Genomic DNA, 572,381 nt, shown 5'->3' on the forward strand with positions numbered 1-572,381 from the left:
GAATTAAAGGAGAAGTTTTCAAAGTGAGGCTGAGCTCAGCCAGACAGAGGAGAGTTGTGGTGGATGTTTTTATTATTTAATCACTCATTGGACATGGACATCACTGGTTGGCCAGGATTTACTGCCTGTCCCTAGCTATCCTTGAGAAGGTGGTGGTGAGCTGCCATCTTGAACCGTTGCAGTCCCCCTGCTGTGGGTTGACCCACAATGTCATCAGGGAGGAATTCCAGGATTTTGACCCCATGACATTGAACAAAATACTTCCAAGTCAGGATGGTGAATGGCTTGGATGGTGAACTTGCAGGTGGTAATGTTCCCATGTATAGGCTGCCCTTGTACCTTTGTGTGGAGATGGTCATGGGTTTGGAATGTGCTGACTGAGGATCTTTGGCAAATTTCTGCTGGGCATCTTGTAGAAAGTACACACTGCTGCTACTAAGCATCAGTGGTGGAGGAAGTGGGTACTTGTGGATGTGATGCCAATTGAGTAAGCTGCTTTGTCCTGGATGGCATGGAGCTTCTTGAGTGTTGTTGGGGCCACACTCATCCAGGCAACTGGGGAGTATTCCACCACACTCCTGACTTGTGCCTTGGAGATGGTGGGCAGGCTTCCGGGAGTCAGGAGGTAAATTACTCGTCACAGTATTCCTAACCTCTGACCTGCTCTTGTAGACACTGCATTTAAATGACAAACCCATTTGAATTTCTGATCAATGGTATCCTCTAGAATGTTGATAGTAGGGGATTGAGTGATGGTAACAGCACTGAATGTTAAGGGCCAATGGGCAGATGGTCATTGCCTGGCACTTGTGTGGCTCAGATGTTGTTTGCCACTTATCAGTTCAAGCCTGAATATTGTCCAGATGTTGTTGCATTTGAACATGGACTGTTTCTGAGTTGCGAATGGTGCTGAACATTGTGCAATTATCGACGAACATCCCCATCTCTGACCTTATGATGGCGGTACGATCATCGATGAAGCAGTTGAAGATGGTTGGGCCTGGGACACTACCCTGACGAACTGCTGAAGATATTTCCTAGAGCTGAGAAGAGTGATCTCCAACAGCCATTGTGCTATGTGTTAGGTATGACTCCTTGTTTGACGAAGTGGAGTCCTAAGACCATCCTGATTGGGGGTGGGGGGAAGGAATGAATGTGTAAAGGGATTGCATGGTCCATGGTGAAGAGGAGGTGGCCTGTGTCAGCAAACCGGAAACTTTGAAACCAACGTAAAGCATCTGACGAAGCACAGATGTAAATGAGAAGGGACTGGACAAGGAGAGAAAAAACAATCGAGTCAAAGTAGGAAGAAATAAATTCCATGAAGCAGGGACAGGCAGGAAGAATGAGGCTGCCCAGATAGTCTGTTTATGGAGCTTGGGAAGCAGGTAGAGGTGGGCTCTACAGGGTTCGGCCATTATAAGCTGTGAGGGTGTCAGACGGGGATGCCCAGATGGGATAAGATGCCCCAGTTGAAAACAACGCCTCTTCTTCCTCAGGAAGCTGAGAAAATTCAACATGACCCTCAGCAACGTTTACAGACACAGCATAGAAAGGGGGTGTATCATGACTTGGTTATGGCAACTGGTCTGTCCAGAGCAGTAAGAAATTACAGAAAGTTGAGTTCAAAAGTCTAATAACAGCAGGGAAAAAGCTGTCGTTGAACCTGTCGGTACCTGTGTTTAGGCTTCTGTATCTTCTGCCTGACTGAAGAGTTTGGAAGAGATTCTAACTGAGTGGGAGGGGTCTTTAATGATGTTGGCTGTAGCTGGAATGGATGGCTGGAAGGTTAGCTTGTGTGATGAGCTGACCTGTGTTCACAACTCTCTGTAGTTTCTTACGGTCCTAGGCAGAACAGTTGCTGTACCAGGCCGTGATGCATCTGGGTAGAATGCTTTCTATGGTGCATCTGTAAAAGTTGGTGAGAGTCCACATGGACATGCCGAATTTCCACAGAACTCAAGTATTGCACAGTCAGATTTCTCAGCCAATACCCAACCTCATCTTCTCCCCGAGTACTTGGATCCCACTCCACCTCTCATTCCCTCCTCAAAACACTTGGTTGATTCTTCTTCAGTTAACTTACGGAGAACATAGAACGTCGAACAGTACAACACTGGAACAGGCCCTTCAGTCCTCGATGTTGTGCTGAACATGACACCAAATTAGAGTAACCCCTCTGCCTGCCCTTGGTCCATATCTCTCCATCCTGTGTGTATTCATGTGCTTTTCTGAAACTCCCTATCATATCTGCCTCCATCACCATCTCTGGCAGCGCATTCCAGACTCCTATCACTCTCTGTGTCGTAACCTGATCTGTCACATCTCCTTTGAACTTTCCCCCCTCACCTTAAATGCTTGCTGCCTAGTGTTAGACTCTGGGAAAAAGTATTCTGACTGTCAATCCTATCTATGCATCTCATAATTTTGTAGACATGTATCAAGTCTCCTCTCAGACTCTGTCGCTCCATACAAAACAACCCGAGTTTTTCTAGCCTCTCCTTATAGCTCATACCCTGTAATCCAGGCAACATCCTGGTAAACCTCTTCTGCACCCTCTCCAAAGCCTCCACATCCTTCCTGTAATGTGGCCACCAGAATTGAACGCAATACTCTAAGTGTGGCCTGACCAAAGCCTTATAAAGCTGCAACGTGACATCCTGACTCTTGCACTCAATTCTCCAAACTGTAGAGGCAAACATGCCATATGCCTTCTTTACCACCCTAGCTATTTGCGTGGCCACTTTCAGAGAGCTGTGGACTTGAACCCCAAGATCCCTCTATATATCAATACTATTCATGAACATTTTTCCTTAACAATTAATCTGCAGCAACTCACACTGACACAGATTAAACTCCATCTGCCATTTCTCCACCCATATCTGCAATTGATCTATATCCCACTGTATCCTTTGACAACCTTTTACATTATCCACGACTCCACCGATCTTTGTATCGTCTGCAAACCTACTAACCCCATCCATCTACATTTTCATCCAATATACATATACACCACTAGTCAAGGATCTCCAGCCTAAAGAACACCCTTCCACATCTGTCTTCTATGGGCAAGCCAATTCTGAATCCACACAGCCAAGTCACCATGGATCCCATGCATCTTACTCTTTTGGATGAGCCTACCATGAAGGACCTTGTTGAAAGCCTTACCAAAATCCATGTAGACAACATTCACTGCTCTAACCACATTGGCCTCCTTTGTCACCTCCTCAAAAAGTGCAGTCAAGTTAGTCAGGCATGACCTTTTCCAAATGTGCATAAATCCTATCCCTAAGAATTCTTTCCCGTCGCTTCCCAACCACTGACATGAGCCTCATCGGTCGATAGTTTCCTGGTTATCCCTATTTCCTCCAGCGAGGATACAAAGGCTTCAGCTATCTCCTGTCTTGTCTCTCTCAGGAACCTGGGGTAGATATCATCAGGCCTTGGGGACGTATCCACTTTAATGCTCTTTCTGATACCCAACAACAGTTCTTTCTTGACCTCAAAATGTCCGAGCATATTAGCATGCTCCACATTAGTCTCACTATCCTCCATATCCTCCTGGGTGAATGCTGATGCAAAGTACTCATTTGGGATCTCACCACATCTTCTGCCTCCAAGCACAAGTTCCCTTCTTTTTCCTTGAGTGGTCCTGCCTTGTCCCTAGTTATCTTCTTTTTAATGTATGTATAGAATGCCTTTAACCCTACTCACCATGGGCCTTTCATGGCCTCTTGCTGCTCTCCTGCTTGTGTTCTTTCCTGCATTCTTTATATTCCTCACGGGCCCTGCCTGATGTTAGATTCCGAAACCTTATAAATGCTGCTTTTCTCCTTTTGATTAAATTCACAACCTCCCTCGTTATCCAAGAGTCCTTTACCTGCCATCCTTCTCATTCCTCCTTACTGGAATATGCCAGTCCTGACCTCTCATTGGAAGTCTATAAAGAATTCCCACATGTCGAATGTGAACTTTTCTGATAACAGCTCCTCCCAGCTAACACTCCCTAGCTCCAGCTTCAATGTAATTTTCCCTCCCCTAATTTTGGACCTTGCCACAAGGTCCTGACTTATCCCTATTCATTGCGATCTTAAAATGTAAGGAGTTGTAATCACTGTTTCCAAAGTGCTCCCTCACTGAAAGATCAGTCACCTGGCCAGGCTCATTGGCTAGTACGAGGTCCAGAATGGCCTTTCCTCTAGTTGGACTATCCACATATTGTTTCAAACGACCCTCTTGGATGCACTTAATAAATTATGCCCCATCGAAGTCTTTTGCTCTAAGGGAGGCCCAGTCAATATTGGGGGCGTTAAAGTCACACACTAAGACAACTCTGTTTTTATTACATCTTTCCATAACCTACCTATATATTTGTTCCTCAATGTTTTGGTGGTGTTGGGGTGCCTACAGTGTAATCCAATCAGAGTGACTGCTCCCATCTTATTTTTGAGCTCTACCCATATTGCCTCAGTGGATGAGCCCTTCAGTATGTCCTCTCTGAGTGCTGATGTAACATTCTCCCTGATTAATCATGCAACTCCTCCATCTCTTTTACCTTCCTCTCTATTTTGTCTAAAACAAACGAAACCCTGGAACAGTGAGCAGCCAGCCCTGTCCCTCTCTCTCTCTCTCTCAGTCAAGCCTCTGTGATGGCCACAACATCATAGGCCCATCTACTGATCCAAGCTCTAAGTTCATCTGCCTTATCCATCATACTCCTTGCGTTGAAATAAACACACTCCAGCCCATCACTACCATCGTGTTCTTTTTTACCTGTCCCTGCCTGTCCTTTCTTTCTGACTTACTGATCCTATCATCTACCTTCCCCTCAATCCCTCCACTTGCTGACCTTCACGCTGGTTCCTAGCCCCCTGCCATTCTAATTTAAACCGTCCTGTTTAGCACTAACAAACCTACTAGGGAGGATGTTAGTTCCCCTCCAGTTTGGGTGGAATCTCTTGTACAAGTCACCCCTGCCCCTGAAGAGGTCCCAGTGATCCAAGAATGTGAAACCCTGCACCAGCTCCTCAGCCATTCACCTTTTCCGATTGGTCTGTTTCTCTGCAGCTCGTGACATCGCAGAGCAAGCATCAGTGCCCAGTCGATTTCTGTTTTAAACCTAGGAGTAGGAGAGTGAAACCATTAGATTTGGGAGCTGTACATATTGCACTTCTGTATTCCAATTTGTTATCGCCACTACTGAAGAGAAACAATCAACTGGACACAGTCTGCTGAAGAACGTATAACTTAGTAACATGCTTGTTGATGAGCTATTCAACAGCGATGCACTGTTCCTTGGTGGTATGAGGTTTTCTAGTTAATTGAATTACTGGGTGCTTTCTAATTTGGTGGAGGTCCTTGTGTTCAGCCTATACATCTTGTTTTAATAATCTGGTGATTCACTGTCACAAGTTGGTAAATTACGAAACGTTGACACTTAGAACAGGCCTACATCCACTTGGCACTTGATGAAAGGCAATGTTGTACTTTTTGTGCTGCTTGATGTTCTGACTCCAGCTCTTCAGATTTCCTGCTGATGTAATCTCTGTTTTCTTGCACAAGAGCAATGAACTGTAGCTCACTGCCAATTGGATCATTAGACGGTGGTGCTTGCCCTAAGATAAAACATTAACTGGATCACCACAGTTCCACTGAAGTCCAAATTTTCTTTCTTCTGAAGACAATACATAAGTGTTTGCTGATGTAACCTCTAGAAACTCATCCTGTGGATGGAGTCACTGACAAGGCCAGCATTAATTTGCTTAACTCTACTTCCCTGATACAATTTGTGGCCAGCTGCCGAAATGGTTAAGAGCTAAGATCGAGCATGCTGGGAATTTTGGTCAAGGTAGTGGCAATGGCTTATTGGTCTGGGAGTATGATTCTCTCTTACAGAGTTGTATGTTGTAGAGATGTGAGAGGACCTGAGTTCAAATCCGGATGGGCCCTGATTTCCTGTCTAATTGGGTGGCATGGTGCTCAGTGGTTAGTGCTGCTGCCTCATACTGCCAGGGACTAGGGTTCGACTCCACCTTCGGTCCACTGTCTATATGGAGTTTGCACATTCTCACTGTGTCTATGTGGGTCCCCTCCGGGTGCTCCGGTTTCCTCCCACAGTCCAAATTGACCATAGTGTTTAGGAATGTGCAAGTTAGGTGGATTAGCCATGGGAAGTGTGGGGTTAAAAGGATATGGTTGAAGTGTGGGACTGGGTGGGTGCTCCTTGGAGGGTTGGTGTGGGCTGAAAGGTCTGCTTCCACACTGGAGACATTCTTTGATAGCTTAGACTCTGACCTCAGTTAAACTGCAGCCTGGACATCATGTGACCTGCAAATATTGTTAAAGGCTAGTTCTGCAATCACTGATGTTGGTATCAACCTCCATTAGAACCAGGTGACCATTTAACCAGACCTTTATTTTGATTGGTTCTGATTTGGATGTTGTTAAGCAATTTAACAGTTCCAAGCCAGATGGGGGTGGGCTTTTCAGGATGTACACTCTCCTAGATAGCAGCCGATGAGTTCTCTTACTCAAATGAGGCCTAGTGGGACTCTTAGCTATATCAAGCCACCATACTGGCAGTAATTACGATGGCCTGCTGGCCCAGATCCTGAAGAAAATGTTAACCGTTTGGCTTTGTTTTGGGGTTTTGCTGTGGGCTGACCTACAGTGCCTCTGTTCAGGATATGTCTTGAGTGAGGCTATGCTATTGCCTTCCCTCATGTGGTGTTCCTCAAGCTCAGTCAGGCCTGTGAGGATGTCCATTTCCAACAGAATAACTTGTAACTGATATGCTCTAACTTGCTGATTTTCCAATGACAAACTGTAATGTCTGTTTGAAGTCCAGCAGTAGGCAGCTTTGCGTGGTCAAATCATTAATCGTACATACCAAAAGCTTTCTCAGCATTTCAATAAGGATTAAACCGGAATCATGTGCCTCTGCCAATCGTATTTACCTCCTCAAAAATCCGGACATGGATTCCCCTGTTTCTTGAACTCCCAGTAGAACTGATAGTCTCAGAATTAGGAGAGGCTTGAGGTCTGAGTATTCCTTTACTAAATCCATCTACTCTTTTAGTACCTGGTGCCTCAGGAAATGTTAGGCTCCTAATAATCCAAAATGCTGGGGGTCCACAAGCTGTCAGGGGAAGTACTCATTGCTTTCCATCTGCCCCAATGTCATTTACCAGGATAAATTAATGCATTCTTATAGGGCAGGATTGAATGAGTCAAGCTTCCCAAATAACGCGTGATGCCAAAATGTTTACCCCAACTCAAAGGCGATTGTTGCGAGCAACTTTCTTCAGGTGCACTGTTTTTTCCTTGACATCACTCAAATATCTCCACAGAGGCCTGCATCCCATCACCAAGTCACCCTTTATTCATAGTATCTAACACTGGTCTGGCTTCCTCAGAGCCATCTGTCAGAGTGGACTGTCTTTAGATCGAAGGAGGTTCCTTTCACCTTCTGCAATTCAGCTCTTTAGCCAAGTTTGGGACAAGGCTGTAATGTTCCAAGAGGCCATGGCAAGACCTAAATTAAGCAGATTATCAGTGAGTGAGTCCTTAACATTTGAGAGTGTGGTGTTGGAAAAGCACAGCAGGTCAGGCAGGATCCGAGAAGCAGGAGAGTTGATGTTTCGGGCATAAGCCCTTCATCAGGCTTTTGCCTGAAACGTCGACTCTCCTGCTCTTCGGATGCTGCCTGACCTGCTGTGCTTTTCCAACACCACACTCTTGACTCTAATCTCCAGCATCTGCAGTGCTCACTTTCTCCGAGTACTTAACATTGTCAACGGGAGATTCAAGGTGGTGGCAGTCTGAGCAGTCTGCTACGTTAGGCTGTGTCATACCCAGGGCAAGGTGGGCTCCATCGCTGCCGCCCCCGCCCCCAACCCTGCTGGTCACCCCTGGGGAATGTTGGTAGCTACAAACTGGCAGAATACACAGACGCCCTTTAAATTTGAACTTAGAAGGTCTGGAGTTAATATGAAGACATCGAAAGGAACGGGCTCCGGGGAGGTCAGCAAGCAGGGTACTCCCCTACTATGTCAGGAACACCCACAGCCGTTATCTCAACTCCTGCGGCGGTGCCTTTGGGTCCAATGGAACAGCAGCATGTATTCGTGGAGTTTACACAACTCCGTGAAAAGACCAAGGGAGTGCTGGAACCAATCACTGCCATGCTGGCAAAGCATGAGCAAGTGATCCGGACCTTTGGGGCTGTGGAACAAAGGACCGTGGCCTCAGAGGCTGTGACGGAGAGCTCCAAGGGGGGGGTCTGAGCCCTGGAATGCCAGGTTCAGGCCCTGCAGTAACAGGTAGATGACCTCGAGAATTGAGGTCGGAGAGGAAAAAAAACTTGCGAATTCTGGGCTTACCTGAGCGGGAAGGAGGAGAAAACCTTGACGAATTCCTCGAGGGATGGGTTCTGGAGCTGCTGGGCCTGGAAATCGAGTCAGGCTGGGTGGGTGTGGAGCGGGCCTACAGGATCGCATTGTGCAGGTCTGGGCCAGCTCAGTGTCCCCAGCCGGTCCTAGTGTGACTCCAGCATTTCAAGGAAAAAAATTAATAATTGAAACAGCCAGAAGACTGGGAAAGGATCCATAGGCTTTGGCTTATAAAGGCTCAAAAATAATGTTTTTTCATGACTTCTCCGGGGCTGTAATTAAGAAAAGGAAGGCCTTTGATGAGGTAAAGAAGAAACTAAGAGATTTAAACAATTAATATTCCGAGGTATCCAGCAGTGCTACTTTCAGCTGTGGGGGAACTGTCTACAACTCCAACTCAGTGGAAAAAGGAGAAGAATTTTTGAACTTGTTGAAATGATAGACCCTGGCAGAGGAGAGCAGAGAAGAAGGGGTGGATGGACAATGGCATAATATAACTTTCTTTTTGTATTTTCTTTCTTTTTTTTTCCCTTTTGGGGTCTTGGGATTTATAGACTTGATAATGCATTGATATACAATCCTGTGTATTTTTTTTGTGTTTGGAGGTTATTAGTTATTGTATTGTTCTATTTTGCAGGGTGAGGGATGGTTACTCCTTGGATGTAAAGATGAGTGGGGCTGAGGTGAAGAGGGTGAGGGTTGGGTGTCCATTGTTAACTTGCAGGAGTGTAAATAATATGTTTGTCTTTCTTGCTCGGGCCTGGGGCGTGGCATTAACTGGAAGGTGCTTGGATGGTTGTGAGGTTGGGAATGAGCTCCCCCTATGGGCAAGGGAGGGGATCTTTGGAAACTTGTGCTTTTTGTGTTCAGCTGTTTAATTTAGTAGTAGAGATGAGTTCTTTAGTTTTAATAGTTTTGATAATGTTTGTAGGAATAGTTTTCAGATTTGATAAAATTCGTTTTCTCTCCACTTGTCGCATGTTGATTGAGCTTCTTCCTCTCGGGGGGTCTCTGGACTGTAGTGTGCAGTCATGGCAAGCAATTTGTTCAGGTGATGCACCTGGAATATAAAGGGGAGCCACCCCCCCGTTCAAAGGAAAAAGGTGCTCTCAAGTCTCAAGAAAGAGTTGACATCACGATGTTGCAAGAAACACTTTTGACAGATAGCGAGCATCTGAAACTACAGCAGCAGGGATACAATAGGGTATTCTTTTCCTCCTTTAATTCCAAAAATATAGGGGTGGCCTTATTGATACAGAGGAACCTTTTGTTTCAGATGACAGAGCAAATCAAGGATGACTATAGACGGTTCATCATTCTTAAGGTGCTGATACATGGAGAATGGCGTTCTGAATGTCTATTGTTCCCTGGCGCACCCTCTCAAATTTTTAGTTGACGCAGTCTCTAAGGAAATGGTGCTTGGGGTGCGCCATACGATTATAGGAGGGGACATTAATTGTCTCATGGACCCTGGGGTAGACAGGATGCCAAGAGGGCTGTTGGGTACACCTTGGCAGTTGAGGCAATTAATGGACTTGTGTGAGGAGCTGGGGCTAGTGGAGTTTGGAAATGCCTCCACCCAAATGGGAGTGACTTTACCTTCCACTTCAACCCACACAAGTGCCACACAAGAATCGATGTGTTCTTTGTTCCGTCAGTCTGCTTGGACTGGGTGTTAGCCTGTAGAATTGGGAGTATAAGAATCTCGGACCATGCGGCAGTATATTTAGATGTTAAGACCAAAGGTAGTGGAGCAGGCCCGTGGCCAATGGCGCATGGGTCTGTTCCTGTTGAAGGATAATAACTTTGTCCAGTACGTCACAAGGGAGTTCAGGGCTTTTCGGGATGTCAGTTGGGGTACGGCCAGCAAGCCTTTCAGTGCTCTGGGAGACCACCAAAGCATACTTAGGGGGTGTGATTATTTCATATTCGGCAGCGAGAGGGAGATGGAGTGGGGGGAGCAGCAGCGGATGCTCGAGGCCTAGTTGAATTGGAATATGACACCAGACCATCATGGTTAAATTGCAATGAGTCACGGCTCTCTGGGCTGCTCTTGACTTAGTGCTCACACAAGTGGCAAAGAAAGAGATCTCCTTTGCAAAGCACAGGTTGTTTGAATATGGGGACAAACCAGGTAGATTCCTGGTTTACCTAGCTGGGAAGAAAAGTGCCCCACAGTCCATTGCGGTGTCAGGTCGAGAGCTTACCCGTGAACTGAGGAAAATCAATGCCAGATTTTGGGAGTTCTATACAGAGTTATACCGTTCGGAGTGATGTGAGGATGGAAATGCCGGAATGGAGTCATTTTTTGAAAACTTAGACCTCCTTGTTATAAATGGAGATCAGGCCTCCCTTTTCAATGCACCTCTAGCAGTTCAGGAGGCAGTAAGGCAGCTCCAGAGTGGTAAGGCACCTGGCCCAGATGGATTCCCAAGTGAATTTTACAAGGGGTTTGTACACATGTTGGCTCTACTGCTGCTGGGGATGTATACTCATTCATATAGCCAGGACTGTCTTCCCCCCTCTCTCAGGCAGGCTAATATTCCCCTCATTCTAAAAAAAGGGAAAGACCCTGAAGATTGCACATCGTACAGGCCCATCTCGTTGCTGAATGTGGATTTTAAAATCTTATCAAAAGGTGTTGGCTTTGATACTGGAGAAGGTGCTGCCTGTTATTATAAACGAGGACCAGATGAGTTTTATCAAGGGCCGCAGCTCCTCAAATAATATCAGACGGGTACTGAGTATGGTGCAAATATGCCAACAGAGTGCGGTTCCGGGTTTGGTGGTCTCCCTAGATGCAGAGAAGGCTTTTGAACGTGCGGAATGGTCTTATCTCTTTGCTGTTTTCGAGTATTTTGTTCTGGGAGGGGCCTTTACTAGGTGGGTGACAGTGTTACATAAAGACCCTAAGGGAGCGGTTATTACAAATGGGGTTACGTTGAGTAATTTTGATGTGGAGAGGGGTAGCCAACAGGGATGTCCCTTTTACACTTTGGTACTTGAACTACTGGCAGAGGCTACTCAATAAGAGCCAGAAAGTGGGACCTGGGGAACACAAAGTTACTCTCTATGTGAATGACATCCTTGTGTTTCTAGCCAACCCAGAAAAGTCCATACCCCGGGTAATACGAAAAATTAAATTATTCGGGAGCTTTTCAGGATATAGGATAAATTTCACAAAATCTGAAGTGATGCCTATGGGGGGGGGGGGGGGGGGGGGGGCTGGTTGATGGAGGTACCGAAGTTGGAGGGCGGAATGGAATTTCCCTTTAAATGGTCACAGAAAGGTTTTCTCTCTCTAGGAATTTTCATTACACCTCGCTTCCGGCAGCTGTACGGAGCTAACTTTGTATAGCTGATTGAGAGGATAAAGCAGGATTCGCAGCGATGGGAGGGACTATCCATATCATGGCTTGGCAGTATAGTCTTGATCAAAGTGAATGTTCTCCATTGGTTGCTATATCCTATGAGGATGCTCCCATTATTATGACCCGAACAGATGCGGCCGAGGTTTGCAGAATGGCCTGGATCAGTTCTTTGGTGCTGTAGGCGCCCCTTAATTAAATTTACCGACCTGCAGCTTCCGCAGGATATTTGGCAGGGGGTGTGGGGGGGTTGGAGGGTGGACCTCCCAGATCTGAAGAAATATCAAATAGGTGCTCTGCAGTCATATGTGGGCGAATGGGTGCACAATGACCCGAAATCGATACGGCTGGATGTGGAGGCCTCACAGCTGGAGTGCCCCCTCATAAACTTTCTGTTCATGGTGAGATGCGATCAGTAATTGAGCACTGTGAAAGCCCGATTATTATAAATACAGTAAAAGCACAGAGGATGGGGCGGCAGATGAGGACAATTCGCTCAAGACTTCACCGTTTACCCAATTAGTGGGAGCCCCAGGATTTAGACTGGGGTCAATGAGCTCTGGTTTTAAACCATGGGAGGGTAAAGGGACCTCCTGTCTGGGAGATCTGTTTGAGGGAGAGGTCATGATGACTTTTAGCCAATTCTGTCAGAAGTACAGAATCCTAATAGGGACATCTTCTGATATTTCCAAGTTAGAGACTATATACAGAAGAAATTCACGCTCTTGACCCAGCCCTACAAGTCAGATACAGAACGTAGAGTGCTCCGATGTGGGGGCACTCTCTCAGCTAGTACCTTAAATCATCTGCAAAGAGGGAATGCCTGGGGGGGGCTATGGAGAGACTCCATGAGATTTGGAATCAGGAGTTAGGGGAAGAAATCTCATCAGAAACATGGGAGGATATATGAGGGAATGTAAAGACGATTTCAATATGCAATAAGGCACAAGTGATGCAATTGAAGATCCCCCATAGAGCTCATATGGCGCCAGAGAGACTAACAAAGTTTAAGAAAGGATCTTCCCTGAAATGTCCCAAATGTAAAAACAGTGTAGGCACCCTTATACATTGCCTCCGGTCCTGTCACAAGATTCACGGATACTGGGGGGGGGTGACTATAGTGAGTGAACTGGAGGGGATTTTGGGAATGGAAGTTGGGGGGGGAAATCCTGTATCCCTCCTCTTAGGACTACTGAACCTTCCCTCTTTGGGCGATCACGGGAGGAGATTCAACATTCTGACGTACTGGGCAAGGAAAGCCATCCTCATGAATTGGATATCAGAAAAGTCGCCAGGTCTTGTAGGGTGGTGCAGACTTGTGTTGGAGCACATCCCTCAGGATTACCTGACAAGTACGGTGCACCACGGAACAGAGACATTTTATAAGACATGGCGACCCTTTTAAAATTATATAGAAATGGATTTGTCAACGGTATTGATAAGGGCCTTTGTATAGCCATGAGGGCCGCAAATGGTCTGGGGACACTGAGGGGGGTGGGGAGGCCTAGTAAATACGGATATAATCGATGTTGGCCCACCCCGCGCCGTGGGCGGGACCCTTGATGGAAGGGCGGTGAGTGGAGTAGTGTAACATGGTACAATGTAGTGTCATTTAATTTTGGTGGATTCCAATGTAATCTAATGTTATTTTATTTAATTTAAGTTTGCCTTAGTTTGGATTAAGTTAAGTAAATAAGAGTCTACTACAATCTGGAGATATTGTAATACAACTTAATATTGTAATATTATTCCTATTTTTCTGTACCTTTGTACTTTTATAACTTTGTTTTTCTTTTTTTTTTGGTTTGTGGTTTTAAAAAATAGCAAAATCCTTTTCAATAAATATATACAATTAAAAGATACATTGTCAACAACACCCTCCATAACATCAAAGTAAAATAATGTAGAGGTTGGAAATCTATATTAGAAACAGAAAATGCTGGAAGTAATCAAAGGGTTAGGCACTTTCTATAAAGAGAAATACAATGCTAACATTTTGGGTCAATGCCCACCCTTCATCCAGAATTGTAATTCGCAATGTTATAGACTTTGAGCAAGTGAAGAGAGGGAAAGGAAGAATGAAGAACAAAAGGCGAGGTCTGTGGTAAAGTGAAGGTTAGGAGATAAAAGGCTTTGGGGTATCAAAACCGAAGCAGTGCCGAGTGAAGGAACAAAAGCTTGTTCAGGCCAGAGGTGGATGGTTGCAAAGAGAATGTAAGGTGAACAAATAAATAAAGAAATGAGAAAAAAAACAAGTCAGCAAAAAAAAAACCCCGTGAAAAATGGTGGCCAAAAATATGATCCAAAATTCAATGTTGAGCCCAGCAAGCTATAGAGTGATGAGTTGAAATATGAAGGAGCTGTTCCTCAAGCTCATCTTGAACTCCATTGGAACACCACGGTAGCTCAAGGACAGAGAGGTTGGAGTGGGAACAAGTTCATGTGTGAAATGACAAACAAGGATCAGGATTATGCCTGCGACTGAGCGGAGGTGTTCCACAAATCAATAATCCGGTCTGCATTTTGTCCCAGAGATGTCAAAGAGACCACCTTGTGACAACACTATATGTTAAATTAGAAAAAAAGTACAAGCAATTTGCTACTCAGAAGTAGTGTTTGGGGCCTAGGCTGGTGTGTAGGGAGTAGGTCACAAAAACAGATACGGTATCAGTGTACTCTACAAGGTGCTGAAGGAAATTAAATCACTTTGCTACTGATTGAGACTGGACTGACGGTCACTCGCGTTTGTCCTGCTTTTTACAAACAGGTGACTGGTTGTTCCTATTTCTCTAGCAGGATCCCTGTTCTTTCATGTATCACGGCAAATCTTTCCATGACTTTCCGAAGTGATGGCCTTGTGGTATTATCACCTGACTGTTAATCCAGAGACCCAGGCAATGTTCTGGGGACCTGGGTTTGAAGCCTGCCGTGGCAGATGGTGGAATTTCAGTCCCATAAATGTCTAGAATTAAGAGCCTAATGATGACCATGAATCCATTGCCAATTATCAGAAAACCCAATCTGGTTCACTAATGTCTTTCAGGGAACGAAACTGTCTTTGTTACCTGGTCTGGCCTACATGTGACTCCAGACCCACAGCAAATGTGGTTGACTCATCACTGCCCTGTGGTGATGGGCTTAGCCAACAACACCCTCAACCTGTGAATGCATTTAATTAAAAAGAGAACATTGTTCCATTCAGTTTGAGTATTCCAGACCCACCGGCAATTGATTATTCCTTAAATCTCCAAAAGGCCCCTCTGTTCATTCTACTGACCAGAGAGCTAACTGCAATGCAGCTGGTAACCCAGAAACAGTATTCCCTGCTCATACTAACAGGAACTGCATTCTCTGTCTCTCTCCCTCTCTTTCTTGATAGCTCTGTGTCCAAAAAGCAGCTGTTCCTTTGTTCTGTGCCAAGATGATTCTCAATAGCTTTCAGTATTTCATAGTAATAGATTTTCACAGTAATAGAAGCAGGAATAGCCCACTTGGCCCGTAAAGCCTACTCTACCATTCATTAAGATCATGACTGATCTATCCATCACCTCAGCTCCTCCTACCTGCATTATCCACAACCCTTAATTCCCCTACCATGCTAAAACCCATCCAACTGTGTCTTGAATGTATTGAATGAAGCTGCCTCTACTGCTTCCCGGGCCAGGGATTTACATAGATTCACTACTCTCTGGGAAAAGCAAGTCTTCCTCATCTCTGTCCTAAATCTACTCCCCCTTATCTTGAGGCCATGTCCCCTAGTCCTGGTCTCCCCCACCAGTGGAAACAATTTATGTATCCCTTCCATAATTTTACATGTTTCTATATGATTTTGTCTCATTTTTCTAAATTCTAGCAAGAACAGTCCCAGGTAGCTCAATCTCTTCTCATTGGGTAAGCCCCTCATCTCTACAATCAACCTCATGAATGTACCCTGCACCACCTCCAAAGCTAGCATATCCTTCTTCAAGTAAGGAGACCAAACCTGCACACAATACTCCACATGCAGCCTCATCAACACCTTGTACAATTAGATCATAGAGATGTACAGCACGAAAACAGATTCTTCGATCCAACTCGTCCATCCTGCCCAGATATACTAACCTAATCTAGTCCCATTTGCCAGCATTTGGCCCATATCCCTCTAAACCCTTCCTATTCATATGCCCATCCAGATGCCTTTTAAATGTTGTAGTTGAACTCGCCACCACCACTTCCTCTGGCAGCTCATTCCATACATGTAACACCCTCTGCGTGTAAAAGTTGCCTCTTAGATCCCTTTTATATCTTTCCCCTCTAACCCAGAACCTATACCCTCTACTTCTGGACTCCCCCACCCTAGGGAAAAGACCTTATCTGTTTATCCTATCCATGCCCCTCATGATTTTATAAACCTCTAAAAGGTCAGCCCTCAGCCTCTGACGCTCCAGGGAAAACAGCCCCAACCTATTCAGCCTCTCCCTATAGCTCAGATCCTCCAACTTTGGCAACATCCTTGTAAATCTTTTCTGACCCCTTTCCAGTTGAACCTCTCTGCTCTCAAATTCAATCCCTCTAGCAATGAAAGCCAATACTCTGTTTGCCTTCCTGATTATTTGTTGCACTTGCAAGGAGAAAGGGAAGACTACAGATGCTGGAGTTCAGAGTTGAGAGAATGGTGCTGAAAAAGCACAGCAGGTCAGGCAGCATCTGAGAACAGGAGAATCGATGTTTCGGGCATAAGTACTTCATCAGGAATGGCACTTGTTGCACTTGCAAATCAACCTTTAGCTATTCATGTACGGGCACTTCTAAGTCCCTCTGCACAACAGCATACTGCAATCTTTGACCATTTAAATAATACTCTGACCTACTAGTTTTACTTCCAAAATGGATAACCTCACATTTACCAACATTGTACTCCATCTGCCAGACCCTTCCCCACTCACTTAACTATTTAAATCTCTTTACAGTCCCTCCACATCCTCTGCACAGTTTGCCTTTCCACTCAATTTAGTGTCATCAGCAAACTTGGATACATTACACTCAGTCTCCTCTTCCATATCACATATATGCTGTATATCATGAACAGTTCTGGGCCCAACACTAACCCCTGTGGCACCCCGTTCAGCACTGATTTCCAACCAGAGAAACACCCAGTTAGCCCAACTCTCTACTTTCTATTGGTTAACCAGTCCTCTATCCATGCTAGTACATTCCCTGCAACTCCATGCACCTGTTCCCCTCCATTTACCACCCTTGTTGCATCCTCAAAGAACTCCTGTAACTTTGTCAAACACAACCTTCCCTTCCTGAATCCATGCTGTGTTTGCCTGATGGAACCTTTTCCATCCAGTTATCTCACTACTTCTTCTTTAATGATGGCCTCCAGCATTTTCCCGCCTACAATTGTTAAGCTAACTGGCCTATAATTACCTGCCTTTAATCTACAGTGGTGTGACATTCGCTGTCTTCTAGTCTGCCAGGACCTGTCTTGAGTCTAGTGAATTTTGGTAAATTACCACTAATGCTTCTACTATAACTTCTGCCATTTCTTTCAGCACCTGGGATGCATTCCATCAGGACCAGGGGCCTTAGCTACCCTTAGATCCTCAAGTTTGCTCAACACTACCCCTTTAGTGATAATAATTGAATTGAGGTCCTCACCTCCCATTGTATCCTTAACATCATTCTTTGGCATGTTAGACACATCTTCCACTGTGAAAGCTGACACAAAATAGTTATTCAAGGCCTCGGCTGTTCCAACATTACTCAATATTCATTCCCCTTTCTCATCCTGCAAGGGACCACTTTAGCCACCCTTTTCCATTTTATATATACATCAAAACATTTCCTACCTTTTTTATATTCTGTGTTAGCTTGCATTCATACTCAATCTTTCCTTTATCACTTGCTTTCTCGTTCTTTGTTGCTTTTTAAAGTTTTCCCAATCCTCCTGTTTCTCCCTACCCTTGGGTACTTTGTAAGCCTGAGATTTTAACTGGACGTCTTCCTTTATTTCCTTGGTTATCCAAGGCTGGCTCGTCCTACCCTTGCTATCCTTGTTTTTGACCAGAATATACTTTCCTTGAGCACTGTGAAAAATCCTCCACTTTCCACTAGAAAGTCCTCCACTATACCTCAACTGTTCCACCATATAACTTGTGTTCCCAGTGTCATTTAGCCAACTCCTTCTTCATCCAATTATAGTCTCCCTTGTTGAAGCATAACATCCTGGTTTTAGATGAAACTATTTCCCCATTTGTATCCGAAATTCGATCATACTGTGATCACTCTTTTTGAGAGGATCCTTAATTGCGAGATCATTAATTTTACCTGTCTCATTTCACAGGATCAGATCTAAGATTGCATGCTCCCTTGTAGGTTTGGTAACATATTGTTCAAAAAGCAATCATGAATGAACTCTTCAAGACTGCCTCTACCGATTTGATTCGGCCATTGGCATGTTAAACACCCCCATGTCTACTGCCATTCCATTCTTATATTCGGCAGATATTTCTTGATTGATAGGCTGTGCCACTGCAGCATTATTATTGGCTGGCCTATAGACTACTGCCACCAGTGGCTTCTTCCCCTTACTATTCCTGATCTCCACCCAAATGGATTCAACATTTTGCCCCTTAGATCCTATATTGTCTCTCCTTATTGGCCTAATCTCATCCTTAATTAAGAGCGTGACCCCACCTCCCTTACCTTCCTGCCTATTCTTCCTAATTACCTGATACCCTTGGATTTTTAATTCCCAGTCATCACCACCCTGCACCCACGTTTCTGTAATGGCATCTATATCAGACCCCTTTGTACTGATTTGCATAACAAGTTCAAAGACTTTGTTTCATATATTACAGGCATTCAGATAAAGTGCCTTGTACTCATTGTCCCTTTAGAATCTAGCAATCTCCCTGTCTTTTGCATATGATTCTGTTGTTTAATTCTACTTTTTTCTTTTCTAACCTTTGCTGTGGCCTCCATTGCTTCCTTCTGCCTGGACTCCCACCCTCTTCCTCACAGTCTCTCTGCTTGAAGCACCTCCCTTTACACCAACTGCTGCATCTTCTGACTTGATGCTCTGGTTCCCAGCCCCTTGCTAACTTAGTTTAAAACTTGCCCAAAAGTCCCAGCAAACCTATCCGCATGAACATTGCTTCCCCCTCGAGTTCAGGTGTAACCCATCCCTTTTGTATGGGTCAGATCTTCCCCAGAAGAGAACCCAATGATCCTCAAATCTGAAACCTTGCTCCCTGCACGATGTCTCCAGCCTCGTATTTGTCTACCATATCTTCCTATTCTTACCCTCACTAGCATGTGGCACAGGCAGTAATCTGGTGATTACTACCTTTGAGGTCCTTCTTTTTAGCTTCTTTCCTAACTTCCTAAATTCACTTTTCATGAACTCATCCCTTTTCCTACCTATGTCATTCATACTGATATGTACTGCGGCTTCTGACTGCTCACCCTCCCCTTTAAGAATGCCATAGACTCGGTCCGAGACATCCCTGACCCTGGCACCCGGGAGGCAACATACCGTCTGGGAGTCTTGTTCTCATCCACAGAATCTCCTGATTGTTCCCCTAACCAATGAATCCCCTATTACTATGCTCTCCTCTTCTCTCCCCTTCCCTTCTGAGCCTTCTCAGTGCCAGAGACCTGGTCGCTGTGGCTTTCCCCTCGTAGGTCCCTCCCCTCTTCCCTAGTAGTATCCGGAATGTTATACTTGTTGTTGAGGGGAACAGCCACAGGGGATCCCTGCACTGACTGCCTTTCCCTCTCCCGACGGTCATCTAATTACCTTCATCTTGTAATCTAGGTGTGACTATCTTCCTGTAACTCCTCTCTATCACCCCCTCAACCTACCGAATGATCCGGGGTTCATCCAGCTCCAGTTCCCTAAGCGGTCTGTGAGGAACTGAAGCTGGGTGCAATTCTCGCAGGTAAAGTTAGCAATGACACTGATAATGACCCTGACCTCCCACATCCTGTAAGAGAAGCATGCAACTGCTCTAGCTTCCATCTCTGCTGCTCTTTAGAAAAAAAGAGGGAAAGAAAACCTTACCTGAGCCTTACGATCTCTCCATCTCATCAAAGTCTCCTCACACAAAGCCTTGGCACTTTTCCTCACACAGTACTGTCCCTCAGCATGGCAGCTCCCGTGATGGAAATCTTTCCTATCCTCCTCAAAGTGTCCTTTATTTTTGATGGGCGTTGGGAGGGGAACAGTTTTTTTTTGAGGGTTAACCACTCCCTGACACCAGCCCCTCTGCGATGTTCAGACCAGTCGTGGTGACTGCAGTGCCATCTCCCAGAATGCCTCTCACTGACGTCTCTGCTGTGCTCTGATTCGATGAGGGAGGGTTTCCTGTGGAGATCTCCTATTTCCCCATAGTCAGAGGGTGCTGAATCTGTGGAACCCAATGCCTCCACAGCGTTCTGTGACGATGTCATTGAGTGACTTTAAGACAGAGGTAGATAGGCTCTTGATTGGAAAGGGGATCAAAGGTAATGGGGAGATGGCAGCAGAATGTGATTGAAAATCATGTCAGCCATGATTAACTGACAAACAGATTTGATGGGCCAAATGGCAAAATTCTGCTCCTTTAACCTATAGGTTTAGTATGACCATAAGCTCATTCCAGAACATTCTGTTTCACCTTTGGCTAAGGAGACCTTTTTAAACATAGCTAGTTTGTAAAGTGCCAGAAGGTGGAACAATAAGGAATAGCAAGATGAACTAGGACATATAGTGCCTCAACTATGTCTTGAAGGGAACTTTACAGAATCAAAGACGTTGTACAGATATACCATCCAGAATATACAATACCTTACAATAAAGAGACAACATTACCAACATCACCTTCAAGTGTACGCGGCAATGTCGCAATCTTAAAGAGAGTCCGTGGTGAAACAAGCAGGCTATGTTCCCGAAACAAATATTTGTGAGATTTATATTTGCGCAGAGTCTGATCAATGTCTGGATCAGACTACCAGGAGGAGTAGTTCTCTCCAGGATACAAGTTTAATTTTGATGGCAGTGATAGGAAAATGACAGCTATCTTGTAAGATGGAGATCAGTCAACCCATGATCTTAGCAATGACAAACAATGACACGGAGAGCTGGGGCTACCTGTGAATGATAACACTTTCTCCAAATACAGTTCCACCTGAAGGTTCTTTTGTTGCTGATCATCGTCTCTGCAATGGGAGGTACATTTCAGCACGGACTGAATATGGTTCTGATTAATGCACCGTCAGTTGTGAGTAACACATATCCTTATATTGCTCTGTTACTGTGACTTTAAAGAAACATCTTATAGCACCATTCCTTTGGGGTGACAGGGGCCAATTTTAAACACCACACAGAATTGAGTGCTGGGGAGTGACTTCATCTGACAGAAGAGTTGCTTCTCACAAACAATTCAAATCATTATCAATGACAATGAAAATGTAGGTCAGGAGAAGACAGATCTATTGTTTATTTTACTTGGAAAGTTTGCAATTTCTTGAGGTTGAAATTATGCTCCCTCTTCCTATTTCCCAAAAGTGAATTTATTTCTGAAATATGTTTGCAAAAACAAGTCAAAACAAATGGCCTAATGCAATAGGCTACAGGCACCATTGATTAGAAGCTGAACTGATGCTAAACTTAGTTAGTTTCCTCCAAATGTTAGCAAAGTTGAAATCAGCAAAGCCCTATTTTTTGACCATCCTTAACTGCCCTGAGCAAACACCTTCTCTGTCACCCCCTTCAATCGTTGTGCTAATGGTGTTTCCATCAAACTGTTACATGAGGCACTTCCTGGAAGTTAATCCAGCACTGATCTGTGGAGAAGATCATGGAGATGATTGTGTTCCCTGACATTTGCTGCTCTCGGTGTCGAGACCGCAGGCTTGTTGAATAGATACCTTCAGTCCTGTGCTAAATGGATGTTGGAATTTCCAAAGTATTCAGGTCCTAACCAAGGTTAATGTTTGCAGCTGGCAGCCAGTATATTCTGGAGAAGGACCATTGGATTATGAGCTGCATCACGTCCTTTAAATATAACCTTCCATTCATTGCATTGTGTCAACATTCGATCAAAGTGATTTGAAGGCTTGGGAAAGATGAATTGGCCATTCGGCCTATCCAATCCCAGGATCCATCATGCTTAAACATAACCTCCCTCCACTTCCCACACAGCCACATTTTCTTCTGCAACAGCTTAAAACCCAGAGCAGAGGTCCAGGTCCCATCAAGGAACACATACTCTGGGAAAACATAACCGCCAAGAGATCATGTGAACCAAGTATTATCCACAAAAACACTTACCTTTGACATGATGCAACCTCTACTCCAGTCAAGAGATGCATCATGAACAAAAGCTGTCTCAGAACCCACTGTGTTTCCTCCAGAGTTGCCTAGACTGCAAAGTTTAGCTTCCTTTCTCTCCCAGGATGCTGCCTGAACCACTGTAATTTCCAACATTATTTTCAGTACAGATTCCAGCACCCGCAGTAATTTGCTCCTCCAAAAGTTCACTGCTCTCTCGGGAGAGACATGCCTCATATTTTAAACAAAAAAACACCTTCAGCGGGCACCGATGGGTTGTGCCCCACCCTTGCAGAACAGTAACTTCAGTTTGTGTGACATGGAAGAGGCAATATAATGGTAATAGAATTCTGGCCCTGAGGGCAGGCCCCTCCGATACCAAAACCTTCACTGGGAGTCTGTGCATTGATGCAAAGCAACCCGGTGCCTGTGCAATTGGGTGGGCCTGGAAACATATGGAGGGAGGGGTGTCCCATCATGGTACAATGGGTGGGGAGGAAGTGGGGTTATGGTTACAATGCTTAAGATGTCAAGACCAATCATTTTTCCAGGGTGACCAGTTTTAGAGAAGCAATGATAAAGGTTCAGGCGAAAGCTGCATTCTCAGCCAGACATTGAACCCGATTAGAAGAAACTAATAATTGAAAGGGGCTAACCTACAACTTAACAAGAAGATGTCCCTGGTCCTCCCACCCAAACAAGTATTGATTTTTAACATGCCACTTCCTAATTACAGTACATTAAGTATTTTATCAATGAGACTTGGCTGGAGCGCTACGGTACAGCAATGGAAGAACATGCGTTGAAAGCGACCTGGTCAATCATTGTGTCAGTGTACTCAATTGGAGCTGTGTTTGGAGCACTGATCGCCGGACACCTCTCAGTGAAATATGGAAGGTAGGAGAATGGAAACTTGTAAGAATGCAATTGTTCAGGTTGTGCTGCCTCTGTGCTGGAAATGTAGCTCAATTTTCAGGTGTGAAATTTGCATTAGATCACTGAATGCCGTCATAGTCACTTGCTTTCCCTAAGCTCTATCAAAAATATGCCAATGTCATGTGGTCTCAGGCAATGATTAGTCTCCATGGCTTTTGGGAGAATGTCTGCATTGAATGGTTAGTGAGTTTGGTGACATAACAAAACAACTTGCATTTATGTAGCACCTTCAATGCCACTTCACAGAGGCATTGTAGAGCAAAAATGATAAATATAAGAAGGTATTAGCCAGGGAAAAGAAGCATTGGGCTAAGATTTAAGGAATGTGCCAAGGGAGAAAAGTGAAGTAGAGATTCGGAGAGTTGGAGGAAGGCACATCCAGAGTTTGGGGCCAGAACAATGATCGTTACAGAGGATTAAAATTGGGAACTCTCAAGAAAGCAGGAGCAAATCAGTATAGATGTCTTGGAGGGTTGTGAGATTGGATGAGGTTACTGAACAGGGAAGGGGTGAGACTATGGAGGGATTTGAAAACAAGAATGGGAATGTTAAAATCAAAAAGATGTTTTCCTATGAGCCAATGAATGTCAGTGAGCACGGGGCAGTGGAGATTTCGATAACCTCAAGCTGACGGAGATTAGCATGTGAAGATCAGCCAGGACTGCATTGGAAAATGGGGGCAGATTTTCCAAGGAGAAAAGATGTATAAAGAAGCTGAGGGGTGACCTTATGAGGTTTATAAAACCATGAGGGGCATGGATAGATTAAATAGACAATGCCTTTTCCCTGGGGTGGGGGAGTCCAGAACTAGAGGTTTAGAGTGAGAGGGAAATGATACAAAAGGGACTTAAAGGACAACTTTTTCACACAGAAGGTGGTACGTGTGTGGAATGAGCTGCCGGAGGAAGTGGTGGAGGCTGGTACAATTGCAACATTTAAAAGGCATCTGGATGGGTTTACAAATAGGAAGGCTTTGGAGGGATATGGGCCAAGTGCTGAAAATGGGACTAGATTAGGTTGGGATCTCTGGTCAGCACGGATGGGTTGGACCGAAGGGTCTGTTTCCATGCTGTACATCTCTACGACTCTATGACTCTATAAGTAGTAATGCTAATTTTGCTTTAATGAGATCGGAGAACTCTGCACTTCTGACGGAACGTCTGATCAAGGCTCTTTCAGAAATGCAGAGCCAACCTCAATTCTGACAGTTTTCTCAAGAGTGCAGGCTTTCATAGTTTCAGAACAGGTGAGCTGCCAGAGGTCTGGGGAGGATGTGTGTCAGGTCCCACGGTTGGGCAAGGGTCAGGTCTGGAAAGGGGTGTTCTGGAAGTTGTCAGGCCAAACAGAGGCAGATTGGGTTTGGGGGAGTGAAGGGAGATTGTGAAGGGAGGAGCAGTGAGTCTGAACCCGGGAGAGGAGAAGCAAGGGAAATGGGGTTGGTCAGATCCACACCATGGCAAGGGTTTTTCTGGTCTGGAGTGGGGGAAGGGGATGTCAAGTAGACATAAGGAGGGGTCTTGCAGTTCTCGAAGATGTAGTTGGAGAAAGCATGTAAGGTAAGTATGCAGAACCTTGCTGAGGAGTTAGACTAGATTCTAAATAGTCCAACTTTTCCTGAGTAATTATTTACTTAATTTCATCTGAACCCTCCAAGTTCTGAGTTAAATAGATACTTTTAAAGGGTTTAGACAATTGTCTATGGCATCTTCAATTGCCAAGATAATTACTTCAGATTCTGCTGCAATGGGGATTCCACAGGATCCCTCCACTCAACTCTCATTCACATTTTTCTGGGCAGTAGAAAGACCACACCAACATGTCCAGAGAGTCAGTGATGAGCTGAGACAGGAGTGGATGTGAGGAATGGTACGGAGATGGAAATAGTCAGTTTTAGTCAAGTCGTGTGCATGTGATCAGAATCTCATCTCAACATCAAACCTGACACCAAGATTTTGAACAGTCTGGTTCAGCTCCAGCTTGTTGGCAGGCCTCTATCGCTAGGCAACAGAGTTTGAAGTGGTAACTGAAAAGAAAGACTTCAGTTTCCCCAGCAGTTAACTGGATAAAATTTCTGCTCTTCATCTACAATATGTTGGAAAAGCGGATGGATAATTTAGCAAATGTGGAGGATTTGAAAGAGGTGATGATGTAATGGAGTAATGTGTGGAGGTACACACTTTCCCTTTGGATGATGGGAGCAGAATGTAAATGAGAAGTAGGAGGGAACCAATAAGATCCTTGGGTGACAAGTTTAAGTAACATTAACGGGGCATTGCAAGTGATTGATTGGATATAATTTAATAACGTTACCATAGTCCCAATCTCTCATTCGAGAGGGACAACTGATGACGGTTTAACCTGAGGGTCACCACACCTCAGGAGAGGGGAGGGGTTGAGAAGGAAATTCTCTCATGGTAACTTCAGCCAGTGATGGGAATTGACCTCACTCTACACCCAGCCATCCTGCCAACTGAGCTAATCAATCCACAGTTTATGATTTGATAGAATAGAATGGAATCACATGGGAGAAGTCCTGTCCAACTCAACCGTGGCATTGGTGGAGGAGGATGTGACCAGCCATTTCAGAGGCTGCAGGAAGGTTGAGAAAGGACTGTTCACCTTTGTCGCAGTTCAGTTGGGTTTGTGACTTTCATTCAAGTTTGATTCTGGGCCAGAGTAGAAATGTAATTGGAATGATTCAAACATTCTAGGAAAGTTGCAAGATAACAACATGTTCAAGGAATTTGGAGAGACTGGGGCATAGGAGATGAGACAATAATTTGCAAGGACAGAGGACTCAGAGAAGAGAGGCGATGATGGCAGATGTAAAGGAGAGAGGGATGACACCTGAAAAGAGATACCCTTGCCATCGCGTATGGAAGGGGACTTTTGGAAGAGGCTACAAGCAAAAATGACATGTTCCTAAAAGATTTCCAGTGTACAATGACAGAAAAATGATGGGAAGAGACTAAAATCCTGAGGAAACCATGTAAGAGTGAAATTAGCTGAGAACTGAGTGTATAAAGACTTAGAGTCCTCAAAACAAATGTTTGAGAAATTTGCTCGGGCAGAGTTTGGCTGATGTATCAACTCTGGCTGGATTTAGCTAAGGGGAACACATCCATAAGGACACACCATAGTGGAGAGCCAGATCACAGATTTACCAAATTAATCTTGGTGATACTCATGTCCAGCCTGTTAAAGTGGTGCAATACACCAACTGAAGAGAGAACTGGTTGATTGCTGATCCACTGAGGAACACTGTACTCAATACGTCACCGGCTTGCAAGGTTATTGAGAAATGTGGAAGAAATCTCTAGCCCAGACTGAAAGATCCATATTTGCTGATTCCACTTACGAGCCACACTAGCTGCTCAATCAACAGCACCACTGCATACTGCAAACCCATCCATTTCAAGTACCATTGATCTGATTCTGATTCTGAAATACCACAATCAGTCTCAATCACCAAGAGCCCAGATTTACCAGGCAAAAGTGAGGACTGCAGATGCTGGAGATTAGAGTCAAGATTGGAGTGGTGCTGGAAAAGCACAGCAGGATTAGAGTCAAGATTAGGTTCAACCTATTGTACTTGCATTAACCCTTAACATTCCTGATGAAGGACTCCTGCCCGAAACGTCGATTTTCCTGCTCCTCGGATGCTGCCTGATCTGCTGTGCTTTTCCAGCACCACTCTACTCTTGGCCCAGATTTAGCAGCCTCACCTCCCCATCCCAGTCACTTGGTACAAAACATGCAATTGCACATTCAATTCCTTGACTTTTCAACTAAAATCCTTTGTGTTACAGAAGGAACTGTTTGACTTTCAACAATATTTTGACAATAGTGGGGGCTTTGTCCGTGGGATTCAGTCGGATGGCGAGATCCTTTGAGATGATTCTAGTGGCGAGGTTCATGTATGGAGTAACTGCAGGTATGAGGAACATTTTCATGTCTTGGTAAGTGTCACAGCATGGAGGTAATTTCTTATAGAGCTGTAAATACATTGAATAAAAACCTCTGGTGTCCCAGATATTTCTAAAGATAGAGGTCAAAAGTAAGATTCTGCTGGGTTTTAGACGTATCAAGTGGCTAGAGGAAATTTGACCTAGATGTCACATAGGATTTAGAACCTGTTGTCCTGGCATTAATCCTTAACAAGCTACACTAAGGCCTGGGCCAGCACCCAAGTGATAATTGGGAAGGGAGTGACAGGAAGACAAGGTAGGAGATGGTAGGGATGTGTGTTCAGGGGGAGGTGGTGTGGGAGGAAGTTGTAGGAATCATACACTGAGCTCATCAACTATGTGAGGAATCTGGATGTAGGTTTGCTCACTGAGCTGGAAGGTTCATTTCCACTCGTTTTGTCACCCTACTAGGTAACATCTTCAGTGGGCCTCCAGGTGAGGCCTTACTGTTACCTAGTATGGTGACAAAACGTCTGGAAATGCACCTTCCAGCTCAGTGAGTAAACCTACATCCAGAACCTCAACCTGAGCTACAAATCCTCTCAAAACTTGAGGAATCGCACATTTTGAAGACTATCATTTGTGATTCTGAGAAGCATTTAATAAAGGCACCTCAACAAGGGTCCGAACTTTCTAGAGCTGCACTGTCTGGTGTAAAGTCAGACCAATGGCCTGCCTATTCTGCAATGACACCAAGCTATGTCTCTTTGCTGCAGTATTAAGCTTCCCCCACACTCTCCTGCAACATTCTGATTGTAAATGTAAGCGCTCAAGCATTTTTCTCTTGGGACAGTTTGGGATAAGACCCATCCTCCAGGCTCAGTCCCCATGCCTGTCTGGGGTCAGTTTGGGATAAGACCCATCCTCCAGGCTCAGTCCCCATGCCTGTCTGGGGTCAGTTTGGGATAAGACCCATCCTCCAGGCTCAGTCCCCATGCCTGTCTGGGGTCAGTTTGGGATAAGACCCATCCTCCAGGCTCAGTCCCCATGCCTGTCTGGGGTCAGTTTGGGATAAGACCCATCCTCCAGGCTCAGTCCCCATGCCTGTCTGGGGTCAGTTTGGGATAAGACCCATCCTCCAGGCTCAGTCCCCATGCCTGTCTGGGGTCAGTTTGGGATAAGACCCATCCTCCAGGCTCAGTCCCCATGCCTGTCTGGGGTCAGTTTGGGATAAGACCCATCCTCCAGGCTCAGTCCCCATGCCTGTCTGGGGTCAGTTTGGGATAAGACCCATCCTCCAGGCTCAGTCCCCATGCCTGTCTGGGGTCAGTTTGGGATAAGACCCATCCTCCAGGCTCAGTCCCCATGCCTGTCTGGGGACAGTTCCTTTTCGCCTCCAGCTCCAGTTCTTTATTCAGAAGCTGAATAAATGAAAAGAGGGAATATGTTACGGAAGAGGCTTTGTACGTTATGTTGCTTCAATTCTACAAGAAATGTAACAATTAACGCTGGTATTTTGTGTCCTTCCTACCCAAAGGGAATGGTCTGAATGTTCACTGCATGTACCTTATGGAGTGCTCTCCGAAGAAGTTGCGAGGGATTGTCACCATTACCACTGCAATATTTATTTCCGTCGGTAAATGTTTAGGCCAGATTATTGGACTCAGGTCAGTTTCTTCGTAACACCGTCCTCCAGTTGCGTTTTCGGGTTATACAGTCACAAGGGTAAGTACCAGTGCGTGGGAGTGGGGCTCAGTCAGAAGCTAAAGAGCTGAGGACAGTAGCTTCACGGTGTTGTCACCATTCCATAGTGATACCCCGTGTGGCTGTCCTGTGTGAACAGATTCCCACCTCCCTTTTGACTATTCAGGTGAACGGGGGCTTTTAAATTCCCTTTTTGTTAGAATTTGTTGCTGATTCAATCCCAAGCAAAGATCTCATTGTTGAGAGCACATTCTGAGTGAACACGAGATCCGTAATATCCTGATAGGCAGAGCTTATCTTGTGGTGTCAGTTAATCCTATAGGAACTAACTGTTTTACACAGGACGTGGTCCTGTCCTTACCCAATCCTTACATCCTAAGAGGCTCGTAGAATAACAATATGTTTTGGAAAACCCAGACTAGTCTCCTGTTTCCTAATCAAAGGTGAGTTCAACAACTTAGTGCCAATCTGGGTGAGATTAATTAATGTGTTCAGGTTCCACTTTTTGCATGAAAGTTGGAGGGGTGCAGGCGATAGGATTTTGTCTAACATTTAGTTTCATAATGTGGGTGGCTCCATTCTCCTTGCGGTTTCAATCAAAGCTTCAGGTCCTGATTTGAACCAGATAATGCTGGACAGACCTTCTGTGAGCAAGGGGACTATGGGAAATGAGGCCAGTCCAGTTCAAATGTTGGAGGTCAGATGGTACAGAGGGTAATACCCTGCTTCTGAGTCAGAAGCTTTGGGTTCAGGTCCCACTCCAGGGGTTGATGGTGGTATAAGGAGCTTTGTTCATATCTTGTCAAGAAGCCTATGATCGGAGGTAAAGGTGGGAGTGTCCCCTGGTCAGCCATGTTTGCGCAGAGTGGACACCCTTCAGACCATAGGTTCTAGCTTCAGGCTAATGACCTGTTCTAGTACAAACAAGCTATGGAAACAGACAGTAACATATACGAGCTGACCTTGTGCATCTCTAGAAGTGGGAAGTATTCCAAATCTGAACGCTAAGTCATGCTCCTCACTGAGGGTTGGGTGGTAGGCTATCTGCCTAAACTCCTGTAGTGGATGCCAGACTGACACAAATGCGCTGGAAAAGCTACCAATGAAAATATATACTTTAATATAATTCTAAGGCCTGTGAAAAAATCCACTCTCATTCAGGAGAGAAGTTGTTCTTTCAGGAACAGGAAAATTGTCTTATAACTCAGTTGCTGAATTGTAGTGCAGAAAGATTAACTGCCTGAGAAAGAATCAGCTGGGACACTTGGGGTATTTCTCACATTGTGTGAACAGAGTGAAGGAACCCTTTAGTGGCAACCCATTTTACATCATTCCCATGATTACTTCCATTGACTTCAGTGGAAACAAAATTTTGGGAGTTTCCATAGTAGGGAACAGATGGAAGTAACGTCGTAAATCGTGTTTGGGATAGATTTGCTGAACAGGTTAGAGCAGCTACATGTAGCTACACATTTATCATTGTTGGGAAGAGATAGTTCCAGTACATTCTATCCTAGATTTCTCTGAAGAACAGAAAAAAAGAGACAGCAGAAATTGTGAAAGGCAGGTTTTGAACCAAAAGTGAACATGAGTTACCGATGGTACATTTTCAGTACTAAGATCCAAAAAGAATGACACCTTCATGACTTCAAGATATTACTTTATGAAAGCAGCTTACAGGATCCTGTGAATTTATATAATTAAAAGATTAACTAGTCAGGATTATGTTATGTATAAGAGATCCTGCAGTGACAGCAAGTCAACTGTGAGCGAAAAAGCTTAAGTGTTTGATGCAGAAGCACCGGGTTTTGAATTAGCAGCAAGAGCAGATTCATTGCATTATGTTCATAGATAACTTGAGAACCAAAGGGTGGAACAGTCATGGATAAAGGGCAAGATGCAAGTACTGAGGAGGATATCACACTAGGGAGAAGAAAGCAGACCTAATATGGGAAAACGAGTGTTCTCACTACAAGAACCTGAATCACTTTACATTCAAGTCTATGGCTAGAAGGAAGGACAGCAAACAGGTCCATCAGGCCTCTGGAAAGATATCAGCTGCAGATTTTGATCAATCACTCTATACTATCCAAGTGAAGCTTGAAAGCAGTAGTGCTTTAACTACATTCTCGATGTCCTTCAGGAGTTAGATTTGGTTGTCAAGGACATTGGCATTTCCACAACTCCTGAAGGATAAGAGCATCAAAAACATGAGATAGTTCATGATCTTCTGTAAGTGGAACCAACATTGGATGATCTGCTAGTTTATGGCTGCAGAGAAACCATGGAAGAAGCCATTGTCGATCACAGTCAAAATTTAGTGTGAGGGCTGGACAGAACTCACCCAATGAACCTGGAGCTGAAGAACAAACATTATAACTAAGGATGCCTGATATCAAGTACTTAGATCATGTACTGACAGCAAAATGTCTTCACCTGGATCTCGAAAAGGCAACTAGTTTAACACATATATAATGGATAGGAAAGGAATATAGTCGGGGTAAACAACATTCTGAAGATCAAATATCCATACCACAAGATGGGAAGTTGTTTTTATCTCACAGTCCCTTTGGTTTTATCAACAACGACACTCCCTAGTCTTAAGGCTGATGGTCGTTCTGCTGTTTGACATTTGATCAGGTGATATTATACATTTTTGTTGCTGTAGAATTCTTTCTTTTCCGGTTTTTTTGTCTTTTTCTGCCTTTCTCCACAGAGAGAGAGAGAGAAAGAGAGATAGAGATAGAGGGAAAGATAAAGAGAGAGAGATAGAGTGAGTGAGAGAGAGAGAGAGATGGAGTGAGATAGAGAGAGAGGTAGACCAAAGGGGAAAGAGAGATAGAGGGAGAGAAAGAGGGAAGAGACAGAAAGAGAGAGATAGAGAGAGAGAGATGGATGCTTTCTGTTTGCAGGCTCTGGATGTTTCCTCTCTGTTATGGTTGGCATTTGACTTATAGCTTTTCATTCCCAGCAGCTCAACCAATCAGAGGGCTGTTGTTTTGCAGAATCTTTATCTCAAAAGATTATTGATGCCATTCAGAATCAAACACTCCCTCTATTGCTTCAAAAAGTAACATCATGTCTTACTATGAGAACAATATTTGATATGAGTTGGACATTAAAAATTGATTGACAATCCAAGATGGCATATAAAGCAAATAGAGTCATTATCCCTAAGGAGCTGAGAGGAGAGACTTGCACATGCAAGCCATTGAGGAATTGAGTCAAGTGTGAAGAAGGTAAAAGATGTGTTTTGCTGACTAAGTATGAGCAATAAATTGTGGCCCACATCTGCCAGTGATGTGCTGGTGATGAGTACCAAGCCAAGTAAAATGAAGAGTCAGTGATGATACCTAATAACCCAGAGAGCCCATGGATAAAGTTGGGAGTAGATCTTCGCACAGTAGCTGACTACTCTGTCTACTGAGAGGTGAAGCAGCTGACTTGAATGACTACCAGTGAGATTGTCAAAAGCTTGGGTCACACTTCAATCTTTATGACATTCTGACATTGTGATAAATGGCAGTGGGCCTCAGTTCATTATGGAAGAATTCCTCATGAAGTATTGAGAAATATAACACCTTCCATAATCCCCACACTGAGCTCTGTCAAACAGAAAGGCAGAGGCAGCAGTGAAGCTGCCAAATCAAACACACAAGGCAATTTTCAAACAGTGAAAGACACAGACTGAAGGCAAGGAAAGTTGCCCAGTACAAAGACTCCACAACTATTCTCCCCATTGCAAAACAGCTACTGAAGCCAAACATCCAGGTATGAATTATGACATTGAGGTACAACAGCAGAAAGCTATACTTCATTTTGGGAAGGTTGCAAAACCTTTGCCAAAGCTGAGCACTGGAGAGCCAATCAGAGTACAAGCCTCCAACAGCCCCAACAATAGGTAGCTGAAGTTCCACCTTGACACGTACAAACAGTTGTCATCGCAATCCTATGTAGTGTTTACTCGATATACTGCCACAACTGCAGGGCCACACTGAGTGCTACAGAAGCTGTTCCTCAATTACAGATAGTCGATTAAAAGTGAACTCACCACATGCTCAGTTTTCAGACCAGTCATCAGATATTGATGATTTGGAGATGCCGATGTTGGACTGGGGTGGACAAAGTTAAAAATCACACAACACCAGGTTATAATCCAACAGGTTTAATTAGAAGCACTAGCTTTCGGAGCGCCGCTCCTTCACCAGGTGGTTGTGGAGAACACAATTGTAACACATGAAATTTATAGCAAAAGTTTACAGTGTGATGTACCTGAAGTTATACATTGAAAAATACTTTGGCTATTTGTTAACAGAGTCTCTCATCTGTTAGAATGACCATGATAGTTTCACTTCATTCATATGTAAATGGCAAAACGTTTTCTTAAAAGTTACATTCTCAGGTTAACTGTAACAATTGATAATATGTCAGCTATGATAATATGTTGAATTTGTCTGGCTGACACCAATTGTTACAGTTAACCTGAGAGTGTAACTTATAAAAAATGTTTTTCCATTTACATATGAAAGAAGTGAAGCTAACATGGCCATTCTAACAGATGAGAGACTTAACAAACAATCAAAGTATTTTTCAATGAATAATTTCAGTTATATCAGATTTAAACTTTTGCTATAAATTCTGTGCCTTACAATTGTGTCCTCCACGATCACTTGATGAAAGAGCAGCGCTCCGAAAGCAAGTGCTTCCAATTAAACCTACTGGACTAAACCTAGTGTTGTGTGATTTTTAACTTAAATCAGATATCGAGGTTTATATCAACAGACCAGGGGAGCTGATAGTGAACCACACTGGCCCACTTTGTATTCCAATCCAATACTACAGATGAATTCCTTTTCAATCTGATTTGATTTGATTTATTATTGTCACATGTACCGAGGTACAGTGAAAAGTTTTGTGTGCAGTACAGGCAGATCATACCATACACAGAGTGCATTGGGGTAATAGAACAGAGCAAAGAAAACAATGTTACAGCTACAGAGAAGGTGCACAAAGAGTGAGACCAACATTACATTTAAAATTTGAGAGATCCATTCAGAAGTCTAATAATAGCAGGGAAGGAGCTGGAATCTGTTGGTACGTCTGTTTCAGCTTTTATATTTTCTACCTGACAGAAGAGGTTGGAAGAGAGTGTAATTGGGGTGGGAGGGGTCTTTGATGATGTTGGCTGCCATCCCAAGGCAGTGAGAAATATAGATGGAGTCAATGGATAGAAGATTGGCTTGCGTGATGGACTACATAGATGTGTAAGGTATTGAATTTTGGAAAGTCAAATCAAGTAGAGTGTTTCATGGTGAATGATAGGGCCTTAAGGACAGTAGTGGAACAAAGGGACCTTGGATTCTGGATTAGCGGTGCTGGAAAAGCACAGCAGTTCAGGCAGCATCCAATGAGACCGAAATCGACGTTTCGGGCAAAAGCCCTTCATCAGGAATAAAGGCTTGTAGAGAGAGGAGGAAAACTTCTTCAAGGCAGGCATCGATTTCGCTGCTCGTTGGATGCTGCCTGAACTGCTGTGCTCTTCCAGCACCACTAATCTAGAATCTGGTTTCCAGCATCTGCAGTCATTGTTTTTACCAAAGGGACCTTGGATGTCATGTGCACAGGCACTGAAAGTGGAGTCACAGGTAGTCAGGGCAATGAAGGTGGCTTTTGGCACACTGTCCTTCATCAGTCAGGGCACTGAGTATAGACGTTGGGAAGATATGTTGCAGTTATACAGGACATTGGTGAAGGTGTACTTGGAGTGCAGTATTGTGTTCAGTTTTGGTCACCTTGCTATAGTAAGGATATTATTAAACTGGAAAGAGTGCAGAAGAAATTTACAAGGGTGTTGACAGGACTCAGCAGGCTGAGTTAAAGAGAGAGGTTGGATAAGCTAAGACTTTTTTCTTTACAGTGTAGGAGACTGGGGTGGGGGGGGGGGGGGGGGGGGGAGTCTGATAGAAATGTATAAGATCATGAGGGACATGGATAGGGTGAATGCACTCAGTATTTTTCCCAGGGTTGGGGAATAGAGGACTAGAGGGCATCAGTTTGAGGTTAGAGGGGAAAGAATAAAAGGGAACCTGAAGGGCATTTTTTTTTACACAGAGGGTGGTACGCATATGGAATGAGCTGCCAGTGGAAGTGGTTGAGGTGGGTGCATTACAGCATTTAAATGGCATTTAGACAAATACATGGGTAGGAAAGGTTTACATGGATATGGGCCAAGTGCAGGGAAATGGGGGTAGAGTGGATGGACATTTTGGTCAGCATGGACCAGTTTGGGTCAAAGGGCCTGTCTCCATGCTGTAGGCACTATGACTCTATGGGCTGGCCTGTATTCATGACTCTCTGTAGTTTATTACGGTCCTGGGCAGAGCAGTTGTGATACCAAGATGTGATGCTAGAATTCCAGAATCCCGTTGAGGGAAAACCAGCCTCTCCTCGCTCAAAGCTGTAATCACTTTGGATTAGGTTTCCAGAATGGGTGCCTGACAGCAGAAGCAGTATTTGAGGTATATGACACTTGCTTCAGTGAGGGGGCTAAATGGTCAAGTATAAAGCAGATCAACTTTGTGCAGAATCCCATTGGGACCGTCCTGACATTACATACTCATAGGCTCTGTACCCAAAGCAATTTCAAATAAAAACCGTGATTTGGAGATGCCGGTGTTGGACTGGGGTGTACAAAGTTAAAAATCACACAACATCAGGTTATAGTCCGACAGTTTAATTGGGAGCACTAGCTTTCAGAGTGCTGCTCCTTCGTCAGGTGGAAGTACTAGCTCCAAAAGCTAGTACTTCCAATTAAACCTGTTGGACTATAACCTGGTGTTATGAGATTTTTAACTCAAAAAGAAATAATTACATTGTGCCATCAGTTTAGTTTTGAAATGAAGTCTTAGTAAGCCCAGAGCAGGATAGATACTTGCAGCTTTTAACTGAACAGTACCAAAAAACTCTCAAAAATGCAACAAACGCTCATCTTGTAAGATCTACTGGCCTGGAGTTGATCCTATTATAAGAAGCAGCTGTAGTAGCCTGTCACTTGCTATCCTTAGCTGCAGTGCCTGGTCTCTTGATTTTGGTTCTACTGCATTTTCCTATCCACCTCATGCCTTCCTGCAGTTCCTCACTCAGATATTTGTACAATGTATATACTAAGGGACATGAAACTCATGATTTTAGGCACCTTCAGTTGGGGAAGGGGTGGAGCTCTCTGAGTGTCCCCATCACTGGAATGCCAAACATATATCCCGAAGGTGATCTTACTTTACTGCCCATGACTGCAGCCATATTCTTTTGGAACAGCAGTGTACTGTGCGACACTGTCAACCTCCTTCCCTTCCCTGCAGTGAACCTCACATTCCCCAATCATAAAAACAGACCAAAACCCCCACAAGGTGAAACAGCAGTCTGAAGTAATAAATTAGCAGCTAATCTGTAAGTATTGCAAAATGCTTTTAAATACAGTCACTGCAATGTTATACTGGACATATTTACCACACCAAGTCAAATCAGGTACTGGGACAATGAAACATCCCAAAGGAGTAGTATAGTGTGCTGAGAAAGTAAATGATTAATTTATGTGAATAAATGTGAAGAAAGGCTTATGGTGGTGTATATTTGGTTCATGGTTGATGCGAGTTTCCATTTTGAACATTATCAGGATTCGACTTCCCTCACGGGTTTAAGAAGGGACACTTTCTATCCTTAGCTGCAGTGCCTCATCTCTTGATGCATTTCGATGAAGTATATTTTTTATCCAAGTGCAAACAATATGGAGCATCTCACTCCAAACCAAGAGTGCACCTCATTTGAGACCAGAGAATGACTCACTGTAGACCACAGAGTATCCCACTCTAAACTAGAGGGTGTCTCACTCTAAACCGAAGGCTATCTCACACAGGACTGAAATATATCCTAGGCAAAAGGGAGGACTGCAGATGCTGGAGATCAGAATCTAGATTAGAGTGGTGCTGGAAAAGCACAGCAGGTCAGGCAACATCCGAGGAGCAGGAAAATCGACATTTCGGGCAAAAGCGCTTCATCAGGAATGAAGGCAGGGAGCCTCCGGGGTGGAGAGATAAATGGGAGGGGGTTGAGGGTGGGGGTGGGGCTGGTGAGAAGGTAGCAAAGAGTACAATAGGTGATGGGGATGGGGATGGAGGTGATAGGTCAGAGGGGAGGGTGGAGCAGATAGGTGGGAAGAAAGATTGGCAGGTAGGACAGGTCATGAGGACAGTGCTGAGCTGGAAGGTTGGACTGGGGTAAGGTGAGGGGAGGGGAAATGAGGAAACTGGTGAAGTCCACATTGGTGCCCTGGGGTTGAAGTGTTCCGAGGAGGAAGATGAGGCATTCTTCCTCCAGGTGTTGGGCAGTGAGGGAGTGGTGGTGGAGGAGGCCCAGGACCTGTATTTCCTCGGCAGAGTGGGAGGCGGAGTTGAAATGTTGGGCCATGGGGCGGTGGGGTTGATTGGTGCAGGTGTCCCGGAGATGTTCCCTAAAGCGCTCTGTGAGAAGAAGTCCAGTCTCCCCAATGTAAAGGAGACCGCATCGGGAGCAACAGATACAATAAATGACATTGGTGGATGTGCAGGTGAAACTTTGATGGATATGGAAGGCTCCTTTGGGGCCTTGGATGGGGATGAGGGAGGAGGTGTGGGTGCAGGCTTATGCAATTCCTGCAGTGGCAGGGGAGGGTGCCAGGATGGGAGGGTGGGTTGTTGGGAGTCGTGGACATGACCAGGTAGTCATGGATGGAACGACCGATCTACCCTACTTTACATTAGAGGTTAGCTCATCTACATTTGAGGATAACTCACTCTAGATGACTGATTATCTCACTATTGACTGGAGGATATCTCACTCTAGATCAGAGTATAGCTCACTCTAAACTGGAGGTTAGTTCACTCTAGATCAGATGGTATCTACGGGGAGAACGCTGGTAAGTGGAGTTGAAATGCCCATCAGCCATGATTGAATGGCGGAGTGGACTCGATGGGCCGAATCGCCTTACTTCCACTGCTATGTCTTATGGTATTATGGTCTTATCTCACATATGGTGTATCCCTCTCTACAGTCCACTGCAGAGTTGCTCACTCTGTACCAAATGGTATCTCACCATTTTAGATGGAGGGTAACTCACTGGAGGTTATTTTACTCCAATCTGAAGGGTCTCTCACTTTCTCATTTAAGTTAATGTTTTATCCCCACTGTAAAATATGTTGAACAGGTTGTTTTTATAGTATAGATATATCTTAGAAACTTGTAAAATGATTGAAAAATCTCAACTGCTGTGTCATGTGTTCTTTGTGTTTCTCCAGGGAAATTCTTGGCAGTGAAAGTGTATGGCCTTTACTGATGGCCTTCAATGCTGTACCTGCATTTATACAGCTGGTTACTCTGCCCTGGTTTCCAGAGAGCCCCAGATACCTTCTGATTGACAAAGGAAATAGGGCTTTGTCCATGAATGGCAAGTGACAATAGTTTATCGACTGGGTGATCTTTCTCAAGTCAAAGTCCATTTCTGTAGATATAATATAGGCATCAAGAGCCAATTATTTGTAATACTTGACAATACAATTGATCCAGGTAACCATGGTACTAGTTGTCGAGAAAGGTTAAGTATTTGGAATAGTTTTGGTCTATTTATTTATGTGGAAGTTGAGGTTCTGAAATTTCAGCCATATTCTATCTGCTGCTGTGGATTGAATATCTAATCATTTCTTGTATGATGTTTGCTGAATGCCATGATTAGGTATGCACTTAATCCACAATGTTTAGAAATAGGCAGTTTAAATAACCATTCGATTCTCCTGCAGAGACAGTAACTTCTGGTTTTAGTCCTTTTGCATTTCTGATAGCCCTATTGCTTTGCAATTCATCTTACTGAGAGAATTTGAGTAGTTAGGTACCTTTTGGTAGTTATTGGAACAACACTATGTTGTAAAATTCAGATCTGTTAATGAACTGCTGACTAAAAGGGCATTGGAGGCAGATATATTTATAATATTTGAATGAATGCACTGGAGCATTTTAAAGCAAATAGACCAGTCCAGACCAGTATGCATTATTCGTAAATGTTTACAGTTTTTTTTGTTGAAGAGCTAGAAACATGAAGAACAGGAAAGTGGGATTATCTGCTAGCTCCTTGTCAGTTAGTACAGACATGAGGGGCCTAATGGTCTTCCTTGTCACAAATTTAGATGATTTTATGAAGGTCCGTTTAACAGGTAGCTGTTGAGGAGCAACCATCTTCACTGATGTGTTTATTGTATTATAGTGTCAATGACCATTTTATCAAGGCCCATGGAGGCCTCATTTCTAAATGGTGGTGTAATTCCACAGTGACGTTCTCCCATGGTTGAGACCAAGTCTTCCATACATCAATAATTATCAATTACTCGGCCCTCATATGTAGAGGCTGTTAGCTCCAAGTTTGCTTGACTCTAGGTTTACATATAGCTGGCTTGGAGACACTAAATCTTGGACAGTAGAGACTGATCTCATTATGACTCTACTGGGAAAAGGCTTAAAGGAAAATCTCCGATAATTTAGTTTTAACTAACGTGTTGAAAATGCTCAGCGCTCTGCCTTCTAAATGAACCATTCATGCTGCACTCATGAAGATCACATTAAGATTTTGCCAGGAGCACTTTTGAGTAAACCATGATCCTGTGGTGGCTGATCACTGTCTCGTCTCTTTGACGTTATCTGAAAATCAAACAGTGCCTTAAAGCCGCCTCAGCCCTCAGTGTTTTCTTGCTCTAAATTTGTATCTTCCTTCTTCCTGTCTGTCCTACTCTCAGCACTTCAAAGGCTATGGGGCAAGCGCGATTTTAGTCAAGAGCTTGAGGAAATGCAGGCTGAACGGACTGCCATAAAGAATGAACGGGCAAGAAGTGTGTGGGAGCTCTGCACAGACCCCTCTATACGAAGCCAACTCCTTATCAACATGATGATGTCCTTTTTCATACAACTCAGTGGCATCAATGCGGTAAGTATTGCAAGAGAGCTGCTGAAAGAGACCACAGCTCTGTAGCATATCTCAGTGACTGCTTCAGGACTTATGTTAAGGAACCGGCTAAACCTTTCACCCTCAGTGATCCTGAAATTCTGAAATTAATGCAGGAGGACAGGCAGTGATTTTCAGATCCATGAGCTTTGCCTGGAAAGTTAACTGTGGTTCTCTCTCCCTGGATGCTGAGTGTTTTCTGATTTCATTTCATAACACCTCACCCCTGACTAATCAACAGCACGATGCTTCCCTTGGTGTCCCTGCCAACCTCAAGACTACATCAACAAACACAAATTACACAGTCATTTCTTTGAAGTGTGGATTCGCTCACCGAGCCGATGTGTTTTTCTGCACCTCGCTAGGTGACATCATCAGTGCATCTTTGATAAGGTGTTGGTTGTCTGTCCCACCTGGTATTTATATGTCTCTGTTTGGTTGTACTTCCTGTTCTGTATATGCGTGGTTTGTATCAGGGGTCTAGTACAATGTGTCTGTTGATTGAGTTCTGGCTGCAGTACCAAGCTTCAAGGAATTCTCTGGCGTGTCTCTGTGTTGACTGTACTAGGATGGTACATGGTCCCCCAGTTGAATTTGTGTCCTTTGTTGTCTGTGCAGTTGGAAGTGAGAGACAGTGCTGGATATGTCTGGCAGTGGCGAGCTGATGTTTGTGCACTTGTATGGTCAGCTTTCTTCCTGTTTGTCCAATGCAGTGTTTCTCACAGTCCTTGTAGGGTATCTTGTAGATAATGTTCGTCCTGGTGGATGTGGGTGTCAGGTCTTTAACCTTTGTGAGGAGCTGGTGGAAGGTGTTTACTGGTTTGTGGGCCACTAAGATTCCCAGGGGTCTGAGTAGTCAGGTGGTTATCTCTGCTATATCTTTGATGAATGATATGGTCGCTATCGTGTCTGGTCGTGTTGGGTTTATCCTGTAAGTACCAGCAGATAGTGCCCTAGGGTTACCAGTTTTGTTTAAATCCTTTGAATAGGTGCCTTCTGGAGTACCGAGTTGCTGCAGTGTGTCCTTCCCTATTTAAATAATGTCCTAATGTAGCTCTGTTTGTGGGCGCTGGGATGGTTGCTGTTATAGTTCAGTATCTGGTCATTATGAGTGTTTAAATTAGATTAGATTCCCTACTGTATGGAAACATGCCATTTGGGCCCAACAAGTCCATATTGACCCTCCAAAGAGTAACCCACCCAGACCCATTCCCCTACCCTATATTTACACTGAGCAATTTAGCATGGCCAATTCACCTAATCTACACATCTTCGGACTGTGGGTGGAAACCGGAGCACCCGGAGGAAACCCACACAGACACAGGGAGAATGTACAAACTCCACACAGACAGTCGCCTGAGGCGGGCATCGAACCAGGGACCCTGGTGCTGTGAGGCAGCAGTGCTAACCACTGAGCCACTGTGCAGCCCATTGAGCCACCGTGCTGTCCATGTTCTTCCTGTACACACTGGTCTGGAGTTTCCCAGTAGGTGTGCCTTCCTCTAATATGTGCAGGAAAGGGAGTCTCTTATTGTTTTCCTCTTCTTTAGTGAGGATGTTATTGATATGGTGGTGTGTTTCTTCCAGATGTGTAAGTTTACTGATGACAAAGGTGTCATCTACATATTGGATCCAGTGTTCGGGTTGGTTGTTGGGGAGGGCTGTCCATTCTAAGCGTTGCATTACTGCTATCAGTCCTGATATCCTAATTTGTCCATATAGAGCTTTTGCCCGAAACGTCGATTTCGCTGCTCCTTGGATGCTGCCTGAACTGCTGTGCTCTTCCAGCACCACTGATCCAGAATCTGGTTTCCAGCATCTGCAGTCATTGTTTTTACCTTGTCCGTATACTTGTCCATTGAATGTAAAGGAGCTATGAGGCATAGGTCTAGTAATTTTAATATGCTGTTCTTGCTGATGCTGCTCTTGTCCTGGTAACTGCTTCGTCTAATAACATGGCAATGCTATCCTTGGCTCAGTCGATGTGAAGGGTGTTGTTATATCAAATGAAATCATTATTTCATCCTCTTCTGTTTCTGATGTAATTAAGGAACTCTTGGGATGAGTGAATGGAGTGGTTGGAGTATTCTATTAGGTGTTTTAGTCTCTTTTGCAGCTCCTTGGCTAACTTGTAGCAAGGTTTCCCAGGGAGTGATATAATATGTCTGCTTTGTGAACCCTGGGTAGCCTGTAGTCAGTTCTAATAAACTGCATGATTTGGCTGCCCTGTAACTTGATTATAACACTGAGTATAGCATTCATTGCAGGGTTCTTGTGAGGCAAAGGTATAGTGCCTAGCTATGAGCAAAGTTTAAAAAAATCACACAACACCAGGTTATAGTCCAACAGGTTAATTTGGAAACACTAGCTTTCGGAGCGCTGCTCCTTCATCAGGTGGTTGTGGTTTAGGACCATAAGACACAGAATTTATAGCAAAAGATTACAGTGTCATGCAAGTAAAATGATACATTTAACAAACCTGGATTATTGTTAAGTTTTTCATCTTTTAGAATGGGTTATAGGTTTTAGTTCATTAAAATGTAAATCCAAGAATTTCTTTTAAGTCACATTTTCAAGATACGTTAAGGTTTATTAAAAAGTGACGTCTCAGCTCACATAATGACTTGAGTCAAGATTAGGATGCAGACAGATTCACACCTTTAAGGAAGTGTAATCTTTTGCTATAAATTCTGTGTCTTTACAGTCCTACTCCACAGCTACTTGAGGAAGGCCCGGTGCTCCAAAAGCTAGTGCTTCCAATTAAACCTATTGGTGTTGTGTGATTTTTAACTTTGTCCACCCCAGTCCAACAGCAGCTCCTCCACATCCAATCTATGAGCCAGGTGGCGTGAGTTCAAGTTGCATTCACGTCTCTGAGCAGGTTGATTGGGTGACCTTATTCATTGCCTGCAAACTGCCTTTGAAAGTTCTGAGGTTGCAAAAGGCACTAGATAAAGATACGTTAATTCCTCACGTTAATCTATATTCTTCTCAGGAGATCATCAACAGGTTGGGCCCCTTTGTCTTGCAATAGGAAATTTGAGAGGTGACCCAATAGAGGACTTCAAAATTCCAGAAGGTTGAAAGAGTGGATACAGAAGGAATGGTTCTGCCTCTGGGAACAAGCATAGCTAGAGGTTGTCAATAAGTCAGGCACAAAGAAATCCAATCGGGAATTCAGAGGAGAGTGCTGATAATGAATGAATGATTTATTGTCGCATGTACCTCGGGAGATATGGACAACTCATTAGCAGATGTAAAGGTTGAAGCAAATAGGATAGATGCATTTTCAGGAAAGCTGGGCAAACATATGAGAGAGAAGGCAAGAGTGGGTTATGAGGGTGGCTTTAGATGAGAAAATAATGGAGGGGCTTGCATGGAGCACTAACACTGGTTGGGCCGAATGGGCTTTCGCTGAGCTGTATTTCAATATGTTTGAGGCTTTATACTTTTGATCATCCTGAGTTAATGTGCGTGGTCATAGAATCATGGAGCGTGGAAACAGACCCTTTGATCCAATCTGTCCATGCTGAATGTAATCCCAAACTAAACTCATCCCAACTGCTTGGCCATATCCCTCAGAACCTTTCCTGCTCATGTACTTAATAAATGTCTTTTAAACATTGTAACTGTACTCGCATCCATCACTTCCTCAGGAAGTTCATTCCACACACGAAACCACTCTCTATGTAAAAGAATTGCCTCTCATGGTCGTTTCTTTCTCCTATCACCTTAAAAACAGGGTCCCGAGTCTTGAACTCCTCCACCCTAAGGAAAAGACACCTGCCATTCACCTTATCTATGCCCCCTCATGATTTTATAAATCTCTGTATGGTCACTCCATATCCTCCTATGCTCCAGTGAAAAAAGTCCCAACCTATCCATATGTCTCAAACCAAGTTGTCTGAATGTTTATCAGACAGATGTCAGACCCTTCTGTATGTTTCGTCGACCAGTTTTGTAAATGATTTAATACCCCATTTAGGAAGGAGAGAGGAATTTGACATAGATACATTAAACTTACACAGAGTAACCTCACAAAGTGTGGTTCCCCTGCTTATAACTTGAATAACCTACCTTTAAACATGGTATAACTCGACTGCATTTTACTTTGGGAGTCAGGCGTAATTAAATGCTGCGATTACTGGCACCAGCCCACTCACCATCCTGAGGTCGATGAGTCAGTCAGACGGCCTCCCTGATAAAGATTCACCCTCACCACTGCAAGGGCTTTTCATACCTCACTGCTGTACCGTGTGGGAGGTTTACAGTCACGGATATCAGTGATAGTCATGACAGCAATAATATGACGCAGCCAGTATATGACAGCTGATGAATTGTAGTGTTATTTGAATTCGCATTTTCAAAATCATTCTTCATGATTCAGTTGAGAATTGAGTCATATGACAAATGGATCAATTGGCTTAACATCCAGATCAAGGTACGTTTTGAAAGAATGTTATTCTGAAATGGTAGATGTGGAAATTCAGCATCAGATTACAACAACAACTTGCAATTATGTAGTACCTTTTAACACAAGAAAACATCAAATCACTTCAAGGCATATATTGAAACATAATTTGACACCAAGTCATGTAGGGTGATACTGGGGCTTACTTGGTCAAAGAGGTAGGTCGTAAGGAGTGCCTGAAAGAAGAGAAGTGAGGTGGGGAGGTGGAAAGATTTAAGGAGAGAGTTCCAGAGCTGAGGGTTGAAGAAGCTGAAGGCATGTCGACCGATGGAAGAATAATTTTGGGATACCCAAAAGGCCAGAATTTGATGAGTTCAGGTAACGAGCAAGTGGCATTTACAGAGTTAGGAAAGGGCAAGGCTTTGAACAAATTTGTAAAAAAGGATGAAAACGATTAAACACACACATTCCAGAAACAAATGTAGGTCAATGGGCACACGGATAAGTCCAGAGACAGCAAAGTTTGGATGATCCCTAGTTTAAGGAAGGTAGTCTGTGGGTGACCAGCCAGGAATGCAATGGAATAGTTGAGTTGTGAGGTAACAAAAACCTGGAAGAGGGTTTCAACAGTTGTTAAACTAAAACAGATGAGATATCAGGCAATGGGGTTGGTGACGATTCGCCACGGCACATTCACTGCTGCCGATGATTAACCACTGCCGGTCCACCACCAGTGTTTCTCCACTGAGGCCGTTCAACCTCTGGAGACTATTCGCCACCGGAATGTACTGATTGTTTTCCCTCCCGTCTGTTCTTTCATACTTCTCAGTCCCCTTTATTTATACAACAACATAGTACATATTTATTTCACCTCTTTTTTTATAAATATCATTTTACTGGTTTATACATAAAAATGAGTTACAAACACTTGCGGTGGCAAATTGTCCTCAGCAGCCAATGGGGGGTGGTGAAGCGTCCTCGGCGGTGACAGGGTAGTGGCGAATCAGCGGCGATGAATGGTCCCATCCCACAGGCAATGTGTTGGAACTGGAAATGGCTGGATTTAGTGATGGTGCAGATAGGGGATCAATAGTTCACCTTGGGGTCAACCATGACATCAAGGTTGTGAATATTTTGGTTCAGCCTCAGAATGTTGTCAGCGAAAGGGATGGAGTTGGTTGCTTGGGATTGGAGGCGTAGACAGGGAGTGGTACTTAATGGAGATAGCTGGATGGAGAGCTGGCAAGAACTCTGGATTGCCTCCTCTCAGGAATGCCTGCCAAATTGGGAGCCAACTGGGCACTTTACTGGGCAGTGGCAGGCCTAACTCAGGGCTCAAGGACCAGAGATAGAAAACCTTGAGACAATTGAGTTGGTGAGGTAGAGTTGGTTAGAACATAGAACATAGAACATTACAGCTCAGTACAGGCCCTTGGGCCCTCGATGTTGTGCCGACCTGTGAAACCAATCTGAAGCCCATCTAACCTACACTACTCCATTCTCATCCATATGTCTATCCAATGACCACTTAAATGCCCTTAAAGTTGGCGAGTCTACTACTGTTGTAGGCAGTGCATTCCACACCCTTACTACTCTCTGAGTAAAGAAACTGACACCTGGTTGTCATCAGCCGACATGCGAAAACTGATGCTGCCTGGTTGGCCGAGGGACAGCGAGTAGATGTGAAAGAGGGCGCTGAGGTAGGATCCTTGAGGGAACAATGTGAGTAATAGGGTGTAGGTTTGCTTGCTGAGCTGTAGGTTTGATATCCAGACGTTTCATTACCTGGCTAGGTAACATCATCAGTGGCGACCTCCAAGTGAAGCGAAGCTGTTGTCTCCTGTTTTCTATTTATATCTTTCCCCTGGATGGGGTTCCTGGGGTTTGTGGTGATGTCATCTACAAAATTCCATGCAAGGACTGCCACAAATACTACGTAGGACAAACAGGAAGAAAGTTAGCCACCAGGATACACGAACACCAGCTACGACCCTCTCTCCCTCGTAGCCCTACACACAGATGAAAAAACCACCATTTCGACTGGGACAACACATCTATCCTGGGACAGGCTAAGCGAAGACATGCCAGAGAATTCCTAGAGGCCTGGCACTCCAACCACGACGCCATAAACAAACACATAGATCTAGATACCATCTATCAACCCTCAGAAAACGAACAGGAAATGACATCACCACAAACCCCAGGAACCCCATCCAGGAGAAAGATATAAATAGAAAGCAGGAGATAACAGCTTCGCTTCACTTGGAGGTCCCCACTGATGATGTTACCTAGCCAGGTAATGAAACGTCTGGATATCAAACCTACAGCTCAGCGAGCAAACCTACACCCTAAACCTCAACCTGAGCTACAAACCTTCACAAACCTTGCAAAAACGTGAGTAATGATTTAGGAATGGATGAACAAGGCATTGCAAGTGATTCTCTGGCTGCAACTCCATAGACAAGAGTGGAACCATGCAGTTGGACAATTGCAGAGGCACATTGGAGAAGGAGGGTGTGCTTAATCTCTTTCGAGGCTGAAAGTCAGTCAGAAAGGATGAGGAGGGAAAGTTTACCTTTGTCACAGTCATTTGTACCTTTGATGTGAGCCATTCAGTTCTGTGATAGGGCAGGACCCTGGCCAATTGGAGGGATTCTAGGCAGGAAAACCATGGATTTGGGAGGCAGCAAAATATCCAGGGAGGAATAGGAGGTTAGAGATGGAGCTCTCTGGCACAATCAAGAGGGTCAATGATGGCAGATTGGAAGGAAAGACTAACATGGAGACTGAGAAGGGAAGGTGCATGCTCAAGACATTATTGGGAATTGAGGGAGCTGGAGGAGGATTTCATGGATGAGCACAGAGAGGTGATATGGGGAGATAAGAGAGAAGTTACAGAAAGCAAACAAAAGGCTAGGGCAGGAGGGGCTTTAGAAGACGTTTGCCTTTTAGTGAGACGTGATGGTGACGTGATGGCATCAATCTTAGTAACGAAGAAATCCCTGAGCTTCTTCATACTTATTGTTGGAGGTGGATGAGGAACACAAGGAGAACGGTTTAAGAAAACAACTTTGAGAGGAAAAGAATCCAACGTTCTTTTAAAAGGCTACATGATGTAATTATTTAATACATATAGATTGCCGGTGGCATTGAACGTGACTGGTAGCTAAGTATTTCTTTGTTTATGCAAGATGGCAATGGGACTGGGAAAGAGGTTTGAGGAAATAAGTTCACAGCAGCACCTACTGGTAAGCCTCTGCAATAACAGCAAACAATCTCTCACCCAGATTTATGTCAACAGTTTCAAAGTTAAATTTTTCTTTGTTCTTCGTTCAGTTTCCTTCAATTTACTTGGGTGGGGAGTTCAGGGCACTGTGATACTATTTATTAACTTTCTCCATCTCCTCCTCTCAGTCATCTATCACTCCAAGCCCTGAAAGTCTCTGGAGACTATCTGTTGAGTCAAATGCTTTCCTCTTCTCTTTCCTCCTGAAGGTTTTCCATCACTCACTTTGCTACCTTACCCTCCTCCCTTGGCAACAGATGCTGCACCATTCCCTATTTTCTCGATGCTCTCACAGACTAACTAACACCCCACCCCCAACCCACCCCGATGTGCAGGTCCCTGATTTTGTCTTTTTTAAAAAATTACCCCACGCGTCCATCGATGACCTAGACATTATTCCCCTTCTCTGGGAGAATGTTAAATGTTGTCAGAGAAATATCATCAGTGATCAGGGCATACTCAAGGCTCTACATGTAGACCAGTTAATATTTGTACATGAGAAACAAGACTGAGAGAAATCTTCAGGTGACAAGGAGTTGGAAAGCAAGGGGAAATTTGAAGAGTAGATGTAGATGTAATTCAGTTCTCAGTTTTTATATGGCAGAGAATAACACAGAATTTATAGTAGGGTTGAAAACCAAAACTTCTACTCTCAATGTTTTATTTTAATACTTTATTTTGTTTTCCAGATCTATTCATATGCTTTTGAGCTTTTCCAGGCAGCAGGAATTCCTGATGAGAGAATCCCTTATGTTTCCATTGGAACTGGACTGATTGAAATGTTTACACTACTGATCTGTGTAGGTACAATGTTTAACTGAGTTACTGATGTTGGGAAGAATACAGATAGTTGAGGTCTTCATTAGTTTTGTGGAAATGACTTTCTCCACAGTGGGCCCTTCTTAGTGACCTATCCTTTCACAATGACTAGGGCTATTGAAGACTCACTCCTCTCAGTGGCTCCACAGGTCATGGATAGTGTTCATTGTATATAAAGAGCTGCTGGTTGCTCAGCGCCACTGAGTTCAGACGAGCTCCTATGGACCAGCATTCTCTGGCAAATAAGCCAGGTCGTCTCCTTAGTTGAGGAAGGATGTACTGGCACTGGAGGGAGTGTGAAGAGGTTCACTAGGTTGTTTCCAGAATTGAGAGAGTTGGCTTATAAGGAGAGATTGAGTAGACTGGGACTATACTCATTGGAATGTAGAATAATGGGAGGGGGGGGGGGGTGGGCGGAATCTTATACAAACATACCTGATTATGAGGGGAATAGATAAGCTACAAGCAGGGAGGTTGTTTCCAATGGTGGGTGAAACTGGAACTAGGAGGCATAGCCCCAAGATAAGAGGCAGCAGATTTAGGACTGAGTTGAGGAGAAACGTCTTTTCCCAAGGGTTGTGAATTGGTTGAATTCACAGTAAAGCAGTTGAGGCTACCTCGTTGAATGTTTTTAGGGCAAAGACAGATAGATTTTTGAACAGTAAAGGAACTAAGGGTTATGGCGACCGGGCGGGTAAGTGGAGCTGAGCCCATGGAAAGCTCAGCCGTGATCTTATTGAACGGCAGGGCAGGCTCGAGGGGCCAGATGGCCTACTCCTGCTCCTGGTTCTTATAAACAAGAAGAACTGTCAGTTCTAAAGGACTAATGCGGCCTGAAGCTCAGTGACAGATATCCCTATGATGCCCAGCAAGTGGGTCCACTTAACTTAAGTTTACAACAAAAGTCTCACATTAGAGACTTGGGGGAATGAAGAGAAATCCATATATTGAATGCCCACTGTTGAATCATCCTAAGTTCCTCTTGAGACCAGTCAAAGGATATCATTGTTACTGAATGTCTTCTTTTGTGTTTCGCATTCCTCAGGCATTCTTGGTTGAACGAGCTGGGAGAAAAACACTCTTCTGTGGAGGACTGGGGCTTATGAGTCTGTGGACAGCACTCCTAACAGTTACTTATTCACTGCAGGTAAGTAATGGCTGAGACCAGGAGAAAGCAAACTGTGATCATCGACAATATTCTCTCCGTTGGAAGAATTATTTAGGTCTGGGTTTGTCACTCTCTCTGTTCGAAAGTTCAGAATGGTCAACATTGGTGAAGAATTCAAAGAATGATAGAACAGACCCAGTCCTTGGAGGACCAAGTTCAAAAGCTTCATATTTGTCCTTTAAGCTGAGGATGGGTTCTGATGGGTATGTTTGCCAAGACTGACATGTGCCCAGAGGTTTCAACTGCAGTTGGGACAGGATGATTGAGAGGCGGAGGAGTTACTAATTCAGAATTTCAAATCCTTGCATTTTTCCCTTTTGCTTCTGCTGTGTGCTTTGTTCATGAGGTTTAGTCACACAGTTGAAAAATGATTGAAACTTTTATAACCGTATTGAGGAGTCAGAACACCTTGCTGTTGAGCAGAAATTTATATATTTGTTTATGTCTCTTAGAGAGGGTGGATATAAGACTTCAGAATGAACATTGGGAGAGAATTTCAGAGAACATAGAATATTACAGTGCAGTACAGGCCCTTCGGCCCTCGATGTTGTGTCGACCAGTGAAACCAATCTGAAGCCCATCTAATCTACACTATTCCATTGTCATCCACATGTCTATCCAATGACCATTTAAATGTCCTTAAAGTTGGCGAGTCTACTACTGTTGCAGTCTATTACTGTCGTTCCACACCCTACTCTTGGAGTAAAGAAACTACCTCTGACATCTGTCCTATATCTATCACCCCTCAATTTAAAGCTATGTCCCCTCTTGCTAGCCACCACCATCTGAGGAAAAAGGCTCTCACTGTCCACCCGATCTAACCTTCTGATTATCTTATATATCTAAATTATGTTACCTCTTAAACTTCTTCTCTCTAACAAAAATAGCCTCAAGTCCCTCAGCCTTTCCTCATAAGACCTTCCCTCCATGCCAGGCAAAATCCTAGTAAATCTCTTCTGAACCCTTTCCAAAGCTTTCACATCCTTCCTATAATGCGATGACCAGAACTGTATGCAATACTCCCAAGTGCGGCTACACCAGAGTTTTGTGCAGCCGCATCATGATCCTAACGGTTCCAAAATTCAATCTATCTACTAATAAAAGTGAAAACACCGTGTGCCTTCTTAACAACCTTATCGATCTGGGTGGCAACTTTCAGGATCTATGTACATGGAACACCGAGATCCCTCTGCTCATCCACACTACCAAGGATCTTACCATTAGCCCAGTACTCTGCATTCCTGTTACTCTTTCCAAAGTGAATTACCTCACACTTTTCTGCGTTAAACTCCATTTTCCACCTCTTAGCCCACATCTGCAACTTGTCTATGTCCCTCTGCAACCTGCAACATCCTTCATCACTATCCACAACTCTATCGACCTTGGTGTCATCTGCAAATTTCCAAACCCATCCTTCTATGCCCTGATCAGATAGAAGTGTCCCCAAAACAGATCCTTGCGGTACACCACTAATAACTGAACTCCAGGAAGAACATCACCCATCAACCACCACCCTCTGTCTTCTTTCAGCTAGCCAATTTCTGATCCAAACCACGAAATCATCCTCAATCCCATTCCCCCACGACAGCTCAGGCAACAATCCCTAGACACCAGAACGCATGCATCGCTTCTCTGTTGGCACTGGCATCAGGGAATGACCACCATGTCGCCTCTCCAATCCATTAGCAGGGAGCTCTGGATTGGCATTGCAGGGCACACCAATGACTAGCACTGAAAAGCTGCCATAGGGATACCTCGTGTACAGGGACAGACACCCGGCTCAGGGATTGGACCGGGCCCTATCTCAGGGCTGCTCACTCGCTGCCCAGTTACCACCTCCCAGCATCCCTGCCTCACCTGTTAGTGCAGTCACACATAGCCAGACAGCTTACCTTGCCGGTCAGCTCTAGGGGATGGCTATCTTGTTGTGTGCCGTCCATCCCAGCAGCTTACTCACTGTTTTGTGCAGACAGCACGTAGCTGTGGCTCTACGGCCCATGGGCTTAGTCCTCAGCAATGCACCTGTCAGTGGATCCAGACTTGAGGGCAGCCTCCTGTACCAGTCCGGGGCACTGGCTGCAGTCAGGGGGTTTGGTCAAGGGCTCTGTCCCTCTGCAGTCTGGGAAGTGGGTCCTGTAGTTCCATAGTAACCAGTGGTGGGCAGTGGTGATGTATAGTCACGAGTCGAGGCACTTCTTTTCTGGACTGTCTGGTTAGGTCTTTCAAAGCGATGGACCATATTCCGTCCTCTCTGCCTTTAAAAACTAAGGGAAAAGGAGGGGGAACTGGAGAAGGCTAGCTGCTACCAGGGGAAGGAGAGTTAGCAAGTTAATCTTGGAGATTGGGGTCTGCAGGCCCAGAGGGCGGAGCAGGGTGAGTTATAGGGGGATGGCAATTATGAAAGGGGTCAATATGGAGCTGCCCAGGGTGGGGGAGATACGGTAAAGCATGGATGGGAAGGGGGTCGTGTAAGCAGGGTAGTTTATCTGTGGTTCAGAGCACCCTGACTTCAAGAGGTGTGGGGTGGGGTTACAGTCTATGACCATACTTGGTCACTTCATAACCCTAGGGGTTGGTGGGGAAGCTGGGCACGTGCAGACAGATTGGCTGGTGATGTGCCAAGCTTACAGGCTTTACAGGATGGACCTTGCAGGTGCATTCCAATATTTGGTCTCTCAGACACAGTCAGGCTGAGGTGGAAGACACTGACATATGGAACCTCATTGTCACCTTCCTCATGGAGCCATACAAACCCTGCGGTGCAGGTGAAGGTCATTTGGCGCATCAGGGCTGCACTGACCCTCCAAAAGGCATCCCACTCACTGACCCTATCCCTGCTACCCTGCATTTGCCATGGCTAACTCACCAAGCCTGCACACCTCTGGTCACTGGGTAAGTTAGCATGGCCAATCCTCCTGCAGCACATAAAGGATGTTAGGGTTTTGAAAAGGAAAGAACATTGCGGACAGACCTGCGGATCCCATTCCCTGGCCGGCTTAAAGAACTGCCTCCTGTCCGAGTTTTACTTCCCTGTCCCAGATATCACAGCAGCACCTTTGGACACAGGGGCTGCAATACAGTGGCAATAGTATAGGCTGAGGCCAAAGGTGTCTGCCTAGTTCCACTTGCCTCCAGATGCTGCAAGAGGATTCCCCCACAGACCCCCATCCATGGGACATGAAGTGATGTTTCACATTCAAACAATGATATTTACAGTTCCACAGACAGACAGAACCACCAGGCAAAAGGCGAAAGCAGTGACATTTACAAAAGTGCAAAGTAAATACCAGTGCACAGTAAACCCTATCACCAAAGTGTGGTCAGTAAATGTTCTCCTTCCTCCCTCTGTGTCTTAGTCATTCCTTCGTTACATAGCAGGGCTGGAGAGAGTCTGCTGACCTGTGGAGACCGCTGGCCCTGGAGGTTTAGTTTGTGAGCCCTAGGGGGCGCTTGTGTTTGGACAGGCCAGACATACTGAGAATCTTCTGGTCAGTGGTCATACAGTCATAGAGATGTACAGAATGGAAACAGACCCTTCAGTCCAACTCGTCCATGCTGACCAGATTTCCCATACCAATCTAGTCCCACCTGCCAACACCCAGCCCATATACCCTTCAAGCCCTTCCTATTCATATACCTATCCAAATGCCTTTTAAATGTTGCAATTGTACCAGTCTCCACCACTTCCTCTGGCAGCTCATTCCATACACATACCACCCTCTGCGTGAAAAAATTGCCCCTTAGGTCTCTTTTATATCTTTCCCTTCTCACCCTAAACCTATGCCTTCAAGTTCTGGGCAGCCCTACCCCAGGAAAAAGACTTTGTCTATTTATGCTATCCATGTCCCTCATAGTTTTATGAACCTCTATAAGATCACTCCTCAGCCTCCAACACTCCAGGGAAAACAGCCCCAGCCTGTTCAGCCTCTCCCTGTAGCTCAGATCCTCCAACCCTGGCAACATCCTTGTAAATCTTTCTGAACCTTTTCAAGTTTCACAACATCTTTCCGATAGGAAGGAGACCAGAATTGCACACGATATTCCAACAGTGGCCTAACCAATGTCCAGTACACTGCAACATGACCTCCCAACTCCTGTACTCAAAACACTGACCAATAAATGAAAGCATACCAAATGCTTTCTTCACGATCCTATCTACCTGCTTAGTTGACCCTGATCAGCATGAATCTCCAAAGGGCTGAAAGGGGCAGGCAGGGAAGAGATGGAGGTTATCTAAGATTACAAAGAAACCTTGATTGATTGAAGTTTAATTTTGGATAAATGCAAGGTATTGCATTTTGATAAAACAAACAAAAAAAAAACTTAAATAATTAAAAGTAAGGCTTTGGGCAGTGTTGTAGAACCTAGGGGTTAGGTACATAATACTTTGAAGTTTGCATCACATATTGACAGGGTGGGTTAAGAACATGTTTAGCATGCTTGTCTTCATTGCTCAAGCCTTAGAGTATAGGAGCAGGGACATCATGTTGAGGTTGTACAGGATGTTGGTGAGATCTCTTCTGGAGTACTGTGCACAGTTCGGGTCTTCCTGTTTGAGGAAGGATGTTATTAAGCTGGAGGGTGTTCAGAAGAGATTTACCATGATGTGGCCAGGAATGGAGGATTTGAGTTATAAGGAGAGGCTGGAGAGCCTGGGACATTTTCACTGGAGCATAGAAGATTGAGGGGTGACCTTATAGAGGTTTATAAAATCATGAGAGGTACAGATGACAGGGTGTCATTTTCAAGACTCAGGGTATATGTTTAAGGTGAGAGGAGAAAGATTTTAAAAAGGACATGAGGGGCAATTTCTTTACACAGAGAGTGGTTTGTGTGTGGGATGAACTTGCAGAGGAAGTGGGGGATGCGAGTACAGTTACAATGTTTAAAGACTTTAGATAAGTACATGAACAGGAAAGATTTGGAGGGATATGGGCCAAGCGCAGGCAGGTGGGACTAGTTTAGTTTGGGATTATGGTTAGCATGGACTGGTTGGACCAAAGGGTCTGATTCTGTGCTGTATGACTACATGAGAGGTAGAAGAATGAGAGGAAACCTTACTGAAACATATAAAATTTTTAGGGAACTTAATAGAGTAGATGCAGAGAGATTGTTTTCCAAGTTTTGATAAGATTTTCAACTCATATTGAGGTTCTGGATGTAGATTTCCTCAGAGCTGGGAGGTTCATTTTCAGACATTTGTCACCATACTAGGTAACACCTTCAGATAAAGCCCTGCTGTGTTTCCTGCTTTCTATTTATATGTTTGGGTTTCCTTGGGTTGGTGATGCCATTTCCTGTGGTGATGTCATTTCCTATGGTGATGTCATTTCTTGTTCTTTTTCTCAGTGGGTGGTAAATAGGATGCAAGTCAATGTGTTTGTTGATAGAGTTCCGGTTGGAGTACCATGCTTGTATGAATTCTCGTGCGTGTCTCTGTTTGGCTTATCCTAGGATGGATGTGTTGTGACAGTTGAAGTAGTGTCCTTCTTTATCTGTATGTAAGGATACTAGTGAGAATGGGTCATGTCTTTTTGTGGCTAGCTGATGTTCATCTATCCTGGTGGCTAGTTTTCTGCCTGTTTGTCCAATGCAATGTTTGTTACAGTTCTTGTATGGTATTTTGTAAATGATGTTAGTTTTGCTCATTGTCTGTATTGGGTCTTTCAAGTTCATTAGCTGCTGTTTTAGTGTGTTGGTGGGTTTGTGGGCTACCATGATGCCAAGGGGACTGAGTAGTCTGGCAGTCATTTCCAAAATGTCTTTGATGTAGGGGAGAGTGGCTAGGGTTTCTGGGTGCGTTTTGTCTGCTTGTTTGAGTTTGTTGCTGAGAAGTCGGGGGATTGTGTTCATTGGGTACCCTTTTATTTTAATACACAGTCTAGGTGATTTTCCTCTGCTCTGCGTAGTTCCTCTGTGCTGCAGTGTGTGCTGACTCATTGAAATAATGTTCTGATGCAGCTTCGTTTGTGAGTGGTGGGGTGGTTGCTTCTGTAGTTCAATATTTGGGCTGTATGTGTTGTTTTCCTGTAGACGCTGGTTTGAAGTTCCCCATTGGCTGTTTGCTCTACTGTGACATCTAGAAATGGCAGTTTATTATTGTTTTCCTCCTCTTTAGTGAATTTTATGTCAGTCAGGGTATTATTGACAGTCCTAAAGGTTTCCTCTAATTTGTCTCGTTTAGTGATGACAAAGATGTCATCCATGTAGTGGACCCAAAGTTTGGACTGGATGATTGGCAGAGCTATTTGTTCGAGTCATACAACACATATGACTCAAACAGAGACACGCATGAGAATTCTTAGAAACATAGCATTCCAATTGGAACTCTATCAACAAACATGACTTGGATCCCATTTACCACCCACTGAGAAAAAGAACAGGAAATTACATCACCATAGTAAATGATATCAACACAGGAAATGACATCACCAACCCAAGGAAACCCAAACATATAAATAGAAATCAGGAAACACCAGCAGTGCTTCGCCCAGTGGCATACTGAAGATGTTACCTGGTATGGTGACGAAATGTCTGAAAATGAACCTTCCGGCTCAGCGAGCAAACCTACAGTTTGGTTGTTTACCCTTCTGGGAGAGTCCAGAACAAGAGAGCATCAACTCAGAATAAGGATGTCACCCATTTAAGACAGGATAGAGGAGGAATTTCTCTCAGAGGGCAGTGAATCTGTGGAATCTCTTTACCATGGAAGGCATTAAGTATATTCAGGAGAAAGTGAGGACCGCAGATGCTGGGAATCAGAGCTGAAAATGTGTTGCTGGAAAAGCACAGCAGGTCAGGCAGCATCCACGGAGCAGGAGAATCGACATTTCGGGCATGAGCCCTTCCAGCAACACATTTTCAGCATTAAGTATATTCAAGCTAAGATATATGGAGTTTTACTTAATAAGGTTGTGGGGAATGAGAATACCATATCTTTTTATTTTATATTTGATGGTGGACTGAATTGACATACTGATTATTTTACAAAGATCTGAGGTAGGATTTGCCATGTGTTAAAAAAGCAAGTTACTGAGACTCATTTTATTGGTTGTGCTTTTCCTATTGCTTTGCAAGCAATAAGGGAAGAAATAAGAGGATACAGCATGGCACTGGAGCGTGTGTATGAAGTGAGATTCCACTGGTAACATATAGTCGATTGGTCTCAATGGCCCCAACTGGTCATGGATGCCAAAGGTCATCCGCCTAGCGACAACTGTCTGATTGGTTCCTGAGCACCTGAACAGCTTGTGGGTGTGAACAATGCAGGCAGAAGCTGGAAGGAGAGGTGGTGGTGTGTGTGTCTCTCCAGTCAAATATCTGAAACTTTTCAGATAGGTTAAGTCATTCTATATTCTGTTCTCTTTTGTTTGTGTTTCATTCAGGAAATAAAGTTATTTTCTCTCCTCAGTTACATAAGCTGTTGCTTTTAACTGATAAGTCAGAGAGTTTATAATTTGTGAGCCAGTCACCCTGTGCACTAGGGAAAGAACCTGAGGGAAAAGCTCAGAAAGCTCAAGGACTCGGGAAACAAAAGGAACTGCTCCTGAGGACTAGGGTCATTAACCTGCTTCCCCAATATTATGGAGAGGCACCAGGAGAGGTAGTACTGAGTCAGGACTGATATGCATACAAGATTTCAAGCTGTAAGTTCTCTTCATGATACGGTTTGCCTGAGGGGTTCTGGGCTGTTATGGAACTATGCCTGAAACTTGGAAATCAATGTGAATGTACTCTCTGCTGAGTTTTTCCAGCAATTTCAGATTTTCTTGCTGATTTCCAGCATCCACAGTTCTTTGGGTGTTTATTTGTTAAGTGGACTCTCAATGACTCACCTGCTGCTATCGATGTCTTTCCCAGACACTCAGTACAACTGTTTGTGAGCTGCTTTTATCAATAAACTACTTCTACTTTCTAGTTTTCTTTGATTGAATTTGGTTTCACTTTTCTCTGAACCGTTTCTCTGGCCCCATTCCAGACAAAGAGCAGTTTCTAGCCCCATGCCAACCCAGGTAGTGTTCTGTGTCTGAATGTTCTTCACTTGGTTTGTCCAGCTCCATCTACACTCTTCGTCTGGTGGCTTCCATTCTATTGCCACTCTGACAAGTGCAGGTCATGAAGGATCTGCCCTGCCAGTCTCTCTGTACCCTATGTCCTATGGGCATCTCTGATCTGTCATTCACAGCAGTTCCTCACTGGTGACTCCAACGATGTCCAGGATCTTACAAAAGGTGTGTTGGAGGAAGTCATCCACTTTACCTCTGGCCTTTGCTGTTCTCTTCTATGCTGGCAGAGATTGCAGATGGCACAACAGTAGATCTGTGGAGTCACAGACTCATGGACGTGCTAATGGTGTTGGATGCTCACTCTGCTACTTGAAGACCAATGTCATCTTGCCAATTCTTGTGTGGACCGCTCCTGGAGATTTTTATGTCCTGTGTAGGGGAAATGCTCCATTTCCTCAATGTTCTGTTGCTCCGTGGCGATGATAATGTTGTCATTTTTGTCTTCTCCGTAGCAAATTAGCCAGTGGCCACCATTCTGTGGCTCTGTGCTCTGTTAGTAGTATTGATTGTGATTCTTGGCACGCATGACTGACCTCAGCACAGCGTTACCATCTGAGTACACAGTGTCTCATAGATTTGATAATTATTTGCAGCATTGGGGACAGTTGGCCTTTAGTTTTCATTTGGCATTGTAAAAACGAGAGGGGTGGCAGAACTCTCTCAGCCCTGACCACACAATGGGTTACTTCCTTGTCGTAGTCTGCTCTTCAAGAAGACACTGCTACACAACATCCTTACCTAATTTCCGTATTTCTAAATTCCCTCCCCGCACCAGCTAGGAGCAAAATCCTGTGAATACTGGCAATCTGAAATAAATACAGGCCAAGGGTAAATACCCAGCAGGTCTGGCAGCGTTTGCAGAAAGAAAAACAGATTTAATAGGTCCGAGTCCTGGTAGGGGTAGCAGGGAAGGTGATATGTTGCAACTACACTCTTTGCAACATTTAAAAGGCATCTGGATGGGTATATGAATAAGAAGGGTTTGGAGGGATATGGGCCGGGTGTTGGCAGGTGGGACTAGATTAAGTTGGGATATCTGATCGGCATAGATGAGTTAGACCTAAGGGTCTGTTTCCATGCTGTACACCTCTTTGACTCCATGGGGAGTATGGACACCAGTAGGATCCGTTGCAACTGCAGCTGTAGTACCCGTCTGTGGTTCAAAGAGCATTGGCTCAGAGTCAGTGAGCTGGAGACTGAGCTTCAGACACTGCGCGGCACTAAGGAAGGGGGAACGTTACCCAGACACTCTATTCCAGAAGGCAGTTACATCCCATAGGCTAGGATGTTCTGATTTAGTCAGTGGTCAGGGACAGGTGAGTGTGTGATTAGAAGTGAGGCAGGTTTAGGGACAGAGAAGGCAGAAGTGAGGAAGTCCCATGCTTCGCAATGTCCAACAAATCGGGGATTCATCGAGTTTGTATGGATGAGAGTGGCAGCAATGGGAAGGCTGAACAAACTGACTATGACCCAGTCCAAAGCTGTGCAGGTTAGGTGGATTGGCCATGCTAAATTGGCCATAGTGTCAAGGGATATGAAAAGTAGGTAGGTTAGCCATGGGAAATGCAGGGTTACAGGGATAGGGTAAGAGGGTGGAGTTGAGTGGGATGCTCTTCAGACAGTCAGTATGGACTCAATGGGCCAAACAGCCTGTTTCCACACTGTAGGGATTCTATGGTTCGATGTTGCACAGGAATGCATTCAAGTGAAGGCATGTAAATAGAAATGCAATGATCCATTGGGGGCAGTAGAATCAGAGGGGGCAGACACAGTTCTTTGTAACTAAGTGCAAGAGTCTGGAAGGCTCTGTTGCGAGAGCGAACTTGGGACATGTGCTTGGGAGGAGGAGAACGTGCTGTGGAAAGGGACAGCTCCAAATGTCATGGTCCATTTAAGTACCAAAGGAAAATGAAAAGATTCTGACCTCTGGAATATTACCTGAGCCATAAGCAAGTAAACCAGCACAGGGTAAATAGATTAGGAACATGATGGCTGGTTCGAGACTGGTGTGTAAAAAATGATTTTCGATTCATGGGGCACTGGCACCAATACTGTTGAATAAAGGTAGGCAATACTGTTTGGAGAGACATCGCGTAAACATGGTCGGACCAGTGTTCTCATGAGTTGCATAACAAAGGGTAGTAGAAGGGCTTCAAAGCTAAACAATTGGTGTAATAGTCCAAGTGAGGCAACATGAAGTAGATACAAAGGAAAGGGACTGGGGACAAGGCAAGTGAGTCTGGTAGCAGGGAGGGCAATGATATTCAGAGGGTGGAAGGGAAGGTGCAACGTATAAATGTTAGAGTGAACAAGCTGATAAGGCCAGAGCTTACAAAAATAACAAGAGGTCAGAACTCAAGGCTCTCTGTCAGAACGTGTGTAGCATTTGCAACAGACAATTTGGCAGCTCCTGTAGAAACAGAAGCACGTGACTTGCTAGCCATTACAAGGACATGAAAGGGTACTTGGCATTTTACAAAGGCAGGAAGCCAGGAAAAGATGGTCTGTCAGCTCCCTCTACTCCATGACTGGCTTTCCTAACTGCTTGTTGCTCCTCCAATCACAGACTGCGTCACTCCTGTATTCACTGTTGATAGGTGCAGGAATAAGCCTATCAGCAGCAAACCTGGCAGAGAACCAGCCTGTGATTGGAGGAACAGCTCCTCACCATTTTTTTTCCCACTCTATTTATGGAGGCAACTTTTCTGATTGGCCAGTGTTAAATGTTCCAGATGATTTGGTGATTTTCAGAAACAGATCCACTTGCAACTCATGTGTATTTTGAGTGTTGTTTTAGGTAGCAGTGATGAGGAGAAAATGAGGACTACAGATGCTGGAGAGTCAGAGATGAAAAGCTTGGTGCAGGAAAAGGCACAGCAGGTCAGGCAGCATCTGAGGAGCAGGAAAGTCAACATTTAGGGCATAAATGGGTCGGCACGGTGGCTTAGTGGTTAGTGCTGCTGCCTCACAGTACCAGGGTCCTAGGTTTGATTCCAGCCTCGGGCAACTGTCTGTGTGGAGTTTGCATGTTCTCCCCTTGTATGCGTGGATTTGCTCCGGTTTCCTCCCACAGTCCAAAGATGTGCAGGTTAGGTGAATTGGCCATGTTAAATTGCCCATACTAATATGTGCATTAGTCAGAGGGAAGTGGTTCTGGGTGGGTTACTCTTTTGGAGGGTCGGTGTGGACTGGTTGGGCCAAAGGGCCTGTTTCCACACTGTAGGGAACCTAATCTTATCAAATTAGCAGTGATCATGATGTGGTTTAATATTGCATTCAGCTTGATGGAGAGAAATTAGGTCCAAATCAATATTTTGACCTTCAATAAAGGCAATTACAAGGATGTAAAGACAGCGGTGGCTAGAATGAAGTGGGAAATTAAGTTAAAAGCTAGGTCAGTAGAGATACAATGGCAGACATTTAAGGAGATATTCATAACACCACCAAAGACTCATTCTCAAGTGAGAAAAAATTAGTTTAAGAGATGCACGGTCTATGACCAATTAAGAATCATAGCAAATTGAAGGAAAACTCATTAATTCTATGAAAATTACTGGTAGGACAGATTAAACAGAATTTAAAAACCAGCAAAGAATGACTGGATAAAAGAAATGAGAGAAAGGGAGCTAGAAAAATAATAAGATACTAGAAGTTTCTTAAAGTACTTGTGAATGAGCACTGGCCTTGCAGACAGTAAGTCAGAGAAATTGATGACAGGAAATAAAGAAATGGCAGAATTATTGTACAGATATGTACAGATACAAGTCCCATAAATGGCCCCATTGTATCTGCCTCCAATACCATCCCTGGCAGTGTGTTCAGACTCCTACCACTCTCTGTGTAAAAACCTTGCCCCTCACATCTCCTTTGAACTCGCCTCCTCTCACCTTTAAATGCATGCTGCCTACTTTCAGGCATTTCGACTCTGGGAAAAAAGGTTCTGACCGTCGAACCTATCTACGCAACTGATCATTTTGTAGACTTCTCTCAGGTCACCCCTCAGTCTCTGCCGCTCCAGAGAAAACAACCCAAGTTTTTCCAGCTTCTCCTTATAGCTCAGGGCTAATGCCCGAAACATCGATCCCCTTGCTCCTCAGATGCTGCCTAACCTGCTGTGCTTTTCCAGTGTCACATTGTTCAACACTTATAGGTCATACCCTGTAATCTGAAATACTGCGTACAGTGGTGGTCTCTTTATTTGAGAATACAACTGCAGTGGGAGCAGTTCAGATAAAGCTCGCTCAAATGGTTTCTGGAACGCTGAGGTTATTTTATGAATCCAGTTTGGACAGGTTTCATCCTGTATCTACCAGAGTTTAGGAGAATGAGAAGGGATTTCACTGAAACAAAACCCTTCGGGGGTTTGACCAGGAGGATGAAGAGAAGATGTTTCCGTTTAAGGGAGGGATTTGAACTGGGGTCTCCTATTTAAAATGGAGAGTTTTCTTTCTTTCTAAAAGAATTGTTAATTTTGGAATTGTCTTCCCCAGAGACCGTAAAGGGAGGGGCTTTAGTCTGAATTACAGAAGGTTTGGATTCTGCTTTTGCGCTTACTGTTTTAATCTACATCTGCTTCCTATATCCTTTGGCCCAATTTCCGATGGTGAAATCTGCAACGTCTCTTTATTCCGGCTGAATTCTCATCAAGTTAGAGGAGGCCAAGGCACACTCTCCTTTCTTACATAGTCTGGTGGATCCATTCATTCACTAACACACACCGAACACTGTCGGACAATGCAAAGCTTTCCACTGCGTCCATGAATGAACCTGAGTCAGGTCAGTGGGCAAAGGGATGGAGAGGCAAGTGGGCAAGGGGTAAGAACAGCAGAGGCACCGCCTGGCAAAGTGGGCAGGGTGGGTTGAGCGGTTTGGGTGGCACTGTGAAACAGGCAGGGTAGATCGGATGGGAGGTGTAGGTGAGTGGATAGGTGGGTCGGGGCTTGTCAGACAGGGTCAGGAGTGTGTGTGTGTGTGTGTGTGTGTGTGTGTTAGGCTGTCAGAGAGTTTGGTCGCATGTTAGGGGCTTGTTGGGACCTAGGGTGGTCCACGTTGAGAATCCCTACCTCTGGGTGGGGGTCATGTCCAGAATGAGGGGCTAGTCAGATCCAGTTGATGGGGTCAGACATGATGGAGGGTCTTGATAATATTATGTGTGGTGTCAAGTGTTCGGATGGGAGCAGTCTGAGGTGAGTTGGGGGAGGGGGTGTTATCAGGTTTGTTATAGAACAAACCAAACCCCATCAAAATATTCAGAAGGTAGTCTAGACCCTAGTTTCTTTTCTTATTTTAAAGGTAAATGTAAGGTGTTGCGTTCCAGATGCAGTTCGATTGGTCAAAGTACTGGTTTCAAAGCAAAGCACACTTTATTAATTTACTGTAGTTAAAATACAACAGAAGGAAGAAGAAATTGGAATAACTTAACTCTATTGGAAAACACACCAGAATAATAGAAACAGTCACTGTTACTAATTAACTGTCCCCATATAATAAAATCCCATAGACACACCATTGGTGAAAAGCAAATTCAGACAGATTGTCTTATATGCAACCTCCATAGAAGGCAGAGAACCCTCCAGCTTATGGCTGCAACTGTGAGATGGAAAAATAGCTTCCACCTCTTCAAGATCCCAATAGCAACTGCTAAAAGCTAAGGCTAAATTCCCTGGTTCTGTGGGAACTTGACCCCACCCTTTCAGGCTGCTTCTATTGTTGCAAATTTAAGAAAAAACCCAAGGACTCACAAGATGTGCACTTTTTTTTACAGATTGCTTGGTTTCTCTCATTTAATCTCAAAAAATAAACAGGACAAAATAACCTCTTAAAGCCATCGCATTAGCCATAGTTAACCAAACATGAGATCAGCTTTTAATTCCTCTATGTTTACCTGGCCATCTATTAAGGGAAGCAGAGTTGGAACCCTCAGAGTTGAAGACTTTCTCAGAGAATTCCAAATCCATGGTAACTACCCATCAAAAGCCTAAGTACCAATTATCAGAAACTGGAAGATATGGGTCATTGAATATTTTTCACTTAGAGTTAGGTCTTAACAATGGAGTCTGAGGGTAAAGGGTTAGTCAGCAAAGTGAAACAAGATACAGTCAGATTATTCAAGGTCTTCTCAAATGGCAAACTGATTCCTAATGGGTCTGTCAGAATGTTTCCTCATTTTATATTCCTGTTTTCTCATGGTCTGCTGTCGCAGAGACTGAAAGGCAGTATGAGCATTAGAAAATGCTCCTGTTTTCATATGTATGGCTCCTAACCCTCTCTGTTACCTGCAGCAACTCGTGAGCTGGATGCCGTACTGCAGTTTGGTCATCATCTTTGCTTATGTCTTCAGCTATGGCGTAGGCCCAGGTGAGCTGACAAACAGGAGTCACTGCTCCTTTCACATAAAGCACCTCAATCTTAATGAATGACTGAAATACACTTCCATCCATGCCCAGGTTCGAGGGTGACTTGCCCTGTGATTTTTGCCTCCCCCCCTGTTAGCAGTAAGGCTTTTGCCTGAAATGTCAATTTTTCTGCCCCTCGGATGCTGCCTTACCTCCTGTGCTTTTCCAGCACCACTCTGATCTAAACTCTGATCTCTACCATCTGCAGTCCTCACTTTTTGATTAGATTAGATTAGATTACTTACAGTGTGGAAACAGGTCCTTCGGCCCAACAAGTCCACACCGACCCGCAACCCATCCCTACATTTACCCCTTTACCTCACACTACGGGCAATTTAGCATGGCCAATTCACCTGACCTGCACATCTTTGGACTGTGGGAGGAAACTGGAGCACCCGGAGGAAACCCACGCAGACACGGGGAGAACGTGCAAACTCCACACAGTCAGCCGCCTGAGACGGGAATTGAACCCGGGTCTCTGGCGCTGCGAGGCAGCAGTGCTAACCACTGTGCCACCATGCTGCCCACTTTTGCCGAGTAGTAGCACTGAGTTGAGTGAGCACTGACAGTGGGAAAGAGGGACTGGGAAGCATCTTGATCCATGAGTTAGGGGCGTAGAAACTAGGAGCTGGAGTAGGCCATTCAGCCCTTTGAGCCTGCTTGGCTATTCACTATGGTCACGGATGACCCTCCATTCAGTGCCAAGTTCCTGCTTTCTCCCCAGACCCTTTAAAATCATCTACAAAATTATCTGTCTCTTCCTTGAATATACTCAGAGCCTTGTCCTCCACAGTCTTCTCTGTAGAGAATTCCACAGAGTCACATGACTTTGAATGAGGAAATGTTTCATCATCTCAGTCTGAAATGGTCTCCCCCAAATCCTGAGACTGTGTCCCCTCTTTCTAGGCTCCCCAGACAGGAGAAACATCCTCTCTGCATCTGTCAGAATTTAAATCAGATTCCCTCTCGTTCCTCTAGTGAACACAGGCCCAGTATGGTGGCTCAGTGGTTAGCACTGCTGCCTCACAGCACGAGGGACCCGGGTTCGATTCCAGCCTCGGGCGACTGTCTGTGTGGAGTTTGCACGTTCTCCCCGTGTCTGTGTGGGTTTTCTCCGGGTGCTTCAGTTTCCTCCCACAGTCCAAAGATGTGCAGGTTAGGTGAATTGGTCATGCTAAATTGCCCATAGAGTTAGGTGCATTAGTCAGAGGGAATAGGTCTGGGTGGGTTACTCTTCAGAGGGTTAGTGTGGAATAGTTGGGAACAGGCCCCACACTATAGGGAATCTATTCTAATCTAATCAGTCAAAGCAATCACTCCTCATATGACAGTCCTGTCAAAACTGGTATCAGCCGAGTGAACCTTTGCTGTACTCCTTCTAAGACAAACATATCCTCTCCAGGTATGGTCTTCCTAAAGCCCTGAAAAGCTTCAGTAAGACGTCTCTATTTCTGAACTCAAACCCTCTTGCAATGTGTGCCAACACACCATTCACCTCGCTAATTGATTACTGACCTGCCTGTTTATTTTCACTGATGGGTGTACAAGGACACCCAGATTCCAGATCCCAATACATCACCTCCACCTTTCAGTTTTTCAGATCCAAGTGTAAAACTTCACATGTAGCCAGGTTCAGGGAATTCTGGGGCAGGGTTTGAGATTGACAGAATCATCCGAGAAATGGGAAAATTCTGTGAAAATCTGTCAGTTTCCCAGGGGATCCTCCAAATTTGCCATGACCATGAGTCTCCAAGCCCTTCATTCTCCATCTCCTTCCGGGTTACCAGCTCCAGTCAGCTGTATTGCTGGAAGTTTCATCTCATGAAGCTGTCACCTGGGCAACAAGCCCACCCCTCACCTTCCACCTCCAATTGGAAAGTATTCTTATTTTACCAGTTGGAAGATAGTTGACCTTCCCCACTCTCTGTTATCCATTGTCTTTTATCCTATTTACAGTTTACCCTTTTCCTACTAAGTCAGGAAGGCATTCAGACAAATCCAGGGGGCTGATAGCTCAAATTAAAAGTGAGGACCTGGATGTTTCTCATGAAGATGCTGGTTGAGGTAATAGCTAATTGGAATCTTTCTTGGTGCTGTACCAGGTGGTGTAGCTATCATCTTACCCTCAGAAATATTCCTGCAGTCTGATCGCCCAGCTGCTTATGCCATCAATGGCTTCCTCAACTGGACTGGTCTCTTCCTTGTTACAATCATTTTCTCCTTCTTGGTGGTAAGTCACGTCAACATTTGTAAAACAATTGTGCGTCTCTCTCAGAATGTTGAAGAATTAGCCCTGTCCTCAATCTCACTCACTGACCCTACCCCACTCAATCTCACTCACTGACCCTCCCTCGGCCTCACTCACTGACCCTCTTTCAGCCTCACTCACTGACCCTCCCTCAGTCTCACCCACTGACCCTCCCTCAGCCTCACTCACTGACCCTCCCTCAGTCTCACCCACTAACCCTCCCTCAGCCTCACTCACTAACCCTTCCTCAGCCTCACTCACTGACCCTCCCTCAGCCTCACTCACTGACCCTCCCTCACTCTCACTCACTGACCCTCCCTCAGTCTCACCCACTAACCCTCCCTCAGCCTCACTCACTAACCCTCCCTCAGCCTCACTCACTGACCCTCCCTCAGCCTCACTCACTGACCCTCCCTCAATCTCACCCACTGACCCTCCCTCAGCCTCACTCACTGACCCTCCCTCAGTCTCACCCACTAATCCTCCCTCAGCCTCACTCACTAACCCTCCCTCGACCTCACTCACTAACCCTCCCTCAGTCTCACCCACTGACCCTCCCTCAGACTCACTCACTGACCCTCCCTCAGCCTCACTCACTAACCCTCCCTCAGCCTCACTCACTAACCCTCCCTCAGTCTCACCCACTGACCCTCCCTCAGCCTCACTCACTGACCCTCCCTCAGCCTCACTCACTGACCCTCCCTCAATCTCACCCACTGACCCTCCCTCAGCCTCACCCACTAACCCTCCCTCAGCCTCACTCACTGACCCTCCCTCAATCTCACCCACTGACCCTCCCTCAGCCTCACTCACCGACCCTCCCTCAATCTCACCCACTGACCCTCCCTCAGCCTCACTCACTGACCCTCCCTCAATCTCACCCACTGACCCTCCCTCAGTCTCACCCACTGACCCTCCCTCAGTCTCACTCATTGACCCTCCCTCAGTCTCACCCACTGACCCTCCCTCAGTCTCACTCACTGACCCTCCTGTCCTATTCTCTCTCTCTCTCTCTCTCTCTCCTCCCTGACTGTATGTTCTTTTACAGGAGGGTCTGGGTCACCTGTGCTTCCTGATATTCTTTGGTGTCTGTTTACTGCTCACTATCATGGGCTACTTCATTCTGCTGGAGACAAGGGGCAAGACCCTGCTAGAAATCAGTGAAGAGTTCAAGAACAGGAAACTCTGGAAAAACGCACCACTCCGAGTTGCACCAAATGGGACAATCCCACAGAGTACAGTCGAGATCATCATGTCAACTGCATTCTGACCTGCGGGGAAGTCCCTGCGGAACAACTCAGAGAAATTATTGAACTGAACTTTCACATTTTTCATTGGATTGTGTAATAAGTGTCCAGCTAGCAGCACAGGAAGAGTGTCCATTACATCTAGCACTCTTGGACTAATCAATCTACTGTCGTCAGACAGACAATAAGCTAAAATAGACAGGCAGGAGACTGGAAGAACACAGCAAGCCAGGCAGCATCAGGAGGCGCAGAAGTCAATGTTTTGGGTGTAACCCTTCCTCAGGACTGTGGGTGGGTGTGGGAGGAGCAGCAGATAAAGGGGAGGCAGGGGCAGGGTGGTGAAGTGGGGATCGGTGAAGACAGGTAGAAGGTACCTCCTGGTTGGTCAATGGGAGGAATGAATCTGGTTGGTGGCAGGGAGCAGTGGAAGGGAGGGAGAGGAACTGGGAAGGGAATTGGGGGATGGGCGCAGAGGTTATTTGAAATTGGAGAACGCAATGTTGGGTTGTCCAGGCTGTAGGGTGCCCAGGCGGAAGATGAGGTGTTATTCCTCCGAAAGGAGCTGTGGTTTGTGTTGGCAATGGAGGAGGCCAGGGAAGGTCATGTCAGAGAGGGAATGGGAAGGGGAATCGAAATGAGCGGTGACTGGGAGGTACGTCCGGCCCCTGTGGGCCGGTTGTGATGCTCGGTGAACCGTTCCCTGAGTTTACAATCGGTTTCCCCAATGTAGAGAAGACCACATTGGGAGCACCTGATGCAGTAAACTGGGCTGGAATAAGCTCAGGCTGAGGAATGGCCTCTTTAACCAAATGCAGGAAATTCACACTCAGTTGCTCTTGTGCCAATGTTTAAGAGTGGTTTAATTACAGTTACCACAAGTTTTTGTTTTAATCAAAGCTGAGTTTTATTAAACCTCTATTGAGCGTGCAAGAAATACATGAGAGTAGGGTTAACATTGAGACCGCTTACCATGGCAACACTGGTCTTTTACTGTCCCGTTATCACGTGTGGTGTGACTGAGCTTTGCTGGCAGGTTCCTCCTCACACGAGGAGGGTCATATACAGTCTCCCTCTTCAGGATCCCCTCTGCCATTATCTCTAAATTACATATAAATCAGGTAGGTACAACTCCTCCTGTTTGACTCAACGCTGTTGTGTCACTCCGTTTTCAAAAAATATATAGACTAACTTGGGTTTTGGATGTCTCCAGGCAGGTTAGGTTGCATTCCAAGGATTTGTAGATGCCTGTGTACCACCTCTTTATTTAATTGCCTTCCCTCAATCACTAGATCAGAGGTGGGATTGTTGAATGACAATTGACAAACTTTCTGCTAAGGACTGTCCCAGTTTACAGTATTCGGGGTTAGACTGACAAATCATGGCAATGCGGGCTGCTTCAAGCTGAACTACAACAACACACTGATCCCGCTTTAGCAGCGCCGGACTCCTTTCCTGGTCTCATCTGTCTAACTGTGTTAAACCCCACTGTACATAGTCATAGAGATGTACAGCACAGATATCCCAACCCAATCTAGTCCCACCTGCCAGCACCCGTCCCATATCCCTCCAACCCTTCCTATTCATATACCCATCCAAATGCCTCTTAAATGTTGCAATTGTACCAGCCTCCACCACTTCCTCTGGCAGCTCATGGGTGCTGCATTTTGGGAAAGCAAATCCTAGTGGGACTTATACACTCAATGGTAAGGTCCTAGGGACTGTTGCTGAACAAAGAGACCTTGGAGTGCAGGTTCATAGCTCCTTGAAAGTGGAGTTGCTACAAATGTGCTGTACATTTTAATGATGCAGGGCCAGGTCTTTCCTGATGAAGGGCTTATGCTTGAAACATCGACCCTCCTGCTCTTCGGATGCTGCCTGGCCTACTGTACTTTTCCAGTGTTACACCTGCCACCTCTTTCCTGAGGCATCACTTTCCCATGCTTTACTGAGTTTCACTCACATTTCTTGAACCACTTTCACCTTTGACCTCCACACGTCCAGTAAAATCCTGCTGTTTGCAGGGGATTGTATTCCTGGAGAAAGCCAAAATTGGTTGATTTTCAAACATGGCAGACTGCTCAATACGTAACGATTGTGCACTTGTACCCCAGGAAGTAAGCCTCTCATGCTTTCTTCTTTAAGAGGACACATTAGTGAAAGCTGGATTCATGGTAGGTGAAAAGGTACACATTAAGCATTGTGTGGAGAAGCAAATTTGTGAGCAGTGGACACTTGAATGCAGGCACTTGCCTCTATATCATGAATAAATCAAAAATACAAAGAAGAGACATCAGAATACTATCACCAAACCGAAGAAAACACGTAACTCTCCACAGTTCCAGTCATGCTACTGCAGGGTTATATCACCCAGGGGTCTTCCCATTCCTGAAACACAAGTGACTGAGCTAACCCTGCCATAGCTACATCTGTAAGTAGACATTCGCTTCAGGCCCACTCATACAAAAAGTTCCAACAAGCTCAGAAGAAAGTTTCAGCTTATCATGTACTGATCCCACTGATTGTCCAGGTCATTTATTTTTTGCCCACGTGAGACCACCTTCCAGTAATGTATAACCTCCACAATCTAGAAGGCCAGCCGACATGACCACCTGCAACTTATACACCTTCTTCACTTGAAACTGCATTGCTGTTCCTTTACTGTCAACTGGGTCAACATCCTGCAGCACCATTCCCAAGAGCACCCATGGGAACTCTTCACAACATGGACTGCAGCAGTTCAAGAGGATGGCTCATCACCACGTTTTCAGTGTGTTTAGGGATGAGCAAAGATTGCTGGCCTTGCCAGTGATGTCCACGTTCTCAAATTGTTTTCAATGAAATTGACATTCATACCAAGAGGCGGCAAGCAATGGGTATTGTACAAGCAAAAGCTTGATCGTACCGTTATCACTGGTATATCCCAACATCAACATCTCGGATGCTACTAACGGTCAGATACACAAGTCAGGACCAGCTGCATCAGCATGGTGGTTACAGGAAGAAGTCACCCCCTGAATCCCCAAAGTCTGTCTCCAAGGCACAAGTCAGGAGTGTGATGGAATACTCCTCACTTGTCTGGATGGGTGCAGCTCCAACAACACTCAGGAAGATTGACACCATCCAGGACAAAGCAACTTGCTTGATTGGCACCACAACTACAAAAATCCACTCCCTTCACCGCCAACGCTCAGTTGTAGCAGCATGGACTATCTACAAGGTGCACTGCTGAAATTCATCAAAGATCCTCAGACAACACCTTCCAAACCCATGATCACTTCCATCTAGAAGGACAAGGGCAGCAGATACATGGGAACACTATCATCTGCAAGTTCCCCTCCAAGCTGGTCACCATCCTGACTTGGAAATCTGTCGCCGTTCCTTCACAGTCGCTGGGTCAATATCCTGCGAATCCCTCCCTAATGAGATAGGTCTACCCTACAGCACATGGACTGTAGCAATTCAAGAAGGAAGCTCACCACCACCTTCTCAAGTGCAAATAGGGACGAGCAATACGATCTGACCCAGCCAGTGATGCTAACATCCCGTGAATGAGACAAAAAAGTGGCTGACATTCTGACCTCTCCATCTCTCCATAAGGTTGGAGTCAGAAATGCAATGGGATAATCATCATTCATCCAGGCAGATGTACCTATAAGACACATGGAGAGTGACACCATATGGAACAATACATCCCACTGCAGTCGTGATCCAGAGGTGACGGGCTCACAAGGCAAGACCAGCATCTGTTGTCCATCCCTAATTGCTCCTGAACTGAGTGACCTAGTCATAGAGTCATATAGGTCTACAGCACGAAGACAGACCCTTCAGCCCAAATTGCCCCTGCTGTATGTTTGGCCATTTCGGAGTTTCACAGTCACCATGCAGAGGCCTACTTTCAAGTTCCAATCTTGTTAATGAATTGCATTTGAATTCTCTGAGCTCCTGTATGAGGATTAAGCTCGTGACCTGAGAGCGTCAGCCTGGATTTTCGGAACACTGGTCCAGTGACATTACTGCTGTGCCACCCTTATGAGACAGGAACATAGGAAATGAGAGTAGGAATAAACCACATGGTTCCTGGAAATAGATCCACCATGAAATGAGATCATGACTAAGCTTCAAGCTCAACTCCATTTTCCTATCCAGTACTATATCCCTGAATTTTGTTACAGTCCAAAGAAACTTCTAAATCGCAGCCTTGAATGTAATCAATAACTGGGTGTCCGCATCTGAGAATCTCTGAAAATCACAAACTTCCGAGATGTGTCACCTCACATGCCTAGCTACGGATTGGGGGTGGGGGTGGGTGGGTGTAGGTTCGACTCCTACCTGGCTCGAGAGCACTGCAGTGTTTGGGTGGCACGGTGGTTCAGTGGTTAGCACCGCTGCCTCACAGCGCCAGGGACCCAGGTTTGATTCCCGCCTTAGGTGACTGTCTGTGTGGAATTTGCACATTCTCCCCTTGTCTGCAAACTGCATGAGTTTGCTCTGGTTTCCTCCCATAATCCACAGATGTGAATGGCTAATGCTAAGTTTCCCATAGTGATCAGGGATGTGTAGGTTAGGTACATGAGTCAGGGGTAAATGTAAAGGAGTGGGTCTGGGTGGGTTGTTTGTTGGGCCAAAGGGCCTGTTTCCAATACTGTAGGGATTCTATTAAAAAATCCTCTTCTGTACTCTCCAACCAGGGAAACAACTCCCAGTCTTTATTTTTGCAAGTCATTTTATAATTTTAAATGTTTAATTGAGATCAGTTCTCACTCTCCTGAAGAATGTCGATGTATTCTACTCCAAGGCTCTTAGAGCACAGGCTACATGTTCAAGAAGTCAATCTAGCAAATCATCTTCACACCTGTTTACAACAAATGAACCTTTCCTTAGATACAGAAACTAATGGCGTGTACAGGACTCTAGATGTGGTCTCATCAATGCCTTCCTCACTTTTACACTCCCACCCTTTGGCCATAAAGCCCAGTGTACAATTTTTTCTTCCTTTTTGCTTGGCTTGTGTGTTTGTATTTTGTAAACAAGGTTGTCCAAATCCCTCTCAGTTTCAACATTTGACAGTTCCTCATCATTTTGAAAAGCAAACCCCCTCTCCCTTTGTCCTACATCACATTTCCCCAAGTTACTTCATCTGCCATCCTCTCTCCTATTAAATTGTCCCTTCGCCTTGGGCAAAGGGTCAGGCTCAACTCTCCATGCCCATGATGGTGGACTTGGAAACAGGGTGTCTGGAAAAGTGGGAGGGAGCTGCATCTGGACAGGTCCCAGAAGTAACCTTACTTCCAGGGAATTTTCCTGATGCAGGCTGGGACACCTACCTCCTCCATGGGGGTGTCACCGAGGCCTCAATTAGTGACAAGTTTGCAGCCCTCCTTGCCAATGGTGAGGTGGTCCACTATCTGCTCAGGATGCCAGGTCAATGGAGACTGGAGGTTCCATAACCCAATGGTTGGGTCTTGGGGGCAGGAATGCCCACACCTGGAAGCTAAATGATTCTAGTGGAAGGGTTTATCCTCTGGCATCAGCTCTAACAATGGCTTATTGCCATCAGTGGTGCCCTCTAGTTTCTGATGTGCCATAGCAGCGCACCCATCCTGGCAAGGTTTTATAGGGTTGGCATCACTGGAAGCTAGCCTGCCCATTGAGAAGACCTTCCAGAGGTCTACTTCACCAGCAATGGGGACATCAGGGTTCACCAGCCTCACTCAACTGGGCTTCGGGATCCTACAGCCCATAGGAAAAGCCAATCCTTCATGACCCCTTCACACCTTACTGTCCCACCCTCACTTTATACAGCAGGCCCCCCATATCCGTGGGTGATACTTTGCAAAGACCTACTGTGGATGCCCGAAACCCCTGATGGTAGCGAGCCCTATCATTTAAATGGGACATTTACCTCCCCGGCATCCCCCTGGAATTATTTCTGAAATGTTCCATGTAATATTTTTGGGCTGTGGTAAACCATGGATAACTGAAACGGTGGAAACCCAATCCATGGATATGGGGGTTCTACTGTACCATGAGTAAACTTTAATATGAGATCTTGGGTCCTTGAGAAAGTCCAGAAGCAGTACACCAGGATGGTTCTGGGTTAAAGGGTTTTAGCTACAAGGGTAGGTTAGAGAAACTGAGGTTGATCTCCTTGGAACAGAGGAGGTTGAGGGGAGATTTGATAGTGGTGTACAAGAATATAATAGGTTTCAAGAAGGAGGACAAGGAAGAGTTGTTCCCATTCTCAAATGGTACAGGGGGAGCAGGTGCATAGCTCCTTGAGAGTGGAGTCAGGGTGGTGAAGAAAGCATTTGGTGTGCTTGCCTTTATTGGTCAGAGCATTGAGAACAGGAGTTGGGAGATCATATTGCGGCTGTACAGGACATTGGTGAGGCCACTTTTGAATTACTGCCTTTGATTCTGGTCTCCCTGCTAAAGGAAAGCTGTTGTGAAATTTGAAAGATTTACAAGGGTTGGAGAATTTGAGCAACAGGGAGAGGCTGGGGCTGAGGCTGTTTTCCCTGGAGTGTCAAAGGCTGAGGGGTGAACTTAGAGAGGTTTATAAAATCATGAGGGCACGGATGGGGTGAATAGCCAAGGTCTTTCTCTCAGGGTAGGGGAGACCAAAACTAGAGGGCACAGGTTTAAGGTGAAAGCGGAAAAATTTAAATGGAACTTGAGGGGAAGTTTTTCACACAAAAGGTGGTTTGTGTGTGGAATGAGCTGTCAGAGGAAGTGGTGGAGGTTGGTACAATTACAGCATTTACAACATCTGGATGGATATATGAATAGGAAGGGTTTAGAGGGATATGGGCAAATGATGGGACTACATCAGTTTAGGATATCTGTTGGGACCAAGGAGTCTGTTTCTTGCTGTACAACTCAACACATTTCCAATGTTCTAAGCAAAAAATGCAGAGTAGTCTGTGAGGGAGAATGTATTCAGCTTGGAAGGATTTGGAAGTCATTTCTAAGGTGGATTGTGGTTGTGGAGAAGATCAATAATCCTAAAAGCAAATTGGATGGGCACTTGAAGGAATTAAACATGCAGGGATCGAGGGATAGGCTGGGGAAGAAGGACTGACTGGTTTACTCTGCACAGAGCTAGCATGGACTTAATGGAGTCAATGGCCTTCTTCAGTAGAGTATTGACTATCTCTGTGTCTCTCTTTCTCTGAGGCACACTCCTCCTATCTGTCAGATTGCTGACATTTCCCAGTAATCACAGTCTGACAGCCTGAAAATGAGCCAATTATTACGATTCCCTGTTTTCTGTTTGACTAGCATGCTTATCTGTGTTAATCTGTCACCTTCATCTCCACAAACCCATGTTTGATAGCAATGGCTCTTTGTCTGGCACTTTATCAGACGCTGTTTGAGTATCGAAAAACCAAATCTGCTGTTTCCCATTTCTCAACCCTGCCAGTTATATCCTCACAAAATATATTTGTAAAATACAAAATCCCATCCATAAAATCCAACTGATTCTGATTAATCATCTCATCATTTACCAAGTGTCCTATTCACACTTTCTTAATAATGAATTCTTTTGACATTTTCTTGACAACCGTAAACAGGTTACCTAACCCCACATTCTTCAACAGTAATGTAAGGTTTTATCATCGGATGCACTGGTCTCAGCCTTGTCATACACACATTGCAACTCTCAAACTGGGATAATACTCGCTGAGTTTGAAAATGAACAAAATGCTGTGAAAAACATCCTATTTTACTAGTGCCTACTCCTGTCCAATATCGGGGTGCTTATTCCTGTCACCATCGGTGCTACTAAGAATGTAGAAGAAATACTGCCAGCCCAGTGTTTATCGCATCCCAATGAACAATAAAACTATTTCATTTGATATCACCTCTGAGTCTGGTGTGTGTTACCATACAGGATTTTCTCATAGGTGTAGCAACTCTCAGTAATACTATTAACACAGACAGACCCACCACCTCCGATTACAGGGGGATTAACACAGACAGACCCAACACCTCCCATTACAGGGGGATTAACACAGACAGACCCACCACCTCCCATTACAGGGGGATTAACACAGACAGACCCACCACCTCCCATTACAGGGGGATTAACACAGACAGACCCACCTACTCCCATTACAGGGGGATTAACACAGACAGACCCACCACCTCCCATTACAGGGGGATTAACACAGACAGATCCACCACCTCCCATTACAGGGGGATTAACACAGACAGACCCACCTACTCCCATTACAGGGGGAATAACACAGACAGACCCACCACCTCCGATTACAGGGGGAATAACACAGACAGACCCACTGCCTCCCATTACAGGGGGATTAACAAAGATAGACCCACCAACTCCCATTACAGGGAGATTAACACAGACAGACCCACCACCTCCCATTACAGGGGGATTAACACAGAAAGATCCACCACCTCCCATTACAGGGAGATTAACACAGACAGGACCCACCACCTCCCATTACAGGGAGATTAACACAGACAGACCCACCACCTCCCATTACAGGGGGATTAACACAGACAGACCCACCTACTCCCATTACAGGGGGATTAACACAGACAGACCCACCACCTCCCATTACAGGGGGATTAACACAGACAGATCCACCACCTCCCATTACAGGGGGATTAACACAGACAGACCCACCTACTCCCATTACAGGGGGAATAACACAGACAGACCCACCACCTCCGATTACAGGGGGAATAACACAGACAGACCCACTGCCTCCCATTACAGGGGGATTAACAAAGATAGACCCACCACCTCCCATTACAGGGAGATTAACACAGACAGACCCACCACCTCCCATTACAGGGGGATTAACACAGAAAGATCCACCACCTCCCATTACAGGGAGATTAACACAGACAGGACCCACCACCTCCCATTACAGGGAGATTAACACAGACAGACCCACCACCTCCCATTACAGGGGGATTAACAAAGATAGACCCACCAACTCCCATTACAGGGGGATTAACAAAGATAGACCCACCAACTCCCATTACAGGGAGATTAACACAGACAGACCCACCACCTTCCATTACAGGGAGGTTAACACAGACAGACCCACCACCTCCCATTACAGGGGGATTAACACAGACAGACCCACCACCTCCCATTATAGGGGGATTAACAGACAGACCCAACACCTCCCATTACAGGGGGATTAACACAGACAGACCCACAAACTCACATTACAGGGAGATTAACACAGACAGACCCACCACCTCCCATTACAAGGGGATTAACACAGACAGACCCACCAACTCCCATTACAGGGAGATTAACACAGACGGATCCACCACCTCCCATTACAGGGGGATTAACACAGACGGACCCACCAGCTCCCATTACAGGGGGATTAACACAGACAGACCCACCACCTCCCATTACAGGGGGATTAACACAGACAGACCAGTATCATCTATTACAGGGAGATTAACACAGACAAATGCACCACCTCCCATTACAGGGGGATTAACACAGACGGACCCACCACCTCCCATTACAGGGGGATTAACACAGACAGACCCACCACCTCCCATTACAGGGAGATTAACACAGACAGACCAGTATCACCTATTACAGGGAGATTAACACAGACAAATGCACCACCTCCCATTACAGGGGGATTAACAAAGACAGACCCACCAACTCCCATTACAGGGAGATTAACACAGACAGACCCACCACCTCCATTACAGGGAGATTAACACAGACAGACCCACCACCTCCCATTACAGGGGGATTAACACAGACAGACCCACCTACTCCCATTACAGGGGGATTAACACAGACAGACCCACCACCTCCCATTACAGGGGGATTAACACAGACAGACCCAACACCTCCCATTACAGGGGGATTAACACAGCCAGATCCACCACCTCCCATTACAGGGGGATTAACACAGACAGACCCACCACCTTCCATTACAGGGAGATTAACACAGCCAGACCCACCACCTCCCATTACAGGGGGACTAACACAGACAGACCCACCACCTTCCATTACAGGGAGATTAACACAGACGGATCCACCACTTCCCATTACAGGGGGATTAACACAGACGGATCCACCACCTCCCATTACAGGGGGATTAACACAGACGGACCCACCACCTCCCATTACAGGGGGATTAACACAGACGGACCCACTACCTCCCATTACAGGGGGATTAACACAGACGGACCCACCACCTCCCATTACAGGGGGATTAACACAGACGGATCCACCACCTCCCATTACAGGGGGATTAACACAGACGGACCCACCACCTCCCATTACAGGGGGATTAACACAGACAGACCAGTATCACCTATTACAGGGAGATTAACACAGACAAATGCACCACCTCCCATTACAGGGGGATTAACACAGACAGACCAGTATCACCTATTACAGGGAGATTAACACAGACAAATGCACCACCTCCCATTACAGGGGGATTAACACAGACAGACCCACTGCCTCCCATTACAGGGGGAATTAACACAGACAGACCCACCACCTCCCATTACAGGGGGATTAACACAGACAGACCCACCAGCTCCCATTACAGGGAGATTAACACAGACAGACCCACCACCTCCCATTACTGGGGGATTAACACAGACAGACCCACCACCTCCCATTACAGGGAGATTAACACAGACAGACCCACCACCTCCCATTACAGGGGGATTAACACAGACGGACCCACCACCTCCCATTACAGGGGGATTAACACAGACGGACCCACCACCTCCCATTACAGGGGCATTAACACAGACAGACCCACCACCTCCCATTACAGGGGGATTAACAAAGATAGACCCACCAACTCCCATTACAGGGAGATTAACACAGACAGACCCACCACCTTCCATTACAGGGAGATTAACACAGACAGACCCACCACCTCCCATTACAGGGGGATTAACACAGACAGACCCACCACCTCCCATTACAGGGGGATTAACACAGACAGACCCACCACCTCCCATTACAGGGGGATTAACAGACAGACCCAACACCTCCCATTACAGGGGGATTAACACAGACAGACCCACAAACTCACATTACAGGGAGATTAACACAGACAGACCCACCACCTCCCATTACAAGGGGATTAACACAGACAGACCCATCAACTCCCATTACAGGGAGATTAACACAGACGGACCTACCACCTCCCATTACAGGGGGATTAACACAGACGGATCCACCACCTCCCATTACAGGGGGATTAACACAGACGGACCCACCACCTCCCATTACAGGGGGATTAACACAGACAGACCAGTATCACCTATTACAGGGAGATTAACACAGACAAATGCACCACCTCCCATTACAGGGGGATTAACACAGACAGACCAGTATCACCTATTACAGGGAGATTAACACAGACAAATGCACCACCTCCCATTACAGGGGGATTAACACAGACAGACCCACTGCCTCCCATTACAGGGGGAATTAACACAGACAGACCCACCACCTCCCATTACAGGGGGATTAACACAGACAGACCCACCAGCTCCCATTACAGGGAGATTAACACAGACAGACCCACCACCTCCCATTACTGGGGGATTAACACAGACAGACCCACCACCTCCCATTACAGGGAGATTAACACAGACAAATGCACCACCTCCCATTACAGGGGGATTAACACAGACGGACCCACCACCTCCCATTACAGGGGGATTAACACAGACGGACCCACCACCTCCCATTACAGGGGCATTAACACAGACAGACCCACCACCTCCCATTACAGGGGGATTAACAAAGATAGACCCACCAACTCCCATTACAGGGAGATTAACACAGACAGACCCACCACCTTCCATTACAGGGAGATTAACACAGACAGACCCACCACCTCCCATTACAGGGGGATTAACACAGACAGACCCACCACCTCCCATTACAGGGGGATTAACACAGACAGACCCACCACCTCCCATTACAGGGGGATTAACAGACAGACCCAACACCTCCCATTACAGGGGGATTAACACAGACAGACCCACAAACTCACATTACAGGGAGATTAACACAGACAGACCCACCACCTCCCATTACAAGGGGATTAACACAGACAGACCCATCAACTCCCATTACAGGGAGATTAACACAGACGGATCTACCACCTCCCATTACAGGGGGATTGACACAGACGGACCCACCAGCTCCCATTACAGGGGGATTAACACAGACAGACCCACCACCTCCCATTACAGGGGGATTAACACAGACAGACCAGTATCATCTATTACAGGGAGATTAACACAGACAAATGCACCACCTCCCATTACAGGGGGATTAACACAGACGGACCCACCACCTCCCATTACAGGGGGATTAACACAGACAGACCCACCACCTCCCATTACAGGGGGATTAACACAGACAGACCAGTATCACCTATTACAGGGAGATTAACACAGACAAATGCACCACCTCCCATTACAGGGGGATTAACAAAGACAGACCCACCAACTCCCATTACAGGGAGATTAACACAGACAGACCCACCACCTCCATTACAGGGAGATTAACACAGACAGACCCACCACCTCCCATTACAGGGGGATTAACACAGACAGACCCACTACCTCCCATTGCAGGGGGATTAACACAGACACACCCACCACCTCCCATTACAGGGGGATTAACACAGACAGACCCAACACCTCCCATTACAGGGGGATTAACACAGCCAGATCCACCACCTCCCATTACAGGGGGATTAACACAGACAGACCCACCACCTTCCATTACAGGGAGATTAACACAGCCAGACCCACCACTTCCCATTACAGGGGGACTAACACAGACAGACCCACCACCTTCCATTACAGGGAGATTAACACAGCCACACCCACCACCTCCCATTACAGGGGGATTAACACAGACGGATCCACCACTTCCCATTACAGGGGGATTAACACAGACGGATCCACCACCTCCCATTACAGGGGGATTAACACAGACGGACCCACCACCTCCCATTACAGGGGGATTAACACAGACGGACCCACTACCTCCCATTACAGGGGGATTAACACAGACGGACCCACCACCTCCCATTACAGGGGGATTAACACAGACGGATCCACCACCTCCCATTACAGGGGGATTAACACAGACGGACCCACCACCTCCCATTACAGGGGGATTAACACAGACAGACCCACCACCTCCCATTACAGGGGGATTAACACAGACAGACCAGTATCATCTATTACAGGGAGATTAACACAGACAAATGCACCACCTCCCATTACAGGGGGATTAACACAGACGGACCCACCACCTCCCATTACAGGGGGATTAACACAGACAGACCAGTATCATCTATTACAGGGAGATTAACACAGACAAATGCACCACCTCCCATTACAGGGGGATTAACACAGACGGACCCACCACCTCCCATTACAGGGGGATTAACACAGACAGACCCACCACCTCCCATTACAGGGGGATTAACACAGACAGACCAGTATCACCTATTACAGGGAGATTAACACAGACAAATGCACCACCTCCCATTACAGGGGGATTAACAAAGACAGACCCACCAACTCCCATTACAGGGAGATTAACACAGACAGACCCACCACCTCCATTACAGGGAGATTAACACAGACAGACCCACCACCTCCCATTACAGGGGGATTAACACAGACAGACCCACCACCTTCCATTACAGGGAGATTAACACAGCCAGACCCACCACTTCCCATTACAGGGGGACTAACACAGACAGACCCACCACCTTCCATTACAGGGAGATTAACACAGCCACACCCACCACCTCCCATTACAGGGGGATTAACACAGACGGATCCACCACTTCCCATTACAGGGGGATTAACACAGACGGATCCACCACCTCCCATTACAGGGGGATTAACACAGACGGACCCACCACCTCCCATTACAGGGGGATTAACACAGACGGACTCACTACCTCCCATTACAGGGGGATTAACACAGACAGACCAGTATCACCTATTACAGGGAGATTAACACAGACAAATGCACCACCTCCCATTACAGTGGGATTAACACAGACAGACCCACCACCTCCCATTACAGGGGGATTAACACAGACAGACCCACTACCTCCCATTGCAGGGGGATTAACACAGACACACCCACCACCTCCCATTACAGGGGGATTAACACAGACAGACCCAACACCTCCCATTACAGGGGGATTAACACAGCCAGATCCACCACCTCCCATTACAGGGGGATTAACACAGACAGACCCACCACCTTCCATTACAGGGAGATTAACACAGCCAGACCCACCACTTCCCATTACAGGGGGACTAACACAGACAGACCCACCACCTTCCATTACAGGGAGATTAACACAGCCACACCCACCACCTCCCATTACAGGGGGATTAACACAGACGGATCCACCACTTCCCATTACAGGGGGATTAACACAGACGGATCCACCACCTCCCATTACAGGGGGATTAACACAGACGGACCCACCACCTCCCATTACAGGGGGATTAACACAGACGGACCCACTACCTCCCATTACAGGGGGATTAACACAGACGGACCCACCACCTCCCATTACAGGGGGATTAACACAGACGGATCCACCACCTCCCATTACAGGGGGATTAACACAGACGGACCCACCACCTCCCATTACAGGGGGATTAACACAGACAGACCCACCACCTCCCATTACAGGGGGATTAACACAGACAGACCAGTATCATCTATTACAGGGAGATTAACACAGACACATGCACCACCTCCCATTACAGGGGGATTAACACAGACGGACCCACCACCTCCCATTACAGGGGGATTAACACAGACAGACCAGTATCATCTATTACAGGGAGATTAACACAGACAAATGCACCACCTCCCATTACAGGGGGATTAACACAGACGGACCCACCACCTCCCATTACAGGGGGATTAACACAGACAGACCCACCACCTCCCATTACAGGGGGATTAACACAGACAGACCAGTATCACCTATTACAGGGAGATTAACACAGACAAATGCACCACCTCCCATTACAGGGGGATTAACAAAGACAGACCCACCAACTCCCATTACAGGGAGATTAACACAGACAGACCCACCACCTCCATTACAGGGAGATTAACACAGACAGACCCACCACCTCCCATTACAGGGGGATTAACACAGACAGACCCACCACCTTCCATTACAGGGAGATTAACACAGCCAGACCCACCACTTCCCATTACAGGGGGACTAACACAGACAGACCCACCACCTTCCATTACAGGGAGATTAACACAGCCACACCCACCACCTCCCATTACAGGGGGATTAACACAGACGGATCCACCACTTCCCATTACAGGGGGATTAACACAGACGGATCCACCACCTCCCATTACAGGGGGATTAACACAGACGGACCCACCACCTCCCATTACAGGGGGATTAACACAGACGGACCCACTACCTCCCATTACAGGGGGATTAACACAGACAGACCAGTATCACCTATTACAGGGAGATTAACACAGACAAATGCACCACCTCCCATTACAGTGGGATTAACACAGACAGACCAGTATCACCTATAACAGGGAGATTAACACAGACAAATGCACCACCTCCCATTACAGGGGGATTAACACAGACAGACCCACTGCCTCCCATTACAGGGGGAATTAACACAGACAGACCCACCACCTCCCATTACAGGGGGATTAACACAGACAGACCCACCAGCTCCCATTACAGGGAGATTAACACAGACAGACCCACCACCTCCCATTACAGGGGGATTAACACAGACAGACCCACCACCTCCCATTACAGGGAGATTAACACAGACAGACCCACCACCTCCCATTACAGGGGGATTAACACAGACGGACCCACCACCTCCCATTACAGGGGAATTAACACAGACAGACCCACCACCTCCCATTACAGGGAGATTAACACAGCCACACCCACCACCTCCCATTACAGGGGGATTAACACAGACAGACCCACCACCTCCCATTACAGGGGGATTACACAGACGGACCCACCACCTCCCATTACAGGGGGATTAACACAGACAGACCCTTCACCTCCCATTACAGGGGGAATAACACAGATAGACCCACCACCTCCTATAACAGGGAGATTAACATAGACAGACCCACCACCTCCCATTACAGAGGGATTAACACAGACAGACCCACCACCTCCTATTACAGGGAGATTAACATAGACAGACCAACCACCACCCACTACAGAGGGATTAACACAGACAGACCCCCCCACCTCTCATTACAGGGAGATTAACACAGCCAGACCCACCACCTCCCATTACAGGGAGATTAACACAGACAGATCCACCACCTCCCATTACAGTGGGATTAACACAGACAGACCCACCACCTCCCATTACAGGGGGAATAACACGAACTGACCAATACCTCCCACACTGTCCACTGTCCCACACTGCCCACTGTCCCACACTGTCCACTGTCCCACACTGTCCAGTGTCCCACACTCCCCAGTGTCTCACACTCTCCATTGTCTCACACTGTCCACTGTCCCACACTGTCCACTGTCCCACACTCTCCACTGTCTCACACTCTCCACTGTCACACACTCTCCACTGTCCCACCTGGCATGGTCTCACACTCTCCACTGTCCCACACTGCCCACTGTCCCACACCTTCCACTGTCCCACACTCCCCACTGTCTCACGATGTCCACTTTCCCACCTCCACTGTCCCACACTGTCCCACACTGTCCCACAGTTTCCAGTGTCCCTAACTCCTCACTGTCCCACAACCCCCACTGTCCCCTGCTGTCCACTGTCTCACACTGTTTACCATCTCACATTGTCACTGTCTCACACTCTCCGTCTCACACTGTCCATTGTCTGAGGGAATTACAAAAACTACCTCTAGATTTTAATCTCCTCATGATGGGTTTAATGTCCACCCGGCCAATGGATGTAAAAGTGGCAGTGGGCACTTTAACCTTTGGGCAGAGGTTTGTCAGGCATCGAACAGGCTGCCCATAAAATATACCAACTGACGCTTTTAAATGGGCAGCATTTAATACGTCTTCTCTTTACAATGAGGAAAAACACCGTGGAAAGATGGGAGTGGCAAAGCCTCTCAGACACAGCCATCGAGATTGCAATATCATGGCAGTGCCCACTGCTTCTGACATGGAGTTGGTGCTGCCCCGATATTGCCAGAGCCTGTCCCAGCCATCTATTTACAGCCACCTCTGAGGGTGCACCCAGGTATCTGACCCTCACAGCACTGCACCATCAGGGCATGTGAGTGACACTCAGAGGGAGCAGGTGGGAGTACAACACCCCACATATGGATGAGGGACATAGATACCAAAGCACTCCCTCACCTCAGCCCAGCGTCAGGCATTACTGAACTAGAGAGTGAGGTTCCTGGGCACCTCACTGGGCACTTCTAGAGCTGCAAGCCTTATGGGTTTTTGTACTTTTTCCTGCATTGCCATGGTGACATGGTCAGTTGCCTTGATTCTATTTACAGAACGTCCAGCCTCTGGTGATGAAGGTCCAGAGAAGAGGATGGATATGGTTCAACCACAACCATCTTTCCCCATGCGAGGTGTTGGGAAGTTGATGGTGTGTACTGTACCTTTAAGAGAGAGTGAATACTGCTTTGCATTCTAAGAACCATATTGACAGTGTAGTTCCTTTCCTAAAACTAAAAGTGGGAACCAGTACTTGCTAACCATGATGGATGTGTCTCCCAGATTTCCCAAGGCAATTCCATTACAGAGCAAGAAGGCAAAGAGGGTGATAGAGGAGTAAGCAACTTTCTTTATGCGGCATGGGCTACCCAGAGAGATTCAATCAGAACAAGGGTCTAATTTTATTGCTGAACTGTTTAAGGAGGTTAAAAATGGCTTAGGTATACAGCACTTTAAATCCAGTGTGTATCATCCTGAATCCCAGGGAGCTTTAGAAAGGTGACATCAGACCCTGAAGGCCACGGTAAGAGTGTACTGTCAGGATTACCCGAATGATTGGGATCAAGGTATATTGTTTGCCATTAGGGATGCCCCAAATGAATCTACTCAGTTTACTCCCTTTGAGTTAGTATTCAGACATGAAACGAGAGGGTCTTTGAAAGTAATTAAAGAGAAATTGACAGGACTGAAGTCAGAGATCTCACACTTGGATTATGTATTGAAAGTGAGGAAGAGATTACATTGAGTAGTTGAGTTAGCTAAACAGCACCTCAAAAGGGCGCAGCATAGAATGAAGTAGGCGGCAGCTAAAAACTCTGAAATTCAGACTTTCTCTTGTTGGGGTGACTTACTTGTATTGTTACCAGTGGTAGGAGATCCCTTCAAAGTCAAATTGAGAAAAAGTTGAGCCAGGTAAGCTTTCTGGTAAAAATGCCAGATAGGAAAAAAAAACTTTATCAGGTATGTCATGTGAATATGTTGAAACTTTTCTTTAATAGAAAGAAGGAATTGGAGAAACAAGTGTTAGTTACTGTCCCCAGAGTGACAAATCAAATCCAGATATTGTGGAGTTGGATGTATGTCAAAATCCATTAAACACTGAGAAAGTCCTTGAGGAGTGGGTTAGGTTAGTGAACTATCTGTCTCAGGAACAATGAACCCAGGTAAAAGGTTTGTTGCAGCAACATGAGGACATATGCAGGAATAAGATGGGGAGGACTAATACTATTGCACATGAGGTAGATGTAGGGGATGCTGTTCTGATAAAACAGCATCTCTACAGGTTTAATCCTCTCAAAGCCCCACGGTCCCAGAAGGAAATGGATGCGATGCTCAGTGACGATATCATTGATCTGAGTCAGAGTGAGTGGAGTTCACCGATTGTGTTAGTTCCCAAACATGATGGAACTCACAAGTTTGTGTGGACTATTGGGAGGTCAATGCCTGAACAAAATTGGACTCATACCCAATCCCAAGATTGGAGGACGGTACAGAGAAAGTTGGACAAGCCAGTTGCATCATAAAAGAATGACTTACTGTGTGGTTATTGGCAGGTACCTTTATCAGAGATGGTGAAATAAATTTCTATGTTTGTAACCCCAGTTGGGCAATATCAATTCAAAGTGATGCCCTTTGGAATGAAGAATACATCAGCCGCATTCCAAAGATTCTTGAACAGAGTTGTGGCTGGGTTACTAAACTGTGCAGTCTGTCTGGATGATGTAGTGGTCTTTAGTGAGCCATGGAAAGATCACATGGTACAGTTGGCAGAGCTCATTGAACGATTAAGAGAAGCAAAACTGGTAATAAAGAAAACAGAATTCACGAAGGCAGAGGTGACATTCTTGGGACCTAACATCGGTCATGGAAAGTTGACCCCCAAAAAATACCAAGTCGAAAGCCATCAAGGAATTTCCACAACCAATCTTGAGGAAAGAAGTATTTCGATTTTTGGGACTAAGTGGGTTCTTTCGGAAGTTTGTTCGGAATGTCAGCAGTGTGGTGTCACATCTAACAGATTTACTGAAGAAGAACACATCATTTCAGTGGACAGAACTGTGGCCAGGAGGCATTTGATAATTTAAAAGCAGTATTAACCACCAGCTTTAGCTGTGTTGAATTTTTTGAAACCCTTCAAAGTTGCAATCGATGCTAACGATGTTGGAGTTGGAGCTGTACTGCTACAGGAAGATGGTGATGGAGTTGAAGAGCCTATTGGCTAATTTTCAAAGAAGCTCAACACCCACCACAGAAAATGCTCCATGATCGAAAAGGAATTATTGAGCTTAGTGCTGGCCTTACAACATTTTAATGTTTATGTGAGGAACAATGTGTCGGAGACAGTTGAGTACACAGACCACAATCCTCTTAAATTCTTGGAATGATTTAAAGATGAGAATATGAGACTATTTTGTTGGAGGCATATGTTACAGACTTTTAATTTACAAATTGTACATGTTGCAGGTCATAAAAATATGATAGCAAATACATTATGGCGGATTTAAAGTATAGATAAGATTAAACAGATACCAATGTTGTATGTATGTGTTGAAATTAATGTGAACTTAGATTAATTTCTTATGTATTTCATTGTAATGGAGTTAAGAATTAGAAAAAAAAATGAAACCATCTTTTCATTGTTTTTCTTAAGTGGGGAGGTGTTATGAAGTTGAAGGTGTGTACGGTACCTTTAAGAGAGAGTGAATGCTGTTTTGCGCTGAGAGTTTATAAGCACCTGTCAGATGACTAGCTAGCAGTCTCAGAGTATACTGGAAAATTGAAAACATCTAACATTTGGCTGTGAAATAGATACCTGATTGTTGTTTTGACAACAGTTTGAATTTAACCAATCGGTTTAAATTTTGCCCCAGGATACTAAACCCCAATCGAGTTTGGATTTTTCATTTTTGCCAACCTCGAATGAATGAGGTAATCCGATGTTTGGAATATAAAGAAGCAGGCATTTTAAAAGTCAGAGAGAATAATTGCCATCGACAGAGTAGCTGCCATCAAGAAAGACTGCCATTCAAAAACCCTCTCTATCAAAGATATCTTTTCATCTGAAACATCTTCACAGTAAAATAAAAAGAAAACAACCCCGGGAGATCTTCAGCCAAAAGGAGACAGACACCGTTAATGACAGCTGCTGTGTGGTTTTGAAATTAAGTTGATGTAATTTTACTATGAGTTTATTGGAACAAGGTATTGTTATAGATTTGGAGGCAGATAACTAGCAGTTAAGAGAAAGGGGGACTTAGAGTTACTAATAGTTTTTCTTTAATGTTCACTTTTAGAGTTAAAGAATGAATTGATATTATTTTCTTTAAATAGTGGAATTTGGGAATTCTCTGTCAATCATATATTAACAGATTATCAGACAAGGTGAAATTTCTGGGTGTTTCGCTTAATTAACAGAGAGGGGTTTCACCACCAAGTGGTAACAGCTGTGTGACTCCAACCAGCAGAGAGCTCCCCGCCAATTCCCATTTCCTCTTTGCCGCTGTAATGTTGTATTGCTTGCTCTGTTCAATCACCCTATGATCTTTGTATGGTATGATTTGCCTGTGCTGCAGGTAAAACAAAACTTTTAACTGTACAAAGGTACATGCGAGAATAATAAATCAAACCAAATCAAGTTTTGCTAGCACATACTCCTTGATGGCATACTTCCATTGAACACTGTCTTGATGGCAAGGCAGTCTTTGTCACCTCACATCTTGTGCTTAGCTCTTTTTTTATATTTGGAGCAAGGCTGTGTTGAGATCCAAGCTCCAAGGCTCTGCATTGGATCTCAGCGCGTAAGTTATTCCTTTGAATTGCTAGCAGTACTGGTGAGCCCTTGATGATGGAGAGAAAACTGATGCTATTCTTTGTACACAGGACGTACGCGAGCAAGCGTCCACATTGTCAACTAGAGACCAATGTTGTAGGTGGTTGGTTAAGAGTGCAGATTGTTCTGGAGTTAGCTGGAGACGTAGAACAATTATGGTCAGGGGGCTTATCTGGGATCAGTATTTGGAGTCTTGGGAAAAGCAGGCCGCTCAATTCTATGGACCGGCTATGAACTGGACACTGTCTTGGGGGTAAAGCAGATGCGAAGGTGAACATTCCTGGTGAATAAGAGGCAACTGGGAACTTTAAGAATGGGGGTTCAAGCAGGTCACGGTAACTCTGAGAAGGAGGTAGAACCAAGAATGGCTTGGGAATTGCAAAGTCATGAGTTTTGGGGGTAATTCTTTGGAAAGTTGGAAGGTCACCGACATCCAAGAAATAGCAGCACTGAAAGGATCATGGGGCATGGAGTGAAATTGGTGTGGCACAGGTGGTCAGTTCACATGTCACTCATATATTGCAACCAGGTCATGTTGGTTGGAAAGTTAACTGCGCATTAACATCACAGAATAACTGTGACAACAGGAGCAGAGTAGGTTACTGAGTGTATCCTCAGGGCGGACTTAACAATTCTCATGTTGAGGCTTCCCTCAAAGCAATTTAAGGAATTATGTCTCCACAGATTAAGCCCCATAACCACCACACCCCCCATAGCCCCATAACCACCACCCCCCCATAGCCCCATAACCACCACCCCCCCATAGCCCCATAACCACCACCCCCCATAGCCCCATAACCACCACCCCCCCATAGCCCCATAACCACCACCCCCCCATAGCCCCATAACCACCACCCCCCTATACCCCATAACCACCACCCCCCCATAGCCCCATAACCACCACCCCCCCATAGCCCCATAACCACCACCCCCCTATACCCCATAACCACCACCCCCCCATAGCCCCATAACCACCACCCCCCCATAGCCCCATAACCACCACAACCCCCTAAACCCCATAACCACCACCCCCCCATAGCCCCATAACCACCACCCCCCCATAGCCCCATAACCACCACAACCCCCATAGCCCCATAACCACCACCACCCCATAGCCCCATAACCACCACACCCCCCATAGCCCCATAACCACCACCCCCCCATAGCCCCATAACCACCACCCCCCCATAGCCCCATAACCACCACCACCCCATAGCCCCATAACCACCACCCCCCCATAGCCCCATAACCACCACCCCCCCATAGCCCCATAACCACCACCCCCCCATAGCCCCATAACCACCACAACCCCATAGCCCCATAACCACCACACCCCCCATAGCCCCATAACCACCACACCCCCCATAGCCCCATAACCACCACAACCCCCTATACCCCATAACCACCACACCCCCATAGCCCCATAAACACCACCCCCCCATAGCCCCATAACCACCACCACCCCATAGCCCCATAACCACCACACCCCCATAGCCCCATAACCACCACAACCCCCTAAACCCCATAACCACCACCCCCCCATAGCCCCATAACCACCACCCCCCCATAGCCCCATAACCACCACAACCCCCATAGCCCCATAACCACCACCACCCCATAGCCCCATAACCACCACACCCCCATAGCCCCATAACCACCACCCCCCCATAGCCCCATAACCACCACCCCCCCATAGCCCCATAACCACCACAACCCCCTATACCCCATAACCACCACCCCCCCATAGCCCCATAACCACCACAACCCCCATAGCCCCATAACCACCACACCCCCCATAGCCCCATAACCACCACACCCCCCATAGCCCCATAACCACCACAACCCCCTATACCCCATAACCACCACCCCCCCATAGCCCCATAAACACCACCCCCCCATAGCCCCATAACCACCACCACCCCATAGCCCCATAACCACCACACCCCCATAGCCCCATAACCACCACACCCCCCATAGCCCCATAACCACCACACCCCCCATAGCCCCATAACCACCACACCCCCTATACCCCATAACCACCACACCCCCATAGCCCCATAACCACCACCACCCCATAGCCCCATAAACACCACCCCCCCATAGCCCCATAACCACCACCACCCCATAGCCCCATAACCACCACACCCCCCATAGCCCCATAACCATCACACACCCCCATACCCCATAACCACCCCACTCCCCGAGAGCCTAATAACCACCCTACCACCCATTAGCCCCATAACCACCCCAACCCCTATTTATTCATAACCACCCACCCACCACAGCGCCATAACCACCCCACCCACCCACCTATATCCCTATAAAGACCCCACTTCCATAACCCCATAACCACCCCACCCCCTATAACCCAATAACCACCCCACCCACCTATATCCCCATAAAGACCCCACTCCCCATAACCCCATAACAACTCCATCCCCGATAGCCCCATAACCACCCCACCCATCTATAACCCAATAACTACCCCACCCACTATAGCCTCATAAAGACCCCACTGCCCCATAACCACCCCTCCCCCATAACCCAATAACTACCTGCACCCCCATAACCCCATTAGCATCCCACCACCCAATAGCCCTATAACTACCCCACGCCCCATAGCCCCATAACCATCCCAACCCCCCAGTACCCTAGAGCCACCCCATACCCTGTAGCCCCATAACCTCCCAATTCCCTATAACCCCATAACCACCCCAACCCCCATAATGCCATAGGGCAGCACGGTGGCTCAGTGGTTAGCACTGCTGCCTCACTGGACTAGGGTCCCAGGTTCGATTCCAGCTTCAGGGGACTGTCTGTGTGGAGTTTGCACATTTTCCCCCTGGCTGCGTGGGTTTCCTCCGGGTGCTCCGGTTTCCACAGTTAGGTGAATTGTCCATGCTAAATTGCCCGTAGTGTTAGGTGCATTAGTCTGGGTGGGTTACTCTTCGGAGGGTTGGTGTGGACTTGTTGGGCCGAAGGGCCTGCTTCCACACTGTAGCAAATCTAATCTAATCATAACTACCCCAACCCCCATAACCCAATAATCACCACACCCCCTGTACTCGCATAACACCTATAGCCCCATAACCACCACACCCCCATAACCACCCCAACCCCCTATAACCACCACACCCCCATAACCACCCCAACTCCCATAACACCATAAACACCCCACCACCCTATAACACTATAACCAGCCCACTTCCCTATAGCCCCCTAACCACCCCACCTCCCATAGCCCCATAACCACCCTCCCGCTATAGCCTAATAACCACCCCACACTCTATAATCCTATAAACAACCCACCCCCTATAACGCTATAACCCCCATCCTCTATAGCCCCATACCCATTCCACCCCCTATAGTTCCATAACCAACCCAACCACCCTATAGCCCCATAACCACCCGACTGCCTATAGCCTCAAAACCACCCAATCCCCCATAGCCCCATAACCACACCACCGCCTATAGCCCCATAACCACCCCATCCTCCATAGCCCCATAACCACACCACTGTCTATAGCCCCATAACCACCTCATTCCCCCATAGCTTTATAACCACCCATCCCCTATAGCCCCATAACCACCCCACTCCTATAGCTTCATAACCATCCCACCCCATAGCCCCATAACCACACCACCACCTATAGCCCCAAAACCACCCCACCCACCTATAGCTGCATAATCACCCCACCCCAGAGCCCCATAACCACCCCACGCACCTATAGCCCCATAACCACCCCACCACTATAGCTCCATAACCACCCCACCCCTATAGCCCCATAACCACACCATGATCTATAGCCCCATAACCACCCCATCCACCTATAGCCCCATAATCACCCCACCCCCAGAGCCCCATAACCACCCCATCCCCCATAGCTTCATAATCACCCCATCTCCCATAGCCCCATAACCACCCCACCACTATAGCTCCATAACCACCCCACCCCTATAGCCCCATAACCACACCATGATCTATAGCCCCATAACCACCCCACCCACCTATAGCCCCATAACCACCCCATCGCTCGTAGCCCCATAACCACACCACCCCTATAGCCCCATAACCACCCCACCACCCTATAACCAGATCATCGTCCATAGCCCCAAAATCTCCCCACCCGCCTCTAGCCCCGTAACCACCCCATCCCCCATAGCCCCATAACCACGCGACCCCTATAGCCTCATAACCACCCCACCACCCTATAACCAGATCATCCTCCATAGCCCCATAATCTCCCCACCCGCCTCTAGCCCCGTAACCACTCCACCCCCCCCCCCCACAGCCCCATAACCATCCCATGCCCTAGAGTCCCATAACCACCCCACCCCACTTTAACCCCATAACCACCCCACCCCCCATAGCCCCATAAGCACCCCACCACCCTATAATACAATAAACACCCCATCCACTTAGCCCCATCACCACCCTGCCCTATAGCCTCATAGCACTCCAACCGCAATAGACCCATGACCAACCCACCCCTCTATAGCCCCATAACCACCCAACCCCCCATAGCCCCAAAACTATTTCATTACCCTATTGACTTCATAACCACCCCACACCCCTATAGCCCCATAACCACCCCTCCCCCCTTAGCCCCATAACCAGCACTCCCATGAGGCCCCATAACCACCCCTCCCCCATTAGACCCATAGCCACCCTCCCCCTATAGTGACCATAACCACCCTCCCTCATACCTCCATAACCTCTTCTCCTCCATAGATCCATAACCACCCTCCCTCTATAATGCCCATAACCAATCTTAACTCCATAGTCCCACAATCACTCACCCCACCATCCTAGACACCTAACAGACCCGTGCTTCCCCCCCATGTGCAGCCTGAAACCTATTCCAGCTCAGTCATCACCCCACCCCAGACCACCATAGCCCCCAGACCTGTTCAGACCGAGGCTGTGTTGGAGGAGAACATCTGTTTCTCTTGCTCTCACTGCTCCTGCAATCACTGCTGAGCATTCAGTTCCACAACTGGCAGTCAAGCTAATGATTAATGTCTGCTTTTGCAAACAGAAGGGTGGTTTCCGAGAGCGGGAATCCCAGTGTCTCTGCCTGAAAACCACAAGCTGCCTGACATGCGGAAGTAGCAGTTCCTGTTGGCGATTCCTATTTGTTTTATAAGCTGTTCTGAAGGTCAGAATGGAAAGTGCCAATGGTGGTTTTCCAAAACCCAATCTTGGAAATCTGCCAATTGGCAGAGTTTTCTCATCCCTGAGATTCATTCAATATTTTGTTTCCTGTCAATGTTACCACCTACTTTGCCAGTGGATGCTTGGCATCAAAACTGTGTAGGTGTGGCCTATCTGCAATGTAGTCTTCATCTTCCCTCCTATCCTGGAGGAAGCTGCTGATATTATGGTCGGTTCTGCTGTAACATGTGTTTTTTTCAATGCAAATTGGCTTTAACACTATTGAAGAATTTAGATCATTATGTGTAGAACGTGAACTTTCCTTACCTGTATTGGCTATAAAGCAATTCTGGCCCCATGAGCTTAAATGGTCTGGCTTCTGCGCGATTCTCTTATAATGTGAGATCACACGAGAACAGAACAATCGTGTTTTATCGACAGTGTGTCCTTTATCAACAAGTCCTTCTGGAACTCTTCAATTGCAGTCGGTGCAGTAACAAGGTCAACCATTCTTCCCAATGACTTTGCCTCTGAGAAACCACAGTCTCTGGTCCAACTGAGTCACAAATCAGTCAATCGGTTTTACTGACGTTGCTCACATGCCATTAAGTCTAGTTGGTGAATCCTAAAGTTTGCTATAACCTGAAGATGAGCTTCCAATGCCATCTCTGAGTTTTAAAGGGTCCATCAGATAGCTCTGCTGTATTAATGTGATACTTCAGTAATGCAGATAGCTCCATTATATTGGTTTTGATCACTTACTTTTGTCAAGTTCAATACTCGACTGCAACAAAAAGAGCAACTCAATTCTTTGTTGAAAAAGTTCAAAGCCATTTGGATTTGATGTGAATCCACATTTGAATCCAAAATTTGGAGCACGTTGGAGAATACTTTGCAGCTTTTACTTGTGTTGCTGTTCCTTGCCTCTCAAGCAGTCTTCTGATTTCTTTGGTCAAAGTATTACCCCTAGATTCTGAAGGAGAGCCACACCAGATTCAAAACATTAACTCTGTGTTCCTCTCTCCGCAGATGCTGCCAGACCTGCTGAGTTTCTCTGGCATTCCCTGTGTCTGTTATTGCAGAGTACTGTGTCTGTAGCTTGAGCCTCGAGCAGCTTGTTTTATTGGTTCCACCCAGGAAGCACACCGAGTGGGAAACTGCCAGGGTATCTGCCATCTCTCAGCCCCATTCACAACCAACAACTTACAGCCTGTCTCTGCCAAGTACTAGTTTTCCCAGCTGACTATCCCATCCAGTACCCTTGCTTTGCAATGACCAAAACCAGATGCTAGTGTCATCTCGGCTGTTCTGGGTTGTCCCTGTTGCTTGGATGGTCCACTTTCTGACCGCTGCCTCTGATATGAATCTCCAATACCTGCCACCTGTCCTTCAGTTTGTATTGCTACCATCAAATGTCCAATGTGGTTTTCAGGCACAAACAGGGCTGCCACCCTCTAACACAAATGGGTCAATCCCATCTCGATGGAGGGGAACAGACCATTGGCTTTCTTTTATTGAAGACTACGAGGCTATATGCAGGGTTGCAGGTGAACCCTACGTGTACTTGTTAACAGGAGATTAACACCACCAGAACTCTGTGTGTGGCGAAGATGTATTTTAACTGTATACATATTCAGTGACGCACTAATCAGAACATTACACACCAATATTACAGTAGAATGTAATTACAGGGATGCTGCAGGCAAAACCAATGGGATCCCTCTTTAAAGAGTGAGGTCAGTTTCTATGAACCCACAAGGAAGAGTACTGGGTGGGATAGTCAGCTGGGAAAACTAGTGCTTGGCAGAGTAAGGCTGTAAGTTGTTGGTTGAGAATGGGGCTGAGAGATGGCAGATACCAGAGGAACTGAAGCCAACAGAAATCCCACTCCCGTAAAAAAAGCTTCTCTTTTTATTTAAGGGTGAGGAGGAGCAGAAATCTCCAGGCCTTACTCGGAAAGTTTCAGATCTGTTGTGGTTCTGAAGTAATTAATGTTGAGGTGATATTGGTTGCACCCAAGCTGATGATGTCAAACAAGTCTTTGAGTGGGGGGGGGGGGGGGGGAGGGGGGGGTGGGGTTGAGTTTTGCCAAAGTATTTGAAGAGGGGAGACATATTCTGTGCACCTCCCAAGCCTGACTAGAATTGTGAATTGGATTTGTTACTAATGTGCAATAAACTATCTTGTTCACTTTTTCTGTTTAGACTAATTTTCAGATCTTACTTCTCCCACGGACCATTAGACAGCCCCTAAACACAATATAGACAAAGAAAAAGGTACATCTTCACATTGGAAAATGGCGTTTAACTTAAGTTTGATACATGTCCTTTATTATGTGTCTGTTAATGTTTTGATCCTTTTTGTTACGGTGACCCAGTAGGAGACGTCTGAGTCGTATTATTTATTTATCAGGGAAGGATAGGCAAAAGGGGATGGTGGCAGCAAACGGTGTGGCTAAACACTCTGGCCCCTGCCCCAGGTTTCCCCGCACTCTTTCAGGGACCTGGGTGGATCATGCCTTCGTGGCTTGCTGCTACCTGGCAATCTGCTCGCTAATCCGCTGCTAAACCCCACCTGTGTCCTGGCAGGAGACTCATGGGGCCTAGTTTACCATCCACCTCCCTCAGCCAACCTGTCCCACTCTGATCAGTCAGTGCATTACAACTTGGATGGCCAACTGCACTTACCGTCCATCTAAACTCTGGTCCCCTGTCAGATTCCTGAGTTCATACTTCAAAAGCAGCAGCCTTTTGGTCTTATTGAAGGATGGCTGAGCATGGAGATAATGTATTACGTATCTGGCCTTTATATTGGTAACATATTAGCCTCAAGCCACACTGCACCGGGGCACTCGGTACTTTCAAAGCAGTTTAAATATTAAAGGCCAACCTACCCGAGGACTTGCTATCGCACGGTGCCAGGCGACTGCAGCTTGGAAAGTGAACACAGCATGCTGAAGCAGCTGGTATGATCTCATTACAATGTGGCTGGGATGGGGGTGTAGCTAGGGAGAATCGCAGCTATCTTTTTTTGCGGCTGGCAGCGATTGGACGATCTTGACTCTTCCAAACGTGAGAAGGAAAAGCAGAGCTCGCCTCATTACTACTGAGGACCGGAAGGCCAGCTTCCTGGGGATCTGCTCCAGCAAGGTTTGGTATCTTCAAGGGGGCAGCTGAACTTGATTCCTTGAAGAAATTTGGTTTCTTTACTAATTTGCTGTGATTATAAGGTGAACGTTTATGAAGATGAGCACTTACTTATTGCATGCGGCATTGAAATTTTCTACTCTGCCCAGTGGGAGTGACCAGACGGGTAACATGCTTAATGTCATTGTGGCAAATGTTTGCTGTTTCAAAATAACCAGATGAGCAGCCTGACTTAAAACCATGCAGCGAGCAAACTGGTAAAAGTGAATGAAGGGTACTGGACAGTCAGGAGCAACAACAAACAGGGAATGAGTGGTGCTGCAGTTTCTCCAATCTCATACGCTTAGTGCATATTCAGTTTAAAGCCCCCTGCCAAACTTCTAAAAACAGAACACAGGCAACGAAATCATCCGCTATCGTTTCTATTCTATTTGTGACAAAATGACTATTGGATTCTCTAGTTATAAGTTCTTTTCTGTTAGAGCAGTGCTGTTGTCTGACTCGAGGCAACACGCTGCAACATTTCTTTTGATCGTTTTTCAGGGATCTAGTTGGAAAAAGACCCAATGTCAATCCCCAACCTGATCAGGGTCGTAGCTATGGTGTCACTCATTGGCAAGCAGTAGGCTCTCATCGTTTTAGCTCACAGGGGCTAGTGTCACCAGTTTCAAATACCAATCAGCACCCTCAGGAGAGAAAGGATGAGAATTTAAGGAAGTTAAGAGTGAACACAACAGAAACTGTCATGGAAAAATTCGTCAGAGCCTGAGCATATGAGTTGGTGACTGGTGACTCAGTAGCTAACAGTGCTGCCTCACAGCACCAGCGACCCTGGTCCAAATCAGGTGACTCTCTTTGTGGAGTTTGCACATTCTTCCTGTGTCTGCGTGGGTTTCCCCCAGGTGCTCCAGTTTCCTCTCACAGTTAAAAGATGTGCGGGTCAGGCGGATTAGTCTTGCGAAATTGTGTATAATGTCTAGGGATGTGTAAGCTAGGTGGATTGGTCATGGTAAATGTGGGGTTATGGGAATGGGGTAGGGGGTTGGGTCTGGGTGAGAAGCTCGTCGGAAAATTTGTGCAGACTTGATGGATTGAATGGCCGCTTTCCATAATGTAGGGGTTATATGCAGATACCTGCCAGGTATAAGGGTTGGATGTTAGGCTTTTGCACAAAAGCGTGATTTTTTTCAATGTGCGTGTGTGCGCATACATGTGTGTATGTGTGTGCATACATGTGTGTTTGTGTGTGTGTGTGTGTATGCATGTGTTTGTGAGTGTGTGTGTGTTTGTGTGCGCATGTGTATGTGTGTGCGTGTGTGTGTGCGTATACATGTGTGTGTATGTTTGTGTGTGAGTGTGTGTGTGTTTGTGTGTACGTGTATATGTGCGTGTGTGTGTGTGTGTGTGTGTCTGTGTGTCTGTGTCTGTCAGTACAGTATAATGTGTGAAGAGGACATTGGGAATAGAAACTGTAAACTTGACCTGAAGGAGATAATGACATGCTCTGACTATAGATTCAATTATGCAGAATTATATGAGTGGGCTCCACTTATATACTTCAAGTGGCTTAGAATGCAATGGTAGAATTGCAGAATGCAAAAATAAGGATAATGTACACCACACATTTATTTCAAAAGTAGAAAAGAAAATACGTCCAACCTCAGCTGCTGTCGGGTTGCTATGGGAACACTCAAGTCCGTTTGAGGACAAGCCGTGTTAACTCAGTGTGTTTTGTGAAAGTTATGAAAAGGATGTTTTGCTAATAAATGGCACCTTGTTATTGAAGGACATCGATTGTAGCTATGTTCTCTCCCTACACTCTCCCTCTTTTTAGTATTTTCTGGAAGGACCAACACGGTGCATATGTAGCACTGATTTCCGAAGCCAGAGTGTTGGCACAATGCCAGCTCCGGTTGGAGAGTGTGCAATCTCAAAGTAGTCACAAGGCCACCAGAGGGAACGTTGGGCAGAGAGCTCCCCATCTAGTGATACCTCACTCAATGTGGGGCATTGCTTCTTTTTTACTCACTTGAGGGATGTGGGCATTGCTGGCTGGGCCCGAATGTATTGCCCATCTCTGGTTTCCCCTTGAGAAGGTGGGGGTAAGCTGCCTTCTTGAACCACTGCAGTCGACTCAAATGCCCTTAGTGAGGGAATTCCAGAATTTTGACCTGATCACAGTGAAGGAACAGCGATATATTTGCAAGTTAGGACAGTGAGTGATTCAGAGCGGAATTTGCAGGTGACAGTGTTTCCATGTATCTACTGCCCCTGGTCCTTCTTGATGTAAATGGTTGTGGGTTTGGAGGATCCTAAGGAGTTTTGGTGAATTTTTGCAATTTCTTTTCCAAGTGAATCATAGACTCTCTACAGCACAGATAGAAACCATTCAGTCTATCCAGCCTGCACCAATTTTCAGCAGCATATTCTATCCTATCTCCATATTTACCCTGTAGTTAACCCACCTAGCCTGCACTCTATGGGCAGTTTACCATGGCCAATCCACCTAACCTGCACATCTTGGACTGTGGGCAGAAACCCAAGCAGACACAGAGAGAACATGCAAACTCCACACAGACAGTCACCCAAGGCTGGAATTGAAGCTGGTTCCCTAGTACTGTGAGGCAGCAGTGCTAACCACTGGGCCACCGTGCTGCCCAAATAGTGCCCTGTGCTGCTGCTGAGTATTGGTGGTGGAGGGTCTGGATGTCTGTGAATGTGGTGCCAATCGAGTGGGCTGCTTTATCTTGGTTGGTTAATCTCAGTTTGTCTGCCCCATTGCAGTTTGTGAACATGTGAATTCGGAGCAGGAGGAAGCCACCATTCTGTAAACTCTATTTGCGCTTTGAATTCTATATTCCTGTCCATTCCTTGATAATATTTGATTCCCATGCTAAACACGAATCTCTCTATTTCCAGCATAAAGATATACATTGACCCCACATTGAGTGCCTTGAGAGGCAGAGTTGCAAAGTTGTTCAACACTCTGAAAGAAAATAAAGTTCCCTTCCTCTCTGTTTGATAAAGATGATCCTTCATTTTAAAACACTTCTGGACTCACCCACAAGAGGAAGCATCATTTTCATATTGTAAAGACTATTTAGGATATTAAAAATTTCAATCACATTCCTGCGTCCTGCTCCCCTCCCAATTTGGTGGAAAGACACACAATCTCTTCAATCGCTCCTCATCTGATGTCCCAGATGTCAACCTAGCAAGTCTCCTCTGAACCACCATCCAAGCTTTTAAAGTTATAGAGTCAAACAGCACAGAAACAGCACCCTTTGGTCCAACCAGTCCATGCCGACCAGGTATCCTAACCCAAACTGGTCCCACTTGCCAGCACCCGGCCCATATCCCTCCAAACCCTTCCTAATCATGTAGGAGAAAGTGAGGACTGCAGATGGTGGAGATCAGAGTTAAAGAGTGTGGTGCTGGAAAAGCACAGCTGGTCAGGCCAGAACTTATTGCCCATCTCTGGGCAATGCCCACATCCCTCAAGTAAGTAAAAAAGAAGCAATGCCCCACCTTGAGTGAGGTATCACCAGATGGGGAGCTCTCTGCCCAGCGTTCCCTCTGGTGGCCTTGTGACTACTTTGAGATTGCACACTCTCCAACTGGTGCTGGCATTGTGCCAATACTCTGGCTTCATAAATTAATGCTACATATGCACCGTGATGGTCCTTCCAGAAAATACTAAAAAGAGGGAGAGTGTAGGGAGAGAACTTAGCTGCATCTGAGAAGCAGGAGAGTCGACATTTCGGGCATAAGCCCTTCATTAGGAATTCATGATGAAGAGCTTATGCTTGAAACATCGATTCTCCTGCTTCTCAGATGCTGCCTGGCCAGCTGCGCTTTTCCAGCACCACACTCTTCGACTCCGATTTCCTAATCATGTATTTCTCCAAATATCTTTTAAACATTGTAACTATGCCCACATCCACCACTTGCTCTGCAAGTTCATTCCGCACAGGGACCACTCTCCTTGTTAAAAAAAATGCTCCTCACGTCTTTTTAAAACCTTTCTCCTCTCATCATAAAAATATGTCCGCCAGTCTTGAAATCCCTCAGCCGAGGGAAGGACACCTGCCATTCACCTTATCTATACCTTATGATCTTATAAGGTCACCCCTCAACCTCCTTTACTCCAGTGAAAAAAAGTCCCAGCTTATGAAGCCTCTCCTTATAACTCAAACCCTCCTTTCCTGGCAAAACCCTGGTAAATATCTTCTGAATCCTCTCCTGCTTGATAATATCCTTCCTATAACAGGGTGAAGAGTGTGGTGCTGGAAAAGCACAGCAAGTCAGGCAGCTGTCAGCAGGTGTAGGAGAATTGACATTTCCAGCATAAGTCCTTCATCAGAGTTCCTGATGAAGGGCTTATGCCTGAAACGTTGACTCTACTGCACCTCAGATACTGCCTGAGTGGTTGTGCTTTTCCAGCACCACACTTCTCGACTTTGATCTCTAGCATCTTCAGTCCTCACTTTCTCTTAGTTGATTATAACACAGTGACCAGAACTGGACACAGTACTTCAGAAGAGGCCTCACCAACATCCTGTACAAACTCTTTCACCTCCTTCCATACATCCCATTAGCTTTTTGACTATTTCTGTACTTGTATATCAACCTTTTTGTGTCACACGCCTGAGAAAATGGCGACTCCTCTGAACCTTAGAATTCTGCCATTGTTCCCCATCTCAGAAATGCTTTGTTACTGTCACCTTGTTATCTCAATATCACAAACCACTGGCCTTTCTGCAAATTTAACCACTGTGCCTTTGATTTTTTTATCATAGAAATTGATATAAATTGCAACAAGTTGAAGGTCCAGCACTGATACCTGCAGGGCTCCTTCTCCCGCATCTTGCCAATCTGAAAGAGACACATTTATGTACTCTCTGTTTTCTGAGAGCTGGCCAGTCTTCTGGCCCTACTTGTTCATTACTTCCTATATCATGAGCTCCCACCTTATATATACAGCTTTGTCAAATGCCCCCTTAAAATCCAGGTAAAGTTTACCTCCAGGCAACCCTTTATCCCCAGCATTTCACCCCTGCAAAGAATTCCAATAAATTGGTTAAATATGATTTCCTTTTCACAAAACCACACTCACATTTCCTGATGATCTTGAGCTTTTTCAGGTGCCCCATTATAACTCCATTAATGATTAATTCTACCACCTTCCCCATGACAGATGTCGAGTTAACTAGCCTATCGTTTCCTGTTTTTTGCCTCTCTCCCTTCTTGATTAGAGGGATATATTTACTATTTTCCAGTCTAATGGAACCTTTCTAGAACTAATGAATTTTGGAAAATTAACATCTAATTAGCCCCCTCTTTTAAGTCCTCTGGGATGAAAACAATCAGAATCTGAGACTACCCACCGACAGCTCTGTGCTTGTTCAGTAACCACTACCTCAGTGACTATAATTTCTTCAAGTTATCTCTTCCTTCGACCTTCTGATTTACAAATATTAAATATTAATATTTATAAATATTAAATCCCATTCTCACCCTTTGCAGGACCAATGATCACTTTACTTGCTCTCTCCTTTCCAGATACCTGTAAAATGATTTGCACTGATTTTACATCTCTGGCTAGCTTGGTTTCATGTTCTCCTTATTTGTACTGGTTAATCTTTCAGAAAATCTCTGCCAATCTTTATATTCTAACAGTCATCTGATCTGCCATTCACCTTTGCACATTTATGTGATTTTTCCTTAAGATTGCTGCTCTCATTAACTTCTTTAGTTAATCACAGACAGTGGGTCCTCACCTTCAAACCTCCCTTTATGTTAGGAATATATTTATTCTGAGGATCTTCAAATATCACTTTGAATGCCACTGCTTCTCTACTGATCTATCCCGAGCTTAATACGCCAGATCACTTCAATTGCTCAGATTTCAAGCCCACATAATTGCCCTTTTTTCAAGTTTAAAACACTAGCCCTCAGAAAACTTCAAGAAAGGTACTTATAGAATCACACAGCACGGAAACAGAGCCTTCAGTCCAACCTGTCCGTGCCTAGCAAGTTTCCAAACTAAACTAGTCCCACTACCTGTGTTTGGCCCATATCCCTCTAAATCTTTCCTGTTCACATATTTATTCAAATGCCTTTTAAACGTTCTGATTGTACTTGCACCCATCACTTCTTCTGGCAGTTCATGCCACACATGCCTCTCTGTGAAAAAGTTACCTGTCTTTTAAATCTTTCTCACCTTGCCTTAAAAATTCCCCCCCCTGGGTTTTGAATTCCCCCACCTTATCTATGCCCCTCATGATTTTATGGACCTTGATAAGGTCACCCCTCAACCTCCAACGCTCCACTGAAGGAAGTCCCAGTCAAACTCTCCATTCCTGGCAATATCCTGGGAAACCTTTTCTGTACTCTCTCCAATTTGATAATATCCTTCCCACAGCAAGCTGACCAGGACTTGACACAGTACTCCAGAAGAGGCCCCACCAACATCCTGTCCAAACTCAACATGATGCCCAAATTCCTATACTCAATGGTCTGAGCAATGAAGACAAGCGTGTTAAACACCTTCTTAAGCACCCTGTCTACCTGCTGATGCAACTGTCGATGATCTAAGTACCTGAACCCTTAGGTCCTTCTGTTTGACAACACAACCCAGTGTCATATATAAGTCCTGCCTTTGAGTTTAGGGTGCTTTGGCATGTTCTGACAACATAAAGAGCATTTATATTCAAGCAATTCGTTTTCCCTTCCTTCAGAGAAAAGCCCCTCAATTTAATAATTTTGGAGCTTAAGTTCATTCTGTCCCAGAACAGTCAGAAACTTAGCTTTAATTTCATGACATAAGGGTACTGCAAAAGTAAGGTTAGTGAGGGAGACATAGGAATGGGATAGGCCTTTCAGTACCTCAAGCCTGTGCTACCATTTAATCAGAATAGAATGATAAGGCTGATCTGTTCCCAAAATCTATTTATCTGCCTTTGATCTATAGCTGGTGAAATTCATCAAGGAGAGTTACATATCCCCACGTCACAATTTCAAAGGGATTTTCATCAGGAGTTTGGAGTAAAATGGGGGAAATGATTTGAATTATGAGTGGTTAGGGGGTTGGAGATGACATACAAAGAACAAGGACGGTTGTCAGAAGGAGTATTTTTAATAGCAACAGATAATAAGAACATGTCCCTACAGGAGTGAGAAAAACTAATGGACTGAATTGAGCCTATTCTCCACACACACAGACACACACACACACACACATACACACATACACACACACACACACACACACACACACACGCGCATAGTCATGCATACACACACACGCATACACATGTATAGACACACATATACACACACACACCGCCGACAAACACACACACATATGCATAGACATGCACACACACACAAATACACAGACACGAACACACACACATATGCATAGGCATGCATACACACACACAGATACTCATATACACATGCACACACACACACGCGCTCACACACACACACGCATAGTCATGCATACACACACACGCATACACATGTATAGACACACATATACACACACACACCGCCGACAAACACACACACATATGCATAGACATGCATACCCACACACAGATACTCATATACACATGCACACACACACACGCTCACACACAGACACACAGACACACACACACGCACGCACACACACACTCATACAAAGGCATACACCCACACTCTCCATCACCACACACCTCACACCTGAGCAGTTCTGCATGTTGTGGGTAGGTTCCCTGTAAAGAAAGCTCCATTACTGTCAGTGGAGGTGAAGACTGAGCATTACCATCCAGACAGCTGTCACATTTCCTGCCTTCCTGGCCAGCCTGCAATGTGGGAATCTCCTACTGTGTTGTTGGTGGTATTCAATGTCTCTGTTTGCATGCATCATTCCCAGAGAACAAACCTTGGGCTTAACAGCAGCTTTCCTTCCTCTGCCCCAGAACATCCAGCATTAAAGTGACGGTTTCATCAGGTGGAAAGTATCACTGACAAGATCAGCAGTTTCTACATATCTCCGTATACCTTATAAAACCATTTCCTAGATTTCAAAGGGCACTTAAAAGTCAGCCACGTTACTCTGGATCTGGAGTCACAGGTCAGGTAGAGTTGGGAGATTTCTTGCCTTATTGAGCCAGACAAATTTCAAGGAGGTTACCTCAATATGGTTACTCAGTGTGGGCGTCCACCTCTTTATAAGGATTGTGGCACTTTATAAAGACCTCCTGCTTTATCAGACCAATCAGTCAATGGGTGGAGATAAAAGATGGCTGCTTTCACATCAAGGTCCATCAAATCTGTCATGCGCCTGCAATTTCAACCTAACTGAGAATGGACCACCATCTGCATCATGGCTTCCAGTTCCTTCTGGGACATTCGGCGTCCGATAGTTACTATTGGAGGAACCATCTCACTGATAAGGGAGTATCACAGATCCTGGGCACAGCGGGACAATGGGTAACTGGTATCGACCTGCCAGCCCTCAGGAGAACCTCTCACCTCAGGACACCAGCCTCCTCGCACACGGTGTCCAAGCTTCTAGGCCATGGGTCTCAATGCCTGGTCACAAGCTGCAGTTAGCGATGACTGCTTGTTGTAAGAGAGAGGGGTCGCCTCAGTTCTATGAGCCTTTTGGAGTGCAGGAGGTATCAAACCTGGAACCCAGGTGGAATATGGAGGAAAAACAGGAGTGAGCCGCTGGAAGGAAATAGGCATCTAGGAAAGATGCAGGCTTCGTGTTCACTGGGAAGTCACTGTAATAAACTGGAGTGGATGATGAGTGCCCGAAGGGTTTGGTATTGTCTGGAGGTTTGAGTCAAACAGGAATGGGAGCATATATTTGTCATAACATTGTTGTCTGCATGGCTGTCTAACGTAGAGTCATAGAGCTGTACACAATGGAAACAGAGCCTTCAGTCTAACCCGTTCATGATAACCAGATATCCTCATTTAATCTAATCCCATTTACCAGTATTTGGCCCATATTCCTCATTCATGTATCCATCCCGATGTCTTTTATATGTTGCAATTTTACTAGCCTCCATCATTTCCTCAGACAACTTCTTCTATATAGGCATCACCCTCAGTGTGAAAAAATTGCCCCTAAGTTCCCTTTTATTAATTCCCTTCTCACCTTAAACTTCTGCCCTCTAGTTTTGGATTCCCTTACTTTGGGGAAGAGATCTTGGCTGTTCACCCTATCCATGCCCCTCATGATTTTATAAACTTCTATAAGGTCACCCCTCAGCCTCCAACACTCCAGGGAAAATAGCCCCAGCCTGGTCAGCCTGTCCCTGCAGCTCAAACCCTCCACCCTTGGCAACATCTTTGTAAATCTTTTCGGACCCCTTTCAAGTTTCATAACATCCTTCCGATAGGAGGGAGAGTAGAATTGGACCAAAGAACCACCGAGAACCAAGAAGTTAACTTTGAGCTGAAATCACAGAGATTCTAAGGAGTAGATCGTCCATTTTCTTGGTGGATGCCATCCTTGACAAGATGGCCTTAAACTCAATCTGAATACATGTGCAGATTGGGCTGAGACACATTTACTAGAGGCTGGTTACTGAGTGTTTAACATGGGTACCGGCGTGAAGCAAATGTGCCTTTTGCCCAGTTTCACATTTAGGCAAGAAGATGAAACATGTTGCGTGATGTTCAAAAGGCGAGTCATCTGCTCACAAAGCCTGCTGTGATTGGCTGGAATGTGGGCGTGCTCATTGTCAGAACGCCTTGGTCAGGTCTTGTGACATGTCAGGATACATCGTTCGATGGGTTCCCAGAAAGGAACAGCTGGCAATTCAAAACTGCCAGTCCCTGCTCTCGTTGTACTTACTGAACTGAAACCTACGCCTGGATTTTTGTTTAAATTGTTATGTGTCATTAAATATTAACATTTTTAAGAGCAGATGTGATCAGGTTAAATTAGGCTTCTTGGAAGCAGTCTTGATTTGGCACCGTTCCCATTGAACTGGGCTGCTGAGTCATGCCAACTTTGAGCTGAAATCACAGAAATTCTTCAGGGGTAGAATACCTTATTTTCTTATTGAGCAGGCCCTGTCTGCTAACCCACTCGGTGTTTTTGTTCTTCTGCAATCAGGTTTTACCCCAAATCATTTCCCACATTTGGATTTATCACAGTAATGAGTTTACAGGGGCGCTAAAGTTGGGCGGAACAGGTTTGAGAGGCCCAATAGCCTACTCCTACTCCAATGTCCTAGAACTCCATGCAGTTACATGCTCCAATCAACGGCAATTGCAATGTCATTCAGTTAACTATTGCTCTGGAGAAACACTAAACCCTATTGCTGAACTCATGTGGTGTAAAAGGCATGAGACACTGCTTACTCCTTTGCCCACATTGTTCTTGCCAGGTGAGGGTTAATTCAACTCTTTTATCCTTGAAGACAACTACTTCAATATTTACATAGGTACAGTAGTAGGCCTTCAGTCCATCGCGGAGAAAGTGAGGACCGCAGATGCTGGAGATCAGAGCTGAAAATGTGTTGCTGGAAAAGCACAGCAGGTCAGGCAGCATCCAAGGAGCAGGAGAATTGACGTTTCGGGCATGAGCCCTTCTTCAGGAATCTTTCTCCTCGAAGATTTTAACCTACTGCAAATCCTCTTGCAAGGATGCCTTCCTTGAAGAAGGTCTCTTCCTCCCCCCATTCCTGAAGAAGGACTCATGCCCAAAACGTCGATTCTCCTGCTCCTTGGATGCTGCCTGACCTGCTGCGCTTTTCCAGCAACACATTTTCAGCTTCAGCCCACTTTGCCTTTCAATAAGATCTCTGGCCTAACAACATATACCTGCCTGAGGCCCACATCCCTCAATATCCCTTGTTTAATAATACAGGAAAAGTCTATTCCAGATTTCAATTCAACAGAGTCAAGATAAAGGTCTTATTTTACATTGTGTTTGTGGACTGTATCATTCACAGGGTGTTCCCCTCAAGCAGCCAATGAAAAGGCAACTGACTGAGCAGCCTATATTCCCTGGACACATGCCTTGTCTCTTCACCCACGTAGGACTATGTTTAAAGGAGAAGACTTGAAGACTTAGAATTACAATTAGGATGAGAATTAGCTTTATTGTCAGATGTACTTGCAGGGGTAAAGGGAAAAGTTTACAAGTCACCACTTATGGTGCCACCTTGGATACAGAGGTACCTGGGTACAGATTCTTAAGTACAAGAGTTACCAGCTTTATTCTAGTTTCATCAGGATTGAGGTCTGAATGATGTGAATTAATCAGCACCACTAATGCTCCAGTGAATCCTTAAGTTCAGGAACTCACTTATGCTCGTCAGTCCCTTGGTGACATTGAAGTCACTATTTAAACTAAAAAATGGTGAACTATTGACAGAAATGCTAGGACTAATGCTAATCCTATTTGTTCTGTAACTGAGGTTTAATTTCATTAGTTAGGAATTTCTCTAAAGGAAACTGTGAATCAAGCTGTAATAGCAGGAGAGGTTTCTGGTGGGCGGTGGATTACTAAGAAGGAAGCTTTTCTATCACATCCATGGCTATCATACATATGTATAAGTACATGACGCTGCTGTAGTGACTGTAACGTGGTCAGCCAAGTAGACTTCATAGAATATGATTTCCCTGTTTGGGGCTGTTAATTTGGAGTATCAGAGGTTGTGTTCACTCTGAGAGCTGGTTCTGAGGGAGCTGGGGCAGTGACAAGACCCCTATGTGTAAAGAAAGGGTACCTTGGTGGTGGGGTTCCGGCTTCTGTGTTAGTTTAGTGGTGATGAAAATGGGATTAATGATTTAACCACGCAAAAACCCGTCTAGGTGTCAACAGGCACTACCACTGGCTTTGTCATTAGAAAGTGTGTCAAGTGGAGCATACGAGTTACCAGGTATTTCTGATGGAAGTGGACACCCTCACAAGGCCTGAATGAGCTTGGGGAACACCACTAGAGTAAAGGCAATTGCATTGCCTCACTGAGCAGAGGAACTCTAGGTCAGCCTGCAGAAAAACCCCAAAACAAAGCCAAGGCTTGGCTGAACGGTTAACATTTCCTTCAGGGTCTGGGCTAGCAAGCTGTTGTAGTTGTTGCCAGTATTCAGACTCAAGAGAGGAAAAGAGTCCCACTGGGCCTGGGCTCTCAGTCTAAGTGCATACAGTTACAAGTCTAAGTGGGAGGCCAAGTGGCTAATGGAGATGCCTTTAGCCTCCTCTCCCTGGCCGATAGAGCACCGGTGGTGCCGCCAATGTAAGATTCTGGCCTGGTTTTAAACTTTCTGGATACCCTTCCAGTCACCACTGACAATATCAGAGTGTGCGCGCAGAAAGATCTGGTCCTGGCAAAACTAAAGCAACTGGTGGTGATGGGGGCAACAAAAGATCCGTCACAACCAGGACTAACCTTTCTGAACCCCGAGAGACCAGGTCACAGTCGAGGATGACATTTTATTACAGGGAGCAAGATTGATCGTCCTGAGTAAAGGCCATCACCAGATACTGACTGAACTCCATCAGGGTCATCTAGGGGTACTTCAAAATGGAGATGTTAGTGAGAAGTTATGTCTAATGACTGCAGGCATGGCCAGTTTAGTGGGGCAGTGCCCAGAGTGCCAACAAGGAATCAGCGGCTCCCTCACATTCGTGAGAGTGATCAAGACAACCCTAGACTCAGTTACACGCCAACTATGCAGGTCCTTTTATGGGCTGTGTTCTTAGTCATTGTGGATACCCACTCAAAGTGACTGGACATTCATAGAGTTCACTCGTCAAACATGGGGAAGATGAAAGAAAAGCTGTGAGTATCTTTTACAAGACACAGGCTCCCAGAAGTGTTGGTCACAGGCAACAGGCCATCATTTACCAGCAGGGAATTTGAGTATTTCCTCAAATGAAATTCAATACATAAGGACACCTCTATACCATCTATATTCAGTGGTCTGGTGGAACGAGCGGTCCAAATGTTGAAGGCAGGCTTAAAGAAACAGCCTACAGCTTCAGTTGTTACTAAACTGTCCCAGCTCCTGTTTGACTGTAGGATCATCCCTCATTATCCCTCACTACAGGGATAGCTCCAGCAGTCACTGTTGAGGAGGAGACTCTGCACTAGGTTAAATCTGATCTTCCCAGAACTGGGGGGGAAAGGGAAACATCATCAGGAACACTAATGCTGGCCACATGCCACCTCTAAGCGAGAGAGATAGTTTACTTCAGGGGACATAGTATGGTGCAGAAACCACAGGAATGGTCCTGCATGAGTAGATTAGATTACCTACAGTGTGGAAACTTCGGTCCAACTAGTCCACACCGACCTGCCGAAGTGCAACCCACCCATACCCCTTCACCTAACACTACGGGCAATTTAGCATGGCCAATTCACTTAACCTGCACATCTTTGGACTGTGGGAGGAAACCAGAGCACCCGGAGGAAACCCACGCAAACACGGGGAGAGTGTTCAAACTCCACACAGTCAGTCGCTTGAGGTGGGAATTGAACCCGGGTCTCTGGCGCTGTGAGGCAGCAGTGCTAACCACTGTGCCACCGTGCTGCCCAAGGAAGCATGGTTGGTGTGAGATCAGGTCCCATGATGTACAAAGTCCTGGACAGGTACGTGGACCATATGAGAGCCACAGACTCGCAAACGGGTCAGGAGAAAAACATATTTGGGCCCCTCAAGATAGCCGGAAAGCTGGGATCCGTGAGTTCTGCCCCTCCATCTAGTTTCAAAGAAACTATGGAGTTGAGATGGACATGGTGGATGCCACAGCCTTGCAGTCTTTACCACATGAATAGGAGGATGAATTTCTTCTGACATGCTTCGGGCACAAGAGGTGGGCTACAGTCCAGACACTACACCAGTATCTACATGGTCTCTACATAGTAGATACTACATGGTACAACATGGTTTCTATGTGGTAGATACTACATCGTATCTACATGATATCTACATGGTATTTATGTGGTAGATACGACATGATATTACATGGTATGGACATGGTATTTACGTGGTAGATATTATGGTATCTACATGGTATATACACCGGTATCTACATGGTATCTAGATGGTATCTACACTGGTATCTACATAGTATCTACACGATACCACATGGTATCTACATCAGTAACATGGTATCCACCTGGTATCTACATGATAATACATGGTACCTACATGGTATCTACATGGTACATACTATATGGTACTACATGGTGTCTACATGGTAAATGCTATATGATATCTACATGGTATCTACATGATAGATGCTACATGATATCTATATGGCATCCACATGGTAGGTACTACATGATATCAAATGGTATCTACATGTTATCTACATGGTAGATCCTATATGATATCTATGTGGTAGATATTACATGATGCTACATGGTATCTACACCTTCCAGATCTGAGGTTGAGTCGGAGGAACCAAGCCCAGTGTGAAAACGCCCAGGAGAGGCTACAAGATAAAGAACAGGCCTTTGTCCCCAGACTTAGAGGCATCTTGTGTCCAGCATTAGAGTTCCTGACACTGCTGCAGCCATGGCGACTTGGACTCCTGACTGAACTGGCTCTGGTAGTGATCCAAACATTTGTGGATATTGTGCTCTAAGGGCTGTTCCCTGGGATACACACTGAGACAAACATCATCAACTCCTGGAGGACCAACTTGGTGAAAGACTGTCTTTGGTCTGCCCGAAACTTGTTGGTCTTCCAATGTAAAGAGCTGATCACTGTTGAGTGTTACACACTGGCACATTCCAGGGTCCAGGGATAGACTAAAGCTTGGGGCAGATGCTACCAATGCGCAGTGGGGAAAGACCCCAGTCGAAGGTCTTTCTGCAAACGTATCATGAAGGTCTTCTCAGCTATCGAACCCTCCTGGTATTTCAAATATATTGTCTTACACAAGTAGGAAATGCCTTGGGTTTATTTGTTCTGCACACGTACAGAGTGTGTACAGAATTAAATTGCTCTAGTGACTATATATGCATGCAAAGACTCTTTTATGGATGAAGTATATTTTTGAACTAAAAAAATGTCAATATTGCAATCTTAAGATCTGACATGCATTAGAATGAGAACATTAGTAGAAAAGACTAGTAGCTCATTAGAACCAGCAGTGGAATGATGGGTCAACAAAATAAAAAATAAAGAAATAAAAATCAGTATCAGAACATCTCTACAGGAGTTCCTCAGGGTCGTGTCCTAGACTCAACCATCTTCAGCTGCTTCATCAATGACCTTCCCTCTATCATAAGGTCAGAAGTGGGAAGGTTCCCCAATAATTGCACACTGTTTAGCACCATACGTGACTCCTCAGACACTGAAGCAGTCCATGACTACGTGTGACAAGACCTGGACAAAATGTAGTTTGGGCTTTTCAGCTCTGAAGAAGGGTCAGTGAACCCAAAACATTAACTCTGCTTTCTTTCCACAGACACTGCCAAACCTGCTGAGTTTTCTCAGCAATTTTTGCTTTTGTTTGTGTAGGTTGGGCTGACCAGTATGATGAGAGTTTATAATATATTCTTGGGTTATAATCTAGAGGTTAACGGGTTTCTGTGAATATGACTTTTTGCTTGACAGAAGCAAAACAACTAGAGAAACTACCTGTTGAGATAATTGCTGAAAATATTTTCAAAGTTGACCATTTACCCTCGGCATAAAGAAATGACAAAGGCCAGCAGTAGGTTCAGTTCAGAAGGAAAGAAGAACAGTTGAGTTTTGGTGGTCTCCAGGCCATCAGAGCTGGAGTGAAGTTGTTAGGACTTCGAATGCTCTGGTTAGGAGAGTAGTGGAGGCTGATTCTATAGGAGTTTTCAAAAGAGAGTTAGATATATATTTAAAAGTGATGAATTGAAAGGGTATGGAGATAGGGCTGGAGAATGGGACTAACTGGTTCGTTCTTTCAGGAGCCAATATAGACATGAGAGGCCAAATGGCGTCCTTCTGTGCAGTAAGATTCTATGAGTCTGTTCTATGTTTTAAGCTGTTTTAGCAGTCTAAGTGGGGAGAGCTAGAAAAAGCCCCAAGCTTTTCCCATCATTTTCCTTCACACTCAAACTCAGTGAAGTATCACGCAATGCTGCAGGTTTGACTTTAGCAATAAAACCAAAGTTTATTAACGAAATAAAGTAAAATAGAATAAACCAAACTATCTATTTATAATACCAAGTTGAAGGTTTTAAACACACAGTCAAAGTTTAATCATATTAATTCCACGAACATGTAAATCAAGCTTCTGATGTGAACTGTGGGCTATATCTAACTATATAAATGTACAAGTTTGGGTGTCTTGTTTTTTAATGTTAGTAATTTGTAGGTTTTCCTGTGCATCTGAAAATAACAATTACCTTGTAAGTATTTTTGCAAATGAATTTTTAAGCAACTTTTAAACAACTTTTGAGGCCTAGTTTCAAAGTGAATGGATTTTTGTCCAGCACTAACGGATTTTTGTACAGCACTAATGGATTTTTGTCTCTCTGAGATTGTCTTGTGATCCAACAAGGAAAATGATGGGTCCTCAAGATGCTTTTAGAAACCTTTGGAACTTTTCTTTGGCTTAGGAGAAACATCCACAGTTTAGAGAGACTGAGACTTTTTGGTTACTGTTGTACTCTGAGATTTGAGCAATTCCTTGGAATTGGCTTGGTGTGTAGATCAGCATTCCTGAGAGGGGATAGATTTATAGTGAACTAAGTTACTTCAGAGTGAAGAATTATTGTTAGTCCCAGACCAGAAATGTTGGGATAAAACCTTGAAGAGGTCACATAAAGCTGAGTACCTTGAAGCTCAGTGTGTAATAGTTCCAGAAAGACACTGTCTGCCATTCCATATAAGAGTTGAAAACCCAGGTAACTCAAATTCATTGAAGTATTCAATATAGTGACTCTGCCGTGAGTATTGTACGTGTATGTTTTGGGTATTACTATAAAAACTGTTTTGTTCCTTTTCAGTTTATTACGGAGTTTGAGGAATCAATATGATTAAACTTTAACTTGGTATTATAAGTAGATGGTTTGGTTTATTCTATTTTACTTTCATTCGTTTTGTTAATAAACTTTAATTTTGTTGCTAAAGTCAAACCTGCAACATTGCGTGGGTGTAGAAGAAAATGATGGGAAAAATGGTTATTATTTTTCTATTTGTGGTTTATGCTAAATTTTTCAGAATTGTTTAGTTTCCCCTTTCCTTTGTGGAATAAATGTACATTATTTTGTTAAAAGTACATTGCATCATTCTGTGAGTCTGCTCGCTGACTGAACATCAAACTGCCAAAGTAAAGACTTATGGTCTAACAACCAGGCTTCACTCTGGGATTTGATGTATCCAATATTGCCAACAGCTGGGGTCATAATGCAAATGACATACAAACCTGACAAGTGCCAGGCAATAACTATCTCCAACAAGCTACAGGGAGAAGCTAAATAGGCAGGGCTATTTTCCCTGGAGCATCGAAGGCTGAGGGATGTCCGTATAGAGGTTTATAAAATCATGAGGGACATAGATAGGGTAAATAAATAAGGTATTTTCCCTGGGGTGGGGGAGTCCAGAACTAGAGGACATAGGCTTAGGGCAAGAGGGGACAGATTTACAAGTGACTTAAGAGGCAACATTTTCACGCAGAGGGTGGTGGGTGAATGGAATGAGCTGCCAGATGAAGTGGTGGAGGCTGGTACAATTACAACATTTGAAAGACATCTGGACAGGTAAATGAATAGGAAGGGTTTAGAGGGATATGGGCCGAATGCTGGCAAATTTGACGAGATTCATTTGGGATATTTGATCAGCAAGATGAGTTGGACCGAAGGGTGTGTTTCCTTGCTGTATGTGTCTATTACTCTTAGACTGAATCTAACCAATCGCCCTTGATATTCAGTGGCATTACTGTTGCTGAATACTTCCAATATCAACATCCCGGGAGTTTCCATTAACTTGTAACTCAACTGGACCAGCCGTTGTGTGCCACAGTGGCCCAGTGGTTAACACTGCTGCTTCATGGTGCCATAATAATGGTTAATTTTACAAAGTAACTGCATTGTTGTGTTTGTTTCCAGAGAGTGGGGTAGGCGGCCAGGCTCCGACTAGGCTGAGTTTGAAAGGTTTATTGTGGCCCTTTGATTACCCCTAACAGATAGTAGTATTTAGGTAGTAATCTGCCTTCCTGTTCTTGCCACCAAAGTGGATAACCATACATTTATCTACATTAAACTGCATCTGCCGTGCATCTGACCACTCACCTAACCAGTCAGGTCACCCTGTAATCTCCTAACATCCCCCTCACATTTCACCCTGCCACACAGCTTAGTATCATCAGCAAACTTGCTAATGTTATTACTAATACCATCTTCTATATCATTAATATATATGTTAAAAGCTGCGGTCCCAGTACTGATCCCTGCAGTACCCCACTGGTCACTGCCTGCCATTCCGAAATGGAGCTATTTATCACTACTCTTTGTTTCCTGTCAGCCAACCAACTTTCAATCCAAGTTAGTACTTTGCCCCAATACCATGCACCCTAATTTTGCTCACTAACCTCCTATGTGGGACTTTATCAAAAGCTTTCTGAAAGTCCAAGGACACTACTTCTCCCCCATCCATCTTCAGAGTTACATCCTCAAAAATTTTCCAGAAGATTAGTCAAGCATGATTTCCCCTTCATAAATCCATGCTGACTCTGACCTATCCTGTTACTACTATCCAGATGTGTCGTAATTTCATCATTTATAATAGACTCCAGCATCTTTCCCACCACTGAGGTCAGACTAACTGGTCAATAATTTCCTGCTTTCTCTCTCCTACCTTTCTTAAAAAGTGGTACAACATTAGCCACGCTCCAATCAGCAAGAACTGATCCCGAATCTATCGAACTCTGGAAAATAATCACCAACACATCCACAATTTCTTGAGCCACCTCCTCCAGTACCCTGGGATGTAGACCATCGGGCCCCGGGGACTTATCAACCTTCAGACCTAACAGTCTCTCCAACACCAATTCCTGGCAAATATAAATTCCCTTCAGTTCAGGTCCTTCAGCCACTGTTACCTCAGGGAGATTGCTTGTGTCTTCCCCAGTGAACACAGATCGGAAGTACCAAGTCAATTCTTCTGCCATTTCTTTGTTCCCTGTAATATATTCCCCTGTTTCTGTCTTCAAGGGCCCAATTTTAGTCTTAACCATTTTTTTGCCTTTCACATACCTAAAAAAACTTTTATTATCCTCCTTTATATTTTTGGCCAGTTTATCTTCGTACCTCATTTTTTCTCTGTGTGTTTCCTTCTTAGTAATCCTCTGTTGCTCTTTAAAAGCTTCCCAGTCCTCCGTTTCCTATGTTATACCTTTTCTCTTTTAACTTTATATGTTTCTTAACTTCCCTTGTCAGCCACGGCCACCCATGCCTCCTCCTAGGATCTTCCTTCCTTTTTGGAATGAACTGATCCTGCATCTTCTGCATTATACACAGAAATATCTGCCATTGTTCCTCCACTATCATCCCTGCTAAGGTATTGCACCATTGAACTTTGGCCAGCTCCTCCCTCATAGCTCCATAGCTCCCTTTATTCAACAGAAATATTGTCACTTCTGATTGTACCCTCTTCTTGTCAAATTGCAGATTGAAGCTTATTGTATTATGGTCACTACTTCCCAATGGCTCCTTCACTTCGAGGTCCCTGACCAATTCTGGTTCGTTACACAATACCAGATCCAGAATTGCCTTCTCCCTGGTAGGCTCCAGCACCAGCTGCTCTAAGAATCCATCTCGGAGGCACTCCACAAAGTCTCTTTCTTGAGGTCCAATACCGTCCTGTTTCTCCCAGTCTACCTGCATGTTGAAATCCCCCATAACAACTGTAGTAACATCTTTACCACAGGCCAATTTCAGCTCCTGATTCAACTTACATCCGACATCCAGACCTGTTTGGAGGCCTGTAGATAACTCCCAAGAAGGTCTTTTTATCCTTAGAATTTCTCAGTTCTATCCACACTGACTCTACATCCCCTGATTCTAGGTCCCCCCCGCGCAAGGGACTGAATATCATCCCTTACCAACAAGGCCACCCCACCCCCTCTGCCCATCAGTCTGCCTTTACGAAAGCACGTGTAGCCTTGAATATTCATTTCCCAGGCCTTGTCCACTTGAAGCCACGTCTCAGTTATCCCCACAATATCGTATCTGCCAATTTCCAAAAGAGCCTCAAGCTCATCCATCTTATTTCTAATGCTTCGTGCATTCACATATAGTATTTTTAATTTGTTACAGCCCTCACCCTTCCCATCAACTCCTATTTCACTCAACCTGAGCATGATCCCTTTCTGAGTTTTCTGCCTCATTGATACAGTTGTCTTTCTTGACTTCCCTTGTTCTAACTTTCCCTTCAATTTCCTTCTTAAACATCCAGTTTGTCCCCTCCCCCCCGCTACTTAGTTTAAATGTAGTAGTGTTGTAGTGGTGGGCGGCACAGTGGCACAGTGGTTAGCACTGCTACCTCACAGCACCAAGAGACCTGGGTTCAATTCCCACCTCAGGTAAGGAGTTTGGAGTTTGCACGTTCTCCCCGTGTCTGCATGGGTTTCCTCTGGGTGCTCCGGTTTCCTCCCACAGTCCAAAGATGTGCAGGTTAGGTGAATTGGCCATTCTAAATTGCCCGTAGTGTTAGGTAAAAGGGGTAAATGTAGGGGTATGGGTGGGTTGTGCTTCGGCGGGTCGAAGGGCCTGTTTCCACACTGTAAGTAATCTAATCTAATCAAACCTGCCTGCCAGAATGCTGGTCCCTAACCTATTCAGGTGCAAACCATCTCTCTTGTATAATTTATGCTAACCACAAAACACACCCCAGTGATCCAAGAATTTAAATCCTTGCTTCCTGCACCAGTTCCCCAGCCACACGTTCAAGTCCCTTATCTTCCTGTTCCTGGCCTCTCCAGTCTGAGGACCTGGAAGCAAACCGGAGATAACCACCCTGGACATCTTGCTCTTCAGCCTTCTTCCTAGTTCTCCGAAGTCCCGCTGTAGTATGTTCCTCCTCTTCTTCCCGACATCATTTGTGCCGACATGTACCACCACCTTTAGCTCTTCACCTTCGCCCTTGAGGATTTCCTGCACTCTGTCTGTGATATCTTTAATCTTGGCACCAGGAAGGCAACACGCCATCCTGAAATCCCGTCTGCTGCCACAAAAGCCCCGGTCAGCTCTCTCCATGCTGACCCTACCTGTGATACCGATCAATATTGGACTGCTCTGTGACTGAACTAAAGGAGAAAGAGCAGGGAGCTTCCATTAACAGACACACAAATAGATTTTCTATTTACTGATGGTCATTACACTCGGCTGGGTGACAGCACTTTGTCACAGACCCTGGAAAGTTTCTGTTTTATAATTGCGGCTGTGCATTCTTAAACCGTGTTATTTTATTTTCATCAATCCTTTCTGTTTCATTTTGCAGCTCCATAGAAGGAAGTTTATATTCTTCATCTTCTCTGTGGGGATTGGTGGGAGTTTCCAGTTTGGGTTCAATATATCTGCCATCAATCCACCATCAGAGGTAAGAAAAACGCCTGAGCATCCCAATACCCGTATTACAAATACTGCACACAATTTTCAACTGCTGACAGTCACACCCTGACAGATGCTCATACATCGACGTTACACACTGACAGACACACACACTGATAGTTACACAGTGACACACTCAAAAACTGACACACACAGTTACACACTGACTAACACTCACACACTGAAAGACATTCGCAGTTACACACTGACACACTCAAAAACTACACTCACACACAGTTACACACTGACTAACGCTCACACACTGAAAGACACTCGCAGTTACACACAGACACACTCAAAAACTACACTCACACACTGACAGTTACACACTGACTAACACACACACTGACAGTTACACACTGACTGACACTTACACACTGACAGATACTTACACACCTACACTCACACATTCTCTGACATGCTGACGCTCACAATCTCAATTCTGCTAAAGCTCTTCAAAAAATATTTCTGAGTGTGATGTTAGATGTTACCTTCTGTTCATTCTTGCAGCATATTAAGAACTTCATCAATGAAACATGGATTGAGAGATATGAAACACCACTGCAGGAATATTTCTTGATGCTTGTGTGGTCCTTCATTGTAGCTGTATACCCTGTCGGAGGGCTGGTCGGAGCACAAATTGCTGCTGTTTTAACACTGAAGTATGGAAGGTAGGAACAATGGCAATCAATCTGTGCTACGAAGTACAGGACTGCTGGCTATGTAACTGTCTCTTTTTGTAACTTGTTCGAATTGGACATAGGAACTTATCATTTGATAAGATGTAGGAGCAGACTCAGCTTATCTAGTCTGCTCCACCACTCAGTGAGATCATGGCTGCTCTGCTAATTCTGAACTTCATTTTTCTGCCTTTCCCCCATTATCCTTGATTAGATTAGATTACTTACAGTGTGGAAACAGGCCCTTCGGCCCAACAAGTCCACACTGACCCGCCGAAGCGCAACCCACCCATACCCCTACATTTACCCCTTTACCTAACACTATGGGCAATTTAGCATGGCCAATTCACCCGACCTGCACATCTTTGGACTGTGGGAGGAAACCCACGCAGACACGGGGAGAACATGCAAACTCCACACAGTCAGTCGCCTGAGTCAGGAATTGAACCCGGGTCTCTGGCGCTGTGAGGCAGCAGTGCTAACCACTGTGCCACCGTGCCACCTTGATTCCTTGACTGATTAAAAGTCTGTCTCAGCCTTCAATATTCTTAACGACCCAACCTTACCAGGCCTATGAGGGAAAGAATTCCACAGCTTGACTACTCTCTGGGAGAAGAAAGCTCTCCCCTTCTCTGTGTTAAAGGTGTGACCCCTTATTCTGAAATTATACCCTCTGCTGCTGGTCTCTCCCACAAGGAGAAACAATCTTCCTTCATCTACCTTATTAAGTTCTCCCAGATCACCTATCATCCTCCTATATTTCAATGTGCAATCTACTCAATCTCTCATTAGAAAAAAGTCCCTCCATACCTGGTATCAGCCAAGTGGGCCTTCCTTGGACTGCCTCCAATGCCAGGAGATCTTCTCTTGGATAAAGGGCCCAACACTGTTCACAGTTCGGTATTCCAGCTGTGGCCTGAGTAGTTTTAGTAAACATTCCTGTTTTTATACTCCATTCCCTTTGAAATAAAGGTCACCATTCTTCCCATTTGCCTTCCTTATTAATCGCTGAACTTGGATGCTATGGATAAGAACTTCCAAATTCCTCTGTCCTGAAGCTTTTTGAGATCCTTCTCAATTTAAACAATATTCATCTCCTCTATTCTTCCTGCCAAAGTGCATAGATTCACATTCGCCCACATTATATTCGATCTCCCAAGTTTGTGTTCACTTGCTTAACCTGTCCCACATCCCCCTGCAGACTCTTTGTGTCATTCTCACCACTTGCCTTCCCACCTATTTCTGAGTCATCTGCAAACCTTTGAGCTGCCCTCTCACTAGAGAGAGATGACTGGTGCTGGTATAACCTGCCTCAGGGTCATCATGCCTCAGACAATGGGCAAAATTGAGAACATAGAACATAGAAAAATACAGCACAGTACAGGCCCTTCGGCCCTCAATGTTGCGCCGACCGAATCCTACCTAACCTACACTAGCCCAATAACTTCCACATGCCTATCCAATGCCCGCTTAAATGACCATAAAGAAGGAGAGTTCACCACTGATACGGGCAGGGCATTCCATGAACTCACAACCTGCTGTGTAAAGAATCTACCCCTAACATCTGTCCTATACCTTCCACCCCTTAATTTAAAGCTGTGTCCCCTTGTAACAGCTGACTCCATTAGCGGTAAAAGGTTCTCAGTGTCAACCCTATCTAAACCCCTAATCATCTTATACACTTCTATCAAATCTCCCCTAAACCTTCTTTTCTCCAATGAGAACAGCCCCAAGTGCCTCAGTCTTTCCTCATACGATTTTCCTACCATACCAGGCAACATTCTGGTAAACCTCCTCTGCACTCGTTCCAATGCCTCCACATCCTTCCTATAGTATGGCGACCAAAACTGCACACAATACTCCAGATGAGGCCGCACCAGAGTCTTATACAACTGCAACATGACCTCAGGACTCCGGAACTCAATTCCTCTGCCAATAAAGCCCAGTACACCATATGCCTTCCTCACAGCACTATTTACCTGGGTGGCAACTTTCAGAGATCTGTGTACATGGACACCAAGATCCCTCTTCTCATCCACACTACCAAGTAGCCTACCATTAGCCCAGTAATCCATCATCTTGTTACTCCTACCAAAGTGAATGACTTCACACTTAGCTACATTGAATTCCATTTGCCACCTTTCTGCCCAGCTTTGCAACTTGTCTATATCCCGCTGTAACCTGCCACATCCTTCCTCACTATCCACAACTCCACCGACTTTTGTGTCATCCGCAAACTTACTCACCCAGCTTTCAAGCCCCTCCTCTAGATCATTTATAAAGATAACAAAAAGCAATGGTCCCAAAACAGATCCTTGAGGTACACCGCTAGTAACTGCACTCCAAGATGAACCTATACCATCAACTACTACCCTCTGTCTCCTTCCAGCCAGCCAATTTCTAATCCAAACCTCTAATGCACCCTCAATGCCATTCCTTCGTAGTTTTTGCATTAGCCTACCATGGGGTACCTTATCGAACGCCTTACTAAAATCCATATACACAACATCTACTGCTTTACCCTCGTCCACCTCCTTAGTCACCTGCTCAAAGAACTCAATAAGGTTTGTGAGGCACGACCTGCCCTTCACAAAACCATGCTGACTATCCTTGATCACGTTATTCCTATCCAGATGTTCATAAATCTTATCCCTTACAATTCTCTCTAAGACTTTGCCCACCACAGAAGTCAGACTCACTGGCCTATAGTTACTCGGGCTATCCCTACTCCCCTTCTTGAACAAGGGGACCACATTCGCCATCCTCCAGTCTTCTGGTACTATTCCCGTTGACAATGACAACATAAAAATCCAGGCCAATGGCTCTGCTATCTCCTCCCTAGCTTCCCAGAGGATCCTAGGATAAATGCCATCAGGCCCAGGAGACTTATCTATTTTCATCCTTTCCAGTATTCCCAAAACCTCTTCCCTACATACTTCAATGCCATCCATTCTAATCACTTGTGACTCAATATTCACACCAGCAACAGTGTCCTGTTCCTGAGTGAATACTGACGAAAAGTATTGATTTAGTGTCTCTCCAATCTCCTCCGCCTCCACGCACAACTTCCCACTACTATCCTTGACTAGACCGATACCTACCCTAGTCATCCTTTTATTCCTGACATACCTATAGAAAGCCTTTGGATTTTCCCTAATCCTACCAGCTAAGGACTTTTCATGTCCCCTTCTCGCTGCTCTTAGCTCTCACTTTAGGTCCTTCCTGGCTACCTTATAACTCTCAATCGCCCCAACTGAACCTTCACGCCTCATCTTTACATATGCCGCCTTCTTCCCTTTCACAAGGGACTCCAATTCCTTATTAAACCACGGCTCCTTCACAAGACCCTTAACTCCATGCCTGACTGGTACATACTTATCAAGGACACTCAGTAGCTGTTCCTTGAACAATCTCCACATATCATTAGTATTCTTCTCTTGAAGCCTGTTTTTCCAATCCACACATCCTAAGTCATGCCTCACCGCATCATAATTTCCCTGCCCCCAGCTATAACTCTTGCCCTGCAGTGCACACTTAAGGTGGGACTTTCATGGTAACCTGAGCCCGTGAGGGAATTTGGCCGTTGGCATCTCTTTTTTGTCAGTAGCCTGCTGTCCAGGCAACTAAACTAACTGATCCCCTGTATAATAAAGAACGGTGAGTGAATAAGTCCACTGTGCTGTGTAGTAAACATTCAGCAGGTAGTTTCAATTGGGTGGTATTCATTTTGACTATGCACATTTCAGAGATGTGAATGATAAACTAATTCTGAGCTGCTTTTGACTGATTATTTATCTTGTTTGATTATTGCTGAAACTCCGTGGAAGAGGACTTGGATACTGTATTTTGCTGAGTGTGCAAGATTAATTATTATTCCTTGTTACTTAGTAAAGATAGTAATTGTTCAGAACACATCCAACTAAATCGGCACATTTGTGTTTCAGAAAGAAATCTCTGCTCTGTAATAGCGTTGTAGCGATTGTGGCTGCACTAATAATGGGCTTCAGCAAAATGGCTAGGTCATTCGAGATGATTGTGCTGGGAAGATTTCTGTATGGAATTAATATCGGTAAGGAGCTGGTATGCATTGTGGGCAGAAATCAAAGAGCAAAATTTGGGAACGTGTTGGGGAAAATACAGATGTAAAATTCTGGCTCCAACATTCCTTAAGATCTTGATACCCATGAGTTCACCAAATTCATTTTTCCTTTGTGGATGGCTGATAAACCATATTCACCTCTAACCTTTTGACTTGTCAGTTCCAAGAAATCACATGATCAAGCCAGTAATGTTCAAATGTCCCATTTCTAATCCTCATAATCCATATATATATATTCATTCCCAACAACTTGCCAGGCAGGTTGTATATGAAGGTAAGGAACTTATATTGCTGCCACAATATAAGCCCACGTAAGACCGTACATAGAGCACTGTTTACAGTTCTTTTCCTCCTTCGCTGGTATTTAGAGACAGTTCACCTGACTGATTGCTGGGATGAAAGGATTATCTCAAGTGGAGAGGGTTCAGGAGGAGGTTTACCAGGACGTTGCTGGGTAGGGAAGGTTTGACTTACAAAGAAAGGCTGAATAGGCTGGGACCTTTTTCACTGGAGTGTAGGAGGTTGAGCGGTCATCTCATCGCAGTTTATAAACTAAGGAGAGGTATAGATAGAGTTAATAATAGTTCCCTTTTCCCTAGGATGAGGGATTTCAAGACTGGGGGCACATTTTTAAGGTGATGAGGTAATGACATATAAAAAAGACATAAGAGGCAATTTTTTTTATACAGAGCGTGGTTCCGTTGTGGAATGAACTTCCTGAGAAAGTGGTGAATGTGGTTACAATTACAATGTTTAAAAAACATTTGGATAAGTACATGAATAGGTTAGCTTGGGATAATGGTCAGCGTGGACTGGTAGGACCGAAGGGTCTGTTTCCATGCTGTGTGACTCTATGACTGTATGGAGGAGTTGAACAGGTTACAGCAGTAGAAGGTTTAGAAGAGTGAGAGGTCATCTTGAATAAGATCCTGAAGATCCTTGACATGGACAATGCTCCAAGCACATTTCTGCTTGTGGGAGGCATAGTTTAAAAATGAGGAATCCCTCAGTCAAGACTGAGATGAAGGGAAATATTTCTTCTCAGAGGGCTGTTGGTTGGAATTCTCTTCCCCGGAAAGTAGTAGAGGCTGGTATTGAGCATATTAAAAGTTGAAGTACAGAAATGTTTGGTTGAAAGGGGCATCAGGTGTTAAGGGCATGAGGACACCACGAAAACGGTGTCAATGCAGCAGTCAGACCAACCACGGTCTTAGTAAATGACAGACCATGCCCGAAGACCCACTTCAGCTATCGATTCATGTATCCTTCCAATCTGCTCCAGTTCCCACCCATGGAGAACATCGCTGTTCGACAGAAACAGCCAGTTCCGTCATGCAATGGCATGTGGAGCTGGAAACAATAAACAATACGTCCACGTTACAGTCAGAACAATTCTGTATATCTTCTTCGGCAGAGATCATGAATGTGTTGCTTTCCCGATTTGGCTGAGAGAAGTTTATTGTGTGATCTTCAAACTCTGTCCCATGAGGGGCAGGATGTTCTTGAAAGGGACAGATGGAGAAAGGGTTTGGGTGTAGGTGCCCTCTCTCTGACACCTCTTCTTCATTCCCTCACAATCATCAACCTTCCTGAATTAACCTTCAGACATAAGTCTCCCATGACTTTGATTGAGGATATACTCTGGTGTATCCTTGAAATACTCCTGAGGTGTTTCCCCCTGTGCTGGTGGGACTTTCCTGCAATGGTCAAGGTCTGTGTGAATGCCTGGTGTCAAAAACACCAGGCTCATGGAGCTGGTTAGGGAATGATTAACATCCCCATGTTGGGTATGTTGGACCGGGAGACATTCCTGCAGCTCTTTTTAACCACCAGCTTTTTGGTATTTAGTACTTTACTGTCAACGTGCTATATCATTTGATCAGGCAGCACATAAACCAAACAATAAAAAATCACAAGACTTTGTTTGTTGATAGGGATTGTACCAGGTGAGGTAGGAATATTAGTCAAGGCACTCGGAGGAAGAACTATATCTTCTTTGAGAACTAGCTGACGGGAGTATTAACATCCACAGAAACAGGCCCTTCAGCTCCTCAAGTCTTTCAATAAAACATGGCTAATTATTAGCTTTGAATGGAATCCCTATAGTGTGATAGCAGGCCACTCAGCCCACATGAACCTCTGAAGAGTTTCCCACCCCAACCCTGCCCCTATCCCTGTAACCCTGCATTTCCCACAGCCAGTGCATCCAACCTGAACATCCCTGGCCACGATGGGCAATTTTGCATGGCCGATCCACCTAGCCTGCACATCTTTGGACTGTGGGAGGAAATCGGAGCACCCAGAAGAAAGCCCACTCAGACGCTGGGGAGAATATGTAAACTCCACACGGACAGTCACCGAGAGTGGAATCAAACCCGGGTCCCTGGCACTATGAGGCAGCAGTGCTAACCACTGAGGCACTGTGCCGCCTTGTTAAGGCCACTTTCCTGCACTGTCTCCCTATACCTGCCCAGTGTCATTGGTCTACAGTGATCCATTGATTTCTGTCTTGAAATTGTTCAATGACTGAGCTTCCACAGACTTGTGGGGTAGTGTACTCCAAAGATTCACCACCCTCTGGAAAATTCCTCTTCATTCTGGGTCTTAAATGGTCCGGCACTTATTCTGAGATTATGGTCCTGTCTCTGGACTCAGCACTTCAGGAGCAGTAAAATTGACGTTTCGAGCAAAAGCTCTTCATCAGGCCCGAAGCATCGGATGCTGCCTGAACTGCTGTGCTCTTCCAGCACCCACTAATCCAGAATCTGGTTTCCAGCATCTGCAGTCATTGTTTTTACCTAGTTGATTTTAACCCTACTGCGAATCCTCTTGCAAGGATGCCTGGCTTGAAGATGGTTTTCTCCTCTCTCTACAAGAATCTCAGGGAGTCCCTCTCTCACTGCAAATCCCAGGTCATTTCCTACTCTACGCTACTTTCTCCCCACCCCCACCCTCCTCTAGCTTATCTCTCCACGCTTCAGGCTCTCTGCTTCTCTTCCTGATGAAGGGCTTTTGCCCGAAACGTCGATTTTACTGCTCCTTGGATGCTGCCTGAATTGCTGTGCTTTTCCAGCACCAATAATCTAGAATCTGGTTTCCAGCATCTGCAGTCATTGTTTTGACCTCTGGACTCAGCAGTCCAGCAGGGGCACTCTCTTCTACAGTCATCCTGTCAGACACTGGAAGAATTGTTGGAGTTTCAATAAGATCATCTCTCATTCTTCTAGTGAATACAGAGTAAGTCTCTCCTCCTTGTCTCTTTGTGGTGCTCCTACTACGGCAAATATATCCTTCCTTAGGTCAGGAGACCAAAACTCTCCAAGTGCACTCTCACAAAATGATAGAGTTGTTAATAAATTTGTTCATGCAATGTGTCATCAACTATCCATCCCTGATTGCCCAGGGGCAGTTGATAGCCAACATTGCTGTGGATCACACCTAGGCCAGACTAGGCCAGCACAGCAGGTTTCCTTCCCTCAAGAACATGAATGAACTGATTGGATTTTTATGATAATCAGCAATGGTCGTCATTAAGCTAACATTTTATTTCGGATTTTTAATATTTAATTCGAATTTTGTCTTGGTGGGATTTGATTCTAAAACACTAGCAAGGGTCTTTGGATTGTTAACCTCGTGACAATGCCACAATATCACCAACTCGCCTTAAAGGGAGCCAGCTTTACTTCTATCCTGAAATCCTGTTGTGACGAAGGCCAACATATCATTTACATTCCCAACTGCCTGCTGCATCTGCATTTACCTTCCGTGACTCATAAACAAGTACACCCAGGTCCCTTTGGACACCAGACCTTCCTAACCTCTCAGTCAAGAAGTATTCTGCCAAAGTTTGTGTACCTTGACATTGCTTCACATGAAATTCTATCGGTCACCTTCTAGCTCGTGAACTTGGGTTGACAGAATCGCGTTCAAGCCAACTTTCATCCTCCTCACAACTTGCTGTCCCGTCTAGTTTTATGTCAAGCACCCCTGGAAAGTGACCTCTAAGACAACTATAAACAGTGGCAAATGGATCCTTAAAAATCATTTCGACTGCAAAATGTCAGAGCTGTCACTGATTCTCAAATCTGAAGGAAGACAATTCCACGATAGGAAAAAGAGCAAACAGCATCAAGACTAATATTTCAATAATTATTTTTTTTCCTGTGTAAAACTTTTATGATGGATATTAATTCTCTGAGGAGATTATTGGGTCAGTGAAGTACCTCAGAAAAGATCAAAACTTGTGGTTATTTGGGGTAAGAGTAAATGGGGAGAAATTGTTTTCATGTCACAAGGGTCAGTAATCAAAGGTTGTTGACTTATAAGAATTTCCAGCACAGATGCTGAATACATTGTCTGAAAGGAAGTTAGATTCCACGTATGAAAAATACTCAATGACCGACGAGGCTAAACATAAACGTGTCATGTATATCATTGTCACAACATATCCACTGGGATGCGGAATTAACCCACTCCAAAGGCAATTCTACCAGGGTTAGTACTCCCACTGCTGAGTTGGCACTTCCTCGCAGTAATAGTGGGAGAAACAGTGTGGTCTACCCTCCCTAATAGGCAGCGTTCCTAGCAATACTTCCGTACAGGGAGGGGAGAAACCATCCCTTTTTAAAACTTAAGGCATCTTCCTCAAAAACCACATTGAACCTTTATGGGTAGGTGTTTGGAATTTCCTGGGTATAAACCTGGATTTGTGGATCAGATGCCAGTTATAGACACAGCTTGAATTTTAGGTACACTGCGCGCATGAACCCAGCGATAGGGCTGTTTCTCCAGGAACCAGATGATCCTGTTTTCACATCTGAGGGGCAAGGTGAACATTTATCTCGATTCTCACAATTGAAGCTTGACCACACTCAGTCTCCCTTAAAACTTTAAACCATGCATGAGCGAGTGACATTACGTCTGGCTGCAAGAACTGAAACATAGAAAACTAGAGCAGGAGTAGGCCATTTGACCCCTCAAACCTAGCCCACCATTCAATATGATCATGGTTGATCATCCAAATCAGTCCCCTCTTCCTGCTTGCTCCCCATACCTTTTGATTCTTTTAGCCTGAGGAACTACATCTAACTCGCTCTTGAAAATATCCTATGTTTTGGGCCCAAACACTTTCTGTAGCAGAGAATTCCTCAGGTTCCCCACTCTGTGGGTGAAGACATTTCTCCTTATCTCAGCCCTAAAGGCCTACCCTTTATCCCTAGACTGTGACCACTTCGTTCTGAGTGACCCCTGATCATCAGGAACATCTTGCCTGTGTTTATCCTATGTTTAAAATTCTAGTCCTGTTAGAATTTTATGGGTTTCTCTGAGATCCCCCCCTTATTCTCCTGAACTGCAGTGAATATAATCCCAACCAATTCAGTCCCTCTTCATGCATCAGTCCTGCCCTCCCAGGAGTCAGTCTGATAAACCTTTGTCACACTTCGTCCATAAACATAACATCCTCCCCCAGATAAGGAGACCCAAACTGTGCACAATATTCCAGGTGTGGTCTCACCAAGGCCCTATATGATTGCAGTTGGGAGTGTAGTGCTGGAAAAGCACAGCCAGTCAGGCAGCATCCGAGGAGCAGGAGAATCAACATTTCGGGCACAAGCTCTTCGTCAGGAATTGAAGGGTTTATGCCTGAAACGTTGACGCTCCTGCTCCTCAGATGCTGCCTGACTGGCTGTGCTTTTCCAGCACCCCACTTTCGACTCTGATCTCCAGCATCTGCAGTCCTCACTTCCTCCGATATAATTGCAGCAAGATATTCCTGCTCCTGTACTTGAATCCTCTCGCTGTGAAGACCAACACACCATTTATCCTCTTCACCACCTGCTGCTCCTGCGATGTTTACTCTCAGTGACTGATGTACAAGGATACCCAGTTTTCATTGTAACTCCCCCTTTCCCAATCTATCACCATTCAGATAATCATCTGCCTTCCTGTTTTTGCTCCCATCGTGGATAACCTCACATTATCTCCACATCAGACTGCATGTGCCACTCACTTAATGTAAGCTGTTTCACTGGCCCACCTCACTCCGCTGTTACTGATGCACGTTCTCTATCCTGTTTCTATGCAAAAGGTATCGGATTAGTCGCTCATGGCCTGTACCTTGGAGAAATAGCACCGAAGGAACTGCGAGGCGCTGTGTGTATGACCAGGGCTGTCTTTGCTGCCTTTGGGAAATGGATGGGTATGGTAGTTGGACTCAGGTAAAGCTTGAATGTGGCTGTAACACTGTATTCTGTTACCCTGATGCACTTTGTATGGAACGATCTGCCTGTAGAGCATGCAAAACAACACTTTTCACTGTATCCCAGTGCATGTGACAACAACCAATCAATCAATCAATCTAACTACTTGACTATCAACAACTGTGTGGGAGTTTTCACTTGCAGTTCAGACAATGTAGATCCTTGATACGCAGAGCACTTACTGAGACCTGCCTTTTATCATGACTAAAGTCTCTCGATATGAAATTCAACTCTGCAATCTTCATAGATTTGGTGTCATTTAGCAGAAATATTTCAATGGTGCTTTGTTCACCCACTTCCAGCACGGCGCTTCCTGAGTCTGTTTTATTACCATATAAATCCCCGAAAGGCACGATCCTTTAGGACATCAAGATAACATGTGACACCTAAGCATCACACAGGCCTCCAGTGAACTCTGTCACTCAGTAGGTCAGTCTGTTAAAAAACAGTCATTACTCTGCTCATTAACTATATATGTAAGGTTAGAATAATCTATGTAATTATATAACCTACATTGCTAACAATCTTGTGGTCGGTTTAAACAATAATTAATTGATTATATTTTAAGGACCTACAGACAGCTTTACAGAAGCCTGACTAGCCTGTACAGAAGCCTGACTAGCCTGTACAGAAGCGAATGTTTCCTGTATCGATCCTTGCTCTGCTTCCTTTAGGATGTCGTTTCTCCCCAAAGTCCCACCTTCCTATCCATCCATGATACAGTAAAGTAGACAAGGTCCTTTCCCTAGGGTGGGGGAGCCCAGAACTCAAGGGCATAGGTTTAGGGTGAGATGGGAAAAATTTAAAAGGGACCTAAGGGGCAACGTTTTCACACAGAGGGTGGTACGTATATAGAATGAGCTGCCAGAGGAAGTGGTGGAGGCTGGTACAATTACAACACTTACAAGGCATCTGGATGGGTATATGAATAGGAAGGGTTTGGGGGGATATGAGCCAAGTGCTGGCAAGTGGGACTAGATTAGGATATCTGGTCGGCGTGGATGAGCTGGACTGAAGGGTCTGTTTCTGTGCTGTATATTTCTATGACTCTACGACATCCCATCACAGCATCCCCTTGGCCCTGTGGGTCTGATCTCAGCACCATCTCAGAATGGACAGCAACAGCGAGGCCGAATGGAAGAGGTGATCACACAAGTGCTGCCATCTTGTGAGAGGATGGCAGGTTTGTTATCCATGGCAGCCCAGCTGCTCCAGAGAGCACAGCCTCAGCAATGGTAGCAAGCACCAGCAGGCCAGATTGCTGGACTGTTGGGAGAGACTGAGGTGATCTGGCTTTCCAGAGCGTGCGGCAGTGAATGAAGTCTACACTCATCTAGCTGAGCTTGCACAAGCTCCATTACAGCTCCCACCAGAGCAGCGAGGTGTTCGAGGGGTTCTGCTGGTACTGAAATGGAAACTGTGGCACTGCATCATGGCTCTGTCCACAGCTGCAGTCATGGTTTGGGCTGCCACTCACACGAAGGGAAGAATGGTCTTCTAGTTGGCAGCAATCCTCTCTGCTGGACTCCTCTAACACCAACGTGCGCCTCATCGTGCATGCCCATTGGCATTTCCTGTACACTACCCCATTGAAATCCTCATGTGAATCACCTGTAACACTCTAGAGAGAGGACACATGATCTATCCCACCCTCTTGAACAGCCTGCAGCCCACATGCTGGACCTGGGTCTGCTCTAGCCTTTAGAATCCCTGTAGTGTCAGCACCTGAGCTGGTGACTGCCAGTCAGTATCCCGCCAAGTCAGAGTGCAGCTTCAGTCCAGCTCAGTAACATGTCCCACTGTGATAACCTGCAGAACACATTGGTGCTTCAGTCGAGGCTAGTCAGGCTTCTGTGTAACTGCCCACAGCTCCTTAGTGTATAATCAACTAATCATTGTTAAATCTCTGTCATGAAGATCCAGACCATCCCCCATGAGATCCACTTTGTCCCTCATAAGGATCCATAGTGTTCCTCATGAGGATCCACACTGTCCCTCATGAAGATCTACTCTGTCCTACATGAAGATTCACACTATCCCTCATGGAGATACACTTGGTCCCTCATGAGGATCCACTCTGTCCCTGATAAGGATTCACATTGACCTGGCAGAAGTTCTTGGGAGTCCGAAATGAGAAAACAAGCTCTGGAAGATGAACAAGGGGACTGGGGAGTGGGAGAAGGGGCAGTTGGATAGAAAGGGGTCCATGGTCACACAACCTGCAGTTTGCATTTTCTGTCAGATGGCAGGATAACGGTGTAATAAAATTCTGGAAGGTCCAATGCAGAATCATTTTGACTGGTCTGGGCAGCACCAATCTCTGCCACAAGGGGCCACTGTGTTCTGGGTCACTTGCAGCAGGATGTAACTATCCCCGTCGGTTCTGCTGCTCTCCCTGCAATTATACCCCCCCATACTGCCCTGCAAAAGAGAGGAAAAAAATGGCCATTGTTGTGTTGCACAGTGTTTAGGTGAAGATTTCTGTTTCTGCTCTGTTTATGGAGCAGCAGGGTGGGTGTGAGGTTTATATGTGAGTGTTGGGGGAAAGGATGGGGTGAATGTCAGGGCCTGAGTGTAGATGGGTGGGTGAGGGGGCTGAACTGAGCAATATGAGAGTCTGGTCATGTGGTGAACTGGAAATACCATGGGTATATACATTCACTGAGCTTGTTCACCTGCAGGAAGTGATTGAACTTCTTGTAGCACTGTGACCAGATTCCTGGGACCCGACACCAATGTGTTAACTTCTCTGGCCAGCTATAGTCATCCCTGGAGCAGGCAGTGGTGTTCTGGTAATGTCACTTGGATTAGAAACCTGGAGCTCTCCGGATAACGTGATGGGCACATGGATTTTAATCCCATCATGACAGACAGACAAGTTTGAATTCAATAAAGATTTGGACTTTTATGCGCGGCTCAGTGGTAAGCGCTGCTGCCTCACAGCGCCAGGGTCCCAGGTTCGATTCCACCCTCGAGCCTCTGTCTGTGTGGAATTTGCACATTCTCCCCGTGTCTGCGTGGGTTTCCTCTGGGCGCTCCCACAGTCCAAAAATGTGCAGGTTAGGTGGACTAGCCATGGGAAACGCAGGGTTACAAGGATGATTTAGATGGGATGCTCTTTGGAGGGTTAGTGCAGACTTGATGGGCTGAATGGCCTGCTTCCACACTGTCGGGATTCCATGATTCTTTCTGTGAATGCTCCTCAAAATCATCCTGGCCTCCCAGAAACACTGTGCCTCACGTCTCCTCGTGGTTTCCTGGAGTAAGACTTTCTGTTTTTCAGCCGAGACTCTGAAGGGACTCACTCTTTCCTTTGACGTGTTTTCCATTCCTGTCAGTCCCTGCAACAACAGGAGCCTGTCTTTATGACCGATACTGGGGACTCAAAGCGACAGAATCCCAACAGGAGGATAAAACTGCAGAAGCGAGCTGGAAAAGGGAAATTAGGAAAGCAGCAGAAAAAAGGAAAATCCACAAGGGTTTTCAAGGATACAATAAAGAAGACAATAACTAGGGAAAGATGATGGTCCTTTAGGCACCATGGAGGTAATCTGTGTGTGGATCTAAAAGACATGGGCACAGCTCACAGTCTTCTCAATAGATACAGGTATGGACAAGGTGAAAGACCTTGAAATATTAGAAGAAATTAACAGATAGAGAAAGAGGGAGAGAGAGGAGGTAGACACAGATTTAAAATGAGGATAAATTCACAAGCCCAGATTTGCTGAATTGCAGGGTGTTGACATGGCAAGGCAGGAGATACCAGGGACCCTGTTAATAACCTTCGAACCCTAAAACTGCTGGCGAAATGCAGCAGGTCTAGCAGTATCTGTGGGAAGAAAGCAGAGTCAATGTTTCCAGTCTGGTGCCTCCACATCGGAACAGACCTGCTGAAATTCTCCTGCAATCGCACTTCTTTATTTTAACCTTCAAATCCTCTCTGGCCATGGGTGAGGTTCCAGAAGCCTGGAGCACTGATAATGTTGCCCCATTATGAAAAAGAGTGGAAGATGCAGACCAGGAAATCACCAGCTAACCCCAGTGGTAGGGAAGTTATTCCAAAGAATTCTGAGCAACAGAATATATCTGCACTCGGGGAAATGCGCATCAATTGGAGTGGTCAGTGTGGTCTTGTTCACAGACAGTGGTATTAGACAAATTTGACTGAATGTTTTGTGGGTGTGTCCAGGTGTGTTGTTGGGGATTACGCAATTGATGGAGTCTCCATTGATTTTAGCAAGACGTCTGGTGAGGTCTCTCATGGCAAACTGATCAAGAAAGTAAGCGGCAATTGGATCCAAGGCAGAGTGGCACGTAATTGGCTGAGAGGCTTGAAGCAGAGGATGATGGGAGAGGGAAGTTTCTGTGACTGGAAATCTGTTTCCAGTGGGGTTCCACAGGGCCCAGTGTTGTTTGCCATGTACATGAATGATTTTCATTTAAATGCAGGGGACATGATCCAGGCATGTGAAGACAACATGAAAATGGATCAGGTGGTTTGTAGCGAGGAAGATAGTCATTAACTGCAGAGGAATATCGATGGACTGGTCAGCTGGGCAGAGGAGTGGCAAATAGAATTCAACCTGTAAAAGTGTGAGGTGATGCATTTGTGGAGGACTAACAAAAGTGAGAGATTGCACCATAAATGGTAGAACCCTCAAAAGCACTGAAAATCACAGAGACCTTGGCGTGCATATCTCTGAATGTGGCAGGGCAGGTAGATAAGTTGGTTAAGAACACACGCAGGATACTTGCCTTTGTTAGCCAAGGCGCAGAATACAAGAGCAAGGAGATAGTGATGGAATCTTATAAACACTTGCCAGGCCACAGCTGGAGGACTGTGTGCAGTTCCGGCCATGACATTATTGAAAGGATGTGATTGCACTAGAGAGATTACAGAGGAGATTCACCAGGATGTTGACTGGGCTGCAGGGTCTGAGCTACGAGGAAGGATTGAAGAGGCTGGAGTTGTTTTCCTTGGAGCAGCGAAGTTTGGGAGGGAATCCGATAGAGGGGTTGAGATTATGAGGGATATAGAGTGGAAGGCAATGTATTTACTAGTAGGGGAGTCACTAACCAGGAGGAAGAGAGTTAAAGGTTCTATTTTTCTCCTCAGAGAGCTACGGGTCGAAAAGTGTGGGGCTGGAAAAGCACAGCTGGTCAGGCAGCATCCTAGGAGCAGGAGAGTCGACATTTTAAGCTCTTCATCAGGAATGAGTTTGTGCTCAAAACATCGACTCTCCTGCTCCTCGGATGCTGCCTGACCAGCTGTGCTTTTCCAGCCCCACACTTTTCGAACAGCACCACACTGTTCAACTCTGATCTCCAGCATCTGTAGTCCTCACATTCTTCTAGGAGAATTCTGGGTGTCTGGAACTGACTGCCTGAGAGGATGGGTGTGTTACTTGGCTCCAATTTTTACTCGGTTATGACAGATTTCACTTCAAAAATACTTGTTTGGTGGTTAATGCTTTGGGATTGAATGAAATGCAAAGGAATAAAAAACTTATTTAAGACAATGGTTCTGGGTCACACTGAAGCTGGATTGGTCTGGAAATTAATCTTGCTGCGCATTTCTCTGTTCCTCTCCAGGCAAATTCTAGGTGATGAAAGTACCTGGCACTTACTGCTGGCCTTCAGTGGGTTGCCTGCTCTGATACAGCTTATCACATTGCCATGGTTCCCGGAGAGCCCCAGATACCTACTCATGGAGAAAGAAGATACAGCCCTCTGCATCGATGGTCAGTGCAAATACAGGCCGGTGCCTACTTGACAGATAGTTTCCAAACTGAACCGGTGGTTTATTACTGTGTAGACCCAAACATCTGGGTGTAGTTTCATTGGTTACTTTACAAAGATATTGATCAAGGTATATCAGATAAAGGTGAATTAGGATGGTTCTGCAGATATTCAGCCTCATTGCTGGATTAACCTGAAGTTTTATAAAAAGGGAGAGGAAATTTTGATGTTTGATGATTCTATAAGAAGAGGGATATTGATTAAGGATTCATTGTCTCTTCCTCTGAAGTCAATTAGAACAGAAACCATGAAAGATAGAGAAGAAGCCGCTGATCAGTTATATGGCAGGGAACCCAAACTCTCTCCCCCATGAGCCCACTTAGGAGATTAAAAATGGTCAAGACCTGTGCAAGAGATCCTGACATCAGAGCTGGAAGCCCGCGGGTAGGGGGATTCAGGCACAGGCAGACGTAACACACTTGCTCTTACTCACACTCTCTCTCACACATTCTGTCCCTCACATGCTCTCTCCCTCACACACTCTCTCTCTCACATGCTCTCTCCATCACATGCTCTCTCCCTCACACACTCTCTCTCTCACATGCTCTCTCCCTCACATGCTCTCTCCCTCACACACTCTCTCTCTCACATGCTCTCCCTCACATGCTCTCTCCCTCACACACCCTCTCCCTCACACTGTCTCCTCACTCACACACACAATCTGTCATGCTCTTTCACACACTCTCACATTTACTTGTTCACAGTTGTTCATACTCCTGCATTCTCTCGCACTTATTCACACTCACCCTCACACCGTCTCACAGTCAAACACACACTCTCTCATTCACATTCTCTCACACTCACTCACATGCTCTCACACTCTTTCCCACACTGACTCTCACACTCATGGACACTCAACATTCTCTCAGACTCTCTCTCACACAATCTCTTACACTTAAACTCACTATCCATCAAAATACTTCCTCACACTCACATTCATTCATCACACACTCTCTCTGTTTCCAATTCTCACATTCTCTCTACTTTTTCCTAATGTACTCAACTTATTCAAACTCTCCCACCCTCTCTGTCTGTGAGTGTCACAGATGCTTACACATGCCCTCTCACACTCACTCATTTGGACATACTCTCCTCACTCACTCACACAAACTGTTACATCTACTCCATTATTCACACTCAGTCTGACACAGATACTCACTTACTCTCATTCCCTCTTAGCCATTCACACATTCTCTCTCAAACTGGGATGGTGCCTGCATCAGGGAGTGGGCATGGGGATGGGAGTTGGTCAGGAGGCACAGAGACATAAGAGTCATTTGCAATAGTTAGAGCAATCTTCAACAGAACAGTTCAGGACAAGGGGCAGATGAGCAAGGGCAGAGGAACATCATTGATTCTTAAATCCTTATGGGCCAATGATTGCCGTTGTTCAGAGTGACAGTGATCCTCAGCTGTCCACAAGGATGGTCTGAGTCAGATCGGCTGCTCTGGGGCACTGACCATCTCGACTGTCTGGCCATTCGGCCAGTGAGCCTGTCCCTGATGTTGAACCCTTCTGTAATTGCTCTATTGAGCCTTGCCTCACTCCACAGCAACCATTGTAGATTTGGGGATCATGACGCCCAGATTTCATCAAACGAAGCCCACTGGATTCCCGTGTACGGTTCAGGAAGCCCTGATCCAAGGAAACAGGTTCCCACCCAAAGTCAACCACTGTTGCTAGGTAAGAAACCACCTTATAGCGCGATGTCAGCACCTACAGCACAGGGACTGAGTGATGTGAATAGGCAGCTCCCCACCAGCTTCAGGGGCAATTAGGGATGGACAATAATCTGGACTGCCAGGAATGTTCACATCCCGTGAAACAAGAAAAAGTGATATGAAGAGAGCTTTAAAAAAGTCCAAAGTGTAAGGAAGAGTTCAGCCAGAATACTTCCCATCTCAAAATGGAAACAAAGTCACATTTATGGCACAGGTTTTTAATCAGATTTGTTCAATGTATCACAATAAATAACCAACAGTTACACCATGATGTTGATATCATACCTCTTTTGATTGCCCTTAACAGCTATGTTCTTGAATAGTGACACTGTCCATTGTGTTATATACAGTAAGGTGGTATAAAGCTGGTCACCTTCACTGGTACACATTGCGAGAGGTTCTGATATGCCCTCCATTATCTTCTACCCCCAGCGTGGTCACATGAGCACCTGAAATGTTTGAGATTTGGGTTGACCATTCACTGAATTTAATTGCTGTGTCACTCTGTGATTGTGCTATATACTGAAGCTCACGCTGTCACGGTGCCAGAATTCCACCATTTAATCTCTTCCCATGAGCTTTGATGAGCTAAGGGCATCACTAGCGAGGCTTGAACAGAGTGTGTTACCATTTCAGAGGAAGGTAAGAGTCAACCATGTGGCTGTGAATTTGGAGTTACATGTCAGTCACATTTCTTTCCCTAAAAGATGTGAATGAGCAAGATGGTTTTTACTGGATTAGTGGTGCTGGAAGAGCACATCCTCGGATGCTGCCTGAACTGCTGTGCTCTTCCAGCACCACTAATCCAGAATCTGGTTTCCAGCATCTGCAGTCATTGTTTTTACCAAGATGGTTTTTACAACAATCAATGGTCGTTGGGATGGCCACCATTACTGTGACGAGTTTTATGTTAAATTTACCACATTTAATTTCACAATGATGGGATTTGAACATGTTGTTTTTAGTCAGGAACATGGCTGAAAGTGTGTTGCTGGAAAAGCGCAGCAGGTCAGGCAGCATCCAAGGAACAGGAAATTTGACGTTTCGGGCATAAGCCCTTCATCTATGCCCGAAACGTCGAATTTCCTGCTCCTTTGATGCTGCCTGACCTGCTGCGCTTTTCCAGCAACACACTTTCAGCTCTGATCTCCAGCATCTGCAGACCTCACTTTAGTCAGGAACATGCCCGGTACACCATTTCCTTATCAGGGCTTAATTTTACCAAGTGTATAATGTTGCGTATTACTTTCTCATGGCGTTTGCAAATGTTTTAGACATTGTTATGAATATGTGCTGCTGACGGTGATATGATTACAGTTGATGAAGCCCCTGGGGAAAGTGGGCAGTGTGACATGCCCTTACCTCCTTGAGCTAATGGTCCCTGTTTGAATAGATGAGGAAACAGGTTCTTTACAAAGTAATACTATTGAACCTCACAATACAGATTGGAGCCATTTGGTTCATCATACCTCTGCAAGATTTTGGGCTAATGGATGTTATATGCAGAACTCTAGAGGGACCAGCATTAAACTGCACTGACCGTGTATTTATTCAAAAGTACCAACGGTTACAGTAAACTGCCCTCTTGTATCAGTGACCACATTGACTCTTTCTTGAACAGGCAGCTGCTTTAAGAAGGAGCATTCATTCCAATTCATTGCCTGTGTGATTTCCCTTCCCTCAAAGCTCTACGAAGACTGTGGGGTCCAGGCGACTTCACGGAGGAGGTTGGAGACATGTTGGCAGAAAGATCGCAGATGCAGGGAGGAAGCAAAAACAATCTCTTACAGCTAGTCAGAGACAAAACGATACGATGTCAGTTCCTAACGTCCGTGGCTGTCAGTGCTGGTATGCAGCTAAGTGGCATCAATATTGTAAGTATCATGTTAGCTTTCAAATGTCTTCCCTGTGCAATAGTTCCATTGTTGTTCCTTTCTGCACCAAGAGGTATTAGTGACCTGGGAGCTGTCAATGTCTCTAACACAGACTAACTTTGATGTATTAATCCTATGGGAGGGTGCGTTTAATAAAATCAAGGAGAACTAAAATAGCACGACTGCAGTAAAGTGTTGGTCTCTGCTGTGTAGGACAAGTACATGAGAGAGTGCTACTGATTTACTGTACAATGTCTTTCTGTTTTTACTATGGGTAGCAGCGTCTCTGTAGAAAGGATAGAGCAGTTGGGGAATGGCCAAATCTCTCTTGCCCCTCCTTGTGGAAGATTTTGGAATGACACAGGTTGGAGTTTGGAAGAGGATGTTTGCAGTCTGATGGTAGCTTCCATGAGCAGAAGGTGAACTGCAAAGGAGCGCTGGGAACCCCCGGCTCGAACAATGAACCCCAAAAATGTGATAAAATCAATCACTGGAGATATTGGAAGGTGCTGACCACAATCTTCACGTGTGTCAACAGGCAGTTCTCCACCTTGTTACTGCTACTGGAAATATCAATTGGGCCAGTGGGCTGAGGAGTGGCAGTTGGAGTTTAATCTGGATGAATGTGAGGTGCTGCATTTTGGTAAATCAAACAAGGGCCTGGCGCAGTGTTGGAGAACAGACGGACCCAGGGGTTCAGGTACATAATTCTTTGAAATTCCCATCATGGATAGGTTAGATTAGTTTTTTTTAGATTAGATTCCCTACAGTATGGAAACAGGTCCTTCACCCCTACAAGTCCACAGCGACCTTCCGAAGAATAACCCACCCAGGCCCATTCCCCTACCCTATATTTACCCCTGACTTAAAGCATCTCACACTATGAGCGATTTAGCATAGCATGCACATCTTTGGATTGTGGGAGGAAACCGGACATGGGGAGAATGTACAAACTCCACACAGACAGTCACCCACGGCTGGAATCGAACCCAGGTCCCTGGCGCTGTGAGGCAGCAGTGCTGGTTAAGAAGGTGCTTAGCACGCTTGCCTTCATTGCTCAGATGTTTGAGTAGAGGAGCTGGGGCGCCATGTCGTGATTGTACAGGACATTGGTGAAGGTTCCGCTGGAGTATTGTGTCCCGTTCTGCTCACCTTGTTATAGGATGGAAATTATTAAATAAAGGTTTACCAGGATATTGCCAGGAATGGAGGGTTTGAGTTATAAGGAGAGGCTGGATAGGCTGGGATGTTTTCCTCTAGAGGGTAGGAGCCTGTGGTGTGATTTTATAGAGGTTTATAAAATCATGAGGGGCATCAATAAGGTGAATGGCAAGGGTCTTTTCTCTAGGGTGGGGGAATTCAAAACCGCGGGCATATTTTTTAAGGTGAGAGGAGAAGATTTTACAAAGGACATGAGGAGCAACGTTTTTGCACAGAGAGTGGTTTGTATGTGAGGAAATGCTGGATGCAGGTTACATCATTTAAACAGTTGAATAAGTACATGGATAGGAAAGATTTGGAGGGATATGAGCCAAACTCAGGCAGGGGGGACTAGTTGAGTTTGGGATTATCGTTGGCAATGACTGGTTGGACCAAAGGGTCTGTTTCTGTGCTGTATGACTCTATGCTGCACCCATTCCTGCTTCCCCTCCCCCACTCACAGCAGGGTAGTTAGTCACCTGTACCTCAAAGGTGGTTGGAAGCTGAAGAAACCCATCAATATTCTTCACCAGAAAGGAGGAGGAAGTTCCTGTTGTGGTTGGTGCAGGATGAACATTGATAGAAGGACAGGGTCTGTTAGTCTTCAAACCTCTACTCTCTCCTGCCCATTCCACCCTCCCTGGCTTACATATCTGCTTCAGTAAAGGTCATAGCCCATTCAGTGCCTTCTGTGAAACATAATAACATCATGGAGGGGCTCTGCCGCCTGTGTGCCTACCCACTGGACAATGCTGCAGTGAGTGCTCAATGAATGAGGTCTGGTAGAAAGTGTGGACTGCAGATGCTGGAGATCAGAGTCGAGAATGCCGTGCAGGAAAAGCGCAGCAGGTTAGGCAGCACCCGAGAAGCAGGGGAATCAATGTTTCGGGAAGGGCTTATGCCCGAAACGTCGATTCTCCTGCTTCTCGGACGCTGCCTGACCTGCTGCGCTTTTCCAGCACCACTCTCTTGATGCTGCTTCTGGTATTTGTTATAGAGTCGTACAGCACGGCCACAGTCACACAGAAAGTGGAAGTCTCACCTCAGTGTAAACCCTGACATGGAGAAACTGCTCCAGACAGCATGCAAGTCACAGTAACTGACCTTGCTTACATGTATGATCCTTTGACATTCACTCATTTGGCATCGCATATGGAAATGTAAAGACCGGAAGGCGGCCCAGAGATTATAAATAATTTGTGGCTCCAGCCTGCAGCTTTGAGATGTGTCAAAACAACAGCTTTAGGTGTTAAAGCGACAACTGCATTTCACCCTCTGACCATCCCACCAATCTCAAAGTGTGACAATAGAACTGCATAGTTTGTTGACCGTAGAACAGAGGGCCAACACATTCAATTCACAGCAGCCCCCACTTCCTGGGCCATTCACCTTTATGTAAAAAGATTCATTTGCAAAACTGAACACTCTTCTCTGTGTGACTGAATGCAAAATACCCATCCTCCGAAAAATAACTGTAATATTATAAAGTTAAAAGTCACACGACGTCAGGTTATAGTCCAACAGGTTTATTTGGAAGCACTAGCTTTCGGAGATACCTGATGAAGGAGCGACGCTCTAAAAGCTAGTGCTTCCAAAATAAACCTGTTGGACTATAACGTGGGTGTTGTGTGTGATTTTTAACTTTGTACACTCCAGTCCAACACTGGGACCTCCAAATCATGTAATATTATATTGACACTTCAGGAGAACAACACATTATTATGGGACTGTCTGATCAACTCTTGAGACAGTGTAATTCTGCCGTGACTGTTAATTCTGTTTGAACTAGAAAACAAGGAAATATGGGTCCAAGCTCACATAGTTCACATTCATGAAGGTCAAATGACCATGGGGCACCACGGAGCACCGAGGCACTATGGAAGCACCACATGTCTGGGACATGTGGACACACATCTGATGGATGAGGCCCAGATGCAGCTTACTAGCCCACCAGCAGGGACCAGGTACAACCTGGGCTAGTTATTCCACTGACCCTGGATGAGAACAATCTCTAGGGCCTGCAAGAAATTGGAATTAGGCCTTGCTACTTGCCCCCTCCACTCGCCCACCCCTTTAGGCCCAGGCTCATCAAGAAAGTAGCCATCTTTAATCAATAAAAATCCAACACCGAAAGTGGTCACCTTTGACCAACAGAATCTTTAGGGATTTTGAGGTAAATTTTCAACTTGCTGACCAGCTATAAAACTGGTCATATTCGATAATGGACAGATAATTGGCATTGCCAGTTTTATAGCAGATCAGAAAACTAATCAACTTGCATATGTTTGTCTAAAGAGAGGATTACAAACGAGTAAAAATTGAATGCTATTTAAAGAAAGTATCTGCACAAAGTATTCTCATAGGCTTTCCTGTTTTCCAGATCTACTTTTATGCCTCTGATGTTTATCATCAACTTGGAATCTCCAAGGGTAATATCCCCTTCGTGGGAATAGGAACAAGTGGGATTGAATTGTTGACTTCAATGATGTGTGTAAGTAAGTCGGTTTAGAATGGATCACTATTTACTGAGGATCAAAGGCTACAAAGAAAAATGTATATCCCTCGGCTCCTAAATGAGAGTCATAGAGTTGTACAGCATGGAAACAAACTCTTCGGTCCAACTTGTCCATGCCAACCAGATTAATCTAGTCCCATTTGCCAGCATTTACCCATCTCCCTCTAAACTCTTCTTATTCATATACCCATCCAGGTGCCTTTTAAATGTCGTAATTACACCAGCCTCTACCACTTCCTCTGGCAGCTCATTCCATACACACACCGCCCTCTGTGCAAGAAAGTTCCCTTTTAAAGGTCCCTTTTATAGCTTTCCCCCTCTCACACTAAACCTATGCCCTCTAGTTTTGGACTCTCCTACCCTGGGGAGTTAGACCTTGGCTATTCACCCTATCTTATGCCCTCCATGATTTTATAAACCTTTATTGGGTCACCCCTCAGTTTCTGACGCTCCAGAAAAAAAATTGCCCCAGCCTGTTCAGTCTCACCCTATCGCTCAAAACCTCCAACCCTGGCAACATCCTTGCAAATCTTTTCTGAACCCTTTCAAGTTTCACAACGTCCTTCCTTTGGCAGGGAGACCAGAATTGAATGCATTATTCCAAAAGTCGCCTAACCAATACAGGGTACAGTTGCAACATGACATCTGAACTCCTATACTGAATGCACTGATGAATAAAGGCCTGTGTACAAACACCTTCTTCATTATCCTGTCTACCTGTGACTCCACCTTCAAGGGATTGTACACATGCACTGTCTGCTTGGCAACAGTCCCCAGGACCTTACCATTAAGTGCCTAAGACCTGCTCTGATTTGCCTTTCCAAGATACAAAACCCCATACAGCATTGTTACTAAAGGGGGAAGAAATTCCTTCTGCACCTTTGCCTGAGTGTACATCAGGAGGACAGCTTCGGAAACTGGCTCCATCCAAATGGTCATGTACCTACATGCGTGTTGGATTTCTAAAGGCAACTGGCTGGAGAAAAGGGCAAGTTCTGACTGCAAGCTTTCAATCTTCCTTGGTTATGGGACTGGAATGATGTGACTGTTACACCCCCTGTTTGTTGAAGGAAAATCAGTGTAATGTCAATGGCGGGAAAACTATCCATTGTCAAAGGCAACATTAATTGGTTTCTGGTTGTACAAAGCTCGAATATTGTTGAAAAGATGGACATGCTGCCAAAGTTTATTTTTAATCTAGCATTTATTAAGACAAACAAAAGGCTATTTATTCATTTTATAATGTTACAATGATTTATACTACAGAAGAAAATCGGTAATGATTGCACCAAAATTGGAGGTGGAGTGGACAAAGAAGAAGGTTACCTCAGAGTACAACAAGACCTTGATCAGATGGGCCAATGGGCTGAGGAGTGGCAGATGGAGTTTAATTCAGATAAATGTGAGGTGCTGCATTTTGGGAAAGCAAATCTTAGCAGGATTTATACACTTAATGGTAAGGTCCTGGGGAGTGTTGCTGAACAAAGAGACCTTGGAGTGCAGGTTCATAGTTCCTTGAAAGTGGAGTCACAGGTAGATAGGATAGTGAAGAAGGCATTTGGTATGCTTTCCTTAATTGGTCAGAGTATTGAGTCCAGGAGTTGGGATGTCATGTTGCGCTGTACAGGACATTGGTTCGGCCACTTCTGGAATATTGCGTGCAATTCTGGTCTCCTTCCTATCGGAAGGATGTTGTGCAACTTGAAAGGGTTTGGAAAAGATTTATAAGGATGTTGCCAGGGTTGGAGGAATTCAGCTATAGAGAGAGGCTGAATAGGCTGGGGCTATTTTTCCTGGAGTATTGGAGGCTGAGGGATGACCTTATAGAACTTTATAAAATCATGAGGAGCGTGGATAGGGCAAATAGATAAGATCTTCTCCTTAAGGAGTCCAGAATTAGAGGTATAGGTTTAGTGTGAGAGGGGAAAGATATAAAAGGGACCTCAGGGGCAACCTTTTCATGCAGACGGTGGTATATGTATGGAATGAGCTGCCAGAGGATGCGGTGGAAACTGGTACAATTACAACATTCAAAAGGCACTTGGATGGTATATGAATAGGAAGGGTTTAGAGAGATATGGACCAAGTGCTGGCACATGGGACTATATTAGTTTGGGATATCTGGTCGGCATGGACGAGTTGGACTGACGGGTCTATTTCCATGCTGTACATCTCTATGACTCTATGATTGGTTGGAGGATTGATTCTAACTGCCTGAGGTGTTGCTATGGAGAAAGTAAAGGGAAACTACAGACTTCCTGGTTTTCTGGGTAATTCAAAAAGGCACAAGGCTTGCACATATTCTTTCTGTTTGCAGAGAACAGATCCCTGTGTATGACTGCCACTTCATAAATAAATATCAACAAGCCATGTTACAAGTTCAACTGATTATTTTAAATCGTTAATGTAGCTACTAACACATTTAGGATTGTTTAACAAGTGCTGCCTGATTGTGGAATTACATGTGACAGTGCACACTTTAATTTGCATTTTACAAACATGTGCTTGTTGAGTGTGGAATCTATCTGCTCTGAGCAACTGAAGGAACATACGGTTTGACTCAATCAGCTTCCTTAATCTGTTGCTCAAATCTTTGGGGCATTTTGCTTTTCCAGGCTGATGGGAGGTGGCATGTGCTTTCATTGATCCGAAAGTGACTGTCTTTAGCCTGTTTTTGAGCTTGTACAATAGACAGTGAGCAATGATTTGATCAAGGTAGTTGTTTCCTGATATGATTATACTCTTGAAGTATAACTTGTTTGGAATTTGGCACTCTTGTGTTTGTCCTGATTAGTACAAGATGAAAGACCTCAGCAACACATCTCTCTTTTCAGTAATACAAAGTTAATGCTCACGTAGAAAAACATGGGTTAGCTGAAGGTCAACTGTGTCTTAACTGAGTTCTTTGATTGAGCTAATAAAGGGAGTTGTTGTATGTATGGGCTTTCAAGAAGTATTGTTCAAAGTACCACATAATAGGTCTATTCTGAAAATGGAGGCACGTGCTATTAAAGGAACAGTGGCAACATGAGCATATGACTGACTGAGATAGAAGGCAGAGGGCAGTGGTAAGGAGATGTTCTTGCAACTGGAGGGAGGAATGCGATATGGTCAGTGTAAAGATCATTGTTTTTCTTTAAAGTGTGCACATGATTCAAAATTTGACAATGTAGTCAATAGTTAGTTGTATAATCATAGGATTCAGGAGGAACAGATAGGGATTGGTAAAATGGCCAAATGTACAGCAGATGCAATTTAATCCCATTTGAATCCTGTATTTTGGGAAAGTCAGAACGAGATGGCAGTCTAACTGACATGAAACCATTCAGGAAGAGCAAGAGCAGAGCGAGACCTTGCAGGGCATAGTCGCAAATTCTGGAAGGTAGCAATGCAAATTGAAAAGGCAGTTAAAAAAGTGTAAACTTTGTAAACAGAGTCATTAAATACCAAACAAAGTAGAGTCAGAGAATCTCTACAGTGTGGAAACAGCCCAACAGGTCCACACTGATTCTCTGAAGAGTAACCCACCCAGACCCATTCACCTAATCCCTGAACACTATGGGCAATTTAGCATGGCCAGTTCACCTAACCTGCACATCTTTGGACTGTAAGAGGAAACCCACGCAGACAAGAGGAGAATATGCAAACTCCACACAGACAGTTGTGTGAAGCTGGAATTGAACCTGGGTCCCCGGCACTGTGAGGCAGCAGTGCTAACCACTGGGCCACCGTGGTGAGAGCCTTGATGAGACCACACCAGAAGTATTGTGGACAGAATAATACAATACACTTTAGTAAAATACAATAAACTACACGCATACAATTTTCACTGGTTTGTCGAGTTTTGCCTGTGGTAATGCTGTCAGTTTAAAAGGTTGTTTTGTCCCGATTTTGCATTTGAAGAGAGGTTGTAAGGCAGAGATACCAAACAATTACTGAAGATGACTTGTGTAAACAACTTGTGAGGCTTTGGGTTCTTTTTAACAGCCTGAATGTGTGTGGGTAGCTCTCCTGGATCCAGGTTTCTGGTTTTGTTTTTTTTCAGTAATATCAGAAGCCCCTGGGGTCTCAAGAGTTGGGGGCTTCAGTGATATTCCTAGCTGTTACTTTCTCTGAAATTTCTCCTGATGTAGTTTTCTCCTCAATTGGGGAACTGCATATAAGATGGGATGTTTCTGTATTGGAACAGCTAATCAGTAAGAAGCACTGTATCTATTGTTCGGTTAAGTTCTCCTATAGTTAAGTTATTCTAAATTCCTCTTTGTAGTTAAAATACAAACAAAAGAGTGTTTAAATAAATTGTGCTTTGCTTAAAAACACCCAAGGCCTCACAAGTCGTTTATATAAGTTGTCTTCAGTAGCCAGGAGAAAGTGAGGACTACAAATGCTAGAGATCAGAGTCAAGGGTGTGGTGCTGGAAAAGCACAGCTGGTCAGGCAGCATCCGAAGAGCAGGAAAGTCAATGTTTCGGGCATAATACCTTCATCAGGAATGTCGGGTGGGGGAAGGGGGCTGAGAGATTAAAAGGAGGGTGGGGGTGGGGCTGAGGGAAAGGTGGATGGGATTGCAATAGGTGGATGCAGGTGGGGGGTCTGATGGTAATAGGTCGGTAGAGAGGGTAGAGCAGATAGGTGGGAATGAGGATGGACAGGTAGGTCAGGTCAAGAGGGCGGTGCCATGTTGGAGGGTTGGGTCTGGGATGAAGTGGAGGGAGGGGAGATGAGGAAACTGGTGAAATTGATGTTGATACAGTGTGGTTGGAGGGTCCCCAAGTGGAAGATGAAGCATTTGTTCTCCAGTTGGCGGGTGGCTTTGGTTTGGTGGTGGAGGAGGCCCAGGATTTGCCAGTTCACCACCCCTACATTATGATCTCTCTTCAAAAAAAAACCAGGAGACAATAACTTTTTAAACTGACACATTTTCACATGGCGGCTCATAAGGTGCTGGACAAAACAAAGTTTGCTGTAACTTAGGCTATCGCCTCCCTGATATCTTGCCCATTGTCTAACCAATAAAGTACAGACATGTTATTAACACAAGAGCCGAACTAATCAGCAGTACATTTCTGATCATATCCCATCCTCTAGTAGATATGGTCACTTCTCACCTCTTCCAGTTATCAATGCTCCAGAATTTGGGTAGATTATATTACTCAAAATGTAGTGGTCTACCAACTCTTTCAAGGTAACAACGACTTTTTTTCGATGCAAAGCTGTACTTGGTATAAGCTTGAAGCAGGGTTTGTTAAACCAAGGAGGTCAACTAGAGTAAAAGGTGTTTCTCTGGCGATGGGCCAGTGACTAAAGGCCACAGATTTAAAATAATTGACAGAAATAGAGAGGAAAGGAGGAGACGTCACTCCACACAATTGGTGAATATTATCTGGAGCTTGAAAGGATGCTGGAATTTAACATTACAAAGACATAGTTAAAGAGAACCAATTTACAAGGGAAAGGGGAAAAGATTGGAGTGTGGGACTAAATAACTGGAGAGCTCTTTCAAAAAGCTGACGCAGGTAAATGGTCTAAATTGTTACCTCCCGTGCTGTAAAATTCTGATTCCACAATGTGAACTGCATGAAATGTGCAGAATTAACTAGCTCATGGAGGTCTGAGCACATTTTGAAGAGCATTTAATTCAGTTGCTGTGTTTTCTTGATTGATATTAATGACTGAGATGATTAATTTCTATTAATTATTAGTATTGTTACTAATGAGATGATTAATACTATTGGGTGTGGGTGCTATTTTAACATTTGCAGATGACAAAAGAACAGTAGAGTGAACTGTGAGGAGGGTAATGATTGACGACATAAAGACATGGGCAGGCTGGTAGAATAGGCAGATTTATTCATTTGAGTGGCACAGTGGCTCAGTGGTTAGCACTGCTACCTCTACAGCGTCAGGGACCCAGCTTCAATTCCAACCTTGAGCAACTCTCTGTGTGGACTTTTCACATTCTCCCTGTGTCTGCGTGGGTTCACTTCGGGTGCTCCAGTTTCCTCCCGCAGTCTAAAGCCAGGCAAGTTAGGTGGATAGGCCATGCTAAATTGTTCATAGTGTCTATGGATGTGTAGGTTAGGTACATTGGAAATGCAGGGTTGGGTAGGGGACTGGGTCTGGCGAGATGCTCTTTGGAGGGTTGGTGAGGACTTGATGGGCTGAATGGCCTGTTTACACATTGTATGCATTTGATTCTATTCCGTGGCGATGAAATTTAAGGCAGAGGAGTGTGAAGTGATATGTCCGGGGAATGAGATGTGGCAATAGATACTAATGTGTATAATTCTAAAGAGTTGCAGGATACCCAGATCTCCAGTCACATGTGCACAGGTCATTGAAGCTAGTAAGGCAGGATGAGAAAGTGGTGAAAATAACAAATGGGATTCTGGACTTTATGAGTAGAGGCATAATGTGGAAAAGAAAGGAAATGATGATGGATCCGTAGGAAACATTGCTTTGGCCTCAACTGGCGTATTGTGTCCAAATCAAGACATTGCACTTTCGACAAGAAGTGAGTACTTTAGAGTGGATGGAGATAATATTGACACGAATGGTTCCAGGGATGAGAGACTTGAGTCATGAAGGTAGATTGGAGAAGCTGGGGTAGTTCTCCTTAGGAAAGAGAAGGTTGGGGTTGGGCAGGAAGTGGGATGGTATTCAAAATCATGAGTCGAAAGAAGGTAGAGGTTTAAACATCAAATATATGACACAGATGGACAAAAGAATCAAAGGAGACATGAGAAAACCTTTTTCCAAGCAGTGCCTGAGAGCGTGCTGCAGACAGGAACACAAGAAAAGGAGAGGTCATTCAGCCCATGGAGCCTGCACTGCCATTCAATATGATCATGGTTGATTGAACACATTAGTCTCGCCATTCCGTAACCCTGTACGTCATTAAGAATCAGAAATCTATCAGTCACTACATTAAGCATAGTCAAAGACTGAGCTTCTGCAGCCCTCTGTGGTAGAGAATTCTGAGAAATTCTCCCTACCTCGGGCTTAAGTGACATCTCTCTTATTTGTAAAATGTGCCTCCTGATTCTAGACTCTCGAATCAGGGAAACATCTTATCTGCATCCACCCTGTCAATGGCTGGAAGTAAGTTTCAATGAGATCACCTCGCAGTTTTCAAAATTCTGGCGAACCTTTGATGCACTTCCTCTCTGGTGAGAATATCTTTCCTGAGACAAGGAAGACCAAAACTGCACAGTATTCCAGGTGCAGTTGAACCAAGCTTCCATACAACTGAAGCCACTATTCCTGGACTCAAATCCTGTTGTAATAAAGGCTAACATTCCATTAGCCTTCATAATACTTGCTGCATCTGCATTGATTCATCAACAAGGACACCCAGGTCCCTCAGTATATCCACACTTGCCCACCCTCTCACCATTTAAAAAATACCCTGCACATCTGTTGCTCCCACCGAAATAGAATCACCTCATATTTTTCCATATTTTGTCTGCCATGTTCTTGCCCATCCAGCTGGTGGCATTTGATTAATGACTCTAGCAGAGAGTCAGGTCAGGCCCAATGGACCGTAATATCTTATGACGTCATGCAAAGAATATTGCAGCGATGGCCCAGTGATATTATCACTGAATTGTTAATCCAGAGACAATGATAATGTTCAGGTGACCCAGGTTTGAATCCTGCCATGGCAGAATTGGAATTCACTTAAGAAAAAAACAAAACAAATTTAGAATTAAGAGTCTAATGATGACTATGAAGCCATTGTTGATTGTCAGTAAAACCCTAATGTCCTTTAGGGAGGGAAACTGCCATCCTTATCTGGTCTGGCCTATATGTGACTCCAGACCAACGTCAATGTGTTTGACTCTTATCCGCCCTCTGGGCAATTAAAGATGGACAATAAATGCTGGCCTAGCCAGTGACACCCACATCTTATGAATGACTAAAGATAAAAGATCGGATTGAAGCTAATTCTCTTAACAAGTAAAAATTCTGTTGTACAGGGATTCATTATTGAGCGAGCAGGAAGAAAGGTTCTGTTATGGAAAGGGTACTGCTTCATGGCATTGTGGATACTACTACTGATCATCACACTCTCTCTGAAGGTAAGAACTGTGGATGTTACCTCTGTAAATAAGACCATTCACAGGTTAAAATTCACGGAACCAGTGACTAGAGTGCAGCTAGGATATTGTCTCCTCTATATTGGGGAGACTGGGCACCTCCTAGCAGAGTGCTTTAGGGAACATCTCCGGGACACCCACACCAATCAACCCCACTGCCCTGTGGCCCAACATTTCAACTCCCCCTCCCACTCTGCCGAGGACATGGAAGTCCTGGGCCTCCTTCACCGCTGCTCCCTCACCACCAGACGCCTGGAGGAAGAACGCCTCATCTTCCGCCTCGTAACACTTCAACCCCGGGCATCAATGTGGACTTCAACAGCTTCCTCATTTCCCCTTCCCCCATCTCATCCTAGTTTCAAACTTCCAGCTCAGCACTGTCCCCATGACTTGTCCGGACTTGCCCGACCTGCATAGCTCCTTTTCCACCTATCCACTCCACCCTCTCCTCCCTGACCTATCACCTTCATCTCCTCCCCCACTCACCCATTGTACTCTATGCTACTCTCTCCCCACCCCCACCCTCCTTTAGCTTATCTGTCCATGCTTCCAGCTCAGTGCCTTTATTCCTGATGAAGGGCTTTTGCCCGAAACGTCGATTTCGCTGCTCGTTGGATGCTGCCTGAACTGCTGTGCTCTTCCAGCACCACTGATCCAGTAGCTAGGATATTGTGTCTGGTTCTGGGCAGTAATTACTCTTCAGAAAGGCCTTTTACAGAGCAAAAAGAAGATCTATTAGAATGATTCCAAAGATGTGGACTCTGCATTTATCTGTGGAGACTAGAGAAACTGAGATTATTTTCATTAGAGCAGAAAATTAAAGGGAAGTTTTAAAGATTTATCAAAGATTATGTGGACGGTTTCATAAAATAGGGAGAGATTGTTCCCCTTGTTGGGTGACAGTAACTAAAGGATACACATTCAAATAATGGCATAAAGTGGGTGAGGTTTAGGAAAAAAACATTTTACTGATGTAGATGGTATAACGTGGAATACCTTTTCTTACATAGTGCTAGAAACTGATGCAATAACAGTTTTTAAAAGCGAATTAGATATATACTTTTCTGGAAAAAGCTTTTGCTCATTTTGCATTTGCTCATTTTGCAAATTTCTTTGTATTTATGCTCCCTGATTCTCAATTCTTCTACAAGTGGGAACAGTTTCTCCCTGTCTACTCTACTCAGACACCTCATGATTTTAAAAATGTTTATTGAATCTTCTCTCAGTTTCCCCCTTTTCCTTGAAAAAGTAGTTCCGTCTTCCCAATATATTTTCACAACTGAAGTGTCTTATTCCAGGAACCATTCTCGTAAAACCTCTTTTGCGCCCTTTCTAAAGTGTTCATATCCTTCTTAAAGAATGGTGCATGGGACTGTATATAGTACTTCAGCTGAAGTCTAACTGGTGTCTAATATACTGTCCAACATCTTCACCCTCTGCTACTCATTGTGCCTGTTTTTCCATCTCCATTGCATCTGTTCTGATGATGCCACCCTCCGCTGGGAGGGAGTTGCAGAAACGTCTACCTTTTTCCTCACTCGAGGATTTCCCACCACTCTGACTGACAAGGCCTTTAGCCATCTCCAACCCAGTTCCTGCACTTTGCCCTCACCTTCTCTTTCCTCCCACAACACCAGTAAGGTCCCTGGTCCTTACTCACTGCATCCAATGGATCATAAACACCATTTCCACCATGTTCAGCAGGCTGCCACCACCAGACACATACTCCCTCTCCCGGTATTTGTAAGCCTTTCCAGGGACCATTCCTCCCAGACACCCTGGTCCACTCCTTTTTGAAATCCAAGTGTATACATCGACAGCATTGTCCTCATCTACCTTTCCGTCCCCTTCGAAAACTCCAACAATGTTCCCTTAACATTGGGTCTGACCTGACTCTCTGCTAGAGTCATTAATCAAATTTTTTGAATTAAGCCATGTGACTATTAATCTTACCCTGAATAACTCTTTCTCGAAGTTTCCCCACCACCAAGTTACTTGATTCAGGTCAAGATTGTTGTTGCAGGGGACAAAGTTGTTCTGTTTCGACAATGGATCTTATTAGGATTTTCATGAGAGCTACTTTATATCTTTAGGGAGGTTTTTTTTAGTTTTTAGAGACTCTCTTTAAAAACTGTTTGTAATAACTTAGGAAGCCTGAGTGGAAAGGAACATCATTTGTTGTTCAACACCAAATGGAGCCCCCTTCTCATGGCGTACGTAGATTAGTCCCAGCCTGGGACGCACCCATCTCTGGGTTTGCTTTTTTTTTATTTTTTAAATCTTATATCTAGAAGTGCTCTTACATACAGCCAAATAGCTTTGCCACCACATCACAGTGACTTTTTCTTTTTATAAACTATTAATTGCCACCATTCAATCATCCATGTAACCAATTAGAAATTTAGAGGAGAAGCCCATTATGGCCACTGCAAATCATCAAGCTGGGGGAGGGATAGGGAGAGCGGGAAGGGCCTAAATCATAACAGAACTGGAGAGTGACTGGGTTTGTTTTTTTTAAATTTAACATATTTTTCTAATCAACCTGTTCAGAGACGTTATTGTACAGCTCTGGAGAAACTGGGACTTCCAGCTTGGTGGGGGGGGGAGCGGTGGTGGTGGGGAGAGGTAAGGACAAGGGCTCAGGCGATGAGTTCCACCTGGGCCAGTCTTTGCCTGTAACCAAGGGAATTCATACTCAGTGAGCTACACAGGGAGCTGAATTAGTAATTCCCCATGGGCCTCGTAGGGATTATCACAATCTTATGAACTCACTTATTCAGAAATGCAGTCACGAGGTAACAATATCTTTAGTATTTATGTTTTAAATACTTGGATTCAGGCAGGAATCGAATTAGAAGAATTCGACAGTATCCACAAGAATGATCAATGCCCCATGAAACTTAAAGCCACGTCTCATAGCAATCCATTGATTTCTTTGGTAACACAGTATCTAAACTGACACAAGATTATAAGATCAACATAGCCAAGTAACTGACTCACATTTCTGCACAGATCACCCTAAACACACCTTTCATAGACTGATGAGGTCACAGCTAATGTGTTTCCAACACATATAGTTAAAGCTGAAAGATTTTAACCAGGTAATGACCATCCTATTTCCTGCATCTTTAATCTCAACCTCAACTTTCATTACAACAATTGCTACACTTTATTATAAGGACATCTACTACATTTTTCCCACTTAGGCACTCTTTAACCTGTACAGCCTTAAACTAGAGCTTCCACATTCATTTGCAAGGAATTCACTACCTCTGGGATTTCATATTTTTCTGGTTAGCTGTGTATTCCTTTATTGTAAGATTGGAAATTACTGTGTCTCCTGTGGGTCACAGCCTCCCTCTCCCCTGCTGTAGCATCCCATTCTCCCTTTTGCTTCCTCCCTTTTTTCTCACCCACTTTCCTTCTTTCCCCCCACTCCCTGATCCTCTTTCCCATCCCCAACCTCCCTAAGGTTCTCCTTCAAACCCTCACCACCTCCTCTTCTCCCACCCTTCTACCCTCTAGCAACCTCCTTCTTACCGTCCACACCCTGTACGTGCCTTGGAGCCTTCTTGAAAGCACCCTGACCCAGGCAAAAGCCTCTCTCGTGACTTAGACAGGTAATTCCTCAAGCAACGGGAGCAACTTGTTTTTAACCGTGTTTGTGGTTGGATCAAAGTGTTGACTGACAATCTGACAACATTGGTGATTCTGTGCCATTCCTCTCCAGGAAAAATTCTCCTGGATTCCGTATTGTAGCCTGGTCTTCATCTTCGCTTACATCCTGTCTTTCGGCATGGGACCAGGTAGGAGCAAGCTCCGTTGTATGGTTTTAAACTGTTAGCCGTAGACATTAAATATCCCAGGCTTCTTTGAAACATGAAAAACTGAGATGTTTGTTCTTGCACTTTCTCTGACCTTGTGGACTGGAAGGTATTTTTGATCCATGATACATTGGAGCAGAATTGTATCTGAGATCAGTTCTGAAGAAGGACCGCTGGACCCAAAACATTAACTCTGCTTTCTCTCCACAGATGCTGCCAGCCCTGCTGAATTTCTCTAGCAATTTCTGTTTTTGTATCTGAATTGATAGATTCTTTACTTTTGTACCTGGGATGATTGTAATAGAGTCATACAGCACAGAAACACATCCTTCAGCTCAACTCGTCCATGCTGACTAAGTTTCCCAAACTAAACTAGTTCTAATTGCCTGTATTTAGCTCATATCCCTTTAAAACTTTCCTATTCATGTATCTGTCCAAATGTTTTTTAAATGTTGTGACTTAAATTGCACCTACCACTTCCTCTGCTAGTTCATTCCACGTATGAAAAAGTTGTGTGAAAAAGTTGCCCCTCAGGTCCTTTTTAAATCTTTCTCTTCTCATCTTAAAAATACAAACCCTAGGTTTGAACTCATCCATCCTAGGGAAAGATCTTTGCCAATCATCATATCTATGCCCCTCATGATTTTATAAACCTTTATAAGGTCACCCTTCAACTTCCTACGCTCCAGTGATAAAATGTCCCAACCTATCCTAATAGCTCAAACCCTCCAGTCCCAGCAATATCCTGGATTTTACGTTACTGTACCAGGGATGATTGATTTTATATTATGCTACCTGAGATTATTGAATCATTTGATCGTGGGAAAAAGAGGAAGATCTGTCAGAAAGGACTGCACAATTATCATCTTCTCAATTCATTCCGGGGTGTGAACATGGCAAGTAAGGCCAGGATTTATTTGCTCTTCTCTAACTGGCCTTGGGTGGGCGTTGGTGAGCCGCCTTCATGAACTGGTGCAGTCCATGTAGCAGCGTGGTGCTGCGGGGAGGAGAGCAAAGTGATGGGAAATGCCAACAGTGCTATCTAATGGCACCTACTCTGTAACAAGCTGTTTGTAGATACTCAGTTGGGATTCCACCAGTACTCAGTTTCAGGCATCACTACAGCCTTGGTCCAAAGATGCGTTGAATTCCAGAGGTAAAATGAGAGTCACAACTATTGACATGAGGATAACATCTGACCAAGCTCCAACAGAATCCAGCTGGAATCAAGGGAAAACTTTCCACTGTTTGGAATCACACAGAGTGCAAAGGTGATGGTTTCGGATGTTGGAAACCAATTCCCTTAGGTTCAAGAGTTCCTCGGGGTAGTGTCCTGGGTCCAACCATCTTTAGCTGCTTCATGAATTAACTTCTGTCCATGGGACAGTGTCTCCGTGGGTAGCACTGCTGCCTCACAGGGCCAGGGATTGGGGTTTGATTCCACTGTCGTGTAACTGTCTGGGTGGAATTTGCACATTCTCCCAGTATCTTCTGGGTTCTCAGGTTTCCTCCCAACAAAGATGTGCAGCTTATGTGGATTGGCCCTGCTAAATTACCCACAATGTCCAGGGATATGCAGGCAAGGTGGATTAGCCATGGTGAATGCAGGATTATATGGAAGGAAGGGGGCATTTCAGAGAGTTGGTGTAGATGCAATGGGCTGAATTACCTGCTTCCACACTGTAGAGATTCTCTGGTTCTATGTGGTTAGAAGTAGGGTGTTTGCTCATCATAGAGTGAGAAGTGGAGATGTTCACTGATGATTACACTATGTACAGCACCATTCACAACTCTTCAGATACTGGAAAAGTATGTGGCTGTAAGTTGTAAGACATGGATAACATTCACGTCACACACGTGACAGGCAATGACCACCTCCAATAGAGACTCTCACTATCTCTCCTTGATGTTTAAGGAAGTACCATCCTGGATAACTCATTGTCAATGTCTCTGGCATAACACCAATGGCACTGTTTGAAAGGAAAAGGACTCCCATTTAAGACTAGGATGAGGAGGAATTTCCTCTCTTAGGAAGTCAATAGCTTTCAGAATTCTATTTCCCAGTGAGAAGTCTGGATCATTGAAAATATTCAAGGCTGAATAAGGTGGACCTTTTAGGAGAAAGTGAGGACTGCAGATGCTGGAGATCAGAGCTGAAAATGTGTTGCTGGAAAAGTGCAACAGGTCAGGCAGCATCCAAGGAACAGGAGAATCGACGTTTCGGGCATGAGCCCTTCTTCAGCAACACATTTTCAGCTAAGGTGGACCTTTGATGATGAGATAGTCAAAGGTTGTACAGAGCAGGGAGGGAAGTGGAGTTAAAGCCACAATTACATCAACCACAATCTTATTAAATGGTGGAAAAGGCGTGATGGACCAAATGGTCTACCCCTCCTCCTATTTCTTGTGAACTTAGAAACTTAACTGGATTATACATATAACTATACTGGTGCTGGATCAATTCAAAGGTTGGGGATTCTGCAGTGAGTAACTCACCTCCTGACTCCCCAAAGTCTGCCCATCATCTTTCAGGCACAAGTAGAAGTGTGATGGCATTTGGATGGGTGCAGCTCCAATAACACTTGAGAACCTCAAACCACCCAGGACAAAGCAACCCATTGATTGGCTTCCCATCCACCATCTTAATCATTTACTTCCTTTTCTTACATTCCTTTATGAGATGTGGAAGCCACTGGCAAGCTCACAATTTGTTGCCCACCCTTAATTGTCCTTGAGCCAAGTAATTTGTTGGGCCATTTCAGGGGGACAGTAAAGGACATTGCCTGGATTCATGTGTAGGTAAGGCCAGGTTAGGATGGCAGATTTCCTTCCTACTGAAGAGCTGGTGGGAGTGCTGTGTTGTCTTCTTTACTAAGGCTCACCATGCCTTGTGACAATCCAACACTTGACAGGTCCGTGGTGGACCTACCCTCCAGGATCTCAAATCGCATGGAGACAAAATCCCGCTTGTCCTGAGCTGCAGTCGATCACTGGACAGTTCTATTGAAGCGACAGGAGAAGGATTGATTTTGGACTTTGAAAACAAAATCATTATGTTTAATTGGCTAGCACGTTGTACCATCTTGCACTTGGGTATCATGTAGATTCATTTTTCTGGTAACAGCATCAGGGCCACAGCTTTGTTTGCAATTATATAATCTTTATTCAGCAATTCTGTTTTGTTTTTGGCTTAAAGTTCTAACTTTCCACATGAGAGTACAATGATTGAAGCTATTTTGAAAATGCTGAGAACCAATTTATTGCAGTGCCTTTTATAATTGAGACAGCGGGGACCTGAATTAATCCATTACTCCCTGTTCTCTGAAAACACTCTCTGCAAAACCTCTGACAAATGACCAAGTGGTTTCTTGTTTCCACAACTGGGCACGAAGCAGTTCAGCTTGAGTTCAATCACAAGCATTGTGTAGTGTGTTTCACAGATTACAATTATATATCTATACGTGGCTGACAGTTTGCTTTCAGCCTGGGTTAAATATCCTAATCATTTTGATCCAATGTTTCCTCTGGGGTGCTGACTGTGAAGCTGGATGAGGAATCCAGACAATTGGACCAATGTTCCAGATTTGTGTGTTTGAATCCCACTCCAAGAAATTTAAGTCCAGTGATTTAAATAAGACTGATATAAATTTCAAGCATAATTAATGGAGAGCAACTTCAAATTCATGGAAAAACCCATGTCATAGGATATCTGTATCTTTATTCAGTCTGATCTATATGTGCTTCTCAACTGTCCTCTGAAATGGTCTAGCAGGTGACATAGTTGCATCTAATTAAAAGTTGACTTTGCCAGTCACACTCAGATCTAATGAATCTTTTCAGATTGAGTAGTCTGACAGAAGTCATCAATAGGAAATGCTACACCAAAGATGTTGCAATGTTAAGGATCTGGCACCTAAGATAAAAATTTACAATTTAGTACAACCACTTCTCAATTATTGCAAATTTGAAAAGAAATTGTTACACTTAGAGTGAGGATGAAATGTCTAGCATTATTGCTGCTGTTCTCATATCTATTCACTATCTGATAAAGTCTATCTGGCTGTACTGTGTGAATTTATGTGTCATCAAGTCATACAGCACGGAAACAGACCCTTCGGTCCAACCAGCTGAACATAATCTCAAACTAAATTAATCCCACCTATCCATCCAAACGTTTCCTGTTCATGTACTTACCCAAATGGCTTTTAAATTTTAAAACCGAGCATATTGCAGCGCTGATGAAAGAACTCGAGGACCTTAGGCTCATCCGAGAGAACGAGATCTTTCTGGACAAGACCTTCAGCGAGGTTATTACACCAATCACGCCAGAAGAGAGCAGAGGAGAGGAGACGATGAGGAAGGCAGAGAGGAGGTAGGTGCAAGAGACCTCGGGGGAAGTACCTGTCAGGAACAAGTTGAAGCTTTTGGAAACAGTAGAGACTGATGACACTGCCAGTCCACGAGGCGGCCAGGTCTGTCAATCAAAAGTTGGCGCAGAGGCAGAGCGGAAGAGTCGGACATCTCACAGAGCCGCGGTAATAGGGGACTCCATCGTGAGAGGAACTGACCGGGGTTTTTGTGGCAGCAGACGGGATTTAAGGATGGTGTGTTGCCTTCCTGGTGCCAGGGTGAAAGACATTACGGACAGAGTGCAGGAAATCCTCAAGGACGAAGGTGAAGAGCTAAAGGTGGTGGTACATGTCGGCACAAATGATGTCGGGAAGAAGAGGAGGAACATACTACAGCGGGACTTCGGAGAACTAGGAAGAAGGCTGAAAAGCAGGACGTCCAAGGTGGTTATCTCCGGTTTGCTTCCAGTTCCTCGGGCTGGTGAGGCCAGAAACAGGGAGATAATGGACTTGAACGTGTGGTTGGGGAACTGGTGCAGGAAGCAAGGATTTAAGTTCTTGGATCACTGGGGTACATTTTGTGGTAAGCATAAATTCTACAAGAGAGACGGTTTGCACCTTAATAGGTTAGAGACCAGCATTCTGGCAGGCAGGTTTTCTACTGCAACACAGCTATGTTTAAACTAAGTAGCGGGGGGGGGGGGGGGAAACGACAAACTGGATGTTTAAAAAGGAAATTGAAGGGAAAGTTAGAACAAGAGAAATCAAGAAAGACAACTGTATCAATGAGGCAGAAAACTCGGAAAGGGATCATGCTGTAAGGTTGAGTGAAATAGGGGTTGATGGGAAGGGTGAGAGCAGTAACAAATTAAAAATACTGTATATGAACACACAAAGCATTAGACATAAGATGGATGAGCTTGAGGCTCTTTTGGAAATTGGCAGATACGATATTGTGGAGATAACTGAGACGTGGCTTCAAGTGGACAGGGCCTGGGAAATGAATATTCAAGGCTACACGTGCTATCGTAAGGACAGACTGATGGGCAGAGGGGGTGGGGTGGCCTTGTTGGTAAGGGAGGATATTCAGTCCCTTGCGCGGGGGGAACCTAGAGTCAGGGGATGTAGAGTCAGTGTGGATAGAGCTGCGAAATACTAAGGGTAACTCTTGGGAGTTATCTACAGGCCTCCAAACAGTAGTCTGGATGTCGGATGTAAGTTGAATCAGGAGCTGAAATTGGCCTGTGGTAAAGATGTTACTACAGTTGTTATGGGGGATTTTAACATGCAGGTAGACTGGGAGAATTGGGATGGTATTGGACCTCAAGAAAGAGACTTTGTGGAGTGTCTCCGAGATGGATTCTTAGAGCAGCTGGTGCTGGAGCCTACCAGGGAGAAGGCAATTCTGGATCTGGTATTGTGCAACGAACCAGAATTGGTCAGAGACCTCGAAGTGAAGGAGCCATTGGGAAGTAGTGACCATAATACAATAAGCTTCAATCTGCAATTTGAGAGGGAGAGGGTACAGTCAGAAATGTCAGTACTTCTGTTGAATAAAGGGAACTATGGAGCTATGAGGGAGGAGCTGGCCAAAGTTCAATGGTGCAATACCTTAGCAGGGATGACAGTGGAGGAACAATGGCGGATATTTCTGTGTATAATGCAGAAGTTGCAGGATCAGTTCATTCCTAAAAGGAAGAAAGATCCTAGGAGGAGGCATGGGTGGCCGTGGCTGACGAGGGAAGTTAAGAAACATATAAAGTTAAAAGAGAAAAAGTATAACATAGCAAAGATAAGTGGGAAAACAGAGGATTGGGAAGCTTTTAAAGAACAACAGAGAATTACTAAGAAGGAAATATGCAGAGGAAAACTGAGGTATGAAGGTAAACTGGCCAATAATAAAAAGGAGGATAGTAAAAGCTTTTTTAGGTATGTGAAAGGCAAAAAAATGGTTAGGACTAAAATTGGGCCCTTGAAGACAGAAACTGGGGAATATATTACGGGAAACAAAGAAATGGCAGAAGAATTAAACGGGTACTTTGTTCGTGTTCTGTGTTCACTGGGGAAGACACAAGCACTGAGGTAACAGTGGCTGAAGGACCTGAACTAAAGGGAATTTATATTTGCCAGGATTTGGTGTTGGAGAGACTGTTAGGTCTGAAGGTTGATAAGTCTCCGGGGCCTGATGGTCTACATCCCAGGGTACTGAAGGAGGTGGCTCGGGAAATCATGGATGCGTTGGTGATTATTTTCCAGAGTTCGATAGATTCGGGATTGGTTTCTGAGGATTGGAGGGTGGCTAATGCTATACCACTTTTTAAGAAAGGTGGGAGAGAGAAAGCAGGAAATTATAGACCAGTTAGTCTGACCTCAGTGGTGGGAAAGATGCTGGAGTCTATTATAAAGGATGAAATTACGGCACATCTGGATAGTATAACAGGATAGGACAAAGTCAGCATGGATTTATGAAGGGGAAATCGTGCTTGACTAATCTTCTTGAATTTTTTGAGGATGTAACTTTGAAGATGGATGAGGGAGATCCAGTAGATGTAGTGTACCTGGACTTTCAGAAAGCTTAGGAGGTTAGTGAGTAAACTTAGGGTGAATGGTATTGGGGGCAAAGTACTAGATTGGATTGAAAATTGGTTGGCGGATAGGAAACAAAGGTAGTGATAAACAGCTCCATTTCGGAATGGCAGGCAGTGACCAGTGGGGTACTGCAGGGATCCGTGCTGGGACCACAGCTTTTTACAATTTATGTTAATGATATAGAAGATGGTATCAGCAATAACATTAGCAAATTTGCTGATGATACAAAGCTGGGTGGCAGGGTGAAATGTGATGAGGATGTTAGGAGATTACAGGGTGACCTGGACAAGTTAAGTGAGTGGGCAGATGCAGTTTAATGTGGATAAATGTATGGTTATCCACTTTGGTGGCAAGAACAGGAAGGCAGATTACTACCTCAATGGAATTAATTTAGGTAAAGGGGCAGTACAGAGAGATCTGGGTGTTCTTGTACACCAGTCAATGAAGGCAAGCATGCAGGTACAGCAGATAGTGAAGAAGGCTAATAGCATGATTGCCTTCATAACAAGAGGAATTGAGTATAGAAGCAAAGAGGTGCTTCTGCCCTATACAGGACCCTAGTGAGACCACACCTGGAGTACTGTGTGCAGTTCTGGTCTCCAAATTTGAGGAAAGACATTCTGGCTATTGAGGGAGTGCAGCGTAGGTTCACGAGGTCAATTCCTGGAATGGAGGGATTACCTTACACTGAAAGAATGAAGCGACTGGGCTTGTATACCCTTAAGTTTAGAAGACTGAGAGGGGATCTGATTGAGACATATAAGATTATGAAAGGATTGGACACTCTGGAGGCAGGAAACATGTTTCCGCTGATGGGTGAGTGCCGAACCAGAGGACACAGCTTAAAAATACAGGGTAGACCATTTAGGGCAGAGATGAGGAGAAACTTCTTCACCCAGAGAGTGGTGGCTGTGTGGAATGCTGTGCTCCAGAGGGCAGTGGAGATCCAGTCTCTGGATTCATTTAAGAAAGAGTTGGATAGAGCTCTCAAAGATAGTGGAATCAAGGGTTATGGAGATAAGGCAGGAACAGGATACTGATTAAGGATGATCAGCCATGATCATATTGAATGGTGGTGCAGGCTCGAAGGGCTGAATGGCCTACTCCTACACCTATTGTCTAAATGTTGTAACTTTGCCCACTTCCTCTGGACGTTTGTTGCACATGTGAACCACCCGTTTGTAAAAATTTACTCCTTATATAATTTTAAAATCTCTCTCTTCTCACCTTAAAAATGTGCCCCCCCCCCACCCCGGTCTTGAAATTCCCCATCCTAGGGAAAAGACAGCTACCATTATTCATATCTATACCCGTCATGGTTTTATAAAGCTCTTGTATGGTCACCTCTCAACTTCGTACTCTGCGGTGAAAAAATTCCCATCCCATCCACCCCTTCTTTATAACTCAAACCTTCTGTACTCGGCAACCCCCTGGTAAACCTCTTCTGAACCCTCCCCAGCTTCATAACATCCTTCCAATAAATGGGTGACCAGAACTGGACGCTGCTCCAGCAGTGACCTCACCAATGTCGTGTACATTTATTTGACAGGCTGCTGCCCCCTGCAAAACAGCCATCTCTTCAGATGCCTCTGAAGCTAAAGCTTTAAAACTGCACATGCTGAAAATCTGAAATGAAGATAAGTTACACTGGAAAATATTTAGATGGTCAGGCAGCATCTGTGGAGAGAGACATGTTTGATGCCTCAAATTGGTGACTTGAAGAAAGTAGTACAATATATAATGCTGCTGGCCTTTCTGTGTTTTCTATGTGATTATGCATACAATGAGATGGTTAATGATTCTCTGTTCTTAACCTAGGTACCGTCAGTGGAGTCTTACCATTGGAATTATTCACCCAGTCTAACCGATCCATTGCCTTAGTGGCAGCGAACTCACTGCAGTGGCTGGCCCTCTTTGTTCTGGGACTGGTTTTTCCTTTTGTTGTTGTAAGTTGAATTTGAATCACTTAGAATAACCATGCAATCATCTGGGAGGTGGCACCGACAGTGGAACACCTTGTGCAGTTCCAGACCTGAGCTTTCCCATTATTTGTGCCATTAAGGAGTGGGCTACATGGAAGAAGCATTCACCAGTGACAGTGCAAGAGGAGTCCTGGTCTGACATGCTAGAGGGAGCAGAAATCTCAATCATTTACAGATAGAGGACAAGCACTTATCAGAGGATCATTCCTACTTTAGTGAAATGCAGTAGAGGAGAATCTACTGCTTCATGTTGTGAACCAGTTGCCAGCATCAGGAGTTTGGCACTAGGTTTGACAGGAGCAAGAGAGTTGGGAATGGGGTGGGACTGAGCTGGATCTGGGATCCGGACTGACCTCTTTTGCTTCCAGCACTGATCAGACAGGAGCTGTGCAGGCCAGTACACTGCTGATCCAGAGCATGAGGGAACTTCCAGGAATGAGGTATCCATTCCCAACGTTCATCATGCGTTGCCCTTCACAGCGCTGTTCCCGGCCTCTTACTGTCCTCTCACTGCCTTGACCACAACCTCTTGCTCCTCCATGTCATGTCAGATCTAAGCCTGTTGATGAAATTGAACTTTAAGGCACCTTTCCCTTGTGGGTGGAGCTTACTGACTACAGTGTTCAGAGCTAAAATTAGAATGAGATCTTTCTCAGTTGGGACAGTGGCTGAGGTGGTAGATGGAATTTAATTTGGATAAATATGGGGTAATGCATTTTAGTAATGCAGACAAAGGCAAGACTTATACAATTAATGATAGGGCCCTGGGTAGTGTTGCAGAACAGAGACTTAGGGGTTCAGTCGCATAGTTCTTTGACATTTAAAAATGCATATATCCTGAGACATTAAGCAGACTACATTAGGAGCAACTTTGGAGGTAGATAGGATGGTTAAGAAGGCATTTAGCACGCATGCCTTCATTGTTCAGACCATTGAGAATAGGAGTTGGAATGTCACGTTGAGGTTGTACAGGTCATTGGTGAAGCCTCTTCTGGAGTATTGTGTCCATTTCTGGTTGCCCTGTTATAGGAAGGATATTATTAAACTGGAGAGGGTTCAGAAAAGATTCACCAGGATGTTGCCAGGCCTGGAGAGTTTGCGATATAAAAATAGACAGGGACTTCTTTCACTGGAGCATAGGTGGTTGAGGGGTGACCTTTCTGAGACTTATAGAATCATGAGGGACACAGGTAAAATGAATGACTGTCAAGAGTCTATTCCCTAGGTTGGGCGAGTCCAAAGCTGGGGCAGAGGAGAAACATTTAAAAAGGACATAAGTGGTAACCTTTTTACACAGGGAGTGGTTCGTGTGTGGAATAAACTGCCAGAGAAAGTGGCAGATGCAGGTACAGTTACAATGTTTAAAATATAGTTGGATAAGTTGATGAAAAGGAATAGTTTGGAGGGATATGGGCCAAGTGCAGTAAGGTGGGAGTAGTGAGTTTGGGAACATGGTCAGTGTGGACTGGTTGGACCGAGGGGGTCTGTTTCCGTGCTGTGTGTCTCTCTGACTCATTCCCCTCTATGTATGTACACTTGTCATTTAATTAATCCCAGTAAGCAGCTCGGCACATTCCCCTCATTTTCTTTTAAGAGAAAGCTCTTAAACAAACAACCCTTCAAGAGAAAGCAACGAAAAGTAAACACAATGTTCTTTTTCTTACATTCTACATCTTTTGTTATAAGGCAACCTCCCCCTTCCCTTAACCAAAAAAAAATCCAACAATGTTTAATCGCAAATCAACCTGAACAAAAAAATACTTTTATTCCCTGTATTCTTATAACTCCTTGTAGGAACAGGTACCCTCATCAATCATTTTTTTGAACAAGATCCTTTTTTGTGGAACAGTCTGATCATGCATCTACCTACTTCATTTTGAAAATCTCTGTTCTTTCTTACATTTCCTTCACTAACAAGATTAATCCTCAACCTCTTTTTCATGACACGAAAGTACATTATCCTAAACAGAACGATTATCCACATAGCATTTGATGAACAATTTATTTCTCAGATTTCCTTCAGAATATTAAACAAGTTGACCGCCATTTATATTGCTTCCACTAAGCTGGTGTTTCCGCAGCTAAGGTGCTTTGAATGAATGCTTTTATTTTCTTAGATTCCAAGATCAATGGGTAACATTTAGTATTCTTTTCCATTAAGAATATGACAGTCACTGCCATTTGAAAATATCTGTCTCAAAGTTTGACACGAAGAAGGGCTAATTTTTTTTATCTCCTAAAGCTGGAAATGTCAGTGTGCATTTTTTTGGAATTCAATTTCTTTACCTGCTCTCGAGACCTCCTCAACAGTAGCAGGTTCCATCTGCATCTTAACTAGCCTTGAATCTAGCTTGAGTGCACGGTCAGTTTAACTGTCCAAACAAACTGGTCTGCTTCTTCCCTGATACAAAATCATCTTTCTGAGAGGACCTGGCTCAATTTATTGGAATGCCATTACTACGTTCCAAATAAAAAATTACTCCAAAGTTACTTTGAATGTATTCTGCTTAATGTCTCAGGATATATACATATGTAAGGGCTGCCGACCTTTGAATTTCCTTTACATTTTATCTATTATGCAATATTCAAATTCCATCAAACCTCCCCACAGAATATCAACGTGCACCATGAAGATGCTTGTGAATTTCTCTTTCTCATACTAATGGAAGATTGCTTTAAGCTAAATGCAGCCTACTTTCAACAACACTCAGCTGAGAAATATCATGCCTTCACTGCATCATTCAAGTCGAACACTTGTTAAATTCCCATTGTCCTTTCTCTAGAAGTGAGAACAAAGTGTTAAAACGTCACCTATTTCTTTGTTAGGTAAGTGGACTGTAGGAGGTTCACTGAGTAGCTTTTATCTTTCCTGTGTCACTCTTATTGTCTCTATCTTCTTTCACCATTTTTATCTGGGAGTGCAAATTTATCTGTTTTCATCTGCCAAATTTACTCGCACCTCCTCTCTCACTCTGTTAATGTATTATCATATTTCACAGTCCTTCACCCTGAAATCTATTTCTGTGTGATCCTGTAATATCGAGAAGACCAACTCAAAGATTTGTAGGACCACACACAGATTACCTTTAGAGTCCCTACTCTTCCCTTAGATAGTCTCGTGCTCTTTATAATTTTAAAAAACTGTGTATTTACCTTTGTTCTACCTGCCAATGCTCTCCTAACTTCCTTTTGAAGCACCTCCCAGCACTTTTTTAATCCTCAGTATTTCCCATAAATTCCTCTTTGTTTCTTAATTTTAACCGTTATGCCACTATCATCCCAGGTTCTCTGAATTTGATCCCATCATTTGTCTTTACAGGAACCTATTGACCCTGCCTTCTTGCTATTTCCCCCTTGAATATCTCCCTCTGCTCTAACACACATTTATCTGAAAGTAAATGCTCCCAACTGGGTCGAATCATATCCAATCTTAGTAAAAGCAGCCTTTCCCCAGTTTAGAATTTTTATTCCTAGCCCATCCTTATCTGTAACTATCCTAAATCTAACTGAGTTGTAATCGCGATCTCCGAAATGCTCTCCTATCATAGGATCCCTATGAGGAAGTAGACCATTCAGCCCACACCAACCGTCCAAAGAGCAAGCCACCCAGACTCCCAGAATCCTATCCCTGTAATCCTACATTTTCCATGGCCAATCCAGCTAACCAGCACATCTTTGGACTGTGGGAGGAAACCACAGGCAGACAAAAACAGTTGTCCAAAGATGGAATTGAACCCAGCTCCCTGGTGTTGTGAGGGAGCAGTACTAACCGCTGGGCCATCATACAATCCAACTGTTATACCTTCCACTTGTCCAGGCTTATTTCCAAATATTAGATCCAGAAGATCCCCCTCCCCCATTTGACTTCTCCAAATAAGCTAAAAACGTTTTCCTGGCTGTAACTTATGAATTTTGTTCTCTTTCTACCTTGCACACTAACTATTGCAGTCAATAATTATTATACACTACAATTATGCTTACACCTCTTTGTGAGTTTTGAGAAGATTTGTAGCTCAGATAGCGTCTACAGGAAAACAACACATACGGATCAAATACTGAACTACAGAAGCAATCATCCCAACACCCACAAACAAAGCTGCATTAAAACGTTATTTCAATGAGCCAACACACACTGCAGCACAGAGAAACTACGCAGAGCAGAGGAAAATCAACTATACTGTGTATTCAAAAAAGAACGGGTACCCAATGAACAGAGTCCTCCGATTTCTCAGCAACAAACCCAAACAAGCAGACAAAATACATCCAGAAACCCTAGCCACTCTCCCCTACATCAAAGACATCTCAGAAATGACTGCCAGACTACTCAGACCCCCTGACATCATGGTAGCCCACAAACCCACCAACACACTAAAACAGCAGCTAATGAACTTGAAAGACCCTATACAGACACCAGGCAAAACTAACGTCATTTACAAAATACCATGCAAGAAATGTAACAAACACTACATTGGATAAACAGACAGAAACCTAGCCACCAGGATACATGAATACCAACTTGCCACAAAACGACATGACCCTCTCTCACTAGTATCCTTACATACAGATAAGGAGGGACACCACTTCGACTGGGACAACACATCCATCTTAGGACAAGCGAACAGAGACACGCACGAGAATTCCTAGAAGCATGGCATTCCAACCACATCGGGTTAGACCCCATTTTATCACTCCCTGAAAAAAAAACAGGAAATGACATCACCAACCCAAAGACAAAGAGGATTGATGAGGGCAGAGTGGTAGATGTAATCTATATGGACTTCAGTAAGGCGTTTGACAAGGTTCCCTATGGCAGACTGGTTAGCAAGGTTAGATCTCACGGAATAAAGGGAGAACTAGCCATTTGGATACAGAACTGGCTCAAAGGTAGAAGATGGAGGATGGTGGTGGAGGGTTGTTTTTCAGACTGGAGGCCTGTGACCAGTGGAATGCCACAAGGATCGGTGCTGGGTCCTCTACTTTTTATCATTTACATAAATGATTTGGATGTGAGCGTAAGAGGTACAGTTGGTAAGTTTGCAAATGACACCAAAATTGGAGGTGTAGTGGACAGCGAAGAAGGTTACCTCAGATTACAACAGGATCTTGATCAGATGGGCCAATGGGCCGAGAAGTGGCAGATGGAGTTTAATTCGGCTAAATGCAAGGTGCTGCATTTTGGGAAAGCAAATCTTAGCAGGATTTATACATTTAATGGTAAGGTCCGAGGGAGTGTTGCTGAATAAAGAGACCTTGGAGTGCAGGTTCATGGCTCCTTGAAAGTGGAGTCGCAGGTAGATAGAATAGTGAAGAAGACATTTGGTATGTTTTCCTTTCTTGGTCAGAGTATTGAGTACAGGAGTTGGGAGGTCATGTTGTGGCTGTACAGGACATTGGTTAGGCCACTTTTGGAATATTGCGTGCAATTCTGGCCTCCTTCCTATCGGAAAGACGTTGTGAAACTTGAAAGGGTTCAGAAAAGATTTACAAGAATGTTACCAGGGTTGGAGGATTTGAGCCATAGGAAGAGGCTGAACAGGCTAGGGCTGGAGCGTCGGAGGCTGAGGTGTGACCTTATAGAGGTTTACAAAATTATGAGGGGCATGGATAGGATTAGTAAACAAAGTCTTTTCCATGGGATGTGGGAGTCCAGTACTAGAGGGCATAGGTTTAGGGTGAGAGGGGAAAGACATAAAAGGGACCTAAGGGGCAACTTTTTCACGCAGAGTTTGTTGAGTGTTTGTAATGTGCGGTTAGAAGAAGTGGTGGAGGCTGGTACAATTGCAACATTTAAGAGGCATCTGGGTCAGTATATGAATAGGAAGGGTTTGGAGGGATATGGGCCGGGTGCTGGCAGGTGGGACTAGATTGGATTGGGATATCTGGTTGGCATGGACGAGTTGGACCAAAGGGTCTTGTTTCCGTGCTGTACATCTCTATGACTCTAAACCCAAACATATAAATAGAAAGCAGGAATCATGAACAGTGCTTTGCCGGAAGGCCCACAGAAGATGTTACCTAGTAGGGTGATGAACCATCTGCAAATGAACCTTCTAGCTCAGTGAGCAAACCTACATCCACTGCACCTTTTTGTGTTTAGCAGAGGCCAGCAGTTTAACAAGGTGCTGTGGTTATTTCACACAGTGTCCAGCTACCCTCTATGGCTGAGTTGAAAACATGTCCTCTTTTATTGCTAGCTCTCTGGTAGATTGGTGCCAGGAGAAATCTGAGGGTGAGCTGTTTTTAAATTAAGAGATTACTGCCACTTAGTAAATGAGATTGTGACTTATTGAATTACAGTGTATTAGAGTTTATGTTGCATCAATACTGCGTGTCACAGTGAGTCGCACATACAAGGCCTGGATTTGCATGTGACAAGTTCCCAATCTCAGGTAAAATGTGGGTGAAATGTAAGGTCAGTAATGAGATTTCATTCTATTCGGAAACAGGCAAACCATTCTTCAACTCAAATGTACCTGGGAGGGAAAGTCAGAGCTAGGCAATGGTTAGCTGTTGCTCGTATTTCTGAATATATTTTAAGCTGTGACATTTGCAGAGTGATGGAGTGGCATGTTTTATGAAGTTGATATATTTGCTGCACCCAATAACATTGATGGTAAAGACTCAAATGTAGACAGTGCCCTCCAAGTTTTTAAATGGAGCTACCAACTTTTCAACTGGATCACTTAACCTCCCTCCAATGCATGGCAATGGGACCCAACCCAGTATAAAACGAAAGCCAATTTCTTGCTAATTTGCTTCTCTCTCTTACAGGAGGCTCTGGGACCTTACTCTTTCCTTCTGTTTGTGGTAAGCTGCTCTTTGGCTTCGCTCTTCATGTTTTACATCCTTCCTGAGACGAAGGGGAAAACACTTCTTCAGATCAATGAAGAGTTTAACAATCTGCGTCACGCACAGAAGGGAATATGCTCCGTCTTCACGAAGAGGCTGCCTGCTCCAAACCAGACGGAGATTTTATCGACCCGACTCTGAGCAGAAAGGAGGCAAGGGACCCCAGGCCAGCCCTGTTTTCGCAATGGCCTAACCGCCTGCTTTCATTATCCATATAGTTCTCACCAGAAAACCTTCCATAGCATGTTACATACCTTATCCAGAACTATCCTAATCAAGATCACAAATGAACTACCAGCATTTAAAAAAGACATTTTTATACCCATCTTCACCAAGGTATTAAATAAAAATGAATCTTATATGCCAGATTTAAGACACAATGTTACATCATTGCATCCAGACACCCCATTCCCTCGGAGAGCCAGGAGCTGACTAAACAAGTGAGTTTCCAATGGGAGGCAATAATTCCCACTGTACTAGATGTCATGATGGAATCCTGCAGGAAAAGTACCATTTCTACATCTTGGATCACTAATAAAAGAAAACATTCATTGGACTGAAGTCAGAGCTACTATAAACTTGACACCATTCCTGCCAATGGGATCTGCAGGATTGTTAGTTCTGTTTGAGAGAGAAGGCAGAGACAGTTTCCAAAACACAGCACTGCTCTCTACTGCACTTAAAATGGCTCCTTCACATTGTCTCAGAAATTGGTCTCTGGGGACAAAGTATGTGGCAGAATGGCTATGACCAAGGCCCACCCAACATGGGACCATAAACGTCAGGTCATTACAAAATATTAGCTTTGTCACTCCATAGATGCTGGCAGGCTCACTGAGTTTCTGCAGCACTTTGTTTTTATTTCAGATTTCCAGTATTTTAGCTTCACATAGCTCTTCTGATCTGTTGTCCAGCTCAATCCTGAGGAAGGTAGGGTTGAGGAAATGAGATACATTCTGATCACTGCCCTCTCTCCTGAAAGATCAGGCAAACTAGAATCAGGGCAATTGGGAGAGAGGCACACAGTGGGGGAGAAGATTCAAGCAGTATTTGAGAGAGAGAGAGAGAGAGAGAGAGAGAAAGGCCCCTCAATGTTAAATTTGGGGTGAATTAAGAGTCTGTTCCAACTACTGCTGGGATGTTACCAGTGGGTGTTGGGGAGCTGCACCACGTGAATAGAGTTCCTGGCAGAATTCTGCAGACTCAGAGGATTATGTGACCTTTGCGTTTAGGACCTGGGCTTCATAAAATGCCCTGTCTGCAGTAGTGCTCACTCCTTCCCCATTAGAGTTAACCCCCACTCCCCCATCTCCTTTCCAGCATGGTTAAGAGAGAAGGCAGTACAGAGGGAGGGAGTGGTGGCAACTGCTAGGACTGCAGCATGGCCTGGTGAAGCAGCCAGCAATGAGGACTGAGAAGATGATGTTTAAGTGTGTGTGTATATGTGTGTATATGTGTGTATAGACATTTTGACTTGATTTATTATTGTCACATGAAACTAGGTACAGTGAAAAGTTTTGTTTTGTGAGCAGTACAGGCAGATCATACCATACAGAGTGCATTAAGGTAGTAGAACAGAGCGAGGAATACAATGTTATAGCTGCAGAGAAGGTGCACAAAGTGCGAGATCAACATTAACTTTTGTGCGCATGCGATTATGTGTGTCTTTGTTCATGTGCTTTTGCATGTGTGTGCTTATATGTGTGTGTGCACACGCTTATATGTGTCTTTGTTCACGTGTATGTGTGTGTGTGTGGGCAGAGGCCAACCCCACTGCTCTGTGGATGAACACTTTCACTCCCCCTCCCACATCACCAAGCACATGCAAGTCCTGGGCCTCCTCCATCCCAAAACCCTAACCACCCAACATCTCATCTTCCATCTTGGCACACTGCAACCCCACAGGACTAATGTGGATTTCACCAGTTTCCCCCTTTCGCCTACCCCAAATTATCCCAGTCCCAACCTTCCAACTCAGCACTGCCCTCTTGACCGGTCCATTGTCCTTCCCATCTATCTGGTCCACCTTCCTCTCCGACCTACCACATTCTCCCCCACCTTCATCTATCTATTGCATTCTCAGCTATTTTCCCTCAGCCCCACCCCCCTCCCATTTATCTCTCACAAGCCTCATTCCTGATGAAAGGTTTATGCCTGAAACATCAATTTTCCTGCTCCTTGGATGCTGCCTGATCTGTTGTGCTTTTCCAGCACCACACTCTCAACTCTGATCTCCAGCACCTGCAGTCCTCACTTTCTCCTAGAGGCAGAGAGGATGCATTGCAGAAAATGGTTTGGTGGTGGGGGAGAGGGAGGAGAGGAGGAGGAGGAGGGGAAGGAAGCAAGGAGGTGTCAGTTTCGAACACAGGAGGTACCTGAACAGGAGAGTCACCCAAACCCTGTAAATACATTCAACAGGAGGAATGAGAAAAGGCAACAACAGTTCATTGGTCTGGTTGTAACTGGAGAGTAAGAACCGATAGACATGGTGATCTATATATAGAAAGGTGCAGGACCTAGTAAGAAATCTGTGAAAGAGCCTGTGGGATCCTTGGCCTTAAAGATAAAGGTCTAGAGCTGGATTTGAAATGGAGTTTCCCCTCAAAACGTCTCCTAGGCTCATTCTGATGTGGATTCAGCAGCTAGTTATCTCACAGTACTGCGAGACTAGAATCAGCTTTGACTAGCTCAGAGTGGAACATTTACCCACGTCAGGGAGCAGGCGTACTGGGGTATTGCTGAGCTACTAGATTATTGCCAATGCTGGGGCACTGAGCTGCAGCCACGGCTCAGGCTCCCTGAGAAACAAGTGTCATGGATCCTGTACCTCAGGCAAGTGGTGTGGATTAAGAAGGGCCAGCCTGGCAGACTGTGCTAAAGGGGTTGAGCATGAGACTTAGAGACTGGGGCTGGAATAGTGGTACAGTTGGGGAATGCTACATTCTGTAAGGGAGGTGGGCGCAAGTCAGGGATGCCTCTGATGGACACAGCAGATCACAAAACAGTGGTACCATCTTCTTGCTCCCAACAGCAACCCACCAGACTGCTCATTGAGGGCGGCACACTGGCTCAGTGGATAACACTGGTGCCTCACAGCACAAGGGACCCTGGTTCGGTTCCAGCCTTGGGTGACTATCTGTGTGGTGTTTGCACATTCTCCCTCTCTCTGCGTGAGTTTACTCTGGGTGCTCCGGTTTCCTTCTACAATCCAAAGATGTGCAGGTTAGGTGAATTGGCCATGCTAATTGCCCATAGTGTTCAGGGATGTGTAGCTTAGGTGTGTTAGTTTGGGGTTAATGTAAAGTAGTAGAGGAATGGATCTGGGTTACTCTCCGGAGGGTCAGTGTGGACTTGTAGGGTCAAATGGCCTGTTTCCACACAGTAAGGATTCTATGATGCATTTTGTTCCTGCATTGGCAGAAGTGCAATGATGCTATTCGGTGGCCATTCATTAGCCATTGCAGAGCCTCAAAGGCTATGTGGTACCTTTGCTACTTACTGTGATGTGGAATCCCAGAGAACAGTGGCCAACATTATATTTTACAAGCAAACCCTGCCTTCAAATATGCTGCTGAGAGTTCATAAAACCTAGCCCTTTCAGTATAAAAGCAAAGGAGCTCTATTAAATCTTTATAAATACTGGGTTAGGCCTCAATTGGAACATTGTGGCCAATTTTAGACCACACACTTCTGCACCTGAGAGACACTGCCGAAGAGACAGTGTGGAATCAGAGATTCCAGCTACAGGGACATACCAGAGAAACTCGTGGTATTCCTTTGACGAGACAGTAAAGGGAGATTTGACTGAGGTATTTAAAATTGTGAACACCTTTAATAAATAATAAGAGAAATTGTTTTCAGTGATAGACTAATGACAGAAGTACAAACATAACATAATTGACAAAAGAATCAGACAGGACATGAGAAATAAAAACATAAACACGTGACAATGACCTGGAATCAATTGCCTGTGAAGTAAAAGTAGATTCTATAACCTTTGAAAAGAAATTGGATAAATATTTGAGTAGGGAAATTATTGCAAAGCTATCGGCAACATGCTGGGGAGGGGGACAAATGGGATAGTTTTTCTGTATGGGCCTGATGAGCCAAATGGCTTGTTGTGTTGTATGATCTTACTGTACATTAACCAGTGTTACAATAATTCATACTTTTTTGCAATAATACATAATAATCCAGTTTCAGATAAAACCATATCTCAGGGCAGTGTCCTTGGCCCAACCATCTTCAGCCGCTTCTTCAAAGCCCTTCCCTCCATCATAAGGCCAGAAGTGGGGATAATTGCACATTATTCAGTACCATTTGCAACTCCTCAGAATCTGAATTGGTCCATGTCCAAATGCAGTAAGACCTAGACAATAGCCAGGTTTGGCTGATAAGTGGCAAGTCACATTAGAGCCTTACAAATCCCAAACAATACACACTTCCAGACGAGAGACAGTCTAGCCATCTTCAATGCCATTACCATTGTTGAACCTCCACTAATAAACTGAGAATTATCATTGACCAGAAACTGTCTTGGCCCATACATATATATACTGTGGCTACAACCCAAATTTGTGGAAGTAACTCTGCTGCTGACTCCCCACAGCCTAACAAGCCAAGGACTGTGATGGAATATTTCCCACTTACCTGGGTGAGTGCAGCTCCAACACTCAAAAAGCATGATGCCATTCAGAACAAAGCACCCTGTCCACCACCTTCAGTATTCACTCCAATCACCACTGATGCACAGATGCAGAACTACAAAATACACTGCCAGAACTTACCAAGGATCAGTCCACAGCACTTTCCAAACCTGTGATTTCTCCCATCTCAAAGGATAAGGGCAGTAGGTGCAGGGGAATATCTGTTGCAAGATGCTTCCAAGCCCCACATGATGACCAGCCTGACTTGGAATGATACTGCTGTTCTATCAGTGTCACTGAATCAGTATCATGGATCCATTAACCCTAACATCACTGTGGGTGCCTTTATTGCCATCTCTTCCAACACTCTCCATTGCTCCATGGACTGCAGAGGACAGCTCACCCAGGTCATGGCGAGAGAGAGCCACTGGATGATAGGGGTGAAGATCCAGTTGTGGTGGCGTGCAGAGACTCTGGGCACCTGAGTGTTGGCAGACTGACAGCAGTGAGAACTTTTAGCAGAGGCAGAGGTGGGATCTCAATGTTTCCTTTTCTTTTATGCTGCTTTTGTTTCTAATCTTGTTTTTTTGTGTATTAAAATGGCGCCCCAGAATGGTGACTTTGTACACTTTTCACTGTACTCGAGTACATGTGACAATAAAATCTAAATCTCACCTTCTGATTGCTCATTCCTAATGACTTATTAATGCTGATCTAACCGGCAATTTCCATATGCAGTGAAAGAATTTTTTAAAATGACTCTGCAGTGTTAGATTTGAAAGCATTTAATCACTTATCTGTGGACCAACTCAATCGGATCAATTCCAGAGTTTGATGATGTGCTATTAAACATAGCCAATTTATAACCAAGTGGAGCCAGGGCATATGCACCAGCTCAATGCAGTTCAGAGTTGAGATTCTTCATGCCCATGTGTTTTCTTCATTCTCTCATGGGACGTGGGCATCGCTAGCTGGGTCAGCATTTATTGCCTATCCATGGTTGCCCTTGAGAAGATGATAGGATCATCTGAAGGGCTTTTGCCCGAAACATCGATTCTCCTGCACTTCGAATGCTCCCTCACCTGCTGTGCTTTTCCAGCACCACACTCTCGACTGCAGCATCTGCAGTCCTCACTTTCGCCCTGAGAAGATGATGGTGAGCTACCTTCTTGAACCTCTGCAGTCCATCAGCTGTAAGTTGACACAGTAGGGAAGGGAATTCCAAGATTCTGACCCAATGATAACGAAGGAAAAGTGATACATGTCCAACTGTTGAGTTCCAAGATGGTGAGCAGCTTTGTTGTGATTGAAACAGGTGGCTTGTTAGGCCATCTCAGAGAGCAGTTGAGAGTCAACTAATTGTCGCAGGTCGGAGTCCCATGTAGACGAGACTAAGTGTGGAAGCCAGACTTCCTTTCCTGAATAACATTAGTCAAACAGATGTTTCCCCACCCACGTCCCCACAACAATTGACAGCGCTTCCACGGTCATTAGATGCTTAATTCCAGATTTATTTTTAAAGAATTCAAATGTCACCATCTTGCCATGGTGTGATTCAAACCCAGAGCATTAAATAATTTTCTGGATTAATTGTCTGATGATAATAACACCAAGCCATCAGCCTCCCTGTAACCACGCTGTTGTGCAAACCAGATACCAGGATTAGATTTTTGATTAACTTTTATTTTATCTGTTCGTTACATGTTTAGACCGAAGTTCTGGGTAGACGTGTTTTAAGTTCTATTAAGACTATAGCAAATTTAATAACGTTCAGACATTTTTTTTACCAACTCACCTCCACTTCAGTTTTAAATCATTTAGTAATCAGCGTCTGATGAAGTGCTGAAAATCTGTGCTGATTGTAATTGCAGTAAAAATTCAAATCAAAATCTGGTCCACAAAACTGCTCAGCTCAGTTCCCCAGGAGGTGGTAAGGTGGGTTAAATTCTCTTAAAATGAAGTATCATCAATTCCTCTCTTCTGCAGTCAGGCTGAATGATTTCACCCAGGACAATGGTGCATTTCCATGGTGTCCATCACAGTGCAACAGACTGGCTGGTTTTTTGGATGCGAATTAAAGTTTTGGGGAAAGTGACAGCATCATGACTCTGTTGGGACTCTCTGTGTTTTTGTTCTTGAAATTCCGAGCTCGAAATTCCATCTCAATATCCAGAAAGGACTTGTTTTTAGTTTCGGGTAAGGTGATGTATATGAACAGTGTCCCCAGGAGGCACTCAGCCAGGAAGATGAGGAAGCAAAACTGCTGCAGACCCTCCTGCCAAGCAAACCCACACAACAGTGAGCAGACGTGTCAAATAAAGTTAGCGTATTCAAGGAACACAGGGGAAGGGTGAGAGAATCCTGCCCAGCTATTCAACGTACTTGTGTCCACCTCTTCCATTTCAACTCCCTCTCCATCCCCTCATGATCCCCAATCAATCCCTGACACTACTCCAGCTGGGACCCTCTGTTCCAATTATCCCCACCATTCCAAATGTACTCACCCACTGCCCCATCCTGCCACACTTCACCCCTCACCACCTCCACCCCACCCCCCACCTTCCCCACCCCCCAACAACCATCTCCCGCTATTGTGGGAAGTCTAATTGGTTTCTGTTGCAGAACAGTTTATTGGGTTTCCCAAACTTACTGAAGGTACTTACCACAATACTAGGGAATACGATACTGATAAGGAAGAAGCTGATCCAGTTTACAGAGCTGCTGATCATGTACGCTGCAGGACGTGTGGATTGTGTGAACAGTTCCCCTGTCACGGTGTTGGTCACACCCCCTGGATCAAACATTATTACAAGAATTAAAATTATTCCACACTAACTGGATTATGCAGAGTGACTGCAGTGGTTGGGGGCAACTGTCATTAGTCCATGGATACTCCCTGTTTAGTTAAAGAGCATCAACGTGTGAACTCTCTGTCAGTCTGCTGCTGTCTACAGTGAGAATGTCCACCTTCGACAAGGTACAGACTTGGTGATGCTCATTCATGGGAGACTTAGGGAAACATTTCTCCATCATCTATTTGTGCTGCGTTGATGCAGCTTGGGAACCAGGCAGTACACATAAAATCTGGATTAACACCATCAACTTCCTGGATCAGGGTACAAATGTAAATCTTGTTCCAACCATCAACAAGGAGTCTGTCAGAGTCCCAACCACCTCTGATTTATATTCTAATATTGTGTGTGTATATATTCAGCTTTTATTATTTGATAAACATGTCCAACAATGACCCTACTCAAGACTCCTCGGGTCCTTCTAACTTTGTCCTTGGTAACTTTCACAACTCAAACTTTGGCACGGGATTCCAGGTCGGGTATGTCTGCTGCATGACCCATGGAGAGCCTTATTTCCACCATCCCCAATCTAACAGCACTGTCGTTACATCGTATAAAGCTCCACCCTCCCCAACATACACATACACCCTGTCTGTGTGCTTGGCCTGGTAAATGAAAACTGTGACTTCACTTGATCTTCCTCCAACCATTGTAGCAGCAATTCTACCAATGGCGCTGCTAAACTGAGAGTCCTCAGGACGTACAGCCTAAATGCCTAGCATTACATGGTGCTGAAAGGTAGCACCAGATTATTCTTGTGTATGATAGGTGGAGGTTTCTTTGAACACTATTGTTCAACACCAACGAGATGCTGCTGTTGCTCATAATTGGCTAGCACCGAATACCCAACCAGCCTGGGGTAGCAAAACTCAAAACAGCGTCCAATATTTGACAATTCCACCATCAAACACCATTTACTAAATAATCTAGAGTGTGTTGGGAATTTCACTGACAACCAATTTAAGATTGTTAGTCAGGCTCGCAATGTGGAATGCTTGTGCTTATGAAATCACAGACTCCTGTTATTTGTAAACAAAAAGAATGCTGTGACTGTCTCACTCAAAACAGGAAACAGTCATTCTCTGGTTCATTTCCCAGATAAATGCATCAACTAATTAGATTCGTTTTGGCTAGTTTAAATTTCAACCCAGATGGCAGTTAACTGTAAGTTATCACCTAACTGGTGCAGCAGCAGAGATTATTGTAGGACAGTGGCAATATCCCTACCTCTGGGATAGAAGGTCCGGATTTGAGTCACATCTGCTCCATTGGTGCATCCACATTTCCAAGTAAGTTGATTTAAAAGTAATCTTAGCTGCCACATTCTCCATGACAATACCCTCTACCAGCTTTCATTTGCCAATCAGTCAGCATGCTCTTTTCTTACAGTATAAAATGTTGTTCATCTTTACTCTAAAATTCTTGCAAATGTCCTGATTAGTATAAGATGAAAAGCTTCAGCAAAATGGGTCTATATTCAGCAAAACTCAAGTAAAATTTAAAGATGATTTTAGAGTTATTTGGAGATACAGTGATGTAGTGTAATGTCTGAAAGGGATAATGCTGATGGGTACATTAACACTGCTCAACATGATGATATCAAGTGGGAAATCAGCTTTGGATCTTGAAGGATCCAGACTTAACATCCAAGCCTTCCTCAGTCCTAGTAACAACTATCTATGGACTATATACAGCCATTGTAGCAAGGTAAATTGTAGATAGTTGCTATTGTGCAATAAACTACAACTTGTTAACACAAGAGCCTTTTCTCATTAGACTGTCAGCTGGCTTTCCTCCTTCCACACGAGACTAAGTCTAGAACCTGTCTGGGAAACAGGTTGTAATCCTGTTGTAAACTTGTGGTTGCAAACCTACCAGATGTCCTTACACCATGAGCTGTGGTGAGGAACCCTCACACAAGAGGCTCTCTACAAACAACCAGGGGTCTCAAAGAGATTGCAGCATGCCCAACATGGTCCAGTCCAAGGCAACAGTGCTTCATTTAGGTGCCAGATATGAAAGGTGAGTGGGTTCAGAATAAGAAATTGCTCACTTTGCTGCCTTGGAGTCAAAAGGTGTAATTAGAATTGTGGAACTCTGTTTGTGAACCTTTGTTGACTTGCTCTTCATTGTGAATATACCCACCTGGTCCCAGGCCAAAGCTTAGGATAAATGCAAACAAACAGGTCATTGTCAGGTAGGGCATCCAGAAATAGGAAACCTGAAAACAAACACAAAACATCAAGGTTCACTTCAGCATTTTCAATTATTTAAAACTGAGCGATTATGGAGATGACATTTTGCATGTACCAATGATACAATTGCAATCTGTACTACTGGTCCCTATATGGAAGTGGGGCAGCGAGTGTTGGGTGGAGAGGTCGTGGAGATCACTTAATATGAGGGTAGGGGATGGGATATTATCAGGGCTTTGTGAGGGGTACCACCCATCTTGTCTGTATTGACAAAAGGGAAAAAAAACTAAAGAACCGCAGATGCTGGATATCAGAAACAAAAACAGAAATTTTTGGAGAAACTCAGTAGGACTGGCAGCATCTGTGGGAGAGAGAGAGAGAGAGAGAGAGACAGCAAAGTTAACATTTTGGGTCCAATGATCCTTCTTCAGAACTGACTGTAGCTGGGAAAAGGTTGGCATGTCTGCTGAAGGGGCTGGAGAGAGAGAGAGAACAACAGTCAGATAGACAAAGGGAAGGTTAAAGGTCAGCCTGGGTGAATCAATAGCTGATAATAGGGACCCCTTGAGGCTTATAATGGGGTGGTTGTGGTAATCAGTTCTGAAGAAGCATCACTGGACAATAAATGTTAACTTGGCAAAAGGAGGGACACTGGGAATGTGACACTTGAGGATTCTAGCCATTCTCTGTTATTGTACAGTAAAATACAGAGGGATATGGCTGCATGAAAGCAGAAGAGAGTAAGGAGTAAAATTCAAATTCAAGGAGCAAAGGAGGTAGAATACAGCAATAATGTGCAAAGTGCAATTTTTCTGATTACATTTAGAAGGCCAGGCTGAGAGACTTTTACAGTTGATGTTAATTGTTTGATGAACGCTTGCCGAACTCTACATAAGCCACTGGGAATCCATGGTCAAAGAGTAAACCCTTCGACAGTAAAGCATCTTGAGAAACTAGACGCTTCACAATATTTTATCACCCATTCTAATGTATGTGTAAATCATTGAAAACAAATACTTACATTTCAATGAGAGATCATAAGAGATCAGTTAATATGAGAGTTAAGTAAGTGAACTTTACACAGTATTCTTTCAGAGCTAGTGTTACTGCAAAATCTTAACGTTTCATTAAAGGAACCAAATGGCTTCGCTACTCACACAAATTTTGTCATCTTCATTCTTCATTAATAGTTTTATATTTGCTTAAAATGAAAGAGATCTATAGCACAGAGAAAGCCCTTTGACCCATTGAGTCTGCGCTGGTCAAAAACAGTCACTGAACTATTCTAAACCAATTTTCCATCATTTGGCCCACAGTCTTGTATGTCTTGGCATCCCATGTCCACAACTAAATATTTCTAGCATGTTATAAGGGTTTCTGCCTCCACTACCCTTACAGGCAGGGAGTTGCAGATTTCCACCACCCACTGGCTAAAACATTTTTCCCCTCACATCTCCTCTAAACCTCTGCCTGTCACCATAAATCTATGCCCCCGGCTCACTGATCACTCCATCAAGGGGAAAAGTTCCTTCCTGTCTACCCCATGTGTGCCACTCATAATTTTATACATCTTCGCCATTATTCCTCTCAGTCTCCTCCATTCCAAGCATTACAACCCCAATCTATCTTTATAACTGAAAAGTCTCCAGTCCAAGTTACTTTCTGATATATCTCGGAATCACATAAGCCTTACAGTGTGGAAAGAGGCCATTTGGCCCAATGGGTCCAACCAATCTTCCAAACAGCATTCCCAATGCTCTGACCCTGTATTTTCCACAGCTAACCCACCTAGCCTGCACATCCTTGGACACCTTGGGGCAATGTAGCATGGCCAATACACCTAACCTGCCCTTCTTTGGTCTGTAGAAAGAAACCAGAGCACCTGGAGGAAACCCACACAAACTCTACAACAGTCACCTAGGGCTGGAATCAAACCCAGGTCCCTGGTGCTTTGAGGCAGCTGTGCTAAATACTGAGCCACCATGCCAGCCTCTGTAAGCTCTCCAATGCAATTACATTCTTCTATAATGTGGATTCCAGAACTGCGCAGAATATTTTAGCTGTGGTCTGACCCTGGAGATTTATCTACTTTTAAGCCGACCAGATCACTCAGAACCTCTTCTCTGTCTATGCTAATTTCTTTAATTCTATCATAGTCCTTCTCCCTGATTTCTATACCCACCTTGTTCACTAGCAAGAGAGACAAAGTATTTATTTAGAACTCTACCTACATTCTCTGGCTCCAAATACAAATTACCAGAATAGTCCTTAAATGGTCTCTGCTCCCAATCCACTCTGATTAAATCATATCTGAGTTTATTAAAATTGGCCTTCTCCCAGTTTGATTTCCAGCCCCTTCGTGTGCTTTTCCACAACAAAGTCGAATCTAACAGAGTTATGATCACTGTTTGCAAAATGCTCCCCTTTTGATTCTTCGACCACTTGCCCAGCTTTGTTACTTAACTCGAAGACTACTGCCTCTCTTAGAGGGCATTCTACATGTTGGCTTCAGAAGGTCTCATGGATATACTTCAAGACTTCCACTTCCTTTAACATTTTTACACAATGACTACCCCAATTAATGTAAGGGAGGTTGAAATCCCCCAGCATCACTACTCTATTATTGTCACACTTCTCTGAAATTTGTCTACAAATCTGCACTTCTATTTCTCTCAGACAATTAGGGGGTACAGTACAGGGTGGTTTAGATCAGAGTGGTGCTGGAAACGCACAGCAGGTCAGGCAGAGCTTTTGCCGAAACGTCAATTCTCCTGCTCCTCGGATGCTGCCTGACCTGCTGTGCTTTTCCAGCACCACTCTGATCTAAACCATGGTTTCCAGCATCTGCAGTCCTCACTTTTGCCTGGTGTACAGTACACTCCCAGCAATATGATTGCTTCTTTTTTGTTTTCTAAATTCTACCTATATCATTATGTGAGGAGCCTGTGTCATCCCTCCTTACCACTGTAATTGTTCGATACTGTGACATCCCCTCGTCTTTTACCTCCTTCCTAATCTCTCTTGATGACCTTACACCCCAGAATATTGAGCTGCCAGTCCTGCCCTCTCTCAACCATGTCTCAGTGACTGCAATTACATCATCCCATGTTTAATTTGTGCTCTCAAATGCCGTAACTACTTTGTCAGACGGTTAGCATTAACATAAACACCATCCAACCTTACCAAACTCTCTTGTACCTTGAATGACCGATAATTGTTTCTTTTAATTTATTACTTCATGGGATGCAGGCATAGCTGGCTAGGCCAGCATTCATTACCCATCCCTAATTGGCCAGACGGTTGTTAAGTCCCACAGTCATTGCTGTGGGTCTAGAGTCACAGACCAGGTAAGGATGGCAGTTTCCTTCCCTCAAGGACATCAGTGAACCAGATAGTTTTTGTTCCTGACAATTAACAATGGATTCATGATCATCATTAGACCGTTAATTCCAGATTTTTATTATGATGTGGAGGTGCTGTGTTGCACTGCAAAGGACAAAGTCAGAAGTCAATCAACACAAGGTTATAGTCATAACTAAACAGGTTTATTTGAAATCACAAGTTTTCAGAGTGCTGGAGACTTCACCTGATGAAGGAGCAGCGCTCAGAAAGCTTGTGATTTCAAATAAACCTGGTGTCATATGACTTCAGCTTTTTACTGAATTCAAATTCCATCATCAATCATCGTGAGATTAAAACCCTGATCTCCAGGATACCAGTAGGCCATTGTCTCCTCTATGTTTTACTTTTTTACACTTAGAAGAAAACATATGCAACATTTGGTGCTCCCTGCACTTAACCTTCAGTGTTCTTGAAGGCTGTCAAAACAATTCACAATTAATGAGTTACTTTGGAAGTCCAATCAACATTATGATAGATCTTAGAACTTTGACCATATCAAAGATGCTATTAATCTAGAAGGGACAAAATCAGTAACCAGTTGGCACACAAGGCAGCTTGCAAACAACAACTCAGTGAATAAGCATTTGTACTGCTCAGGTGGTCTTGGTTTGGGAAGAAAGATTGGCTGAGACACCCGGACAACTCTCCTGCTCCTCTCTGAAGAGTGCAAAGGGATTTTTTTCTCTCCACTTGCATAAGCGGAATCTCAGTTTAATGGCTTATTCAAACAGCTATTTTCAACTGCTTGTGCCATTTCTCTAGGAGTTCTCCTGATTTCACACCAAGGTTACAGCAGGAATCAGAAAACTCCTGTGGAAATTCAGAATTGACCTCTTTGGGCGAAGTGGGAACATGGGATACATGGAACACCATCATCTTCAAGTTCCCCTCCAAGCCACTCATCTTCCTGACTTGAAAATATATCGCCGTTCCTTCGCTGGGTCAAAATCTTGGAATTCCCTCCCTAATGGCATTGTGAGTCAACCTGCAGAATGTGACTGCAGTATTCAAGGCAGCAGCTCAGTACCATCTTGTCAAGGGCAACTTCTCAAGGGTGGCACGATGGCACAGTGGTTAGCACTGTTGCCTCACAGCACCTGGGTCCCATGTTCAATTCCAGCCTTGGGAGACTGTCTGCTTGGAGTTTACACATTCTCCTCATGTCCGCGTGGGTTTCCTCCCACAGTCCAAAGATGTGCAGGTTAGGTGAATTGACCATGTTAAGTTGCTCATTGTAGTGTTAGGTACATTAGTCAGAGGGAAATGGGTCTGGGTGGGTTACTCTTCGGAGGGTTGGTGTGGACTGGTTGGGCCAAAGGGCCTGTTTCCACACTTTAGGGAATCTAATCTAAACTAGGGATGGGCAATGAATGCTGGCATGGCCAGAGATGTCCACATTCCAAAATTACATTTTTAAAAGTGTTAAATAAATAATTGTGGCTCTCTGAGACAAACCAGCTCAATTTAAAACCATTCTGCCATAAACTCAAGAGGGCTTTTGAAGCCAACACATAGCAAGTGTTTGACCTCATTTTGTAGAACAAAGCTGGGCAAGAGGCACAAGAGGGAGAGCATTTCAGAGACCAGGGCAGTGACACTAAAATTTGAGGTAGTGATGGAAAAGGACAAAGATGGAGCAAATATAAAAGTTCTGAATTGTGGACAGGCCAATTTTAATATGATGAGACAGAATCTGGCCAAAATGGGCTGGGACAGTTGCTTGTTGTAAGATCTTCTCTGGGAGCTCTTCAAAGAGGAAACAGGATCATCCAAGATGATGCAGGGGCACCCTTTAAAGGTGAATAGTGGAACTAACAATTCCAGAGAGCCCTGTACGTCAAAGAACAATGAGGCTGGGATAAGGACAAAATGGGAAGCTTATGATAAATGTCAAGGACTCAAGACACCAGAAACCCAACAGGCAGATCGAAAGTTCAAGGAAGTTACTTAAAAAATAAATTGGTAAAACAAAGAGGGGGGCATGAATAAACACTGGTGGGTAAAATAAAGGAAAAACCAAAAGGCATTTTATCAGAATATTAGGTGCAAGAAGATAACCAGGAAAAGATTAGAGACCATTAGGGATGTAAGTAGGAAATTATGGGTGAGTAAGAACACATCCAATGAGGATGTCAATGAGTACTTTAATCTGTATTCACTATAGTGAAGGGCAGTATAGATAGACAAATGGGGCAAGCGGACCGCGATATCTGATCATATTACAACTTAGAGGAAGAAGCTGCTACTGGTTTTTGCGAGCTTAACTTTGGGTAAGTCCCTGGGCCAAATGAGACATATCCTAGGGGCCTAATTAGGTCACAGCTGGAGTACTGTATGCAGTTCTGGTCAATACACTATAAGAAGGACAAAGCAGCAAGCAGAAGAGATTCACCAGGATATTGCTTTGGCTGGAGCAATTCTACTATGAAGACGGACTAGATAGGCTGGTGTTGTTTTCCTTAGAACAGAGAAGGTTGAAATGGGGACCTGACTAGGATGTAGAAATCTCAGGTATGATTTGGAGGTGCCGGTGTTGGACAGGGGTGTACCAAGTTAAAAATCACACAACACCAGGTTATATTCCAACAATTTCATTTGGAAGCACTAGCTTTTGGTGCACTGCTCCTTCATCAGGTGGTTGCAGAGTATAAGATTGTAGGACACCGAATTTATAGCAAAGAGTTTACAGTGTGATGTAACTGAAATTATATATTGAGAAAGACCTGGATTGTTTGTTAAGTCTCTCATCTTTTAGAATGACCATATTGGTTTCAGTTCTTTCATATGCAAATACCAGAACTTTCTTAAAGTCACATTCTCAAGTGAACTTTAACAATAGGTGTCATGTCGGCTCAGATAATGCACTGAAGATGCGAGGTGCCCTGAGGCTGTCTGTGCCCCAATGTTCAGGCTGATTCCCATCTAAAAAAGGGATTTACAGAATCTTACGTGGATTCATGTCGTTTTTGAGCAAAATAAAATGTAATTCTGCAAGTACAAATTCACCCCACAAAGTTTTGTGTGTGTGTGTGTGTGTGTGCTCGCATACGGGGGGGTGGGTATGAGTGTCTGTGAGAGAGTGTGAGTGTAAGGGAGTATAAGTCTGTGAGAGGGTGCATGTGTGAGTGTAGAAGTACATGTGTGAGTGTATGAGACAGCTTGTGTATGACAGAGGGTCCGTGTGCGTGTATGGGTTCGTAGGAGTGTGTGTGTGTGAGCGTGTGTCTGCGTCTGTATGTGTGTATCATGCAGTCAGGTTACCTGTAGTGTGATATGAACCCAGGGTCCCGGTTGAGGTCATCCCCATGGGTACCAAATTTAGCTATCAGCCTCTGCTCGGCCACTTTGCATTGTTGCCTGTACAGGGTTGGGGGGTGGGGGTGTGGGTGGGCGAAATCAGAAGGGATTGTGGGTGCAGACGGGGGGGGGGGGGTCAAAGGGGTGCGATGTTGAGTGGGGTTGGGGTGCGGCATTGGATGGGGTAGCAGGGGCAGCATTGGACGGGGTTGAGGGGTTGGGGACGTGGGTGGACAGGGTTCAGGGCAAGCGCACAGGGTGCTGCTAACTAGTATCCTGATTGGGGACCGGACTTAGCAAGCGCTTGTGGTGTTAATCCCATTAAACTGATTGGGGTGGTGAGTTGGGGGGAGGCTTCAGCAATGCTGCAGGTCCCTTACACACAAGGGTGTGCCTGTTTGGAAACAAACCCTGAGACAGAGAGAGGGAGCTAGGCAGGCAGAGTGAGGAAAAAGGAAACTTCAGAAAACTCCGAGCCCCAGAGGAGAGGCATTGAATTAATGAACCGAATAATCAATTACCTGAATGAAATAGTGCCCACCCGTCTCATTCGTATAATCGAGGTTCCTCTGTGGTGTATTTTGGTTTATTTTTCTGTGTTTTAAGATGGCACTGGAATTGGCAACACTACATAACACTTCTCCACTGCATTTTGTAACAAATACATGTGACAATAAATAAATCAATCAACTTTTAGAGGGGATTTAAGGAAGGCATTTTTTCATTCATTGGTTCTGACTGTCTCAAGGAGTAGAAACAGGGACCATTGCAACACTTGAGTAGTGATTAGATGGTCATTTGAAATGCCATCACTTTCAAGGCTAGGGGTCAAATGCTGGCAAATGGGACTAGAGTAGTTAGGTGGTTTATGAATGGCGTGGATGAATGAGCTGAATAGCCTGTGTTGTAATACTTTTTGACTCTAACTGGGAATGGTATCAATTTGACTAGTTTTTGAAAGCTCCCCTCCAATTTCCAAATGACCAGAAGTGTCGAAAACTCTAGTTCCGTGAGCCAACATTTTTTTGCCAAACATGCCACTGCATAGATTTAACTGATTAATGATGCTATTTCTAAAAATGTACTCAGTCATTCTTGGAATTTGAGCAATGGTGGCAATATCAGCATTGTTGCTCATCTCCAAATGACCTTCTTGATTTGCTGCAGTCATGTGGCATAGCATCCCTCCCAGTGCTGTTAGAGAGGGAACTCCAGGATTTTGATAGAGTGACAGTGTAAGCATAACAATATAGCTCCATGTCACAATGATGTCCACTTGCAGGTCAGTATGCATGTTCCCATGCATCTGCTGTCCTTGCCTGAATAGCAGAAATCATGAGTTTGGAATGTATTCCTGAAGAAATCTTGGTGAGTTAATACAGCGCATCTTTTGGATGGTATACGCTGTTGCTGCTGAGGTTGAGTGGAGGAGGTGGGGAGGTTGAAGGTAGTGGATATAGTGCCAGTCAAGTGGAATCACTAGATGGTGTCAAGTTTCTTGAGTATTGTTGGAGCTACACTCATCCAGGCAAATGGGAAGTATTCCATCACACTCCTAATCTGTACCTTGTAGATGGTGGACAGACTTTGGGGAGTCAGGTACTGAGTTACTTGCAGAGAGTTCTTCCTTCATACCAGCCATTAGCACTAACGCATTTTCATTTCCAAAACTAATCATGTTTTCATTATAATATCAAAGGGGCAAAAATTCAACTATGCCACAGACACAAAACGACTCTACAGTTGTGGTCATTGTCCATCTATTGGCTTTAACAGACACGAAAGTCGCAGGCTTCTATTCCTCTCAGCGATGCAGAGCAGAATTTGTATCCCCAAAGTTTGAACTTACATCTACTTGAATAGTTAAATGCCACGCTGCCTTGTCTCCTTGAAATTAGTTCAAGCTGGTAAGTGACAACATATGAAACATCTTACCTGATAGGTCAGTGTAATAGTCATCGCAGCACACCACAAAGCCATGAGTGAGTATCCACCGAGAATGAGCACTCGCCTTCCAAGGCGTTCAATTAGAAGACTCTAGGAAGTAATGACATCATTAGCACCGTCCTAGACATTACAAGAGGAAGAATTACACAAAGTTATACTGCTTCATGTAATGACCAATAATCTCCAGTGGAAAAACAAATCAAACTGAATTATGTAATAGAATGAAGCAATCTGCATGACTATCTCTGATGTTAAAGCAACTCCTGTGGCTCTTAATAACAGCACTTCCAGCCAACGAACATAACTCACTTCTACGAGTTCATTGTCAGTTCTAGAATAGCAAGCCTTTGTGATGTCTAAAATTTGATGCACATTTCAATCCCAGGTTGGATGGATAGTGTCCTGCACTCGTTCCAGGGGAATTTAGGGTCCTCATGTGATATGTATATTAATGGTGCTTGTAACTTGTGCTGATGAGGAAATGTCCTTGTTGAGCTAAAGTTCTGCGATTTGCATTCCTGACTAATTGAGATGTGGGCTGACAGAGACTGGAGTGTACAATTGCTGGGAAAAGATGACTGAGGCTGGATTTTTGAAAACACGTCAGGGTCCGGATCGAAAGTGAGCGGGGTCACAATTTGGCTCCAATGGCTGTTGTGCTGGTTCCCCAACACAGTCCTGATCCCCAGCCCTTTTTAAACGGGCTCATTTCAGGTGGTCTTTAGCGAATGACATGTAGTCAGTTGAGGTTAGTTCAGTTGCCATGCCAACAGTGATATCTAATCAGCAATATGGGCAGGCCATGTAGATCTGGGACATTGTGTGGGCTCAGGCAGGAATTAGGGATGAAAGGAAGATCTTGATAGTTTAGGGGAGGGACCCACATTTCTGAGCCCCCCACCCCAGGGTCAATATGGGGGCACAGTTGTAACTCTGGGTCTCCTGAATCTTGGACAGGTAGCTCCTGTCTTATCCCTCAGCCTGAGCATCGGATGAGCTACCCATGCCCTCCAGCCACGGGAGCCCTCTCACTCCATTTCTGAAGGGGCAGTGAGCTTACTCCTTGGCTGAAGCATTGAAAATTGAACCCATGCTGTTGGTGTCACTCTGTCCAGCCAACTGAGCTGACCCCTGCCTTTACACAACAACATACTGTACTGAACCAAATTAGTTTGTTTGGTACACGTTAACTGAATGATATCTTTTTAAATAATATTTTAGAGCGAGGGGATTTAAAATGAACATCCTGTTGTCCAGCACCTTAAATTAGAGGGAGTTGGGAATATTACATGATGAAATAATATTCCATGATGAAACCCGATAACCAACATTACCAGGTCAGTCAGTAGCACCGTTAAACAGGAGCTCCACTCCCTCTATTCCAATACCCATTCCCCACTTCACTTTGGTCATATCTCAATCCTATTTATGTATTGACATGGTTTCTGCTTCAGTGACTGTAGCTATTCAAACAGTGTGTCAGCCAGCTCATTCTTTTCCCAAAATCTGTTACGTTTAACCTTGGTTGCAGATATTCCTTTGGTGTGAACCCCTGAAAATCACTAGGAGCTGGGCCTCACATCATCATAAATCCCAAACATTTTAGACTGGGCTCATTTAAACCCAGGCTCCACGGTGAAGCAGATTGTACATATTATTGCCGTACTAATTGTCCAGGCTGTCATAACCTGTGAGTCAGTGAGATGTGGCTCTGTCTTGGACCCTGCAAATGAGGCCACCCACTATGTGTTAATTTGGTGAGAAATATCCAGCAAGAGGGACTGGATCCACTCTGACTTCCAATAATTTACTCACAATGTGCAGCTCAGCACTGGTATACACTATCACTTTCCCCTTTCACAGATCAGCACTACCGAATGAAAACTAGCTCTTATATTTTAAAGAAAAACAACCTCCATGGCAGGTGGCAATTCACCCAGGTTTTATAAGCCAGAGCTAGGGACACTACCAACTGTTCCACAAGACCCTAATATTCGGGACTCTCTGCTATAGGAAAAATGTTGCTAAATTTGAAAGGGTGCAGAAAAGATTTACAAGGATGTTGCCAGCACTGGTGGGTTTGAGCTACAGGGAGAGGCTGCACAGGCTGGGGCTGTTTTCCCTGGAGGGTCGGAGGCTGAGGGGGGACATTATAGAGGTTTATAAAATCATGGGGAACACAGATAGGGTGAATAACCAAAGTCTTTTTCTCAAGATAGGGGAATCTAAAACTAGAGGGCATAGGTTTAGGGTGAGAGGGGGAAGATATAAAAGGGACCTCAGGGGCAACTTTTTCACACAGAGGGTGGTGCGTGTATGGAATGGGCTACCAGAGGAAGTGGTGGAGGCTGGTACAATTACAGCATTTAAAAGGCATTGGAATGTGTACATGAATAGAAAGGGTTTGGAGAGATATGGGCCAAATGGGACTAGGTTAATTTAGGATATTTGGTCGGCATGGACAAGTTGGACTGAAGGATCTGTTTCCATGCTGTACATCTCTATGACCTGATCTTTCACCAGCTTTAACTCGTTTGCACATATGGCCCACCTCTGGGGCAGCTGTTCTGTCAGGAGCACCATCACGGCATCACTAGACTCTCGTCTAACAAGTCCTGTAATCCGTTGTAATCAGCCTGTTCAAACATCAGCCTGTAGCACACCTCTGGTGGAACTTGAACCCAGACCGCTTGGCCCTAGGCTAAGACACTGCCACTGAACCACACGCAGCCTTGCAATGCACCCCAACCTTTCTTCAACTGGTAATAAGCTGCTCCAAATCACAAGGGCACAGTCTCAACTGACAAACCATTTGCAAACACTGGCACTTTGAGCACAGCCACCTACTTTTAAGAAGGAAATTCAAAAGCAGCTATTTAATTGTTTGGTCAATTTTATACAGTCACCTCTTTCTTTATTTTGGAGCCCACCAACTGGAAACCATAGGGAGATGCATGCAGTACTGTACCTGGTATCGGTGGGATCAAATCTGAACACTGGGCACAAGCTTTGAAATATTCTCACTGAGAATACGGTTTTGAGCTATGGTTCCCATTGACTATATGTTAGTGGGATCTGTGCTCTCAGATTTAAATGAGGGATTTGGAGGTGAGACAAACCATGAAAACAGTCCCATTGGTTTCTGCTTGACCAGTTGTCATTTGATGGGTTTGCAACTGTTTCTTCCACTTACACAGCATAGGGCAGCGAGGCACTCGCACGCCCCAGTGCCCATAGTAACATACGGGATATACGCTTCAGTAATTCCAGCTTGAATAAAGATATAGGTGGCATAGAAGTAGATCTGAAACAGAAAATTATCTCATTTATGTTGCAAGTACAAAAGCAACATCACAGAACACAGACACATCATTATCTGATTGGTAACTGGTTGATAAAAGGTTCAGATGAATGTTTCTTCCCATCTGGGGCTCAATCAAATATTTGGTCAGATTTTGTACTGGTATCAAGAATGCTGGCCCGCTTGTGGTTAGTTATTATAACTCACGGAACAGCTCACTGAGGCTCCTTCAACAGTGCCTTCCAAAAGTGAAACCTTTACCACCCAGTAAACACAAGGGCAATAGATGAATGGGAATATTGCCAGCTTTGAGTTCCCCTCCCCAAGCCACACACTATCCTGACTTGGAAGTATTTCACTGTTCATTCACTGTTGCTGGCTTCGTAACATCTTTACATCATGTGGACTGGTTCATGACGGCAGCTCACTACCACTTTCTCAAGGGCAATTAAATGGCACCAATAAGTACTGACTCAGTCAGTGACACCCACATCATTTACATAGTGGACTCAACAGTTATCAATCTACACAGAGAATGGCCTATTTTCTCATGTGTACTGCATGAATTTGAACATAAAAGGCTCGACATCATTTTAAAGATGATGTTTAAACCTCATTTTTATTTCTTCCCTCTATTCCACTCAGGTAAATGTGATCACAAACTGCCCAAAAATCAATGCAATTTTTATTTTGTTTGTCGTTGATTCGAAATTTGTGCCAATTGTTTGGGAGTATGCAAACATCTGGACAGTGGGAATCCTCCTCTCCAGGCTAGGTGGGTTACATGGGGTTATGGGATAGGGTTGGTGAACTGGGTCTGGGTTGGTGAACAGGAACAGAGAGCACACTTTTCCACAACCCACTACCCTGTGTTCAGGATCAATGAAACATTCTCAATTGTCCCAGTTATACACTTTCTTCATCGTACACAACTAATATTTTGAATCTAAACTGTTACTTCTTATGAACTATCAGAAATTTGCCACAAATTGCTAACTTGCCTGCATTAGACAAATGCGATCACAAACTCCCTAAAAATCAATGCAATTTTTATTTTGTTTGTCGTTAACTGCTAAACTAAACTACTTGATATCCTAACTCAAGAGCTAATTATTTTTTTGAAGTGTTATTCTTTTTCCTTCTGGAAATTATTAACTTGCTTTAATTCAGATCAATGAAGCAAGGCGAGAACCTGAAGGCAAAAAGAGACCATTAAAATAGGAAATGAAAAAGTGCACATATTTGATAGTCTCTGGGTTTCAGTGATGTTAACAAAGGAGAACTCTAGTAAGGAATACCCAGAGTGCATGCATGTGCGGTAGATGTGAGCGTATGTGTATATATGAGAAAGATTATTTCCACTGGCTCACTGCACTTGCACCAGGGAAATGGCCCAGTGTATCAGACACAGCAAATACTACAGTGAAGATAAAGAAATCCAGGTAACAGAGTTTGTCACTCCTTAAGCCAGCACACTCTACCATAACTCTGGCAAGCTGAAAATCTGGAGGGACACTGTGAAAAGTGAGGTAACCAGCTGAGCTGTTTGCAGTTTGCTCCATATCAGTAGCTGAGTGACAGTAGTCAAAATCTGTGTGAGAGAAACAGGGCTAACATTTCAGGTCAATGATCTTTCATGTGAATGTGAAACATGAACAAGCTCTTGTTTCTCTTTCTGTGAACTCTGCCTGACTCATGGGCTAGATATTACATGCTCCCCTCACTGAGTGCATTCCTGACCAAAGACAGGATGTGGGCATCGCTGGCTGGGGCAGCATTTATTAACAATTCATCGATGCCCTAAGAAAGTAGTAGCAAGCTGCCTTCTTGAACCGCCTGTTTTTTGTAGGTAGACACACAATTTCCTTAGGGAGGGAATTCCAAGATTTTGACCTAACAACAATAAAGGAATGGCAATATATTTCCAAGTCGGAATGGTGAGTGGCTTGGAGGGGAAGTTGAAGATGGTGATGTATCTGCTGCCCTTATCCTTCTAGATGAAAGTGGCTGTGGATTTGGAAGGTGCTGTCGGAGGATCTTTGGTGAATTTCTGCAAAACATCTTGTAGATAGCATACACTGCTGAGACTGAGTGTTAGTGGTAGGGGGAGAGAATTTTTGTGACTTTGGTGCTAATCGAGTGGGCTGCTTCATCCTGGATGGTGTCAAGATCCTCACATGTTCTTGGAGTTGCACCCATCCAGACAAGTGGGGAGATTTCCATCACACTACTGACCTGTGCCTTGGAGATGGTGGACAGGCTTTGAGGAATCAGGAGATGAGTTTCTGGTCACAATATTCCCAGCATCTGGGATGTTTTTGTCACCACAGTACTTATTTGGCTCATTAAGTTTCTGGTCATCAGCAACCTCGGGATGCTGATAGTGGGGGATTCAGTGATGGTAACACCATTGAATTTCAACGGATGTTTAGACTCTCTTGTTGCAGATGGTTATTGCCTGACATTTGTGTGATGTGAATGTCAGTTGCTACTTGTCAGCCCAAGCCTGGACATTGCTTCAGCAGCTGGGGAGCTGTGAATGGTGCTGAACATTGTGCGATCATTGGTGAATGCCCCCACTGTGACTTTATGATGGAGGGAAGGTCATTGATGAAGCAGCTACAGATGGTTGAGCCTAGGACGCTGCCCTGAAGAATTGCTCCAGACAATCCTGGAGCTGAGATGACTGACTTCACGAAACACAATCATCTTCCTATGTGCCAAGTATGACTCCAACCATATAGCATAACATAATAAACATGAAACGTAAACATAGTTCTTAACACAGTGATTAATGATATAGACTTATTCTTAAAAGTCAAGTGCCTATTAAATTAAGCAGCAGTGTGATAATGAAAGTATGTCAAAGGATAAAGTATTGTTCTGCTTTGACTAGTATTGACTTAGAAGGAGTTAAACAGCAGCTTGTTTGGGAACCAAGACACACACTAAGTTTGAAACTGAAGTTACCCAATCAGAAACAGAAGGCCTGATGGAGTTTGGAGAGGGACCAAAGACTGAGTGTTGAGCCTGTGCCCTAAATTAGACCAGAAACAAGTGAAGTCATAATCCTGTAAAATAACTGCCCTGCTATCTTCAGTACTACTTTACAAATGAAGTAAAGTTTGCTGAATCACTGCATCAAACTGTTTCCTTTGCCCAAATAGCTCAAGTCTCAAATAAAAAAAATTGGAATTGGAGTTTAATTTGTAACCTTTTTTAAAAAAAACTTATACTGATGTCCTGAGTCTTATGTTCAAACACCCAATGTCTAAAAATAACATTTAGAGAGCCTGCAACACTTTCCCAAAATTTATGCCAATTCCCTTGAGCATATTCATTACAAATTCTGAGGAAGGGTTACTGGACCTGAAACATTAAGTCTAATATCTCTCCACAGATGCTGCCAGATCTGTTGAGCTTTTCCAGCAATTTCTGTTTTTGTTTCTGATTTCTAGCATCTGCAGTTCTTTCGGTTTTTATTCATTATAAGTATGAGTTGTGTACATGAATAACCTTGTTCATGTTGGTTGTACAATGAATGATCTCAATATAAACCTCAACATAAATGGATGAATCCCAGCCAGAACCTCTATCAATAAAGCCTCCAATCAGAATGTATCTAGTTAAAGATAAATGTAATTGTTTGGAAAGAATGTAACACCATCAGCACATTTTTCCAGTTCTACTTTATTATTTGCAATGAAGCAATGACTGAAGATCTATTAAACTTAACTTAAAACATTGCCATATATCCACAAAGACCTTAAATGACTGGTGCTCAAAGGTTTCATTTTAACATTTGTAAGATGACGGGGTAAATTACTCTGTGATAATCTGATTCTCATACTCTCAGAAATAACCACAAGAGAGTCCTGGAGAAACCCAGCAGGTCTGGCAACATTGGTGGAGAGGGACAGACAGAGTGAACATTTTGAGTTCAGTATGACTCTTCCTCAGCACAGATACTCACAGCATTGATCCCACTGAATTGTTGAGCCATATTCATCAGGACGATGGTGATCAACTGCCATCGAGTCGAGCGATCAGAGAGAAGTTCACAAGGTCGCTTTGACTGCTGCACACGTACCACTGCACATTCCTTCTCCAAACCCACCAATTCACTCAAGTACGAATTTGTATTGTGGAATTTCTTGAGAGCTGGGGCAGAAAAAGACTCCATTTTCACTTCACTTCCTAGATGAAGCATCATTCTGCTAAAATTGGCTATGCACTCAGTTCTCCAAATTTCACAAATGACCTGATTGACCAGTGTTCACAATATAGTTCAGCACTGCCTTGCTCATGAGTGAAAAATCTTGCACTGAAATAGCACACGTCCTAACTTTAGAATCATGTTCAAACCACTTGACAGCCAATCAGTACTTTTGAAATTCAGTAACTGGGTGAATTTAGGAAATAATATCCCACATATAGCAATGTTCTGGTGACTGGATGACTGGTTGAGGAAAAACGTTGCAGAGAATCTCCCTGCTCTTCTTTGAAGCAGTGGGATAGGAATTTGCATCTCACCTGAGAGGTCATATCTCTGCCATTGCAAAACTCCTTCAGTCCTGCACTGAAATGTCAGTCTGCAGCCTGTGCACAGCTCTCTAGAGTAGAACTTCAACCCTCAATCTTCGATACAGAGGGGAAAGTACTATCAGTAAACTAAGGGTGACATGTAATGAACATTTATTAATCGAATATGGTTAAATTGTCAGGGATATTTTTCAAATTGTGTTGCATTCTGAAGTTGGACTGCAGACTTTATAATGGTTAAAGTGTTCAATGGAGCTGAAATACATTTGGTAATATTAAACTTTTGGACTGTTACTGAATTATTTGAAAGAAAGCAGTGCAGCTGCTGAATTGTATAGATTGTGTTTCGACTGTGATGAATGATGAAGGGCTGTGTCAAGCGCAGATGTACTATACCAAAGGAGGTTAAGATGGAATGCAGTTGGACTTGTACTGTGCTAAAAGCCAGTTACAATCAATTAGCATTGTATTGAAGATTAGGCATTGGCTTCCATTTGTAGTGCATCTTTAAATGTTGTTAAAATGTGCTTCACAGACGATGTCGTTTAGAGCAGGAGATTGGTCAGAATCTAGTGAGAGCTGGAATGTACTGGAGGAGGTTAGATTAAGCAAAATAGAACTGTACCATATGAAGTTCTATTGTTTTGTGTAAAATTAGTCTATGTTGTTAAAAAGTGGGCCGACCATTTAAAGAATATCTTAAACAAGAACAGTACTTACCACGTGTGGCTTTCATTTCCTCTCCTTTATCAATGTAAAGGTACCTGGGACTCTCAGGGAACCATGGTAACAGTACTAGCTGGAGTACAGCAGGAATACAGCTGGAGCAGAGGAGGATTGACCACTGTCCCTCTCCTCCAAGCAACTCCCTAGCATTAGCACCCAAAAGAAAAGCAGTAAAAGTACATGGCGCCTCATTCATTATTTCAAACTTATTCAGGAACTTAGGGTCAAATTGCTTTATTAATTACAGATTTGAAGAGGCTTAAATGGGGTGCCTCATGGAGGCACAATTATACCCATTAAAACTCTGGATTTTGACACTAGATATTTTATCAATTGGGAGAAAGTGAGCACTGCAGATGCTGACAAAGAGCTTATGCTCGAAATGTCGACTCTCCTGCTCTTTGGATAATGCCTGACCTGCTCTGCTTTTCCTGCACTGCACTTTTCGACTTCATATTTTATCCCTCACATTTAAAACTTAATTTCCTGAGAATTAACTATCAATAACTATTAATTGGCACATTTCCCCATAGGGTAAAAAGTGAGATCTGCAGATGCTGGAGATCAGAGCCGAAAATGTGTTGCTGGTTAAAGCATAGCAGGTTAGACAGCATCCAAGGAACAGGAAATTCGACGTTTCGGGCCAGAGCCCTTCATCAGGATGCTGCCTAACCTGCTGTGCTTTAACCAGCAACACATTTTCAGCTCTGATCTCCAGCATCTGCAGACCTCACTTTTCACTCGAAGATTTTAACCTACTGCGAATCCTCTTGCAAGGATGCCTTCCTTGAAGAAGCTCTCTTCCTCCCTCTACAAGGATTTCAGTGAGTCTCTCTCTCACTGCACCCCCCAGGTCATCTCCTCTGCACAGAAGCTCTTCAGCCACGTTCTCAAACAGACCCGCTACCACAGCCACATCTCCTTCCTCAGCACCTGCCTACGGAACCGACTGATCCCACACGGACTCCGAACTACATTCCAACCAACAAAATTTGGACCCAACCAGGACAACCTGTACCTACAACAAATCCGAAGCCTCCAGCAACAGACCTCCCTCCAAATCCTCCGCTCCACCCTTGCAGCTATGCGTCGCTACCTACATTCCCCATGGCAACACTTCTACCAGAGTGTACTTGCTAACTAATCAGCTTTTCCCTCTCATGCAGTACAAATGTTGTTGTTCTTGTGAATTGAACTGAAGGATGAAAAGCTTTGATAAAATGTGGTCTTTGTTCAGCAATATTCAAGTATGGTCCTGCCAAATGGGCCATTTAAACTATATTCAGCATGGAATGGTTAATAAATTACAGTAATCACAAGCTATACTGTTCTACATCATATATTCTCTATTATAGCTATACTATTCAATAAATTGGGAAGAGATTGAAGGGTGGCATCAGAAGGAGGAGATCATTAAGCGCCAGCCCTCACCCCTCAGTGAAGTAATGGTTGATCCATAATGTATCACCGTACACCCATTGCCTTTGTATAACTTATAATAGCTTATGACAAAAATCTACTGATCTCACAGTTTTAAGTATAACAATTGGTGAAGCATCAAACCTTGTTTGCAGAGAGGAGTTCCAAACCATATGCTTCCCAATTTCATTTCTGAAAGCTCTGGTTCCAATTTTTACACAATGTCCCCAGCTCTATCCCCCCCGTCTATTCCGATCTACACCATCAGTTCTGCTTTATTTCTTGAAAACCTCGACCAAGTCACCACTTGGCCTTCTAAATTCAAAGGGAGTTTGTCATTGTTTAACACTTAGAGCCCAGGTAACATTCTAGTTAATGTTGCATTCCCTCCAAGGTTCTCGTAACTGCTCCCAGTAACTCTAAGTATGGTCTAATTAGAGCTTCATATTGTGAGGCAAGGCTTCTAAACTCGTATAAGTGTTCTGGATATAAGGGCCAGCATTTCTTTGATCCCTCTAGTTTCTGTACTAACAGCCACTGCAATAAGGAAATCTTCACCTTTTTACAATCTGCAACATAACCCTTACTCACCCAACATTTAGGTGAACACATGAGGCAGTTCAGCACAGGAAGCCGCTACTCTGCACACCGACTAATGGAAGGTATCACATTTTACTAAGCTGAGCACCCACCTTTGAAAAGCTGCTGATTATTCAATCGACTGTGGCTAAGGCTTAAAGTCTGTAGGCTATTTACTTCAATAAAGCAGGCAAATGAAGTTACATTCTAAAACATTAAAGTATGCCCTTCATTCTCCTCAATACATAAAATAATAAAGACGTCAGTCATCCTTTTCTTTCTTGTAAATGTTAAGAGAAGCTCATTTCATATTTTGATACATGTTACAGGTCCTGAATTGTTAAGCTTCTCTTGTCCCTAGGACAGTCAGGTTCAGAGATTGCTCTTTCATGCTACGTTGTGTAATATGTTGTATTAACAGCATTATGTGGGATTCTACAGTAACAGGATAATTTGGTAATTGTGCATGCACAATCCACTCAGAATTTCAGGAATATGTGCTACAGATTGCTACCTCATCTGCCAATGCAGACAACTGTATTATACTAAAGCTCTCAGTTTTCTACTCATTGAAACTTGTGGCAACAAACTTTAGATGCTCATTTGCCTTACCTCTGCCCGATTATCTGTCCAGTTAGAATTCCTACAGTAATGAACACTGATGTCCCCATACATATTGCTCCTCTCACGGCTTTGGGTGCAATCTCTCCTAAATACATGGGCTGCACACACAGACTAACTCCTGCAAGAAGAGTTTAATGAAAAAAAACAATTAGAATCTGATTGTCCACTGTGCGGTTTTTTACACATTGCCCTGTAGAAAACATTCTTCCCGATATGTATGTTCAGGGGAGAGATTCAGTGACATGGTTGGCAGTGTCAATAAAGAAAATTCACAGCTGCGGTAGAATTCTTCACTTCTCAAATGTCTGATCTCAGTAACACTGACAGAAACAGGTTTCACAAAGAGGTTACTATGGCAGTACAAGTGCAGCACTTGGCTCCTTGAACCTGCTCCACTATTCAGTGAGTTCACGACTGATTGGATTATTCCACATTGTTACCTATCTTTCACCTCCTTGCATTCCAAGAATCTATCTACCTCTACCTTAAGAACATGAAAGGCCTCTGCTTTCAGTGCTGTTTTCGGTGCAGAGTTCAAAAGACTCGCAGCCTTCTGTGGGAAAAGACATTCTCCTTACCTGTCTTATATGGGTGACCACCCCCAGTTCTTGATTCTCCATAAGATGAGACATACTCTCTACATCCACCTGTCAAAACCCCTCAGAATCTTTGGTCTAGTTTAATCAACTCACCCTTTACTCTAAACTCCAGTAGATACTAGCCTAACCTGTCCAATTTTTCTTCATAAGTAACCCATTCCCAGTAGTCTGGTAAATTTTCTGAGCTACTTTCAATGTATTAACATCCTTCCTTAAGTAAGGTAACCAACCACCGTACACAGTACACTGGATGCGGTCTCACCAGTACTTTGTACAATTCATGCATTCTCTATTTCAATTCCCCTAGTAATTAACATTAATATTCCATTACCTTTCCTAACTACTTGCTGGACCTACTTATTAACCTTTTCCAGTTCATGCATGAGGACACCCAGACTCTATAGGTGGAGCTCTATAACTTCTCACCACTTGGACAACATGATTTTCTTTTATCCTTTTTGCTAAAATGGACAATTTCCCATTTCCTTCATTATATTCCATTTGGCAAATCTTTTCCTCCTCTTTTAACCCAGCAATATCAATTTGCAGCTTATGTTCTTTATGCAACTTACTTTTCTACCTATCCTCGTGTCATCAACAAATGTAGTAACCCTTCATACAGTATTATATAGCAAGCTGAGGTCCCAGCACTGACCTCTGTAGCATACCACCCATTACATCTTGCCTACCAGAAAATGACCCATTTATGACTCCTTCTTAAAGAAATTGTCTTTGTGTGTTGTCTATCGCAGGCGATGGGTGAGATAATAAATGGGTATTTCACTTCAATATTTACTGTGGAGAAAGACATGAAAGCTAGAGAAATTGGGGATTAAATAGTGATGTCCTGAAAAGAGTACACATTACAGAAGAAGGGGTGTTGGATGTATTAGAACAACATAAACGGTCGATAAATCCCAGGAGCTGATAAAGCTACACAGAGGCATAGAGTCATACAGCATGAAAACCGATCCTTTGGTCCAACTTGTCTGCCCTGACTGGGTATTTTAAACTGATCTAGTCCAACTTGCCAGCATTTGGTCCATATCTCTCCCTATAGCTCAAACTCTTCAATCGCAGGATTGCATCCCAGGACTTTGCATCATTCACAGCCATGTGTGAGGTACCAAAAGACTGGAGGGTGGCTAATGTGGTACCATTATTTAAGAAAGGCTGCAAGGAAAAGCCGGGGAACTACAGATCAATGAGTCTGATGTCAGTGGTGGATAAGTTGTTGGAGGGAATTCTGAGAGATAGGATTTACGTGCATTTGGGAAGACAAGGACTGATTAGGGATAGTCAGCATGGCTTTCTGTGTGGGAGATTGTGTCTCACAAAATTGATTGAGTTTTTTGAAGAGATTACCATGAAGATAGATGAAGGCAGAGTGGGACATGTTGAGGACTGCAGCAAGACATTGAAAAGGGCCTACATAGTAATGTTAGGTCACTTGGGATCCAGGAAGAGCTCGCCAGTTGTATACAAAATTGTCTTGAGGGTAGAAGATAGAGGGTGGTAGTTTATTATACTGGAGGTCTGTGACCATCAAGTGCTACAAGGATTGGTGCTGGGTCTACTGTTGTTCATCATTTATATCAATAACTTGGATGTGAATATAGGAGGTATGGTTAGTAAGTTTGAGGATGACACCAAAATTGATGGTAATAATGGATTGTGAAAAAGGTTATCTAAGAGTACAACGAGATCTTGTTCAGATGAACCAAATAGCAGATGAACTTTAATTTAGATAAATGTGAGGTGATGCATTTGGGTAAGGCATCAGAGCAGGACCTACACGGTTAATGGTAGGGCCTTGGAAAGTGTTGTTGAAGAGGCACCTAAGAATGCAGGTTCATAACTCCTTGAAACTGGTATCACATGTAGATAGGTTGGTGAAGGCGGTGCTTGGTGTGTTTGCCCTCATTGGTCAGAACATTGAGTTGGGGTATCACGTTACATCTGTACAAGACAATGGTAAAGCCACCTTTAGAATACTGCATACAATGCTGGTTGCCCTGCTATTGGAAGGATGTTGTTAAATTAGAAAGGGTATGGAAAATATTTAGAAGGGTGTTGTCAGGACTGGAGAGCTTGACTTTAGGGAGAGGCTGAATAGGCTGGGACTTTTTTTCCTGAAACTTCAAAGGCTCAGAGGTGACCTTATCGAGGTTTATAAAATAATGAGGGGCATGGATAAGGTGAATAGTCAAGGTCTTTTGACCAGGGTAGGGGAGTTCAAACTAGAGGGCATATGTTTAAGGTGAGATAGAAAACATTTAAAGGGGATCTGAGGGGCAGTTTTCTCGCGCAGCGGGAATGAGCTGCCAAAGGAACTGGTGGAGACAGGTACAAGTGCAACATTTAAAATGCATCTGGATGGGTACATGAATAGGAAGGGTTTAGAGGGATATGGGACAAATTTGCACAAATGGGATTAAGTTCAGTTTAGGATGTCTAGTTAGCATTGATGAGTTGGACCGAGGGGTCTGTTTGCGCTGTATGACTCTACTGCAATCAAAGTAAGGATTTATTGAGGAGCAAGTGGTAACTTGTATACTAAAAGACCACCTGCCTTAATCAATAATAACTTTAGTCAATTGGAAGCATTAACCAAGTAGTAAACCTTAAGCATGTGAAACATGTGAATTAGCTAAAAACAGATAGATTTGTACTTTGCAACAAGATTTCTAACACAACCAATAGTCTAAAGCTGCAAAGGGCTCCCTAACTGCCATAGGCAGCAGGATTTTTCAATACCTGTAGGAAGATTACAGAATTGTTACAGTGCAGAAAGCTGTTCAATCCCTCTTGCCTGCACCAGCTCTCTGGCGAAGCACTATGATTTAGTGGCATTTACCTGCCTTTTCCCCATAGTCCGAAGTATTGCTTTTATTTAATTAATCATCTGAAGCTCTCTTGAATATCTCAATTCTGCCTCCATCCCAATTCCATGCAGTCCGTTCCATACATTAACTACGCACTGAGTGTCAAATTTTTCTCATATCACATTTGCAAATTCCCTTATACCAGTGCCCTTTTGATTGTTTTATGAAAAGGACTGTTTTCTCCCTATCCACTCTGTTCATTCCCATCATGATTTTGAAAACTTCTACCAAGTCTCCTCTTAGCCTTCTCCTCTCCAAGGATAATAATCCCAGCTTCTCCAATCTGTCCTCATAACTGGAAGCTTCTCATCACAGTCATTGTCATAAATGCCTTTGGCATTTTTTCTAATGCATTCACATCGTTCCTATATGTGGTGCCCAGGCTGAGATTAAACAAGTTCAGAATAACTGCTTTCTCCTATATTCTATGCTCTTTATTGATAAAGTCTAAGATGTCGTATAATGTACTAACTGCTCACTCTACCTGTCCTGCCACCTTACAAACATATACTTCCAGGTCTCTCTGTTTCTGCAGAGCCTTTTAGGATAACACCTTTCATGTTGGACTGTTTTCCTGTGTTCTTTTATCAAAAGCATCACCTCACTCTTCTCTGCGAGTTCTCTGTCAACTCCAACTTGTCTATGTCCTTTTGTGGTTTCACAGGTGTCCCCCTCACAGTTTACAACACTTCCAAGTTTCACATTCACAAACTTGGAGATGGACCTGTGTGACAGGAGCTAGATCATTAATATACATTAGGGCTGTCACAGCACCTCCGTACCAGAGTGTAGTCCCACAAGAAACCTGCCGACGAATAAAAGTTCAAACATTCCAGCTGGTTTACTTGTTGCCATCAAAATGGATCCAATCAAAACAGGGATATTAGTGAGTAAGAGTGTCCCTTTCCTGAAATATAGAAATGAGCTGCAGTGAGTAGAATTCATGTTACTAAACATCAATTAAATACATATATTAAATACAAACAGTACAAAGAGACAGGCTGCTGTAGAACTGTTAGTCTGCTACTCTCCCAATTGCTCCACCTCACAGGCTCCAGGATGTGATGCACTAGGATGCACCCTTGTATGGTGGGACCATCTTATGAGCAAAGACTTGGGACTCACTAGAGATTAGAATAATAAGAGATGATCTCATTGAAACATATCGGATTTTTAAGGGACTTGAGAGGGCAAATGCTGAGAGGCTGCTTCCCCTCATGGGAGAGTCTAGGACCAGAGGGCATTGTACCAGAATAAATGAGTACCAATTTAAGACAGAGGAGGGAAGGAATTTCTTCTCTCAGAAGGTTGAGTATCTTTGGAACTCCTTGTTTCAGAGAGCTGAGGAGAACAATCCTTGTGAATATTGAAGGCTGGGATAAATAGATTCTTGGGGATTCGGGGAATCAAGGGTTATGGAGAAAAGGCAGGAAAGTGGATGTAAGGGATGTGGACCAGCCATAATCCTATCGGGTGTGATGCAAGCTCAAGAGGCTGAATGGTCAACTCTTGCTACTATTCCTTATGGTCTTTGCTTAGGGCTACGTTCTCTTTTTACTGCTTTTTTGCTGATAAAAATTATTTTTCACTGGACGTGAGTCAAGCAGAACCAGCATTAGTTGCTCTGAGTAGGTGACAGCAGGTCTTCTCCTTGATACAACTATATTTTATGTTCGAAGACAATAAAATCAGAGGGTTGGAGGATCTCAGAAGAGATATTGGATTATTATTAAAATAATAATATTATTAAAACCACCATAGCACTTGATGTGGTCTCAGTCGAATCATAGTTTTGGAGTATAATAGAATGTTTCACTGATTTCACCAAATCCAGACATAATTTGGGTCCAATCAGTAATTGTATATCATAAAGTCATAGAGATGTACAGCACAGAAACAGACACTTCAGTCCAACTTGTCCATGCCCACCAGAAATCCTAACCTAATTTAGTCTCCTTTGCCAGCACTTGGCCCATTTCCCTCTATCCCCTTCCTATCATATACCCATCCAAATGCCTTTTAAATGTTGTAATTGTACCAGCCTCCACCACTTCCTCTGACAGCCCATTCCATACACACACCACCCTCTGTGTGGAAAGGTTGCCCCTTAGGTCCCTTTTATATCTTTCCCCTCTCACCCTAAACCTATTCCCTCTAGTTCTGGACTACCCGACCCCAAGGAAAAAACCTTGTCTATTTACCTTATCAACCCCCCTCATGATTTTATAAACTTCTATAAAATCACCCCTCAGCCTCCAACACTCCAGGGAAAACAGCCCCAGCCTATTCAGCCTCTCCCTATAGCTCAAACCCTCCAACCCTGGCAACATTCTTGTACATCTTTTCTGAACCCTTTCAAATTTTCACAACATCCTTCCTGTGGGAGGGGAGGCCAGAATTGCTCACAATATTCCAAAAGTAGCCTAATCAACGACTTGTACAGCCACAACATGATCTCCCAACTCTTGTACTCAATGCACTGACCAATAAAGGAAAGCATACCAAACACCTTCTTCACTCTCCGAACCACATGTGACTTCACTTCCAAGAAACTATGAACCTGTACTTTTTGGAGAAGTAAGAAGAGGACTGATGAGGGCAGGACGGTGAACATGATCTACATGGATTTCAGTAAGGTGGTCAATAAAGTTTCTCATGATAGACTGGTTAGCAAGGTTAGGTCAGTGCAGGCTACATTGTTAAGAGTAAACTTGGAGAGACTTACCGACCATATCTGATTGCCAAGTGTCCTCCAAGCCATGCCCCCAGAGATCCACCTAGTGTGAACATGGAAACAATTGCAGACCACAGAAATCGCAGCAAACCTCTATCCAGGTCGTCACTATATCGGATGTTCCATGTCTCATTGATGAATTTTTGGATATGCTGGGATTGTGACAGAATATACCCACTGAGAATAAGGTTTTCAGAGACCAATAACTATAATGTAGAGAAGATGTTTATAAAATGGCGCAACATTAATGCTTCATAACATTTCCGAGGATCACTCATTAAGGGAACTTTTTATTTTTAATATCAGTAATCTCTTGTGCTTGAATAACACTGTATTAATAACAACTCAAAAGGCCCATTCTGTTAACAACTCTTGGCTTTCAATCTTGCTATTCTTCAGAACAATCCTGCATGAACAACAATGGACTGGAAAGCCCAGTACACCCAACCTGTGTCTTCCAACTGTGGTAGAAGTGAACAAAAAAAAAAGGAAGCCGGAGAAAGCACATCTGGTTAAGCATCCTCAGAGGAGGAGGGGTGGGGAGTCGACCTTTCAAGTTGGAACCTTTCATCAGGGAAGGGAAGGGGACTGAGAAATAAAAAAGCGGGGTGAGGCTGGGGGAAAGGTGAGTGGAACGGTGATAGTGGATGTTGGTAGGAGGTGGCTATGATTGGTCAGTGGGAAAGATGGAGCGGATAGGTGGGAAGGAAGACAGAGAGGTTGGGTCACGTTAAAAGGGCAGGGTGGGCCTGCAATGAGTGGGAGGAGGCAGTGTAGAGATTTGGAAGCTGGTGAATTCTATGTTAAGGTTTTATGGTTGTAAGCTCCCAAGGTGGAAGATGAGGTGTTCTTCCTCCAGTTTGGGTATGGTCTTGTTTTGACAGGGGAGGAGGCCCAGGATGGACATGTTGTCAAAGGAGTGGGAGAGGGTGTTGAAATGACTGGCAAACGGGAGGTGGGGTTGTTTAGAGCGTACAGACCATGAATGTTCCCTGAATCGGTTCTGTAAGTTTGCGCCTGTCTCTCCAGTGTAGAGGAGAGCACATCAGGAGCAACGGATGCAACAAATCAGGTTAGAGGTAATGCATGTGAATCTCTGCCAGACTTGGAACGTTTCTTTGGGGCCTTGTATGGAGGTGAGGGGGAGGTGAGTGGGGAAGTGTGGGGGCAGGTTTTGCATCTCGTGTGGCTGCAGGGCAAGGTTCCGGGTGTGTGGAAGGGTTGGTGGGGAGTGTGGACCTCACGAGGGAGTCACGGAGGGAACAGTCCCTGTGAAAAGCAGGGTGGGGAAAAAATATCATTTTGGTTGTGGGGGTCATCCTGCAGGTGACAGAAGTGGTGGAGGGTGATGTGTTGGAGATTAGTGGGGTGGAACATAACCAGAGGACTCTATCCTTGTTTTAATTTAGTGGGGGGTTGGTTGAGGGCAGAGGTGTGGGAAATTGAGGAGATGCAGTTGAGGGCATTGTTGGTCATGGGGAATGGGAAATTACCGTACTTGAAGTAGGAGGACATCTGGGACGTCCTGGAGTGGAATTGCTCTTCCTAGGAACAGATACAGCGGAGGCAGAGGAATTGGGAATATGGGATCGCATTTTGAGAGGGGTAGGCGTGGTAGGAGTTATAATCGAGGTAGCTGTGGGAGCTGGTGGGTTTGAATTAGATGTTGGGGCTGAGTCGGTCAGAGATGGAGACAGAGAGGTCCAGGTAGGGGAATAAAGTGTCAGAGATGGTCCAGGTGAATTTTAGTTTGGGGCGGAAGGTGTGGGTGAAGTGGCTGAATGTTTGAGCTCCTCATGGGAGCAAGAAGCAGTGTCAATACAGTCATCGATGTAGGGGAGGAAAAGGTGGGAAATGGTGCCTATGCAGCCGACAAAGAGGAGTCATCGCTCAGACCCAATGAGGGCCCCCATGGCCACCTCTCTGATCTAACTGTGATATCAACATATATGTTCCAGCATCTCATCCAAAGCCAGCTGCTGCCATGGGAGAAGCAAGGAAAGCTAACTGGGGAAATTGGGAAGACAACCTGGGATCTTCTTTTGTTTAAGAATCATTCAATGATCAGGGCTGTTAGGCATTGGCTTAACTCCTCATGTGTAAAACAATACCTCCAACAGAGCAGCACTCCCTCAGCACTGCACTGTCAGCTTTGTTCTCAATTTTCAAAGTGGAATTTGAACCTTTTTCACTCAAATCGAGTCAATGAGAAGACAGTGAACCAACTGCACTTTGTGGATCTGTGATGCATTTACTTCTACACAATAAGCTTTGGCATAACTGTAACTCTCAAAGCAGATGGAACAGACGGAGAGAAATCAGAGAGTGAATGATCCTTCAACAACACCGAGCCATTGCTGAATCACTAACTCACTGCTCCGTTTTGCATTTCAAATTGGAATTCAGATTAGTGTCCATGGGTTGCCATATCCCACTTGTGTTAAACCCTCTGCTGGCCAGGCCCCAGATTGGAATCTAATCAAAGGATTGGAGTTGCTAATGTGCAGAGTCCCTTAAAAATGGAAGTCAGTTACAGATTGGAATTTTACCAAAGGGATTCGGGACAATTATGTGTAGAATAACAGATACCCAGGAGTGAGCTGCAGACTGCAGTCAAATTGAGGGGATTGTTCAGAACACTGCAGCCAGCTCATGCCCACCTCCAAATATGCTGATCAGGTGCCAAGGGCAGACTGAGTAGAAACAGCTTCACAATCAGGTCAGATTTCACATCCTTAGGCAGATAAGACAAAAATAGATTAAAGCCGGGACTCACCATGGTAGGAGCATTGATAATGGAAACATTGTATCCGTACTGAAAGGTTCCTCCGATCCCTGCGGAAAACACTGCCAGGAGAAGAGTGATGGATGGAAGCTGCAAGACAAAAAGTAAAGGCCGGCAATTATTTTTACAATGCGGTACCAAAGATTTTGTTTAGGGGATTGTGGGTGTTGTTGGCCAGGCCAATTGGCCATCTCGAATGCTGAGTTGACTTCTTGAATCACTGCAGTCCATTTGCTGGAGGGAGTCCCAGGATTTTGAACCTATGACTCTGAAGGAACAGTGACATAGTTCAAAGTTCAGGATGGTGAGTAGCGTGGAGGGAATTCACAGGTTCCTGTGTATCTGTTGCCCTTGTCTGTTTAGGTGGGTTTGGAAAGTGATCAGAGCAGCCTTGGTGAGTTACTGTAGTGCATCTTATGGATGGTACACAACATTGTCACTACACAATGATGATGGCAATGCATGTTGAAGATGGTGAAAGGGTTGCATATGAAGTGGGCTGCTTTGACCTAGATGGTGTGGAGCTACTTAAGTGCTGTTGGGGCTGCAGTCATCCAGGCAAGTGGGGAATACTCCATCACACTCCTTACTTGTGACTTGCAGATGATGGACAGGCTTTGGGGAGTCAGGAGATGAATTATTTGCTGCAGATTCCTCGATTCTGACCTGTTCTTGTAGTCACAGCATTTGTATGGCTGGTTCAGTTTATGGTATTATGTCCAGAATGGGGCCAGACAAATATTTTCAAAATTTGAAAGAGAATTTCAAAATGAACTATTGCTGTCCAAATCCCTGCCAACTTTGACGTTAGTGTTCCAGATTCTTAACACTTCCAAGGATCCTACCTCATGACCCAACCAGAAAGGCTTCATGTAACTTCTGAAGAGATTAAAATACGAGTGGTATTTGTTAATTACTAGTGCATGAAGCATTGAGGGAGAAAAATAATCAGCAGATTAATATAATCCAATTTTCATTGATGTTTAGACAGATTCATTGAACAAATTTACATCAGAACATAAATCAATGGAAACAGATGATGTAACCCCTTAAACCTGCTATATCCTTCAATACAATCTTAGTTGCTCTTTAAGCTTGGCAATTCTTTTCTATTGGTAAAGTCTATTTACTGCCATTGTCAGCAGGAGCTGTGATGGTAGATACACCTGAATATGACATCTCTTTATACAGTGATGGGTTGCAAAATTCTACCAAGCTCTCCATAGGATGCCTGCAAAGACCCAGTGAAGGGGGAAAAAAATCCACAAATCAAGGCCAGTTATTTAGATGTCATCCAGCAGTCATCAACATAATTGGAGGCAGTCGTCCAAACACATGCTACAAAGGGATATGACTGTCCCCCTTTGTCACATGCAGTATTCCTAGGCACTGCCATTCAGGTAAGTGATCTTCACCCTCCAGTGCATCTGCCTACCTGAAAGAAAAGTAAAATACTGTAAATCCTGATGTAAAAACAACATATTGGAGGAACCCTGCAGGTCCTCAAGTCTGTTGGTGAGAGAAGCAGAGTTAGTGTTGAGTCTAGTAAGGTTCTCCTTTAGAAGGAAAGGGGCCTGGAAAATTATGTATATTTTGTGTGGTTGACAATGGGAGAGGAAGATTGGAAGAACAGATTGTGAGGTTGCCCAGAGCAAAAGACCAAGTGGTTATTAAAGGCTTTGAAGGAGAGAGGAGAGATAAACAGAGAGACAAATCCATAGAATAGAATCCCCATAGTGTGGAAACAGGCATCATTTGACTGGATAAGTCCACACCAACTCTCTGAAGAGCATCCCACCCTAGATCAGCCATCTAATTTATCCTTGTAACCCTATATTCCCATGGCCATCCACCTAATTTACACTTCCATGGATACTGTGGACAATTTAGCATGGCCAATTCATGTTACCTACACGTCTTTGGACTGTGAGAGGAAACTGGAGCACCCAGAGGAAACCCCCACAGACACAGGGAGAATATCTGTGTGGAGTTGGCACAGTCACCTGAGGCTGGAATTGAACCCAGCTCCCTGGTGCTATGAGGCAGCAGTGCTAACCACTGAGCCACCGGGCCACTCTGAAGGAAGAGCAAAAGAGTGAGAAAAGAGAGAGAGAGATGTGAAATGGGAATAAATGTAGGTATGAAAAGGAGAAAAATGGGTATGCTGTCTCGAGAGCAAAGTCAACAACACAGCTTTGGGGTGGGGGTGGGGTTTGGTGAGAGAAAATTGGGGCACAGAGGTCATGCTCTGAAGTTCTGGAATTCAATATTGAATGCTAGAGGCTGTAAAGTGAGGTGCTGATCTTGGAGCTTGTGTTGTGTTTCGTTGGAACATGGCAGTAGGCTCAAGACAGAAAAGGCATGAGAGCGAGAGTGTCTATTGAAATGCTGAGCAACTGGAAAGCCAGAGTCATTCCTACAGACAGATCAGAGGTGTTCTATAAAGTGGGTTACCCAGTGTAAAGGACACCAAATAGTGAGCAGTGAATGCAGTAGACTAGATTGAAAACAGTATAAATAAAATGTTGCTTCATTTGCAGAAAAGTGTGGGGCCTTGGACAAAGCAAAGGGAGGAGGTGAGTTACACCTTCTGCGATTGCATCGGAAGGTGTCATGGAGGAGTGTGGAAGTGTTAGGTGTGATGGAAGTGTGGACCAGGGTGTCCCAGAAGGAACAGTTCCTGTGGAATGCTGACAGTGGAGGGGAGGGGAAAATGTATTTGATAGCAGTATCGTACTGGAGGTGCTGTGAATGGCTGAGGATGATGCTTTAAATGTGACTTATGGTGTAGATGGGGAGGAAGAGGGAAACCTTATCATTGCTCAGGGAGGAAGGGGAAGTGTGACGGCAGAAGTACAAGAGATGGGTCAGCCTGGGTTGAGGGTCCTCTCAGCTATGGGTGGTGGCAGTGGTGGTGGGGGAGGGGAGGAGGAAGGTGAAATCCTTGGTTGAAGAGAAAGGAAGTCATGCTGACACCTTCATTCACATGCATCTTACATCTCGACCGCTCCTTAAACACTATTAAGAACATTTGTGGCTCCCTCACAGTCTGTCCCATTTACTTTTGTTCCTGTCAGCAGTATAAAAATCACCATTTCCAAACCCCTTGGAGTGTGGAAGGAGAATCATCTCGGCCTCCAACCGTTAACTGTTTCTCTCTCCATGCTGGCTGCTGGACTTGCTGACTTTCTGTGGCACCTTCTGCAGCTACCTTGGCCTACCAATCCTGTTGCCCATTCTCTGCAGGCTTGTAGGCAGCAACAGGTTGCACACCAGTACTGGACCACAGGACATACTTGTGGCTGACCAGCTACCCTCCCAAATCCTCCTGACTGAATGCACACTACCCACGGAGGAGCGGACAGTGATCTAAGGAGGTGCAATGCTGGAGTATACAAACTTGATCGCAGCACTATCTGAATAGAGGTAAAAACAATGACTGCAGATGCTGGAAACCAGATTCTGGATCAGTGGTGCTGGAAGAGCACAGCAGTTCAGGCAGCATCCAAGGAGCAGCGAAATTGACGTTTCGGGCAAAAGCCTTTCATCAGGAATAAAGGCAGCGAGCCTGAAGCGTGGAGAGATAAGCTAGAGGAGGGTGGGGGTGGGGAGAGTAGCATAGAGTACAAAGGGTGAGTGGGGGAGGAGATGGAGGTGATAGGTCAGGGAGGAGAGGGTGGAGTGGATAGGTGGAAAAGGAGCTAGGCAGGTCGGACAAGTCCGGACAAGTCATGGGACTTCAGGCTCACTGCCTTTATTCCTGATGAAGGGCTTTTGCCCGAAACGTCAATTTCGCTGCACTTTGGATGCTGCCTGAACTGCTGTGCTCTTCCAGCACCACTGATCCAGAAGCACTATCTGAATGCCCCATTCTTGAGAACCTCATGCTGGTTCAGAGTCAAAGTTAACCAGTGGTGAAACTCTCCCACTATCAGTATCAGAGCTCTCAGCAGAATGCAGCCACAAATGCTGCATTAAGCCTTTATATACACCACAGATACACAACCTTGTGACTGGTGTGACTCTCTCCAACACATTTTATCGCAATAAAATAATGGCACTGGAAATGTAAAATTCAAATGTATTTCTTTAGCTTCACAGCTTGTTAATTTATTTTAAAAATAACAGTAGTGGGCTGCCAATTGCATTTCCTAACATCTATGTTATCAGAGACCAGTGTGATAACATTGGGTTTCACATAGTATTACCACAGTGCAGTTTACAAAGACTCCAGAGATAGATGGTCTTTATTTGCAAGGATAAAACACACTCGCACAGAAGCTTACTTTAGAATGGTACATAACAGAAAAAGTAATTTGAGAAAGGAAAACCACTGACACACAACTCCCTAAATGTTCATGATCAAGACCATTCCGTGGCAGTCAAACTTTAATATTAAGTCGGCATAAAACAAAAGCACCATTTTACACAAGACCAATCTTAGTTTGGGATCTCTCCAAATGTGGTGGATGACAGAAATGGCATAATGAGGAGTCCCAGCTTTAACACCTGGTATATTTACTTTAGTGAAAGGATGACTTGAAAATGAATATTTACTTAAATAGATTATTTGCCAGAATAATCACTAACTGGAGGATGCTGGACTCAACATAATTGAGATTATAAACACTGAAAACAGGGAGGAAGAGTGAGTGACATGGCGAACTTTGACCTGAAATGCACTGGTTGTATGGGTGGAGGAGGCAGCTGCAGAACTTTCAAATTGGATAAATATTTAAAAGAGAAGTATTTGCTGTGTTACCGGGAAAGAACAGTGGAATGGGACAAATTGGATAACTCATTCAAAGAAACACAATGAGTCCACATTGATTCTGAAGTGAATCCCACCCAGACTCAACCCCCTGCCCTATCCCTGTACTTCCCATGGCTACCCATGCTTGGACATCCCTGGAGCAAGTAAGCATGGCCAATCCACCTAACCTGCACATCATTGGACTGTGGGATGAAACTGGAGCACCCGGAGGAAACCCATGCAGACACAAAGAGAATGTGCAAACTCCACACAGACAGTCATCCGAGGCTGGAATTGAACCCGAGTCCTGGTACTATGAAGGAGCAGTGCTAATCACTGATCGACCGTGCTGACTTGAACCTAGAATGCCAGGCTCATAAGCAAGGACTCAACCCACTGCTCCTCAGAATCACACATACAAGGACTGAAGGGGTTAAATCATGAGGGTAGGTCATATAGGTGAGACTTGTACTCCCTACAGTATAGAAGATTAAGGACTGACATATTTGATGGTTTCAACGTAATTAAAAGAACTGATGGCGTACAAGGACAGACATGGATTCCGCTGGCGGAGAATTTTGAACCAAGGAGCATAGCCTTAATATTACAACTGGGCCATTCGCGGAGTGGGGAGAGAAACAAAGTGGGGTGAGAACCTAGCGCTGCTGAGATCAATTGAAATTTTCAAAACTAAGATGAGAGGTAAGGCTTAAAGATAGAAAAGAGGCATGATCTAAATGAATGGCAGAACAAGGTTGAATACACCTACTCCTGTTCGCAATCTCTCAGTTTAATAGAATTCAGAACTTAAAAAGGTAATGCAAAAGCACCTATCCCAGAGAAGGGATGAGACCAGAAGTTATTATTTTTCCCCAAATGATTGAGAAGTGAGATTGAGTGGGACGTCTTCACAAAATAAAGCACTTCAGCAATTTACACCTCACCAAGGGTTTTAGAGTCTGCGCTTTAATAGGTTGGGAGAAGTGTATTTGGAGATATATGAGAAAAATACAATAACAGTCCCACTGCCTTTGATTGGAAGGTTGAGATCCAAAGGAGGGCTGCTCCTTCACCAACTGATTCTCTGATTGTAGGTGCAGGCAGTATAGGTATACATTAGGTACATATCACGTATACTCAAGTGACAGATGAACAGGAGTACAGTGAAAAGTTCACAATGTCAGCAACACATAGCGCCATCTTAGGTACAAAAAAAAAGAAAATAAAGAAAAAACGTTACGCGACATCACAGATAGACATACTATGAGTTAGGAAAATAAGAAATACAATTAAAAAGATAAACATGATAGTCTTTTTATAACGACTTCCACATGGCAGTGTTTTGTAGAGGAATAAGACGGTGTTATTTTCTGGGTATGTAGATTGTGAAGGAGCAAAAATGGCCCTTAGTAGAGTGATATGCGCTTCTTGTCAGGTGTGGGAGTTTAAGGGTTCCTGCGGATTATATCCGCCATAAATGCTGTTGGTTGCGAATCTTATCAGATCGAATGGATCGGTTGGAGACACAGAAGCAATGAGGAATTTGCAACAGCAACAGTATGTGAAGGATGGCAGTTATAGGAAGGAGGGAAAGTCTCAGATACAGTCACAAAGATGGGTTAATTCCAGGAAAGGTAAGAGAGGTAGGCAGCTAGTGCAGGAGCCTTCTGTGATATACACATTTCAAACAGGTATGCTGTTTTGGAAAATGTAGGAGGTGATGGAATCTCAGGGGAACATAACACCAACAGCCAAGTTTCTGGTATTGAGAAAGGCTCTAATGCAACGAGGGGTACGTCCGCTTCCAAGAGATCAATTGTGTTAGGGGATTCTCTAGTCCAAGGTACAGACAGACGTTTCTGTGGCCAGCAGAGAAAAAGCAGCATGGTGTGTTGTTTCCCTGGTGCCAGGATCAAGGATGTCTCAGAGAGGGTGCAGAATGTTCTCACAGGGAGAGGGGCCAGCAAGAGGTCATTGTCTATATTGGAACCAATGACATAGGAAGAGGAAAGGTTGAAATTCTGAAGGGAGATTATAGAGAGTTAGGCAGGAATTTAAAAAAGGAGGTCCTCAAGGGTAGTAATATCTGGATTACTCCCAGTGCTACGAGGTAGTCAGGGCAGGAATAGGAGGATAGAGCAGATGAATGCACGGCTGAGGAGCTGGGTATGGGAGAAGGATTCATATTTTTGGATCATTGGAATCTCTTTTGGGGTAGAAGTGACCGGTACAAGAAAGACGGTTTGCACCTAACTTGGAAGGGGACTAATATACTGGCAGGGAGATTTGCTAGATCTGCTTGGGAGGACTTAAACTAGTAAGGTGGGGGGGTGGGGGGGAGGGGGGTGTGAGGTGGTGGGGGTGGGACCCAGGGAGATAGTGAGGAAAGAGATCAATCTGAGACTGGTACAGTTGAGAACAGAAATGAGTCCAATAGTCAGGGCAGGCAGGGACAAGGTAGGACTAATAAATTAAACTGCATTTATTTCAATGCAAGGGACCTAACAGGGAAGGCAGATGAAGTCAGGGCATGGTTAGGAACATGGGACTGGGATATCATAGCAATTAAGGAAACATGGCTCAGGGATGGGCAAGACTGGCAGCTTAGTGTTCCAGGATACAAATGCTACAGGAAGGATAGAAAGGGAGGCAAGAGAGGAGAGGGAGTGGGATTTTTGATAAGGGATAGCATTACAGCTGTGCTGAGGGAGGATATTCCTGGAAATACATCCAGGGAAGTTATTTGGGTGGAACTGAGAAATAAGAAAGGGATGATCACCTTATTGGGATTGTATTATGGACCCCCTAATAGTCAGAGGGAAATTGAATAACAAACTTGTAAGGAGATCTCAGCTATCTGTAAGAATAATAGGGTGGTTATGGAAGGAGATTTTAACTTTAAGTGTGTACAAGAAAATCTTCTGATTCAGTATGTGGATGTACCTACTAGAGAAGGTACAAAACTTGACCTATCCTTGGAAAATAAGGCAGGGCAGGCGACTGAGGTGTCAGTAAGGGAGCACTTTGTGGTCAGCTACCATAATTATATTAGATTTAAAATAGTGAAGGAAAAGGATAGACCAGATCTAAAAGTTGAAGTATTAAATTGGAGAAAGGCCGGGATCCAAGATGGCGGCGACCCAGCAAGACTGAGTCCACAGTGCTCTACCCAAAACTTGGGAAAAGTGGGCTATCCACCCCCACCACACTCACTAAACCATTTATAATAGTTGTTAACCTTAAATAGTTACCTATTAGTACATTTAAATAGTCTAATACTAGCTGGAAAATGAGTAAAGGGAAGGGAACAGGCGGCTCTAAGAAAGCAGGGACCCCTCCCCCACCCTCTCCCTCTTCAGCTGCAGCAAAGGTGTCTTCAGCTACTTCAGGAGATTTACCAATGAAGATGAGCTTTGAGGAGATGTTTGCCAGATGGGAGGCGAAGATTGATGCTTTTATCGATGAGTCTCGGCAGAGCAGAGAAGCACTATCAGCCGAGCTGCAGAAGCAGGGCAGAGACATTCAGGAATTGGAGTGCCGAGTCAGAGAGGTGGAGTCGAAGGCCGCAGCCTCAGAGACTGGGATAAAATCAACAGCCGACCACATCCGTTTTCTCGAGAATCGAGTCCAGAACCTAGAAAACCACATTGATGACCTCGAAAATCGATGTCGTAGAAAAAATATTCGGTTGTTGGGCCTGCCCGAGCAGGAAGAGGGAGGTCAGCTGACAGCATTCTTAGAGCATTGGCTGCCACAACTTTTAAATCTGCATACTGGATCAGGCCAGGTAAGGGTGGAATGGGCCTACCGGGTCGCAGTACGTGGACCCGGTTCAACCCAGCGCCCACGCCCGGTCCTGTTCCAGCTGCAGAGCTATAGGGAGAGGCAGATGCTCCTGGAAGCCTCAAGAAATCTGGGAAAAGATCCCCAAGCTATGACCCACAAAGGATCCAGGATCATGCTGTTCCAGGACTTCTCCCCAGCTTTGGTCCGAAAGAGGAAGGCATTCGATGAGGCGAAGAAGCGTTTAAGGGACTTAAATATCCAGTACTCCTTACGATATTCAGCGACGCTACGCCTTAGCCACGAAGGATCCATATATAACTTCGGATCACCAGAGAAGGCTAAGGAATTCTTGGACTCTCTTAAATAAGCTGTAAGAGATTGTGGACGCTGGTCTGCCTTTCCCATTATTTTGGTTTATATCCCTTCATCTTTTCTTATCTTTCCCCCTATGTGTGTATGTATATATATATATATATATATGTTGGGGCGTTTGGTTAATGTTGATGGGGGGAGGTGGTTACCTTATTCTATTTTACTTCTGTTTTTAGGAGCGGGGTTGTTTTTCTTTCCCCTGTTATTTTGTGGTATTATATTTAAGTATTACGTGTTGAGATTGTAATCTTATAGTTATATATGGTATTAATATTCCCAAATATATTTAGATGTGGGTGTGGGTGGGGGTGGGGTGTTCACTGTTAACTCTAGCTTTATATTATATTTGAATTCTCCTCATTTTATTGAGGAACACCTGGGTCAAGGGTGGGGCACTGGTTGGAAGAGGGTAAGATGGACTGTGGGAGAGGAAGTGACGCTCCCTGGGAACAAGGGAGAAAATCTCCAATTCGGAATGTTTTATATTTTTTATACTTAGAAAGAGTTTTTTGTTATATTGTTTTGAGTGTATCAGAGAATCTTTACTTTTGTAAATCTTGTATGCTCCATGCTCGGGATGTTCTAGATAGGGTTTCCCCTCCCGAGGGGTCTCGGATCTGTCCAGATGATTATGGCTGAACAGTCGGTTAAGTGGTGCACCTGGAATGTCAGGGAGAGTAATTCGCCAGTTAAAAGGAAGAAAATATTATCAAATCTTAAGAAGGAGAGAGTTGATATAGCTCTCCTACAGGAGACACACCTGTCGGATAAAGAACACTTAAAATTATGACAGGGCGGATTTGATCAGGCCTTTTTTTCCTCTTTTAATTCAAAAAGCAGGGGAGTCGTTATCCTTATCCGGAAGAACTTCCCTTTGAAAATTCTAAATCAGATAAAAGACGAATCTGGACGATATATTTTGATTAAAGCCCTCATAAATGGAGAGGAATATGGGATCTTAAATGTATACTGCCCCCCGGCACACCCCTTTAAATTCATAACGGAAGCTTTTTCAAAACTGATGGCCTTTGGTGCCCGTCATACAATTATAGGGGGAGACTTTAATTGTATTATGGATCCGGAAATAGACAGGATTCCCAAGAGTGCCGCTGGAGTATCTCCCAGATCTAGACAACTGGCGGACCTGAATAAAGAATTAGGATTGGTAGATGTATGGAGATGTCTCCATCCACAGGGTAGAGATTTTTCTTTCTACTCTAATCCACATAAATGTCACACAAGAATTGATATGTTTTTTGCCCCATCGATTTTTCTAAACTCTATAGCAACCTGTAAAATAGGTACTATAGCAATCTCTGACCATGCCGCTGTATACATGGAAACTAAGGTAAAGAACAATGGGACATCTGCTCGGCATTGGCGTATGGACCTCTTCCTGATAAAAGATAGCAAATTTTTAAAGTACTTCTCCCAAGAACTTAAAACTTTTTTAGAAATTAATACTGGTACGGCTAGCAATCCGTCAATGATGTGGGAGACCATCAAAGCTTATGCACGAGGTTTGATCATCTCCTATTCAGCGACCCAGAGGAAAATGAAGGGAGAGCAACAGCGTCTGCTCGAAGCTCGCCTAAAAACAGCCGAAACAGCATACGCTGATAGACCTTCTATCACAAAATTGCAGAGGATTACAGCTCTTAGGACAGCTTTAAACACCGCGCTTACTCAAACGGCTAAAAGGGAAATATTATTTGCGAAACAAAGATTATATGAATATGGCGACAAACCGGGTAGATACTTAGCATTTCTTGCAAAGAAAAAGAAAGCCCCTCAAACTATTCCGACCATCAAGGAAAGTACAGGTACCCTGACTCATGATCATAAAAAGATCAATGCGACCTTTAAAGAATTTTATTCTGAACTATATAGATCGCAGGATTGTGAAGATAGGATTAGGAGGATGCAGTCATTTTTTAAAAATTTGACCTTCCCGGGCCTGACTCCGGAACAGGTGTCGGCCCTAAATACCCCTTTAACAGTCCAAGAAATACTTGAGGCAATTAGGCAACTTCAGAGCGGAAAAGCACCGGGCCCGGATGGTTTTCAAGCTGAATTCTATAAAGAATTTACAGGAATATTGGTTGACCCACTTATGGATATGTATAATTTTGCGCATAGTCAGGTCTGTCTCCCGCCCACGCTGAAAGAAGCAAATATTTCTCTTATCCTCAAAAAAGGAAAAGACCCAGAAGATTGTGCATCTTACAGACCAATATCCTTACTAAATGTAGACTTTAAAATTCTCTCAAAAATGTTAGCACTAAGACTAGAAAGGGTACTGCCATATATTATAAAGGAGGACCAGACGGGATTTATTAAGGGCCGCAGATCATCCAATAATATCAGAAGGGTCTTGAATATGATCCAAGCCTGTCATCAGGGAAAGATACCAGGAGTAATAATTTCATTGGATGCGGAAAAGGCATTTGATAGGGTTGAATGGTCATATTTATTTTACACATTGGAAAGGTTTGGCGTTGGACAGGTGTTTACCAAATGGGTTTCAACATTGTATAATGACCCCAAAGCAGCTGTTATTACTAATGGGTTAAGATCGGATGGCTTCAGTGTGGGTAGGGGCTGCCGTCAAGGATGTCCTCTCTCACCATTGTTGTTTACACTGATAATCGAACCATTAGCAGAAGCCATCCGGACTGATCCTAATATAATGGCCCCGAGGATTGGTACAGGTAAACACAAAATTACCCTCTATGCAGATGACGTTCTCTTATTCCTCAGTAATCCTTTAATGTCAGTGCCTCGTCTAATTCAAGTTATTAATACATTTAGTGCATTCTCAGGCTATAAAATTAATTTTTCAAAATCGGAAGCCATGCCAATGGGTGGTCTGACTATGATACCCCACTTAATGGACGGATCCCCTTTTCCCTTCCGTTGGTCCCTGGAGGGCTTCTTATATTTAGGTATTTTTATCACGCCAGTATTTGATCAGCTGTATAGGGCTAATTTTGTACAATTAATGGAAAGGATAAGGCAGGACCTCCAGCGATGGAGAGACCTTCCGATTTCCTGGCTAGGGAGAATAGCATTAATTAAAATGAATGTTCTGCCCCGTCTCTTATATCCTATGAGAATGCTCCCGCTGATGCTGCCAAGGCTAGCCCTACGTAAATTATATGGCTGGTTGGGCTCCTTTATTTGGAACCATAGACGGCCCCTTATTAAGCTGAAGAAGCTACAGCTTCCACAGGCAAGGGGAGGACTGGACTTCCCAGACTTTAGGAAATATCAGTTAAGCTCCCTACTAAGTTACATAGCTGATTGGGTTTCATCTGATCCACAATCAATTTGGCTGGATATCGAAGCCTCCCAAGTAAAATACCCACTTATTAACCTTTTATTTTCAGATAAGAGGAAAATCATTACAGACCACTGTAAAAATCCCATAATATTAAACACAATTAAGGCCTGGAATATAATGCGGCAAAATGAGGGTAACTCACATAAAACATCCCCCCATGCACCAATAGTAGGCGCATGGGGATTCCAACCGGGGATTACAGATGCCACCTTTAAACTCTGGAGATCCAGGGGCATCTCATGCTTAGGGGACCTATTTAAAGATGGGATCCTGATGTCCTTTGAGCAGCTGCGTCTGAAATTCGGAATACCTAATGGGGATCTCTTTCGATACTTCCAAGTTCGAGATTATATACAGAGGAAGACTACATTAATAGATAGTCTTTATAAATCAGACAGAGAACGTAATGTCTTACGACCAGCGGGGGCATCCTCCGTTAGTACTATATACCATTTGCTACATGATGGAGTCTCAGGAGACATGGATGACCTGCTTAAAACATGGGAGCAGGACTTGGGGCTAGAAATCTCTGAGGATATGTGGAATGACATTTGGGAAAATGCTAGAAGAATTGCTATCTGTAACAGAACTCAGGCTATCCAACTAAAGATACTTCATAGGGCCCATATAGCTCCGGCTCGACTGGCAAAATTTAAGGCAGGAGCATCTCCAATGTGTCCCAAATGCAAAATAGAGGTGGGTACTCTTGTACATTGTCTGTGGACTTGTCAGAAAATCCGCAGATACTGGACTAAAGTGGCAAATACCCTGACAGAAATTTTAGGAACGGAAATTAGGGTGGACCCTGTATCTCTCCTTTTGGGCTTTTCGAACCTCTCATCTCTGGATATGCATGGGAAGAGACTATTTTCTATTCTCTCTTTCTGTGCAAGGAAAAATATTTTGGTGAACTGGGTGGCTGAGGGCCCCCCTGGACTTTCAAATTGGCACAGATTAATTATGGAATATATCCCCCTTGACTTCCTCACAAATATGGTGCACCGAAAGACTGAATTATTTTATAAAATATGGCAGCCCTTTTTGAATTATATAAATGCAGATATTTCGGCTATCCTAACAAGGGCTTTTATTTAGTGAAGATTTCAGACCGGGCTGCTCCGGGGCCCCTTGGGAGGGGAATCCTGCGCGAATACGGGTTTTATTATATTTGATGTTTATACATTCCGAGCATGTAAGAGACTTAGGTATACACTCTGGTTAGTTATAGGTTAGATTAGTAGAAAGTTGAGTTTTTTTTTTCTTTCTTTTTTTCGTTTCTTTTTTTCTCTTTTTTTGTTTTCTTTCTTTCTCTTTTCTTTGTTAAATTATGACTATTGTATATATGATTTAATTGTACATCAATGTTTGTATTTGAGAGTTTTGTTTATTTTTGTAAATTTGCAAAAATGTTAAATTTCAATAAAAATATCTACAAAAAAAAAATTGGAGAAAGGCCAATTTTTATGGTATTAGGCAAGAACTTTCAAAAGCTGATTGGAGGCAGATGTTCGCAGGTAAAGGGACGGCTAGAAAATGGAAAGCCTTCAGAAATGAGATAACGAGAATCCAGAGAAAGTATATTCCTGTCAGGGTGAAAGGAAAGGCTGGTAGGTATAGGGAATGTTGGATGACTAAAGAAATTGAAGGTTTGGTTAAGAAAAAGAAGGAAGCATATGTCAGGTATAGACAGGATAGATTGAGTGAATCCTTCGAAGAGTATAAAGGCAGTAGGAATATACTTAAGAGGGATATCGGGAGGGCAAAAAGGGGACATGAAATAGCTTTGGCAAATAGACTTAAGGAGAATACAAAGAGTTTTTACAAATATACTAAGGACAAAGGGGTAACTCGGGAAAGAATAGGGCCCATCAAAGAATAGGGCCTTTGTATTGAGCCGCAGAGAATGGGGGAGATACTAAATGAGTATTTTGCATCAGTATTTACTGTGGAAATGGATATGGAAGATATAGACTGTAGGGAAATAGATGGTGACACCTTGTAAAATGTCCATATTACAGAGGAGGTAGTGCTGGATGTCTTGAAATGTATAGAAGTGGATAAATCCCCAGGACCTGATCAGGTGTACCTTGGAACACTGTGAGAAGCTAGAGAAGTGATTGCTGGGCCTCTTGCTGAGATATTTGTATTATCGATAGTCACAGGTGAGATGCCGGGAGACTGGAGGTTGGCAAACGTGGTGCCACTCTTTAAGAAGCGTAGTAAGGACAAGTCATGGAACTATAGACTAGTAAGCCTGACGTCGGTGGTGGGCAAGTTGTTGGAGTGAGTCCTGAGGGACAGGATGTACATGTATGTAGAAAGGCAAGGACTGATTAAGGATAGTCAACATGGTTTTGTGCATGGAAAATCATGTCTCACAAACTTGACCGAGTTTTTTGAAGAAATAACAAAGAGGATTGATGAGGGCAGAGCGATAGATGTGATCTATATGGACTTCAGTAAGGCGTTTGACAAGGTTCCCCATGGGAGATTGGATAGCAAGGAATACAGGGAAAACTAGCCATTTAGATACAGAATTGGCTCAAAGTTAGAAGACAGAGGGTGGTGGTGGAGGGTTGTTTTTCAGACTGGAGGCCTGTGACCAGTGGAGTGCCACAAGGATCGGTGCTGGGTCCTCTACTTTTTGTCATTTATATAAATGATTTGGATGCGAGCATAAGAGGTACAGTTAGTAAGTTTGCAGATGACGCCAAAATTGGAGGTGTAGTGGACAGCGAAGAAGGTTACCTTAGATTACAACAGGATCTTGATCAGATGGGCCAATGGGCCGAGAAGTGGCAAATGGAGTTTAATTTAGATAAATGTGAGATGCAGCATTTTGGGAAAGCACATCTTAGCAAGACTTATACACTTAATGGTAAGGTCCGAGGGAGTGTTGCTGAACAAAGAGACCTTGGAGTGCAGGTTCATGGCTCCTTGAAAGTGGAGTCGCAGGTAGATAGGATAATGAAGAAGGTGTTTTGTTTGCTTTCTTTTATTGATCAGAGTATTGAGTACAGGAGTTGGGAGGTTATGTTGCAGCTGTACAGGACATTGGTTAGGCCACTGTCAGAATGTTGAATGCAATTCTGGTCTCCTTCCTATCAGAAAGATGTTATGAAACTTGAAAGGGTTCAGAAAAGATTTACAAGGATGTTGCCAGGGTTGGAGGATTTGAGCTATGGGGAGAGGTTGAATGGGCTGGGGCTATTTTCCCTTGAGCGTCGGATGCTGAGGGGTGACCTTATAGAGGTTTACAAAATTATGAGGGGCATGGATAGGATAAATAGACAGTCTTTTCCCTGGGATCGGGGAGTGCAGAACAAGAGGGCATAGATCTAGGGTGAGAGGGAAAAATATAAAAGAGATCTAAGGGGCAACTGTTTCATGCAGAGGCTGGTACATGTATGGAATGAGCTGCCAGAGGAAGTGGTGGAGGCTGGTACAATTGCAACATTTAAAAGACATTTGGATGGGTATATGAATAGGAAGGGTTTGGAGGGATATGGGCCGGGTGCTGGCAGGTGGGACTAGATTAGGTTGGGATATCTGATTGGACTGAAGGGTCTGTTTCCGTGCCGTACATGTCTAGGACTCTATGACTCTATGGTCTGACTGGGCTCCACCGGCTCCCAATCAGTAATCAGCTTCACTTTGGGCTTGCTGTTGCTGTCCCTGCTCTGCTCTGGGTCGCTGCCTGCCTCAGCTTTGCTGAGGGCTGGGGAAAAGGACAGGAAAGAGAAAAAAAAAACGAGAGAGAATAAAAGAGGAAAAAAAATGAATTGACAGAGCAGACAAACCTTGACTGCACCGTTCTACTCCATCATCTTGCTTACTCCAAATAAGCAAAAGACCTTTCGCAGGAGTGACAAAAATCACCAATAACAATTTAAAATTAAAATTCTGCTGCATATCAGGACTGACACAAGACCAGCAAGTTCCACTATTTGATGGAGTATTTGATCATCTCTTCTGTACATCATCTAAATCTCAATTCCCTGCTCCTAATCAAACACCAGACAGACAATCTGGTATTCATAAGAGGCGCTTAGGTCTAGCAGTCATGTATTGATGTTATCTCACGCTGAGTGGTTTTGCCGATGTGAAAAAAACTGAAGCCTATCTCCTTGTGATGAAAATACTGCAAATAACGGCCACATGACATCAATCAGAACTTGTTGTGAATGAAGCATAACATGATTTTTATCCTCGGGGAAGAACACATGATATTCACTTGATACGTTACTTATTTCTCCTGCATAAATTCCTGTGGCTTCTGGCTTATTTTCTTTTTGATAATTATTAGAATGATCCTTTTCTGAGCAAGATATAGCCATAAACCACTGCAAATTATTAGAAGGGAGGTCATATAAAAATACAACAGACTCTGTTGTAAATCTGTAGGAGAGAAATGCCACATGACCTCTGAGATCAAGAATTGAGAAAAGGGAGTAGCAAATACATTTTCAGAAATCACATGACACCAGATTATAGTCCAACAGGTTTATTTAAAATCACAAGCTTTCGGAGTCCTGCTCCTTCATCACCAGGACTATGACCTAACTTTGCCCACCTCAGTCCAACACTGGCACCTCAACATCATAAATATATTTTTAACTTTGCACAATGTACTTGTGTACAATATCTAAGTTGACTAGATTAGGTCAATCCAGGTTCCCCATGGGAGATTGGTTAGCAAGGTTAAATCTCATGGAATACAGGGAGAACTAGCCACTTGGATACAGAACTGGCTCAAACATAGAAGACAGAGGGTGGTGATGGAGGGTTGTTTTTCAGATTGGAGGCCTGTGACCAGTGAAGTGCCACAAGGATCGATGCTGGGTCCTCTACTTTTTGTCACTTATATAAATGATTTGGATTTGAATGTGAGCATAAGAGATATAGTTAATAAGTTTGCATATGACGCCAAAATTGCAAGTGTAGTGGACATTGAAGAAGGTTACCTCAGATTACATTGGGATCTTGACCAGATGGGCCAATGGACTGAGGAGTGGCAGATGGAATTTAATTCAGATAAATGCAAGATGCTGCATTTTGGGAAAGCAAATCTTAGCAGGACCTATACACTTAATGGTAAGTTCCTAGGGAGTGTTGCTGAACAAAGAGACCTTGGAGTGCAGGTTCATAGCTCCTTGAAAGTCGAGTTGCAGGTTGATAGGATAGTGAAGAAGGCGTTTGGTATGCTTTCCTTTATTGGTCAGAGTATTGAGTACAAGAATTGGGAGGCCATGTTGCAGCTCTACAGGACATTTGTACAGGCCACTTTTGAAATATTGCGTGCAATTCTGGTCTCCTTCCTATCAGAAGGATGTTGTGAAACTTGAAAGGGTTCAGAAAAGATTAACAAGGATGTTGCCAGGTTTGGAGGATTTGAGCTATCGGGTGAGGTTGAATAGACTGAGGCTGTTTTCCCTGGAGCGTTGGAGGGTGACCTTATAGAGGCTTGTAAAATTATGAGGGGCATGGATAGGATAAATAGTCTTTTCCCTGGAGTAGGGGAGTCCAGAACTAGAGGTCGTAGATTTAGGGTGAGAGGGGAAAGATATAAAAGGGACCTAAGAGGCAACATTTTCACACAGAGGGTGGTACATGTATGGAATGAACTGCCAGAGGAAATGGTGGAGACTAGTACTATTGCAACATTTAAAAGGCATCTGGATGGGTATGTGAACAGGAAGAGTTTGGAGGGGTATGGGTCAGGTGCTGGCAGGTGGGACTAGATTGGGTTGGGATATCTGGTTGGCATGGACGTGTTGGACAAAAGGGTCTGTTTCCATTCTGTACATCTCTATGACTCTATGAAACTAATGAAGCAGTTTTGTGATTTGGAGCTTGTCTAAATTGGACTAGATGGGACTCATCAGCTGTGAGTTTTATCAACTGTGCATTTATAAATTATTTCTTTTTTAGTTGTTCTGCAAGGATGCCAACAAATTCCACGGAACAGAAAGGATAAAGTTCCATCTGACTTTACAAAGTCCAAAACCCAATTCATTAAACAGTAGAACCATAAGGACTGAAACAACCAGAGAAATTTAATTTTCCTGATTTAAAGCCATGCTCAGGAAAAGTTTAAAAAAAAGTTCCACCAACTTTCCTGATTAATTTGAAAGCACACATCAGCCACCCAACAACTTTACCAAGACATTAATAATGAAATTTCACTCTGAGCTCTGCTTTTTATTCTAATTCTATGGTGAAGTTCACATTAAAATTAAACATTGGGCAGACAGAATTAGTGGGCAGCATCTTAACTACCAAGGATAGAGAGGGACATAGAAGCAGGTTCATGTGCATAAGAGATATTAAATCCCTTAAAATTAACATAAGCTCAGGGTTCTCTTACACTACCCCACTCAATGTGGTTTTTACCCAGGTGGCTTTGTAGGCAATTGGAGAAACCGGAGGGAGCTGATGGTTAAGTATGCCATATCTGTGTATGTAATTACCTCCTGTCTTAAATATGCTTTCTGGCTCCGACAGTCTTTGCAACAATTTCCTGAGCTGTCTGCAATTCGCAAGATTCAACCTGTTAAGTTCCTTCTTCAGTGGAACTGAGGTGTTCTGAGTGAGAGGCTGTTTGGTGCTCACAGCATGTCTTCTGAGAATGTGCCTTCATTGCTCACCAGGAACATGCCTTGCAAAAGGTCTGTTTACCTGTCTTGGAGTTTGATCACTTTGGCCTGCACTTCCCTGCAACATGGAAGGAGCTTATGTGGCTCACCCTTTGACCAGGAATATAGGGACTTGCATAAGGCCATCCATCCTATCAGGCATCCTCTGCCATTCAAACAAATCACGGCTGATCATCTAGCTCTACGTCTACTATCCCTTTATCTCCTGATATCAATAATACCTCAACTTCTCTCCATTGGAGAATTGAACTCCAGTCTCCCGGGTGACAAGTGGGGATACTGACCACAATACATCCAGCAAGATCACCAACAGCAACAAATTCCCACTCTTCGGCTGTATGTTGTTTTATGGGGCAGAGTGCATGGACACTGCAGATCCAGTTCCCAGGCTTCGACACATTTAGCACAGGGTCTTCATGGAGCACCAGTGCCTCAGAAGCCCAATGTCTCACAGCAGAATATTCCTGGGACTTACAACCCCTGGAACAAGATCCTTTTCCTAGTGGTACAGGTGGGTATGCAGTGGCGAATAAAATCCAGGGCTGCCATCCTGTAAAGAGAGTTCTGAATGCGAAAGGTGCATTGTGTGGAAAGGAGGGAAGGATTATCTTTGTGCAGGGCGACTTGAAGGTGATACAAAAAGCAGGGACAGTGTTGACTACTCAGCTGAGAATTTGTGAAGGTCACTGGACAATATGTTCAGTGGAGCCGAGGGTGTGATGGGTGTGATGGTCCAAGGGCTGCTGAGCTACAAAACAAATGTAAAAAAAAAAGTGGACATTGCCACAGAAACTCTACCTCAGTGAGGAACGGTTAGCTAAGTCGGCTAGTGCGGGTCAGATTGGTGCCAAAAGCACGAGGTTGACTCCCTGTCCTTGCTGGGGTGGATGCTAGACTCAGCTCCTCACCCTGTCTGTGGTGGAGCTGGTGGTGCTAGGGGTCAAACCCATCCTTGGGCAAAGAACTGAGGCCTCTAGATTGGGTTCACATTATGGTGATGGGGATGGGAGTGCTGCGAGAAAAGACACATCTTAAGAGCTCCAGAGAAGTGACCTGAGGAGACTATTATTACATAAAAGTCAGTTGTACCTGTTTTAACCTTGAAGGTCTGCTGATGCATTAGGAGTGTTCTTACTGAAGGAGTGTTCATAACATGGTGAAAGAGGCTGAAGTTCACCAAATGGCAATCAGTAAGAGTGGCAAGTTTCCTGGTCAGCCAACCTGCTGAAGCTGGAGACAAATCCAACAGAAGCGCAATCTTCAGAAGCGAGGACAGACAAAACTTATTCTGCTCTGGTCTCAGTGGACTAGGCTTCTATGTTTCAAACCACTTATTATAAAAGAAGACCAAACCCTTCTGTCCTTGTTAGTTGTTGAACACTGTCTCAAGGGCAATTAGGGATAGACAATAAATTCTGACCTTTCTAAGGATTCTCATCTCCCACTAACTAATGTTAAAAATGAAAATCTTCTGGTGACATTCTGTACACCAATACTTAAAATTCCTTAAAATAAGATATCACCCCATTGTCTTCACCAGTCTGCAGAATGTCCTCTCACTGCGATAACTTGCCATCTGTTTTATCTTTTCCAGTTAGCTCCTTTCCTTAATCAAATGTAAAACTACTTTATTCATTAAAATACTTTACGTACATAGGTACTAAAGCTCTGTATAGTCTTTGCATATCAAGAAAAACAAACGGTGAAGTCTGACATCCCTTGCAATTGCAAAGGCTAAAGGCATTTAGAGTTATAGTCATACAGCACAGAAACAGACCTCTTCGGTCCAACTAGTCTATTCTGAACATAATCCCGAACTAAACTAGTCCCACCTGCATGCGCTTGGCCCATATCCCTCCAAATATTTCCGATTCATGTGCATATCTAAATGTCTTTTAAACCTTGTGGCTGTACGTGCATCCATCATTTCCTTGGGAAGTTCACTCCACACACAAACTATTGTGTCAAATAAAATTGCGTCTCGTGTCTTTTTTAAATCTTTGTCCTTTCACCTTAAAAATATCCCCCCAGTCTTGCAAACCACCACTCTAGGAAAAATACACCTGCCATTCATCCTATCTATGTAACTTATGATGTTATAAACCTCTATATGGTCAACCCTCAATCTCCTGCGCTCCTGACAAAAAAGGTCCTAGCCTATCCAGGCTTTCCTTATAACTCTAACCCTCCATTCTTGGCAACATCCTGGTAAATCTTTTCCAAACCCTCTCCAGCTTAACAATATCCTTCCTATAACATAGCAACCAGAACTAGACAGTGCTCCAGCAGAGGCCTCATCAATGTCCTATGTAAGCTCATCGTAACATCCCAACTCCTACACTCAAGGGTCTAAGAAAAGAAGGCAAATGTGCTAAATGCCTTTTTAACTATCCTAACTCCATGTGAAGCAAACTTCATACAATTATGTACCTGAAGGCTAGGTCGCTCTGTTTATAACATTACCCAAGTCCCTACTTTTAACGCAATAAGTCCTGTCCTTGTTTGTTTTATCAACATGCAATACCTCATATTTATTAAAATTAATTTTTTTTCCATCTGCCACTGTTCAACCCATTGATGCAATCCATCAAGATCTCTGTGTAACCCTAAGTAACCTCCCTCACTGTCCATAATACCATCAATCTTTATGTCACCTTCAAACGTACTAACCACACCATCTACATTCTGATCTAAATCATTTATATAAATAACAAACTAAAGTGGACCCAGCACCAATCATTGTGAAACACCACTGGTCATGGGCCTCCAGTCTGAAAAACAACCCTGCATCATCACTCTTTGATCCCTGCCGGTAAGCCATTTTTGAATCACCCTGAATCTCATGTGATCTCACTTTACTAATTAGTCTATCATGTGGAACTTTGTTAAGGGCTTTTCTAAAGTCCAAGTAAACAATGTCTACAGGGCTGCTCTCATCAATCTTCCTGGTTACTTCCTCAAAACATTCAGTCAAGTTTGTGAGATACAATTTCCCTTGCACAAAACCATGTTGTCTCTAATCATTTCTTACTTATGCAAGACACTATTTATATCATTTGAGGCACAGAGTGGGTCTGATAATTGAATGGACCAAGACATGGGGCATTCTCCATTTGCTGATTGGGGTAGTATCTGGTAATTGTCAAAGTCAGAGTCCAGCCTCACTGCACACTGGCAATACAGAGGCAGTCAGCAGTGCTGTCAGAAATCCCGTTGGGTGGGATGTCATTTATCCAACACACATTGTTGCTTTTGAGAAAATCTATATATAGACTATAAAGCAAGCATAAAAGCTAAACACGGATACTTATGGTAATATACATAACAAATGCATATACAAAATGCGCAACATACATATGTTATTACAAAATGCATATACGTAACATAGATATGTAACGTACATAATCTTGGGGGAGACTCAGCAGACTGAGCGAATTCTGCCTAGGTGAAGGAAAACCGTCCTGTAGTGTGCTCTGGCTAACAGCGACAGATCTGAAAACTGTTCATCTCTTCCTGATCACCCGCTCGCTCTGTCCCCAACTTCCCCAACCACAGAGTTAGACACAGCCACCTACACCTTCGATTCAAGCAAAGATCTTGACTTGATTTCAAACATTCCCTTCGCCCAAGGATCTGACAAGAGAAACTTACAATATCTGTCAAGGTGAAACAGATTCTCTGCGCCTCTCTCTGTCCGTCTCACTGTGGGACTTACCCTGCCACCTTCCTCTGCATTCCCCCTCAGTAACCTCTGTCTCTCCATCGTTTTCATCCTCACACATCTGCGAAAGTTCCTCAAATCTCCAGCACATCACTTCAAAAAACGCCAGAAATCAGACAGCAATCCACGGGCATCTTGTTCAATAAATTTAAACAGTAACTTTTTTTTAGTTCTACCATTAATAAGAGAGATAATCGCCCCATTCAGACTTGCTTCCATAATTTAATTAAGGAGTGACGTGCTCAATGTATTAAATATTGCGAAATATAACATTTTTCGTTTTATTTACAATTAGAAACGCTAGCTGCAATTCATGAGCTTTTGCCATTCCTTGGTTAGTCAGGAGTATCCGTTTTTATGCTATTAATTAATGTATTGCTGAGAAATGAGAAGGACCCATTACCTTTCTTTTTTGGAAATGAACGTCACTTTCTGGGATTTCCATTGCTGCCGATATTGTCTTGTGTTTAAGTGGTTTGTATTACTGTTACATTTGGTTTTGTATTGTTGAACCAACAGTTAAAAACTACACCCCCCTCCCTATGATTGGACTTTGGACCAAACGAGCGCGTCTTAGAAGTCGACTCGAGAGAACTCTAGACTTAAAGCAAAATGGTGCGGATGCTGGGGAGAGAGAAACATTAACATTTCTAGTTCCACAGACTCTTCTTTTGAACTTTCTCAAATGATATTTGGTGGAATATTAATATGTCCCGTGCATTTTTAACAAAGAGAGAAAATACTTGCCTTTATGTAGCACGTTTTATGATCTCGGGGCATTAATCTCCAGCCGTTGGGAAAGAGACATGGGCAGGCAATTTGCAGACAGAAACTTCGGGGATATTCAGGACATTGGGGAAAACTCACTCTTCAAACCATTATAATGGCATCAACCGAAGGCAGCATTGAGCACTCCCTCAGCACTGCACTGGAGGGTCAGCCAGGATTTGATCTGATTTATTATTGTTAAATGTACTTAAGTACAGTGAAAATTTTGTTTTGTGAGCAGATCATAGCAAACAAGAACATACTGATCATAGGGTGCTTACAGCAAGGTGATGATGACATAGGAGATGCACAAAAGCAAGGTCAACATTAGACTGGAAATTAGAGAGGTCCATTTGGCAGTCTAATAACAGCAGGGAAGAAGGTATTCTTGAACCTGTTGGTGCATGTGTTCAAGCTTCTGTATGTTTTGCCTGGCAGAATAGGTTGGAAGAGAGTATTACCAGCGTAGAAGGGAACCTTGATGCTCTTGGCAGCCTTTCCAAGGCAACAAGAATTGTAGGTGGAGTCCATGGACGGGAGGTTGGCTTCCGTGATGGTCTGGGCTGTACATGCAACTTTCTGTAGTTTTTTACAGTCCTGAGCAGAACGGTTGTTATACCAGGCCGTTATGCACCCACATAAAATGCTTTCTATGATACATCTGTAAAAGTGAGTGAGGGTCCTTATGGACATGCTGAATTTCTTTAGAATCCTGAGGAAGAAGGGACATTGTTGTGTTTTGATTTATTATTGTCACATGTACACAGGTACAGTGAAAGATTTTGTTTTGTGTGCAGTACAGGAAGATCATACCAGACAAAGTGCCTTAGGGTAGTACAACAGAGTGAGGAATACAGTGTTACAGCTGCAGAGAAGATGCACAAAGCGCGAGATCAACATTAAGTTTAAAATTTGAGAGGTCCATTCAGAAGTCTCATAACAGCAGGGAAGCTGTTCTTTAAGTTATTAGTATGTGTGTTTAAGCTTTTGTATCCTCTGCCCAGCAGGAGAGACTGGAAGAGATTATAACTGGGGTGGAGGGGGTCTTTGATGATGTCAGCTGCTTTTCCAAGACACCAAAAAATATAGATGGAGTAAATGGACGGAAGGTTGCCTTACGTGATGGTCTAGGCTGTTTTCACAATACTCAGTTTCTTGCAGTCCTGGCAGAGCAGTTGCCATACTAAGCAATGATGCATCGGACAGAATGTTTTCTATTTTGCATCTGTAAAAATTGGTAACAGTCTTTATGAACATACCGAGTTTCCTTAGCCTCCTGAGGCAATAGAGGCATTGTTGTGCTTTCTCCATCAACGTGGGTGGACAAGGACAGATTGTTAGTGATCATCACTTCAAGGAACCTAGCTCTCTCAACCATGACGTAGATAGGGATGTGCCCTCCACCTTGCTTCCTGAAGTTAGTGACCCAGCTCGAACATTTTACTGATATTGAGGGAGAAATCATTATCTTTATATTATGCCATCATGCACTCATCTCTTTCCTGTTTTCTGTCTTGTTTGAGATCTGGCCTACAATCACGGTGTTGTCAGTGAACTTGTAAAAAGAGTTAGGATGGAATTTAACCACACAGACATGAGTGTAGAGGGCTTATCGTAAGGGTCTGAATACATAGTCTTGTGGGCACCAATGTTGAGAATTCTTTGTGCTCTGGCGTCTGGAATGGAATTTGAGCGCAACTTTCTGACTTGGAGAAGACATTATTACCAATAAATTCACAGTTGAAAATAGGTTCTTTCAAGGCACAGTTCCTCATCTACAGTGGGAACAATGATTGGAATTAACCCCTAGGTAGAGTGGGACAAAATGCGGTCAACTCTTAATAGTCTTCTGAAGTGGCACACATTAAGAAAGCCAATTCAGTGCAAGCAGAAATGGATAACAGAGTGTCAGCCGTATCCACATCCCAAGAATGAAGTTTAAAAAATAATCCGGGGAAAAATTGGATCTTGGGCTTCACCTGACTTTAGGGCACAAAACTTGTCCACCACAAACAATTTTTATTGTCAATTGTACATAACTAAATGGCACACGTGCAGCAGTCTACATATTGATTTGTTCCTCCTCTCCCACCTCATGCATAGCCTCTTTGCCAAGAAATAGGCTTCTGTCACCATAAATCTGAGGTATAGAATGTACTGACAGTTTCCAGTGTTGTATGGTTGAGTCTGATCACATATGGGAGAGAAACAGGAGCTTGTCCTGTAATAACACTGATGGTGAAGGAGAACATGACATAAACACGAGACATGTGATCCATGAGTCTTTGCAGCTGGGTTGCTCCTTGTTTACTAGTGCAGTGTTATCTACATTCAGAAATTCTTTTGAGCAGGACGTGTCGCACTTTTACTTAGGCTTCCAGTATTAATAGGTTGAGATATTCTCCACCTAATCACGTGCGGAGGTGTGATGATGGAGAAGGATGAAGTTCATATGCTGCGCCACTAATCCTTGGTCATCAGTTCCATTGCATTAGACTTAAAGGACAAGCCAACCTTTCTTCTTGGGATAAATTAAGAAACAGCTAGATGCTAAAATGATGGTAATTACTGCTAAATCAGTCTGGATCAACCAAATATTATTTTTAATCTCTATTTTCTTTGAAAATAAACTAGTTTATTGATTCATGAGTGACCTCAGCTCTTGAGAATGCTGTTCAATGCATCTTCCAGAATACAGTAGCCAGTCGCACATTAAGATACTGTACAGATGAAGCGTTTCCTAATGAAGAACTTAGGCCAGACTTTTCTGCCCCTCAGATGTTGCCTGACCTGCTGTGCTTGTCCAGCGCCACACTTTTGACTACTGTACAGATTAGGTTACTAATGATGATGAATTGTAAAGAATATCTATTGCCAACACATGCATTTCAAACATACACCCTTCACTTTCATTGTCTTTCAAACTTCTGTGCTATTTTCCAATTTTCAGTTTTAAATTTGGATCATATCCTGAAGAATCAATTTTATTGTAGCATTGCTGCTTGACCCAAAAATTTGACCCAGCAATATTGAAGGAATGGTGATGTATTTCCAAGCCAGGATGGTGAATGGCTTGGAGCGGAACTTTTAGGTTCTGCTGCTGCCCTTGTACTTCTTGGTGCTGTCCAATGAGCCTTGGTGAATTTCGGCAGTGCAATTAGAGTACACTGCTGCTACTCTGCGTCAGTAGTGGAGGGAGTGAATGTTTGATGTGGTGCCAATCAGGAAGTGAGTGACTCACTTCAAGATTCTTAGATTCTGACTTGCTCTTGTAGCCATAGTATTCATACTTATGGCTAGGCCTGTTCAGTTTCTGGTCAATGATAACCCTCAAGATGTTGTTAATGGAGGATTCAGTGAGGGTGCTGCTATTGGGTGTAAGGGGGCAGTGATTAGATTTTCTTGTTGGAAATGGTTATTGCCTGGTACTTGTACAGTAGGGATGTTACTTACCACTTGTCAATCCAAGCAAGGATATTGTCCATGTCTTGCTGCAGATGAACATGGACTGCTTTAGTATCTGAGGAGTCAGAAATGGTACTTAATATTGTGCAGTTATCAGAGAACATCCCCACTTCGTGCCATCAAGTGGCACATTACATATTACATTCACTAATCCCCATGAAAGTTTTCTGCACACCATCAAAAACCACCTGGTTAAATGCAGAAGTGCAATCTGGTTGGGTTTCTGACATGCTTTCAATTAACCCTATGCACTCATTCACACAGCTCCACCACCACCTTTCCTGCTTCCCTCTTCAGCCACTTGATTCACTCCATATTGTATGAGGAATTGGATACTCTAAAGGCAATGGGTCATGATCATATTCCAGCAAAAATACTGAAAACTTGATAGTGGGCATAGGACTTTACCCTGAGGTATTGCTGCAGAGATTTTGGAGTTGAGTTACTGATCTCCAACAACACCAACTACACCCATTTGTGCTAAGTATGACTTCAAAAAGTGGAGAGATTTTCCTCTGATTGCCAATAGCTCCAGTTTTGCCAGGGCTCCTTGATGCCATACTCATTCAAATGTGGCCTTGATGTCAAGGGCAGTCACTCTCACCAAGTGTAGTAGTGGACTACTGCCCTTATACAGCATAGTGCTGGAGGAAGGACTGAGCCTGTAGGAGCAGGAAGGCTAAGACTGCACTGAACCTGTGGAGAGTGACAGGAAGAGGTGGCTGGGGTGTCTGCAGCCAATGCGAGTCACAGTCATGGTCCATCTATCAAATTACACATCAATACTGAACTGACTGGCCGTCAGCCCTGCCTATACAACACTGCCACAGTGAATAATTTGTCATGTTTATGAGACCCATTGCTTTTCTTCTACTCTGGTTGTACCATTTCTCTTGAGTCTAATGGCCATTTGGTAGCCTAAAGGAACAGTGGAGATGACTGAATATTGGAAACTTGAAATAAAGTGAATGGTTATTTAACATTTACAATACAATTGACACAGTGAAATACTGGTAAATACCCAAGTGATTCCTCTTGTGAATCTACAACATCAGATAGGGTTATGACTGAAGGAATAAGGAAGGTAGGCATATGAACAGTTTGAGCAGAGTTTCTACTTCCACGTGCTCTTTTTCAATCTTCACTCTAATGGTTCTCCCACAGTTTCATACAAGCTAAAAGCACTAAGCTGTACTTCACTGAGACACAGAAAGGCCAAGGTGAGGTTTTATTCTATCTGATTCAAGCAGCCAATTGATGATGTGCAACACTCTGTGCAAGTGGTCACTCTTTCCATGGAAGTGGACATTGGCAGCATGAAAGCCTGTGAAATCATGACATTTATAAGAGAGGTGAGTGACCAAGTTGAGTTCGCATGTGTGATATCGTCATCTGACAAGAGGACAAGAAGTGAGGGGTTTTAGTAGTCAGATGGATCTCATGGAAGGGTGAGAAAAAGAAACAATCACATTTGGAAAAAAGACAAAAACACTAAGCAGCCTTTACCAAGTCGATTGAGGGAGATATGTCAACCTGACCAGTGGGATAGCCTATCACAGACTGGAGGGAAAGCAGGCAAAATATGTGCAAGGCATTCTTAGAAACAGGCCCTTCGGCCCAACAAGTGTACACCGACCCTCCGAAGAGTATCTCACCCAAACCCTTTCTCCATTACTCTACATTTACCCTGACAAATGCACCTAACCTACACATCTCTGAACACTATGGGCAATTTAGTAAGGCCAATTCACCCGACCTGCTCATCTCTGGATTGTGGGGGGAAACTGGAGAATCCGGAGGAAACCCAAGCAGAGACAGGGAGAATGTACAAACTCCACACAGACTGTTGCCTGAGGTTTGAATCGAACCTGGGTCCCTAGTGCTGTGAGACAGCAGTGCTAACCACTAAGCCATTGTGCTGCCCCCATTCAATGCATGGAGGTCCCGCTTTGCAGCAAACAAGGGTCCAATAATTAAGAAGATCAAGATGTGAGAAGAAGCAGTGAGACTCAAACAAATCCAGAGATCAAAGTGCTTGAGCTGGCTAGTGAACAGGGAGGATGATCTTTGCAGTTGGTGAGATAGTCTTGGGTACAGTGTGTGAGATGTCCTGGAGAGTGACATCTATCTCTCTGAATGAAGTGGGCAACATCCATGGATGTGAGCAGTTAGTGGGAAGGGATGACAATGACTGTGTATGTTCTTAAGCCGGGAGGTTTCCACATTCCAGAGAGAACTGTAGCTGCCAAATCAGAGTCATTCACCTCAATGGGTATGTGTTTATCATTCAGTTGATCACACACTTTGGTGAGCAGCTCACTGTCTTGCAGGAGCAGTTGAGAAAAGTCACAGCATCGAAAGGCCTAACAGTTTGAGGATTGCTGAGGATAGGTAGTGACTGATTTATCGAGACCACGGCTGCAAGGTTTCACTGTTAATCCACTTCTTACGCAGGCATCTTCGGTCTTCCTCCTCAGCCTCTTCCACCACAATACATGATGCGTTTGCACCTTGCATGTCCCCAGTATGCAATGCATCCCCTGTCTGAAGCAGGAGATTGATACGGACCATTACTAGTTCAAAAAACAGAGTTACTTCTCAGGAGCACAAACATAATTTTGATGTCATCTACAGCCTGCCAATAATGTTGTGTGCTATCTAGTGTTTCCTGTTCAGCCTCATCTTTCGCCACTACCAAGTAAGACACCACTCTCTCAGCAGCCCCAGCTTCATTGAGCTCTTTGCTACACAGCTTCACTGCCCTCATCCAGAAATCAGAATTGCATCTTCAAATACTATAATGTAAGATAGAGTTGAGGGCAGTATTTTAGCACAGTGTGAAGATCCATTGAAGCAAAGTGCAGAGATAAATAGGGCAATTTCTACATTCGCAGGCTATGAATAGTGTGGTGCTACAAGAATCAGTGCAGGTGTGACAGCTATTTACAATCTATATGAGCAGCATAAATATATCATCTGGGATTTAGAAGAAAATGAACATTGATCATTCAGGATTATAAAGGGCTTGTCAGGATAGACAATAAAAGGTTATTGCCCTTTTCTGGGGAACGTAGAACATAGGAGTATGGGCTCAAGTTGAAGGGACAATCATTTAGGACTGAGACAAGGAGACATTTCATCACTTAAAGAGTTTTGAATGTTTGGAATCTCTACCCCAGAGGATTGTGGATGCTCCGTCACCGAATACATTTAAAGTTGAAAAAGACAGATTTCTGGCATCTTGCTGAATTGAGGGTTACTCAAAGCAAGCTGACAATTGGGCAGGATTGTACTAAATAGCAAATTCAATACATTATTCCATGGTATCAGCCAATTTCACCATACAGTCTACATCCGCTCTAGTTACCATACCATCAACTGCTGAAGTGAAAGTCAACTTTAAAGTGCCATTTTCCTTGGCAAAGAAGCTAACACTATTTTAGATTAAACTTAGTTTGTTTCTAAACATTTTACCTTCTTCCCCAAACCAATTTTTCCCATATCTGATGTTTGAGAGTAATACCATGCTTCAGCAGCACTCAATAGTGGTTTGAACGTATGGTATACACTCAGACGTGAAACAGTACTGCTTCAGATTTTCATAATAGGATCAAACCTTGCCTCAACGCCCCCCACCCCAGCCATTTCAGATCTGTTTGGAAGAAATTAAGGCCCTACCTTTACAGTAGTTCTTCCAGTTAATTTCCAGGTGGTTTCTCTTCCAAAGCAGAACAGACAAGTCCAGGAGTCCGTGAAAACAGGAATGGAGAGGATCAGGGTGGAAACAACACCCCCGTTCTCAGCATCAAATTTCATGTTTAGTGACTTAAAGGTCCTGCAGCCACTTTGAAAACTACTGAGAAGGTGAGTGGGAGGGTAGAGTGGAAGGCATGTGTGTGTGTGTTTGGGTGGGTGGGGGTTCAGGGTGCCACATAAGTGGCTGAATTGTCAAGATGGGCTGGATTCAGCAGGATTTGGTCGGGGATGCGAGAGATTGGGGGAAGGATAGTCAGAGGAGTTAGTGGTAAGTTGGGGGTACATTTGATAAGTTACCTAGGAGCTAGAGCAGGTTTTAATTCTCTAACTACGAGGGAAGCTAATAAGCTTAATTGAGTTTGAACCCTCTGAAATCCCTAGCTCAGAGATGGGCACTTTTTCGCAGAGTTCCTGATACAAGTAATTTTCCCAAATAAATCCCAACAGTCCAGGCAACTCCTGCATAATCAGCTATGTTGGGATTTTCACCTAGCGCTGACATGTAAACCCAATCCACACTGCTCCAAAAAAAAACCCCACCCTCCATTGGATGCTCTGGGCCAACATCTTCAGATTCAAGCCTAGACTCAGCACAGACATGAGAATTAACCAGAACTCAGGGTCAACAGAGGTGCCGGATTCACATTCCTCTGCATCTTGTTTGTCGGGTCTGGGGGGAGATCATGAATGATGATTGTAGAAGAGTTAGACATGACTACCACTAAGCATTGATGGCGTCAAATATCAACACTTGTTGGAGCTGCCCCTATATTTTTGAGAGACCCAAAATAGCCAGAACTGGAAAAAGCCTGCTTCAGTGTTTAAACACAAGATGGTTAACAAACTGATTATAACAGAATTAAAAAGCCTTCTTCAGCATTTAAGTCAAACAACAGTGCCTTTGAGAAGGGGTTATTCCAAGGCAAAAGGAAGCACTGTCTGAACAACAAGTTACAAGGAATAAGACAACCTTGAAAGGATATATTGAAGGATGAACAATTTGAAGATTTGTAACATACACAGATGTGTAAAAAGAAGCTTTGAAGGATCATTACACTCCAACAAGTAATTAATTCCAGTCTCATTAACGAAAGGATGTTATCCCATTAGGAGAACAGCGTTAGTTAAGCATCATGCAGCCATGAAAACAGCAGCTAAAGATTTCTCGCAGAAATTAGCTGCTTCTTTGAAACTATTTACAATATTAAGAAATAGATTCAACTTAAAGATTCTTCAAATAAGCACAGTGATAGATTTCAACATAATTATAGAATAAAAGCATTAGGGGAGAACATTAAAGAGATGCCTGGCATACCCTGTCTCATTAGCTAAACAGTGCTAATAGTAGTAGTATTTCTATTACAGAAATTAATACAGTGACCAACGTTTGATCTGAGGAATGATAGAATTTGATAAAGATAGCAAGTGGAATACAATGAGCAATAGAATTCCACCAGTCCTTAGAGATAAGCAAGTCAGGGACAAGTCCAAAGGAGAAAAACCAGTAAATTTAGAATGTGAATTAATACATTACATAGAAAGATCCCAAAGTCTAGAGATTGCAATGTCTGTTAGGCATCATAAAACTTAGAGCTGTCCATAGGTGTGTCCAATCATTGATCAGTTATTTCACAGGATTGATTGTATAGAGAAAAGGGGAGGACACAGTAACCATGTTGTTAGTGATTATTGTAACACAAAATGTATAAAAATACTCTTTTTCACTGAAGAAGCCACAGTGTGCCATTAATCTCTCTTCTGATCTGAGATGTAGATTAAAGGAATGATTGGGTTCACATATTGAGGCCAGATTTTGGGGAAGATCTTTTGGCCTTCTTTCTGCATTACCCAGTTGTTGCTTGAATAAGAATAAAGTCTGCCATGTGCCTGAATTCTATCTATCTCCTGAGTCTTTGTCCTTGGTCAGGGGTTACTCTCCTACAACACTGTGCATCATCATTGCATCGGAGAGGGAAACTTGCCCTTCAGAGAGACTAACTGGAATCACAGGGTATCTGGAGTGATTGCTCGGGTTCCTGCTGTAGCACTTCTCTGATCTATATGGCCTTGAATGTTGGCTACACCCTCTCCTGCCACCAAGGTTGGGACCCATCTATCTCAGAAAACAAGATAAACAGAGGTCACTGTTACCATCGGTCTCCAGTATGCACCTATTGCAGCAGTAGCAGGCATTGTGGTCTTAACAGCTGCAATTAAAGTATACTGGAGCATCCCTTCTCTGCACATGACTGACAGGCTGGTGGACCTTACATAGCCTTGAATTTTGGTAGGGTTTTGCTTGGTCCTATGTAGGACTTGCCCAAAGCCAATTTTCTCTTCAGCTAGAGATTTCAATATGCCTGCTTTTGGATACAGCAGCCACCCACTGCGTGCTGTTGGCTGATTTGTACTTCGACTTTCTCATATTAACAAATATTAACTCCTGCTACAACTGGACAGGCATCAGTAACAGTGCACTTGACCTGCTGTATAGCCACTAGTGCAGATTCTTGCACCAAGACTGTGGGTACATGCCATTTTGCACCCAGGCCAGTTTGGAAACATTTTGGAAAGGCTTTTGCTATATAACGTGTCACTTGGCACATTGTGATTTTTTTAAAATCCCAGGACCATGATTTCAAGACCCAAATTGGGCAATAATTTTTTTCTCCTTAAATATATTGTTTTTAATGTATCCAAATTTGAAACTCCATGATTGAAAGCATGTAGATTTTGTTTCCAAGTCTGGGCCTTGCCCAATGGATTAATTGCTTGAGAATAACGTATCTATTTTTGTCATATTAAGAACCTGATTGTTAAAGTAGTTGCTCTGAATGAGTGCAATTGTTTTCCATTAACTGAGAATTGCTTTTTGTTAAGAACATGGTCATAAGACACCAGCTTGCAAAAAGCAATGCACAATTCAGCAATGCAAAGTATAGGCACGGTTAAAGGTGTCCTTCGCTTTTAACAGCTTGACACTGACATTGCATCTGCGCTTATTGTAGGAAGTGCTCCCTTCATTTTGCAACGCAAATAATGCAGTCATGAGGGAAGTACACATGCTTTGTTTTAACTATTTCAATGAAACAATTACCAAAAAAGTACTTAGGTCCAAATGGAGCCAAAGCACTTTCAATGAAGTCTCTCAGGGAAAGTATCCCAGAAATAAATTACTGAACAACAAACTCAGTTACTTTGAAGAATTAAAGGTAACTGATTCTCCACGTGTAGAAATAGTGACAGTTGATGATAGACGCTTTCAGTCAAATTCAGAAAAAGCTTCTTGATCACAGCTGATGCATCAATTATCTGTTGTATTAACCAAAATTGATGATTTGTGAGTGCTGTGTATTATCAGTGACAACTAATTGGAGTTCTTTGGTTAACTGCATTTGAAAACCTAACTTTAAATAATATGATGAACGTTAATTTAACTATTCTTTTTGGGCACATATTGCGAGCTCAAAAGCAAACTTGTGAAATCATTCTTCACAGCCAGACAAGAACTGGACAAATATTTGTGATCAGACTGTATGAAATGCAAGAGGTAATAACACCACTGAAAGATTCTGAATGGGCATTACAAAACCACATTACAGCTGGAAAACATTCTGCAGAGTGTGAATTTTTTTTAAGGTGGATTGCTTGCTTTCTATCTAACTAGATTTATGTGAACATATAACTGAAACAAACATAGCTTGTGTTTTTTTTCCAAACAACAGCTTTGAGTTCTTTGAAGTTTGATTGTCCAGTGTAGTCCGGTGTCAACACTTCAGGCATTAGGAAACAGGCAAAATTTCAGACTGACAAATTATGTATATGTTTATCTAACCTTTTTGTATCTAACCTACTCCCGGCAGAGCTGGAAATAATCTTTTTTCCCCTCACACCTTCAAGTCATGACTTCTCATTGTGGTATGGATCCATGGAAGTTGACAGCTCTCTAATAGGAGAAAGTGAGGACTGCAGGTGCTGGAGATCAGAGCTTAAAAATGTGTTGCTGGAAAAGTGCAGCAGGTCAGGCAGCATCAAAGGAGCAGGAGAATCGACGTTTCGGGCATAAGCCCTTCTTCAGGAAACTGAAGGGTTGTTTCCCCTTATCACAATGTCTACAGCATAATCTCAGACTTATGGGTTGCTTGTTTAAAATGGAATTAGGGATGGTAGTGAATCTGTGGAATTCATTAACACAGAGGGCTAATAGAGGCCAGTTCATAAAGTATATTAAGCCTGAGATAGACAGAATTTTAATCAGTAAGGGAATCAGTTGTTATGGGGATTAGTCCAGAAAGTAGAACTGTGGATGATCAGGTCAGTCATGGTTTGACTGAATGGTGAACAGACTTGATGGGCCATATGGCCTACCTCTGTTCTTACATCTTACCGTCTTACAGATACTCAGCAGGTCAGGCACCACCTGAGAAAAGAGAAACAGAGTTCAGTACCCCCCCCCCTCGTACATGCTGCCAGGTCTGCTGATAATTTCCCATTTCACGTTTTTTATTCCTGGCAACACTTACTTGATCTCATCAGATAAGTGCCCAAATAAACCTTCAGGTACCACATTAGACCCAGGAAGTCTGTCTAGATATTTTGAAAATGCGCTCATCTCTTGACCTCTCCCCTGGTGCCATGATAGGACTCCCTTCGTCATCCCACCAGCCTTCTAATCACTTGCTCACTCTCCAGCTTTTCTCCTGCCTCCATACACATCTTCCACTTCCCTGTCAGCATTACAAAGATGCTCAAAGCCTCCACAACAACCTGATTTGCTCCATAAATCACTTCTGTAGTTCCCTTGTCCCAGCTATCTTCCCACGTCAGCACAGGCTATGTGACAGCTGCCACTTTTACTTCCTCTCTCCTCAGCATAGATGGCCTCAAATGCTGCTTCCACGTGAACCAGCGATTTACATGTATGTCTTTCAATTCAGTATACTGTATTCACTGCTCACAACATAGTTTGATCTACACAGGGAAGATCAAACTCGGTTTGGCTGACTGTTTTGCAGAGACCCTCATGCAATTTGTTCACGTAACCCAGAGCTTGCAGTGGCTTCCCGCTCCGTTTTTTCTCCACCTCTTCCCACACTGACCTCTCCATCCTTGGCCTATTAGGTTTTCCAATGAGGCTCAATGTCAGCTTGAGGAACAGCACTCTGCATTGGTTGGCACTTTACAGCCTCCCAGATTTAACATTGATGCAACAATTTCAGACCGTGTTCAATTGTAGAAAAGGACAGCTCTCTACTACCAAAACAAAACAATGCTCCAACCTTTCTGATCAAGAAGTGTGGGAAAAAGTAATTTCATTGTTCTTTAAAACAATATCCTACCAGTTCAACGAACCCTTCTACATTGGACTCAGAGCAAACTTTGAATGCTTTGTTCTGAATGAGTATTGTGGTTCCACTCAATAGGTTACATTATAGACTGGGTTACAAGACATACAAGCAGACCGTCACCACTTGGCCCATGGAATCTACTCTGCCATTCAATGAGGCCAATCTGATAATTCTCAAGTCTATTTTCCTTACTTACCCTGATATTTCTAGATTCCCTTACTGATTAACAATGTGTCTATATCAGTCTTGAATATACTTAATGATCCAGACTTTACAAGTCCCTGAGGTAAAGTGTTCCACTTTTTGCTCAACTCTGTCTTAAGCGAATGATGCTGTGCGCTCAGATTATGCCCTAGTTTTGTCCTTTACCATAAAGAGAAACAGCCTCTCTGTATCTATCCTATCAAGCTCCCTCAGAATTTAATCTAATTCAATGAAGGTCACTCTTCATTCTTCTAAACTTTAATGAGTGTAGCCTCAATCTATTCACGCTCTAATGAGAAAATTGCTATAAACTCAGGATCAACTTTGTGTACCTTCTCTGGATTACCCCCAAAACCTTTCTTACTAAAACCGTTATCTGTATTCGAGGTGTGGTCTTAGTGCCTTCTATTGTTTTATCAAGAATTCACTGTTTTTATACTCTATTTGCCTTCTCTATTAGTTGCTGAATTAAGATGCTAGCTTGCGATTCATGGACAAGGACTCCCAATCCTTCAGTTCCATAGTTTTCTGCAGTTCATGTCTATTTAAATAATATTCAGCTCTTCTATTTTTCCAGCCAAAGTGCATACGCTTAATTTTTGCAAATTATATTCCATCTACCAGGCTTTTGCACACTCACTTAACCTACCTATATCCCTCTGCAGACTCTGTCATCCTTATTACTTGCCTTCCAACCTACTTTTGGTGTCATTCACAAACTTAGTAATATTCACTTCCTACATCCAAGTCATTCATATGTACTGTAGATAACTTGCATTTGGAGATTAGGAAATAGGAAGACTGAAGTTTTGTCTCAGTGCTATAATTTTTCAGCTGAGGATAAACTGATTGAGTGAGGTCACAATGTGATAAAGGGCTCACTTATGAGGGTATTTGCACTGAATCTAATTTGAGCAGACTTGGAACCCAGAATTTTCTGGTTACACTGATTGCTTAGATAAAGAAAAAAGGTATTATTTGTTATAATGTGAGACAATTTCTGGTTAAATGTGAACATCTTCAGGTTATGAACAGCAGTAGAATTACCCCTCTAATGCTAAAAAGCACTTTTGCTCTTAAAATAAAATAAAATCAGACACTTGCCATGTAAAGTTATGCAAATTAGTGTAGAATTTAATTAAGCACTTTTATGGAAAATGAGTCACCAGAAACGTGACTCAACCTCTCATCTCACGCATTGCATATTCGCAAATGACAGGGTACAAAGAGGAAGAAAACAGTCATATCACAAAATTAGGAATGCACTTCAGAACTGGGAAATTTTCAATACAGATCAGTGAAACATTGTACAAAAATCTGCGGTAAGTTGTATTTGAGTGAACGTCTGTAATCCAGGACAAAGCAGCAGTGCAGGACAGAGAAAAAGATTAAATAGCAAAAAGCTATAGGTTATTACAAAATATATATTCAGTCCTGCTGTGATCTCATGTTCAGATCCCTTCATGACCATTGTATAAAATTCAAGTAATGAACTGTGTACAGTTAATCTGCATTGTTGGGTCAAAACAGCATCCCGATCTTCCATCAATACCCAAAATGTCCAGCCAGACCTTCATTGGAGAGGATTAGAAGGTTCTGCTGTCAAATGAGTATCACAAGACATAGGGAATTCTCTCTCGTTTTGTGCATTTAATAATTCATGTCCTTCACCCACAAATAAATGAATCAGCTTCCATATAGAAACAGTTACCATCCATACTCCGGACAGCCAGTCATAAGGTAGCTTGCGAGCAGCAGTTTAATATTTACATTGCTCCCCCACCCACCCTCCCACATTTCCCTTAGTGACTAAAGCGAACAAACGTGTGTAGTTTTAGTTTGTCCTGTGGATCTCCATAGTTATTCTTCCAAAAGCTGAAAGACTGGAATTCACATGCTCAGTACGCGCCTCTTCATCTGTAACATAGCACTAGACTCACACAGCAGACTGGTCCCAGGTCTGGTCAACATAAACAGATTAACATTAGTACCACGCACTATTTAAAAACATTTCTAAGTATTGGATCTCAGATTAAAATCAACCGTGCAGAAGATACCTTGGTAACTGGGGCCCTCGACGATCCTGTAGGTACACGGATGCCAGCCCCTCTGTTATCATCCAACATCCTTCCTGGTGACCTCTCCCTACTGGGGTCCAAAGGTCTGCCTGGAGATTTCTCCCTCTCCAAGCCCCTGCGTGGTGATTTCTCTCTTCTCACCTCTTGTCTACCTTCTCTGTACCTGACAGATCTGTTCAAATCCTGAGGTGAATTTTCTCTTGGACCAGGTGCCAATTTCTTTGACATGTGCTCATTGTAAGAGGGAAGGCCGCGCTTGTTAGGGCTGCTACTGGTCACAGAGGGAGAAAGGATTCTGGTCAGGAGACAGAAGTTTCAAGTTTCAACAACGTGAAAGTCAATACAGGGCATTGGTTGGTTCAGGTTCTCAGACTGATTTAATGATTACTTAAGGAAATAAGTGGCACTGAAGTAAACAACTTTTATTCACAAAAAGTTGATAACTAGACAGAAAAATGTGACAGTTCAGAACAGACATCATCATTACTCTCTGAGGAAGTTGTTTGTACTGAATGATCAGGTAAAACAAGAGTAATATTCCCTTGTGAGAAGTGGCCGTTGCTGGCTGCTCCAGCATTTATTGCTTGTCTATATCTATCTGGAGAAGGTGGTGGTGAGTCGCGTTCTTGAACTGCTATATTACACGTGCTGTGGGTTGACCCACAATGCCATTAGAGATGGAATTCCAAGATTTTGACCCAGTGACAGTGAAGGAATAGTGATATATTTCTAAGTTAGAATGGTGAGGGGAACTTGTAGGTCATTGTGTTCCCCTGCATCTGCTGCCCTTGTCCTTCAAGGTGGAAGTGGTTGTAGGTATGAAATGTGCTGTGGAAGGATCTTTGGGGAACTCTTATAGATAATTTACACTGTTGCTAATGAATGTCAGTGATAGAGGAACTGGATGTGATGTCAATTAATTAGGCTACTCTGTCCTGGATGGTATCGAGTTTCTTGTGTTGTTGGAACTACATTCATCCAGACAAGTGGGGATCATTCCATCACAATCCTGACTTGTGCCTTGTAAGTAGTGGATGGGCTTTGGGGAGTCAGCAGGTCAGTTAGTTGCTGCAGTATTCCTAGCCTCTGACCTGCTCTTTTTATCACTGTATTTATACGACGAGTCCAGTTGTGTTTGTGGTCAATGGTCACCCCAGGATTTTGATATTAGAGGTTTCAGCAACGGTAACACCGTTGAATGTCAGATTGTCTCTTATTAGTGATGGTCATTGCCTGGCACTTGTGTGGCACGAATGTCACTTGCCATTTTTTGGCCCAAGCCTGGATATTATCCAGATCTTGTCAAATATGGACTGCTTCAGTATCTGAGTCTCAGATGATGCTGAATATTGGCAAAAAATCCTTACTTCTGACCTTACAGTAGAGGGAAGGTCATTGATGAAGCAGCTGAAGGTGGTTGGGTCTTGGACATTACCCCTGAAGAACCCCTGCTGGGATGTCCTAAAGTTTAGGGTGTAGGTTTGCTCGCTGAGCTGTAGGTTTGATATCCAGACGTTTCATTACCTGGCTAGGTAACATCATCAGTGGCAACCTCCAAGTGAAGTGAAGCTGTTGTCTCCTGCTTTCTATTTATATCTTTCTCCTGGATGGGGTTCCTGGGGTTTGTGGTGATGTCATTTCCTGTTTGTTTTCTGAGAGGTTGATAGATGGTATCTAGATCTATGTACTTGTTTATGGCATTGTGGTTGGAGTGCCAGGCCTCTAGGAATTCTCTGGCATGTCTTTGCTTAGCCTGTCCCAAGATAGCTGTGTTGTCCCAGTCGAAATGGTGGTTTTTTTCATCCGTGTGTAGGGCTACGAGGGAGAGAGGGTCGTGTCTTTTTATGGCTAGCTGGTGTTTGTGTATCCTGGTGGCTAACTTTCTTCCTGTTTGTCCTACGTAGTGTTTGTGGCTGTCCTTGCATGGAATTTTGTAGATGACGTTGGTTTTGTCCATGGGTTGTATTGGGTCTTTTAAGTTTGTTAGTTTTTGTTTGAGTATGTTGGTGGGTTTGTGTGCTACTAGGATTCCGAGGGGTCTTAGTAGTCTGGCTGTCATTTCTGAGACTTCTTTGATGTATGGTAAGGTGGTTAGGGTTTCTGGCTGTGTTTGGTCTGCTTGTTGTGGTTTGTTCCTGAGGAATCTGCGGACTGTATTTTTTGAGTTTCAATTCTTCTTGAATACATTGTGAGCTGTGAATTTAGGAAAGTCCTGGAAGGCAGATATATCTCGACATGTTCCTGCCTAGCCCTGCTTTTCTGATGGTCAGGATTCATATGTAAAAAGAAACCTACAGATCAGGGCTGGGAAGTCCATTTACAGAAGGATATAAACTGACATTTTTAGAAGGCAATAGGAGTTTTCCAGAAGTATGGGCAACCCCTGCTGTTTCTGAGGCTTGCATACTCGCAGTAGGAGACAGAATGGGATGTTGTATGAAATACATATGTAGCAGTCACGTTAGAAGGACAAAATTGGAAATTTTGAGGATATGTAAATGAATACGGATTGTTTGCATGTAAATACAGGCAATTAGACAGTGCAGGGCATGGAGAAATGGCTGCTGGTACCACCAGCAGTAAGGTATCTCCATATTGTGCAACCACCTTCCTCTCCATCTCCAATTCAGAGCCCACAGTTGAGTCAGCTAGCCGCCTGTTAACTTTGACACTTCTCAGGCCACTCACCATCTCAAAGACAGATTTAGTTGGCTTCTTCTGGAAAGATCATGCCCAAAATCCTAACATTCACATGTCAGGGCTCATGACCTGGAAAATGGCATTATATAGGGATCATGACTCAAAAGAGAAAAATCAGCTTTTTGACACAATTTTTTTCCCCACAGGTTAATTGGCATTTGAAAAAGTATGAGCTAATAAATGAAAGTCAGCAGAGATTTGTTATGGCAGGTTGTTTTGCATTAACCTGATTGTGTTTTTCAATTACGTAAGAGGAAATTGTTAAGGATAGTAAAGCTGATGATGTGTACATGGACTTTCAAAAAATATTTGACAAAATCTCATAATACAGAATTAAAATCACTTGGTGGCAGCATCGTGGACACAAAATTGGTTAAGAGGCAAAAATCAGAGAGTAACGGTGAATGGCTGTTTATCAGTTTTTAGACAAAGGTACATAGGGCTGTTACCCAAGAATTGTTGCTAAAACCACTGATCTTTCATTAATAACTTGTACTTAGGTATACAAGACATCATCATTTCAAGTTTGCAGATGATATGAAATTCAGAAGTGTGGTAAACAATCAAGAGGATTGAAACAGAAGAACACAGACTCAGCTACTGGATGGACACATGGAAGATGCAATTTAAAATAAAAACAGTAGTGTGAATTGATTTTGCCTCTCCTCATTTTTCTTACTAAGACTTATGAACTAAATGATCCAATTTTTAAGAAAGTGCAGGAAGAGAGAAACCTGGGACTGTATATACACAAAATCTTTATAAAGTACTGCTGAGGTTGGAATACTACCTTCAATTCTGGATACAATATCACATGAAGGATGTCAGGAACTGATAGAGGTGTAAAAGAGATCGACTAGAACGATACAAGGATCGAGGAACACAAGTTATGTGGAAAGATTGGACAAAAAGATGCTGTTCTCCACTCACCAGAGCTTAAGAAGAGATTTGGTAGATATTCTAAAATTCATGAATGGTTTTGAGAAGAGTTGCTGGTTCGAGGAGGAGAATGGCCAGTAACCAGAGGATAGATTAAAATTAATTAGTGCAAGAATAAGAAACATCACAAAGAGGGGTTTTTCTTAAAAAAAAATTATTTGATCTGGATTGCACTGTCTGAAACAATGATGGAAGAATATTCTACAGAAACATTAAAGTGGGAATTGAATAAACACGAACAGAAAACCAAACAGAGTGTTGAGGGGAAGGGTAGGGATATAAAAATAATTGGATATCTTTTCCAAAGAGTCAAATGTCCAAATAGTATTCTTGTGATAAATTATTTTCCGATTAGGCTTCATTATAATTAATTCCTTATAAGTCTGCATGACAATTGGCATCCAAGTGGTATCCAGTTATATTTCAAATCTTACTAGTTTAAGAGTCAGGAGCTTTGTTCATAGGTATTGGAGAATGCAAGATGAGGTTCGAGAATCTCTACAACAATATTAAATATTAACTAGTTCACTTTCAGTATTGTCTTCCTTATTCTTTGAATGAAACTTCGCTTTTTATCTTCCTAATTCCCAAATGAGGCACAGAAAAGGCTGAGTGGAGTAAGTTATTAAGTTAAGAATATTTAGTTTGCACTGATGCAACTCATTATTGGTTCATCAGGATGCTTAAAATCACTTTATAATAGGACTGCTTCTGAGTTTAGATACTGTTTTTTTCTTGGTAAATATAGCAACCAAAGTGTATCTACAAAGACACTACCTGCAGCAGTGAGATGGACAACCAGTTAATATGCTGATCATTATTGGACAACAAATGTTGGTCAGAATATCACACAAATTCCCAGCTTCTTTTTGAAAGTCCTACTGGACTTTTCACCAATAATATACCTGAGTTGGTATTTTATCCAAAAGCAATCCCACTAATTCCAAGCTCTATTCAGTTTTACACATGGAGTAAAATGATTTGTGTACATTTATTCACAGACATTGCAGAAAATGAAACTAGCATTACTTTCAATTAGAATGATGCAGAAAAAGGTGCAAGCCTTTGGTTTAATAGCAGCATTTCTGCTTCAAAGGCAGAAGTTGAACTTATCTCCGACTAGTCCTGGCAAATGGAGACAGCAGCTCCAGCCCTGAATTCTACATTTGTGTCTGGTGGGATGGGGAAGCGTATAGGCGCTCTTATTATAAAGGTTGTTTGTAACCATAAAATCATCCTGTAGATTAACAATCCTATCGCCTATCGTAAAGATGGAGCATTCACAGTGCTTAATCAACACTGACAGCGTTCATATCATGGCTTGTCAGAATGTTAATCAGCCTGTGAATCCTTCAACAGATTACATTCTTTATTTGTAGAACAGTGTGAAGACACAAAAACAATCTCTTGCAGACCTAACTTTCTTGTTTTCTTCCTAGGATGATGAGAGTGAGTGAGTCATTTATTAAAAATGGTTTCATACAGCATCTTTCACAATCTCAGTTCATTCCATAAATCACTATAAATTGCAGTTAGTGTTGTTTTGTAATAAGGTGGATTTCTTCCCCTTTCCTCTCTACCACCCCCCCCACCTAAAGTATGGTTAGTATATTTTGATACTGCTGGTCAAGGAATGGATACTAAACAGGGCATAGTGTCATGTGATCTTTTTTACACATTCATTTAAACAGAGCAGTCTTCGTTTTAACATCTCACCTAAAAGACTGCACTGCTGCCTATGTAGATCTGCTCAGGACTGCACTGCAATAATCACTCTAGATTACATTTAAGGAGATCTTGTGCTGCAGTGAATAGAGTTACCATGTCTGAGCCAGAAGTTTGATTCCCATTCTGGAACTTGTTGGCATGAAAGGTGTACTCACTGCAAGGCCAAACAGGTTGTTTATCAACCTGGAGAACCTTATTACACATACCTATATAACAGGAGTTAGGAGCAATACAATCTCTTGATCAGGCAGAACTCCACATATGCTGGGCTCCAGGTTTTACAAACTCCCCATACATGTTATTACCACAGGCTCTGCTTCATTGCAGGCATCTTCCTCACTTTGAAGGACTATCAGAAGAAGATTATGTTTAAATCCTGGAAAAAGACCTGAACCCACTACCTTCTCATTCAGATGATAGATTAAATGTCTCTTCTTGTGACACAAAGGTAGCTATTTAATGGCATGGGCAGAGAAAACTTCCTAAAAAAAACACAAAGTTCCGATTGTACTGTTATCCAAAATTAAATCAAGTATTATGGAGTGCTAAAATACTTCCAAAGACAAGACGATTAACAGTGATGTGCACAAGATGACTGGAGACAGTGCAGGAACAATTGAAGTCATGTACATGACATGTGTACATTTTGACACAAACAAGCAGTTAATGGCTGCTCACTCACTTCATGTTTGCTGTTGGTGAAACAGGGTCCATGTTGTGGGAAGGAGACCTAAAAAACAGAATATGCACTGCACATACCTCAGTTACTACTGCAACCAATTCAGATGGACACCATGCTTTACACAGGGTAAAAACAATGACTGCAGATGCTGGAAACCAGATTCTGGATTAGTGGTGCTGGAAGAGCACAGCAGTTCAGGCAGCATCCAAGGAACAGCGAAATCGATGTTTCGGGCAAAAGCCCTTCATTCCTGATGAAGGGCTTTTGCCCGAAACGTTGATTTTGCTTTTCCTTGGATGCTGCCTGAACTGCTGTGCTCTTCCAGCACTACTAATCCAAAACCATGCTTTACACAGTTTTATCATAATTGGTGAGCCCCTTCAAAATGAACTTTGGTCCTGGAATTGACTACACACCTTGAGACAGAATGGCATCTATAAAGTACAGGCAATAGAAAAGATACTAAACCCTGCAAGTGCCCTATAAATTAGGATTCATTAGCCCTTGAAGTCCAGAAGCACATATACTTTGAAAGCAGAATACATGTTTTTCTTTAACTTGTCATTGCGATGCTACAACAAATCGCAGGTGTATTCTTGGCTATAAATTGTTCAACTGCTGTAGATTGTTTAATGAGAACATAATTGGAATGTCTCCATGTTCTACCTTCTTTTTAAATAGGCCAAGATAATCAAATTTCTAACAAAAAAAAATTCTGTGTAACTAGTAAAACAGGGACAGTTTTAGATCAATGACATTTTAAAATTATCTCTATACTCGACTATTTCAACGCACTAGTGGCTGGCTTCGTATTCTCTTTTACGTATTTGAAGTCATCGAAAACTTTGCTGCCTTTGTCTTTGCTCATATCAAAAACACCGTTACACATCATTCTATCTTCCCTCCCACAGTCTTGCTCCCCAACTGTTCAAAATATGCTAATTTTGATCTGGATTATCTCCCAATTAAAACATTCCACTGTTTCTGACCAAACCTTGGAGTTTACTTTATACACCTCTTCACCTTTAAGACACTCCTATCCACTCATAAAAGAATCAACAGAACAGGAGTGAAACATATGATAATGACACTAAGTCATAATACTCTTTGAGGGAGCTAGTTTCGACCTGATGGACTGAGTGGCCTCTTCTGCACCATAACAATGCTAATTTAAAAACCACCTCTTTGACTAATCATTTGATAATCTCTCTTGATATCGTTTTAAGTGGCTTATTGTTAATGTTTACTTTATAAAGCTTTTGAGAAGAGACTCGTGAGCATTTATTACATAATGACACGACAGGTATTTGAATGTTAGAGTGTTGAATAAATGTTATACTTTTAGAATCATTTCTATATAACCCTTACAACATAAAAGCAGTAAAGAACAAGGTTAGAATGATTTTTGTTTATATCAAAACTTGCTCAATTGTAGAATGACTGGGTAAAAATTCACAGAAACAGCTTTGACTGAATTTTTAACTGAATTTAACTGAAAACTTCTTTTTTCAATTCTTCACACATTTGAATTTTCTTTCCTTACCATTCAAATTATTTTTCCTTGAATATTTTGGAGTCTGGCTGTTGCATTTTGTTACAATGCTGTAGTAATTAATGATTGCCATGAGTGGGATTTGAGTGCAGATTGGGTTAAACTCTGCACAAGGATGTGGGAGCTCCTTGACTAAACCTCTCACCAAACTGAGCGCCAGGTGTCCCGGTCCTCCTGGGAGTTGGTAGTATTATTGCAACACAAATCCTTGGCCAACTTGTGATGGTCTCTTGCGTTGACATTTTGTTGAACTGGCCTGAATAAACTATTCAGTTGTGATCTTGTATGAACTGCAGTGATAACCAAGCTAGCGAAAACTCAGTGAGATGCACTGGTTTCAAATGTCATTCCACCAAAGCACTGCTTTGTGACATATATACACCATGCATTTTCACTATCCAAGTTATAGGCAAACAGAAAAGTTACGGAAAAATAATAGGCCTGGTCATCTTTGGAAAGATTAAAGCCAGGCTAATGCTCTAAATCTTTTATCAGAAAATCTTTTAACATCCATCTTTAAGGAGATAAATTATTGTAAACAATTGAATTAATAACTATTTTATAAATCATTTGCCTGGGAGGAGAATCTATCATGGAGTTACTTTTTAATTCAATTTGGAAGAAGCATGTTAAAGACAAACTCTTTGTCAGAAGGAATACATCTAAGCATGTTGAGAATTAGCAGGAGAATTTATGGGCCATTGTTACCAGTTTTGCAGAAACTTTCTAATATTTAGTGCAAACACATGAAGATAATGCAGGCTTGGGCAATATAAGCAAAAATACTGTGGCTGCTGTAAATTAAAGAATAACAGAAAACTCTGGAGAAACTCTTTGGGCCTGACAGTGGAGAGAAATAGATTGTTAGTTTCTCTCTACTTAGACTTGGTGGAAACTTGATTGAGGTTTATTGTCATCATAAAGGAATAAATTCTGCTTGCCTGAATTAAATAATTTATGGAGCATCAAGAGTAGGATTTTGTTTCATAAACAGTAGCGGATTTATGTAAAAGGCTGTCATCTCTTGCAGTGAACACGAGGTTTACTGAATTCCTTCAAGTAAAAGCTGGGTTTGTTTCTAACTAGGATGGACATTACCTCATATAAAAGGTAGGCATTGGATAACATTGATCAGGCCCAGAGTACTCTTGGAGTAGTTTTGATCATCTGAAGACAGTGAAGAAGGTATTTTCCATATTATTTTCCAAAATTGGCATGGGGTTTTAATCTGCCTCTTCACCTTTCACCTGAGATCCAGGTTTTTCAGGTGAGCCATGCAGGGCACAGATTGGAATTCAATAAGGCATCACAGTTGTGTAGGACAGGCTGGATGGGCGAGTTCTTTCTTCTGATCTGTCTTGGTCTTTTTTTCATGGTTTAAACTAAATTAGGATCGAAACAATGGGAAGTTCCTTTCCCCAGGGCAGTGAACCTGTGAAATTCTTTACTGCAAATGGCTGTCAAGGCTGAGTCATTAATATTGTCAAGACTGAGAAAGACAGATGTTTTAATAAATAAGGATATCAAGAGTTACTGAGAAAAAGCAGGAAAGTAAAACTGAGTTATATCTTTAACCATGATCTCATTGAACAGTGGACTAGACTTAAAGGGCTAAATGACCTACATCTTATGGTCTTATGAGGTCAAGTTTAGGGAGGTCCTCCAATGCTTAGAGACTAGATAGCTAAAGGCATAAGCAATACTAAAGGGTACATGAGCCAAAACTTTGGAACTTCCTCCCAAACAGCATTATGTCATCACATAGATGGCAACAGTTTGACAAAGCCAAAATCAGGGATACTCAAGAGGGCAGAATTGGAAAACCATAGCTCAGGAAGTTTATGGAGTTGGAGGAGATTACAGTAATAGAGAGGGGTGAGGTGATGCAGGAATTTGAAAACATAATGGAAATTTTAAAATTGCAGCATTGTTGGACTAGCAGCCAATGTACATCAACAGCACAGGGTTAAATGGTGAGAAATGGGTCATGGGCAGCAGTGTTTTGGATGACTTTAATTTATGGCAGATAGAACATGGAATTCCAGCCAGGGAATGTTTTAGATTACATTTTGAGATATAAAAGGTATGGTTAAGGGTTTCAGGAGGAGAAGACCTATGGTTGATAAGGGTGAAATCATGGAGGTTCAAATAGATGGTCTTGTTGATGGTCTGAGGATGTGATTGGAAGCTCATCTTTTGGATTAAATATGACACCAAGGCTGTGAACTCCAATATGCTCTGATCAGCCTTAAATAGTTGCTGAAGGGAAGGATGGAGTTGGTGGTGATGAGGGTAATGTATTTTTGGCAGAAACGTGGTATTTCAATGATGTCATCAAGGGGCAGCATGAAGATAAGAAACAGATGGGATCATGGATAGATTCTTGACACAAATGGCAATTGTACAGAATGGGAAGAAAAGCCATTTTATGAGTTTCTGTTTATGAGCAGTTAGATGAGAATGGAACCAGAAAGAGTGCAGTCCAATTCAACAGACAACAATGGAAAGGTGACAAAGGAGAATGGTGTAGTCAACCATATCAAAGGCTGCAGACACAAAGAAAAATGAGAGATAATGTACCTTTCAATAGTCACATAGGATGTCATTTGTAGCTTTGAGAAGAGCTGTGTTGATACTGTGGCAGGAATAGTAACTCAATTGGAGGGTTTCAAATATGGAATTCTGGGGGAAATGGGCATGGGTTTGGGAAGTGGCAACACATTCAATGACTTTGGAGAAGGCAGGGAAGTTGGAGATGGGGATTTTTTACTACATATCAGTGGGGACATATGCACTTTGAAAACACTAAACTCAAATGTTTCAGAAAAGAGTTATCAGGAAGATTTGAGAAGCTTAAGCACTACACAGACTAGAGAGAAGATAAGGGACTGACAGAGGCATAGGATGGACTAAATAATATGAATGTTGTTTTGAACAAAGACAAGCTAGTTTTAAAAAAATGAACAGTTTTATTTTAGTCAAGGAGAGTAGTATGTGTTGTGTGTGGGGACACGTGCACATGTGTCTGTGTTTTGTGTGAAATACTAGAGAGGTTGGGGGTAGGGGGGAGGATGTGGGAGAAGAAAGCGTGACAAAGTGGACTGAGCTCGGTTAGCTAGAATAGGCTTGATGGCATATGTCCAGCTCTGCATTATTTTCCCTTTGCTATTTTCCCTTGTTATTTGGCGAATTGATGAAGTTCTTTGTTTTTCCTACAGCAGCATCGGATTTGCATCACATGAACATTATGAGTGGGAAAAAAACAACAATAGGATAGGTTGTCAAGTAAGCCTAGAAATAACCCAAGACCACTCATTTTGAATTAAAGATGGTCAAGTTACAATGTAAGTTTGGAATGCCATATTTTATGCGCGAATTACTTTGTAACATCTGATTTACCTGCGGCTGTTGATCGCAACCTGCTGGTCACTGCTTGATTCTTTCACTAAGTTTCCTTTACAACAGATAATTCGCTGTTTATTTTGATAGGATGAGGTCATGTAAATGGCTCCAGGTGTAATTGCAGGGCCAAGATATCTGGGATTCGGGATGTCCAAATGAGCACGACTTGGAGCACTATAAAAACAGAATAAGCACTGTGTTACCTTGTCGCACTTGGTTGCTTTCTTACAATTGTGCTAAGGGAATCATAGAATCCCTATTGTGTGGAAGCAGCACATTTGGTCTGTCAAGTTCACACCAATCCTCTGAAGAGCATCCAGCCCAGACGCACCCCAGTACCCTATCTCTGTAATCTTGTGTTTCCCATGATCAATCCATCTATGCACATCTATGGACTGAGAGAGAAAATCGGAGCATCTGGAGGAAATCCATGCAGTCACAGGGAGAACATGCAAACTCCACACAGATTCCACACCCAAGGGTGGAATCAAACCTGAGTCCTTGGCGCTGTGAGGCAGCAGCGCTAGTCAGTGTGCCACTGTTCTGCCATGGAGGTCATGTCAGGATGCCAACTTTCAATTACTGTAAATAATTATCCTGATTATATGGGGCTCAGAAGAACAATCAGGTACAAAAACTTTGTTTGTCCCAATTTCCAACTACTTTGCAAAAAAACTGAAAGAACTGCAGATGCTGGAGATCAGAAACAAAAACTGAAATTGCTGGAAAAACACAGAAGGTTTGCCAGCATCTGTGGATAGAAATGGAGTTAACATTTCAGGTCCAGCAACCCTTCTTTAGAATAGATAAAAATCCATAACCTCTGTTCTGAAGAAGGGTTTCTCTCCACAGATGTTGCCAGACCAGCTGAGCTTTTCCAACAATTTTGGTTTTTGCCCCCCACTATTTTATTATTTCTTTCAATAGCAACAATAGGATGACATCTTTTGCACTGCCTTCTCAATTACTTTTGGAACTGAATAGTTTGATAGTCCACTCAAAGGACACCAAGGCCCAGCCATATACTTTGGAACAGGAAATACAGGTAGGCATAGGCAGGTATAGCTGCCACTTCACACCCTTCAAGTTCATTAGCAAACCAAATACGTGTTGAACATCAGCACTGTTATTTTGAAACAAAACAAATTGCAAGAGCAACTCAGCAGGTCTGGCAGCATCTGCTGATGGAAAGCAGAGTTGATATTTCTGGTTTAGTGACTCTTCTTCAGAATGGATAAAAATCTATAACCTCTTCTTTTAATGGGTTATTTTCCTTTGGTAAATCAAGAATTTCAATTTTGCCAAGGTAGCATGTTAATTAAGGATAATCATATCCCTGTAATATTTGTTTCTGTACTAGATGGCATTAGTCCTTTCAGTAGAAAATACGAATTGTTGAGGTACTTTTGGAAAAGGGGAAGTTGGCAGAGTACCCAAACCACTGATATATATTGAAATTATTTAGGTTTAGTTGTTAATCCACGTTCAAATTTTAAAGGTTTACGAGTTCACAGTAAAAATTTTGAGTCTTCTATATGTCTCATCTTAAATGATTTATTTGGAAAACTGTGAATAGATAGTCACCAAATTGTGAATACACATATTCAGGTTAACATCCACAATGTCTGATGCACAAATATTATAAATGTCAGGCTTCATAAGACAGTTATGTATTAAAAATGTTTATTTTTAGAGAATGCTCTGAATTTGGGGATGGTTGAACTGGGAACTGATCATCTTTATCTCTGCTCTGAGATATCTGGTTGTCATGAAAAGAGGCGCAGGCCATAACCTATTGGAATTCAAGCTTGACATGAAAGAGGGGAAGGTATTGCTGGAAAAACTCAGCAGGCCAGGCAACATCCAAGGAACAGGAAATTCGACGTTTCGGGCATAAGCCCTTCATAAGCCTTTCCAGAGTAACCCACCCAAACCCAGCTCCCTCTGACTAATGCTCCTAAAACTATATGGACAATTTAGCATAGCCAATCTACCTGACCTGCACATCTTTGGATTGTGGGAGGAAACCGGAGCACCTGGAGGAAATCCACGCAGACACAGGGAGAATGTGCAAACTCCACTCAGACAGTCGCCCGAGGCTGGAATCAAACCCAGGTCCCTGGCACTGTGAGGCAGCAGTGCTAACCATTGAGCCACCGTGCCACCCCGCCCTAGCTTGAGGTAACTTTCAAAGGTCACTCAACAGATACATTCTGGCATGGTGAGGAGAAGGAGGCTGATATGAAGGAGATTAGAATTTAGCTTTAAGCTTATTTATCCTCTAGCAGCATGCCACAAAGTTTAAAAAAAAATAAAATATTTTGGCTGCATTAGTTCATGGAGAAGCATCTATTTTTTAGCTTGGTACGATGTTAAGTAATGTTTAATTTATACTGATTATAGTAATTGAACCAATTTTTTGAGCAACTTTGGAGTAAAATTGCAACCAAGTTTCATCAGCACCTACAGCTACATAAATTTGTCATAGTATTCAAACTTCATAAGCAAACTTCAAGAGGAGCTACCACTTAGCTAATCTCCAAAGACACAAACTCGAATGATGACAACTATTCCAAAATCTTGACTCAAGCTCCAAGATGATTGGTGTGGAGCTGTCCTGTTCACTCTCAAACAACGAGGTGGCAAAATGAGAGATTTCCTCCCTCACTAATTACATCATCACTCCAAAAATGGCAGTGAGTAGCAAACTGTGAAGTTGTTTTGCACTGAAAACTCCACCAAGGCAAGAACGGAGTTGAAATTAACCCAAACTTATTTTATGTAGACCATCATAGCTCCAACAGTTTGTAGTTTTATGGCACTTTAACAGTCAAGTTTCCTAAGTTGCTTCACAGAACCTAATTCAAAATCTGAAACTGTACTTAATGGAGGAGACACTAGCACAGGTAATCAAAGAAGCAGAAAGATGTGAAGACACAAAAGAATTAGGAAGGAAATTCCAGGGTTTAGGACTGTGACAGCTGAAAGCACAGCTACAAATGGTTGGATACAGGAAGTGGAGATACTCAAGTTTTGGTGACTTGCACATACTTTTAATCAAACTATTCAGATCAAATATGGCATACCTCTAGAGTATGTGGAACTTGGATTCTGGCATTCTAGCTCAGAGATAGGGACACTTACACTGTACAACAAGTGCTCTGATAGGCTAGCCTTTTTTAAAAAATTGAATTCAAACTTCACCACCTGCCATGGTGGATTGGAATCAGCGTCCCCAGAGCGTTAGCTTGGTTCTGGATTACTCATCCAGTACCAGTACTACTACATTATTACGTCCGCATGGAGGACTGCAAGGTAGGATATTTATGTGTGCTTGAAGAAGAAGTATTCAATTTCTTGTCCAGTATTGAGAGCTTAATGCAAGCCAGTGTGTAGAAAACAAGATAAAACGTTTTATATCTGTTGCTCCACATTCTCTCTCTCATCTGCGTTCCCCTTCCCCTGTACCCTATTGGAACATACTATTACATGACAGTGAACTCTTCTATTAATTAAACTAAACACCCAGAAAAACTCACATTGTTTTGTAATGTTAAAATATATGAGTGATAGAGAATTCCATTACTTAACAAAAATAAAATTGATTTATTTTTTAAACTCTAAAAGTGAACATTAACCAACAACTACTAACAACTCTAAGCTCCCCTTCTCTTAACTGCTTAATACTTACCTCCAATTCTATAACAATACGCTGTTCCAATAAAACTTATATTAAAATTACATCAACTTAATTTCAAAACCATACAGCGGCTGTTGTCTTCGGTCGTTGCCTTCTTCTGGCTGGAGATCTCCCTGGGTCGCCATCTTTCTTTTTACTGCAAAGCTGTTTCAGATGAAAAGGTACCTTTGACAGAGAGTGTTTCAATCTTTTGGGTCCCTCTCTCTCTCTCTCTCTCTCTCTCTCGATGGCAGTTACTCTCTGACTTGCAAAATGCCTGCTTTTTTTATACCTCCAAGACGAGATCGTCTCATTGGTTCAAGGTTGGCAAAAACAATAAATTTAAACTCGATTGGGTTTTAGTATCCTGAGGCATAATTTAGATTTGAAACAGCAAACAACTCAGGCCTTCATTTCACAGCTAAATGTTACATATTTTCAATTTCCAGGACACTCTGCTACTGCTAGCTAGTCATATGACTGGTGCTTGTAAACTGTCAGTGCAAAACAGCATTCACTCTCTCTTAAAGGTACAGCACATCTTCAATTTCATAACAATACAAACAGCATTCTGTAACTGTACCTGTCGACAATGTACCTGACTAATGCATGAAATAAACTATTGAGATACTGCTCCCCTCCCTTATGTCTCCAGCTGTTAACCCAGTTACTGTACTTCCTGAGTGTTGTTCACTTTAACTTGTAGTTGTGTTCCTTAAAAGTATAATCTTAAATGAAACAATATTAAGCATATCAGACTTTCCCATTTTAGCCAATGTAAAAGCATTTGTCAAATTCTGTAGAACCTGTCTGGTCAGAAAAAAATGAAAACAGTATACCCTGGAAGTTCAAATTCTGTATCTTGCTAAATCATTAGAATAACTTTTTAAAAAAAACTAAAAAGTAAAAAAGATACACTAACATATTCTAATTACTTCCCCCTCTCTCCAGGTCTCTGCCAACTGTGCTCCCATATTTTGCTTTCCAGTTCAGAGTCCTTACTATGAACAAGGGCTCAGTAGCCTATGAAATGAAAGCAGCTTCAAGTTGCAGGATTCTGGATGTAAGCCACAAGCTGGCCAAACAACAACCAGGAGGGTCAATGAGCAGAATGGGCTGCTCAATAATGGCAATGATCAGGACTTGCAATCCTATGCCACAGCTTAAACATAGTTAACTTAAAGAGAGGACTTGCTATGATTGAGTCTGAGATGTAGCAGAACAACTTATGTGCCTGGACTACAAAATGTGGCAGCTTACAGCAACTGAATAAATCTGCACTAGGTGTCTCAAACTTCATCAGTAACTTGCTTAAGAGCTGGAGACGTAAGAAAGGGGGTGCAGTATTTCAACAATTTGTTCCATGCATTAGTCACATGTCTTAGATAGGTACAGTTACAGAATGCAGTTTGAGAGCTGATTGGGTACAAGTCAAGGTGAATCCAGATGTGAGACAGAATGTGAAATAATAGATATTGATACTGTCCAAGAAGTATGATGTATTTACTACCTGTGCAGATAAAGGTAGAGTTTGTGAAAGGAATAACTAGAATATGGATGTGGTGCTGAGGAGCACTTTCAATAATGAGCATCCTTAGAAACAGGGTTCAGTGTCTTTTAAGGTATGTTCCCCAGTTGGTGCCAAAGTGAGGGGCATCTTGAGCAGACTCAAAAGGATATTAGAGAAGGAGGGAGAGAATCCACTCACAGTGATCTACAGGGCAGAACATGGGCTAAGATGGTATTCTTCACAGATCACTTGTGGTTGCTAGGGCCATATCCTACAATGTAATCCAGAAGCAGTTTTCCTTCTGCAATGATGGCCTAACAGCCATAGCCACATTTTATTTTGTTGAATACTCAAATCTTCATATTGTCTTTATGTTGAGGACAGGTGAGAAGGGCAAAATTTTTACTTTAGCTATACAGAGTGCTGGCTAGGCTACACTTGGAGGATTATGACCAGCTGTAGGAAGGATGTCTTGGCCTTGAAAGGAATCCAGCATAGATTGATCAAAATGATACCCAAACTCTCAGGGTTCAAATTAAAAAGAAAAATTTCATAACATAAAGGAATGATTTTATTAAAGGGTTTCAATTAAATGTAAGGGCAATGGATAGATGTGCACAGTATAAAAAAATGAGAGCCAAATCCTTCAGGATTAAAATTAGGAAACACTTTTATACGCAAAGGATATTAAAAGATTGGAACACTCATCTGTAAACAGCATTTGATGCTAAGCTTTAAAGTTGTTAATTTTGAAATGGAGATTGACAGATTTATGCTAACCAAAGGTAGGGATGTCGGGTATATGATGTTAGGTTGCAAATCAGACAATCTCACTGACTGGTAGGACAGATTTGAGGAACTAATACGCCTACTTCTATTCCGATGTTCTCAGGACTTTTTCTTCTCATGTTGGCTTTTTTTTAAAGATGTGTTTTCAAACTGGCTACTTAAAGTAGATTGGGTTTAATGTCTCTACAGATTTTGTTTTGGAGTAGAGGGTGGTGGGGGAGAAGAAAGAAGAGAAGAGAAGATGGTGGAAAACAGAACAGGATAAAAGAGAAGGCAAAACCCTGGTAAAAGGTGCCCTTTTCACTGTTATGTTTTCTCTGGTACAAAAGATGCTTAACCTTCTTAGGGAAGTGCACCATCCCAGTATGATTCCTTTATAATGTGTTTTTGTGACGCTGGTCAGCCCATGCAATGTCAACATCCAGTGAAAAACTATATTTTCCAACGTAAAACACAGTGCTGTAAATCTGATAACATGCCCATTAGATTATCATCCCTTGGGTTGGCACTCGATGTTCAGTTAATGAAAATCTAAGATACTGTCTGGAAGAATTATATTCTTTCCCACAAAGATAAAATATTTGAACAAAAATAGTAAAATAATTAAAGGAAGACAAGTCAGTCAGAGTATCTTCAGCCATGTTCAGAATTTGTTCATGTAGAAAATTTAGCAAAGGGTTGGTCATTGTCTGACAATCAGGTCAAATAATGTCTGACCAGGCTTTCTGCTGGAATATAAGGTTACTGCCCAACCCAACAACCTTTAGCCTGTTAGTGTGCACTTACAGTTGAAAATCAATTGAAAAACTTCATTTTAAATGGATTTCTCAACATTGATTACAACCAATTTGATCCAGGACTTACCTGACTGAATTGCGACCTTGAATCTCCAAAACCTCTACTGAGTTGAAATGAGTTATAAACAGGTAAGGTTCTCTGTAAGCTGAAACAATCACAAATACAGCACAAGTTGAACTGTCCAGCTGGTTCATTTACAGACTATTGGTGAAATAATAGAGGTTACTAACCAGAATTGCTTGCAATGCGTTACTATGTGCAATCTTGGATGAACACCAAGATTAATTTCCACTGTGAACATCAAATTATATATAAAGTTGCAGTCAACTACTTTGTATTCTTGCAGAATAACAAATTATGGGGTCAAAGCATTCTTAACTACAATTTCTGCTGACTCCTGATAAAATTAATGGTTGCAGGGCATATAAACATTAATGAATTTATAAACTCACACAAATAGGGGCAAATTTTTATTTCGCCCAAGATAGTGGAAAGATTACAGTAACGTGCTGCAATAAGAGTACTTTTGGTTTCGGCAGCTTTTATATTTAAAAGCAGGTGGTTGAGTTTCTTAAAGTTATGAAAACTGGGCAGTCAAGTGGAACTGCCAGGTCCAGCAGGCAAGTGTTCATTCAGCACTGTTGCGGATCAATATGAGCAGAGTGCTTCCTCACTGTTTTTCCAAGGAAACCTGCTAGGATCTCTCACCGTCACCTCCAGCAATCTAATCTCACTCCCTAATCAGATCCCTCTCCTTGTTCTTCAGCTCTAAGTTGACTTGCCCACCAGAACTTCTCACATGTCACAGATTTTTCTGTCCAACAATCAACTAGCCTCTTAATTTGACTAACTGTAAGAAGAAAACATTCAAATAAAGTCTTGCTGTTAATTTGCTGGGACTCCCATGCTCCCATGCATTGATACAAGTCCTTACTCTCTTCCTGCAATTATCTGGTTTGCATAACTTACGCCACAGAAGCAGGTTGTTAGGCCAATCTTTTATGCTTGGAATGAGCCTTCTCCCATTTTTCTTCATCTAACTACCAGCATTTAATTTAATATGCTCATTGAAAACAAGCCTATTAACTAATCATCATGGTAGCAAGTTTGGCATTCTGAATTCTTTTGGGGTAGAGAAGGTTTTTTTTTAATGTGTGACTTTCATGTATTTATGCTCCCTACTTTTGGTCCCCATGGAAATGTCTTCTCTAAATTTACCCTTAGAAATAATTTTGTGACTTTAACAACAGTTTTCTGGTCATTTCTTAATATGTTCTTTTCGAAAGACAGCACTTCCCTGCTGACGCTTTTCTGAGTGCTACAACCTTGAACAACTTCTGTCATCTATTGTACATCCTTTAGGTACTTTTCTCACTGTTCTAAATTCTTTCTATTAACATGGAGACTAGAACTGTGCAGCGTTGTCTAAACAAGGTTTGATACAAGTTTAAAAATATTTCTCTGCTTTTCAATAACTCCCCTGAAATGAACCTCATTGATATGATTTTTGTTAATGCCTTATTAACCTCTGTCACCTCTTGTTATGAGTTTTGTATCTGAATCCCCAGATCCCTTTGTGCCTCTATCCCATTTAGATTTTTAATGTCCAAGCACCACATGGCCCCTTTATTACTCCTACCGATATGTAATATCTTGTACTTATCTGTATTCAAATTCATTAGCTAAAATAAATGCTATTCTGAAGTTTATTAATGCCTTCTTAAAGACATTAGTAATTGCAGTCTTCCTGATCATTTATGATGTCTTGCAATTTAGTGCAGCCTGCAAGTTTTGAAAATATTGAGAATTTTGAACTCCAAAAATCAATCATTTTCAAGCCATCCTGATTCTTACACGATACCCGTTTCTAGAACTTTGCTCTCAGAAACTCCAATATACAATTTTGGAAAAGACAATGAATACACACTTACCAAATGCTAAAGGCAAACGCTTCCACTTCAAGTCATCAGTGCGACTACGCCTTCCATATGAATCAACGATGACACCAAATTCTATTGAGAGTTAAAGAAGATTGACTAAGACAGTGACTTTTGAGTGGTGAAATTGCCCAAGAATTCTACTAAATGCTAATGACAGAGTGCATAACACAAGAAACATGCTCTGAACAGAGTATAGCTCAAGGAGTCCAGACATATAACTTTGAAATATACATCTATTTCTATAAAATTTATTCGGTAACTAACAAATTACTTGAGTTATGAAATTCTCAGTAACAGTGATTTTGGAAGGACTTATTATTGTTGAAACATTGCACAAAAGAGATAACACGACAGACCAAAGATAATTATCTCCGGATTACCACCGGAGACACTTTCAAATTAGTGTAGAGTAAATAAGATTACAGATCTAATGTGTGCCTTAAAAAAAAGGAGAGAGGGAGAGAAATGGGATCCATTACCTCAGGCCTGAGAAAGAAAGCTGTTCTGTTAGGACATGCTTCATTTTGACATGCTGGGACCAGGGTCCTGGCAAATCACATTCCTAGGGCTGTAGATAGAACTTTAATCTAATGAATTTTGAGGCGGGGGGAGGGAGAGGACTGGAAATAGTGGATTCAATTCAATGGGAGTTTCAAACAACAAAAACACTAAAAATGGGCATACAGGTGCACAGTAATGTAGAGATGAATAATAAAATATGACAGGAAGTGCAAGAAGCATGAGCAGAAGAGTGTAGCAGAAATCAGAGTCAGAGTAAACAGTAATAGTAGAAAGTCAAAGCTTGAGCCTCTTTATATCTGAATGCATGCAGCATTTGTAACATGGTAGACAAGTTGATGGCACGAATAGACATAAATAAATATAAATCTATAGCTATTACACAGAGGTTGCTGCAGGGAACAAGACAGGGAATTCAATATTCAAAGGTATTCAACATTTTGGAAGAATGAAAAGTTGAAAAGGGGGTGGGACAATTTTTTAAATCAAGGATCAATGGAGTGATGAATTGTGATATGGGTGCAATAAATTGTGATGTGCAATTAGTTTGATTGGAAATAAGAAATAGCAAGGCAAAGTCATGGTTGGGAATTATATATTTAAGACCCTGAAAATTTCCTCACTATAAGGATAAAGTAAATCAAGAAATAATGAAACAAGCAAGAAGCACACTGCAATTTTAATCTGTATAGTGACTGGACAAAACAAAACCAAAGTTCTCAACTTAAACAAGGGCAATGAAGAGTAATTACAGAGGTATGAATAAGGACTTTGTGAAGTGCATTGGGAAAACAAATAAGGGGAAGGTAGAAAAGCTGCACCAGACATTTAAGATGATATTTCATAGTTCAGAAAAAAATGATTCCAGTCAGAGGAGGACTGGCTGAGCAGAACGAACTACCTGTGGTCAATGCAATCAAGGAGAACATCCAATATAAAACTAAGGCTTACAATGTGGCAAAAACTAGTGGTCGGCCAGAGATTTGAGAATTCTTCAGGACTAACGGCACAGAAAGCTAACAAAGGCAGAGTTAAAAGTGATTTTGAAAGTAAATTAGCAAGAACTTGGAGGTAATTTCATCTGGTGTGAAAGTGTTGACTTATCAAGAACAGCTAAACAGGTAAGAGTGAATTAGAGTTTAGATATTTAAATGTAGATCTGATGCAGAAAGCTACCATGATAAAAAGGAAATCTTTACTTTCCGATGTTCTGTACCCATGTTCCGATGCTTCCATTTTCTTGCAAAATCGCATAACGTATTAGAAATTTAGCATTTGCATGTCAGGGAAATAAATTGCCGGTGCATCACCATGCACATCAAAATGCTTTCTCTCAACTATAAATGTTTCAAGGCAAGAATCTTTCTAAAAGAAAGAAGGGCACATCAATGAGCTCATTATTTACCATGGAAGCAGAGCAGAAACTCCTCCTTTTGCCCACTGGTATTCACCTGAGCAATGGCAATTGGGAAACTGTGTGAAGATGCAGCAAAAATAGCAGAGGCCAGGGTCATGTCATTCTTATCCAGAAATTCTGCAGGCAGAGACAGAGGCAAATTTATAGCTCTCAATGATCAGGAATCATTGTCACATTCACCAGAACAATAAATACAAGCTCTTTTAGCAAACAAAGGTTTTCAATGAAATTATTCTAAACATACACGTAAAGGCTATCCAACTCTGCAAGGATCTTTTTAAAAAGAATTAAACATATTTGAACATATAGAATGAGAGAGCAGAGGAGCGTGCAGTTTACAAGTCCAATGTTTAGTCAATTAGTCTAATCTCACATTGCTCACTCACCATACCTTGTAATAATCCTCATGTTCAAGCAGCTATCTAAATGCAATAAATATGGATACATTAGAATAACAACTACAAAATCTTAGACTTCAAGGCTCTGGTGGTCAACTTGATGGATTCTGGAGCACTGACTTGCATTGGTGAGGATAGTTCACTGCCTGGTTTAGTTGCTTGATCTCAGGTGTGAGATCTACACAATTGCTCAGTGTTCCCAGACAATGAAAAGGAGAGAAAGAAAGAGTTAATTTGGGTTCCTTTGGCTGCAATATTTTGACACCTGCTGGAAATTGATAAAGTCAACTTTGAGAGTAATGCTCTAAAAATGCTGAATAGTCTGCCAGTAATTACTACTGTACATTATGACAAACAGTGACTTGGTCAAGTTAATGAAGGATTGTGGTGTCCTACACCCAGAAATAGTCAGCAGTTCCAGCAGAGAAGGCAGAAAAATGGAAAGTTTAGACAATACTTTTCATTGATTATTTATACCCAATGGAAGTGAGATTAACAATAGAAGGAAAGGAACTTCACCACAGTATGTGTATATTTATATCAATATTTCTATATTAATAACAAATACGCTCAGACCAGATATTGTACAGATGAGATATAGGCAGAACTATTTTGCAGGAATTAGTCCATCTGTTATAAAATTGCTGTTCTTACCTTCCAGCGTATAGTGCTTCATCTCTATCTCGTAGAACTTGTTGGTACCAATGATGATGCTATACCCAGTGAACTGGATACAGCTGCAAGGCTCAGATGTTTCGATCTCCTGTAGAGAGCAAAGGGGATGAAATTAGTGATTTGGTGCATTTCAATAAATTACAAAAACAAAAGGGTTCAAATGCTCAAGAGGAAACAGTGGAAATTTTTATAATGACTGCAAATAGTACAAATGCTACCTCCAGGAGGCCTTGCAGCAAGTTAGCTAACTAATTTAGATATTGAGCAAGGGGGAAAGACAAGTACCAAAAGGGAACAAAAGATGTAATGTGAGGAAGCAAGCGGCTCAGTCACCTATACCCTGGGGTGTATTGGCAAGTAGCTGAGACGAAGCACAAAGGGAGCCAGCCAAGGTAAAATTGTTCCAGGATTTAGAATTACAAATAAATGCCATAAAGTAAGACCATATTCAACTGTTGTTTCCTTAATCCAATGGCCAGGTGTGCTGAGAATAGTTGCCAGGGCAGTACAAATTGACATGAATTAAATGTGGGGCATTCTGTGGGATGCATTGGCATTACTGTGCATGGAATGTGGGGATGTCAGCAGTGTATTCATGGTCAGTTGACATTACCAATCCTGTCTGTATACTTTCAGGAGGTGGTCAACCATTTCAGAGTTCAGAATAATTACTAGTTTTTTAAAAATTTATTAAATTTACCAGTTCTCAAAAATATGGTACATTGGCCAGATCTAATACTTTAAGAATGTATGACAGATTGATAACAGTTGGCATGTGGGAGAATTCCAAAGCATAGCATGTTCACAGTAAATGGAGTAATTATTCTTATTCTGGGTTTTTACAGGTCTTTTTATTCATTGCATTAAAACACTCACTTTGCGAATGGCGAAGCTGTCAAGCCCATCGTTATAACGCAAGATGCACACTTTGTTTGGCATTGCTGCACAGATACATGGTTCAACCTCAATCTGCAAAACACAAAATATCTACTGGATAAAAAAAAACATGTTAGTGGTATTTGAGAAGCTGAAGGAAAGTGCCTTATATTTGAAAATAGACCAGAATTTCCCAGCATCTGAGGAGCAGACTTCCGACATCCCCAACAGTACCCTTCCACTGACACTCTCTTTCGTTTGGCTGAACTGGTCCTCACCCTTAACAATTTCTCCTTTGAATCCTCCCATTTCCTCCAGACCAAACGGGTAACCATGGGCACCCATATGGGCCCCAGCTATGCCTCTTTGTCAGCTACCTAGAACAGTCTATCTTCCGGAGTTACACTCCTACCTTTTCCTCCGCTGTACTGATGACTGCATTGGCACCACCTCGTGCTCCCGCGAGGAGGTTGAGCTGTTCATCAACTTCACCAACACATTCCACCCTGACCTTAAATTTACCTGGACCATCTCTGACACCTCCCTCCCCTTTCTGGACCTCTCCATCTCCATTAATGATGACTGACTTGACACTGACATTTTTTACAAACCCACCGATTCCCACAGCTCCCTGGATTACACCTCCTCCCACCCACCTCCTGCAAAAAAATGCTATCCCGTATTCCCAATTCTTCCGCCGTATCTGCTCCCAGGAGGACCAGTTCCACCACAGAACACACCAGATAGCCTCCTCCTTTAGAGGCCACAATTTCCCTTCCCACATGGTTGAAGATGCCCTCCAACATCCACATCCTGCACCTCCGCCCTCAGACCCCACCCCTCCAACAGTAACAAGAACAGAACCCCCCGGGTCCTCACTTTCCACCCTACCAACCTTCGCATAAACCAAATCATCCGCCGACATTTCCGCCACCTCCAAAAAGACCCCACCACCAGAGATAGTTTTCCCTTCCCACCCCTTTCCGCCTTCCGCAAAGACCATTCCCTCCGTGACTATCTGGTCAGGTCCATGTCCCCCAACAACCCACCCTCCCATTCTGGCACTTCCCCTGCCACCGCAGGAACTGTAAAACCTGTGCCCACACCTCCTCCCTCACCTCCATCCAAGGCCCCAAAGGAGCCTTCCATAACCAAAGTTTCACCTGCACATCCACCAATGTCATTTATTGTATCCGTTGCTCCCGGTGCAGTCTCCTCAAAATTGGGGCGACTGGACGCCTCCTAGCAGAGCGCTTTAGGGAACATCTTAGAGACACCTGCACCAAACAAGCCCACCGCCCCATGGCCCAACATTTCAACTCCCCCTCCCACTCTGCCGAGGACATGCAGGTCCTGGGCATCCTCCACCGCCGCTCCCTTATCACCCAACACCTGGAAGAAGAACGCATCTTCCGCCTCGAAACACTTTAACCCCAGGGCATCAATGTGGACTTCACCAGTTTCCACATTTCCCCTCGCCCCAACTTACCCCAGTTCCAACCTTCCAGCTCAGCACTGTCTTCATGACCTGTCCTACCTGCCAATCTCCCTTCCCACCTATCACCTCCATCCCCACCTCCATTCACCTATTGTACTCTTTGCTACCTTCTCCACAGCAAACCCCCCCCCCCCCCCCCCCCCCACCTTTTATCTGTCCTCCCTGGAGGCTCCCTGCCTCTATTCTTGATGAAGCGCTTTTGCCCGAAATGTCGATTTTCCTGCTCCTCAGATGCTGCCTAACCTGCTGTGCTTTTCCAGCACCACTCTAATCTAAACTCTGGTTTCCAACAACTGCAGTCCTCACTTTTGTCTAGAATTCCCAGCTGCAACCTTATCACAGCTATCCAAGACATAATGTTTGACTATGGCTAGAGTGATTTCAGTATGATGGCAGGGGTAGAAGCCTCATTGCAGGGATCCAGTAACTGGTGGCATAATCAATAAATGTAAATCTTTAGGAAGTTAAAAGAAGCCTGGAACACATAAATGCATCAAGAATCAATGCCTCGGTTTCAGAAAGTTGTGCCATGAATAACTTGTGTTTAAATAGTCTGGTAATACCTATTCATGAACGCAAAACTAAATGCAATGACATTCAGTTTGCAAAGAAGCAACCCTTAAGGGAAATTGAAGTTGCGTAAACAATTCAACACTACCCTCTCATGCACCTCCCAAAAGATTTGCTGTTCCCCTACAATTGAGGTGCAATCTGAGCAGAACCAGTTAAATTCAGTCAGACAATAGGCCAGTGTTTGAGTCTTTTGGTTCAAGAATTCCAATCCATATTTTTAAATGAGCAACCTGGTATTCTGCCATGAGTGGAAATAATGAGCAAGCTTGCTAGTACAGTGTCAGTGGAGCTCTGGGACAGGAGCTCAAAGTTAGATGTTTTATCAAATTAGTTCTCAATTTCAACAACCACTCACTGCCCTTTCCTTCCTGTAAAGGTACATTGCAAAATAAGGCTGTGTTGTCCCCATCAATTCCTACAACATAAAATTGTGTGGAATTTGACAGACTTTGAACCACATTTTTACGGGAAAGCAAATACAGTAAGGGGAAGTGAGAGAAATGTAACAAGGATAGGAATCCAATCGTCCTGCCAAAATTAATTGCACAACCTTGTTGTAATCCTTTCACCCTCAATCTCACATTTGGCCAGTCAAACTGACAGGCTGGTAATCTATTAACCTCCAAAATAAGTGGCAAAAAGGCCAGTGCCAGGATTCCATGGACTTGACCCTGGTGATCAGGGAGGGATGGATGAAGTGATTGGAGCTTGGTAGGGATGATGCAACTACGGTAGTGATCAGGCATGTTACCATGACTGGCACAGCAGAGACCAAAGCCTTCCTTCAGATGCTGGGAGAAACACACTTAATAATTTTGGCCAATAAGGAGTTTTGCAATAGGCACAACTTTCTCAACTGCTAGATCCTGGTTCCATTTCATTTGTGGGCTTTCCAAAAATGGGAAGAACACGTGACAACTGTTACACTGAAATCAGCCTCCCAATCACACAGAGAACCAAGTTTAAAATAGATCAAGTGTTTTAACAGACCACCCATTTCTATAGATACTGCTGGACTATAAACACAGAATGGGGCAGATTCTCATTTTAACTTTTACAAATTCACTACCTTCAAATGTTCAAATTATTTAGTTAGAGATGTCATAGGATTGGTTTTGCTGCTGAAAGAGGTGATGTTCTTGTATTTGCCAATAACATACACCAGATCCTAACTCCTTTCCCAAAAAGCAACAAATCTCTGCCCACAGTGAATATTTAGATATCCAGATATGTAAAAATTGGGATGCCTTCTGGAGAAGGTGGGACCTGTACAAGAAGGATGGGTTGCATCTGAACTGGAAGGGGACCAATGTACTGGGTGGAAGGTTTGCTCGAGTAGTTCGAGAGGGTTTAAACTAGTATGGCAGGGGGAGTGGGAACCTGAGCTGTATACCGGAGGGGAGAGTTGATGCAGATGAGGCAATAGCAAGAAGTAGACCAGCTAGTGGGAAGGGTTTTCCTGGGAAGGAACCAAGGGATCAGTTAAAGTGTATTTGCTTGAACGCAAGGAGTATCAGGAATAAAAGTGATGAACTTAGAGCATGGATCAGTACCTGGTGCTATGATGTTGTGGCTGTAACAGAGACATGAGTTTCTCAGGGGCAGGAATGGTTGCTGGATGTTCCAGGGTTTAGAACATTTAAAAAGAATAGGGAGGGTGGAAAAAGAGGAGGGGGTGTAGCACTACTAATCAGAGAGGGTATCACAGCTACAGAAGCTTCCATTGTCGAGGAAAATCTGCCCACCAAGTCAGTATGGGTGGAAATTAGGAACAGCAAAGGAGCAGTCACCTCGTTAGGGGTTTACTATAGACCCCCCAATAGCAGCAGGGAGATGGAAGAGAGCATAGGTTGGCAGATTTTGGAAAAATGTGGATGTAGTAGGGTTGTTGTAATGGGTGACTTTAACTTTCCCAATATTGATTGGAACCTCCTTCAAGCAGAAGATTTGAATGGAGCTGTTTTTGTAAGGTGTGGTCAGGGGGGTTTCCTAACTCAGTACATTGACAGGCCGATGAGGGGAGAGGCCATTCTAGACTTGGTGCTCGGAAACGAGCTGGGGCAGGTATCAGATCTTGTGGGGGGAGAGCATTTTGATGAAAGTGACCACAACTGCCTCACATTCTACATAGCTATGGAGAAGGAGAGGATTAGGCAAAATGGGAGGATATTTAATTGGGGAAGAGGAAACTATGATGCGACTAGACATGAGTTAGGAAGCATGGATTGGAAGCAATTGTTCCTTGGTAAAGGCACTATAGACATGTGGAGACTGTTTAAGGAACAGTTGTTGCAAGTGATGATAATAAATATGTCCCTCTGAGACAGGCAAGTGGTAAGATAAAGGAACCTTGGATGACGAGAGTGGTGGAGCTTCTCATCAAAAGAAAAAAGGTAGCTTACATAAGGTGGAGGAAGCTAGGGAGAAGCTCAGCTCTAGAGGATTACAGGCAGGTGAGGAAGGAGATCAAAAATGATCTGAGGAAAGCCAGGAGGGGGCACGAGAAAGGCATGGCAGAACGGATTAGGGAGAACACAAAGGCATTTTACACTTATGTGAGGAATAAGAGAATGGTCAAAGAGTAGGGCCAATCAGGGATAGCATAGGGAATTTATGTGTAGAGTCTGAGGAGGTAGGGGAAGCCCTAAATGAGTTTTTTGTTTCTGTCTTTACGAAAGAAACGAACTTTGTAGTGAATGAAACCTTTGAAGCGCAGGTGTGCATGCTGGAATGGATAGAGATAGAGGAAGCTGATGTGCTGAAAATTTTGTCAAACATTAAGATTGACAGGTCGCCAGGCCCAGATTTGTCCTCGGCTGCTTTGGGAAACAAGAAATGCAATTGCTTCGCCACTTGCGAAGATCTTTGCATCCTCGCTCTCCACTGGAGTCGTACCTGAGGACTGGAGAGAGGCAAATGTAATTCCTTGCCAAGAAAGGAAATAGGGAAATCCCCGGCAATTACAGACCAGTAAGTCTCACGTCTGACGTCTGCAAGGTGTTAGAAAGGATTCTGAGGGATAGGATTTATGACCATCTGGAAGAGCATGGCTTGATTAAATGCAGTCAGCACAGCTTGGTGAGGGGCAGGTCATGCCTCAAAAACCTTATCGAGTTCTTTGAGGATGTGACTAGAGGATTAGGGTCGAGCTGTGGATGTGGTGTATATGGACTTCAGCAAGGCATTTGATAAGGTTCCCCATGGTAGGCTCATTCAGAAGGTCAGGAGGAATGGGATACAGGGGAACTTAGCTGTCTTGGTACAGAATTGGCTGGCCAACAGAAGACAGCGAGTGGTGTAGAAGGAAAATATTCCACTACTGTGGTGAGTGGTGTTCCACAGGGCTCTGTCCTTGGACCTCTACTGTTTGTAATTTTTATTAGTGACTTGGATGAGGGGATTGAAGGATGGGTCAGCAAGTTTGCAGACGACACAAAGGTTGGAGGTGTCATTGACAGTATAGAGGGCTGTTGTAGGCTGCAGCGACATTGACAGGATGTAGAGATGGGCTGAGAGGTGGCAGATGGAATTCACCTGGATAAATGCGAGGTGATGCATTTTGGAAGGTCGAATTTGAAAGCTGAGTACAGGATTAAGGATAGGATTCTTGGCAGTGTGGAGGAACAGAGGGATCTTGGTGTGCAGGTACATAGATCCCTTAAAATGGCCACCTAAGTGGACAGAGTTGTTAAGAAAGCATATGGTGTTTTGGCTTTCATTAACAGGGGGATTGGGTTGAAGAGTCGTGAGATCTTGTTGCAGCTCTATAAAACTTTGGTTAGACCGCACTTGGAATACTGCTTCCAATTCTGGTCGCCCTATTATAGGAAAGATGTGGATGCTTTGGAGAGGATTCAGAGGAGGTTTACCAGGATGCTGCCTGGACTGGAGGGCTTATATTATGAAGAGGGGTTGACTGAGCCCGGACTTTTTTCATTGGAGAAAAGGAGGAGGAGAGGGGACCTAATTGAGGTATACAAGATAATGAGAGGCATAAATAGAGTCGATAGTCAGAGACTATTTCCCAGGGCAGAAATGACTAACACTAGGGGTCATAGTTTTAAGCTGGTTGGAGGAAAGTATAGAGGGAATGTCAGAGGCAGGTTCTTTACACAGAGAGTTGTGAGAGCATGGAATGCATTGCCAGCAGCAGTTGTGGAAGCAAGGTCATTGGGGACATTTAAGAGACTCCTAGACATGCATATGGTCACAGAAATTTGAGGGTGCATACATGAGTATCAGTGGTCGGCACAACATCGTGGGCTGAAGGGCCTGTTCTGTGCTGTACTGCTCTATGTTCTAAATATCTTATTCCACACAGAGGATGCAGTTATCCTTATTTGGCAGTTAGTTAAATCTTACAGCCATCCGTATGTTTACTCAAATTAAGATCACTGAAAATCCTGAATGGGAACAGAATCTTCAGTAAAACTAGAGAATACTACACCAAGTTTAAAACAGATATCTGTAAATAATAGTGGTTAAAAGTTGCAGTGGTGCTCACTTTCCCTGCTGCAAACAGGTGGCATCCTTTCAGGCTGTCAAAGACTGTAGGTACAAGCTCAGGTTGGCCTGGCAGGTGAGATTGAGCTAACGACTGTTTCACCTTCTTAACATCCACCAGACAGAGGGTTCGCTCATCTCCTGCCAAGCAGATAAATGAAATAAGCTATTAGAATGTCTCTGTAGTATGAGGGGTGTTTTGGAGGTATTTAATTGAGAGATTTTGTAAATCCAATTTTAAAAAAAAGTTCAGTTAATAAAGTTTAAAACACCTTAAAAGACAAAACATATCTGGTCAACCTAGTTATGGACACTTGGCACAACACCAGCTTTCTGAAGTTATTACTGAGCTGGTTTTATTATTGCTTAATATACTGAAACAAATCCATAAAAACCTGCAATCATGACGAGTCGTTCAAGCTCCTTCAGGATATGAAGCTGGAACACTGACCCCACACCAGGGATGTGAACCAGGGAGTTCTTCACAACATTTAATGAATATAGACCTTCCTCTGTACCAACCAGCACAATCTGTAGATACACAAAGTCATCTCTTCTCAGATAAAGATAGTGTAAATATATTCTTCAATAACTTACCGCAATCAGATATCAAATAACAATTATATACTTGATCAGAGTGAATCCCAAGTCAAGTTTGCTTTATTCCAGCAGAAAATTATGAATATAGTCACCATCAATAGATATATAATAATAATTTTAATTTATAGAGCATCATTAATATAATAAAATACCTCAACACACTTTACAAACAAAAAAATTGTAATTTAGCTATAACGTGAGTCATTCCGACAATGACCAAATGCTTGACATGAGTGGCACAGTGCAGCATTTAAAATGGGAATGTTCAAGAGGTCCAAATTGGCAGAGAAAAGAGAGCCTCGCATTTATATAATACCTATCACAAAACACAGAACATCCCAAAATGCTTTCCAGTTAATGACATTTGTTCTGATGTGTAGCCACTGTGTAGTATAGAAAATGTGGCAATAAGTTGTATATAGCTAGCTCCTGGAAATATCAAAAATGATAAATGACCAGATAATCTTTTTATGTTAATTGAGAGGCAAATATTGTGCAGGAATGCTGGATTACTTCCTACTACTTTTGCGATGTTATACCATGGAATCTTTTATAACCATTGGATAGGTGGACAGGATCTAGTTTAATATCTTATCCGAAACAAGGCACTTGTGACAGTATTGCTTTGAATATCAATCTTGACTTTTCTGTTCAGGTCCTGGAGTAAAAATTTTAGTCCAGAATTTTCTGAGCCAGGAGCCAATATTTATTCACCAATCAATTTCACAATGAGATTCAGAAATTAAGTGGCTATTATCACACTGCCGTTCAATCCATACGAACAGATTACCCTCAATACTGTGCGCAATTTGGCAGCTACATTTTAAAAAATACATTGGTAAGTGTATGGGAGTCTCTGGCTGGGCCAGCATTTATTGCCCATCCCTAGTTGCCTTTGAGGTGGTAGTGGTGAGGTGTCTTCTCGAACTGCTGCAGTCCATCTGCTGTGTGTTGACCCACACAATGCCATTAGGGAGTGAATTCCAGGATTTGAGCCAGCAACAGTGAAGGAATGGCGATATATTTCCAAGTCAGGATGGTGAGTGGCTTGGAGGGGAACTTGAAGGTGCAACTGCTGCCTTTGTTCTTCCACGTGGAAGTGGTCATGGGTTTGGGAGGTGCTGTCTGAGGAGCTTTGGTGAATTTCTGCAGTGCATCTTATAGGTTGAACACACTGTTGCTACTGAGCTGGTTAGGTGAATTGGCTATGCTAAATTGCCCTGTAGTGTTCAGGAATGTGTAAATTAGATGTGTTAGCCGTGGGAAATTTACGGTAGGAGGATGAGTCTTTGCACAATGCTCTTTGTATGGTTGCTGTGGACTTGTTGGGCCGAATGGCCTGATTCCACACTGTAGGGATTTGATGGGAAAGGAATGAAACCAGACATGGACTTCTGGATAATGGCAAACATGTCTCTCTTCAGCCAAACTGACATCTGAGGAATTCTGCTAAAGCTAGGAAATCTGTCCAACTGATCCATCAAGGAACTATCTGGTGTGGTTACACCTTACAAAGCGTACCAGACACCATTGTCACCATTTCTAAGGTGGCTGCTCAGTGATATACAGGCTTAAGATATAGGAGCAGGCCTAGGCCATCTGGCCCCTCAGTAAGATCATGGTTGAATTGCTAGGTCTGCACAGTCACCAACTTCCTGATATTTCAGAAATCTATGTCCTTGTTAAATATTTCAGTGATCCAGACTCCAAAACTCTCTTCTATGCAGAGTTCCAGACATGCACTTCTCTCTGGGAAAAGAGATTCTCTCACTTTTTAGGTCTAAGAAAGTGTCCCTTATTCTGCAACCATATCCCATCTCTCTGTTTTCTGTGCATCAACCAACCCTCAATCCATGCGAACAGATTACCCTCAATACTGTCAGCTCTGAAACGGTGAAAAACATTTCACGTGGTATCTTATCAAATGCCTTCTGAATATCCAAATAAGCATCATCTCCTGGCTTCCTTTTATCAAATATGCTTGTTATATCTTTATAGAACACTGGCAAATTTGGCAACCACGGTGCCCATTCATAAAACCTTGGCTGCATTAAGGTTTTCTAAATTTTCTGCTTTTTTTTCATTAATCGATTCTAGCATTTTCCCAACCACAGATGTTAGGCCAAATAGCCAACTATTTTCTCTTTTGTCTCATTCCCTCATGAACAGGGGCATCATATTTGTGGTTTTCCAATCCACTAGACCACTTCTTGAATCCAGTGACATTTCCTTTACCCTATTTTCACCCTATTTTCACCATTCAATTTAGATGAATTGTTGTTCATACTTCTGCATATCCTTACTAAAGTTAGGAAAATATAATGAGACCCAGGTTATTCTCCTTCAAACTGAATTTGCAATTCTATCTTGTCGTGATCATTAACCCTGGAATATCCTTGCACAAGGGATCTCTTATTAAGGCCACCTCTTTGCACATTACTAAATCTAAAACACGTTGACTATAGATAGGTTCTGCAATGTATTACACTAAAATATAATTCCTGATGCACTCTACAAATTTATCTTTCTCGTTACCCTTGCCCATCTGCAGTTTAAAAATCGCCCATAACAACTGCGGAACAGCACATAGCAATCAGCAGAAGGTTTCCTTAACCTCGTTTGTCACAATGTTGTTTAATTTTTTCACTCTGCAGTTAATATTAAAGTCTCCAAGGACACTCCCTACTGACCAGAATCCAGAATTTAGTTTTAGGTGTGTTCCCCTGGTGTGGATGAGGGCACAGACTGCAGAAAGGGGGATGTAGGGGGAACACCTGTTTATTCCACTCCAAGCCACACATTAGTAACATTTTGGCTTGGTATTATATCACTACTTCTTCACTGTCGCTAAGAGAAAACCCTAGAACTTGATAATAGCATTGTTGGAATGCCTAAAGCCCAAGGATTACAGGAGATGAAGAAAGCAGCTCATGCCACCTTCTCAAAACAAAAAGATCAACAATAAATGTTGGACAAGCTAGCAATGCTCATATCCCACAAACAAGTACAAAATAAAATCCCGAGAGGAATAGATACTGGGAGGTTGTAGGGGAAGACTAGATCTATGGAGTCTGGATTATTACTAAGAATCAGACTTTTTATTTCCTCTAAGGGCAATAGTCTGTGGACTTGTGTTCACCAAAATATAATATGATGTAACCAAAAGGTAGCATTGAGATGGAAACTGAAGAGGGTCAAAGTCTGTTCCTTGGAATCCTGAAAATAATTGGAGCAGGAGACAAAGTCAGTGTGGAAAATTCTCTGGAGAGGTAAGAATGAAATCAGAAAAGAACTGACCTGCTCAGCAGGTAGACACTGGAGCTGTGTTAAATAGGCACAACTGTTGAGGGACAGGTTACCCTTGTTACAGTCACATAGGAAGTCATTTGCAACTTTTGTCAATTTTCTATTAAAGCAGGAGCAGAAATCTGATGAGGTATTCATAAGTGAAGGTCTGAGATAGATGGCAATGGATTTGAGAGGCATCAATACATTCAATAATGCGGTAGAGCAAAGGAAGTTTCAAGAAGGATGAAAGAGTTTATGAGAACAGAAACAAGAGTAAATGGAATAGTATGTGAGGAGAAAGAACCATTTATGCTTGATTCTGGCATACATTATAGTGTTGCATTCTTCCATTACATTGCCCATATAACCCACAAAGTCAAGTCCCTACCCATCTCAAAATAAACTCATTCTAAACTATTTACCAAACTAGCTTTTTGTGGAGGAGGGACATCTCAGGTTCTTGTTTAACACTATCCTCTGATGATGATGATGATGATGCCTGTATTTCCACCATATACTTCTCTACATGTAGAGAGTGGACCATGCAATAGCCACAGGGAGGATCCAATTCCTTTACCTGCCAACATACCTGTTCAGTGAGTGGCACAGTGCAGTTTATATCCAAACGGTCATCTCCCTCCAATTTCAGCAATGAATTCCCTAATAGCTTCTGCAGAAATTAAACAACAACATTATAGCGTGCATACACAACACATCTACAGAATTTGCATAATTTGAGGAACATATACAGGGGTAGAGGTAGGGGTAGGGCAGAGGAGCGAAGGGTAATGATACAGAGGTCATGGGCTGTTTTTAAGCAAACACAGATACTTCATTCAGCCCTAGAAACTCACCTTATAATTTTAGGCAAGGATTAACTTCTTTCTAAATCAATCACTCCAGCAGTTAAACAGGATAACTCAGACACAAAGGAATGGGACAGACCAACAACAAAAGGGAATCTGGAGGACAGGGATTATTTTGCAGTTATATGCCATTGAGCAATGGTTAGTGCTGCTTTCAAAAGAACCTCCAAGAGAATTGTTACAAGGTTTCCTGGAAAGCAAAAAATTGCCCTTGTCATGTGTAAGCATGCATGTTTCACAGGGGTGCAGAGACAACATCCTCACAGTTGTGTGGTGGGTCTTGCCTACATTTCCTTGAAAGCTGCAAAAATTACTGTTAAAACAAGTTTTTTAACAAGAATCAAATTTCAGAAAGATCTGCAAAGCAGAGGTTTACGTTTTATGCTTAATAATTTTAAATAAATACTGACTTAGTTGACGAGCTTCAAAAATTCAAGTCAGAACTGTGCAACAGGCTCTGTGGCAGCAAGCAGGAAAGGCACAATCAAGTGTGCAAACATTTTACCTTCACCAAGTGGGAAAGATCTTCACATCTCTGGGTTACTTCAGCCTATTGTGTAGTGACAAAGGGTCATTGCAGGTTTATGGTACATGCTTATGTAGGCACATAAATAACATGGTAAACAAGTCAAATTACTGTAAATAAAGAAACCAAGCTGTGATGAAAGAAGCATGAACAGACACAATTTACTGAATACGTACAGCAGCTGTCTCTGCTTTTTCACATGATCTTCTCCCACAAGCCACAACAGACTCCAATACATTGGCCCAACGCTGTTTGTCTGGGAAGCTTGGAGCCAGCATGTAGAGTGTCTGACCAGGCCAGCAGGTTGTGTGGGGCTGGGACTCCAATTTTAATATGTAAGGCACATCTAAAATGAAGGAAAAGCTGATTGAGAGAAAGAGAATTGGAACAAATAATAATTCAAAGCTATCACTTGATACTTCAGGATATAACTAAGCTATTACTGGAAATAATTTTGGAATTTTCCTTTTACTTCCAGGAGATGGTTGAGTTAATGCCCCACCATTTGGAATCCCCTTCATCCTTAAAGGTGAAACATCTTCAACATTGCATTTGATTGCCGTGAGGGATATGTGTTGGAAGGCTGATATTCTTTAAAGATATTTTTGATTCATCTCCAGGCATTACATATTAATTTATTATTTACTTCCTTGCTCATCAGTTGATTTCATGGAAAAATATCCAACCTTTGAAAAATTGTGGCAAATAAAATTATACAAATGACTTTTGAAAAGGGGCCAGATGAGTGCGTGCATTCTACTTGAAGGATAAAAGTAACTCAACAATGTTAAGAACTTGGGCATAGTAGATGATAAAATGTGCAGCTGAGAATTCACAAGTGATTTTAAAACAGTTCATCAATTTAGTTAAGCAGCAACCATTTGAATAATGTATAATGAAATAGAGAGGATGGGAGCACACAATTCATGACAAGTGGAAGTGGTTTATTGATCCTGGCACAAGAACAGACAGAGGCCGTGGAGTGTGTGGATTTTTGTAGCTTGTGGTAACAGTGTTCCGCTCAGCAGTTGGAAGCTCTTACCCCAGTCTTGCTCGATCTTCCTTAGTCTCCCATATTTATATAGGCAAGCTGAGAACAACGGGCCTCCCAACAAACACATCTCTGAATACTCACCAATATACTTCACTCCTAAGGGCCGATAGTTTTCCCTTAATTCAATTACATCAGTCCAATGCAAGTTAATCATTGATTTGAATTCTACTAAATGAGTATAGGATAGGTAGGCAAGATATCAGGGTGGTCACCTCTCACCTTGCCCATCACTTATGCTCGAGGTCGCCTTTACCCTCACTGACAGAAACGTCAACACTGAATCAGGAGACATTGACATTTCTTGTTTGTGCATTTTTCCAGGGAAAAGTAATGTCATCTAAGACAGTTTGATTTAGAAATTAGAACTTCAGCTTAGATACTCTATTCATACAGCATCACAATTTTGCCAATATAAAAAAAACTTGATTAGCACTCACACAGTGAAATCTATACATAATTCTTTCTTCACAGAACACACAAAGTGGCAAAAATTAGTCAATGGTTCAGAGCCCTGACAGTAGTTCAGAGAGCTATGGGAACTCTATTGAGTCAGTATGTGGCCCCCGCAGAAACCATCCTGGCTGTCCAGCAGCTACTTAGTTGCTTTTGGAAATCCTATTTCTTTCTCCAAGTACTAGCAGCTAATCAGAGGCCTAACAGAGCCACTGGGAACAGTGGTTACTGTTACACAATCCTCGTACTTGCAAATTGAGTCCAGGGTTGGGGGTCTAGTTAATCAAGCCTTGATTCGGTGGGGACTATGCAAAGGCACTCAGCAGAGATTCATCCTTCACCTTGCCCACCACTGGGAAATGCCATGGTGACAGAAGGCAACAGAGTTTTCTCCCCTTCCTTCTCTCACTGCTTTATAGAACAAATATCCTTAAACGAGCCTTAGAGAGCTGATAAAATCCAGTCCATTAAACTAAATGGGATTCAGTTCTGTATGACTCTGAGTGGTATAATTAAGCTGTATACACTTTATTTTAAAGTAATATGTGGTCACTTAATTCTTGAAAATGAAACCCAAACTTCACCACATCTGTCATCATCTATGTTAAGTGATTTGCGTGCACATACCTATTAACAGCTAGTAATACTCATTTAATTATTTATCCTGGTTCCGAATCAAATTGTAAGCATTTTTGGCACTGATCTACAGTAAAAAGTTTGAAAATTTTACAAGGTGTGTTCAGAATGAAGTTCTTTTCTGTTCAATCAAATTATTATGCTGAAATATGATGCTTCTAGATACATGTAGGGTTTCCTCTGAGAATTGAGCATGTCGAAATGAAGGAAAAGCAGTTTTGCAGTGCAGGGCTACCAGTTAGAAGAGGAAGGAGAAGCAGAAGGGTCCTCAAATGAGGACGACATATGTGTCAGTGGTCTTCAGGCAGTAATCTAATCTCAACTTTAAATGAGGACCATTTTATGGGATGCTTTCACTTTTACAAACTAATGTCGCCTCACATGCAACCTCAAAAGACAGCAACTTAATTCCTGTTTACCTTGGCTGTTAAAATTTGGTTTCTTCCAGGCTGCTACTGGAGAGATATATGGAAGTCACTGAGACTCAGCAGAGATACAGCAATAATGTAATTTGCCACTTCTACACACAAGGTAGCAGGACATACTTGAATGGTGGCGTTCCACATGATTCAGAGTAGCATCGATTGCATGAGCATCATCAAAGCTCTGCTACTGAGGATTGTCAGTAAGGCTTGCACTATACCACACTTGTATCTACTGGAAACGAAATATATTCATACTAGACTCTGTTCTTTGCAGACAGACAGAACATGTACACACACTGCCTGTTTTCAACTCAACAAAACAGGTGACAGCTGTTCGCGGGTTCATTCTCCCTAAAGAATCAGTCACCCTGTCTGGCTTAAAATTTAAATTTTAAGTTAAAACTGGCAGTTAAAACTCAACCATCATTCATGTATTCTCCATGGCAACATGTCTAGAAATCAGAAACCCACTTAACAACCAGTTAATACTCTCCTCTCATTTTGGTTTCCCCCTCAAAATTGGTATTCATTGCCAACACGCTGATGAGTGGAAGATGGAAAGCCTCAACAAAATAGGCCCTTTTTGAGCAATAGTGCTGGCCTACCATACGACTATCTTCTAACATTACCTATCAAACTGTCCTCTTTCCAAAAACATTTCAAAAAGTCCCATTCAAATTTTATGAATTCAGTTGTTACATATAATGCATACGGACATAACCTAACCTGGTTTTGATAGCCAGCCTCAGTAACAATGACCATGAAACCACCATCACTTATTTTTAAAACCCATTTGGTTCACAAATGTCCTCTAGGAAAGGAAATCTGTCATCCTTATCTGATCTGGATTACATGTAACTCCAGACCTGCTGCAATAGAATTATAGAGCTGGTGCTGAAGGACAATTATGTTTTGACTTTGCTGGCAAAATAAAAAAAGTGTAAAACTACTGTTTTGTGCCTAGTACTTTGTTTAATGTAAGCATTTTGCCTTCAATCAGGTGTCTCCTACAACAGACTTTATGACATCTTCCCTGTTTTGAAGAAAATGCAGGGAATAGCACCCCTGCTTGGAACAGTCTGGGGCACACCAATGCCAATAAGTTGCCTCTTTAATATCCTTTCAGAACATTCATTTATAGTTATATATTTCATAGTTACACACTTGACATTATACTGATCTTTTTATTCCCTAAAGGTACCACAGCCAAATCTTACCTGTTTTTGCAGTGTTTACAAGCTCAGAGGCTCCAACAGCTCCATGAACTGTCACATCTCCATCAGGCTGACATAGCTCAAACTCATCGATTGGTCTTTGCCCTGTTAAAAAGGGAAGGAAGAAACATTAGACTGCTTAATCTAACAGTATTGTTACTGAGGGAAACATCTCAGTGTGTACAAAATCATTTCTCTAAAACATTTCTTTTCAGAACCTGAAAACCTGTGAAACCACTTACCTCCCTGTTATTTCATGTACATTGAAGATAGCTATTTTCAGGTAGCAACCCAACTAGACACACTTTCTTGCAAGTCATCAACAATTGCAATACCTGTTACAGCAAATTCTGTAAGCCAGTTTGGTGATTTAAAAAAATCAGTTTAGACAAGTTTAATTCTTTGTTGTCACTCCTCACTGACTGCTTTTGTCCTTCTCGTTTATTAACGCTAATAGTACTTATCAATGCTATTTGACCTAGAATTAGAGTTATTCATATCCAACTCTTCCACATGTCACTTCTGGTCCTGATTCAATAGCAATGTCATTTCAGGTATCATCTGTCTTATACCTATATTACTTAAAAAATAAGCAAGAGATTTTGTGCCATTCCAGAAGGGTATTAGCCAGCTTTCAATGTACATTATTTAAACTTTGATGTATAGGTGCTGCTCTATCTAAAATGAATTATTAGCTCCACTCTTTTCTAAACATGACTTGAGTGACCTTGGTAAAGAACCTAGCAAAATGGAATCATTCTGCTTTAACAACTGCCTTCTCAAGCTTGATTAAGGCTTCTGCACTAGATATTATCCTTATCACCATTTCAGAAGCTCTGCCCAATGCATTCACTTCAATCTTACTCTGAATAAAGTTTTCATTCTCCTTGAAAATTTATTGTGTCTCCTTCTCTATCATGACAGTGATTCTAATTACCCCTCAAACAATTAAACAAAAATCAATTTTATATAGAAAGTGCTCTTAACACCCAAATTGTACAAGTTACCATCTCACGATTGTTAGTAAGTACTAGGTTTAGTTTGACTGTGGATGTACTGGTCTCTTTGCTTTGGACTTTGTAATAATCATTATCCCAAATATATCTAAAGACTTCAAATAACTATATGCTAGGATGGCTCAGAAATATGTCACACTTAAATATATGTACTTCATCTCGAATAAGTCACAGTCTCAAAGTTCAGGCATTTCCTGAAGTCACATTTTGTTTGTTGTCCCAATGTGACAAGAATAGTATATCCTTCACTTGTTTCATATTCATCCCAAATGTAGTCAAAGCATGATTTCTTGCACTATTTGGTCAAAGTATACATTAAGTCCCCTCCAAACCAATAGGAGATCATCAGGAATCAGAGTACTGACCACAAAATGGTGCAGGTCTCACTTTGTAAACTAGATTAACATGTCTGAAAAGTTACTCAAAACATTTAATACCTACCATCTATTGTATCATTTTCATAAAGGAGAACTTTTGATCCTTCCAGGATAATATACTTGCGCTCCCAACCCTGTTGCCCTCGTTTTCCATTCCTGATAAAACAAGACACTATAATGAGGTGGTAGAATGTAGCACAACAGCCACATACTAAACAATTGTTTAGAACAAGCAGATCAACAAATACTTCTATAGGTGAAAGCCAAAGAATTACAGCCTGGATCTACCCTCGACTATTTTCAGTCTTAAAGGTCCATTAGGAATCTTGAGCAGGAGGATAATGTAACATTAAAATAGTTTATGGTTTGGGGTGAAAGATGGTGATATCTGTTGAAAAACTATGCAATTCTTCTGCTAACACTCAGACATTCCAATTTTCATGTGAACATTTTTCTCATCACACTCGGAAATACAGAAGGTTAACCCAAATTAAAATATTAAGGCTGTTACCTTACTTCTTAAAGAACTCTTGACAGATGCTTTATGTGATAAGATACTTAATCATGGGGGCTAGGACAATATCAGGTTAAATCCTTGACTTCTACTGAGGGAGTCAATCTATTGGGGAAAAGGAGAAGGGGGCAAAGAAAGTAATTGCCCTTGGTGTCCCTCTCCTGGAAAAGAAAGAGAAGTGACTTGGACACCTTCTCTGACTGAAAGGAGCATGAATGTAGACATTAAGGGCAGACAAGTTCATTTCTTGCTGGCAACTGAAACAATCTGCCAACAGAGTTCAAACTCCCATATGAAGAAAATATAACTTGGACAAGGTGCCAATGGAAACATACTGGCAATGTAACAACAGTTTCAGGATGAGAGAGTGGGATTGAGGATAGAGAAAAATTTGGGTAGAGGAAGGAATGTAATAGTATCTGACCATCAGCTTGAATTACCTGAAACCCAGAGTTCCCATTGCACGTGTCAGCCGATAGTGCACCAAGAGGTGCAAATTGGTACTCAAAACCCAGGATTAACAGTTATCCATGGTGGGAGAAAATAAAACTACTGAAACCACTTTTGAAATGCCTCGTTATATATCATCCTCTTATTGTTACAGCAGAAGGTAGGTATGTTGAGGTCTCTCTGGCCAAGACAGCAGAGGGCGATAGAGAGCAAATTGAGAAAATCAATTGAACTAACAGCATCAAAGATTATTTGCCTTTAAACAGTCTTCCTGTCACTCATATTAAAACACATCTTTTTCCCTATTTATATAATTGTTTGAAGCAAATGGTTAACAGTTTTTAAACCATAATTGCTTGAGGTTTGTCTCAACTCTCTCTTCAGATCATGGAAAATGATAGCAAATGTAAATAAACTGGAGATGGTAGCTAAATTTAATACTGAAGGATGTCTGTAAATTGATGAATTTGGCACAATTAAAAAAACACAAGCTGAACATTCAGGTGCGTTATAATGGATTCAAACTCCAGTTAAAAGATGGAGATGTCCAGGAAGATCAAAAATCTTATTATATCCATTATAAATAAACTATACATGACTTGCTACCACGAAGCAGAATTTGGTTAGATTAAAGCTTAACTTTTCCACCAACTAGAACAGAAACACTTTTAAGGACTTGTGCAATTGGCTAACCTAGAGGATTATGCACTCTGTAGTTTTTGGGATATAAAATACCGACATAAGGCTGGTGCATCAAATCGTTCATTAGTGTTTTGCAATTAATTTGCGTCCTTTTACCTGCATTCCCATTCCTTTATAAAAAGTTCCTTTTATACTTTAATCTGATCAGTTATAGTTTCAGTCTCTCGTGTGTGTATTTGGGCTGCAGTGCCACAGACTGATACTCCAGCAAGCTGTAAATACTAATCCTGAGGGTCCTCTTGATAGTGTTGTAATTTTACAATTTCCCTCACTCTATTTTCTTCCTCTATCCCCAAGCTCCTACAAGGTACCAATGTCCCTGGTTATTTTTGCATGAGAAGAAAAAGACAAGATAATTTCTACAAAAGCAGAAGGTTGGGGTTATTATCCTAGCACCAGAGTCATGATGAATAACTGCTCAAGAGTAATGCAGAAAGGAAGAAAAAAATGAAAGCTAACTAAATGTGCAGAGAGTCAGGTTATGAAGTAGACTTTTAATTACTCACTCCCAGGACAGTCCCCAACTATTTTTGTTGAACTCCTGTCCATGCAGTATGGTACCTGTGACTGTTCTGAAAACTTACACACTTCTATTGAGGTGCTGGTCTAGAGCTTGATGGTAAAATCCTGGTGTATGGCTCAAAATCAGTGCCCTCTGACTCAAGTTTTCAGAGTGATGTCTAGCAAGCTGTCATCACTGAGTGGAAGCATTTGAGAAAAATATGAATAATGTCATAGACTAAAGAATGGAATTGGTCTCACTGATTTATGCAAGTCTGTCAAAGACAGTACCTATGCTCATAAAGATATCGTCCTTACAATTGAAACCCATGCTACCCTTATTTGAAAGTGAAACCAGATTGCAAGAGTTGTGGTTTCTACTTGGGAAATGTACATTGAACCAGACAATTAGAAGTCAGTGACTATCAGTTCGATATTCATGGCATGGAAAGCAGGAATAGACCAACCAGCCCCTACAACCCTTTTGATTTATATAATACACGAGATAACATGATAATATCTGTTGGAAGGACACACAGATTTCATTCTGACCCCATTGATCTTTGAGGGTTGCAGCAATACTATAAGTTATTGTTCTTAGTGGGAAAGCTAATGAAACCATTTGTTCTGTTGTGTAGTGTGTCATCATATGTTAAATATATTAGGTTATGTTACAGATGGGCACTGTGGGGATCGGGAAGATGCCAGGGGTGTTATCTACTCATGGACATTGTCTGCAGGTAAATCTGAGATAGTTGTTACATTGCCTGGTAATTCTGCTTGGAACTGCAGATAAAGTCACTTGAATCACGACACACAAACAGTCCACTTCTGGTGTAATCAGATCTTCCTGGCATTCTTTGCTCAGTCTTCTTCCAACAGCCTCAAGGACAGAGGATCAATATTCAATGTTGAATTGCAGTCACTATGAATGGATGTGTCAATCTTCAAACACTCCTAAACAGCAATCCTTCTGCTTATCCAAGATTCCACAAAGCTATGAGGAGTGCTTACCAGAGCCCTCATTTACATTAGCTATGCCCAAGCAATAAAACTACTCTACATTTTGTTGGTGCATCAATCTTGAGGATCTATAGTTCAAAGGAAGAAAATGAGAAAGAAGAAAGGGACAGAGAAAAAGAGACAGAAAAGAAGAATAAATAAAATACGGACATAGAAATAAGAATAAAATTAAGAGTCATTATGCAAGAGAGATAAAGTACTGAGGAAATAAAAAGATGGCAAAGAAGTACTGATCTGAAACAAGCAGACAAAGAGAAAGAGGCAGACACATGTCATTATTTTCATCTGTGAGAAAGGTCACAGCATTTCAAATACTTTATTCGGGTTTTCCAAGAAAGAAATTCTCCCAAACCTTACATTCAGCTGCAATTTATTAAACAGATTCAGTGCTACCAAGTAAAAATCTATTTTGGTTCAGTTCATGACAGGGACACTGTCCCATTGAAGAATATTCACCTTGGAACCTTCATCCAGCCTTCCAGGTGCACATTGGCTGCTGGATCCTTTAGTTGCAAACCGGGGGAGTTCATTTTGTCACGGCAAAACGCTTTTGTAAAATGTGTAGCATATTCTGAGGGGAGCCCACATGTTGCTGGCAGGCAAGAGGAGCATTTAGGATGGCACATCACTTGACATTCTAGGTAAAATATACACATTTATTAATATCAAGTCCATACGTTCCACTTTAAACCTAATATTACTCATAGTTTAACTCTCAAAAAAGATGGTGGCATTACACTTGATGGGTGATTGAGTTTGATACTCCAGACTCATTAAATTCAGCTAAAATGGCACAGTTGGGAGTCATGCGAGTGACAAGGCCCACAACCAGTTTCCTAAAATGTCTTAACCATAAGTCAGAGTACGTGACAGCAAACATTCCATTGCCAGGTACAGATGCCATTGCACTAGGTTTACCATCAAAAGGTAGGAACTGAACAGAAACTCCCAAGCAATTGCAGTGCTTTCAAGGAAATCCCCAACATTTCTTTGTGATTTGAATACAATGGAAAATTATGTCGATGATTCTCCACAGGGATTGCCATGTTCTGAGGAGATGGTGGGGGAAAATGCGAAAAATATAAACAGATATGATTTAGATAAATAAAGGAATATACTGCAGATGCTGGAAATCTGAAAAAAAAATGCTACAGAAACACAGTACTTCTAGAATCTGTGCAGAGAGAAACAAAGTTTATGTTTCAAATCCAATGATTCTTCTTCAGAATGTATGATTGGTGAATGACCTTAAAAGCAAATCTCAAGCTTTAGATGCAGACCTTTCCCAAAGCAACTGAGGGCGAAAACAAACACTTGTAGCATATCAAATATAAAAAGTTCACCTGACTAAATGAGATAATTGTTCCCTGCTGAAATTTCTGAACAGGTAATCGTTATCGCAAGGTTTGTGAAGGTTTGTAGGTAATCATTAGTTTCCACTTAAACTGCAAGGTTTTGAATTATTTCTACAATATTGTAGCCTTTGATTCTTGTGTAGATAAAACACATTTCAACATTATTTTCAGCTCGGCCTTGACCAATGCATTTATAAATGAGTAAAGTTGGTCTTAAAACAATGTGCCAATTGAAAAATCTAAACAACAGTAATCATGAGATCCAGAATTTTATTGCTCATGAAGGCATCAATAAGCAGACATTTAAAGAAAAATTCCAGACTCTGAACCTCTCTTTGTGGACCATTGAGAAGTTCACCAGAATCAAGAATTAGAAATGATTTTTTTTATTTCCTTATTGATGTTACTTATTAGAGTATTATTCTGCATGAAGTTGCATTTGTACAGCACATTTAACATGATTAAATATCCCAACGCATTTCAGAGAAGCAATATCGAACAAAGCCAAACAGAGATATTTTGACAGATAGCCAAAGATTTGGGCGAAGGGGCTCATTTCAAGAAGTTGTATTTAGGTGGGATATGGGTGAAAAAGGAAAGAAACTTAGAGAATTCCTGAGGATAGGGCCAGACAACCGAAGGGACATTTATCTCGTGAGTAAAGAATGTTGGGTGAATAGGAAAGTTATGATGACAGCAAGGTTTGTGAAAGTTCAGGTGTGTGGAGGACACAAAACTGGAGGGTAGAGAGAATAGCATTGGAACTGTCAATTCTGCAGGGTCAATAGGGAAATGAGTTAGAAGAGAATACGTGTTAGAGATGGGTCAAAATAGCATGGTATTTATTAAGCTAATCTGATCTATTAGAGTTAGAGCACTGCTAGAAGTGACAAAAGTATCTGAACATTGGAATTTTGTTGACCAAGCGAATTCAGATTTTTTTTGTAAGCAGTAAAGAAATGTAATCCATCTATTCACTCCTACCTGCACATTTTGCTGCTTGACGACCAAAGTGTACAGTGTCCAAGCAAACAGCACATTTTGTGGCCCTCATGTTCAGGCCAACTGTGAAACGATGAGGAATATTGTGGTGCATACGTTCCTTCAACTGCCGACCAAACTCTGTGGGGGGAAAGATAGAAAGGAGAAATGTGAGAACGGTTATTATGGGAGCAGTCAAGCTCTAAGAATGTTCCACTATCTGACTCCCAGATACATTACTCCATGCACTTCAACTTCACATCAGAATACATCATCCTTTCAGCTACATCAACATTCTGGGCCATTGCTTTTCACAACTTTCACACATTGTATTGATTATGCAACTCCAAGAAACATTTTGACACTTCCCAGTTTTTGCTGAAGCATTAGGTTTAGGTGTAATGAGATATTGAAACAACGAATATGAAACAATACCCCTTTCACAGGATTGAGTCTGGAGAGGTTGAGAATGACTGGCCTTCAAAATAATTAACTGAGATTTACATAGTGCTTCTTGTTACATTTGGAGTAATCATATTCTGCAAAATCCGTCATGTAACAACAGAAACTCCTCAACTGAATTGTTGATGCATCTGAAGATTGTAAGCTGAGAATGCATTCAACTTGAACTACAAGTACTTTCTGATATAAGCTTTTCTTAAGTTTATATTTTAATTAGGATTACATCTGCTTCAACCAACACTTCCTCACCTTCAGAAGTGGAGGACTCCTTTCTGTGGCCAGAGGGAGGAGCTAGCAGGGTGATGGGATTTGGTTGGTGCTCTGGGGAATGTACAATAGCAGACATAATAATCTGGTGTCTGGCTGTGGCTGGTGTAGATTGTGGCTGATGATCCACTGTTTTTAGATGAGCAGCTAGAAGAAACAAAATAGGAAAAAGGTGCAGAGATTAAGAACAACAATATTGCCAAAGATAGAATCATTAGTAACAGAGTGATTGTAAATGCAGTGACAGAGACAGACCATACTGGAGGTAGATAATTTACTTGTGTTAGCATCCATGTACCAACTCTTATTACGAGGAGAAAGTGAGGACTGCAGGTGCTGGAGATCAGAGTCAAGAGTGGGCTGCTGGTAAAGCACAGCAAGTCAGGCAGCATCGAAGGAGCAGAATTGATACTTCGGATTCAGCTCCTCTCCCACTCTACCCAAGGACATGCATGTCCTGTGCCTCTTCCACTGCCACACCCTAACCATCCAACTCCAGGAGAAAGAACACATCTTTGCCTTGGAACCCTCCAACCACACTGCATCAATGTGGACTTCACTAATTTCCTCATTTCCCCTCCCCCCTGCCAACTTCCAGTTCCAACCTTCCAATTTTGCACCACTCTCATGACCTGTCCATCTTCCTTCCCATCTACCAGCGGCATTTCCTCTCAGACTTTTCACCATTACCCCCGCCTCCATCTACCTATCGGATTCTCAGCTTACTTCCCCCACCCCCCCAGCCCCATTCTCCATTCCATGTCACACTCTACTCCCTTGACTCACAAGCCTCATTCCTGATAAAGGGCTCTTGCCAGAAACATTGATTCTCCTGCTCCTCGGGTGCGAACTGACCTGCTGTATCCTTCCAGCACACCACTCTCAACTGTTATTACTGTCTTGCACAAACTGAAGCTTGTAACCATGACTATAGAAAGAATCAGATAAACCAATGTGCTTTGAGAAATCTGGTAGCTTTGAAATGTACTACATAGATACAAATCTTTTCTTTATATAAGGCAAAGAATGCATCCCTGCAAACAAAAATTTAAACATCATTGCCATTTGAAAGTATGAGGATTACTTGGAACCTTGTAAATAGAGTTAAATTTTTAAAAAAGTATTGAGGCACTAGCGTCACAGGAGACCAAAAATTCAAAGTACTGTACACATCTGATGGCCACAGGACATTTGCCTGACTGTTCATTATTTGTTATGCACAAATAGAAGTTCACTGATATTCCTCTGGCAGCTCGATTTCTTCTCTATTTCAAAGGAGTCCTCTTTCTTCCAGTACATCAGTTTATCCATGCATAGTACAGGTCACTCTATTGTTTTTTTATCAGCTAACAGTGTTGTGCTTTCTTCAGACTGAGGACCCCATAGATTTGATGAGCAAAGAAAATAAGTTATTAGTACAAGCCATGAGGAACCTTCTGGATAAACGTTAGTCAATTGGACAATACTTCTGATGAAAATCATAATCATATCACAGAAGGTAGCTATTTCGCCCATTCTATCTCTTTTGAAAAATAATTTAAACTATTTCCACTCTTTTGTTCTTTTTTCCATAGACAAGTAAATGCTTCTTTTTCAAGCTTCATCTATTCCCATTTGAAAGTTATCGCATCTGCTTCCACCACTTTTCGAGAGCATAACAATTTGTGTCTAAAAATGATTCATGTCACTTTGCATCCACACCAGATTCCCAAAATCTGCTTTGGTAGGATGATGGAGTGTTTAAAATATCTATTTTATATCGAAAATGACTGAGTTGGCTGAACCACAGGTTAGGTTTTAAAAAGACTGGCAACAGGAGAGTGTGGGTGAGGTGAAAAATCAGACAGGCAATGAGATACAGAGCCTGACTGATTGGAGCAGCTCTCGGAGCACAAGATTCTAAAGATTCACAAACCCTCTGAGTAAAACTATTTTTCCTTATTTTAGTTCTAAGTGGCTTTCTCCTTATTTTAAAATCAAGTCCTCTGGTTCTAGACTCCCCAGCTAGGGGAAACATTTCATCTCATCTGCCTTGTTGACTCCCTTAAAGCATTTTGTACAGATTTCAGTAAGATCATTTTTAAGTCTTTGAAATGCTCGAGGATACAGGTCTGTTTCTCCAATCTCTCTTCCTAGGATTGTCCTGCCATCGCAGGGAAAAATTTGGTGAAAATTTCTTGGACTCAGTCTATGGCATTTATAACCTTCTCAAGGAAATGTTCCTGAAACTGCATGTAGTACTCCAGGTGCAGTCTAACCAAATTCGATACAGTTGAATCAAGACTTTGTTATTCCTGTACTCAAATTCACTTGCAGTAAAGGCTAACAAACCGTTAGCCATCCTAATAGCTTGCTGCACCGACATGTAAATAAGTCACTGAAGATTGACAAGGATATTCAAGTCCCTTTATACATGTACACTTTCTAACCGACTACCACACAAGAAATATTCTGCAGATCTGTTCCTCCAACCAAAGTTGATAGCGACCAGTTTTCCACATTAAATTCTGCCTGCCATGTCCTTGCCCAGTCACTCAGTCTATCCAAATTCTCTTGAAGCTGCTTTGCATCTTCCTTACAGCACACATTCCTACCTAGCTTTGTATCATCCATGACGCACATATTCCTGGACAAAATTATTGACATGTATTGTAAACTGCAAGGGGTACCAACAGCAGCCTCTCGAGTTGTCTTTCTGACGTCAGGGGCCTCTGAAATCAACGTGCAGTAGTGACTTCAGGAACCGAAATCAATGCCACGATCATAATGGAACGCTGATCACTGTGCATGGAATATAGGAGTGGCTGCATGCACACAGCTTAGACAGAGCATTGGCTCCCAAGCACTCATCCTTGCAGTACTTCACTCGTCACAGCCTACCAATATGAGAATGACTTATTTACTGCTACTCCATTTTCTGCTTGTTAGTCAACCTTTAATCCATACAAGTAAATTACCTCTTATTCCATTTTGCTCCATCCTACTTTGGAGAATTTTATCAATTCTGAAACTTCAAATATACTACATCCAGTGACTCTTCTTGGCCAATTCTGGGTGTAATATTCTCAGAAAATTCAACAGGTTTGTCACACTATTTCCTTACACAAACCCATGCTGACTGCACTCAATTAGACTATTATCCAAGTGTCCATTTATAACATTCTTCATAATAGATTCTAGCTCTTCCCTACTATTGGTGTAAGGCCTGTAGGTCTGTAGTACCCAGTTTTGTCTCTCCATCTCATACGATGGCATTTGCTACCTTCCAATCTGTAGCAATGTACTAGTATCTAAATAATTTTGGAGATAATCACCAATGCATTGGACATCTCCATTGCTATCTCTTGCAACATTCTGAGTTGTAGAATGTCAAGTCCAGGCAGGAGGGGTGATGTTTTTCAGCCTTCAGTTCTGCAAAATTTTTCAAAATAACCTTCTAATTAAGTCTAATAGCCTTCAATTTCTCATTCTCCTTAATCTTTTGAAACTCCAATTCTGGGCAATTCCTTTTCTCCCTCAGAGAAGATACACACAAAACAATCACTTAGCCTCTCTTCCAATTCTCCATTCCCCACTATCAGCAGAATCAGAAGAATTTATAATGGATCCACGTTTGTCTTAGCCAAAAGTTCCCTTATCACATACCTACAGAAGATTTTGTAGCCGTCTTAACATGTTTTCTGCTAGATCACTTTCACAGTCTAACCTCCCTTTCTTTATTAATTTTGTGATCCTCCTTTGCCATATTCTAAAATTCTCCCAATCTTCAGGTTTATCATAATCTTTGGCAACTTTACTGGCTTTTTCTTTTAAGTATTGGAACACAATTATAGATTATGAGAATTGGGAAGTGCAACAGTTCAGATATTGCTGGGTTGAAGAGGTTTCTAATCATGTGATTTATTTGAAAAAGTCAAGAAAGAATCAAGGAAAGCTAGTTTTTTTTGCCATTTACTGGAAAAGTAAATAACTTCAGTGAGAAAGATAATCATAAGCTTTTAAAAGTGAATTAAGAATCACTTTATGGCCTCAATTGCAAGACAGCCGACTGAGTTTTGGAAGAGGCTAAAGATTTCTAGCAGCAGCCTTTGGACATTTGTTTTCAATGCAGCCACATGTCAATATTAGAAATGCGAGTCCCTTCAAGGGCTAACCAGAGCAGCTCCAGAGTTGAAAGAGTTGGGTTCTCCCCCACCAGGAGACCTATAGAAAGCCTTTGGATTTTCCCTAATCCTACCAACCAAGGACTTTTCATGTCCCCTCCTTGCTGCTCTTAGCTTTCTCTTTAGTTCCTTCCTGGCTACCTTATAACTCTCAATCGCCCCAATTGAACCTTCACGTCTCATCTTTACATAGGCCGCCCTCTTCCCTTTAACAAGGGATTCCAATTCCTTATTAAACCACGGCTCCCTCACACGACCCTTTCCTCCCTGCCTGAGAGGTACATACTTATCAAGGACACTCAATAGTTGCTCCTTGAATAAGCTCCACATATCAATTGCAACCTTCCCTTGAAGCCTACTTTTCCAAGCCACACATCCTAAGTCATGCCTCACCGCATCATAATTTCTCTGCCCCCAGCTATAACTCTTGCCCTGTAGTGCACACTTATCCCTCTCCACCACTAAAGTAATTCTTTGAAAGTAGAGTTGCAGGTAGACAGGGTAGTGAAGAAAGCACTTGGCATGCACATCTTTATTGGTCAGTTCACTGAGTTTAGGAGTTAGGGTGTCATGTTGTGGCAGTACAGGACATTAGTTATGCCACTTTTGGAATACTGGCTTCAACTCCACTTTCTTGCCTGCTCCCCATAACCCTTTTACCTATTACTAATTAAAAATTGTTTTTCCTTCTTCATAGATTTAGATTGTCCTGGCACCCACTGCACTCTGGGGTTGTGGATTCCAAAGCTTCATCCTCCAATGCGAGAAATAACTCCTTCTCAACTACATTTTAAATTTGTCATCCCTTAGCCTACAATTATGACTCCTAGATTGTCCCACAAGGGGAAATATCCACTGTCTACCTTGTCTGCACCCTTTGACATTTGTACACCTTAATTAAATCTTTTCTCATTCTTCTAAACTTCTTGCAAGTATAAACTGAAACTGCTGAATCTCTCCTCATAAAACAAGCCCTTCATCTCTAGAATGAGTGAATCTTTGCTGAACTGCCTCCAATATCCCTTCTCAAGTAGGGGAACAAAACTGTAAGCTGCAACCCAGATGTGGTCTCAACCAATGCCTAGTACAGTTTCAACAATACTTCCCGAATTTTATAGTCTATTCCTTTAATAATAAATGCTAAAATTCCATTTGCCATTCTTATTACCTCGTGTACCCGTGACTCAGCTTTCTGTGATTCACGCACAAAGACACCAGATCCCCCTGCATCAAAGCATTTTGAAGTTTATTTCCATTTAGATAATAAATTGCCTTTTAATTCTTCCAACCAGATGGATCACTTCACATTTATCCACATTAAATTCCATCTGGCAAATTTTGGTCCATTCACCTTATTTATCAATATCCATTTGTAAATTTCTTATTTCATTCAAATGTATTTTCCGACATATTTTATTGCCATCTGTAAAGCTGGCTACATTACATTCTACTTCTGGATCCAAGTCATTAACATAGATTGCAAATAATTGAGACCGGAGGACTGAATCCTGTGACACCCAACTAGTTACAGCTCATCAACTACAAAAAGACCCATTTATCCTGACTGTCTGCTTTCCTCTGCCAATCCTCTATCCAGATATTATCCCTCAGCTCATGTGATCTTACTTCGCTTATTAACCTTTCAACCGCCTTCTGGAAGCTATTTACATCTACAAGATCTCCATTATCTACTTTGTTTGTTATATCTTCAATGCACCCTAGCAAATTAGTTATACGTGATTTAGGCTGTATAAAACCATGCTGACTCTGATGGAGTTTGCTTTCACTTTCCATTTCATTATATTATATGAGCATTTTTCCAATCCACTGAAACTTTTCCAGAATCCAGGGAACTTTGGATTATAATGACCAATGCATTCACTGTCCCTGCTGCCACATCCTTTAAGACCCTGGGATATAAGCTGTCAGGCTCTGGGGACTTGTTTTCCTTTAATCCCAATAGGTTGCTTAGTCGTTTCTCCCTCCCCAAGTGATGGCAATTGCTCTAAGTTTCCCCCTTTTCTATAACCTTTGCATTACCTGTTACTATTAGGATAGTGTCTCCTCCTCCCTTGAAGCTGAGCCAAAATATTGGTTTAGTATCTTTACCATTTTTATGTTATGCATTATTAACTCGTCAATCCCATCCTCTAAGGGACCAATGTTCACTTTAGCTACTTTTTTCTACTTCATACACTTATAGAAGTTTTTGCTAAACAACCTGACAAACTATAGTAGACTGACACACAATGCCTTTCCAGTTTGAATAAAAGGAGGAGATACCTGGAAACCTATATTAAAATAACTCTAACTTTTGGCACACTTCACATCATTATCAAATCATTAAGATTGGCTTGTTTTTGAAAACAAACAGCTGATAACATTTGAAGATTTTTCCAAAGATTTCTTAGCTTTAAGAATACCATCTTACACAGAGCTGAATCCAGACTTGTATATACTTTTTATACTAATGGCAGGGTTTCTTTTTCTTACAGAGCTATAGAACTACCATTCAGAATAAGAAATAGCAGTGAAAAGTACAAACAAATGTATTAATATTTGCAAGGCTCATATCTGCAATAGAGATCTGCAATTTAGATCTGCAATAAAGTTACCAACAAATGCATTTAATAAGCACACAACAAAAAGTAGAAGTCCTTTCATCTTTGGGTTATTAAGCTGTTCTCCACATTTGCTCACATTTTCTTAAATCCTAATGCTTGTTACCAGGTCTCATATCAGGTTGTTAATGTGCCACGAAATCATTTCATGAAACACAAGTTGGTTGTTGCCTCCTCAAACGCTCTTACCTTCCTCCCGCACACATTTCAGCTCAACACGGATTTTCTGTAAGGCATCTTCTAGCTCCATGTTTCGACATCTCTCCTTATCTAAGGCTACTTTCAGGTCATTGTACTGCATGGGAATCTGGACAGGCAGAGAAGGGTCATCACGCCGGCGCCCAAATAAACTCTGCTGACAAGAAACAGATGTAGTCTTTATTATCAAAATACTACAAATGCAGTATTTCTTAGCTATACTAAGAAACTAAATTTTCACAACACTATGAATTCAACGATGATTTAGGATAATTTACCTAATCAAATGCACCACCCAGAGTTCATGATCAGAAAAAAAGTAGCCTCTCAGAAACTGCATTATCACCACATCTCAGTAACAGGGGCTGTGCAATGTGATAACACATTTGAGTGAAAATAGCCCACTCTTAAGATCTCCTTGAAATGCATCTAAATTTAGGCCAGCTGTAGTTTCACTCTCCCCACATAATATTGAAGAGTTCCTGTCAAACAAAATTAATTTTGTATCCAGACAAGTAAGCATTCAAGTAACCCAAACTGTATATATCAAGGTTAAGACAACAAAGCCCAGCAGCTTACTCAATAAATTTTGAACCAGCATGATTGTGTAGGTGTTATGAATGGAATTAAAATGTTGACTTTACATTGACATTTAACTACCTTTTTCTTTTTAATTGGTGGATCCATCTTTGATTGTAGGAAATCAATCAATTTAGACTGTTGTGTGATAGTACCTTCCAGCTTCACTCTATCATGGGAGAATACCATCTGTGGAGATAGAATGGCAGACATTGAATTTAGGCTTCTATTTTAACAAGTACTGCAAATTCTAGGCCTATCCATCAACAACAAGTCTCTGCAGATCTTGCTTCATATTACAAATAAGGTTATTCAATTAACTTCCTGCTGGATGACATGCAGATTTTGACTCAAAAATGTCTGAGGTGATGTTGCAACTAATCCTACAGGTGTATACACACTTTAGGACAGAAATGACAAACTACAGATCTTTAAATTCCAAAATCACACTTAACAAGGTAATGATAACAGAACTAAAGTCTGGAAATGCTGAACAAACTCAGCAGATCTGGCAGCATCTGTAGAGAGAGTTAATGCTTCAAGTCCGACATGCTCTTCTTCAGAAGAGGTTTTGAACGAGTCATATCAACCTCAAACAATCTGTTTCTCTGTCTACAGATGCTGCCAGACCTGCTGGGTTTCTCCAGTATTTTCCTTTTTTTTTCAGATTACTTATTCCCCCATCCCAATCCCCACTCTGCTACTGAAGAATACAGATCTGAATTCCATTGCACAGGAACATTATCGGATTGGTGGATTTGTAAATTCGAGCGCTGCGCCATCAGTGGCATACCTGCTGTTGCCACCTCTACCATTCTGTAGTTGTGCAACATGTTGAGTCATCACTCATAAATGACCCAATCAAGGCCCTTAAGTGGGCGTTTCAATCGTGTCCATCCTCCCACCCCACCTAGTCCAACATGACCACCATCCCAAAGTTGAACAGAAGGACAAAGCCAAAATTGTGAAGTCTTATGTTCTTATTTTTAGCCACAAAGTAGTGCTGAGTAAATTATTATTACGTTTACATTAAACATTTTCAGTACAAGTTGCAGAAACAGATGTGAAATCTAACTAACCTCTTCCCAACAGGTGCTGGTGCACTATAGCAAATGCCAAGTTTATAAATTCATCTGCATCTTAACCACTGGACATCAGAACTTAATCCTTTCAGTCATACTGATCTATGCTCAAGACTGCACTTCTGTGCTTTAGCTACTATATAGGACAAAGTCAACAGTTTCCGCCTCTATTTGTTTTTAACTGCTTTTATGTGCCTTCTGTCAGTCACCACATACTAAGAGTGATCTAATTTTCTATTTCATTAACTCTCACCTGCATGTTTGCAATCTGGTATTCCAAATCATTCTGCTCAGTCTTCAATAGGTCAGCCTGGTCCAGGGCTTCCTGCAGTCCTTGAGTCAAGCGGAAGATATGTGTTTTATGCATATCTAGCTGCTGCTGCAGTTTAGTTTGCTAAGAAAAATGAAGAATCAGAATTTTTGGAACGTACGACAATATGTAGGTAGATGAAAGAACATTAACTAATCAAACCAAAGCCAAATCTCAATCTGAGTCAAAGCCCAAAAGGTCTCAGTGTTAACAATTCTTGCAAATACGGAACTATCAAGGTGTTTTAATTTCTGCTCAGTAATAGGTACAGCAGACTAGATGCTATGTTCCATGAGTTATTAACAGAAGTAAAAATGCTCATCCTGTACTTTTAACTGGTGTGCTGTAATAGACACAGGCTGTATTGCCTTTAAAAGACACCCTTCTCCTTTAACCTTTCATACCAAATCTTATTTTGTTACTCCATCAAAGTATTAAAATTTCAGACGCAGCATCAAACAGCACCAACATAAATGTAATTCCCAGCATCCAAATAAATCAAGAATTTTACATAAGAAAAACATTTTATTGAGGAATGGTCTGCTATCTTGAATGATCTGATATTTGCACTACCTCCTCGATCAGTCTGTGTTTCAGTTCTCGCTCAGTTTCTAATTTCTGCTGAAGGCCTCGTGCATTCATTTCCAGCATCGTGTGCTTTTTCTCCAGGTCACTCAGCTGTAAATGAGAATGGATTAAAAACCATTCAAGTGAAAAATATTGCATTTCTAATTAACAATATACTGCATTAATAATATTGTGCATTCAAGAAAGATAACTAATTCTATCATTAAAACTAATTAATTTGCAAAATAAGTGCCAAATTAAGAACTATGTACTGATATATCATGTGGCCATTCTTTCTGAGGGGACATTGTCAGGTCCTGAGGGTTAAGGCAGGGTATCAGGTCCTAGGTGGGGTGGGAGGAATTGTTTAGTTTGATGGCAGAGGATTGGCAAGTCCAAGGCAGAGGTGTGGTCTGGGGACAGCAATGGGTCTGCGAGATATGGTCAGTTACACAGAAGTTAGATAGACTAGGCTTTTAATTATCTAACTTTTGCTAGGTAGCAATTTGCTTAACTACAATGGAACTCTCTAAATTCTCCAAGTTAGATAGATATGTTGAGGACTCCAGGCATAAGTCTATTGGAATATTCAAATTTTCAGGTCTTTCCTTCAGAGTCTGATATGTTGGGAATTCCACAGGGTCCAAACACACAAATCCCACATGTGATGCAGAAATAATGTTCCCCGCCCATTATCAACTAAACCTCAATGTTATCTAGGTCTTGCTGCATATAGACATGGGCTACTTCAGCACCTATAGAGTTGGGAACATTGCTGAACATTATACAGTTAGAAATTCAGCTGAAGGTGATTGCATCTCAGATGCTATCCCAAGGAACTCATCCAGTGACCAGATGGGACAGAGATGATTAACATCAAATAACATCTTCCTTTGACTCCAACAGGTGAAGAATTCTCTCTCGCTGATTCCTACTGACACCGGTTTTGGTAGAGCTCCTTGATGTCAAATGCTGCCTGGATGCCAATGGCAGTCTCTCTCACATCACTTCTGGGGTTCAGTTCTTTTGACCATATTTAGACCAAGACTTTAACAAAATCAGAAGCTGGGTGATCCTGGCAAAACCCAAACTGAGCGCTAATGAGCAGATTATTAGAGCATGTTTAATAGCACTCTCAAAATCCATCCAATCACTTGGTTGACAATTGACAGCAGACTGCTAGGGCAGTAACTAGCTGGATTGGATATATGTAAGCAATTTTCCTTACATAATGGAAAAGAAATTTGATATGCTTGCCTTTATTGGTCAGTGTATTGAGTATAGGAATTGGGAGGTCATATTGGGGCTGTACAGGACATTGGGTTAGGCCACGTTTGGAATACTGTGTGCAATTCTGGTCTCCCTGCTGTAGGAAAGATGTTGTGAAACTTGAAAGGGTGCAGAAAAGATTTACAAGGATGTTGGAGGGTTTGAGCTATATGGAGAGGCTGAATAGACTGGGGCTATTTTCCCTGGAGAGTCAGAGACTAAAGGGTGACCTTATAGAGGTCTATAAAATCATGAGGGGCATGGATAGGGGAAATGGACAAGGTCTTTTCCCCAGGGTGGGGATTGGGGGGGGGGGGTCCAAAACTAGATAGCATACGTTTAAGGTGAGAGGGGAAAGATTTAAAAGGGACCTAAGAGGGAGTGCGTGGATGGAGTGAGCTGCCAGAAGAAGTGGAGGAGGCTGGTACAATGAAAACATTCAAAAGGCAACTGGAAGCGTATATTAATTGGAAGGGTTTAGAGGGATATGGGCCAAATGCTGGCAAATGGGACTAGATTTACTTCTGATATCTGGTTGGCATGGATGAGTTGAACCAAAGGGTCTTGTTTGAATGCTGTGCATCTCTATGACTCTGTGTTTTATGGCCAGTCAAGCTGGGTACCAAACATTTCAAAAGGTCCTGGCATGGGAAGTAAACCCAGATTTTCTGGCTCAGACTTAGGAATGCTTCTACTGGGTGACAAGACCTCCTCTATGTAATTCTATGCAAATATTAAATGATGACGTCTGATGTCTTTTCCTGCTCTACCTACATGCCCAGAAGAGGGAGCTACAATGCCTTAGTGCTGTGAAGATGAAGTCAATTATGTCCACAGTAAGCCACTCTTGATCATATGCTATTTAAATGGAATATTTAATAAATCTTTGTTCAAATTTCAAATAATTAATATGACTTTCAAATAGCATTATATTGGAACATTCAACTTCCATGTTAAGTATCTTTCTACATTTTATTGTTTCACCATCATGTGCAACATTATGTTCTGTTTCCAATGTTAGGTGCAGCATTTGTAGATAACTTGAAAGGGAAGAATACTGCAATTTAAGTTCAAGTATATATATATTAAAACAAGAGATATTAAAATAATTTGTACCAAATACCAATTACAAGTGCGGTGTGCAACTTGAAATGAGAGAATTTCCTTAAAATTTTATATAAAACCAATTGGGGAGGATGGCAAGAGGAACCGAGAAGAACATTCATAGGTTTCTTAATCTCATTATGATTCATTGGTTTATGAGAATACAATCACTAAGTCTTAAATAGCATGTTAAGATAAAATCTACAATGTATTTAAAGCTCAAAATACTTTTCAAGAAGCTGACCACATCTTAGTGCATGAAAACATACTACAGTAGTGCTGGTTGTTTTTTAATTCCTTAAGTGTTTGCATTTCTGACAGAACCACTTACGCAAATATGTAATGAAATACACTAATGTAATGAGTCAGTAACGAGGTGATGCTTCAGATCTTGAGCTTGACAGATTAATTTATTCAATTGTGAAATCTTATTTTCCTTAGAGTAGCATCCTATTTCATATTATTGAATAGAATCTCTATAATGCACGATGAAAAATAGGTGTTACCAATGAGCTTGTTTGATAACTTAATCAATCTTTTCCTTCATATCAAGCCAGCACATTCACATGAACACACATATTTGGACTACAACAAATCTTCCTCAAACTCCAACAGTATTCAAGGTGTCACTTTCTGTTGTGAGATATTATTGTTAAGCTTATGATGTAAGTTATAGGACAACTAGAAAATAATGAGACAACACAAATTTCATTTAACCATCCTTTTTTTGTAGAGGGTATACAAGTTTCTCTTTCAAAGGACAACGGAGGAAGTAATCAGCCTATTCACAACATTACACATGGCTGGCAAATGTTCAGTAACAACACGACGGTTGGAGGAAGAGCGCCTCATCTTCCGCCTGGGAACCTTCCAACCACAAGGGATGAACTCAGATTTCTCCAGTTTCCTCATTTCCCCTCCCCCCACCTTGTCTCAGTCGGTTCCCTCGAACTCAGCACCGCCCTCCTAACCTGCAATCCTCTTCCTGACCTCTCCGCCCCCACCCCACTCCGGCCTATCACCCTCACCTTGACCTCCTTCCACCTATCACATGTCCATCGCCCCTCCCCCAAGTCCCTCCTCCCTATCTTTTATCTTAGCCTGCCTGGCACCCTCTCCTCATTCCTGATGAAGGGCTCTGGCCCGAAACGTCGAATTTCCTGTTCCTTGGATGCTGCCTGACCTGCTGCGCTTTAACCAGCAACACATTTTCAGCTCTGATCTCCAGCATCTGCAGACCTCACTTTTTACTCAAATTTTCAGTGAAGAAACGGGGTGAGGGCAGAGAGAGGGCAGGGATTAGATTAGATTACTTACAGTGTGGAAACAGGCCCTTCGGCCCAACAAGTCCACACCGACCCGCCGAAGCGCAACCCACCCATACGCCTACATTTACCCCTTACCTAACACTACGGGCAATTTAGCATGGCCAATTCACCTGACCTGCACATCTTTGGACTGTGGGAGGAAACCGGAGCACCCGAGGAAACCCACGCAGACACGGGGAGAACGTGCAAACTCCACACAGTCAGTCGCCTGAGTCGGGAATTGAAGCCGGGTCTCAGGCGCTGTGAGGCAGCAGTGCTAACCATTGTGCCACCGTGCCGCCCACGTTAACGAAGAGAACTTCAATTCTTAATTTAAGCACCGAACTAAGTATCCAAATTTCTAATGTTGACCTAAATAATATCACAGCCCAGGTGGACTGCACATTGATATCAGCTAGAGCTCTGATCATGTCAACTAATATCTGAGAAAGAGACACTCGAGTAGCTAGAGAGAGACAGCTGTTGTGTAGGTAAAGGCAGAAATTTAGATGCTGCTCACACTACCAAATCTCATTCAATGTCTTGTGATGAAATCTATGTTTTGTTCTCATTTTGTTTCATCGGACATAAGTTGGTGGATAGTTTCAAAGTCAAAATTTATTCAAGTGTGCGTAGATCTTTTTAAAACAAACAAAAAAAAAGGGTTTTACTCATGCAACAAGGCTATGTTCCTGCCTAACTGGCTTCTTCTCTACCATTATGTCTCTCTCCGTTTCCATTATCAGAGTTCTTGAAGTTCTGTCTTCTCTCCTACAAAATACCTGCTTCAGATCAAAGATTTTCTTCACTCATCCTCCAAACCTCTCAATTTTTCGGATGATACCACTTTATTTCCAGTCAACACATATTCAATGCTCGCAAATTCCTAACTACTCAAAGTAATGAAAACTTTGTTTCTACCAAGTCTAACCAATAGTCAGCTCATTTCCTGCAAGTTAAGGCTACTCTGAGTTCACTTACTGAGATACTTACTCTTCAAGGAAGAGTGTGGTGTTGGAAAAGTACAGCTGATCAGGCAGCATCCGAGGAGCAGGAGAATCGATGTTTCGAGCATAAGCTCTCCATCAGCTCCTCATTTTTCTACCATACTTACTCTTCCTTATCTCAGAATGAAACTCCAACATCGGCAAAGCTGACTCCAAAAGCCTGTGCGCACTTTCATCACAAACACAAAATCAACAGCACTTGAATAAGGGAGTTGCATAACTCATAGTCACTATATAAGAGCTCCTAGACCAGATAGAAAGGAAAAGCTTGTGGGTGGAGGTGACCCTCCTCTCACTCATCTTTACTTGAATTCATTGCATTGAGAAGTTACTGTTCTTCTCAACTTCATATGCATGTTCCCAAGGGCTGTTGTGACACAGTGGTAGAGTCCCTATCTCAGGGCCACAGGACCTGGGTTCAAGCCCCATCTATTTCAGAGATGTGTCATAACATGTTGAACAGATGGATTGAAACAATCTACATTAATGTTGCTTCTAAGTTGTCAAAACACCATCCCCCAAATGGCTTTCTCTCTCTCTCTACATTTAAAAAGATTCCTCATATACTTTTCACAGCTTCATGACTTCAAAACTGTAGAGGTGTTTATCACCGTCTTCCCTCCCTCCGACCACACACTTTCAACTGTCAAAGGTTAGTGTCACTTAACCATTACCTCAATCACCAAATACTTTTCATCTACTTTTCAACTTGTGGCAGTGACCTTACTGCTAGGTTTTGCTTTTTTTTTTACAGAAACAATTTATTCTACCGTTATATTCATCTTCTAAAGATAATAAATATTTTCACAACTGCATTCTGTCAGTGTCAAGACTATGAAATAAACCACCATAAACAAATGTGTCAATTGAAAAGCCAACCGTTTAGGCAGTCTCCTATTGGAGCACTGACAAACATATACCACAAAGTAGAGAGAATGCACATCGTGAGCACCACAGCTGACAAGAGATTAATTTTCTGATTTTTGATACCAATAAGAAGCATCATGTAATCCACCAGTCACATTTATCTGTTTATCTAAGATTATGTGTACTTTGCCTAGGAATCAGACCTTAACAAATGCATTATACTGCCACTAAACCAAAAATTCCCAAGGTTTGAAAGTAAACACAGATGTAAGTTTTCAGCCAAAACTAACCGTATCAGAAAGGCTTTCTGCCTTCAACTTCTGCTCTTTCAAAGAATGTTGTAAGGTTAGGATCTCGGCCTTATGTTCTTTCACAGCCAATTCTATAGCTTGTCGGGATTCATTGCCACGTTGGTCTGCTCGCATTCTGTGGAAATAAAAAGATGATAAAACAATAAAGACCACAAGACAACAGCTACTTTCACAAGTTCATCAGCTCAACACTCTTGTATTGAGAAGACTGCACAGAATAAACACCTTCAGAAATTAATAATCTTGATAGGGTAGGTGGCACAACTGGCCTCAGAGTTTACGTATTGGCAGTCTCTTCAGAGTTAATTTAGATATCCTGGTAATTGCTTATTCTCCATCTAGTACATGATCCCATAGGAGTGGACTTCTGTGTATGATGATCCCAAATCATCTAAAACGCTTTTCTTTGGGCTCCAGAGAGGCTGGCAACCTGTCACCAAGTCACCTTTTATTTATACATGGAAAGTCCTTGACTCGGGTACAGCCTCATCAGAGTCAACACCCAGAGTGCCAGAACCTCTGACACTTCTGTTTACAACTGTCAGCTAGGTCTCCCTGATTGGGGCTGTTAATCTGGTCCAATCAGGGAACTCATCCTGTAAAGTCCAGCTGGCTGATCTCATTACAATCGCTATTTCCCTCTCTGCGTCCAAGGTCATAGGTTGGTTCTTTTTCTTGGAGAACTTGGGGCATTTTAGCACCGGGTCAGGTTCCTCTGACTCCACATCTGATATGGGTGGCATGTAACACACAGGAGCTAGTCTCTTGGACGAGGAATGCCTCAGTAGAAATTCACTCTCTTCCTCTGCTGGCAAAGGCATCGATGCAGCTACATCAATCATGTCCATCTCAAATTCAGAAGTCTCGTCAGCACTTGAAACATGCGAATTCACGGATTCCAGCATCCTTTCAGATTATTCCAAGGAATAGGGCATGTTTTGCTGCCTCGCTGTTTCCGCATTCGTGGCTTCCATATGGTCCATGTGCTTGTTCAGGGCTGCTGCACTGATCGAAAATTTGTACGTCACTGGTCCTGGCCTCATGTCAACCATGTATTGTTCCCATGTAGGGCTATTTCTGGGATCCTTAAACCAAACTTCATCCCTTATAGGAAACGGTCTCTCTGGCTTGGCAGATAGTGTCCAACACTAGTATTCCTGATGCCCTGGTCTGGGAAGATCAGATTTAATCTGATTTAGAGTCTTCAACACTTTAGCAACATTGCCAGTGCTATCTCTGAAATTGCATATGGGGTGGATCTATAATCAAATAGGAACTGGAACAGTTTGGCATTTAGTGAAGCTGTAGGCTGTTTCTTCAAGCCTACCTTCAAAGGTTTGCACTGCTGTTTCTGCCAGGCCAAAGGATGATGGATGGTATGGAGCTGTCCTTATAATGTTGTATCCAATTCAACTTTACAAAATACTCAAATTCCCCGCTGGTAAACAATGACTCATTATCTGTGACCAACACTTCTGGGAGCCCATGTTTTCAAAAAGATGCATGCAGTTTTTCTATTGTCGTCTCCATGTTTGACAAATGGACTCTTTGCAAGACCTTAAAAATGTGTTGCTGGAAAAGCGCAGCAGGTCAGGCAGCATCAAAGGAGAAGGAGAATCGACGTTTCGGGCATAAGCCCTTCATCAGGAATGAGGAGGGTGTGCCAAGCAGGCTAAGATAAAAGGTAGGGAGGAGGGACTTGGGGGAGGGGTGTTGGGAATGCGATAGGTGGAAGGAGGTTACGGTGAGATTGATAGGGGTGGGGGCAGAGAGGTCGGGAAGAGGTTTGTAGGTCAAGAAAGCGGTGCTGAGTCTGAGGGTTGGGACTGAGAAAAGGTGGGGAGAGGGGAAAATGAGAAAGCTGGAGAAATCTGCATTCATCCCTTGTGGTTGTAGGGTTCCTAGGCGGAAGATGAGTCGCTCTTCCTCCAGGCGTCGTGTTGCCATGGTCTGGCGATGGAGGAGGTCAAGGACCTGCATGCCCTTGGCCGAGTGGGAGGGTGAGTTAAAGTGTTCAGCCACGGGGCGGTTGGGTTGGTTGGTGCGGGTGTCCCAGAGGTGTTCTCTGAAACGTTCCGCAAGTAGGCGGCCTGTCTCCCCAATGTATAGGAGGCCACATCATGTGCAGCGGATGCAGTAAATGATGTGTGTGGAGGTGCAGGTGAATTTCTGATGGATATTGAAGGATCCCTTGGGGCCTTGGAGGGAAGTAAGGGAGGAGGTGTTGGCGCAAGTTTTGCATTTTTTGCGGTTGCAGAGGAAGGTGCCAGGAGTGGAGGTTGGGTTGGTTGGGGGGGGGGGTGGATCTGACAAGGGAGTTGTGGAGGGAGTGGTCTTTCTGGAACGCTAATAGGGGTGGGGAGGGAAATATATCCTTGGTGGTGGGGCCCGTTTGGAGGTGGCGGAAATGATGGAGGATGATCCGATGTACCTGGAGGTTGGTGGGGTGGTAGGTGAGGACTAGTGGGGTTCTGTCCTGGTGGCGATTGGAGGGGCGGGGTTCAAGGGCGGAGGAGCAGGAAGTGGAGGAGATGCAGTGGAGAGCATCGTCAACCACGTCTGAGGGGAAATTGCGGTCTTTGAATAAGGAGGCCATCTGGGTTTTCGGTTTTGGAATTGGTCCTCCTGGGAGCAGATGCGGCGAAGGCGATGGAATTGGGAATATGGGATGCCATTTTTACAGGTGACAGGGTGAGAAGAGTGTAATTTAGGTAGCTGTGGGAGTCAGTCGGTTTATAGTATATGTCCGTGTTGAGTCGGTCATCTGATATAGAGATGGAGATGTCAAGGAAGGGGAGGGAGGAGTCTGAGATGGTCCAGGTAAATTTGAGGTCGGGGTGGAAGGTGTTAGTAAAGTGGATGAACTGTTCAACCTCCTCGTGGGAGCATGAGGCAGCGCCGATACAGTCATCAATGTAGCGGAGAAAAAGGTGGGGGTTGGTGCCAGTGTAGCTGCTTAAGGTGGACTAAATACCGGAAGAAACATCAAAGCAGCACTTCACAGGAGGCTCCAATAGCACTGATGATGTTCCCTAACCAGAGAAAGAAACGTTTGCAGCAAAAACTTCCAGCTCGGCGAACAGAACCACAACATCCTTCAATATCCATCAGAAATTCACCTGCACCTCCACACACATCATTTACTGCATTCGCTGCACCCGATGTGGCCTCCTATACATTGGGGAGACAAGCCGCCTACATGCGGAATGTTTCAGAGAACATCTCTGGGACACCCGCACCAACCAACCAACCCAACCGCCCCGTGGCTGAACACTTTAACTCCCCCTCCCACTCGGCCAAGGACATGCAGGTCCTTGACCTCCTCCATCGCCAGACCATGGTAACACGATGCCTGGAGGAAGAGCGACTCATCTTCCGCCTAGGAACCCTCCAACCACAAGGGATGAATGCAGATTTCTCCAGCTTCCTCATTTCCCCCTCCCCACCTTTTCTCAGTCCCAACCCTCAGACTCAGCACCGCTTTCTTGACCTGCAAACCTCTTCCCGACCTCTCTGCCCCACCCCCTCTCTGGCCTATCACCCTCACCTTAACCTCCTTCCACCTACCGCATTTCCAACACCTCTCCCCCAAGTCTCTCCTCCCTACCTTTTATCTTAGCCTGCTTGGCACACCCTCCTCATTCCTGAGGAAGGGCTTATGTCCGAAATGTCGATTCTCCTTCTCCTTGGATGTTGCCTGACCTGCTGTGCTTTTCCAGCAACACATTTTTAAGCTCTGATCCCCAGCATCTGCAGTCCTCACTTTCTCCTCTTTGCAAGACCAACAACCGAGTGGACATTTACAAGGACGAAGAACACTGAGCCCACGAAAGAACCCGCATAGTAAACGTGCAACCGAATCCAGGGTTTACCCACCTATTCCCATGAATGTGGGGGAGCTGCTGGAGGTAATTTTTGTCCTCGTTAGCACTCTGAGCACTGCCCACCAGGCACAAGATATAACCTCTTGCCAACATCTTTGTTTTGTAGACCCCTGGTTGACCCTGATACTGTTCAACCAGAATCTGGTGGCAATCTTTGCTCAGGACAGTCACTCTTGCTCCCCTGCTGTGATCTGGTGTCTCCAGGTCCAGAAAAAGATTCAATTCTGATTGTAACAGCCCTTTGGTTTCCCGCATCACCACAAATTGATTCAGTTTTGCAAGGACTGGATCTATCTGCGTCCAAAGTCTGCTATTGTCAGGTGTGGCTAGAGGTGTGTCCAGAAAATTTGAAACCATTCCAGACTCTTCCATTGGTGGTACCACTGGTGGTGTACCTACCAAGGGAAGCGGCTTAATGCATCTACATTTGTTACTTGGCCTCCCAGTCAGTGTTCTAAGTTGCAATTACACTGCTGAAGTTGGCCTGATGCTATGGGATGCACTGCCTTGTTCTTTTTAAACAGACCCAGTAGGTGTTTGTGATAAAGCTTTGCTGGAAGTTCCAGACTTCAAATACCATTGCCATTCCCTCTCTCTCTATCTGGGCATATTTATACATTGCATTAGCCCAGGTCCTGGATGTTCTTTCCATTGGGACAGCTATAAGCTGATACCACCCGATGTTGTATGGTGAGGATCACATATCAATACCAGATCTCTCTTGGGATCATAGTGTGCCAACACCTTAGATGATTACTGTTTCTTCACTTCATTGAAAGTTTTTCCAAGGCTGACCATTTTTTAGGAGTTGATGCAAAGTGCCCAGGAGAGAGGCAGATTATGTATGAACTTTATGTAATAACTTACCAGCCCAAGAAATGAGCCAAGCTCCTGGAGAAATGTGGGAGCCAGGGCATCTTTGACCACCCTCACCTTATCTTCCAACAGCTGTAATACAGTCTTGTCGATTCTGTAGCTAAGTAGGTCACTTGGGTGCCTGGAACACACACCTCTCTCGTCTTGGGCATATGCCTGCCTTGGAAAAACATCTAAGGGCAATGTCCAAGTTCTTTAAGTGTTCCTTATTAGTCTTCCCAGTTATTAGCATATCATCTAAACAAATGGTGAGGTAGACCTTGCAAAATGTTTTCCATCATCTGCTGAAAGATTCCACAGGCTGATGATACCCCAAATGGCAGTCTTTTACGTTGATACAAACTCTTATCATTAATTGCAGCATATTTCTAGTAATCCTCATCTAAATGCATTTGCAAGTAAACGTGGCTCGTGCCCGTTGTCATGAAGGACAGTGCCCCTGCCAGCTTTGTGTAAAAATCCTCTATCCAAGGGATTTGGTAATTATCCAGCTGCAAAAAGCAGTTTACTATTTGTTTAAATCCCTATAATGGAGAATTGACCATCAAAATTGGTATGACAGTCCATTCCGCAAATTGGACTGGTTTGATAATTCCTTCACTTTCCAGCCTTCTGATTTCTGCCTCTAATTGCACTGGGCAGGCCTTGCAGAATTGTGGAATTACTTCCTGGTCAACATGCATGGTGGCTTTGGCTCCTCTGATAGTCCCTACACCTTCCTGGAAGACTTCCGGGTATTTAATTAGGATTCACTTAGGTAGCCATTTTCTAACTGAAAAATGTTGAGCCAATTGAGGTGAATCTCTCTCAACCAATTTCACCCTATCAAGCTTAGGTCCAAGCCTTTTCTTACAAGCATTGGTAACTGAACCAGCTACTTTTCGTAAGAGACCAGAACTGAAGTTGTACTCTGAACTTATAAAGGTTCCCTGGTATAGCTTCTAAGCCTAGCCGAGATCTTCTGCAAACTTAAGGGTTGAAGTCCAGAGCGAATTTTGTTTAAAAACTGGTTCTGCAATTACTGATACAGCTATGCAGATATCAACCTCCATTTGGATTGGAAGAACATTTAGTCAGATGTTTATTTTGATTGGTTCTGATTCGGATGTTGCTAAGCAATTTAACTATTCCAAGCCAGTCGTTGGCGGACTTTCCAGGATGTGCACTCTCCTGAATGAATTCACTTTAGGTCTAGCAGGACTCTTTTTCTATCTAAAATCCACTTACTGACAGCAATTACAACGGATTTCTGGTTCAGATCCTGAAGAAAAATTTAATCCTTTGATTGGAGCTTGGCTTTGTTTTGGAGCTTTGCTGTGGGCCAACCTAGAATCTCTCTGTTCAGGATATGTCCTGAGTGAGGCTATGCAATGGCCTTCGCTCACCCCCAGCTCCGTTGGACTACCGAGGGTATCAATTTCCATCAGAACACCCTGCAGTTCACATGCTCCTTTTGCCACATTTTCCCATAATAATCTAGTTGTTGTATCTGCTTGAAGTCAAGTTGGGCTTCAGCTGGAAGCTTTTGCATAGTTACATCACTAATCCCACATACTAACATACCCAAGCATCTCATCCAGGAATAATATGCCTCTGCCAGTCATCTTAACCTAGTCAAAAATCCTGACATGGATTCCTTTGGTTCTCAAATTGCCGAATAAAAATGATAGTGTCTCAGAATTAAAGGAAGCTTGGGGTTGTTATGTTCCTTAACTAAATTAAGGATGAGGTTAGGTCAGTTGGCCATGCTAAATTGTCTAAAAATATCTAGGGGTGTGCAGGCCAGGTGAATTAGCCATTGTATATTCAGGGTTCCAGGGATAGGATAGGGGCCTGGGTCTGGGTGGAAAACTCTTCGGAAGCTTAGTGTAGACTTGATGGGTGGAATGGTCTCCTTCGACACTATAGGGATTCTACAATTCTGTAAATTCGACAACTCTTGAAAGGTTTCAGTATCTAGTGCCTCAGGAAAAGTTAGGTTCCTTTTTACAGAAAAAGCTGCGGGTCCACAGGTTGTCAGGAGAATTACCCATTGCTTTTCATCTGCCCCACTGTCATTTGCCTGGAAATAATGACGTATTCTTTCAACATACTGGGCCAGTCTTCGATGGCAGAGTCAAATGAGTCAAGTTTCTCAAATAATGACATGATGCAAGAATTGCTTCTCCCAAATCAAAGATGGCTGTTGCAAGCGAGTTACTTCAGAAACATGCTTTATTCTCATCGCCACTGCAATAACACTACAGAAGCCGGTATCCCGTCACCAAGTCACCCTTTATTTACACAATGAAAGTCCTTGACTTTGGCACAGCCTCATCACAGTCAGCACCCAGAGTGTCAGAATGTCTGACCTCCCCTTTTTATCTATCAAAGTTTCCTGATTGGACCAAATTAACAGCCTCAATGAAATAACTCATATTCTATAATATCCAGCTGGCTGACCTTGTTACAATCTCTACAAGGAATATCTTGGAATTATTGCATTTTACAGGAATCTACTTACAACAGACAATTTAACTTAATTTGATCTTACTTGCATGGAGAAGATTATCACTGGACTAGTAATCCAAAGAGCCAGGCAATTAATTTTAGAACATCAATTCAAATCTAATATTTTCCAAGCAACCTGTTCAGAGATATTATTGTCCACCTTTGAAGCAGATAGAAAAATCTAGAATTGAAACTAGTCTCAGCTACAGAGACAGTGCAATAACTATCAAATGCCAGCTGACAAGTGGCTATTAACATTCACACCATTCAAATGATAATCTCCGACAAGGAAAATCAATCATACTATCGATATTTAATGGCATCACTGTCAATGAATTTCCCAATAACACCCTGGGGGTTGGCACTGACCAAAAATTGAGTAAGACGAGTCGTTTTATTACCGTACCCACAGGAACAGGTCAGAGGCTAGAAATTTTCTCCAATTTCATAAAGCATGTCCACCACCTACAAGGGACAAGTCAGGAGTGTGATGACACATTTGCCTCAATGAATGCAGCTCCAACAACACTCTAAGTTCAACATCTTCCAAGAGTAGCAGTGTCTACAAGCAACAAGATGCACTGCATAAACTTAGACAAGCATTTTCCAAATCTACGACCACTACCATTAAGACTTCAGATACATGGGAATACCACCACTGTAAGTTCCCCTCCAAGCTACTCATTATCCGGACTTGGAATACATCGCTGTTCCTTCAGTGTTACTGAGTTGAAATCCTGGAACAGCCTCTCTAATGGCAATGAGAGAGGATCAACATCAAATGGACTACAGTGGTTCCTGGCAGCAGCTCACCACCACCTTCTCAAAGGTAATTAGGGTAGGCACAAACACTGATCAAATTAGCAATGTCCAACCCATGAATACAGTTTTTAAAAAGTTGTTAAGTTGTACCCGGTTTACTAATTCTTATAGGAAAGAAAACATGTTATTCTTACCCGGTATGGACTACACATAGCTCTACACCCACAGCAATGTGTCTGACCTTTAACTACCATCCAAAATATCCTAGTAAGTCATGCAATTCAAGGGCATTTAGGAATGGAAAACAAGTGCTGGCTTTGTGAACAACGCCCACATTCCACAAAATAATTTTTAAAAAATGTCCATTCTAAGCAATGTTAGCACAAATGATACTAAATGCATGTACATCCATTTTGATTATATATTAAAATTAAATATAGTAAAGCATTAAACTCAGTCATGAAGAAATTTGTTCCTTTTTCAATAAAACATTCAGTTGTTTAAATAAGAATTGACACAGGAAGATAAATAGATTTTAATAACTTAGTTTTCAGTTCCAAATGCTGCATTAGAGCATTTCTTACAATCAATAATGGCCATCATAACAACCGTGACTTTTCTGCACAATGGGGACTGGATAACTCACAGCAAGATTTATACTTGAAACACGACTGGCCACGACAGTCTATTTATAATATCGCAAACAGAATTTGGATTGAAAATGATGAATTTAAATGACTACATTTGCAGGCTGTGTACTGAAGAACGTGGCTTTTTGACAGTTCACATTGTATTTGTGATGATGTAGGATCAAACAAAAATCCCCAATATTAAAAAAAATGGGCAAAACCTTGGACTTTTCAAAACCTTTAAAAGGTAAAAGCGACAGCTGGGCTAAGTTCTGTGAAGAATACAAAAACACAATGCACAAAACCAAGATGGCTGTCTCGTAACATTGTTCGGCCAAGAATTGCAATTTCCACTTCCTCCCGAAGAGGACAATTATTTGAAACCAACAGACCCTAATCTGAGGCAGCTTTTACACCTCGGGCTACATACCTCTGGTAACAAATAGCCTTCCAAGCATCTCATCTATATAGTCTTGACAACATTTATATAATGCTACCTACTTCAGCATCTATATGCATTCAATGCTCCCCTGTACAGTACACTTCCGTTACACAGAATTCCTTCCTACATGACAATACCTGCTCTGCTTTTCCATATCCAGTAGTCTCTTCATTTCTTGGATGCGCCGCTCCAGTTGTGTTTTTTCTTCTTCAAATTCAGCTTTCCAGGTTTCCCACTGCCTTTCTTTCTCAAGAAGCTCATCATTCAATGTCTCCAGGTCCATCACCTGCTCCTCTAGCATTGAGCAGGTTGTCTTCAATGTTTCGATTGTCTTAAAGAGAAATGGATTAGAAGAGGTATCATTAAAATGACTGCACAAGTAAAGAATGTGTCAGATATAATGGAGTGGAAAATACCAAGGTTTCTTCCAGCACTCGAGATGCTAAACTGAATTTCCACCTAGAGTATACACTTTTTTCTCCCATATATATTTATAGCTGCATCTACTGTAATACACAGTTCTTTTAATCAGAAATCTTAACCGAGAAATTAGAATTATGTTCAGACTTTCCACCTCAACACATTACCAGACTAATGGACATGGACTAATAAATTGGTCATCCTCATAAATATGGTAACTAAGTCAGAACAGGTGTTTGGGGTTAATTAAGTACTGGGTAGATATAAAGTGGGAAAAAGATAGGCTGGGTAGCTAGAAAGAGCTGCAAGACTAAACAATTAATAAGGTAAAAACAATGACTGCAGATGCTGGAAACCAGATTCTGGATTCTTCATCAGGAAGGGCTTTTGCCCGAAACGTCGATTTCGCTGCTCGTTGGATGCTGCCTGAATTGCTGTGCTCTTCCAGCACCACTGATCCAGAATAAACAATTAATAAACTCTATCCACAAAGAAAGATGTTGTTGTTTCTGTCTCATTGGCTGGTTTGGATCCCAAATGATATTGATAGCAAAGGATAGTTTCCAATCTTCACCTTTGGTCAACCAAGAGCTTGAAGAATTGAAGTTACTTTAGAGAAAAAAAATGGCTGAAACCAAGGCAAAATGTCAGGATGTGACTTCCCACTAATGATTTGTGAAATTGAATCTTATGAGCAGGTACATGGACAGATTACACCTTAACCAAGAAAAAAGCATGGTATGGCCTTGGCATTGTCACTTCTCACTAGAAGGAAACACAGATGTAGTATGGTCAGATCTAGAGGCTCAACCATTTAACACAAATCTTTGGAAACGTAATTAAAATTACTGGCAACATATAGAAGAAAAATGACCAAATAAATATATAGTCAGACTTTGGCAAATTTAGAAAGGACGATGAATATTCTACAAAAGAACATAATTTAACAGACAAGATGCAAGATTGCAAAACCTCTACTTAAGGATTCCCAATTCAAGACTTTGCTTTAAATTGTTGGACTATTCCAAGATCTTGAATGTGGATAAAATTGTAATAATAACAAGAGTTAGATTTTCCGGAAAAAATATTTGTCGAACAAATTTCAGAATGCTTCAAAAAATTCTTGATGAATCATTCACTCCCTACAGTCTTCATGGCTCAAATTTGGTAATAACCCAAAGAATGGAGCGTCAATGGTTATGGTAATGTGACAGCACCCAGATTCAGGCCAAAAGGATCAATACAGAAGGAGAAACATAAGTAAAAAAAGATTGAGGATAGAGTTCTTCTAGCAATAATAATAGACAACAGGAGTTGGGAATTAAAACAGAAGAATCAACTCCCAAAATTCTCAGGGTATGGTCAACAGGGATTTTAGACCTGATTTAAAATACCATCATACAATGAATTGCCTGAAAGGGAATAACATTTTTTTTAAATTATACATCATGCAAAGGCTTTAGAAGGAGAAGGTGGTGGTACTGAGCAAGCAGAGGGAATTGTTCTAGTTACAAGAAGCTTTAGCTCAATCATGAAAACCATTCAAATGGAACTGGACATGGAATACAACTACATAATTGCTTTCGTCAGTGGATTTACAGTTTACACAATCCATTAATAAAACCTAACTTCTCTAATTAAAATATTAGGCAGGTGTTATTACTATCCAGAGATAGGCATTTTTCCTTTAAATTCCTAATTATTTGCAAACTACATCAGCAGCCTCCCCCATCTACTCAGAGGTTATCGATCTTATTGATGGATGTGGGAGTAAGAGATAATGTGTATACTAAACTTATATCACGGCATTAGAAGTTTTTATTTGATTTTATTTCTAATTAATCTACTCAGAAATGTTATTACACACCTGAAATATAATTTATGACTATTTGGAAAAACAGTGTTTGATTAAAGATAGTTAGCATGGCTTTGTGAGGGGCAGGTTATGCCTCACAAGCTTTATAGAGTTCTTTGAGAACGTGACGAGACAAGTTGACGATGATCGAGCAGTGGATGTGCTATATATGGATTTCAGTAAGGCATTTGATGAGGTTCCCCACTGCAGGTTCATTCAGAAAGTCAGGAGGTAGGGGACACAGGGAAATGTGGCTGTCTGGATACAGAATTACCTGGCGAGTGATAGAAAGTATTCCACCTGAGGTCAGTGACCAGTGCTGTCCCGTAGGAATCTGTTCTTGGGCTTCTGCTCTATGTAGTTTTTATAAATGATTTGGATGAAGAAGTGGAAGTGTGGGTTACTAAGTTTGCTGATGACACAAAGGTCGGTGGCATTGTAGATGGTGTTGAGCGCTATTGCAGACTAAAACAAGACATTGACATGATGTAGAGCTGGGCTATGAAGTGACAGACAGAGTTCAACCCAGAGAAATGCAAAGTGATTCATTTTGGAAGGTTGAATGTGAATGCTAAATACAGGGTTAAAGACAGGATTCTTGATCGTGTGAGGAACAGTGAAATCTTGGGGTCCATGTACATATACCCCTCAAAGTTGCCAGCCAAGTTGAAAGAGTTGTTAAGAAGGTGTATGGTGTTTTGGCTTTCATAAACAGGGGGATTGAGCAGTGAGGTTTTGCCACAGCTCTATAAAACCCTGGTTAGATTACACTTGGAATATTGTGTCCAGTTCTGGTCGCCCCATCAGAGGAAGGACATAGATGCTTTAGACAGTGTGCAGAGGAGATTTACCAGGATGCTGCCTGGATTGGAGGGCTTGTCGGATGAAGAGAGGTTGAGTGAGCTCGGGTTTTCACACTGGAGAGAAGAAGGAAGAGAGGTGACTTGATAGAGGTGTACAAGGTAATGAGAGGCATAGATAGAGTAGATAGCCAGAGACTTTTCCCCAGGGCAGAAATGGCTGTCATAAGGGGTCATAATTTTAAGGTGATTAGACAAAGGTAAAGGGGAGATATCAGAGGTAGGTTCTTTACGCAGAGAGTGGTGGGTGCGTGGAATGCACAGCCAGTGGTGGTAGTAGCGTCAGACACATTAAGGACATTTAAGCGACGGCTGGACAACACATGGATGGCAGTAAATTGAAGGGTGTGCAGGTTAGGTTGATCTTAGATTAAGATAAATGCTGGCCACAACATCGTGGGCTGAAGGGCCTGTACTGTGCTGTACTGTTCTATGTTCTGTCTATCTCTGGAGCAGGTGGGACTTGTACTCTGGTCTCTTGATCCAGAGGTAGGGACACTATCACTGCACCACAAAAGCCTTAAGTTTTTATTTGAAAAGAAGTGTGGAAATCTGTTAATAATGTAAGTAGTTAAGTAGATGATTAGGATCAAATGATTAATTAATTGACAGGGTAGATGTTACAGAAAAAAATAGTGTGACTGGCAGAAAAAAGGAATTGTAAAACTTATAATTAATAAATATACACAAAAAAAACATTTGGTTTCTGCCTGAGTGACTGGCTTGGATCAGAACTGAGAAATCTGGAGTATTGAGTCAATACCAAGGTCTCCCAAATACCCATACACAAAAGCTCTGAATCTGATGGTACAATACAGAGATGTTAATTAATAATATTTAATAATACACACACACATGAATTATATTAAAATCATTTTAAAAAATTACTTTAAGTATTATCAGAAGGCCTGATAAAAATATAGAACATTGAAACGCACCTTCAGGTAAATGGAACAATAGGTATACACTGACCTGTTTTTGGTTACTGAGTTGGAGCTCTTGGTCAGAGAGCTCCTGACGCATCCTGCCCATTTCCAGACGGAGCTGAGCTCGTTCATCTCCAACACAAGACAACTCTTCCAGCTGCTTGGTCAGGTAGTAGTTCTGGTTGTTCAGCTCAGCATTTTCCTGGCTCAACTGATTTAACTGTTCTTCCAGATCTGAAATAACCTATTGCAGAGGCAACACAATCACATACACGTTCCAGACTTTCATCTGTATGCATGCAATATTTAAAACATGCACCTTGTTATTTAGGCATTCAAATGTATTTGAATAAAATCTAAGTTCTAGATCATTTTAGTGCTAATACTTAATTCAAACATAGGATGAGATAGAATGATGGGACTAAGTTACAATTACAATCAGAGTCCATTGGGTAAATAATTGTGACCTGTTACCCCTTCTTTCCTTTTTATTGAATGTGAATTGCCAGACCATGAAGAGTCTCAAAATCTGAGCACTTAAAAAAATCCACACATCAAAGCTTGGAAAACTGATCAAAATCCCTTACAGACTGTTCCCTTACCACATGAAACTTCCTCTTCAAACTTACATGCGTATAGCCTGACCAGTCGACAGAGTTGTAAGCTCAAACAATTAATTAGGAAGAATTCCAACCTCTCTTCTGCTCCCCAAACACACACAATACCCTTGCTTTGTGAACTTGCTATACGCCATTGTCATCAACATGTGAAACAGAAGTGTATATATGCAAGAATGTTCAATGAAGAGAAGAGTTTGGAGCTGCAAAATGGGCAGCTTAAATTTAATCATTGATGATAGAAATGAATAGTGACTGGTCAGTGTTAAGGAGGATATTCTTGGTGCAATTGAAAAGCTTCATAAATTCTTATATAGGTCTACTTATGAGGGTATGCAGTTTTTGGGGAGAAAAAAGTAACATTAACAAAGTTCAATTTCCCCACTATCACCTAGCCCCCACATCTCTATGCTCTCCCACCCTCCCATGAATGTCTTCCAAGATTCTGTCTCTTCCTAACACTTCCAAGGCTTTTATCTCATCAAATCTTTCTAGACCTTCCCTAGGAGCCTCGCATCACTTCTTCCTTTCTATTTACAGTTGCAGTCTAGTTTCCAAGACCTAAGTGCTTAACCAAACCTGCCTCTCAATGATCTGGCAGTGGCCACGAAGGAGATTTCAAAAATAGAAATAAAACCATTGAACTAATTCTTTTAAGTTTCCCCAGCTCCAAAAATGTCTCCCATTTTTGTTCAATCTAGCAATCAAACATCAACACTGCAATGATAATTGTAGGGATATTGTGGAGAAAAAAAACAGACTGTAGGAACCAAAAAAAGATTGCATACCCTCATGAGGCTGTAAATGAAGTTCATCACTTTACCACAAATATGCACCCCAACACTGACCAGTCATTACATGTTACCAATTCTAATGGTAAAAGCCAGACTAAATTCTGCTGACCAATATACAGCACAGAAACATTCCAGCTTCACTAAATCATATGTTTACACTTTTGCACTTCTATTTTATGCAGAGATGAAGAAAGATGCAGCAGGAACGTGAAAATACTTGGATGCAATGTGACATTTAAAAAAAAAGTAATTTTTCAAGCTTCAGCTTAATGGGTTGTCTCTTTAAATCCAGTCACAGTACAGTGTTAAAAGTAAGCCCTAAATAAAATTCACATCACCCACCTAAACAAATACATTTTATAAATTACTTTCACATCGTGGATTTCAGGGAAGCAGACAAATGACACCACATTCACAAAAACACAGGTTTGAGATTAATTCAGTTATGCATCGTGACAGTCAGTTATTTTGGTGTTATTCAAACCCACGACAGATGGGGAAATAAACACGAGTCTGAATGAATGGAAATGAATTAAGAGAACTACTTAAAACTATCAAGAGTGTATCCAGTTTCTTCAGTACAGAGGATGAAAAAACCCCAATGTAATTCAAAAGTTAATGAGTAATTCAGGATGCAAATTGCAACCTTTTTATTATTTACCTTTCAGGGTCCTACTACATCTTTTATAAAAATATACATTGTTATTTATGCACTTGCTCATTTGTTCAATAAATTTTATTGACACTATAAACCTAAAGTAGATCTGATCTAGCAATATCCCTAATGATGATTGAAGTCAAGAGATAAATCCTACGAAAGCATTGCCTGATTCCAGAAGATAAAATATGTCAGGGAGTTTTATTTCAGTGTCAAGGCTACTCAAGATAATTGCAAAATTTGTGATTGCTGAATATCAACTAAAAGGTAAGCTAAAATATACACACCATCTAAGTTTTACTGAGAAAAGATCTACAACTTTTCAGTGGGAATTATGGAAGTATAAATCATTGTATAATTGAAGCCATTCAGCCCATTGAGTTTGTACTGGCTATGTGAGCACAATCTCCTGCTTTTTCCTCTTAACCGTGTGTATTGTTTCTACTTAAATAATTATCCAATACCCTTCTGAATGCCTCAATTGTACCTGCTTCTAGCACTCTTCCAGGCAGTGCATTCCAGACACTAATTACTTGTTCAGTGAAAACGTTCTTCTCACCTCACTTTGCTTCTTCACAAAACCCTAATACTATACTGTTTAGTTTTCATCTAAAAAGTGGGAACAGTTTCTCCCTCTCCACACATCATGATTTTGAAAACTTCTTTAAAATATCCTCTTTGGTCTCTTCTCTCCAAGGAAAACAGTCCCAGCTTCTCAATTTTTCTTCATAACTGAAGGGTCTCACCCCTTGGACCATTCTTTTCAACCTCTTCTGTGTGCTTGCCAATGGATTCGCATCCTTCTTAGAATGAGGCACCCAGCAGTGTATACAATACTCCAGCTGAGGTCTAACTGTTGTATTCTAAGTTCATCATAACTTTCTTGCTCCAGTACTCTATGCCCCTGTTTACGAAGCCCAGCACACTGTATGCTTTATTAACAGCTCACTTTACTTGTCATGCCCCCTTTATTGTCTTATGCACATACACATGCCCAGGTCCCTCTGCTACTGCAAATCCTCTGGAATAGTACCCTTATGTTATACAGTTCCCCCAGATTTCTTTTTCCAAAATGCATCACTTCACATTCTCCACAATGAACATTCTCTGCCACCTATCCACCAACATATCAATGCCTTTTCGAAGGTCTTCATAAATCTCCCTAAAATTTACTGTTCTTCCAAGTTTTGTGCCTTCTACAAATTTCAAAATCTCTCCCCATTCACTAAGAATTAAATCATCAGGAAAAACATGTGCCCAAATATTGAACTGGGAACCCCATAGAAAACCTTCTTCTTATCCCGAAAGATAGCCAATATTATTACTGTTTTATACCTCTCAGCCAACATTGCTACTGACTCATTTATTCCATGACCTACGACTTTCCTCACAAGTCTGTTGTGTGGCAATGTATCAGATGTCTTTTGGAAGTCCATATTTACCACATCAAAAGCCTTCTCTCTCTCATTATTTAGATATCACTTTTCATTGGGAAATCCATGCTGAAACTTGCAAATCAGGCACACTTTTCCCCATCACTATTTATGTTTTCCTGAACAATGTTTTCAATATGCTTCCTCACCACTGACATAATCGGAAATTGCTGAGTTGATCTTTTCAAACTTTTTCGAAAAAGGGCACAAGGTCTGAAATTCTGCAATCCTCCAGCATCACACCCAAAATCCAGAGAAGATTTTCATAAATATGCAATTTCCATTCTCATTAAGTTTGGATACATCTCGTCTGGTCCCAGTACCTTATCAATTTCATGTACCAACAACTTGTCCAATGCTTCCTTATCAATTATAAACCCACCAAGCTGACTGAATTACCTTCAATATTACCATGGGTGAGCAGCATCTGTTTCAAAGCTAAAGACAGATGCAAAGTATTAATTTAACACTTCAGGCTTGCTTCTTGCCTCCAACTGTAAATCCACTTTTGATCCCTACTTGGCCCAAATGCTCCTTTTGCCAACCTATTATCATTCATGCACTTACTGAAGATCACATAGATTTTTATTTGCAGACAGTTTCTTTTCCCTCCATAATACGGTTTTGTTTCTCGTACTTGTTTTCTCACATTCTCTCTGAACCTTCTGTATTTAGCTTTGTTCTCAATTGTACCTAACACCCATCATAGTTTTATTTCCACTTATCTCTCTCTGCAAGTGATTACTAGTTCAGTAATATTACCACGAAGGCCCTCCCATCCCCCTCTATTTACTCCATTCAGGGCAGTCAGATACCTTGTTCAATTCAACAATGCAGCAAAATGGCAATGGAAAAGATACCAATACTAATGCATGGAATCAGCATAAACTCTTTCAGTGCTCATTACATACTGTGCAACTTTCTCGAAGGCTTTCAAACTTGCTGTGAATTTCATCACGGTGTGCCTGAAAAAACAAAATACATGTATCACAAGATTCTGCCAAGTAACTTTACTACATAGTAAGAAGAGTGTATTCGTGGCTGAGTTGATGTTAAAAAGAAGACTTTATACAGAAATTCTTTGTAGATGTTCTCTTATGTGACAAACAAGCTGCACTGCAGTGATTAAATAACTAAACAGTAGAAGCTCGTGAGTAGCATTCACTTTATCAGAATGCATAAAGCAGAGTTTAAAAAAGATGACTGTGACAGGAGACAGTGCATGGATCTCAATTTAGATTTGGCCAAAACAGCATTTCAGTTAACATTTGCCTGAAATGCCAAAGATGCTTTCAGATATATACACAGGAAAAGCCATCTTTTGTTAATATGCACTTCATAATAATGTCGTGCCTACAGCATTCTTTAAAGAACTTGCTTAGAAGCTGATTGTTTCCTTGGTTACTTCATAGCAACAGAAAAATTACACTTTTCCTTCTAACTCACAGCTTCCAGAAACACAAACTGCTTCATCAGGGAGTGTCCCAAAATTAAGTGGGTGATTTTGATTGTCATGATGGTGATACTGACCCTCAGAGATTGGATCTCCTCCTCTGCCTCAGCAGTGGTCTCTTCCAACTCTGCCTTGGCCATTTGCAACTGGTTCTCCAGGGCAGTTTTTGTGCTTTGCAGACTCCTAATCTGAGCCTCCTTCTCCTGCAAAGCCAATTGCAATTCATTCCCCTGCTTCTTCAGTTCCAATTTCTGTTGCTCATGTTCCAAACTGGCCTGTGGAATGGTATAAAAATCAACTTTAATATAGCTATCAACAACATTTGCTGCAGTGCGTACTGATTTTACCACAGATTTATGCTGGGGCAAACCAGCTTAATTAGTGCAATTTTATCATTACCTGATTGAATCTTTGGCTCTTATTTAAGCATTGCAACAATTTAAAAATTCTTATCCTAGTTTTCAAATTCCTCTACGGTCTAAACCCTCCTGATTTCCAAATCCTCTAATTCCACAACTCATACTTATGCTCCTCTAATTCCGGCCTCTAAAGTAATCTCAATGTTAGCTGCTCCACCATTAGTAGATATGTCTCAGGTTGCTAAGGCATAAAGGTCCGAAAATCCCTCATTAAAATTCTCTGCCTTTATATCTCTTTCCTCTTTTAACACACTCTTAAAATGATCTCTTCAAGCATACTTTTTAAACATGTCGTCACCATACCAGGTAACATCATCAGTGAGCCTCTGGATGAAGCACTGGTGGTATGGCCCACTTTCTATTTATGTGTTTAGGTTTCCTTGAGTTGGTGATGTCATTTCCTGTGGTGATGTCATTTCCTGCTCTTTTTCTCATGGGATCCAAGTCAAGGTGTTTGTTGATAGAATTCCGGTTGGAATGCCATGCTTCCAGGAATTCTCATGTGTGTCTGTTTGGCTTGTCTTAATCTGTGGGTGTTCTCCCATTTGAAGTGGTGTCCTTCCTCATCTGTATGTAAAGATACTAATGAGTGAGGCATGTCTTTTTGTGGCTAGTTGATGTTCATGTATCCTGTTGGCTAGTTTTCTGCCTGTCTGTCCAATGTAGTGTTTGTTACAATTCTTGCAAGGTATTTTGTAAATGACATTAGTTTTGCTTGTTGTCCGTATAGGGTCTTTCAAGTTCATTAGCTACTGTTTTAGTGTGTTGGTGGGTTTATGGGCTACCATGATGCCAAGAGATCTGAGTAGTCAGGTAGCTTATTCCAAGATGTCTTTGTGTGGAGGAGAGTGACTAGGGTTTCTGGGCGTGTTTTGCCTGCTTGTTGCATTTGTTGCTGAGAAATTGGCGGACTGTGTTCATTGGGTACCTGTTCTCTTCGAATACACCGCATAGGTGATTTTCCTCTGCTCTGCATCATTCCTCTGTGCTGCAGTATGTAGTGGCTCATCGAAATAATGTTCTAATGCAACTTCATTTGTGGGTGTTGGAATGATTACTTCTGTTGCCAGCTGTTTATTTGAGTCTCTGCATTACTGCCAACAGCTCTGCTAACCAACCAACTCAAACTTTGGGTCCGCTACGTGGATGACACCTTTGTCATCACTAAATGAAACAAATTAGAGGAAACCTTCAAGACCATCAATAGTACTCTTACTGGCATAAACATCACTAAAGAGGAGGAAAACAACAACAAACTGCCATTTCTAGATGTCACAGTAGAGCAAACAGTCAATGGTGAACTTCAAACCAGCATCTATATGAAAACAATATGTAATGACCAAATACTGAAATATAGAAGCAATCATTCTAACACCCACAAATAAAGCTGCAACCTAAGGAAACCTATAACATAAATAGAAAGTGGGCTTCATCCGAAGGCTCACTGATGATGTTACCTAGTATGGTGACAAAACGTCTGGAAATGAACCATCCAGCTCAACGAGCAAACCTACATCCAGAACCTCAACCTGAGTCATAAATCTTCTCAAAACTTGTTAATACTTTTTAAAATTTGCCAAAATATCTCACGCGACTTGATTTCAAACTTTGCTTTACATTGTGTTGAAGGGGAGTCATACCAGACTCGAAATGTCATCTGTTTCTCTCTCCACAGAAGCTGCCAGATTGCTAAGTTTCTCAGAACTTGTTTTGCTTTAGATTTCTAGCATCCGTAGTTTTTTTTGTAAAGCATTTAAAGGTTTTCTAATTAGATTAAATGTCCTATACATGTAGCAAATTTTACAGCTTTAGAGAATTTTCCCATTTTTTGATGGCTTTACTTGTTCGTGATGAACTGCTTTCTTGAACCACTGCAGTCCATATGGTGAAGGCATTTGTACGGAGCTCTGTGGAAGGGAGTTTCAGATTTTGATCTAGCAAGAGTGAAAGTGAAACATTAAGTTCCAAGTCAGGTGGTTTCTTTCTTGGGGGAGTATTTTCTGGTGATATTCCCTTATTTCTCCTGCCCATGTCCTTCTGGATGCTATAGACCTCAAGTTTGAAAGGTGGCATCAAAGGAGACTTGGTGCATTAACACAATACATCTTGCATCCTAACTTTTGCACTCATTTTCTGCCAATGTGAGTTGATGGCATTGGCAGTGAACGTTAAAGTTAGTTGGTTGGTTGCTAATCAAGGGTGCTTTGTTCTGGATGGTGTCAAGCATCCTAAAGCTTCACTCACCCAGACAGAATGAAAAGGTTCTATCTCACTGAGATTGGTGGACAGACAGGTGAGTTACTTAATACAGTATTCTCAGTCTCCAAGTTATGATTATATTAGATTCCCGACAGTGTGGAAACAGGCCCTTCGGCCCAACCCACCCAGACCCATTTCCCTCTGGCTAATGCACCTATGGACAATTTAGCATGGCCAATTCACCTATCCTGCACATCTTTGGACTGTGAGAGGAAACCGGAGCACCCGGAGAAAACCCATGCAGACACGGGAAGAATGTGCAAACTCCACACAGACAATCGCCCGAGGCTGGAATTGAACCTCAGTCCCTGGCGCTGTGAGGCAGCAGTGCTAACCACTGAGTCACCGTACCGGACTAATTCAATTTATGCACAGTGCTAACTGCCAAGAGATGGATTGTGGGAGATTCAGTAACGGTAGTTCCATGGGGAGATGGTTAGATTATTTTTTGCAGACGGGCAATGTCTGGTACTAATGGAGGGCAGGCCACGGCCCAGTGTCATTACTGCTAAACTGTTAACCCAGAGACCCAAGTAATGTTATGAAGACCTGGGTTCAAATTTCGCCATGGCAGATGGTGGAATTTGAATGCGATTAAAAAAAATCTGGAATCAAGTGTCTAAGGATGGCCATGAATCCATTATTGATTGTTGGGAAAAACTCACTTGGTTCACTAACTTCCCTTAGGGAAGGTAACCGCCATCCTTACCTGGTATGGACTACATGGAGCTCCAGAGCAATGTGGTTGACTTTTTACTGTCCTTTGGGATGGGCAATAAATGCTGGCCTAGCCAGTAATGCCCTCATTGTGAGAATCAATAACAAAAACAAATGTAGTGAAAACGTTACATCACTTATCAGCTAATATACAAATTTCACATCTTTAAAACTGATCGGATGCAATGACAAGTTATTATTTCCTCGTTACCATTTGTATGTTCTCACCTCCCTGAGCTTGGTTTCGAGTTCTAATAGTTTGTTCTTGCTGCTTTGTTCATCCTGGTTGATTTTATCCATTTGTTCCTCCAGTTTCTGATTGTGAGCATCCAGCTTCCCTGCCTGAGCCTCCAAATAAAACTTCTGCTGTCTGAGCTCTGCAATCATCTCCTCCTGTGCCTTCCTGCCATGAAATTTAGACAGTCACAATTACAAATAGGCTCAAGTGTTGCATAGAGTAGCTACCCAGACAAACGGATCTTGATAAAGACAGCATCCTACACATGGCTTGCTTATGTACTTGTAGCATTTGAATAATTTGTTCTGTTCATTTATTCAACATACCTCAATTACTGTTTCTTACAATATAAATTATTAATTCAGCTAAAAGAAAAGACTTGTATTTATGAAGCATCTTCCATGATCATTGAACCTGCGGCAAACAAAGCATTTGTGAAGTGTAGTAAATATAGTGGTTTTAGAAACATTGCACCCAATTTGTTCAAGCAGACCCCATAAACAGCAATATGATAATGACTTATGACGTAAAAATATTGACTAGGAAGTGTAAAAAAACTCACCTGTTCTTCTTTGAAATAGCACCACAGGATCTTTTACTTCAATTTGAATGAGTAGATGATTGACAGGATTTTAGCAGGTGATTTTGGAGTTGGTGGGCGTGGGGTCTTGCCCACCGGTTGGACAGCAGGCAGGGCAAGACCCATCAGTTTCATGGGCTAAGATGTGATGCAATCAGATGCCCTTCAGGCATTTATGAGACCACCATCGAGCCTTCCACAATTGAAGATTCCCAGTGGTGGAAGTCCTCGCTACTGAGAGCTGCCAAACTGGCAACTCCTCATGCCAAAAGCCCAGCAAGAAAGATGACCACTTGTGGAACTGTACCCATCCAATGTTCAGGATTTTAGTGGAACTCCAATAATTTATGGGATTGCAGGGCAAGGTCAGAAGCAAAAGTTATAGAGTGCCTATGAGCAACCATACACTGGCTAATGCCAGATCTTTTGATTGGGCAGAGTAAATGATCTTGAGGAAAATCCTCTCACTCCCATGTATGCTTCTGGTCATCCTTCCCTGGGTGCAAGAAACCAGTGACTCCCATTTAAATTACTTTTAAACAACCAGTTTGGACATATCACCACACACTCCCAAGGCAGGCACAACTTAAACCCATACTTTCGAGCTCAGGTGAATTGTCTCATTAATGCACTTAATTGACATCTTGCCACTGGGAATCCTATCTCAGCTCCTTTCAATCTTTCCCATCAACCACTGAATATTAAAAAAAAGATAATTTTTAGATTTTAAAGGCATCTAGTATGAAGGTTGGAAAGCAGGAATATGAGACTGACTTCGAGGATTGGCCATGATCATACTGAATGGCAGGGAAGATTTGAAGGACCAAATGGCCTATTCTTGCTCCTAGTTTCTATTTCTACCCCCCACCATATTGCAAACCTGTAATGAATGTCCACATTAATGCGGAAGTAGAAGCTGGTGTTCCACAGGTTTAACATGATTGACAAAGTTTTGATCCAACTTCATGGAATTCATCTCTTTGTGAAAGTGTATTTTACAATTTTAGCTGTTTTTAATTGGACTGCCATTTACTAATGTAATCAATTTATCATTACAATGATTTGTCTAAGTTTTAATGGTTTTGTGGTAATCACATTGAATAATTCTGCATTTTTTTTTCAACTTACACGTAGGTCCACAAATCAGTTCTATCACTACTAAAAACTGGGATATATCAACTGATACCATAACAGACCCGATTGAGAACATGCTCTTCTCTGCAATTTAGACTGGTTTTAAATACAGGAGGAGGAAGATCAACATTTACCAGCCCTGCTCACCCACATATATACTTCTGTTGATTGCTTTATCCTCCTGTTTATATTTGTTTAGGTGTACCTAAATATTATTCTATTGCATATTTCACCCAAACTTCCACTCCAGGTCTAACCATGCACATGAATTAGAAGGCACCCTCTGTACAGATACTTTTTTTAAGGAGATGGCAACTGTAGCAAACAAACAGAGGAGTTAAATAAATTGTGTCTGACAATTAAACTATAGGCTGTCAATTTAATTAACCCTATAACCATGTATTTATTTTATAAACTTTGACAATCCAAGACAATCATGAGTAAAACCAATGTAGTGTACAAAATCCCATGCAAGGACTGCACAAAACACTACATAGGCCAGACAGGAAGACAGCTAACAATCCACATCCATGAACACCAACTAGCCACGAAACAACACGGCCAGCTATCCTTAGTAGCCACACACGCAGATGACAAGCAACATGAGTTCGACTGGGACAACACTACTATTATAGGGCAAGCCAAACAGAGAACAGCCAGGGAATTCCTAGAGGCATGGCACTCATCTACAGATTCTATCAACAAACACATCGACCTGGACCCAATATACCAGCCACTGCAGCGGACAGCTGGAACTGACAACCGGAAGCGGCTGAGACAAACCACTATAAATGCCGGAGGAAATATCACAGAAGTGCTTCACAGGAGGCTCCCAAGCACTGAGGATGTCACCTAGACAGGGGACAAAATGTTTGCAAAACAAATTCCCAGCTCAGCGAACAGAACCACAACAACGAGCACCTGAGCTACAAATCTTCTCCCAAACTTTGAATCCAAGACTCACATGCTTCTTTGAGTAAAGATGCTGCTGTTTGCTGCAAGCTTGTTTGCCTCTGAGAGTTCTGCTACTCTCTGCTCCAAAGATTTTATTTTCGAATCCATGGCATTGATAGTCTGAAAAAAGAAATGCACTCCAATCAGATTAGTAGAGGATCAGACAACAAATATCAAGAAGCAAGAGCAGGACGAAAGTCCAAATGAGAGAAAGCATTCTAATCTGAAATTTGTAGTTCATCTTGAGAATCGGTCACAATCTAAAATGGAATTATTAATAACAGCCAACTTTCATAGCAATTTCAGCTCACAAACAGATTTCTTGAGTTTCTCTTCAGTCGGAGCTAAACATTTTCATTTACTACATGTCTTGCTTTATTGTTAAGTTCTAACATACCGCTTTCTGATCATCTATCAGTTTGCACTTTTTACGAGAGTCCTCCTCATGCTTGAGGCGAGAATCTTCTAAGGACTCCTTATTAGCAATGCCCATCTTCAACTGAGCTTCCATAACCTATAAAAGAGTACAACACAAATAAAATGATTATGGGATGCTTTCCAAAAGTAATGACAAACAGCATTGTTCACGTGTCATGGGGGGGGAAATTTGGATTCATTTTGTACTAGTCAGAAAATGTTCTTCTCCTAACCCCCTTTGTAACAACTGTTAGTTTCTTCATTCAAACTTACAGAACAAACAGGCCTATCAGTGGCTATTTTCAACTAAGATACTTGCTCCACATTTAAGGTAAGTGGATGTATTGAGTGAAAGGAAAAGTACTGAAAATGGCTGGCATAAATTGCAGAAATATTGCTGTTGTCAAGGCATAGCTCCTGACTGGTTTGATAACCAGTTAAATCCAAACACCCAGATACCAGAACAAGATGTTTGCTACTCTTGTTCCAGAATCAAATTTCCAATATAAAATTTCTGTTCCTTACCTTCATTTTATCTTCATAGAGCTGCTCTTTCTGTCGGAGATTGGTTTCCATGCGTTGAGCTGTTGCCTGAGCCTCACACCAGCTCTCCTCTAACTCCTGTGTTAGAATAGAGAGCAGGATCATTGACTCTCACTGATGTTTCCTAGTCATGGTGATGAAACGTCTGAAAACAAACCTTCCAGCTCAGTGAGCTAACTTACATACTTATCATCAACCTGAGATACAAATCTTCTCAAAAATCACTAGGTGAATTATTTGTTTAGATGCTGGTATCATAACAGAATCATAGTCATAGAGGTCTACAGCATGGACGTCTACACTGGTCTAAAACAACCAGTCAACCACGCTAAACCCATTTGCCAGCACGTGGCCCACAGCCTTGTATGCTTTAGCATTACAAGTGTATATTCAAATACTTAAATCCACTTTCACAAGCAGCGAGTTCCAGATTCCCATCACTCAGTGAAAAAAAATTCCTTACATCTCCACTAAACCTCCAGCCCCTTTCCTTAAATTTATGCCCCAAGGATATTGATTGGTCAATGAGGAAAATGTTTCTTCCTGTATTCTGTCTATGACTCTCATAATTTTATACATCTCAATCATGTTTCCTTTCAGTTTCCTCTGCTTTCTGTTAAGGAAAACGACCACCATCTTCATAACTAAAACTCTCTAGTCCAGGCAACAGGATGAGGACGTCACTGGCTAGGCCAGCATTTATTGCCCATCCCTAATTGCCCAGAGGGCAGTTAAAAGTCAACCACATTGCTGTGGGTTTGGAGTCACATGTAGGCTAGACCAGGTGACAAAAGCAGTTTCCTGCCCCAAAGGACTCTAGAACCAATGAGTCTTTCTGACAGTGGATTCACAATCAGAATTCAAATTCCACCATTTGCAGTGGTGGGGTTTGAACCCAGGTCTCCAGAATGTTACCTGGGTTTCTGGATTAGCAGCGCAGTGATAATACAGCTAGGCCATCGTCTCACTGGGTACATCCTGGTAAATCTCCTCTGTTCCCTCTTCAGTGAAATCACATTCCTCTGATAAGGTAGATCCCAGAACTGTGCACAACACTCTAGCAGTGGCCTAACCAATATTTAATACTGCATTTTCCCTTGCTTTGTTTGTCACCTCCTTTTTATTGGATTGAATTCCGTTTGTCTCTGATCAGCTCATCACTTGGTTTATATCTTCCTCACTACTTACCACCTAACCAATTTTCACATCATCCACGAACTTGCAGATCAATGCTCCGATATTCAAGTCTAAATCACTTATATAAGCCTAGCAGACCACTCAGAACTCCTCTGTATCCATGCTAAGTTCTTTAATTCTATCAATCGTTCTCCCTGGTTTCTGTATCCACATCCACATTTGGCGGCACGGTGGCACAGTGGTTAGCACTGCTGCCTCACAGCACCAGGGACCTGGGTTCAATTCCCGCCTCAGGCGACTGACTGTGTGGAGTTTGCACATTCTCCCCGTGTCTGCGTGGGTTTCCTCCGGGTGCTCCGGTTTCCTCCCACAGTCCAAAGATGTGCGGGTCAGGTGAATTGGCCATGCTAAATTGCTTGTAGTGTTAGGTAAGGGGTAAATGTAGGGGTATGGGTGGGTTGCGCTTCGGCGGGTTGGTGTGGACTTGTTGGGCCGAAGGGCCTGTTTCCACACTGTAAGTAATCTAATCTAAAGTAATCTAATCGTCACTCTCAATAGTTAACACCAACAAAAAGCACTAATTCAGAACTCTATCTATATCTTCTGTCTTCATGCACAAATTATCACTGTGGCCTTTAGTGGGCCCTACTCTTTCTCTAGTCATCTCCTTACCCTTAATGTACTTGAAATGTGTATGAAACAAAAACTTAGTTACTACCTAAATTTGTGAAACAAGCATCAGACATCAAATTTTTTCACAGCTTAAGTATCTTGCTCCTCATGTAATGCCAAAGGCCGATGCACTAAAGACTTCAATATCCCCAGATAACTCGTTTATTAAAACACGATATTACATCTTCAAGCAGCACACCATCACAGCATAAATCACCTTTATTTCACCAAAACTGTTGGCATCAAAATGCTGGACAGTGAACCAAGTCATGTGAAAAACTACAGCAAAATTAGTTAAAATCTTGCTGTCAAACTCAAGTAGTGTCCTGAGTTCCTTTATTGCTTGTTGATTCAGTAACCAGTCTTATTACCTTTTCTAATGTTCTGCTTGATCACTGCTTGATAGACTATTTGAGAAGTTAACACTAGAAACCAAGATTCACAGTGTGTTTAGAACATTGTGTTTCTTTATAACAATACATCTCTCTTCTTCCTCCACCCCCACCAAACCCCAGCCCAAAGTCACCTTTCCTACTTTTGCAAAGGCAAGGCTCGCACATCCAGATAACTTATCTTCTTTGATCCTAGCGCCCCAGTATCTTAATAATTTTCCAATAATTCTATTCCTGCATAACAATGTGACAAAAGATGACTTTACAACAATCATTATGATGTCTAATACAGCACATTAAGTTGTACAAGTCTGCAGAATCAAAAACAACCAGCCTATAGCTACTACAGCAGACAGTGTCAGGCATCACTCCAGCACAATTTAAGGAAAACCAGTAACAGTTTGGAGAACTGATTCAGTTTTCTTGCTGGTTTACCTTGAGCATTACTATGGGAAGCTACAGGTAGAATGAAAATAGTAATGAAACAACACCAGATTTGCTGGTGGACAACTTGGACAACAGTGAGCTAATATCCTCAAAATGGTTGCTTGCCCACTCAGCTAGGTGAGGAGAGTGGCCCTGTAAAAGTACCCAACCATGAAGGAGATGAAGGGTCAGGATTGTGTGAGAGAATTATAACAATTTATTTTCATTAGCTTCCTAATAGATAGGTTTGCCCTTACACTGTTAATATGATTCCCTGATATCATTTCCTGGACATCATTTTCAGCTTTTTACACGTACCAGGATTTTCTGAGCCATTTGTTGGGTTTGCTGAGATTTTGTCTGCAAATCTTCCTTTAGCTTGTTTTCTCTCCGCTCCACCATCTCAAGACGCTTCACTTGGTTCTCCAGGGACTTGCGGCGCTCCTACAATTATGAACACATGAAAGATTACTGCTGGATCTACAATTATGATTCACACTCAACCCCCCCCAAATGATTGCAAAACTAAACCACTTGTCAGCCATTTTATTTTTTTTAAAGAAAACTCTGCCTTAAATGCATAAAAGGCAACAAACAGGACACTGCAATATTCAAGTCCTATTTCATACCAAATTGCCCATACATTTGATATATGGGCATTCTGTTAAGTTATTTAATGGTAATGTTAACAAAACGTCTATAATTCAAAAAGATAATCACTTATTAAATGAATAATCATGCCTGTGCTTACTGCATGTAAACCATGCCTGGGTCTCCAAAGGGCAGCAAACCTTGCAAGATTGATCAAAACTTTCTTGTATGTCTAACAGCACATTAGACAAATTAATCGAATGGTTACTTGTCTGAAACATAAGACTATAAGACAAAGGAGTGGAAGTAAGGCCATTCGGCCCATCGAGTCCACTCCGCCATTCAATCATGGCTGATGGGCATTTTAACTTCATATGGCTTGAATTTATGCAGTGCCTTTCACAGCCTCAGGATATTCCAGCACACTTCACAGCTAATGAAGCACTTTTAAAATGCATTCATCATTGTCACAAAAGAATGATACTTATTTTCCAGTGCTGTACAACATACAACCCTCTCACAAAACTTAAGGAGGGAATTCTGGAGCATAATTTCTAGATAGCAGAAGGCACAAGTGCCTGTGGATATCAAGGATCAGGAAAATGCACAAGGGCCCATTGACTGAGAGATGAAGAGCTATGTGGTGGTAATACTGCTGGAGGAACTTATAGAGATAGGAAGGAAAAAGACCTATAGAAGGTTTGAAAAAGAATGTAACAGACTTAGATTCCTCAAAATTCACTTGGAAGCTGACATGTGTCCATGGGAAAGCATGTAAACAACAAGGTGGAGCTCAAGAGCTGGTGCTGAGGGCAGGAACAGCTCTCCCACCACACCACACCTAACCAAGTTAAAAGCCTTGTGTACAGACTTGTAGCTTGGGTGCCATTGTGGGTGTGTTCTTTGAGCTGGTAAGTTGACTTGCAGATGTTTTGTCCTTGTCTTGGTGACATCTTCAGTGCTTTGGAGCCTCCTGTGAAGCTTTCCAGGAGGGTACAAAGTACTAAAGATGTCACCGAGACAGCAGGCGAAACATCTGCAAATCATGTTCCCAGCTCAGCAAACATACCCACAACTATGACAAGTTAAAAGCACTGAGAAAGGGGCAAAAACATTAACTGAAATGCTTTGGCTGCAAACAATTAGGTAATAAAGTTTCCAAAGGCATAGCTGGATAAATGAGGAGAGGAAATAGAGGTGTGGTTGTTGTTTCAAAGTGTGTTTGAAGATGGTAAAGAGATTTTGTTCAAAATGATCAGTCACAGAAGATAGGATTTACGACTTTGCTTAGAGCAATTTCAATGCTGTGGTAGAAACCTGCTTGTTAGAGTTATGGAAAAGACATATTGATCTCAGAAGTGACAATAATCAAGATCTAAGAGGAAAGGGTTTGGGGTTAGGTCTTCAATTTGTAAAGGCAGGTTAGGGCAAAGACAGGGTTATAATGTAACTTTGAAATGGAATGGGGGAGAATAGTACCCAAGACAAAGAAACTATTTACAATAAGGCAACGTACTGCCAGTGCAAGAAATCCAAAACAAAAACTTAGAATCTGAAGAATTCATATTGAACTCGAAACATTCTCTTTCTTTCTCTCTCCACTGATAGTGCCGGACCCGTTGGGGTTCTCCAGCATTCTCTATTTTTAAAACAGTTACACTGTCAGCTGGGATGAGGGCCAGGACAGCAGTTGGGTGGTCTGCAGTTCAGTTGGAATGGGATTAAATGAATAATAAGTGGGTTTTGTGGTCATTATGAGATTAGACAAAGTATGAGAAAATAAGGGCGGGGAAAACTAAGAAAGATGTGGATTTTCGAGTAGGGCTGGTGAAGGTATAGCCAACAGTTAAACTTAGAGGGCCTGGGACAGTTTGGAGAAACAGCAAAGGCAACTGAACTGATAGCCAGAAATTTGTAAAGATTGTGGATGAAATACGAGAAGTATGGGTGTGGTGCAATTAGGTTCTTAAAATGAAAATGCCTTTTTTTAGAGCAAATAGCTGAAAGAAATGCAAAGTCAGGAAAGAGCTCTGGAATGGCAGCACTTTGTTTTTGGGTGAGCACTTGTTACTTGTCAACAGAACCACCATATCATAAAGATACCTTGTACTGATTTTCACCTATTTTCACATCTATTTAGGCTCTATTACATTGACAACCTGCATTCAGCATTTAATTCTCTAATGTACCTCAGACTCCACCAGTTTCTTCCTGATACTTTCACTGGAGTTCTCACGACCCTGTAGTTTCTCAAGGTCTCTTTCTGCACGTTCTTTAGCTTGACGCACATTCTGTAAAAGATCTGTAGCTTCAGAGCTTGCTTTCACTGCCTGAAAAAGAGTCAAAGAGCAAAAATGATAGAAGAAAGAGTCCATTTTGGAATAATTTTTTTGTATTTAAACAAGGTGGCTTCTTGATAAAAATGGATTTTAGTTTCCAGTGCATCACCATATCTGACTCCTTGTCTCTAACCCTGACAGAACATAAACTTTTACAGAAACTTCAACTAAATTAGAAAGACTTAACTAAATTTGTATTTGAATTTGCTTTTGGTATCCATGTGTATTGATTACTTCAGTATATTATCAATTAAAATCTCAGGTCTGATTGATATCCTCCAGAGGTTACAGTTAATGCCATTTAGTGATTAATAACATCAATTATTAACAAATAATTGCTTGGTAGTACAGAACCTAAACGTTACTAAAATGAGACAAATCAAAGCCTTTCATTTTGCACTCATCAGGACTAGGATATAAGAAACAGGCTTGAAGAACAGGATACCATCTTAAGCTACTTTAGTGAGTTTTGAGAAGATTTGTAGCTCAGATTGAGGTTCTGGATATAGGTTGGCTCACTGAGCTGGAAGGTTCATTTTCAGACATTTCACCATCATACTAAGTAAGATCATCAGTGAGCTTCCGGTGAAGTGCTGGTGTGATGTCCCGCTTTCTACTTATGTGTTTTATACCAGCACAAGACTGGAGGTTCACTGATGATCTTACCTAGTATGGTGAAGAAACATCCGAAAATGAATCTTCCAGCTCAGCAAGCAAATTACATCCAGTAAGTTGCTTTGTTGGACTATTGTTGGAATGGAGATGCAGCAGCAACAGTTAATTGTCAGTCTTAGCTCTCAGACCAGACAGATAGACCGATTCTGCAGAGTGTTGGCATAGAAATTCAGCAAAGACTGGCATTCTCCATGATCCCTTTTTATAACCGATAAATGGAAGTGTGCAATGTACATAAGAAGTCCTTTACTTAGATAAAATAAGGTTCTGTGTGTTCATAGATGTAGCTTCCAGCACATGCAAATGTACCATATTGTGCACCTGATTTGATAACCTTAAATTGAAATTTGGTGTAATTCTTAGCATAATATGGATTGCAAACATGGGATATTGGAGCACATCAGCATGCTGTAAATCACCATTGGGATGTGTTGTTTGATACACAGTCAGCCAGTCATTGGCATGCATGACCTACATACCTGACATCACACCTGCAAGCAAATTTATATTGTATTATTCATTTGAGTGACAGATAATTACATGTGGTTTGACAGCAGCAATGACTGGCAATTCTTATCAAACAATACATCCCAAAGTCTTTCTACCTTCCAATTCAAACCAGGAACCAACAGGATACAATGTAGCATTGCAGATTCCAGAGTTGGACATATCATAAATATATTTATCAGAAACTAAGCCACTGTTCGACACATTTTGATTTCCCATGTTATTTGGTAACAATATTTAGTGCAGTAAAGCTGCCTAGTCACAAGGATGATTTTTAACAAGCTCAAACCACAAAACATCACAAAATTGTCAATGCTTTTATATTATATGATGCAAGAAGACAAGATGTCCCTTTAGCCAACTTAAGCTCACACTTCTGAACAACAAGTCCGTAATACAGCAACACACTATTTCCTAATGAATCTAGTGTTGGGACCTCAATGATCTCTTCCATCTGCTGGCCACCGTCTGTATAAAGACTTCCAGATATCTGTAAAATTTGTCTTTCACAGCTTTTAGCAAGTCCCATTTGTTTATTATCACATAGTTTTATTTCAACGTAGCAAGCAGGAAACAAAACTAACAACCAGGCCTTTTCATCATAACCCTTTAACTATGAAAAGCTCTTTTCCACATTATCCCAGGTACTTGAAAATTACTACTGAAGAAAATTGCATTTCTAAATATTTTGGAACAATTTAAATCTTTTAAATGAAAATTATTACCATTAATCTCAATTATACTCCCATCTTCTTAGTAATAATCACCATTAAATTGGATTACCTTGGCAAGTTTTTCCTGCAATTCCTGTATTTTCTTCTGCTGTTCTGCATTCATCTGAAAGACACGTAATTGGCCTTGAATAGTGTGGACATATTTGTTTTTCCAGTATTTTCAGACATCTCCAAGCTTAAATTTACACAAATTACTACCTGTTATTTAATGGGTAAGCATCAACATTTTTTGTTAAGAATTATGGAACAAATGAGTAGTAATTGAGTTGAGGTAAATCAAAACCATCAAGATGGTTCCCTTGTAGTTCACATTAGTAATGCTAATGCTTACATAAGCGAATTGCAGTTTAGGGGACATTCAAGTTTGTTTTTAGTTTTCTCAAAGTATTTGTCAGTTTTTGGTAGTCACAGTGTTTTACAACCCAAGCACTGAATGCACTTTAAGTTGCAGACTACTCCATATTCAGACAACACTTACTCCAGTTCTCAACAACATATCAAAAATAGCACACGCTAAGTTTTAAGCTATTAGATATGTTTTACATAACCTTTGATGGTATGGTTAAAATTTGCAGTAACTTCAACGTAACACAGATCGGACTGCTTTCTGTAATACTAATGTAGAAATTTTTGTAATTTTTTGATTTTATTTAGCAAATACATTACTTTGCTCTTACTTCCAGTTCTGTACCATTCAGTTCTACCTCCCACGTACAGCTTATATACAATCATACATACATGTACATCTTTATGTTACATATCATTCCCTACTTTCAGCCTCAACCCCTACTGAGGCTCAATTCTAGAACAGATTCATTTAAAGGTCATCATCACACCAATCCAAATCTAATCCCTATTGGGAAAGCCTCTAATTTAAAACAAAGTAAAAACAAGTTTTTTTAATTATGTTAAAAGTAAGTTCTTTAAATAACTGTCATTTATTCATATTGTGGAGGTAAAGCCAAATAATGCTTCTAAATGATAGTTGAGTTAGTGAAGAACGGTCAATAACATGCAAAATACAAACCTTTTCCAATTTGGCATACACCTCCCCGACTTCAGCTTTTCCCTGGTCTCTAGTCTGTGAATGGATGACAATTTTTATGTCAGTGAATTGAATCAAAATAGTATATGGACTCTGTCCCTTCACAAACAACCATACTGCACAGAATCCATTCTTAACATTTGACTAGAATTGTTCCATAAAAGATAAATAACAGGCAAATATACAAAAGAAAATTTACAATGCAAGACTTTCAAAACAAAATAAGTAGCCAAAAATAGAAACAAAACACAATAGGTGACATGGTACAGTAGCTGACTAACCTCAAAAGGTGTTTACCAGAGAATATGTACAGACATTCAGCATATGGAGTTCATGAGTTTATTTTCACCCAACTGTACCATCTGTCATGATGAATGCTTCACAAACTACAAGGAGGTTAAGATACTCAATGTAGCGAGAATGAGAAGCAGCCAAGTAGTGTCTAGATTTCACTAGGAACTCAGTTAATCTTAACTCAAGCATGACTATCAAACAGTATGCAAAATGTACATCCTGTCACTGTAACAGTCTCTTCTGTTTATATGTCAATATCTTCTCAGCATCTCAGGTTCCTTGCTGCGCAACATTCCAATTCATCACCTTGGCAGATATTCCATCGCACACCCACTCATTGTTAGGGCAGATACACAGACCAACCTTCTGTAGTTTCTGCTGGGATTCAGCTGCTTTCCGTCTATACTCATCTGCTGTAATTCGAGTATCTCGGAGTTCAGACTCATAGAGGTCAGCCCGTCGACGGGCAGCAGCAAGATCCTCCTCCAGCTGTCGTATAGTTACCTCCATTTCCTCCATTTGAGCATGGAACTCCTGTTAAAATTGGGAGAAAGAAAGCACAAAGACCATTATTAGTGGAATACAGAAAGGAGAACAGCATCCTCAAATCACTCAGAAATGTTGATAACTAGTTAAAGAGTACAGAATTAAAATTTATGAAAAGACCCTCACCACTTTGTAAAAGGAGTAAACAAAAATTCAACACAAAAGCAAAATACTGTGAATGCTTAGAATCTGTAACAAAACAAAAAAAATGATGAAAATAATTAGCAGATATAAAGGTTAAAACAGAATTAATTTTGGGCATTTGAACTTTCATGCGAAGTTCAAAAAGATCTTAACTCTTAGTAACTCCTTAAGAGGAGTAACTCCATAAGAGGGATTTGATCAGTTCAACAAGTTATGGTTAACACTTTCATGCAAGTAATCATAGCATTCCAAAACTTAGCAAACCAGACTGAATAACCATGAGAAACAGAACCAATGACAAAACTGGAAATGACAACACCAACCCCAGTAGAACCAGACACAAATTGCAAATGGGACAGAACACCACTGGAAGCACACTGGTGATGTTACCTAGCATGATGATGAAATGTCTGCAAACAAACTTACCAGCTCAGCGAGCAAGTCAACAACCTCAGAATAACCAAACTTTCTAGTAATCATATTTTGTGAAGATGTACAATTTTCACCTTGGAGTCTAACTTCCATGTGCAAATAACAAATGTCTATATTAGTTGTTTTGTGGCTCATAGTTTCCCTCTGTTGAACGTGAATCCAATCGAAAAGAGCACCACTCATGAAGCCGGAGCTTTTCGTATCAGAATTGATAGCTCACTCAGGTGAGCCTCAATTGTTTCAAGAAATCCAACACTATATTTATTTTATCGGCTCATAGAGTCACTTAGTGCACTGCATTTAGTAACAGAGTAACAAGTAACATTTCACGTTCTCTCCACTTTCTTAATTTCATTATTATTGCAATTAGAAAATTTTGACTTATGTGCATTGTATACAATCCACACTCAGAACCATGCCGAGACAGAAAAAGCATGGAATTTGATGGGCATAAGTGAAGGTTGCAACAGAGTCCTCTCAAATTGTTTGTTCAAAGTAAGTTCCAAGTTCAACTGTAATAGATCTATGACAGGTTTTCAGCCAGAAGACAGACAGTATCCATTAGAGAAGATTAATCATTTGGAATATGATTGTAGGTAGTGTAAAAATAATAATAATAAAGTGAGAGGAAAGGTGGGAGACCAAGCCCAGTCCAAAAATGGAAATTCAAGAGAGCAAGTCGAGAGGAAGTGAATTAAAGTACCAGTGGCAGACAGAGCCATAATTGGGGATGGGTCCTGTCAGAGAGATGGGAGAACAAGACAAGTCAGCACTTCAAAAGTAAGGTTAAAATCAGATTAGCCATGATCTTAGTAAATGGTAAAGTAGGCCCAAAGGGCTGAATGGCCCACTCTTGTCATATGACATGGGTTTAGGGTGATGAGCAAAAGAACTAAAAAAGTTATACAAGAACACTTTCATACATATATTTGTAGGGTGGAGGAAGCAGATTCAGTTATGGTATTCAAAGGGCAATTGAATAAACATCTGAGGAGCTTTTAAAATTTGCAGAATTATGAGAAAATGAGACAACTGAAGTTTGGTTGCAGACAACCTATTCTCGGTGAGTAATGACCACCCGTGCTTCTCAACCACAATCTATAACCTCATGGCATGGCATACCCCTCACTCTGCTATTACTATCAAGCTAAAGGACCCGTCCACGTTCCAGGAGGACTATAGGAGAACATGCGAGAAGCAGCATCAGGAATATCCAGAAATTAGATGCCAACCTTGTGAAGTTACCACATGCACACTAGATAACAGGAGAAGCATGCTACAGAACTGAAATAATCCCACAACCAACAGATCAGATCAAAGATTGACAGCCTGCCATATCCAGTAATGAATAACGATGAACAATTATACTAGAACCAGGAGTCAGCGCAAATGCAGCTCCTTGCTTAATGATGGGTGAGACCACCACAGGAACCATCTCCAAACAGCAGTGGATAATCAATCTTGGCCTCCTCCTGTGGTAGATGTTTATGTTCAGATAACTTAATTCATTCTACACACTACCAAGAAATTGTTTTAAAGAAATTGACATAGCAAAGACTGTGAGCCCTGACAACAATCCAAACATGTACTGAAGACGTGTGCTCAAGAACTAACTACAGCCTGAGTTAGGTTGAACCCGTGCAATAACAACATTGGTGTCGACTCAACAATGTGAAAACATATCTGGTTATATCCTGTCTACTCAAACATCTTTAAAATAGTAAAATTTGTTATTGACAGTGCCATCAAGCTGCATATACTTAGAAACAAGTTGTTCAACAAAGCTCAATTTGACTTCCATCCAAGCCATGTAGCTCCAGATGCCAGTACAGCTTGCATTCAAACATGGACAAGAAGGCTGACTTTAGAAGTGAGGAGAAAATAATTACCCATGACATCAAGTCAGCAATTAACTGAATGTTACATCAGGGAACCCTAATAAAAGCAGAAGACAGTGGGAATTGATATAATACTCTCCATTACATGGAACTATCCCACAAAGGACAATGGTTATGGTTACGGGAAGTCAACCAACTTGCCAAAGGAATTCCAATGGTTTGCACCTCCAAATTCTTCCAAGCTATTTGAATTAATCTATTTGGACTTGTTATGAAACACATTCAGGGCATATAGGACTTGAATCTGGGCGTCTGGGCTCAGAGGGAGGAATACTACCACTGTGCTGAAGAGCACCAATTCCTCACAACAGATATTTTCCAATCAATCTGTTCAGAGATGTTATCATACACCTCTGGAGCTGGTGGGTCTTGTACCATGCGTCCTGGTCCAGGGGTAGGGACATTACCACTGTGCCACAAGATCCCAGAGATGAACATTATTGATCAACTATATTTTTAACTTACCTGTTCAGACAGGGTTACGACATGCCTTCGGAGCAAGTAAAGAAAGAAATTAGGTGTCCTGTCCCAGAGGTGTGGACTCTTCAACTGCACCATAAGAGTCACAAATTCATTAGGATAACATCCCAACCTCAAATATCTGAGCTGCTTTATCAGTGAAGTTGTTACCATTATAAAAAGACTGTGGAGCCATCAGCTCTACTTCAATGTTCAGTTTCTTTGCCAATACGGTGAAGCCGACCAGGCTGCCATGGGGCAAGACATCATTCAGTATTGAGTTCATGTGTGACATGAATGTTACTTGCCATTTAAGTGGAAATAATCATCTTAAACATGGATCCAACCACCTCCACTTGATGTCTAATGAATTACCGTCAATATCCTGAGTGTTACCGCGGTTGATAACATAAACTAACTAGCGACCCAAATACTGAGTGTACAGCAGTAGTTTAGAGCCTATGTATATTATGGCAAATGATTCACCTCTGGGTTCCCTAAAGCCTTTCCACTATTCACAAGACACAAGTCAGGTATAATCTTCACTTGATTGGATGATTGTACCTCCAACTATACACAAGAAGTACAAAGCAAACTATACAAAATATAGCACCTTGAAGGCCACCATAAACATGCAGTCCCTCTACCAATGGCTACAGTGCACACTGTATAAGATGTACATGAACAACTTGCCAAAGTTCCTTCAAATGAACCTCAAGTCCCAGTGCCCTCATCTATTAAGGATAAGGGCAGCAGGATGTATGCAAATGCCACCACTTAAGTTTCCCTCTAAGTCACATACCCTCTTGACATGGAAGGGCTGCTCCTTCATAATCGCCAGGTCAAACCCTAACAGCATGGTGGGGGTACGTTCACTCAACAGGCAGCAGCAATTCCAGAAGGTAGACCACCACAAATACCACCTTCTCCAGGACAATAAATACTGACTTCACCAGCAATAGCTATGACCGGAAATTCATAAACAACTGTAAAACACCATTCCCAGGTAAAACCACAAAAATAAATACAATAGGATCTTCTTTTCAATGGATAGTTTCTATTAAGCAAGTTCATGTGTCGACTTTGTTGTTGCTATGGTTACTGGTGCACAAGTTTGTTACTATAGCAACCAGTACTTGAAAATGCAAGTAAAACACTAGAGGACTACCAAATTTGAAGCTGCAGCTAATGCAACAATGCAGTACCTTCGTTTTCAGCTGTGCCCAGAAATGACAGTCTAGCTCATAAACAATGATCACAATTTACTCCTAAAAAGAGTTGACAGGAGTTGAACTGGGACACAATGCCAAATTTGCAGGTCAGGAAGCACATTGGAAGTTAGATTATCTCCATTCTGCAATTGATTACAGAGAGATAAAATGGAGAACAAACCTATTTGATATGCAACAAAGTATATAGAAAACTAAGTTTCATATCCAAGCAATTCTAAACATATGAGTAGAGGAAAAGCAATTGATACAATCTCCATGGAAGCAAATAATTTAAGGGAAGATTTGCTCATTTACAGCTGAAAAGGATGATGCATCAATATTTGACATTTTAACCTATCATGATATCACGATTATAACAAGCTCTGACTAAGCACTTTCCTTTTGTAGGTAATATATTTTAAAGTAAAGAAAGGCATGAACCCTTTTGACTCATCACGTCACATTCATCATAGAATTACAATTCGTGTTGCAAACAATTCACATTTGCTCCCAGTTTTCAATTGTTTGCTTCTTTATATTTTCCTAGTCAGAAAACTTCTGAGTACATTATTTCACTGCAATCTATACCACAGATACCTTTATCTAGCTTAAACGGAGGCAAATCTTCCAGCCTCTCCCAACTCCTCATGAATCTGGGTCTTCAATCTGAGCACAAGCAATCTACCATTTTCTGCATGGTAAAGACAGAGTAAGCATTTCAAATGATATTTTCCCTCTTTCATTCTCTCAACATCTCACATAGAGTCATAGAGATGTACAGCATGGAAACAGACCGTTCGGTCCATCTCGTCCATGCCGACCAGATATCCCAACCCAATCTAGTCCCACCTGCCAGCACCCAGCCCATATCCCTCCAAACCCTTCCTATTCATATACCTATCCAAATGCCTTTTAAATGTTGCAATTGTACCAGCCTCCACCACTTCCTCTGGCAGCTCATTCCATACACATACCACTCTCTGTGAAAAAGTTGCTCCTTAGGTCTCTTTTATATCTTTCCCCTCTCACCCTAAACCTATGCCCTCTAGTTCTGGACTCCCCAGCCCCAGGGAAAAGACCTTGTCTATTTACCTTATCCATGCCCCTCAATTTTGTAAACCTCTAAACCATACCAAATTAACCCCGAAACCCTGCCTTGAGAAATACTTCTGAGTTTAAATGGAAGACCAATATGGCAGTTGCAATCACTTGCTACAGAATATTATGACGGAATTTGCATAGTGGAAACTGGTTGTGGGTTCTTTGTTTCCTGATTGGCTGATGAGACCTATCCTAGAGCAGCATCTCTGACCACACATTTGGCTGATGTATCTGGGAGATGGAATTAGTCCTTGGCTGTGAGATCAGTGGCGATCCTTTCTTTAGTTCTTTTTCCATATTCGCTGTTGCCAATGGGTGTTCTTAAAGAACTGCATCCTTTCATACAGGAATTTTCTCCAAAATCAGTTTCTTCTGAACGGGGGTCTCCCATGCAATGGCATCTATGTTGCATTTCTTGTGAAAACTTTCAGGGGCTCTTTATAACCTTTTCTTGTCCTCTCCTAATCCCGTGTGCCTTCCTTCAGCTGGATGAAGATGATTTGCTTTAGCAGTCAGAATCCAGACACTCTAAACATGTAGCCGGCCCAGCACAGTTGGTTTTGGATAATAATGGCCACGATGCTGGTACAATTAATTGCTTCAAGGATGCTGATGTTACTACGTCTGTCCTCCCAGCTGATGTGAAAAATCTATCAGCATTGGTGGCACTTCAAGGGTGTTGAGATGGCATCTATACGTGGTCCAAGTTTCAGAGTCGCATTGAAGAGTCAGAAGGATGATTACCTTATACACAAGAATCGTGGTGTCAACGTGGATGTCACGGCCATTGAAGATTCTCATACTTAGGCATCCAAAGGACTCTCAGACTGAATCTCTGCATCAATGTCAGCCTTTGATGAGAGGCAACTCCCCAGGTAAGGGAAATGTTCTGTGCTTATGAAGATTTCTTAGTTGAGTTTAATAGCGGTGATGGACCAGAACTTGACCTTGGACGGGTTGGTGAAAGATGTGAGTCTTCTTGTGGTTGAGGCTGTGAAACCAATTCTTTGCTATGCTTCCACAAAAGCAATAGTTTAAGCTTTAAGATTCTCTTCCACAACAGCATCCACATGCTGAAGTTCCACAAGTGAGATCAGTGTCGTTTTCTTCTGGGATTTCAGCCAATTGAATTTGAAAAGTTTGCCATCCATCCTGTAGACAATGTCCACATCGCTGGAAAGCTTATTCTTGACAAGATGAACAATGGTAGTGATGAAAATGGAGGCAACAGTGGAAGTAATGGCACATCCCCGATTACTCCTGCCTTGACCTCAAAGGTTTGTCATATTACTGTCACCGACATTTTGATGTGATGGGGACGGAAGATGTTGATGAATTTCACTGGACAGCTGACCTTTGACAGGATCTTCTATAGCACTCATCCACATTAGGAAAACATGGAATCAGAAATAATGTTGCCCTGAAGACAATTCCAGAGATGGGCCAATAAAAGACAGAATTGGACGTCTAGGAAAGATTCTCAGATACAAAATAGCCTCCAAATTGTAGACACTTTCTAGTCAACCTGTTCAGAGATGTTATTACACACCTCTTAAGCAGGTGGGACTTGAATCCAGGCTTCCTAGGCTGCAGGTGGGACACTATTATTGCACCACAAGAGTCTGAGCTTCCTAATTATATACTAAATCAGAAGCTGATTAAGTATGCACATATCTATATATCAGGAAAACAACTTATCAAGCGGTAAAGGTGCAACAGATACTTCTGAAGTGGTACTGAAAGCCTTCAAGAATTACTTAAACCTTAGAACTAAAAAAGAATTCTTGAAAGAGCAAGATTTAACAGAAGACTTCAGTATCCAAAGAAATCCATAGCTTATTTCATTATTGATCTCTACAGATTAGGGGGAAAATTCTACTATTGTGGCTTCAGGTCGAAATTCAAAATTGGTTGTAGGATTTGCTGACGCTAAAACAGATCAGAGTTCGAGAACAAGCATTCAGAAGATGAGTGAAGCAGAAATCTGTAGCAACATTGATCACAGAGGTCAACCTGGGCAATGGAAATCAATAAAAACTATTCAGTTCTTAAGATACAAAACCACAGGAGGACAAGTGAGAAACCAATACAGTGATTAGGACAAGCATTAGACAAAGTCTTTGTCAACACTGTGGAACAAAGGAACCTCACAGACATATACGGTATTCAGCAGCTAAAAGTAAATATCTCTACTGGAAACGATTTATTGTGTGGCAAGTAACATACAGGCATGAGACCCAATTTCAAAAAAGCAACAAAATTAAATAACAACCCATACAAGAGCTTAATACAGTCAAACAGCCTACAACAGAAGAAAGCACTAAAGAATTCCTCAAGGAAATAGGTGAGCCAAATCTTGCACCTTGGCAGCTGATATTTATGTCAAAGGTTATCCCACATATTTCAAGATGGACAATGGGGCAAAAGTTATTGTAGTATCAGCGATTACTAAGCCAACATCAGTGCAACTACATGGTACGAGAGGCACAGCACTTAACATACAAACATACGAAATAGGGACTAGTTTAGCTTGGGATTATGTTTGGCATGGACTGCTTGACTGCTATATGACTCTATAAATAGACCATTTGACCACTACAGTCTATTCTGCCATTCCAAGAGATCAAGGAAGATTGGGGATGTTGAATTCAAAACACAAATCACCTAACCCCAATAACCCGCGATTTCCCTACCCAACAAGAATCTATCTACTAAAATAAATCAAAAAAAAGCTGTGGAAGCTGGAGATCTGAACCAAAACAGAAAGTGCTGGAGAGAATCAGCAGGTCCTGCAACATTTGTAGAGGGAATGACAGAGTTAATATTTCAAGTCCAGTGACTTTTTAGTCAAAACCAAAAGCAGCTGGGAAGTGGTAATATTTACGCTGATGTTGGCAGGTGAAGGAAGAAGTGAGTCAAAAAGATGACGACGGTACCCACAGAGAGGAAAAACAAAGACAGAGGGATTGCTGATAATAAACTGGGAAGGAGATAATTGCTGAATGGGTGCAAATGGAAAGTATGAATAGTTAAAAATTGTTTGGCTGTGCTGGGAGCAAGTCATACAGAACTCGACATAGGGGTGTGGGAGTGGGCAATGGATCTTGGCAGAAGCTGTTCCTCAAGCTTACGTTGAGCTTCTCCAGAGCAACTGCTGCAGGTCTGTGACAGAAATTTTCAGTTGCTTTCAGTTCTGACGAAAGTTCACTGGACTCGAAACACTGGTTTTTCACTCTTCACATGCTCCCTGATCTGTTCAGTCTCTCTACCACTTTGTTTAGGAATTGATTTACCTCTTAAAAATATTCGATGACTTCATCTCCATTGCCTTCTGCAGCAGAGAATTACAAGTCATACAACCTTCAGAAACCTTAATTTTATAACAGTGGCCTCTTGTTCTAGACTGACTCACAACAACAATCATCACTTCCATGTCCATCTTGACAAGACCATTCAGGATCTGCTACACATACCCATGCAAACACACAGTTCTGGACCAAAAGTAGCTTGTTCAATCCCTCAAGCTTGCTCCCTCAATAAGGTCATGGCTGAAATAATTGTAACCTCAAATCCACATTCCTACCTACCTCTTTCAACCATTTGTTTAACAAGACGCAAACTTCCTATTCAAGACCCCTGCTTCCATACCTACTCACGGACAGAGTTCCAAAGAACCATAACCTGTAGAGAAAGATCTTGCATCATTAAATGGGCAACCCCAGTATGCTTTAAAATCTAAGACCTAGTTCTAGACTCTTCCATAAGAAATATTTTCCACACCCACCCTGTCAAGCCACTTTAGAATTTTATGTATCAATCAAATTGCCTTTTACTTTTCTAAATGCCAGCAGATGTGAGCCTAACCTGTGCAACCTTTTCTTAATGCAACCCACTCTTTGCAGTTATTAGACAAGTAAACTCTCTCAGAACTTCTTTAACTTTTCTTAAATAGTGACCAAATACTGCATGTAGTACTCCAAATGCAATTTCACCAGTACCCTGCATAAGCATCACCTCCATACTTTGTTTAAAATAAAACAAAGAACTGAGGATGTGAAACTCAGCAGGTTTGGCAGCAACTGTGGGGAGAAAACAGAGATACTATTTTAAGTATGGCGAGTTTTCATCATACCTAAGAAAAGAGATGTACAAAGGGTGTAAATTAAAGTGTGAAAGGGAGAGAATTCTCCTTTTCAGTAAGGGCAAAGTAAACATGACACAGCTGAGGATGGTGGTGTGGGAGCAGGGCAGATGTAAGAAAAAGAGTGGAGAACAGATATAATATATCATCACAAGCAACAGCGCATACAATGATATGAGCTGGCATGGTCATACAACAGGAATAATTGGTTGGCCTCAAATCATGGATTACATCTTCCACCCAGTGGGATTTGAACATGCCCCAGATAAGAAAACATTTTTTTTTGCATAGTCCTGATCTCAAACTCCATATTCCTTTGATCTAGATCAAGCCCCTCCCATACATAGTGATAATGCATCTTCAAAATTTTTCTTTGGGGAGAATTTTACACTTGAGTATCACCATCGGCTTTATTTTTGTACGATCCACCATACAAAATGGAATTACAATGAACTGCATCCTTTTACGGCCAGTCTTTTTAAAAAGAATGGCTTCATTTTCCCATCACTTGGCAGTGATCTTACTTACTGGCATACTGAAGTTCATCATTGTTGCATCCATGTTTCCAATTCAGGCCAATCAATTCACAATTCATCCTTCTACGTCAGATAGCAAAACAGTGGAATTTCATTTCCTTATTCTTGAAATAAGATGAATTTTTTAATGTCCCGAGAGTACTAAATTGTGCCTTTTTATGAATGTATTTTACTACCTGGCACTAAGCTTGAATTCTGGAATATCAATATTCTTCACTTTTGAAGTGTAGAGTCTGACGGCTCCACAAGTTGTTAACGTGACCGTTCTTATAATGTATGTTATTCCACTCCACCAATTAGTTCTCCAGTTTAAATTGGGCTCCATACTTGTTAATCTTGCACTAAGATCTAGAGAGCAATAAGGTAACATGGTGCACAAGTGTTGGTGACTGGTTGGGAGATTGCCAGAATATTTTATTATGTTTTCAAGTAATGAACCATCATAATTACCATCAGCTAACTAATAATTAAACCGCAGTCCAATCCCTGAATAACTAGGGTCAACATTTACATGAGATTTGTGGAAAAACAATGACTTTTTAAGCTAAAAGTCATGAAGCTAACTATGACACATGGTATAAGGTTACTAGCCAGTTATTGCAATGTTTGCTAAGTTGATGGAATACTAAATACTAATAAATTCCTTCAGGCATATGGCATACATTTACTCAGCATGGAGCTGAGTAGGTGACACAGGCAGAAATTTATGTGCATTATCTATTCAAAAATAATTACTTAATATTGAAGACAGCACTTGTCTTAAAAGGACAAATCTGACCAATCACAAACAAATGACCTTTCACTCATAGATGGTAAAAGTAATGAAGCCACTAAACAATGTGCTGCAAGTCTACGCTCTTTAATGTAGCAAAAGTTTAACAATATACAATCAGAATAAGGGTATTTGGGTTGGGAAGGGAATTGGGGTCTTATTTTGAAACCGGTTTATAGACAGATCTTGGAAATCCCTATGATACAATTCATCTTCCAAAAAGCCTTCGTCATTTTTCAGATAAAACACTCTAAAAGACCATGGAACCCAGGATAGCTGTGGTACTCAATTTAAAGCGGAATTACATTGGGAAAAGACACAATATGCGCATTCCAGAGTATGCTAATGTGCAAAGTAATGTCAGAGTAGCATAGAGAAGGTTGGAAAAATGTAAGGTGCTGAATGGAGTAATGCAAGGGACAATGCGTGGACCATTTTGTTTCATTGTGCAACCTTCATTCAGAGGCAATTGTATGTTTTCACTTTGCTTCAAACAAGTATGGCTGTTACTTCTAGTGGTGACTCAAAGCATTAACATTGATGACTCAAAGCATTGATGAGGACAGATTACCTATGAGATACAGGATAGTTAGTTCAGTTGGCTGGTTTGCAATGCAGAGTGACGCCAAATTCACTGATCAATTCCCGCACTATCCGAGGTCACTGTGAATGTCCCATTTGCTCAACCTTGCCCATCAGGTTAAACTCATCACCTGTCATCTCTCCCTAATAGAAGAGCAGTCCTATGGTCCTCTAGGACTGTGGGGAGTTCACTTTTTCCCATGAAGTAAAATTTGATTTCATAAAAAGTTCAAAGCCAAACCTGTTTGTTTTCCTACACTTCAGCTGTCAAGTCGAACAATATTGTAACATAGAATCCTTATTTAAGATAGGTAGTATCAATTATGTGTTCCATTAGTCAAGCATTTTGAAAATCTTTACTGTCCATATAAATCAAATCAAGTTTACAGCTGCCATACTTACAAGCTTCTCATCAAATTAATTAGCCAACCAGTGTTCCATAAAATGGGTTCAAAGGAAAGACAAGAACTTCAGGAAGGATAAGACCATATTATCAAAGACAATTTGAAATGAATTCATCAGGATTAGATTTTCATGTTCGTTTAGTTGGAATGGGTCAGAACAGGCTTTCTGTGCAGAAATATTGAAGACTGCAATAGTTACAGTGGGTGCCCCAATAGATTCTGGCATCATGCTGAAGGTATTTGCAAATTATGATGTATCTCAGACAGCAGATTAAGTTTTTGGCAAACTATGAGATTACAATTTCTTCCATTTTGCAAGTATCATGAAGTGCAAACTATTTCAGAGGCCATCACTAAAAAGATAAATTAGCCACCCAATTTCTGCAAACACAGCTTTAAGTACACATGATTTTGAAGACATTATCATATAGAGGAAGGAAATGAAAGATATTGCTTAAATGCTGTATTTCAAGTCATTCCCAAATACACATCCTTTATTCTACAAAGAAATAACTTCAAAGCAAGTCTCAGCCCTTTAAGACAAAATATTAATCCTGAAAAGCATTCCGTAAGGTTTCATCTGTGTTGAACAAATGCCTGGTCACTCTCAACAATGTACTAACCAGACCTATACTTAAATCTAAGCTACAAAGTGTTTGTAAATTATGAAGATATTTTATCACCAGGCTGCATCTTAGACCGAGGTTAGGAATGTAGACTGGAATTGCAGATGGAAGTAAACTTTGGGTCTTCCTTAAATGCCCTTAACTTACAAATTAATTGAGCCCTGAATATTATTATTTTTAAAGCTGTGTTTGCTGCCACTACAAACTCAAAGGGTATTCTCACCAACCAAGCAGTCACTGTGTCTGTGTGCTGCCAGCAATATTACAAATAGCTTCCCGCATTCCAAGAAAAGGACCATTCGTAACATTAAGCAAATAAAATATATTCAAGGTTTTCATAAAGATTTGTAGCTTGGACGCCAGTTATTGTAATTGTGGGTATGTTTGTCGAGCTGGGAAGTTGATTTGCAGACATTTCGTCCCGTTTCAGTGACATCTTCACTTCTTTGGAGCCTCCTGTGAAGTGTTGCTATACTGCGTCTTCTGGAATTTATTTGGTTCCGTTCCTGTTGACTCGGCTGCCAGTTCCAGCTGTTCATTGTAGTGGCTGGTATATTGGGTCCAGGTGAATGTGCATATTGATAGGGTCTATTGGTGAGTGCCATGCTTCTAGAAATTCTCTAGCTGATCTCCGTTTAGCTTGTCCTATGATCTTTGTGTTGTCCTAGTCATATTTGTGGTCCTTGTCATCTGTGTGTGTGGCTACTGGGGACAGCTGATCATGGCATTTAGTGGCCAATTTGTGTTCATGGATGCGGATGGCTAGTTGCCTGTCTATTTGTCCTATATAGTGTTGAGTGCAGTCTTTGTTTGGAATTTTGAAAATTACGTTTGTCTTGCACATGATGGATATTGGGTCTTTTCTTCTGGTGAGTTGTTGTCTGAGCGTGGCTGTTGGTTTATTGGCTGTCATGAATCCGAATGATCGGGGAAGTCTGGCTGTCAGTTCAGAGACTTGCTCTTTTAATGAAAGATAGCATAGCCAGTGAGTTAGGTCATGGCATGTCCTTGTCACGTTGTTTGTCTGTTATGCATCTGCAGATGAAGTTCCAGGAATATCCGTTCTTGGTGAATATTCTGTAGAAGTGTTCTTCTTCCCATTGTAGGTTGGGTGTGCTGCAGTGCGTTGTAGCCCTCTTGAACAGGGTCCTAATGCAGCTTTTCTTGTGTGTGTTCCGGTGGTTGCTGCTGTATTAGCCAAGAACAGATATCCACGACAACTTCATCCGCAGATGCCTAACAGACAAACAATGCAATGAAGACATGCCAAGACATAACTCACTAGCCAATATATCTTATATAAAAATGTCTCGGAACTCACAGCCAGACTTCTCGACCACTTGGATTCAAGACAGCCCATAAACTGATAGCTGTAACTCACCAGGACAAAAGACCCTATACCCATCACATGCAAGACAAACATAATTTACAAGACTCCATGCAAAGACTGCACTCAACACTATATAGGACAAATAGGTAGGCAACTAGCCATCCACATCCATGAAGACCAATTAGCCACTAAATGCCACGAACAGCACACAGCACACAGATGACAAGGACCATAAATTCGACCAGGATAATACAACAACCATTGGACAAGCTAAACAGAGGATAGCCAGAAAATTTCTAGAAGCATGACCTCATCCACAGACTCCATCAACATGCACATAGACCTAGACCTAATATACCAGCCACTACAATGAGCTGCTGGAACTAGCCACTGGAAGCAGCAGGAATGGAACCAAATAAATTCCAGAAGACACAGTGCAGCAGTGCTCCACAGGAGGCTCCAAAGCAGTGAAGGTGTCTGCAAATCAACTTTCTAGCTCAGCGAACATACCCACAACAACGATTTTAACAAATGCACCAATAAAGTGCCATTTTGCAATTGTTTCATATCAAATTTAAGCCAATTCAATTCAAATGCCGGGATTCCAACTTGCTTGCTGCCCCACCCAAACTTAGCCAACTTGCTTGCTACTTCCCTGGTCATCCTGTTCCAATGCTTCATTGACTGCCTTTTACATCACATTCTTCCCTTGCTGTTTTTTATTGCTTGTAAGGAAGTAGCATGGCCATTAGGTTGGCGGCAGTGAGGAACTGGTAGCGGGAAAGCCAGAGAGGTATTAAGTAGGGCAGCAAGCATACAGCCAGGATGGTACCAAATAGGCTGAGCAGTTATCAGGTGCAGAATGATGTCAGCAACAAAATGCATGTGCCAACTTGCAATTCCAGAGACACACAATAACATATGCTGTACTGATACCCTGCCCACTGCTGTGGCAGGAGATACATTATACTCCTAATGCTAATTCAGTTCCAATTGTCAAACCACTAATTGGGCATGTTATGCCTGAAAGAGATTTAGGTAATTATTGATATACAATTATCAAGAAAATAACAATTTCCCATTCTAAGTGAAAATTCAAATTGTTTCCAGAGATCAAAATAAAATCTTTTGGACCTTTTAAAAATACAAGAGCGTACATTTTTCTTGTCAGGTTATATCTTGCTGCAATTACCTGTCTCACAGTAATGATGTGCAATTAGCTGGGAACTAGATGATCAGCTTCTTGTATTTATCACAAGTTAAAGAGGTTCTTCCAGTGCACAGAACTGTCAGCAAGTAAACATCAAAGATACAATGGAATATAACGAATACTTTATATTTCATTGAAATGTTACATGATTCTAATCTGGACCTTTCATATAATTAATGCCTCAACAGTCAAACTGATTAGTCATTGAGAAAGCATTCAATACTCAGTTGATGTGCAGATCAAGCAAATGGGCAGTCCACTTAAGGGAGACATTCATGAAGATAACTCATGTTAATATCCAGTTTTCTTTTCAGTTTCCAGGCTTTCTACAGAGATCTTGTGGCACAGAAGTGTCCCTACTTCTGAGCCAGGAGGCCCAAGTCTCAGAGGTATGTAATAAAATCTGTCTGACAATAAAGTTGAGATGAGCCATAATTTCTTCCAGTTAAAACAGAGAAAAGACTAAACCCATTGTATTCAAGTCCCCACATTATGACCTTCATATCTTGATCACTAACTGCATTCTCTCCCGCCTCCACAATCTCATTCTGAATTCAACTCTTCATGATTTTAGTATTCATGACAAACTTAAGTGTCCAATTCCATGTACAGTCATAGGGTTATACAGCACGGAAACAATCCCTTCAGTCCACAAAAGCATGCTGACCAAGTTTCCCAAACTTAACTAGTGCCACCTGCCTGCGTTTGGCCCATATCCCTCCAAACCTTTCCTATTCTTGTACCTCAGAGAAAGTGAGGTCTGCAGATGCTGGAGATCAGAGCTGAAAATGTGTTGCTGGAAAAGCGCAGTAGGTCAGGCAGCATCCAAGGAACAGGAGATTCGACATTTCGGGCATAAGCCCTTCTTCAGGAAGAAGGGCTTATGCCCGAAATGTCGAATCTCCTGTTCCTTGGATGCTGCCTGACCTGCTGCGCTTTTCCAGCAACACATTTTCAGCTCTATTCTTGTACCTATTCAAATTTCTTTGAAATGTTGTGCATGCACCACTTCCTCTAGCAGTTCATTCCAAAACAAACCATCCTGTGAGAAAAAAAATTGCCCCTCAGGTCCCTTTAAATCTTTCTCCTCTCACCTTAAAAATATGCCCAGAGTTCTGAACTCACCCACGCTAGGAAAAAAAATGGGTAGTCACCTTATCTATGCTCCTCATGGTTTTATAAACCTCTATCAAGGTTACCACTCAATCTCCTATACTCCAATGAAAAAAGTCCCAACCTATCCTTATAATTCAAACCCTCCAATCCTGGTATTATCCTAGCAAATCTCAATGATATCCCAACTCCTACACTCAAATGTCTGAGCAATAACAGCAAGCATGCTAAACGCCTTCCTAAGGACCCTGGGAGAAAGTGAGGACCTCTGGAGGTCAGAGTCAAAACTTGTGGTGCTGAAAAGCACAGAGCTGGTCAGATATCATCCAGGCAGCAGGAGAATTGACATTTTGAGCATATCCTCTTCCTCATGAAGAACATGCTCGAAACTCTACTGCTCCTTGGATGCTGCCTCACCAGCTGTGCTTTTTCCAATGCCACAGTTCTTAAGAACCCTGTCTACTTGTGATGTAACATTCAAAGAACCATGTATGTGAACTTCTAGGTCTCTCTGTTCGACAACACTACCAGGCTCTACCATTAACTGTATAAGTCATGATTAGTAAGTTTACAGATGACCTGAAAATTGGAGGTGTAGTGGACAGCAAAGAAGGTTACCTCAGAGTACAATGGGACCTTAATCAGGTGGGTCAATGGGTTGAGGAGTGGCAGATGGAGTTTAATTTAGATAAATGTGAGGTGCTGCATTTTGGAAAGGTAAATCAGGACCGGACTTATACACTTAATGGTAAGGTCCTGGTTAGTGCTGCTGAACAAAGAGACCTTGAAATGCAGATTCATAGTCCCTCTAAAGAAAGCCTGAGCACCACTTATGCTCTTTAAGAAATTCACTTGATCACAATTATCTATACCTAATATATGACTCCTTTTTATTCTTGACCTGAGCCTTAACATCTTTATTTATCCATTGTTTCCTACTCTTACCAGCCTTACCCTTCACTAGCAGGAATATAATGCCTCTGAACTCTCATTGTCACACTTTTGAAAGTCTCCCACTTGCCAGTCGTCACTTTACCTGCGTAGTCTACTCCAATCAACCCCTGAAAGTTCCTTCTCATATCATCAAAATTTGCTTCACTCCAAGAAAGAACTTTAATTTTCATACAAAGTCTATTCTTCTCCATAACTATTTTAAAACTATTATATTATGATCGCTGGTCCCAAAGTGCTTCCCCTTCCCATAGGTAAATCTGCATACTGATACCAAAATTCTCTTGAACACATTTAACAAATTCCTCACCACCAAACCCTTAACACGATATTATTGGAAAGATTTTTCATTTCCGCCTTGGTAACATTGTCAAATTCTACCCTTACTCAAGTGTTGCTGATACTCTCATTCATATCTTCACCACCTGCACACCCACTCACAACCATGTCAAACACTCATCAGCTTTCAAATTCTTAACCCTTTGTTTTCAGGACATCTAAAATTGCTGCCCAGATTAGGTTATGCATACAAATCAGACTTTTATAAAAGGATGTAACAATAGAGCATTTAGAAATACATAACATAATCAAGCAGAGACAGAGTTTCATGAAGGGAAAAATCATAGCTGACAAATTTATTATAATTCTTTGAAGATGTAACAAGGAAAATAAGTAAAGGAGAAGCAGCGATGTAGTATACTTGGAGTTCCAGAAGATGCTTGATTCCATGTCACACATTATACTACTAAATAAAGTAAGACCTCATAGAAATAAGGATACAGTCAGTTCTATAATGCAGTGGCTGCTTTGTTGTGTTACACTGTTATAGAAAAATCGCACTTTAGAACAGCGCTAAAAGTGTTCTTTCTGTAATCGTGTCATAGACAACACTTTTAAAAATGCATGCCATAGAAAGTGTCCTCAATTCATCAATTGCATTACAGTGAATTTGCATTAATAAACAAAACACACATTATAACAGAACGACCTGTAGTTATTTAAATGCATAGAGGATTGGCTAATTTAATGGAAAATAGAGGTTTGGGATGGGGATGCAACTGGTATTTTTCAGAATTGCAACTGGTAACGAGTGAAGTGCCACATGGATCAGTGCAGGGGCCATAATTATTTTTAAAATATGTTAATGACTGGGATGAGGGAATGAATATATTATTGCTAACATTGAAGATGACAAAAACAGGTAAAAGGCAATGGACAAAATACAAAGTCCCTAGAGGAATAGAGACAGATTAAATGAGCACAAGCCACAGGTGTGGTAGAACTTTCCCCAATTGGCTGGATGAGAGCAGCTTCAATGACACTCAAAGCTTTATGCCATCCGGGACAAAGCTCACTTGGTTGGCACCACATTCACTCCCTCCATCAATGATTCACTGTAGCAGCAGCATGTTTACCATTTACAAAATGGCTCCTTGGTGTGAACATCTTCCAAACTCATGACCACCACCATCTAGAAGAACAAGGTCAACAGATAATGGGAATACCACTACCTACAATTTTCTCTCCAATCTCATCACCATCCTGATTTGGAAGTGTATCGTCGTTCTTTGTGCGTTTCAAGATGGTAGCTCACGACTGCATCTCAAGGGCAATTAGAGATGGGCAATAAATGCTGGCTCAATCTACAATACCACATCCCATTAGCGAATTTAAAATAGAGCAGCATAGGGTGGCACAATGGTTAGAACTGCTGCCTCACAGTGGCAGTGACTCAGGTTCGATTCTACGCTTAGGTGTTTGCGTGGAGTTTGTACATTGCCCCGTGTCTGCATGGGTTTCATCTGAGTGCTCTGGTTTCCTTCTACAATCCAAAGATGTGCAGGTTAGGTGGATTGGCCTTGCCAAATTGCCCCTTAGGTATCCAGGGTTATGCAGGTTAGGTGGTTGGGCATTGTAAATGCGCTGTTACAGGGATGGAAGTGGGTGGGAGCTGGGACTGGGTGAGATGTTCTTTGGAGACCCAATGGACCAAATGGCCTCTCTCTGTGCTGTAGGGATTCTGTGAGTGGCAGAAACTTGACAGATGGAATATAATGTGGAAAAATATGAAGTCATGTACTTTGGCAGGGAGTTTAGAGAAGCTGAATATTATTTAATTGGAAAAAGGTTACAGAAAGGTGGGAGCCCATGCACATATCACAAAAAGCTAGCATACAGGTTTAGCAGGAAATATTGGATAGAAAACATTCACTGTATTAGAATTGTAATGAACAATTATTTGATGATATCCTGAAGTAAGACTAGAAATATGAAAGCAGTAAACCCTGACAAAGTCTGAAACTGAATACCATCATAGGAACTATTATGGTCAAGGTCCCAGGTTTGAAAGCATGTACTCATTGGGATTGGTGATGGTTCAAAGTACCATCATGTACAAGTACAACTTAAAGAACACCCTACTGAGCCAAAATGCTGCAGAACAGTTTCCTCCAATCCTAATTGTAGGATGTAACAGACCAAAACTGCTTCAGTTACCTGTTCTTTGATCTCTTGCAGTCTGTGACTCTGCTCTTGAATGTCCTGCAACAGCTGGAGTGCTTTGTCATCCTCCTGAGATACCTCTACACGCGCCTGCTCAAGACTGCGCTTTAGGCTCTGAAAAGTGTCAGAAATATAACATCAGACAGGTAATCAGGAAACGAAAGAATATTGGTAAATAGCAACAATCAGGCATGGTGACATTGTTTTTGGAATTCTTCGCAAAGTAAAAACAAATTCTCATTTCATTCCTTCTCCTAAAACCATGCCCCTTGTTCTTGATCTCCCAGCTAAAATAAACAAACAATCTCTCACTATCTGTCAGTTAGCTCAATGGATGGATGGTTTGCAATGCAGAGTGATGACAATGTGATTTCAGCATTCCCATATTGTAACTTCAGCCAATGAAGCAGGTTACTGTTTGAAAGAAGGAAGGGTTTGTTGACTCAAAACATTAACTCCACATTTTCTCCACAGTTGGTGTCAGCCCTATGGAGCTTCTTCAGTAATTTTTATTTCTGTACCTTGAAGGACTCTCCTTCTGAACTTCTCCCCGTTCCTGATGCATGGTGAAGATAAATGCCCAGACAACTCTCTCTAATGTGAGCGCAGCTCGATGGTAAATTACCTTGAACTGTCAAGCTCTTCAAAGTCTTCAAACAATATTTGAAATGTTTCAGTGAGATCACCTCCCATTCCTTCAAACCAGGGAGAATGTGGACTAAATTTACTCAGCCTTTAATCACCGGTCAACCTTTGCATCCGAGGCACCAATCCGATGAATTTCTGCTGTGCCGCCTTCAATGCAAGTACTTCCTTCCTTAATTATAGAGGTCAAAGCTGCACGCAATATTTTGATGTCACCAAAGCCCTGTGGCTTTGCAATAAGTAGTAAGACATCTTTACTATTGTACTCCAAATCTGTTGACAAGAATGGCCCACTGTGCTTCCCTAATTATTTACTGTACATGTATCCTAACCTTTTTGAGATTTCTTCACAAGTTCACCCAAGTCTCTCTGATCAACATTTCCACATTTCATGCCCTTTAAAGATCCTGCTTTTCTACCCTTAAGCATCAAAGTGAATAACCTCTCATTTCCACGAATTACACTCCACCTGCCATTTTGTTGCACACTCACTTAACCTATTTATAGCCACTGTGTCCACCACCCTCCATCTGGCCCTCACCCATCTAGTCAAGAAGGACACTGAAATCAGATTACTATTCATAGACTTCAGTTCTGCATTCAACACTATCATTCCTCAGCACCTGATTGGAAACTAAGTCTGCTGGGCCTGAATACCTCCCTTTGTAACTGGATCCCGGACTTCCTGATTGAGACACCTCAGTCAGTCTGGATTGGGAACAGCGTCTCCAACACCATCACACCAAGCACAGGACCTCCTCAGGACTCTGTGCTCAGTTTACTGCTGTTCACCCCGCTGACATACAACTGCGCAACGATGCACAGCTCGAATCATATCATTAAGTTCTTTGACGACATGACTGTAGTTGGTCTCATCAGCAGATACGACGAGTCAGCATACAGAGACGAAGTGCAGCAGCTAATGGACTGGGAGTCAACAACCTAGCTCTGAACGTAAGCAAAAGAGATGGTTGTTGACTTCAGGAGGGCACAGAGCGACCACTCTCCACTGGACTTCGATGGCATCCCCATGGAAATCATGAATAGCCCCAAATTTCTTGGCCTTCACCTGGCAGAGAGTCTCACGTGGTCTCTCAACACCAGCTCCACAGCCAATAAAGCCCAGCAGCATCTCTACTTTCTGCATAGGTTGAGGAAAGCCCACCTCCCATCCTCAACACATTTGACAGAGGGTTCATTGAGAGTACTTCAAGCAGCTGCATCACTGTCTGGTTTGGGAATTCCACCATCTCGGATCGCAAGACCCTATAACGGATAGTCAGGACAGCTGAAAAGATCATCCCGGTCTCTCTTCCCTCCATTACAGACATTTACAACACATGCTGCATCCGCAGGCTAGCAGCACTGTGGATGGCCCAAAACATCCCTCATTCAAACGTTTCTCCCTCCTGCCAAATGGCAGAAGACACCAAAGTACTCGGTCTCTCACGGCCAAACTGTGCATCAGGCTGCTTACACTGTATGATCATATTCTATACACTGGACATACAGTTGTCCGGTCATCATACTTCTACCCGAAACGTCGATTCTCCTGCTCCTTGAATGCTGCCTGACCTGCTCTCATTTTTCAGCACCACTCTAATCTTGACACTGTATGATCATACTCTGTTCCATCTGCAATTCTTTGCACGACTTTTCGAATTGTTGCTGAAACAATAGTTTATTAATGATCATTCATTGTTACACTGTAATTTGTCCACCACTGTGCCTATTGTCTTGTCCAGTCAGGAATTACTGTGCTGCTTTTTTCTTATGCTGCCCTGTGTATGACTGTACTCTCATGTAATTTGTGCTGCCATGTAGCACCTTGGTCCTGGAGGAACACTGTCTCATTTTTATTATATCAGTTGTACATGGTAGAAATGACAAATAAAGCTATTCTTGATTCTTCACAGCTTGCATTTCCATCTCATCACAGCAAATGTAGACACATTACTCAGTCTCTTTGTCTAAGTCATTTATATAGACGTTTAACAGCTGCACCTCTTATGATACTCCATTCATCACAGCTTATCAATTTGACAAAACCCGATTTATGCCTATTCTCTGCTTCCTGTCCATTAACCAATCTTTAATTCATGCTAATACATCATTCCCATGGGCCCTTTTCTTGTGCATGAACCTAATGGAAATCAAAATCTAAATTATATATGCTGATTCCTCATCATCTAGCTTACTACCTCAAAAAATGCTAACAAATTTGTCAAGCCATAAAACAATGTTGACTTTGCCTAATTATATTGCATTGTTTTACTTGCATTATTAAAAACTTCCTTAATAATAGATTCTAGGAATAACCCAATGACTGTTGTCAGGCTTAAATTGCCTACTGTTTCCAGTTTTCTCTCTCCCTGCTCTCTTGTATAGTGATGCTATATGTGTGAACTTCCAATTCTGGGACCTTTTAGAGAATCTTTTGGGGAAAAATCACAGCTAGCACATCCTCCAACTGTACAGCTATCTATTTTAAAACCCTTGCACATCAACAGTTCCAGAGGATTTGTCAGATTTCAGATTTTCAAGTTCCTCTAGTGCTTATTCTGTGTTGATGTTAAATTTCCTCAATTTCCTCACTCTTACTAAATCCCTAGGTTATTCTCTTTCTGGTATGCAACTTGTATCAGTTTTTAAAGTAAAAAGCACACAATATTTGTAAAAGCAGGTTGTCATTTCCTCATTCCCCATAATAATTTATCCTCTGTCATTAAGAAACCAATATTTAGCTACCCTTTGCCTTTTTAGATACTGTAAAATCTCTAATAATGTATATTCTCAACTATTTTATTCATTCTATATTTTCCCTTATCATCAACTTTTTAGTGGTCCTTGTTGCTTCAGAAAATTCTCCAAATCCTTAGTCTTCTGACTATTTTGCAAATCAAAAGCCTCTCTTTTTTAATGTAATATCACTTTTAATCTCCTTTGTAAGCCTTAGATGGATTTTTCTGGTTGAATTTTTGTTTCACTATAGCATGCATTTTTGTTGGACATTGAGTTGTTTCTTGAAATGTTTTCCCCTATTTATTTAGCACCAGACTTCTTAGTTAATTCATACAATCAACTGTCACTAGCTCTCTCCTCAAGCCTATTCAACTGGCTTTTAAGATTTTTGTTTGCATTTGGAGTAGGCTGTTTCATATTTAAAAGTGGAGATCAGTTGAATTGTAATCACAATTTCCCATCAAATCTTTTAAGACATAACAAATCAACCCTGCCTCATTGCACAATACAATAGCTTTAACCTTAGTTGAGTGCATAAAACATTACTCTAAGAAACTGTCACAAGACTATTCAATAGAATACTCTGTGCTCTTTTCGAACACAGTATATATAAAAAATTAAGTCCCCACAACTATTAAACTGTCTTTGTTAAAAAATTATTGCTTAACAATCTGTCCAACCATATAGCAGTTACCAAGCATATAAGCTGCTCCTGTCAATGCTTTTAACCCTTGCTATTCCTTAGCTCAGCCACACCATCTCTATTTCCGGATGTTTTGAGCAAAAATCCTTTATTACTCTTGCTCTCATCATCTTTTGTAATCCATGCTACTACTTCTCCTTTTCCAAGTTCATCTGTTTAAAATGTTGTAGACCGTGGAATACTTTTTTCCCAATCTGATTACCTTGCAATCATGTTTCTTTAATGATGAGAGCTAAACCAGTTATTTTCTATTATGCCACGATTTCATCTTACTGCAGATGTTACACACATTCGGATAAAGTGATTACATTTTGACTCTACTTATCACTGCCGTGAGTGCCAGGTTACAGCTTTTAAAAGGATGCTTCCAATTTTGGCTTTTAAAACAGTTAATTCACATTGCAGTCCACAATTTTAAAAAAGCACAAAAATGAAAAGCAGCAGCTGTTATACTACCTCGACCATTCTTTGATTCATCTACTCTTACATTCTGTCCCTTTCTGTCACACTCTGGTTACTATTACCTATATCAATTTCCTGCACTATTACCTTCTTTCCTTTTAACTTAGTAAATCTCCCTTCACACAGCCAATACTTAAATTTAGTGCCCTCTTCCTCACTCTAATTATTACAACTACTATTTAAGTCATTAAATCCAACAACCAAGCAAGGGAGGTAGTAGTGCCTGAAATAGATGCTAACTAGTCAGTCAATCAAACGCACCCTGGAATAAGGTGAATATGCTAATCCCAAGTGTTCCCAAAATATTCTTGAGCTTAGTTCTCTTCTTGACCTCGATCAGGTCTGACAAGTGAATACAATGATGACAGCAACCACTCATTAAGTTAAAATTGCATTCAGTACAGATATATTAAACCGATAGACACTGCAATAAGGTTCACTGGTATCGATCATTGACAAAAGTTCTTAAAAGTTAAAAGGTAATAATATTGACATAAGTTGTTTCAGAAAGTTGTCCAAATTTGTGCTAAATCACTGCATGGTATGTAATTAGACTTTTCAGACAATAATGTGCCCCAGTTTAATTCCTAACTTTGTGCTGAGTCTGGTGATCCCAGAGATGATTTGAACTAACCAAAATATTCATAGGTTAGAAAAAAACATTTGTGCTTCTGTTGCATATAATGCTAATAGGCTGCAGGAAAACTATGCCCATGACAGAAGGTCCATTTGCTGCAGCAGCTTTCCATGTTTGAATAAACTATTGTCAAGCACTGTCAAACTTGACACAGGAGAATCATTGGGGTGAGGTACCAGAGCATTTATGTGCCATGAAATCTTGAGAGAAAGTGAAGACTGCAGATACTGGAGATCAGAGTCAAGAGTGTGGTGCTGGAAAAGCACAGCAGGTCAGGCAGCATCCGAGGAGCAGGAGAATTGACATTTTGGGCATTAGCCCTGATGAAGGGCTTATGCCTGAAACATCAATTCTCCTGCTCCTCAGATGCTGCCTGGTCTGTTGTGCTTTTCCAGCAGCAGCGGCCATGAAATCTTAGCCATAATAAATAACTGCATTCAAGAAATGAGAGAGAATGAGAGAGAAGAACGAAGGCAGCACTTCATCATAAAGCAACAATTGCATTGTGATAATAAAGTCCACTAGATTTATGTGATTACCCAAAGTTTGGCCAAACAGATAAATTTTAAAGGAGCACCTTAAACAACGGTTGAAAGATAGGCTTCCAAAGGTTTGGGTTGAGAGACCTGATGCCACCATAACAGTGAAATCACCGAGGAAACGTAGATGTGTTTAAAGTTCAGAACAGGTTGAAGTATTTTGAATATCATTCTTAGCCACAATCCAATAAACTGTAGTTTCTACTTACACTACACTCTGTTATATATGTGGCTAAATCTTGTTCCAGGATTGACTTCTGGGTTTCAGATGCCTTAAGTTCCACATCCTTTTGCTCAAGAGCTGTTTCCAGCTCAGAAAGTTTACGTTGTAAATGGGTAACTTCTTGATCCATCTGAAAATTAGAATCAAATAAATACATCACTAACACACTAAAATAAAAATCCCAAAGAACTGTGAATGCTGGAAATCAGAAACAAAAACAGAAATTGCTGAAAACTCTCAGTAGGTCTGGCAGCACCTGTGGAGAGAAATCAGAGTTAATGTTTCCTTAGTTGTGATTTCTCTCCACAGATGGTGCCAAACCTGCTGAGATTTTTCAGTAATTTCTGCTTTGGTCACAAACACACTAAGCCAGTTGCCCAATGTATCCCAAACTTCTGATTGATCGTGAGTATTGTAAGAGGCCACATATTCTTTTTGGTCTAGAAGCTGAAATGGAGGTTGAACTGATGCATGTTAAAATCCAAAGAGCTTTGCAACTTGAAAATGATGTATGCATGTTGTTATGGGATTCTATGATTCTCTGCGATACTGCTTCCCCAAAGTAGCAATGTAAGAGGAAGAAGTCAAGACTGAATGGCTGAGAATCTTACTAGTTAAGTAAATATTCTCTTATTACAGCCGTCTGATTGGTTGAGCTGCAGAATATTAAAAACTGTAAGTGTAAAGAGCAGAAGAGTGGAAAAACTGTCCAATTCCTGCAGAAAGCATCCTTCGCTCCTTCACTGTGAGGAAAAACAAGAAAAAAAATACAGAAAATCTTAAAAGAAAGAATTCATAAATAGAAAAAAAAACACAGGTTCACCTGATCAACCAACAAACCAAAGAACAATCCTCACTCTATAGACAATCCAAAATGTGCAGGTTAGGTGAATTGGTCATGCTGAATTGCCCACAGTGTTCAGGGATGTATAAGTCAGGTGCATAAATCAGGGGAAATGTAAAGTAATCGGGTAGGGGAATGGGTCTGGGTGGGATACTCTTCAGAGGGTCAGTGTGGACTTGTTGGGCCAAATGGCCTGTTTGCACACTGTAGGGATTCTATGACAACAGTGATCACCACAAATGTCAAAGGTCTGAGAGAAAACTAACTTGCCACCTTGTGATCTGAACTTACGAACTTCATAATTTTCTTTAACCTGTCCACATTCCTTTCCATCCACAGTATAGGTGTGAACTGTATGTCTTTTGTCTATCTTAATTGTGATGGTGTATGTGCATATTTGGGGTCTTGAAGGAGTGCAGCTTAAGTTCGATAAGTTAGTAAACCTTTCTTTTCAGTGCTCTTGTTAAAATCAAGTCTGCTACATTAAATTGTGTTAATTTTCTGTTACTGGAGAAACCTGGTGTGTGTTGTTTTTGTCTTGAGCAGCAGTTGGGCAAATTGGTCATTTTGGTGATCTCATTGGAATTTTATACATTTAAACAAATTGTGGAACAGTGGGGAATGATTGTTGACACAATTTTCCCAGTTAAGCCTTGGCAACTTTTGAGAACTTTTGAGTTCTACTTTTGACTACCTTTATTTTTTAAAAGAAGTCATAAGATAACAGCCTTTGAAGAAGGCCAATGGTCTCCATCTATGATAGCTTATCCATCTACAGACTTTCTTCATTACAATATGCAAACTCTGATTTGTAGCTCGGGTGCTCGATGTTGTGGTTCTGTTCGCCAAGCTGGGAGTTTTTGTTGCAAACGTTTCGTCCCCTTTCTAGGTGACATCCTCAGTGTTTGGGAGCCTCCTGTGAAGCGCTTCTCAGGAGGTTCCCAAGCTCTGATGTAATAATTTCAAGGTCGTTTGCACCTGGGACTATTCATGTCATGTAAAGAAAGCCCTGGCTACAGGTCTTTTGCTATTTGAGCCTGTGCTCCCCTGTACTAATGTCACAGCTTATTTAAGTTGCCTGTTACAAACTATTCTTTCATATACCCTTAATAAAGCCCCTTCTCTCTACCTCCCTAGTTCACACATTTCCTTCATTAACTCCTGATCAAAGCTGCACACAATACTCAAAGAATGATAGTTGTTACTAAACCAATGTGCAGTTTCCATGGACAACTCCAATTGTTTGGAGAGAAAGACAGATGCAATCATATTGTGCTGCTGACACTGGTTGGCAGAAATCATTAACAGCAGTTCAGAGACAGACCATATGGCAGTGAACTGAGAACAACTGATGTGATTCCACTGTTAAGTAGCAGGAATATAACCATGAAACCAGTTATTTTACTGGTAGTTGGCAGGAAAGCAATAGAGTACTAAAGAGGCCAATTTCACCTGACTAGAAGTAACAAGATAAGCAAGTCAGCAAGCCTGCACGGATTAAAGGAAGTTCTTTTGGTTAAAAGAGTTCATCAATGAATGTTTATATTTCCAGAAACATTTCCATGAATCCCTTCTATTCAGACTATTGTTATTTTTCTATTTTTCTCATTTTTGACTTGGAACTGTGAATTTTGAACAGTAGCTGGTTTTAAAAAGAAGATCAAATGGCTGACATTTGCTGTTGGGAAATGGCCTGGAAAGATAATGCAGGTTAATGACCGATTTAAAAAACACTGTACCAAGATGTGGTTATGTTCAGGGATTGGCAGATGATTGGATATTAAATTGGTCAATCAAGGGACTACTGGCGCTGGTCAGCCAAACACAAAGAGTGCTGAAAAAGACAGAAAACAAAAGTGAAGTGAACTGGTGCCAATTAGGGTTTTGAGCAGGAGGCAGGTTTTACTTACAAGCTACACAACTTTGGTTTTGCTCTCTCTAGTTATTGTGTTTGCTGAAAGTTCTGAGAAAAGAACCCTATTCTACAATAAATGAAGTAAAAGTTTCCAGAAGTCTATGGAAACAGTTTGAGTCGGTCAGTGATTTCAGAATGCAAGTAAAATGCAAAATTCTACGTGCCTGTAACACAACCCATCAAAGGACTTCACAAAAGGCTGGTATTCTTCAGAGAGATGGTTATCGAATTAACAATTATTTTTATTTTCTTTTATAATTGATCCCTTAACCATGTCTGTCTGTTGATGTGAGAATAGGGGTTTATACTCAAAGAAGGTTGTCTTAGATTTTAGGTATTAATTAGATTGCCTTGTTATTTGTCAGTGTTCTGCTTAAGTTATATTTTGACCAATAAACTATAATTTTTTTAAAGTTATAAACTTGGAGTCTCAGATCTGTCATTTGTAAAGTCTGGTTAGAAACAACTGAGCAATTTTGAAGGTCACTAAATGTTTTAAGATCACTGTAACATGAATCAGCAATAGTGGCAGATTTGGTTTGGCTTGCTACCCCTGTGTTGCAACATCTCAAACGACCAAAATAAGCTCAAGTCACTAGTCTATTAAAAAATAACCATGGCTATCGTGACAAAAGCAATTGGAGAGAAAAAAAAATCATTGAAATAAAGGTTAAAACTAGACTCTTCAGCAATCCTACTTTTAATAACCAGTAAAATCAGATAAACTGCACAGAAACATTACACAAATAATATGAAGATACAGATACAAGATAACGGGAAATGCTAATAGTCCTGAGTTTCCAATTTAACCACAGCATAATTCACACCAATTGATTTATGCTAATTTCATGCCAATGCATCATTGCATGCAAATTTCTTTCTACAGCCACATTACATTGCGCAAAGGGAAAAAATACACAGATTTCTTGGGTAGTCATTGACTATTCATGCAAGTCAGGGACTAACTGTTCATCTTGGGTCTAAAATATTTGTTTTTGAGAAACTGACCCCTCAGTGTCCATCCACATACTTTTTCAAGTTTCACTTTAATTCAATATTCATTTAAGTCATTGAAATGATAAAGTCATGGAGCAGGATTTGATTTACCATACACATGCTAGCTCTTTGAAAGAGCTATTCAATTAGTCCCATTTTACTGCTGTTCTGCCACAGCCCCTAAAATCACTTCTACTTTAGAGATTTATCGATTTCCCTTATGGATATTAATATTGAATTTGTTTCCATGCCCTTTCAGGAAGTGCATTCAAGTTCAAAACAACTGTATATAAAGTCTTTTATTTTCTCCCCATCTCATGTTGCCTCTAATTGGCTTACTTACATCATTTTCTCAAATTTATTAACAAACTGCTTCAAAATGACATTTAATCCTTACTAAATGTTCATAAATTTGAATGTTTCTACTAAATTTCACCTTGTCCTTCTATGTTCTGAAGAGATCTATACAATTCCTCTGCTCTCTACAAGTAGCTGATGTCCTTCACCATGGTAATAAACCCTCTCAAGGCTTTAATACTCTTCCTAATGTGGTGAATAGAATTGGCCACAATACACCAGCTGAGGTCTAACTACCATGCAGAGTTTAACTTGTTTTTGTGTACTACATCTCGAGTTATGAAGCCAAGAATCTCAAGACTTTTTAAGAAGCCTCTCGACTTGCCCTGCCACCCTCAAATAATTGGGAACACATGGTTACAAATCCTGCATCCCCTTTAGAAGTACACAGTTTCTCACTCTCCTCACCCTCCCTACAAGAGTGAATTACTTAACATATGTGAAATTTCACCTGTTTATTTCTCTATTATGCCTACAGGCTCCTATAGTCAGTCATTCCTTCCTTATCAGAATTTAGAGTCATCTATAAAGTTTTAGATTAGGTCTTGTACATTCAAGCGTGGGTCACTAAACTACAGGATTTCAAAAAGAGGAGGGATCACAACACAAATTCTTGAAAAGAGCTTGTGGCTTATTTGGTAGTATTCCTATCTCTGAACGAGATGATTCCTGTTTCAAGACCAACTAGAAGACTTGATCATTAAGGAAGGCACATTCAGGAATCAGATGAATAATGTTTCTAAATCAACGTGCAAATCATTCTCCTACTCCAGGCCAGAGGCTGTGATGCCAAATCCATGTCCAAAAGTAGTAAAAAATATTTTTGCCTGCTTTTTGTATTATTTATATATAAAATAACTTTACCGGAGACATAAATTGACTTTAGTTTACACAATTTAATGTATCAAATTCAGAAATAAAAGCTTTAAACACAAATTTGTACAATTCCACTCAGTTTTTTTTCATTCACTCATGGGATGTGAGCGCTGCTGACGAGAACTGCCTTTATCATCCATCCCTAATTACCCTAGAGTCACAATATAGAAAATAATACTGCTTGACAGGGAATGCAATGAAAAGATGTTAAGTCATAACAATCATTCTCTGCTGTGACACATTATTTGGTTCTGAAGACAAAATCTGCATCAGACAGATCAACCTCTTCACCAAAACATGTACTCAATGGCCATACTGTAGCACACATCACCTTCTGTGCCAATGTGCATTGATTAACCTGCATCTCTTGAATAATTCAACAATAATCTCTATTCACCCCACGGCTATATGCTCACACAGCATTCATAACATTGGAGCTTCATCTTTTAGGGAAAGTCTTTTCCTCCAGTTATCGCATCTTTTTCTTCTGCTATCATCAAAGCATGCAGCATGGAAACAGAACCTTTGTTCCAACCAGTCCATGCCGACCATAATCCCAAACCAAACTAGTCTCACCTGCTTGCTCCTGGCTGTTAAAACTCCAAACCTTTCGTATTCATGTATCTATTCAATTGTCTTTTAAACTTCGTAATTGTATCTACGTCCAAGTTCATTCTACATAAGAACCACGCTCTGTAAAAAAAACTGCCTCTCATTTCTTTTTTAAATCTCTCTCCTCTTACCTTAAAAATTAGAATTTTGAGTTGAAATTCCTCAATCTAGGGAAAAGGCAACAACCATTAACTCTATCTAAACCTCTCATTATTTTCTAAACTTCTATTAGATCCCCCCTCAACCTCCTGTGCTCCAGTGAAAAAGGTCCCAGCCTTTATAGCTTAAACCTTCCATACCCAGCAACATCCTGGCAAATCACTTCTGTTCCCTTTCCAGCTTGACAATATCCTTCTCCTAACTGGGCGACCAAAACTGGACACAATATTCCAGAAGAGGGCTCACCAATGTCCCATACAACTTCAGCATGGCTTCCCACTTCTTAAAATCTTTTCCAAATAGATATCTAATGGTTGAGCAAAGCTGGATAGAGCGCAGGTAATCACTGCATTATCACTGTCCTGAGATCCAACTTTGGCAAAAACATTACTGACAGGATGTGACCTGAAGGTGTTCAAGATGAGAAGAAGTTTTTTTCAATCCCTCTGGTCAGAAGATCCAAACTTTCGTCAGCCATATTCAAGCTACCTTCAACCATCTATTATTTATTACAAACTGGACAACCGCTGTTTGTGGTGTTTCCTTTTCTTCAACACCTTTAATGGTTGACGCATTGCCCCATTTGGAAATATGCGACCTCAGAATGAATCTACACTTTGTCTTCATTAACAGTGATTTCTCTCCATCTTTGCTCACTGCCTGTTTAGCTGGTATGTCAAAATTCACTGGAATCTCATCTATCTTTCCAATACAGGTGAATCTATCTCCATTATTTTATCAACAACTGATTATAAAACATCAAAATACAATAAACTGGCTATTAAGTTCTCAGAGAAGATACGATGAGATCATGGTCCTCTGCTGCAATACAAAGTTGCTTCCCTTCATAAACCTGATACTCAATGCAGAGCTGGCTTTGAAATCTTCAGTATCTTATTTTCTTGCTTGCTTTCTGGTGAATTTTCAGATAAGTCTGCAAGAAACTGAAAATCCATTCTGACAATATTCATTGAAGCATTTTACAACTTCATTTCCCAAATGTAGCCACAAGCTTGGATAACCTCTTTTGTTGCCTCTAAACATGGATATCAACACAGACTGCGTAGAGAGCTCCCTCTAATCTACAATATTCATCCCTAATACAGTTCTTGAATTCTCTAGTTAGCAATTATTGATCTGCTCTGCACTCTCAATGGTGTCAACCTTAAACTAAGCAAAATTGACTATTCCTTCTTGATATCAGACCGCCTTATTAGAAAGTTGAATTGGTATAAACGCAATTCACAATTTTTTTGAAAAATTTATTCAAGAGATGAGGGCATTGCAGGTTAGGCCAGCATTTACTGCCTATCCCAAATTGCCCAGAGGATAGTTAAGAGTCAATCACAATACTATGGCTCTGGAGTCATATGGAGGCCTGACCAGGTAAGGATGGCAGATTTTCTTTCCGAAATGATATTTGTGAACAAGATGCTTTATTTCCAACAATCAACAATGGTTTCATGGTCATCATAAGGCGGCACGGTGGCACAGTGGTTAGCGCTGCTGCCTCACAGCGCCGGAGACCCGGGTTCAATTCCCGACTCAGGCGACTGACTGTGTGGAGTTTGCACGTTCTCCCCGTGTCAGCGTGGGTTTCCTCCGGGTGCTCCGGTTTCCTCCCACAGTCCAAAGATGTGCGGGTCAGGTGAATTGACCATGCTAAATTGCCCATAGTGTTAGGTAAGGGGTAAATGTAGGGGTATGGGTGGGTTTCGCTTCGGCGGGTCGGTGTGGACTTGTTGGGCCGAAGGGCCTGTTTCCACACTGTAAATCTAATCTAAAAAAAATAAGACTCTTCATTACAGATTTATTTTATACAATTCAAATTTCACCATTTGCCATGGCAAGATTTCAGCCTGTATCCCAAAACAGTACCTGGATCACTGAATTAACAGTCCTACAATAACACCACTAGGCCATCACCTCCCACGAAGGTGGTAGATTTTCAATCAGGTGTCGATAGGGGCAGAAACTAAGGGTTGATCAGCTGCCTTCAATAGTGTGCTGTTCAATGACTCTATAAATGAGACAGTTGCACCAGGGAGGGTTAACTTCAGTGTAGCAGGTAGAGACACCTCTGTTTTTTAGCTCAAGGTCAGGAGTCGATGTTTATTGGAGATCCACCATTGCTCAAACGCATATGATAAGTTTATAAAATATTATTTACTTTAAGAAGTTCGTACTGCTAGGTTTCACTGAAATCATACTTTCCAAGAGTGCTGGAATATTCTTCAAAAGATTCCCCACCACCAGCATCAGTTTGACTTACCTGTTCTTGCCACACTTTGTGATCAGGTTTGTAACCAAATCCTCTGGCAGCATCCTCCCATGTGAAGGAAGTTAGAACATTCAACCAGAGGACTTGGAATGAAGTAGAAGAAGGCAACATTGTGAAGGGGAGCTAGGGGCCTACAACGTGGAGACATTGACAGGTTTAAACATGTCAAAAAAAATCAACTAACTGGGAGGCAGGAAAATTTGAAATCTCTGGACACAATGAATTCCTTGCCAATGAATATGGAAATTCATGCTTAAATTGTAGCCACAATACAGGAAAAATACAGTAGATGCTGTTATAATGAACAATTTGTTAAATTTAAACCTGAGATTCAGATCAGAGTTACAGCAAAATTGATAGTAACTGGTTAAAATTATTCAGCTTTGTGTATTTACAAGTTATGGGTGTTAGCCATAAATCATTTGTCTGCAGAAGATGCTTTTCATTCCATTCTTTTTTGGGACAGTGCATTGTTGGCTATGCTAGCATTTCTTCTCAGTTACCCTTGAAAATGTGGTAATGAGCTGCCTTCTTTAATTGCTGTAGTCCATTTTGTGAAGACAGACAGGCCAATGGGAAGGGAGTTTCAGGAGTTTGACACAGTAACACTGTCGGAATCGCATTATATTTCCAAGTCAGATGATGAGTGATTTATAGTGAAGCTTGCACGTGGTGTCATTCCCGTATATCTGTTGCCCTTGTCCTTCTCGAAGATAGTGGCTGCAGACTTTGAAGGTGCTGTCAAAGTAGACTTCATAAATTTCTAAAATGCACTCTGGAGAATAACCTGTAACTAACTAACAACCAACCAACCAAACAAGCTTTATTTAACAAAATTACTTTTTGGCCAGTTTAAAATCATCTAACTTATTGAAGTAGTAAATTTCGGTTATGATTATTTAGCTAGCAATGGGCAATAAATGCTGGGCCAGCCAGCAATGCCACACATCCCATGCATGAATGCAAAACAAAAATCCTTAAACCATCTGGTGTGAGCATGTCCATAACATTGTTAGCATGGCAGTGGAAGATGAAGAATGCAAGAGGGCATGCCAGGAGCAGTACCAGGCATAAAAAAAATGAGAGGTCAACCTGGTGAAGCTACAAAACAGGGTTACTTGCATGCCAAATATCAAATGCAGCAAGTGATAGATAGTGATAAACGATTCCACAACCAACAGATCAGATCAAAGCTCTGAAGTGCTGCCTATCGAGTTGTGAATAATGATGGACAATTAAACAACTCACTGGAGGAGGTAGCTCATTAATATCCCCATCCTTAATAATGGGGGAGCCCAGCACATCAGTGTGAAAGATAAGACCAAAGCAATGACAACAGTCTTCAGCCAGAAGTGCCATGATCCCATCTCTGCCTCCTCCAGATGTTCGCAGTATCACAGGTACCAGTCTTCAGCCAAATTGATTTACTCCACACCATATCAAGAAACAATTGGAGGCATTGAATGCTGCAAAGACTATGGCCCCTGACAACATCCCAACAACAGTACTGAAGATGTGTGTTTCAGAATTTGCAGCACCCCTAGCTAATTGTCCCAGTACAGCTATAACAATGGCATCTAGCCAACAGAATGGCTAGATGCCATTAAATCCTGTACACATCCAACCTGGATAATTTCTGCCTCATCAGTCTACTTTCGATCATGTGATGGAAGGGGTCATCATTATTGCTATCGAGCAGCACCTGCTCAGTGATGCCTAGTTTTGGGTCGTCAGATCCACTCAGCTCCTGACATAATGATGGCCTTATGGTCAAAATGGACCAATTGCTTAATTCCAGAGGCGAGAGGAAGTGACAGCCCTTGACATCAAGGTTGCATTTGACCAAGTTTGGCATCAAGGATCCTGGCAAAACTGGAGTCAATGGGAATTGGAGGAAAGCTCACCACTGGTTAGAGTCATACATGGCACAAAAGGAAGATGGTTATGGTTGTTGGAGGTCAGTCATCTCATCTCCAGTCTAGTGCTACATGAACTTCTTATGGTAGACTCTTGGACCTAACCATCTCCAGTTTTTGCATCAATTATTTTCCTTTTATCATAAGGTCAGCATTGGGGATGTTTGCCGATGATTACACAAATATTCAGCACCATTCATGACTCCTCAGATGTTGAAACAGCTCATGCCCAAATGCAGCCAGACTTGGACAATATCCAGGCTTGGACTGAAAAATTGCAGGTAGCATTCATGCCACACAAATTACAGATGATGGCATCTCCAAAAAACAAAGTATCTGACCATCGTCCCTTGACATTTGCCCTGACAATAGTGTTACGATTTCTGAACCAACCACTATCAACATCCTGCTGTTAAAATGGACCAGAAACTGAACTGGACTAGCCATAGATGCACTGTGGTCACAAGAGCAGATCAGAGACTAGGAAATTTGTAGCGAGCAACTCATCTCCTGTCCATCATTTACAAGGCACAAGTCAGGAATGTGATGGAATACTCCTCACGTGCAGCTCCAGTAACACTCATGAAGCTTGACACCATTCAGTGCAAATCAGCTGTTTGATTGGCACCATACCACAAACATTCACTCCCGCTCAATAGTAGAGGTGTGTACCATCAACAAGATGCACCACAGAAATTCATGAAGGATCCTCAGACAGCACTTTCAAAACACACGATCACTTCCATCTCAAAAGGACAAGGATGCATGGGAACACCACTACCATCAAGTTCCCTGACAAATCACTCACCATCGTGACTTGGAAACATTCATCATTCCTTCAGTGCCGCTGGGCCAAAATCTTGGAATGCACTCCCTAACAGCATTGTGGATGTACCAACACAAAATGGACTGCAAGAAAGTAGCTCACCTTCTCAAGGGCAACTAGAATGGGCAACAAATGCTGGCAAATCCATGATACCCATATACTATGAATGAATGAAACATATTTTAAAAATTTACAAGTCTAGATGATGTGTGGCTTGGATGGAAGCCCACTATTTCCAGGCATCTTCTAGGTGGCAGGGATTGTGCAGTTGGAAGATGTTGTCAAAATAACTTTGATGGGTTGTTGCAGTGTATTTGGTACATGCTGTACATTGCTTGCACTAAGAGTTAGTGGTAGAAGGGCCGAATATTTAAGGTGATGAACAGGAGTCGGATCATCATGCTGAAAGATGTTGAGTGGCATACTGTTAGAGCTGTATATCCTGGCACGGGGAGAATGTTTCATACATCCAACTTGTGCCTTATTAAAGGAAACTGGCCTTGGGGAAACAAGTGATGAATTACTCACCGTAGAATTCCAAGCATTCATATGGCTGACTCAGTTAAGCTTATGGTTTAATGGCAAGCCTGCCCCAAATGTTGACATTGAGATATTCAATGATAGCAACATCATTTGTTGTAGTCTGAGGGTATGAGGGAAAACCCCAAAGAAAACTATTCTCTTCCACATTTTAAGATGTAAATGCAGTTTCTTACTGGACTCAAAATGGCCGAGGATGATTATGTTTCCAGAAACGTCTGAATCCCCTGCAACGTATCGACATTCTAGCTAAAGGTGACACACAGGAGCTGGAGATGAACCATCGGCTTACAACCAGATCTGGCCAAAGGAAATCATCAAGTTCCATTTTGTTAAAATGAACAGTAATGCTTTAATAGTTACTTAGTCACCTCATCATGGAAACTCAAGCAAGAGAGGTAGGGCTATGGCTATTACACCTAAATGTTCCCATTAAGATGGGTCCTGATACCAGAAGTGCCTGCCTTTGGCACATGACTGAGCCCGAGTTTGATGAATTGCTTAAGTACATAATTTTTGGATTCTAAGTCCATTGCTGTTTAACTTCCAAAGAGAGAGCAGGATGCTAGGTTGAGATGGCAGTATGCATCAGATCCTCCATTTGTCTCCAAATTACTAGCTGGAAAGAAGCCCACAATGTACCTGCAAGGAGAAAAACAACTGGTCCCAGCTCACCAAACTATTATTGGACCTCCAGGATGTTGTAACTGATTGAAACTATTTTGATTTGGAAAATAGAGTGACTATTGTGAATGTTCAAATGCTTACAGGAAATGTCTGCAGGTGTGCCACTCCTGATATCAACATACGTGCAGGTGTGCCAAAAGACGGACGGCATATCTACTTTCTCAGATATCACCGTCCAGCCCTCCTTAGCCAACACTATCTCACTGCACGGCCTTCTCCAGCCACCTAGCCCGAGCCTTCCCAAATCAGGAGGTGCCATGTCAAGAGTGGCTGCTGCTGTGCCTGCCCCCATCCACTGCTGAACTCAGTCTCACCCTCACTGCAGGATCAGAGTGTTTCAGGTCCCAGTCCCGAATTCCATTCTTCACATTTCCATGAGCAGCATTTCCTTCCATTGCTTTTGTGATGTCACTTAGTGACAGAGTGCAAGATCCCTCTTGTGTCACCTAAAGGTGATGTTTGCACCAGACACCCTGGTCATAGAATCATAGAATCCCTACAAGTGTGGAAATAGGCCATTTGGCTCAACAAGTCCACATCGACCCTCCAAAGAATATCCCACTGAGAACCAATTCACCTACCCTATTACTTTAATTTCCCCTGACTAATGCACCTAACTATACACTTTGAGCAATTTAGCATGGCCAATTCACCTAATCTGCACATCTTTGGATTGTGGGAGGAAACCAGAGCACCCAGAGGAAACCCACGCAGAGAATGTGTAAACTCCACACAGACAGCCACCTGAGCCTTGAATTGAACTTGGGTCCTGTCGCTGTGAGGCAGCAGTGCTAACCACTGAGTCACCAGGCCACCCATATATTTATCATTTCTGGATTTACCAAAACTTGGAATCTATTCCTCTCCTATCTTGCCTTTCTTAATTTCCTGAATGTGGTTATGCGCATAGAGTAATAAAGCAGTTCCCCTACTATTTGCATGTTTTGCTACTAAATCCCATCATTGATTGCACCTTAACAATTTTTGCCGTGAGTTGATTTTAAAAATTGGAATTCAAAAACCAGGGTTTGAGGAAATCTACCTCAAAAAAGGAGAAGAGTAGAACGAAAGAAAGAGTAAATCAAACAACATTTTGTTATCCTGAGCTTAAGAGGAGAAAAATGATGGGACAGAATACAGGAAGGAGATAGAGTACTTGGTGGCGTGTGTAGAGAAAATCTCAATCTCAGTGTCAGCAAAACAAAAGAGCTGGTCATTGACCTCTAGAAGCAAGGTGGAGGGCATGCCCCTATTGACATCAATGGAGCAGAGATGGAGATGGTCAAAAGCGTAAGGTTCCTCGGTACGATGATCACCAACAAATCTTTCCTGGTCCACCCAAGTTGATGTGATAGTCAAGAAAGCACAGCAATGCTCCATTTTCAGCAGCAGCGGGAGCAGTGAGAGCGAGGACCAGGTGGCGGCTGGGAAGGTACATTTCCCTTGAAAAGGGAATGAGAGGTGCTGCATTTTGAAAAAGCAAATCAGGGTAGGACTTATACACTTAATGGTAAGATCCTCGGGAGTGTTGCTGAACAAAAAGACCTTGGAGTGCAGGTTCATAGCTCCTTGAAAATAGAATCACAGGTAGATAGAATAGTGAAGGCGGCATTTGTAATGCTTTCTTTTATTGGTCAGAGCATTGAGTACAGGAGTTGGGAGGTCATGTTGCAGCTGTACAGGACATTGGTTAGGCCACATTTGGAATATTGCGTGCAATTCTGGTCTTCTTCCTTTCAGAAAGATGATATGAAACTTGAAAGGGTTCAGAAAACATTTACAAGGATGTTGCCAGGGTTGAAGGATTTGAGCTATGGGAAGAGGTTAAATGGGCTGGGGCTATTTTCCCTGGAGAATCAGAGACTGAAGGGTGACCTTATAGAGTTTTATAAAATCATGAGGGGCATGGATAGGATAAAGAGACAAGGTCTTTTCCCTGGGGTGGGGGAGTCCAGAACGAGAGGGCATAGATTTAGGGGGAGAGGGTAAAGATATAAAAGGGACATAAGGGGCAACGTTTTCACGCAGAGGCTGGTGCTTGTATGGAATGAGCTGCCAGAGGAAGTGGTGGAGGCTGGTACAATTACAACATTTAAAAGGCATCTGGATGGGTATATGAATAGGAAGAGTTTAGAAAGGTACGGGTCAAGTGCTGGCAAATGATACGTGATTAGGTTAGGATATTTAGTCAGCATGGACAAGTGGACCGAAGGGTCTGTTTCCGTGCTCTACATCTCTATGCCTCTATGACTTACCTCGAGCCTCCATTTTTAGCAGCAGCGGGAACGGTGAGAGCGAGGAGCTGAGTGGGAGCTGTCAAATTGAGCTCTGGGAAGGTGAATGAACTGATATATTTGTGCAGCGACTGAACCAGAGACACTACACTACACCAAAGGCAGTGTGGTGTGTGGATACGGTAAGAATTTTCTATTTCTTTTTTATTGGGTGATTGATAAAATCTTTTGTTTTTTCATTTATCTATTATTTGATATTATAGTTGGATTTAGTTAAGATTAAGATTAAGATTAAAAATGGCTGGAGATCTCAGACCTGTGTTATGCTCCTATAGCTCAATGTGGGAGCTCAGGGACGCGGTTGATGTCCCAACTCCTTCACATGCAGGAAGTGTGTCCAGTTGCAGCTCTTGTTAGACCACATGATGGTTGTGGATGGACTCACTTTGGAGCATCCGCGATGCTAAGGAAGTTGTGGATAGCATGTTTAGCGAATTGGTCACACCGCAGATTAGGATTGCTGAGGGAAATTGGGATTAGGTGACCAAATGGCAGAGAAAGAGCAGAAAGGCAGTGCAGGCGTCCCCTGTGGTCATCTGTTGGGGGAGATGGCTCACCAGGGGAAGACAGCAGTAGTCAGGTTCATGCCACTGTGGTTGGTTCTGCTGTGCAGAAGGGTGAGAAAAAGAATGAAAGGGCTATAGTCATAGGGGATTCAACTGTAAGGCGAATAGATAGGCGGTTCTGTGGTTGAAAACAAGACTCCAGGTGCATGGCTGTCTCAGATCGGCTACAGAACATTCTGAAGGGGGAGGGTGAACAGCCAACTGTTGTGGTGCATATAGGCATCAATGATATAGGTAAAAAAAACGGGATGAGGTCCTACAAGCAGAATTTAGGGAGTTAGGAGTGTTATGAAGATATGGGTATCCTGTATCTTGAAGAGCATTAGAAGTTAGAAGAAATACGTGACAGCACCAAGTGTTCTCAATAAAGTAACAACATAACACTGGGTTGAAAGCAAGATTAGCTGGGTTGCCTGGAAATGCCAAAACAATCAAATTAGGCCAACCATTTTAAATTATACTCCAAAAAATATCAAACTCCAATTCAGTTTGAATTCAGTATATTGACGATCCTAAAGGCCAATGACACAATCCAAAGCTTTTGGGGGTATAAGACCGAGGAAAATTGAACAGTTGAGAGAAGAACTGTCAAACTACCAGTATATAAAGACTGCCTGAAAAATAGCTCTCTTAAAAGGTACCTCTATCGATCAGTAACCTGTGAAGCAGAATCCCCAAGAAGAAGAAAAGAAGACAGAAATTCAGAGAAAACTGAAAGCTGCCTGGTTTTGAGATAAGAAGTTTTGTTTTGTAAATCTTAACAGTGAGTTTATCAGATGAGTATTATAGAAGGGAAAGTAAAAGATAGGTTAGAGGAAGCATTTGTTATTTAATTATTCTCTGTTATAGTTGAAGAAATAAAAGTTGTTAATTTTTACTTTAGCTGGTTCTTGGCATATCAAATTTTCACAGATTGCTGCACGGGATAAATCTTTTCTATGTTGCTGGTTTTAAATAAGCAGGAGAGTTTACTCTGTGTCGTAACAGGTGCCTAGGACATTGGGACCAGTTCTGGGGGAAATGGAACTATTACAAATTGGACAGTCTACACCTGGGCCGGACTGGAACCCATGTCCTAGGGGATGCTTTTGCTAACACTGTTGGGGAGGGTTTAAACTAATGCGGCAGGAGGACGGGAACCAAATGAGACGGTTAGTGGACAGTAAGGAGGTAGTAGCTGAAGCCTGTAAGGAATGAGATAATGAAGTCAGCGTGACTAAAGGGAAGAGTAGGCAGGGAGCAGATGATGAGGATATCACAGCTGTGCTGAAGGAGGGCACTATGGAGGACTCAAGCAGTGAGGCAATATGGGCAGAGCTCAGAAGTAGGAAGGTTGCAGTAATAATACTGGGCTGTACTACACACTTCCCAACAGCAAGCATGAGATAGAGGTACAAATATGCAAACAGATTATGGAAAGATATGGGAGCAACAGGTGGTGGTGATAGGAGATTTTAATTTTCTCAACATTGACTGGGATTCACTCAGTGTTAGAGGTCCAGATGGAGTAGAATTTGTAAGGAGCATCCAGGAGTGTTTTCTAGAGCAGTATGTAAATAGTCCAACTCAGGAAGGGGCCATACTGGACCTGGTGTTGGGGAATGAGCCCGGCCAGATGGTTGAAGTTTCAGTAGGAGGTTACTTTGGGAATAGTGATCACAATTCCATAAGTTTTAGAATACTCATGGACAAAGACAAGAACGGTTCTAAAGGAAGAGTGCTAAATTGGGGGAAGGTCAACTATAACAAATTTCAGCAGGAGCTGGGAAATGTGGATTGGGAACAGTTGTTTGAAGGTAAATCCACATTTGAAACGAGGGAGGCTTTTATAGGGATGTTGATTAGAGTGCAGGATAGATATGTCTCTGTGAAAATGAAGGATAGAAATGGCAAGATTAGGGAACCATGGATGATAAGTGTAATTGAGAGACTAAATAAAAGAAAAAAGGAAGCATACATAAGGTCTAGGCGACTGAAAGCAAATGAAGCTTTAGAAGAATATTGGCAAAGTAGGACCAATCTGAAATGAGGAATTAAGAGGGCTAAAAGGAGTCATGAAATATCTTTAGCAAACAGAGTTAAGGAAAATCCCAAAGAGTGTAACTAGAGAAAGGGTTAGCCCACTCAAGAACAAAAGAGGAAAGTTATGTGTGGAGTCAGAGACAATGGGTGAGATTCTTAATGAGTACTTTGCATCAGTATTCACCGAGAAGAGGGACAGGACGGATGTTGAGGTTAGAGATAGATGTTTGATTATTCTAGGTCAAATCAGTATAAGGCAGGAGGAAGTGTTGGGTATTCTAAAAGGCATTAAGGCTGAGAAGTCCCTAGGTCTGGATGGGATCTATCCCAGGTTACTGAGGGAAGCAAGAAAGGAAATAGCCGGAGCTTTAACAGATATGTTTGCAGGATTCTTGAACATGGATGAGGTCCTGGAGTACGAGAGAATTGCTAATGTTGTCCCCTTGTTTAAGGAGGATAGCAGGGATGATCCAGGTAATTATAGACCAGTGAACCTGATGTCAATGGTAGGGGAGCTGCGAGAGAAGATACTGAGGGATAAGTTCTATTTATATTTGGAGAAAAATGGCCTTATCAGTGATAGGCAACATAGTTCTGTGCCGGGAAGATCATGTTTTACCAACTTAATAGAATTCTTTGAGGAAGTTACAAAGTTGATTGATGAGGGAAGGGTTGTAGATGTCACTTACATGGACTTCAGTAAGGTGTTTGATAAGGTTACCCATGTTAGTCTGATGGAGAAAGTGAAGTCGCATGGGGTCCAGGATGTATGAGCTAGATAGATAGAGAACTGGCTGTGCAACAGGTGACTGAGAGTAGTAGTGGAAGGGAGTTTCTCAAAATGGAGAACTGTGACCAGTGGTGATACACAGTTATCTGTGCTGGGACCACTGTTGTTTGTGATATACATAAATGATCTGGAAGAAAGTGTAGGTGGTGTGATTAGTAAGTTTGCAGATGACACTCGGATCGGTGGAGTAGCAGATAGGCCATTAGTCTTCTGAATGGACCTCTCAAATTTCAAATTTAATATAGACCTCACTCTTTGTGCACCTCTGCATTCATAACTTTATATTCCTTGCTCTGTTCTATTGCGCTTTTGCACTTTGTATGCTATGATCTGTCTGCACGGCACACAAAACAAAACATTTCACTGCATCTAGGTACACGTGACAATAATAAATCAAATCAAAGTCCAATCGTCTCATTACAGATAGTCATGGCCTTATGTCCCACTCAACAGTTACAGTGTGAATATTGCCTGTGTTATGCTGCATTGAAGCACAGAGCCCCTGTACTTTGACCACTTTCGTTGGACATGATTGAAACAACCATAAATGTAAGCATCGCTCAAGCTATTTAGAATATAGAAATTTGAATGTGAGAAAATATCATTGCATTCATATTTTTTACATAAATGTTAACATCTGGCACTGTCAAATGAGCTCATCAAGATATCTGGGCATAAGGCAGAATAAAGAGAGATAAGTTTCTGTTCAAGTGCGATCCCAGAAAGTTCCCTCTGCTTTTACAAAACAGTTTCAAATAACTTTCCCACCCATTCCCCCAACTCCTTTTCCAGCCCCACCTCCTCCCTTCCATCCCTCCGTCCGACCCCTCCTTCCAGCTACCAACCGGATTCATTCCTCCTATCAATCTACCCAGGTAGTATTTACACCTGTATTCACCTCATTATTCCACCCGTCTCCACCCATAAACCTCAGCACCCCACCCTCCTTTGTCTGCAACTCCCCCTGCCTGAATGACTCCCCATTCCTGAAGGGTTGTACCCAAAATGTCAGACTTCTCCACCTCCAGATGCTGCCTGACTTGCTGTACTCTTCCAGCCTCCTGCTTTGCAGAATATATACAGAGGAACCTAGATTATCTGAATACCAATTATCCAAAAATTGGATTATCCGAAGGAGATCTCGAGGTCCCGATAGAAACATTACATCAAAGATGTGTTTCCAACAGCGATTGCGTCTTTTGTTTACATTGATTCAAGAGGCACTGTCTCCAATTGACCGACCTCCCGCCCTCTCTCTCCCCACACTTTCCCTGGAGTTCTACAGAGGGATGTACCCTAATTCCCCCCTCCTCCCTTCCCCAGATAATCTGACCAATATGGACCTGTACAGGGCAGAGGTAGAACCTATGTGTGGTTGTGTGTGTGTGTGTGTGTGTGTGTGTGTGTGTGTGTGTGTGTGTGTGTGTGTGTGTGTGTGTGTGTGTGTGTGTGTGTGTGTGTGTGTGTGTGCGTGCGCATGCGCTATTTGGAGACTTACCCCATAAAGGCAGCAGCAGCAGTCATATTGTTGGAGTCCAGTCCAACTGCCCTGGAGAGGGGGCAGGGGCAGTGTTGGACGGAGATTGGGGGGAAGGGGTGGCAGGTGGGGGCAGTGTTGGGAGCGGAGGGGGAACGGTGTCGGGGGACAGGGGGAGGTGCTGGACTGGCTTTGGGGCAGGAGAGGATGGGGTTGGCCGGGGGCATTGGGTGGGGCGGTGTTGGATGATTTGGGGGTGGGGAGCATTTTTGGGAGGCAGGGGACGTGTGGATGGTTGAAGGTGGGAGGGGGCAGGGTCTTACACGCTGTGCTGCCTCGTCTCCTGAACGAGCAGAATTTGAAAACTCCGAGCTCCAGAGGAAAGGCATTTAATCAATTAACCAAATAATTGGATTATCCAAACAAAATAGTTCCCGTCCATCATGTTTGGATAATCGAGGTTCCCTGCAAAACTAACTGCAGGATCATGTTCAAAAGATCTAAGCAAAGTCCAATAATGTGGTAAAAGAATATAGCAAGTTTCAAATAGGGGGCTGCAAGGGAGGAAGATAAAAATAAAAAGATGCAATAATATTCAACTGTGAAAATGATCAGTTAGGAAAATCTGGAACCTTTTTCTGAGTGACCTATAGATAAATACATTAAAAGAAGATGTGATTTGTTGCACATGTACCTTATGACATGTATCCTGGGTCTCCTGCAGTTCTTTGTTTTTTAACATCAGCTTTTTTTCCAGAGAGTTAGTCTTGGCTGGTGAGTCCATCAGCGATGTCACTGACCTGGAAACAAGAATAGGATTGCTTTCAGAGTTAGTTTTGATGGCAGTCCCATCATTGAGGGCAACCACGAATACAAACTGGCAGAACATGTTTTATTGGTGATATGTAAACTCACTTAAGATTGAGGTTGGGGAGGCAGTGTCATAGTATAATGTCATTGGAGTAGTAATCCAGAGACCCAAGCTAATTCCGATGTGTTCAAGTACTACCATCGCAGAAGGTGAAATTTTAATTTAATAAAAAATTGGAATTAAAAAAATAGTCTAATGGTGACCTTGTGAATATTGTCAATTGCAAAACTCGTTTCGTTGACTGAAGCAAGCTGGAAGAACAGCACCTCATTTTTCATTTGGGAACTCTCCAGCTTTCTCCAACTTCAATGTCAAGTTCAATGACTTTAGGTTTTGAGGCACTATCTCATATACTCTTACACTAACTCCTATATACTAGGCCATGTTATCACATGTGCTTTTCCAGCACCACTCTAATCTAGACTCTGGTTTCCAGCATCTGCAGTCCTTGTTTTTACCATGTTATCACATGGTGTACACTACCCGTTGTTAGCCACTATTAGTTCCAATTATCAGCCCTTTATTCTTTTAAGTTGACAGCTATCCAACCCTTTGTCTATCCAACTTTTCATCTCTTTGGGCTCTATCTCCACCTATTGGTTACTCCGTCCCTCTCCTGCCCAACTCTATCTACTGCATAAAAAACCACTTTCTCCTAGCTACTAACACTTCTAAGAAAAGGTCACAGGATCCGAAACATTTACTCTGATTTCTCTCCATAGATGCTGCCAGACCTAGTGGGATTTTCTGGGTTTCCTTTCAGATTTCCAGCATCTGCAGTTCTTTCAGTTTTTGGTTCACTGGTGCCCTTAAAGGAAGGATATCTGCTGACCTTATCTAGTCTTGTCCATGTGTGACTCCAGATCCACAATGATTGACTTTGAACTGTCCTCTGCAATAACAAGGCAAGCCACTCAGTTCAAGGGCAGTTAGGGATGGGAATTAAATGCTGACCCAGCAATAGCCACATCACAAACAAATCTGAGAGATGCCAAAAGAAAGTTGCTATCTACACATATGATCAGAGACTAAACCATGATCCCAACCCAATACGCTTGAGAGGCAATCTTGATAAGATCTGGAAACATCTGAAGGAAGAAAACTCAAAATCAGAAGCAACCTATTAAGCAAGCTTGCTGGATTCATGTGGGATGCTGCTACCATAACACTCTCTTTCTCGGCCCAAGTCCCATCATACTCAATAGTCAGCACTGTGTGCCTGTTTGGTAAAGGTCAATAAGATGTGCACATGCCATTCAATTGAATGCAGTGTGCATTATAACTGGAATCTCCACTCAACACTCCTCCCATGGCTTCCTGTCCTTGCAAACATCACTTCCCTTCACATCTACCAGCTGACAAAAGCCAGTTTAAACTATGCATGCTATACCTTATTTACCACTCCATGATGACTTGGTCCATTCACCAACTTCCCATCTTATATCTCAACACCCCATATGGTTAATCTTCCTGAGCAAGATACAATAGCAGACACCATTGGACTCAAGGAATGGAAAACAAAGTCACTAACAAATTTCTTGTGACAAATTGCATCTGTCAAAAGACAGACGCTCGTCTCTGAGGATGAAAGTGGCCCTTGCAAAACAGGTTCAGGACAAGTGAGGTACAGCCAATCTCCATCATTGAGACCATCATTACAAGCCCCTTATGGACTTGCAGAGAGACACAAACAATGTTGCATATTACCATGGAGTGTCCTTCTACAAATAGGTTGCAAACTAATCATCTTAATCTCTACAAACAAGAAGTGTTTTGTTTAGCTTCTGGAACGGGACAGTGGCTCAGTGGTTAGCACTGCTGCCTCACAGCATTCCAGTTCGATTCCACCCTCAGGCAACTGTACGTTCACCAGTGTCTGAGTGAGTTTCCTCTGGGTGCTCCACTTTATTTCTACAGTCCAATGATGTGCAGGTTAGCTGGATTGGCCATGCTAAATTGTCAAATGAAGTGCGAAATGCAAGGTATGGGGCTAGGGTACAGGGGTAGGTCTGGTTGGGATGCTCTTTGGATGTTTTATGTGGACTCAGTAGGCTAAATGGCCTGCTTCCACACTGTAGGGATTCTATTCTATGATATGCATTCTTAAAAAATAAAAACGCAAGTTCAAAGAAAAAGAATAAATTATGCATCTATGGATTGGAGTGAGGTAGATCAGTCTGGGATTAGTAAACCAGTTACACTTTTGTTGACAATTTGGCAACATCCATGACCATTTTCCTGCTAATGTTAGTCCATAGTTTAGCTGGTTCATTGAATTTTATTTCAAAAATTTTGGAGTAGTGGATATTAAGTTTGTCTAGGTACTTCGTATAGTATGATCATTAACTATAGTGATGTATCCATTGTACCTATTGCAGTTTCTACAAAATTATCTCAGAAGCCTGTGACTTCATTTGGCAAGGGCCTTTCCAAAACTCTGGAGTGATAAAGAACAACTTGAATTTTTTTATGTGCATATTGCAACAGGAAGTGAAACATATGCAGTGACTGCCAAACAATGGAATAATCCATTGGCAACAAATACATTGCTTCAATTTGAGCCAAGTTTAATTAGCTTAAAATGGGATGTCTCATTCATTGCAACAAAATAAATCTCCACAATTAAAAGGTTACTGCTATGAACAAGTTAATATGCATTGCCAGTAGCTCAAAGTTTATAGATGGTATAAGTCTTAGCAATGTGTACTAAACAATGAGGAAGATATTTGTTTTCACTGAATGGAATTACACCTCGGACAAAGATCACAATGGGTATTCAAGCCAGCCACTTGGCTCCAGGACACTGGCATTTTATTTTTATTCATTCATAGGATGTGTGCACTGAGAGCTGGGCCAGTATTTATTACCCATCTGTAATTCCTCCTTGAACTGAGTGGGGATATACCACACCATCTTGGCTTGGAACTATATGAGTAAAAAATGAGGTCGGCAGATGCTGGAGATCACAGCTGAAAATGTGTTGCTGGTCAAAGCACAGCAGGCCAGGCAGCATCTCAGGAATAGGGAATTCGACGTTTCGAGCATAAGCCCTTCATGATGAAGGGCTTATGCTCGAAACGTCGAATTCCCTATTCCTGAGATGCTGCCTGGCCTGCTGTGCTTTGACCAGCAACACGTTTTCAGCTTGGAACTATATGATCATTTCTTCACAATCACTGGGGCAAAATGCTTGACTACCCTTTCTGACACAGTGGGTGCACATACACTAGATGGACTGCTGCAGTTGAAGAGGGCAAGTAGAAATGGACAACGGCTGATTGTTGTGGCAGCAATGTCCTCATCGCTTGAAGGAACATATATAAACAACTTCAAAAAGGGTACAAACTGACTGTTATCATGGGCAAGTGAACTAAACAACGCAATTCTTAACAGAAAGTCAAACTAAAACTGGAAGCATATGGTGTACAAATCTTTGGAGGAAGGACGATAAATTCAGGACAGCAGTTAAACAAAACCTTTACTGATGTAGGAATAGCATATAAAAGAAAGGAAATTATATTAAATCTGTGGGATAGACCAGTTAGCCTGCAGAGAGGGAGGTTGTATTCAGTTCTGGACATCACACTTTAGGAAAGTCTTAGAGAAGATGCAGAAGGCATTTACTGGAATTATGCCACGGATATAAGATTTCAGTTTTGTTGAGATACAGAAGAAGCTTGGTTATTCCTCTTAAAACCACTTGAACTCATACCCTACTAGGCTCTAGCAAATTATGCACTCATCCTGATGCTTCTTAAGTGTTACAGAGTATCTGCCTGAACCACACTTTTATGCAGCGTTTTCCATATATCTACCACTCTCTCTCCTTTCTCCTCTAAACCATTTGCTCCTCACCTTAAACTTATGCTCTCTGGTCTTAGATACATCTGTCACTAGAAGAGAAATGTTCATGATCTACTCTGTCAATAGCTCTCATAATTTTGTGTAGCACAGTCATATCCCCAGTTCACACTGGTCCAAGGAAAACAAACCCAGCCTATCCAGTCTCTCCTCATAATTGAGACTTTTCATTCTAGTTGACATCTGGTGAATCTCTTCTGCAGCCTCTCCAGCGCTATCACATCCTTCTGACAGTGTGGTGACCAGAACTGTACACAGTATTCTATCTGTGTCCTAACCAATGAAGTATAAAGTTGCAACAAGACTTTCTTGCTCCTATATTCTACACACTGGCTGATGAAGGTAAGTGTTCCATATGCCGCCTTCACCACCATATATACCTATGTTGATGAATCTATGGACTTGTACATCAAGGTTCCTTTGTTCTCAGTACTCACTAGAGCCCTACCATTCATTACAATCTTCTCTTATCAGACCTCCCAAAATGCATCAGTTTGCACTTATCAGAATTAAACTCCATCTGCCATTGCTCTGGCCAACTTATCACTCATCAGTATCAATCTGTAACCTGAGACCATTCTCCTCTGCACCAACAACACTAACAATTTTCGTGTCATCTGCAAACTTACTAACTATACATCATGAACAGTAAGGGTCCCAGCACAGAATCCTGTGGTACACTGCTTGCCACAGGCTTCCAATTACAAAAATCAGCAATGAATTGGAATCTGAGCAGCACAGTATATTTTGAGTTAAGGAAACGCTGCCAGATACAGCCCTCTATTTGTTATTCAATGGAAGTATTAAAATCTGTAAGTATCAAAACATGAGAGAAACGTCAAGAATCTACAAACTGAAAGTATCCATTTTTCTCTCTCCAACTCTCTGGGAAAAAGACAGAAAACTAAGAAGATTTTTTAAAAACTAACAAGAAAAAGGTATACCAGAACAATTGTGAAAGTTAAGAATTGTTATTGCCTTACAGATAACGTTTCATCAGCCTCAAAAATAAAGAAAGGAATACAGAGACAATTTAAGTCATACTTGAAATCTTCAGAATTTGTTCAGTCTATCTATATTCTTTTAACATGCATTCTGCGCACAACAATTTATTTTTCATCTGTCTTAATCATGAATGTGTATGTTTATTTGAGGTCTTCGAGGGGGTATAGTACAAGTTGCATATTATGAGATTTGCTTTTTGGTGTTACAATAAATACATTTACTTCCAGTTATTAATGAAACCTGGTGTGAAATATTTGTGTCTTGATAGTAGTCAGTCAGGCATTTTGGTAGTCTAGTTAAAATTTTTTAGATTTTGTGGATGGCTTGTAGAAAAGGTCACTACTATCAATACACTCTTCCCAGTTAAGTCAAAATTAAAGGAAAAGCAATGGATGTTTTAAGATCATAAGGATGTTGGCTCATGGCTGATTTTTTGTGGACTCAGCTCTACTTGCCCACCTACTAACCATCACCCATAATTCTTTTATTGCTCAAATATTTCTCTATCTTTTCCTGAAAAACGATTAACTGGACTAGGAATTCCACAGGTTCACAGTCCTTTGGTAGACGTTCCTCCTCAACTCAGTCCTAAATCAGCTCCCCTTATTTTGAGGATATGTCCCCTAGTTCTAATTTCCCTCACCAATGGAAATTGTTCCCTGTTCCTGCTTCATCTATTCTCTTCATAATTTTATACGTCTCTATAAGATCACACTTCATTCTTCTAAATTTCAATGAATACAATCCCAGTCTACTCAATTTGTCCTCAAAAGCCAACCCTCTCATTTCTGGAATCAACCTAGTGAACCCCCTCCAGTGCCTTTGTAATTTTCTCAAGTAAGGAGACCAAAATTGTACACAGACTCCAGGTTTGGCCAGACCAGCACCTTAGACAGTTGCAGTATAACCTCCTTATTTTTAAACTCCATCCCTCTCACAGGTATGGACAATATTTAATTTGCCTTCGTAACCAAATCACATGCTGCACCCACAAGCCAATTTTTTTGTGATTCGTGCACAACAACATTCAGATTCCTTTACACAGTGGCATGTTGCAATTTTTCACCATTTAAACAGTAGTCCATTTTGTTGTTATTCCTCACCTTTACCAACACTGTACTCCATCTGCCAGACCATTATCCACTCACTTCACCTACCTATATACCTCTGCAAACTTTCATGTGTCCTCTGCACTCTTTGCTCTATCACTCATTTCAGTGTCATCAAACTTTGACACACTACACTTGGTTCCCCAACTCCAAATCATCTACTTGAATTGTAAACAATTGTAGTTTCAAACCTGATACCTAAGGCATACATCAGCCATTGATCGCCAATGAGAAAAACATCCATTTATTCCCACTCTTTGCTTTTTATTAGTTAACCAATCTTCTATCCATGCTAACATATTACCCATAATGCAATGCACCGTTATCTTTTGCAGCAGCCTTTTGAGCAGCACTTTGTCAAATATTTTCTAGAAATCCAGATACACAACATCCATTGGTTCTCCATTGTCCACCACGCTCACAACATCCTCAAAGAATTCCAGTAAATTAGTTAACTATGACCAGTTTTTCATGATCCCATGCTGCATCTGCCTGATAGAACAATGTCTACACAAATGTCTCACTATTTCTTTGTTGATGACAGATTCAAGCATTTTCCCCACGACAGAAGTTAAACTAACAGCCCTTTAGTTATCTGCTCTTTTGTCTACGAGCTTTTTCTAAAACAGTGACGTCACGTTTGCTGTTCTCCGATCTGCCAAAACCACCCCAGAGTCCATTAAATTTTGGCAAACTACCACAAGCTCATTTGCTATCATCTCCCCCTTCCCCAACCATATCTTTTAGTACTCTGGGATGTATTCCTTCAGGGCCAGGAGACTTACCTACCTTTAGGCCCACTCGCTTGTCCAACACTTCCCTTTTCAGTGATCAAGATCATTTCTAAGTCCTCACCTGCCATAGCTTCCTTGTCATTCATTATTGGCATGTTTTGTGTCTTTCACTGTGAAGACTGACATAAAATACTATTCAATGCCTCGGCCATTTCCTCATTTCCCATTATTAAATTCCCCTTCTCATCCTCTAAAGGATCAATATTTACCCAACCACTCTTCTTTGTTTTATATATTTGTAGAAACTTTTCCTGTTTTTTTTATACTTTGTTTACTCTCATAGTCCGTCTTACTTTCCTTTAGAGATTGTTCATGGTTTTCTGTTGGCCTTCAAAGATTTCCCCTACTTTCCCTCTAATCTTTGCCATTTTGTATGCATTAGCTTTCAATTTGGTATCCTCCTTTATTTCCTTAGTTATCTATGGCTGATTATCCCTTTTCCTACAGTCCTCCCTTTTCTCTGGGATATGCTTTTGCCGAACATGGTGAAAAATCACTCCTCCACTGTTCCTCGATTGCCCCACCATATAGTCTTTGCTCCCAGTCTACCTTAGCCAACTCCTCTCTCATCCCATTGCAGTGACTGGTATTGGATTTTACTTTCTCACCCTCCATCTGTATTTTAAATTCAATCATACTATGATCGTGCTTTCCAAGAGGATCCCTCACGCAGAGATCATTAATTATTCTTGCCTCACGACACAAGACCTGATCTGGGGTAGCTTGTTCTCTCGTACATTCCATTACACACTGTTCAAGGAAACTATCTCAGATAGAGTTTATGAACTCCTCCTCAAGGCTGCCTTGATGGAGTTGGTTTGAGCAATCAATATGTAGATTAAAATTCCCCAAAGATTCTACTAACTGCTCTGGTGGGATTTGAGCCCTTGTTCCTAGATCGTTATCCTGGATGATTTGATTACTTGTGTCATTAGCATTGTGCCACCATTTTCCTCCATCTTATCTATACATATTTTAAGAAACAAAGCACAGTTCTCCAAGAGTAGTCAAGCCAATGCTTTGTTAAAAGTGTGGAGGAGTCCAGAACTATAGAGGGCATAGGTTTAGGATGAGAGGGGAAAGACATAAAAGAGGGGCAACGTTTTCATGCAGACAGTGATATGTGTATGGAATGAGCTGCCAGAGGAAGTGGTGGAGGCTAGTACAATTGCAACATTTAAAAAGGTATCTTGATGGGTATATGAATAGGAAGGGTTTGGAAGGATATGGGACAGGTACTGGCAGGTGGGATTGGGACATCTGGTTGGCATGGACAGGTTGGATTGAAGGGTCTGTTTCCGTGCTGTACATCTCTATGACTCTATGACAGAAACAACAAAGTCGTGGGAAATGATTCTTTCTACCCCCGATTCTAGGGTCTGGCAGAGAAAAGGTTAGTGCTAAGACCACATTTTTATATGACTTTTTGCTATATAAACATAGGAAAACAGCATAGATTTGGCCAATTTTACCAAACTAGAAGTTCTGGCAGGCAGTGATGGGGATACCAATTTTAAAATGAAATTTAATGCAAAGAAGTGAAAAGTTTTGTACTTTAGCAGCAGACTTGCTACTCTATTTTTCCTGATTATTTCATTAATTTGAGCATCACTGTCAATGCCAACAATTGTTGCCCATCTGTAATTGCACTTTAACGGAGGGGCTATTTTAGAAAAGTCTGGGTCTGGAGTAACCTTTAGGTCAGACCAGTTAAGGACAGTAGGTTTCCTTTCCTAAAGGACATGAGTTTGTACATCCATTGCTACCATTAGAGAGACCAGCATTCATTTCCAGATTTGTTAATTGCATTTAAATGTAATTCAAGAAATGTAAGAGTTCTAGAGAGTGCACAGGATCTAAAAGGACCTTGGAGGGATGTGTACTGATCAAATGCAATAGAACATAGACACAATACTTAGAAAATTACGACTAATTGGGCTTCATAAATATAGGGACTAAGAAGAAAGGAAAGTTATGTTAAGCTTTTAAAAAACTCTGGATACAACATAACTAGAGTTTTGCACCCAGTCTTGGTAATCACACACATTCAGAAGAGTGTAAGGGCCCTCGACATGACACAAAGGAGATTTACTAGAATGATTAGGAGATTAGGGTTTTCAGCTGCAAGGTTAGGTTGGAGAAGCTGGGCTTGTTCTCCTTAGAACAAAGGATATTGAGAAGAGCTTTGATAGATGTGCACAAAATTATGACAGTGTTACACAATATTGCAAACATAAAATTACATGCAGAGGTACATGAAAGCAGTTCTACAACACTTCTAAGGGACAATTAGATGAAGCTAGCAACACCCCCATCCCATGAACGATTAAAATAAAAAGGATAAGTAGCACCACCCATTCAGTCGAATAAGCTAGTGTTTAAGCTACAACTCGAGCATTCTCCCATCTTTCCTCACTTTAATCTGCCATTATATATGTTTTTCTTGCTTCCTCAAATGTGTTTCGAACTTATCCTTAAAACCATCCATACTATTTACTTCAACAAATTGCTGCAACAGTCACTTCCATAATCTCACTGCTGTCTGGGTATAGAGGTTTCTTCTGAATTCACTCATCTCGTGGCAACCTTCAATGTTTATGGCCTTTGCTACATGTGTCCCTCAAAAGATGACTCTCTGCAGCCACTCTATTAAAATGTTCTATAAACTTAAATATCTCTATTAGGTCATCCTTCAGATTTCCTTTTACAAGACAGAAGAACATAAGTACATAACCCACCCATTTCTAGTTTCATGCTTGTAAATCTCCTCTGCTTATTTCTCGTATCTCCCTTTTTTTTAGAATAATGCCTATGCTCTGGCTGCCACAATATTTGGTCTAATCAAGGTTCAAAACAGTTTTAGTGTAACTTTCCTACTTCTTAATTCTAACCTTCTAGCAATAAAAAAAAAACAGGGGCAACTTTATAAATAGCTTTGTTAAAATGTAGCCCAACTTATAGTGACTGATGTATTTGCACTTTGATGTTACTCAGCTCCTCTACCTCACAAATCTTCACGTTTCTCACATTCCCATTCTTCATATCAAAATGTACAACCTCACTTGTATTTTCAACTTCATTTGCCATTACTTGCCCATTCTGCAAATTTATTCGGTCTTCCTGCAATTTGATGTAGTCATTCTCAGTGTTGGATTTCCAACACCCCAAATTTGGTGTCATCACAAATTTAGAAAGTGCTTTTGATTCCAAAGTCCAAATTGTCTATGTAAATTATGAAACGCAGTGGCCTCAGCACTGTGAAACGCCACTTCCCACCTTCTGCCACTCTGAATAGCTACCTTTAACTCCCACTCTCTGCTTTGTCTTGAAATGAGCTAGCAAACCATTCTGCCACTTATCCCTGACTCCACATTCTCTAACCTTATTCATTAGCCTATTATTAGTCATCTTACTAAGGTTCTTTTGAAAATCCAGATACAAAGATCTATTGTATGTTCTCTGGTACCTCCTTGAAAATTCATTAGGGTTAGCAAAGCATGATTTCTCCTTTAGAAACCCATGCTATTTATTATTATACTTCTTAATTCTACATGTTTTTGTATTCTCTCCTTCAGTAAGGATTCCAGCACGTTTTCTTTTCACTGATAGACACATTAAGCTGATCTGTTCATCATCTTTTAATAACAATTGCCTTAGCTATTTTCCAGCCCTCAAGCACAGACCTTTTTCTAGAACATTATTAAATATGTATAAAAATGCCTCTGCTCTCTTTCTGTGGATTCATTCAAACCATGAGGTTGAAGTCCATCTGAATCAGGGTTTTTATCGCCTTAGGTCTTTTTTATCTAATCAACGCATGGCTTTTTTAAAAAAAATGTTTGAACATGCCAATCTCATTACCCATTTCATCACAACACTCAGTGTCACCTCCGTTTTAGATATCATCCTGGTTATTCGGCCACTTCCCTCTTATTACCGGTGACACTATAATGAGTATCACTTAACAGTCCTATTGCTATCACAGCCTTCTTCTGTTTTAAGTGTGTTCGCACACGTGAAATGTTTCAGTATTTTGTTTTGTGCTGTTAAATTAACTTCATAGTTCCACTTAGCCTTCATTTTTAAAAGCCTTCTCTCCTCAACTTTTCATATATTTTTTTCTCATCATGCACACGTCTGTCCATACTCTGAAACCAGACCTCTTTTCCCAACAACAGATTAGTTTCTGGAGTGACAATAGACAATAGGTGCAGGAGTAGGCCATTCTGCCCTTCGAGCCTGCACCACCATTCAATAGGATCAGTGGAATTTAGCTCGTCTCTAGAAAGGAACCAGAATTCCTCAGACTTCAGGACAGCAGGGATTAAGTCTGGCACCTTAGACCACTCAACCATTCTGACAAGGTGAAGATTTACAACAGTTAAGCTGCTAACTCATTCATTGGAACAATCAAACAGCAAAACCGAAAAAGGTGGAAACTAGAGACCAGGCATCAGTATCAGCCTCTACTCAAAATGATAAATTAAAAAATGTAATCCTAGCTAAGCTTACAAGCAATAATTCTCTATCAGTTAACTGCTACCTGGGTTTATTTGAAACTTAATGAAGCAATATTTTTTCACGAAGAGATCTTTATAACCAATCAGTATTTACAAGATAACTGCCCTGAAGCAAACATTGCATGGCATTTCAAAGCACATTGCCAGACTCTGTTACATTCCTTTCCAGATCTACTAGCATTACACTGAGGGTGGAAGTGTTAACTGGGAGATTACACTTACTCTGAGCAGGAGAGTGTAGCTAATGTCTTGGTAAAGGACAATCCAACAAATGGCAAATCCTCCCCTGTGAAACCTGACTTATTCAGCGGCCGTGCCTTGATCGTCGGGTGCGAGATTTTCTCCGGATCATCAAAATTGGACACATCATCATCAGTTTCTAGTGTGGGCACAAAAGGGGGTGGAACTGCAATGGAAACACAAAATATGCTGGATTTCAACAAAAGTAGAGGCAACAGCCGGCGTGCAGACTTACCAATAAAATCGAGGAGTGAGTCACTACTGGAGCTGTGTATTCAATAGGCTGTCACAGCTCATTACATCAGTTTGAGGTAAAAGTGGATCTTACTCACAGATAACCAACAGTTATACACTCAAGCTGATCTCTAATACGGCTCTGCAGATGCATCCAAAAGCTTCATTATGTTGCATATTCACTGTAGTTATATGAAGATACTGCCATATATAGGAGGATATTTATAAATGATGGTACAGGCGCCACCTATCCTTATGCTACAACACAAATCATTGCTTATTTAATGCCAAAATATTTCTGGTTACAGAAGTTCATAACAGAATGCAATGCTGCAATAATCATTACTTTTTGTAATGATCAAAAGCTACATAGCTACATTATAGATTTGTTCTGCTTTTGTTATAACTGATACCCAATCAGATAATAAAGAAATAGGTTTCAAAGGCAATTACTTACAGAGCATTCTGGAACAGTAAAATCATCAATATCTTCTGTAATAATTCACAATTCATCAAGAACCTTCCCTGGAAATGACTAATCTGATAATACTGCAGACAACTGACGGTGGAAGACTGCTGCTGCTTACAGAAACTTTCTTTTTGCAAAGCAAAAACAATTTTTTTCAATAATGAATATGCTAATAGCTTAACTCAGTCAGCACTGCAGTACTTGTGCCAATCTGCTTCTTCTGAGAAACTGCATGTTTAACCATGGGAGTTCTGAGCTGGTCAGTCAGAAGGTGCATATTGATTATATCTTCCCAACAACGATACTACAGTTTAGCTGAAGAGAGCCTTCCAAAAAGGGACAGATACGATCCCTTTGATAGGAGCACAAACATCTGCAGGCAGAACAGCAGCAAGGCATATTGTCGATCTAAACCATCCAATACGCTGATTTCATTTTACTATTCAGCTGGACTGTGCCATCTGGCAGGGAAGTAGCACAAATGACAACAAGGCTTGACAGGTCATCTCTCAGACAATTTCAGCAGTCCTGTGATTTGTCTGAAGATTCCCAATTAGATACCAGACCATTCTATCAGCAACTTGCATTCTGTCTCACTGAATTATTAAGAATCTGCTAAGGCTCATGCACAGATGACATTTTACTGATCAAGAAGCTTAAATGGAGTGCATTCAAAATTATTAGCCTCACACTAGTTCATAGAAACAAAAATATTATATTTCAGGTGGGAACAGTATCTTTTGATCACTATAAAAGATTGCAATTCTCGCAATTAGGGCAAAACCATGTCACACAGAAATTTTTATGATGTATGGATTATAAGTGATATTTGTGATGGTCCATATGGAAGGCAAACCTCCTTGGTATTTTTAAATATACGTTTCTGTTTCTTGAATTTATTTTCACATTTTACATGGTCATTCTTCTTGACTCATTCGGTAAAATTACTCTATCTTAGCCATTAGGCAACCCCCATGATTATAACATGGTTATCAGTGCCAAATCACAGTTGAATTTGGAGTCATACAGGTACCTTGTGCTGTTTCCCTTTTCCACGGATTGGTTGCCATGAAACAAAATCAGATAACACTGCAGGTTGAATTGAAGGGGATGATCAATTGGCTTCTCTCTACAATAGACAAAAGAGGATTTGGGCTCCTAATAACAATCATGCAATAAATGCGTGATTTTGTTCTCAATTCCATCCTCACTGTGTATCAATTTTAAGGTATTGCATTCAGGAAATACTGTTGCCATACAAATGCATAGAGGGAGCAGTGGTAAAATTTACTAACTGTTACTACATTTATAGTTTCTTTTTCTTCCCCTTGAAGTTTGTTTTGCTTTCAGCTTCTCTCCCCTCCTTCATGATGCATCACTTCCCAACTGAAAATAAGCCAACCAACATCCAGCTTTGCTATTGCAACATTTAAGCACCACTAGATGGCAAGCAAGAGCAGCACAACTTAATTATCTTTCCATTTTTCTTCTATCTGTGATGTAGCAGCCTTCCTTTGGTCATCTCAATCTACAAAATTCAGAAACCTCAACTTCACTTCTTTCAGAGAAAATTCCACCTAGCTCATCTTCATGAGTTAAGGCAATACCCATATTGGTTCTTAGGCTTCAGTATTTTTGCAATAACAAACTTGCACAAAATTTCAATTTAAGGCATTTTGGGTTTTTGTCTTACCTTCCCTCATTATTAAGCACTTGCAGTGTTCCAATGTAAAAGTGATCATATGTTGCAGTATACTAATGAAAGATTATTCATCAATAATCCCCTAATTGGCAAGTGAGCCAACTGCAATGCTGAGAAAGATTCTGGGTTCAGCTCCTTGGTTAATACTACCAAAGGGGACATCACAACTAATTGTAGATCCTTTGTCCAAAGGCAGCAGGAAGGACGTAACAGGCAAAATGTAGCCCTTTGATAATTTTTGAACGCTGTGAAATTCACTAATATTGTCAATTTTGTGCTTGCATTCATATGATGGTTGAATAGTTCTCCAACACGGCCTGCCTGGGCTCAGGAGGTTTTCTGGGTAGAGAGTACTTTTCAAACTGTAGAATGATAATGTAACATAAATAGTAGAAAGGGAGAAAAGAAACAACACAACAATGGGTAAAGCAGGTGGATTCTACATTCACCATGCAATGCCAGAATTGTTTCTTGAGGCTAGGCAAAATGAAATCATGATTAATCTGTGTCAGGAGGAGAAAGTGAGGACTGCAGATGCTGGAGATCACAGCTGCAAATGTGTTGCTGGTCAAAGCACAGCAGGTTAGGCAGCATCTCAGGAATAGAGAATTCGACGTTTCGAGCATAAGCCCTTCATTAATCTGTGTCAGCCTTGTGAACAATATGATAAAAACTGGCAGAATTTTAAACATTTATGCTAGCATACTTAAAGCTAGAAAGAAAGATGGGGACTAGGGGATAACACAAACTGTCTGCAAATGTGAAGTTCAGCACTCTGCTGCATTTCTGCAGCATTGAAGGGGTTAGCATGCAGCTTGGAGACTATAATTATGCTGTGGATCAATATGAGCCTATCCTTTAGAGGGATGGAACACCTACACACTGTTCATGTACTGTAGCACTGCTAACATTGGCAATTTTGTTTCCATGGCATCCATTCAGACATTAATGCAGCATTATATAGTACATAGATGTTTCAGGAAAGAGACCAAAACATGCTCACATTCCTGCAATGTCATAAAACCTCTCAAGACAAAGATCAATAATAAAAATCAGTCCACTACACAGAGGGGACAACAAACAACCACAATCCAATTATAAAATGAATCTAAAATTACTGTACCGAGTGATGCCCAAAATTCATCCTGCCGCCATTATAAGTCCATAACATGTTAGCATATCAGTACAATTTCCCCTACTGGAGCAGCAATGTCAGCATTAGTTACAGGCTACCAGATTACTAAACCAACAATTCATAATACCGAGATTTAGAGGCAAGAGCTCCCTGGTTCTACAGTAGTGTAGATTTTCTTCATTGTGTACTCATTGCTGTATGACTCATAATAAGGTCCCAGTTACAAGCCCACAGAACAGGTGACTGCAATAATGTGTAAAGTATTATAAGTAGAATATTAAAAAGGCTCTGGTGGTGATGCCCCGACTCTGGGTCAGGCGGCCTGGGTCCAAGACCACCTGCTCCAGAGGTATGTCATAACACCTCTGAATAGGCTGATGAGAAGCTAAGTAGAATGCTTAGAGTCATCACAAAATGTGTGCCTGTTACTGATCATCAAAAACAAACTACAGGCAAAACTGCTCAGTGATAAATCCAGGCTGTTGTAACAAATCACACCAATCAATTTATCTAGATTCACACTGCAACTAATTAATACATTGATTAGTGTCCTGCAAGCCTATTTCTGATACCAGTTATATCCACCTTAACTCAGGTAGCACCTCAAACACCAGGCTGACAAAGATAAACTGGGTCCACTGTAGCCTCCCAAGAATCACAGTTCATAACCAAGCTATAAAAAAAGTCACTAAACTGAAATTTTGATGGCTAGCCTTAAAAAGTAAGTAAGCGTTTCCTTTACCCAAGATAGAAGGAATAATGCAGCCATACAGAAATAGAGCAGTGGCCTTACTTTACACCGTTTCTGTACTGCATGCACAAACCAGCAGCATAAAATTGCGAGGAGTACCACACTGGCACTATTGTTAAATAGTTTTACAAAATACTTTTCGTAAAGTTTCACAAGGTGTAACTTTTTAAAAAAATTATAATTAACCTATTTTTCTAATCAACGTGTTCAGATATATTATTACACATCTGGAGTAGGTGTGACTTGAATCCAGGCCTCCTGATCCAGGAGTATGGACACCACCACTGTACCACACTTCAACACATCTTTTAGTTATGTTAAACATCCTACAAGTGCTTCAGTTGATTTGGAACTAAAAATGGAGAGTACACAAAATTGCACAAGGATTGTGATGAATTCACATCCATTCAATGTGCATAGTAGCATACTCATCTTGTGCTGACTGAATCAACAAGGGGTCCAAAAATCAAAAGTTTGTGAGCATCGCCTCTTCTTCATAGACAGATAACTCGAGACTAAGGATGATATTCTTCCATACCAGAGTTGTGGTTCTGAAGTGACCAAAAGCAGTCTGATGTGCAATCCAAGCACATTGCCATGGGTACAGTGTGCAGGTGGCATACGCAAGTGCTCAGGTTTCTCCTGTTGTTTGCAATTGTGCTCAACCTGAGCCTGTCATATATATTCAAAGTACTTGGCACCTGTATAGATGCATCATTTCCAGTTTGGGTGGACCAGAGCCAGAGAATCTCAAGTGGCACTGATTATGTACTCTCATGGAAGGCATGAGGAAATCCTTGAAATGTTTTCTCTGCTATCCTGCTTGCTGTGACATTGCACAGGAGGACCAGGCAGTCTTGCAGAGTCTTGTTTCTGGACTGGAAACTACACGGGCTGGACAGTATCCGATGAAGAAACTTCACAAGCCAGCAGAAAACCTCAACTATGGAATGGAGTGTCAGAAGGAAGCTGGAGAAGAGCACTGGTGCAATGACACAGCTTTACTTCACCTTAGCTTGTACAAATAATGGGACTGTGGGTTGTGGAGGATTACAGCTTGCATGTTGTTGGGCAGCAAACAGAATAATGCCAAATTTCTGTAGCCAACAAAATTTAAAGACAATTTTCCACAATTCCGCCTCGTTAACAGATTCAACTATGGGGTCAAAGGCAGCCTTGTATAAAACATAACGCTACTCTCTTACTTTTCTTGTCTTTCTGCGAAAATCATGTCTACTCTGCCTCTTGATGGACAAATCCATAGTGACTTCAGTAGGAGCTCCTCAGCCAATGAGAGGAAGAGATTAATAAGACTTTTTGCAATGACCTTCCCTGGGAAAGACTTGGAATATAGACCAGTAAAGCACAGTAAATGGTCCTTAGGCCCACCATATCTGCACTGACCATCATGCCATTCCAAATTAATCCCATTGGCCTAGACATGGTCTGTATCCATCTATTCCCTGCCTGTTCATGTGTCAGACAGCAAGGCCATCTATCTGTAGTTACCACAAATCTGTCTCATCTCCTTGTTCAAAGATGTTTGAAGTAAAGGCATCTCTTGAGATCTATTGTCATGCTCTCCATGTTCCAGAAAAAGAAATGAGGTGATATATTTGCACAAAGAGTGCATCTCCATCAGGTTTCTGGGTTTCAGTGGAAATTCGACTCAGTTGGTGGCCTTGTTGTTTGTCAACTCTTTTCAACTTGATTTAGGCTGGGTTTGTGTCAAGATGGAAGCGTTTGGAATGCTGCGGTATGAGGTCAAGAGTACTCGTGCCAAGTCTTGATTGAAGAGATCCTCAAAATACTCCTTCCAGTGAGCACTGACTGCCATCCCTGTCCTCGATAAGCACCACTCTGTTCTTAGCTCTAACAGTGGGGCAGGTGTTTCAGGTCATAGATGGTCTTGACTGTGCTGAAGAATCCATGTATGTCATGGCTATCAGCAATTTGCTGAATTTCCAGGATGCTTATGCTGCTAAACACTAGCCTATACCTTTTCTGACACAGCAATGAAAGGTTTTGGTGGAAGAGCTGGAAATTAGAAGAGATGCCCTGTACGTACAACGGAGCAGGAAGTCCACCAGACACACAGCTAGTCAGCATCAATAGATGAGTCTTAAAATGACATACCCTACTAACTGCACCACTAACATCAGGCACTGCTCACATTTCTACTTCCCCATCACTCACCTACAAAATTGCCAGTCAGGACTTGAATTTAACAACGATATGCTTTCACCTCAACTTCACACACAAAGTGTTGCAAGCTTCACAACTTGTACACACGGTCAAGTATTAACCTTGGGAAGTCACATCAAATGAATTGCACAACTCTGCAACATAATTCTCTCTGCCCATTGTCCCAAAAGGCAATGTGCCACACAATTGGAGGTGGCAATAACAACACAGAAAATGAGAGGCACACTAGTACTGCTATTGAGGAGACAGTGCTAACTATTACTTAGAAAATTACTGGTGGGTTTGTGGCTGGCAGTGGGACAAAGTTTTACATCTTCTTGCATCCTATTTTCCCCATCTCTGCAGATAATGTAAGCAGCACCTCTTCTATACTCCCCTCCCTACATCACAATTTTGCCCCTTTACTAATTTCCTTTATCGCGTTCAGGAATTGTGCCCCAGCCAGGCAATACCTGAACACCAAGAGGAGAGACGATCATGAAGATACTACACTATCTTTCAATGCCATACTTGCAACCAACAGCTCTAATGCTGTCCCTGGATGTAGTGGGAGTCCTGGGAAAAGTTACACCAAGTAGATGTTACCATGAAAGCTTAGATTGCTTATATCATGACTGCGAATTCAAGTGTGGCAAGAGATTTGCAAACTGGCACCACAGCTCCAATAAGCACTGTTGAGGAAAGTGGCAATGGCGCCATGGAGCAGAAAGGTGATGTCTTTTCACAGGAAGACAGCATTTCACTTTCCTATCAGTCCACAACACCCTTGCAGTTGTGTGCCAGCCAGCCATCCATCCTAGGCTGAAATGGTGCAATCTGTGATCAGGCCACCTAGGTAAACAGATAATATGCATTCTCTCAGTCCATAAGCAATCTCTGATTTCCATCAGCCATGCTCCAACCACTTGGTATCACAAAGACAAGCAGTAGAGGACAGTATAAAGGTATTTAGAGTCAAATTTTGTCAGAAATATAGCATGATCTCATTTATAAATTTTATTTTTAAAAAATTGTTTTTGCTTTCACTCATCCAGATTGGCGTGCTAGTGAAATCGTTGTTTCCCTATCCCAACGATATGCTCTACCATATTTCATGAGACAACAAGGCATTCAGATGTTGCACAGATGTGTGCAGGTTGAGAATCAGAGTCAGTAGTGATGGTACTATGGCTTTAAGAGGTATATTTTGTCCTGGTAATTTTTAAGAAGAAAGGTTGAGATAGAGGTGATGGGCATTCTGTTCCAAGCTCTATTCCTGATGAAGGGCTTTTGCCTGAAAGGTCGATTTTCCTGCTCCTTGGATGCTGCCTGACCTGCTGTGCTTTTCTAGCACCACTCTAATCTAGACTCTGGTTTCCAGCATCTGCAGTCCTTATTCTTACCCTGTTCCAAGCCAATAACCAGTCTATGAGGCCTTGGGTTTTTCTTAAACAAACTGGAACAATAGAAGCAGTATAAATGGATGGAGTCAAGCTCCCACAGAACTAGGGTTTTAGTTTAATTTTCAGTTGTTGTTGGGATTTTGAAGCTGCCATCCATCTGTCCCTCTATAGCAAAACACTTGAATTCTCTCTCGCTCTCTGCCAGAATTTTCTCCTGATGTACTTTGTTTCTCCAGTTCAGGAAGAAAGTACATGAGACAATCTATTTTACGGAATTTGCTTTGCCAGAGGTGTGTTTATGGGATGTTACAATATTGGAACAGTTGTTGTTTAGTAGTTAAATAATCTACTGTTCTGTTAAGTTTCTCCAATTTGTTAAAGTTATCCCAATTTTCCTTCCCTTTGTGTTTAATTGTAGTGTAAGAATAAAGTGTTTTTCCTTGCTTAAAGCCAAGTAGTGTAACCAGTCAAAATACAACTGGAACACAGCACCTTACACTTGCCTCCAAGTAAGATAAAAGTTAGGGTCTAGGCTATCTCCTGGATATATATGAAGGGGAGGGTTTGGACTGGTCCATAACACAGTAGCCATTTCATTAGCCAGTAGTCATTCTTTACTATGGTGGCTCATATGCAGGAGGCATAGCAAGCCACTACAAAATGAAGGCATCACATGTATAGACATGACAACATAAGGAACAGAATCTCTTTCAGGTGACACCTACAAAGCCACGTGTGTGCAGTGGAAGCTTGCACTATGAGGAAGTTTGCAATCAAAGGAAAACTAAAAGCTCACTCATATTGCCTTCTTTCCGTTGAGAGAAATAAATGTAGTTGGCTGACATTGGATCAAAAACCTCAGTGACCTCTCTTAAGCAACAGGGCATGGCAAACTGCAAGATGTGCAAATATCTCTCCAACCTGAAGAATGTAGACACATTAAAGTTTATCTGCACAGTCCCCTTCACGACTACTTCACTGTAAATTGGCAGCAGATAAGAAGTCTCAGTAGGAGTACTTTTACTGAAGCATTGCTTTCTTACAATGCTCTTGAGGTGGTTCAGGTCCCCACTATGCACTCCGGTTATATATGTCCTCTTGCTGAGAGCGCTGCTCTGCATAACCTCTCCAAGTTTCGCTGTATTTCAAGGGCCATTTCCAGTTGTGCATGCAGAGTTCAGAAAAAAGCTTCTTCAGCACCTGTCACACAGTTGCCTGTATCCTTTGCAATATCAAATAACAGAAGAAATTAAATATTGTCACATTTTGTTGCATTTGGGCATGTATTACTTCAGTATCGAAGTAGTCACAAATGGTGTGAACATCTCCAATTCTGACTTGAAGGAAAGGTAATTTATGAAGAAATTTAAGATAGAACATAGAACATTTCAGCGCAGTACCGGCCCTTTGGCCCTCGATGTTGCGCCGACCTGTCATACCAATCTGAAGCCCATCTAACCTACATTACGATTAGGTCAAGGACAGTACCCTGAGGAACTCCTGCAGAAATGTCCTGGAGCTGAGATGACTGAACTCTACCACAAGCATCTTCCTTTGTGTCAGGTATAACTCCAACCAGTGGAGAGCTCCTCCTCCCTGATTCCCACTGATTCCAGTTTTGCTAGAGCTTCTTGATGCCATACTCAGTCAAATATAGTTTTGATGTGAATGGCAGTCACTCTTACCTCACTTAATACACTTTTCAATGTGATTTGTCCAACAAGCATGCATCATGGGACATGGGTATTTCTGGCACAGCCAGCATTTATTTCCCATCATTGATTCCCCAACGGGCAGGTCAAACAATGGTGGTCTACAGTCACATTAGTGAACCATTTAGGGTTTTGCAGTGATTATAATGTAGTCATTGGCCTAACATTTTATTCCAGACTTTCTTTTTTCAAAAGTTGAATTCAGATTTCACCATCTTCCACAATGGGAATCAAACCCATGTCTTCACAGCAAAGGCCAAGGATTAACTGACCAGTGGCATTACCATGATGTTACAACCTCCACTCTCACATGCCACATATACCATTTGAGTACATTTAGGGCACTCTTAGCACGAAAAATATGTGCCAGCAAGTTCAGTGTCTCAAAATTAATATTTAAACAGCCATGATTTTATTTTCCTATTTCAACAGGCAAAGCTCCAGAAACACCCTCACAAAAGGCTGAAATCTTGAAAGTTGTAATAGTTTGAATAGCCAGCTAAATCTGTGTTAGCACTGATACTAATGGCTATGAAAGAGGATCTTTCTTCACTAGCTGAAAAAAAAAAGGAATCTGTCCAGAAAATGACTGTGCTATATTTGCACAACACAGTTGAGCTTCAGGTAACTTTTTACAAGGCAACAGAAGCCTGCCCTGATTTCCAATTGCAAGGATTATGTCATTATTTATTCAAATTTATAAATTCAACTATGTAATTAAGACAAAATTCACATAACAGTTGCAGACTGAATAAGTACTAGTTTCATTTGATAAGTGGTTTTGCAATATCAATCCATGGCCAGGACGTTCAGTGAAACAAAAAGAGACTCTTAACTACAGGATCTGGATCAGTGGTGCTGGAAGAGCACAGCAGTTCAGGCAGCATCCAAAGAGCAGCGAAATCGACGTTTCGGGCAAAAGCCCTTCATCAGGAATAAAGGCAGTGAGCTGGAAGCATGGAGAGATAAGCTAGAGGAGGGTGGGGTGGGGAGAGAGTAGCATAGAGTACAATGGGTGAGTGGTGGAGTAGATGAAGGTGATAGGTCAGGGAGGAGAGGGTGGAGTGGATAGGTGGAAAAGAAGATAGACAGGGATTGGACAAGTCCAGGCAAGTCATGGGGAGAGTGCTGAACTGGAAGTTTGAAACTAGGATGAGGTGGGGGAAAGAGAAATGAGGAAGCTGTTGAAGTCCACATTGATGCCCTGGGGTTGAAGTGTTCCGAGGCGGAAGATGAGGCGTTCTTCCTCCAGGCGTCTGGTGGTGAGGGAGTGACGGTGAAGGAGGCCCAGGACCTCCATGTCCTCGGCAGAGTGGGAGGGGGAGTTGAAATGTTGGGCCACGGGGCGGTGTGGTTGATTGGTGCGGATGTCTCGGAGATGTTCCCTAAAGCGCTCTGCTAGGAGGCGCCCAGTCTCCCCAATGTAGAGGAGACCGCCTCGGGAGCAACGGATACAATAAATGATATTAGTGGATGTGCAGGTAAAACCTTGATGGATGTGGAAGGCTCCTTTAGGGCCTTGGATAGAGGTGAGGAAGGAGGTATGGGCACAGGTTTTACAGTTCCTGCGGTGGCAGGGGAAAGTGCCAGGATGGGAGGATGGGTCGTGGAGGGGGGGCGTTGACCTGACCAGGTAGTCACGGAGGAAACGGTCTTTGCGGAAGGCGGAAAGGGGTGGGGAGGGAAATATATCCCTGGTGGTGGAGTCTTTTTGGAGGTGGCGGAAATGTCGGCGGATGATTTGGTTTATGCAGGAAGCATTCACCATTTTGCTCCAGAGTAAAACTGAATACTAAACATGAAAATGGAAACTCAATTTTAGCAGAAACAAATGTCTAGATTTCTGAACCTCACATCATACCATGAACAGTCTTTAATTTCACTGGATCAATACATAAAAATGTCCTAACACCATTGAGGTTTTTTAGATTAGATTAGATTAGATTACTTACAGTGTGGAAACAGACCCTTCAGCCCAACAAGTCCACACCGACCCGCCGAAGCGCAACCCACCCATACCCCTACATTGACCCCATACCTAACACTACGGGCAATTTAGCATGGCCAAATCACCTGACCCGCACATCTTTGTGACTGTGAGAGGAAACCGGAGCACCCGGAGGAAACCCAGGCAGAAACGGGGAGAACGTGCAAACTCCACACTGTCAGTCGCCTGAGGCGGGAAGTGAACCCGGGTCTCTGGCGCTGTGAGGCAGCAGTGCTAACCACTATGCCACCATGCCGCCCACTAAGTCACCACAAGTCCTACATTGATTAGAAATAGGATCACCACCATCTTCATAAACATGGATATACTTTGTAGGAGGAGGGTAGTTCTCATTGGAAGTGGTATTATCCCTACTTCTGAGCCAGAAGGCCCAGGTTCAGGTCCACATGCTCCAGAAGTGTATAATAACATCTCTGAACAGGTTGATTACAAAATATCTACCTTGTAAAAGAACAAGGCAAAAATGGCAAGTGAGATTTAAACGTAAGAATAGAGTGTACACAAGATTAGATGCTTGTTCAGGAGAGTCAAGATAGTTGCAACTACTTGAGGAGAAACAAAATTGTAATGGAGTGTGTTGGGAAGTTAAGGCTAAGAGCAGTTTTTTTTCCACAGCATGCTATGAACAATGAAATTGTAAAAGCAGGCCTACAAGATTAACTCAAAATATATATGAAGTCTTTTGGAGAAATAGCAAGTAGATCAATGTAGTTCTTTGACCCAGATAGTATCAACATCATTATGCAAGTAATCCCATTAGTGTTAACCATTCTGGAAAGACGACAGAATAAAAATGAAGTTTGTCAAGACAATAAAATTGCTCTGTCACAACTTTTCATTAGGAGGGTATACACATCATTTCAAAAGGGATAACTTACTATTCCTGATATTGTTCCAATTGATGTTTGTAAAAAATGGATGGCAGATGAGTCCCTCATAGTTCAAACGTTCCTTTGCTCCACATAGCAGACTTTGCAATAAGTCATAAAATTCCTCACTAGTTTTAGGCTCTTCTGGAAATTTCAGAGTTCTCTGCAATAAGAGATCAGTATTAATGTCGGAGTAGATAATTAAATTCTATTAGCAGTAAAACATTACAATGTAAGTGAATAAACCAATACCCTAATCAACAAACATTGCGCATTTAGAAACCCTAACCATTATATTTCTCTTTAGTCACACAGAATACACAAAGTAGTCACACAAAGAATTTCAACACACTGAACTGCTTGATAATACCAGGATGTACTGTTTTCATCTTTCAATCATCAGCTTCTTAACCATTTACAAAATTTACATTAAACCCCTCCAATGGCAAGCTTATCCAATAGTCTTTTGAAATGAATGTTACTAAATCACCTCAAAGCTGACACAAAATCATATTTGACAATCTTCCCAATCCTCTTGGGTTATCAAAATGATTTGTTAAGTAGAAATTTTCCTTTCTGAAATCATGATAATTATATTTGATTTTTTTACTACTATACACAATTTTTGGTTTCAAATGATTATCAGTTCCATTATTTCCACACAAAATTAATGCAAGGTTACTTGGGATAGGTAATGCCCACTTTTCAGCCTCAAACAGCCTCTTACAGCAGGAAGGTAGTCCATGCAAGCATGCAGTGAGGAGGAGAAGGCAAGATGAGTGCTGTCAAATTTCTACCATAAAAATTGTTTTGCTATTGCCCATGTCAATTTTGGAATTTGGACAGTTCAGCTCAGTTCTCCTGATGCCCAGTGAATTTGCTCAAAATTTGTCATCAACTCTCCAATCTACCTCACCACTCTGATGAAATCATATCAGATTTTTTAATCCTATTTTGCAGACAATTTCCTTTCTTATAGATCAAATAAAATTAATTAATTTTGCCTTGGTTAACTGTTAGGGTCAGACTGGTCAAGACTGAGCCAAGCCTGCAATCACTGAGGTTCATAAAATCACCAAGTGGTGCAGCTGTAACTATAAATTTCCAAAACTTGCCCCAAATTCTGTGAATTTTCTATTAGATTAGAAAGCAATGAATGGAACTTCTTTATTCATGTAAGAAAATAGAAAGCAGGGAAGTACAGGCCTGTAGCTGAACATCTGTCCTAAGAAAATTGCCAGAATCTATTATGCGTGTTATTTAAAGATCACTTCAATCTCTATACAATCAGACAGAGTCAACACTTTTTTTGAGAAAGAGAAAGTATTTGATTAATTTATTCATGTTTTTTGAGGAAGTAACAAGCAAGGGGACCTTTTGGATATGGTGTACTTGGATTTCCAAATGGCTTTTGCCACAAAAATGATTTCAAGTTAAGAGCTTATTAAACTGGGGGCAACTCATCTTTATATATAGAAAATTAGTTAGCCAGCAGGAAACAGCATGGAAATAAATGAGTTCTATTAGGATAACAAACAGACTGTCATAAGTTCTGGGGTCTCAACTAGTTACAAACCACGTTATCAACATGGATAAAGGCACCAAATCTATGGCTACTAACTTTGCTAATGACTCAAAGACAGGTGAAGAATACGTTGTGAAGCATCTACAAAGGGATATAGATAAATTAAGCGAGTGGACAAAACAACTGGCACAGTATATAATACAAGAAAAACTGAATTTATCTACTTTGGCAGGGAGGATATAAAAGCAGCACATTATTCAGAGACTATTTGCAATGGACTGTGTTACAATCCAGACTAGAAGAGTGTGCAGTCACTCCAGTCCCACTACTTCACATGTCACAACATGCAATCAAAATACTTTCTCCAGTTACCATGACCACCAGTTACTGGCCCACCAGGGGTCTACAGCAAAGCAAGCAGTTTAAGAAAGGAATTGCTGATGCCCATAGCAAACTTTCAATGGCCTCTTTTGAAAAATACATTCCAAATATATTCACAAAACTTGAAATAAACCATCTCTCCACAATTCTTCAAAGCACAATTCTTCCAAACACTTAAATATAAAACAGCTTTGTAATAAATGCAGAATTCTACCTGAGAGGAAGCTCAACCACCTAGCAAGTTCAATAGAACCTCAGATCCTGATAATCTATACCCCAGAGTACTTCAGGAAGTGGCCCTAGGAAAAGCAGATGCGTTGGTGTTCAGCTTCCAACATTCTACAGGCTCTGGAACAGCTCCTGCAGACTGGAGGATAGTTATTGTACCCTCCATTTAAGAAGGGAGGCAGAGAAAAAAAACTAGGAAATATAACCCAAATCAGCCTGACATTGGAAGTGGGGAAAATTCCAGAAGAATTAATAGCAGAGCATTTGGAAAACAGTAGCAGGATCCAACAGAGTCAGCATGGATTTACAAAAGGTAAATAATGGTTGACAAATCAACAGGAATTCTTCAAGGATGTAACTAATAGAGTTGATGAAGCAGATATGGATTATGTGGCTTTTGACACATAAGAGATAAATATGTAAAATTAAAACAGTTGGGATTGGGATAGTGCAATAAGATGAATAGTAAACAAGTTGGCAGGCAGGAAACAGAGTTGGAATAAACAGGTCTTTTTTTACCAAATGATAGACAGTTACTAGTGGCGTCCTACAGGGATCAGTGCTCGGACCCCAGCTATTTGCAATAAACACAAATGATACGAATGAAGGAACTAATGTCTCTAAATTTGCAGACGACCTAAAGCTTGGTGGGAGAGTGAGCTGTGAGGAGGGTGCAGAAAAGCTTCAGTGTGATTTGAACAAGTTGAGACTGGGGGCAAATGCATGGCGGATGCAATATAATGTGGATATATGTTAGGTTTGGTAGCAAAAACAGGAAGAGAGCATATCATCTGGATGGCAATCAAGTGAGAGGAGAATGTGCAACAAGACCTGGGTGTTCTTGTACACCAACTCTGAAAGATAATCATAGTGGTGCAGCAGGTGGTAAAGAAAGCAAATGGTAGGTGGCCTTCATAGTGACATGATTCACGTACTAGAACATGATGTCTTTCTGCAGTTGTGCAGGGCCTTGGTGAAATGACACCCGGGACGCAGTTTGCAGTCTTGATCTCCTTATCTGAAAATGTTCTTGCTATACAGGAAGTGCAGCAAAGGTTTACACACTGATTCCTGGGATTGTTGGACTCGGAGTGGTTGAATCAATTAGGATTATATTCATTGGAGTTGCAAAGAATTGGGGGGTGGTGGGAGGTACAATCTCATAGAAACCTATAAAGTTTCTAACAGGACGAGACAAGGTGGTTCAGGAAGGAGGTTTCCAAAGGCAGCAGAGACCAGGAGCACAGGTCAGAGTGTAAACCATTTAGGACTGCAATGTGGAGAAATTTCTTTCCACAGAAAATAGTGAACCTATGAAATTCACTACCACAGAAAACAGTCAAGGCTAAAACATTATATGATTTCAAAGATTTGGCTCAAGGAATAAAAGGGATGGGGGGGGGTTGTGGTGTAGGAACAGCCTATGGAGATGATCAGCCATGAACATAATGAATAGCAAAGCCGGCTTGAAGGGCCAAATGGCCTAATTCTGCTCCTATTTTCAATTTCAATGCTCGATTAATAAGGCAGTGAAAGGTTACAGAGGATAGAGAGGAAAGTCAAATCAAGGCCACAGGCAGATCAGTCATGATTTTTTAATCAAATAACGTAAAACATCCAAAGGGAACAAATAGTCCACTGCTGCTCTTTATTCGCGTGCTTGATATGGATGTTATCAGACAAATATAAAGCAAGTATTATATTCAGCTATTAAGACAGGGTGACCAAAAACCTGGTCAAAGAGATAAGTTTTAGGAAGTTGTTAATGGAGGAAGAGATAAATGGGCAGAGTTATGGTTCAGGATAGATGGTCGCCAATGAAGGAGTGAAGGAAATCATGTTTGTGCAATAGACCAGAATTAGAGGACTGGGGAGATTGATGTTTGTAGAGCTAGAAATAGTTATGCAAAAGGACAAAAGAGTAAGACCATGGAGAGATTGAATACCATGATAGGGATGTCTTAAGTAAAGGTTTTTCTGGACCAATAGCCCACATAGGCAAGCAAACAAATGGTAATAGGCATTGAAACAAGTTTAGATACCAAGACCAAAATTTTGAATATGTGAGAAACCAGCTGGGAAAGTATCAATATTTAAAGGGAGTGACAACAAAGCCGTGGATGAGGGTTTCAGCAGGTAAACACACGGAGATATGTGACGTTGCAAAAATGAAAGTTTTTGATATAAAGAGATTGTGTGGTAAGAAACTGAGTTAGGGACAATGTAGCAATCAGGCTGGTTCAGTCTGAGCAGCGAGGGAGGGGATCTGGAAATTAAGGAATGGCAAATTTGTCGAGGGCTGATGGGATAGAGTTTGATCAATTGTTATCAATTCCCCAGTTGGGGGAAACAAAGACCATAAGAACTAGGAGCTGGAGTAGGCTGCTCAGCCCTTCGAGCCCACTCTGCCATTCTATAAGATCATGGCCAATCTTTTCGTGGGCTCAGCTCCACTTACTCGAATTTTCACCATATCCCTTAATTCCTTTATTTTTCAGAGAAGTACCTACCTTAGCTTTTAAAGCGATTACTGAAGTAGCATCAACTACTGCCCTGGGCAAGGAGTTCCATAGATTAACAATCCTCTGGGTGAAGACATTCCTTCTCAGTTCAGTTCTAAACCTGCTTCCTCAAAGCTTGAGTCCATGCCCTCTTGTCCTAGTCTCACCCACCAGTGGAAACATGCTACCTATTTCTATTTTAATTGATTCTCTTCATAATTTTATATGTTTCTGTAAGATCCCCCCTTCAAAAGAATTGAATCAGTTTTTATACATTTACATTTTTTTAAATGGAACCAAAATTTATGGCATATTTCCAAGAGAACCACAGGAATAAAAATAAATTGATGTGCATTATGATTGATGTGCATTATCAATGACTACGTCACTTCTGCCTGGCAGAACTCAACCCTAACAACTTCCCATTGAAAAAATAAGCACAAAAGATAATGAAAACAAAAATGCTGGCTAGTGGAGAGGACTGTTATAGTGAGATTCACTACAAAATATTGTGAAACTGAGAGTGCCCATGTAGTTCAAATATATTAATATTTTATCTGGAGATATTTTGATATACAAGCCAACAGTTGTAGCTTACAGAAGCATTAAGAAATAAAAATTACTTACACACAGATGAGATAGGCACAAATGAAGAAAACTGACCTCTGCCTAACAGAGTTTCAGACATGACAAAAAAACGAATCAAAAGGAAATTCCAGGCTGTTTTCTGTTATTCTCCCAAGGACAGATTAATCTCACCCTTATCACTACACCAATGTAGTTATAGAAATGAACTGATAAACATTATTTAAAAATAATTGCTTCTTTTCCCTCCAATCGCCCAAAAAAAATGCACTTGCCACACATCATGTGTGGGCAGGGAACCCGCTTTCAGAACTCAACTCTTGGATCTCAGACTTTGGATGTGTCGAAGGAGTTCCCACAATAACAGTCAAGTCCTTTCCCACAAGAAACTATTCAGCAGCTCTCACCTTTCCATAGAGCGGGAGATCTACCAGATTGCAAAGTACAAAAAAAAAATCCAGTTTCTCTCACTCAACAACAACCCGTTATGTCATCAAGTCTTCCAGAAAAGACACTTTACCAAATTAATCATATACAAAATATTAAAACCAATTGATTTTAATTGTCAAAAAGCACACTATACTCAAAAACTACTTTAAGACCAAAGATGTACAAACCTGAAAGTTTCTAATGTTGCTGATGGTTTTGGCTGATGTTCCCTCAACAAATGGCGATCTCCCGTAAATCATTTCATAAGCAATCACACCTAAAGACCACCAGTCACATTCCACACCATATGAAGAACACCCATCCCCATTCGTTACAGTCAGTACTTCAGGAGCCATGAAATCTGGTGTACCAACTGGTAACTTTGAGCTAACCTGTTGAGGGGAACAAAAGAATCAGATATCAAAATACATAATACTTAATAACTAGAGCTCATAACTGATAGCTTTTTTTTCAGCAGTATATAAAATAGTAAGATGCAAATAGTTTAAAATTGTGGGTGGATAATTTCCATTGTGTAATATAAATCGGTAAAATATTGCATGTATGTCACATTATAGCACCCAACATTTTTATTGTTGTAAAATCATGAAAAAACATTTAAATTAAGAATTGGAACAAGAAGCAGTCAGGCACTGATATTTGCTTCAGGATACTGTAGTAAAAATGGATATAATTTTTCTTTCTAGTGTTTAAGTTTTTTTAAGATTCCAGAGACTACACCTGTTGAGAATCAAAAGCCAATCAGTTCTCATAGCATTTTCAAAAGAGACATGCTTCACTGTTGCTTCTCTCTCAAAAAGGTTAAAATATTTACAGGAAAACAGCTGCAAAGCATCTCATTATTTTAAATAACCCAATGCAAGGTAATTTTGAAAGAGTCATTAAACTTATATATAGTCATTCTAAATCTTACTGGAAGACAAGCAACATGGCACCAGCTATTCTTTCAAAGGTAAACTGATCAATAATATTTTAGAACTATTTTGCACCATCTTGTACCACGATCACTTGGTATCTCATTAGATACAAATGAAATGTGAAGGCTAATATAATAATATACTAATATAATAAACTAATATAATAAATTAGTCTAATATTTAGACCCAATATTGTTGGATCTGGTACATTTCACTACTTTTCAGGAACCAACAGGTACAGTGTTGTGTCAAAAGTGACTGATACTTACACGTGTACACTATCACAACTAGACTTGTCCTTCCCTCAATTTTCCACAATAATTTATTGTATTAAATTTCAAACTGTCTTGAGAGGTACAAAAAACAAAATAGAATCAAATTATTGTCAGGAACACAACTTTAGGATTTTGATATTGTGGATACTTGTTCCTAAAATACCAAATTTCCAAACCCAATCTTGAAGAGAATATCAGGATTTCTGTGAAGATTGAGGATTTAGCTAGATTAGATTAGATTCCCTACAGTGTGGAAACAGGTCCTTCGGCCCAACCAGTCTACACCAACCCTCCAAAGAGTAACCCACCCAGATCCATTTCCCTCTGACTAATGCGCTTAACACTATGGGCAATTTAACATGGCCAATTCACCTGACCTGCACATCTTTGGACTGTGTGAGGAAACTAGAGCACCTGGAGGAAACCCACGGGGAGAATGTGCAAACTCCACACAGACAGTCGCCCGAGGCTGGAGTCGAACCTGGAACCCTGGTGCTGTGAGGCAGCAGTGCTAACTACTGAGCCACTGTGCCACCCCCAATGGTTAAGAACAGTCTTTTTATTGCAAGTACAATTGACAGATCCTGATGTTAGATCACAATTTTATTTTACTATCCAAAAAAGTAAACTATACAGTTCATTGAGGCTGCTGCCTATTCAATACAGTTATAACTCATCATAGGCATCAACTTTCCATATTTCCTGCATCTCATATTCCAGGATTCCCTGAAACCCCAAAAATCTGTCTATCCCAGGCTTAAACTATCTTACAATCCACAACTATCTAAGGTTCTAACATCTTAAGAATCGCAACCCACCCACTGTAAATGTTCATCATTTGTGGAGGTACCACACAGAACAGAATGAGTGGGCAAACATGTGGCAGATGCAGTACAACATGGCTAAATGTGAAGTTGCACACCTTGGTGTGAAAAAGAAAAGAAATGTTATTTAAATGGTGATATATTGGCAAGTGCACATGTACAAAAGGATCTAGGTGTCCCTGCACACCAGCTATTGAAAGCAGACAGGCAAGCGCAACAAGCAATTAGGACGGTGAATAGTACATTGGCCTTCATTGAAAGAGGATTGGAATTCAGATGCAAGATTATCTTATTGCCTTGGTTAGACCACACCTGGAACACTGCATGCAGTTCTGATCTCCCTACCTAAGAAAGGCTACACTTGCCAGAACAAAGTGCAGTAAAGATTCATAGGCTATAAGCCGGGATGGCAGAACTGTCTGAAGAGATGAGATTGTGGGTCTGCAGATACTGAATTAGAAAGATGAGAAAAGGATCTGATCGAAGCAAAATTCTAACTGGAACACACGGACTAGTTGCAAGAACAATGCTTTCCCTGATTGGCGCATCTAGAACAAGGCACACAGTCTTAAGACATGTGGTAGACCATTTCGGACTGATATGAAGAAATATTTCTTCACTCAAAGGATTGTGAACCTGTGGAATTCTCCAAGAGGAGGCCAAGTAACTAAATATATTCAAGAAAAGATAACCTTAAGATTTTAAAAGGGATATGGGAGAAAGTGGAATTGAGATAGAGAACCAGCCACAATCATATTGAACACCAGAGCAGGCTCAAAAGGGATGAAAACTCCTACTTATAATTCAGAAGTCCAAGCATACTTCATCTATTAGTTCTGCTGTATGTATCTTACTAATTATTCCCTCAAAAAACTCAATATTTTAAACAGGACTTCCCTTTTATAAAACCATGTTGACGTTGTCGAATACTACAAGTTTCTAAGCACATTGTTTAGACTTCCTTCATAGATACTAACACTTTTGTAATGACTAATGTCAGACTAACTTACCTACAGAATTTCTATATTCTTCTTTAGTGAATAGCTGTTTTATACTTCCTAGCTTCCAGTGTAGCAAGACTTGAAACAAACACTCAAATAATTTTCCCCTTTGTAACCTGGGACTAAACAAATTGCTATTTGAGGTGTGCGGATGCTTCAGATATGCATGTGATAGAAATGGTAATATTTAAAATTTATTTTTGAAAAGTGACAAGCACCGGCATTGTGCTTTGCACAACATCCAGCGTTTTACAATCAAGTATTACTGAAGTGTGATCAGTTTTGAAACGAAAGAGCCCAACAGCAAATTTACAATATAGCAAGTTCCCATAAATTGGCCAAGGTTCTGGGTGTAACTTTCCTGCTGTTCTTCAAACTTACTGAACATTTTAGGTCACCTTAGATAGCAGACATAACCATGATTAAAAACCATTATACAAAAGATTGTCTCCTCCAATAATGCCAAACTTAGTCAGTAACGCATTGGAGTAGAAGCTTACATTGTATGACCAAGTCTCAAAAACAAATGTTAAAACTAAAAAAAAAGTGGTGACACAGAAACAAGAGCACAATTGTTTGGAGAAATGCCTAAAAGGTGAAGCAAAAGTCATGAAAAATGGAGTAATCAAAAAAGGGACAAATCCTACATACTGGATTACCAGCATGGCAATGAAATAACCTGGAAAACTGAGCCAATGCATTGAACCAAATGATATTAACAAAGCTTTGAAGGGATCTCACTACCCCATGTTAACCACTCATGAAAGTTTGTCACAACCTTCAAGGCAAAATGTGTTTACTATTGTTCATTCAAAGGATCGTTGCTGATAAATGAAGCAGGATAAAGAAACAGTTTTTAAACTATATTCTGGATTCAGTTTGGGAGATATAGATAGTTACACATGCCATTTGACATTTTCACTGATCCAGAAGAGTACAATGCAGGCAGCATGAAATAGTCAGTGACATTGCCAGGAGTGGAAGCTATTGTGAAGATCTGCTGAAGATCTCGATGCCCCCAAGAGTGAACCCTTGGTTCCACGATCGGTCAAATAATCAACAGGAATGCAGTCTGTTTCAGCAAGCTTTGCAGTATATTCTCGACGCCAAGCACAGGTTTGTCCAGCAACACAGAGGTTAACAGCTCCTGTGTTCCTTGAGCAACTGCATAAATTCACTTAGAATAAGGCAATTTTTAATATGTTTCTTAAGAAATAGTACAGCCTTAATTACAGAATAAAGCCAATAAAATGTGATAAATGACATAATGGACAGCAGGTTAACCAAATGATATTTTCTGGAAAACAAAGTTGTTTACTACATAGTCATCTCTTCCCACCTGTATTTCAAGGTTAACAAAAATAGTTAGTAACGTCCTATCTAGCTTAGTTAATTTCATGCTGTGAAGGGTCCATTGTTCTGCTTTACCTTTAATTCAGTTAGCTCAGCAATACAGGAATGCAGCCTGAAGCCATTTTAAACAGTGTTAATTTGCAAGCCAAAGCCATTTTGTTATGTTACTTTGTATTAAGAAGCCATTTTGTGGTTAATAAAAGCATGCATAAAAATGACTATTCCTGACAACTGTCTAATTCCAGATTTTAGATCCTCACTGCTTGTCAATGAATGTGGAAACACGATAGAAGCAGCAGGACAGTCCACAATTAGAATCTATATGATTGCTAAAGAGCTCGCCAGATGAATCTGATGCTGAACAAAAAAATATTGCAACTGAAGGTGCCTAAATTATACGGACAATAAAAGAACTTCACCCAGATTCCCCCAACAAGATGAGAGTTGTATTAGATATGCAGCAATTCAATAAATGTGAAATCAGTGCAATCAGAAATCAATTTGTTGGGTCCATGAACTAGGAAAGTTCTTGCCTAATTTATTAGAGTGAACATCTATGCAAGCTTACCATAGCGGTACTTAAGTGTGGAACAGAAGTAGCTTTCACTGGAGTCAACAATAAATCAACATGCTATGAAAATCACCAACCTAATAGGGAGTTTATACCCAAAAGACAAGAGTCCTGTTCTGACTAACCATGAACAATGGGAAAAACATTCCATAAGGAAGGAACAGTACTCCAAGAAAGAGTAGACACTAAACAAACTGGCAACAATTTGCATGCATGTCATCAAAAGACCTTTAGAGATAATGGAGGAAATGCATATACATATGAAAGTGGCACAGACTAGAATTATTATAGTTTTGCTCACAACTGATATTTTTTCGTGGTGTCAATGCATATATTGAGTAACTTGCAACCTCAAAAAACATATCTTTTTTTCTGTAATCATATGAGGATGTTTGGCAATATGCATTTGAACATAAATGTACTAGGTGAAAGTGAGGACTGCAGATGCTGGAGATCAGAGTCAAGATTAGAGTGGTGCTGGAAAAGCACAGCAGGTCAGGCAGCATACGAGGAACAGGAAAATCGAAGTTTAGGGCAAAAGCCCTTCATCAGGGATGAATGTTATGTATATGCATTTTGTAATAATATTCATTCCTGATGAAGGGCTTTTGCCCGAAACATAGATTCTCCTGCTCCTCGGAAGCTACCTGACCTGCTGTGCTTTTCCAGGATCACTCTATACATAAATGTAATGTCTGGCTTGCTGTAGCTTTGTGACCTCCATCTCTGTTATATTGCTTTCACTTTAGAATGAGCTACCCTTAAGTATGTTACATGAAATAGCAATCATCTGATATTTGCCCACATTTAGCATTTTCTGTCCTTAAAGGTGATGGATCATTTTTCTTGAGCAGAAATAAGGAACACCTTAAACCAATACTTCTATCATTTTGAAGTTGTTTCTTATTTGTTTGACCTCCCTATAGTTAAAATGGATTATCAAGATAAATATATTGTATTGCAGCTGAATTTTAAAGATAATAGATCTTTGGACCATTTCCACAGAATAATGGTGTAGCAGTGTGTTTTCCAATTCAATATCAATAAAAACAGGATAATAAAACTTCCTGCTTTTAAGAACTTGAAAATACATTGTAAAAGGTTCTCTGTCCCTGAAGGACTTGTCAATTTCTAGACTCTACCCAAGCTACTAAAGTCAAATAATGCAAATCTGAACCTTTTGCACAGTAGATCCAAGAATCAGCCACCCTGAGAAACCCAAAAACATTTTGTACACAGCATTCTCCATGTACCTCCAAACAACTGCACACAATTTAGTATATCACACTGTAGTAATTCAATTACAGTACTTCCATACACTCGCTTGGACTCAACAAGCTGATGTATTAAAATATAGACTCGCTTGGGCATTCTGGAGTTTTATCCATACCGTTTTATTTCCTGTCAGTTTGGCTGCTGATCCAAAATCTGCCAGTTTAATATGTCCTGTTCGATCAATTAGGATATTCTCAGGTTTGATATCTCTGGGAAGAGAAAGAAAAATATCATTAGTAAAAACACCATGTGCAGTTTAGGAATTATTAATGGACAATTCCACACTTCCACATAAAAGTACTAGTTTGCTAATTGATAGCTTTGAGTAAAAAGTGAGGTCTGCAGATGCTGGAGATCAGAGCTGAAAATGCGTTGCTGGTTAAAGCACAGCAGGTCAGGCAGCATCCAAGGAACAGGAAATTCGACGTTTCGGGCCAGAGCTCCTGATGAAGGGCTCTGGCCCGAAACGTCGAATTTCCTGTTCCTTGGATGCTGCCTAACCTGCTGTGCTTTAACCAGCAACACATTTTCAGCAGTAATTGATAGCTTTCCCAACTCACTAGCAGTATAAAGCTCTAAGCCGCATTCTAGCACCTGATCATAGCCAGGCCAGTTACTGAGGAAGTGCTGCATTGTTAGTGATGTTGCTCTTCTAAAACATACATCACCATAAATTTAACAATAAGAGTACTGAAACAATAGTCTGTTCCACAGTTAATGAAGAGGAGGTACAAGAGGAGATTACTGTATCATCATTTTGAGATGCAGAAATCTGAGATGCTGTAAATTGAAACAGCAACCATTTCTAACTGATAAGCCCACAGGCTCTCTAAGTGTGGCAAGACACTGCTCCCTATAGCAAGCTCATCTAACCTGGAATTGGATCCAATTAACTCAAAATACAATCCTTAGAGGAAGCTATACTCTACTCCAATTTATCTACATTAACCAGGCTCATCAATTGTGCAATATTAACATGATCTCAAAATTGGTCTCTCAGGTTATCTCCAGATAAAGCACATGGTTATCTTTCAATGCTGCTGCCTTATTAAATACAGTCATCACAGGATTTCAATTAAAAGGAATCCACTTATACAATGCTTGTTGGAGTTAGCTTTATTTTATTCTGTGTTCTCCACTAACAAAGCCAACGAACAGAACACCCTAGTATTAATATATTGGCACACTGATTTATGGTCTGCCTTATACAATGCAATTTTGATTATCCAAAAGTATTTTGTTCATGTCAAGCAATTTTTTGAAGGAGTAAAATCCTTTATGTGCACAATAATCATAAAAATTATATATCAGTGGCTTTGATTATACTATACTAGAAGTGGTTCTGTAACACATTGGTTGCATTCTTGTGCAACCCTGTGTTATAGAAAAATTGTGCTTTAGAAAGAGCACTTAATGCGTTGGCGATGTAATCATGTTACAGCCAACAAACGTTTTAAAAATTCAGGCAATAGAAATAGTGCCCTCAATTCGTCAATTGCGTTACAGCAAATTCACGTTAATGAAATGCACGTTATTGCAGAATGGCCTGTACGTCAGTAATGTTATTCTTCACTTAAAAACACAGAAAAATAAAGGTAATAGTAGGTAAGTAATTCTGATTGTACTACATGCCAAATCAGTGAGCAAGTGTGGGCAACTGATAGCCATATTATTTGGGACAGTACTTAGTGGTCCTGAGAGCATTGCTCACAATTTGGTAAAAGTAAAAAATATTGCAAATGTTGGATAACAAAGAAAGGAGTAGCCTCGGGGGCAACAGGATGTACCACAATAGGACATAGTATTTATCATTGGAACAGTGGCAAGTGTGATGAAGATTACTAATATCTGGGCGTTTCGATTCTAAAATAGAGGTAATTGGTTCTGTGGATGTGACCTCTTTTTTAATAAAAAGGTCAAAGTGATTTTGAACATGGTTCAAAATAGCATTTTCAAGAAAGCATGCTACTTGACTAAGCGATGAACTAAGTGTAGGTATCTGGTGAGATAACTGAAGTGTTTACAAAATTTAGCTTTTACCACCTACAAAAAGAGAGACCAGGGCCAGAAACAGGATCAGTTGAGAAGTAGAGATCCATATCAGCAGTGCTTAATTTGAGAGTTTAAGACCAGAGTTAGAAAGAAGTGTTAAGCTGTTTTAGCAGTCTAAGTAGACATGACTAGAAGTCAATGTTGCAACCAGTTCCTGAGAGAGTTTCCTGAAGTCATTACTGTTCCAGACAGGATACTCCAAATTATTAAGCTTCCGGGTGAGAAGAAATATAATGGCTCCCTTTGGATAGTTAGTTTCTTCCTTGAGTTGGTCAGAACAAAGTTAATTTGAAAAAACAGTTCCCCCCTTCTGGATGCCTTTTTTCTCCTCAGACCAAGCTAACTGAGATTTTAGAAGAAGCCAATTTAACCAGTCTTTTTTGAGTTAATGGGAGAGAGAGTTTATTAGTTAATGATTGTAAGAATAAACAATAACATATCATCAGAAATGAGGAGTCAGAGAAAGATAAACAAGATAAAAGAAATATGGATCAGTATTCATGGATCATGCATGAAGAGCATGTGCAGGATTGTTGAGTTAAGTAGTTAACTTTGGAGATTCTTGATTTTGCAGGTTGGTTGAAATTCTTTCGTCCTTGCTTTCTTTTAGATTCACTACAGTTTGGAAACAGACAATTCGGCCCCAACAATCCACACCAACCCTCCATAGAATTACCCACCCACTTCCCTTTGACTAATGCGCCTGACACTACTGGCACATCGCTGGATTGTGGGAGGAAACCGGAGCACCCAGAGGAAACCCACGCAGACACAGAGAATGTGCAAACTCCATGCAGACAGTTGCCAGAGTCTGGAATTGAACGGAGGTCCCTGGCACTGAGAGACTGCAGTACTAACCACCGAGCCACCGTACTGCCCTAGTGATGGTGTTTGGCTGGCAGCACCAGAGTGTAAAAGTCCTGTGTTCTTTTCACAGCTTGCTGGTTTCTTGAAGTAAACAGAGTAGAGTACACATACATACCTCAGCTCACTAGGAAACCTTAAGACCATAAGACATAGGAGTGGAAGTAAGGCCATTTGGCCCATCGAGTCCACTCCGCCATTCAATCATGGCTGATGGACATTTCAACTCCACTTACCCGCATTCTCCCCGTAGCCCTTAATTCCTCGAGACAACAAGAATCTATCGATCTCTGCCTTGAAGACATTTAGTGTCCCGGCCTCCACTGCACTCTGCGGCAATGAATTCCACAGGCCCACCACTCTCTGGCTGAAGAAATGTCTCCGCATTTCTGTTCTGAATTTACCCCCTCTAATTTTAAGGCTGTGTCCACGGGTCCTAGTCTCCTCGCCTAACGGAAACAACTTCCTAGCGTCCACCCTTTCCAAGCCATGTATTATCTTGTAAGTCTCTATTAAGTCTCCCCTTAATCTTCTAAACTCCAATAAATACAATCCCAGGATCCTCAGCCGTTCCTCATATGTTAGACCAACCATTCCAGGGATCATCCGTGTGGATCTCCGCTGGACACGTTCCAGTGCCAGTATGCCCTTCCTGAGGTGTGGGGACCAAAACTGGACACAGTACTCCAAATGGAGCCTAACCAGAGCTTTATAAAGTCTCAGTAGCACAACGGTGCTTTTATATTCCAACCCTCTTGAGATAAGTGACAACATTGCATTCGCTTTCTTAATCACGGACACAACCTGCATGTTTACCTTTAGAGAATCCTCGACTAGCACTCCCAGATCCCTTTGTACTTTGGCTTTACAAATTTTCTCACCGTTTAGTAAGTAGTCTATGCTTTTTTTTTGCCAAAGTGCAAGACCTCGCACTTGCTCACGTTGAATTCCATCAGCCATTTCCTGGACCACTCTCCCAAACTGTCTAGATCCTTCTGCAGCCTCCCCACTTCCTCAGTACTACCTGCCTGTCCACCTAACTTCGTATCATCTGCAAACTTCACCAGAATGCCCCCAGTCCCTTCATCCAGATCATTAATATATAATGTGAACAGCTGCGGCCGCAACACTGAACCCTGCGGGACACCGCTCATCACTGGCTGTCATTCCGAAAAAGAACAATTTATCCCAACTCTCTGCCTACTGTCAGACAGCCAATCCTCAATCCATCCCAGTAGCTCACCTTGAACACCACGGGCCCTCACCTTGCTCAGCAGCCTCCCATGTGGCACCTTTTCAAAGGCCTTTTGGAAGTCGAGATAGACCACATCCACTGGGTTTCCCTGGTCTAACCTACTTGTCACCTCTTCAAAGAATTCCAACAGGTTTGTCAGGCATGACTTCCCCTTACTAAATCCATATTGACTTGTTCTAATCAGACTCTGCTTTTCTAAGAATTTAGAAACCTCATCCTTAATGATGGATTCTAGAATTTTACCAACAACCGAGGTTAGGCTAATTGGCCTATAATTTTCCATCTTTTGTCTTGATCCTTTCTTGAACAAGGGGGTTACTACAGCGATCTTCCAATCATCCGGGACTTTCCCTGACTCCAGTGACTCTTGAAAGATCTCAACCAATGCCTCTGCTATTTCCTCAACCACCTCTCTCAGAACTCTAGGGTGTATTCCATCGGGGCCAGGAGATTTATCAATTTTAAGACTTTTTAGCTTTTCTAGCACTATCTCTTTTGTAATGGCAACCATACTCAACTCAGCCCCCTGACTCCCTTTAATTGATGGGATATTACTCATGTCTTCCACTGTGAAGACTGACGCAAAGTACTGGTTAAGTTCACCTGCTATTTCCTTATCTCCCATCCCTTCTTCCAGTAGTGCACATAGACACGAATTGAACTGGCTTTTAACCCTGTTCCTATGGTTTCTTGAAAAAGGAGAAGACACAAAACATGCCTCTCACCTAGTCTGCTGAAAATTCCCCATCATGTTCATAATCTGAGAGAACTCCCAACACATTAAAGTTCAATTTGTAATGCAATTCTTGTGTCCATTGCTTTAAAGCTTTCATGACACATTATCAGTGTGACATTCCAGGAACACTCTCTCCATCTCCAGACAGCTTTAAATTTACACCTGCAGTCATTTATCTGGCTAGAGCAGTCTTCTTTTAAAAAGCATGTGTTTGAATTAAAAGTTCAATATATTCACAGATGATCTGGGTTATGATCCATAGTCATTACACTGGTGAGGAAAGGTCAATAAGTTACCCTGCTTAAAAGTTTTTGGGAGACAGAGAGAATCACATTTGGAAAATGTAAAGAAAGTCATTGAAAGCAAATGTTTGCAACTTTATTAGCTCAGTAAGTAATTACAAATGAAGGTAGGAGTGATGCTTCATTTGGGTTGAATGTCTGTGAATGATATTGCTGGGAACAAAAAAAAAGTGTTGCATCTTTCTTTTTGCTATTTTTAATTAGATCGCATATACATATTATTACAACAAAATAGAATTGTTTTCTCAAAAGTACATTGTCAGCCTTATACAAATATGTTCAGCCACTGACCACTACAGTAACCAAAATTGGAAAAGCAGCCTATTTCATTGGCATGCCAATCATTTTCAACAGTCACTTCCTCCCTAGGCTTCAACAGTGGCAGTACTGTGCAACAGGTCCAAGGCACACTATAGTAACTCACCAACATTAGACATTCCAGATTTTTAAAAATTGAATTCAAATTCCACTATCCGTTGTGGCAGGATTCAAATCTGGGTCCCCAGAACATTACTTGGATCTCTGGATTAACAGTTCAGCAATAATACAACAAGACAATTACCTCAGACGACAACTTATTAAACAATAATATTTTAAGCACATATTAACAATATGGAAATATATTATAACTTAAATAGTTCTACAGTCCATCAGAACAAAATAGGATTCTGTGAATGGAACAGAGCTGAAATAATTTTAAAAGAAGAAGGTGCTCAGTTATGCAGAACAAATATCACAACAACATGGGAAGATAATACCTACTACAGTACTCTGAATCATAGAGAATCAAAAATAACCACAAAAAATGAAGTGCATGGGAACACAAGATGTTATGGTTTGTAATATAAAAAGCACTTCAACAATTTATACTCCCCTCACAGCCACACATCATCTGCTCTATTATCACCTTGGAAATGTCTTAGGCTATTCTTACTACAGTAAACATTTATATTAAAGAAAGTCAGTAGTTATCATCTTTCTGAATTGTTTGCTCAAAAGGAACCATAAACCATAGTCACCTTGTAGAAAGGGTGTATACTAGAATGCTCCACACAAAAGCCCTCATTTTCATTGCCTTAAAAAGAAAATTTTTCCCAATTCACTCAACAAAAATAACAGATCTCAAATCCAGTTGGTACAAGGTACTAAAGATTACAGTCATATTGCAAATAAAGGACCAGCAACAGAAACATAGGTCAACAGTCATCTAGTAGCACTGTTCATTTTTCACAAGGGTTTGTCGCGAACAACATATTTTTGTCTTGAAATATAAAATGGAATTAGTTAATTTAATTCTGTCACAGTACTGGAGGAGTTAACTTCAATTTCACTCACAATGCAATATTCTAGCTGATTTGGAAATAGTAACCAATGGTCTTATTTCACAACACCCATTCTAGCCTCTCAATTCAAATGCAAACTCTGGGCATTTTTTTTGAAAATGTATTTGATAGGTGTCATTTGGTTAAATTAACAATTTTTCTTAGATTCATGAAGTTTTGGAAATTGTTCCAGTTATTTAAAATCAGCATAAAAATGTGTTGCTGGAAAAGCGCAGCACGTCAGGCAGCATCAAAGGAGCAAGAGAATCGACGTTTTGGGCATAAGCCCTTCTTCAGCATGTTTTGCTTTTTGAAAATAAAAAGCATGCGTTCTATCAAAGGCAGTTAATTTAGCCAGACAACTTATATAGTTGGTAAGAAAAAGACCATGTATAAAAGTTAATTATAGGATAGACGTGCAAAGCAATTATTACTTCCCATTACAAAGAACAGATAAACTAATAAAGAAAACTACTCTTAACGAGTGAGATTGTACTTCTATTTGCTGGTTTAATTACTATTACAAGTAAAGAACCTCTACGTGAAAAGCAATGTCTGAAAACCAGACATATTTATAAACTTCCATGCAATTTTAATTAAGTATTTCCTTTCAAAATCCTGGAAAATTTGGTTAGGTGCTACATTTGTGCAGTAAAGCTCCAGACTAGTTCCCAGCTTTGTCACTTCATGTGCTGCACTATCCTGCTCTATGATCCACTTGACCTAAACTTCTCATTGTTTGATCAACAGTCTCATTCCCAATGCTAGAAAATTTGAAGTGCTATATTTGTTATTCAGTTTAAGAAGTTAAAATCTGAGGCATTATTCACAGGTGGCACTGTGCCACCTTGTTTAGTTCTTTGCAAGAAATATCCCTTGAAAAGGAGATTCAGTTTGTTTTAGTTCATCTTCGGACGAGCTAACAACCTGCACACTAGTGCCATTTCTTTTCTACTAGCTGAGAATGCAGGATGCCTTACAGATGCTTACCGATGAACATAGCCCATTTCGTGAACACTATGAATAGCCAGAACTAATTCGGCCAGATAGAATTGAGCCATACTCTCATCAAACTGATCATCATAACGATTCAGGAGTGCCAACAGGTCCCCCCCTGGCTGGTATTCCATTACCTAAAAGCAAAAGAAAAGTCATTTTAATATATATTCTACAACTCAATGTGCAGCATTTAACATATATTCTGTATAGCATGTAACTTTTAATATAATAGACTTCCATGAATCCAAGCTTGGAAAGAAATAAATACATATATTTCAATATCAAGTGAGAAGGGTCATGGAGGGGAACTGCGTAGTCTTGGCACAGGTACTCCTCAATTAACACAATTTTTGTTTTACTACCCATCATTCCAAAAATGCACACCTGATTGGTAATAACTTACACAATTCCCAGCAACTACCTCCACTCACCATTATTCCTAAGCATTTTAGCCATCTAAGCTAAAAAACGCTGGCAAAGAAAAGGAGAAAATCTATTCCAAAGTTAAATTGGATACACTTTCGAAATTTGAGTATTGCAAGCGAAACATGGATATCCAGAGACCTTTGGGTCTTACCGATTCAACCTTGTGCACAATTCAAATGTACTGCTGATAAACGAAAGCAAGTGGCAAAATCATAAACCAAATTGGTCAAGCACATCTAAGGAAATAGAAGATTTACATGAGTTTCTACAGTAATCTGTTTTGAAATAATGTGGTTTCCCTTAACAGGCTATTTTCAAGAACTTAATTACCATGTTAAATTGATAATTACCTGGAATTTCTTATCAAGGAAGCTGACAGCATACCTGGAGCTATACTTGAGCAAATTGTAAAGACAAAACGGATAAAATTGAAATAAACACATTTCCAGTGAGAAAACAAAATTTGGTTGGTTTAGTCTAAATCAAATACCTTTTGAGATTTAAGATTCAACAAAGAGGAGCTGAGCAATTCTCCAGTGTACCAGATTGCCAGTGTCTGCCTACCTCTGGGCCAGAAAATCTAAGATCAAGTTCCACCTACTCCAGAAGTGAGTTATAGCACATCTGAGTAAGCTGAATAAAAATATTTACAAGGTAGTAAGTACCTACTCCAAAAGGAAAAATGTTCTCAACTATAGCCATTGGTTTTTAAACAGTTCAGTATTAGTTTGACCCATCTATCAAGTAAGGTCCATCTGCAAATCAACCTCCAAATAATTAGACTACCGATTTGCCTAGGATTTAGAAAAGATCAGCACCCAACTATCTATGTGACTAGGTATCTCAGGTCCTTTAAAATCAATATATTCTTTTGCTTTCCATCAGACCTGATAAAGCCAACAGACCAAGTCTATTTCCAAAATATGTCAGTTGTCCTGTCAGAGCTGGAGTGACAGTAAGGGGAGTGTTTTGACTATCAGGGCAACTACTGAGTGAAAATGTAGACGAAGCCCAAATTCTCTAAGTGCATAGATATCACACACAAGTGATTATTTGCTATTTCAGTTCCCCGCAATCAGAGGCAGACAGTGTCACGCTGCATTGAGCAACAGGGTCAAGCTGGAAAAGTATAAACTTTTATGCTTCAGGAGGAGGCATTTGTGCTGAGCAAGTACTCCAGTTTTCTGCAAGTAGTTTAATAAATGGAGCAATTATGCCAAGTTGCAATGCATCCAGTTCCAAATTAGAGCTTTTGGACAATCAAGCTTTTTGAGTTCACATTGATAAATGACAGATACAGCTTTCCCACTATTACTTCAACAACTAGGCACAATTTTTTTTGAAAAAGTGAAAAATAGTAGTAATACTTTCAATTTAAATGGGAAATTTACTGCATATTTAAGATATTTGTAAATAGATCCGCTGCATTACTATCCGTTTGCACATTCTCCCTGTGTTTGTGTGGGTTTCCTCCCATAGTCCAAAGAAATGCAGGCTAGGTGGATTGGCCATGGGAAATGCAGAGTTACAGGGATAGGGTAGGTGGTGGGGCTGGATAGAATGCTCCTCTAAGTGGTCAGTGGACTCAAAGGGCCAAATGGCCTGTTGAGATTCTGCGATTCTAAATATAAAATAAACCTGCCAAGAGAACCAGAATCTCTTTAGACACCAGTGTCCAGATATGTTGAGAAAGTTAATCATTTGCATGTAGATCTTGTACTGACATTTTTGTCCCCAAGAAACCCAATCACTCCATCCATCCACTCTATCTTGTGGCTTGGTGCTATTGTTGCTCCTCTTATCATTCATCAAGAGGTGCAAAACAGAACTGAATAAGTTTTTCCCATGCTCTGTTGAAGGCTGGTAATACAGAATTTTTACTGCATGCCAGGTATTTGAAGTGACTTCAAAGAACTTGGAAATCACCTGCTAATTGACCCTGGAACATTACTGACAACTGTGCAAATAGGTCTCCTGGCTGTTCAAGCCAAACCGAAACGATTAAATAGACACTTAATTGCTTGTTTGCATAACTTAGTTACCCAAAAGCAGTTCTCTGCTTCATTGCAAACAATCAAGATGAAACTTGGAGGACAGGATTAATGTCAAGATCGAGACCCAATGTCATCTTTAGGGGAGTTAGCTCCATGATGCATCCAATCTACTTGCCTGTGAGCACTCTCCCCTTAGAGACTGAATGCATGCCAAGTCAGTGTAAATTGTGCATTAATTGGCTGTTTAATTGTTTCCTGTTGATAAGTATTAACTGAGGATTCACTTGTACTCCTTTGTGGCACTGTGGAAGTGTCTCTATTCCTTGATCGGGAGGGCTGGGCTTAAGTCCCACCCGCTCCAGAGGTATATAATAACATCTCTGAATAGATTGATTAGAAAAATACATTTAAAAAGAAAGTATGATTAGAAGTGTCAACCTTTGGAAAACCTTGTATTCCTTGGTATTAGGCTTTTGTAGTACTGTGGTAGTGCCCCTACCCGTCGGCCGGGAGGATTGGATTCAAGACCTGTCCTCTCCAGAGGGGTGTTTAAACACCTCTGAACGGCTTGATTAGAAAAATATGTTTAACAAAATAAAAGGTATGAGCTGGAGATTCACTTGTACTCCTTGGTATTAAGACTTTTGTGGTGCAATGGTTGTGTCCCTACCTCAAATCCAAGGAGCCCAGCCTCAATTCCCACCTACTCCAGTGGAGAGTAATAACATCTCCGAACACGTTTATAGAAAATATTCAATTCCTACCTGCATTAGAAGTACAGTAAATTATAACATATCTAAATGGATTGATTAAAAACAAAAAAAGTAGTGTCCAACTGACTTGGATCCTGCAGTCATGAAACCCCAGAGATCATGAAGAGATAGTCCAATTGAACTTACATTCAGGTGGAGAGTTGTAAGCTAAAAAATTCTTATAGTCTTTTGTTAGGGCTCTTGTGGCACAGTGGTAGTCTCCCTACTTACAAGGCAGGAGTCCTGGGTTCAAGTCCCCCCTGCTTCAGAGGTGTGTAATAATACATCAGAACAAGTTGATTGAAAAAGATCTTGTACTTGTTTGTGTTGGTGCAGACTGAAACAGTATTTGTTGAGTTTGGAAATGCATGTTTGTAATTATTCATGAAGTAAAAGCTTAAGAATGTCAATTCTTCAGGGTTGACTATTTAAGGTGCAGTCAGTAGGTTTTGGAATAACCAATTATTTTATCAGAATTGAATAGATCAGCATTGTGATTTCATTCCCATAGTGGACAACGTATCAAAGTAGTGTCCCTACCACTAGATCAGGGGCAATGGGTTCAATTCCCACAATACTGGAGATATGTAATAACACCTTTGAACAGATTGATTTGAAAATATTTACAGCCAACCAATGACAAGTTAGGAAAAAAATCAGAATTGCTTAAACAGATATTACCTGTTGGAAATGAACAACAACACTTAAATTCCCTCTCTCTCACCATCCTCATAGAACGAAATCAAGCATTTGAAAATCAAACAGACCCTACAATGCTATACAAATACATACATGCAATGATTCAAAGATCACCAGTGACATCCCCTGGTAGAAAACAGGTGTTACTTTCCTCTTTGAGAAAAATATGCAGGTTCATGGTAAAGCAATAGTGCTCATTTGTTGATACAAATATCTCACATTATTTCAGCAACTTTATTTATACAGACCCATAATGTCTTCATTGCCCTGTTTAAATAACATGTGGCTGAAATAACTGCATAGAGGCTGGTATCCTGTCACCAAGTCAGTCATTTCTTATACTTGCACAGTACCCTGACTATGGCCAGCCAGCTTAGAGTCAGTTCCTGAAGTGAGGAGACTGAATCCCCTGTTTATATTCATCAGCCTGGGCTCCCTGATTGACTCAAGTTAACACCAATTAAGGATCTCATAGTTAATAAGATCACCTGGTTCCAATCACTATATCCCTCCTCCCCTAACTCTGTGGATGAAGACCTGGTCTTTCTCAGGTAGCTTCACCTTTGACATTCCACAGGTTCCTCTGATTCGGACTCTGACACAGGTTGTACGTACCAGACCGTACTATCTTGGGAGGGTTTCCTCCTCTTCTTCCAGCAGTAACGGTATCAAAACTACATCCACCTCGGACTCAGGTTTCCTCAACACTAGAGAGAGGGTGAGATCCCAGTTTCTGACAGGCCTTCTGGCTTTTCTGAGAGGGCAAGATGTTTTTCTCTGCTCCGTTTGCAAGGTAACACGTTTGTTCAGGACTGCCCTACGTACCTGAGCTTTGCCGGTCACTGGACCTGACCTCATGACAACCTCACCTCTTACCCATACAGGGCCATTTCCATGGCCACCAAACTTTGTCTCCTGAAGTAAACAGTGTCTCTCACTTAGAGGAAGCACGTGGTGACAGTTTGGCACAGGAAAAGCTCAGCAGGTCAGCAGCATTCGAGGAGCAGATGAATTGACATTTCGGGCATGAGGTCTTCTTCAGGAACGATCTGTATCTGCAGTCCTCACTTTCTCCTAGAGGAAGCAGGTGGCCAATATTGGTGTACCTTCTACTGTTCCTCTATCCCCACCCCAGGTCTGAGGTTATCAGGTTTAACCTGGTGTTGAGTCTTCTCCCATTAGCAACTCTTCCAGAACTACCCCTGTAGCTGTGTGAGGGATGGTCCTGCAATTGAACAGGAACTGGGACAGTTTGGTATCAAGTAAAGCTGTAAGCGGTTTCTTTAAGCTTGCCTTCCAACGTTTGGACCGCTCTTTCCACCAGACCATTGGAGTTGGTGGTACAGAGCTGTCGGAACATGCCAAATGCTATTTAACTTTAGGAAATACTCGAATTCCCTGCAGGAAAACGACATCCTACAAACCGTGACCACTATGTCCAAGAATCCATGTATCAGAAACAATGTTCGCACCTTTTCAATCATCAGAGTTTGCTGAGTGAACTCTATGCACGTCCAACCACTTTGAATGGGTATCCACAATGACCAGGAACATTGTGCACATGAAAGGACCAGCATGGCCAACATGTTACCGAGTCTAGGAATTACACAGCCATTCCCATGAACGTGGGGTGCCACCAGTGCAAATTCTTGGCCTTGCTAGCACTCTGGGCACTGGCCCACCAATGTCAGCATCCAAACCTCGCCACCAGACACAGCTTCTTGTCAACATTTTCATTTTGGAAATACCTGGATGGTCTTGGAGGAGTTCAGGCAATATCTGGGGGTGACCTTTACTCGGGACAATCACTCTTGCTCCCATTGTAATACGGAGGAAGTGAGGACTGCAGATGCTGGAGATCAGAGCTGAAAATGTGTTGCTGGAAAAGCGCAGCAGGTCAGGCAGCATCCAAGGAGCAGGAGAGTCGACGTTTTGGGCAGGAGCCCTTCTTCAGGAATTCCTGAAGAAGGGCTCATGCCCGAAACGTCGATTCTCCTGCTCCCTGGATGCTCCTTGACCTGCTGTGCTTTTCCAACAACACATTTTCAGCTCCCATTGTAATACGCCGATCTCAATGGTGATCTGATCTCACTGGGTCCAGAAAGGTTTCAATCTTGGTTGTGATGGCCCTTCTATTCCCCCCATTAACTCCAGCTGTTTTATCTTTGTCAGGACAGAATCCTTTTGTATCCACTATCGAATATTGTCAGCAGTGACTGGAAGGGTGTCCAGAAAGTTTAAAACTAGAATGGACTCTTCCAAGGGAGGTACCACCAGTGGAGTGTCTGCCAGTGGGAGGTGGCACAAGGCATCCACATTAGCCACTTGGCTTCCTGGTCAACATGGAAAGTGGCTTTGGCCCCTTTGATAGTCCCAAGTCCTTCATTAGGGCTTCATTGAGACATCCATTTTCTAAATGAAAATTATTGAGCCAATCAAGGTGAATCTTTCTTAACGAGCTTGGACCTAAGCTTCTTAGTACCATCAGTGGGAACTGCACCAACTGCTTCTCATAGGAGACTGGAACCAAGATCATACCCTTAAATCTATAATGGCTCCCAGTGTACATTCTCAGTCTAGCCAAGGACTTGCACAACCTTGTAAAAGACAGGTTCTCCAACCACAAATACAGCTGCTCCAGTAATGACTTCCATGAGAACTCGGTGACCAATTAACCAAACATTAATTTAACTGTTTCAACCCACAAGTAGGTGGGCTTTCCACAGTGTGCACTTTCCTGGATATCAGCCTACAAAATTTCTTACTGAGGTCAGGCCTCATAAGACTCCTTTGTGGTCTCTAGTCTGCATAACAACAGCAACTACAATGGTTTGCCGGCCCAGATCCTGAAAAACCTTTTAGCCATTTGGCCGAGGCTCAGCTTCGTTGTGAGGTTTTGCTACGGACTGGCCTGGGGGGCCCTCTGCTCAGGATATGCCTTTGGCCTTCACTTGTGTGGTGTTCCCACTCCAGCTATGCCTGTCTCTTTGTCGGCTGCAACGAACAGTCTATCTTCCACAGTTACACCAGCGTCATTCCCCACCTTTTCCTCCGCAACATTGATGACTACATCAGCGCCAGCTCAAGCTCCCATGGAGGAGGTTGAACAGTTCATCAACTTCACCAACACATTCCACCCCAATCTCAAATTCACCTGGACCATCTCTTACACGTCTCTCCCTTTCCTGGACCTCTCCATCTCCATCAGCGATGACCAATTCAACACTGACATTTTCTACAAACCACCAAATCCTACAGCTACCTAGATTACACCTCCACCCACCCTGCGTCCTGCAAAAATGCTATCCCCTATTCCTCCACCACCGTTGAATCTGCTCCCAGGAGAACCAGTTCCACCACAGAACACACCAGATAGCCTCCTTCTTTAAAGGCCACAATTTCCCTTCTCACATAGTTGATAATGCCCTACAGCGCATCTCATCTACGTCCCGCGCTTCCGCCCTCAAACCCCACCCTTCCAACCACAACAGGGACAGAGCCCCCTGGTCTTCACCTTCCAACCCACCAACCTCCGTATACATCGCATCATCCTCCCCATTTCTGCTACCTACAAACTGACCCCACCACCAGATATATTTCCCCACTCAACCCCTATCTGCTTTCCGTAAAGACCATTCCCTCCGCGGCTACCTCATCAGGTCCATGCCCCCTAACAACCCACCCTCCCCTCCTGGCACCACACTGCTGAAATTGCAAAACCTGCGCCCACACCTCCTGCCTCACTTCAGTCCAAGGCCCCAAAGAAGTCTGCACTCCTACACGACATTTATTGTATCTGTTGCTCCCAATGCAGTCTCCTCTACATTCGGGAGACAGGATGTCTACTTACAGACCACTTCACAGAACATCTCCCGGACACCCACGTCAATCAACCCCACCGCCAGGGGAAATGAGGAAACTGGATTTCACCAGTTTCATTTCCCCTGCCCCTACCTTCCCCCAGTTCCAACCTTCCAGCTTAGCACTGCCACCATGACCTGTCCATCTTCCTTCCCACCTATCCACTCCATCCTCCTCTCTGACCTATCACCATGACTCCCACCTCCACCCGGGAAGAAAGTGAGGTCTGCAGATGCTAGAGATCAGAGCTGAAAATGTGTTGCTGGAAAAGCGCAGCAGGTCAGGCAGCATCCAAGGAGCAGGAGAATCGACGTTTTGGGCATAAGCCCTTCATCAGGACTTTCCTTCATCTTTCCTGATGAAGGGCTTATGCCCGAAACATCGCATTTCCTGTTCCTTGGATTCTGCCTGACCTGCTGCGCTTTTCCGGCAACACATTTTCAGCTCCCACCTCCACCCACCTATCAATTCCTGATGAAGGGCTTTTCCCCGGAACATTGATTCTCCTGCTCCTCGGATGCTGCCTGACCTGCTGTGCTTTTCCAGCACGACACTCTTGACTCTATTCGCCAGTGCCTGCAATAGTCACTTTCGCCTTGGTGTTCCGCAAGCTCAGTGATATGGATGAGGCTGTCCACCTCTATTGAGGTGCTCAGTAACTCCCATGCTCCAGCTGCCACATTATCTAAAATGCCAGTTAGTATTGCCCGTTTGAAATCCAGTTGGGCTTCAGCTAGTAGATGCATTCATATGGTTATGTCATTAATCTCACATGCCAAAGGTCTCTCAGTATCTCATTCAGGGTTAACCCTGAGGTGGTAATGAGCAGGTTAGGCCAAGGAGAGCCAATGGATGTTATCTGGACTTCAAGAAGGCATTTGACAAGGTGCCACATGGGAGACTGCTAAGTAAGATGAGGGTCAGTGTGTTCGAGGCAAGGTGCTAGCATGAATACATGATTGGTTATCTGGCAGAAAGCAGAGAATGTGAATAAAAGGATCCTTTTCAGGAAGGCAGCCAGTGACAAGTGGCGTTCCAGAAGGGCCAGTGTTGGTACCACAACTTTTCACTTTATACATTAACAATCTCGATGAAGGAAATAAGGGCATTCTGGCTAGGTTTGCAGATGATACAAAGATAAGTTGAGGGACAGCTAGTATTGAGGAGGCAGGGAGGCTGCAGAAGGATTTGGCCAGGTTAGGAGTGGCCAAAGAAGAGGCAGACGGAATACAGTCAGAGAAAGTGTGAGGTCATGCACTTGAATAAGACGAATAGAGGCATGGTTTAGTTTCAGAATAGGGAGAAATTCAGAAGTCTGAAATGCAGAGACTTGGGAATTCTCGTCCAGGATTCTCTCAAGGTAAACATGCAGATTGAGTCAATAGTTAGGTAGGCAAATACAATAATGGCATTATTTTGAGAGGTCTTGGATATAAGAGCAGGGATGTACTTCTGAGGCTCTAAAAGGATCTGGTCAGACCACGTTTGGAGCATTGTGCACAGTTTTGGGCCCCATTTCTCAGGAAAGATATATTTTCCCCAGAGCGGGTTCAGAAGAGGTTCACGAGAATGGTCCCAGGAATGAAAAGCTTAACATATGAGGAACATTTGAGGACTCTGGGACGAGACTGAATGGAGTTTAGAAGGATTTGGTGGGGGGAGGGGGTGGAATCTAATTGAAATTTACAGAATACTGAATAGTCTGGACAGAATGGATGTTGGGAAGATGTTTTCAATGTTAGGAGAGACTAGGACCCAAGGGCACAGTCTTAAGAGTGAAGGGAAGACCTTTTAGAACAGAGATAAGGAGAAAATCATCAGCCAGAGAGTGGAGGATCTATGGAATTCACTGCCACAAAAGGCTATGGAGGCCAGGTCTTTGACTATATTTAAGAAGGAAATGGATAGGTTCTTAATTGTCATAGGATCATGGGTTACAGGGAGAAAGCGGTAGAGTGAGAAACTTATCAGCCATGACTGAATAGTAGGGCAGACTCGATGGGCTGAATGGCCTAATTTCTGCTTCTATGTCTTATAATCTAACCCAAAGTGGCATGCCTTTGCCAGTGTCCTCTCCTTGTCAAAAAATCCTGGCACAGATTCTCCTGTTTCTCGATCAGCCAAATAAAACCAACAGTTTCTCAGAATGAGAGGAGGTTCAGTATCATAATACTCCTTATCCAAATCAGTCAAGTCTTGGAAGGTTTTAGTATCTGGTGCCTCTGGGAAAGTTAAGCCACTAATAACCAAAAATTATTGCTGTGGGTCTGCAAACAGTCAGAAATATTACACGTTGTTTTTCATCTGACCCCATGTCATTTGCCTGAAAAAAATATTGCATTCTTTCCAAATACTTGGCCCAGTCTTCGACAACAGGATCAATTGAGTCAAGCTTCCCAAATATAGGCATGATGCGACTGTTTTGAGCGAATGTTCTTCAGGCACATACTGTTTTCTCCCGTCGCCACTGAAATAACTGCAAAGAGGCCAGTATCCCATCACCATGTTACTCTTTATTTACATATGCACAGCACACTGGCTGTACCAGTGAGCTTAGAATCAGTCCCTGAAGTGAGGAGACTCTGTTTATATCCATCAGTCAGGACTCTCTGGTTGACTGAGATCTTTAATTGTGGTTGTTAACCTGGACCAATAATATCCACCTGGTTTCAATCACTACAGTAGCACAATTTAAACAGAAGAAAAAATATATGGTAATTGTTGGAGTACTGGAGTGGTTTAGAAACTTGATTTTCCATGCACACCCACTACTATTCGTGCAGTGATTTATGCAATGACTACCAGCTAAATGCGTCCATTATGCTTAAAGTATGAAAACATTACAAATAAGGGCAGGCATAGGCCAACCATACATCACGGAGTTTGCTCAGCCATTCAATTAGATTGTGAATAATTTTGTTCAAACCGCAATTCTACTTTCTCATATAATCTCAATATCCCGAAGTTCAGTCCATGCTTAAAAATCTATCTCTCATGAACATTATCAAAATGAGCATTCGCAGCCCCTTGTAGCAAACAATTCTAAAGATTCTTAATTCTCCAAATGAAAGAGCTTTGCATCTCGATCTAAAATCCTTGATTCCAATCGTGGGGCACATCTGGGTGGGAAAATTCTGCAGTGGTAAACTTCACTCTACCATAACTGGTTGTTTAATCATGTTATATATTTCAGTGCGACCACCTGTCCTATCCACCTCACCAAGAAATATAAGGTAAATTCTATTCAAATCTTTCCTCAAAAGGATATCCTGCTCAGCCCTGGAGTCAATTTAATTAACAATAGTTGCACCTTTTCCGAGAGAGACCATAGCTGTGCTCGGCATTTCAAAAAGACTGGCAGAAGGAAAAGGTGGTGGAGTAGCAATATTGTTATAGGATGAATAAATATCATGAACCAGAAGCTGAAGAATTCATATGGGTGGAGCTAAGAAATAAAAAGAGAAAGATAACCCTGTAGGTCCTCTAACGATAACCCTGTAGGTCCTCTAACACTAGCTATACAGCGAGATAGAGAATAAATCGGGAGATAATGAGGGCATGCAAGAAGACAGTACATTATTCACGAGTGTCTTTAACCATCATGTAAATTAGGTTAGGCATATTGGTAGAAGGAGCCAGACGAAAAATTGAAACAGTGCATTTGAGGCAGTCTTCTAGAACAATAATGTTATGGATCCAACCAGAGATGAGGCAATTTTGGATCAGATGATTTGTAATGAGGCATGTTTCATAAATGATATCAGAGTAAAAAAAAACAAAATCCCGGTGAAACCATGGCCATAGCATTCCGAAATTTAACATTCAGTTTTGGGGGGGTGGGGGGACTTGGGTTGGAAATAGTCAATCTCAGCTTAAAGGGCAAAGACAAAGGAATGAGGATAGAGCTAATTATAATGGACTAGGAAACCGGTTTAGCAACAAAGACAGTTAATACAAATATTTAACAAAATAATTCATGGCTCACAGCAAAGACACATTCCAGTGAAGAAGAAAGGTTCCAATAAGGGGACACACCAATCATCAACAAATAACATCAAACTGAAAGAAAAATGTGACAATTTAGCAAAGAATAGTGGTAAGCAAGAACATTTGTAAGGTTTTAAAACCAACAAAAGACAACAAAAAAGTTAAAATGTTGGAGAAAATAAAATTTGAGGGCAAGAGTACAAGTAATATCAAGACAGACATCAAGAGCTTCTTTAGATATATGCAAAGGAAGAAAGAAATCATGGGGTAGCACAGTAGCTCAGTGGTTAGCACTGCTGCTTCACAGCACCAGGGACCCTGGTTGAATTCCCAACTCGGGAGACTGTCTGTGTGGAGTTTGCACATTCTCCCTGCGTCTGTGTGGGTTTCCTCCAGGTTCTCTGGTTTCCTCCCACAATTCAAAGATGTGCAGGTTAGGTGAATTGGCCATGCTAAATTGCCCGTAGTGACAGGTGCATTAGTCAGGGGTGAACGTAGGGGAATGGGTGAGTTGCTCTTCGGAGGGTCAGTATGGACTTGTCGGGCTGAAGGGCCTGTTTCCACACTGTAGGGAATCTAATCTAATCATGGGCATCTTAGAGAAGGAAGCTGGTGAAATAATAATGGGGAACCAGGAAATGGCAGAGCAGTTTAATAGATTCACAGTAGAAGACACTATTAACATTCCAAAATTATTAAAGAATCAAGGGCAAATGCATGATAGGAAATACATACAATAATGTCACTAGAGAAAGACTGTTAGGGAGATTAGTGAACTGAAAGACTGATAGGTCCCCTGGACCTGATGGGATGCATTCTAGGATATTAAAGTAAGTAGCTACAGAGATAGTGTATAACTGGTAGTCATTCTCAAAGCTCACTGGTAGTTAACTTCAAGGAATACTTAGATTCTGGAAAAATCACAGAGGACTGGAAAACTGTCAATGTTACACCTTCAGTTAAAACAGGAAAGACAGAAAATATGCAGGTAACTGTTCACCAGTTAGCTTAGTGTCATTTAATGGGAAAATGCTAGAGTCTATTATAAAGGGATTTAACAGCAGAGTGCACAATGTGATTAAGCAAAATCAGCATGGCTTCTGAAGGGCAAATCATGCCTGAAAAATTTATTAAAATTCTTTGAAGAGGTAAAAAGCAGGATAGATAATATGAAAGCTGCAGATGGATACATTTGGATTTTAAGAAGGCATTTCATACAGTATCACATATTAGGTTACTTAATGAGATAAGAGTTGGCACAGTAGATCCATAGCATATTAGCATGGATAGGGAATTGGCTAACAATTGGAAACAGATTTGGGATAAAGGGAGCATTTTCAGGATGGCAATCTATGCCATAGGAATCAGTTCTGGGGCCACAATTATTTACAATATATACTAATAACTTGGATGAAGAAAGTGAATGTACTATCATCAAGCCTGCAGATAACAAAATAGGTGAGAAGGTAAACGATGAGAATGACAGAGTCTGCAGAGGGAAATAGACAAGTTAATCCAGTGGGCAAAAGCTTTGCAGATGGAATACAATGTGAAAGAAATAAGAGGTTATGTACTTTGGAGGAAGGAATAGAGGGGGTGAATCTTACTTAAATGGAGAAAGACGTCAGAAAACTGTTGAGCAGAAGGATTTTGGAATTTAGTGGATAAAAAGGAAGGCAAATGGAATATTGGTCTTTATTTCAAAGGGAATGGAGTATAAAAGGTAGGGATTCTTACTAAACATATTCTAAAGGCACTACTCAGACCACAGCTGCAATACTGTGATTACATTTGTTTCCCTTGTCAAAGCAAAGATATGCTGTCATTGGTGGCAGTCCAGAGAAGGTTTACTAGGCTGGTTCCAGGAATGGACAGACTGTCTTATGAGGACACGTAGAGTAGACTGGGCCTGTTCTCACTGGAATACGGAAGGCAACCTTATTGAAATGTATAAGATTCTTAGAAAAATTGACAGATGTAGAATGGTTGTTTCCCTTTGTGAGAGAGTCTAGGACCAGAGGGCACAATCTCAGAATAAGGGTCATACATTTAAGACAGATGAAGAGAAATTTGATGTCTCAGAGGATCGTGAATCTATGGGTTTCTTCACCATAGATGGTTCAACACTGGGTCATTAAGTATATTCAAGACTGAGACAGACAGATTTTTATCAGCCAAGGTATCAAGGGGTATAGGTAAAATGCAGACAAGTGGAGTTGAGGATTATCAGATCAGCCATAATCTCATGGAATACAGGAGCTGACTTGAAGGACTGATGAACCTACTTTTGCTCTGGCATCTTATACTTCTCTCATGTGGTCTCAGTGAAGCTGTATATAAAATTGCTGCCAAATATTCTTGTTCTGGTATTCCAACTGCCTAACAATAGAAGGTTAATGTCTGCCATTCCAACTCCTTGCTATGCCTTAACATTAACTTTCAAAGATAACCATGTCAGTCCACATTCTAATATTTACTTGTATTTCATCTTTTAAAAGGAATATTGCCAAAGATCATTTTATATTTCCCTACCATAACACTCCAGTCATCTTCTTGCTCTCACTTAATTGTATATATTCTTTGCAGCTTCTTTTCATGCTTCCAACTGCTTACTTATCCCAACTAGCTTAGGATTGTCTGCCAAAATATAACCCTTACATTCCTGCCTCCTGTTTTTGCTCTGTTAACCAAATCTCAATCCAAAGATATAAAGCTGAAACAGTAACGTACCTGCTTGAAGCAATTGTGTGCATATTAACTAAGAACAAAGTAAAATTTGGCTGTAATGCTGCCCAGAATTACATGTGCCAAGCTTTATAGAAATGTGCAACAACAAAAGAGGGTTATTTTGGGTAAAGTGGTTGAATACACTCATCAGCATATGTCCAGTTAGTAAGTGAGAAATTAGTTTGGTGAAAAATATTTTAGAAATGGAAATAAGTTGATCTTGTTGGACTTTCACTGTTCTCAAATTACTGAATATTTTGCCAAGGACAATTTAGTGGACACTAGCAGCCGTCTATGTGCAGCCTTTATATAATCAAGGCAGCCAGCCTTTTGCCACTGTTTGTTTTTTTGATGCTTCCCCACCTACTCACCAGATAGATATAGGCCTTGTCCTGAAATATATATTGTAATAATGGCAGCCAGGGACTGGTGCTGCGTGACAGGATACTGCATTCCTCCTCAAAAAACACCACCTGTCGACGAAGAAAAAATATCTAAGAGTGGGATGGGTAAAGCTTGGAAAGAGAAACAAAGCTGAGTCAATTCTAAACTATATATATATATTATATACACATACATACACACACATATATATATAAAAAAAAACATTAATAAACACAGATGTGTTATTGAAATCATACACTGCTACAATAAAATCAGTACTTTATATACAGCATATATAATGCCCTAAGCAACTTTCAGAGTGCACAATTTATTTGCTTCTCTTTTAAACCTTGAAGCTTAAGTTCCTCATTTCTGTATTTTTACTTTTAACCTCTTCATGTAAGAAACCTCTTGGGATTGATACAGAAGCTATTCCATTTCAGAATCCTGTGATCTTTGATAATCGTGAAGAAGCTAGTGTCAAAGATCATTTTATATTTCCCTACATTCTACTCCAATGGTCACCTTCTTGCCCTCTCATTTAGTTGGTACATATTCCTTTCAACTTCTTTTCAAGCTCTGACTGCCAACTTTCCAAACCAGCTAGAGTAACAATCCATTCACTGTTCAGATATTTGAAATTTCAATGCCCCTTAATACCCGGACTAAGTGGGTTTGCCACATCGACCAAAACAGCACCCTCTGAAGCTTGGACAATACTTCCCAATCTGCTGGGCCAACAATCAGGTTGCACCAGCAGTTTGCAAATGTCACCATCAGCTTTACATTTCTTCTGTTTTAAAGGCTCCCCTCTGTGTAATTGCTCAAAAGGCTTCTTCAGGCAAGGTAATGGGGAAAGGAAGGCAAGAGTACTTTCCTATTTCATGCTTGCCAGATTTAACTCCATGCAGAGGGATTAGGCAGGTAAGGTCCAATACCAACCAGGAAGAACAATTTTAAAACATAAATCAGTAAGCCAGATAATTCTGTGGTATTTTGGTTTAAAATCATAACACTAGGGCAGTTGCTTCAAGCATGGAAAGCCTTGAGTGTGCATGCACTCAAAGCCCTGTATCCATAGTGACAGCATCATACGACAACCATTCGCCCAGCGCAATCAGTAGATATTTCCTAATATTTACAACAGGCATTTCGCCCATTATAAAAGAGAAGCTCCAAGTTAAAAAATCTAATGAAAATATACTTTCATGTTATCTCTCCTCTTATCTCTGATACAGTACTGAATATATCAGCTCCAATTATGATTCAGAAGATAACTCCTTCACAGTTATATAAATTTGTAATTAATATGGAAAACTAAATATTGAAATAAAACTGTGTTTGAGAGTCAGGAGTCTGACAGTGGGACAGATTATTACGTAGTTTGACACCAGAAATGAAACTTTTACACAGAATTCAGAGGAGCAAAAAAAAAACAAAGATCAATTTGGAAACCAAAATTATGACGGAGGAATCTGCCCTATCTCTGACCAGTGGTTCACCTGCCAGAGACAGTGTGTGTTTCTAAGCTAGAACATTCCACAGCAAATAAATCTCTCACAGTTAAGTTGGATAAAAAATAAATTTTGAGCAATGACAACAATAAAGTGAGCTTTGACAATCAAGCTGTCCACAGAGTAAGCCAAGAATACGAACTAACCAAATCTCTTCAAAGGAGAGTTGGGATCGCATACACTGAATGGAACACTTTTAAAGGAGCAATACATGAAAACTTGAAACAACTTCAGGCTGTATTAAGTTTAAATTTCTTTGAACAAAAGAGAGATGTTGACTTTTAAGCATTAAGCAGGATTACAACTGAACAAAATTAAACATTCAGCCAACCTCTAAGACCCACAGTGACCATTCTATTACAAAATGCTGCTACGACACCCCTAAATCTACACGACAGATATCGTCTTACGTTATCCTGTCCGATCAGTGCTTGCTTATTCATCACTTTCATTGCATAAACATCGTTGGTGGCTTTCTCACGTACAACCTGCACTTCTGCAAACATACCACGACCAATCACACTTTGCACTTCGAAATCATCGGCACAGGGCTGCAACTCCCTCAGTTCAGTCAAGATATCTCTGTCTGTAGACAAAAAAAAAGACACTTTGAATCAATGCAAAAAATCACCCATATCTAATCTAGTACAAAATTGGCACTTAAAATGTTACCTGGGCTGAGCATTGTTGAATTGTTTGTTATTATATTATCTGCATGATTCACCGAACTGCAGCACTCCATATAGGAGAAACAGGAGTTCAGAATTTTAGCAGTGATAAAGGATGGTTCGGCTCTGAAACAGGAGAGATACGAAAGGGGAAGTCTCTCTTTCTCTTTCTCGAACACACTGTCTCTTGCTGCTGGATCACTTGCCTGTGTGGGTGAGTGAGAGAGAGAACACCCACTCACTTAGGTTCCAGCACATTCTATTTGATCTCTCATTGGTTCCACTGCATCCTCATGTCTTGTTTAAAGACAGCAGACTCTAGTGACCTTCTGGCCCAATACCAACCAACATAATTAAGCTTTAAATTGTTTTCATCTACTGTTAATTTGTGCTCAGATTATACCTTAGTATTCATCAATATTAGTCAAAGAATTCCTCCTGCAAGGAGGATGGGAACAGAATAAGAGAATGGAGATGTTGTACACACAACCCAGCCTGAAGGGGCTGGGGTAATTTTCTCCACGTTAAGTTTCTTCTGGATGCAAGATTAAGTGAGAGCTTAATTGGATAAAACAGAAAAATTCTACTTGAGTGTTTTAAAATTAAAGTCATAAATACAACACAGACACAAATAAATCCAGTCAGAGGTTCAGGAAAATGTATTATCCAGAAGGGTATAAAATGTAGAAATACAATAGAAAGTTGAGAAGACTTGCAGAGATCCATTAAAACAAGCAGCAAGGTAGGAATACAAAAGAAAAAGAATAGAAGTAAATGCTTATTGTTTACATGATTGTTATTTATTCAGAGGCTGTGAGCTTTATTGACTGGGCCAGCATCTATTGTCTCTTCCTGGTTCCCCTTGAGAAGTTGTCAGTGAGCTGCCTTCTTGAACGTCTGCAGTCCACTTGGTGTAGCTAAATATACAATGCCTTTATGGAAGGAGCTTCAGAATCCTGACCAAGTGACCTGAGGGAATGGCAATATGTTTCCAAGTCTGGATGATGAGTGAAGAAGAACATGCAGGTGATGTTTCCATGTATCTACTGCACTTGTTCCAGTGTGGTCGTGGGTTTAGAAAGTACTAAAGGTGCCTTGGTGAATTTCTGCAATGCATCTTGTAAATGGTACAAACTGCTGCCACTTTGCATCATTGGAGGAGGGAATGAATGTGGATATTGTGCCAATCAAGCTGGCTGCGTTGTCCTAGATCGTGTCAAGCTTCTTAGTATTGAAGGAGCTGCACTCATTCAGACAAGTGGGTGATATGTTATCACTCTCTGACTTGTCCTTTGTAGATATCTCCTAAAACCATGTTGACTAAGGAACTGAATTGCTCATTGCAGGATTTCTAGCCTCTGACCTGTTCTTGTAGTTACAGTATGATGTGGCTAGTCCAGTTCAGTTTCTGATCAGTGGTAACCCGCAGATGTTAACACAGGGGGATTCAGCGACGGTAATGCAAAGGCCAATGGTTAGATTAAAATGGTATTGAACACTATATCATCATTAGCAAACTTCTCCATGGTTTTGATGCATTTTGGGAGGTTAAGCGCAAGAGGGAAATATACAGTAAATGGCAAAACCCTCAGGAGATTTTGATATACAGAGGGATCTTGGAGTCCAAATTTATAGCTCCCTGAAAATGGCAACACAAGTGGAAAGGGTGGTAAAGAAGGCATAGGGCATTCAGTATAAAAGTTGCAGTTGAATTAAACTTCAGTTAGGCCACATTTGGAATATTGTGTGTAGCTCTGGTTGCCACAATATAGGAAGGATGTTGAAGCTTTGCGGAGGACTCAAAATGGGTTCACCAGGAAGTTTCCTGGACTGGAGTGTATTAGCTATAAGGAGAGGTAGGACAAACTTCGACTGTTTTCACTAGGGTGTCAGAGACAGAGAGGCGACCTGATAGAAGGATACAAAATTATAAGAGGCATGGATACAGTGCATAGTCAGAGTGTTTTTCACATATGGAAATGTCAAATACGAGGAGGCACAGGTTTACGTCGAAAGGGGGTAAGTTTAAAAAGAGATGTGCAAGGCAAGTTTTTTTTTAAAAAAAGACAACATAGAGGGTACAGGTGTCTGGAACATGCATGCAGGGAAGTTGGTAGAAGTAGATGCGATTGCAATGTTTAAAAGCATTTGGATAGACACATAAACAAGCAGGAAATGGAGCAATACGGACCATGTGCAGTCAGATGGGAGTAGTTTAGAATGGCATCATGGCCAGCAGAGACATGGTGAGTCTAGGGGCCTGTTCCTGTGCTGTATTAGTTTATGTTTTGTTTTCCATCATAAGATCAGAACAGTCATTGACGAAGCACCTGAAGATGGCGGAGTGCCATCTTGAGGAACTCCTGCAAAGATGTCTTAGAGTGGAGATGATTGACCTCTTTTTTGTGCCAGGTATGACTCCAGGCAGCAGGGAGTTTTATTCCCCCCCCCCCACTTCCCCCGATTCCCATAGACTGCAATTTTGTTTGGACTTTTAGTGTCACGCTCGGTCAACTGCAGCTTTGACATCAAAGATGCTCACTTTCACCTCACCTTTCAAATTCAGCTCTTTGATTCGTGTTTAAATAAAGGCTGCAATGAAGTCTGGAGCTGAGTGGCACTGCCGGAACCCAACTGGGCATCAATAAACATACTGTTAAGCAAATGCTCCTTTATAGCAATGTTAATAACTTCTATCATTTTAACAGAGATCAAGAGCAGACTGGTAATAGACCAGGCTGAATTTTCCTGCTTAATCTGTATAGGACCCACCCAGGCAGCTTTTCACATGTTCAGACAGATGGCAGTGTACTGAAACAGCTTTGCTAGGGGCTCAGCAAGTCCTGGAACACATTGCAGAAATGTGGTCAGGCCCAGAGCTTATGCAGTATCTAATGCCTCTAGCCATTTCTTGATATCATGTGGAATGAATCAAATTCGCACTGTTAGATTAAGAAAGGGGTGAGCGGAGGCTCATGCAAGCCATAAACAAACAAACTTAACTAGACCAACCAAATGCCTTCCTTCTACAGTCTAACTTGATGTGGACAACAATGCAAAAAAAAATCAGGAAGAGTCTGAATTTCAAAAGTGGTGTTGGGTGGGGGAGGTGGAGAATGGTGAGGACTTTGGTTTTAGCATCAGTTAAGGAACAGCATAGGCTATTGCAAATTGCTATTAACCAGCTTCCCTAATTTGTCCTTGCAATCATCTTTTTATGGCATTGAACTGAAAATATACAGCTTGGAGAACAAACATTTGGTTGCCTTCCCTTCCTCATATCAGAATTGAAGACAGATATATCACACACAGTATGCCATATCTCAAAGCAAAGGTCAGTGGGTTTTCTCTGTTTCACATTAACCTGGATGCACCTTAACAAAGGCAGCTGCAAGAGGTCCATGAATGTGAATCTCTCTCTCTACAAAATAATTAATTACAAGGTAAATTTCAGTACAAGTTTCATTTAACACAACAGAAAAACGTTAGACATTCTTAAGAGTCATCATAACGCAACTCCTATTTGTTGTACTTGGCCAAAAGAAACTGTGAAACGCACTTTGTATACATTCTAAAACACAGGAAAGAGGAGGGAACAGTTTGAGAGACAGCACTACACAAATGCATGAATAACTGCTTACCATAGATCAGCCATTAGCTCTGATCCACTGCACAAAAAGAAACACAAATCTTCCAGACCAATTATAATCTTATGATGAAGTACTCACACTTTTTCACGAAGTTGGCAACATGTTTAACCTTCAACAGTTCAGGATTATTACATTCATTAAAGAGGACGAAAATTGCATCAAGAAGTCCTTCTCTAGTCAATAAGCAGCAAGATTGCTGATGTATTCGACCTGGAAATGAAGTCTTTCCCTGTTGACAAATTGAAATGAAATTTGGTGAATCCCCAATAGATTATCTATGTTATATGGCCTGAAAACAAGGCCAACACTTATGTAGCATCTATAATGTGTTGAAATGCCCCAAAGTTCATAAAATAACTGTCACATGAGGTCAGACATAATAAACATAAGAAAACAATCTAAGTGGCTAGAGAATTAAATTTTTACTGGGGGTCCAAAGAATTCAATCCAACCAATATTTAGTTAGAGGAAACCTCTGTTCAGAATAAGGAGACAGCCAATAAGCAGCCCTTAAGGGACTCCAAAGCAATATCTGGGCAGAGAAAAGAAAAACCATTTTGAGTGATGCTATAGCCAGAACTGAATACATGAGAATAAATCCAAAGTGGTTGGCCTCATATGAGATTAGAGATTAGATTAGATTCCCTACAGTATGGAAACAGGCCCTATGGCTCAACAAGTACGCACCAAGCCGCCAAAGTGTAACCCATCCAGGCTCTTTTCCCTTCCCTATATTTACTCTTAACTATTGCACCTAACACTATGGACAATTTAGTATGGCCAATTCACCCGACCTGCACATCTTTGGATCGTGGGAGGAAACCGGAGCACCCGGAGGAAACACACGCAGACACAGGGAGAATGCCTGTGTGGAGTTTGCGCAGTCGCCCGAGTTAGGAATCGAACCCGGCGCTGTGAGGCAGCAGTGCTAACTACTGAGCCACTGCGCCGCCCATTGAAAGCCATCTGCCACAGTTTAGCCCATTCATTTAATCTAATAATATCTTAGCAATTGAATATTTCAATCTACAATGCTTACAAACAACTGGCCATTGTGTCAACAAACTTGGATATTTATATTTTTAGTTAATTACTTAGTAAATGGAATAAGTACAACAAAATGGTTGAGAGCCAATATAGAACCTTTCGGAGCACCATTAGTTACATCCTGCCAATAGAATACCTGGAGCTAGGGGCCATTTATTAGCATACGAAGAGGATTGGCTAACCAACAGGAATAAATGCGTCTTTTTTGATTGGCAAGAAGTAACTAGTAGGGTGCCATAGGGTTTTAGTCCTTGGATCTCAACCTTATCCAATGTCTTGGATACAGGGATGGAAGATACTATCTTCAAATTTGTAGATGACATTAAAATAGGTGGGACATTAAGCCTCAGTAAAGAAATAACAAATTTCAGGATGTTTTGGAAAGATCTGGGTTTCCTTCTGCATGAATCACAGCAAACTAGTATACCGGTATAACAATCAGAATTTTGACATTTATTGCTAAAGGAAAAGAATATTGAAGTAGGGAAGGTAGTTGTAACTGTACAAGGTCTCAGTGAAACTACACCTGGAGTACTGCAGTTTTGGTTTTCTTACATGAGGAGGGATGTAATTACACAAAAGGCAGTTCAAATGAGATGCACTTGATTGATTCAGAGGTGAGAGGCTTGTCTTGTGAAGAGAGACTGAGCAGTTTTGGCCTAGACTTGCTAGAATCTTCTAAGAATGAGAGGAGATCTAATTGAGATAGAAAAGACACTAAAGGAGATTAACAATGTTGATGTACACCAAGTGGTCCTCTTATGGGGAATCTCAAAGGACAGGTAATGGTTTTGGGATATGAGTAGCATATTTAAAACAGATGAGAAATTATTTCCCTCAAAATACAACCATAAGACACAGGAGCAGAAATTAGACCATTCAGCTCACTGAATGGCAGAGCAGACTCAATCATGGCTGATAAATTTCTCAAGTAAAAAGTGAGGTCTGCAGATGCTGGAGATCAGAGCTGAAAATGTGTTGCTGGTTAAAGTACAGCAGGTCAGGCAGCATCCAAGGAACAGGGAATTCGACGTTTTGGGCAAAAGCCCTTCATCAGGAATGAGGAAAATGTGTTCAGCAGGCTAAGATAAAAGGTAGGGAGGAGGGACTTGGGGGAGGGGCGATGGAGATGTGGTAGGTGGAAGGAGGTCAAGGTGAGGGTGATAGGCTGGAGTGGGGTGGGGGTGGAGAGGTCAGGGAGAAAATTGCAGGTTAGGAGGGCGGTGCTGAGTTCGAAGAAATCGACTGAGACAAGGTGGGGGGAGGGAAAATGAGGAAACTGGAGAAATCGGAGTTCATCCCTTGTGGTTGGAGGGTTCCCAGGCGGAAGATGAGGCACTCTTCCTCCAACCATCATGTTGATAAATTTCTCAACCCCATTCTCCCACTTTCTCCCCGTAACCCATGATACCCTTGACAATCAAGAACCTATCTATCTATCTCAGTCTCAGATACACTCATTGACCAGGCCTCCACAGTCTTTTCTGGTAATGAATTCCATAGATTCACCACTCTCTGGCTGAAGAAGTTTTTCCTTATCTCCACTCTAAAACTACTAAGACTGTGCCCACAGATCCAAGTCTCTCCTACCATTGGGTACTCCTATCAACGTTCGCAACATCTACTTTGTCCAGGCCATTCGGTATTCTGTGAGTTTCAATTAGATCCCCCTCATCTTCTAAACTCAATCAAGCATAGCCCCACAGTCCTCAAACGTTCCTCATATGTTAAGCTTTTCATTCCTGGGACCATTCTAGTGAACCTCCTCTAAGGGTCAGTCCATCCTTCCTGAGAAATGGGGCCCAAAACTACATACAATACTCCAAATGTGGTCAGACCAGAGCCTCAGAAGTACGTCCCTGCTTTTATATTATATACTACTGACTCAGCCTGCAAGTTTACCTTGAGAGAATCCTGGACGAAAACTCCAAAGTCTCTTTGCACTTCAAACTTCAGAAATTTTCTCCCCGTTCAGAAAATAGCCCATGATTCCATTTTTCTGACAAAAGGACATGATCTCACACTGTATTCCATCTGCCACTTCTTTGCCCACTCTCCTAACCTATACAAATCCTTCAGCAGCCTCCCTGCTTCCTCAATCCTACCTGTCCTTCTATCTATCTTTGTATCATCTGCAAACTTAGCCAGAATACCCTCAGTTTCTTCATCTGAGAATATTCTGAATCTGTGGCATTCACAACCCGAGTGTGGTGGATACCATGACATTGAGTAAATTTGAGGAGATAAACAGAATTTTAATTAGGAACTGATTGAAGGGTTACAGGAAGCAGGCAGGAAAAGTGGAGTTGAGGCCATAACAAAATCAATCAGAATTATATTGAATGACAAATCAGACAGCAAAAGGGTGAATTGCCTACTCCTGCTCTTAGTTCTCATGCCCAAATTGTTGCTTTTTGTCTCCTGTCAGTTAATTTCATAACCAGGTGAATAACTTTTCTTCAAGTCCACAAGCATAAACTTTACCTATCAGTTCTTACAAGGGACCTAATCAAAAGCCTTATGAGAGTCAATATTCCCACTGGAGACTTTGATAATGCTTTTTAAAAAGCAATCTTTTAAAATATATTAAATCTCTTTCCTCACAATTCCTTTTTGTTCAAACCTCTCTTCACTTTCTCTATTAAATATTCTAACTTTGACATCCCAATATGCACACTTGCATGGATAAGACAATACTAAATGTATTTCTAATTACTGTATTTGAAGTAATCTTTATTAACATTAAGCTGCCTTCGTGGGATTTAAATACAAGTTCCTATAGCATTATCCTAAGCCTCAAAATCACTTCTTCAGTTACATGACCACTAAACCTCTGTCCAATGTAGGGGAACTCTCTGACTTAATGTACACTATTCAACTTATTGAATTAGAGGTTTAACCTTCACTCAAGCCACATGATGGAGACCCATACTTAAGATGGTCAATATGAGGGAACAAAGGCTCCTTGTACCTGGTCCTCACAAAGGGCACCGAAAAAGAAAACATTCAATTTCCAGAATAAACATTTCTACTTCAAAGAAATTCGGGAAAAAGAGTGCATTCTGCAGCATTATTACCAGAAATAAAACTTTTTAAAATGCTACGACAGTAATGCTGACTCACAATAAAGAAATTTAGAGAAGAGCTACATCAACAAATGCCACACAAAGCTAAGAAGTATCTAAATATCGAAATAACGTGAACATGTATTTTTATCTTAAGTAAAAATAAGGAAGGTGTCTAAAATTTGTATTAAGAAACTCCAATCACCACCACTGCGTGTACCCCGCCCCCCCCACCACCACAGTTACCCAGTGTAGGTGAGCAGAATCAATTAATTGAAGGAGAGTTTTAAAAAAAAGAGAGGATCTGTCCAAAATCCAAAACTTAGTCTGCAGTCCAATGGGTGAAGAAATGTCTGCAACTTTGATATGTTACCTGATACTATCAGTGATGAATACGTGGAACATTTTCTCCAGCAATTGCTCAATACCTCAACTTTCATCTGGTATCACAACTTTTCTGGCCATTTTTCTGCATTTTGTTGTGATTCTGTTCACTGAGCTGGGAATTTGTGTTGCAGACATTTCGTCCCCTGTCTAGGTGACATCTTCAGTGCTTGGGAGCTTCCTGTGAAGCGCTTCTGTGATCTTTCCTCTGGCATTTGTAGTGGTTTGAATCTGCCGCTTCCGGTTCAATCAATAAGCACATGGACCTGGACCCAATATACCGGCCACTGCAACAGACAGCTGGAATTGACAACTGGAAGGGGCAGATACAAACCACTACAAATGCCGGAGGAAAGATCACAGAAGCACTTCACAGGAAGCTCCCAAGCACTGAGGATGTCACCTAGACAGGGGACGAAACGTCTGAAACAAATTCCCAGCTCGGCGAACAGAACCACAACAACGAGCACCTGAGCTACAAATCTTTTCACAAACTTTTCTGCATATTATTTTTATATAAATTTTAAATCCCTGTGTTCCCTCTAATATTGACAGGAACATTTTAAATTCTAACTACCCCAAGAACTTCACTAGTTTTTTGACACAAAGCCCCAGAACATCAAACTGTCTCTACTTCTGTATCATCCAAAATTTACAGTGACGTCGCTGGGTGATTAATGTTTATTGAATAAACAATCACTTACACCAGAGAGCACACAGTTACAGAAGCTGTGTTATTTGATTCAAGACAACATTCAATTAGGTCAGTACAGTTTTGAGACATCAGAGAGTCACAAAAGACACTACATAAATGCAAGATTTTTTTTTTAAAAAACCAATGTTAATCTCTTATCCACAACAATTATTATTTGTACATCAATCTTCCTGTGTCGTACGTCTGACTAGATGAGTAACCGCATTCAATCTGTCTTGGCAAGCTCTAAGTCTTCAGCATCAAAACATCACTAACCTGGAAAAATAAATTTATTCTGGAACACCGATTGGTGATTGGTTCACCTGGTCCAATGTCCACAAGGCAACGACCGCCAAATTTAAACTTCAACATTGCTCTCAGTTTTACTAAAGAGAAAAGAAAAAGATAATTTTTGAAAACAAAAATTGGAGCTAAAGAATATTCCTTTTCCTCACACATTTCTCCCCTGTAGAAATCAAAGCAACAAAACTAAGAAATGAAACAGTCCTCATAACAACATTCCTTAATAGCAAACTCAAGCACTTCTATGTTTAATGTATCATCTATTAAAGACATTAAAGCTAGCTCCACTTTGTCCCACTGAGAACTCTAGAATCAGACATATTATGAGCTAGATTCTGATTAAAGATTCCACTTTTCCCATTTAAAATATAAACCTCTCAATTGCACAATTCTCTCAATGCAAAGAAGCATCATCCTCAATTATGTGCATAAGTCTCTAGAGTGGAAATTGAATCCACTGCTTTCGGGTTCAGATGCACCGAGCCAAGGTCGACACCAAGTGGCAAGAAAGAATGTTCTAATCCAAGGATGTAAATGTTGTTGTTAAAAAATTGCTCAAACTATTAAAATTATAACAACTAACCATTTAAACATTAATTGTGTTTCTTAAAAATAAAACACAAACATTTCTTTCAGCTCTGTAGTTTAAATTATACTCAAAATGAAAAAGAGTGATGGCTAAATTGACAGGAAAAGCTGTTGTAACATTTTATATAATATACACAAAAACTCCTAATGTCTTTCCAAAAAAAGACACTTTTCTGTAGAATTCTTTTGAATATTTTACATAGTTTCCCAGAGTTGTCCAAAACACAACACCTATTGAAAAGAGAAAACAACTCACCTGAATTTCATTTCAACTGCTCTAATTTCAACTCCAGTGCTAACTTTTATTCAGAAAAATTAACAAGTTTACATGCTCTAGTCTCAGGCTTATGCACAGATGATTAACTGTAAGGTCAGCATTCAAAAACACATTCTGCAGGCACAGAGAATTCTGGAATGCAAAGGTAATTCTTGGCCAGTTCTACAAGGAGAACAATGTGTGTTCGTTTGCACCACTCCATCCAGAGAGTATGAAAAATCAGCAACCTTTCCAACTTTGTACGGAAGGTTAATTCTGAAGTGAGTTTGTTGCAAATTGGATAAATGTTTGAAATTGAAACTGGCTGGTAAATATGGAAGTTGTAACTCCTTTTTAAAGTGGATGGCAATGGTAAGATATCCTCAATTAATTGCCATTGCTCATCTTGCAGTTGAAGCATTCAGACATCAGATGGCTCTGTTCAGGGTCCATCTGAAAGCACAATGATATAGCCCAGCTTTGTTCATTGAGTCATTTACCAAATTCCTATGAATGTTACTGTCAAAGTCAGAGATGTCGAGCAGGGAAACAAACCCTTCGGTCCAACTCGTCCATACCAACCAGCTATCCTGGATAAATCCAAGCCCATTTGCCAGCATTTGGTCCATAAACCTCTAATCCCTTTGTACTCATATACCCAACCAGATGCCTTTTATGTGTTGTAAATATACCAGCCTCCACCACTTCCTCCAGTGGCTCATTACATACACACACCACCTTCTCTACAAAAAAAGTTGTCCCTTAGGTACCTTTCAAATCTTTCCCCCTCACCTTAAATCTAAGCCCTCTAGTTTTGAACTCCCCCACCCCAAGGAAAATACCTTGTCTATTTCCTCTATCTTTGCCCCTCATGATTTCTGTCTGTAGCTCAAATTTTCCAAACCTGGCAAAATCCTTGCAAATCTTTTCTGAACCCTTTCAAGTTTCACAACTTCCTTCTTAGTACACAGTACTCCAAAAGTGGCCTAGCCAATGCCCTCTACAGTCACAATATGACTTTCCAAATCCTATACTCAATACTCTGACTAATAAAGGCAAACATACCAAATGCCTTCTTCACTATCCTATTTACCTGCGACTCCACTTTCACAGAACTATGAATCTGCACTCCAAGGTCTTAGTTCAGCAACATTCCTCAGGACCTTACCATTAAGTGTATTAGTTCTGCCTGATTTGCTTTTCAAAAATGCAGCACCTCACATCTATCTAAAGTAAACTCCACCTGTCACACCTCAGTCAATTGACCCAGCTGATCAAGATCACAATGTACTTGGAGGTAACATTCTTCACTGTCCATTACACCACCAATTTTGGTGTCACCTGCAAACTCACTAACCATACTTCCTATGTTCACATCCAAATCATGTATACATAACGAAAAGCAGTGGACCCAGAAGCAATGCTTACAGCACGCCACTGGTCACAGGCCTCTAATCTGAAAAGCAACCCTCCACCACCATCCTCTGTCTTCTATCTTCAAGCCAGTTCTGTATCCAAATGGCTAGATCTCCCTGTGTTCCATGTGATCTAGTCTTGCTAACCAGTCTACCATGACAGTACTGGATCAGCTGGTATTGTTCAACTTAACTTGGTTTTTGATTTTCTTTGAATGCTTCTATCACCATGGTGCAGATGAACTTGTGCAACTGCAGTTGCGATGGTATTATCCTTACTAAGTGAAGAAAGGCATTGTCAATGGCTAACTGCAAAGTATTGACAGATCTCCATATAACACATTGTGCTTGCTAACACATGACAATGGTGTTTGTAGTGTTGTCTATGTAAACCAAGAGGCACCCACAAGGTCCCTTTACAATATTTTCAGTCAGATTCTCCACTACATCCTTCTGCCACACTTTCAGTTTCCAGAATTGTGGACCAATGCTTCCTGTTCTTACTATAATGGCAAATAACAGTCATATAGCATCCTGTAGTTAACACTATCCAGTCAATTGCAAAAGCTGTTATAATTCATTCCAATTTTTCCCGACAAAGTCTTCACACTGTCCTCAACATTACTCCAGATGCAGGGTTATTGTCAGTCTCACAGGCACACATTATTCAGGTTCTACAAAACTTTGCCCTAAGTGATACTTATTGACAGCATATCCACCGTGATCATAGTGAATATCAGCTTCATTTCTGTTTGGTATATGACATCACATTTTCTTGAACTGCCAGAAAGTCAGTTTCATATGATTTTTGGCTTTTTCTTTAGATGAAACAAAAGGATGCTTGAGCTTTCAATGGCCAGCATTGTGCTAGTGCTTTTTAAGACACCTCAGCATTGCACTCAAGAGTTTCTATTTAACAGTGGTTTCTTCATTTTTGTGGAAAGATTATTGTTCCTTTTTGATGACACCATCTTCTGCTGTGATTTTTGGAAATTGATTTTACACAATAATCCCTGGTGTCATCAGTATTGCTGATTTTTTAATGCAGTAATATAATGTCACACAATTATTTCACTAATCTATTTTTAAAAATGAACTGCAATATATAATTGGCAAGACCATCCCTTATCGATTAACCATATACTAATTTACATTCATATTCTACATCCTGAAGGAAAGATTGTTTCAAAAATCACACAGCTTTCACTGTTCTATTTTGGTGCCACTCCAGGTTTCTTGAAGGGGCTACCTTGCTCCATATAACATGATTTTAACTTAAAACGTCTGAACAGCTGGTCCACTACCAAAATCACTAGAGTATTTGATATTATTTCAAATTCTAATCCTCAATACAATAGCTCACAAAATAGACTTTCAAAAGGTTAGAAAAACTACATACTCATAGAATAATACAACTAGTCAAAGGTCATTCAGCATCATGCCTGTACCAATTCTTTAAAAACACAGCCAATTAGACCTATCCCCTGCAGGGTATGCAGGATCATGACAACTCACTGCATAAAAATAGATCTCCCCTCGTTGAATCTTTTCCCAATTACCCTAAGTTTATGTCCTCTACTTACTGTTTATTCTACCACAAGAAGCTCTCCCTTATCATCTACTATGTAAAAAGTATTTAGGATTTTGAAAATGTCGAATAAATCTCTCAACTTTCTGTGCTCCAAAAACAGGCCTTCTCCAGGTCTTCACAGACTTAAAACGGGATGACCAGACTTGACCACAATACTGGCTGAAGCCTAACCAGTGTTTTAAAGACATTTAGTACAACTTACCCATTTTGTACTGTACTCTTTCGTTAAAAAAGACAAGGAGTGCATTTTTTTAAACAACATATATAGCATCCTTAATATAATAGAATGTCTCAAGACACTTCACAGAAATATCATAAAACAAAATATGACAAGAAATAGGTCAAATGGCCAAACCAGTTGATTTTAATGGACCTCTTAAAATACATTTCAATGGCTCTGTTACCTTCAAAGAGTTATGCATATACCTCCAACTCTATGTCCCAATAAAGCTTTTAAAATTGTATTGTTTAGTTTATATTGTCATGCTTGATTTATCCAACCAAAATACACACGTCTATAGATTAAATTGCACCTGCCTATATCTTCCGAAATTCTGTTTTATTTATTTATTCTTTTCAGGACATAGTGTCACTGGCGAGGTAAGCATTTACTGTCCATCTCCGATTTTCCTTGATAAGGTTGTGGTCAGCCATCATCTTGAATTACAGAAAACACACTCGATACCCTGTCAAAGCTGACAGTGGCATTTCCTGACAAAAACACCCAGTGAGCCGTACCACCCAGAAGTACACATGTGGTGACTGGTAACATCCCAGTATACATACCCAATGACAGCTGCCAACCCAGTGTACACACCCAGTGACCGCTGTCAGACACTGGCAAGTATGGACATGCCCATCAAGCACACCTGATGATGGCAACCACTCCCATCAAATGCAGAGAACTATGGCACCAGTTCCTGGTAAAGACAGCCCTTCCCAGTAAAAAAGCCCAGTGACAGTGGCCCATCTCAGTGGCAGCAGCCCCCCATGCCTCTGAAACTGACCAATGACTGCAGCCCTCTCCAGTAAATCTACCCAACAAACAGAGCTCTCATCTCTCAACATGAGAGTGAGTAGGTCAACCACCCCTGGTGAATGTGCCCAGTGGCAGCAGTCATGGTCAGGGAACACAACCTGTGCCTAGGAGCCTCAGATGGTGAGCATGGGTCAAGATTTAGAGTGGTGCTGGAAAAGCACAGCAGGTCAGGCAGCAACTGAGGAGCAGGAGAGTCAACATTTCCAGCAAAAGTCCTTCCTGTCCTGATGAAGGGCTTTTGCCCGAAACATTGACTCTCCTGCTCCTCCAGATGCTGCCTGACCTGCTGTGCTTTTCCAGCAACACTCCAATTTTGACTCTAATCCAGCATCTGCAGCACCTACTTCCGCTGGAGATGGTGAACATGCCTAGAGCCAGTGTAGACGAACAGGAGAGTGGAACAACACAGCAAACCAGGCAGCACCAAGAGGTGGAGAAATCAACATTTCAGCTCTAACCTGAAACCTTCTCCACCTCCCGATGCTGCCTGTGTTGTTCCAGCCTCCTGTTTCTCCACTTTGGATTTCAGTATCTGCAGTTATTTCAGTCTCATGCCCGGTGCCAGCAGCTACTCCCAGTCCAGCGGCCATGCCCGATCAACACCTCCATGGCCAGCAGCTGTACCCACTCAATATCCCGGTTCCAGTGAACACGCGATGCACCCAGTGCCAGGGGCCGTGCCCGGTGATCGTACCCCAGTGCCCCCGGGCAGTCCCGGTAACGGGCGGTGAGCTGATTACCTGCTGAGGCGGCCCCTGTGGACTTCCCCCCTCGATTCCCGCCAGACTCTAACGGACTCCCGTTCCTTTCCCTTCAAACTCGGCTCCAAGTAACGTCACCCGCCTCCCATTGGGCAGCGGGCTGTGCCACCTGACAGGCGTCGGCCCGCGGATTGGTCCGACCGCCCGAGGCGAGGCGCGTGCTCCTCCTGCTGATTGGCGGGAGCGGTGGCGTCTCCAGGGCGTCCCCCCTCCCCCCCCTCACAACTGGTATCCCCTGGCAACGGGGACGCGGGCCGCCCGCCTGCCCGCCTGCCGCAGGAGGAGAATGGGATGCCAGCCTGGGGACTCGGAGCACCGCCGGAGCGGAGCCGGCAGCGTAGCCTGGCTTCATCAAGATGTGTCGGTGTTGGACAAAGTTAACTCCCTCGGACACTCCTCCACAGTCACACACCTGTCTTATGATCCCGCCGCACTCGTTACCATAAGACGTAGGAGTGGAAGTAAGGCCATTCGGCCCATCGAGTCCATTCCTGATGAAGGAGCAGCGCTCCGAGAGTTGGTGCTTCCGAATAAACCTGTTCGGACTATTAACTCTGGCTTCGTCTAGCAAGAGTACTAATAACTCAGGCGACTGACTGTGTGGAGTTTGCACATTCTCCCCGTGTCTGCGTGGGTTTCCTCCGGGTGCTCCGGTTTCCTCCCACAGTCCAAAGATGTGCGGGTCGGGTGAATTGGCCATGCTAAATTGCCCGTAGTGTTAGGTAAGGGGTAAATGTAGGGGAATGGGTGGGTTGCGCTTCGGCGGGTCGGTGTGGACTTGTTGGGCCGAAGGGCCTGTTTCCACACTGTAAGTAATCTAATCTAATCTAATTGTTCCAAATTCAGTTTCTGTGGAGCGGAGTTGAGTTCTTTTTGTTTTAAACAATACTTTGTCGTTTACAACCCACAGAAAAATTTACACACAATCGGTCATTTTCAGTTTGGAGTGACGGCTGATTGGAGAGAAGCGCATTGACATACAACAAACCGAAAGAGTGAACCTAAAGAACGAAATTTTCAAAGTGACAAAACTTGATCAAATACTCAAAGTTTGTGCGAAGATTTGTAGCTCAGGTGCTTGTTGTAGTGGTTCTGTTCGCCGAGCTGGAAGTTTTTGTTGCAAACGTTTCGTCCCCTGGCTAGGAGACATCATCAGTGCTGTGGAGCCTCCTGCGAAGCGCTTCTTTGATGTTTCTTCCGGCATTTATAGTGGTCTGTCCTTGCCGCTTCCGGGTGTCAGTTTCAGCTGTCCGCTGTAGTGATTGGTATATTGGGTCCAGGTCGATGTGTCTGTTGATGGAATTTGTGGATGAATGCCATGCCTCTAGGAATTCCCTGGCTGTTCGCTGTCTGGCTTGCCCTATGATAGTAGTGTTTTCCCAGTCGAATTCATGTTGCTTGTTGTCTGAGTGTGTGGCTACTAGGGATAGCTGGTCGTGTCGTTTCGTGGCTAGTTGGTGTTCATGTATGCGGATTGTTAGCTGTCTTCCTGTTTGTCCTATATAGTGTTTTGTGCAGTCCTTGCATGGTATTTTATAAACTACATTAGTTTTGCTCATGTTGGGTATTGGCTCCTTTGTTCTAGTAAGTTGTTGTCTGAGCGTGGCTGTTGGTTTGTGTGCCGTTATGAGTCCTAGGGGTCACAGTAGTCTGGCTGTCAGTTCTGAAACGCTCCTGATGTATGGTAGTGTGGCTAGTCCTTTTGGTTGTGGCATGTCCTCGTTCCGTGGTCTATCTCTTAGGCATCTGTTGATAAAGTTGCGCGGGTATCCGTTTTTGGCGAATACCTTGTATAGGTGTTCCTCTTCCTCTTTTCGCAGTTCTGGTGTACTGCAGTGTGTTGTAGCTCTTTTGAATAGTGTCCTTGAAAAGAGCTACAACACACTGCAGTACACCAGAACTGCGAAAAGAGGAAGAGGAACACCTATACAAGGTATTCGCCAAAAACGGATACCCGCGCAACTTTATCAACAGATGCCTAAGAGATAGACCACGGAACGAGGACATGCCACAACCAAAAGGACTAACCACACTACCATACATCAGGAACGTTTCAGAACTGACAGCCAGACTACTGCGACCCCTAGGACTCATAACGGCACACAAACCAACAGCCACGCTCAGACAACAACTTACTAGAACAAAGGAGCCAATACCCAACATGAGCAAAACTAATGTAGTTTATAAAATACCATGCAAGGACTGCACAAAACACTATATAGGACAAACAGGAAGACAGCTAACAATCCGCATACATGAACACCAACTAGCCACGAAACGACACGACCAGCTATCCCTAGTAGCCACACACTCAGACAACAAGCAACATGAATTCGACTGGGAAAACACTACTATCATAGGGCAAGCCAGACAGCGAACAGCCAGGGAATTCCTAGAGGCATGGCATTCATCCACAAATTCCATCAACAGACACATCGACCTGGACCCAATATACCAATCACTACAGCGGACAGCTGAAACTGACACCCAGAAGCGGCAAGGACAGACCACTATAAATGCCGGAAGAAACATCAAAGAAGCGCTTCGCAGGAGGCTCCACAGCACTGATGATGTCTCCTAGCCAGGGGACGAAACGTTTGCAACAAAAACTTCCAGCTCGGCGAACAGAACCACTTGATCAAATACTATCGGGGGGCGGGGAGAGAACAAAAATCTTGCAAATGTATGTATTGGTTATACTAGAGATCCATTTTGCACTATATGAGACCATAATGTGTCATTCACAAGTTTTCCGACCTTTTGCTTCTTGACTTGGTAAACTTTCTGATTTACTTGTAATAACGTGATTCCAGTGTACTTTTTTCCTATCCCAGTAATTTATCAATTCATGGTCATTTGGTCAACTATTAGTTCTCTCTTAGTCATTCAGTGATTTAGCCAAATGGCAGTCAAACTATACATTGGATGTTCTCACTATTGAATCTGTCAGTGCTCACCCAATCAAAATATGGGCAAGAACAAGTATTATGGTTGTGTATAACTTTTACACCCTCAACCACAATTGGCTGTAATTCAGGATATTAAAGTGGAACTGATCAGTAATTTAGTTATTTGGAATTGCAGAACTGGGCTGTGCATCGTGAACAGTCCAAGGCCAAAATAACAACTCAATATATTTGGTGATTGCCTTCAATTTTCCTTCAATAGAGGAAACATCATGTGTTCTGCTAGGTTACAAATGTAACATGTTCTGATAAAATGGTTAACCTAGACAATAAGAGATTTGGACTTCTTAAAGATTCCTGATGAAACAAAAGAAGAATAAAATAGACAGAATAATAGATTAATACCCACAGGATGAGGTACTTCAGCTGCTGTGCCTGTTCTACCTCTTTCATCAAACTGTCAAATTAGTAATAGACACCTGACCATTACCCATGGAGTCAGAGCTACAAAACTGTAGAAAAATTACAACTCAGAATAAGGCCAGTCATCCCAATATGCCTGCACCGGTTGAACAAACTTGCCAACCATTCTAATCCTTGCAGATTACAGCATTTCAAGTGCAGACCTGGGTTCCTTTTAAATGAGTTGAGGGTTTCTACTTAACCACCAAACTGGGCAGTGAATTCCAGACCTCACCACCATCTGGATGGAAAAGTATTTCCTTATGTTACCTGTAATTCCTCTAATCACCTTCAATCTATGGCTGCTGAAATTTGGCATCTCTGTTGAGACAAACAGATATTATGTTCACTCTGTTTCATTATTTTGTGCACATTGATTAAGTCACCCCTTAGCCTCCTCCCACTTTTAAATCATTAACACATAGCAAAAACTGAACTCTGTAGAACAACACAGGAAAACATTTCTCCTTCACAAAAACATCCTTCAACTATGACCTTTTGTTTCCTGTCACTGAGCCAAATTTGGATACAACTGACTACATTCCCTCATATCTATAGGGTTTAATTTTTCTTAACAGTCTGCCATGTGGGACTTTGTCAAATGCCTTACTAAGTCCATGCAGACAACATCCACTGTACTACTTAACATAGCATTTTAACTTCATTTCTAACTCCTACCTTTTCTCTGTAACTTTACAGATTGTTTGTGTTAAAATAATCATCCAGTGATGGCACAGTAGTTAGCACTGCTATTTCACAGGACTGGGGGCAGTTGGGTCTGGGATGCTCTTTGGAGGATCAGTGCAGACTTGATGGTAGGGATTCTACAATTCTTTACCTACTGTTAACTATTTTAACTTACTCAAACCTTACTCTTGTATTATTAATTAAGAACTGAAGATTAGTAAAAGTAAAAAGTAAAAATATTTTTGCCCTTACTCAAATCAGCTCCTTTCCTAAACATAGAAATTATTTCTTTCCAAGTTCTAATTTAAAATGTATGTTTTGTGAAATCACTGGATTTGAAACACAGCAGCTATTCGACCAGCAATCAACTCATAACTTACCTGTGATGTCAGTGTCAGATTTTTTTTCTTCTCTCATTAACTCATGACTGCTTCCTCTATCTCCTACTCTTAGGCGCTGGTTACTATCCAGATCCTCCCGCTCTTCCACTCTTTTAGGCACTGGTTACTATTTCTAGTTCCTCCTCTCTCCCATTCCTTTTTGTTCCTGTTCTATCTTTTCACAAGAATGCTAAATCTAACTTTGTTATGATCACTATCTCCAAAATGGTCACCCACTGTTATTTCATCCACTTGCCTAGCTTCGTTTTTGAAGAACAAATTGAGAAATAACCCCTCTCTTGTTGGGCTTGTTATATACTAGATAAAAATGTTCTCTTGAATGCTGTTGAATAATTTTGTGCTCATTGTGCCTTTCACACTGCTTGTATCCCAGACCATGTTTGGCTATTGGAATTATATGAGCCCATAACTTTACTCAGGGATACAAGGGCTGCTCAAACTCTGTTGCTGGAGACGAATTAATTTTCCCTCCAGAGAGTTCAGTGAAAGTCAAAGAGTTAGTCAATGGTATAAGTTGAGGGTTTCTCCCGATTCCATTGTACAAAGGCCAGTTGAAGATGGCTTGTCTTAACTAGTTGCAGTCAGGGTGATTAAGCAATTACCTGTGGATGAAGTAGATTTACATCTGCAGATTGATTTAGCAGGAGTGAAAGTTATAGCTTCACACACAGTCCAATTGAGGCAAAAGACACAGAACAGTTGCAGGATGGGATTTTGCCATTTTCCATCATGTATAGTGACCAGACCAACAGCTAAACAAAGTCCATCGCCAGAGGTCACAGTAATACTGCAAGCAGACGTAAAGGTGGCTGAAACTCTAGTTAAGCATAAAGATAATTCAGAAAAGGTGTTTGACAATATTTTCGTTCATTGAGGCTGAGGAAGCAGATCCAGAATTAGATGAGCAAGCGTAGACTGCTCGTACCGAAGTTGAGTCTGAAGGAGTTTTAGAGTGCTATTATATTTTAAAAAGGAATTCTAATGAGGAAGTAGATATATGCTCACAGAACTGTAGATGAAGAATGAATTATTGTTAATCAAATATTAGTATTGCCCTGATATCATAAGGAGACTTTGCGAATAGCATATGAAATGTCTATGGCAGGGCATGTTGAAATACAGGCATCAGTAAGCAGGTATTTTAGCATCATAGAATCATACAATGCAGATGAGGTATTTCAGCCCTTCTGCACTGATAATGTAAGAAACACCTGACCTTCAATCTAATCTCATGTGCCAGCACTTGGCCTATACAGTCATCTAAATAATTTATATAAATCACAAATAATAGGGGACCCAATACAGAGCTCTGTATTACACCACTGGACACTGGGTTCCAGTCACTAAAGCAGCTTTCTATCCTCTACAACTAAGCATTTTGAATCCACTGTATTAAATTACCCAGGATCCCATGTGCATTTGTTTTCTTGAGAAGTTTCCTTTGTGGGAACTTGTCAAGGGCTTTACTGAAATCCAAATAAACTACATCAATTGTACTGCCCTCATCTACACGCCTGGTCATCTCAAAAGCTTCAATCAGACGTATTAAGTATGACCTCCCTATGAAGCCATGCTGACTACCCTTAACAAGCCTTGCCTTTCCAAGTGGAGATAGATAATTCCTTCAGAATTTTTTCCAATAGTTTCCCCGCCATTGACCTGAGATTCACTGGTTTGCAATTCTCTGGCTCCAGTCTATAATCCTTCTTAAATATCAGAAAAAAATAGTTGTTCTCCAGTCCTCTGGCACCTCTCCCATGGCCAAAGAAGAATCAAAAGTTTTGTTCAGTGCCCCTCCTATCATCTCCCTTGCCTCCCACAGTAGCCTGGGTCATGATTTCTCCATTTTTAAGCCTGCCATCTCTTACAATACTTTGTTCTTTTCAATGTCAATTTGCTCTGTTTTTTCCCCACAGTTGGGAGTGACCCTGAGGAGGTTTAAGTGCAAAGTGCTCAATTTAACAAGAAAGTACTACAAGACCAAGACTTAAGAAGGCGTAATTCAATTCTGGAAAACAGGTTATAAATGTCAGGTGAGAGGAAAACATCAACATGTTGAATGTTAACAGATTGTGTGGGATTACTGAAAACAAAAGCAGGTCATCAATATATCCTTACAATTCTGAATATGATAACCCATTCAGAGCTATTCCTTTAAGGACAGTTATACGTAGCATAATAGTGGAATAGCACAGTATGTCAGGCAGCATTTGAGGATCTCCTCGGATGCTGTCTGACCTGCTGTGCTTTTCCAGCACCACACTTTTTGACTCTGATCTCCAGCACCTACAGTCTTCACTTTCTAAGGGTGAAAAAGTGAATTTGGTTTTTTACTTGTAATAGATAACCAGTTAAAATATAATCTGATTGTGATTCTAATGTTATGTCTATAGTTGTACAGAAGATTGTTAGCAGTTTAGAACCATTAAAATTAATTGTGTATCATTTACAGACACAGGCAACTTTGGAATGATACCATGAAACTTTCAAACCAAGGTTGAGGTATACTGTCACAACAGGATTGGGACAACAAATTAGATGTCTTAAAATTTGTTACCAGAGATTTCCCAAATGATTCTACTGGGTTTAGTTCATTTGAATTGATTTATGGTCATCAGTTTAGAGGTCCATTAAAACTGATTAGGGAGAAGCTCTTGAGACAAAAGGGTGAATCCTCAATAATGGACTATGTGTCCTCATTTTTAGAAAGACTCACAGGAACATACCACTAGTGCATTTGAAAGTTTCACAAGTAAAAATGATAGAATGGACAGACAAACATTTAGCAACTACAATGTTTCAAGTGGGAGATGAAGTTTGACTTTGGTTGCCCTTGCAAGGCAAACATCTGAAAGCAAAATTCAGGGTCCATACAAAGTCGTTTAGAAGGTTAGTAAGTGACTTGCCTGATAGCTAATCCTGACGAAATGGAGAAAAATTGGTTATGTCACATAAACCCATTGAAAAGCTAATTTTGTAAAGAAGAGGATAAAGAGGACCAAGTATGTCAGGTGGTAAGAGTAGTGGAAGATAATAAACACAATAAGAGTGACATAGAAGGAGTAGTAGTTGCTTCTCAGTAAAACACCTATGGTTTGATTACCAAACAGAGGAATGGGTGACATTTACAAACTGTGTTCTCAAATTCAGAGAAAGGAGAATGGCAGGAACTTGGAGAATATATGAGGTAATCTGTAGAGATACACCCTGGATGTATTACAAGAGCTAGGCATGATGTAGGAACATCCTTATTGGTTGAGTCCAGAAAAACATACTTGGGTGGAAATAGTTGGTTTCTTCAGTGATGTATTTGTGACCCGAATGGAATGGGTTCTGTATTGAGAGTTGGATAGTACCAAAGCTATTAGTAAGCAAGATTGCCATTCACTTCATGGTGGGATTCATTTTCCAAGGAATGCAGACATTTGTATGATGAAGGGAATGTGTCCTGTACACGGACTGAAACCAATGGGACATTTGCAGGGTCATAGAAGTTCAATTATGTAGTCAACACAGTTGACCTGTTTGCATAAAAGATTTGAATTTTGTTCAAGTCTCTGTCTATATCTGTATCCTTTCCTTTCATGATGTATATATTGTTTCAATTATTATCCATGGGTTTCTAACTTTCTCTATTTCTCCCTTCCCTTTTATGGTGTTCCTTTCTGGCATCTCACTCACTCTCAATTTCTGTGCAGTACTGAGGCAACATTTCACTGTCAACTGGAAGTGCCTCTATTTGTTTTTCACTTTCTTTCTAAGATTTATCTCCCACTTGAAATAATTCCTGTACTTAATCACTCTTTTGCCCTGTATTTATTGTTCACTCTCTCTTCTTACATCCATCTCAGTATCACACCTCATACCAATTTGTTACTCAAGTTCTCCCGTACTAATTTCTCACTCTCTATTGATTTATTTCTCTTTGCATTTATTTCTCATTCCTTTATCTCTATGCACTCATCATAGAGTTTTGTAGCAGAGAATGGTTCCACCTGATCATCAAGCAACAATCTATTCTAGGCCCATTTTCTAGTGCTTGCCTTGGGGCCTTGTATGCTATGGCATTTCAAGTGTTCATTTAAATATTGTGATGATTCGCACTTCTACCATCCTTTTAGACAGTGAATTCTAGGTACCCACTATCCTCTGATGGGAAATTAGGGAAATCTCTGAATCCCCTCTAAACCCCCTGTTCTCCTGGCTACTGACAAAGGCAAATCTTTCTTCCTATCTATGCCCCTCATAATTTTGCAATCCTCAAGTTTTCCCCAGCATCTCCCCTCACCTCCTCTGCGATAAGGAAATCAAACCTAATATATCTAGAGTCTTTTTATAGTTGAAACACTCAAGTACAATTACCATCCTAGTTAATCATCTTTGCACCCTTTCTAATGCGATTAGATCTTTCCTATAGTGTGGTAACTAAAACTGCACACTGTATTCCAGCTGTGGCCTAAGATAATGTACAGTTCTGTCATAATCTCTCTGCTGTTTTATTCAGTGCTCAAAGTCAGAAGTGGAGGTGTAGGTGTTGGACTGAGGTAGATAAAGTCAGAAGTCACACAACACCAAGTTATAGTCCAACAGGTTTGTTTGAAATCGCAAGCTTTCAGAGCACTGCTCCTTCATCAGGTAACCTCACATTAATATTCAATGCTTCACGAATAAAGGTCTGTTCATATCATCCTATTGTCTAAAGCTTTCCTCCTCACTATTTATCATGCCACCAAATTTTATGTTACCTGTGAACTTACTGACCAAACGTCTTACATTCACATCTAGATATTTACAAACAGCAAAGGACCCAGCTCCGAGCTGGTACGCTACTGGACACAGCTTCCTGTCACAAAAACACCCTTCAACTGTTACCCTCTTCTTCCTATCACTGAATAATTTTGAATCCAATTTACTAAATTTCACTGGATTCTTTGGAGCCTTGCCTTCTTTACCAGTTTTCCCAGTGACAGCTTGTCAAACATTTTATTGACGTCCATGCTAAAATACATCAACTGCACTCTCACATATACACCTAGTCACCTCCTTAAAAGATTAAAACCTTTCAGTCATGACCTCATTCTTGAAAAGCCATGCTGACTATTTTTCATTGACCCTTGCCTCTCCAAGCGGATTTTAATGAATTTTCTTCAGAATTTATTTCTAAATGTTTTCCTGCCGATCTGTTAGACTCAATGGCTGAAAGTTTTGGTTTATCCCTACCATTCCTCTTAAATAATGGAACTTCTTCATGGTCCTCAATTCCCTGGCATCTCTGTTATGGCCAGAGAAGATTTTAAATTAATGTCAGGGTCCCTGTAATCACCTCATTTGCCTCCCACAGAAACCTAGGATACATCTTATCTGTATCAGGGAACTTATTCAATTGTGGGCTACTAAAACCATCATTACCTCCTCTTTTTCAATTGTAATTTATTCAAAATATGTTTCAGTCCTCTACCATAATTTCAATACTAACATCATCTTTCTCTTGAGTGAATACAGATACAAACATATGTATTTAAAACCTCACCTATATCTCCTGACTCATCCTAGTTTCAAACTTCAGCTCAGCACTGTCCCCATGACTTGTCCGGACTTGTCCGACCTGCCTATCTCCTTTTCCACCTATCCTCTCCACCCTCTCCTCCCTGACCTATCACCTTCATCCCCTCCCCCACTCACCCATTGTACTCTATGCTACTCTCTCCCCACCCCCACCCTCCCCAAGCTTATCTCTCCACACTTCAGGCTCACTGCCTTTATTCCTGATGAAGGGCTTTTGCCCGAAACGTCGATTTCGTTGCTCATTGGATGCTGCCTGAATTGCTGTGATCTTCCAGCACCACTGATCCAGAATCCACACACAATTTGCCATTTTAATTCTTAATGGGCTGTACTCTTTCCTGGTTATCCTCTTGCTTCTAATAATATTTTAATTAACCTGTTCAGATGTGAAATGACATATCTTTGGAACAGGTGGGATTTGAACCTCGACATCCAAGTTCTCTGGACTTGTTGGTCCCACTTTTCATTTTCATGGGAACGTGTTAGTCTCACTATTCTTTTTATCATACTAAAATTAGCCAGGCCCCAAATCAGATTATTTCTGGTCTACCTTTGTCACTTTCATTGACCATCTTAAACTTTACTTAGTTATGGTCACTATCACTGAAATGCTGTTCTACTGATTCTTCTGCCATTTGCCCAACTTCATTCTCTACAATTAGGTCTAGCACCACTTCCCTTCTTGTAGGATTTCCTATCTTAAAAAGCTCCCTGACACATTTGAAGAATTCTATCCCCTCTAAGACTTTGTCGATCCCAGGTAACATTGGAGAAACTGAACTCCTCTGCTATTATTACCCAATTATTTTCACGGTTGTCTGTATCAGGGAACTTATTCAATTGTGGGCTACATCTCTGCCCTTCTGTCTTTCCCTGTCTGTTAGAGATCAGTAGTATGCTCTCAACAATGTGTTTGTCCCCTTTTTGTTTTTTACTTTCTACACATGGGTCTCACTCGAGGAACCATCTGAGATAGCAACCGTTCTTATTACAGTCATTGATTACTTGGTCACCACCTCCTAGTTTACATCCCTCCACGTGTTGCTAGAAGATTCTCTACACTGGAACATTGAGCTGCTAGTCTGCCCTCCTCCCTCAACCATGTCATCAGGATATATTTTATTTCCCCCACTTGATCATTCTTTTTACTACTCTCACAGTTTCTCCAAGTAATTATTTTGCACTTTATTGTTCTTTAATTATCTTTTACCTGATCTAACTTTTGAAAATTCGTTCACAGGATGTGGGTGTCACAGTTTGGTTGCATTTCTTGCCCATCCCTAATTGCTCTTAAGAAGGTTTTGCTGAACCGCCTTTTGGAAACTGCAGTCCATGTGGAATCTCTTTGTCATTTCAAACTCAAAATTATACATTTCTTTCCATAACCCCCATGTATCTCTTTACAATTGCCTCACATTGTATCTCCATGTATTTTTGATCTGAGTCCATCTACAACACATTTTCTCCACACTTCTCTCAAGCTCTGATTTCTTTCTCTTCCTTCTCCCTATATTTATCCTCTGTTCGGTGTATCAATCTGATGCACTGTTTATTTCCTCTGCCCCTCCGTTTCTCCCTGTCGGAGTGCTGTATGGAGCTCCTGGCCTCTATTTACCCCTGACAGCCCCCCCAGTCTCAGTCTTGTCTGTCTGTCTGCTAAGGATGGGGACACTCTCTCTGTGCCAATGAGCGCTTTGCCGTGTGCAGGTGTCAGATTCCGTCAGAGGGGTGTGGACGCGCCGGGGAGCAGTCGGAGTTCGCTCGCCATCCGCAGCATCATGTCTCCAGCTGCATCCCTGTGAAGTATGGGCTCGCCATCCCCGGCGGAGCGGGGCAGCAGCAGCAAGAGAGGCAGCGACAAGCCGGACAAGAGCCCCCTGGTCCCGGGACAGCAGGCGGACCTCGCCAGCCCCTGGAACGGGCACCTCTTCCTCTGGGACTGGGCCAGGAGGCCGGCTCGCATGGGAGACGGAGCGCTGCTCAGCCGGGACCGGAGCCGATCGCGTTAAGGAGGCACAGACCACCCCCCATACCCCGCTTTCCCCTTCCCAGCCCCCCCAACCAATCCCCCAGGGTCCCAGCCGGAGCCATGGCGGCTCTCTGGCTGCAGGAGTTCCAGCGGCAGAGCGACGAAGCTCCGCAGCCGTACCCCGGAGAGGAAGCCGAGCAGCAGCCCGGCAGCAAGCGGCCGCCGCCTGGCCCTCTGGCCGGCCTCCTCCTGATGGACGAACATCTGCCGGTGCTGGCGGCCGAGCGACAAGAGGCTCCGGGCGAGGAGACGGCCGCTCACCCGGGCATCGAGGAGCTGCTGTGTCAGCTCCGGCAGAAGGACAGCGACCTGATCCTGGCGGCCAAGCTGGGCAAAGCGCTCCTGGAGAGGAACCAGGAGCTCAGCAACCAGTTCGAGATGATGCAGAGGGAGCTCACAGACAAACTGGAGGTAACTGGGGAGGGGAGGGGAGAGGGGACAACGACTGCTCAGACCCCACAACCCAGTACCTCACACTCTTCTTTGCCCCCCCCCACACTCTTCTTCCCCAATGCTCTTCCCCCACACTCTGTTTCCCCCCCCACACTCTGTTTCCCCCCCACACTCTGTTCCCCCCCCACGCTCTGTTCCCCCCCCACGCTCTGTTCCCCCCCCACGCTCTGTTCCCCCCCCACGCTCTTCCCCCCCCACGCTCTTCCCCACGCTCTTCTTCCCCCCCGCTCTTCTTCCCCCCCCGCTCTTCCCCCCCGCTCTTCCCCCCCCCGCTCTTCCCCCCCCACGCTCTTCCCCCCCCACGCTCTTCCCCCCCCACGCTCTTCCCCCCCCACGCTCTTCCCCCCCACGCTCTTCCCCCCCACGCTCTTCCCCCCCCACGCTCTTCCCCCCCCACGCTCTTCCCCCCCCACGCTCTTCCCCCCCCACGCTCTTCCCCCCCCACGCTCTTCCCCCCCCACGCTCTTCCCCCCCCACGCTCTTCCCCCCCCACGCTCTTTTCCCCCCACGCTCTCCTCCCCCCGCTCTTCTGCCCACCCGCTCTTCCCCCCCACACACTCTTCTCTCCCCACCCCCCCCCCCCGCATCCCCAACACACTTCTCCCAACCTGCCTTCAGCTGACCCCATGTTGCCCTCTTTCTCCTCAGTATTATTTATCTGTATTTATAGTCCATGGTATTCCTCTCCTGTAAGCACTGTTCCATCTTAACCAGTCATGCTATTCTATTTCATCCCAGCTGGCCCCTTTCTAGTTCCCTTCATTGTGGTGTTCCCCATTTCATAACTTTGTACCCAAATTATCATGTCTATTTATGCCATGCTATATCAATGTATGTCATCACTATCTGCCACAATTACAACACTGTATTTATGAGCTGATGTTCTTCCTAGATCACACTACATGCATTCAGATTGAAAATTGAAAAACACTGCCAGAACATTCAAATCTGGAAATATTGTAATATCACAGGATATCACTAATTATATCATGTAAATGACATTGAATGTTCTGGGCAGTGCATATTTTGGTGCCAGACTTTAATAGTAGCTATTATGTTGTAATTTGCTACTGTTAAACTTAATGCAACAACCTTGTTCCGTGTCTTGCACCTTTAGGCATGGGATCGATCTTAGGCTCCATCTGCTTTGGAACAGTGAATTGATTAATGACTTGTGACCTTTCCAAACTGGAACTTTAAAGTGTTTTAGATGCGGCTGGACTGCTGATGATTCTAAGGCTGATCCGTAACTTTACGACAATTTACTGCTGGAAAGAGACAAAAAAAAACTGTAGATGCTGGAATCCAAAGTAGACAAGCATGAGGCTGGAAGAACACAGCAAGCCAGGCAACATCAGGAGGTGGAGAAGTCAACATTTTGGGTATACCTAAAGCACCGACTTCTCCACCTCCTGATGATGCCTGGCTTTCTGTGTTCTTCCAGCCTCCTGGATGTGTGGAAAGAGCAGTTTCTTCTCTGAATCAGTTTTCGGTGGCTGTGATGATGCAGTCAAACTTCATCATGAATATTGTACAGGATACCAGTAAAGTGCATTTGTTTGTCTCAGATAAGCTAAATGCACGTCTCTCTTCACTGCACAACTCCAGTCAAATGTGTCTCTTCCTGTTGCAGATGACACACTTAGAATATGCAGTAGAGAGTTACCTGTTCAGAAAAGTGTCAACTTTGTTTTGAGAGAGAAAGCTTGTGAATTTCCCATGTAATGAAAATGGACTATCGTGTCATCTTCCTCCTCCTCCTCTTCTTCCCCTCCCCACCCCTCTATCTCTGCACTCTGCATTTAGTGTGTTTGAAAAGCATGATGGTATTTGGCTGTTTAGTTTTAAGCAAGCCCTCCTTCCTGGAATTAATGCAGAACAGAGACCAGCATACAAAAGGGTGCATAGAGAATATTCCTCTTTGTGACCAAATATAGCAACTTGTCTTTCTAAAACATACATGGAACAGAATGTTACTACAGACATCAGAGCGAAAAAGCAGAAGGGGTAAAAGAAAGCTTGGGAGACATAGGCAGGTTCTTGGAAATATTGGAAAGCATGGAGGATGGTGACATGGAGAGATTTAGGGAATATATTCCAGAGGACAGGGAGCTGATGACTAAATGAGTTGTTGCCAGCATGGAACGAGGGTTGTACTGGAGTAGGCAGATCTGAGGGTCTTGGAATGCACATGTGGATTAGGTAACTGAGATAAGTAATGAAGATAACTAATGAGTTGAAGAAGTTTCTTCAAATTCATTGAGGCACAGCAAAAAAAAAGTTAAAACAAGAGGGAGTGGGAATGCGGCACAGTGTGCAGGTGCAGATGATGACCTTAGCCTCGGACATGAGCTAAGGTTTGTCGAAGGAAATCCTGGCGTATTGATTTATTAGATTGGAGAAGTTTGGTGTTAACAGTTTCATGGTTCCACATCTCTTGTGGAATTCAAGCAGATTGATGTGGTCACAGTGGGAGTACAGAGTTCTTGGAGGATGCTGAAATGGGTGCCTTTGGTTTGTTTCCCAACGTGATGGAAAGAATTTTGATGGAAATGGAGATCCCATCAACAGTCTTGAGACCAGTAAAAAAAAAAGGTACACGCTTGAAAGATGTAATGCACAAATGAAACCTAAAACTGTCAGAGAGAGAGAGAATGAACAAACTTCATGTTTTATTGGGGATCGGTTTAACTGAGTTGGCTGGATGGTTGGTTTACAGAGCAATGTGATACCAACAGCATGAGTTCAATTCCCACCCTTCTCAACCTCTTCCCTCGCCTGAGGTCTGGTGGCCCTCAGGTTAAATCATCAGCAGTCACTTCTCTCTGAGAGCACCCCTATGGTCTGGTACAACTGTGACAACACACCGACAACAACCATGTTTTATTGTTAACTCCGGGTTGATGAGACTTAGAGAAAATAGTCATTTAATTTATCATGGTGTCAAAAGAATGGTTAGGAGCTCGATTGCTACTAATCTACCTCAGTGTTTTCTCTGCAGGACCAATCTTCCTTTGCTGAGTACAACTACTCCACAGTCACAAAATAAAGGAAAAAGAAGAGCTCAGTTATATGCTGGGTTGACATACTTTTCCATTTTCTATATAGTTAAAGAGAGATGGGGATATTATTGACAAAAATAAATAGAAGCATTCAAATGCTAAAGGGAATGTCATTTTCATCTCAATAGCAGTCTCATTTTCCTGAGCTGCAGCTCAGAAGAGGCACAAATGCAGCAATGGAGTCCAAGTCTCATGCAACCTCATGGTCAAGCTTCAGAGAACAATCTTCTTCTATCCCCTTAGTCCACAAGGATCAGTGGAGCTATGGAACCTGTGGCTGCTGTTTTTGTGTAGATATATCTGGAGGGGTGGCAATGACCATTTTAGCTGGCTTCATTTATGTGTTTCCCTGGCAGGTTAGCTGTATCTCCTGAACATGTTCCTGTGCCAGGGAATGTCAGGGCTTGAGCTTGTACATTCAGACAAGTTAAAGGCTTTGCTGGCATTTATTTTGCTTGATTTGTGTTCAGGTATGAGCAAGATTGACTTAAAAAGGATTCCATTCTCTTTTTGTATTCCAGTCAGGTATGTCTAAGACTAGAACAGCTAGTGACAATTGAGCAATGAATTTTCCTAATTCAATTATTTCCTCATTAATATCTAAAAATTAAGCCTAGAAGAATGAAAATTGTTGGATGTGTTTGGTTCTTAAAGCTGAAAGCTGAGATATGGCTCCCTGAGGTCCATATTCCAACCTCATGAGCAGAGAAGGCTTTATCAACTAGGAGGCAAAATAGGGAGAAAATTAATCACCTTGCTTCTTTTCCATTCTCAACACTGTTCACTGTTCATTTCAATCCCCATGTGTAAAATGTAGTATTTACATAGATACAGTGACAAGATGGTAAGCTTTGTAAGAAATGTCGTTCTTTGCCAGAGAGCCACATTTCAAATTTTGCAAGTGATGCTCATGCAGACCCAATACACTTGCCATTCATTTAGAGGAACAGAGATTTTGAGGGTTGAACTGCTGAAGGTTGAAGTAGACTGCATAAACATTGGAGGCTGTTACACTCCACAGTTGGACTGTGGGAATATGGAAGAAATAGCCCACGTAAATATGTATGAAATATTGTCTTAACTTGCTGAACAAAATATCTGCAGAGGATAGCACATATAGCTGCATATAATGATGTACTGTTCACATAGATCTCTGTAAGATGATGAAATACAGTTCATACTGCTCACAGTGTACTGAGATAAATATGCACATTCAGACTGAAATATACTGTATGTACTGTTCATTTGACGTCTAGTTGGCTGAGATATGAGTAAGACTATGGGAAGGACATTTGAATGATGCCCTTGTTTATTTTCCATTGTTGAGCATGGAAAAGAGGAAGCAAAGGTTTTAACTTCCTCCATATGTTTTCCTCTAAGCTCTACGAAACCTTTTTTGCTTGTGAGGTTGGAGCCTGAATGTTATAGATCCATTTGGTCTTTGAGAAAGTGTTACATAAATTCTCAAACAAAACTTTAGGATTTTCTTTTTAATTCTTCCATGGTGGGAAAGTGGAATTGGCATTTTTTTTACTCGACTCTAATTGCCATTGAGAAGGTGGGAATGAACAGGGCACCTTGTGTCGGTCTATCTATAGTGCTGTTCGGAAGGGAATTCCAGGAGTTTAATCCAACAACAATGAAGGAATAGTTATGTAGTTTCAATTCAGGCAGGTGTGTGGCTTGGAGGGAAAATTCAAAGTTATGTTTTTTCCAAGCATCATCTGTCCTTGTCCTTCTAGGTGTTGGATAGTGGAGATTATGGATTTGGGAGCTGCTGTTTAAGGAGCCTTGCTGCTGTGCATCTTACAGATAGTACTCCCTGTCGTCTCTATATATTGGTGAAGGGAATTAATGTTAAAGGTGGCATCTGAGTAGCCACTCATGGGTAACTTTGCCTTGGATAGTGTTGAGCTTATTGAGTTTTTTTTTAGGAGCTGCACTCATCCAGGCAAATGGTGAGTTTGCCATCACATTCCTGATGGTAGTCAGGTTTTAGGTCAGCAGTCGGTACAGTAAATCATTCGCTGCAAAATTTCTAGTCTCTAACCTGTTCTTGTGGTCAATCATAGAATCCATTTGGCCCTTCGAATCACACCTACCCATTGAAGAGCATCCCACCGAGACCCACCCCACTTGCCTTATCCCTGTAACCTTGCATTTCCCGTAGCCAATCCACTTAACCTCCACATCTATGAACTGTGCGAGGAAACCAGAGCACCCGGAGGAAACCCACGCTGACATGGAGAGAATGTGCAAACTCTACACAAACAGTCACCCAAGATTGGAATTATACCGGGGTTCCTGGAGCTGTGAGGCACCATGCCATCCATTGGAACACCCTAGATTTGTTGGAGCTGGCCATTATTAGGCACTGTGTGATATGATTAAATTAAAAGATTAATATTCTGAGTTGATACAGATTTGAGCTCCCTCAGTTCAGTGATGAGATCATCTGTTTTTATGATGATGGGTGAAGCATAAATCTTGACCAGTTCCCTGGAAGTTCTGTCCTGCCTTTCCTGAATAGAGCCATGGAACCTTTTACCCTCATTTGATATAGGAAATGCATCCTCAGTTCAGTGTGTTATTTAAATACTCTGATATTCGAGTACTTTTATGTATTCTGCTGGATTCTTGTTAATTATTTGATTTTTGTGGAAATGGGATTTGAATCCACAACCTATTGAAAATGCTGCCAGTGATCCTTTTGAAAGCCAGGGATGGGAGAAAGTGCCCTTCTTTATACAATGTTCTCAGTCTATCAGATCTCTAATATTTTTTGGGGGGGCTCAGACTCATGGTGCACTGCTGTACACATTGTTTTTGAATGTCCAAAAGCCATTTTAAGGGCTTGATACTCTACACATGTGTATTTTCAGCAGAATCTCAGGGCCACCACTGTGCAAAGATACATTTCATCTTGATAGTTGGAATCCTCAATCCTGCAGTGTATCTAAATTTTTCCAGAAATGCATCACATGTATCTATGCAAACAAAAGTAACATAAAACAAAGCAAAGTTCTTTGTTCCGGCAGTTTCTTTCCATGCATAAAATGCTGAAATAATGCCTTCCTTACTGTTCTTCAGATGTTACACTATCACTGTGCGAAATGTCTTGTTTTATTTTTGAAATCCTCTCTAGCAATCCTCCTCAGTAATCACAGTTCCCACAATCTTTGTGTCACCTGCAAACTTACTTGTTGAGGAAGAAGATCAGTTTTGATTGTATTAAATAGAGGAGCAAGTTTAGAAAGTAGTTGGTCTACTTTCCTATTTCTTATTTTAGAGATAGGTTGACCCATTGGATTAGCAGAAGGAAGGGAAGCTTCAGAGGCCATTGTTCACATGTCCTTCATCTAGTGATGCTGAAGTGCATAAGGTTCTTGCAATTATTTATTGGAGATGCAGGTGGAGAAGACTGGGAGAGGGAATACAAACACATAAGAAAGTGCAACAGGTGCTAAAGAGAAGAATGAGCTGCCAGAAGAAATGGCGGAGGCTGGTACAATTGCAACATTTAAGAGGCATTTGGATGGGTATATGAATAGGAAGGGTTTAGAGGGATATGGGTCGGGTGCTGGCAGGTGGGACTAGATTGGGTTGGGATATCTGGTGAGCATGGACGGGTTGGACCGAAGGGTCTGTTTCCGTGCTGTACATCTCGATGACTCTATGTTCAGTCACGTTCAATGTATGGAAGTTTCTCAAGCAGTGGCAAAGATCTTGAAAATAATCTGGGCCTACGCAAACAAGGTTGTGAAACAAAGTATTCCAAAATGGAGAATTATATTCTCATTTTTGTGGAACAAATTATAGGTGTAGATTTGACTTCCTTCACAAGATTCAGAAATATGATGATTTACTTCCTTTGTTAGAAAGTTCCAACTACCCAATTAACTGAAAGGAATTTGAATGATTCATCAGATTGTGTCCCTTTCAATTGGATCAGCATGGCAAGTCGTTTGACCTGACTGGCATTCCTGGTAACTGAAAACTGAGAGTTTAATTGATGACTGCTGCAAGATATTCCAGATAGTTCATGTTCACGTTGTATTGGATCATAGTTACAGGAGAGTATCAAAGAAGGGCAAAAGGTAGGGTTTTAAAAATAGTATTGTCGTTTCTCTTCATTACGGCATCTATTACCTTGAGTCCTGCCTTCTTGGTATAAGATAAAGCAGCAGCTGCCACAGTAACTGTAAGTTGTGAGGTTCATTCACACCGCTTGGATGATTATATTCCCAGGAAAATAAATTATTCTAAGAGTTCTCTAATGATTAAATTGTTTCTAAGATTGGATGTATCTCTTTGGTCAAGGTTGCCGTGTGCTGCTCTATTCTATGTTATTATTGAAAGACCTTGCATGTGTAAATCCTATTATGTGGTAGTTTGCACAGTGAGGATTGTTATGGTTCAGGTTCTCATATACTGGCAGAGTGCTGTACAGTCACATATGGGGAAGATGGTTAGAAATCATGCATTGGCAGAATGCTGTGTTGGAGTCACACAGAGCCGGTAGCAAGGGTTGATTTTGGTGTGTAATTTTTGTGAAATTGAAGAATTTTCATTTGCATTATTCAATGTCACAACCTTTTCTTAGGCCCTCACTAAACATTCACCCACCCACGCCAAGAAGCAATGAATAAATTACCAAGTCACTGATGACGATACAGGGAGTGACGTGTTGCTGCAGAAAATGATTAGACTGATTTAACATCAGATTGTGAACTAAAGCACTTGTTTGTACACATGTATCTTTTTAATTTTTATTATTAATTTGCCTTTGATATAATTGCTCCTTTGAACATTTCTTGCTTGTTTCTCCTAAGTTCTGCATATAGAGTTTTGCACATTCTGTCCCATGCATCCTGATGTATTCAAATTAACATCAACAGCTCATACGTTCTTTCTGGAATCTGAAAACGATGGAAATGCTGATCCTATCATATTTAGACCTTCGAAGCCTAATCTTGAGATAATCATATTGCTATTGATTTGTGTACATAATTGTTCATGTTTGAGCATTTATGGATCCAATGTAATGGGGTTCAGGCCTTTTATTAAGATTTCCAACTTTTCTCAAAAAAAGCTTCAATTCCTATTAAATCCTCATTTTTACAGTTTGCTGATTTTATTTATCGAACTGTTTTACTGTTTCCCCATATCTGACCTTTGTGCACTTCTGCCATTTCAGTTTGTGACCTCTGTCCCTGATTAAAACTTCAACTCTTTTAGGATCGATTATTTGTCTTGTGTAGTTAACTGATAACTTAATCTGACTAATTTAATTTAGACTCCAATGACACAATCATTTTTGGACTAATAAATAAATATCACCCTTCCTCCACAGCACTGATTTCAGTAGAACAGACAGGATTAAAAATTGATGTAGATCACTCAGCCTATTTCTACCATCCCTGGCATTTGTAGTTATGTTGCAGCATATTACAAAATCAACCTAATTTAGCTTACAAGTTGTTGAAATGAAGTTTTTATTACCAGAAATGCAAGTTTATTTTTGCTGTCTTTTCTGCTTGTAGCAGTCTTTTAATGTGGCTTACGCTGACATTAGGGATTGGAAGTGACGTAGAACAGAATAGCCCTTCAGCCTACCACATCTGTACTGACCATGATGTTCTTCTAAACTAATCCTGTATCCCAGTTGTAAAACAAAGGGGAGTGCAGATTTGCATTGGAAATGTGACAAGGAATTGGGAGGAATGTTAATTCTTAGTATGATCAATGAAGCAAAGCTACTGCAAAGCAACCTTCTAAACTCTGGCCTAGGTATACAAATGATACAACTACTCAGATACTGAATGAGTGCATGTTTTAGTGCTGAACAGGAAAGGATGTTGTTTGCCTTACATTGGGTGATCCCTATCTTGCTAAAAGAATAGGAATATTGTGGTTTGCAGTCAGTTATCTCTCACAAAATAGATAAAAATATTGCTTACTCTGTATTTGTATTCTGGGTATAAAATCAGTTCCGGTCATATTTGAGATATGTTCAGAAATTTTCTTTTCTTTGTTTCTCCATTTTGACTAATTTCAAGTATGATTCTGTCATAGTTGGAGAAGGTGTGTCAGGTAGCAGAATCTTTATTACATTGTGAATTTATTCAATCATTAGTGACATTTTTTTATAAAATGGCGCCTGGTCTACCTTTGATGTGATGAGCCATTATTGAACAATAATAGCAAATGAATCCAATTTTCGTTGTATCCAACATCACTGTCCAGCTGCATATATTTTTGGGCAGGTGCTGAGAAAAGGTATTCACACAATTTCATTGAGGTCTATCCAATAAATAGAGCTCTGCGTACATAATGTCATGGCTTGAAGCACTTGCCCTATTCCCAGTCTGACTACTATAGTGGAAATCCCCAAATGGGAATTTGGGTAGTCAGTTTCATTTTTCAAAAACGGAAGGATTTGCTCAGACAATATGAATATTTTTTGCGACTCACTTGTGGTATAAGTATTTTTTAATTCTATTCAAAAATGAGATCACAGGATGTGTAAAATGAAAAAGGGGAAGGGAGAGGGAGACTTGTATGATTTTGGGATATTGACAAAGTTTCTCTGCATTGTGTGGGTGCTCCTGGGCATGTTTGGTCTTTACATTCTCACATAGTTTCCCACATGTTTTGTCTCTTCTGCTTCTGAGCCCTTGAACAATTTTGTCTGAAAATGGTGGTGTGTTTAGTGCTTGAAGATTCAATAGTATATGGTAATTTTCAAATAATTATTTCACTCTGACTACAATCATTTATTTTACCATGTGTTAACTGAATTATATGCTGTGGTGAAGAAGCAATCTATTGCAGCATACACTCAAAACTTAGGTCGAGCAGAGACCTGTGATTCCTGATGAAGGGCTCTGGCCCGAAACGTCCAATTTCCTGTTCCTTGGATGCTGCCTAACCTGCTGTGCTTTAACCAGCAACACATTTTCACCATTGTGAACAGCATGAATTGTTTCACAAAGATCCAAAATTTATCCAGATCAGCTGTATCCAGTTGCAAATCCTATCGTATGTCTGAAATATGTCTGGCAGTCCTTTCTGTATCTCCTCTCTGGAGCGTTTGCACTAAGGTTTCTTCTCTGAGCCCATGATCAACTACTTGTCAGTGCTTTCACCTTTAATGTTGTCCATCTTCACTCACTTTACTGCCTTCGTTTAATTCTATTCAAAGGAATTCTCCATCCAACTCTGTAACCTTAGCACCTCGATTGGCGTTAACACCTCTGAGCGTTCTGTGAGCAATAAAACTGTCTCTGACCATTTACCAAACTATCTCTCTGCCCATCCGCCCCTTAAATTCTCACCCTACCTTAAACTTGCTAATCTCTGTTCATTGGTTCTTTGTTAGTGTGCCACTATTACTGTTAACCTGAAAAGTGCATTGATTCATGCTTTCAGTGCTCAAGTCAGTACTGAAGCCATTCACTGTCTCCAGTCTCAGCCAATTGCACTAGTTTGGCCCCCATCGTTAGTCCTTAAAGGAGGTCTGAGAGTCAGAGCATCAAGAATACATGAAATAAAACTGACCCCAGTTGACAAGTAAATCAGGTTTAACTCCAACAAATATCACAAAGTTTCCCTGTTTGTTGTCAGATTCTCCATTTGCAGGATCAGCTTCTGTGTTAAGCTAAAGAAAAGTGCTCCTCTTTCCTGTGGCAAATCAGTCTACCATCTCTGAGCACTGATTGCAATAAAACTATTTCTGATCACTTTCAAGGGCTCCCTTACCATTTTCACCTATCTGTCTTCTAATCATGTGAGCCTCGACATCTTCTGGGAAAGGAAACGGTTGTTTTTCACATCCCAAACTCCCCACAACTCCCATCTGCACTTAGCTGTCTGTTTGTCCATCACAGTAGCTCTGCCAATGTTAAGCTGCACAAATCATTTATAACTGCAATGGCAAAATCCTAGCTGGCGACAACAGTTTTGCAACTACCCATATGCTCAGTCATCCCATCAACTCCACTTCTGATACCTTCATTCCCATCTGTCTCACTCTGGCCACCCTGTTAAGGTCCTCATCTCTCCTTCCCAAATGAAAGAGAATGCAATCTTGAATGGATGTAGCAGACATGAGCAGATGAGCCAATCGTGCCATGTCTGGCTGGACCATGCAAAACACTATTCGGTCACGTTCTTGAATGCCAAAAATGCAGAGTTGACCCTGTCTATTCTCCAATTTATGCTGTTACCTTAAATTGCTCTTCTCAACCCCTTCACACTTGAATATAACATGTGAGGAGCTGATGGATGTCTTCCTCATTGGGGTTAAGATTGTTTGAAGAGCTGTTTCAGCCTTTCCCCTCATTTCCTTCAAGATAAACTTCATATCAAGTTAAACACTGCACTTTCTTAACCCCCCACCCCCCACCAACACCCCTTACCTTGGAGTTATCTTCAGTTTATCTACCATCTCTCTGTGTGCCCTGTCTGAGCTTATCACTCCATCTCCAAATTTTCTTTCATCCAGAAAGTTCCTGAACATGTTGCTGACATTCGCATCCATGCTCATCTTTTTGCAGAATACCGTTATTGAATCATTACAATCTGAATTCTACCCCTAATACAGTACAGAATGACTCTTGACAAAAATCACATGATTCCTAATGTGACAGCGACAAATAAAACTTTTCCTCACCACTCTTTCAGCCTGTCTTCAGCCTTTGATAAAGTTGATTGCTTGAATACATTGAGGACACTGTATAAATTCAAGTCATGATTTAGCTCGCTATTGCAAGATTTTCAAAAGTTTACAAATATTACTAAAGGAAACAATCAGCTGATTAATATAGGGAGATTGACAGCTCCTGAAACACTCTGCCAAGTTAATTAGCTGATTTAAATAGTTGCCAGCAACTTGCAAAACTAGTGCTCCTATCTCTGGACCAAACCAAACCAACTGACTCAACAAAATCTTCAAATCAATATTTGAAGGTAGCTTGTACCAAACAAGAAATAATGAAGGAGTTTATTTTGATCATTGACTAATATAACTAAACAGTGGGACACAGCACTCAATAAGAAAGAAATTGCTTTTTTTCTTCGCTAACCTGAAGTTTGAGTTGTCACTAAAACCTAGTGTACGAGTTGTACTGGTATATATTTTTCCAGTTAAAGTTCCAAGTTTGTTTTCTATAAAATCCTCTTTTGTATTTTTAAAGAAAGCTAATGTTTTTCTGCTGTCAGAGGTAATGTGATTTCCTTTCTCCCGCCAGCATCTGGAACAAGAGAAGCACGAATTGCGAAGACGATTCGAGAACCGTGAAGGAGAGTGGGAAGGCCGTGTTGCTGAGCTGGAGAGTGATCTGAAGCAGCTTCAAGATGAATTGGAAAGGCATCAAGTCCAGTTACGTGAGGCAAACAAGGAGAAAGTAAGAGCATTAAGGGAACTCTCTGAACAGAACCAACGCCTCCTAGAACAACTCACCAGGGTAAGTTGTGCCTTGTGATAGATTTAAGCAGAAGTTTAAGCTGCTCCATCAATTTCTGACGTGAGGTTAAATTTCCTTCATTACAAATATAACATTCTGACTGTTCTATTAAGATTTTGTGAGTATGTGGTGACTGGAAGAGGGGCATGCCTCTGACCATATTTGGGGATGCAATTATTGACCGAGTGTTAAGCAGGACAGTTCTTGGCCAAGGCACAGTGGTATACCTGGAATTGTCGAGGTTGAACACTGGGGATGGGGCTTGTTAATGAGTATATGTGTGTGCATCAGGAAACTTTTGAATTTGTGTTGGCAAGGGACTTGCTGTTGAAATAGTGATATGAAGGGAATAAATCGAGATTGTAGAATATTGTGCTAACATTGTACGAAGCATTTCAATTTGAAGAAATCTGCTTTTAGCATTGTGTAGAGTATTTAATTTGGAAGGGATTAAGAAGATTTGAATCCTACACAGATGGACTGTTGTATTTGCTGTTACCATGGAAGCAGGACTACTCAATTAAGTCGCAGGGTATAAAATGGCTGAGTCATTGAATGTACAGACATGTTATCAGTGATCACTGCTTTCTGCTGCTCTCTGTAAATGGCAAATAGGCTTACACAGAAACAAAACTGACATTGAAGGGGCTGGGTTACTCCTGTAACTGTCTCAAAATTAGGTGGTGTTTATTTCATGCTTGATGTAACTCTATTTCCAATATGCACTGACACCCCTGCTATGTACCCATTAGCTCTGCAAAATGGATGTACCAATGTAGAGACACAGGCATGCATTTCACTGAAATGGAAGCAGTGTGCCATGATTTAAGAATAGACATAAAGCAATATCTGTGATTACTTGAAATCTGTCGTTGACACAGTAATTATTGGAAGTCAGTATCTGAAAGACTGGCTAATGCTTTTGATATGAACCTTAATTTGTTAAATCCCTGTGACTAATCATTATTGGCATGTTTTCCTTGCGCTTTAATTTACTGCTCAATACAATCCAATTCTTGTAGCCTTACTATTTTGGTCCCTCCTTTCTCACCTTATAAGTGACAAAACTGAGATTAGTAGCTCAACTGGAAGCTGTAAACTTACATACTATTTGGTGCAGCGCATGAATAATATAAATATCAGATTTTTAAAATTTATTGCTGGCTCTGAATCTATCATGTCACAAATTAAGAAATGCAGTGCAGTCTTTAAAACACCTCATGACTGAAATTCCTGAGAAATTTCTGAAGGAATCCACAACATCTGAACCATGCTCTCTTCTGTAATGGTTTTCTTACAGATCAGCAGTACCTTTTTATTCTAATCAAAACGGTTATTTCTGGTTAGTCACATTGTCATTGTTGTGATCTATCAATGCAAAGTACTGCTTGTCCTATATCAATGGAGGAGAGCTGCTGCTGATGGTCTTGGTTAGCATCCAGTCTGGCTCCGAGTGTGAAATAGGTGAATTTAACAGTGCATGTTGCATCTGTTATTGTAGGACCAGATTAAATCAAGGACCATAAAGGGCTGTCAACCCATTTGGGAAAGAGAAGGTGGGATAGAGGTTGATGCTTATAAACATCAGTTTGATAGCTGTGTGCTATATTTAGTCTGATGCAGAATAAGAGATTTCGTTCATTCCAAATTCAGGTCAGCAATGAAAGCTGGCTAAATTTCTCCAGTTTTCACAGAGTAGACTACACCTGGAAATCAAACCCTTAAAGCACACTGTTGCCTTGTTATTTGCTGCCATTATTTGACTCTAATTATTTTGGTTCCACTTGTCCCTTGTGTGTTCTATGTTTTAAATGATCTGGGTTTAATGGCTGCTATAAGCTGCACCTAAAGCACTGAGAGTGCATGGATGTCACATCTAAATGGTATCTTTGTAAACGAAATAATATGCTTTACAGATGCATTGGACCAAATAGAAGTGGTCTGAAGAAGATGTTTTAACTGTGTTGTGGCTCGACATCACTGTCACTTTGTCTCTCCCCAACAGGTATTGACTAAGTTGTTTAGAAACAAAAGCATTGACCAGGCACAGTTTCTCAATCTGAGTATAGTGGCATTCAGATTGTATTAATATGATGGATGCAAGTGCAACTAGTTGCGCTTGATGCATGAGGGTTGCTCCAAGTCTACCCTTGTGTTTGCATCACACTGCAAGGTGTTGTCATCATTGGAATTGTAGTACCTTGGCACTAACATTGTCGTCACTTGTTAGATTCTAGTGAAAGTAGCTTCTTTCTCTATGCCAAAAAGCGCATCCTTAGCAGTGAGTTTGAGGAGAGGTTCACACTGATGATAAATTAGATGAGAACTTTGCCTAGATTGTTGCTGTATTCCTCTGTGCATTTCTGCTATGGCTGTCATTTCATCATGATTTGGGTGAAGTATTTTATTTCTATCAGAAATGACCAATGCACTTGATGTTAGGCATTTTCAATTCTATCTTTTTATTCTTTGGCTTCAGGTTTATTGGTGACCTCTCTCCCTAGCAGTTGTCATGGACTGGACCAAAACCCCTCAAGACATATTAAGATAGTCTAGATCTTAACTTTTTCTTATTATAAAGGTTGTGTTCCGTATGCAATTTGATTGGTCAAACTGCCAGGCTTGAAATAAATAAGTTTTATTCATACCCTATATTTAAAATACGGACAAAATAAAAATAAAAGAATTGGCTTAACTGTAACTCTATCTAAATCTTAACAAAATAATATACATTAACAATTGCAAAGTAACTGTTCCAATATAGTAACATCCCATAAACACACCCTTGGCAAAGGTAAATTCAGGAAAATAGATTGTGTTGCATGCAATTCTAGCAGCAGGAAGAGATCACCAACGTTTAGCTGTAACAGAGAGAGGAATAAAGGTTTCCACATCCAGCAGCTGCTGAAAGCTAGAACTTTTAAAAAAAAAATCCTGATTCTGTGCGTGTGTGACCTCACTAATTTAGGCTGCTTCCACTGTTCCAAGTTTAAATAAAAACCCTAAGTCCTCACAAGTTATTTACTTTATTGCCTTTAGAGCAGACTGCCTAGCACAACCTCAACCTTTCTTCATTCTTTTAAAAAAAAGGACAAATTTGCCTCTTAAAGCTGTAGTATTGTCGCATAGTCACCCTAGATTCTGATTGTAACCTGTGGTGGATTCTGCCATTATGTCTCTACACACATTAACTAACTGATCATCCACAATAGCTTCCACTATCTACATAACCTCTGGAAGGGTGGAAACACCAAAAGGCATGTGCAACCATCTGCATCTTCTGAATTGTTAGGAAACTGCTGCTTTAATTTACTTTCACTTGCCAATAACCATCTGTTCCATTTAGGGTCGTAAAGACCTTTGCCTAGGAAAGTTATGGCAAGATTTCTTCAATTGTAAGTCTGCAACAGTGACATCTATTCAAAGCTTTACTGAGATTCTTTGATTCTATGCTTAGCCTGTTTTCCAGGTTTTCTCTCTGCTGCCAATCCAGTCTGCAGCATGCAGAACATCTAGAGATGCACATCATGGAAGCAGACCCTTCAGTCCAACTTGTCTATGCTGACCAGAAATCTTAAATTAATCAAGTCCTATTTGCCAGCACCTGGCCCATTTCCCTCAAAACCCTTCCAATTCATATACCCATCCATTGCCCTTTAAATGCTGTAATTGTACCAGCCTCCACCACTTTTTCTGGCAGCTCATTCCTTACACTCGCCACCCTTTGCATAAAAAAGTTGTTCATTATGGCCCTTTTAAATCTTTCCCCCTCACCCTGAACCTATGCCTCTAGTTAAGTAGCCCCTCGACCCAAGGAAAAGACCTTGTCTATTTACACTATCTATGCCCTTTATGATTTTATAAACCACTTTCATGTCACTCCTCAGCCTCCTCTCCAGGGAAAACAGCCTATTCAGCCTCTCCCTGGAGCTCAAACCTTCCAACCCTGGCAACATCCTTGTAAATCTTTTCTGAACCCTTTCAAGTTTCACAACATCCATCCAATAGGAGGGAGACCAGAATTGTACACAATATTCTAAAAGTGGCTGAACCAATGTTCTGCACAGCTGCAACATGACCACCCAACTCCTATACTCAATACTCTGACCAATAAAGGAAAGCACGATAAGCGACTTTTTTGATTGCTCTTTTCCAGCTTTTCTCTCTTGTCTTTTAGGTTGGACTTTGAGCTAGATGCTGAGTTGGCTTTCACACTCTCGCCTACTTCAAGGTAAAAATTTGTCAGGAAAGTATCCAAGACCTGTAAAAACATTTAATATAATTGTTTAGCATTAGTTAAACCGTCAAGAGCTTAGTGGTCTGCAAACACCAGACATCCCTTTTGGCATATTCAGAGTTACGAGTCCAAGTTTTAAACTTCAGCCAAAGTGAGTCGACAAAGTCAAAAATCGCACAACCCCAGGTTATAGTCCAACAGGTTTATTTGGAAACACAGCTCCATAAGCTAGTGCTTCCAAATAAACCTGTTGGACTATAACCTGCGGTTGTGCGGTGGTTAACTTTGTATGCCCCAGTCCAACACTGGCGTCTCCAAAATGTGAGTGGAGATTATTTAATGCCTACTTTCTAGAATTCCAGACCTCCATTATTCCAATGGTGCTGGGCTCTCAATTTGTCCTTTTTGTGTAAGTATCATTCCATCATAGAGTTTCAGTCTTCTTTTTGAGGAGGTATATAGGGCTAAAGGTAATTGTCTTTTCTATAAGATAGGGGATTTCAAGACTGGGGGCACGCTTTAAGATGAGAGGGGAGAGATTTTAAAAGGAAATGAGGGGCATTTTTTTTTACACCATGTGTGGAATGAAATTCCTGAGGAGTTGGTAGAGGTGGGTACACGTTTCAAAAGACGTTTAGTTAAGTATTTGAATAGGGAACGTTTGGAATGATAGAGGCCAGGAGCAGGCAGGTGGAATTATGTTTGGCATGGACTGATTGGACCGAAGGAACTGTTTCCATGCTGTTTGACTCTGACTTCATTCTGAGTTACCATCTGGAAGCTGTATTATGTTTTATGAAGATAGGTTGGGGAAGGCTAGGCCTGTTTCCACTGTGGTTTAGAAGAGGGAGGGATGACTTGATTGAAGTGTGAGAGATCCTATGAGTCTTGCTGTTATAGATCACTTTCTTCGGTGTAAATATCTCTCTTAGCAGGTGTGCAACCATGGCATAAACACTGTCCAATTGAGACATTGTAATGACCAGACCAAATGAGCATGGTGGCTCAATGGTTAGCACTGCTGCCTCACAGCACCGGGGCCTCAGGTTCAATTCCAGCCTCAGGCAACTGTCTGTGTGGAGTTTGCACATTCTCCCTGTGTCTGCGTGGGTTTCCTCCAGGTGCTTCGGCTTCATCCCACATTGCAAAGATGTACAGGTTAGGTGAATTGGCCATGCTAAATTGCCCATAGTTTTAAGTGTATTAGTCAGAGAGAAATGGGTCTGGGTGGGTTACTCTTCGGAGGGTCGGTGTGGACTTGTTGACCGAAGGGCCTGTTTCCACACTGTAGGGAATCTAATCTAATCTAATCAAAAGGATACTGCTAGAAACTAAGGAGTCTATGGAGAGATGTGTTGCATTTTTAAACCAGTTACTAGAACTCATTCTGAGTTGTCTTTACACTTTGTCCAAGCAGGAAGGAATGGTGCTAGAGACTCATCTGCACTCTGGTGAGAGTTTGGTGCAACTTTGCCCAAAGACAGACTGTTGATTGATTGCTTTCAAACTGGATAGTTGTGTGGGTCAGCAGTCATCAGCATGACAACAGCTGTCTGGTTCTTTGGCAGGTGGACAGCCTTTGTGGGAACAATACAATGGGGAGAAACCTCCGCGATCTAAAAAGGACAGCATCTCTCTCCCTACTTGCGGAGGAGTAACAAAGAATTGGATGTTAGCTATTCTTGTTCACTGTTTGACATGAAGCTGCTGCCTCTAACCAAGACCAAGTGACTAAGACCATAAGGTGCTTGTATAACCAGAAATAGTTCATCTGAACCATTGATTCTGCTCTGCCATTCTGTGAGATCATGGCTGATCTGATAATCGTCCTTATCACCATACCCACAATTCCTTTACTATCTGTCTGCATGTATGTGCAGTGGTCTAAGATAGGGGTAGAGTCACACATTGATATTTCATATGTTGCTTGTCTGTGTTTACAACTGATTTCTTTGTTTAAAAAAAAAACTGGGAGTTTCTTGTTAAATACATCATCCTGGCCAGCGTCTGAGTTAACTTGTGTTCATTACACAGGAAGTTTGAGGACTTTGAGTAGTCTAATTAAATCTTTAACTGTTGTTATGTCTCTGGGAATAGTGGGACTGTGATACACTTTCTGTGGGGATCATGATGATATTCCTGCCTCTGATAAGATCATCTTGCAGTTGTCCAAACTCTCTGGATTCAGCTACAGTGCAATCGTCTCCCTTTCCCCAAGCTCTAAGGTTGAACACATTCCGCCCACATTAATATGGGGTTCAAAGTAAAACTTCAAAATTTGCAAAATCCTTCCGTCTTTTATGTTCTTCAGTGAGAACTAAGTTTCAATACACCTTGTAGCACTCGTTTTAGACTGGCCAAACAAATTCATTGAACAGTAAATGTGAATAAATAGCCAGAAACATGCTTATATTTTGACTACAGCTGTTAGACTTTGCTAACTCCTTGAATGGTGTAAAAGTGCTGTTATTTAATAATATGTAGGCAGATATATATTATATGTATGTAATATCTATCTGTTTGCAGTTGATCACAATGCTCAGTGCTGTAGTTTCAGAAATGCTAATTCTAAGATAAGATTTGAATTGAGAGCCTTTTTGCCATCTTAGCTGGTTGTAAATCATTTCCACTTCATTATTTTCAAGGGATTGAGGAGTGGTTTTTCTGTGTTTCCTGGCCAACATTTAACACTGAATTAATATCAAAAACCCAATTACAACGTTATTAAAACCAATAGAACTACGGATGCTAGAAATCGGAAATTGCTGGAAAAGCTCAGCAGGTCTGGCAACATCTGAGCAGAGAAATCAGAGTTAATGTTTCGGGTCCAGTCACCCTTCCTCCAAACTGTTCTCTGTTCTGAGGAAGGGTCACTGAGCCTGAAGTCTTAACTCTGGTTTCTTTGCCAGACCCCTTGAGCTTTTCCAGCAATTTCTATTTTTTTTACAAAGTTGTTACATTCGTTAGTCCTCACTGTGCACAAAATCTGTTTTTACAACACAACTGTGACTACAAGTTTCTCTCTGTCCCACACCATCCACACTTAGATCGACATCAATCTTCCCTTACTGTTGCAGGCCAAGCTCCTGTAATTCCTTTCCAAACAGCAATGTGTGTATACGCACAGACTGCAGTGATTCAACAAGGCAGCTACCCACTTCTCAAGGACAATTAGAGATCGACAGCAAATATTGAGCTATCCAGCAACACGACGTTCTGTAAATAAATAAATACAAGATTATAACCGATGCCGTCGCATAAATATCTGTGTTGGACCTTAACTGTTTATTGGAGGAGAAAGTGAGGATTGCAGATGCTGGAGATCAGATCTGAAAATGTGTTGCTGGAAAAGCGCAGCAGGTCAGGCAGCATCCAAGGAGCAGGTGAATCGACATTTTGGGAATATTTCTGAAGGGCTCATGCCCGAAACGTCGATTCTCCTGCTTCTTGGATGCTGCCTGACCTGCTGCGCTTTTCCAGCAACACATTTTCAGCTTAACTGTTTATTACACTTGTTAACAAGTTAGGTGCTGGGATAGAAAACCACTCATCCAGGTATTTTAGAATCCTAAAATTCCTACAGCGTGGAAGTAAGCCATTTGGCCCAAAAAGTCCAAACCAACCCTGTGAAGAACATCCCACCTCCCCCAATATATTCCGGTACTCCTGCATTTTCTACGTCTAATCCATCAAGGTTGCACATCCCCGGACACTATGGGCAATTTAGTATGGCCAATCTACCTTAGCTGCACATCTTTGGACTAATTATGCAGTGATGGGTAGCATTATAAACTGGATATATAAACTGTGTAAAAATACAAAGTTACTGCCAGATTAAATAAATTGATTAAACCTTGGCAAATGGATTTCAATGGAAAGAAATATGAGGTCATACATTTTTGACCTAACAAGTTTAGACCAGAACATATTCTCAATGATTAAAGGCAGCAAACAATGAAAGGCCAAAAATATTTGGATGTTCGTATCCAGGAATCAATAAAATGTTCTGAAAAAAATGAAAATCTGTATGGATTTTTGCCTTTTATATGTTGAGATTAAGCGTGTGGAGAAGTCAAGCATTGGTTCAATTACTCCAATCCCTAGAAACATTTAGTCTCCTGAAATCTCTTTCTGTCTTGAACCTACTCAATAACTATGCTTCCACATTTCCCTGGAGCAGGGAACTTTTCAAAGATTTACCATCCTTTCAATGAAAGAATTCTTCCTCCTCTTCAGTCTTAAATGATCTGCCCCGTATTCTGGGGTTATTTATCCAGGTCTGGATTACCCAGCTGGGGGAAATATCCTATCCACCTCCATTGTATCACATCCTGTAAGAGTTTTGTAAATTTGATTTACTGGCCTCATTGGGTGATGTAAACTCATTCCTCTAAACCTAAGAGAGTACAGACCCTGGTTCTTCAGTCTTTCCTCATAAGACAAGCCTGTCTTCCCCGGGTTGGTCTGGCAAACATTTGCTAGCTTACCACTATGGCAAGTATATCCTTTCTGAGACAGAGAGACCAGAACTACACACAGTACTGAGGATGTGGTCTTAGCAATGCTGTATACAACTGTATACATTTTGGTCCTGTACTCCAATCCCTTTGAATGAAGGCCACCATATGTATTGCCTTCCTAATTGCTTGCTGCACCTGCATACTAGCTTATCGTAGCTTGTGAACAAGGACACATTCTCCTTTGGGCACCAGTATTTCCCAATCTCTCTCCATTTTAAAAAAGTATTCTGCCTTTCTTTTTTCCTACCAAAGTGAGGAGAGAGTGGGATGATTTGATATTAAGAAAAATGGCTAGAAAGAAACTATTTCTACTGCTAAGGAAACCTTGGACAAAGACACATTGTTAAAATGTAGAGCCAAATTTTTCAGAAGTGAAATGAGGAAACTCTGCAGACTAGCATTAGTAGACGTTTGCAGTTGTCTTTTACAATTGGTATTTGATGCTAGACCAAGTATTTATTTTAAATTTGTTATGCTCTCTGTATTGTTTTAAGAAAAACTACTTGCAAAGAATGGACAAGTTCTCTATTTTCTGGAACATTGTTTCATGTTTTCCCTATGTTTTAGTGGTGGGATTCTGGGCAAAATATGGATGTCACAATACTTTGAGAGACATGGTCAACCCAGACGGGAACTTCTTGATTTCTGTGTTTAACTACATATATGATCATTGGTATTTGCTGCCACATTTGTTATGTTTTTGGTAGCAGTAAGTATTGTTGGCCTCGCCATTAATTTTACAGCAAAAACTGGGCCACGAAATTCAAACCTGCACTGTCGTAGTGCTTCATTCTCTATTAAGTATTTGCCTCATTCACCTTAATTAATATTCTTCCGAATTTCAATGTAATGCCTTTCAAAGGTTCCAGGGAAATTCATTGTTTTCAGCAATGTCCACCTATAATTTCAGAATAATTACAAGGGCTTTGTTCAGTGTGAATAACTGCTGTTATGTTTAAATGACCTGCTGCCACTCAGACATGCATCTAAACAAAGTTCACATCCAGTTATATTTGGAATTTGTTTCTTGGTTACGTCTAGCCTTCAAATTTCAGCCCTCGATGTTGTGCCAACCTGTTATCCTACTCTTAAGATAAAACTAACCTAAGTACCCTTCATTGTACTATCATCCAAGAATCGCTTAAATGTCCCTACTGTATCTCTTATATAGGATATCATAAAGTGAATGTGGCTTTTAACTCCTTAATTAGCATTAGTAAATTTTTCAAAATCTAATGGCAAGCAAAAAATTAATTGCCATGTTCAACAATTTTTCCCTGCTCAAGGATGTGTAGATCTTGTATAGTGTATGTATTTACATTCTGCCCTTCACAGTTTATTGTTCTGATTTACCCCTAACTGTGATTTATCAGATCTGAAGGACAAGCGCTTTGTTCCAACTCAGACAGTGGATTTCACAATATTTCGCATTTGTTCCTACCTCACCATGCCCCATCTCCAGTAGTGCTTAGTCAGAGTTCCATAGTATCTGTAAGTGCATTACCAAGAAGAAATATAAACTACTTTCAGGGTCTTAGTTTTCAGATATCTCTCTTCACCTTTACCAGTCTTTCTTCAAATTTTGTTAATAGGTTAGCTATGTTGAGAGTTTTTTCTTTTTCTACCAGAGCATTTTTTGTATTAAGGTTTCATGTGTTAATTTGTGAAAGAGCTTGATGGTATATGATGCAATTATTTATAGTAATTGAATCATCTAGTGACTGATAGTCAGTATGCTTGGGATATTGTGCTTGGTGTAATAGCTGTGAGTTGGTGGAGATATGTAGTGATCAGTGGGGCTGGCATGATTGGAAATTTTGTGTTGAATTGTTGTTTAAGGATGTCAAGTACAGCCTGAATGTCAATCTATGCTGTTGGGTGATTGATGAGGGTAGTGCGTTTGAACACTTGGCATTTAGTGAGTGATATATATTTATTTATTGACATCAGAAATGAGGTCATTTTGAAGTGTTTTCAGAATTCTTGCTGTTTCTAGGAGCCAAACTCTAGGCATTAACCATCTTTGCTCTCTTGTCATTCAGATGATTTCCTGCCCACTTGGCAGGAATTTCTGGCCTGCTACCTCTTTGACCAAGGTAGCATCACGAAGGTGGGGAAACCTTTCCCTGATCTGCTGTGGTGTTCTCTTTGACCCACAGTGCACCAATGGAATTATCCACAAGTTTGCAGTACATTGCTGCAGCTTCCCCTTTTTATAGGAACTGTACCCAAAAAAATGGAAGTGTGCCCTGATCATGTGCTTTCTTCAGTTTTGCTGCCTCACTGCTCCCTGCTGAGCGCAGAGAACAATGGCAGCACAGGAAAGACCAGCTTGTAACAAGAGCTGCTTGTGGCTACACTACAGTCGTGAATATGACGTGGTAACTGGATGCTGCTCACATTGTTTCCAAGCCGATGTGAATTGTAGCTCAAAAATCCAATGAAAAAGTGTTGTAGCCCAGTGACAATTAGGTGCTGAGTCACACTTTGCAGCCTGTGGTTATCCTGTAGATTGTGGGTCTCTGGAGGAGAGATATTTGCCACTGTACATTGTGGGCTTTATCAGTTTCTCATGTGTGGTTTTGCACGGTTCTGCCTCTTGCCAGTGCTTCACTGACCATGTAAATGTTTAAAACTTGTCAAGGTTTGAGATTTCCCAGTTTACAGGCTGGGCGGCACGGTGACTCAGTAGTTAGGCACTGCGGCCTCACAGCACCAGGGACCTGGGTTCGATTCCAGCCTCGGGCGACTGCCTGTGTGGAGTTTGCACATTCTCCCTGTGTCCGCATAGGTTTCTTTCGGGTGCACTGGTTTCCTCCCACAATCCAAAGATGTGCAGGATAGGCGAATTGGCCATGCTAAATTGCCCATAGTGTTCAGGGATGTGTAGATTAGATGGATAAGCCATAGGAAATACAGGATTATGAGGATTGGGCAGAAGGAGTGAGTCTGGGTGGGATGTTCTTCGGGCATTCAGTATGGACTTGTTGGGCTGATGCCTGTTTGCACACAATGTGGGAATTCTATTTCTCTTATCTCTGTCTCTCTCTCTCTCTTATTTATCTATGTCTCTCTCTTATTTATCTATGTGTCTCTCTCATTTTTCGATCTCTCTCTTTCTCTTTTATTTATTGATCTCTCTATCTCTCTCTCTTATTTATTGATCTCTTTTTAAAATCTATCTATCTATAAATAAAAATCCAAAATAAAGAATGAGTGAGGCTATATTGGTAAACCATCCTCAGGCTCTTCATTGCTTCAACCTTTAGATTAGATTACTTTGGATTACTTAGTGTGGAAACAGGCCCTTCGGCCCAACAAGTGCACACCGACCTGCCGAAGCGCAACCCACCCATTCCCCTACATTTACCCCTTTACCTAACACTATGGACAATTTAGCATGGCCAATTCACCTGACCTGCACATCTTTGGACTGTGGGAGGAAACCCACGCAGACACGGGCAGAATGTGCAAACTCCGCATAGTCAATCGCCTGAGTCGGGAATTGAACCGGGTCTCTGGCACTGTGAGGCAGCAGTGCTAACCACTGTGCCACCGTGCCGCCCCACTTCCGGTAAGTATATGCAGACACATGTTATGTCGATACTCAGTACAGCAATCACTCCAATGAGCTCTCCTGTTTGGAAATTGCAAAGTTCTGAAAATGGAGTCCTACTCAGTAATACTTTCTTTGATTCTCAGTGTGGATTATTGGTTATCTTCTCCCCCTGATCTACTTCCAGCTCGGAGCAGTGATACTCATCTGCAGTTATTAACAAATTTGAGCAGTATCTGTAAGGTTGATCCATAGGTGCTAACAGTTACTGGGAGGAGGGATGGGAGCCTGAGAATGTGATTAAAATCCCATGCCTATAGAAGACCTGGATGTAATATTGTCTTCCATGAAGAACCAGAGCACGTTATGGAACAACGAACAACAAAGAACTGGTATACTAAACAATTATAGGTCATAGGCACTATTTCATCTTTCTAATGTCCTAAGACACATTCTCCAGTATAATCTCTTCCAAAGCTTTAATTGTTAAAACCTTCCAATCCCATAACCACTTCCATTTACAATGACATGGTCATCAGGATACTGTCACTTGCAAGTTTCCCTCCAAGCCACTCACCATCCTGACTTTGAAAATAAAACCAATCTTCTTTCAGTCATTGGGTCAAAATCCTGGAACTCCCTTCCCAATGACATTGTGGGTCAACCTACAGGGCACAGATTGCAGCAGTTCAATGCCACCACCTCAAGAACAATGATGGATGGGCATTAAATGCAACACTAGCACCCCATGAGTGAATGAAAAAGTAAATGCAACAGATTCCTTCCCTCATCATTCCTTTGTTCATTTTGGCCCAACTGCCTCGCAGCATCTGAGAGCAGTTCATGAAGCACTGGAATGTGTCAGTGCGGTGCCTTTCCCTACTTGGACCGACACAAACTAAGTAAAGGGTTGAGATGTGCACTGGACTTGGGAAGTTCTGGTGAGCATTAGGGCTGCCAATAGGTCTCATTTGGACCGCACGAAAATGTTGGAAGTGTTATATTTGTGTGGAGGGTTTTGGTTGACCAAGACTAGAGATAAATTAGCTTTAATATCGATTTAGACTCTATCTACCTTCCCTTAAAAAAAACCGGAAATGACATCATCCACCTTAAGAAACTAAGACCTATACATAGAGAGGTGGGACATGGCACTAGCACTTCACTAGAGACACGCTCTGATGATGTTATCTAGTATGGTACGAAACGTCTGAAAATATACCTTCAAGCTCAGCAAGCTAACTTACGTACCAAAAATAGCTTTGAATTTAATATTGATATACCAAACCTAAAGGTATCTGAAACTAAGGTGGTGCCGAAATAGAATATAGTCCATTTCCCGTTACTGGTGCTTTTTACTTTGAGCATAAAAATTTACCAAAAAGAACTGGATGATATACCTTTGTTTCGATCTTCATTGAGTTCATTAACAATTAGTGAAATTCAAACTTTTAGTAATTAACTGAAATAATGATGCTGCAAAATTTGGCATTTTTAAAAAAAAAAAAAAACTTTATATTAAAAATTCAAAAAGCAAGCTCTGTAAACTAAACAAGACTAAGGTATTAATCCAGTTCCCCTCTACTTCTGAATTTCACCCAAGTGTTCCCTCATTCCCTATGTGTTCTTGAAAGTCCATTTGTCGACCCAAACCAGTATGTTACAGTGCTCTCAAATTCATTTTGACTTCTCCCAGCTATTCTCCAAAGCACATGATATAGTGGAGGTACTGAGAGATCTCTATGGAGGCCAGTATCCTGTCACCAGGTCGCCCTTTATTTACTTGTGCACAATACATGGACTCTGACCAGCTAGTTCAGAGCCAGTCCCTTGAGTGAGGAGAATCCCAGAGACTCTGGTTTATATCTGTCAGCCAGGGCTCCCTGATTGGTTCAGGTGAACAGCCCAATCGGGGAACTCTTATTCCATGAGATCTACCTGGCCGACCTTGTTCCAATCGCTACAGATATGTTCTTCCAGTAGTTTTTGGCTGAGTGACTCTCCAACTTCCCTTCAGAATCTCATACTTGTAAACTTTTCAGCTCAACCTTGGGTCTTCTTGCTTTGTAATTTAACAAAATCAGAAAAAAGTCCCTGGGTTTCTTTGAGGCCAGTACTCCTCTCCCAGAGTTTGGAAAGGCATGGTATGTTTTCCTTCTGTCTCCACACACTGATCCTGTACTACTCTTGGTCCCAGATTGTTTTATAGCCGCTGACAGACTCTCACCCTCTAGTTGTTTCCAAGTTAAACTGCTCTTCCTACAGGCTGCTTGTAGATTGTTTCCTCAAGCTCTGAGCTGGGTAAGTCTTTTCAGCATTTTCTTTTCCTCACGAGCAGTATCTGCAAACCAGACATGATCTTCTGTAAAGTAGTGTTTTCTATGTTTAAGGTGCAGACCTGGCTTTTATTCCCTGAGTTCTGTGTTGCAAACTACTCAAGATCAAAGCTTGTACCCACAGTATTCCTGAATTTCAAGGAAAGCATACAACTTGGTCCCAAAATTGGCTTCCTGGACACCTCTCCATGATGGGGAACAATATCCAACAATCACTCTTCAATTAGAAATGTTAATGAATTATCTCTGAATACAACAACCTTTAATCTCAGGAAAAAAAAACCTGTTGATTCTGTACAGCTATTTATCTTTGTAGGTTTCAGGAAATTAAAGTCTTTTGTGGACATTGCCAGAGCTGATTATCCTTGAATCAGTCGCCTTCCTTTCAGTAAGACAATTCCTGCTGAGTTTCTCCAGCAATTTCTGCCTTTGTATCTGATCTTCAGCATCCGCAACTCTTTGTTTTATATCAGGATCTTCCCTTTTCACCTTATTCAGTACCTCCCAGCGTTGACAGTCAGGTCAATGCCATCACTGATCCCGCTGATTTATCCGAAATTTAGTAATATATTCCCAAATGATAACTTTTTTACAAACACTATCCTAAAACACCAGTGAATGATGTTTCATAATTTTAATAACTTGCCTCTAGTACGTTTTACTCATATCTGATCTTGTCGGTCATGATTCTTATTTTTAAAAGTGTGCTGTGTCGCAAACCTGGTGGGAGGAATATAATAAAACCCACGATATGTCATGTATGCAATAAAATGCAGAAGTATGTACATCCACCTTCACTAATTCTTTATGCGAGATTTATACAATTTCTCGGTGACTTTTTATCTCAAAGTTTCAACCTTTCTCGCATCATTACTTTCCTGATGATATGTCTGCAATTGTGAAATCTTTTCCAGCACAATGAGCACTTCTTATAAGATTGAATTAGCAAGCTCCATCAAAATAATTTTGCAACTTGAGTTTTAAATGTCTTCACAAAGTCAGGAATTGTGCTTCTCGGCACTCTTTTGGCCAAAGTGCCTTTGCTTGTTTTTGCAATAAATCAGTTCAAGGTACAGCTACAATGCTGAAGTTAAGCATTAAGTTCTGATGAAGAAACACATTCCCAGAAATCTCTTTTATAGTTTTAAGTACAGGATATTCTGTAAGAGCCTACTTTGATTGTTCCTGGCAACACTTGCCCTTGTCCTTTACTGGGTCCTCGTTAAGGTACTTTTGATTCATTTTCAAACTCTCTTTTGGCAGGACCTATTATTAAGCCAGCTATGTATGTAACTCTGACTACTTAATTAAGACTTTTAACTGTTTTACATGTTCCTTGCTATATATTAACGTACCAACTCAATCAGCTACACAAGGGCAATAACTGCAACTTGTCTTTGGAATGCAACCAGAACATTTAAACCTGAGTGGCATGGCCGGACATTAATACAACCCATTTGGTGCATCAAAAGCTGACATCACTTTATTTCTTGATGTTTCTGTTACCTGCCAGTGCCCCTTCAATTGATCAATCTCAGTGAGGAATAGGGCATGCCATCCATACTGAATTCTAAAGGACAAAATGGGTCATTTACCTGTTTTTGTTACTTTTATCTATTTTTTCTGTAGTCTCTGCAGAACTTTGTTGATTCATTGGGTTTAGGATCTGATCCCACACTGAACTCCAAATGCTTTGACTAGGGTTCAATCTATTGATTTTCTAGCAAGTGTTTCTGCTCTGTTCCAGAGTTAAACAATAAGGCTATTGTTTTATTGGTACTGATTCACCCATATCCACATCACAGCTGGCTAATATTTTATACCCTTCTGCACGTCTACAGATTTTCTTGAATTTACTAAATAACATACCAGATCTTCCTATTGTCCTTACTCCCTGTACCCGATTATGGTGTCTAACTAGCCCAGTATTTCAGTATTGGCTGATTGGATAGTAGGTTGTGACTGTCTACCATTTTTAAGAATGTTTGGATTGCTCAAACGTACTTTTGCGATATTACTATGACCTCTGGTACAGGTACACAATCCTTTATCCGAAAATCCAAAAAGCTCTGAAATCTGAAATTATTTTCATGGGGTGTGGAGTGTCATACTGACATGCAAACAGGTGACCCAACTCTACACCCACTTGGACCATGCCACTCAGATGTGATGTGGTGGCGTGGCCCAGCACGGGTAGTTGTCACTTGTGTCTCAGGCTAGTACCATTCACACGTGTGTGTGCTGTTAGGGATTTTTTTTTAAATTTCATTGTGAAAATGTCATTTATTCTGAAATCCAAAAAATTCCAAAAGACATCTGGCCCCAAGGATTTCAGGTAAAGAATTGTGTACTTGTGCTGGGTTTTGTTGAAGTATTACTCTGGCCATCTTATACAATGGACAAATATCTCCTGTAACTGGTCCATCTGTGTAACCTTACTTTGGATTTTCTGTGTTTATAGGTGAAGCTTTAGCTTTTACTCCAGCCAAATCACTCGAGCAATTCAATTTTGTCAAGGGGTAATTTTTGAACAACTCCTATTGCCACTGCTCTGGACAGAGTCACATTTTAAGTGCATCTTTTACAATGGAATAGGTTTGGACTTCTCCACTTTTCCCACTTATTTAACTTGCAGTACACTGGCACTCCCTGGAGAAAAATACTATGTTTTTCTCCAGCAAGAGAGCTTAAGAACCTCCTATATCCCTTAACATAGTTATGGGGTTGGTTGTATCATTTGAAGAGAAAGGACTTACCTTTCCTTTTGATAAAAATACTTTTATCTCTCATCTACATTATTCATCTCTTATTCACTCTTAGCCGTGTTTACCTTTAGTCTCCATTTGTAATTAGAGTTACAATTGTATCTGTGATATTTTCTTTCAGAGTTGTTTTGTTGAACTTGTTTTTACAAACTCCAGAAAGTCTCATGGATATCCCTCGCAATGTCCAGCATTCTTAACGAAATTGGCCCATTGCTTACAATGGAAGCACTTGGGACCACAATGATCACTTCAATCCTGAGTATCTTCTTTTCCAGTTTGAACAAGAATTTCTGGGGTATTCCCCGCTGTTGTGTCTTTTCTGTCTACTTGCCTTCCTTGCACTCTCCAACCTTATCCTTTGAGATTTTTTTTGGGGTGACGGAAAAAAGATTTAATTTTATGGATCAGCTCATAATCCTCAGCCATTCCCATTGCCTGTCACACAGTTGCTATCCTCTGATCTTCAACATGGGTTCAATTATTAAATGTGGCGAGCTTTTAAAATCTTCTAAGAGAAAGATCTCTGCCAGATATTCACAATTGGCATTTATCCTAATATCCATATCCACTGATTAAAAATTATTTTGGTCTACCCTTTCAACTTCAGAGTTTGCCCAGACTGTTTCCTAAAGTTTCAAACCATTTGCCTGTATATTTTGGGAATGGATTCTTACACCCTTGTCTTTAGCTGCATCGTAATGTATTGAAACCTCCTCTATCAGTGACTCATAAATATCCTGGGCTCTGACTGTTAACCTGCTCTGCATGCAGACTGTCCAGTGATCTTTTGCTCCTTTCATTTGTTTTGCTACCTTTTCAAATGACCATTCTTCTCTCTTTGGGCTCTATCCCTACCCATCATTTACCCCTTGCAGCCACCCCCACCCTATGTTCTATGTATAAACCAATATTTTCCTAGCTACCATCAATTCTGAAGAAGGGTCACCAGACCCGAAACAATAGCTTTGATTTCTCTTCACAGATGCTGCCAGACCTGCTGAGCTTTTCCGGTAACTTCTCTTTTTGTTTCTGTTTCACATCATTCGCAGTTCTTTCAGTCTTTTACCAAGAATGACTTTGCATAGGTTTCCTTTATATTTTGGTGGTGCCTGTACAAAGTTAGACACTTAGACAATGGCTTGGATTTTTCTCACTCAGAGCCATCTTCTATATCTGAAGCCTATTTAAATGCAGCCTTCTAAATACATATTCTCTTTCTTTCTATTTCTCTCCATTTCTCTCCCCTTCTCACAACTCTTCCCTTTTCTTTTGCAATTCAAACCCCAGGCTTTCATGTTCTCTTTCTTGTTACTTTCCTCTCCCTAAAATACTTGCTCTTTTCCTTCTGTTTTGTTTTCCCCTCAAGCTCAATTCTTTTAAGTTCCATTTGTCTTTATATTTCAACTAGGAGAAAGTGAGGACTGCAGGTGCTGGAGAACCAGAGTTGAAAAATGTGGTGCTGGAAAAACTCAGCAGGCCAGGCAGCATCCAAGGAGCAGGAGAATCGACGTTTCGGGCATAAGTCCCCCTGAAGAATGCTGCCTGGCCTGCTGTGTTTTTCCAGCACCACATTTTTCAACTCTTTATATTTCAAACCAGTTTACTCCTTTCCCACGTTCAAGCTGCCCGAGCTGCAATTGAATTCTTGTTAATTCAAGTGACTCACCACTTTGTTTACCTCATCCCCCTTGTATTTCCACCAAACACACATACTGTACCAATATGTTAAATATCTCTGCCTTTCAGCCTTTACAGTAAGTCCTACCTCTAACTCCTTTGCTAATCCTCAAGCCTTGGCTAATGTGTTGTTAACTGCTATGATACAATGTCATTTACATAAATGAATTAGATGAGAATATAAAAGTCATAGTTAGTAAGTGGATGGCAAGAATTGATGGTATTGTGGAAATGAAGAAGGTTACCTAAGTTTACAAATAGATCTTGATTACTTGACCCAATGAGCTGAGGAGTAGCTCATTGGATAAATGTGAGGTATTGCATTTTGGTAAAACAAACGTGGACAGGACTTATACAATTAAAAGCAGGACCTTGTGCAGTGTTGCAGAACAAACCAAGACACCTAGGGATTCAGGTACATAATTCTTTTGAAGTTTGCATAACATATAGACAGGGTAGTTTAACACACTTGGCTTCATTGCTCAGATCTTTGAATATAGGAGTTGGGATATCAGGTTGAGGTTGGTGAGGCCACTTCTGGAGTACTGTATCTACTTCTGGTCACCACTTTATAAGAAGGATATTATTAAGCAGCAGAGAGTTCAGAAAAGATTTACCAGAATGTTGCTGGGAATGGAAGGTTTGAATTATAGGGATAGGCTGGGATGTTTTTCGTTGGAGTGTAGGAGGTCGAGGCGTGACCAGAGGTTTATAAAATCATGATGAGTGTAGATAAGGTGAAGGGCAGTTGTCTTTTCCCTAGGGTGGGGAATTTCAAGACTTAGGAGCTAAGGTGAGAGGAGAAAGATTTTAAAAAGAATATGAGGGGCAAGTTTTTTTTACACAGTGGTTTGTGTGTGGAATGAACTTTGAGAGGAAATGACAGATGCGGGTTCGGTTCCAATTCAAAAGACCTTTGGTTAGGTATGTGAGTAAGAAATGTTTGGAGGAATATGAGCCAAGCGCAGGCAGATGGAAGTAGTTTAGCTTAGGAACATGGTTGGTGCGGACTAGTTGGACCTAAAGATCTGTTTCTGTTCTGTATGACTCTGTATCCCTTTTAAACCTAAAGACACACATTTGTGTGAATGATAAAAGCAGAAATATGGAATAAAATGAATTGCTCACAGTTCTTCATGTTCAGTCATTGGTATGTTGGACTAGGTCTGAGTTAAAATTTCTTTTAGGGTCCTGCAATGTTTTCTTCCCTCTCAGTGAGGGAAAGGTTGCCGGTTTTCAGTTCAACCGTCTCATTGCCGATCTGTGACAAACTGCAACTTAAAAGTCCGAATCTTGGGCTTAGCTGTTCAACCCAGCGTGATGCCCACTTCAATTTTGATTTGATTTATTATTGCCACATGCACCAAAATACAATGAAAAATATTGTTTTGCATGATATCCAAACAAACCTCACTTACAAAAGTACTTGTTTGGCATGAATACAAAATTCTGCTTCTCCTAAAGTTACATGGCCTAATGAATAATAAGTGAACACTACACTTTTGATGTTCAACTTGTGAAAAATGTACACTTGGGACACAGCGGTGTCCAAACTTCTATTTCTCCTAGGTTGTATTCCAAAAAATGGGTAGTCTTTACAGCTGTCCAATATGGCATGAAGTATTCATAAAGTTTTTTCAGAGATGTATAAACAGTTCACCGCATCAACCCCATTTCCCTGATTGATTGATCCTATGTTTGATTAGCTTTGTTGAAATTTGCACGTTACTTCAAGTTTACAGGTAGTCAGTGATCATAACCACACCCTTGTTTTCATTTTTTCCACTTGTATGTTGTTTTGTTGCTTTATTGTAGCCATCAGCCAACAAATTAATTTTTTCTTGCTGTCTTTACTGTTTTGAAAGTATTTCACGTCAGTTGCTTTATTTTGCCCAACTAAGTAATTCTCGAGATGTTTGTTTAATTTAAAGTCAATTCGTACTACATGTTTGCAGTGGTTTTAAAGTGCTGGATGCCCTTTTAATAGGAAAATATTACTTGATATCTTTTCAATAGGTTTGTCAATTATTCACACATTTTTTACATTTAAAACCCTGTTGTCATCCTGTAAATCGCCTGCTTGATTGTGGGATAGAAATGCAAATTCTTTTCTTGTTACCTCACCTATATTTGACAGCAGATCTCACAGCTTTGTTTCATCAAAGAGGCACTTCACTCCTGAAATTTAGGAATTCAGTCTGTGATTGAGCTGCTCTGTTACAAAGACCTCTGCACCTTTTGTTTGTGATGTGGTCAGTGGAAGAATGAATTGGGAAACCCATCAAAGTGTCCAGTGCAGAGCTGGAGGCCCAAGGAGAGCAAAAGCCTGGAATTGTGTGTTGTTGTTGCACAAACTGTTTAGTACATCCTAAAGTAGGCTCAACTGGCGTGGTCTTCCTGAAATGACATGGTGCTTAGCGATTCTGCAAACAATTAGTTTCTTTCACCGACAGTAGCTTGCTAACATTTTGGGAATATGCAAGACTGAGGAGGGCAGCTGTGAAAATTGCAGTAAGAAAGCTGATTGCTTTGTTGTACTGGCTGCTAATTTTAATATATATTCAAGCTATAATTAGCACACCCCATCGCTTTGGCTGAACATTCCATATGTAGGTTACAGTGCTAGTGCTGAGTGGGCTGGGGAGCTACAGATCATCTTCGGTGTGTTCAAATGAATAATGTGAATTTAGGAGATGGTTGCATGTCCTCAGTGGGAATGATCAATGAGGGTTGTGAGCCTTTTGCCAACTGGCATGCTGGGAGGAGGACAGTCCCAAAGTCATGTCAAGGCGGCTTGTTGAGACCAGCTCCTACTCCCCCACCACTGGAATTATTGCAGTTGATTATCATTCACTTTGGAAAGCATGGGTGGATTTTACTCATCCTTATAATTTCATGAATATTGTTATTGCAAACACAAGTAGGATATTCAGCCTTTTGAGCGGACTCTTCCATTCAGTAACATTGTGGCTGATGACCACCTAACTCCACGTACTTAAACTTCACATCCTTGACCTAACAAAATAAACCCTCAATTTTGAAAGCTTCAATTGACCCAAGATCTGCAGTTTTATGAGGCAACAGCTTTCAGATTTCTGCAAATGTTTTGAAAAAGTGCTTCCTGAACTACCTTGCTGTATTTTAGAGACTATTGCCCCTTATTCTTGATTTACTGCAAGTAGCAAAACTAGCTTAGACACTGCACTAAGTGAAGGCCAGTTGTACTTCACCAGACTGTTAATCCAGAAACGCAGCTAGTATTCTGGGGTCCCAGATTCGATTCCTTACAGACAATGGAATGTAACTTCAATAATGAAATAAAATCTGGAATTAAGAACCTGACCATGAAGTTATTGTCAGTTGTCAAAAAGACCCATCTGGTTCACTAATTTCCTTCGAGAAAGAAAATCAAACATCTTTATCCTGTCTAGCCAACATGTGACTCCAGACCCACAGCAATGTGTTGACTCTCAAATATCCTCTGAAATGGCCTAACAAACCACTCAATTGGTACAAAGCCTCTAAGAAATGAAACCAGATGGATCACCTTTGTTTTTAATTCATTCATTGGATTAAGGTATCACTGGCTGGGCCAGCATTCATTGCCCATCACTAATTGTCCTGAGGGCAGTTAAGAGTTAATCTCATTGTTTTGGGTTTGAAGCCACATCTAGGCTAGACCAAGTAAGAACAACAGTTTCCTTCCCTGAAGGGCATTGACCTAGGCACCAGAAAAAACACTGATGACCCTGCAAAATCCTATTTACTAACGTCTGGGGGCTCGTGCCAAAACTGGGAGAGCTGTCTCTCAGACTAATCAAGCAACAGCCTGACATAGTCATACTCTCACTCACGGAATCGTACCTAACAGTCAATGTCCCAGTCACCATCACCATCGCCATCCCTGGATAAGTCCTGTCTCACCAGCAGGGCAGACCCAGCAGAAATGGCAGCACAGTGGGATACATTCAGGAGGGACTTGCCCTGGGAATCATCAACATAGACTTCAGGTCCTAACAGTAGCTCGGCAGCAGTACTACTGATCAGGCTAGATGGGTCCTAAAGGACATTGCTGTCAGACTGGGTTTGCAGCAGGTAATGAACAAGAATGCAAAACATACTTAACCTCATCCTTACCATCTCCTGACTGCCGATGCATTTGTCCATGATAGCATAGGTAGGAGTGACCAGCATGTAATCCTTGTGGAGAAGTCATTTCGCCTTCGCATTGCAAATACCCTCCATTGTATTGTGTGGCACTATCACTGTGCTCAATGGGACAGACTTCAAACCGATCTAGCAACTCAGGACTGGGCATCCGTGAGGCACTGTGGACCATCAACAGCAGCAAAATTTGTACTCCAGTGCAACATGCAACTTCATGGCCTGGCATATCCCCCACTCAACCATTACCATCAAACCAGGGGATCAACTCTGCTTCAATGGAGAGTGCATGAAGGCATGCCAGGAGCAACACTAAGCATATCTAAAAAATGAGGTGCCAACCTGGTGAAGCTATAAAGAGGACTACCTGCGTGCCAAACAGCATACAATTCATTTCGATATTACGCGCATTTCGTTAATGTGATTTCATTCCAACACAATTGACTAACTGGGGACACTGTTTCTATAGCGCAAACTTTTAAAGTGTGTATTGGTTATAACGTGATTTTGGCCCCATTAGTTTAAATGATGTTGCTCTGATGCAATTATTTTATAACACAGGGTTGCATGAGAATGGAACTACCCCGTGATAGCAGAATGACTGTAAGCAGCAAGTGATAGACAGAGCTAAGCTATCCCACAACCAACAAATCAACTCTAAGCTTTCAGTCCTGCCATGTACAGTTGTGAATAATGGTAAACAAATCACTGGAGGAGGAGGCTGTACAAATATTATCCCCATCCTCAATAGTGGAAGAGTCCAGCACATTATTCCAAAATCTAAGGCTGAAGCATTTGCAGCAGTCTTCAGCTATGGTGCTGACTGGATGATCCATTTTGGCTTCCTCCAGTGATCCCAGCATTACAGATGCCAGTCTTCAGCCAATCATTTCACTCCATATGATGTCAAGAAATGGCTAGAGGCACTGGATACTACAAAAGCTATGGGCCCTGACAACATTCCGGCAATAATCTCAGAGACTTGTGCTTCAGAACATGCCGTTCCCATACAGTTACAACACTGGCATCTACCTAACCTTGTGGAAAATTGTCCAAGTAAATCCAGTACATAAAAAGCAGGACAAATCCAGTCCAGCCAATTACTGCCCCATTGGTCTCCTCTCAATCATCAGTAAAATAATGAAAGGTGTCATCAACCGTGTTATCAAGCAACACCTGATTGACAATAACCTGCTCAATGACAACCAAATTGGGATCCATCAGGGCCACTCAGCTCCTGACCTCATTACAACCTTGGTTTAGACATGGACAAAAGAATTGAACTTCAGAGGTAAGGTAAGAGTGACAGCCCTTGACATCAAGGCTGCATATAACTGAGTGTGGCATCAAGGAGCCCCAGCAAAACCGGAATCATCGGGAATCGGGACAAACTCTCCACTAGTTAGAGTCATGCCTGGCATGTAGGAAGGTGTTTGTGGTTGTTGGAGGTCAGTCATCTCAGCTCCAGGAGTTCCTTGGGGTAGTGTCCTAGACCCAACCATCTTCAGCTACTTCATCAATGAACCTCCCTCCATTATAAGGTTAGAAGTGACCTTTTGCTAACGATTGTACAATGCTCAACACCATTCACAACTTATCAGATACTGAAGCAGTTCCATGTTCAAATGCAACAAGATCTGGACAATATCCAGGATTGGGCTGACAAGTGCCAATTAACATTCACGCCATGCAAGTGCCAGGCTACTAATAAGAGACAGTCTAACCACTGAACCTTCAATGGTGTTGTCACTACTGAATACCCACTATCAACATCCTGGGATCCTGGGGGGGTACCATTGACCAGAAGCACAATTAGACTCTCCACATAAACACAGTGGTTCCAAACACATGTCAGAAGCTAGGAATACTGTGGTAGTAACTCATCTCCTTCCCCCCAAAAGTCTGTCCATCATCTACAAGGCACAAGTCAAGAGTGCAGTGGAACACTCTGCACTTGCCTGAATGGGTGTAGCTCCAACAACACTGTAGAAACTTGACACCATCCAGGACAAAGCAGCCCGCTTGACAGACCCCACATGCACAAGCATCTGCTCCTTCTGCTGACGCTCAGCAGCAGCAGTGAGTATTATCCACAAGGTGCACTGCAAAGGTTCACCAAAGATCCTCAGACAGCACCTTCCAAACCCATGACAACTTCCATCTAGGAGGGCAAGGACAGCAGACAAATGGGAACCTTCAAAGTCCACTCCAAGCCGTTCATCATCCTCACTTGGAAATATATCACTGTTCCTTCACTGTGTCTGGGTCAAAATCCTGGAAATCCCTGCCTAAAGGCATTGTGGGTCAACCCACAGCAGGTGACTGCAATAGTTCAGGAAGGCAGCTCACCATCCCACCTTTTGGATAACTAGAGATGGTCAATAAATACTGGTCCAGACAACGATGCCTGTGTCCCTCAAAGAAAGTGAATTTCCCCTCTATAGCAGAGTTGTGCTCCTTTTGTTATAGAGTCATAGAGATGTACAGCATGGAAACAGACCCTTCGGTCCAACCTGTCCATCCCGACCAGATATGCCAATCTAATCTAGTTCCACCTGCCAGCACCCGGCCCATATCCCTCCAAACCCTTCCTATTCATATACCCATCTAAATGCCTCTTAAATGTTGCAATTGTACCAGCCTCCACCACATGCTGTGTTATTCTTTATAAGATGGTGATCCTCAGCTGTCAAGTCACAAAACATCTCATTAATCGTGCAGCATGATAAGCTGCATCTTGAAACACTGCAACCTAATAGCTAGATATGAATGGTACGAAGAATATTGCAAAGCACACAGCTCTGTGGTTCACAGGATTCATCCAGCTTGCTGTGATACTTATGTCAGCAGGGACAAAAGCACAGATGCTAATAACCCACCTCAGTATCTCTGGGCTAGGGAAGACTAGGTCAAGGTAGTTTCTGATATTCCATGTTCCCATGTGAGGCCTAGCCATCCGGGGAAGGTGTCAGACAGTAATAGTTCATATATCGATATACCTCAGCAAAAGATAAAAATAAAGGAAGAGTATAGAACAGTTCATGAGGCTACGAGAAACCTCATCAGACAAAGCTATTGTGCTACGAGGAGAAACATCATAATCTTTGTCATTGCTCAGATCACTATACTGACAATGAGGTGGGTCTGTCAGCTAAACTATGTCTGTCTGGAAATTCTTAGTTATCCATGCATGGAGGTAATGCAGATTTAGTCAAAGGTCTTCCTCCTATTGGAAGGATGTTGTGCAACTTAAAAGGGTTCAGAAAAGATTTATAACAATGTTGCCAGAGTTGGAGGGTTGGAACTATAGGGAGAGGCTGAATAGGCTAGGGCTGTTTTTCCCTGGAGTGTCAGAGGCTGAGGGGTGACCTACAGTGGTTTATAAAAATCATGAGGGGCATGGATAGGATAAAGGACAAAGTCTTTTCCCTGGGGTGGGGGAGTCCAGAACTAGAGGGCATAGGTTTAGGGTGCGAGAGGAAAGATATAAAAGGGACCTAAGAGGCAACTTTTTCATGCAGAGGATGGTGCATGTATGGAAGAAGCTGCCAGAGAAAGTGGTGGAGAATGGTACAATTGCAACATTTAAATCTGGATGGGTATAAAAATAGGATGGGTTTGGAGGGACATGGGCCAAGTGCTAGCAAATGGGTCTGGATTAGGTTAGGACATCTAATCAGCATGGACTAGTTGGACTGAAGGGCCTGTTTCTGCACTGTGCATCTCTTTGATTCTAAATAACCACAATTCGCTGGACTGACGTTCAACATTTTGTACATATCTATTGATTTTTTTTTGTCTTACAATAGGCTCTGTTCATTCCCTGTTTTCGATTTGTCTGCATTTGCAGGTGTATTCAATGAGTCAGTGATCTGCAAGTTAGCTGTTACATAATATTGCATGTAATGTCAGAACTCTGAAATCCAGCATGAGATTTTCTGTGAACGTACAGGGTATAAACTATAACTGTGCTGATGTGATTACCCAGGATAATGTTGCAGGTTGTCCATTTGGGTCCCCTCGCTGTTGTGAGGGGGAGGACGTGGGAGAAAGAATGGGTTTTGTGCTCACCAGACACTGAGTTGTAGTGTCAGAACATGCCACATGCATAATAGTCTTAATATATACACAGGGAGAAAGTGAGGACTGCAGATACTGGAGATCAGAGCTGAAATATGTGTTGCTGGAAAAGCGCAGCAGGTCAGGCAGCATCCAAGGAGCAGGAGAATCGGTGTTTTGGGCATAAGCCCTTCTTACACAGGCCTTGGTAGTCCATTATAACATGTATGTTGGTTATTGCTTGAAAATAAGAAAACTCCAATTTTTAAGTAGCAAAATGAGAGTTCAAATAAAGATTTACCACTTTTAGTAGCCATGGGAACCCGGCACTATTAATAAATTCAAAGGATGTTGAGACAGAATTATTATGGATTTACATTGTATAATGCGATTCATTGAGCTGTTAGTACGGTGTGATTTAAATGAAGGGACAGAATGCATTGAGGTTGTGCAAGTATATTAATCTTTATTCATTTTCCCTGTGTTTAGCATCAGGATAGGAAGAAAAAGAAATGTTGCCATTCAGCTTTGCTTTTTTTTTCTAGGCCGTATTTAAAGAGATTTTAACCTTGAAATGTCAACATGTCTGGGAACCTTTGTTTTCGTAGTTTTCAGCTCATAAACATATTACCTAATTTGTGTCAGGTTAAGGGCTAAATTTCAAATGTCACCTTGATTCAGCTAATTGCATTCTCTCTTCTGAGTCAGGAGATCATGGGTTCAATTCTCATTCTTGTGTTCAAACACAGTGCCTGAGTTGGCACTTCCCTGCAGAGCTGGATTGGCGGAGGTGTCATTTTTAGATCTGATGCTAACACAAGACCCATCTTGTCCTGTTGCTGAATTTGTTAACGTAACAACAGTATTTGAACATCAAAGTAATCTCTTGCATTTGGAAGTTTTTTAGGACATGAAAGTATCAAAGGTAACTTCTTTTTAAATACAGTCTTGCCTTTTTATTTTCAACAAGACCTGATTTAGCTCGCTAGATGCCCTTAATGGCTTGTGGATTTTGAGGGACCAGTGTCGTAGTAGATTTGAGTTGCAAAATCTGTTTGAAGTTTGAGCAATGTAGCATGGGATAGAGCCACACGACATGATAGAGGGACTTCAGCATCTCCTCAAGGACTGTGCGGTGAACACTTCTCATAATACTGTTATGGACAGATGCATCTGGGATAGGTAGATTCATGAGGGCACCATCAGGTTGATTATTCTCTCTTGTTAGCTCCCTCACCACTTGTCACAGATCCAGTCTAGCAGCTATGCATTTTGGACTTGGAAATTAAGAAAAAGACTGGAGAGTTTCTGCTCCATGTTTCACTGATGCTGTGGGCCCCAGAGGAACACCTCAACTGTATGCCTCAGCTGCTGAGTCTGTCTTGCCGGTGGGACAGGGATTGTGGTATCTAGGATGTATGCTATGTTCAGTGAGTATGACAACGCCAGGTTGTTGCTTGACCACTTTGTGGGACAGCACTGGCCTCCAGATGTTAATGAGAAGAACTTTGCAGGATCAGCAAGGCTGGACTTGATATTGTCAATACCAGGTGTTCCGTCCAGTATCTAATCTTTTAGATTTTGTAGTGGTTTGATGCAATTTGTCAGGCCATTTCAAAGGGCATTTGAAAGTCTATTCTATTGCTGTGTGTCTAGTTGTCAGATTTACTTTTCTCAGTGATATTACTACAATCGGCAACGTTTTCATCATCATCAACACTAAGACTAGCTTTCTTTTCAATTCCAAATTTACTGAAGTTAAATTTCTCTAGCTGCCTGGGTGAGACTTGAACTCAGGACCACCGAGCATCTTCCTGAGCCTCTGAGTTTCTAGTCCAGTAGCATTACCACTAAGGCACTGCCTTTCCCTTTGGATGAGTACCTTGTGGAATCAACTGTTCATGTTTTCAGTTTGTTACACTTTCGTCATCTGCTTAATATTGCATCTCCTTTGCCTCCATGTTGATCCAGTTGACCCAAGCCTCTTGGGTGAATTTTCCTGTTGGAATTTGCCACCCTGCTGAGTGGAATAATGGTGGGGATTTTTGGGAGAGAAAACCTTGTTTCCCAATGTAATCGCTCAGTTCCATGTGGTTGCAAGAGGAGAGATTGCATAGAAATGATCTATTCCTGCAGCATGTTCACTGGAAATTCCCCCAGTACCTGATCATCGATGAGTTTCTCTCTCTTAATTACACACACTTCTTGGAATACCCTTCATCACTGCTTCCATTAATTCTAAATGTTATCTTTAAAATGGAACGTTGACTTGGCCTGATTAGAATTGACAGACCATGACTGTCGAGAGCCCAGATAATGTTATGGAACTGTACCAGTCTCTTTATCTCTCTCTTTACCTTGAACACATAAAATATCCGTGTTAAACAAAAGAACTGCTAAAAATTCAGTGCTTCCATTCACCTTTCCAGGGATAAATGGACCAATCACTGGAAGAAAGTTTTTAAAAAAACCCAGAATAGAAACAAGTAAAGATCAAAATAGATTTTACAAGCTCTCAGCACTTAGGGGTCATAAATAATAATGTGGTACTCAAGGAGGCTGTTTGTTCTATTGAGTGAATGGCGAATGCCAGTAGAACAATCCAGTCAGTATCACTCCCAGATCAGTCCATGACATGTTTATTTCTTTCATGCAGTTATTCAATTTCCTTTTGAAATCATTGTTTTTGCAATCACCAGCCTGCAGGAAATATAGCCACAGTGCTGTCATAGCTGGTCCAGTGAGGTTTCTGACGATAGTGACTTGTAGCTGCCATCAATCTGACTCCTTCCTTCCTGGATCACTGGTGAGCAGCATCACTTTGTTTAAGATAGCAATCTTTCAGAGAGAGAGAGTTTTTTTCACAGTATGTTGTTAGTTTCACTTCAATCTTGTTTACTGGTCTACTCCCACGCCATTATCAGGAGGACTGGAATATTAAATATAGTGCCAGTCTGTCTGCAGCAAAATTAAAGCAGAAAGGGAGCCTTAAATATCTGATGTCTGATCTAGGCAATGCCTTTTAGTGGCTACAGTGCCCCCTCTGAGTTTTCTGATGGCTGTACATCAGATTCGCTTTCATGGTGTTTCCAGTCATCCTGAAATACTTACCACCAGCTGCTTAATGCAGGTGTTTGTTGGAGTATGAATGTTACAGTAGCAGAAGTGACATCAAGTAAACTGCTAACTGCTTGATGGTGTCCAGCCGCTTATATGTTGCTGTGGTTGATCATGTAAATGATTAGGAAGGGTTCCATAATAATCCTGTCTTGATGATGGTGGGAGTGGCGGTTAGATACTATGGCCAAAGGTTTTGGGACTGAAGTTGTTGGCCATCGATGGTTGGAATTGTTAGGTCACACGATGTACTTTTTGTCATGATCCCAACTGATTTTATTATCGACCAAGTCAGATTCCAGTTTGACAGATCCTGCTTTGTTTATTTTTGTTTTGGCTTTTTGAGGTGGTTTTTCACTGAAATACAAACACACAAATGCTGCAGATTTGGCTTTAACAATAAAATAGAAGTTGATTATGTAAGAAAACATAAAATAGAATAACCAAACTATTTAAATATCATACAAATTTAAAGGTGTTGAAAGGCATGGTAAACTAATATCCCAATAATCCCAAAAGCACTCCATTATAGTACTCAAATACCAGAGAGAAGCCTCTTCTCTATCACACATAGGGCTTGAGTCAATTGTATCTGCAATTCCAAAACAGAAAGAGGCCATTTGGCCCATTGTATCTGCACTGACTCTTCAAATGAGCATCATTACCCACTGCCAATCTCCTGCTTTTTACCCGATACTTTTAACACATTATTTCTGTCCAACAGCCTATTGAATACTTCAATTGACCCTGCCCCCACCACATTCCCAGGTAGTGCATTCTATTCCCTAACTAGCTGCTGTATGGAAAAGTTGTTTTTCACATCATTCTTGCATCCTTTGCACATCACTTAAAATCTATCCCATCTTGTCTTTATTCATTTATGCATAGCTTTCCCCTCACCAGTATATCCAGCCTCTTCGTGATTTTGAAAGCGTGTTGAAGATATCCTTTTAACCTCCTTCCCTCCAAACCGAACCATCCCAACTTCTTCACATAACCTCATACCTGAATTTCCTCATCATGTCTTCTCCCAATGTGTTCATGTCCTTCCTATAATGTGCTGCCCAGAACTGCATGCAGTAGTTCAGCTGAGGTCGAACAAATGTTTTATACAAGTTCAATATCACCTCCTTTTTCTTGTAATCTATGTACATGTTAATAAAACTGAAGATACTCTCTCAACTTGAAATGCCACCTTCAATAATTTGTGCACATATATAGCCAGGACACTTTTGAATTATGCCCTCTATCTTATGTTGTCTTTCTTATGACCAAAATGCATCACCCCACACTTATATGCATTGAAACCCATTTGCCACCTATCCACATGTTCCACCAACTTGTCAGAATCCTTTTGAAGTTCTACATTGCCTTCCCTCAGTTTACAATTCTTTCACGTTTTGTGTCGTCTGAAAACTTCGGAATTGTCCCCTGCATGCCAAAATCCAAATCATTAATATATATTGGAAAAAGGATGGGTCTCAATACCAATCTCTGGGAACTCCACTACAAGCCTTCTTCCCAGCCTGAAAAATATCCATTATCCACTATTCCCTATTTCCTATAACTCTGCTGATTTTGTATCCAAGTTGCTACTAGCCCTCTTAGTCCACGATCCATAACCTTCCTCGCAGGAGATAGTGAGGACTACAGATGCTGGAGATCAGAGTCAAAAAGTGTGGCGCTGGAAAAGCACAGCCGGTCAGGCAACATCCGAGGATCAGGAGAATTGATGTTTCAAGCATCATTCTTGATAAAGAGCTTGTGCTTGAAACGTCTACTCACCTGCTTCTCGGATGCTGCCTGACCAGCTGTGCTTTTCCAGCACCATACGTTTTGACTCGAAACTTCCTCACAGGTCTGTTGTGTGGTACTGTATCAAACATCATCTGGAAGTTCATGTATACCACATCAACAATGTTACCCTCATTGAGTCTTTTCTGCCTAAGTGCGATTAGACTTTCTCAGTTTCAAACCCCTTTCAAGGTTTTAATCAAACACTTCTAGTTTGTAACTTTTTCTAAACTGTTTACTCTGAAGTAATCAATTTCTAAACAATTCTGCACTATCTTCTTTCAGGAGCAACTATTTTACAATCCAGTTTCAGCCAAGACTTCTGTAAACCTTGCCAAGGTGAAAACCAAAAGCTGTCTTCAAGCAGTGGTGCTTCCTCTAATCTTAAATAAGCAGAGTTCACAGAATCTTCTAACTGAAGCCAAATGTTAACTCTGTGCTTGTGAAACTCTCCTCGTGCAAACGGGTACTGTGCCAGTCTGTAATCTGCAATTTTGTCCCATATCTCCCTTTCTATTTTTGCCTAGGCAGCGGAGATAGAGCAGCAGCTCTCAATGCAAGTTCACAATCTCCGTGATGAGTTCCAGGAGAAGAGCACCTCAACAAACCAACACGTAGCACGACTGGAGAGTTTACAAGCTGAGGTGAGATCTGCTTGGAGTGTGCTGATTCCTGTTCCTTGTTGAGGTATACATGTGTATTCATGGCCCTGCCTCGCTAGACCGACAATGATGATATTATGGCTGAAGCCATGTGACCAAGCTCCTTGATAAGGATTTCCTGGGTTGCAACAAATATTGAAGTTCAGTTATGCTGCTTTAATTTTAGCTGAGTGCAAAGAAAAGTTGACAGAATACAATTCTCATAATGTCCCAAAGTGTATAGGCATAAATTAAAGTAATGAAACACAGAGCCTTTTTTTATTGGTCACCTTACTTGGAAAGGATCATCAGGAATTCAAGGAGCAGGGCAAGCTCACCTCTCTAATGCTCCTGGAGTCGCACAAGCTTCCCATGAAAATCAAAGGGTTTCTGTTTCAAAAAAAATCAATCGTTCTATGATCTTGGAGTTTAAAATGTCCTTGTTGAGTTTGGAGTCATTTGCTCTGGACGCCTGGCCTTGAGAGCATCCGAACATTATAAAATAGAATCAAAAGTAAACTGTTTAGCCCCACAAGTCTACTATACCATTCAATAAGATCATGGCTGATCTGTTTCAAGTTCCCATCTGCTCTCATAACCTTTGATTCCCCTGCCTAACCAGAACCTTCCCACCTTCATCTTAAACAAAATCAGTGACTTAATTTCCATTACCTTCTGAGGCACAAGAGGTTCAAAGTCACACAACCCTCAAAAAAGCTATTTTTCTCATCTTTATCCTAAAGGGCCAGCCCAGTATTAAATCTCTGCTCCCTAGTTCTGTACCCACTGATAGGAGGCAACATGCTTTCCACATACGCCTTGTCAAGGCTATTCAGGATTTTACAATTACCAATAAGTTACCCGCCACTCTTCTAAACTCCAGTGAAATAAGCCCAGGCTGTCTTAATCACCCTCATAATACAGGCCATTCATTCTAGTTATCCATGCAGTAGATTCCTGATGAAGGGCTCTGGCCCGAAACGTCGAATTTCCTGTTCCTTGGATGCTGCCTGACCTGCTGTGCTTTAACCAGCAACACATTTTCAGCTCTAGTTATCCATGCAATAAACCTCCTCTATTTATAGCCTTTCTGAAAGAAAGAGACCAAAACTGTAAAAGGTTTTCATCATGTGGTCTCACCCTATATAACTGAAGCATAACATTCTTTATTTTATATTCAGTTACTCTCCTGTCAAAGGGTAGCGTCCCATTAGCCTCCTGCTTGCATTCTGTAACTACATAAACACTTTTTATAACCACAGCAATAAGTCCCTTTACACCTTGAATTTTCACAGACATTCCCTATTTAAGAAATGCTCTGCTATTTTATCCTTCTGTTCAGTGACCAACATTTCATTTTCCCACATACTACTCCACATTCCAGATTTTTGTCCACTTAAACAGCCTATCTATATCCATCTGCAAACTCCTTAAGTCTTCTACTGAGTGTACTTTTCGACAAGCTTTGTTGGCCTGCAAATTTAGCTACAGTTTTCTCTTCTTATCCCAGTCTTTGTTGTAAATTGTACAAAACTGAGGTCCTAATACAGACTCCTCTGGGACTCCGTGATCACATCCTACCAATCAGACAAAGACCCATTTATGTACCCTGTGTTTCCTGTTAGCCAAGCAATTTTCTATCCACCCTAACGCGTTAGCTTCTACATCATGAACCTTTATTTTCTTCAAAAGACTGATGATTTGGTGCTGCATGAAATACCTTCCGGAAATAAGCATTTGGTGTATCTGATAAAAGTCCAAGAAGTGTGCATGTATTAGCATTTCAACATTATTGATAGATTAGGTAAAGAGAGCGGACTTATTTCTGATCAGTCAACAGCAACGTAATAATCATTTACTCTTGCAATATTAGTATCTAGGTAGTTTCAGATTTTGTTTTATTCGTGTATAAATGCAGTTCTCCAACCTGTCATCTTCAGATTATGTTTATCTCTCCATTTTCATAATTTATACAATTATTATTCTGTTTGAGGGATGTTGGCATTCTGCACCCATCACAGTATCTGACAGTGTAAGTGTGCCTCTGACATGTAGGGGCGGCATGATGGCTCAGTGGTTAGCACTGCTGCCTCACTGCGCCAGGGACCCAGGTTCAATTCCATCCTGGGGCAAGTGTCTCTGTGAGTTTGCACATTCTCTCCCTGTGTCTGCATGGGTTTGCTCTGGTATCCTCCCATTACCCAAAGATGTGCAGATTAAGTGGATTAGCCATGGGAAATACACAGTTAAGAGATAAGGTAGGGGATGGGTCTGGATGGGATGCTCTTCAATGTGGACTCAATGGGCTGAATGATCTGTTTCCACACTGTAGGGAATCTATGTTAGTAAGATTTCTTTCCACGCAGGAAGTGGTGTAATTGTGCAAGGCAATCTGTATGTGATGGGTGGACTGGGTATGAACCTGAGTGATTCCACTCAATGTGGAGATACTTCATTGAAGGTGCCCCATTAACCACTTTAACTCATTATGTATTTAGGCTCACTGGTTTAGAAGGACCATTCTTTGCACAGAATCAAATTATTCAATATCACATGTTGAAAAATCACAGCCAGGCCCGTTGTTCTCATCCAAAGTTCATGTATATGTACTTCTAATACGAATACCTGGGTAGTGATCAGGTGTGGTGAAGTTTTTAACCGTATCTGATACAGGGAATTCAGATCAGTTGGACCACCTCTGTACAGTGTGAGATCAGCAAACTCAATACAGGCAGGATCTTATTGATGGCGCTTTGCAGCATCATTAGAAATGCTCACTGCCAGAGAGAGAGAGAAAACTGGGACTTCTTGCCATTCATTGGCTTGCCATTGCCAGGTCTGTCACAATCAACATCCTGGAATTTACCATTGACTAGAACTTGACTAGATCAGCCATATAAAAGACTGGCAGCAAGAATGGGTCAGAGGCTGAGAATTTCACAGCAACTCACCTGACTACCCTGTGCCAGTCTACCATCTACATGGCACAAGCTTACTGGCAACTCCAATGCACTATGTAGACCAGTGTAGCCCAATTGATTGTATTCCGTGAGTCATTTGAAACAATCGCTCCACTTGGCAGCCATGAGCAGCACCCACAAGGTGCTCTGCAGCAACCCATCAAGGTGTCTGAATAGCAGTTTTCAAAACCATATTGTCTCCTACCTCGAGCAACAACAAACAGCAGGAATGTGGGAGCCACCTCCACGTTCCCCTCCAAGCTGCATATCTTATATAGAAATATATTGCTGTTTTCTTCGCTGTGGATGTGTGATCAGCTCCTTCCCTGACTGAGCTGTTGGACTCTGATCATTGCCTTTAACACAAAAGAATTGTAGGATTCAGGAGGGTGACTCTGCATTACTTTCTCAAGGGCTGTTGGAGGTGGCCAATAAATGTTGACATTGCCAGTGATGCCAATAGTTTGATTTCTTGAAATAAAAGGCTATTCACCAACCTAAATGTCTGAATCAGTGAGTAATGAAACTTTACAGACCAGGTAGGTTTGTACTGCATACTCACCTGATAGGGCAAAATGTTGTTTTTGATCTAGACTGGAGCAATATGATAGTGTGTTGTTTAACTCTGTGTGGCATACGACACCAGGAGGATACTTGAACTCCCTTTTGGTGTGTGGAGTATGACTGACTATTCTGAGGCCCACTCTGAGTGAGTGGGCAGCACATGCTCCCTGCAACATCCAGCATGAGTATGTTTGAGAGAAGTGCCTGTGGTTTGTGGATGTATGTGGGAGTGCAGTATTCTCTGTCTGGTTGGAGTTTTATGGCAACATCCTCAATTGTCAGATTTCTGGTGTATGGGCTGAGAGTGTGGGTTTCAGAGTTTCATTAGAATAACCTCTCTGATAAAGTGGCTTAGAATGTGTTGGACCTTCCCTGAGTGAGAGCAGTCCCTGGCTCTGCAGCACCATAACATCACGCATCAGAATAAAAGCTAGAAAAGCAAAACACTTCTGTTAGGGGCAAAAAGCATAATGATGTTTCTTCCAACATCTAAAACATAAATCATAGCATCATGGAATCATAAAGCTGTTCTGCATGGAAACAGACCCTTCAGTCCAACTCATACATGCTGACCAGATATCCTGCATTAATCTAGTCCCATTTGCCAGTATTTGGCCCATATTCCTATAAACCCTACCTATTCACATACCCATCCAGATGCCTTTTAAATGGTTCCTAATTCTAAAAGCTTCTGCTCATTACTGTTAATATTTTTTTTTTCCTTTTCCTTTGTCTGTGTGTGGTGATGTGGAGCAGCAGATTCTAGAAGTAAGTACCAATACTTTCTGCCTGATTCTTCAACCCCCTGTCAATCATTCTTCATTACTCGAATCGAATCCTTGACCCCCATCACTGAATTCAGGGACTGGCTGCCCCTCTGGACACACAAACACAGTAACCAACTCATCCACTGCATGTACAACTGAAGCTTCTTTTGACTGTGATCAGTTAGCATTTGAGAACTACAATTACAACTGACTGTAACATTGAGATTTGGGAGCTTCAGTTACAGCCAGTGGAGGTTTAGATTTCCCAGCGGATGTCTCTGTCAAACATTTTTTTTCAACCCCATGACTTTTCATTCTTTGTTTGGCTTGTTTTCACCCTGACTTAACCTCTTACCTATTGATTTGTTTTTCTATTCCTACCTTTTCAGCCCTACTGCTTTACTGTCTTTGTTTACTGCACCTTCATGGCCCATGCCTTCTTTGTCCTCAACCATTCCCTGCCTCACTACTGTCACTGTATGTACTGTGCATCTTTCTGACAGCTACTTTTACCTCCATATCTCAGATAAAGGCACTTACAGAGCGAAAACGTGAACTGGAGCAACGCATCAGTGCAATGATTGAAGAGAATGAACTATTGCAGAGCACGATTGAGGACCTTCAAGACCGAGTGATGATGGCAGAGCGACAGAGCCATAACAAGGACTTACAGGTGAGAAGGAGCGGCGTGTGGGTATGAGAAGGAGAGCTAACTCGAATAAGATGCTCAGTTGAGGAATGGGGTCAGAAACATGCCCGGCAAAGGTACTGTGAATCTCCGTACCTTGAATAGAATTATTACGGTTAAATAAGAATTATCAGCAGTAGTAGCCAAAGTCACTGTGTGAGTTAGTGGATTCATAATGGTTATGACCAAACCCAAGAAATAGCTTTGGAGAAGGAAAGAGTCAGAGACAGACCATCTTAAGGTGAGGCAAGGATGGATATTGAAAATAAAGTGGATGGAATTTTCCAGTGTAAGACTAGAGCAGGAAACTGAATCAGCAGGAGATAGGAATTGATGCCTGCTTTAGTGTGAGAAATATGGGAACAAAAATAGAGGAATCCATGAAGTGTTAGCCAATGAATCATCGATGAATCACAAATGACTTTTAATCTGAGAATTTCTGGTAAGGTCCTGTTTTACCTTTAGTATTAAAACAGGGCAAATCTTGCAGATTCTTTTCAGTGCTCGAAAGCTTTCTGATGTGATACTGTTGGCCACCGTTATGCAAAGATGGGGGAGTATTAGCCACTGGGGACAGGAGGAGTGAGGACAGACCTGGAAAGGAACAAAGCTGACACCAGACAGGAGAAGGGAATTTGGAGGAAGCATATGAAATGAAAATATGTCTGAAAATACCCAGCATGTCATGGGCAGCCTTAATGACCAATGAAGATTTACCACAACAATATGCTTCACAATTGGCATTGATCATATAGTACTAAAGGTTTATAATAGTCCCAGACTCCTTTCAAGTTTTACAGACACATGGAACAGTAATGAGGTAGCTTCTTTGTGTGAATCATCAGATTGCCTGGCAGCTTTATTGTCTATTGGTTAAGCACTTACTCTTTTATTTTATTTTTTAACTTTTCCAATTGGCTGTTTTTTATTTGTAGTATTCACCAATACAGTACATACAATTTTCCACCAGTTATTTTCTGCGAGAAAAGAAATCCTGAGGTAGCATTGTCTTGAGAGTAACTATTCAAAATGCAACAATTCGGAAAGAAACTGTTTCACCTGCATTTGGTTTTCCGACAATTTCTGGCCTTAGAATCTCAAACAGCTTGTGCACCATGAAGGGAACCCAATGCCCCACAATCTTGGAAGAGTCTTCGAATCATACAGCACAGAAACAGACTCTTCGGTCCAACCAGTCTATGGCAAAGGTTACCCCGAACTAAACTAGTCTCACCTGCCTGCTCCTGACCCATATCCCTCCAAGCATATCTAAGTGTCTTTTAAATGTTGTAACTGTCCACATCCACCACTTCCTGAGGAAGTTCATTCCACATGGGTTCAGTGGTTAGCACTGCTGTCTCATTGCGTCAGGGACAAAGGTTCGATTCCAGCCTCGGGTGACTGTCTGTGTGGAATTTAACATTCTGCCCCTGTCTGCATTGGTTTCCTCTGGGTGCTCCTTTATCTGAATTGAAGAGTGTGGTGCTGGAAAAGCACAGCCAGTCAGGCAGCATCTGAGGAGTAGGGGAATCAACGTTTTGAGCATAAGCCCTTCATCAGAAGTGCTCCTATATCACCTCACAATCCAAAGATGTGCAGGTTAGGTGAATTGGCCATGCTAAATTACCCATGTGTAGGTTAGGTACATTAGTCGGGGAAATGTAAAGCAATAGAGTCGGTGAATGGGTCTGGGTAGGATACACCTTGGACTTCTTGCACCAAGTAGCCTGTTTCTATACTGTAGGGATTCAATGATTCTATGACTCACATGTAAACCACCCTCTGTGTAAAAGGTTTGGCCCTCATGTCTTTTTTTCAGATCTCTCTCCTCTCACCTTAAAAAATATACCCCCTACTCTTTAAATACCCCATCCTAGAGAAAAGGCACCTATCATTCACCTTATCTGTGCCCTACATAATTTTATAAACTTCTATAAGGTCACCTCTCAATCTCCTACACTCCAATGAAAAAAGCCCCAGTATAACCAGCCTTTCTTTATAATTCAAACCTTCCATACCCTGTAAATCTGTTCTGAACCCTTTCCAGTTTAATAATATCCTTCCTATAACTGGGTGACCAGAACTGGGCACAGTATTCCAGAAGAGGCCTCACCAATGTCCTATACAATCTCAACATGACTTCCTAACTTCTTTCACTTTTGCAAGTACTTTCCTAGTTTACATGTTTCTTTCTTAATCAAATGTTGCAAATTGCATTTAAAAATTAAAAATTTAAAAAGTGGCCCTGAAGAGGTCCTCTTTCTTCATCCCATTGTGGCCTTGTCCATGCAACAAGCTGGGTATCATGAATTTCTCTGATCTCTGAAACACCCTCCATCACATTACTGCTCACTAGAAATATAAAACAAAACTTCTCTAAACATATTTTTAAAAAGTGTTAAAGTGAAGTTTAGAAAGACCTATGAAAAGTGAGTCAGAGAATTTATAATAGAATGTCGAGATGAGACATGAGCAGATATTTTGCATCAGCCTTCACTCTAGAGGATATGCGTAACATTTCGGAAGCAGCGATAAATCAGGAAATGGGAGGAATTCCAAAAACGTTTGATCGCCAGGGAAGAGGTACTGAGGAAATTGGAGCTGTGAGCTGATAGGTGTCTGGGTCCTGTTGGACTCCATTCTTAGGCCATAACGTAAGTAGCTTGTGAGATAGTTGATGCATACATTTTTGATTTTTTTTGAAACTTTCTTGATTCAGGGACAATCCCATTAGATGCAAAAGGAAAGGAGACAGAAAGCAGGAAACTACAGGCCAGTTAGCTTGGCATCCAACATAGGGAAAATGTTAGAAGATATAATTAAAGATGACATAGGGCATTTTGAACTAATCTAAGTAATCAGACATGGTTTTGTGAAAGAGAAATCATGTTTAACCAGTCTTTTACAGTTTTTCGAGGAAGTAATCTTCTGTCGATAAAGGGAAATGATGGATGTACTGTATTTAGATTTTCAAAAGGAATTCAATAAAGTGCTGTATCAATGGTTTTTGCAAAAAAAATGCAAGCTTGTGGTGTGGGGGTAATAAATTGGCATAGGTAGATTGTCTGGCTAATAGGAAATCGGTTTAAATGGGTGATTTTCTAGTTGACAAGATATAATGAGTCAAGTGTCAGAGGAATTTGTCCTGGGCCCCAACATTTGCACTCTTATGACTTGGATGAAGAGACTAAAGCTAAATCTATCAGATGTACCAAGGTTGATAGGAAGGTAAGTTGTGATGAGGGTATAAGGATGCCACAGCGGGATATTGACAGGCGAAATGAGTGTGCAACGATCTTTGTAGATGAAATTTAAAGTGGGAAAAGTGTGAAATTGTCCACTGGCAGGAACAATAAAAATGAAAACATATTATCAAAATGGTGAGAGATTACAGAGCTCTGAGATTCGGGGGATCTGGGTGACACAGAGACATAGAAAATAGGAGTGGGTGAGAAGGCCATTCAGCTCTTTGAGCCTGCTGCCCTATTCATTATGATCACGGCTGATCATTCAACTCCTTAAACTGTGCCCGCATTTCCACCATAAATTTAATCCCTTTAGCCTCAACGTTTAGCCTATATCCAGTTCTTTCTTGAAATCATAGTGTTTTGCACTCAACTGTTTGCAGAATTCCACAGGCTCACCACTGTCTAGGTAAAGAAATTTCTCTTCCAGTCAGTCCTAAATGGCATACCCTGTATTATTAAACCGTGACTCCTGGTTCTGGATTCCCCCACTATTAGGAACATCCATCCAGCCTCTACTCTGTCTAGTTCCATTAAAATTTTAGAGGTTTCTGTGAGATCCCCCTAATTCTTCTGAACTCTAGCAAAGAAACATAGAAAATAGGAGTGGGTGAGAAGGCTATTCAGCCCTTTGAGCCTGCTGCCCCATTCATTATGATCATGACTGATCATTCAACTGCTTAAACAGGGCGGCACGTTGGCACAGTGGTTAGCACTGCTGCCTCACAGCGCCAGAGACCCGGGTTCAATTCCTGCATCAGGCAACCGTCTTTGTGGAGTTTGCACATTCTCCCCGTGGCTGCGTGGGTTTCCTCCGGGTGCTCCAGTTTCCTCCCACAGTCCAAAGATGTGCGCGTCAGGTGAATTGGCCATGCCTGTAGTGTTAGGTGAAGGGGTAAATGTAGGGGAATGGGTCTGGGTGAGTTGCTCTTCGGAGTGTCGGTGTGGACTTGTTGGGCCGAAGGGCCTGTTTTCACACTGTAAGTAATTTAATCAAAGTAATCTAATCAAATACAATCCAAAACGATTCAACTCCTCTTTATGCATAACTCCTACCATCCTAGGAATCAATCTAGAAACCTTTGCTGCACTCCCTATAGCAAGAGCTCCCTTCCTCAAATAAGGAGATCTGGACAGCACCCAATATTCCAGGAATGGTCTCAGTAAGGCCCAGTATAATTTCAACAAGGCGTCCTTGCTCCTGTATTCAAATCCTCTTGCTAGAAATGCCAACATATCATTTGCCGCCTTTACCACTTGCTTCAGTGACTGGAGTGCAAGGATTTTCTCCTCTCTCAACGTATAGTCTTTCAGATAATTTGCCTTCCTGTTTTCGCTACCAAAGTGGATGACCACCTATTTATCCACAGTTTATTGCATATACACTGTATTTGTCTGCCCACCAACATAGACTGTCCAAATCACACTGCAACATCTCTGCACCTTCATCACAGCTCACACACTCTCTCAGCTTTGTCATCTACACATTTGGAGATATTACATTTAGCTCCCTCACCTAAATAATTAACATATATTCTGAGTAGCTGGGGTCCGAGCACCGACCCTTGCAGTATCTGACTAACTGCTGTCTGTCATTTGGACAAAGGCCCATTTATTCCAACTTTGTTTCTTGTCTGCTGACCAGTTTTCTATCCATCTCAATACACTATCCCACTCCCATGCACTTTAATTTTACATTATAATCTATTATGTGGGTCTTTGTCAAAAGCCTTCTGAAAATCCAAACTACAACCATGCCAAAGATCCGTTTGCAGGTACAGCAAACAAAGAAAGCTAATTTAATCTTATAATTTCTTATAATTTCTTGCAAGAGGAATTAAATACAGAAAGAATAAAGTTATGTTTCATTTGGGTATTGGTGAGGCCACATCTGGCATACTATTACCATATTTGTCTCCTTGTTTAAGGACATCAGCATGTTGGAAGTAGTTCATAGAAAGTTTATCAGGTTAATATCTTGAACAAGTGGTTACCTTATGATTAAAGGCTAGTTTTCCCCTATTATTCCATACCTCCAGTCAGATGAGTTCTGCACTTTGATCTTCTGAACTAAGATCATATCTAGTTATTGCACAAAGGGCATCTTTGATTAATAGTGCTACCCTCCACCTTTACTGAGGTTCTTCCTCTTCTTGAATGCCAGATACCTTTCAATTTTCAGACCCAGCCCTTGTCACCCTGTAGCTGCATTCCTGTCATGATAATCCGATCACTTTATTAACTTCAGTCTGGCGTTTTTTTTTAAAAAAAACTTTGATTGCCATGCACAGTTGGATGCAGAATCTTTAGTTTTGTGCTTTTGTTGTCTTCATAACCTCAGGTCCTGAATGTTGGTGTATTTTATGTTGATTTTCTCTGTCCTTCGTTTCCCATAATGCTATTTTGCTAAACTGCCTTGACTCCATCCTTTGATTTATTGCATTATTTATTGCTTGATCCCTGAGGACTTTGGTAGTTTGATTTTTTCCTATTATCAGACAATCCAAATTAATCTCAGCTTAGCTTAAGGGTTGAGTATATAGTTTAAAAAGACATAAGCAGAATATTAAATATAATGCAAGTATAATTTTAATAACCAAGCAGACTTAAATGATTGCAGTCATCATAAAATACTAATTTAGTTCAATATAAAAATCCATTTCAACCAGCAAAATCTTGTAATATCTTGTTTAAAATGTAAATGTTCTTTTCAATATTTTGCAGTTCTATTACTTTTGTAAATAACACATGGGATTTGCTCATTAATGGGTAGGAAAGTAAAAGTTACAAGGCAACGAGTTTCATTAATTCAAGCAAATCAGAAATAAAAGTTGCTTTCAAAGTGAGTAAACCCTGACGATTAATGTTCTGTTTGCGATAACAGTTGCAAAGACAAGGAAGATAAATGCAATGTTAGCCCAACAAGTGCCACTGGCACCCAGTCAAACATTGAAGCCATAAACAGACTCGGTATATTTAATGATGTAAAGATGGTGAAAGCATTTAGTGAAAATTGATGTAACAATAAAAATTTGGATCATGAAGCTTGGATGTGTGGTGCAGGTGAATCCAAATACCCCAAGCCTCACATGCGTAAGCGCTGATGGCCACTTTAGTATTTTGTTTGCATGAGCAGCCAGTCCAAGAAATGAAACAAATCAAAAGGATAGTCATTCTTTTATTGAGGAGTAGAATATTGGGAAGGTCTTTGACATTTGGTGGGCGGCACGGTGGTACAGTGGTTAGCACTGCTGCCTCACAGCGCCTGAGACCCGGGTTCAATTCCCGACTCAGGCGACTGACTGTGTGGAGTTTGCACGTTCTCCCCGTGTCTGCGTGGGTTTCCTCCGGGTGCTCCGGTTTCCTCCCACAGTCCAAAGATGTGCGGGTCAGGTGAATTGGCCATGCTAAATTGCCCGTAGTGTTAGGTAAGGGGTAAATGTAGGGGTATGGGTGGGTTGCGCTTCGGCGGGTCGGTGTGGACTTGTTGAGCCGAAGGGCCTGTTTCCACACTGTAAGTAATCTAATCTAAGACAATTGTTGAAAAAAACAATATGGGAAATTGGACTATTGGGTGTTCCTATGTTTTTAAATTTTATGTGTCGTTTAGTTTGTACTGCTTGTGAACACATAAATAAGTTGGTATAATAGTTGAGAAAAAAATGGCTGGCTGTTTTCTGGAGATTTGTTCCCAAATAGCTATGGAGTAATGGTAAGTATATGTCCAACATAAAAGCATTCTCATTTAAAATAATCTCATGTGATAACATATCAATTAATTTCAGGAGGATTCAACAAAAATTCTCTATAAAATTAGAACTAGAATTTTGGATGCAATAATATAAAAGGCTGTTGGAATTGTGGAGACTGGGCCTGACCTATTTTCCAAAGGGAGATGAACACTAAAACATGGAGAGCTGGTTTATCCAAACAAAGCAAACCAAATTGCCAAAATAAAGGGTTGATTTCCAAATTATGTATGACCCATGTGGAGAGTCCAACCTGTGACTTTAGTCTTTAACGACAAAGAGGGTTGATGAGGGCAAAGCAGTAGATGTGATCTATATGGGCTTCAGTAAAACGTTCGACAAGGTTCCCTATGGGAGACTGATTAGCAAGGTTAGATCTCATGGAATATGGGGAGAACTAGCCAATGGTAAGGTCCAAAGGAGTGTTGCTGAACAAAGCGACCTTGGAGTGTAGGTTCTTAGCTCTTTGAAAGTGGAGTCGCAAGTAGATAGGATAGTGAAGAAGGCGTTTGGTATGCTTTCCTTTATTGGTCAGAGTATTGAGTGCAGGAAATGGGAAGTCATGTTGCGGCTGTACAGGACATTGGTTAGGCCACTGTTAGAATATTACGTGCAGTTCTGGTCTCCTTCCTATCAGAAAGATGTTGTGAAACTTGATAGGTTTAGGGTGAGAGGGGAAAGATATAAAAGAGACATATGGGACAACTTTTTCACGCAGAGGGTGGTACGTGTATGGAATGAGCTGCCAGAGGATGTGGTGGAGGCTGGTACAATTGCAATATTTAAGAGGCATTTGGATAGGTATATGAATAGGAAGAGTTTGGAGGGATATAGGCCGGGTGCTGGCAGGTGGGACTAGATTGGGTTGGGATATCTGGTCAGCATGGACGGGTTGGACCAAAGGGTCTGTTTCCGTGCTGTACGTCTCTATGACTGTGTGACTGAGAACCACTTTGGTAAACTATCAGAAACATGCTACTTGAGAAAGCCATTGGATATGAGAGGTGAAACAAGTCTAACCATGATTGGTTTCATTCCGATGTCTCCCCTTTATTCTTAAAGAAAGAACATCTCTTGGATATCAAATGGAAAAAGTTTTGTAACCGGTCATTGCTTGTACCTTGAATCACCTGCTATGGTAGATCGAACGCTCAACTATAAACTGGAGAAGGTTCAGCTGGCTTTGGGAAAGGCACTGATGAGGCCAGTCTGTAATAATATGTTCAGTAATGCCCGTCCTTATCAAAAAGAATACAGATTCATTAGGATCCAAGATTTAACAGTGAGAAATCTGAAACGGGAACAAAAGATTGCTGGAAATACTCAGCAGGTCAGTCAGCATCTGTAAAGCGAAACAGAGTTTATGTTTGAAGATGAGCTTTCATCAGCATTTGCGATGGAAATGTAAGCGGTTTTAAGCCATGAGAAGAGGCGGCAATCTAAAAGAACAGAAAGGAAATCTCTGGTAAGATGGAGGACAGGAGAGATTGCCTCATAAAATATTTCATACACCGAGAAACCAAGAGAGTGGGAAGGGTATAGTGAAGAAGTGGCAGTCTAGTGTGAACAGAAATAAAGTATCCAACTAATTGCAGTATAAAGTGATATTAAAAAAAAAGAAACAAGGCAGAGGGATTTGAAAATATGGACAGGAATTCAAAAAGCGATAATTTGCCACACTGGGAATGTCAATAGCGACAGAATAGGTGAAAAGTCTTGCTGTATGTTCAGGTACATTCATTTGTGTTTTAGATGAGTTGAAGTTTACAGAGCATTCAAGATGGGAGGCCAGCCTGGAGTGCCTTGGCAATACAAGGTTTATGGTTAACAAACATGTGACTGAAAATTTCAGCAGCAGATGACCTGAGGCAGGGTCAAGACAGGTAATGTTATACAGGTTGAATAAAGTGGTCTTGGAGAGGATATGGAATAGGTACCTGTCACTCACATCTGCTTTGTCCAAAACTTTCATTGCCTCCTGCAGTTTTAATTTTAAAAAATGAAAAGCTTGCATTTATATAATATTTTTCATAGCCACAGGACACCTCACAACACATTCCAGTTGGTAAAGTACTTCTGAAGTAACTTCACTATTGTCATGTATGAAACACAAAATGTGTCTGAATTCATGTAAACTTTGAGAGATTGCAGTAAATCACATTGCAATGATAAATCTGGAAATTGCAGCATGTCATACTTGTTGCTCCATATCAATTGTGTGAATGCCTATAAATGTCCGGAGGCATGCCATTGGCATGAAGATGTAATTGTTCCTCACACCTTGCCCTAATTCTGGGATAAGAGATAGTACAGTGCCTCCGAATTCAAAGGTGGACATGATTTGCTATTAACCAGGGTTGGCTGATCCGTTGTGTACTTGCAGGAACAATATTTTTGTTCTGATTTCATAGCTCCAACAGAACCAGCTTGAACTCCATGAAGTACGAATGTCTCACCGACAGCTTCAAGTGAAAGTTGATGAAATGAATGAGGAGATGAGTCTACACAGTGTGAGCCCAACAAGTACATCATTGCTATCAGAAATTGAGCAGAGCATGGAAGCAGAAGAGCTGGAACAGGAGAGAGAACAGGTATACAAATGCACAGTTAAACAGCATTAACTCTATATGTTAACTGGATTTAACTGAGTGGTATGGAGCCTTAACTGAGGATTCACCTGTGCTGTTCTAAATTGCGACAAACTGAAACAGTGGCTGTTGGTTTATATTGTGTGTCTCTGAAGATATTGAGTATAAAATTGCATATAATTGGCTCCAATTACATCCATCACCACTTGCCTTCCTCGGTTATGACATGGTAGTAGAGAATGGTTGTCTAAAGATGAAGATTGGAAACTAACAAAATTCAGACAGAAAATGAAAATCCACTGATGATTGTTGGAAATGTAAGAAAGCAAATGTAGGTTGTCAGAGTATGATAGTTTCTGATGTTCTGTAGACTGAACCGTGTGGACATGGTTTACCTACCAGAAAGAAACAAGGCATGGCCACAGTGTTGTCACTTTCTGCAGGAAATAAGATCAGAAATAAATGATGTTGAGATGGAATTAGATACTGATTAAGGTTTGGACTCTCCAATAGAGTTCTTGGATGAAATAATCAAAAGCAAGATATTGTGATAAACATTTATAAACCGTGGTCAGAATTTGATAGAGCAGATACGAATGTACAAACAAGGAGCAAGATGAGGCCATTCAGCCCATTGAGTGTGCTTTGCTATTGCATATGATTTGATCATCAGATGGCTTTTCCATAGAAGAGTATACCGTGGTATAAGTGACTAAGTGATCCCTAGCAATTCAACTCCCAGATTCATAGAAGTCGTAGAATCCCTATATTGTGGAAACAGGCCATTTGGCGCAATGTCCGCACCAACCCTCTGAAGAACCATCCACCCAGACCCTTTCCCATACCCTATTATTTGAAATGATGTGAGGTGTCTTATATGGCTAAACTCCTTATTCTAACTGCTGTTGGTTCTTTTAGAAGGAAATGCTTTGAATCAGATATTTGCAGCCTTAAAAAACTTCTTGGAAAAGGAGTTTTAATTCCCTTCAGCCTTCCAAGGACAAATAAGACATCCTGCAGTAACACAAGTAAGGCATCCTGCAGTAACACAAATAAGACATCCTGCAGTAACACAAAGTGTAGAAAACTCCATGGTTATCAGCTTTTGAAATAATCCAGGTATTAAATGCATGAATCTACACAACAGAAGGATTAAAGGCAAGATGAGTGTGAGATAATGTATTTGGAAAGAACAAGCAAGGCAGGGGATCATGCAATAAATGTTAGGATAGAGAGTTGTGTCGAAGAGCAGAAAAGACCTTGAAATGCATGACCACAGATCCTTGAAGACAACAGATCTAGTAGATAAAATAGTGATACAGCTATGTGAGACAATTCCTGTTATTAGTCAAAGCAGAAAGTATAAGACCAGTTTGGTGTCACTGGGACTGTTTGAAACACTAGTTTGACCCCAGGTAATTTACTGCTTACAGTTTTAGTTACTACATTGGGAGATGTGATTATAGTCCAGAGGGTACACAGGTTTATGAGTATGAAATGCTGGAAAGAAAGCAATCTTACATTGAATTGATGGATACAAGACAGCAACTGTCTGTTGTTTGAGGAAAACAAATGCATGTGCAAAGAAAATTGTTGTATTGTTGAGGCAGGGAATCCCATATGGTGATGCTTCATACAGAATATGGAAGTCTGCAATGGTTTAATTTTGAAATGTTGGTGGTACATGTGCAAACATTAATCTCTATTTAAAGAGATAAGGAAATCTGTATATTGTATAAACTGTTTCCAGGTGTGGGTATCAAATGGGAATTCACTGACATTGCTATAAACAGGAGCATGCTGAGACTGGTTTTTAGCTTAGTTTTGTGAGATACACATTAAAAACAAATGCTGTTTGAAGTGCCTGAACTGTTGAGGGATGAATGTTGGCCAAGAAATCCAAAGTATTCCCAAGTGCGTTTCAAGTGGCACTCTGGGAATTCTTATGTCCACCTGAAAATACAAAAGGGCCTCAGTTTAACTTTTCACCCAAGAGACCGCATGTCTGAGAATGTTTACATACAGCATAAGCCATTGGAGGTGCACTGGTGCAGCTTGTTCCAATTATCTAGGTCATAGTTCGTGTGTCTTAAAATGCAAGCTATACGAAATAAAGGTTTAACTGTCAAAAATAAGGAAGATATCGCAACTCTGTAGTAAGTACAATTAAAACAAGCTAGGAGACTTTTACACTTAGATATTGGGAGTCAAAGAGTGCAGCAGTTCAGGCAGCATCCAAGAAACAGGAGAGTTGACGTTTCAGGCATAAGCACTTCATCAGGAATGCATTGGATGCTGCTCCTTGGATACTAACTGACCTGCTATGCTTTTCCAGTGCCACACTTTTCGACTGACTCTCCAGCATCTGCAGTCCTCACTTTCTCCTCCTTAAGAGAATAGGGCCGCGTTGAAATAAGATAGCTGGAAAGTTACATGGCAAAATAGCAGATGAGCACTCCTAGCTAAATTACTGGGGATATGACATTTGGAATGTTCCCTCTAATGGATAATTTATTAATGTGGCTTCCCAGACTTTGGCAAGGCTTGGAATTAAAAGGCAGTTCATTTCCATTTTTACCTGGTGAGGCGTGCAGCTTAGTGAGATCCTTTGTTTTGAGTTTGTCCCTGTAAATGTAGTAAAGGTACAACCAGCTTGGGAAAAGAGCTAAGTGACCATGTCAGCTTTGGCCCTTGTACAGTTTTATAGCTCCTTGACAGTCAAGAGATAATACCAGACCTGGACCTGAAGTAGAGTAAATGCTAGATCTGTTTCCTATAGTGTAGCCTGCCGACAGCCGTTGATATAAGTTACACTTGGAAAAAGAAGAACTGACTGACTGGCTGGAAAATTTGTTTACTTGAAAGCTGCAGGAATATGCCTATGGTAAGCCTCTCAGTGAAAGGCAGTGAATCTTGTTGCAGTCGAGGTATAATCATCTTGGTTGTACTTTGAAACCATGGCAGTGGGTTGTTGGAAGCCAAGGGCGTTCTGGATGTTTTAAGCAATTGCTCAGAGGTCACTGGGAGGCCCAGGCTTAAATTGGGGAATCTAGAGTACAAAAAAGAAGAAATTGGAGGAGTCACTTGGCCAAAAGCTAATGGAAGAACTCCCATAGAATCCTGTACCTTGGCAAATAGTTGAAACACTGAAAAGAAATCAGATTGAATTCGAGAGCATTGGTACACTTTTGTGTTGCTCCAGGAAAGAGAATGAACCTTTGAAGATTTTGTGATAAAGGAACTCCTCGTGAGTAGGAATAGAAAGCAGAACTGAACTTCTGGTATTAGTCTTCATAAATTATCATGTTAAATTCATATTACTTACTTTGTTTAATTTGTGTTTATATGTATGATAAGGTTTTTGTTTAATCATGGTATAGTTATGTCAGTTAATTGCATGGTGTTTGAATTTCTTCTTCAAAAGTTAATGACCTCTAGCAGGACTGTAACAAACTTATCAATCTGTAAAGAAGGTGCAGTGCTTACTGTATCAGAATAAGCATCACGAACATCGGATCAGAACTGCAATCTGTATATGATGATGGTATAAGATTTTAATGAGCATACTTGATTTTGGAATTTTCAAGGTTAGTACTGTTCTGTTCCAAAACCAAAGGCTTGTTTGGGTTGCAGTATTTCCTGAAGTACAAGTAGCAATTAGGAATGAGCAACTAATTGTTGAAGGTGAGAATCTAAAGGTAGTTATTTTAAAGGTTTGGAGAAGTTGCAGGAGGTAATTTCAATAGCTCCAAGGTAAAGTGGCTCCAGATATTGCCATTATGGTTTTTTATTTCTGGGTTGTCTTGCTATTGGTGCTTCGAACCTTATGATGAAGACATGTCTCTTGCTGTGCCCTGTCTTTTGGTCCATATTTCCTTGATGGACTACATGTATAATGATACCTTATTTTGTCATTCCAGCTGAGAATAGAGCTCTGGGAGGCTTACTGCCAAGTACGCTCACTTTGCTCACACCTGAGAGGAAATGACATCACAGACTCTGCACTTTCCACTGACTCCTCTATGGATGAATCCTCTGACACCTCCTCTGCCAAAGATATCCCCACAGGGAGCCTTCACACAGCATTGCATGAGCTCAAACGCCTGATCCAGAACATTCTTGATGGAAATGAGTCTACGGTATGTTCGTTTGTACGATCTCAAATAGAATTCAGTGTATTACAGATATACATAACTGGGAAAACTCCATCAAGAATTTGTCATATGTTACAAACTATAATGAACGCCCTTTGAATTCAAATTCAATTTACTTCGCTCCTTTTAGTTTGAGGCTTCCACCAAAAATAGCTTTTTCTACAATGTTCATTTGGAAAAAAGCCTATGGACACTTATTTGAAAGACATCAGATAATTTCGCCATAACAACAAAATTTGCCTCCAATACTTAGCAGGTCATATAGTACCTGTGGAGAGACAATCAGAGTTAAGAATTTTGGTCACCGATCTTTCATTAGCACCAATAACAAGAATTCAAGAACAAGGATTACTTCTGCTCCTCTATCTCATGGTCTTAGAGTAAAAGTCGACAACTGGATGCAGCCCCTTCATGTGACAAGTGAATTCTGACAAAAGATCATAGACTTGAAATATTAAATACTGATCCCAGCATTTTCTGTTTCTAGTTCAGATTTCCATCATCCTCAGACTTTAGCTGCATGAATGATTGCAGTTATTTGAAATTAGATTAGATTACTTACAGTGTGGAAACAGGCCCTTCGGCCCAACAAGTCCACACCGACCCGCCGAAGCGCAAGCCACTCATACCCTACATTTTACCCCTTACCTAACACTACGGGCAATTTAGCATGGCCAATTCACCTGACCCGCACATCTTTGGACTGTGGGAGGAAACCGGAGCACCCGGAGGAAACCCACGCAGACACGGGGAGAATGTGCAAACTCCACACAGTCAGTCGCCTGAGTCGGGAATTGAATCCGGGTCTCAGGCGCTGTGAGACAGCAGTGCTAACCACTGTGCCACCGTGCCGCCCACATTTGGGTACTTCTGGGACATAGCTGATCAGATGGAACACTGTGAATGACAGTATTATGATAATACCCTGTACTCAGTAACCTAGTAGATTAGCAGGCGGGGGTGTGAACAGGGGTTGGACTGGGTGGAGATGGACGGAGGTGCGGGGTTAGGGGAGCAGGGCTGGGAGTGGACGGGGTTGGGAGTGGGCCTCGCGTGTGGCGTGCTTTTGCCTAGTCTCCTGAATGGGGAGCAGACTTCACAGAAAACTGAGTCCCAGAGGAAATTAATTAACCAAATAATCAATTATCCAAACAAAATAGTGCCTGCCCATCTCATTCGGATAATTGAGGTGCCTCTATACTTTAAGTAGGAAGTACTCAATTCCCAAATATTAATTCTTTTTAACATTTTTACAAGGACATGTGACCATGCCAAATAATAAGGATAATGTATCCCTCCTTCACAAAACATGATAACATTGGAGTTAAGTAATAAACGTCAGCCCAAATATCTGTTGCCAAATGAAATCAAATGACTAACCAAGTGTCAGTTTTCCACAGTATTAATTCCACTACAGTTTTGTAAACCCTGTTGTCCATGCAATTCCTAAATTTTACCCCATATTCTGTTTGGCAGGAGCTCCAGAATTTAAGGTAACAGTGGGCTAAATTATATATCCTGGGGTGGGTTGAATTTCTGAATCCAGCTGGTACCATATTGTCACTTGACACTTGATGCTGTTGAAGATCAGGTGAATGAGTAGCCAGGGCGCATGTTCACAATCCAGTTGAGCAAAGCAGGCTCCTGAGACTGGAGAGTGAAGGAGGAGGACTTCTAGCAGTGACACATTGGCTAGCCCATGGTTAGAGGTAGGCAATGTAGATGGGGGGGATGTGAGCAGAGAACGAGAGAAAGCTTCCATTTTGAGGAGCCTTCTCAAAAGCTTTTTGAAGTTTTGTTCATTAAAAGGGGCACAACTACCAGATTGGCATCATCATTGGAGGAGCAACCCTTCCACTGGACAGCCAGCAGCTAAAGCCTTGACTGTGATATGTATGGAATGTGTGGGAGTTAGAGCACTGCACCACCCTCCAGGTAGTCTGACTCCATCCCTTGGCCATTCTTGGCCTCAGTATGGGATAGAATCAACCTGCTGACTGGAAATTCGTTGTCAGCTCCTGCTGAGAGACCTTTGTTGGCCAGTTGATTAACCGACTAGCCAGCCCATCCACCAGAGCTGCCAGAATTAAAATGAACTGGAGGAAAGACATTTCCAGCATTCAGGCATGTTGATCAGTGGTGGGAAGTTGTGAACCATCTAACTTGGGTTCATTCTTGTCACATGATCTTTGCCATCTATCCCAACCTCTCCAGTATTGGCACGCAACATTTTTCCAGTGTTTCTGGGTACATAGCAATGTTCAAATCTGTGTGTTATTTGATGTGCTTCAGTGCACATTTCAAATATAAACAGTGTTAACACTATTTTTGGCTATCCTGTGTCATAATAGAGCATTTCTGCATCAGGACTATCAAAACGTGACAAAGACACTTCCTGCCACATCAGTATGAATTTTTTCTTTTTTTTCTTACCCCTACAATTTCCTGCAGCTGTACACAGTTTAGACAGTAATGTTGATTTATGCATCCATAGTGGACTTATGGATTTGGAACATTAACCCAAGGATTACACTTCATGTTAGATATACTGAATGTTAAGCTCTGTGCACTCCCACCAGGCTGGTTTTCATAAGGCTTTTACTCTCGTTGATCTTGTGTCTTTATAGGTAGTGCTGCTGAGAGTTGAAATGAATGCAATGAAAGAAGAGAGAGACAAGCTGAAGGTGACTTCTGAAGAAAAGGAACTAGACAAGCAGCTTCAGAAAGCTGTCAGCGCCAGGGATGAAGCCATAGCAAAGTAAGAACATAGAACATTACAATGCAGTACAGACCCCCCCGGCCCTCAATGTTGCGCTGACCTGAAGCTTGTCTGATTTAGGGTGAAGGACTAAGAGAAATTTCTGGTCATGGTGGGCCTTGGTTAATTTTGTGGCTAAAAATTACCTTGCCTTCTATCTCCCTTCCAACAGAAGGTTTTGCAGCATCTTTCATGCCACCCTCTTCCTCTCCCTCATCTCTGCCCCCTGAAAAGTACTTCAACGTTGTGAATTTAAATCATCCGTTTCCCAGCTGCGCTAGATTTGTGGTCTGAATAAATCCTTGAACGCATTCAATATATTTAGACAAATGCATATGAAAAGCTCTCACGCGGCACTTTGACATTTTGAGTCTTCAATTTATTCTCTATGTCTAAATAATTGGATTTTTTATGTATAGAAATCTTGCTGTCTGATTCGCCTCTCTGAAGTCATCTGTCTAGCTACAGGCCTAATAATGCAGACTTGAATATCTATGCAGCCCAAGTAAAAGGAGTGAAGATTGCAAGTGATGACAGACAGCCAGGAGAAATAGATTCCATACTATTTGTACAAACTAATCTTCAAATGCATACACCACTCCACTTGCCCCACCCTACCACCCAACTCTCAAATCAATAATCAGCCTCTTGACATTCAAAATGTCTTTGAGAAAAGATTCAAACTTGAGGTGGAAACTCATGGGATCAGGGATGTTGTAAATTGGATTATTAATTGACTGGGTAACTAATGAGCTATAAATGGTAGCAACTGAGCTCCAGGGACCAGTTCCTAAGCCCTGCTCTATATTATAGTTATTGGAGCAGGGCTTGAAACATCACCACGCAGTAAGTGTGCAATATACACTGGGATTGGTGATTCTTATCTTTTATCCTGACCTGATCTGGCCTACGTGTGACTCCAATGTGGTTGAATCTTAACTGCCCTCTGGGGAATTAGGAATGGATGATAAATGCGGCCTAGCCAGCAATACCAACATGTCATGAAAATCTTTTTCTCTTAAAAGGTATGCCCACATTTTTATCAAAGAATAAAAATAACGGACAATAACTTATTTGTTCCACTCTGTGTGGCACCTAGGAACTGCTTTTGGCTGGTTATTGGAAATCTGGGAGCTGTTGAAACCAAATATACATGCAGCCTTTGTATAGGAATACTATGGAAAAGTGGGAACCTAACCTAAAAAAAAGATGTGATTTCACTACAGATTGACCCAGGCATTTTAGTGTTAAACTGTTCCCTGAACACCCCTCACCACCTGACTGAATCACTAAAATGTTTACTTTTGAAGATCAACATATGAAATGATAATCCTGCTCTGATCTTCACTTACCTTTCCTTTTTAAATTCGTCCTTTTCTGTTTACCTTGGACATTATTCGGTTAACTGTTCATGTTTATCTCCTGTTTCTCCCTACAAAATGGTCTGCACCCTGTATATAAATGATTGAAAAATGCTTTCAGGACAGATTCAAAGCAATAATTGTCTGAAGCCTTGAGAAAATGTGTGATGATTTCTAAGGAGATCTGTCAATTCCAGGATTGAAGCTCAGGACCAGAGAGAGAGAGACAAACAAACACACATGCATACAAACATGCATGAACACACAGCAACGTACATCAAGCATGCACACATATAGACACATACATACTTACGTCCTTACATCTACACAGACACACATTTATTTCTTGGTATTACGACAATCTTCCAAAGTTTTCAGATGATGTGATTGTTTAAAGCATTGTAAACTGAGGAGGATAATGTCGAACTTCAAAAAGACTGACAAGTTGATGAAATGGGTGGACAGGTGGCAGATGAAATTAAACATAGAACAGCATGAAATAATTCATTTTGGTAGGAAGAATATGAAGAGAGAATATTAAATTGAGGAACCTGGGTATGTATGTGCAGAAATCATTGAAGGTGGCAGAGCAGGTTAAGAATGCAGTTAACAAGCATAGAATAAAAGAGCAATGCAGTTATGCTAGATTTGTTTACAACATTGATTCCGCCTCAACTAGGGATCATATCCTATTCTGGGTGCCAAACCTTAGAAAAGATGTAAAATCATTAGAGACAGGTTCACAAGAAAGTGAGGAACTTCAGTTAAGTAGGTAGATTGGAGAGGAGAAGTTTAAAGGGTCCATTCAGTTTAGATAGGGAAAAGTTGTTCCCACCAGTTAGATAGATTGAGAACAAGAATGCCCAGATATTTATATCCTGAATAGTCACAGGTGAGGTCCCAGAAGACTGAAGATTGGCTGACATGGTGCCACTATTTAAGAAAGGTGGTAAGGAAAAGCCGGGGAGCTATAGACCGGTGATGTTGCTGGTGGGCAAGTTGTTGGAGGGAATCATGAGGGACAGGATGTACATGTATTTGGAAAGGCAAAGACTGATTAGGTATAGTCAACATGGCTTTGTGCATGGGAAATCAAGTCTCGTGAACTCAATTGAGTTTTTTGAAGAAGTAGCAGAGGATTGATTAGGGGAGAGCAGTGGATGTGATCAATATGGACTTCAGTAAGGTGATCGACAAGGTTCCCCATGCAAGACTGTTTAGCAAGCTTAGATCTCACTGAACACAGGAGGACAAGCCATTTGGATACAGAATTGGCTCAAAGGTAGAAGATAGAGGGAGGTGGTGGAGGGTTGTTTTTCAGACTGGAGGCCTGTGACCAGTGGAATGCCACAAGGATTGGTGCTGGGTTCACTACTTTTCATCATTTATATAAATGATTTGGATTTGAGTGTAAGAGGTAGAGTTAGTAAGTTTGCAGATGACACCAAAATTGGAGGTGAAGTGGACAGCGAAGAAGGTTACCTCAGACTACAACAGGATCTTGACCAGATGAGCCAATGGACTGAGAAGTGGCAGATGGAGTTTAATTCAGATAAATGTGAGGTGCTGCATTTTGGAAAAGCAAGTCTCAGCAGGACTTATACACTTAATGGTCAGGTCCTAGGGAGGGCTGCTGAACAAAAAGACCTTGGAGTGCAAGTTCATAGCTTGTCGAAAGTGGAGTTGCAGGTAGATAGGATAATGAAGAAGGTGTTTGGTATGCTTTCCTTTATTGGTCAGAGTATTGAGTACAGTAGTTGGGAGGTCATGTTACGGCTATACAGGCCACTTTTGGAATACTGCTTGCAATTCTGGTGTCCTTCCTATCAGAAGGATGTTGTGAGACCTGAAAGGGCTCAGAAAAGATTTTCAAGGGTGTTGCCAGATTTGGAGGTTTTGAGCTATTGGGAGAGGCTGAATAGGCTGGGACTGTGTTCCCTGGAGCATTGGTGGCTGGGTGGTAACCTTACAGAGATTTATAACAATATGAGGGGTGTGGATAGGGTAAATAGACATAGTCTTTTTCCTGGGGTGGGGGTGTCCAGAACTAGAAGACATAGGTTTAGGGTGAGAGGGAAAAGATATAAAAGAGACCTAAAGGACAACTTGTTCACTCAGAGGGTGGTTCATGTATGGAATGAGCTGCCAGAGGAAGTGGGAGAGGCTAGTACAATTGCAGCATTTAAAAGGCATCTGGATATGTATATGAATAGGAAGGGTTTGGACGGATGTGGGCCAGGTGCTGGCAGGTGGGACTAGATTGGGTTAGGATATCTGGTTGGCATGGACAAGTTGGACCAAAGGATCTGTTTCTGTGCTGTAGTTTCTAGTCTCTGTGACCAGATGACTTGCCTAGATGGGTGAAGCTCCAACAACACTCAAGAAGCTTGACACCATCCAAAACAAAGCAGCCCGCTTGATTAGTGCCATATCCACAAGCATCCAGTGCCTCCATCACCGAAGCTTAGTGGGAGTGGTGTGTACTATCCACAAGATGCACTGCAGAAACTCACCAAAGATTCTCAGACAGCACCTTCTAAGCCCATGACCACTTCCACCTGGAAGGACAAGGGCAGCAGTTACATGGGAGTACTATCACCTGAGCACCTGCAGCACATGGATTGTGGCTCAAGAGGGCAGTTCACCGTTGCCTTCTCAAGGACAACTAGGGACAGGCAATAAATGTTGGCCAGCCAGCGACGCTCATGTCCCACAGTGAATAAATGTTTGCAAAAAAAAGTCTGTTTATTGTCCAGATTTCAAGTGTCATAGAGTCATACAGCATGGAAACAGACCCTTTGGTCCAATCAGCCCATATTGAACATAATCCCAAACTAAACTAACCCCACCTGTCTGCGCCTGGCCCATTTCCCTCCAAACCTTTCCTATTCACGTACATATCCAAATGTCTTTTAAACTTTGTAATTGCACCCACATCCACCTCTTCTTCAGGAAGTTCATTCCATATGTACACCACCCCCGTATAAAAAAATACTGTCTTTTATTTCTTTTTCAAATATCTCTCCTTTCACTTTTAAAAATGTGCCCCCGGTTTGGGGGGGGGGGGGGGGGGTGGCGGGGGGGGGGGGGCGGTGGGGGGTGGGTGGCAGGGGGGGTGGGGGGGGGGGGTGGCGGGGGGGGGTGGGGGGGGGGGGGTGGGTGGTGCGGGAAACACCTACCATTAACTCTATCTATACTTCTCATTATTTTATAAACTTCTATCAGGTTACCTCTCAACCTCCTACACTCCAGTGAAAAAAGTCCCAGCCTATCTAATCTTTCTTTATAACTCACACCTTCCTTACCTGGCAGCCTCCTGGTAAATCTCTTCTGAAGGCTGAACAATATCCTACCTATAACTGAGCGACCGGAACTGGACACAGTACTCCATATCCCTGAACTTCCTTCATTAGATGCTTGATGTTTTATAGTATCAAAGAGATGCTTTGAATTTAGTGTTTTTATCCAATGTGTAGCAGTTGTGAAATAAGTTATGTGATAAGGCAGTTCAAGTGGACAAATCAAATAAGTTCAATAGATTAATGCATTTCTAGAGTGAGGCGATTTAGTGTAGTGTGAGAATTCTGCTAACCAGCCTTTGAAATCTATTACAAAGAGATGTGCTTACTGGCCATCTATTTCCTTAAAGTTCTTAGAATATTCTGAAACTCCCAATGAGTCTGAACTGTTATTTGCCATTGGTGAAACAGACCTTCAAATAAGCCAGAACAAAGAAAGTTGACAAGATATCCATGAGCTGGTAAATAGGTTGGTGTTTGTCCTTTCAAATGTCCTGTTACATTTGTTTGCCATTTTAGAGAGCTGCCTCTTTTGCCTTTTGTTAAAAAGTGAAATTTGTACAAGTAAGGGATGATGTACAGACCTGATCTCTGGTGAAAACCTAAATTGGTCCTGGGATGCAACTTCCAGGATGAGATGTATGGCCTGAGGTTGGGTAAAGGCTAGGTGTGCAGCATTTCACGGCCCCACAATCCATTCTGCTGATTTCAGATTATATTTCTGCAAATTTCGGGCCTCTCTGCCATTTCATTTCAATTTCTGTGAAACCCTAGACAGCTACCTTTGGCTCATTAATCAAGATGGAGTGGGTGGTGTATCCTAACTGATCCAGTTCTTGTTCAATGGCCAGGCGTGAATTTTATCGATGATATTGGATGGTGACTTGGAATTAAAAAGTGGTTGATTTAACACATGCCAGTCCACAACCCTTGGCCTGAGGCTAACTCTAGTTTCCCTAACGTTGAATTTTACTGGTCTATGTGATTTAGTTTCCCATAGAGCAATGCATAATCTTCTGAAGCTCCTTCCAATGTGTGATATGGTTGGACATTAAATTACAACAATATAATGTAAAGGTAATATTCTGAGTTTCTTTTTCAGGAAGAATGCAGTGGAAATGGAACTGGCCAAGTGTAAGATTGACATGATGTCACTCAACAGCCAACTCCTTGACGCAATCCAACAGAAACTCAACCTCTCTCAGCAGCTAGAGGCCTGGCAGGTAGGTCAAAGGGCAGAGTGTTCCAGTACCAACCTTACCAGGGTCTCTTTTGAACCTAGTGATTTAAATTATTGTCACAGTTTGATGAATCTTAAACCAGGTCTTGATGAGACTTCATTATTTCTACATCATCTGGAGGAAAAGTTGCTTAAAAGGTGATGTGTTGCAATAGCATTCTTTGCATCCAAAAATAAATATCTAACAATATTTCCTGAGATAACTAGGTTAGATATCTTTCTCACATGACAATCTCTTTTTCCACCTTATGAATTTGGGAATATTGAGAGAATTTCACTGGTATATGCTGATCCTGTTAAGAGAATCCTCAATGTAATTTCAGTTCATTCGGTTAACATGATGAATCTCTTACTTGTTACACTGACAATTGCCAAAAACCTCGTGAATTTGTCTTTGACTCCGTGTACCTTCTGATGTGAAATTTCAACTTCGGCTTTCTGAAAATCTAGGAGTTTTTCCCTTTAAACATTTCCAGTTGACTATTTTTCAGTTATATCTTCTGTGATTTCTAGTAATCTGGGAGGTTCTACTCATAGTAAACCAGAATGATACTGCCTAAACACTGTCTATGCTTGTATAATACATGGACATTATGCTTTGAAATGTTGAGTATTTTCCCCATCACCAATGATAGACCAGTCTAGCTCAGCTACCTTGATCTGGAATTGGGGTGATTAAATTTTGTGCTCGTTAAGTCTATGAAGGAATTAAATACTCCAACATATTTTTTAAAAATAGGACACATTATGGGTGGCATAGTGGCTCAGTGGTTAGCACCAGGGACCCGGATTCAATTCCAGCCTCAGGAGACTGTGCAAACACCAGACAGATATTCTCCCCGTGTCTGCATGAGTTTCCTCCCTCAGTCCAAAGATGTGCAGATTAGTTGGATTGGCCATGCTAAATTGCTCATAGTCTCCAGGAGTGTGCCGGCTAGATGGAGTAGCCATGGGAAGTGCAGGATTGCAGGGACAGGCTAAGGGGGTGGGATGGTCTTCTGAGGATCAGTGTAAACTCACTGGGCCGAATGGCCTGATTCCACACTACAGAGATTCTGAATCTACTCCCCTAAGCTAATGCTTTGAACTGAATTCAGTCAAAATTGCAACCAATTTGGAATGCTACATTTTGTATCTAAGGAAAGGAAATTCAGAATGGGTGACATAGTGGGCAAAAGCCTGCTAAATAAAGATTAATGGGCAGTAAAATGTTGCAATAAGTCCGAATCCTGGTTTTTAATTCCAAAATACTTGCTACAATTACAGTGTTTAGGCACTGAATCCTGAAGTTGCATAAATGAATATTGAAAACAGGAGACTAGAATGAACAAGTTTCTTCCATATATTATACAAAATATTATTTTATAATTAATAATGCCAACCACTAAATTTCTGATCACATCTGATCCTGAAAATTGTAAGTAAATACTTAGAAAGTAATGGAGATGGGTGTCAGGGATGTGGCCTGAAACATTAAAAACCTTAAATGGATGCATTTGAATAGTCAGCCACCTGATTTGATTTTTCTGGGCTATTCTCAGTGTGCCACAGTAATTATAAACATGATCACCTTTGAATCCCTGTAGGGATCTGCAGAGGTACCTGTACTGTGGAAATTTCTTTATGATAAAGGGAATATGCTGGGTAGATATGGATATTTGAGGAGAGCAGTGTATGTTAGGAGCATCGTGGTTAGTGGAGTAGTGGTATTGCATTTCGCCCATGTAACACTTTAATAAATAATCCAACAAGGAAACGCTTTTGTTCTTGTTGCTTCAGAGTCTTGTGTTTTCTTCCCTCTTTTCCTTTCTGCTGCAGTTTGCTTCCTCAGGGCTTTTCACTATCTGGCTCCTCTGGTTTCTCATCTAGTGGCCTTTCCCAGCTACTGTACAAGCAGACTATTGTAAGCCCCCTCCTGCCTCTGAGGTGAGCTTTAATTGTCACATCTCACCCCATCTACTTGTTAGAATGTCTCCCCATTCCATCCATTCGTCATCTTTGGCTATTCCTGAGTTTTGGAATGTTCCATTCTCACAAGGTCCTCTTCAGCCATTTCCATGGGATACAGTTGTGAGTGATGGGCAGAATGAGCTTTGGCTTCTCAAGTTAGCTGCAGATAGCTGTTGGGTTTTACAGGTCAGAAAATGCTTGGCAAGTGACCATCAGAATTATCTCCCATCATGCTTACTTTCAGTCCTGATCAGCCTTATTCCCACTGCACTAAAACCTGATGTATTTGTTGTGATATTCATTGCACATTGCTTCACCAGTGAAGTGACTCATTATCCCAGGGATCATTCAACCATCAGTTCCACTAAGATTGATTTCTGACCAGTGAATGAATCTGTATTTAGAATAATAATTGCAGCAGGCCATTTCTTTATGGTTTATACCTGACCTATATTGCATTAAATTGTTGTTCTTCCAACTAACACCGTCAATGTGTTTGGCCAAACATAGAGCATGTAAGACAGATGCTGTATTAACCACCACAAACACTCTGATCTGAGAAATAGTCTAAGTGACTGTGTTTCAGGAAATAATGATTTCTAAATGCTCTCACTTTGAGTTTGAAGTGAGATCACGGAATGGCTATTGCAATGCAGTAGGGATGAACAAATTCTCCTCTCTATTATCAACACAACACTAACCAATCCCTGACTCAGCTTCCCAATCCTGACATTCCTTATTCTGCACGGAAGCAAGTGTAAGCTCCCCTCTTTGACCCTTATTCCAATTCCTCTCTGTGCCAAGCTGCCTAGCTTTCACTGGACAACACCTGATCCTCCTGTGCCTCAGTGTTAGGAATACAGTCAACTTAGCTCAGACCTTCCCTGTTTTTTCTGTTCTTCATTATCCTTTCAACACTCACCACTGTATATACAAGGAAAGTTGTTCTACAGTCCCAAAGCTGTAAAATCTACTCCTCCAGCCTGTTGTGAGTAGCTCCGAGGTGTGGCTTGCAGCAACATCTGGTTTGATCATTGTCATGCTCTGTGAGATCATCCGCAAGCAGTGTAACTTTAAATGTGTGGCATGTGCTGACTTCTGTTCCCCTCCTTGCAGGATGATATGCACAGGGTCATTGACCAGCAGTTAATGGACAAACAACAGAGAGAGTGTTATCCGCCAGCTCAATCCTACCGGAACAGCTGCAGCATGAGGCACAAAGTCATCTCCTCGGTGAGACTGGAACGAAATCGACAAGAGGTCGTTGGGGCAGAAGGGAAAAGTCCCTTCTCATTTTTCAAGAAGAATTAATTTTCTTTGTAACTGCTAAAGAGACAATTGTGGATTTGGCAGGGCTTCAAGAGATTCTTTGTACAAAGAGTGTTCCACTGAATTGGGAAGAAAATTTGTTCTTCCTGGGCTCAGGCAATACTTCCATTCACCCGCAAAAGGGAAGCAGGTTGGTGTAGTAGAGCAAACCCTGGGTGGTCGAACAAGTGAGATAGCCTTGTCACTGGAGATGTCCTCACGCTTTTACTGGTGCCCAAATAGTCGTGGACAAAGGTTCTTGTACATGGAGTGTTGCACGACCATACTGTACATAACAGGTTAAATCAAATTGTGTTGATAAGTTCAATTATTCTCTCAAAAAATTAAATTCAAAAGAATGTAAATGTGCAAGAAATGAGTTGAAGAATGTCTGATTTGAGAAGGACTGGATGTTTGTATAGTATGTTTTGAGATAGTTGGACTGGTTGCCCTTAAAGAATTGTATAAGACAGCAAACCCATATACATCCATACTAAGTAATGTACAGCACCCTGTGAACATTGCACTTCAGATGATTCACATGGAATACAGCTGCATGTGCATGTATGGTGTGGGCAGTTCACTGTGTGCCTGTGGAATGTATTGTTTGTCTGAGTCATACCTGTTCAGTATACCGTAAGATAATTCACTTTGCACAAGTTCAGTATTGAAGTGAATTTTGTGTTGTTGTATAAGGTGCTCCATAAAATCATCTTTGCAGAAAGCCTGTGGGTACGAAGTCACTATGCGAGTGTAAGGTTGTCTGAATATGAAGTATTGGTCAGTATAGTCAATATTCCACAGTACATACCTTGATGGACTCATGGTGAATGATCGTGGTGTGAAATATGTCACGAATTTTGGGAAAATGAAAAGTACAAGAGTCCCTGGGATGTTTGACTGCAGCTGTAAAGAGAAAAGACAGATTCATGTTTTCTATACAGGTATAAAATTAAAACACAGAAGGGATTGTCACCTGACCCATTCTGGCTGATTGTGAGACTGTCACTTAGGTGTTGGGTTAACTGGGTACTCGTATCAGAAATTGCAGGCATGTGATGCTGCTAAAAAGTTAATTGACTAAAGAAATGACTGAACATCCACAATTTCCAATGTAGCTGTCCCGTGGGCATCCAGTTGCAGAACCATTAACCTACCCTTTCTCTTTTCAGACATTAATGGAAGCATTGTGTATTTAAAGATCTTCTATTTAATTTAACATTCAGTGAAAGATTGGATACAGAGTCCTATCCAGAAGAGTTGGGTTATGTCTGTACTGTGTACTGTGGAATCATGCAAGCTCGAATGTAGGTTGAGATAGCATACTTTTTGCCTAATCGGTATGGAGCAGTGCACTGTATGTTTATGAAGTGATGGACAGCACAAGACTGTTGTGGAATTATGTGCAAATGTGCAAATTGTATGGTGTGTTTGAAATTGCAGACTGTACAAATCTGGGAACAAATTGAGACAGTGCACGTTAATGTTGAGTAAGCAAGTATCCCTGGATAGCAGCATGGGACAGTACATTGTGTATGCTATGGTCAAGGTCTCTATGCCTAAGCCGTATAGTGGATAGGTTGGGATAACTGATTGTATGCCTGTTTGTCAACTGAGGACATGCATCATGTGTTGGAAAGAATGAGTTTGTTCTTCTCTGTAGAGAGTAGAGTGTTAGGGGAGTATTTATAATTTATTATTGTAATTATCGTAGAGTTGTAACCTGGGAAAATACACGTGAATAATTGTGTGGAGTCATGTGGTATGTATGTGCATGATGTGAATAGTATACTTTTTGCTTGTGAAGTAAATTGTGTGACTATGCACCCTATGCCTATAAACCACATAAAGATAAACACAGTGCATTACTACTAGGGTGCTCAATCGTGTGAGAGAGCCTATTAGGAGCTGTGTTGAATGTGCTGTGAACATACAGAATGTCAGTGCATCATTACTGTGTCATATATGATGGATGTGATCTGAAACTTCCTATTTGGTTTTTGATGTTTGCAGGCAATTTAAGTCAGTGACCTCTTTGAATTTTCATGCATAACTGCACATGTGCAGTACTTTTACAGGGACCAACCTGTGTATCACCTGCGTGGGGATTTTAGCATCACTGTGCAGCCTTGCAGATTTGAGGGTGAATTGTCTGTGCAATATGGTGCTGGTAACACACCTGCCTGCAATACACAATATTAAATGTACTGTACACCCTGTACAGTACTCTCTGTGGTATTTGATGATGCACCATGAACAGTGTATTACTGCATCTGTGCATCATCTACCTACACAGTAAAGGATACTGCACTCTGTATCTGTGCAGTAGTGTACCACGTGCCTTTCCAGTTGAGTGTGTGTGCGCCTGTCTGATAATGCGCCATGTGCATGTATATGTAAGAATATATCCTGCGCATGTCCACTGTGGTGTGGGCTAGTGTAATGTGTGCCTCAAGCCTATATAGTTCGCTAGTGCACCACATATGGTATGTGATGGATTGTCATGTGCTTTTATGTTATAAGATGTCATCATCCGGCGAATGTCACCTCCCTGTTGTCTTGAGTCTGTTACTTGTGCTTGTGACGTTTACAATGAGATTGCGTGGTATTTGCCTCTGCAGTGTCTATGGTGCAATGGCACCACCTGCTGTACAAGATAGCATGAGGAATGGCGTTTGTTAGACACTACAGAATGGGACAGTGTACTCGGTGCCTATACGTGATCGTGGATTGTTAATAGTGTGTGCCTAAGTGGTACGGTTGGGTGTTGGATTTTTGGGGTCATGTAAACCTAACCTGTGCAGCAGTTTGCCACGTGTCTGTACAAGCATAGCATGGTTCTTAGCTGGGACTGGGGGAGCGCCATAATCTAGATACATTTCTGGGTGCCTTTGGAATTGGAATTGTATAAGGCACAACATAGGGTCTTATGTAGTGTTCACAGGCAGACCATGTGCCTGATCAGTAAAATCACATGGAGTCGTGTACTGTTCCTCAACAGTACTGTGTGCCTGTGCAATAGGTTGTGGGTTATGTTTTAGCTATCTATTGAGAGGGAACACGGGCAGGCTAGTGAAATACAAATGGTCAGCACAGTGAGTTTGTGGTTAAACTGGTGGGATGTATCACTTGTTCTGCACTCGCTTCGTGTCACTTCAGCTGTAGGGTTTTTTTTGCACCCACCCCAGCAATGTAACCTAAAGATCAAACCTGACAGTGAGCCATGCAGAGCAGGGAGGTTTCAGGTTCAACCTCTGCACAGTGCTAAACTAACAAAAGTCGGTCAGGATAGCAGTTGCTGCTTGGCCTTTACCTCTTCCCTGGACTGGGCTATTATCAGTTGATGATTGCTTTGGTCATTAATATTGAGCTGCTAATGGATAAAGCTGAGATGAGGATAAAGGCTCAGTTGTGAAGTCATTCGGTTTAGATCACCTGTCTGAGCTTGTAGTGATCAGCACCTTCAGGAGCGGAGAGGGGCGAGGTGGGTGGGTGGGGGGAGACCTTCTAAGACTAGAGGATTATTTTTTCTGTGAATTTTGATGGTAATACTATTTTGGCCGGACATTTTACTGTGCAAAACCGGTCAAAGTGAATGCAACTCCACTCTTACCGTTTGAAATTTAAGCAAACACAAAAAAAATTGTGGATGCTAAAATCTGAAATCAGAATAGGAAAAGGCTGGAAAATACTCCATAGATCTGGCAGCGTATTTGGAGAGAGAAACATTACGCTGTTTCTTTCTCCACAAGTCAAGTAATCTCCACGGAATCTGGCTGACAAGTACACATTGTCCCACAATATTTTTTATCAGAAGCTCATCTGTTCTGTTGTATAGTGTTTAAACGTTTCACTTCCTTGCGATATACTCTTTTATCAATGAGAATTAGTGTCTCAGCAATTACCAAAACGCAGACTTGTGGCAGACTGACAGTATCTACCTTGATTGTGCAATAATGAGATGTATTTTAAGTTATATTGATTGTAAAGTTGCCACCGATCCACTGTTACCTTTTAAGACTCTTCAGTTATGGCTGGGCTCTGCTCAGCCCTGTCAGAATTGCCCAAATACATCTCTCTCAAAACATCTACATCCTTCTGACAGTCACGGGATGTTTATAAAAGTCAAACTGTTCAGAAATTATAAATCAGCCATTTGAGATTCAGTCTTATGTTTTACAATGTCATCTGAGCTTTTATTTTAGGTCACTGCCTTAAAATATTAACCCTTTGGGCACAGGGTTTGACATTTTTAAGATTTGGACATTTTCTGCACTCGATACATATTGACTGTGACATTGGGGGGCAGGGGATTTAGTGACATGATCATTTCACTTAAGCCATTTCAGGGGCCCCCAGACTTCCATCCATTTTACCTTTAACCTCATAAGCAACCAGAAAGAACTCTCAGCACTGCTTCAACCAACTCCTGTATTCCTGTTCTATCACCAGGATTCCTACTTGGTCCAGATAACATACAAACTGCTCACATCTGGACTAAAATGGACAATGGTGCTTCCACCCAACTGCTCTGTTACCCAGTATTCTTATCCAACAACACACCTGTATAAAGCCTTATTGACAAAGGGAGTGAATAGTGCCAACCCAACCCAGTTAAAGGGAATTAATGCAGAAACAACTGGCGAGAGGGCTGCAGGAGCCACTCAGCTGCCCGGTTTCTGTGTTTGCAATCTCTAGTTTATGATGTTAGTCAGGGCTGTGAACAGCTCATGTATTGATTAAATTCCCTCCAGAGTGGGGAGCTGAAGAACACCTCACTGCTGAGAAGCAATGGATGTCACAGAGTGGCTTAAATTGGCTGTATATAATAAAGAGCTTGAATTTTTTTTCTATATTGAAAAGGTTTCATATCAGTATAGATGATTTGTAACTGAAATACAGTTTACTGTTTAATTTGTATATGAAAAGAGATACATAATACAAATGCTTATTTTTTAGTAAAAATGCTGCTGCCTTTTTATAGTCTTGTCTTGTACTGAGCTTGAAAAGCTCCTTAAACAGATATTTCTATGAAGTGTGTCTGTTCCAGAGCCACTGTAATAATAAAGCCAAATGTGGACAGAAAACTGGTGTGCTGTCCTTATATTCTTGCACTCTGGGCTCTTTTACCTGTATTCTTGAGAGTGGCTGAATGAGTGGCATTGGTCTGTCATTCAAGCATGCAAGGTTTGAACTGAGTGTGTTTGCCAAGTTATCTGGTCTTTGCCAGTTTGTCCATCACCATCTTGGCTGAAGGAATATTACAGCCTGAGCAGTGCTGGAGACTGCTCTGTGTGTGTGTGGTGTGGAGGGGGGGGGGGGTGTAATCTGTCGCTAGCTTGGACTCTGCTGTGATGTTCTCAGCCACCCCACCCTCCCAGACGTACACATTTTGGACGGTTGCCAGACGGACAGCTCTGCACCCCCAAGTGGCTGCTCAGGTATCTGTGCAGTCAGATGGAGGGCAGGCATCACAGCTACCTCTCTTGCCAAACACTTCACTTTTGCACATCAAGTTAACTCTGGAATGGACACTTCACATTGAAAGATCAATTTACTTGGGAAACCCACAGAATTGTGCCAACTAGATTGCACGCAGTAACGCTGCCCTCCAGCCACTGTCTCCTGAAGGGATGGCTGAATGGTTGCTCCCAGCTGATCCAATGCCTGTTAGACTCAGCATGAAGTGACCCCACCTGACCTCTCTTGATGCAGTGAACTAGTCTAAATGAACATTAGTAGAAATTGAAACAATTATTTGCATTGTAAATGTGACTTCCTGTTTCAGGTATGTGTATATGTTTTTAGGCAGATCTAATCCACGTCTTTTTCAATATCCCCTCAATGCATTACATTTTTAAAGGAATATACGCCTTCTTTTAAAACATCTTTAGCTTTCTAACATTAAACCCCAAACACCGAGATCATCAGGAAATAGTGACAATCTAATGGGCGTAGTAACCCAAGCCTGGGTTGATGTTTGAGTTCAAACACCACCACAACAAATTCAATAAATCTAGATGAAAATGCTAGAGCAAATGTGATCCGCATATTCATTTTGATAAGATTAATGTCCCGCATTAAAGGAAGGACAAAGACCAGGCTTATTCACAGTTGAGTGAACGTGATTCTCGGCTACAGTCTATTAAACTGGCTGCATTGATCACATACCAGAAATGCCTGAGGTCAAGCAGTAATCAGTAAAAAGCAATAGTGCTAAAGTATGCCCACAGCCAATTCATGTTACTTCGCTATGGCATGTTAACAGTTTATAGGATGCAACACACAACCCTTTTTTTTCCTATCTCATATATTACAATTTCCATTTAAACTAATCCCTCACTTATTCATAGCATCCTCCAGCACATTAGGAAAATGTTCGGCCCATCATGACACTGCTGGCTTTTTGAAACAGCTGTAAAGTGAGTTCCACAGACCCTTCCTGATCTCTCAGCATTGTGATTTTCTCTTTTAGAAACGCTCTTTCCAAATGGCTATTGAAAGTTGCCATTGAACTTTGTGCACTGCCATCTCAGGTAGCACATTGTAGATCACAGTAACACCTCACACTCCACCACTAACCTTGAGTAAGGACTAGGAGCTGGGCTAGACCATTCAGCGTTTCAAGCCCTTACTGCTAAATCAGTAAAACCTTCGTGCACTATCCTTGTTCCCTTGTTTTTCATATGTCGATCGATTTGTAGAATATCCCAAAGCCACTTATAGCTAGCGTTTGTGTGGCCTACATTGGAGGTACCATTGGATGGGGAGTGATTACAAACAGTGATCATAACCAGGAATTCAATATTCTGAACTAGCACAAGTTGTTATCTTTGGAGTTTGTTTTTCTGATGAGGTTTTGCTGAAATAGTGACCTATTCTGTTCCTGACGACATTCTATTCCTATTTAACTCCTGCTCCTCTTTGGTGTTGCATTCAAACAAATTTGATTAGGCCCAACCTTCTAAAGCATTAACTTCAATTCTCAACATTAAACCACATAAGAGATTCACTAATGTTTCATTTCAAATTGCAAGATTATTTTAATGGGGTTAGATTTTATGTTGAATCACATTAATTGAGTCTCCTCCATTGTTAAGGCCCGTGTACAGCTCTGTCATCATATTGGGGCAATATGTTGGGTTTGGGTTAAAAATAAAGACAATGATGCCCTGTCACTTTTATTGCAGACTTGCCCCCTCGTCCATAAAGCAAGTGCCATAAGATGAACAAAAACTGAAAATAATGGCAGCATCTGTGAAGAGAGGAACACTTGTCTTCATTGCTTGGACCTTTGAGAATAGAAGTTGGGACATCATGCTGAAGTTGTACAAGATTTCAGTGAGGCCTGTTCTGGAGTACTGTGTCCCGTTCTAAGCTTGAGAGGGTTCAGAAAAGATTTACCAAGATGCGGCTGAGACTGGAGGGTTTGAGTTATAGGGAGAGGTTGGAAGGCTTTTGGAAATGTTTTTCACTGAAATTTCTTACAGAAGAAATACAGCACAGAGAGGCCGTTCAACCCAAACAATCCATGCTGGTATTTGTGAAACACTGAAGCCTCTTCCCAACTTTTTTTTAGATTAGATTACTTACAGTATGGAAACAGGCCCTTCAGCCCAACAAGTCCACACCGACCCTCCGAAGAACAACCCACCCAGACCCATTCCCCTACACCTAACACTACAGGCTATTTAGCATGGCCAATTCACCTAACCTGTACATCTTTGGACTGTGGGAGGAAACCGGAGCACCCAGAGGAAACCCACGGGGAGAACGCGCAAACTCCACACAGACAGTAGCCTGAGGCGGGAATTGAACCCGGGTCTCTGAGGCAGCAGTGCTAACCACTGTGCCACCCGTTCCTTAGGTGAATCTCCATTGAACAAATCTAACCTCAAGTACATCTGAAATGTTCACTTCTTCACTCCCTGGGGTAGTGAGCTCCACGTTCTCACCACACGTTGGTTGAAGAAGTTTCTTTGAATTTCCTATTGGATTTCTTGATTATCTTATACTGATAGCATCCAGTTAGACTCCTTCCCAATAGTCAAACACATTCTCTGTATCCACTCTGTCAAAGCTCTGCGTAATTACTTAAACTTTTGTAACCCAACTCTGCTGATTATGCCTGACACATTGGAAGATGGTTATGGTTGTTGAAAGTCAGTCATCCTAGCTCCAGGACATCTCTTACAAGTTCCTAAAGTAGTGTCCTTGGCCCAAACATCTTCAGCTGCTTCATCAAAGACTTTCTATCCATCATAATATCAGAAATGATTGTACAATGTTCAGCACCATTCGTGATTGCTTAGATACTGAAGCAGTCCATGTTCAAATGTAACAAGATCTGGATAATATCCAGACTTGGGCTGATAAGTGGCAAGTAACAATAGCATCACACAACTGTCAGGCAATGGCCATCACCAATAAGAGACAATCAAACTACTGTCCCTTGACATTCAATGACATTGCCATCACTGAATCCCTGACAATTAGGATCCTTTGGTTATCATTGACCAGAAACTCAACTGGACTCTCCACATAAACACAGTGCTACAAGAGCAGGTTAGAAACTAGGGAACACTGCAGTGAGTAACTCACCTCCTGAATTCACGAAGCCTGTCCACCATCTACAAAGCACGTGGCAGGTGTGTGATGGAATACTCCCCACTTGCCTGAATGACTGCCCGTCCAACAAAACTCAAGAAGCTTGACACCATCCAGGACAAAGCTGCCTGTTGATTGGCGCTTCCTCCACCATTGATGCTCCATACGCAACGCTGCTACTATCTACAAGATACACTGCAAAAATTCACCAAAGATTTTGATACTGCCTTCCAAATCCATGTCCATGTCTATCTAGAAGGACAAGGGCAGCAAATACATGGGAGCATCAGCATCTTCAAGTTCTCCTCCAAGCTGCTTACCATCCTGACTAGAAAATATATTGCCATTACTTCACTGTCACTAGGTCAAAATTCTGGACTGCAGTAGTTCAAGGTGGCAGCTCACTCCCACCTTCTCAAGGGCAACGAGGGACAAGGTAAACACTGGCCCAGCCAGCTAAGCCCATGTCCCACAAATGAATTTTTAAAAAATTAAACCACTTCTAATGTCGTCCCTCAGCTTTGTTTGTTCAAGAGACTCAATCTGTTAATCCTGGCCTGATATATATTCCTGATGTAATGCCTATGGATCTTCTATACGGTCTCTCCAATGCCTTTGCATTCTTTTGTATGATACTGACCAGAGCTACATGCACAAGCTATTGACCTGAAATGTTTACTCTATTTCTGTCTTCACTGGTACTCCCAGAAATGGTCTGATTCTATGCTGTATAATTCTATGACTCATTTTCTTTTTATTTCAGTTTGGCTTCTCCATGCATCCCCACTGCTTCTGCAAACACAGGCTGAAGTGTTCCCTGTTGATGCTCCTCCCACTACAGCGTATTTAGACAGCATCTCCCAAACTCTCAATCACCACCATCCACAAGGACAAGGGCAGCTGATGCATGGGAACACCACCTCCTGCGAGTTCCTATTAAAACACACATAGCATCCTCACTTGGATAGATATCACCGTTCCTTCAGTGTCGCTAGATCCAAATCCTGGAGCTCCCTCCCCAGAGCATTGTAGGTGTTCCTACACCACCTGGACTGCAGCAGTGCAAGAGGGCAGCTCATCATCACCTTCTCAAGGGCAACTGAGAATGGGCACTAATCAGCCAATGATGCCCACATCCCATGAATGATTGATCAGATAATCTGTTGTAATATTCTGACCATTTGCAGACTTTTAGTCAGTTCTTCAACCACTGTCATGCTCTCTCAGAGAAGCCAGTCATGCACCTTAGTTCTGCAAATGAATGGAATGAAGACATGTGTGTGACTGTTAATAGATCGCACAGGGAACCATAGAGAGAGACTCAGCTCCCCAAAAATTAAAGAAAGGCAAATGGTGTGACAGGAAAAAAGTGAAGAAAAATAATTGAAAAATGGTTGAGCTTTAAATGGGGAGATGATGATAGCGAGGTTCCTTACCTTCACTGAGCTCAATCCCAGGCATGAGCTATACAACTCCAGTGTCAAGGTTAGAGTGATGCTGGAAAAGCACAGCAGGTCAGGCAGCATCTGAGGAGCAGGAAAGATCAACATTCCGGGCAAAAGCCCTTCATCAGGTGAAAGACGTTTACCCGAAGTATCGATTTTTCCTGCTCCTCGGATGCTGCCTGACCTGCTGTGCTTTTCCAGCATCTCTCTAATCTCCAGCGTCTGCAGTACCCACTTCTGCCTTCACATCTCCGGGGGTCACTTGTACTGAGACCAAATCCAGGAGCACTAGCAAATCAAGGGACAATGTACGTTAGGATCACTGAGACTGTTTATTGGAAATCAGCGCGCCTAAATAAGGGAATTGGTCATTGAAGAAATAAGTGAAACCAAAAAAGGGAGGTAATGAACAAGGTACCATGGCGAAATGATGTAATTTTGGGGGCAGGAGTCTTTTCATGGTTTTTTAAAAAATATCAGATGGTAACAGATTTGATGGCAGATTTGAATTCAATAAAAATCTGACCAGGGCAGTGGTAGACGTCCGGATCGTGGCCACTGCCACTCCACACCTTAAAACGGCGGTGCTCGGACCCGACATAGTGCACTAGTTGGAGGACGTTCAGGTGTGCAGTGGGATGCCGTCCGCGCTCACCCCAGCCCGGACGGAATTTCACATTGGCCCAAGGTCCCGTACTTCCCGCGGGAGCCTGTGCCCCACAACCTGAGCCGCCTCCAGAATTTTATTTTTGTTCCTTTTAGGGATGTATCACAGCGGGCCCTGTACAGACTGCTGCTGCACACCGTCCACCTCTTCTCCCTCATCCACCGCCCGGACACGCCTTGGCATGCCCATTTGCACAGTGGAGGGCTCTCTACGAGGGAGTCCTCCCCCTTTCTCTCGGGGATCTGGGGTGGAGGGTGCTGAATGCAGCAGAACCCTGCAACTGCAGATTGCGGTGGTTCACGGACACCCAGCCCAACTGCTTGTTCTGTGGTGCTGTGGAGTCCGTGGACCACGTGTATATTGGGTGTGGGCATTTGCACTCCCTTTTTAGTTTTCTAGAGAACCTTCTCCTCTGTTTTTGGTTACGCTTCAGTCCCACGCTCCTGATCTTCGGGCACCTGGTACGAAGGAGGGAGGGCAGGTCCGAAGACCTCCTCGTGGGTCTGCTCCTGGGCCTGGCCAAACTGGCCATAAACAGGTCCAGGCAGCGGGCCGTGGAGGGGGTCGTTAGGGCCGATTCCATGGCTACATTCGAGCCTGGGTGTCCCTGGAGAGGGAGCACACAGTGTCCACCGACACCCTGGAGTTGTTCAGGGAGAGGTGGGCGCCGCAGGGAGTGGAGTGCATCATTTCCCCCTCCAACTCTATTTTGATTTAATCCCTGCCCTCCCCTTCACTGTTTTGATCACACAGCATTGCCCTTTGATGTGAAGGGCACTGCTTGTCACTGGCCACTCGGGTGTTCTCCTATCTTCCTGGTGGTGGAAATTGAATAAAGATTCGTGCACCTTGTGTCTCTCACTGTGTCTCACACCTGCACACACACACACCATGGGTGCTGGGGAAAAATAAGCACTACCGCAGTTAGAGGATGGTGTGGGGGTAAAGTATAAAAAAAACACAATAAAAATGTCGGACTAATGGCATCAAAGTAACTATTGTCCATTATTGTAAAGTCCTGTCTGGTTCACTAATGTCCTATTGGGAAGGAAATCTGCTCTCTGTACCCAGGTGGCATGGTGGTTCACAGCGCGAGGTACCTGTGTTCAATTCCAGGCTTGGACAACTGTCTATCTGAGATTTGCACATTCTCCCTGTGTCTGTGCGGGTTTCCTCTGGGCGTTCCAGTTTCCTCTCACCGGTGCATTGGCCATGCTAAATTCCTCAGTAGGTAGGTTAGCCAGGGGAAATACGCTGTCAGTGGAATAGTGGGTCTGAGTGGGATGCTCTTTGGAGCATTGTCAGCTGAAAGGCCTCTATCTGCACAATCGTTTTAGGTGCGACTCAATCCCACAGCATGTTGCTGATTCTTAAATGCTCTCTGGGCAATAACTGGTGGTCTAACCAGTTACGCACTCACAAACTGTAAATGAATAAAATGAGAAACATGCAGGTGAAGGTCTTGCACTGGTTACAAAGGAGATCTTGTGGGGGCTGATGACAGCATCGTTGCCTCTGAACCAGAATTTCAGGTTTAAATCCCAATCCAGGATTTCTTGGCAGAGAACATGTGTTCACAATGCATCTGAGCAGGCTGATTAACATATCCTTCCAACACATTCCCCCAGTCGCTGTAGTAAAAGCATGAGATAGTCCTAGTCTGCCATCATGGACAGAAAGCTTCAGCCTCTGACAGATTATTCTCAGAGACCCCTTTTCAAACATTACCAGAGAATAGAGTGTTACTAATCACTCAGGGAATTCATAGTTGCTTTGCAACATTGAGCTGTGGATAGCGATGGCAGAAACTCTGATTTCTTTAGTGTGTTTTGGAAGGAGTTGCTGGTTGGTCAAGTTATGAACCCATCTTTCTTTGCCATCCAAGGCCACGCTGGGATTCAAACTCAGAGGTTCTGGAGGTACACCACAAACCTTCAATCTAACCAGTCCACTGTCTGTCTTTAATCCTGTCCATGTTTCTGAGGGTTAGGCCATTGGCTTCCATCGGATTAACCCTTGCCATGTGCAAAGCTCTGTGGTGGTTTGCCAATGCCTTCTGCTGACCAGGAAACTCTCTTACTGCCTGCCATCAGGCAAAGTGGAAGAAATTATAGGCTGACAATCAATCTGTCTGGCTACATTACGGAAACCCTTCCACTGCCAATAACTCTCAATGTGCAACTCAAACCTGGAAGGTCTGTCCCAGAGGTAGGAGAGCTACCATTGTGTCCCATAGGACCTCCTCAATACACTCAGTACAATGTCTGAAATGGTACGTTCAAACGTATGACATCTCCAGAACCTGCTTCTATTTTAAATGTGACAATATGGATGAGAGAAACGTGTGAATTAATGATTCATTTGACTTACACTTACCCGCTATTTCTATGCCCATAGAAGGTTTGTTTGAATTTCCTTTCCTGACAACTGTTACTCCAGTTTAATTTTCTCTCTTTCATGCTTATTTTCCCCTGAAAAAAATGTCAATTGCATTTGGTCTGGTTCTTCGCTTGAAAAATGCACCTTACGTGCATAATGCAACATCTTTGTTTTTGTCCCTGTCTCTCTCGTTGTGCTGGTATGTGGCTCCCCTTCCTGTCATCAGAACAGCACCCCTAGCTGCTCTCTCAGCTGGATGTAAAATATCCCATGACATTACACCCAAAATAGCTGAGGGCCTTTCTCTGGCTCCCTGGCCAATATTTATCTCTCAAAACAGAACACCACAGTGGGACATCTTGTGGTCACCAAAGGCACTATATGAATGTATGTCTTTTTTTATCATCCAGTACTTACACCAAATGTTTACACCAAATGTTGATGCAATGATTCAATTCAAGAGATACCAGGCATCGGGGAGCAGGAGGAACAGAAAACACAATCAAAATGTAAGTATTTCTTTACAGAACTTTCACTTCGAGTCATAGAGTCATAGAAATATACAGCATGGAAACAGACCCTTCGATCCAACTTTTCCACGCTGACCAGATATCCCAACCTAATCTAGTCCCATTTGCCAGCACTTGACCCATATCCCTCCAAACCCTTCCTATTCACATACCTATCCAGATGCTTTTAAATGTTGTAATTGTACCAGCCTCCACCACTTCCTCTGGCAGCTCATTCCACACACACACCACATTCTGCGTGAAAAGGTTACCCTTTAGGTCCCTTTTAAATCTTTTGCCTTTCACCCTATACTTTCTAGTTTTGGTCTCTCCCACCCCAGGGTAAAGACCTTGCCTATTTACCCTATCCATGTGCCTCATGCTTTCACAAACCTCTCTAAGGTCACCCTCAGCCTCCGACGCTCCAGGGAAAACAGCCCCAGCCTATTCAGCCTCTCCCTGTAGTTCAAACCCTCCAACCCTGACAACATTCTTGGAAATCTTTTCTGAACCCTTTCAAATTTCACAACATCCTTTCTAAAGGAGGAAAACATGAAGTGCACACAATATTCTAAAAGTGGCCTAACCAATGCCCTGTATGCCCTGTACAGCCACAACATGACCTCCCAACTCCTATACTCAATGCTCTGACCAATGAAGGCAAGCATGCCAAATGCCTTCCTCCTTATCCTGACTACCTGAGATACCACTTTCAAGGAGCTCTTTTCCATACTCTCTTTGTTCAGCAACATGCCCCAGGACCTTACCATTAACTGTATAAATTTTGCCCTGATTTGCCTTTCCACATTTATCTAATTAATCTCCATCTGCCATTCCTTGGCCCAGTGACCCATCTGATCAAGGAATGAGGTAATGTATTTTGCAAAGTCTAATTCTAGAGCGAACTATCCTGTAAACTGAAGAGCCTTGGGAAAGTCGATGAGCAGAGAGATCTGGGAGTTCATGTCCATTGTACCCTGAAGGTGGCTTCACAGGGGGATAGAGTGGTCAAGGAGGCACAAGGTATGCTTGCCTTCATTGGACGGGGTATTGAGTATGAGAGCTGGCAGGTCATGTTAAAATTGTACAAGACTTTGGTTCAGCCGCATTTAGAATACTGTGTGCAGTTCTGGTCGCCACGTTACCAAAAGGATGTGGACACTTTGGAGGGAGTGCAGAGAAGGTTTACGAGGATGTTGCCTGGTATGGAAGGTGCTAGCTATGAAGAGAGGTTGAGTAGGTTAGGATTGTTTTCATTAGAAAACAGGAGATTAAGGGGGGACCTGATTGTGGTCTACAAAATCATGAAGGGTATAATCAGGGTAGATAGAGATAAGCTTTTTCCTAGGGTGAGCGATTCAATAACAAGAGGTCACGTGTTCAAGGTGAGAGGTGAAAAGTTTAAGGGGGATATCTGCAGCAGGTACTTTACACAGAGGGTGGTAGGTGCCTGGAATGCGTTACCAGCAGAGGTAGTAGAGGCAGGCACGGTAGATTAATTTAAAGTGCATGATAGATGCATGAGTAGATGGAGATCAGTGGGATACAGATACTTAGGAATTGACCAACAGGTTTAGACAGTGGATTTGGATCGGCTCAGGCTTGGAGGGCCGAAGGGCCTGTTCCTGGGCTGTAGACTTTCTTTGTTCTTTGTAAGATCCCATTGTACTCTGAGGTAACCTTCTTCACTGCCCACCACACCTCCAATTTGAGCAACTTCCACTGAATTTCGTGCACGCCAAGTGTAGAATATTGAATTAGGCTGTTGAATGTTCAGTTAGGACATAAGTGTTACACTGTTCAAATATGTTGTGACCAGAATTGTATGCAATACCTGAGCTTACTGAGAATGGGAGATTAATTAGCACTTGGCACAGAGCTCTGTCCATGGCATGCTGAAGTTCACATCCTGCATGGCCTTTGCACAATGAAATCAGTCATGAAGATGGAGAGAAATGGCCTGATTTTTGTGGCCTTGCTGTTAGAGGTACCTGGTGCTTATGCTGATCTTGGTGTAGCAGCTGGAGTCATGGTGTCAGGTGTCAGTTTATCACTCAGAGATGCCTTATTGGTTTGTGATGCTCCAGGATGCCTGCTGATGGATACTATCAAAAACTTTCTTGGTAACATCTATTGTCTGATATGCCAGTCCCTTTGTGTTATGTTTCTGATCTATGTGCGACATGATCTACCAATGCAGAAAGCTGCCTGGTTGTTGTGAAAGGTACTATCCACTCCTGCTTTCAAACGGTTGAGGAGCACCTTGCTGAAGAGCTTGCCAGCAAAGTTATGACCCTGGTCTCCAGGGCATTGGCTATGAGGAAAGGTTAACCAGGTGAGGATTGTTCCCACTGGAAAGGCTGAGAGGACACCTGATAGAGGTCTACAGAATTATGAAAGGCATAGATCAGGTGGATAGTCAGAGGCTTTCCCCCAGGGATGATGTTTCACTTGCAAGGGGCCACAGGTTCAAGGAGAGAAAGGGATGTTTAAGGTAGATGTGCGAGGGAAGACGTTCACACAATGGAATGCACTGCCAGAAGAGGTGGTGGAAGCAGGCACATTAACAACAGTTCAGAGGCACCTAGATGGTTACAAGAATAGGGAGGGAACAGAGGAATACAGACTGAACAAGGGCAGAAGATTTGTTTTTGAGTTTAGTTAGGGCATGATGATTGACACAGGCTCGGAGGGCCGAAGGGTCTGTTCCTGTGCTGTACCTCTCTTTTGTTCTTTGTTCTTTTGACCCACCAGTTGTTCCAGTCACTAAGGTTCCCTTGCATTGGCAGTTTGAAGATTCCCATCTCCAGTCATCCAGGATCACCTCTGTTGTCCAGAATGTGTTGAACAGGAACATGAACTGTGGTGACAGTATCCTCGCCATGTTTCAACAGCCCAGTGGTACCTCACCACTCTCTGGTACCTCATTGTCCATCAGACTCTTATTGGCTCTTTGAACCTCGGATGTGACAATTTTTCCTGGGTTTACGTTCAGCTACTGAGGGGTGCTGTTGTCATCAAACAAACGTGGAGTTGGATTGGGCTGCTTAAAGATCTGCCCGATGTGTTCTTCCCACCTCGCCTCCCACTCTTTGTCCATTGAAAGTGTCCTGCTGTCCTTGTCCTTAACTGATACAGAGGCATTACTTCTTACTCCAGCCATTTCCTGCAGAGTATCTCAGTTGTTCTGACTTGCTGCTCCTTATGGCACCTTGCATTTTAAAGCTATTCCATCCTCCTTTGTCTCTCCTGCAGCTCTTCTTCACAGTTTTATCCAGTCTTCTCATTGTCTTGTCTTCACTTAGTGCTCTTCTTCTGATTCTTCTTGATCTTCATCAAATTTGTTTCACCAATCAACTTCTAATTGATTGAATAATCATCTGTGTTCACACATGACCAGTCTAAAGAGTGGCTTTGCTGTGCTTGAAAGTTCTGTTTATTTTTGTAAATTTGTCAAAATATTAAATTTCTAATAAAAATATCTTTAAAAAAAAAGAGTGGCTTTGCCAACTTTGGTCTAAGTATCTGCTCTGAGATAAACCAAGACAATAACGGCCAGACAGCAACAAGGCTCCTCCATCACCAGCCGAGAACAGGACGTCAAGGACATCAGACAGTTGCCCGCCTTGGGAATTTTAAAATTCCAGATTGGGAGATGTAGAAATCAACGTCCACACAAAAACTGGCAAAATGACATAGGTCTTCCACCAGCTTCAGACAGTGTGATCATCCAACACCATTAGCTTGGGCCATCAGTCTGTGGCTCCATGTATCTACTGAACTAACTGCACTCTCTGCCAGCAAGACATAGAAGAGGACAGCAAAGGTCTGAGGCAAAGTGGATGTCTTTCTCTGACTCTCCTTTTGTAAGATCCTGGTTATCCTTGGAGTCACCAATGAGGAAGCCTTGCAGATGACAAATCAGCGGTGCACGTGGGACATAGTGACTGAGAGACTGACCAGACACATGCTTGGCTAACTGTAAGTGCAGAGGGACAATAAGGTGGACACCCCATGTCATGTTGAAGTTGACCAAAAGAAACCTGGCGAAGAACATTTGGGAGGACCTTCCAGAGTGGGACAACACCTGGGCTGGGACAAAAGAGATGATTACGGGAGGCAGAGACTTGCTGCTCATAGTTCCTCTTGTCCTGTGTGGAACAAAGTCTAATGACAGAGGGCAAGTGATTAACATATTCATAATAGGGTTAGAGTTGCAGAGGGTGAGAGGTCATAGAGTCATAGAGTCCTACAGCATGGAGACAGGGCCTTTGCCCAAACTGGTCCATGCTGACCAAAATGTCCATCCATGCTCACCCCATTTCCCTACACTTGCCCCATATCCTTCTAAACCTTTCCTATCCACGTATTTGTCCAAATGCCTTTTAAATGTTGTTAATGTTCCTCCCTTAACCATTCCGCTGGCAGCTCATTCCATATGCGTACCACCCTCTGTGTAAAAAAAGTTACCCCTCAGGTTCCCTTTTATTCTTTCCCCTCTAACCTTCACCTGATATCCTCTAGTCCTTGATTTCCCGACCCTGGGAAAAAGACTGGGTGCATTCACTATATAATGATCTTATACACTTCGATAAGAGCCCCCCTCAGTCTCCTACGCTCTAAAGGAAAATATCCTAGCTTGTCCAAAATCTCCCCGGTGAGTCCTGGCAGCATCCTTGTAAATTTTTTCTGCACTCTTTCCAGTTTAAAAACATCCTTCCTATAACAAGGTCAAGACTAGCAATAAACCCTGGTTACAGAGGCTGATTGATTAGCAAATAGAAATAATACACTACTTACAGACAGTATGAAATTAACAAATATTAAGAGTAAGTGAATAATCACACAACACCAGGTTATAGTCCAGTAGATTTAATTGGAAGCATTAGCTTTCGGAGCGCTGCTCTTTCATCAGGTGATTGTGGAGAACACAGTTGTAAGACAAAATTTGTTGCAAAAGTTTACAGTGTGATGTCACTGAAATGATATATTGAATAAGACCTGGATTGTCTGTTAAGTCCCTCATCTTTTAGAATGACCATATTGGTTTCAGTTCCTTCATATATAGATTGCAAAACTTTTTTAGAAGTTCTCAAGTGAACTTTAGCAGTTGGTGTCATGTTGGCCCAGATAATGCATTGAAGGTAATTCTAAAAGTCAAGAGACTTAACAAACAATCCAGGTCTTTTTCAATATATAATTTCAGTTACATCACACTGTAAACTTTTGCTATAAATTCTGGGTCTTAATGTTATACTCCACAAGTGTGCCACTTGGTGGGCGGCACGGTGGCACAGTGGTTAGCACTGCTGCCTCACAGCACCTGAGACCCGGGTTCATTTCCCGACTCAGGTGACTGACTGTGTGGAGTTTGCACGTTCTCCCCGTGTCTGCGTGGGTTTCCTCCGGGTGCTCCGGTTTCCTCCCACAGTCCAAAGATGTGCGGGTCAGGTGAATTGGCCATGCTAAATTGCCCGTAGTGTTAGGTAAGGGGTAAATGTAGGGGTATGGGTGGGTTTCGCTTCGGCGGGTCGGTGTGGACTTGTTGGGCCG

General features: G+C 42.1%; 5 protein-coding genes across 13 annotated transcripts; 3 read left to right on the forward strand and 2 right to left on the reverse strand.

The window, feature by feature from the left end:
- Positions 1-8,048: 8,048 nt before the first annotated feature.
- Positions 8,049-67,289, forward strand: LOC132827474 (solute carrier family 2, facilitated glucose transporter member 11-like). Its single transcript, XM_060844162.1, has 12 exons — positions 8,049-8,279; positions 20,908-21,006; positions 22,795-22,955; positions 26,804-26,928; positions 28,440-28,569; positions 37,936-38,084; positions 39,421-39,608; positions 48,013-48,123; positions 49,188-49,289; positions 63,658-63,733; positions 65,874-66,001; positions 67,068-67,289. The coding sequence occupies exons 1-12, from the start codon at positions 8,049-8,051 to the stop codon at positions 67,287-67,289; spliced, it is 1,722 nt and encodes a 573-aa protein (XP_060700145.1).
- Positions 67,290-96,710: 29,421 nt separating this feature from the next.
- Positions 96,711-170,450, forward strand: LOC132827475 (solute carrier family 2, facilitated glucose transporter member 11-like). Its single transcript, XM_060844163.1, has 12 exons — positions 96,711-96,725; positions 118,360-118,458; positions 118,980-119,140; positions 123,094-123,218; positions 129,337-129,466; positions 135,101-135,249; positions 138,716-138,903; positions 142,484-142,594; positions 150,597-150,698; positions 154,447-154,522; positions 163,297-163,424; positions 170,232-170,450. The coding sequence occupies exons 1-12, from the start codon at positions 96,711-96,713 to the stop codon at positions 170,448-170,450; spliced, it is 1,503 nt and encodes a 500-aa protein (XP_060700146.1).
- Positions 170,451-176,577: 6,127 nt separating this feature from the next.
- On the reverse strand, positions 176,578-231,515 carry slc2a11b (solute carrier family 2 member 11b). The gene is made up of 12 exons (XM_060844165.1): positions 231,468-231,515; positions 208,834-208,932; positions 206,049-206,209; positions 204,106-204,230; positions 199,828-199,957; positions 197,212-197,360; positions 195,923-196,110; positions 191,842-191,952; positions 188,637-188,738; positions 179,953-180,028; positions 177,619-177,746; positions 176,578-177,230 (listed from the first exon to the last, which is right to left on the reverse strand). The coding sequence occupies exons 1-12, from the start codon at positions 231,513-231,515 to the stop codon at positions 177,030-177,032; spliced, it is 1,518 nt and encodes a 505-aa protein (XP_060700148.1). The 3' UTR covers positions 176,578-177,029.
- A 15,303-nt stretch (positions 231,516-246,818) lies between these two features.
- On the reverse strand, positions 246,819-464,738 carry cita (citron rho-interacting serine/threonine kinase a). Of its 9 annotated transcripts, none has more exons than XM_060843753.1 (49): positions 464,672-464,738; positions 459,016-459,125; positions 453,628-453,778; positions 449,642-449,817; positions 447,705-447,806; positions 432,879-433,021; positions 425,473-425,566; positions 419,309-419,512; positions 413,481-413,634; positions 400,987-401,170; positions 389,299-389,404; positions 369,433-369,576; positions 363,490-363,609; positions 343,901-344,071; positions 343,226-343,279; positions 342,248-342,301; positions 340,133-340,273; positions 337,671-337,796; positions 334,708-334,803; positions 334,163-334,279; positions 333,776-333,885; positions 331,088-331,262; positions 327,542-327,739; positions 326,923-326,976; positions 322,556-322,753; positions 318,586-318,779; positions 309,345-309,480; positions 303,507-303,611; positions 302,877-303,017; positions 301,623-301,730; positions 300,954-301,116; positions 293,963-294,127; positions 293,255-293,392; positions 291,372-291,552; positions 287,790-287,881; positions 286,336-286,437; positions 282,727-282,896; positions 282,530-282,574; positions 281,748-281,828; positions 277,666-277,801; positions 277,272-277,411; positions 270,697-270,789; positions 269,800-269,908; positions 268,736-268,864; positions 266,803-266,883; positions 264,938-265,016; positions 258,093-258,269; positions 247,072-247,360; positions 246,819-246,974 (listed from the first exon to the last, which is right to left on the reverse strand). In XM_060843753.1, exons 2-49 carry the CDS (start codon positions 459,109-459,111, stop codon positions 246,951-246,953), a joined length of 6,246 nt encoding a protein of 2,081 aa, XP_060699736.1. In that variant the 5' UTR covers positions 459,112-459,125; positions 464,672-464,738; the 3' UTR covers positions 246,819-246,950. The 9 variants fall into 9 exon arrangements, with proteins under 9 accessions (XP_060699736.1, XP_060699729.1, XP_060699731.1 ...); XM_060843746.1 differs by having other exon boundaries at positions 247,072-247,387; XM_060843748.1 differs by having other exon boundaries at positions 300,954-301,119.
- Positions 464,739-476,469: 11,731 nt separating this feature from the next.
- bicdl1 (BICD family like cargo adaptor 1) lies at positions 476,470-556,730 on the forward strand. The gene is made up of 9 exons (XM_060843754.1): positions 476,470-477,153; positions 489,509-489,724; positions 522,477-522,593; positions 527,408-527,554; positions 536,975-537,154; positions 541,072-541,290; positions 543,933-544,063; positions 549,826-549,946; positions 553,030-556,730. Exons 1-9 carry the CDS (start codon positions 476,803-476,805, stop codon positions 553,222-553,224), a joined length of 1,677 nt encoding a protein of 558 aa, XP_060699737.1. The 5' UTR covers positions 476,470-476,802; the 3' UTR covers positions 553,225-556,730.
- Positions 556,731-572,381: the final 15,651 nt, after the last annotated feature.

Source organism: Hemiscyllium ocellatum, chromosome 24 (assembly GCF_020745735.1).
Source record: "Hemiscyllium ocellatum isolate sHemOce1 chromosome 24, sHemOce1.pat.X.cur, whole genome shotgun sequence".
Lineage (NCBI taxonomy): Eukaryota > Metazoa > Chordata > Chondrichthyes > Orectolobiformes > Hemiscylliidae > Hemiscyllium > Hemiscyllium ocellatum.

Coding starts and splice junctions, on each gene's coding strand:
- LOC132827474 (XM_060844162.1), top strand. CDS start 8,049: ATGTCAGGAACACCCACAGCCGTTATCTCAACTCCTGCGGCGGTGCCT. Junction 26,929..28,439: donor CATGTATGGAGTAACTGCAG/GTATGAGGAACA, acceptor TCCTACCCAAAG/GGAATGGTCTGAATGTTCAC. Junction 66,002..67,067: donor TCATTTTCTCCTTCTTGGTG/GTAAGTCACGTC, acceptor GTTCTTTTACAG/GAGGGTCTGGGTCACCTGTG.
- LOC132827475 (XM_060844163.1), top strand. Junction 135,250..138,715: donor TACAGCCCTCTGCATCGATG/GTCAGTGCAAAT, acceptor CTTCCCTCAAAG/CTCTACGAAGACTGTGGGGT. Junction 163,425..170,231: donor TGGTTTTTCCTTTTGTTGTT/GTAAGTTGAATT, acceptor TCTCTCTTACAG/GAGGCTCTGGGACCTTACTC.
- slc2a11b (XM_060844165.1), bottom strand. CDS start 231,515: ATGGAGAGACAGAGGTTACTGAGGGGGAATGCAGAGGAAGGTGGCAGG. Junction 204,231..206,048: donor TTGGCAATCAGATATGGTCG/GTAAGTCTCTCC, acceptor TCTATATTTCAG/GAAAGGGACACTCTTACTCA. Junction 177,747..179,952: donor AAGCTTTGGCCTGGGACCAG/GTGGGTATATTC, acceptor TGTTTGATCCAG/GGGGTGTGACCAACACCGTG.
- cita (XM_060843744.1), bottom strand. CDS start 459,111: ATGTTGAAGTTTAAATTTGGCGGTCGTTGCCTTGTGGACATTGGACCA. Junction 326,977..327,541: donor AGGAGATCCAATCTCTGAGG/GTCAGTATCACC, acceptor TTGTTTTTTCAG/GCACACCGTGATGAAATTCA. Junction 247,388..258,092: donor GTTGCGATCAACAGCCGCAG/GTAAATCAGATG, acceptor TCTCCTGACCAG/AATCCTTTCTCCCTCTGTGA.
- bicdl1 (XM_060843754.1), top strand. CDS start 476,803: ATGGCGGCTCTCTGGCTGCAGGAGTTCCAGCGGCAGAGCGACGAAGCT. Junction 489,725..522,476: donor TCCTAGAACAACTCACCAGG/GTAAGTTGTGCC, acceptor ATTTTTGCCTAG/GCAGCGGAGATAGAGCAGCA. Junction 527,555..536,974: donor GCCATAACAAGGACTTACAG/GTGAGAAGGAGC, acceptor CTGATTTCATAG/CTCCAACAGAACCAGCTTGA.